Here is a 569,207-nt window from a genome sequence, read left to right on the forward strand (position 1 = left end):
AAAATATCTTTATTCATTATTTTAAAAATTCAAATTTAATGTCAACATGAGCAGCAAAAATACTGTAACCTTCAACAGAGAAAATATTTTAAAGTTATATATTACAGGATCAAAATGCCTTTGCTTATTACAATAATTTATATCATGTCAGAAAATATTTTAGTCTCAGTCTTTTGCAGCTCTTCTTTGTGGCTGCCCGTTGGTTTGCTATGTTTGATCATCTTGCAGATTTTCCCATCATGCATAGTAGCGCTGGTACGGCAGCAGCGGCAGAGGCTGGTACACGTGGACTGGGGCTGGGAACAGAGGATTGAAGCTCAGGGAGGAGCAGAGAGGAGGATGAGAGGAGAAGGATGGTGAAGATGTGAAGCCGTGCTCCTCCTGGACCTCTGTACCCAGCTGCTGCTCCTTCTTCCACTTTGTGCGCCTGTTCTGGAACCAGATCTTCACCTGAGTCTCTGAGAGGCGCAGTGCAGCGGCGATGCTGTGCCGCTCCAGCACCGACAGGTAGTGACACCTGTGGAAGCTGTGTTCAAGGACCTGCAGCTGCTGCAGCGTGAAGGCAGTGCGGATACGACGGCGTTTTGATTTAGACCTCTGTAACTTTGTTGAGCACTGAGTCTCTTCCTCCTCCTCCTCTTCCTCCTCAACTGGGCTGCTGACCCCACTTGCAGGAAGATGCTGCTGCTCTCTGGGTTCATCTCTGGGTGGAAATACTAAGGAGAAAGAAAAAAATTATACTTCAACATGAGAATTTATAAAACTTTTAGTGAGGAAATGTTCTTCTCTGTATTTCTTAAAAGTTTCTGAGCATTTGTTTTTGTTTATCTCTTTTTGGACTCTTTTTGTTAAAGCTTCTGTCAGAAATGTTTTGGGTAGTATCAGTTTTCCCATCTTGTTTTATAAATGTGTCAAAATCTCACTACTTCTTTTAAGTGGAAAACAAAACTTAGTTTCTGCAGAGCGCTGTTGACACCTACCCTATGATGAATGTTTAAAGCTCCTGTGAAGAGATTTTAAGTGGCGATGAAGCAGGCTAGAAATTTATTTTGCCACTTCCTTTTTGACCAACAAAAGGAAACAAAAATGTCAGCAAGACTGACTTTCTTGATTTGGCTAGTGTCTCTGGTAATCAAAGCTACCTTTGGAGGGTAGGCATCAGATAAGATGGTTAACTATTTGTTTTGGAAAATATTGAGAACAAATGACATTTTTTTTAACATGACACAATAAGCAACGAGATAAGAAGTAAATTACAGGCACCAGTATAAACACGGGAGTTTTAATTTAAGAAGTCAGATGTAATAAATCTTTTTCCTGCTGGAATTATTTGCTTTGTGAGACAAAATATAAAACTTTCCATATTCTCTGCGAATGTATATATATATTTTTCATTTTGAAAAATTAAAAATGCTTATTTTTTAATGTTTACAGTAAAATGCTATTATCTGGATTCTAGAAATAACTTTTTAGGTTTATCAGCAGAAAAACGATACAGATGAGGACCGGATTGTTTCAGAAGAGTTAGAAAAAGTGATTTTATAAATTATTTATCCGAATTTCCAAACTCGTAAAGTTAACTTCTCTCACCTGTTGTTTCTGCATCCCCAGCACAGGCTCTCCTCTTAGTAAACTTGTTTGGATCCAGGATGTCCTCCACGGAGAAAGGCGTCCTGTGGGTCAGAGGAAGTTTGTCTGCAGGCTGCATGTCAGCTCTCCGTGGATCTGGACGCAGGTCAGTGTCTGAGTCCCCTCTCCTCCTCCGGGTTTATATCCCCTGGCTCCGCACACGCCTGCTGCCTGCACATTAACATTTCATTAATAGTTTTCCAAATGAAGCTGCAGGAACAATTCCTGCCTCGCGCACGCACAGTCCGTGGGACCCCCGCGTGGACACTTCAAAATGGAAATGCGCGCGCTCAGCTGGGGGGGCACAGAGCGGGTTATTTATTGCAGGGCAGCTGGTTAAAATGTGCCCCTTTTCTTCTTCTTCGTGTTCCTCTTTGTGCCGCTGCTTGTCATTATTTGCTAATGCTTGATTTTACGCCGCTCGGACACGTGAAGCTCTCTTGTGATGCTAATTGATGGACTCATCAAAGGGAAAGTTTGCGCTTTTTACGCTGGTTCCTCGTTTCCAAAGCGCCATTTGTCCTGTTTGAGTGCAGCAGAGGACCCACAAAGCACTGCAGTTTAATTAGAAGCCACAAACAGGTTTATGAGAGGCCATCTGATCGTTTCAGGTTCCTCATGAAGGATGGACTCAGAGTGGATCTGTTCATGGATCAGCTACAGCCTGAAGGCTCGCTTTAACTCTTCATAAGTAGGGAACAAATCAAACCTGGGCATTCTTGCAGGACATGGCTCAAGATGACTTCACACATTCAGTAATTCAGCATGTAGTACAGACATCATTACTTGATCTCACATATCAAACATAACGTAATTTTAACATGAAAAATAAAGTAAGTTTGGATCCATTAAGTGACCACAAGAGACTGTAAAACAAAAGAGCACATCAATTTAAATATCAGACTTTCTTTTGTAAACTATCGTATTTAAACTATTTAGTTCAGTAAAGGAAGCATGAAATATAAAGTTTCGGCCATATAAACATGTACCGTAGAAGCCCTGAGGTGTCACATCTGTTGGAGTCCTGCTGTGCAGACACACTCTGCTTCAATCATCACAACTCACTGAAACTTGCAGCACTCATAGTTTAAAGGCACCAAATGTGTGTTTGGATGAGTTTATAGGAGGAAGGATTTAGATTCATATGTTTCCATTACATTATACTAAACAGAAGCAGCAGTGATGAAACAGTTAATTGTCACAGTTTTTAACATCATGTGGCTCTGATAAAGAGCTGGAATAAGCTCACAGAATATTCAGAATACATTTGTCAGACATAGAGGTAAGTCATCATTCCTCAAAACGTCAAAACTGCTGGCAGGCGAAGAAAATAAGGTATAGAGGTAATAAAAGACCGTATTATGATCAGGATGCCTTTGGAGCTAAGTTAAACTGTCTTAAGGAAATAAGAAGATCCAATCCCATCCGTCAGAACCTCTGAAGAAACTATGGATACATTTTCAGGGGTCATGAAAGGATTTATGGAAATAAAAGAGAAAAACTGGTTTAATCTGCCTCTAATGGCTCCATTACCTCCACAATTCCTGTAACAGTCGCGTCTTTAAACCCACATTATTTCTTATAGTTTGTTAATGCTCCCAGTGAGTGCTCCTCACAGGGTAAAGGAGGATCCAGGGGGGTTCAGTGGGGTCTGGTGTGGGGGGGTCGGTGGTCCTGTGGAGGCTCCTGCTGAAGGAGGCAGCTGTGGCTGCACTGACTCCTGCAGAGCGGCTGGTATTGAGCAGAGCAGAGAGGCAGGAGCATCAGGACAATTAGCAGATGTCACCAGTGGGTTTGACCCTCTGTGACCCTAGGCTTTGTTCAGAGGAGCAGGGGACATGGAGACACTAAGGGTGGTGGAGGAGATAGAGGATGGAGTGATGAAGAAATGATGGAGACAGAGACAGGAAGTGGATGTTAAAGAAAAAAAATACACAACATGTTTGGATGTTCTCTGACATTCCTCCTCCTGTGACTTCTCTTTATGTCCAAGCAGCAGCTTATTTAGTCTCATGATGTGTTTAGGAGTAATAATTCACAGTATTAATTCATCACCTTTTAAACAGATACAGGACAGTAGTTACACCGGGACTTCTGTGTCCTCTCCAAACCTGAGGAGGCAGGGTCCTTGTGTCAGGAGTTCCAGGAGTTGGAAATATGCTTGACTTTAATACCTCTACAGAAAGATGCTTCAGCCTGAGGTCAGTTTGATGAAATAGTCCCTGAATCAACAGTTTTCCATCTTCATGTTGATTTTTGAAGGTAAAGTCTCCATATTTTGAAGATAATTTTAGTTCAAGGTTTTTATTCGAAGAAGTAACATTTAAAGATATGTTAGTTATTTATATCAGTGCAGTCCAGTAACTTTAGAGAGTTAAAGTTTAAATAAGCTGCATTGGTGGCCAAAATTGTTGGAACACCTGACAGATCTGAAAGTTTTGCCCCTTTTGCCTTCAATCAAGATTATCAAACACGAAGATGGTTGCTCTGATCACAACAAACATCAGATGAAGTGAGTCTGTTTTTTATCTACTTGCAACTTCAATATTTGGTTTGTCCACCTTTTTCAGTTAAAGCAGCACATGTCACTGGATAAGTGTCACCATGTTTCCTAAGAACTTCAATACAAATGCTATCTCATGTTTTCTGCAGCTCAAGACAAACGCTTTCCTTAGAATGTTCAACAAATCTGTCTACTTTACTTTCCAACTCAACCTTTTCTGCTGGATGGGGTTGAGGTCTAGACTTGACTTCTCTTCTGGCCCTTCTCTGTGGTATATAGAGTATCTTAATGACATTGCAGATATCTCATTGGTTTTATGACTGTTTTGACAATTCAAGAAAAAACAACTGAAACCTAAATGTGCCAAGTGTTAAAATCCTTATGATATAATATATAATTATATATAATATATAATAATATATAATTATTTATTTTATTTTATTTATTTATTTTTCATTTATTTATTTATTTATTTATTTATTTATTTATTTATTTATTTATTTATTTATTTATTCATTTATTTATTTATTTATTTTTACCAAGGAACCTATCTGAGCTACCTTTAGACAAATTCCTTTGTCCTTTTCACAGACCACTTCATCTTCTTAGCAGAGGGTTAGCACCCACCCACAGTCCTCTCTGCATGCGTATGCTCTGGTTAGTATTTGTGAGTGTGTGTAGTGAAGTTATTCATGATGGTCACTTCCTCTGCACAAGTCACAGACAGGTGTTAGTGTGTTGATTAAGTTCATCTCATCTGATGCAGGTTGTTTGGTCTGCAGACTAAACAAACAACCTGTCTTTCCTCTTCACCTCTGGATCATTGTTCATACTGTATATGGTTTTTCTTTGCACACTACAGTTTACACATGTGTTTGTTCACGCAGCAACAAACTGATCACAAACAACGATTTCTGGATGAGAGTTTAAGCCCATGCGTAGAACAATGAACCTTTCCCTATCTTCCCCTTTGAAGGGCTCAGACAGCAGTTCTTGTGTTGTGTTGTGTTGTTGTGTTGTTTTGGCCTTAGTTTTATAAAACGTATTGCTGGCATCATATTTGAAGTTAGCACATACTTTTTTCATAAATTGATCAAAAAGGTTTAGTTTAACATTTGGTTTGTTGTCCATTACCTTTTTTGAAAAACAAAACAAAAAACATGTAGACTTTAAGTTATTAACAAACTATCAATGTGTGTTTTTTTTTGACATTTTCCACAACATCTCAACTAATAAAGAACTGGGGATTCTTGATATTAACTCAACATGGTTTTGATATTTGAGGTAAAAATATCCATGAAACAAGCATAAAAAAGATGCTGTTCCTTCACCTCCTTATTTCTTCCAAACACAATCTTAACGTCACAGATGTTTCTCTCTGCAGGAGGAAAGAGGAGGAGAAAACACAACTATTATTCTCTTTACAATGGCTCTGAGGCATTTATGGCGACACCCAAGGGAGCTCTCGGCATTCCCCTGCTCTTTGTGGTCTGTCTGCCGGCATACTTTGCTTTTGTATTTGACTCGTCCTCACTGGAGCTGAACGGCCCCCACAAACTTTAAAACACTGTTTGACTTTCAGAACATGTAAGGGGTGGTCTCACGTCATCTCAAAGCCGTTTATTTACCTCCAACGCCGTAAACACTGAATGGAAATGTTAAAGAGTGTGGCAGACATTTACACATCCAAAAAACAGGCAGGAGGATAAAAACATCAGTGCCAAGAAATCCCCTCCCTGGATCCTCACAGGCTTTGCCTCTAGACCACAACTACATATTTGATCAAAAGAATTGACAACAAGATTTAGGCTTCAAATTGATATATCTACGTGAAAACAGCACAAAGAAAATGGTCCAGAAGTTTCTAATTTCTGGAGATCATCTGTCCAATCTGGATTTGATGCTGGCAACATGTTTCATTTGTCATCAAATCTGCTTTGAGCATCTCTCTATAAATGTTAGTTAACCACAAGAGTTGAACTTTAAAAGAAACTTCCAATTCAGTCCTGATAGAGGATTTTTAGCTGCTCAACGCTTCACGGTCTCCTTTGTTCTGTTTTTCGTTTAACGATGATCCAAATGTTTTCAGTGGGGGGAAAGAGAAATACACAGATAATGGCCGTGGCAGCTGAGCTGGTGAGCTCTGGGATGAGGACCATATCTCTGTACATGGGGCACATGCTGAAACAGCAACATCATTTCAGGAACAAAACAGTCAAACTCTTTTTCTACGTTTAAAAAAGTACGCAGTTTTTGTATTTGTAGTTCACTGATGTTTTGAAAACATTCAGAGTGATGAAGTTATACGATCGTAAAACAGTCTGCAGGTTGTTTTAAGCAACAAATTTTCATGTTAAGCCAAACAACTAAGAGGAGTTCCCATGTGCAAACAATCTCAATTAAATTTGTCAACATTAAGTCAAATTGACAAAATAAAGAAAACTACACAAAAAGAAGAAAAGTATTACATGTACACAGGGGAAACTAATGAGTTCAGTCAAGGAGGAGGGCAACACACTACTAGACACAGGGAGCAAGAACTTCAAAATAAAACAGGAAGTTTGACCAGAAAACAGAAATGTTTTACTCTTTCTTTTTTTTCTCTTTTCCCATTTTTTTAAATTTAAATTTATTCATTTATTTACTTATTTATTTTTATATATTTATTGGGGGGTGGGTGGGGGGGCATGATGTGGGTTGAGGAGGAAAGCTGTGCAATTCATCTCATCAATGATGTTGTATCATGATAGATATTTTTGTTATCTTGTGTTTTGTTTTATTGGAAATAAAACAAAACATGATGAAACATGAAAAATGTAGATTTTTTTTTTCCACATAAGAGCAGGAACAGGCTTGTCCAGATCAAACTCTGAGCTTCTTCTCCAAAGAAAAGCTGTTATTAATTCCAAACATTCTTGCATTTAGGACGAGACATTTAGGAGTAAATATTGACGGAACTACCTGTTCATGGATTTGTTTGCACGGCTGGTGAAGATGAGAGAATCCAAGTTTTATTCTGTCAGCACACATGGCGAGTTGAAGTCCATACAGTTGATTTTTTTCTGGTTAGTGGTTACTGCCATCTGCTGGTCAAAGAGTGGATCACATCCACCCGGCTGTCAAGAAAAAGCTCAACGCTTCAGCTTTTATAGCAGTTAAAACTGAAACTGTGGTGTTCTAATATTTCTTAAATTCACACACAGGCAGTGTTACCTGCTTCTTCTTTCACATTCTTTAAATACTCAGTGAAATAGTAAACAGTGTTCAAAATAAAATCGAGAACTGCAGTTCAAAAATGGTGGATATTTGCAGACAGGAAAAAACTCAACACTGTAGTATTGAGGCATCTGAGTGAGTGAAAGTGAAGCCTTGAGCGTCATCCAAAAATAATTAAACTGGATCCAGCATGCTTAGCAGGAGGTCCTTTAACATCTTAGAGCTGCCAGAAAATTCTGAGTACGTCCCTTTGAGTTTTTGGAGGCTTTAATCAATTCATTTTGTTGATAATGCGCTCATTTAGTGTTATGAAACTTTACTAATGAGCTCTGGGAAAGTCTGGTCCTAAACAAGATTACAGGGGAGATGATGATGTTGTAATAAGAACCAAAACCAAATCTTTTAAAATGCAATGAAATCTTTTTCTTTGGGTTGGATCTTAAATTTGAATTCTGAATCTTGTAAGAGCAAACTAAAGGTGCTATGTGACTGCATAAACAAGCGATAAATTTAGTTCTGGGGTTACTTATCAACCTCTTCAACCTTTGTCTTCAGCTTCTTTGCTGAATGGCCATTGCCTCTTTCTTACTGCCCTCTACTGGTCTGGCAGTGTGTTGCAATTTTTTTTATATTTTATTTCTACACACATCACTGGCCTGATTCAAATAATCCACCTGGGTCCTTGGCCCACAGTGGAAACACAAACAGTGGGACACAGGAACCATTCAGTACCTGGAAGAGAAGTTCCAGGAGTTTGTAATAAATGATAGTGTCTCTCTTTATGAGCCACAAAAGCAAACAACACTATCAGTGACAGGCGACAATTTCCATATTTTAATTTTTAGAGCCATGTGAGGGAGAAGGAGGAAGATGAGACTTTAAAATATCAGAGGTGTGTGAAAAGAGTTGGAGCTGGTCTCCTTGAACCCCAAAGTCATTAAAGCATAAATCAGTCTCTGAAAACTCTGGATCCCCCAGTTCTCATAATGTAGCAGCAACACGTGGGAGACATTAATGTGAATGTATGAATGTAAGGAGACATGCAAAGCAAGAGACAACAGCAACAAAGTTTAACATGTTTATTTAGATTTACTCTCAACAGCAGCACGATGAGATCCTCCGTCTGTCTGTCTGAGTGCAGAGAAAGATGGTCTCCATCTACACGTCATAGAGCAGCACAGTAATGGGAGCCCTCAGCGCCATGTTGTTCATAATCATCTTGTCACATATGGTCTCATCATCTTCGTCCTCCACAAACACAGACAGGAAGTGCTGAGGGTCCCACGGCACATCCTGGGTCTGAGAGGCCAGCACACGCACACATGCGGCGTCTTCCCTGAAGGTGAACTTTTTATCAGCAGGGAGTTCGGACAAACTCTTCTCTTTATCGGCTCCAGACTGAGACACGATGAAGGCGTCCATCTCCAGAGCTTTGTCTCTGACGAACACACGCACGTTTCTTCTACTGTAGTTGCTCATTTGGCAGGTGGTGTTGGTGTTTCCCATTTTCTTACGGCCAATTAGGCTGTGATTTAAAAAAAATTAAGTATTTGACATTTAATTGCATTTGCATTCAAGGCCAATTTACAGTTTGTCCTCAGCTATTGATATAAATGAATTTTCAGTACCATCATTTAGCAGGTGGAGGCAGTAGAGCTGCTCACTAACAAGTAACTAGAGTTACCTTGCCTCTGTAGCTAACTGATCAGTTAACTTCAGAGGCAAGGCTGCTGCTCAAAGCAACAAACTCTGGACATTAAAGATGGGGTATTGTGCATTTTCACTCCTTATTGGTCCCTCTGGTGCCCCCTTAGCATCTTGACATGATTTACTGCTTAAAAAAACCTTGATTTTTCTCACACTGATGTTTTAGAAAACCCTTATTCCAGACCCTGTCTGAAACACTTCTTTAGCTGCTGTCTCTTTAAGGCTCCCTGTTCCATAAACCCCCTTTCCTCTCATTGGCCAGCCCCCTGGAGGCCTGTCCTAGGGCCGAGGTATGGGCCTTGGTGTTTGAGGCCTGCCCCTCCAACGTGTCAATTAACACTCAGGAAATCCTTATGTGATGACCTCACCGTTTCAGCAAGTCTCTAAAGATCTGGAATAATTTTTAGAGCTTGAATATTTAATTTTTTCGGTGTTCACCCAAACACTGTTGCATTTGAATATTTTTTTTTCTTTTTTTTTTTTTAGATTAATGTCTGGTCTTTGGGTGTCAAAACACAAGAAATGATACTTAATTAGGCTCTGGCTTTATTCTGTTTTGTTTAATTCTGTAGTTGACTTGGTGGAAAGTGGAGCTGAGATCATAAAAAGTTAACTTTTTTTATGATGGGGAAATGAATGGGAAGCATACTGTTTTTAATAACGATTATGAAGCGGTGTGACAATGAATTAAACATACATATTTCCTTTGTTAACCTCTTGGTATATCTTTTATTAAATTTATCTTATCTCTGGCAGAAGTTTAAAGTGTAGTTTTAGCTCACAAGCTGAATGAACATGCACAAAAAACCCTGAAATCTTCATGGTTCTAGCATTAATATGTTTTCTTATCACTGTGAGAACAACTGATCTATAAAACCCCTACAGTGATAGGTCTATGACAAAGAGTTGGCCATGATTGTGCCGTATCCAGAAATCATCCCTCTCTGCACATAAAACACAGTCACTGCTTAACAACAGATGAATTTAAGCACTTTTTAAACTCTAGGTCTAAAGAAAAGCTTAAACTCTTACCTGCTGCTTCAACGTCGGCTAGCTGAATGAGACTCATCCTGACTTGACCTCAGAGAGGTTTGCAGGTCTGATTATATGCAAAGAACAGTTAGCACGGTTAGCTCAGGGTCATATAAAACTGTTAGAGCATCTATAAAGAGCAGGGACAATGTGGACTCTGTCCACATCAGCCCAGCATCTCTTTCAAAGAGACTCATACCAGTTTGAAATCATCGGTTTGAAGTCGAAACAGAGAAAGTTACAGGTTCGTCAGATTCTGTTATTTCCCCTCGATAAATATAATCTCTTAATCTAGTGTCAGTTAGTTTTGTAGTTTGATGAAAGTATGAATAAAAAGATACATTTAGAATATGAACTTGTCTTTTAAACTGTTTTTTAAAATACAGTTTTTCACCTTTGTAGACATTACACAATGATCACAGTCATAAAATATGATCACAGTGCTCCTGTTGAACTTACTGTTACATTATTTAATGTCCCTCTTTGTTATGGCAGCACTTTGTTAAATAGCTCTGAGCCTTAATTCACAGTGTTTGCATATTCAAAGCAACACGAGCAAACAGCTGTAAAGATAAGATCATTTCTGTCTGTTTCATGCTTCCTACAGTCGCTCTCTCTCTGAACACCATGAGGCTGTGGCTACTGCTGCTGTCTCTGCTGGTCTCTGACCTGAGTCCCCTCAGAGACGGGCTCATGGAGAACTGGACTTTATGCAGTCCTCTCAGTGGACTGAAGATACTTCATCTCCATGGTGGAAGCTGCAGTGTGCACAGACTAAAGACTTCCCTCTTCCACCTGATGCTCTGTGATGGTCAGAGAGGTCGTTTGTCTGAGCAGAAGTTTAAAGAAATAATCCTCTGGAACCAAACTCCAGCTCTGGTATGAATTTTTTCTTTAAGAGTTATTAGACATGCTATTGCTGCACTAAAAGCTTTCATCCCTGTGTTTACATTTAGAAACCTACAGGGTGACTTTTTAGCTGTAGGCATTTATTTTTGCTTTAAAAATAAAGCATGTTAATGGGCAGCTATACAAGGTTTTGGCAAAAACACAAAAACATTAATTGAAATAAAATCTTAATTTGAATGATTTGTGAACAGCTTGTTTAAACTAAAATTGCAATTTCTGACGAAATCGCGTTATGAATGCAAAAGGCTAAAGCAGCTGACGCTGAACTGCTGAATGCAGAATGCTAAAGATGAATGAATGAAATATGTCTAACTAGGGTTGGATGAATTGTTAAAAAGCTTGCGCTAAACTGCCAAATGCAAAATGCTGAAAAAGGCTGCTGTTAACTTTTTGATAAAGAGAAATAAATGGATGAATCACTGGAATTGATAAATGCATTTAGAAAGTTTAAATGGCTGAATGACTTGATGAATTAATAAATAAAGGATAAAATGAGAGGAATATCTATGAAAATAATGAGTTTAAAGAGTTATATGAGAGTCTAACACAAACAGCAACATCCCAGTCTGATGTCCTGATAAGGTTCTGATTAGGTTAAATCGGGACATTTGTATTAGGTTCTGAATGGGTTCAAACCAGACGTTCAAGTTAGGTTCCAAATGTGGTTCAGACCCAAGGTCCGGATCAGGTTCCGTTAGGTAAGATCAAATTCAGACCAGATGTCCAGATAAGATATGGTTAAGGTTTGGATAAAATGTCTGGATAAGGTTTAGATTATGTACAGACCAGAAATCCAGATGACGCTCAGATCTAATTTGGACTGGACATTTGGATAAGGTTCTAATTATGAAAGGACCAGACGTTTGGATAAGGTTTCGATTAGGTTAGGACCTGATATTCGCATAAGGTTCGGATTGGGTTCTAACCAGATGTGTGGATGATGTTTGGATAGGTTTCAGACTGGAGGTCAGGATTGGGTTCAATTTTGGTTCAGACTGGACATTCTGATAAGGTTTGGATTAGGTTTGGACCAGATGTCAGGATTAGGTTTGGACTGGGTTCAGACTGGACATTCAGAGAGGGTTCAGATTGGGTTCAGAACAGATTACAAATTCTAATTAGATTAAGATTGAGTTAACTCTTAAAGATTGAGTTAAATCTGGATTATTTTTTGTTTATGTTCGGATCTAGACGTCTGGATAAAGTTTGGATTGGGTTTGACTTGACATACAGTCAAGATTCAGACCAGTGGTCCAAATTAAATTTGGATGTAGTTTGGACCAGACATTCAGACTGGGTTTAGATTGGGTTTGGACTGGAAATCAGGATTAGTTTCACACTGGTCATCTGGATAAAATTCAGATTAGGTTCGGACTAGACGTCTGGATAAACTTTGGATTAGTTTTGGACCAGTCATTTGAATAGGTTTGGATTAGGTTTGGACCAGAAATCCAGATTAGATTTGGATGTGGTTCGGATGAGACTAGGTTTGGATTGGGCTTGGACTTCAAAAGGTAGCCCGAAATGAAGTGGTAAATTTGGGCAACTTTTGAAAGTGGTAGCCTAAATTTTCCTTTTCATTTTGGGCTCCTTTTTTGAAGCAGCCAAAACTGACCCCTTCATATTGGGCTTCTTTTAAATGAAGCATAAAATGAGCGAAGAGTCAATTTGGGATAGAGGCTTGCTCAAAGAGTCGGGGCATCCCAATCAGAGCCAGTGATTAAATGTTTAGCTAATAGCAGAAAGAGACATGTCATCTGGGTTCTAAATGTTTTGCTCATTTCTTTATTTATTCAAACTTTATGTGGCTGATTTTGTAAAAATGAATGGGTCTTGATACTTTCAAGGTGCAGAGTCACACCGTGCACAATGAGGGGCACAACTGAGCTGATTGCATTAAATGAAGATTAGAAGCACTCAAACTCTGGAGAGCATCTACATTTGTAGTGAATCTGGAGGCAGTTGTCTGATAGTTTTATGGAGATGTTTTGAGTAGTCTGAGCTGTAAGGCTAACGGAGAGACCCCTGGGTCCCTGGAGTGAAGCCACGAGCAGGGATTAGAGTTCTCACATGAATGGAGCAGCGTGCTTTAAATGTTCTTGTTAAACTGTGACTCATGACTTTTTCTAGAGGCTGTTGAAACTATTCCACCCTCTCTTGTCTCTCCAGGTTGTTTCTCTCCTGTGTGCAAAGAGGAAAAGTGTTTCAACATTGACAGATCAGCGTGTTGTGGATGAGACCGGTGGTATTCCAATGAGGCTGATAAAAGCTTTCCCATATTCAGCGTCTGCATGGTTTCTGCGGCATCACTCAGCCGCCTCAGGCTGCAGTTTTAAGGCCTTTCTGCTGGAGAAGTCCAAAAACTGGGAGCCTGCCATGAGTGTTTGGCTGCAGAAAGTGCTGACAAAGAGATACGGTGCTGCTGAAACGGTGGTTATTTCCTGCTGTTTTAAAGAGGGTAAAGGCAAAGGAGTGCCGTCCATCAAGAAAACTTCCAAGAATCAGAGTGTGAAAGGACAAATGAGAGAAACGGAGAGCAGAAAGCAGGCAATGGGCTCTCAAGTTCTCAAGGAGCATGATGGACAGCCGAATTCAAAAGGTTCCCTCAATCGATATGACACTTTTAAAGCTGCTGCTCTGTACTCCTCAGAAAGAGCACAGTCACAGAAACAGAAGGAGACTGGCAGAGGGATGAAGGAAAGAGAGCGTTTGAGCTTCTTGTTGCAGAGCAGCGTTCAGAGGCAGCAATCTTTAAAAGCGTCCAGTGCATATGATGATGATGATGGATTTTATATAAAGAGGAAACTCTTGTTGGCACCCAGAGAGAAGCCAGAATCCATAAATAACCCTCAGTATAACATAAAGGTTGCTCCTGATGATAATAAAGAGAAATTCAGCAGGAAGATAATCACAAAACAAGCCGAGCTGCAGAGCCCACAGGGGGAGAGTGCAGCGGAGCGATCACATAAAAATATTGAAAATGGAAACCAGGAGAGATTAACATACCGGCTACAAGCAGGATTTACACATAAAACAGATAATAATGATGACAGAGAAATGCTTAGTGAGGTGGGAGATGATATTTTAATCAGATTCCTCCTTCCAGACGCAGAGCAGGCGACACAAACAGAAAGAAAAGTTATTGTGGATGCAGACGTGGAGCTGGAAACAGTAAATAAAGCCATGAAGGGGCCGAATGACCCTCCACCTAAAGCTGAAAACTTTATTACTGAAGCACAGAACTCTGGATGTAAACACCTGAGAGAAATCCTCTCTTTATTAGAAATGTATGCAGTGAGGAAGGAAAGAAAAGCAGATAAAGATACGACAGAGTCTGCAGAAACTGAGAAAGAGGTCAGAGGGACAGCAGAGAGGATCCAGCTGACCGAGACAAACAAGGCTCCAAGTAACAATACGAGCATAAATCATAGAAAACAAGATGCATCAGAGGAACCAGTCATCCCCTCACCTCCCTCCATCACAATGAGCCAGTTAGAGACCAAGCACAGAGAGATAAACACGGAGATAAAAGAGACGACATCAAGACGACTCAATCAACACCGCTCAGACAAACCGCAGAGTACAACCACGATGCATCAAGACTTCAACACGCACGACCAGACGGGGTTTATAACATGCAGAGCTCAGATTAATGTAAAAACTACAGCTGAGGAGTCACACTCAGGCCTCAGGATGAGAGAGGCCTTCTCATTTAAACTCCTCAGAGGAAAAGAAGCTGCAACCAGGAGGCCGGAGAATGAGGGAGAAGACAGAGAAGAGAAAGAATCTGAAGATGGACTCACAACAACACAGACACAAACAACCACAGCTACACAGACACCTCTGAGAGTGAGTAAGAATGTAATACCTTTTCCAGAGTGTTCTGCTTTGTGAGAAGTTTTATGTGAAGTGTGGATGACTCCCAGATTTAAGGTATAAAAAATTAAGAAACAGAGGATATCTAAGTTTTCTTAGCACTGATGAAACATTCTCATTCACAGACACATGAAGACATGCCACCCTGCAGAGGATTAGTCCATCGCACTGAGGCTGGATGGAGACGCTGTGTGGAGAGATATTCAGGAGCTAGATCAGAGTTGTTTACCCCAGGGGAACCTGCCGACGGTGCGCTTAAGGATACAGGAGAGAAGAAGAAAGAAGCTGCATCCATCAGGGAACACGCAGACAGTGACGATGATGAATACGATCACTTCTATTACTTTGATGGAGTGATGAAAAGAGTTCGGAATAATTTTTACCCCCAATACAAGCGACAGAGACTGAGAAGAAGGAGGAGTGATAACAGAGAGACAAATACTTTCACTGAGGAAGAAAAAGAAGAGAGCCAACAAAACCTCCTCAGTCACATCTGACATCTGTCCTCAGGGAATAAAGACAGTCAAGGGGAACGATGAGGAGCTGAGGATGATGAGAAGGGAGATGCTCACTTTTTCTGCAAGGAACTAAACATGAGCTACAACTGATACCTAATTTAAAGGAGTGGTCCATTTTTTTTTATATATATAAGGCTGAGATCTCCAGGATGAGGAATAGAAAACTGTGCGCTCTGCACTGCAAAAACTGAAATCAAAAGTTTTCATGTTATGTTTTGTACAAATTGTCATATGAGACTAAATATGAGCCTCATTCACCAAAGAAGACAATAAAATGTCTAATTTCAAAATATAACAAAGAAAAAATTGACACCTGATTTATCTTCTGTTAAAAAAAATGAGCCAACGGGGTAATAAAATGTACTTGATTAGTTTATTGAGGTAACAAAATTTTTTTAATACAATAAAGTAAAGGAGTTCATTTTTTCCTCATCTTCATCATAAAATCTTAATGAGACTTGATAAAATGATGTCTTAATATAAGGACCGTGTAACATGTTAGAGGGGCGAGGCCTAAAACACCAAGATCTGCCCATAGCTCCACCCCCAGCAGGCCTCAAGAGGACTAGCCAATCAGAGGGAAGGGGTTTTGTGGAGCTGGGAGCCTTAAAGAGACAGCAGCTACAACAAATTGTTTCAAACAGAGGGTGAGACAAGGGTTTTCTGAAACACCAGGAAAACACCATAGGGATCTTTTGAGCTGTGAATCATGTAAAGATACTACATAGGCACCAGAGGGACACTGAAAAAAGTGTCCCTCACTGAAAAAGGTGAAAAAAAGCACAACACTCCTTCGAGCCACAAAGCCCATGCACAGAGGCTGCTGTCTTCAAGTAAGTCTTACTTGTGGCCCTTGTCCCATTCTTAACTTCCTAGTCTCTCCTTCTTTCCACAGTCCTGTCCTTTCTGAATTAAGTTTTTCAAAAATCTCAAAATATCAATCAGTCCATCTCTAACCTGCTACTGCTCTCTGGTGCTTTCTTCACAAAGGGAATAAGTAAGACCTGAATCTCCTGCATGTCACCTTTATCTTGTTCTTTACAAAGCCTCACTTCAAAAAGAAAAAAAACAACCATGAAGATATCCCTTTAATTTGATGTCAACTGAAAGTATATTGCATGACCAGAAATTATAGTAATAAAAAAAAAGAAAAAAATCATAGGACTTTTTTGTTTGGGGTTTCCTGCTCAGCATTTTGAGCATTTTTACAATGTTCAGATGATATTTTTTTCAAGAAAGACACAAAGTGAACAGATAACTTCATCTGTTGAGATCCTTTTTCATGATTAAACATTTTTTTTAGCTGCATCAAAGTCTATATGACTGTACAGGTTAATATAATTAATGCATCAGGAAAATAACTTAAATTAATGATTGATGAGCAGATCTCTGGAAAATGTGTTCATTTTTCCATGAAATGTTAAACGAGTTGTCAAAGAATTAAAACTCGGTGATCTGTACAAAACATTTATTTGAACTTTACATAAAAACAGCTTTGACATATTTGCATAATTTATATCTGAAATCCATGACAAGCAAAGAATTACTAAGGGAAGAAATGGCTTTAAGGCAGGAACTCTGTATAGAAACAGAAGAAGCTTACTGAACGGAAATATGTAAAAGTGAAAACTCAGAAGGTGTTTAAAAAATTAAAAAACAAGAGAGTGAACCAAACATGCAGAAAAGAGCTGAGAAACAGTCTGAGGGCTGTGCAGCATCCCTATGCATTGATGCAGGCTGTAGTTTCATTGTCTGTCAGTAGATGGCAGTGCCGGCACTGCTGCATCTCTCTTCAGCATTAATATATAACTCTGTAACTCTTTCCTTTATTTACAGGAGACTGCAGAAACATGGGCAACAAATAGTTTTAAATGGCACAACCTGAACATAACAACTCTGTTTGTGCTTCTGTTTCTCCTGCCAACAGTCATAACAATTGTTAATCTGCGTATATACATCACACTCTGAGAGGCTTTCATATGTACATGTGGAGATTACAGGGGGATAAATTCAAGCTCCTTTTCTTTTTTAAATCCAGAAAAAACTGTTTCCTTCATCTTGTCCGAGTCTAACCAAGACCAAACAATCTGTACCTGCACCCCGAGGACGGTTTGGTCACTGGGTTTACATGAGTGACAGGTACATCCTCTATTTAATGGACTGATGTCATCTCAACTTCAATCTGAAATGACCATCTCTGCATTTAGCATGATGAAAAAAAAAGAAATAAACAAAGGTAACATGGACAGTGTGGAACAGAGAGCTACACTAGGATTCATTCGTTAAAATTTCAACCACACCTTGAAAGTTTGGATGTCAGTCATGTCGCCCTGAGGCAGAGCACACGTGCCTTCCTGACAGGGTTGTTGCTTTTTTTTATCTGTGTTTTTGGCAACGTATAAATAATGACAGATAATTATTATTTGTTACAATAAATATGACAATAAATAAAAATGACCTGGACATATTCGGAAACATTTTGTAAAATATAAACAGTTACTACAACAGAAACAGCTTGTGAAATCCTTCTATTACGTTGCTTGTTGAACAGAAGAGTGAAAACATCCCTCCAGTAATGACGTGTTTGAACACTACGCTCCATAAACATTATCCAATCATCATAAACATTAAACCCAATAAAGCTAGAGGATCAAATGGCACTGAAAAGGAAAAGTTTATGATTAGTAAGGCGCGACTTTGACCGCTCAGAACGAATACTTTCCTCTCAATCATGAACTCTTTGAAACAAACGAACAATAACTAAAGCATGATTGTAGTTTTACATACTACATGTGCCAGAGGTCAGTGCACCTGTATCAGTGACATTTTTAATGCCACTCCTACAAACCAGTGTATAATCATGTCTCCAGGTTAGTGTTGTAGACTCTGGTGGAAACCAGATGAGCGACACGCGACTGGAGACGTCTAAGCTTTCAGGATTTGGCTGCGTGTAGCTTAAACGCAGCCGTCACTGCATTCGGACACCTTCATGTTGTTGTGCTCTTTATTTTCATCTTCTTTGTGGATCAATTAGACAAAGAAACGTTTAAGTCATTCTCATTTAGGCAAGTAGTCAACATCCGAGGAGCTCCAATCAATCCGGCTCGACTTTCCCCTTTTTTGTGTTTTTCTTTTTAAACTACTGGCTTCTGAAAAAAATGGCCACCCGGCCACACAGAGGTAAGCCTGTTTGTCAGACACATGGTCCACCTTTAGCGTCTTTGTGCTCCAAGTTTCCTCCACGGCTCCCTCAGGGTGTGTCCGCGTGCTGGTAGAAGCCTTTCTGCAGGGCGTCAGAGGCGATACTCTCGGCGGAGCGCCTCTGGTCCATGCTGAGCAGAGCGTCCAGCAGGTCGTTGATGTCGGCTTTGAGTCCCTGCCGCTGCATCCAGTTCTTCAGCAGTTCATACACTTTGTCGCTGTGGGCGTCGTTCTCCGCAATACGGATGTGGTTGTCACTGACCCCGATGGAACGGAAGAACTTGTTGTGGATCCGGACATCCAGGTACTTGTCGAACAGATCGAAGCTCTTCTTCAGGGATTTTTCAGACCCTGGAAAAACAGACAGATGAAGTTAAAATTACTGAACGAAAAATAGCAAACTTCACAGCTGAAATCTGGGTAAATCTTTAAATCAGTTTCAGGATGTTTTCAGAGAACTTTTTTTACAAGACAACTAGCAAACTTTGTAAACTAACACTGAGAAGTATGATCAAGAAAAAAACTGATTTGGAAGCTGAAAATCTCATTTTTATAGATTATCCTCTCCTGTTTAATCTTATTTATTCGTTTTGTCTATTTTTGCTCTCTGCACTTTTATTGAACAATTTTTAACCTCCATTTTTCTCATCTCTGCTTCTTTTAATTGAGTCTTTTATTTTGAAAGTTTTCTTTGACCCGTCATCTATCTGCTCAACCTTTAGGTGGAGCATTTTTGAGTCGCCACACCTCATTGAAATTATGTTAAACTGAGTAAAACCTGATTGACTCTTCTCTACAATATTTTTTTCTGAATTCTGTGGTTTCTGATTTTAGTGCTCCAAAAAAAAAAAAATAAATAAATAAAAAAAAAAAATAAATAAAATGAAATATATATATAATATATCTATATAATTTTTTTTTCTAGAATGGAACTTTAAAGGATTAAAAATTAAATAGATTTCATATCCCTTGCATTTAAAAGTGAATGTTAGGGAGGCAGATAAAGCCTGATCGTTTTTTTTGTTTGTTTTTTTTTCATCAAAAAGAAAAAAAAATGAGCAGACTTCAAATGTCAAGAGCTTTTTCAATCCAAGTTACAACACCCAGACTCAAAACAAATGAGCAAAACCCCCAAATTGTCATATATATAATCAAATGAAATGTGACATGAGTGGAGTGTTGCTTATCAAATGTTTGGATCTGTCCTTGAATATCCAACACCCCTTCACATTTTGAGAACCCTTCTTTTTAAAGACGGCTAACAAAGGATGTTTTCAGAGCCTTAAAATCTGAATTACTAACTGAAAACTTTAACTTGTCAGGAATCTGCAGCAAGCTTTCATTACAGACGATTAAAACTGATTTATAAACTCTTAAAAAAACGATGCTCCTCTGACGCAGTGAATAGATCGGCTTACATAAGAATCTAAAGGATCTGTGCGACATTTTCACAACATTTCACAACACTTTCCTCCAGGCTATGTTTCATTAAACAGGAATTCTTTTAGTGGATAAAAACACATATATTTTTTAACCATATCCTGAGAAAAAATGACAGAGGAGCACAAATTTGAAGCCATGCTCCAGGCCCTGCCCCGTGAAGGCTTCTGGTCTGACTGTCATGAGATTATTAATCTATCAAGCGGCTAATGTGAGATGTGGATGAATGCTGTTGATCTGATTTCCCCGTGGACTGACATGAACTGTGGTAAACGGTGCTGCTTTCATGTCAGCTGCCTTTCAGGGCAAATCAAGTGGCATGAAAAATTCATGAAATTAGTGAAAGAGCGTCTCGTAGACGGGGGAAATCTCTGTCTCTCTCCTGGTGAGGGAATCTTACCTAGAAGTGGCACCAATCGATGACGCAGAGGATCATCCTGCAACACCAGAGAAATACAAACATAGGGGTGTTAAAATTTGATGAATTAAACAAATATGACAAGAGGAATTAATTTTTCCTGAGGCTATTCCTCACCATGTCAGCAGAGGGCAGTCTGACAGCAGTGGGGCTCTGGTGAGGAGTGTTTCCAGAGGAAGCAGCTGTGGGCAGGGCTGACAGGCTGGTCTGAGAGGAGCTGGTGGTGTTGGGCAAACTGTCTCCGAGACCTCGGTCCTCGTCCTCCAGAGGGGGGCAGGCTTTGGACATCCCGGACTGGGTCTCCTGCAGCAGGGGCCTGGACTCTGGGCGGGGCTCCTCCCCCTCCAGGCCGGCGTTCTGACTGTTCTGCCTCTCCTCGGTTGATCCACTCTCATCCTGATTGAGACACAGCACAGATTATCTACAGCTGAGTGGAAACATCCAGAACTAACGGATTATAAAGTCATTAAAAGAGAAGAAAAAGAAAAGAAAAAAAGAAGAACTCACAATGGGAATCTTCACGATTTCACTGGAATCACAACTGCTCTTCAGACCTGTTACCAGCACAACAACAGCATTAAAGCACATCCTGAAGGAGCAGAAGAGCATTGCTAATGTACAGTACACAACTCACATGGTGTCTCACATGACCGCCGCTTAATGAAGAACCACCACAGGGCCACGCCGGCACAAAGAAGGACGATGATGATAAACAAGGAGATGCACACAGGAAGGGCTGAAAAAAGAGCACAAACACATCTGTGAATATCAGAAAAAAGCTTAAAATAATCTTGAGTTCCTTTGAGTTAAAAAAGTGAACCAACCGATGCCTTGTGGAGACGTTGGGGCTAATGTAGGAAGAATCGGGGAGAATTTAGTTGGAGAAGGATTCAGTTTTCGACATTCAGTGTTGGAGAAAGGAGTGCACTTCTTCACTTCCTCCTCTCCTGCTTTACACCTGGACAAAAAAACGTTTACACTTAGTCAATCAGAAGAAAAACAGCTTAAACATAACCACCTGATGATGCTCAGTCTTGGGTTTAGGGGTTAAAGTTGGTGGCTTACTTGGCGCAGCGTTTGCAGACTTCACACGCCTGGTCAGGGACACAGAAGGTTCCTGGTCTGCACTGGCACCTGGTGTCTGTCGTGGTAGTGCAGGACTTTGTTTCTATCTCATCTATGAACAGAAAAAATGATTGATGAGAGGTCTTTTATGGGGGGGGGGGACATCCAACCAATGAGAGCGCGGACATAAATACCGACATGTAGAACAGATGCAGGTAAAGTCCCAAATAAAATCCTGATACTTTTCATATTTTGACACATTTCATGCCAAATTACTGAATAAAATCCACTGATGTATATCAAGTAGGGCTGAATATAACTGATGTTTTACTCTGACTTGTCTGTTTAATGTTTTCTGCTTAAGCTAACAGCTGTGAGCTTATCATTCTTAAGTTACAGTGCTACTTAAAGTTTGAAATAACTTCTTAAAGTTGTTCACAAAGTATCTCATGTTCACTTTTTATGAGTCTGTCATCCTAAATGAGATCACACATGAAGTCATTTCTTCCACAGGTGAGAACAACACCTGTCTGGGATTCAAAGTCCATCATTAGTCATCTCCTCGTGATCACTCCGTCACCTTTATTAGGGCAAGTTTAGGATTAGATAAGGTTTTATTGGCAGAACATCAAAACATCTATTTTTATCTCTCATTTGAAGTCAACATCTTGAAGTTTATTGTCCCGAAGTGAAAAGAAACAACATTCATTGTGTCAAAGTTCAGTATATTTGTTCACATCTCCTTATATGTTTTCAATTACCAGATATTCTAATATTTTCAGATTTGCTGTTTGAGTATAATAGTTTTCAAGTTTTGAAAACTTTCAAAATGCAAACATTAGAATTTTTAATTTCATTTAATAAAAATGTAACAGATTTTTTTGCCCTTTGCTATTTTCAGTATTAGACATGTCTTTTCTTTCCATTCTGATTCAAATACAGAGTTTTAATGCTTTGGAAACCATCATATTATTTTTAAACTGACACTTTAAACAGCAATCTCAACCTTAAAGAATTAGAGTTATACTTTAAAGATAGTACCAGCTGCATAAAAACAAATATTAAAACTTTTTTTTTTCTAAAGTAAGTTAATACTGGCTTGTTATTGAACCAGCTAACCAGCAAACTAGGTTTGAGTGATCAGGTAAAAAAGAAAAAAAAAAAGAAACAACTTGATAATTTCAATTTGTTGAAATTACATTTTTGTTGGACTTATTGCGATGAGACATGAAGTTCTGTTCTATTCTATCAGTGCATTAAACAACTTTTTGACTGCTTTTTGCTCCTGTCTTAGCACTTTTCTTTTTAAATCTTTTATTAGCATCAATTTTTGTCATCAATATGACTTTCATTGAAATCAACATTTTCAGTTTCACATGTGTCTTGGTGTTATTTTTTAATTAAGTGATGGGTATATATTTTTTCTGCATATTTAGCTCTTTAGCGTTAGCTTTTAGCACTGGCTTGCTAATTTCTATCCTTGCTTTTTGTTGTGTAGTACTTTTTAGATTTCTTTTAAATATAGTTTACATAATGAATGAATTTTTTTTTATATATATTACTGTGGCTAACTATAAAGAAAAAGTCCAAGAAGCTTTTTCTTCTTTCTGTTTAACTCGTCATTCCTAAACCACTACAGACACCAAGTTATAGAAACAGTGTTTTATGTTATTTTACATAATCAGAAATATAAAGATTTTTCCTCAGGGAATTTGTATAATCCTTGTTTTTCAAAGTGAGGACTGTTCAGATTTATTGCACAGCCCTGCAGCACACCATCATCTCTACAGACTGTGTACATGTATTTAAAAGAAACAAATAAACTCAATGACTTTGATGACATCTCATAAGAAATGCTAGTTCATGTGTTGAGTCCTCTTCACACAATGATCCTTTTCAAAGAGTGTTGCAAGTAAAAAAAAAAAAAAAGAAAAAGGCTAGCAAGAAAGTTTTGTATGAAGAGTTAAATTACAGCAGCAGTTAGACAAAGCCGACTTTGTTTGAATCAGAAGCTGATGACATTGTACAAGAACGAATGATCCATTTTTCACATTTTCACTTGATCAAACTCGAGATAGAAAACGAGTCATGTTGTTGAACGTTCTCTGTAATGGCAGTGGAGCCATTTTCCACGCTGTTGACATCTTTGTGCTTCCTTCAGAGCGTGTCGTGTTGGACACAAATTCTGTTTAGAGCCCATTGTGCTCTAAACAGCGTGAGCAGGGCTGTAGCTCTGAAAGCAAACACATCATGGTCCTCAGCTTTGTTACATAAATGTCCCGAGTGTTGACTGGAGTACAACATGAGCAGAGGACGGCAACACGGTTTTAAATAGGAAGTGAGTCAGGGTAAACCTAAGCCCCCGTAAAGAAAACATTCACAAGAGTGAGCCTGGAGACAAGTCAGCACTCTGCCATCAGCCTGGCAGCTGGCACTCTGTCATTTCTTGATTATGTTAGTCTTTATTAAATTGGCAGGTGTTTGGGGTAAATATGCGCCGTGGGGGTGGGGAGGGCAGGACATACGAGGCACAAAATTATAGAGCAGAGTCAGTTAGCTTATTCTAAACATGAAGAGCCTTTTCTGTTGATGTTCTGTCTAATCTAAAGCATGTTTTTTGACTCACTCATAAATGGAGCTTTTAAAGAGCCTGACCTTTATGTATCAATTAATTCATATAATGAGCTTTTTAAGAGGGCAAGGCGTTCTCAAAAACTAAAAACATAGATATTAAATAACAATGCTGGACGTTAAGACTAAAGGTGTGCAGATTTTTAGAACTCTACATATTTATATGTTATAGAAGTCACTGAATCTGTCTGTATACTGATCAAAAATGCTCCATTTTAAAAAATAGCACGAGATTCATGAGATCTTGAGGGGATCCTCATGAGACATACAGAAATGATGAGGTTATCGCATAAGGATCTCCGTAATGGGTCATGACACACTGTAGAGGTGGAAGCCAATCAGAGGGCTGGCCAATCAGAAGGACAGGGTTTGGGGAGCAGGGAGCCTTAAGGAGATGAACACTTAAAAAAAAAAAAAAAAAACTTCATGTTAAAAAAAAAGAACAGGGAAAAAAACACATTGAGCTGTAAATCATGTATCATGACATGACAAGGGCACCAGAGGGACAGAATGAAGACCAAAGAAAGCACATTACTCCCTCTTTAAGGACAGATTTTACACTCATATGAGCTTATAGTAAATTGTTCTTTACTTAGAGCCAGTTCTATTTTTTTTCTTTTTTTTTTTTTATCCATGGTTAACTACAGGAAGGCAGAATAACTACTCTTTAAGAGGTTTATACTTGAAATCAAAAAGAACATTGACCCCACTTAAAATAACTGTCACCATGTTTTCAGACCAGTATCTGCAATTTTTAGCAAAAGACTTTAACTTTGAGAAGGAGAAACTTCATCGAGCAAAGGAAAAATTAAAAGTAACTTTCTCCCCTGGTTTTAAGTGTTGCAGACAGCAGTGAAGTTAATCTTAAATGATTGTCTGTGTCTCATATTCTCGCCATCCTTCAGGTCACGATGCTCTTATATAAAAGTTAAAACAGGAGAACAAAAACACACTGGGTTCTACCTTTAACCTGCAAAGAAAGAGCACAAAACACATCCTATGTAACAGTAGTCTCTTGTCTGTGGCTCCAGCCTTTCATTGGACACAAAGACAGCCCAGTGTGGGAGACAATGAGACACAGCCACACCCAGAATAGCCAGGTAGGACAGACACACAAGCAAACCTCAGGAGACGGCTAACATGCTCACATTCAGCCCCCTGAAACAAAACAACAAAGACACACCCTGCTGCTCCGTGTAACATCATAAGATCACATTTTCATGAGTGGATCTGAAAGGAAGGGGGGGCACAGACTAAAAGGGATTGACTTTCCCAAACAATATGTCTTAGACAGACTGGATTACTGTAGCCTTTACTTTGGGATTAAAGGCCAAACCACTTAGTTATTATTTCATCTTTCTTCTTTATTAAGGAGCATTCAGAGGGGACAAAGTTATCTACTGACTTCACATGCCATCCAAAAGGTGCTATTTAAAGATTCTTATCATCCTTCAATCCATTATCTCTGCTGCTTATCCTGTTTGGGGTCACGGAGTGCTGGAGCCTCTATTACCTATTAATAAGTGAGGGGCTGGACCACGCTGGGCAGGTCACAGAGAGACGGATCATCCAACAGACCCACACCTACCATCATTTTACAGCTACAATAAACCTGAAGAGCAGAACTTTGGACCGTGGGTTCAGTCTCACCCAAAAACACTGACAGGTGACCACAGGAGCTGGGATTGAACTACCAGGGGTTGACCCACTGTACCAAGGAGCCACAGCATAATCTTTTATACATGGAGCGTGTGCTCTAACTGAAAAGCCAAACTGAAAACCGCATCTTTGGGAACTTGCTGTCAGAAAAAAACATCCACATCATTATATGATGACCTGGCCCTCAACACCTCTAAATTAGTCAGTCTTGTATGATGTTTTCTGGCGTTATACCAAATTCATTGTTTTTTTTTAAGTAAATAAGCAGCTGCAGTACTCAAAATAAATGCTTAGTTTCAGCCTCTAAAAGATGGTCAACCAGTTAAAATCAGACAGAACTGATTTGATTTTGAAATAATCAGTAAAAACCAGTTCAAACCAGCTGACAAGAAGTGGCTGTACCTGCTCTAACTTCATTTAACACATTTGAAAAACTCATAATACACTTTGACCGAAGGAGTCAGGCCCCATTTACCTCTTAAGACCCAGTATTCACCTATATGGACATTACATTTCTGACTCTCAGACCCATGATACTTCAGTTTTTAAAACTTTGACCAATTAGCCACATTTAAGAACACCTCTTTTGGTGAAATCACATACACTCATTTTAGTGAAAAAAAAAAAACATAGTTAAGTTCACTAACACTACTAAGAAACAACTAACAGAGAACTCATAACACAAATAATAAAACTTCCACGTTATTATACTTACTAGGTCTTACTTACTCTTCTCATGGGACTGTTTGTGTGTCTGCTTATGTGTTACATTGACGCCCACTGATCTTTAAATTGCACAGCTCCGAATTGCATCTTGCATCCTGTTTCTCATTATTAATCTCATTATTATTATCGTTTCTTTTTTTGAATAAATATTCTCTTTTTAATTCAGCTATTTTATTTTTCTATATATTTTTTGTATATTTGTATATTTTATATCTTAACTTTCTCTATATTCTATTTTACAGAATGAACAGATAGCAATTCTGTATTATTTTCTTGTCGATTGTTGCACCAACACACCAAGTCAAATTCCTTGAATGCGCAAATTTACTTGTCAATAAAACTTGATTCTGATCCTCCAAAGCAGCAAGGTTAATTCAAAATTGCACACCAGTAAAAGCTTGGGTCTAAAGAGGTTAGAGCAGTTAGAACCAAACAGAACCTGTTTTTAAGATGTCAGAACCAATTTGAACCAGTTCTCATCAGTTTTAACAAGTCTGAACTATACATAAACCAGAAATAATCAGTTTAAACCAGCTGACTTGAACCAGCCCAAACTGGTTTTGGATAAATGTAGAAAGCTCATCTTCTTCTTGGGCCTTAAGGATAACATATAATACTGAACTAAATGCACCATATGTCCAAATATTAATTTTTAGTTTTGATCTTAATGATGATTACATGTGATGCAGACAGTCGTGTTACCTGATCGACAGTGTGTGCAGGGCAGACAGCGGTTCATCCCGTTGGAGTGCTCCGTGTAGGTCTGCCCGTGCTCACAGGGGAGACATGTCCCATGTTCCTGGTCTCTTTCACATCCTTTCTGCACAAAGGTTCCTGTAAATAAATTAGAAAAACAATCAAACAAGTTAAGTTATAAATATAAACAGAGCAGTCTTTATTAATGTGACGTGCTTCCTGTTGATGTAGGATGTTTGGACAGGACATACCAGAGGAGGAGATAACAGCACTGATTGGCTTAATGCTTTAAACTGGAAAACAATCAGCCGAGGGGAGACTCGATGTTTGATTTGATAAAGGAGTCGAAGAGCAGGGTTAGCTTCATAAACCCTGCCTGATTGACTATTTTTTGTGAAATTTCTAGGAGGATAAAATCCACATTTAATAAAGACTTAAAGTAAAAGAGGAACATCGCAGAGCTCAGATGTTATGCTCAGATTTTTTACTATCATTTTACACACAAATCCTGAAAAAAATGCAATTGACTCTCATGTCTTCCAGGGTTTCAGGAAAAAGGGGCGCCACAGGACAGGAAAGAGGGCTGAGACATCTTTATTGATCTTGGTGAGTGCGGGCAAACCAGACGGCTGGCAGTTTTAAATGAACGTACCATAAAATCTGAAGCCAAGGAAGCAAAAAACAATATTTCATACAATTAAGTGGCTGAAGTAGCTTTTTGGACTGTGGTTAGAACAAGTTAGAAGAATCAAACATAACTGAAGAGAATCAAAGAGTTTTATAAGCCTGCGTCATCAGGGAATAAATCTACTAATTATCCAGCTCACATAAACACCCATGAGTTCACAAGGGACAAGATAGTATCACTTTACTGTATAATGTTGAACTAACTCACCTTATAAGAAAAGTAAATGTAGTCAAAAGGTGAGAATGCTTTAGGTTTGAGAAGTTGGTGAAACATGTACTTTAATAAAGATGCCTGTGTTTAAAAAAAAAGCACATAGCTGATGTACGCTGTAAATCCTTGCCATAAATGCACCACAAGACCAGACCAGAAATGAGCAAATAAAGGTTTCTTTGAATTCAGAACAGCTAATGAAATTATTTTATCAGCCAGCAGCAGAATCCAGTCATTACATTTCAGTTAAATATGTTCTGAGCTATAAATACATAAAAAATGCTTCATTCTTTACATAATAAATTAAAAGGTTGGTACTTTTAACTACTTGGGATTTTCCTCCATGTTTTCTCCTACTTTGTTCACTCCAAGCTCAGTTTATTCTGCTGAGGTGGAGCAATTTCCTTCCAGCTCCTGGACTTTATGCATTTTTTCCAGGCTGGCTGAGACTTTTGTAAAACTCATTTGGGAAACAGTCCAGAGTTCTGGGTTTGACATTTGACTCAAGTTTTTCACACAAAATGTCATTTCAAATGCTGGCCGTGACGTGCACCCAGGAGAAATAGGTCACTGCCTCAGGATGCAGTTCTGTGATTGGATTCGATTCAGGTACCCCTAGAGGTGCTTTGGAGAACTGCAGGGGTTGCCTTATTAACTACCGAATAGTGGGCATTTGTTTTTTTCTGTATCTCAAACGTGGATATAAAGTAACAATGCTGGATGATCAGACTAAATGTGTGCAAATGTTCAAACCTCTACAAGTTTATATACTGAAGAAATCTCTGAATCTGTCAGTAAACTGACCTAAGCACTCTGCTTTAAGAATACTATGAGAACTTCATGAGATCTTGCTAAAATAATGAGGTCATCACATGAGGGTATTCAAATGGTCCTTGAATACCAAGGTCTGCCTAAAGCTCCACTCCAACAGGCCTCCAAAAGGGCTGTCCTATCAGAGCAAAGGGGGTTTGTGGATCAGGGAACCTTAAAGAGACAGCAGCTAAAATATAGCGTTTTAGGGATTTTTGTGCTACCACAGGGCACAAGAGGGACAGAGTTAAAAATCACAATACTACCTCTTTAATGTTTAACATTTAAAGCTCCTGTGAGGAATTTTTATTTGTTTCAATTTTGGCCTCCTCCTGATGACCCCTGAATATGCAAGTTCAAGGATTCAAGGTTTTTTATTTGCCATTTGTAGATGGACTGGCAGCCCAGACAAATTGGAAATCTTGTGTGGGGCTCTCCCAGAATCAATTTTAGTCAAATCTAAAAAATATAAAGGATATAGAGATACATATAAAAGATTTAGATAAAGAATATAAAAAGTTTTAAAATAGAGAATATAAACATGTTAAATAAAAAATATGAATCAATTTAAATAAAGAATATACAAGAAAACACTAGAGTACCAAAAAACCCCTGTAAACAGCGTAGAAAGAGGATAAAGAGAGTACTGCACTTACAGGAGGGATATGTACTTCACAGTCGTATTGTATTAAATACAAGTTTTCACACAGGGTATTTGCATATTTCCAGTGGATAAAATGATGATGGTATTAGAAATGACATTGCATGACGTTGTCTTTGAAGTTGTCTTTAAACATCACTCATCAAAAGCTTTGCCGAAGCCCCTCAGAAACATTTTTAGATTAAAAAAATGAATTCATAGAAATCATTTTTTATGCTGATGGTCTTGTTTGCCTTTGAAAGCCACATAGCAACAATAACTTAAGTCTGTTGTTTGACCAGCTGAAAACTCCTTACAGGAGCCTTAAGTCCTGAAATTCTAATTTTATTAAAACTAAGAGTAACCGTGATCTGGATTAGTTTGATTCTGTATTTCATGTTGTAAAATTCCAGAATCATCTTCTATATGACTTTTGTTGTGTTGTTAATATCTGAAAGAAGTGCATCCTCTTTTGGATGGTAGATGGAAACATAGACTTAAGATTTCTGCAAAAGAAATGAAAATGGGAAGCACTAAAAAAACCCTCAAAAATCACAATAATTATTGGTATTAAATGTTCCTCGACTCGTAAATCCATTCAGGACATATATCTTTTCTGCGGAGTGACTCATGAAAGTTTTGTGGTCAAAGGTCAGAGGTTAAGGATGAGGACTGTAGATGAACAGTGCTGCACTGTGCCTAATAATAAGAAGCTTTCAAATTTATCTTATCCAGAGGGGGGACATTTTTTGGTGAAACTTGCAGCTTAAGGGTAAAATAATCAAAGAATATGTCTTGGGATCTGAGGCCCATGTGGGTCATCTAACTGGCTGTTATTGGCGAAATGAAACTTCATGTTGTTTTGCTCACCAGCCTGGCAGTTGAGGCAGCAGAAGCCCTGATGGAGGTACTGCTCATTCTCCACACATGTCCGGTGCTGCCGTAAGGTGAGGTTTTTGTGTTCATCGCCGGACCACTGAGCTGCTGGAGGTTCTGCTGCATGACAAACCAGCACGACAAAGAGCGCCGCCGCCACCAACACCTGAGTCATGAAGGGTAGGTGTGAGAAAGGAGGAGGAGGACAAGGGGAGAGAAATGGAAGACAAGAAGTTATTGGGTTATTTATATGAATCTACTGTACACAAACTCACCCACTCCACTCATCGGATGAAAGACAGTAAAGAGGAGAGTCTATCTTCATAGGAAACCTTGTGTGAGCAATCTACAACTTAATTTGAACCATCTGATCTGAACATCTGTTGTGGGAGAGCAATTAAGGAAAAGCATGGAGCTGGGTAGAGTGAGGAAAACCAGCTCTGTGTGTGCAGGATGCAAAGATATACATGCAACATGCGGCACAACAGGCGACCAAACCTAATTACTGCAGGATCCTGTTTTCACTTGAAAAGCCAAAAGCAGAAAAGGTTTGATGGAGAGTATCTGAGCGAACAACAGCACGGTGCCCGTATCAAATGTGATTCCAGAAATCTATTCATGAGCAGAATAATAACAGGCTTGTATAGGTGGGGTACAGCTGAACACTTTAGTGTGGCCCCCAGGCGCTGGTGTTTATTCACACGCTTTTCACCATGTCAATGTGAGAAGGCTCCATTCATTGGCAAACAACACACTTTAGTGCCTCTACTTCAAATGACCCACATTCTTAAACCCTGGCTCTTTGAATGCCGAGACATGTGACACCACCATGAAGCGCCCCAAACGCAACGGGACACCCGTATGGGTAAATGAGAGGCCTAGATTTTGTGGTTTTGTCTCCCCCTCCACCTCTGCTAACCAGAGCAGGAGAGAAAGGAGCAGGTTGGGGTGGAGATGGGAGAAAGAGGAGGAGGAGGGTCGATTCAAAGTGAGAAACTGAAGCCAGAGAGCCGAAGATGGAACATCCAGCAGGGAATAGGTCGTCCAAAAGGAGACAGTGTGGGAGAATTAGGGGAATAAAGAGTCAAAGAGGTAAAGAAAGAGGGACAGGCTGGAGCTGACTCTTGACGCTGGACTCAGCTCTCTGGAGGGCTGCCATGCCTTGTTGTTCAAAGAACTTTCCCCTTTCTCACTCCCTCCCGCTCAGCCTTTTCCCTTCTTCCTCTGCTCACGTCAGACTTTCCAAAGACGCTGAGAGGCAGACGTGGAAGGGCAGACGGCCGGCAGAGCAGTCACAATCACACCATTTAGATCTATCCAAACATTCTGTGGAGGGAGGGGAAGGCAGAAGAGAGAAGGAAAGGGGGAGGGAGATAAAATGAGAGACAGGAGAGGGGGGCAGCAGCTTGCATGACACAGGCTAAGTATTTAGACTTGAATACACGATGTGTATGACTGCAGGCACGGGGGGAGGGGGAGGAGGTAAATGTGGCACTGGGAAAAGGCGAGAGGGAGAAAAATGTGCTCAGGAAAAGAGCGGAGAGTGAGGATGAGGAAAAAAGACAACTTTGGAAAGAGTGACCTGCTGCTGTAAAGGTAACTCTACACTGTGTCGCACAAACCCCACATTTGTTTATCCAGGTGGGGACAGACTATAAATCACTTCAGCCAATCAAAAGTCTGAACTCAGGTGTGTGTGTCTCTCTGAGACGATGCAGAGAGGTGACATCATTTCCAGGCTTTGTTCATTTCAGAGATCCAAAAACACTTCCAGGTGCAGTCGCCCTCAACAGCTAACCTGTTCCGGGAGACGGCTACTGTACAAAGATCTCTGCTTAAAAAGAGGAGCTGCCAACACTGGGATTAATCCCAGTTTTAGTTGGCGCTGCAGAAAATTTTGGCCTTTTAAGTAGAGATGCACTGATCCAACTTTTCTGGTCCCGATACAGATACAGATACTCAGGCTTTGGATCAACTGATACCAATACTGATCTGATACCAGTGGTAAATAATAACCTGCATGCCCTACTGTGGGATAAGACTGCTAATGTTTTGGGCAAAAGGCAAAATATTAGTAAATGGAACAAAGTCAAAGTCTATTTAAACAATGAAATATTTAAATGTTTACCATCAAAATAATTCTTCAGAATGAACACAAGTCTTTTTCAAATGTATTCTTTTATACCCAGTTGACTGGTAATGCAGCAAAAACAAAGAAAGGGTAGCAGAGGCAACATTTCAAATCAAGTTGCAAAGAGCACTGGTAAAAAAAAGATAAATAAAATTTAAAAAAGGCATAGAGCTGTTTGTCTGGATCGGCAACATGGATACCAATACCGATCCAGCTTTGAGGGATACACCGATAACCGATACCACCGATCGAATCAGTGCATCCCTAGGTGAAGTCTTATTGCATGCAATCCAAAAACTCAAAAAAAGGCTTCCAAAGAGTTTTTAGTGATTGGTGCGGAAATCCAAAGTCCACTCACAATTGTCAGAACTTTTCTGCAATGTTAAGTTTCAATCCTGCAACCTCTGAAACAAAGACACACCGTCATACATGGGGCACCTGCTCCACTTTTTACTCTGCTTTTTTCATGATGCTGTTATACCCAAAGCAAAGCAGAAACCACGGACTTATATATTTTGTTTTACCTGGAAGCCATGGTATACATGGAGCAGTCTCAAGGCAAAAATCTGTGTTTTCTCACTGATCTTTGGTAAGGCTCCTGTGGCTAAAAATGATGTTTCCGAGTCTAACTCATCCGATTTTTCATAATTTGAGATCAAAGATTCTGATGGCTTGAAATCTTAAATTAAATTACACGATAGAGTTATAAAAATACCATTATGTGACTTGGAAGATTGAAAGGTCGAGCAGCTGGCATGAAAATGTTTTGATGTTGAACAGAAAGTCAGCGGTCATGGAAAATTCTGGAAGAATCTGCCTGTGGAGACAAGACTGTCATGTTCCTCTTTTAAAACACATTTATTAAAATCCCTTTACAAAGTCTGGGTTCAAACTGGGTTAAAAACAATTTTAGGATTGATTTTCTAATTCAATTATAAATATGAACATGCACAAAGTGACAAAGTGATTTCAAAATAAAACACAACATGTAGCATCGAGAGGACAGCTAGGAAACTGTCAAGAAGACTTATTCGTTGAGAATATGTTAAATGTGAAAATTTGAGACATGTCTGTAAACCAAGGATCCTCAGATGGGCCTTAAACACCAAGGTCTTCCCACTGCTCCTCCCCCACCAGGCCTTCAGAGGGCTGGCCAATCAGAGAGAAGGGGGTTTGTGGAGTGGGGAGCTTTAAAGAGAAAGCAGCTAAAAAGAAGTGTTTCATAAAGAGGCTTGAATAAGAGTTTTCTTAAGTTCTTAATTTTTATTAAGCACAAGGCTGTCAATTATGTAAAGATACTAGAGGGGTACCAGGGGGACAGTATAAAGACTAAAATTGCTCCTGCTTGTTTTTCTGTAAAGTATCTAGAAGCAAAATAAACAGTTTGTTGTGTCTCTTCAGACATCCTGTCAGGAACTTTTGCTAAACATGTCAGCATGTGAACATGCCTGCAAGCAAACGTGTGAAAGCTCTTGACCAAAAATCCAATTTCATTCCTAACAAAAATCCTACAAAACAACAGGACAGTCTTTATGAATAAAAAAGAGGTACGAGTCATAATAGAATCAGTGCTCAGGCCACAAACTCCGAAAACAGGACACTTAAAGCATTAGAATCACATTCAATAATCTTCATATTGGACAGCAAACACAGTCAACATGTGAAATAAGGAGCTTCTTACTGTGGTGAAAAGAGAAATGTCCCAAAACCAGATGTTAAAGAAGCTGACATTTTTCTTTTTGGCTTTTACTGTCTCTCAAGTTTCTTATTACTCTAAACAGCTGATGATTTCAGCTCAGCAAAAGCAGATTAACCAAGGTAGAACAAGCAGCAGAATGTGCTTTTTGTTACAGAGAAAGGTTAAGAGACAGGTTGATTTTTCAGGAGAGCAAAGAGTTTTACAGCAACTTTCATACATTTAAGCTTGCAGTCCGAAAGTGCCTCACAAAAAGTGAGGGAAATTGCAATTAAGGAAGTATATCCATGTTTCTAATCCCCTCTCTGTGCGCTCCTGTGGGAATCTTTTATTTTGTAATAAACACAGCTCAGTCAGTCTGAGGGAATCCCACATTGTGGTATTTTAAACACAGGCTGCTGACAGACAAGGAAAACAAACAACGCCACTAACATGTGTCCACCACACCAGTGTCCTACGGCTGCTTAAACACACCAGCAGCAGACATAATGGCCAGCCACAATGTGGCTGAGTTTTACCTCTACAACCAAGTGAGCAGGAAGAGCAGAGTGACCGTAACCTCAGCATAGAAAGCCCTCCAAACCCACAATTCCTGGAAACCCTCCAAGTGTTTCAGTCCACTTCACAGCAGTTCCTATCTGAGCACCGGGTGGGCACAGCGGAAGATTATTTGCTAAAACAGTGTCCTATTGTTGAGGATGTATGGTAGTTTAGGATGTAAGTTAAACTAATAAAAATACAATAAAATAAAGAGGGAGCTTCTGTTTATCTGAGAACAGTAGCTCCCCTACGCTTCCTCTCAAAACGCCGGTTTTCCAAATTGCCTTGGCACAATCTCTACACATGCCATGTACACTGAGCCCGCGTTTGTGACTGAACGACAGGACATCCTTTCAGTTGACCTGGGTTATCAATGGGCCATTTAGAGGGCTGTGATCACCGCATGAGCCCGGGGGAGTTACAGTGAACTCTATTATAAAACAAATGGGCAGAAACGGAAATCACACAATATAGCGCACGCACAGCGGAGAGAAAACCCTCAGGAGATTCTTCATTTCACACCGGACAGATGATTTCAATCATAGCACGGTGATAAGGGATGACACGACGCACCTCATTATGCTCCTGTATCCGGACCTGTTTCACCAAATCACGTTTTTCTGATTAGTCGGTCGTCTTCTTTAATCAAATGTGACAGAAACAATTTTGTAGGTTCATGAACGCAGACGTGAAACTGAAAAAGAGCTGCTGAGAAGTAAGAATCTCACATATTTTAAGGTATGCAGTAGAAGGGCTGTCCCTTTTTATTTTGTGCATCCACATTTCAGGCTTCACCTGTGATTTGTTAATCAGAAATAACACGAGGGCTTTATTGGATTACAGGTGATCAGCAGCAGCTGCAGAGCCCAACAAACAACCCCAGAGACATTTAGCTGTTTCACTCTTATGACATCTTAAAGACGCAGACACTGCTGAGGAGGGAAACATGTTGAACCACAGCTGCTGATCTGAATGCATCACAGATGACATAAATCTGAAATGTTACATCAGTTCAAATGTCAGCGACGTGTCTCTCCCACAGACCTTACAACAGCTTAATCTTTATCATATGTCATAACCTCTAAAAACCACATCTGCTCCACAGCTGCCAGCATTACTGTCCCCACGTATGAGTTCAAACACAGCACTTATCACTTCCCAGTGCTCCAGTCTCCTTTGCTGCTGAAGGATGTGAAGCTAGAGGTGCAAAGTTAGCAGAAAGTCCCCGTTACTTAACATCATACATAAGTACCAAGCTAACTATCTTATGCAACATGACAAACCATCTGATTGAATAAAGAAATCAAAATCTTATTTAATTACAGACCAAACAGACTCTTATTTTTAGTTTTTCTTCCAGATTTCAAAATTACACGAGTCTAAAACTGTTCACAGACGACGATATCTGATGGAGAGAGACAGCACGGTGAAGAAGCTGTGAGCAGGAATTGTTCAGGCTAAAAAGGATAGAAAGGATAGAAAAAGGATAAAAAGATTTTAAAACTGGGTCAAAGATAAAACAGATGAGGAACAGTTTTTTAGTCATAGATGGTTCCAGTAGCTGATTAACAGGGTTACTTCACTCTTAAAATAAAGTCATGACTAAATGATCATGTCCTTGCTAGGGTTTGTCCATCACAATATTTACTTCAGGACACTGTGGGTTTCAGAGAATGCTCCATCTGTCTTTGATGAGCTACGGTCTGTTCACAGAAATGCCACAGCTAAACCTCAGGTTCAAAAACAGCTGAGCTCACATTCACATAAAAAGGTAAACCAATCATGGATATGAATATTTCTTACATTTTGATCAGACAGCTCTCCTCCATCTACCTTTCCAATGAGGAGTAGAGGAAAGTCTCTGAGCAGAGGAAGATGGTTACACCTCAGGTGTCACTTGGGTTTAGGTCTGTCACTTGGGCCGGGGCAAAAATACTTTTCTCCCGATGTGATTCTTTAAAAAATTTGGGGTGCTGATTTGATTTATATTGCGATTCTTTGATATTTCTGATTTTTGCAATTTCTAGTTTACTTTTTTAACACCAGACCATGTGAAAAAGTTAAATGGTGATGGTGATATCTGCAGACTTTATCAGGATCAATATCTCCCCCAAAATTGTAAATCACATGTGAGTCAGTTTTTAATATTTATTCAGGGGATCTGACATCTCAACTTTTTTCCAACCCAGCTTATGACCAAAGACTAAAATGAAGGGCTTAAATTTGAAGAAAAAAAAAAAAAAAAATTCAAAAAAAATGCCAATTTTAAAATAGCTGTAAATTTTTTTTGCAAAATTGTTGTAAAATTGTAAAAACTTCCTGATTATTTGATACAACTTTTGTCCTCCCCCTATCTTTCACCCTCTTAAAACAATGGACCCAGAATCAGGAATTAACAAAGTAAAGGATACTCAACCCTACAAGTGACACGCACACAGTCAACCACTGGCTTCTGTTGTTATCCGATATTTCTAACCAGCTTCCTTCTACATGTTAATGCAGTGGGACTCTTCAGCCACTTTTAGGCATATTAAGTTACAGTGTGTTGTTACAACTAAAACTAAACTTATATTTGGTGCAATTTCTGTCTGGATAACATTCATTTTAAAAGTCCACTTTTTGCTGGACTGGAACGACAAATCGATCTGTGTTTTCAGAGTTTTGTGAATGTGAATGAAACACGTAAATATGCAGGGACTTGTCATGTTAACGAGAGAATGTTCACATAATAGGAATATTAAATATCACTGACTGACCAACATGGATTGGACCAAGCTCCCAGGCATGTCTCAAATCTAAGATCTCTAAAAAGGAAATTAGGACTTAATGACATTTGTGACTTTCAGTTTCAAGAATCTAACTTAAGATTTTTCAAGGAAGCGCAGGAACATGATAAAATCATGAGAATCACATTTATACCAAATATTTATAAAATGCTTGCCATGTCTTCCATAAAAACAAATGTTCAAGTTAAACTGCTCATTGTTAAGTTGACTAATAGTCTCATCCTCTCCTTGACTGCCTGCTTACCTAACCATAACCGCTCTATTGTCCACTCTGATTGTGTGAAGTTTACAGCAAAAAAGCAAAACACAGGAGCTCTGTGCCGCAACGGATGTCTTCTAATATCATTACTCTATCAGTAAAAACTCATTTCCATTTCCTGTTCTTGCATTTTAAATCCACATCTTCTTGAAGCAACATACCTCAATTTATCCAGAGTTCACACTGACCCACATGAAGCCAATTTAATATGATCTACTGTGTTTCAGCCCTGTTGGAGTTATCTTACTCAAACTGTTGTGTATTGTACGATTGAAATTCCTGGAGGCTGACCTTGACAGGACAGTAAATGTTCTCTGGCTCACAGATAAAGCCTGCCGTTCCCCAGAGTCAGGGGGTGATCATGCATAACTTTCCTTGAGTGATAAATTACACTGACATTCTGTGTTAGATGATGAAGACAAGTACAACCCAGCTCATGTCGGGAGAGGGAATCCTGACACTTTGAATAAATCAGCCGAGCTCGGAGACATTCATCTTTATAAAGCAGAGTGATACAAAACGAGGAGAATGACTCCTGTGTCGTTTTGGAGCAGTTCGACAGGAAAGTGTGAAAACCACAAAATGTGCAGACACGCAGTGAAGACGACACAATGGAGCAGACGAGCACATATACAGTGTATGTGTGGGAGCGTGTGAAAAGCAGCTGCCCCCTCCTCTCAGGGAGCACAGGAAGCTCGAGACAATACAGAGGCTTCATGCAGGGTTCAGCTCCAAACTGTTCAGCCTGCCTCGAGCAGGCCCAGCACCCGATCAGACCCACAACATATCCGCTGGGCTGGGTATTTATAACTCAGGGAAGCTACAGCTCTGCGACACAAATTCTTGAGTTTCCTCAGGAGGTGTGCTTCACTGATAAGATGAATGCAACCGTGTGTCGCAAGCAGGTTAGGTGACATTCACCTATGCTGCAGAGGAAGAAAAAAAAACACTGAGCACAAAAACAAGATGACGAAAGTTTAAATCACTCTCCTGACAGTCAGCCGTCAACCACAAGTGACTGGAACTGAAACCCTGACGTTAATTATGACGAGGGTTGTAAAACTGAAAGTGGTGGCAAATTACATCAGAATAGAAAAGGCCAAATATCAGCAGCTGTCAGAAAACTGGCATTGGGTCCAGCTTTTTGATTTCTTTCACAGTTAAAGATCTTTTGCATCAAAAATTAAGGATTTCAACTTAAAGTGGGGGTGTTCAGCTCTCCTATATCTCACATGGGTATTAAGTTATGTGTGCAGATTTTCAGACCCCTACATATCAGTTTTTTGCAGAAATCCCTGAATCTGTCTGTAAACCGTGCTGGCCAATCAAAGGGAAGGGGGGTTTGTGGAGCAGGAAGCCTTAAAGAGACAGCAGCTTAAACAGCGTTTCAGACAGAGGCTGACATTAGGGTTTTCTAAAAGTGAGAAAAAAGTTTTTTTTTTTGAGTTGTAAATTATGGCAAGATACTACGAGGGCATCGGGGGAATAAAATGAAGACTTAAAAAAGGACAATACCCCCTCTTTAAAAATTGTACACAGCTTCCTGCAGGGAGCGGCCCTTGTGAACTACCATGCATATTTAATGTTACGTTATTACAGTTTTATTTGGCAGACAAGTTACTACAAAGAGACACATCTGAGAGTCAGCACAACAAAAGCAAGAACGCAGACAGGCGGGGCTCATTATGACAGTAATAGCTTCAAGTTCAATCAGACAGGTGCAAACAGGTAGACCTACGGGTCATTAATAGGGTGTGTAAAAGCACATGATGTACCTGTTTTATCATCATGACTTTCATTGTTATTGTCATCATGACTTTTATCCATAACATGATCATGGGAAGGTTTATGTCTTATTTTGAGTAAAAAGTGTCTCTGTAAACTTTCACCTGACAAGTCCAGAAACTTCTTCAAGATATCAAAATATTTTTAGGTTTCAGTTATTGCAGCATGAAACATCCAAAATAAGGCTTAAATGGAGAAATGAATAACTGATTCATCATTTAGCGCATTTAGTTTGATAAAAATAAGAGGCAGCAGCTTGTGTGGACGTCAATTAATCTGATTTGTATGATTTATGTTCAGAAGTCTCCTGAGTATAAAACTGAAAACAAGCAGATAAAAAAAAGTTATAATCCATATTAATTCAACCCATGCTGTCTTCACCGCTTTGTGATCAAATACATGAGACATTAATATTTGTTACAGTCCTTAAATTTGACAATTAGTGAGATCATCCATTTATTGGAACAATTAAGACAATTTCTCGGACTGAAAGTTGAAAAGAGAGCCTCCATCTGGTGTTGTATTCTGTGGTTAGTGTGAGCGATAAGGCTACAAAGAAGCAGTGTTGATTCTCTTCTTGTAGAGAAAACTTAACGTGGAACTTATTTGACGATTTAGAAACTGAAACAGTGAGTCAATAGCTGTAGGTCGACCGTAGAGCTAACCACATGAAAGACAGCTCATTGTTGTGATGAGTGGAAAAGAGAGCAGCTGGAAGTTCGCAGGGTTTTAAGAGTTGTAAGCAGGTGCAGCCGTGTGACACAAGTTTTTCAGTTAGTTTGTGTGGCGAGGTGAGGTGGTCTCTGTGGTTTCTAAGGGGTAGGCAGCTGAGTGAGTCACACAGCTAGTTATTAAGGGATAAGCAAGGGGTTTGAATGCGAACGTCAATCCACAAATTGAATTTAGAGATTCGTGTGCTTTTAACTTAGCCATTTCAAATTCTGATTAGGCTCCTTCACTGAGAAGCTAAGCAGAGACTCACAAGACATCCAGGAGGGAAAGGCCAAGAAGGGATGACTAATAGATTAAAGTATGTGCAGGAATCCATCACCTCGCTCTGCAGACAATCACATTAGCTCCATTAAAGCCTGTCTTTGTGTGGAAGGAAAAAAAGTCCTTGAAGCCCAGGCGCTTTATGGCCTTCTCTATAAACACATCACAGCAAAAATGTAGAATATGTGGCTGCTAGCAGGTCAACAAGCTATAAAATGACCATCAATATTCAGAATTTATGTTGTATTTATGTCTTTGTAAACAGAGGTCCATTCTGCAGACAAAGACAGCGTTTGTTCTGAGACTCAAAACTTTTGTTATAATCTGTTCATTCATCCAGGGAAGCAGGAAGTAAGCAGATCGAGCACTGATGCAAACCTTATGCTGTTTTGGCCTTGTGTTGTGTCACGATACACTAAAACTTTCTGAACAGTTAAATGCAAAAAAGGAATTAGACATCATTTGGCCTTTTCAGATTATAAAGGGACAAATTTTTACTTTCCAGACCAAATGCTGGGTCGTTAAAGGTTAATTCTGGGAAAATGTCTTCATCACTCTGCAAAGATGAAATCTAGAGCAGCTGTGACTTTTTAAATGTGGGACTCACTAACAATTATTTTCAGAAGTGGGTAATATGTGGATAAAGTTTGATGATAATATAAAATAAGCTTATCAGTACCAAAATGTGTAGTTTCTAAATGCTATTATTGGAATCTTAAAGTCAGGGCTGATCACCCTGGGAGAACATGAATTGATTTACGACACAGAGACCAAAAGTCCCTTTGATGACACCTTGACAGCCAGCAGAGTTTAGCAGTGAGTGACCACCAAGAAGTGAGTTGACCACCTGAGTAGCATAATCTGTCCTTTTTCAAGAAGAAAAGTAGAACATAACCAGGATTCACTGCTGTTGCACATTAGAAACATGTCTTAAAACAACAGGCTGTGAGTAACACTAAAAAGATAAGTCTGCTCACACTATGGGCACTTAAGTATGCTACAAATTGAGTTGACAACAATTGATTGTTGTCACCTTTCAAACAAAAGCTCTACATGACCAGAAATAAATACAGAACTTTGTTGCTTTGCATCCTGTAAAAAACAGTACCAAATGTGACCACAGGTGTCACTTCAATCAACATCAAATGAATAGTACTCATAGAGTCTCGGTTCCCCCAAGCAGTCTGGTTTAGACCAGTACGGTTTGGTACAGGTTGGCTTGGTTAAGCCTGGTCCTGTTTGTGTTTCCTCAGCTAACCATGCCCCCTCATGGTAGGCGACGTGTAAGCCAGAGTCAGTTACATAATAAGGTGACGCCATAGCAGCGCAACACAGCATACCCCGCTAATAAATCCAACAAAGAAGAAAAACACGACACAGTAAACAAAGAGCTACATTGGAAGACATCCAACAATTCGTCTTTTTTGTAACTTCCATGTGGCTTTATGTTACAAAGCAAAATCAAACTTGGTTTCAGAGAAGACTGTGTGCCGCCAGGAGAAATACAGCCGCTGTTGCACTGTAAGTGATGATTCTTTCGGCCAATCAACAGACTGCAGTGCTGTAGCTCCACCTTCCAGGATCAGATCGGTTTAGCCTGGCATCCCTATGGAAGGGTCTCAGAAAGTGGGACAGCTCGTCTCGGTTATTTGGGGATCTGGCCAAGGATTAGTCAGTGGGAACGCCATTAAATGCGTGCAGAGGCAAACCGAACTGAACTGCTTGGTGGAAACGGGGCTATAGGGCCTTTAAGAAAATATTCATCCCCCCAGCTATGTGAAAGTGTGAAAACACTGACCGCTTAGCAAAGAAAAGTTTGAATCTGATCCAGGAGTTAACGTCCGGACATTTTGTATCACTTCATCAGCTGATCATGGATTTTGGTGGAAACCTTTTCAATAAATATCCCGTAGTCTGAATCCAAAAATCAGTTTTGCTGTTGACTCATCTACTGATTAGGCTTTGGTTTAATCAATCTTTCAGTTTCAATTTTTTTTTCCAACACTAGTTATAAAATGTTTCGCAATTTTCCATAGCCTAAGGAGAAGTCTGTAAATAGAACCAACAATCTGAAACCAAAAGAACTGCTTTGTAAAAGACATAAAACAGTCCTCATTTATCGAAAGTAATGGAGACAATCCATCTATTATTTGAATTAATTCGAATAGTCAGCTGTAAACATTTGCCATCACACATTTCTAATCCACTTTGATATTAACAAAACACACCCCCACATACCTGAATACAACTACAGCTTATTTTCTCCTCCCAGTGAACATTTGCCTCCAAACACTGATAAACAGGTCAAATAAAAGAGAAATCAGTAAAAAGGAGAAGAGGAAGATGAGAAAAGCTCTGTACCCTGTGGCTAGTGGAGTCTATCCCTCGTGCTGAGAGCGTAAAGGACAGTTAACTTTAACTCATGTGATCTGACCCATCAGATGACTGGTGTACACATGAAGCAGTTGCATGTGAGACAGAACTGATCCTCACATTCCTCCAAAGTGGACCGTGCTGTGAAATTTATTTGCTTTTTGGATCTCAAAAACACATCAGAGTGAGGTTGGGTGGGGTTAGTATGTTTACCTGACACACAGTGAATTACCACCACTTATCTCAAGCCTCCGGACCATTCATGTGTGAGCACTGACTTGCCTCTGTTGGTATGCATGACGTGAGCATGCTGCACCTCCACAGGTGGCACTCCCTCAGTGAGTCAGCATGTCTTTTATACTCCAGAGCAATTCATGTCTAAGGCAACAATGACAACAGCGGGCGAAGCTTCTAGAGCTGGGCATTATTTCATAACTTTTATTACACAATAAAATCATCCGCCCTACTTTCTAGAGGCTGTTTACTTCTTTTAAATTGAAGACAGTAAAGCTGTTATACATTGAAACTCAGCATATCCTCAGCATTTCTTCACTACCAAATCAAGCTCTGTGTGTTTTTTATGACATTTGTTGTTTATGTCTCTCAAAATCAGTTCAGTTTTTTTGTCTCCTCCAAACAAAAATATCTCTTTATCAAATCTAGCCACTAGCTAGGAAGCTGAGCCGTCATTTTACAATTATTTTCAACATTTTTTTTTCATTCCTGGGGGATAATGGAAAATGTTTTGCTCCCCACGCTTGCTTACTTACTTACTTACTTGCTTACTTCTTTTTTTTGTTTAGCTTAGAGGACAATTACACCCTTCAACAGCAGTCTAAAAGATGCTTCTCAATGGAAGCAGGTGTGTACTCCGCCGGGTGAACAATAGATTTTACAGGGTGTATGGGTGCACCGATCACAATTCTCTGGCCAATCACCAATCTTTAAAAAGCCTGACCTGCTTATACCAATTTAGGCTGATACTGATTTTTATCTTTTATTTTTTATAGCTGACAGCATATATCTTTAATGTTCCAATCTTATTTTATTGAAAAGCTCTTAAAAACTCAAACATTTGTGTATTGGAGTACCATCTTGATGTGCTTGGTGTAACTAATGGTGCAGTACAGGTGTATGTAATAATCAAAAACTTCAATATCTACTCCTCGTATTGTCACAATTTCCCCCATATATGCCTGTTCATTGCTGTGAATGCAGCAATGCATTCACAGCATATGTTCTTCTTTTGCTTTTGTAATACAATTTTTACATTGAAAAGAGACTTTATAGGCAACCTGTATTATACATGGAGGTAGTCTATATAATGTCACCCATGTTTTTCTGATAGCCTTTTGAAGTCTATCGTTGACAGAGCCATATTAAAAAAGCTTGATTAAGCCTGGTTTTGTGTGAGTTCAGAGAGGCAGGCTTCCTGTCTCTTTGCAGACTGCTACAAGGTGCCTTCTGTCAGTTAAGTCAGCCTTGACCTTTTAAAGAAACTCATTAATTTTGGGAATAAAAATTTAAAAAATAAATCCTGATAGAGAAATGATACATTCAGGCCAAAAAATGTTTTTGAAGCAGGCTGTAAACATGTTATATTAAGGTCTGGATTTTGAACTGGTGGGTATGTGGTTTCTGGTGCTTCTGCAGACAGCCTCAAGTGGACACTCAATGAACTGCAGGTTTTTTAACACCTCTGCGTAGCCTTCATCAGCTTGGTGTGAACTGAAGACAAACAGACTGTTGACACATATTTTGCAGGTTTTTTGATCAGTCCACGCAGAAAAAAAAATGTGACTTAATTGCAGCACTGTATGTAAATTCATCCTGATCTCCCACTGTGATGGTTTCATTATCCAGCCCTGGATCCTGCGGAGTCGGTCATTCATCCAGATTAAAGAAAAGTCAAACCACCACCAAAAATCTGCCCTGTAGACTAAACACTTGACAGCAAACTGTGACAGGCAAACATTAAAAGGTCCTTCAACCACCTGGTGTCTCACAGTGTGTCGGTTGCACGGCATTGCATCATTCAGTGTCCATATAACCTTTGTAAGCCACAGGCTCAGTTATAACAGTTCACATGGTCATCATGCAGAGCAGCAGTGAGCAGCAGTCACAGTATTAAGAAGAAATTCTAGAGCAGCCAATTTGTTGACCACTTCTGGGTCCCCAGTGGCTCAGTTTGGCCTCCACTTGTCCCAGATGTCAGTCCTGCCCTTGTCTATGTTGTCCACAGAGACAGAGAGGGATATTTCCTGTGTGAACCAACACCCAGACGCAAAGTAAAAAAATAATCACAGATAAAAATCTAGTGTACATTAGCATAGGCATGACAATTCTCAGAAGTAAATTGATGCCACTAATATCAGCATATCTGTGTACTCGAGACAGGAAGTTTACTGGACAGCCAGGCACGTACACTCTGGCAATTTGAAGGGGTGTGGAGGGGGGGATTAGAGCAGTGGGGACTGGGGGTGGAAGGACAGAGAGGGGGGCAAAGTTTCCTCAGTCCCATAGCAACAGGGCCTGCTGGTGAGAGAGGCCTCCAGAATGCTCCGTAGTTTACAGGAGAGATAAACATTGACTTTGCCACCCGGGGAAGCAAATCTGATTTCAGTAATGGTGCACTGCATGACTTAAAACACAGATCAGACAACGCTGAAAACAAACACTAAAGCTCCAGGAGCAACTTTGGTATGAGAACAGCAGGTATCTGGGCCTAAATGACACAATACTGAGGTTTAATGGCTGACACTGTTGCTTTTTTCCAACCATTAAAGTAGCCAATCCTTTATTTACTCTGCCATTATCAACTCTGATTAAGTCTTTATTTCAGCTAACAGTGCTTAAAGCCACTGGAAACCCAAATAATCTCATAAGTATTTGGAATCAAAGAGGACAGATTGACTTTAAGCATCTGTAAATCCTCTGGATATGGGATTCAAATTTGGACTAGTTATGCAGGGATGAAATGGTAATACCAAAACTCAATCAGGACAGTCACACAGCAGGTAATAAGACAACCTGGAGCCAGTATGAGCTTCCTCTGCTGCAGGCAATTGATGGTAAGGATGGGCATTTCAAGCTGAAGCATTTTTCTACAGCTCCCAGCATTTATTTAGCCATTTGTTGCTAAAAACAATGAAAATTAATCATTTTTAACGAGTTATGTGTGAAATGTGAAAATCTTGACTCAAGCCTACTTAATTGACCATGGTTGTTTATTGTTGGCTCTACCTGAAGCCATTTGGAGCAATCAGGAGAAATTTGAAGCCCTAAGCAAGCATCTGGATAACAGGTCAGCAACTTTCCCATTCAAAGACAAACTGACATTGATTTATCTCAGAAGAGACTTCTTCTTCTGTCTCTTCCTGAATCATAAGACTTGAACAAACAAAGGTGGAGTGCACTGATTGCCATTAATCCTGCCCAAAGACACTACAGCATGTGGAAACAGATGCAAGTGTGAAACCCCCCAATCTTCCAATCCAGAGACAACTGACTCTGCCAAAGAGTGTTTGACAGAGATGTCAATCAGAACATGATCTACCAAGGATTCAGAAGCTTTCTCGTTTAGTAATGAACCTCTGTTTTCTCTACAACACCCAGACCTTTAACTTTGATCTTATGCACACATTTCTAATATTTCACACCAACTTTCCACAGACTTTGAAGAGACATAAGTGTTCTTCTCATGTCCCACATTAGATTCAATCACACACTTTCCATTAATCCAAAAAGCCTTTCATAAATTGGTTTCACTTAAAGGCTTTACAGTGAGTATACATACAGCGTTTACAGTGTCAGGCTTTTGGTGCTGCGCTGCTGGAAAAAACAACAGACTGAGGAATGAAAAGACGTCTCTGTGAAGGTCTGAGACTGGAATAAAACTTGACTGGAAAATACTTAAGAGGGACTTTGTGGCTTTAATTGACTAACTCGAAAAATCAAGTCTTGGCTCTTTGAAGGCAAAACAGATTATAGCTTTAGACACGATACCAGACTCAAATCGTTCTCTAATAACATTTAAGTAACACACTGAAGATACAAAGGCCCTTTAAATGCTTTAGAAATCTTCCTTCTTCTAACCCTGGGAGTTTTCCTCCAAGTGTGTAGTTCATGCTTACAAAACACATACCATCCCTGAGTATTTCTAAACACTTTAACAGGCACACTGACATAATGCACTGCAGACACTAAATCATTTTGGCTTTTGTAACTTTTTCCTACTCCTGTGGCAGTCGTTGCCCTGCAGCAATTGTTTTAACTGTTTTAATGCAGAGTTGTGATGCTAAAACTTGACTTTTGCTTTTAGACACAACAAAGGGGTGATCTAACCCCAAAACAACCCAACCCCATGTCAAAATTAGCTAATGGATATACTGTCATTAGGATTGCATTTGCTAATTTTCCGAGAAATGTGCAGAGTGACAAACTTCTTGCATTTTAAATCATGTTGATATTTCTTGCATTGCTTTAGGTAATTAGGCAAGAAACATGTTATGCATGTTCAAAACTGCACCGAATTTGATATTGGTGCCGTTGGTCAATAATGTAAGCTTTGTAAGATCCAGAAGAAGTTATTTTCTTACAGAGAGCGCAACAAATAATGTATTTGTTGATTTTGATATTACATCTGCCTTGCATTTGGTCAGAAATACACTTTAAAACTGATAAAATAACAAATTTTGCATTTAAGTTTATGAAACTGTTCTGATGTTCAGCACAACAGCATGTCTCTTGAGCACTACAGCAGTCAGAAATGTTACCAGGGCTGTCAGGAGCAGGACAAAATGTCAATACAGCAATTCATGCAATTTATTCACATTTAAGGGACATTTCCTGCTCTGCATTTTATCATATAGCATTTCATATAATTGTCTATCCCAAAAAATAAAAGCTTGAGGTGATATTTTTTCTGCCTATGTATCAGTCATTTCAGGTAATAACATACCATAAAGTATCCTTTGACTCGGGATTGTCATTGCAATAAAAGCAGAAATCTGAAAGCCTGGGTTAGGGATAAGATCAGATTTCAAAATATTCAATTAATGATACAATAATAATAAAAAAAAAAACTGAATAGTCCATGTGACTATCATCTCATCTTAAAAAGTGTTTCTCCCATTGTTTTTACCAGATACTGGTTGTAATGTCATATAACCGCCGGTTGGTGTTTGTAGGGCATCTGAAGGCTGTTCATTTTTCGCCATTAAGCACACACACACACACACACAAAAAAAATCCATAATAACGTAAAAACATTTAGATAAAATTCTGCAGAGTCAAAGCATTCTGGGAGGAACTTTAATGATTGCTTTTATAAAAGTAACATGAGTGAATGCAAACTTGGCTAGATAAATCTAAAATACATAGATCATCCATCCCTATATAGTATTTAACTAGCCTAAAACAACTTTGTTCAGACATTAAATAGATCTCTGTCTCCTTATTTCTGCAGAGAGCGTGGGGAGCTATTTGAATAATCAGCAAGTAGTTTGCAGTGACTATCTAATAGTATTTCTGCCTGAAATTCCCATCCCTAGTTTGTCTGAAAAGCCAGCCTGTCTTTATGTGCACTCCACAGCAGGCCATAACTGCTCTGCACTTATTAATAGAGCCTTTAGGGACACAGCCAGCTTGCTACATCCGCTGTGACAGACCATAGGAGAGCTATCATATGCTGAATGTCTGAACAATATGACCACATGATGTCCAACACAGATGGTGGATGTAATGTTGAGGAAGAGGAGGAGGGGTGAAGGGGTTAGTGAATGATACAGCACATGTAGTGTAAGATAGAGAGCTGAGAGATGAGAAGCAGGAGCATTCAGATGACTTATTTGGCCAAATAAAGCTTCACTAAACAACACATAAACAGCGCGTTGCTTCCTGTGCGCCTGCTCCTCTGGACAATGAGCGTGCTTGTTTCATCTTCACACACTTCTTCACGGGCCTGTCCGTGATTTCTGCTCACATGTTTCACTGCAAACCTCCCTCACAGGGTCAGGAAGTGACAAACAGAGGGTAACACAAATTTTCTCAGAGCTCGTTGAGTATTTAAGTCAATCTGTGATTTGTATTGACCGGGTGAGGGTGAACCGTCACGCTTTTGCATTAATGCGTAAAATAGAAGATATCCGCGGTGACGATGAGCCCAAAACACACATTTGCACCATAAAGAGCCACTGGTACTGTAATGCAGTCATAAAAACCCAAACAAGCGCGTATCATAGAGTTTTTGGTTACTTACAGAAAGTTTCCTGACCACCGGACCGAAGTTCATCTTGGGAACTTCGAGGAGAGGAAATCCTGAGATTTGGACTTCGTCGTACAAAACCACCAGCTCTTTAGTCTGAAGCCGTCTAATTAAAATGAAGAAAGAAAATAGCCACGCGTGTCCGGCTTGGAAACTATCCGTCGTTGGGATCCTCGCATGGGTTCACTCGTTTCACAGACAAACTTTAGCGCAGTTTTCTGGGAGAGCAGAAATCTGACTGAGCACCAGTGAGGACTTTTTTTCTGACTCAACGCTGCGTCAGACGTCACAGCGACCAATGGGCCAATCACAGCGCTTCTTCTGGAAGGCAAGTTAATGAGCGTGCGCGTATACACAGGTGCAAAATTCAAGTTTTCTGGATGATGTGACATGGAAGAAGGCTCTTCATACAGCTTATAGATATTGGATGGATCACCAATAAAGTCACGGACAGTTTTTTTTTTCAAAGATCAATGACCTCACTCTAAGATTTTCTTCTCCAAACTGTGTAACTTCATTATAAAATAGAAACCCCTTTTTTTTTAAATTCTGTAATAATGTATTTTCTAGCGTCTTGTAGTACGGAGAAGTACACATTGTACACAGCAGAGCACAATGTGCATATGCTTATTAAATATCTTATTATTATTATTATTATTATTATTATTATTATTATTATTATTATTATTATTATTATTATTATTATGGCTAAAATCAGCATCCATAAATGTAAATTTATATGTAAAAACATTAATAACATTTAGTCATGAGCTCAGACAGTTAATTGATTTAATCTAATACATTGAAAAACATAAAGCTCTTAAAACTTCTTCTTCTTGCCTAAATGTGTTAAAATCATTATGTAAATTTTGTTTTCTTCTCATTTTTTCCTCTTCTACTCCATATATCATTATTGTTATTGCGATTATTATTATTATTATTATTATTATTATTATTATTATTATTATTATTATTATTAAACCAGTTAAATTAAAAATGTTTTGCATGGTTATAAATACAATTTATTACATAAATTGAAGCAAAAATCATGTTTCAATGCAAACGCATCCTTTACATGGCAATCGCTTCATTCTCAAAGGAGTAGAGCACAAATGGTGAGATAAAAAAGTGACTAGATATGTTTTTATTTCTTGAGTTTGTCCTGATAAGCTTGAGAAAAGAGCCCTGAGTGCATTATTGAGAGATAATCCTTTAATTCTCAAAAAACAAAGACATTTACACACTTATAGTACAGTACATTACATAAAGAATATATGAAGACACAATGATATAATAAGTGTATAATGGTCCGACCACAGTGGGAAGAAAAAACTTGCAGAATCTCACGGTGAGACACTTTTTCAATAAGCAATTAATTGTGTCATATGAATTGTGTTTGCATCATATACACTTATTTTATACTTATTCCATCGTGTGTTCCAGTTTTTTATAAGAATAACTTTGGCACTCTCTGTTTATACTGTGATTAATTACTCCTCATTTTATACTTTATAGCCCTGTATATCTGTCACTATCACTTGTTATCATTGCTATTCACTCCTGATTAGATGCAATCTGCATTTTATCATCTGTTCTGGTGATAAGTGTTATGACAATAAAGTTGAATTTAATCTTTAAAACTTACTTTCTGTCTTCTGGTTTGTGCCCCTCTTTCTCAAGTTTAAAGAGGAATAAATGAAACATAGGAAGAAAGGATTTATGTGTTGTCGTCCTTTTACTTTTTGGAAGATGTCTCTGGTGTTGCACTCACACATGTATTTTGCATTCTGGCTCTCAATAATTTGCTCTGTTTTTGACAGCCTGGGTCATAACATCTTAATGAAATGAGTTGTTGAGTTCTCAAAAAAACATTAAAATCGGAACATGCCAATTGCCCCGAAAACGTGTTGTTTTCCTTTGAAAGCTGAAAACTTATGAAAATACAACACAACATGACAACTGGAAAGTTTTTGCAGCTTTGATTTCTACAAGTTGAACCAGGCTTACAATCATTGAAAGGGTATAGTCTCATCCTTTGATCTCATTTACTCATCAGCAATTCACTGCAGCCATTAACCAGTATATGCAATGTGTAACTAACTTTTAATAACTAACTCAAGTCCAACAAGTTGAAGCCGTAGGGAATGAGTGATCTAAAAGTTTGACCTTTGGCACAAATACAGACTCCAGACCAGAGGATCCTCGAGTGGAGTCACTTCCCAGGGCTGCAAAACAAAGAGAAATACACCCTACTTTCTCACTTATTCCAGCTGAATGGAGGGAGAAAGGAGAGGGGTTTGCACACTTTCAGCACCCTGTAGAGGAAGTAAACTACAGTTTAATGAAAGCACAACATTAGTTCACAAGCTGAAGATCAAACCACAAACATCCTCTCAGAATCTGGTTCCTGCTGACAAAATCTTATCTGCACAGGGCCTGGAGTCTGAGGCCTGTCTGTCAGGGGGAAAAAGCGGAAGATATTTGGGCAAACCTAGGCGCGATCGTGCCTGGGTCATTTAGAAAACCAACAAACAAGTAAACAAACAAAGCAATGGCATGAATAAATCTCAGGCCTGCCCGTTAGTCAGATGGTTCTGTGGTGGTAGACAGATTGAGCAATTTACTATCGATTGAGTAAACGCTGTCTGGGGTATGTCTCACTTCTTATTCACCAGTCTGCTGTTGTGAAATTTCACAGTGATCTCTTTAACACTGTGTGACTGATTTGACAGGAGGAGTTTACTTTTTAGTAAGTGTGTTGGTTAGTATGAACAAGAACTGTGATTTGAAGGATGCTGCTGTCTAAAAATAGCACATGGGCTGAATGTCTGAGAAAATCACTGTCATGCCAATTCTCACATGCACATGTTGTTTACTCACACTCAACTGCTGAATGTAACCAATGTGATCAGACTTAAAGCTCCAGCACGAGGAAGAAAAAGTAGAGCTCAGTGAATCTGCAGCATGAGAGAGAAGCAGTGGAAGAGACAAATATTACAGACAGGGATTAATATTTTCTGGAACAAACAACAACATTCCTCCAACAGATGCATCTCATCCGCTACTGCCAAAGTTTAACATGTGTCCCAATTAAAACTATCTAGGAAAGCTCTATCCGTATCTTCCACTCAGAGCACATCCTGCGCTCCTCCTTCTGAGGTCACTGACTACGTGCTGGAAAACAGGAAGTGTATGATGGAGTTATTTGCAGGCTTATCCTGAGCAAGTCAGTATTTATGACTGCCGGGGTTGATTAGTTCAGAAAGTGAACTTCTTTAACAACAAATGCTGCAGAAAAATATGCAATTTATAATCTGCAGTTCACAGGGGAGGAGTGTGTGTCTTTATAAAGTTAGTTGCTTAATGCCTTGTAGCGCATGAGTAATTTGCATATCCTGTGTGGGAGTATGGTGTGATGGTCATTGTGTGTGTGTGTAAAACAGATGGTGGAGAGTCAGAGAGTTTTTTTCATAGAAGTGACCCGCGGAGGAAAAGTCAGAAAAAATAAGAGGAAGGGAAACCTTCCTGAGCGTCAGTAACTTATCTTGTGACGGCTGCTGGGTATTGTTTCACTTGCTGTTAAGATGGGTTGGGAGAAAAAACATACAAGACAAAAAAAGCTGTTAAACAAGGTGAGAAATAAGTCTTAAATGTTTTTCTATTTATGCATTGTATGTTTCAACACAAGCACAAAATAATCTCCTCAAGTGCTTGTTTGAAGCTGGCTGCAGAAGCCCAGAAACCCACACAAGATATTTTAAACTGCCTGTTTTAACAGCATAAATAAACATAGATAAACAGGTTAGCAGCATTGTACTGAAAAATAGAGTCTCTTTTCAGATGAGCTGTATTAGGGTGAATTTTTGTCTGACTGATTTTCTTTTTTTTATCATATTAAGCCTTAAAGCTTTAGGTGTGGTCACTTTGAAAGACATGGACACTTGGCTTCATGATCTGATATAATATGATACCAACACAAAGCAGTTTGAACTTTCAGGTCTCGATGCTTTGATTTTCATTAAAAAGTCAGAAATTGGACAAATAATATGGTATGGTAAAGAAACTGGCCATAAAAAGAAGCTGGCTGCAGCATGCCAAGACATGCCAGTAGATCAGTGGCACATACTGTGTAATGTGGCATATCATCATTTAATAGACCGGAGTACAAGTCTCCTTAGTGGTATGCCATGCATTTTTTGGTAAATGCAATAGCGTGAAATAAATAAAGTTGTATCTGTTTTTTTTCCTGTGAAGTGAAAATACTTCTTTTTTACATGTGTTTCACCCATGACTACCCCAGGACTCTGTCTTCTGTTTGGCAACTTTATTCTCCCTAGTGTTGTATTTTTTTCAAGATTATTTTCCCTCTGAAGCATCGGATCCTTCACAACAAAGACACACCGTACAAGCACTTCTTTTTCTCCCTAACCTTTACCCCCCGACCCTGCTAACCCAGGTCAGTGGTGTCACACATTTAATAAACAAAAGGATCAATAAGGACTTTCCTGTTTTTAAACAAACTAACATGAAATTGCAGTACTCCAATCATTTTCCCAAAATTAACAAATTATGAAAGTATAAAATGATATCATGTACAGTACATCCTTACTTACAGTATAGTGTGCTTTTTCCTGCCTAACTGAACTGTATACAAATACTTCTCGGTCATAACACATCCACCTCTCTGCCAATCATAAATATGCCAATAAAACAGAGAAATCAACGTTGATAGCACTGTTTTACCTGTTTCAAGGATTTACTCTGAAGGAAGGATCTCACTTTACTTCCTGGCCTAACTCCTCTGATTGCTACTGTTCATTTTTTCCCATCTTTGGTAAAAAAGCAAATAGCAAAGCAAAGACTCCTTGTACCAACTGAAAAGTAAATGTGCAGAATCAGCACTGATCAAGCCAACAAATGCCAAATGGTGCAAGACAGAAAAGTGGCCTCAGACATGCCTTAAAATGGGCGTAGCATGCCCTAAAGTGGCAGGCAAGTTAGCCCAGCTTTAGAGGCTAGGCTAACTAGCTAACCCTCAGCCAAGCAGAGCTGCCTCAAAGTCAAGCTACATACCTATAGTTTTATGGCAGATGCTGCCAGTCTGTCAAATGGCAAGGCAGCCTCTTCTATGATATGCCACCACTGGCTTTGTCTTAGTTAACAGAATAGATGGAGGGCTAGTTAGTTAGCCTAGCCTCTGAAGCTAAGCTTACTAGTTAGCCACTTTAAGGCATGGATAAGTTCTGGCACGCCTCAGTCCTCTTTTCAATCTGCTGCTGCACCACACAGCATTTGTATGTCTTACACTCATATATCTTTCTGTTGATGCTTTGGGAGTCAGTACCACTATTTATTTCTAAGCCACAGAGATAACAGTCAACAGCAGTAAGAAGATGGGTTATCTCAAGTTAGCTGATACATGTTTTTCATGCCTTTTCAAGAAGCAAGTGGTGAGTCTGCTACATGCCAAAAGCTCCAACTTCTCATCTGATGGATATGATAGTTCATCTGATGAACAGCTGTTGTCAGCCACCATTACAGATAGCATATCACTCTTTGAGAAATCTGAAAGAAATCCAGCTAATTAGCATCTCATCAATTAGCAACAGAGTGGATATCTCACCAACCCCTCTCTTCTTTAAAGCAACACCCCCCCCCCCCCCCCCCCAACTCTGGAAACTTGTGGCTTTATTAAATCAACATGGTGGTAGACACATGCCAAACTCAAGGTTTCATTTATGCAGTCTTATATCCAAAAGGTGATGTCTCTGGTGTAACATCCATATATCACACAGTCTGAGGATAAACCACAGTTTGAGCTCAAAGTAACATTTGTTCTATACACAAAATTCTCTCTTTCCACTGCTAGATGGATTAGAAACAATTATGAGTAGTTATATAAGGGTTAATGAGATATCACTTCTCTAGAAATCAGTTTCTGAGAGCTCTCAATAACAACAACAGCCAGGGGGCCGTGTCTGCCTGTTTACAGCTAAAGGTCAGAGGTCACAGAGTGAATGCACTGAGAAGAGGAGCTGTTGCTTGACACAGAAGTTGATGGTTGTTTATATTTCTGAGCTGTGTGGGGGATTGGAGTGTAAAATAACAGACATTTGACTTAAGTAAGAATGCATCAGCATCTGTGGTGTTAGAAATAACACATAATCTAACAAACAGCTTCAAGCCAAAGAGGCTATAATCAACAACCAGCAGAGGATCACAGCAGTACTTCTGTGCAAACGGGGCTTTTAGTGATGAATAGCTTGAAGAAAAATGTCACAAATCTCTGCGGTTCTTTTCATCTATGGCATATATTTTAGCTCCTTCTTGCTCATTGTTTTGGTATTTGGCTTCACTTTCGCTCTTGAGGGTGAACTGAAAACGACTTTTCACACAGCAGTGTTTTTAAGGGTCCATAAACCTACCAACAGAGTACTATTCGTGCCTAAACCTGACTCAACATTTCTGTAGTTTAAACATATAAAGCCCACATTAGAGGGTTTTGGTACTGTCATTGGGGTTTTATGATGTGGGACAAGGTTTTTCTCCAATCTGTGCTTTATTTGGCTGTCAAATTCAAAGTTGAGGCTGTATCAGCTCTGTGAAGGTGTACAGGTACAGGCAAGTAAAGGCAAGAATACAGTAATAATGTTATATTTATAATGATACTATAGAATTTTTTTTACAATGTGTTATAATGCAACATAAAGTGAAACCATCCCAAAACGTGATCTGGGGTCATGTGATACAATAAAATGTGTTAAGATATGATGGGATAAGATAAGTTATGATTCAGTCAGAAATGATAAATCACATTATGATTGTATGTGTTAATATATAATGCAAAAAAACCCTTTCATTTAATGTGGTGCAATACAATGTGCTAAGATATGAAGCGACGGGATAGAATAGTACAGGCTACTCTCTGAGTCTGTATTTTAAATCTTGTTAAAAATCAAGAATAATGTACATGAATATAAGTTTCTTGCCAACTCATGAAAAGAATAAAGTATACCTGAGTTTTTTTTTCAAATGCAGATTTAATTACACTCTTCATACTCTGTCCAAATAGTTAAGTTGAAGTCTTGACCCCACCTCTTGATATTAAAATATCCTTTACTTTGTGCCTTTCTGTTTCAGACTTTTAGTTATTGTGTTTGACTCAGTGAAATAATTTAAAGTACAAAGAACTGAACAGTGCATTTTGATAAAGATTCACTACTTATTTTGATGGACAGTGCAGTGGGCAAGCTGCTGCAGTGGTTAGTGCTCTTGCCTCACAGCAAAACGGTCCCTGGTTTGATTCCCACGGCTGGACTGGTGAAGTTTGCATGTAATCCCTGTGCATACATGGGAAACTCTCCACTTCAGGGCACTACACCGCATTGTGCCCGAATACAGTCAATGTAGGCTTCTCATGCCTTCGGCTGGGGACATGAAAGGGAAAAGCTGTTAAGATGATGGGTGGCTGGATTTACCACAGGTTTACCAGAAACTTAGCTGGATTTACGGCAGTAACTTAATATTTTAAACTTAATTTACTTGGGTATAAATTAACTCTTCTAAGGAGTTTTAGTGGACTCATTATTCAAAATTTATGCACTTTGGAGTTTTAGTTGAGTCAACACAAGTTCTCACTTTTCATTACTGGCTTTTTTAAGGCAACAGTTTCACTAGATTTTATTAATATAAACTGAACTAACCCGGACAGGATACAATACAATAAGTGATGATATGATCAGGTAAACTCAGTATGATATAAAAGATATAATGGGATGATATGATACATGTTGTGGCTATAATGAATACAATCTGAAACTATAACACAGTGTGTTAAGATAAGATGTGATATGATACCATGTTGTGAAATGAAGAGATAAGTGAGGATATGATACCATACAATGCCATATGATATGAGACATAATATGATGTGCTATGAGATATGACACCGAAAGATACAATGGCACGATACGATGATACAATGTGTCAGGGTACTAAGCGATAGGCCCATTCCAACGGGGGGGGGGGGGGTGAGACAGGACTAGATAGTAACAACACAATATACAGCACCATTGATGAAATTCTAACATCTCCGAGAGCATCACATCTAAGGCAACAAACAAAGAGGGAGGATCCAAGAGCAGACAACTGAAAATATTAATTGCACAATAACTGAAAATCCCCAAACACTTACAGTAAGACAAGCAGAAACACAGTGACCAAATACACACACACACACACACACACACACACACACACACACACATGTACACACACACACACATGTACACACACATACACATATGTACACACATGTACACACACGCACTGTAATAAAATCAAGACACAGGTGAGACAAAGGCACACAGGTGAAACGGAGGAGAGGAGTAAAACACATAAAAGCAGGAGGTATGACTACAAAATAAAACAGGAAACACACCAAAGGACTACAAAATAAGCCATGGGTTGCTAATTAACAATGAGACAAAAAGCACAACTCTCAATCCAAAGAATACATAAAACAAAAAGGGCGACACAGGACACAGAGTAGCATACACTAATGAAAACGCCAACAAACAACACTTCATGCACATCACACTTTAATAAGATCACTGTCAGTGACTTTATGTTGTAAGATTAATGTTTGCAGAATTGGTTTGGTTGGTTTAATACTCGCATTTGTGTTATTTTGGACTTTGTTGGTTTGCTTAAACAGTGTACAGTGTAAACAATTTACTGTAAGGCACATGATATTGAAGATAAGCATTTCTCATTATTTTAATTTCATCTTTTTTTCCAGAAAACATTTAAGGACACTGTCCCATTATTCGTTTTTATATCACCCTCGAGCCGAAAGGACTCACACATTCTACGTCATTGTGCATATGTGTGTGTGTGTGAGAGAGAGAGAGGATTTAAGGTGGACTTTGGCATGCTTTTTAGCATCAATTCAAACTCTTGGACTGATGGGAACATAATATCATTTTGTTTGAGGGATAAAGTATTAGAAAATGCGACCCTTGCCGATACCAGCATGACTTTTACACACTGCAAAGACAGTGTTTGTGACCACTCAAATAATTTAATTTTTCTCCAAGAATTAGATTTGTTAGGCCCAAGAATGAAGTCTTTCAATGGAAGATGAAAATTAAGTTTCAGAGCATAGAATAAATGAGGCAGGCCTCGGTACCTCGATGGAAAATCAGAATCAGCTCATGTGAAATCCTGAAGACAGTGGACAAAGGCAGAGGACACAGTGTAGGAGTTCTTGGCAGAATGTACTGGAAATATTTTGTCAAGTGTCTTATTGTTAACAAGCTCACACATTCACTTTGGGAAGATCTCTCAGGCCCCTGAAGGTGTTTGCTGTGAGTCACAGAAAAGGGTTAAAGTGAGGCTGAGGCGTGAGAGAAAAGCGTCTGACTGGTTCAGTCTGGTTTAAGTCGGCTGAATATTAACAGAGCAGATTACGATTGACGGAGGAATGCTTGTCTTTGTTGGGACCTTTGTGGTGATGTCATCAGTACTTTCCCTGGCACCACCTGGGCAGGAGGCGCAGGAGGCCGCGCTGTAGCTGTCGTAATGTGGCCTGATTAGTCACCTGACTGTGTTTTTAAAGCGATCCTCGACAAAAGACAGGCTTCAGTCAGCAGTGCCATAAAGATTAGCTGCCGGGTGAGCTGTGTAAACACACAGACGAGTGTGTGTGTGTGTGTGAGTGTGTGTGTTTTCACAGGAATGTGTGTGGGTGTTGGTGTCTGTTTGCTGTTGTATATATACTGTGTGACTGAGGGGAGAAAAGGCATGAATAAATAAAAAGACAGACACAAGAGAGTGGAGATGGTTTGAAATAGAGACACTGTGTTTGAAAGTGTGTGTGATTGTGTGTTTGTGTGTGTGTGTGTGTGTGTGTGTGTGTGTGTGTGTGTGTGTGTGTGTGTGTGTGTGTGTGTGTGTGTGTGTGTGATGGATAGAAAGTAGTGAGAAAAGTGTGTGTTGGAAAACGGTGGTGAGTGGGAATTAAAGAAGGGCTCGTGGCAGAACCCACAGTGCTGATGTTAGCTGTCTGATCCACTGAGACACAGTTGGCAGCAGACTGTCTACCAGCCACAAATGTACAGTAATTTAAAGCATGCGACGTGACGCCGTTCCCTGGGAGCTGGGGCTGCAGTCACCCACCCACCCACGCACACACACACACACACACACACACATGCAGAGGAGAAAACACACTCTGTAGAAGTACAAATCAACTCAGCTCTCCATTCCACGTGATGCAATTATTCACAGTTCCATGGTAAATTTTGGCTGACGCTAATCTCATAACTAAATGGCATGGCGCCTCTTGCAAAAGCCAGATCCTCTAAACAACTGTAAGGAATTCAGCCTTTTCAGTGTCACCAGCTCTGCTTCACAGCAAGCAAAGTTTACAGGAAAGAAGCTGTCAGAGTTACACAAACAGTCTGAGGGTGCAAAGGAAAGTTAATTGCCTCAATCAGTTAGCATTTGGCGGCTACAAAACAACCTCCTGCTGCAGAAAAATCAGCACTGGGAGTTTGTTTTTGGTCACAGGATGAACCTTCATAGGAGACCTAAGCATGAGCTTGTGATAGACAAACAGGATTGTAACTTTTGTAGGTTAGTTCTCATGAGCTTCACATGACTTGCATTTAGCCCCCCTCCCCTCTTAATTCTCTCCCCCCCTCCCCTCTTAATTCTCCTCCCCCCCGTCCCCTCTCTGTGCAGCACATAGACTTCCTGTGTGTCCTGGCCTGAATGGTATGTGCATGGAGTGGGTGTCTGGGAGGCCTTTCATCCGGCATGGAAAGAAAAAAAAAGAAGTCAAGTGAGAGGGAGAGGGAGAGGCTGAAAAAAAGAAAGTGGTAGAAGAGAGTCGTCTTTAATCCGTTTGAGTCAGAGCAGTTGTCCAGAGGCGAGCGGGGTGGGGCGTATTAGACGAGGGGTGAGAGGGTCTCTGCTTGTGCCAGGGATGTGTGTGTGTGTGTGTGTGTGTGTGTGTGTGTGTGTGTGTGTGTGTGTGTGTGTGTGTGTGTGTGTGTAATGTCTGGAGGGGAAGAGAGAGGCCTGCTGGGAAAGCCTGCAGCCTGTTTGCCTTCCTGGGACAGATGACATCCGGCTGTGGACATTTTTCCACGGTTGAGTGACAAAACTCAACTAAACAGGTACAAAAACTAAAATCTATCCTTAATTTTCTTGCTCCACTGTGGGAGCGTACTACGTTGCTGCTACGACTGCAGCAGAAATGAAACTGAACCCCTGAAACCCCCTGTAGTCTTGGTGTGTAAGCTCTGAGCTGCTGTGGCGTTGTCAGACAGGGTGTAGCTGCTGCAGAGTGCCAAGTCTCTGACGAGACCCTGACCAGACCCGAGCCACACTGTGAAGTCTGCAGGATGACCTCGTGTCATGGAAATGACCCACAGAGCTGTATTTGTGTGCGTATGTCATGCCAGCACACAGAACGTCAAGATAAAGCTGGAAAAAGATAGCCTCAAGTACAGGGAAAGCAAACAGCACCCTCTGCTGTTCAGTCTGGAATGGGGTTTGTTGGTTATGTTACATTTAATACTGCTGTGATAGTAGATAATTAAAGCTGCTCTAAGGAGTTAAGACTAAGACTGAAGCCACTTTAGATATTACACAAAAACATGACTTCATGGTAGAAATATAATTGAATTACATTTGTGGTTATTTCTAATGTTGTTTTTGGTTCTACCAGCTGGTGTCAGATTAAATTATTTTCTGTGTGCAAGCCAGAAATCAGTGAGCTCATGCTGACAGCTTATGTTTTCCAACAGTGAGTTTAAGCATATCAGCTGTATGAAATTATTCTGAGGTGGAGTTTTGAGGCCTTTGGCAGATGCCATATTGAAAATGCTGACTCATCCTAGCTTTCAGCTGCACTAGCAAGACAGGAAAAGGTAGAACTGAGTCAAGTCTTCATACTGGATATCTGTTAAGTTAAAGAAGGGGGTGTTGTGCTTTTCTTTAGTTCTTGTTCTGTTCCACTGGTTCCCCTGTAGTATCTTTCCATGATTAACAGCTAAAAATCCACATTTTCTCACAGTGGTTGTTTAGAAAACCTTTATTTCAGCTTCTGTCTGAAAAACTCCAGTTTAGCTGCGCCCTCTTTAAGACTTTCTGCTCCACAAACCCCTTCCTTCTGATTGGCCAGCCCTGAGGGAGGGCTGTCAGGGGTGGAGCTATGAGTAGACCTTACTGTTTGAGGTCTGCTGACAGATTTAGGGATTTCAACATTGCAACGTTCTTCCATTGCTAGGCGTTGCCCGAGTAGCTGCCTATTGCAGCAGCTCTCTTGTGTTTGTCCGTTTCTTGTAATTGTTTTAGTCTCTTTTTTGTAATCTTTGTATTTGGAGTGGATCATCACTTTGTACGGTTCATTGTCGGTCACGGACACCAAACTTTTTGTGGCTTCGGCGATATTTTTTACTACTTTTCTCCTGTGTTTCTCTGGAGATCCTACATGTAACCATGGCTGCATTGTTTACATGCAAAATTAGCTGTTAGCAGCCTGTAGCATGTCAAAGCTAACTAGTGTAGGGCTTAATGATTTCCCTCGAGCTGAGGAGGAGGAGGTGAGGACGACGTGCTGGTTCTCGGATGTGAGCTGGGAGGTGACGACGTGGACCTGTCTTTCCATCCATCATTGTTGGGAACGTGGGATCTAGCCCCGGGGGATGGACGAGCTAGCTGTGCTAATCCAGCGGCATCGAGCTGTTCACGGACGTGGCTGACGGAGCTGACGGAGCTGACGGAGCTGACATCGGACGCCGGCCCCACATTGGAGGAGCTTTGCCTGCTGTGAGCAGACAGGATCCAGGATACAGAGACTGAACAGACTTCTAGAGAGGCTCAGTCCTGGACCCTGTGGAGGTGGAGACTGGCTGGGCTGGAGAGTGGTGGACGAGTGGTGGACGGGATGTCGTCATCTAATTTCTTATGGACCTTTTTGCACTTTCTACACTCTTTCTTACTTTTATTTTCTTAAATGCTGCAGTGACTCCTGAATTTCTCCTCGGGGATAAATAAAGTATTTTCTATTTTCTATTCTATTTCTATTGTATGAATTTGCAGAGGTTTGGAAATCTGTGCACGTTTAGTCGGAACATCTTGCGTTGTATGTCCATGTAAATCCATGTTTAAGACATCAGGGAGCAGCATACACAACGTATAACTTGTGCCCCTTGTCCACAGGGGGCACCAAAAACTGCGCAACATGATAATTCCTATTTCTGTGATTTCTGGAGATATAAAACTCATTGAATGTGTATGAATGACGTCCTGCCCTTGGATCTCTGCGTCACAGCTTCCTGTGTTGGCTGAAAGCAGATGCAAAGTGTTATGAGACATTCACTGACTCTGGTGACAGTGTTTGTTGCGTGTCCTCCTTCTGTTTTTGCAAATCCACAGCCCACATCACTCCACAAGCTGTGTTTGCTAACAGAGCTGTCAATCATGATGCAAGACAGCTTTGTACTTCACAGAATCTCTCATGAAATCTAAAAATGACTCCGAAACGACGGCTTTGACATGAATCAACATCGTACTGCATCACACAAGACACAGTGTCACAACATGGTGGTGTCCTGTTTTCTGGAACCCACAGAAAGTGCACCGGCTGAGCTAAAACTGCTGTAAGCCGCTTAGAGCCGGCTGTCTGTGTGTGATATTACCGTTAATTAAGGTTGTTTTAATTCAAACAGGTTTACGAGCATTAAATCTTCACACACTAATTAGTACAAGAGGATAGTTATTAGGAGAGGGCACAAATCATTTTGCTTTTCACAGCAAGAAACACAAAATTCATTATAAACTGCACCATGATAACCCCCCCCCCCACTATATAATTTACACATACATTCCTCTATTACGCAGTCATTTTCTACCTTACTATCGGCATGCACAAGGGGAAGTAATAAAAGCTTCAAACTAAATCATAATTGTATTAAATGAGAGTGCCGGGCATAAAGTCCATTAACCTTATAAATGGTTTCTAGTGTAATGTATATGTTTTCACAGCCTGCAAGCTCAGCTTGAACTGCAATTTCATTTCATTCAGTTCCTCCTGGTGTTGCTTAAAGCTCTCATGAGTAGGAGGTAACCTTCAGCTGAAGTAAAACACTTGAAATGCTGTATTTAGATCACTTGTATTAATCACAGCACACATGAAAAGCTGCAAGACTCTGAGCAGACTTTAAAGAAGTGCTTGACTGGTACGCTTATTCATTGCCTCCAACCTCAAAAACATTCAAAGCTTTATCAGAAAATCAAATCAATTTCTTCTATTTGCTAAAGTTTCTTACAGGTTTTTGGACTTCATGCTAGAACACACCCTGATACGTAACAGTAACATATAACATGATACAAAAATGTTACAACACAATATTTAACGATACTATAGGATACAATACGATTCATCCATGCACTTTCTTCTCATTTCATATTCTGTTTAGAAAACACATTTTCATTTTATTTTATTTAATTTTTGCTATCTGTTTTTATCATAGACTGTATAAAACATGGACATAGTCTCGCCGACGTCACCCGTCTGTTTTTGAAACGGTCACGTGGTTGGTTCACGTCAATCACGTGAACCTCAGCTGTGCCTCTTATTGGGAGAGCTCGCGATCTCAATATCCTCTGAACGGCACAATACACAAGTAACAGCAGATTTTAGCACTTCTGCATTGTCTCATATTCTTAGACCGGAGGTTTGGTTTTAATCTGTTTTGCACCATCTGACCAAAGCAAAGATCAGCCCACAGATTTTCAAGGAGATGTAGGTCTGAGCTCTAGCTGGGCTATGCCAAACTTGACTTGACTCTTTTTCTGGACAAAGCCGTTCTTTTGTTGATTTGGATGCTTTGGGTCATTGTCATGTTGAGAGATGATCTTCATCTTCAGCCATCTAGCAGAAACCTGAAGATTTTTTGTGCTAACACTGGCTGGTATTTGGAGCTGCTTGCTATCCCCTCCAACTTGATTCAGACCCCAGTTCCAACTGAAGACAAACAGCCCCAAAGCATAATGCCATATGCCACCGCCATGCTTCACTGTGGGTATGCTGTTCTTTGGCTAATGTTTTGGTATTTGGATTCATGGCCAAAAAGTTCAACCACAGTTCCATCAGACCATCACACTTTCTTCTTCTTTTGGGATACTATAGATACGCTTTTTCAAAATGAAGCTGGGCTTGATATTTATTTTACAGTAAGATCCTATATGACATGATACAGTGCTTTTCAAAATGGTGTGATACAATATGATATAATACAATACAGAAAAAACTGTAGGATATAATAAAAATGTGATTAGCATGTCAATGATTGACATTGCAATACCTTACAATATCAACCCATTAACCATTGCATGCTAGTCAGAAGTGTGAAATGTATCAGTGTCAAATCTTCAGTTTCCAGTCCAGCTACAGTTTCTGCTTGTTTAAGAGCTGGAAACCAGAGTAAATCTGAGCCGAGGTTGGAGTTGACTCTGATGCACGTTGAGAAGCATTTATCATGCCATAGAATTGCGAAAATAGCACAGAAAGGAGATGTCTGAGATTGAACATACTGTACAACGTATCGGTCAGCAAGCGAACCAATCACAGGGCTTTAGAGCGTAGGTATGCTAACCTCTAAGGTATATCTTGTGAGGCAAGTTAAACACAGAGGTAGAGGCTTTATACTGAAGCAAGTCAGTATGCACACCTTCTTACAGGAAGCACTGTTTGTTTTCTGCAGAACCACTTTACATTCAAGTAACTTAGCAGATTCCATCCATAACTCACCAGCTATGAAATATTTCCCTGCCCTTTGTTTTGCCCCTGATGTATACACACATTTCAAACTAACTCTCAACAAAAAAGGTCTATCACAGAGGGGCAGGGCTCTCAGTTGACAAGCCTCCACTCCTCCAGGCCTACTTGAGCTGAAGTACGTGCTGGTATGGCGTCAGATTTTGGTTTGTGTACCTGACAGTCAGGCAGAAAGAGTAAAACCAGCATGCTTTCACCTTTTTGAACTGAAAGTGGTCTATGAAAACTCTGAAAGGAAATCAATGAGTGGAAAACTGACAAACAGCGGGTCTCAAGCTTTCACAGCATTTTTATTTCAACACATTACAGTATATACACTTTCAAAATAAAATGCAAGAAAGAAAGCAGAAGAAAGGAAGAAAGATCTTGGCGTAAGAAGACATCACCAGTGTAGAGCAGAATGACACTTTTCACCTTCTTAATCAAAGTGTTAAGTATGCTGTATGCTTTGACATTTCAAATCAAATGTACCTTATATAGAGAGAAAACATTGCACTGTTTACAGAACTATCAAAAGAAAAATAAATACCAATTAAGAAACCAGCAGTTCATTTCACAGATAGAGTGATATGAGACAAAGATTGTAAAGGCAGTAGTTTATTCTTGAAAAGAGGAGCAGAGAAAGATAAACAACAACCAAAGGAAACCAGAGTAATAAATATCTGAATGAACTTTCAGAGCACTGATAGACTCTCACTTAAGCGCTCATTGATTTCTGTTTTCTCTCCAAAGCGATGCAGAGCTGAGACAGTCAGCTGTAAGGAAAAACACTTCACATCACACGTCTGCTAAAAGAGTCGCACTACTGTAGGCTGGATTTTCAAGGACATGTAATACAGCTTCATAAAAGTAACACTCAACCTTACCTCACACACTCACTCACTCACTCACTCACACACACACACTATTAAGGACACTGATGGACACACTCAGCATCCTCGAGTGACAGATGGTCATTTTTAGTGTTGTCAGTCAGAGACAGCAGGTTTAAATGCTTCGGTGTGTACACGGTGAAGAAAGAATGAAGATGAAGAGTTCTGCTTGCATATCATGAACTAGTTTTGTCTGATATGGTTTAGAACAATAGAAAACATTCAGGTCAGACCCTCTAATGACACCATGGAGAGGCACAGACAGCTGGAAATGAGGACTTTTGGGGTGCAGAGAAAAGGAGGCAGAAGCAAGTCAATGCACCAGGCTGAGAAACAGTCCCTCAAATAACATGACACAGCTCTGATGAAAACTGTTTTACACACCTTTCTTTGTCCTTTTTAACTAATAAAACACCAGGTGTTCATGGTTAAGCATTAGCTGCATATTCTGTTGTTTTTGGATGGGGCTAGCCGTTTGTGATGCACAATTTTAAAGCTCCTGTGAGAGGCTTTGAGCGGGTTATCAAAACAAACTATGAGTGATGAGCAAGCTTCATTAGGAGCTACAAAGTGAAAAAAGACCATAAGCAAAAATAATAATTGTTTGGGATAGGTGTCAAATGAGACGATAAAAAGAACTAAAAATATATTTCTCTCCACAGGGGGCGCCAAAGTCAGCACACATTTTCATTTCACCATCAGAGCTCTGAATGTGTCTTTTTCTGAAGAGCTTGGTGTGTATAACTGCTTTTCTTTTTTTATTTTTTATTTAATAAAGAAAAACTGAAGAATTTAAAGCTCCTGTTAGTAACACGTGTTGTGTTGACTTTGGCGCCCCCTGAGGGCAAAATGTCACAGATCACATCTTGGGTGATTTTGTCCTCTACATTTGCAGGTTGATTTTACCAACACATAATTCTCATACTGTTTTTTTAAGCAGTGTAACAATTACCTACTATGGGTGATTTGTAACTGCCTGAATTCTCACCCATGCTACCAGGCCAACTAAAGTGTTACACATAAAGATGCCAATCTGTCTTCTTCTTCTATGGTGGCTGTCGTTGACATCTTACTGCTCTATACCGGCCTAGTGGATTAGTGTAATTATTTTCTCCTCATCATTGACCTGATTTGTAAAGTCTTCAGGCCTCTGTGGAAAAGCAGACAGACAATGAGCCATGGGTGCAAGTTCCTTGAAGAGTGGTTTCAGGAAGCAGAGGGTTCCTGGAACGGCTTTAAGAACATTTGCTGTAATAAGTTGGAAAGGAGCTCGTCTTTCACCTTGCTGAGAAATGTCTCGTGTGATGCTTTGTTTCCACTAATGCACATGTAGGATGGTGAATCTACCACCCAGATTTTTCATGTATGCAGATAAAGGGGGGAAGAGGGGGTGCTCTCCCGACTAGCCTTAGCATTCCACGTGGGCAGGTGGAAAGGCAGGGCTTAATACTTCCCAATATAACTTGTAGCACGCAAACAAGTAAATATTTTGATGAAAGGGGTCCTGACTGAAAATGTGGACTTTAGCAGTTACTGTCTGAGAGACCCTAGTTAGACCCTAGCTAGCTGGTGTGCTAGCTTAGCTAACAGAATGCTGACTAGCTAACAGGTTATTTCCTCTAATCCAGTTTCCTTTGCTGTTTGGTATAAGGTCAGATTGTTAATCAGTTTGATAGGAGAAACAAACAACTATTCAGCTATTGCCTCATAACTAGTAACAAACGCCTGGAAGGAGCTTTAAGTAAAATGTTCAGTACATGAAGGGAAACTCAGAGTTATTTGAGAGTAATAAACAAATGTACACATTATTAGGAAAAACACAACGTAACACCGTTGTGTAAAAAAGTTGATGTGAGTCACAGTAAACAGCTTCTGCCAATAATGAAATCCAAACGTCAAACTTCATCTCCCTTCCTGCCGTGGTTATTGAATCTTTAAGAGGTGGCAGGAAGCCACATTTGGTCCTGTCACTGTTGGTTATAGATGTGTGTAGTGAGATGTGGCGCCTTTCCTGACTGTAAATCAGTAAAAATCAGGGAATGATGATCCCCCTGAAAGGCCTGGGATGAATTTTAATAAAGTTAAACTATCATAGAGTACTTTCCACCGTCATGAGTGAATAAAAATGTCTGTTTCCCCGGGTTTCTTTATCCCTTCTCTACAAGACTTTGCCGTCACCACTGAGACCAGTTCTTTAAAAACAACTTGCTTGCTCAGTAGACCATCAGGTTTTGTCATTCTGCTTTAGCATGCTGATCCTTGTTAAGACTCTTTAAGATGGCTGTCAAGACTATTTTTCCAAGTTTTCTGTCCACTGGAGTAATTTCTCTTGGTTGTTGGTGGAGTTTTGATGTTTTCCTGGAGTGTGTAGTTGGAGGAAAAACTGCCCAAGCTCAGTTTTTTGGCTGTATGTCTCATTAATTCAGGCTAAGTGCCAACAAATATCCCTCCTGTCATCCAATTCAGGCTTTCTGCTGGCTCTGCTTCTTTGAAACTTTTGTACCTGCCTTAAAAGCACTCTCTCCACAGCTTGAATAGAGTGCTGTGTTCCATTTCTCCCAATCCAATGAGATCTGATCTATCTGTAAATACAATAAAAAAAGTTTGAGATGAAAGTTTTACCAGAAATGATTTACTGCAAAAAGCCTTGTGTGGAGGATTCAGGCCATTTTCTTTGCTTCAGCAGAAAGGTCAACTCCTGATTTCGAAGGAGTCAGCTCTGAAAGTGATGATACATCAGTGGGATATGTTGCGGGTAATCGCTCAGGAAACTGTCTTTCAACTCAAATGATTCGTTCCCTTTCTTAGAGCAGCTACAGCGATAATCTTTTTCCAAGAAACGAAATGTTTGGTGCCATTAGCCAACACAGCAGCTCTGCTGGAGGTAGCAGACCTTGAATAGAGTCCTTGAGAGATTGCTCGTCCAGGTGGCACCATGGGAGGCATTTATCTGCAGGTGTCGGCCTGAAAGGAGATACTGGGAATAGTTCTTACTGGAAAGGATGATCTGAAATGAAAGCAACATTTTTCTTCTATTTAAGTTACAAAGTCCTTTTTCTTAGAGTGGGAAAGTGAAGGGGTTACATCTCTGCTTTCACCCACTGCATGGAGAGTACAAACTTTTTCAACATCATGCAGCTTGTGTAGAATGTCTTTATAAGTTTCCCTCACTGTTATTCGTCTCAAAAGTTTGGATTTCTTTCCAACTCAGCATGGTGTTTGTTTTGTGTACTGTAAAAATAGCAGAAAGTCAGCAGGATCTGCTCTTAAAGCAAAAAGACTTATTGATAAGTAAGTCCAGGTCAGGTGAATATGTTTTTACACATCTGATTAAGTTAAAGAAGACTCATCTTTTCAGATTACTTTTTGCTTATTTTCATCAGCCAACATTGGCACTCTGATTGCAGCCATTGTAATCTCATTCTTGTTTTTGTGTATATATGGATTTAATCAATTGATTGTAAAATAAGGTTATGGAACAAATACACTCAGAGTATTGCTCATTTTTAGTCTTTATTCTGTCCCTCTGGTGTCCCTGTAGAATTTTTACATGATTTAAAACAGCTAAACAAAGTTACTGTTTTTCTCTCACTGGTATTCAAAGCCCTGTTTCCACCAAGCAGTTCAGTTCAGTTTGTCTCAGCACGGCAAGAATTTCACCGCGTTTCCGCTGACGGATCCCGAGACGGCCCCCCAAATGACCAAGACGAGTCGACGACCCTTCTGTTGGGTGCCAGGCTAAACCGATCAAACCGATGATCTCAGACGGTGGAGCTACAACACTGCAGTCTGTTGATTGGTCGAAAGAATCATCACTTACTGTGCGACTGCGGCTGTATTCCTCCCCATGGCACACAGTCCTCTCTGAAACAAAGCTTGATGGTTCTTTGTAACAAAGAGCCACATGCCAATCACAAAGAAGACAAATTGCTGGATGTTTTCCATCATTGCTCTTTGTTAACTGTGTTGCATTTTTTCTTCTTTGTTGGATTTATTAGCGGGGTACACTGTGTTGTGCTGCTATGGTGTCACACTATTTTTAAACGGGTGCGGCTATGGTTGGGTGGACCAGGCTTAACCGAGCCACCCCGTACCAAACTGGACTGCTCTATACCAGACTGCTCGGTGGAAACGGGGCTTTAGAAAACCTTTATTTCCACCTCTGTCTGAAACACTAGATTTCGGCTGCTGTTTCTTTAAGGTTCCCTGCTCCACCAACCCCCTCCCTCTGATTGGCCAGCCCTCTGGAGGTCAGGGTGGAGCTGCGGGCAGACCTTGGTGTTTGAGGCCCATCCTCCCAACGTGTCATTAACCAGTTAGAAGATCCTTATGCGATGACCTCATCATTTCAGATCTTGTGGCGGTTTGGTGCTATTTTTAGAATAGAGCTTTTTAATATGTATACGTAGAGGTTTGAAAATCTGCACACGTTTAGTTTGAACACCTAGCTTTGTGACTCTTTATCCTTGTTTAAAGTGTCAGAAAGCAGAATACACACTTTTTAAGAGGTTTTCTGTATATGTAAGGAGTTTAACCTATTTATATAGGATAGTGAGTAGCTAATCTTAGATGAGTTGTCTGACTGAGAAAAATAATCTAAAAGAGTCTCTACCTGAAGATTAGACTGAGGATTTTGGAGAATACTTGTAAAACAGCACTTTTACCTTTTTGTCTCAATTACTGATACAGTTTTTTTTGTTGTTGTTGGACAGGAATATAAGAATCCCACAGTCTCTGGCTTTCCAGGTGTGATTATTTGCAGGTTTTTTCTTTAACAACTATTTGAAGCTGTTAACTTGTGAAACTTTAATGAACAGTTTCAGTTTTTTACCAGTTTTAAAGAATTTAAAAGTGTCCAATTATTCAAAAACCATACTACTGTCAGATTAACAGATGATTGAAATCAACACAGGGAAACCCTCGGATGCTTCAGCCACTTAACTTACTCTGAAGCATTATTGAGTTCACTGCACTGTTATATTCCTTATGCTAAGCTAAGGTTTATATCTCTATAAATTGGTCTCACTGCATATGTCATCTGCCATGTGAGTCAGTGTCTTCTATGTGTTAATATATTCCAAGCTCTGGCCTTTTACACGATGACCTTTTCAGATGATAGCTGAGGATCAGGCCGGTGTTATTGAGGTTTTTCTTTCTGTGTGCTGGTCTTTGATCCGTAGAGATAAAATGACAGGAGCCTGATGATAGACGACCGCTTGGTGTTCTTCTCACTTTGATTGCTGGGCAGTCATGGCTCACTGAAAACTGGCTTTGAGCCGCCTGACTACCCAGTAGAAGTAATTTGGGCACACTGAATCTTTATTTTCTTCTGCAGCCCGCTTATATAACATGAAGAATTGTTTGACATTTCAGGAGATAAGCGCTCTAAAAATTAATCAAATGTTCTTCCAATTCTGTCGTCTTATCTTAGCGTGGCATTAACACAAGAAAAGGGAAGAAATTCAAGAAATGTACCCAAACATTAACTTAGATTCAACTGCTGAGTGTATTTCACTTACTGATCTTGTTAGCAGTTAAACAAAGCTATGCACAAAGAGAGGAAAGAATGGATTGTGGTGATTGATAATGCATCATTTCCTCTACATTGTGTTCCATCTCAAACTCTGATTTTCAAACTGCACTGATGAGATTCACAGTCCTGCAGCTCTGTGCAGTTTGCTCCAGTTTTCACCTGATTGTGACAGAGATGAGCTGTTAGCATCTCATGTTTGTGCTGCACAGAGCTGAGCTGTGAACTCTCATCCTGATGGAGATTAACTCTATCCACTGACATGATGAGCTGTGTGGAGAGAGGAAGTCCTTATTGTTTGATTCAGGAGGAGGTTGAAGCATCACAGTTTAAATCCAGCTCTCATTTCGTGCAGGGAGCAGGATCAGCTGGTTCAGATGGATAAATAAATAAATAAATAAACACTCTGTGGTGTCAATGTCACAGCTGGTTGATCCTCATGCAGCTCCAGACTGATACAAATCCTGATCATTATAATAACAGTAATGTCAGAGTCACATTGACAGACTTTATGATCTTTTGAGCTCATCCAGGGGTGAATGGTTGTTTTGATCTCTGAAAAGTTTGAGCCTAATATGTAGAAACACCTCGGTGCAGTCAGCTCCAGCTTCCAGCAGACAGTAAATATTTTACCTGAACTGTGCGGGCTGTTAGCACCAGGGTTAGTCAGTTAATGTGTTGTGGATCTTTCAACCACAGATCACCGATGCATAGAGACAATGTTTTCTCTGTTTGTGGAGCATTTAACCCATTAGGTGCTTTGTGGAATAGATGATGTCCTCTTGGATATGTTTTTACATGTTTAGCAGCCCCAAAAGCTGCAGAGTCCTTCTGTAAATCAGGCCTTCTGTAGATATAATAGTGATATCCTTGGTCAGATTGTTGACTGACACAGTCTCTTAATCCCTTACCCCTACCATTAGTAAATCTACAGTAGCCTTCAAGGACAAGAAGCTCCTATGATGCATGGTAAGTTTCAACCTACATTTGTCAAGTTTTTCCTTTCATCAGCCAAAAGTCTTCTCTTTCTGCAACAAAATTATTTCTATAATCAGGTGACAAATCTCTCATTTCAAGAGGCTTATGGAATGATATTTCAATTTCACCAAATCTGCTCTGCAGGATTCCTCTAACACAGTCTCTGCATATGGGAATAGTCTGGATCTCCTCTTGTAATTCTTGGCAACAAGTGTCAGAAATGTGGAAATATGCCTTTAAAGTAATGATGAAGGGATGTGAAGCAGCATTGTTCATTTAGAGGCTCTGAACTTGTTGAAAGAAGAAAGCGTAGATAATTATGACCTTCGGTGGGCTGCAGATCACAGTTACCGTCCTCACAAGAATCTTCTGGAAAGTGCAGAGATTAAAGCTTTATTCTCATCTAAAGGCATGTATTTCTAGAAATTAAGCTTTTTAATTGGCCAGTAATTTAATCGTATTCAGGGTAGCCACTGATGAAATGTCAGCCGCGCTGTAGAGAGGCTTCTAATTCACACTGCACCAGTCCCTTGGGTCTGATCCACAAATAGAAGCTCCCTCAGCCGTGTCTGGCTTTTGGTGCGGTTCAGGAGGCCACACCATCCAAACTTAAAGAGTGCTTCGCAAAGTTCTTTCCATCACTCTAAAAATTGGACTTTGTATGGGCCTCTGTTTCATCTCTGTGCTGAAAATGCTTTTTGAAGATTTACTATCGCTGATTTCTCCCGCGTTCAGCGTGTGGGCTGCCAGGCCTTTTCAAAACTGAATTGAATCCATTGAGAAGATGAAAAGAGAGAGCCAACACAGAGTTCAACACAAAGTCACTTTTATTATGTTTAGGGGGCAGGTGGAGCAACTGAACGGAGGGATCCTCCTGATCATGAGGGTGTCTTTGTTGAAGTGGATGCTGGCTGTCTCTCCGAGGAGATAAGACAGAGGAGTGGGAGCGAGAGTCAGCTAGCGTCTCCAGATAATGATGTCCGAGAACCCAACGGTCCGTATGATCCCAAAATAAAGAGGACAGGCAGCTCCAGCAAAGCCACACATCAAAAGTCAGAATTTAGATTTCAAAATCAAGACGAAGTCAGTCCCAGAGGGTCTTAAAGTACACACCACTTTACCAACAGTTAGCAGTGTATATATAATGTTTTCACTGCCTGACTGCTTCTAAAGTCACGTATCACACAGCGAGGCAGTACGTCTCCTTCAAAAGAACCAGAAGTTTATCACTAGACATAAAGGGATGTGGTGCACCCTGGACTGCATAGCCAGGTGCATTGCATTTTACATTGCAGTAACTTCTCTGCTGCAGCCTTTGCTTCGACAACTAGATGTGCTAATGGATTCTATATGAGGATGTCTTTTCAAAAGGATGGCCATCCGTTCAATCCATCAAAATAGATCTCTAAAAACCTTTGAATTGATCTCTTCCATGGTGTTCAGACCAAAAGTGAAGCAAAGTTTGCATTGTGTGACTCTGTCGACTTTGACTGCATGTCTGTCAGCACACTGCTCAGTGAATTACATCTCCAGGAACTCTGCCGGATAAACTTCCCTAAGCTTTCAGCTACTTTCACCTGAGTACCAGTTTTTTATGGACCCAAACTACCACAGAGTGCCTGTCCATTTGTATCAGGTGAGTGCCAGTTTCACTGTTCCTGAAATGTCACACCCTGCTGTAAACTGGCTCCATACTGAGGAGTGAACCCAAAAGACGCAGCAGTGTATGGAGCAAAAGGATGATGAAAAGACTAACACAAGATGCAGAACTGAAAATAAATAATGCTTTATCTAAAATAATAATAATAATAATGATAATAATAATTTCAAGGCAGAAAACTCAAATTTTTGAAGAAAAAAATGTGAAATTTTAAGAAGTTGCAAGTTGACAACTTTATGGACTTGCAAAATTACAGACCTTAATCTCTGAGAAATCAAAAATTTCAAATTTATAAAGCCAAATATTGACAAGAAAACTTAAATTTTGTAGGCTGTTGAGCTGCTCTTTGCCCATTTCACTGCATCATGGACCCACTTGACAACTTTATCAAATTGTACTTCCTATTTAAACCCAGCATTAAGTTCTGATTTTAGCCCTGAGTCATCATATTATCACAAGTGTCTAGACTTATGTTGGGGCTGTTCTGGAGGAAGTGATTGTGTTAATCCAACAAGAAATTCACCTCAGAGAGAAGATGCAGCGATATTATGGTCACATCTCAGGGTTATTCAGATAGGTAATGTGGTGAAACAAGACACACTGTCAGGTCATCAATTTAATTGACCCATAAGGTGTGATGACTCTAAGAGCACAACGCCTCAGACACCAGCGGTACAATAAAGGGCTAAATGCTCTAAGAAAAAAATAGAATAAAACAATATTAATACATACAAATGCAAGTTAATAAAGTCCTCAATTTGCAACTTTATAAAATCGAAAATTTAATTTTTTTTTTTTTTTGTTAGATTTCTTTAAGTGGCTCAGGCCCTTATACGGAGTCATAGGTCATAAACATCAAGATGACTTCTCTAAAAACGTGCTTTTTCAAAGGAGTTTGGCGCAACCCTAACAAGTACAATATCAGGTTGCACAGCCAAGCTTAGCTGGCTTTTGTAATTTAGACAAGTTTTGCACCCAAGTAATGAAATCTTTATTTGCAGCAGTGTGAGTCACAAACTGTCTCACAGTAAAGCAGGAGATGTGCAATAAAAAAAGAGTTAAGTGTGATGACAGTTTAACTAATTTTACCCAGCTTTCTTAATAATGTTCCAGCTGTGTGAGAGTCTTAATTCTGATTGGTCAAAACCCCTGAGTGTGCTTGTTAACTTTCGATGCCAGAGACATTCTGATGATCACACGTCAGAGTTCAGAGAGTTTAGCTTCTCTGCTAGTTGACACCACAGACAGTAATGTGGGCTAAAACTGTTAGCTTCTGTTAGCATCAGGTGGATAAGAATTTATCGCAGAGGAAAGCTAACTGCTGTCACTGAGACTATTTTCAAAAACAGCTCATAAATCATTTAAAATCAGTAAAATATTCTTTTAAGTAATGCTTTTGCCAATGTGTTTTTATATTAAGTTAGTAGCCAGGTAATAAAACACCTGTGAACCTTATATCACCTCTGACGTTCGCCATGTTTTGTCAGGTTTCTGTGCAGGATGTTGCAACAGAAAGCTTGATCAGAAATTCTGAGGAGCACAGCTGATACCAGTGTGCTGAAAAATCTCAACCTGATAGATTTTCACAACACAGCCTTGAGAAAATGTTGTACCAAAGTTAAAAAAATGTGCCTCAGAGACTTTGTGAGGAATCTGTCAATCTGCAGGATGTTGAGTGGCAGCTTTTCCATATATTTCTGGTCATACGTCAGCTGCGACCTGGCTTACCACAGGAAGTCAAAATAAACTGATTTTGCAGAGATTTAAAGTGGATACGAGGACTGAAAGGATGCCAAAATGAATAAAACATGATGCAGAAAATGCTTCGTCAGGTCTGATTTCTAGACAACAAGATCACTACTTTAAAGTTTTGTGTTTTTAAACAGAGTTTGGATTGATCACAAGTGACGTTTTAGCAGGTTGCAGGAAAATCTCATTCTGATTTGCGACGCAGCCAAATGTTCAACACAATTTGAAAAGACTCTGAGACTTTGTGAGCGACAGGATTTTGTTAATCCGCTTCAGGTGGGTGGTAGTTTCACTGTTCCTCACACATCTGCTGATTCTGAGGCCATTTCTCACACAAAAAGGATGCTAAAACGACCAAAACATGATGCGAGCTTGCAAAAGGAAAGAAACTCCTGCTTTGTCAGGTCTGCCTGAAGAATCCAGGATCAACTCTTAGAAAGCTTGTTTTGAATGGAGTTTGGATCAATCACAGCTGATGCTGGATGCAGGAGTATCTGTAAAGCTTTATAGAACAGCCTTGTGCAGGGGCTTAGTGATGGTTCACGTTGCCTGTCACACATTTCCATCTATTTGCAGCTTTGCAGCGCCTGCATTTGCTCCACTTTAGGTCTGATCACACCTTCACACTGTTCTTTTTACCATAAAGACATCATTAGATATTTTAAATGCTTATCGTAGCGAACAATCATTGTCACTGATCACGTTGTACGGACAAGAAGTTCAGTTAAAAAACTAATATCCAACATTCCTCACTTCCTGTTTCTCCTCCACCTCCAGCAGCAACAATAGAGACACAGTGCAGAAAGAAAGAGAAGCGTTAGAATGATCTGGAGGATGAATGACAACATAGTGACGTTACACTAAACATTTTGACAGCCCAGAAGACTGTTTGAGGGCAAGTGCCAGCACATCCGATCCGGGAAGGTCGCACCAGCAGCTAGATTGGCAGTCTGTCTGAAACACACGCTGAGAGTCCTCTTCACATAGACTTTTGTTAATCCTCGTGTCAGGAGATGACATTTCTCAATCAAAAACGGGAATCGGATACTTAAACCTCCTCCAGAATGTTCTCTTGGTGCTTCTCAATAACACACACACTTCCGGCATTTTCTCCCCCCTCTATCTCTCTCAGTTCCTCCTCGGTTCTGTCTGTCTCTATGAGCTGTTTGGTCTAGCAGAGGTGTCCCTTCTTCAGTAACAGTCCAAAAAGTCCTCCTCTTCTTCTCACACAGGTTAGCTAGCACACCTGCTCGTCAGTGTTCATGCAGTAAAGGTTCATCTTTATCTGATCTGCCGTAGACTTGACCTTACCCAAGTTTAGCGAACTCAGAGTCCCGCTCTTCTCTGCCGCAGCCCAGAGTCGCCGTCCGTGGGGACTGGACCCTGCTGATTTCTTCTAGAGCACTAGCCAGAGAGTCCAGGTCCCCTGAGTCCTGGTGCTGGACTTCCCACAGGCTCAGGATCACTGATGATGGGCTCTCTTGACAGGCGAAGTAGGAGAGGTTCCTACGAGCAGGAGGGGAGATGAGATATTGGATTAGTGTGCATCTAGGAAAACAGGAAATGTCGTAGAAATCTGTTTACTGGGAGAATAAACAAAAGTGACATCCATCTCTACGACAAGCTGTGACAGGGATGAGGCAGGAGACAAGGACAACAACAGAATCCACCTGAGCTGAAGCAAAGAGCAAAAAATAAATAAACTCAGACTCCATCAACCAGGTTGGTCCAAAGTCAGAGGTCTTAGGTCCATCTTCATACAGGTCCCAGCTTTAATCCTACAGTGTATTAAGTATGGCACTGAAATGAATCGTTTTCTAAATAATGTTTACATTTACATTTTCTGTCAAGGTCACAAAACAAATCAGAGTATATCTAGTAGGGTTTCACTAAACTACATCTGGACTGTGCAGAAACTCAACTTGTACAGCTGATCCCAGAATCAACCAAGACTGCTTTGTCCACAGGGGGCGCTGAATCAACACAGACCAAAGACTCCTCAGAGGAGCTTTAAACTAAGACCTGCAAACAGCCCCTAAACCCCCAAGTTATCTTTCTTTTTTTTTTTTGTCTTGATTAGTTATTTTGTTCTTGTTTTAGCTGGGGTTAGTTTTTGCCAGTTTTATCTTTTTGCCTTTTATTCACAGATTTATTCAATTTATGTAAAGAAAACCTCTGGGACGCTCTCTATAGAACAAGCTGTTAATAATGTAATAAAAAGAGAGGAACAGATCAGAGGCTCAGTAATAGAATCATTATAGGAAAGCCGATAGAGAGATTTTAAAGAGGTCCTAAAGGGACTGAGCGTTTGTTCGACTCTTCACACCCTTTGAGGGCGGCTGCTCGAAAGACCATGAAGAAAAGTGTAAATGAAATCAGCAGAGGCAGAGTTTCTGTTCTTTTTAGTCTCTATTGTGGATCAACCTTTGAAACAACACTTTAAACATTTCACATTTCTTATCTCTTTGTTAGGCTGGATGATCTCAAAGTTATCTCATTGCAACTTTAAGAGAAGTGTTGTATGGTTTTCATGATGCAGTGGCATCCAAAGACGTTTTCAGATCTGGGTCTGTTGTCCGATGGAATTAATTTGTTGCATTTCTTGATTTGTTTACCCTTCAGAAGTGTCCAAACATCTAAAGAGAATTGAGCTAAATGGAGCCAAATGGTTTGTTTTGCTTTAGCCCTGGGATTTATGCAAAAGCCTTCATTTCGATAATGCTGTTTTCAATCCTTTGTCACATGATGGATGTGCGATACTTCACAAATCCTTTTCTTTTTGATTTTGTAAAACTTGTCATTGAGTCTGAGAATGAGACAATTTCACCTCAGAGGGCAAACTTTTCTTAAATCCACAAAGAGTTTTCATCACTTTCTCTGTCACTTTTCTGTTTAGATTCAAGTTTTGAGTAAGAAGCTCAGAAACCAGTGGTGACAACACTGAGGCATCAATCATTTCAAGGTATTTTTTGGGGGTGGTAACTTAAATTAGACGGGGCTGAGAGTAAAGAGTAGACCAAGAGCACTTCAAAAACTGAAATATAATCAACTATTTATGTTTTTTTTTTTTATTACAATTGTCTTATTAGACCTAATTTGAACCACATTTGCCTGACAACTCCAGAAAATGTTTGGTTTTAAGATATTAAAAGATAAAAATAAAGCCTGAGTTGTTAATGAAGAGTGAAATAATCATCCAATGGGGTTAGAAACACACACTTCCACCTAAACACAGATTCCCCCTCTGTTGTTGTTCTGACTCCCGTCCAACAGAGTGCACTGTTTCATTACAATGGGATTTCCTTTGTCCCCTTCTCCCCTCCTCTGAATAAACTGCTCCCACACATTCAGAGAAATAATTACAAAAGTCAGCTTAAGCAGGAAGAGACATTCCCATTACATGCTTCTTGGTGTGTTCGACTTTGCTGCAGAAACTCTAAAATCCTTTCCCCGTCCTCGGTCACAGATGTTTGTTTCCAGACTCGCTTTAAGTGAATTTCCTTAATCGCATAGTTTCTGCCTCAGTTTCTTAGTCAACTTCCCCCTCTTATGTTCCTCCAACTGGCAGGAGGGAGAGGATACTCACACTTAGACTCCTCTTTCCCTCAAGAGCTCGACTGCACAGATCTAAGAGTCTTCACAGCCATCAGCATTTGATTATTGACTTCTCTTCTGAAGCACAAATAAAGATCAGCTCGAACCAAAACAAGGAGAAACCTCGCACTGCCTACGCAAACACTGACCTGGCTCAACCTCTGGAGAGTGGAGCCAGGGTTGAAGCCGGGAACACATGCAGAGATGCTGCTAATGAAGAGTGCTAACACGAACACATTTTCTTGCCAGAGGCTGGCCTGTCAGCGGTCTGAGACCTTCCTTCAGATTTCTGCAAAACACGGCATTTTTCTCTCCAGTTATTCCGACTGCGCTGCAGCTCTCCCTCCCTTTCCTCTCGCTCTGTGCATGTGTTTCTACATCTATAATGAAATCAGCAGTGTGGCGTGTTACTGAAGGCTGCTTGCTGATGGAAGATTAGGGCTGACACGGTGCCTAAATTCCAGATTAAAAATAGTATTCAAAGTGGGACAGCGTTTACATACTGGAGACCTGAGCGTGCAGATTTTTCTGCTTTCTAGAGAAAAGCAGAGCAAAATGTACACATTAGTTCATATTCATGAGCTCATGACTCACTGATGACTCAGCAGTACGTAAAAGACCACTGAGAGCAACGTTTGGGATAATGCCCGATGAAGTGTCCATTATCAGAGAGCGTTGGACTCCACAGGGGCCTACATGTCAGCCATTAGATCCTGATGATGGATGTATCAAAGCTATTTTACTGAGCATAGCATGGATACATCATAAAATAAGAAAGACAGGAGAAAAACTGGACCATCACATAACTTTTTCAGGTGAAACGTTCAATGCTAAAACACCAAACTCAGAAGACACATATATATATTTCAGTCCCCTTTTCTTAAAGTGCACATCATTAACATTGAGGTGTTGACCTTTTGCATGTGATGTCATGATGTCTACTCGCCTTTGCCTGGACAGCTAAAGGAGCATGTTACTATCAGGCTGTTGGCACCAAATGAATGCCTGCCATTGATGTTTTCAACCATGATAATCTTCTGTTGAGCTGAGGTGTTGAACTAAAAAAGTAAGAGCATTCTTCAGCCATACAATAGAGGAATTAGCAGAAGTTGTCATCACCGTACTGGCTCCAACCAAGCAGCAACCTCTGGTCTAAAATGCGAAGCTGGAGCAGAAGTGTGAGAGCTTCAGTAGAAGAATGATCCTTAATACATGTCAAGGACTGTGGACACTGTAGCTCAGTTTTGGCTGGACAGTTTACTGAACTGCTTCTTCATCTTTGACGATGAAGGGTTAAGCCAAACTTCCAAGTGTCTCACCAAGTGTGTCGAACAGATCACCAAGCGAGGTAAGCAGAAGACACAGAGCTAACAACGCTAAAGCCCTGTTTCCACCAAGCGGTTCAGTTCAGTTTGTCTCGGCATGGCATGCATTTTACAATGTTTCCACTGACTAATCCTGGGACGGATCCCCAAATAACTGAGACAAGCAATCCCACTTTTTGAGACCCTTCCGTAGGGGTGCCAGACTAAACAGATCCAATCTCGGAAGATGGAGTTACAACATTGCAGCCCGTTGATTGGTCGAAAGAATCGTAACTTACTATGCAACGGTGGCTGTATTTCTCCTGGTGGCTCACAGCCTTCTTTAAAACAAAGCTTGATTGTTCTTTGTAACAAAGAACCACATGAAAATCACAAAGAGGACGACTAGCTGGATGTCTCACATAGTTGATCTTTGTTTACTGTGTCACATTTTTCTTCTTTGTTGGATTTGTTAGCAGAGTACACTGACATGCTGCTATGGCGTCACACTGTTATGTTACTGATGAGGCTATCGGCATCTGGCTTACACACTGCCTACCACGAGAGGGCACAGCTGGCTGTGAAAACACAAACAGGACCAAGTGAGCCAACCCGTACCAAACCGTACTGAGCTAAACCGGACTGCTTGGTGGAAACGGGACTTAACAGCAGTGAAAAGACAACCCTTAAGGGTTAAATATGAAACAGATGTCCACCTAGGAGCTGGCAGTGGTTTAGTACTAATGCACACCGGGGGTTTAAATCATCAACTTGTTCCAACAGTACACCTGCTGCAAGTAAGAGACCAAGCTAACAATGCTAAATCAGCTAACAGCTAAGTTAACAAAAACACATGTTTGTCAGGATTTTTAACATCAACAACTTATTTTAACTCTTCCCCATCAAGGAAAAAAAGGATTGTTGACAAAATAAACACCATACCCAAGTCACTCCTGTTTGTTATATTTTAACGCTTAAGAAGATATGCTTTGACAAAATTTGGAGGTCAAATCTTAATTTTCAGCTGATCTTACTCTCCATCGCAACATATACAAGCAAGTACCCATCAACACTTTTCAGTTTTACCAGAGTGAATTCAGAGACTGATGAAGTCAAATTTCATCAGAATAGCTCTACTTCTGCTTCCTCTTTCTCTCCTTCAATCATCTAATGTGGTCATATTCTCATCACGCTGGGCGGTTTGTAGTAAGTGCATTAATTATGGAAACAAACTGTCAGGTGTCAGTCATCAGAAATGAGCGGACACCCTGCAGCCGACCAGAATCAGCTCCTCACTCAGATCACGGTTCAATCTGTAAATGAACCACAGAGCGTATTTATAGCTGGTGTTACTCATGGATGACTCAGCAATGAGTGAATGACAACGCTGTATTATGAAGAATGATGTGTCGGTTTTGAAGCGCTGTAACTCGTACCTGTCAATGTGCAGCTTCTGAGCCAAAAGCTGCCAGTCCTTCCCCTTGGCATTAGCGGTGTCAAAGGTGGCGCTGATCCGCTGACGGATGGACAGGGGGATTTTAAAGGCCCTTGACCCTGTCTGAGAGGTGATGGTGCAGTCTGACTGTGTGAAAAAGGGAACCACTCCCTTTTCATTCTGGGAGGAAAAGTAAGAAAAAGAGTGATTTTTACACTGCTGCTGAAAATCTTAATATGAAGGCAAGGACAAGGACCTATTAGGGCTATTTAGCAATCTATACATGAAAAAGCTTCCCGAGAGGCTCATTAAGCAAGCTCTTGAATCAAATCAGGAGTTATTCAGCGTGATAAAAAGAAGCTATTACCAAGCCGCATGAGTGCCCACGCAACCAGCACACATCAGATCTGCTTTTTCTCACCTCCACCACAGACGTGTAGACCTGGAGTATCTGCTCCTCGCCTTTCACCTGCCGGACGCTGATCTTGCAGGAGAGTTGCGACGAGGAGTGGCTGTAGCGCTCCAGAGAGAAGGCACACTGCAGGGGACGCTGGTTACTGGCCCACACCTGAGAAAAGGAGAACTCCTGCAGAGAGGAGCAAGACGGAGGAGGAGGAGAAGGAGAGGGTGGACAGGAGAAGGATTAGACAGAGGAGACATTAAGCCCCAGCTAAAGACGTCTGGATGTTGAATTCTGCTTTGCCGCCCACTTTGCTGTTTTCATGATTAATTAAGACTGAAGAGGAGCCTCTTTAGCCAATCAATGCTATTACCTCATCAAGCAGTTTACCCATTAGAAACAAACATTTAGAGCCCCGTCGACATGTTCTCTGATCATTAGGACAAAAATAAATAAAACACGTTTTTAATTCACTGACTGAGAAATAATTAAGAATTCTTATCTTACTTTAGTCTGACATGTGCTCACGTTAGGTCCAAAACATTAGATTTCAACCAACATTACAAGCAGAAATACATTATTCAACCCAGAGAAGTTATCCCCTGAGGATATTTCTTGAGCTGAAGCACTTCATTCAGTCTTCCTGTGTCATATTTACCTCTTTATTGGCTTGTCATAATCAAAATACGTCTTAACTAGCCTCATAAATTCTAATCTGTTAGATCAGGAACATTAATGTGATTAAAGAAGAGGACAGAGATGCCTCAATTTGCTCTTCAAAAGGAAGTGAAAAAAAACTACCAAAAAAGGAGCAGAGATTTGGTGTAAGATGGCATCCATGAGACCAATTTTGTGTCCCGTTGCTAACCGCTGTGTGAGCCAGACACAGACTTGATAGGAGCGGGTCAGAAACAGTGTTTCACAGGTGAATCATGCCTCTTTAGATCCATCAAGAGGAAGGACAGCTGCCTGTGAAAGCCTCTTTAAGATGAAAGTGGTGTCTTTCTGGGAGCCTTCAGTCATCTCTCCTCAGTAGGAACCTCACCTCACGCTAAGCTCCGCCCACTTCCTAAAAATAAAACCCCTTGTTGTGGTAGTTCTGGAGGCGCTATGGTGGGCTAATTCTGCTAATAGGATGTCTCTGCTGGGCTAAACATCATAGGGCAGAGCTGAACATGCAGCATGCAGACCCCTAGGAAGTTCTCTGTGAGTGTGTATGTGTGTGTGTATGCCTGGTGGTCATAATTAATATTGTAGAGGGTGTGTGTGTGTGTGTAGCGGAGATAGCTAGCCTCAGTGATCTCCTGCTGTGCCCTTGCTGCTGTCCTCTGCGGCAGCTTTGATGTGACCATGTTAGTGAAAGGGAAACTGGGAGAGGGGAGAGAGCACTAATAGAGAAACTACAGACTCTGTGTGTGTGTGTGTGTGTGTGTGTGTGTGTGTGTGTGTGTAACGCAGAGGAAGCCATGCTGATGTTGTCTTTCAGCTGATGGATTTCTATTCTAGAGTTCTGAGCGTGGCTTTAAGGCTGTGGTTATATCGAAGAGGGAGGATCCACAGTCATACAGTTCATAGTGGTAAACAGTCAATAACAAAACAAACATGAAGAAATATTAAAAACACCTCAAAATGTGGATCCAAACCAAAAACCAGGAGGACAATGTTTTTAAAGAGTTGGTAACGGAGATGAGGAACTTTGCTTATTTTCTCATAGACCTTTACCAAATCCAACATATCAGCCTCCTGCTGGCCAGGAAAAAGAACACATGTTTGAAACTATGCTCAGTCTCCATCTTAAAGGGATACTTCTCTTTTTTCAAGAGGTCTTCTTTTAGTTAGAGGCACACTGAAAGAACAGCACACATGCGAGGACACAGTTTTGTAAATAGGACAAGTCTACCTCCGGGTCTGACCTCAAACTGAGAACTCATCTACCAACTCATACTAAACATAAGCAGATGGTTTTTGTTTTACTATGTACACAAAACACCTCATAGATAGTATTGATATGAACACAAAACTAATAGAGGCAAAAAATACATAGAATAAACAAATAATTTAATAAATAAAAGCCACCGAATTAACCGTCAAATCAAAGCTCAACTTTAACAATTTCATATTTCTTTTACTAAAAGACATCTTAAGATGTCTTTGTTGCAGTACTGTTTATATCATTAAGATGGTTGGTCAATTAATCACTACGTCTTAAAAAGATCCCCAAAAAAGATTTGCACTTTACTTTAGAGATGATGAGATTGATTGATAGAGATTTTCCAACCTTTACATATTCATATGTTGAAGAAATCTCTGAATCTGTCTGTAAACTGATCAAAACGCTCCATTCTTAGGCCATAATTTCTAAAATAACTAACAACAAATTTTTTTTGTTGATTCAGCTGAAAACGTTAACTTGAGTAATGAATCAAGCAAAAAAGTGGGCTTTATTTACCATTTGTTTATATTCTAGTGCCAGTGTATGTCGCCCCCTGCAGGCCGTTAAAAAGAATGCAGGTTCAAGCTACACACGTGAAGTCAAGCTATATCTGCTCCCAAAAACAGTTGATTAAAGCAACAGAGAAGTTTGGTCATTGTCTCATCTGTTTCCAATATTCAGATTACTTTTTACAACGGCTGCCCCCTACTGGCTGTTTGAGGTACTTCTGCTCAGAGGCCATCTTTAATTCTCTGACAACAGTCAAAGTGTTTGACAGAATCAGGCCGAGTGTTAGTTGCTGGTGAAGATTCACAGTCTTAACGCTATCAAGCTAACATGAAAGCTTCAAAATAAGCACACTGATGTTACCGTCACATCAACCTGTGTGCCCTGAGAAAGACAGAGAAAGAGTGAGAGTAACATCTTAAAGAGGAAGCTGGGGGAGCAGATCTGGAGCTGAGCTAAAATTAGAGCAAAGGTGCGCATATGGTAAACTGCTTTACATTTCTTTACACTCAGCAGCAACACACACACACACACACACACACACACACACACACACACACACACACACACACACACACACACACACACACACACACACACACACACACACACACACACACACACAACACACAGAGTAACACACGGCGTACCTGGCAGGTGGTGAAAGGCTTGATGCTCCAGAGTAACTGTGGGACGTCCTGGATGGACACCTGGAGGCTGAAAGTGTTTCCTCGGAAAAGCATCATTTTGGGCTCCTCCAGCAGCCGCCCGCCCCTGCTGCGCTCACCCACTGCAACCTCCTGATAAGATGAAGAGAGGAGGGGTTGTTTTTTTCAAGAGGAGGAAGAGAGGGGGAGATAAGAGGTAGATATTTTTTATATATCTGATAAACTGCAAGTGTACCAAGCCAGGACTCACAGGTACGGCTCACAGCTTTTAGGATACAATAAAAAGGCTCAGCTGATTCATAATTAAACAGGGGAGAACAATAAACCCATGTCACTGTTCAGAAAACACACACTAACAAATCTGAGAATTGTTGTTTTTGGTTTTATGTCCCTGCTGATCTCTGTATATCTTCACTGTGACTGTTTTGTAAAGATGCTTTCCAACTGCAGTGACAAGGGCCTTTTTGAGGAACTCAGTACTTTTCAGCTGCAGGAAACAGGGTCTAAATTTGTCTCTGGGTTAATTGATTTCCCCCTTTAAACAAACCTGACACATCTAATCTACCTTGGTCTTCGACCTGGGGAGGAAACACAGACAACTATGGGCAGCAGGAACCATGTAGTTCCTGGGCATGTTTTACCACAAGGCACAAAAAGTTCCTGGGCCTTCTGGTTGAAAAACACCTAAAGTTGAAGCATTACCACGCTCAGCTTTACCATAACTTGGTTGGGTTTCAGCATTTTCTATGTCATATGTTGAGTATTTTCAGAATATGGGGATTCTTCTATGAAAGGTCTTTGAATTTGGGTTCTGCATGTTTTGGTCCAGGTTTATAAATAAAACATGGAGTTACAGAGTTACAGCCCTGAACTGTATGCAGTAAATGAAGATTGTTTTTCTGATGAGTTTTAAAACTGAAAATCTGGCTCAACATTCAGTTTCAGAAAAACTGAAAATATTAGAGCCTCTATGTGGAGAAAAAGGAAAGTGCCCTAGGCCCTAAAAAATTTGAACGAATGTCCAACATAACACCAAAAAATGCACAAACAGAGAAAAAACGACACATCAATGAAAAACGACCCTCCTGGAGCGGTTAGTCAGTGTTTTTATTGGGTTTCAAGCCATTGTGTGTGCAGCTTGTCCCCCTGGGGATCTTCATCTTTTATCTGCCTCTGCTCTTTGCCCATTTTGAGAAACACTGTGACCACGAGGAACAAAATCAACCCCACACACACACTCACATACTGAAAACAGTGTGGTGCATTGTGTTTTTTTTTTAAAGCTTCAGTCATCTAGCATGATTGAAACCCGAAAGTTGAAAAGCTCGGCTGCGGCCTCCCAGGAGCCACCGCTGCTCACAACTCGTGACCAGACACAAAACAGATCAAACTGAAAGACTGCAGGAGCGACAAACTGACTCTGCTGGAGCCGAAAAATTGGATAAAGAGAGCAGCCAGAATTGTGCAGCAGACATATTGCCCGCGCTCGTGAACAGAGGGAAAAATCAAAACAAAATTCTTCTGTCAATATTTTACTTTTGGCTCCCTGCTTCGTCATATTGTAATATTTCCAGATCTATGGACAACAATAACAGCTGTGAGCATGTGATGGAGCGTGTTTGTGTTTACATTTTGTGTCTCTGGATGGTGCAGAGCGGGGGTTAAAGTGTGAGTCTTGTATGCATGGTGCTTATCCTGTCAGTCCCTGAGCACACAGTGGGGAGAAATGCAAAACATACAGGCTGTCTTCAACCTGATCAATTCCTGCTGCACCTCACAGGGGAAATTAGCTGTTGTATGAAGCACAAACAAAAGCCAACAAAACGAGAGCAAGAGCACAAATAACCCTGTCTGACTGATGGTGAGGTGGAGGAGATTGGCTCGCAGTGGCTACATCCAATTTCTGTTTGTGAGAGAGGTTAGTGACTGCTCAGGTAGGGCACCAAATACTGCAGAGCGTGTTCACTTACAGTATGGACGGGTGACTGCTCACAGAGCATGGCTGTGATGAACCCATGGCTGCATGTGAGGATGTGTCTCAGACCAGTGTGTTCAAAGCTTGTCATGTGGAATGCAATGTGGAAACACGTTTAATTAACAGACAGCAAATTAAATTACGCAAAGAAAGGGCAGGGAAGCAACCTTGGAGCATCTGTTGTCTTTGTAATTAAAAGTCCCTCTTTGTCTGCTAGTCATCAAGCATCTCCCAGTGGCAATGTTAGTGAGCAGGCTGATCTTCAGCGGAGCAAAAAGAATCTTCAGACTGAGATTCTTTCAGGCTAAAATACTCCAGACACATCCAGCAAACCCCTCTAATTAAACTTTCTTATATCACATATTTAGATCAGAATATTCAGTTTCTGTTGGAGGCGGAGTGGGTCAGACAATCTGTCCACTCGTTTCCCTCTTGACTGAAGAAGCCCTCCAGGCTTAAAGGGGAGATTGCCATGAAATTTTTCAATTACGACTGTTGTTCCACCAGAAACACTGTGACACTGACAGTTGTACTTTTGAGACAAAAATCAGCCCATGTGTTGGGCACAGACATCCATAACCAGCTCAACAGTTTGGGGTCTCCTTTGTCCTATTTTTCACTTCATGTTGCTCCAAATGTTTTCAAAGCGGGACAAGTCAGGACTCACCAGTCAGTTTATCACCAGGGCCTGCATGCATGTCCGGTCATTAAACAAATGGGACCAGTAGTCTTTATGTACCATTGTGGAACAACACATTTGGCTGTAGCATTAGCTTCATACCATGACTGCAAATAACAGTCCAACGAGAGGCAGGTTCATCACGTCATATGTGGGGGGAACCTTATGGACAAATCTGAGTCACACATGCCTGCTACACATAAACAGAAATAAACATGGTGAATGGTAACAGTATGACTGAGAAAAGGTCAAGAAAAAAACAATTTTTCAAAAATGAAACAAGTGATAAGAAAGCTGCTTTGAGGAACAAACACCTCAGCCATGACCCGGTAACTTGACGAATAACTGTACAAGCAGCTGTTTCACCACACACATCTTGGAAGGACCCAGGCACATAAAAGTCAAGAGCCAAGCAAACTCCCAAAACTGACGGCAGTGAGCATTGCCAGTTTGAGACTTCGATTGCCTCCCTTATCTCATCTGTTCACTGAAAAATGTTGTGTCCACTAAATCTAAATTTGCTGCATGGCTCCAAATCACTGTACTTCTCCAAAGGATTCATTTGATCCCCAAATTTCCTTTTTCTTTACATGTTTTGTCTTCAGTGGTAAAGCATAAGCAGGATGTCCACCATCTTTAAAATAATTGAACAGTGAGGTAATCCTGCCGTTTGCATGTATATGTAATGGTGGGGTCTACCACCATCAAATTTAATGCTCTGTTGGGCATTAACCTGTGCTCATGCACTGCTAAATGTTTTTTTTTTCCACCATTTGTACAAACAGTCTGTTTCCATTGCTAAAGGATGTACGTAAATACAGACCTTGGACTCTTCTACTACAGAGCCATGCTGTTGTAACCCTGCAGAATTTGGTTTGTCCTGGTCTCTCTGAAATCTGTAAGCTCTGTTGCTCCTAAACCTGTAGATATTGTTAAGCATTAATGGAGCTCTCACAGATATGTGATACCCCCATATAATGGGCTCTTCTGATCCACAAACCATCAGGGATACTGACTTTGACCTGTGAGCTGAAAACAAGCTGGGTGCTCCCTCTCCTCCGTCCATGATTCCAAAAAGAATGCCACACCACAGGACAGTTTTCCACGTCTCTTCAGTCTTTCACGGGCTCAGGTCATGTCTATATCTGGTTTCCTCTTTGCAAAGAACAGTTTGAACCTGACTTTATGGATGCATTGATGGACTTTGTTCACAGACATGCAGTGAAAAACACTACAGAGTCACATCTGTTTTTATGTAGCTGGAGGAAAACAAATATACCTGGTCTACAATAAAAGTTTGGATCTGTTAAAGCATATTTTCTGCCAAAATATTTTAGATTGTGTTCTCCTGTCTGAAGTTAAACGATAAAAACCATACATGTCATTTTTCACCACACAAGAGTGCAAAAATCCATCCCTCAGTGTTTCAGTGCAGTGTCTGTCCTCCACTCTTACCTGAAATGCGTGAGGCGTGTCATCCACACAGTAGACCCTGAGCGTGAAGCCCAGAGAGTTGCTGTTATCTGGACTCCCGAACACAGCCAGCCTCAGACGCTTGGCTGCCTCCTGGTTCAGCGGCTCCCCCACCAGGGCGTAGCGTCCTGGCTGCTCCAGCAGCACGTGGCACCTCTGGGCCTCCATCAAACAGTAGCAGGACGTGCTCTCCTCATCCACTGACATCACTTCCTGTGGAGGGAGGAAACATAAGCAGAGAATGGCGTTAAAGCTCTGAGACATAAAGTGTTTATTTCTGGGTTAACCAGGAGAAACAGCTCTGGAAGTTTTTCCTGACAGTGGCTTTCGATTTTTTTGTTTGAGGATTTGGCTCTCAGCGATACAGAGAGGAGCTGATTTATGAATGTTAAAAATGCTGTCAGAGTTTATCTGCTGAGGGAGAAAGATTTTAACCACAAACTAAAAGCTACAAACTGTGCAGGCTGTGTTATGGGAGTCTGCGGTTCAATAAAGAAACACTCTTTCAAGCCAAGTGCCCCTCCAGTGGCTCAAAATGTTTCCAGTTGTAAAAGAGGACGAGTGAAGAGGGCCAGAGATAAGTGTTGGATGCCCTCAAAAAACCACCTCATCATTGAGAAATACTCTGTGGTTTGTGTCTTTATGTATATGTTGGTTAATGTCACCTGCAGGAAAAGCAAAGATTCAAAAAGAAAGAGGAAGAAGATGGATGTCCACCTTTAAGTCTGGTTTGCCTAATGAAAAGCAATGTTTAATAAATGATTGTGAACTGTGATGGTTAGTTTTTTATCATGATGATTTATGCTCATTTGTTCATTTCCTGAGGATTTCAGTATTATTAGTTACTGGATGTTTTTAAGATGATTGATTGACAGCTCTGTTGACTAATGCAGGCTGCTGCAGCGCTGTGCACACCGGATTATCAGAGTTAAGGAAACAGGGAGAGAGAACGTATCAAGCTCTGACACACGAGTCATTGAACTCTCAGTAACCCTGAGTGTCTGCCTCAAATTTATACGAGAATCTGTTCAGCTGTGGACTGAACCGACCCGAGGGATTTTCGACGTTTCATTTGGAAGTTAAATGTGTGTTTTGATTAGACAAAGAGATGCAACATCATTCCCCCAGCCCCCCCCTGCCAGATCGCTTCTGAGCATCCCCTGGATCCACCAGAGCCCACGATAGGAGGAGTTGGAGGAGTGTGAGGTCCAGATTTTTAGATTAAATTTGCTTTCTAATTTTTCAGCTATTAAAAGGCAGCATGAGACAGTTTCATGTTGTGCTGATAGTGGTGCCCTCTCTGGGAGTTTTTCTGGGATGAGACTACATTAGCGACTCATTGTTGATGATTATTGTCATCCTATTCCTAATCCAATTATTCTTTGCTCAACTTTTATCACCCTACAGTGATGAGTCAATGTTTTTATTTGCTAAATTACCTCATCAACTCTAAGAGTTAAACTTTGAAAATTTGGATTTGTAGCTATTAGTTAGCTAACAGTGTTCTGTGTCTTGATTAATGTCTGAATAAAGTAGATATGAACATCATTTAAGTCCACAAAGGGCTGTAAAGCATTCACACACTGGTTTATACACCTGTTTATAGACATTTAGCTCTTCAAGAAAGAAACACCATGGTTGTATGGTTCTGCATCTGAAACAGAATATTTTTGCTAATCTTGATCCAGTATTGGCCATACACTACAAAAACATATCAAGTGTTTTTGTCTTACTTCAAGTAAAAATTGCTGAGTTATACTCAACATGACAAACATTCAACTCATCAGTCCAAATGTCTTGTTTCAAGTTATTTAAAGACAAAAATGAGGTCTGAATTGATTGTGAAAAGTAAAAAAAAAGTCTGCCAATGGAACAAGAAAAATTTGTGAATAAAATTTTCTTAATACATAAACTTTTCTCTTGTTCCATTGGCAGATTTTTTTTTATAACTTGTTACAAGCAATTCAGACCTCATTTTGTCTTTAAATAACTTAAAACGAAAGACGTTTCTACTGAAAATAAGATAAAAACATGATAACATTTCAGTTATTTGTAGTGTAAAGATGAAACATTAATGATGCTTTTTCCAACAGGAGCTAAAAATTCCAAGAACTAGGTCTTTCACATACTGAATGGTTCCTGTGGCCCATTGTTGTGTGTGTTTCCATCCGGGCCTGAAGTCATGTGATGATTATACAAGTACAAATACAAGTAACAGTAATTGCACCACATCTCTAACCAATGGCCTAAATTTGTGTATGGACCATATAGAAGAGTCTGTACCAGTCGCAAATGATGGCTAAAATGTCCAAACAATATTAAGGTTGAAGGAAAACAAATGCATCTCTTGTGGCACAAAAAGGGTCTTTGAGACGATTGGTTTTTTGATTGGCTTAGCTCCCTGTAGGCTGTTGAAGTTGTTTTGCTTGCAGGTTTCGCCAATGCCGGAAGGAGGTCCGCCCTGTTCTTGTGCGCTCATGTCTGAGGATGTTGGGTAGGTCATCTGAGTAAAATAGTCCCCCCTCGACAACTTCTCATGAATGCAAAATATTGTTTCCAACCATTTTCTCTCTTTTAATGCCAACCAAGTCATCACTTTCACTTTACCAAGAGAAGTTGTATAAAGTTAACATTGAACCAATATTGTATTGTTGTTGTGTACAATATGCACAATGGCAGAATGAGAGGGCTATGTCCCTTTCAATGACAAAATCAAAGCTATGCCTGTGTCCCTTTAGAAGGCGAAGACAGTCTAACATCATCATGTGTAGCACCACAGTTAGCCTGTTTGACTCATGCAGCCTGTGCTGGTTTTGATCGTGCTTTATTGCACTGCAGATGAATTTATTGAATCAACCCTTGAAAGCAGACAAGAACTGGTGGCAGAGAATATTCAAAAAGCTGTTTTCACCCTTTTTAAAACATCCTTGACCCGTGTTTTGGCTTAAAGAGCAAGATCATCATTGAACACTTATCTGATGAGGAGATTTGGACATTTGAATCAAAAATTAAACTTGAATTCATTCCCGAGGACTTCTTCTGTGTTTCAAAAGTTGTTGTAAACTGGATATCCACTCACATGTTCAGCTGAAGGTCTTCAGTTCACAGGGTCACTCTTTAGACTGTAACACCAGGAGCTGACAAAGACACATTCACACTTTCAGGCTCAAAGAAGATCATTGTTTAGGAGTTATTAAACCAAGTTCGTCACAGACGGGGGAAATAAAAACTGTGGCTGCTCCACCAATCAGAAACCAGTTTGAAGTTCAGAGTGAGGGACAGGTATAAACTCAGTGCAAACCGTCCTGAAAACCAATTCCAGATAAATAACTAATCTGAGTGCTGTGAATTTCATTTTACTGAGAGGTCATTCAGAGGTCGTCAGTGTTTTAAAATCAGCTCAAAGCTCCTCAGTGTGTCTCTTAGTGTGCCACTGTTTCAGTGTTTCTGATTGTTTCTGTGGATTTTTCTGTCAGCAGAGGAAAAAAGGCAAAACAGAGAATAAAATGCAAAGCAGTAATGAAACAAGCCATGAGGGGCTCTTTTCCTGCATTTTACTGTAAATTTATGAACTGACAAGCTACTATTAAGACCCAGCCAGTAAACTGGAAACTGTCCCTCATGCACACATTCAGGATGAGGAAATGTGCGAAGCTGAATGTGGGCCAGATGAATAATCGCACATCTCACCAAACAGATGGGGATACAGTAACACTGACAAAACGGATTAGCAGGGTGAAGTCGTATCCGATGGCCAATTGCTCATCATCTCGTGCTCAATCCGCCCTAAATCACCTCTGAGACAGAACTGTGACCCACGGCTCCCCTCTGCATATGGCCTGACTGAGGCATAAAAAGCAATGTGTGGTAATTTAGTGGCCCACGGATTCCTAAACCTGCCCCATTAGCGCTGCAGCGGACATGAAGGATCTCCATGACATAGCTCATCCCCGCCGGGCGGCTGGGGAGAAATGATGGAGTCAAACTCTGGCGGTACAAAAGTGCAAGCTTTAATGGGGAGGAAACTGTGAGGGAGACGGAGCGAGGAGAAGGGGAAGAGACAAAGACATAGGGGGAGAAAGACCTCCATCTCACATTATATTACTAATTCCAGAGATTAGGTTTTGAGTGAGCATCCTTCCTAAGATAAAGGGCTCATTATTTCTCTCTGACAGAGACGGGTCACACAGTTACATTTTCTTAGAGAACATCTCCTCTCTTTCCTCCCTCTCTCTGAAGTCGCCTGTCTTTCTGCGTCTGTCTCCTCCTTCTCTTCTTTATTCTCCTTTCCGATGGCATACAGCTCCCATCAGTGACACTCTTTTGATAGCTTCCTATTGTGCAACACGGCTGCTGGCAAATTACATCTGTGTAAATGTCACACAGAGTGAAGGGACCAGGCTGGGAGAAAGCCACGGGCCCTCCAAGGTCACACAAACTCCACCACTCGGGGGTCACTCAGCCTGGATGAGGTCCCCAAAGCTTCTTGATGAGGTTAGTTAAATATTAAAAGAGCATCTTAGATATGTCGGCCGTGCTGCTGCTGTGCCGGATAATGGATGGAGGGTGTTTGCATTGAAGTCGGATGTCTGAACAAGTCTCTGTGAGACTGGGGAGCAGCTCTGCAGGGCAGGGTTGAAGGACTTCTCAGAGGTGTGATTTTACTGAGTGAGCTATTTGTGGGGAAAAAGCTCCCAGCAGCATCACAACGAGAGCCCTACACTGTATTTATAGACATGGAGTCTTGAATCTTTCAGAAAGTACACACTTGGTAGGTTTTGACCTCACACTGAGGTTTCAGAATGGACCAGCTACATTAACTGTGGAGCAGGATCTGATGAAAAACTGATGAAAAGATGGTCTTTAAATGTAGTTACATAAGCAGCGCAGGAATTTATATCTGACTAGAATAACCTTCTGATGTCGAGACTGACAAATTACCGTAAAGTCTGGAATATAAGCTGTAGGGAAAAGGTTATAAGTGCATTCCTGGATTTTCCACTAAGCAGGTTCCAGGGATCAAAGAAACTGACCCTAAATGATACAGTCAATATTTGTTAGAATTCAAGTGTTTTTGGCCCTTTCCTGATTTTTTTTTTTTACAAGTGTTTGCAGACATGCAAGGCTATTGAGTTATCAGTATGAGGAGACTGTAAAGATCAGTGTATTGGATTTCCTCACTCATGTTATGTTTCTTCTGGCTGTTTATCCTCCTCTCCCTCCCATCAGGATGGAGTCACCTTTTAACCCTTTTCCTCTCCTTCTCTTGAAATCAGTGCAGAAGCGTTTTTCTGCTTTTAATGAGGAATCTTGAAGCCTGATAACATTCAGCTCCTCTGAAGATCAACAGATAAAAAGGACTGTGTGGCCTCAAGGGGAAGTCAAAACGATCAGGGGGTTATGGGGACCTTCTGTGCACAAGTCTGCATGTGAGAAGACCCGGAATACAAGGTCTAATTTTCACCTGCTATTCAGTGAAATAAATGTTCCTCATTTAAATGAAAAGTGTGTTCATTCCCTGCTCAGAAGTTTGCAGAGTTGTGGATGAAAAGAAGGGCAAAATGCTGAAGTTGCCTTGCCAACAGGAAAGCTGAAAAAGCCCCCTGAAGTTCGCCATTAGAGCAAATCTAATTTTTTAATCTAATCAGCTGCATTTTTCAGACATAATGTAGAATCTTAATCTATTAGGTATTACCTATATGTTACATTTTACAGTCTGTTGAGCTGCCCGTTTGCCTCCAACTCTCTGCCATGTACACATGATCGGCCCTTATCCATGGTCCTGAAACGTGATTAAGCCACTTCCCACATCCCAGGTGTGACTGTCACAGAAAATTAAATGCTTTGCGTTAAAGATGAATGCTCAATTGTTCAAAAAGTAATGGAGTCTAGTTTTAACTTAAAAAAGAATGAGCTTGTTGATTACTTGTGGTTTTTTTTTCATAATTTGAAACACCCCCCCTCTATATATTTTGACAAATCCCACTCTGTGGAAATGTTTTTGTTAACTCTGCATGTGTTGCATGAAGAATTTCCGATGGAGTCGTGTTGTGAGATGTTTTCTTTTTTGGTAGCCCTTGTCCATGAAAAAATGAGCAGGCTTAGACAGTTCGCAGGTTAAGCCAACTCTGAACCAGCACCAGGGCCACTTGAGTGGAAAAGAGGTAGATGTATACAGCAATGTGCGGTTTCTGTGCAGATGTGTAGCTCTTTCTAGTATTATTTGTATCCCAAACCTACCAGCTCCCCAAGTGTTGGTTTGTAACAGTTTATGTTTATTTTATACGGAACAGACCAACCTATTAAGACTTGCTCCAGACCCCTGTGCTGTCCCTTGATGTTTTAAAGTGAAGACTTTTTTCAGCCAAACCGGCACTCCACAAAGTTCAGTTATTTCCTTATTCAGCACAGAACTCAGAATAATAATGAAGTGACTATTTCAAAGCTACACCCTCTCTTTCCCACAAAACAAAACAATCTGTTAATTTTGAAAAGACTTATGTACGTACATAAAATGGACTAACTGTTGCACAGAAGGAGTGTTCTTTTGCCATTTATCAGAAGTACTACATTATTTTTTTTGATTATGGGAAAATAATCTTATCTAAAGGTAGGGTATTAAGGATTTTTCTGAAGAAAATAGAATGTCAACTTTTACAGGAATAATCCTGCTCAGTCATCTCCTACGGGCCTTTTTACATGTGTGTCAGTGTCTGTGAATGTGTCTACCACAACCCCCTCCTCAGCCTGCATGTTGTTTTGGTTGTATTAGGATGTTTCTGGTAAAGAGTAATCAAAATAACGTCAGTCAATCACAGAGCACTCAGTAGGCAAGTGACTTTTGGTTGAGGATCGTAAGAGGAAGCTAATCAGAGCAGCTATGATAGCGGACGTAGCACTGAGAAAGAAAAACACAACCAATGTAAAACGAAACGCCAAACAGATGAGGCTTTTTTCTTAACAAGGGTGAAAACTTGTCTCAACTGTGGCTCACTTTCAGGAAATTGGGGAGCAGCACATGATGAAGAGCTCAAGTATCTGTGATTAGCTTGTGCTAACATGTCTAGTCTGGCTGCCGCAGGTGGTTGCTGGGCAAGTGAGTATGTTCACATAGTCATGGTTGGAGGCTGTGCATATGTGTTTCCGCTGGCACTGATCCAAGAAGGAGGAACCCAGTTTGAATGTTGTGTTTACTAACAAGTCACGGAAATTCCTGCAGACCCTACCGTCAAGAAGAATAATCTGTTTGGCTGACAGTATTTTTCCACATTCATGCATATTTAAAATGTGTTTTTGGAGCCACAAGAACCTTTGAAATCCCAGAGATGCTTCACAAAGTTAACTAACTAACTGAATTTTATCATTCAACCTGTTTGACCACAAGGTAAAATCAGGTCTAAATGCCAATTGCTAAAGCTGAAACTTCAGCATGCCAGAAAAGATATTTTGTCGCACAGTTTTGATAGATTAGCCATTTTTGTGGTGCAAGGTGGACAGAAATGATTACTGTGTTGATATTTCTTCAAGGTAATTTTGCAGCAGTTGATTAAAACCCATTCATTTCAACACATTTCTGTATTTTTCATGCAATTTTTTATTTCCTTAATGGATAAAAACATCTTTGATTGAAGCAAAACCAGAATTTAGAGCATGTTTGACAAGTCAGTAATCAGCATGCAATCTTTCATGAGACCTTGGTGTAAATTATTATCTTTTTGTAATCTTTTTACTTGAATATATATGTATTTGTGGCTGATCTCCTCCTCCTGTCAAAATTAAGATATCAATAAATCCATGATTCATACTTATTTGTAAATTCATCAGTCCTTCAGAAAATAGAGAACATGTGGAGGTTGTTTGAGCTCCGGTTACATCGCTCCTTTCAGAAATGTGCTGTTGTTATAAAACCCTTCCAGTCAATTCTTAACCGTTCTTATATTTCACAAACAGATGCCAATAATAAGCGACAAAAACAAATAAAAAAACTGCAGCAATGAGCAGAATGATCAAACATGTTTGTCTTTTCTTCTGGCTGTCGTGTAAATTGTGTTTGTTGTGTTGAAAAATTCATTAACATCTGCACAGCGTTGAAAGGAATTCACAGATTCATGAAAGAGGAATGCTTTAAAATACCATTATCATCTTATCAAGTGGAAAAAGAAATGAATGTTTCACTGACTAATAGCAGTCATTTGCATTTGCCCTGACATTTCCTTTGGATGTATGACAGCATGAGGTAAAGCTTGAAAGGCTGAATTTTTATGCAGAATGACGAATCTGAGCTGGCAACCCTGAAATCGGCTCCGTGCTCGCATGACTTCTCTGCAGGATGAAAATGTTCATCAAAGAAAGTTGCAGCAGCCTCATGGCCGCGTGTTGATATTCTGGGCGTCTGGTCAAAGCTGTGTTTGGACTTGTTAACATTCAGTGTTGGTGTCACAGCAGAGGACCCAAACCTGATAATTACAGCTGAAGGTAAATAGAAGCTCTCACCTCCCATTTGTTGTCCTGTATTTGTCTCTTTAGCCGAATGGTCCAGTTGTCCGGAGCCACCTCGGCACAGTGAGCGATGGTCATGGCTATGGGGCAGGACAGGTCGAGGCCGGGTGGGCCGTACGTGACGGCGGGACTCAGAAAGATCTCTGGACCGTCCTCTGACACAGCGCTGCACACACAGGAGGAGGAGAGGCTCATATTAAAACCATAAACCTGCTGATGGAGCAAATTTCTGCTTTCATGAGCAACAACTAAACATACAATGACTTTTAGGTGTTTGAAGGAATAAACAGGGTGATGAGGCAGGAGCCAGCATGTTTAAACAGCAGCTAATGTGTCAGACACAAAGCTCAGAGTTCACGCAAACTCTGATATGATGCCACCTTTTTGTATGTTAGGCTGAAAATGAGTCACCACTTCTTTGTCAAACAGAAACTGAAAGGATAAATGGAAGTGAAAATTCAGAGAGGAATTGGGAATGTTAAAATAAAACATTTCATCACCCACTGGCAACACCTCTAACCAGGAGGTGTAACTGTACACCAACATCTTGATACTGTAAGTTCTCAGTACAGAAAAGGGGAAAAACAGAAAAAGACTCTTTGTAAGGAGAGTGGAGGATCCTGGAACAATAAGAAGAACTCTGAAAAGGTTAAAGTTAAAGGACAACTTCATGCTGATGACTGCAATGATGACTGCAATGAAAGCCACAAACTGGAGGACAGGTCTGAAATTTCTTTTTCTTTATTTGGAACTTCAAGTTTTAAACACCTGGTTAGGCGTGTGGGTCTTAACAGATTCTTCTCTTACACTTTGAATAAACCATTAAAGGCTAATTGGTAAAATCCATAAAAAATCATAAAAATAAAACAAAAATAAAAAAATGATGCAAAAAAAAAAATCAAAAAGGCTTTGAGTAAATTTCAAAATTATTGTTTTACCTCTACTTTTATTTTGTTCTAATATATGTTTGTATCTTAGTGTTGTCTGTTTTCTGTGTTGGTGAGCCAAAGTCAATTACCCACTTTGATGGACAATAAAGGATTATTCTATTCTATTCTATTCTATTCTATTCTATTCTATTCTATTCTATTCTATTCTATTCTATTCTATTCTATCTAAATTTTTTGATAAATGTGAATAATTACAGCTTTATTTTGAGTTTATCTTTGTTCTTAACAAAGGATCAAGCAAAAAAAATTATTAAAGAAGGGGCACTGGCTGTTTTTTTTTTATTTTTTATCTTGGTCTGTCCCTCTGTTGCCCCTGAAATATCTCTGCATGGTTTACAGCCAACAAAAATACATCCTTTTTTATCTTACTGGTGTTTAATAAAACTCTTATTTCAGCCTCTGCTTGAAACGCTCTGTTTTAGCTTCTGTCTCTTTAAGACTCCCAGCTTCTCAAGCCCCCTTCCCTCTGATTGGCTAACTCTCTAGAGGCCTGTCAAGGGTGGAGCTATGAGTTATCACAGTGTTTGAGGCTTGCACGGGATCCTTGTATGTTGACCACAACATTTCAGCAAGTCTGGTGAAGATCTCATGAAAATCTGGTGCAGTTTTTAGAACTGATTGATTTGATCAGATTAAGGGATTTCTACAAGATATGAATAAGTAATAATAGTAGAGAGTATATAAGGTTTGAAAATCTGTAGGTTTAAAATGGATCAGAGTACCCCACTTTAAGCATAAGACATGTGTTTATTTTTAAATCCCCGCTGAGGTTTCAGTTCAGTAAAACAACTGACCGTTTGTACATTCCTTGTATAAGTTTCTAATCCAAGCCCTCTATAAGTTTAAAACCATCTCTTTAATATCTTTCATCTGCACTTTGATGCAGTCACAAACCAGTGCCTTTTAGGACGATATTAAAATGAAGACATAAACACGGCTGCTAATGAATCACTGCTTTAAATGGGTGCTCGTGTAGCAGAGTGTGACCCTTGCCTTGGAACAAAGTAAACTCAAATCCTGGGACACTCATAATGAATCAATCCCTGACTAGCTGACACACAGACACACAGATACGGGAAGATTAAAGCACCAAGACTAATGGACAGTGGGGCTAGGGAGGACAGGCTCTAGCACACAGCGTGTAAGCTCGGCGGGTCGATGGAGCTTATGAAGCCTGCTCTGGCCGGCCCGGTGACAGATTAGCTGGGCCAAGCTGCTCTTGGCCGGGGGCCCAATCTTGGCTGGAAGCCCTGAAGACTGAGAGCAATCAATGGGACCACCATCAGTCATGCAGTTGGCCCGGCTGGACACCCCACACACACAGGACACAATATTGGTGGTGTTGTCACCGGGGCAGCGTGGATATTTCTCAGTATCATTAATACAGCTGCAGCAGGGACAAACTGTGACATGATGCATCACAAACGTGCAAAGTGGAGCCACACGTGTACGCACACAGGCATGGGAGACACCCGCAGAGTGAGAAAGCGTGGAAAGTGGGATTTTTATAGCTTCCACTTCTCATGTTGACACATAAAAACTGAACCCGCTCACTTCATACATGACTGAGTCAAAGGCTGTGTTCAGAGGTGGACCCCATACAACAGACCAGACCCTTTAAAGTGTTAAAAAAAAGAGCAGAGGCAAAATTAATATCCTAAAGGCCATGTAAATATTTAATACTTTTGTTTGAGTAATTCTGTTACACTTTTGTCAATTGCAGATATGATGAGACAAAAGATCATCTGCAAAGAGTCAAAGAGTTGATAAAAAAAAAATCATAAAAGTAATTTATTTTTACAAAGTTTAAAGCTCCTGTGAGGACTTTTCATCTGTTGAGGAAACAGACTGATATCAATACTAATCTTTTTCTATTACCCTGTTAGAGTAAAACAAACTATAAACACAAAGACTGACATTGTCTATTAAGTTGTTGTGAAGTCAAAAACTGAGGTGAGATGGTAGGTGTCAATTTCGTCTAAACATCCTTTAAAAAAAATTCCTGAGGCAAAGATTTTCAGTAAGTGATACATTTCATAGTTAGAGTAAACTGGCTTAGAGTATTCTTCTACAAGACAAAAAATCTAAGCAGTAAGTGGTGCCATGTTTGTTCACAGGGGGCAAAAGTCATCACCCTAATGATGATCCTCTTCTCATTCATGATTTGGTTTTTGGCAAAAATTTGTTTTATTTTGAAATTCACTTGGCGTTTTTTTTGCTCAATCTACTTTTAGTAAATGGACACAAATGGATAGAAACCTATCAGTTTCGGTGTATCTTGGCTGTTATTCTCAATGCCACAAAGAGCGCTGGCATATTTTGCAGGTTTGTACAGTTGCTGTCAGATGTCAGCTGTTGTGCAAAAGCTACAACACAACAAAAGTACAGCCACAACGTAAGTTAAGAGGACAGCTATCCTAACAGGCACAGAAAAGTTGTGAAAGTAAGTAAATGATTGATTTTCTTTTTTTTTTTTACCTTCAGCTATGATAAATATTGCTTTAATGCTAATGTTACTGATTCATAAAACTAAATAAAAGATGATGTATTTTTACAGTAAATAAAAAATATATAAGTACTATGAAGGATATTACAAGGTGAAACCCCTAAAAAACTTTATTTATCATAGATGAAGTTAAAAAAAGAAAAGTATTTACTTACCTTCACAGCTATTCTGTGTCCACTGGGACTAACCAGTCTCTTTTAACTTCTGTTGTGGCTGTACTTTGGTTGTGTTTTATCTTTTGCTTTTGTGATGTTGCTTTTTTGCTTTTGTGTTGTTGCTTTTTTGCATTTGTGTTTTTGCTTTTGCATTCCTGTTCCGCACATCAGTTGTTTAAATGTTGTTTATTCACTGATAAAAAATTGAATTCACTACTGAAAAGTCTTATGCAGCATTAAAGCTCCTGTGAGTAAGACTGAAATGCCTTTTATATGATCTACATTAGTAAACAACATGATAAGCTGCAATAATAGTTGTTTTTTTACACAGTCATTCTTATTTATTTATTTTTTTATGGCGTTTCCTACCAAGTCTGCCAGAGCATATTTTTACATTGTCACATGCTTTAGTGTCATGTTTTCATACAAGACTTTTGCTATACGTCAGGGTTATAAAGGGTTAACACATGCAACTGTTGTTTGAGGCTCTTGGTGTCAGATGGGGAGATTTACAGGTTTATTTTCTGATCACAAAATTTTTATTTTGAGGTGTCCCAATTTGTCCACAGGGGGCGCCAAAATTGGAAGGAGCTGAAATCCTCACACAAGCTCTAAAAATGGAACACAGCTTCTTCATGGACAGATCATAGATGTTTTTAAGTCTCACCTTAATTAACAGTAGAAAAAGCTGGGTTCGAGTCTTTCATTTCAACATTTTAAAGACAGAAATTTCAAGAAAAAAATCTGGTTAGGATGACCTTAAAGAATATACTTCTTATTATTATTTTATTTTTCTGGCACTGATCCTCAAAGTTTTGATTTTTTAACTCCATATTTTCACCAAGTCCTTGAAAGTCAAAATATAAAATAAAAAAAAAAAACCAAAGCGTTCAACAAGTTTTGTTTCATTTGAATCCAAAGGAAAACTTTCTAAGAGTTTCCATTTGGGCATTTTTCACCAGTGGGGAGAATTTTTTATAAAACAGAGCAGTATGAAGGTGAGGTGTAATGCTTGTGTGTGTTTGTGTGTAGATCGCGGTGTTACAAAGCAACACAGTGTTGATGTTTGAGTTGTGTTAACTTTACAGGCTCTGCTGCTGAGTTTTGTGTGATTCTTTATTAAGCAGTTACCAGCAACACTAAACAATTAACAGAGGTTATGATCTGCTGTCTAAAAATAAAATCACACATTCAGACAGCTCCGTGGCCCCGCAGCTGCACCTTTGTGCTAATCAGCCCCCCGGCTCAGAGGAAACCAAGGTTACCTGCTGCTGACGCTATGCTAATTAGCTCCATTTCCTGCAAGCAAAGATTAAAGGCTGTTTTTTAGCATCTCTGATTGTGCTTGTGAGAACAAAGAAGTGTCACTCCACAATAAAAGCTAATGTGTAGATAACTGGTAATTGGGTTCAATGGTTAAGTCTTATAATTGTGGTGTTCCCACACACCTCCCTCTATTTTTCACACAATAATGTTTAGAGTGACATATAAAGAGCATCTTGACGCTGCCTCATTAGTTATCAATAGGCTGTTTCAAACACACACAGACACAGCAAATGAGGACTCAGTCGTTTAGAGCTGAGTCAGAATTTTAAGGTACAGGATACAAACACAAAAAATGAAATTAAAAACATAACCAGGAAAAAAAAAAAACCATTTAATCCAGCCTAAGCAACTTCAAGTGGAAAAGCAGAAAACTGAAGGTCCTCAAGTGTCCACTTGAGGCTGTCTGCAAAGGCAAAGGAGCCTCCTTCAGAGCTCGTATTTAAATGAACATTTTGTGAATAAAGTCACAGAATCAGAGAAGTGACAGAGTTCACAGACAGATGAATGTTTTGTTGCTGTTTGTCAGGAAGATAGAGATCTGCCTGAGCTCTACCCCCCCTTGGTTCCTTCATTGCCCCAATGCTAAATTGACCCATCTCTCCTGGTTAATGTTGTCCTTAGGAAACCAATGGGTCACATCACTGAGAGTAGATGTATGGTTACTGTAGTCTATGGCCTCACCATTAAGTTCAACAATGGAGAGTTACTTTTCTTAGTTAATTGATGCTAAAGTTAGCATTTAAAACTAGTCAATACTAATAATTTATCTTCTTTGGTGTGGTATCTCTTGTACTTCTTAGAGAAGCTGATGTAGGGGTCACATCTAACTACACATTAAAACATTGCAGAACTTAAGCCCTGTGATTGGTCTGTAGAGCCGGACTGTGTTTTCTATGCACAACATTTCTGTACAAGGGCCATAAGTTTCCTCCCCCCCTTGACTCCTCTCTATCCTGTCTTGTAAAAGTTGATGTATGATTAACAGCAACATGTAACAGTTTAAAAGAATTAGCTTAAAATCCAAAAACAGATGATCTGATATTCATGTAGACCACACTGCCATCATGTGTTTTGGAGGAGTATTGCAGGGTGACACAAGGACATAGATACAGAAGTATGTAGACGTCAGGACTGGTTAAAGGACCATGAACCAGGATCGAAACCAGCTACAACTTTACTGGTTGATAGGTTGCAGCAACCTGTATAAACTTGTCGATAGCAGAAGCTTCACCCTGAAAAAAAAACAAACACTTTTATCAAGTCGTCTGTTACTTAAAATGGGGCAGAAATTTTCGAAACACACTTCATGTTTTACTGGAAACACACAAATCAAGTTCGCGGCACCATAAACTGATTGGTAAATGTTATTCTTTGGTCACTCAACTTTAAAATTCAAAAAATTCCCATTTGATACGGGTTAATCTGACCTGTTTTTGTAACAGCTAAAAGTGCCCCCTGCTGGGCAATAACCCCTTAACCATCCTCTGAAATGCCAAAACGCCTGTGAGAGGTATACCTTTATTAGATTAGATGCTGTTCTTGAACTTTTGGTGTGCATACAAAAGCTTGGTCACTCTGTAGTGACCAGTAGGTTAAATGAGGTCTCAATCAAATGGACAATAATGTTGACACTGTAGTATTTGCATCTGAAACACCTAGCAGAATCTACTAGGCTTTATGTTCAAATCAAAGTCAAAACCTCCAGCGGGCAGACAACAGCTGGTTAATGGGAGTGCAATGGGACACTTAGACATAGACATAGACAGGACATTTAGAAGCTAGTGTAAAAATATAAAAGTGTTGATGTTTGGATCAGTAAATAAACTGGGGCTAGCTTGTAGATTTGCACATCCAGTTTAAGTGCTGGATTTAAAGCTTTCCTAAAATTTAGAAATTAAAAAATTATCAATAAAAACATAAAGTGTTTGCTTGTTTTTCAAGTTCTTCCCAAAGATGGTGAAACAAAATAGACATGAAAGAGGGGGATAAAAAATATTATAGAGGGTATAAGTCTACAGTATATGTAAAAAAATACTGAAAGATTTAAGGGTGACTTCAGTGTTCAGGCAGTTCAGCTTAGCAGTCGGTTCTAGCAGAGACTCAGTGAGATGTTAAATAATAAATATAGGAAACCTGGAGTGAGGCAGGTATGAGTGACACCTTTAGCTCAGAGTAAAAGGTGACTCTTTGCAAAGTCTGCTCACAGAACGAGTATGATTCCTCTAAACTTCAGCTTGTGAGAGTGGCATCATATCAGAGGTACTTCTTCACACTTTGTGATTCTGTCATCGGGATATGGATGGTTCCCCCATCACGCTGCTGGAGATCACCCACCAAACTACCTCATACAGCCAGCAGGATGAACAAACCCTCCTATGAACACCTGAAACTAAACCCGAGCTCATCGATTCCCATTCTTCTCCGGGGAAATCGTCGTCTTATGTAGATGGCTGAGGTTTTGAATGGGAAGAAAAAGGATCCAATTTCTCCGACGGACTCTGCGGCTGTCAGAAGATAGGGCTGTGACTGACAGCTCAGTGGTGCACGGCTCCTGCAGCTTCTTAAACGACAGCCAGAGAAGTAAACAGCATTGGGCTTATCAGAGCAAAGCAGGAGCCTGGAGGGCAGCAGCTTGGCTGGATTGGAGAGGCTTTAGGCAAGGGAGTGTATCACCCTGACCACTAACCGAGCCAAACGCCAAAACCTATAACTGACCTTTGATCTGTATCTTTACCCAAATGACCCCATGGACACTTTGTAGCTGTGGTCAGGTGAGGTAAAATGACAGTTTAGAAAAAAATAGCTTTTTGTATTTCACCTTTCATGTTACTACAATAAGCAAAAAAGATGTGCGTGGACAGAGACCGGATATAATTCAATCAAGCTTTGCAATCGTTTATGGAGGACACAAAAGTCACACAGCTAGTGTTTTACTAACCGGCTAGAGTCATTGTTTCCAACCCTCACAGTCAATCACAGCTCATTCTAAGAACAAGGTGAAGCATTTAAACATGTGACGCTTCTCACTGATCCCTATAACATCTTTACTGGACAAACTGCACTCTGGTGAAGCTTTACCATCTCATATCAAGTCTCAACGTCTGTTTTTTACCTTTGGGGGCGGATTTTGCAATGCACTCCCCCAAAAAGCTAAAATATGTTGCTTTGCCTATCTCAGTAGCATGACAAGCACAACTGTATTTCCATTTAGTAACAAATGGTTAAAATATTTGATGAGAGTGTTTCCGACTGCCCTATAAGATGAAGATATGAAGAATACCAGACCCCAGATAGCACAATCAAATACGTAGCCATGCTTGTAGAAGTCTGCATTTGTAAAGTCATAGCTATCTCAAGGCTAAGAATAGAATAGAATAGAATAGAATAGAATAGAATAGAATAGAACTTTGCAACAAGTACAACAAAATTGAAGTCACAGCAGTAATCAAGAAAACAAAAGTGAGAAAGTTTATAGGAAGTGCAAAAAGGTCCATAAGAAAATAGATGCTGATAGCTTGTCCATCATTGTCCAGTTCAGCCAGCCTCCACCTCCACAGGGTCCAGGACTGAGCTTCTTCAACAGTCTGTTCAGTCTCTGTCTCCTGGATCCTGTCTGCTCACAGCAGGTGAAGCTCTTCCAATGTAGTGTTGGTGTCTAATGTTAGCTACGTTAGCCATGTTTGTGAATAGAATGATGCTACTCTGACCTCTGTTGCTGGGTTAGCACAGCTAACTCATCCATCTTATTGGAGATAGATCTTACTTTCCCAATAACGATGGATGGAAGGACAGGTCCATGTCATCACTTTCACACCTGAGAACCAGCACGTTGTTCTCACTTCCTTCTCCTCACCTCCTCACATCAGGCCTTAAACCAGTTAGCATTGACATGCTACAGGCTGCTAGCAGCTGAGTTCACATGTAAACAATATGGCCATGGTTACATGTAGGATCTCCAGACAAACACAGGAGAAAAAGTAGTAAAAATATCGCTGACGCCACAAGAAGTTTGGTGTCCATGACCAACAAATGAACCATACAAAGTAATGATCCACTCCAAATACAAAGATTACGAAAAAGAGACAAAAAAATTACAAGAAATGGACAAAGAAGAGAGAGCTGCTGCAAAAGGCAGCCATAGCCAACAGGGCAGCGCATAGCAAGAATAAGAGCAGTAAATAGAGTTTGGAGCTTCTTAATAAAAAAAAAACAAAGGGTTAAGTTCTCTAAGTCTAAACATAGTTTGCTCAAAAGTTCAGGCTCACCTTCCCAAACCCAAATCCTACATATCTTTTCAGATGTTTCCGGGAACTTCATACAGCAGTAGATGGTGATTGCAGTGGTCTTGAAGAAAACTAGCTACTGACTTGTTGCAACAGTGCTTTCTTTCTGTCTTTTTTCTCTTTTTATTTCTTTTTGTATTTGGAGCCTGTAATTTATGTTTATTTTTGTTTTATTTCATTTCAGTACAGGGAAAAAACAATTCTTCATCTGTCTCGAATCTGAGTAAACCAAGTGCATCTGACTGTACTGTTCCAATCTGAAATAGCCAAACTTGCTGCACAAAACTTCAACAGATTGAACACATTTATAGTTAAGAACTGCTCAAATATTAGTTTTACTTGATTCAAATGAAGTCAATTGCAATTTGGACTTGCATTTGAAATTTTGTTTGAAGAATAAATGTTCCTATAGACTGAAAACTGCATCTTAACATAACACATCCCCTTTGTTTGAACTTACAGCAATTATCCTTTCGTATCGATATTAAGTTTTTAAACACCACAGTAAGTGAGTACATGTCACATTAAAAAGCTGTAGCATGTGTAAGACAATATAAGACTATATAAATGGCGTATAAAATTACATATTTACTTTATGTTGAACAATAAAGGACAAACTGTATCACCGGCCTTTGATGTTCTACCTTACCACAGAGCATGATCAGTGTTGTTATCGTTATATTGTGTAGATCACTCATCACTTCTCGTATAATCAGGGTATAATCTGGCCTAGGGGGTAATGAAGTGGCCCAAGCTAAAGTATACCTGGGGTATAACCTAGCCTGACCCACTTCGACGCCTGGTAGAGTCTGGATGGAGGGTATATTATAGCCAGAGGCTAACATTGGATACCAACGCCACATTGGAAGGATTTCACCTTCTGTAGGTGGACAGGGCATAAGATTGACTAAACAAACTGGTGAAGAAGGCCAGCTCAGTCCTAGGCTGCCCTCAGGACCTTTTTTAGTTGTAGTTTAGTAGTTTGGTTCTTTACATGTGTCTCGTGGATGAATAGTCGTGTGCGTATTTATTTCTAGGTTACACTTCATATTTATATTCTATTTAATAAACTCTTATTGTAATATTTGCACTATACACATTCTTGTTTGCTGATGTAACTGTAAATTTCTCTGCTGTGGGAAAAATAAAATTGTATCTTATTGTATGTGGCACTCCATGTAGCTGTGGCAATAAAATCATGTGGCAGTAGTTGATAACCATAAAAAGCCAAAAATATGGCATCACAACTAACATGACCTTTGTCCAAATTGCTGAACTTAATAATGTGTACACATGGCAATGATAGCTCTGGATTTCAGTGACTGAATACATTTCAAAAAGCTACTTATCTGCCTCATCCTCTGATTCCAACTGAGGCAACACCAACAGACTTTGATAGGCTGTGGAATAATTACTGATAACTGTTGTGTGAGGAGTTCAGCAGTTAAAAACCAAAGACTCAGTGACCACGCCTCCTCAGTCCTGAGAGAGGATCCAAACATCAGAACAGGCTTTTTCATCCAGGTTTCATTAACGTTGTGGGCGTTCATTTCCCCTCCGATTTTGGTGCTTGCTAAATAACTCTCTTGACCTTGATATCAAACAAATTCAGACTTTAATGCTTTAATTTCACGCAGCTGTTAAAAGCACTTTTGATTCTGCCTTGGATGCAGAAATTGAATTTCTGTGAGGAGCACAGGCCAGTGAGCAGTGTTGTTAAGGTGATATCTGGCTTGCAGGGTTTGACACAGACCTGCTGACACACTGATACTGTCTGCCAGAAATCAAGAACATGTCCAAAAAACTGACTTGTGGTTGTCAGATAGCTTTTGAGGCTCCGCTGCAAAGAAGTCAAAGGTATTAAGACTCCTTTTCAAACGCTCTTATCTATCCTGCCATTTCCGTCTTAAGTAATAGCTTTGTGGGAATCTTGACGGAAAGGTTGCAGAAATACACTGCAGCTGGAAATGAAACTTTGCAGCATATCACGTTCTTACAATCCGGGAAGAAACAAATCAATACCTCCTCAAATCTGACTTATAAAGTTCACAATCTGCACCACTCCCACCAGTCAGAGCAGGAAGAGATATTGTCACGGTTATGTCTGCAAACACAAAACGGGACACCAGAGTCATGGAGGGTGTCTTTCTCTGCCGAGACAGTTGCTTAAGGCGGTAATGCAATCTGTCTGCAGCTGCCGATGCATTTGTGACACATCATGTCCTCCCCTGTAGTGACTGCTAGATGAGCAAGGACCCCTCACTGGGTGTGAATATGCCTGCATCTGGCTGTGTGTAAATGCAGAGAGCATGTGACGGCCTCATGAGAGGATCAGTGTATGAACCTGTGCATGTCTGGCAAAGAGAGGAGGAGACGGCAACGTGGCAGACTGAGAGGGATGTGAGATGCTGTGTGACAGGGTTGAAAAGATTAAAAGCGAGCAGACTAAGAAGCAGACTGCCTCGCCTCAGAGAGAGTCCCTCACCTGCTGTCCTCCTGGTTGATGATCATGTACATTTCCCAGGTAGTGTCTTCAGCGATCCCCCCGTGAGACACCAGCAGACTGATACCTGCAGAGAAGGAGGCATGCAAGAGCCGATCAGCGTACGCACATCACACAAACAACATGCACACACCTGCCGGGCTGTCAGGCCTCTTTACTGAAGGTGACAGCCAGCGAGGGGACGGCCCCAGAAAAAGGTGACGGAGGCAAGTCCCGAAGGCCTTGTGAATCAATGCTGCCAGCAGTCTCTGTCAGCGACACACTCGCCGACTGTCGCTTTCTTGGACACAAACACACACAATACTGCACTATATGATAAACAATTACTGCCAATCTACGGTGTAGTAGATAAAGGCCCTCCAGGGACAGGATGATGAATGTAGGCCAGGAGAATGAGCTGCCTGAACGCTGTGGCAGACGGAGCATCGCAGGTTCGCATCAAAAAATGTATTAACATTTTCCTCCAGTGGACGGTGTTGATCGTAAAATGTTAAAAATGAATGCTGAGCATTTACATTGGTTAGAAAAGCCTTCCATACCCTCAGAAATGTTAATTTGGTTTATGTGGAGGAAGCATTCAGTTAATAATGCCATCGCTGTCAAACTGCACATTCACGTGACTTAATTGTCCATTACATTTACATAAAATGGAAATTCATCCCTGGTGCTTGTGCTGGTACACATAATTATACATTAAGATAACATAAAAACAATGATGTGACTAAGTGACAGTGGTGGCAATAAAAGCAGTGAGTGCATTTTTCATCAAACACAACATGTTATGCAGCAGAAACCTTACAGCTGTGGCAGTCACCAGTGCTGGTGTCCAACCTGTTTTCAGCACTTTTCTTTGAGTATTTCTCATATTTGGAATCAATTTTTCTGGATTCTAATAACTAAATAATACATATGTCTTCCCCGTGTAGGAACACTGAGATTTAAAGAGGTGTGTTCAGACTAAATGCAAAAAAAACAACAACAACAAAAAAAACAACAAAGCTTTTGGATATCCGAGGTTTCTGCCTGTTAAAGGGAAGTTTTTCCTTGCCATTGTAACTTGCTGCAAAGTCCTGTACTCATAGTGGATTAAGGTAAGATAAGACTCCTTATCTTGTCTTGATATTGGGTTTCTGCTAATAAAATTTTAGTAACATTTACGGGTCTAGACCACCTGTAAGAACTATTCAAATAAAGATTGATTTAGATATGAGGACAGAAAACAACCATGTCATGATTCATCCATGATTTCTCTGCTAACTGCTCTGTTTCAGCCATGGTCACAGTTCAGGTCTCAGATCCACTGTAAAGATGGATCTGAGACCTGAACTCAGATCAGGTCTCAGAGGTTGCACCTCAATAATAATAGAATAGATCCTTAAGCCCCAAGCAGTCTGGTTTGGATCAGTGCAGTTTGGTACAGGTTGGTAAACCCTGGTGCTATTCATATTTCCACAGCCAACCGTTTCCCCTCTTGGTAGGCTGCATGCAAGCCGGATACCGATAGCCTGGTCAGTTAGAGAAGGTTTCCAAAAGGTGGGATGACTCATCTCTGTTATTTGCGGATCTGTCTCAGGATCAGTCATTGGAAACACTGTAAATTGTGTGGCATGCTGAGACAAACCGAACTGAACCGCTTGGGTGGAACAGGAATTAAGAGTCCAAAGCAGACTAAAGGGTGCTAGCTCTGCTAGTGTTGGCTTCGTTCTGCAAACAAGTTATTGTCGACCCAGAGATTCCAGGATGACACAGTTGTACAATGTATCATGTCAAACTTATGGTGCTGAAGCGGGTGACCAAACTGAACACAAATTACGTCATTTTTTCCTTATGCCTCGAGTTTAAAGAAAACTAATTCAACAGAGCCACCTTATGTCAGGATTAAAGGTGAAGTTACTCAACAGGTGACGGAAACACAGGGTTTAGGGATAATTTTTGGCTCCAGTTAAATTTCAAAAACCACATTAAAATGATTCATCAAAACATTAAGGCTAATTTCTGCTGTTTTAAGATGATGAGAAACACTTCACACTTAATTCTGCCTTTCCATCTTTTAACTCTACCATTCTTTTGAATCTGTCTCAGGCTTTCACAGCTTGGTCTTAGACAAACCAGTCACGATTCAAATCCTTGGAGTGTTTACAAAATCATTTTTTTAAAACCCTGAATAATAAAAAACAAACAGATTAGACACCAACACTCTCATGTTTTAAGTAAATACTAAGTTTTAACCTTGACTCATTTCACTGATTTCTTACTTAAAGATTGTATTCACATGTTTAAATGGATTCACTTCTCAACCTCTCTGCAAACACGTAAAGAGACTCTCAGAGCAGCAGCAGATCCACTCGCAGCTTCAAGTGGAGATGGTAGTTTTATTCTGTTAAAGGATTAAAATCCTAGGACTCTCCACCTGATCATTTGAAAATTCCTGCAAACTTTATTTCATCTGATTCTGTCTTTGCTGAACCTTAAAAAAAGTTGTCATTTTGTGAAAACTGGGTCTTGCTTAACCTAACGTACCATTTCTTTTTATCCTAAATAGAGGTTTTGATCTTTAACTCTCTTAAATGGCTCTGATGGATGAATGATGCTTGTTATTAAAAACACTATGATAGCATCACTGGATGGCTGTTTGCAGTTTGTCAGTATGCCCTAAATAAATAAAACCACAAGTTAAGGAATAAATAATTCTTAATTAAGGTCAGAAAACTTATTTCAGCTCATCCCATAAATGGATTAACTTTAGAAATTCAGCGTCAAAAAACTCTTGCATCATTACCGTCTCCATGTTCATGAATTAGAAAAAAAAGTATTAATTTGTGTCGTTTGGTTTCTATTTAAGTGTGGTCTAAAACACTTAAAAAATATTTTAACTTTGTTGCTGTTTTAGTTTTTTAAGATGTAAAACTTCTGATTTGGTAAAAAGCTTTATCTGTTTGGCGTTTCGTTTCACTTAAGTTGTGTTTTTCTTCCTCTGTGCTACATCCACTGTCATAGCACTCAAAAGCCCTGTTTCAACCAAGCAGTCTTGTTTTGATCAGTATGGTTTGGTTCGGGTTGGCTTGATAAGCCTGGTCCTGTTTGCCTTTCCACAGCCAACTGTTCCCCCTTGTGGTAGGGGGCGTGTAAGCCAGATGCCAATGGCTGCATCAGTTAATTAACAGCATGACGCCTTAGAAGCGCAACACAGTATACCCCGCTAATAAATCCAATGAAGAAGACAAACGTGATGCAGTTAACAAAGAGCAATGATGGGAGACATCCAGCAATTCCTCTTTTTTTTTTGATTGGCATGTAGCTTTTTGATACAAAGTACAATCAAGCTTTGTTTCAGAGAAGACTGTGTGCCACCAGGAGAAATACAGCTGCTGTCACATGGTAAGTGACGATTCTTTCAACCAATCAACGGGCTGTAGTGTTGTAGCTCCACCTTCTGGGATTGAATTGGTTTGGTCTGGCTCCCCTATAGAAGGTTCCCAAAAAGTGAGATGGCTCATCTCGTTTATTTGGGGATCTGAGCACTGATAAGTGCGTGACGTGCTAAGACAAACTGAATTGAACTGCTCAGTGGAAATGGGGCTAAAGTAACTTGTACACTGGGGGTGCTGTGATTGGACGTGACCTTGCTTACTCTCTGTCCAGAAACATCCTGATACAACCAAAACATCAACATACAAACAGAGGAGGGGGATGAGGCAGATGCAGACACTGACACAAATGTATAGAGGCCTGCCAGAGATGATTGAGCAGGATTATTCCTGCAATTTATTATTACTATTATTTAGGAAAATCCTGCAGACTCCACCTTTAAAGGGTCATAACTGGTATTTTTGCTCAGATTGACTGGATTTATTTCTAAACTGGGGACATAACAAAAATGTCAGTCTGAAGTTGGAATGTTTCTGCGTCTGTGCTTTTTATTTTGATCTTTTTGAACAGGATAGAGCAACAACTTTGACCTGCAACAGGAACTATGAGTCATTGTACACCAAACGTTTCTGGATCTACCCTTACCAACAAAAAACAATAAAATAAGACTCACAGTCTAGCCTTGCTGCAGCACAAGTTAGAAAAACTTCCTGCATTTGAGTTTTTCCTTTAGTTAAATTTGATCAAGGTTATAACAATAACAGTCCCTTGCTGTCCCAGCAGGAGGTCTGTTTTCAGAGATTTAAATTGTTTATTGAAATAGGTGACATTGTTGGTTTCAGAATGCCCTAAAGACCTTCCAGAGCAGCTTTAGAAGTCCAGTAAGAGCTGCATTCATATTTATGTTTCCTGACCAATCGATGACATTTCCACAGCCTCGCTGCAGACCAACAGGGTCAAACCCACTTAAAAAAGCACCACCACATGAAGCTTTCTGCCCAGCTGCTCTGTGATTTCCTGCTTTATGTTGAAGGTTTGCAGTTTGCACACACAGAGGAACGTAACGAATGAACTTTCCCCACTGTGGACTCACCTGTGTTTGGTACAACAAGCCTCCCTCCAGCATGACCAAACACCGCGGTGGCTTTGTGAAGAGCTCTGCTGTGAGTCAAGGAGACTTGAGGAGAGAAGAGGTTTTTCCCTCGCCTGCCCAGTGTAGTCCCGACTGCGACTCCTTTGTAGTCTGGAGCCAGGCCCCTCGGAAATGTCTGAGGGTGGGACATGACATGGTACTCTGCCCTCTCTGACACCCCTGGAGGAAGTGGAAAAATAACCGCTGTGGTCAAACGTGGCCAGCTCAGGAACACAGGCAAGAGGAGAGACAGTTAAGTCTGATACACTGCAAGAAAAATAAACCAAATGTGCTGGATAACCTTCTGCTGAATTTATACCAAACCCTTTATTAAAGTCCTGGACAGATTTCCAAGGTGGAAATAAAACCACAAGAGGTTTTCTTAAGTTGATCTGTGCGACTGTGATCAGGTCGCTTGGTGCAAGGTGATCATAAACTCAATCCAGACGTGTAAATGCTGTCTGTCTCACATCTTTGGGTTATGATGAAATCAAACATGAAAAATTTCATCCAGGCTCTCAGGGTTGTCTTGTACAAATGTTCTTCTCCAATAACATGAACTTTGTCAACATGGAAGAGCTCTTGCAGCACCAAACAGGATGCTGCAAACTAGCAAAACAAGCATGAGAGAAAAAAAATGAAGAAATTTTCTTTTCAGGTGAAATGGACAGAGAAAGCAAGAACACTACCGTGTCATGTTCTTGCAGTTGTACTATATAAGAGCAGAGGACAAAATGTTTACGGTAATTGCTGCCGCCTAAAGAATCTCTGGTTTTACAGCTAGCGAGCTAACTAGTCAACCTCAAACAGGGCTTTGAATTCAGCTAGTTCAGTTAGTAATCTGCAAGTTCCCCCTGTCTGTGACTTCAAACTACAGGTGCCCCCCTGTAGTATCTTCAAACAATGCACAGCTCAAAAAAATCTCTATTTTTCACTGGGGTTTGAGAAAACCCTTATTCTAACCTCTGTCTATAACTCTTTGTTTTAGCTACTGCCTCTTTAAGGCTCCAAACCCCCCTCCCTCTGACTGGCCAGCCCTCTGGAGGCCATTTAGGGATGAGGCTTTGGACAGATCTTGATGTTTGAGGCCCATAAACCAGTTAAGATATCATTGTAATGACAACATTATTTCAGCAAGTCTCGTTAAGATTTGGTGAAGATCTTGTGCCAAACAGAATACCCCCTCTTTAATATTTTTTGTTTGTTTTAAAGGCATTGTATCGTGTACAAGCAAAATATTATGTAAAGAAAGTAGCTTGAGAGCACCTTTACGATTGGATTCTACTAACAGCAGCTAAGCTGGGAACAATAAAGATCGGCCTCTAAGACTGGCTACGTGAGCTTTAACCGATTGGTTCTGTGAGTTGTTTTTACATTTGATTGTGCTAATGTTTGATTAAAAAGATAGATGGCACAACAGCTCCCACAAAAGTGCAGCCAAAAATGTTGAGCTTTCCCTACTGGGTGGTGAAAGCTTAAGCCAGTTTTGGGTGGCACTTGGGGGTGGTCAATCAGATTTAGAGTAGTGCCTCCCATGACCACCCCTCTGGATATCAGTGCTCATCCCAAGGAGCATTTTGGCGTCATTGTTCCAGAGCTGAAAGGTCAGTGACATGTCATCCATCTTTATATAAAGTCAGTGGTCTTGACTCAGTGGCTCTTTGTTTCAGAGTGAACCATGAAGCCTGCGTGTTAAATGTGTGGTTGATATCACTGCAGTGTGCACTGTGTGTGTGTGTGTGTCTGACAGGCGTAGCAGGAGTAACTAAAGGGGACGTGGCTTATTGAACGGTCAACCTGAAATGCCGTTCAAGGTGATGACCATTTTTTCTTTGTATGACAGCTTTCTTATAGATCACCTCATGGGAGAAAAAACCTTCAGAACAAGATGGATTATCCTCCTTGAAACAGGGGCAGAGCAACTCTGTAATTCTTTCAAAGAGAAGTTGACTTCCACGGCTTTTTTAAACTGTTCTCTGACCTTTGACCTGGAGGTCGGGCAGCGGGTCGAGGAGCGCTCGCTCGGCCATCAGCTCCTTGTCAATGGAGTCCTGGAAACACATGGGGCTGGTGTAGGTGCGTGACACTGTCAGGTCAGGTTGCATGGATGAATTAATGAGCAGGGGGTTTGCTGAAAAACACAAAGAGATCAGACAAATTACTGCCAACAATCAGACATCTATGAGCAACAATTACATTTCTGTAAAGTGACACTTTGAACCGAAATGCCACCATCATCAACAGCGATGATAAAAAACAAACGAGGATGTCATCATAATTAGTTTTTATCCACTTGTGGCTACTGCTGTAATATCATCACCATAGAAACAGGACTTTCATCCCACTTAGCATACCAACGGCTCAATTAAAAGTGACGAATGGGAAATAACGATGGCTGGGGAGCTGTAATGTGCTTCCATTTGATGTCAAGGTGCATCAGGAAAGAATGTTGTGACAGCAACACAAAGATTTGACGTTAAATTATCCAGTAAACATAATAATAGAGTTTATATGTGAAGGTTTAATTTCTTCATTTCTTTACTTTCAAGGAGCAGATGGTGTTTTTGAAGTTGCAGAAAATGATGGACTGAATCAAACACACCCTTTAAAGCTGTTTGTATGTAAAGCAATTAAATCAGAATCACAGCATTGAATGTGTGAAACTGAGAAACAAAGAACAGACATTATAATCAAGAGAAAAGATACAAGCATGGAGTGGAAGACAAAGAAAGCAAAGTGTTATTCTGCATTATTTAACAAAAACATCAACAACTAGTGCATTTTTTGACACATATAAGTTATGAGAAATTATACTTTTTATATTTTTTGAAACATGTTTCATAATAGTTTTACAGTCTCTTCGTAGTCTGTCACCAGCTGTGATAAAAACATGTGACATTGAGGAGAGTTAGAAATATTTGGATGTCATTCCCGATGACAAACTGTGTTCTGAATAGCCTTGTGTCCGCGAAACCTCGGTGAACATCTCTGAAAGCATTTCACTTTCTGTTTCGCAGCTGGTGGAGACTTTTGAAAAAAAATCATCTTGGACAGCCAAAAGGTAAGATTTATTGCCGACATCCTCACCAAACTTGGACATGGTAAATGCATATGGGGGGTGTAGTTTGCTAGCTGTAGAAGTTGTATTTCATTGTTCAATCATTTTCATACTGTCCATTTCTTGTTAGGAAATACACAAAAATCTTCCAAATCAAGTCTTAGAAAGTGTGTATTCTGCTTTCCCATATTTCTAAGACTTATGTAAAATAACAGTCCTAGATGATCAGACTAAACGTGTGCAAATTTTCAAACCTCTATGTATTCATATGTCATGTAGAAATCCCTGAATCTCTGTAAACTAATGAAAATGCTTTGTTCTAAAATAAGCACAAGATCTGCACCCAATCTTCATGAGACTTTTTGAAATGATGAAGTCATCACAAAAGATCTCCTAACTGCTTCATAGACCTCAAACACTAAGGTCTGCTCATAGCTCCGCCCCTGACAGGCATCCAGAGGGCTGGCCAATCAGAGTGAAGGGGCTGTAAGGCTGTGTTACGCTTTCTGCATGAGGGTGATGCATGGCAATGAGACGCACAAACTCAGCATGAGAGAACGTGTGTGGCTTTTGTACTTCTTAACTTTGCGTGGCGTCCTTCCCCAAGAATCAGAATCGGAATTCTTTTATTGTTATTGTACCAGAAGGTGCAACAAAAATAAAGAATAGCAGCTCTCGCAGACAGGACAAAAAAAGCAGAAGGTACAAAATATATCAAAATATACAATAATAACACTAATAACAAGATAGCACAAAATAACACAACAGAAAAAATATAGTTTAAGTTAGAGTAGAAAAATAGAATTAAAAAATTGTGAATATAAATAAAAAACAACCAGGATTTTGCGTTCAAATGAAGCTGCGGGGGGGGGTGGGGGGGGTGGGGTATTGCAAATGCACAGTATTAGACTGGAGGAGATGAAGTTGTTGACACCTTTAACAATACTTTGTTTTTTCAAATCCTCTTCTCTGCTGAGTTTGGCCTCAGTTTCATGCCAGGAGTTGGTCATCACACAGGTCTCATGGTGATCTGTGTGATGATCAATTAATTCAGTCACAAGGGGCTCCTGTTTGTCCTCAGGTCCACGCATGGAAGTCAGAAATTTTCAGAGGTGTGGGGTGTGGAAATTTTCTGCATGAAAAGGACCGAGCAAAGGGTCATAGTTGCTAAAATGACGTAATTTGTCCACATGAAGCCGTGCTGACCTCAAGGACACGTCAAGCAAAAACGAAGCTTTAAAGAGACAGCTGCTTAAAGTGTTTCAGACAGAGGCTGAAATAATGGTTTTCTGAAGCAACAGTGAAAGAAAAAAAAAAGATTTTTATGAGCTGTAAATCATCCTAAGATACCACTGGGGCACCAGAGGGACAAAATAAAATCAGGTTATAATTGGTTATGACTGCACTGTTGTTGATATGCTACATTCTGAGTGCTGCTGCTGCAAAAAAATGTCTTTATGGTACAACACATATAATCTTCAATCTGCAAGAAAAAAAAACTGAGGAGCTGAGTCAGTGTGAAACTCTGTTAGATTTTTTGGACTTTCTTAAGTATTTTGGCACGTATACCCCAAACAGACATCTCAGCTCTCTGGTAGTGGCTTCTGTTTTTAGAAAAACAGTCTTGAAAAACAAAACTGAAAAGAAAAGTTGCTCTTGCTGCCAGAGCAAGGTGACAAATGCAAACTAATATATTCCTAAGATCTTTGCGGAGGAGTTATTAAAGGGGTAGTGAGTAAATAAATACAGGTTGGAAATTACGAGGTGCACAAAAAGCAGCATAAACAAACTGTTACTGTGGGGCAGGCTGTGACCTATAAGAAGGAGGACGTGTTGGCTTTTATGGAGGTTCAGCTGTTTTACCCCCCCTTCCCCCATCAAAGTGAACAGGGACCAAGATTAAAGCTCTCCCAGCCTCCTGCTGTGTTATCAAAATGAACTTTATTATGCCCTGCTGAGAGCTGCTGCAGCGGCGACCAATAATGCCAGCGCTGTGAAAATATGCCTCAATCTGCAGAGTGAAAAAACCCCACAGCATTCCTCTGAGCTCCGATGTTTCTGTGCTGGAACCACAAATGCTCTGTGCGGGAGCTCCGGGACAAAAAAAAGAGAAAACACTTATAAATTATATCTTCAATTTTAACTTCATGAATAATTAATGCTGCGTAAAACACCCACCAAAATCACCAATCCAGGGATCTCTTGTTCAACATTTTCTTAAGCTATAGTCCTGAAGATGGTCTGAGTGATATTAAACGTGAGGTTAGCTGTAAATTTCAGGGAGCACAACATGTGCTTGTAACAATAAGCTCCTCGTGAGTGTTATTGCTCGCTGCATACTGATGCTGGCTGTAAAGCAATAAATGCAGAGCGTGTTTTATAGATGGAGCTTTGTTCAGAAGGTTATTGGACATTTAAAGCTCTAAAGCACAAACAGGAAGAAGCTGCGGGAGAAAAAAAAAAAGAAAAAATAAATACATGCAGGCCCCTGAAGCCTTTAATAATTGATGTAGTTATATCACAACACAAAGAAATGTATAAAATATTCATAATTATGTACAAACATACATAATGATGTAGACTTCAGGTGTTGGTTTGCATGTTTTATGGTTGGATTACATGAAATGATGTAAGCATTAGAGATGATGGATGGAAATGAAATACAACAGAAGTACAGATGTAACTTGTGATTTCAGGAGTAATAAAGTGTGTGTGTGTGTGTGTGTGTGTGTGTGTGTGTGTGTGTGTGTGTGTGTGTGTGTGTGTGTGTGTGTGTGTGTGTGTGTGTGTGTGTGTGTGTGTGTGTGTGTATTTGGCTGAATAATGACTCTTTTTCCCTCAGCATAGTTTTTTTGTGTGTGTGTGGAGAAGAATGGCACATAATTTATGATACGACGTCATCTTTATGTTTTACAAACTGCAGCCTTAATTTGATTTCTTCTGTCAAACCGCAGACTTAATTAGATTTGCCTGAAGTTTTGGACTCTCTTGAATCATCAAACTGATTAGACAATTATGATTATAACTGCAGCTGTAAACTACACACTTTTTTTTCACATCGATGGTACTTTCAAAAGAAAACCAAGCTACTGTCAAACACATATCAGAAACTTCTGGGCACATGGACACTTTCCCGTGCTGTGATTCTTTTCTCCCTGTCAGACTTGCGTATGCCTGTTTGGTCTTTGTAGGAATAAAGTTGAACCAACTCTCTTCAAGGTGGCAGCAGAGGTTGCATTCATGCAGATCAGAGGTTAGTGAGTCATTTAAACACTTGTTTTTAAATGCACCCTTACAACCTCTCATCCCAAAGTCAAGAACAAAGGCTGTTGTGTGTTTTTTTTTTTTACACCTTTTATCACCGAGAGGCTCTTCAAAATTCCATAACCCCTCACTCTGAGTGTGCAGAGTTTATCGCTGAGATCCTCTATGGACCCTTTTAAAAAAAAGGCAAAAGTCTGAAAAAACTGATGTGTAAAACCAGACACAGCTTAAATCCCACTAATCTTTAAAACATTTTCTGAATGCATTTGTAGTTTTAGACAAACAAACATTTAATCCTTTTATTAAGACTGATGCTGATGCTTTCAGCTGATACTGTAACTCAGTCCAACTAAAGCTCAGTCTTTTTATGATATATTTTTATAAGCAGGTGTTTATGTCTTATTTCCAGTTTACCAAAACTGTCTCATTACACTTAATATGAGCTACACTCACCCAAAAAGTTCATATAAATGTCTTACTTCAAAATATATTAAAAAAAGCCTCAATTATTTGAAAAAAAAAAAAAAAATTCCATCGGGATAAGGAAAATATGATTGATTAGTTTCTTAAAATAAAACTTTATTCTCAATTAGAAATAAATAAAAAAATAAAAACAAGTTACCAAAGACTCTTCATGATATCAACCTTTTTATTCTGTATCCCCTTTCCTGATTAATTTTGTTGTTTACAATTATTGCTGACTGTTTTTACTGTTTTTTTTAATGTTTTTACTGTTTTTATTGTCTTTATTAATGTTTTTATTGTTTTTATCTTTCCTTCTGTGCACTTTGAGATTTTCCTGCAAATGTAAAGTGTGTTATAAATCAAATCCAATATTATTATTATTACCACAGGTTGTGATAGAATAGGATATAATGTGAAACAAAAAGTTTCAATACAACATAGCAACCCATACTTTTGATACGACTGGATATAATAAAATTTGATACAATGAGTTACAACACAATGTAAACTTTTCTGCCCCTTGTAGGGAAACTGTTTTTCTTTTATCAATAACTTTGTCATATAGTAAAACCTTTTTCCAGAAGATTTGGGTGAACAAATGGGCTTGATGATCCAATTAGATAAAGTTCAGTAAGGTAGGATGAAATAGGAAAAGATACGCTTCAGTATGATAAGGAATACCATACACCATACAGAACACAATACCATGTAATATGACATAATATGACATTAAACAACACAACATGACATGACACAAGACAATAACATATGGTACTTTTTAGTGCGACTCAATGTAATACGACATGATGGGGGGGTCACATGCTCCTGGTTGAGGAGGGCACACAGTGAACTGCCCTCTAGGATGGCAAAATCACGCACTAACCCGCAAACACGTGGAACTTAGTGCCCCCCTCAGGAGTGAGAATGTGCTGCATGCACTTTTTTCTTTCTTTTTTTTAAATTGCCCCTACTCCTCAAAAAGTCTGTGCACACAACCACCATACGGTACAGTATATTCCAATATAACGATATGGTGTAATACAACACAGTAAAATATGTTGGAATAAGTTGGATTCCATATGGTTTGATGCGATGTTGTATGATAGAACAGGGCATGGTATGGTATGTGAAATGCAAAAATTGAGTAGGATGGAATATGGTGTTGATCTAAAACATTTGGTGTCTGTGTTGTGAAAATTGTCCTTAACTCCAGTCAAGATGTTTGTGTTAAGTCGACTTCAAAAATTGAAAATCATCTCAAACGCTAGTCAACACCAGTTAGATAAACAAATCACTACTTTCATTTCAAATGCAGATCTTACTTTGTGTGACAGCTGTTTCACATCCATCCATCACTCACCAGATCCTCTGCCATGACAGACATAACAGTGACAGCAAGGTTTGGCAGACTATAGATTTAGAAAACGAGGTTGGATGTAGAAAGTGTCTGATGGACTTGACTTAGTGTGCTCAGATTTTACTGCTGTCTGAGTTTTTTCTTAACCCTTCAGACAGGTGAGTGTTTAAATGTTAAATTCCCATTGTTAACCTGGAAATATTCACTGCATATCACCTGTCTGAGTCATGTTCTGCATGAATGATTGTGAAAAGTTTCAACCGTCAGATGTATCATAAAACAAGATGAAGAAGCTGTTTCCTCACACGCCCTCTGTCTGGGTTCATGTAGCGGGGTGTCTGAGTTCCCAGTGGGATACAGCTCTTCCCTGAATAAATAAGTGTACATTTAAGACGGGTAACTGCTGTCTCACCTTGGCGCGAGGTCTTGAAGCTGAAGGACTGGAAGCCCCCGGTGAGGGCAGACGAGTCAATGACGTCCACGCCGTACTCGCTCTGGCTTCTTCGGTAAAGAGTGACAGCAACGATCAGAAGCACCACAGTCACTACGCCTGCAGCCAGGCCCGAGTACAAGGCCACATCGCTGCTGCTCTCCACACCTTGGAGAAGGAAAGAGTGAGACAGAGAGGCTCAGTGAGTGACTGTTTCTCCCTCCACGCTTAATTACAGAGTCAGGAGACGTTTCCTCACAGAGTAAACTGAGAAACCGCTGCAGACGATCATCAATGCTGTAAAATTTGTTTTAGTCTTTAATGGGAAGTCTATCTTACTTTCAAACTACTTCAGCACCTTTTTAGTTTTCTGCTCCTCTCTCTGATGCACAGCGTCATTGTTCCATCCTGGAGTGTTAAAGCGGCTAATGAGGAACCTCAGAAGGAAGGCGATTATAATCAACGCAGCACCTGACTGTCATTTCAAACACTGCTGGGCTCTGCTGTTGGAGGCTCTCTGCGCTCCACCAGGATAATGTGACAAAACCAATTCATTAAATTAGCTCATCGACAATGATTACGCTCTATCTGCTCCTGCCAGTTTTGTAGCGTCCAAAAGTAGCGCAGAAGGAGAAGAATGAGCGGGGAAATAAAGGGGGATGCTAGCATGTTCTTGAGAGATAATGAGATCTCTGCTGAAACAGGACATGGGGAGAAATCCTTTAAGTAGCCTGGAGCTCAAATGAGGAGAAATCGACAAAAATATGCAAAGCAGCATTAACATCTACAGTAGCAGGTTAATTGGGGGCTCGGGAAGTTTTGGCAGCTTGGATGCATTCTTTTATTTCTCTTTCTGCGATTCTGACAAACAAAAATACATAACTGTTCCAAAGGACGAGAAAGGAGAACATTTGCCTGTGGCTGAGTGGGAATCACATTTGTTTTTGAGCGCGTTAGCGTTGCAGAGTAATCAACACATAAATGGTCTCTTACCCAAGGCAGCAATAATGGATAGAGCAATGGATGTACAGTGTTAAAACACAGCTGCGAGGCTTGAAATGCAATACCTGGTGTATAATAACAACGTTAGAGGAAACACAATCACAAACTGCTGCCTAAGCATTCAGCTTCAGTTACGGAGCGTCGACTTTATGACAAATAAACCCACAAACTACCTGGAGAATGATTGCTTTTAGCATAAATGTATTCCTTTTTTCAGACTAGCCCGGGCCTGAAAATTACCCACATTATTATAATATATATACCTTCATACATATTCATGCATGTGCTAGGCTTTAAGTCCATCAAAACATCTGGATCTGGAATATCTCTCGCCTCTATTTTAAGATTAGAGGCGTATGCAGAGTGTGTGAGCCTTTATAACCACACCTGTCATCGTGAGTTATCCCAGTTATACAACAGCCACTTCTTGGCCATCAGAGGAAAAGTTTGTTTTTACACTTTTAGGAGGTTTCCTCTCTAAGATATCTGTGGGGTTGATTCTAATGGGTTCTAATGTTGCGAGCACTGCTTTTTAAAAATGCTAATACTATGGTCTTAGCCTCCTTTCAACTTGAGTTCTTTTTCCCTTTGTCTTGATTGATATAAACACCAAAAACCACATCAAGACGTCCACAGACAAGAGGTTCAACCAGATTGTTTGACTGATAGTACAATATTTCAGAACTTGTTTCTTTAATTGTAGTAGATATAGCTTACACTTAATTACACAAACCCTGATATCAGTATTTCCTAAAATCAGAATGTAATTAAAAAGTTCAAAATTAAAAACTAATGGAGTTCCACTTTGATCAGCTGATCAACTGGAAACACCTCCTATGGTTTCTTGAGCCTTTAAATGGTCTCTGAGTCTGGTTTAGTTGGCGACACACTCATGAAGAATACTACTGACTGACAGTAGTCCAGAAGACACTCAAGACCCCCTCCACAGGGAGGGTAAGACACTAAAAGTTACAGCCTTGAGAAGCTGCTCCCAGAGTGCTGGATCCAAACAGATCACTGGAAAGAGAAGTGGAAGGGAAAGGTGATGGGGAGAGATGAACAAGCAACAGGGAGAGCCTCAAGCTGGAGGATTTAAAAAAAGAAAAATCCAAGAATTTAACAAGAAGTGGACTGAGTCTGGAGCCAGAGCAGCAAGAGACTCCGCAAAGAGATGGATCAAATATTTAACCACAACTGTCTCATTCCTCGAGTATAAACCACTCTTGAACCAGAGACACCATCAGAGGAGTCTAACCTGGACTGAGAAGGAAAAGAACTGGACTAAAGCTCAGTGCTCCAAAGTCCTCTTCTCAGATAAAAGTAATTTTCCATTACATTTGAGAATAAAGAACCCAGAGTCTGGGGGAAGAGAGGAGAGGCTCAGAATCCAAGCTGCTTGAAGTCCAGAGTGATGTTTCCACAGTCAGTGATAGTTTGGGGTGTTATGTCATCTGCTGCTGTTGGTCTGTGTTTTCTGAAGTTCAGCGTCAACGCAGATGTTTAACAGGAATCTTTGGAGCACTTCATTTCATTTTCCAGCAGGACTCGGCTCCTGCCCAAAGCGCCAAAAGAACCAAAAGCTGCTCAAATGATCCTGATGTTATGGTGCTTGATTGGTCCTAAACCCTGTCGAAAATTTATGGAGTTTTGTCAGGAGGAAGATGAAGGACAGCAGACTCAGTATCACGGAAAAGTTGAAGGCTGCTTTCAAAGCAACCTGAGCTTCTATAACACCTCAGCAGAGCTACAGGCTGATCTCCATGACACGCCGCACTGATGCAGGGATTCATACAAAAGAAGCCCCAACCAAGTACCGAGTGAACAAAATGAACATACTTTTCAGAAGGCCAACATTTCTGTTGTCGAGTTTGAGTATCTCTTCATTTGAAGGTAACAATCAGAGGCGAGGAAGCCTAAGATTCTTTTTCATAGAAAGGGCTCTTTTCAAGTCTTCATGTCTTTCATAATGGTTCCTAGTTCTCGGTATCACATGGGAGACAAGCACAAATGCTGCAAAAGAAGGTTTCCACAAGTTTTCTTCAAAGTTTCTCCAAGAGAGTCATGTATTTTTTCTCTGGATAAAAGTTTTTCAAACATCCTCTGCAGTCTTTGGCGCCTGTTTATTTAATATGTTGGTAGGAGACAAGGCTAAACCAAATGTCTGCTGCTGATCCTTTATAAAACTTTGTGTTGGCACCATCCTCGCTCATCAAACACAGACTTAATGTTACTTTACCTCCCAAACAAATAACAGAAGGTGTAGCCTGGCAACAGCAGAGAGGAGCAGCTCGAGTGTAGGACTTTTAAAACAGGGCGATGACTCTTGGAAAGAAAAGTTAGGCCAACTGGAAAAGCCAGTCAGTTAACTTTCACGACTGTTTGAATCACTGATAACTTCAGGTTCATAAAGTGATAACAAGCTGGGAAAGAAACTCACCCTGTGGTTTTGCATCATGGAGCAGCTTTCGATCTGCAAAAACAGACACACATCAGAGTTTTAGAGCCCCTCTTTAAAGACTGAGATAACTTTAAGCATCCAGAGAAATCCATGAGTATACATGTTGATAACCGTTTAAGGGTAATAGAATAATGATCTGCTTATTTTGCTGTTTGGACAAACTGCAAAGACTGTGTGTGTGCCAATCAGATTTCAGGCCATGTTTTCATGGTGAAGTCATCTGATTGGTTGTTTGCTGAGCGGTGAGTTTTAAAACGTCAACATGCACACTTAACATAAGCAGATAAGTCTCTGTTTATTCTCAAAGTCTCTGTAGCCTTAGCTAAAGCTACGTCTGTCCAGGGCTTCAGGTGGTGTTCCACACACACTGATGATAATGTTTTACTTATGCAGCCAGAAAAAGACAACAACTTGATAAACCAACTTTTCCAGAGCACCCGTTCCAGCCAACACCAGCCCTGCTGAAGGATATCATCCATCAGCGAATAAGTAAGCATCCTGCAGTGTAAGCAGCCCGTCTACGTTTGCTGCATGGATCAACTTTCTGATAAAAAGCTAGTAAATCCCATGTTTAAGTCAACTGTCCTAAATGACAGGCGGGCTCCATGTAGCTGTTAGGACTCCAGGGTGACTTGAACTCCTCCTCTTTACCTCACACTGCCTCAACAGAAGTTAGATGAAGAATAGTTTCTGCTTTGCTGAGGCCTATGGGGATCCAAATAAACAAACAAAGCTGAGTATGTCCATTTGTAGAACATCCACAGCCACCCAACACCAATCGAGTAATGTTAAAATGGCCAGGAAAAAAGGAAAATTAAAAACAAACAAAAAAACAAAGAAAAAAATAGCAAACTGTTGCTTATCATGGCTGTGATTTAGTCCCTGAGCTGAGGAGGAAATTGAAACATTTTCAAACAGAGGTACAAGCAGAGCAACGCCAAACATTGAGCATAGGTCATGAAGCTAAGCTTGCCCACAGATTATCAGCTGAGCTTGGCGCCAGCCCCTGGTTGCTGACTACTCAGCTGATCACACCTTTGCATCCAAATGGAATCACCTCCTCTTCCTCGTCAGACCTCTTTAAACCCTCCTCCAGTCCAGCTCCTCCTTCATGCTGTGTCTGATTTTACCAGGGTCGTAAGGATCCTCACTGATGTTGGCCCTGTCCTTTTCTATACACAGGGTCTTTGCTGATGCTCTCCCCTCCAAAGTCTTTGGCATACCATGTTGAACAGAGACATATCACTAACTGTAACTTATTGTTTCAAAGTAATACATTATTTTGATCAGCGTAATCCTGATCAAACAGCACCTTAATGTGGGGCACCAATTATAAAGTTGCACACAGTACAAATAACAACACTATTTCTTTACACTTAGCTCTAAAACCTCACTTTTTGTGCAGATTTAGAGAAATATTTATGAAGTTTATTTGTCAAATATTATTCATAATTTTGAATGTTTAATCTAAATGTTAAATGTTATAAATAAATGTCATGATTATCAATTTTTAGCTCTGCTTCTAAACATTTAGTTTTCATTCTAGATATTTAGCTAAGATTTCTAAATCTTGAGCAAAGGTTTCTAAATATTTAGTTAATATTTCTCAATCTTGAGGTACAGTTTCTAAATATTTGCTAAAATGCATGTTCAGACTCCCGCCCGCCGGAAGCACCAAAATAAAAGTTTGAGGAAGGGATCCAGTCATGTGGGATTTTGAGAATGTCAAGCTCTACTTCTTTGGTGTCGGCCACAGGATCTTCAACAGTGCCATCACAGAACTTGGCACGTTTCTTTTTACAGCTGATTGAGCTGACCGTGTTTGACTTTCTCATAATCTAATTTAGAAATCTTTGCTCAAGAGTAAGAAACCTTGAGCAAATTATTAGAAATTTTTGCCTTACATTTAGAAATCTTGACTTAATATTTAGAAACCTCAGGAAGAATTTAGAAATCTTTACTTAAGTTTTAGAAATTTTAGCTAAATATCTAGAGTGAATACTAAATGTTTAGAAATGTAGCTAAATATTTAGAATCAGGACATTTATATATCACATTTAACATTTCAATAAAAAAAATTCAGCATTTATTTATAACATTGGCATTTTTTTTTCACAAATATTTCTACAGTCTGTTTTTAAAGTATCAATAGATTATACTGTGAAAAAGTGAATGTGTTTTTGTTTTGTATTTTTTTTCTCTCAAATTGTCAGAGGACATGTATTATGTAACATTATGTGTTTTATATTTCTAAAATATACTTTGCTGTGATTTCATATGTAGGGACAGGTTCATGTAAGCTTTTTGCTTCCTTCTGCCCCCTCCTGAACACTTGATGGTATTTTTTTTGGTTGTTGCTTTCATTGCTATAAGAGTCAGAGTATTGTATCATCGTTGCTCTATTGGCAACAAATTGTTTTTTTTTTTTCTCTTTTTCATTTGTAAATTTTTGACATAAATAGAATCAAATCAGTTCTTTAAATCTGCATTAAAGTGATGTTTTAGAGCTAAATGTGGAGTTTTTTGTAGTGTGTGCAACTTTACAATCAGCGCCCCATAACTAAACTTCCGCCTTATAACTTGCACTTTATTGTCTTGCTTGCACAGAAGGTCTACCACTTTATAAGTATCACTATCAAAGCATCCTGTCCGTCAAAGCAGCTGAAAAATATGTTCACAAAAAGGAATTAATGCTAATTGTCAGCCTGTCACTCATGCAGCCTGATGATATTTAAAGGACGTGAAACCGTCCCCCAGCAGAGGGAGGAGAGTTGTCCTATAAGCTGTCAGTCTGTCTGCTCCCTGCACCCCCATGAGAAGTGCTCCAATCAGCTGTGGGTGGACTTTGAACTGAGCTCAGTCCATGAAGAGGGAGAAAGAGAACTGAAGCTGCAAAGCCCTTTAAATAAACACCTCTTCTTTGGCTATTTCACTTCTTACAAAGTACATGAGGTTAGCAGTTAGGACAGCGTGTTGGAAGTGTGTTTGTGCTGGCAACATGTGTTAGTTTATTTGTTGCGTGTTATGCATGTGGAGCAGAGGGATGAATAATGAAGACGGACGATGCTTCTGCTAATGAGCCTAATTAGAATGACGATCATGTTGGAGCTCAAGCTGCTGAAAATATGAGCAGTAAATCTATAATGACACAGTCCCTGAACACGACGGCCTGACAGAAATGATGCAGAACTATCTCTTCCTCATTGGACAGATAGTGATGTTGACCCACTCTGTGTGCAGAGGCCGCCGGTGCAGTTCTCCGTAGCCAACGCCACGCCGTCACACAGCCGTCCTCCATGTTTGGGCTCCGGAGCCGTACACTCTCTGCTGCGCTGCCTCTCGCAGTCTGAGCTGCATACAGACCAGTCTGTCCACTCTCCCCATCCGCCATCCACTGAGGGGAGAAAGTACAAAAGTGTAAGAGTACAAAGATGCACATAAAACACTCTTATGGTCGAAAAGCTGCAGGAAAAAACATACAGAGGCAGAAAAGAGCAATTATCTTTGCTGACGTGACAAAAATGCCAACTTTTCATATAAAACATTCAGAGCTGCAGTTGATTTATTTAATAGATCCCTGGGTTTTTTGAGAAAACACTTTCAAGGTAAGAGCTTCACTTCTATCTTTACAAAAACATTTTCTCCTCAGGGTGCCAAAATGTTGTGCCGTCTCGCCGACTTCATGAAACACAAAGAGACTCCGCGTTTGCCACACTCGATCAAGTCTCCTTCCACCTCCAAAGTTCCCCCTTCTCCCCGCTAATCTGAAGGCAAAGTGCTGTTTATGTTGAACCCTCAGTGTGGGAGAAAAGACTCCTTCAGATGGAGGCAGGCGGCAAACAGGAGATAATGTTTGCAGGAGAGTGCTGCCTTTGCCTGATAACTTTTTTCTTCTTAAACCTGATGAGAGTTTCTCTTTATACTGCTGCTATGGTTCAAATCATAAATTATGGCTTGTCTTGAAGGGGAAATAAACCTGAGCAGAGCAGATTACACAGAAAGTTTGATAACTGGAACTGCTGCTCTGCGATTATCTCCTCAACCAAAGCTTTTACTGTTTGTTCCTCTCTCTCAGGTTCTTCATCCCTTCATTTTTTCAGCCCACCTCCACTATCCTTTAGCTGTCTGCAGTGTGAGGATCAGGTGCATCAGATTGTGAGTTATTTCCAAGGCTAATGCTGAATAGGATTAATGTATTCACAACATCCTCCCAGCAAGCTTTGAAGAATAGTTAAGTAAAACTTTCAAAACCAAGGTCAGCAGAGAGACCCAAGTTTCCAACGACTGTCAGATTCAGACGACTTCACTTTTGGAGCAGTTAACCAAGTCGTATTAGTAGCTGCAAAAGCTTCATCTCCACACTCTGTTGGGTTATTCTTATCCTTAAAGCACGTTATATTACATCCACATATGCTCTACATCATAGGCGCAGATTCTGTGGGTGCTTTGGGGCCTGAGCACCCACAAAGAATGCAAATCCATTCATGTAAATGCAGAAGCCATCACTTTTTTCACGTGTCACTGCAAACTTTGTCTTGTAATTTGTCTCCTTAAAGCTCAATGATGAGGAGTAAGAGCAGAACCAATTGATCAAAACTCATGCAAACCATTACAGATACTGATAACTGGTAGATGGCATGTTGTGATTTGTGGCATTAACTTTCAGAACCACGGACAGCTCCATTCTAGTTGGCTTTAAGGACAGAGCATTGTCTAGTCTCTGGAGAGCCAAATTTTAGATTTCTCATAGCCTTAACTGTGATCTCTCTGTCCACTAGAGCCTGTTGCATCGCTAATATATTATATGAGGGAGGAAAAAAAATGTGTTGTTGTTGTGTGTAAAGTTCACGGGGTAACTTGACTGTGTGCGTCAGTGCATTTATGCTGTTCGCTGCTGTACTGTCTGCGTGCTAATCTGTGCACTAACGATGCTTTTAGATAACACAATGTGCTCAAACGCTCATTTTAGCAGCTTTATTAAAGTATCAGTCATATAAATTTTGAGCACCATCAGCGCAAACATAAATTGGTGCCTATGCTCTGCATTAAATGTTTTTCATTAGGATGACCACTCCAGAAGCCTATCAGGGTTTAGTTCTTGTCTCTAAAGTTGGATCAAAATGGAAATTGATGCTAACGAGACGTGTATGTCTGAGGGAATCCATCAGCATGGGCTTAGCTCAGTGTTGGGTCTGGTACTGGATAAAAGTAATATATAACTCATTACTCGTTAGTCTTTCTAAAAGTAATATAATAACTTATTTCTCCATGCCAACAGTAATATACTACACTACCGATTATGTTATTTTTCTTTAAATCCTACAAAATTGGTGATTGTGTCCTTTCTCCTCATGATTCTGAGCTTGCACATGGCCTCTGTGTGAAAGTCATCAGCGAAATTGCTGACAGGTGTGTTTTTTCCCACAGCTTTTGAACGCATCAAAGTTACTGGGTATATGAAATAAAAATCTGGTTCAACTAAATGAGCGACACATTTTCTGAAATCCACAGCCACTGAACATAAATGTGTACCGCTTTGTCTTTCAAGCTAGCCTGGGTTGCCAGGTAAGACAACAATTGAAGAAAAAAGCCTGTCCAACAAAGAAAAAACTACCTACCGCTCTGCCCAAAAAGATGCCCAATTTCACAGGAAAACCACATACCTGGCATTCATGATGTGCGGGATGAAATTATTCTGTGGGTTGTTGTATTTTAAACTGGTAATGTGTTTATATCAACAGTCAGGGAACAAGTTAATTTTTTTGTGTGAGTAACTGTCATATTACTACTGGATATTAATCCCTAGAGTAATTCATTACACCACTTGTTACTAGAAAAAGTAATATAATTACTGCTGAACTGCCCAAAACTGGCTGAAAGTCTGTGACCCTGTTCCAGGAGGCGGGGCTACAAAGTGCTGAAGGAGGCTCAACAAGTGAGGAGGATGAACCCATGAGCAGATGCAGGTTTTCAGTGCCTGATGAAAACGCTCTGTGGAACAGGAAGTCCTTTTTATTCTGTGGCTGTCAAACTTTTCACCTTTGAAGCCCTCATCATTATTTATCTTCTTGGTTTGTTCAAACAGAAACACACATATCTGTATAGATTCCTATTTGGTTGCACACACTAGTTCAAATTCTTATGCATCCGATTGTTATTGTTATATGTATTATACATTCCTCCTTTCCTTAATTATTTTTTTTTTAAGTTACAAAGAAGTGACATATGTTGCACTTTTTCTGTCTCATTTCTAGCTGAGTTTGGACAAAGTGACAGTTGGTGTAATGAGAGGAAGAGGGTGGTGATAATTGACTGTGTGCCTTCTCCGTGTCCTCAAACCTGACACGAAATAAAGTCACACACTCACACTACACTGATGCAGAGTTAAAATAAAAAAGGGTGTAATGACAGAAAAACTTTGTTAAAGCACTGATCCATTATGAGTTGTTTAAGCAGCCAGAGAGCAGCATCTCCACACCTGCTCTGCAGAAAGAGAGAGTCTGACAACATGAGAGCGCTTGACATTTTAAGCTGTTTTAGTTTACTCCTCTGACCTTAACACTTTGAGGAAATTTCTTTTGAGTCTTTTTGAAATAGAAGCACACAACTCTTCAAATTCAAGAGTACTGCTTTGAAAGGATTCGTGTCGTAGCCTTAGACTGTATAATACATAGTCATAGTCTGTGATGTCTTCCATTTGTTTCTGATATGGTGTTTTCAAGTCTATTGTTGACAGATGCCATATTGACAATGCTGATTCAGTCTTGGTTCATTCCAGTTAGAATGAGGTAAAGAGACTTTTAGCTTCTTTGCAGACAGCTACATGGTGTCCACCAGTCAGAAATGTGGTTCCTGCAATTGGCCTCAAGTGGACACAGGAGGAACTGTAGTTTTTAAAACTTTTGAAAATATCACAAAAACTGGTCTCAGAACGTTTTTTTAACCTTTGACAAAACCAAGCAGCAAAATCTGAACTTGATTCATGAAGCCAATGCTGAGGCGTTAAACTGCAGTTTCTTGAGTGTCCACCAGAGGCTGTCAGCAGAAACACAAGAAACCACACACACACTCATTCATACAGCACAATGAATCATGTCAACAGCCCGGTTGATTTGACAGACAGGTGGACATCCCGTAACTGTCAGCAAAGAGCCTTAAGACCCGCCTCTTTTCCTCATCCTGACTCAAACTAAGCTAGGTTAGCCCAGCATGTCCACTATGACAACTAAAGGCTTAAAAACTCTGCTTCATAAACAGATGTGTGATGTCACAGAAACTACATCCATGAATTAAAGAGTGTATAATTATAAGTGAAACCCACTTCATCTGCTTTCTTATGTGTTGGTTAAACACGCTCAGGTCACCATCATATCAAGTCTACCAAACAGGGAGTAACATCTGTCTAGCTCTGCCTTAAGGTCAAACCATCCTCTTACCGGCCCTACTGCTCACTAATTAACACATTTGTCTTGTTTGTTAAATATGCACCAACACCAAAATGTCAAATCAACAATTAGTGGTTTTGTTTTTAGGTCAGGAGTCAGGAAAGGCAGAGCAAGAAGCAAAGATCCTGCAAATTAACAACCTGAAATATTACAAACAGAAATCCGTACACTCCAGCGCCTGGAGCTGTTCGGCAAACAGGGTTCAAGGTTTTAGTTTGATGGTAATATATTCTTCTAACTCTTATTTCAAAAGGCTTTACAGTCAGCTGTAGCTGGATTATATATAACACATGCATTCTGTGCTGTATCTGGAGGTCTTTGTAGTCTTAAAATAAGTGCAAAGGAAGCACGCTGATGATGTCTTAACAGTCCAACGTGAGGCAGAGATCAGAGCAGGAGTGCAGTGCAGAGTACAAAGTGTGATTTGTAAGCTTTAGTGCTGATATGCAGAATTCTTTCCCCCAGTTCCCCGTCTGTGTGCAGAGCTAAGCTAACCGCCTGCTGGCTACGGCTTCATATTTTATAAGACATAATGTGCAATAATGGGACATTACAGTAGCTGCAGTGTCACCAATATAATCATGAGCATGCTGAATTAACCTGCAGAACTACCCTCACTCCATTTTAATACAGCAGGTGTTCACACAGAGCAGCATTCAGGACACAGCAAGTCTTATTTCTGGGTTATTATAAAAGTTATAAAACTTTATGAGTCAAATTAACGTTAACATAGACTCTTTCTTACTCACAGTGATGTTGAAACATTAACACACATTTGTGTTTTTCCATCAGCATTCTGAACAGATGGAGGACGAACAGCAGCACCTGTGGAAAGTCCTCTTGTGCTGAGGTTTGAAGTGACTTTTGGTGTTTTCTTTAATGTGATCAACGTCTCTGTCACTCAGCTCCTTGTGTGTTTTAATATCCAGAGCTAACTCCTGCATTGTTCCCCACGTCCCGTCTTCTTTTCTCTGCTCTTTTCTCAGCTATCGACTACCAACCAAAAACCTTTAGGCTCCACAAATAACTTCAATAATTTTAAATACCCCCTATCTTATCCACCTGTAGGGTTGGGTATAGATAAGTGGTTTGGTTTTGGATCCATTTTCATTTTTTTCAAGAATTATGGAATTGATATGACACACAAGTTTTGGATCTGCCTAAGGTTTCTGGCGCTGACATTCATTTTTTAGGATTAAACCTCTGTGAGAACTCTGCAGAGGAGGTAAAGATTTTCAAAGTTCACATTTATATAGAAGTAATATAGTCCCGTAAGTCTATTTCTGTCAGATCTGAGTTCAGAGAGCTCCATTTCACCCCTGGTTCCAACAAGCAGTCCCCGTGGAGCAGAGCCTGTCACTTTGGAGGTTAGCAAGGAGAAAGCAGATAGTATAGACAGATTAGTGGCTAACTTCTTATTTTTCTTGAATTCCTTTTTTATTTTCCAAAAATCATGGAATCAAAATCAAGAGTTGATAAGAACCAGAATCGATAAGCAGAACTGCAAGGGATTAAATCGAAATTGCAGTTACTCCTCTTTGCAGGTATTTGGGTGGTAAGTAAGGAACCTGGGGAATAATTTTCTAGAAATTAAACATTTTACAACATCTTTCATTTAGCTTCATCACTCATGGAGTTTAGGGTCACAGAGGTCTGGAGGCTATCCCAGGTGTCACATTGTAGGGTGCACCCTGGACAGGTCATCAGCCTTTCATGGAGCTAACGTGTGGAGACAGTCAACCAGGGAGAACATGGGAAACTCTACTCCACCCCAGAAAGGTAAAGGATGGGTACCGAATTCTGTACTTTTATAGGTACTGATTGAAGTCCGTCTGTAGTACCAAGTACTGATTCATGTAAAATTAAGAGGTACCATGTTTAGGTACCAAACTGCATCCTTGTGACTGTGACGGATTGGAAGAGTAGGTGATTTTCCATGCTGGACATGAACACAGCATTGCAAGTTTGCATTATGAGAAATGAATGTGTTAATTAAAAAAAAGATATCTTATTATCATGTAAATCAATATTTATTACCACATAAACACACAAAAGTACCGGAAACTGGTACTGTTAAGTATCAGTACAGATTGCCAGGTACCAGGCATTGGTATCATATCATTTCAAATGTGAAAAGTTCCTGCTCCAGACAAGGGATTTAACGAAGAACCTTCATGCTGTAAGGCAATAGTGCTAACCACTGCGCCACTGCATGTCTTAAGTTTTAGGAGCCGTTGACACAACATCGGTCTCAGGGTGAAACGCAAAAGTTTTGTTGCGTTTCAGCCTAGTGTTTACATGGAAACAGTGTTTCAGCCGACCCAAAATGCAAACTTTTGAAAACGTCCCCAAGAGTGGGATTTTTCTGAAACGCTGCTGACACCGTTGCCGTGTAAACAGTAAGCCGGCGTTTTCAGTAGAAACTATTACGTCACAATCCGCTTTGCGCTTCATGCATACAACAGGACAATATTAATATTATTGTTATGGTCGTCGCAGACTACTGTGTTGTGCTTGTGCTGCTTAATCTGCTGAATCTGCTGACTGGCTTTCAACAAAGTGTGCATCTGTTGCTCCAGTTTTGCACTTAGTAGGGCTGGACAATGAATTGGATTTTAATCGTGATTTCAATTTTGCCATCTGACAATCATAAAAACAATATAATCGAAGAAAAACAATTAATATGCCCCACATTGTAGATATATGCAAGTTCCTGTGCTTCATAGCTCTTCTGTGTTCCATGTGCAGCCACAGCAAGAGTGTGTGTGACTTATGTGTATCAATAATACTGTATGTGCCACTTGCTGGTTCTTTAAAGTTGTGTTTAAATCAGTACTGGAGTTTTTGAATAAATGAATAATTGTGTATATCAATTGTGATTTCAATATCACTTAAAACAATCGGGATTCTTATCTTTACCATAATCGCCCAGCCCTAGCACTTAGTATTCACCAATACACCAGATGATCAGCTCAACCCTATTTCGGTGGAGATCTCCCAAAAGCGGCTTCTGGACAAGACAGTTACAGCACCACCTACACGCCTGGCACACTTACTACAGCGTTTTCAGTCCCTCTGTGTTTCTGTGTAAACGCAGATTTTTTTCACTGCATTGTAGGGTTTTCAGATGAAACATTGTCGTGTAAACGGGGCCTTTATGTTCAATCCTCTCTCTTGCGGCAAAGTAAAAATCTACTTCAAAGTTCAATCCGTCCGCCCTCTTGTATACTGACACTGACTCTTTAGCGATCCGTCATTCAGCGTCCTTGGCCTCTGTCATAACCTTGGCTGTCTGTCTGACATTGATTTATGCGTCCAAAAGGATGGCCAACTTTGTGATGGTTTGGATGCAGCCAGCTGTTACGAATAAATGACCTTCAGCTCAGACCCCTGCTTCCTGTTTGCTACATGTTTACTTTCTGGTCAACCATCTTCGGAGATATTTGTTTGGTTTGATCAAAGTAATGCAAAATTCAACGCTTCAAAAATATCTGAAAAAAAGGTTCAAATTAGCTTGTTCATATGTTTGTGGTGAGTCTCAGTTTCACTGTAAATATTAAGTTATACAGAGGCTCACTTCAGTGTTTTGATAGAACATGATGCAGATTTTTAAAGGCAAATATAAAAGCTTTGTCAGGTTAACTCTTGATGCTTTCGAGGTGTCAGATCACTTATCTTAGGCAGGTGAGAAATCTAAGTGCTGATTGGCTGTTGCTTCTCAGAATCGCGAGGATTTGTTACCCAAGCTGAAATGAGTCCACTGATAGGAGCTGAGATGTTGATCACATGGATCACTCTTTCTGCTGTTGTACACTATACAGGCACCAAAGTCTGCTGATGCAAAACAAAGTCTGTTTTCAGATCCACACTTTTATCTGGAGTCTGAAAACAGACACGACCTCTGTCACGATGCAGACAGAAAACCCAGCTTTAAAATCTCAGAGCCTGGAGGTTTTTTATTTGCAAAGTGTTTCTTTAAGATGTGCACACACACTCACGCTCACTGGGGGGAACAGAGATGATGTCCTTGTGCTCACCTGGACACAGCGTGTTGCAGGTGCTCTTCTGCACTGACATGCCCTCACAGAACGCTCCCCCGTTGAGAGGAGCTGGATTTGTGCAAGTGCGGGAACGTTTCTGCACGCCACGACCGCAGCGAACATTACAAGGGGACCAGTCTGTCCAGGATGACCAGCCTCCATTCACTGTGTGCCAAAAGAAGAAAAAGAATGAATAGAAGCAAAGCTGGCCTACATTTTTCTGCTTAACAACATATTTCCTGCCAAGAAAGGCAGCATCACAGACTTTCACTTGAAGGTGAAAAGAAAATACAATAAAGAAAAAAGAAAGGGGGTGTCTTTGTGAAGATGATCAATGGCGTCTTCCCTCCTGTCAACTTAGATTTCTCTGTCTGATTTGTTGTCGGGTATATTTGGGTGTGATTGACTAATCAGCTCATTTGCTGTCAAAGCACAAGAAGAAATACAACATCACACTATTGTACATCTGTCTGCGGCTATCGGGAGCAGTAAGCCTGTCAGAGACTTCATTAGCATTAGGAGAATTAATGATTGATGTGCCTCAGCAGCAGGGTGTCAGAAAGAATTAGACAAACTCCCACAGCTGCTAAATATCCCCTTGGAAAAAATAAAAATAGCAGGATGAAAGGTCAGTAAAAATGAGCGCAGAAACTCTTCAATTAACAAGGTTTTCCTCCGCCGTGGAAGGAGGTGGTGCAAGTATGACATTTTAATTTCACTTATTCTCCTCTGTGGCTGCAAAGCTCTCTGCAGGGGCCGTAAAATACGCTGGAGCAGCGTCTGCCGGCCTGCAGCTCCACAAAATGCTGCACACGGTCCAGGGTGTTTAGTGCTGGCAGATAAAAAGAGGGGGGTTTGTCAGAGTCCTTGTCACTGCCTTCGCCCATTAATAATTGAGTTCTTGTAAATATTGAGCCTGTGTCTCCTTGTTTTCACACATGAGGGATCACTTGCCCATTACCTGCTCATTAGACTCTTGTGTGAAAAAGGACCACACGCTGCGGTCGAGCAGGGCTTTTTATATTAATGACTTTGGGGAATTTGCTTATGGGGCCAATTTGACAGCCGCCTTCTGTCGAGGAAATTGATATTTTGATGCTGACAAGAAAGCTGTTTGACATTGTTTTGATCATTATGCTGCAAACTCATGACATGTTGGCTCAGACAGACTTCAACTTCCAGACACGCTCTCTTTTGTATCAACACAAACATCTTACCGTAGACTACCACAGTGGCAGTCGCGCTGCGTCTCTTGGCCACGATGTTGCTGGCGACGCAGGTGTAGTTCCCAGAATCAGAGAGGCGAGCCTCCGAGATGATGAGATTGTGGTCGCCTCTCGTATCGATGACAGCGTCTGAGCTCAGAGTCTCCTCATTTTTCAGCCATTCAACCTGTGAACAACAGAGAACAAAGATGAGAGGAGAAAAAGGCTGAAGGACTTTGAGTCGATATAAACATGACGCATAAAAGAGTGTGATCTGTGCTACCTTCTCCTTTTTACATACATGTCTAAACAGATGAATGTAGAAGCTGAATAAGGTGATTAATTCTTCCATCCAAGTTTATTTCTAAATTGTCATGCAGGGCAGTTGTTTACATCCCTGTGTCCTCCCTAGTTTCTGTCTGATCCGTTTGCCGAGCTCGATCAAATGATGCTTTCATCCACATCACTCAAAGTGTGATCTGATGCTTTAAATGAGAGATCATAAAGTGGATGTTATGTAATTCTTTTGTTATGCAAAAGAGGATAAAGTTGCATTTTTTATTGCAAACATTAAAGCAGTGATCCACCTTGTTCAGTTATTACCTAACTGTGTAAAATACTCAACTCTGATTGGTTAATACCTCAAAGGAATTCATTCTCAACAACTAAGGCAGGGTCCCCCAGCCTGTTGACACTGTAGTAATGTAAACATTTAGCTTAAAAGAGGGAGTGTTACACTTTTTTTTCAGCCTCTGCAGTACCACTGTAGTATTTTTACATGATTTACAGTTTTTTTTAGCCTCTGTCCAAAACGCTTCATTTAAGCTGCTTTCACTTTAAGGAACCCCTGCTCCACAAACCCCTTCCCTTCGATTGGCCATCTCTCTTGAGACCTGATGGCAACAGACTTAAAAACTTCAAAAACTAATGGGCTAAAGAAAGTAATTCCTTTTTTAAAGACCATGAGCTGTATTTTTGTTAACTTTTTTAACTTGGGTGTTTAGCATGGCCTGTTTTAAGTCTGAAACGACAGCCATGTTTCAAATTGGAGCCAGTTAATGCTAATAAAAAAAAAACCTAGCTCACCTTTAGTGCTGCTGTGAGAGTCAGATAAAGATGAATACATCACATTATTCCAAAAGACTCTTCACTGGGCCCCAACATGTCAGAGGGTAGAGTTTAAACTGCTTGGCTGCACGTCTGTGGATCTCTCAGCCACTTACAGCTCTGACTGTCTTTCTGCCACTCGAACCCTTTCGACCTTTGAGGTCAAATGTTCCCAGAGTGCGAACTAAACATGGGGAAGGAGCATTTCAATACTCTGCACCACGGAGCTGGAAAAATGAAAGATGTTAGACTTTAGGAGAAACTTTTGCAAGTTTCCAGTCCAACTTCAAGCACTAATTGAGTGTTTGACCTAATTGTTCTTTTCTTTTAGTCTTCACTTAATGCTTCAGTCCATTCTGATATATTTCAAATTACATTACCCTCCAAATGTTTTTATTGTTCATCTGGTCTACTCAATTCATGTAACATGTATTAATTTGTAGTTTTTAATGGATAAAGCATTCCCTTTAGTGACTGAAAACATCTATGTCTAAAGACAAGGAGAATATTTTAAAGATATAATTTTGTACTTTATGAAACAACTCTGAAACAGAGCGGTGCAGCATGTGGACACCACAGCATCTACGCTGGGGATCATTTTGAAGGGGACACTCGTGCCTAGAATCATCCTGGAGGATACAGTTCATCCACAGAATACTGACTTATATTGACGTTGGTTATTTAGAGTGTCTGGTATTGTTTCAAATGTTAATATTGGTCAGAAAGTTGCAGCATTTTCCTGCCATAGGTGTGAGCCTTGCTAGACTGCCTGGCTTTTGTATATCTGAGTATATTCTTGCAGGCATGTCACTAAGTTTGTTTACAACGATAAGTAAGGCTACTACATATTTCACAGGTTCAAGAAAATTATTTTGAACTACTGTGCCTTTGAGAAACATTTAAAGCCATTTTTTAACAGGAAAAAATGCTATTATTATTAAAGATGGAATTAATTAATCTTATTTTCAAAGCAGCTCCAGGCGTGTATGCATTATAGAGTAATACCAGAGAGTTATTACAACCAGATGTAGCTTGTTTTAAGTACAGTTGAGTAGTCCTGTGAGTTTCAATGAGATTATAGAAGCATTTAAGTGCCTTGAGTAGGTATCTGTGTATTTCTACATTGTTTGGAGTATAAAACAGAGAAACTGTGTCAAGTATGGTTGAGACATTTATGAAGAGGATATAATTTTCTATCAAGTGCGGGAATAGAAAACTGTAAGTTTAATAGAAAACAGAAAAATGAATTAATCTGGGATAGCAAACATGGTTTCCTCTGTCAGTTTTACCACATTTTAGTAGCTGTGGTACAGTTAGCAGACCTGGACGTTTTTACTGACTGCATCTCCTGGACCTGTAACACATACAGTGAAAATAAACTAGCCCTGTTATATCCTGATTGTACTCATAAGAAGATAAAGATATTTGTTTTTCAGCTGTTACTGCCTTTTAAAAGCCTTGTGCTTTTCTTTGAGAGAGCCTAACTGAGGTGAAATCATAAGCATGGGTAGTAATGGGAGTATCAATGACCAAACAGATAATTAGCCCCTTGTATATGTATTTCCGCTGCAGCCCCTGAGTACTATTGGCAAAGTGTTTTTCTATGAGCAGGTTTTACTGTAGATAATGAGAAGGATTTTTAACAGTGAGCTGTTATTCCTTAAAGCTAAATACTCTCCTCCTCAGAGCTATTCCACAGACTGCACTGCAGCTTCAAAATATTACCTTTAAAGCAGAAATAGGCATTTTTCTGCTGCTGTACTACATGTATTAAGATAAGTGAGGGGTTGCAAGATAAGGGGTTTTGTGGGACAGTATGACATGAACGACATCCACTCTGAGGGAGGGATGCAGAAGGTAGGGCACATCTTCTATCGTTACAAATTCAGTGGCCGTGTAGTGACTGAAAGTAATAAGGAACTACAAAATAAAGGGCGCTCTGTTGATGCTCCTCTCCTCGCATGACTGCCTCTGTAAATTGCTATTAATGTGCCACTGGCTTGAGCTTTTCATTGAGAGAGACGAGCCGGGGCATGAGGGACCACGGTTTGATTTATGGCAGTGTATTTGAGGATTAAAAACTCCGCCTCACTGGGAGCCCCATGTGCTAGGGCTCAGTGTGTTTGTGAGTGAGTGTGTGTGTGTGTTTGTGCAGTGTCCATTTGCCAAGGGACTATAACAACAGCCAACAAACTCAGAGATTGCTTTGGCTCTTTCCAAGCGCCCTGGATGAAAAAATTGAGCCGGGAAATCAATAAATCAGGAGTCACGTTGTCACAAACAGTTTTTTTCTCCTTTTGATGGCCGAGAAGTCTTTCATCATGCGCCTTTAATTTGACTTTTTTCATCATTTGGCTCCACAGCTTTCAAGATAAACCATCAAACTGCAGAGGGTGGCCTGTATCAGTCACTCCATCCATCTTTGTCTCTGGGTTTTTGTCTTTCACTATTTCACACCTTCAGAGTCTAATCAACCTCAGTGTCCACTGCGCTGTATTACTTTCTCCACAGCTCCAACAATCAGGTGACTCAATTATAGAAGCAGTCAGTTTTTACCTTTTTCCTCTTTTAATCTGAAAACCTGAAGAAACCTTCCTGTGGGCTCATCATCATTGTTTGGGTTTGATGAATCTTAAAATGTATTTATCCTTTATTCCCCCTCCCTATATCATGATACTCAAGACTCATCTTGTATGTCAGTTTAACCATCAATTGATCGATTGCGCGATCGACCGATCGATCCATCAATTGATCAAATGATCCATCGATTTATCCATCTGTTTGTTACCTGTCCATCCATCAATCCATCCATTCATCTGTCTGTCACCTACCCGTTTAAAGTTTATTACCTCTCCTTACATCCATCCATCCATTCGGCCACTTAAACCTCGTCTACCCAACATCCAGGACTCAAGATCATCCATCCATCAATTTATCTGTCCGTCCATTCATCACCCATCCATTTGTCAATCTATCTGCCAATCCTTGTCCTTTAATCAGTCTTTTCATCCGTCCATCCAATCAACCGACTGATAATGCATCCATCTATCTGCTAATCAATTGATCCATCCATCGATCCTTCCATCCATCTACCTATAATACATACATTCATACATCATTTTATCCACAGGGTAGCGATTATCAATCCATTCGTTCTTCTAAAGGTCCATCCATCCATCCATCCATCCATCCATCCATCCATCCATCCATCCATCCATCCATCCATCCATCCATCCATCCATCCATCCATCCGTCCATCCATCCGTCCATCCATCCATCCGTCCGTCCAATTTTCCAAAGCTCAATCCATGCATATGAACATTCATTCATCATCCATCCATCCATCCATCCATCCATCCATCCATCCATCCATCCATCCATCCATCCATCCATCCATCCATCCATCCATCCGTCCATCCATCCGTCCATCCATCCATCCGTCCGTCCAATTTTCCAAAGCTCAATCCATGCATATGAACATTCATTCATCATCCATCCATCCATCCATCCATCCATCCATCCATCCATCCATCCATCCATCCATCCATCCATCCATCCATCCATCCATCCATCCAATCTTGGAAATCCATACACTATTATTGCATCATCCATTCGTCCTTTCAAAGAGTCATGCAACCATCCCTTTATCTACAGGTCAATCCATCCATCCATCAATACGCATCTCACTATACCACAAACCCAAACTTCTACAATTTATTCATGCATCCAGCCATAAATCAACCCAACCCTTCTTCAAGATTCATCAATCCACCTATTGTATTAAATTGGACCATTCGACTGTACATATGTAACACTTCTGTTCACCCTTTTATTCATTTTACCTCAGTCCTGAGTATGTTTCTACTCAACTTATATGCATTCCAAGTGTCCTGTCTTTCCTGCCATCCATCAGTCACACCATCCATCTTCTACTTTCCTCTCTTGCTCTTGCTCCCTGGTTCAGCAGCAGTATCTGTAGATGTTATAGAGCCTTACAGCATGTACCTTTAAACAGAGTGAGGTAGAATTCAGTGTGGCACAGAGTTGTTCTGCTCTGATTGTACAGCTTTTACCCTCTCTCTCTCAGACTTTGTCCCTCTCTACTATCGGGGAAGTGGGGAATTAACCTTGACAAGTAGGAGGCTTGTGCTTTATCACCTTCACTGCAAGTACCGCTGCCTCTTCCACCAAAGGATAAGAGAGGTGAACTCTGTTGTTTTACAAGCGTTACATTATACATAGTCTTTGTGTATTGTCTGAAAAGTCTCTCCCCCAAAGGTATCTCTAATGTCACCAGGAGACAATTTAAAGGCTCCGTTAAAAAAAGGTCTGAACCCAAAAGTACAACTCTGAGGCCAGTAAAATAAAAGTTCAGTCGAGGTCGAAAACACACAAGAGTCACGATCATGGAGTTAGGCAATATGAGACAAACATATTCAACAGGGGACTCATGCTGGAGAGCAGGAGTCCAAAAGGCGAGCAGGGGGTCATAACAAGCAAAAACCAAGGAGCAGAAAACAGCAACAGAAAACTCAGCAGACTATCTGCCTGAGAGTGAATGAGAGGAAGGTGGTCTATGTGTTACAGGCTGATTGGAAAGAAGGAGCAGGTGTGTGAGGGTACCTGGGGGTGAGTGCAGGGCAGGAGGGAGTGGCAGCTCTGACAGGAGGAGAGTTTGTGTGCTGGATGAAAATCCAGAGGAGGTGAACGTGACACCACGACAGAGGCTGACACACTGGAGAAAGACAAAGCCTAAGAATCTGACTCTTCTGCACCAACCAGCAGGTTATCTGTTGTTATCAAAGCAGCGCATTAAATGCAAAGGAAGATTCACATCACAGCTGCAGCAGGGTAATGCTTCCCTTTCTGCCATCCCTTTCAGTTAAACACAGGCTATTTTTACTAACTGCATGTGTTGTTATGATGGGAGAAAAGGTCACATGGATAAAATTGGGATGACACCAACTATTAGATAAGAGAAAATTATGTAATAACACGAGTTGGCTCGTGTAAGGTCAGTTTTAGAGCTACTGTGTACCAACTCAAACCCAAATCACGTCTTTACTGTCACTCTGCACATTTTCTTCTATTATATCAAATTACTCCACAAATGTGCTCTCTTATAGCTCAGGAAAATAACCTGAAGACTTTCTTCCTGCAGACAGATGGCACGATGCAGCAAATTCATTGAATTAAAAATTAACCCCCAACCTTTTGTTCTCTTCTGTCTGTATCAGAGGAGAAGCCTGTTCATGGAACAGAGCCAACACTGAACTTGACAAGTACCAAGATTTAAACCATTCTGTTAAAGAGATTCACTTTATTTCCATGTTCAGCTGATTTTTCCTTTCAAGTTCGGAGTATAAACATGTGCCCTGCCAAGAGGCGGAGAAGTCAGAGGTGCATCATTATGTTATCATCGTTACTTTTAGAAGATATGGCATTCAGACTACTGGATGAGCAAACACCATCTATCTTAATCAGTTACTGAAAGAGTGAAGAAAGTGTTTTTATCGTTCATAATGAGCCACACAAGCACTGGTGAACACCGAATGTGTGCCATGCCTCCGCATTAACATGATATACATTAACTTTGATTGCTTTACTGCAGTGCATGTGTTTGCCAATTTCTCACCACAGCTGTTTTCCTCCTCACAGTTAGGAACTCAAAATTTATTTAAATGTTTAGCCATATTCAAGATTTTCAGATAAGAAAAAGTCTGACAATGTCAGTGTCTTTTTGTTCATAAGCAAGTGAAAAGAATAAAAAAATCATATTTCCAGTTAAAACAGTAAGTTTGAAAGCAAATTAGCTATTGTGCCACAAAAATTCTACCACAACAGCGAACACTGGTTATAAGCCACTTTCTGGCCAAAACAAACATCCCTTGTTTGTAATATTGACAACATACAACAGCTAACTCACACAACTCTAAATAATACACTACTGTTAGCTGTGCTTTGTCATTCCTTTCATAAATTAGCAGCTCAATATTAATTATTGTAAGATAGTGATGCTTTACATTTTGCCTAACAGTAGCTATAATGTTCTCAACAGATGCTTTTTAGTCTTCAAACACGACATAATTTCCCGCTAGACGTCCACGACCTTCACTTTCAGATCTTAGTGCAGAATGATTGTGTTTACTGTGTGACCCCACCAAATATTAAATTCCTATAATAAAGTTGAATATATCCAATAGCTTTCTAAATCCAGGTTTTTTACAGGTGGCCAAGTACCGATTCATGTAAAATTGAATGGTACTGGAATTTGATACCTAATTGCATCCTTGTGACTGTGAGTAAGTGGAAGAGTCGGCGATTTTTCCATGCTGGACATGAACACAGCATCGCAAATTTGTATATTGAGAAATAATGTTAAATTGAAAAACTTTGAGATTTTATCATTAAACAAATTAATATTCATTACACCACTAACACACACAGAAAATTGGTACAGTTGTGTACGGATACAGATCACCAGGTACCAGGCACCTGTACCGTATCGTTTCAAATCTGACCCTCCCCTACCCATCCCTTGAAAAACAAAGCTGATTTGTTGGTGTAAGGGATCCCAGTTTGTTGATATGCTTTTTTGCAGCGATATAGCATGCTTTTACAATTGTTTTGTAATCATCCAGCAGACCCCCAAGCTATGTTTTGTGGACCCCTGTCCTAGGACCCCACTTTGAGAACCACTGATCTAGATAGTTAATTTGGTTGTCTTGTCCTTCTTTCCTCCTTTTTTGTCCATGTTACTATTTCTTAATAAAGGTTATTTTCTCATTCTGATACCACTTACATCTATTGGTCCTAAACTGTGGTCACTGTGAGGGTGAAGGGTTGCATTGTTAGGATACATATGAAGTGTGTATTAGCCCTGTATTAGCTTTTCTTAGCTAACGCTATTCAGATGTTAATTGTGCATGACTATATCCTCCAGCTCTAGGAGTACACATCCAACCTAAGCTGTGCATTTTCACATCTTATTTCATGATCAACAACTTTTTTTGAATAAGTAGTTTGAGATTATTTAAGATGCTCAGGAATGACGACATGCAGAGTTAGAAGTGTTGAATAAAGAGACACTATAAGACAGATGTGTCTGTTAGCAGCCACCACTGTGTGAGTATATGTACCTTAATGTAAAGTGTTTCTCAGTTTTAATGATACTGAAGGTGAAGGGTTGTCTCCCCCCTGTAAGGTTACATGAATTATAAATCACAGTTAAGCAACAGTGGGAGAAAGATACAGCTTCAGTGAAATGGAATAAGATTTCCAACATTTGAATTCAGGGTCACAGAAAGGCTAACGCTTGAATCTTTTTACAAGGAGAGAGAGTTATCAAACTTTAATAACTTTTTATAACTGTAAGTGCGAGAGTGAGGGTGAAAGGAGCAGGGAGTTAGTGGACAAGGTGCCCTGAAGGTGAGAGCTGATCCTTGACGGGTTAGACGCACGTGTGACTCCACCTGACCGTTCAGTCAGCTCCTGGCAAGGCATTCTTTGTATTTTTACACATTAGTGTCTTACATAATTCATTAGGCTTAACAGGACCTGACCAAACTGAGTAATGGCCCACCAAAAAAGGGCTTTATGGTTTTAATTCTGCATTCTGCCTGCAGGTAGGGTATAAAAGATCTGTGCAGATCTATGGGAGATGGCTGAGGTGTGCTTGAATACTTTCTCTGTGACATTCAGGCCGCCACATCTGCCCGTTTGTATCTCAGAGTAAACCTTGGCTCAGCCCCTGATACTATATTGACAATCCCCATCGGCGGAATCTGATGCAGCCAATATCATGGCTTGATTAAAAAACTTTTTAATTATATTTGTTCACTATCTGACAACAAATACTGCTGTTTACTTGGGGTAACATGAGGCCAGCGGCTGCTTTGGAAACAGAAACAGCAGCATTAGCTCCTGATGTAAGCACATGGTTGTGACAGAAATTTAACTCACTGTAACTGATTTTCATGTTAATGCTGTTGATGTCTTCTTTTTACTTCATGTCACAAACAACATGGTTTTAGATTTTGATGCTTCAGTTTAACTGATGATGTTCAGCCTGTTGCAAAAATAACCGCTTTAAGAGTGGGTATTGTGCTTTCACATATTGTAAATATCCATATATAGTGATCCTGGATATTCAGACTAAATGTGTGCACATTTTCAAACCTCTACATATTTTATGTTGCAGAAATCCCTTAATCTGTCTGTAAACTGATCAAAACCCATTTTTCTAAAGATAGCATGAGATCATCATGATACTGGTTAAAATGATGAGGTCATCACTCAAGGATTTTCCCAATGTTTTTTCACATGGGGGGCTGGGGGGTTTGCAGGGAAGGCAGCATTAAAGAGACAACAGACTGAAATAAGGGTATCATAAAACATCATTGAGAGAAAAAAAATAGATTTTTTTGAGCGTCAATTCATGTAAAGATACTATTGGTGCACCAGAGGGACAGAATAATGACTAAAAAGAGGCAAAGCAGCCCTCTTTAAGCAAACACAACTGAAATTTGCCTCCATGATTAGGGAAATAAATCTCGATACAGTGTCAGGATAAGAAACCTTTTTCGTGCACTAGTTATTTTCTCTTAACAAATCAACAAATGAGGAAATAAATTTGCCAAGATTGTCCAAAAAAAGGGGGATTCATAAGGGAAAAAGCATCTGGCTAAAGGCTTATATCCTGAGGCTGACGCTCAGACCCCATCACAGTGAAAATATGCAGAAAGCAAGAACATGTTACTGTTTAAGTAATAATAAAATAAGGAAAACCCCTCAATTTGACTGTGAAAATATCTTATCTTTCTCATCACATCTTTAATTTAAAAACATAGTTAAAAGCGAAGTGTCTTCAATACGTTAACATTGGTTATGTTCTAATGTTAGCTTAATGCGGTGTCAAACATGTCTGATTCAAAAGTGGGACCAAAGTTGAATTTCATTTATCAATCAGGATAACAACAGTCAAACTGCTGATGTTGATTTCAAGACTCAGAATCAAGACAAGATAGGCTTTAAGGTGGCTGTCATGGAAACATGGTTTATTTGCTGCCTCTTTTTTAGAAGCCATTCACACGACAACAGTATTAGGGTGAAACACAAATTTTTTGCTGCGTTTCAGTCTTTCGTTCACAAGGAAACAGCGTTTCAGCCGACTAAAAATGCAAGCTTTTGACAACGGCCTCCAGAGTGGAATTTTTCTGAAGCCCTGCCAACACCGTTGTCGTGTAAACAGTGAGCCGGCGTTTTCAGTGGAAACGATGATGTCACAACAGTACCACTGTTACGATCCTCATGGACTACCGTGTTGTGCATGAGCTGCTGAATCTGCTAAATCTGCTGACTGTCTGTCAACAAAATGTGCATCTATTGCTCCACTTCTGCTCATAGTATGCACCAATGCGCCAGATGATCAGCTCAACCCTACTTCAGTGAAGATCTACCAAAAGCTGCTTCTGAACAAGACATTTATAGCAACACCTACAGGCCTGGGATGCTTACTACAGCGTTTTCAGTCACAGATTCAAAACATTTTTTTCACTGCATTTTCGGATAAAACGTTGTCGTGTAAATAGTCTCCCATGACATTTACTATATCTGTTTACACCAAGCTAAAGACACTCTAAGTTTTCTCTCCTTTACATCAACGATGGATACATGAACATATCATCTATTATCTCCTCTCCCACTGCTAATAACTGTCACTACTGAAGAGTTTTGAAGAGAATCTTTGTTAATTAAAAAAGCTGATAGATGAAAAAAGACAACAAGTAGTTAGGTACTCCATTATCCAATTAGTCAATTAATCATTACAATAATCAATGACAAGCACCTATCCAAATAGTCATTAGGCACATACTTGTATAATTTGAATAGTCATAATGATTAGATTTAGATTAAGATTCTAAGTTTGATAACAGAGATGCTGTTAACTTTTCTGAAACACTAAGAGGTTTAATGTTTATGGAAAAAAAGAAAAGCAGAATAAAGAGCTTCATATCAAATATCAAACTTTAAAGACACAGAGAGAAGAAGTCTGGCTAGGTGTTCCTGTCTCACCACAGTTCCAGTGTTCAGTTTCACACAGTTTAGAAGCTTTACATGGCTGCCAGAACCTTTAAGCCCAACTTGAATAGAACACAACAGTTTTCTAATCAATCCTTTTTAGCTGGTATTGATACGAAGTGAGCTGTGTTTGAGCGTCGAAGTATCGATCACTGCAGCATCGATCTGCCCTTCACTACAGATCAGTCAAACCCTCATCACTATACTGTGGAGTTGTCGAGCCTCCAGGTGTTTGTTAAACTCTCTCTTCCTCTTCACACTATTGGCTCTGTGTTGTTCTGAGACTGTTCTCTGTATACTGATGTTTATTGTGGGCTTGATTTTCATTTTGCTGAATTAGCAGGTTTTATGCAGAATTTGGAAAACCTTTTGGAGTTGCAGGTAGATTTCTTTGGATTAGATGCCAAGTAAATCAATAATAAATATCTCTATCTGAATAAGATAATAGAAAAAATGTTGATGCAGATAAGCCATTGGATGGAATATATCATAAGAATAACAGAATCAGTCCAAAAACTCACATTTCTAGAAAAACTTTCCACTTGTAACATGATCCAAAGCCAGCCTTAAAATCACACATATGTTTGATGAACATAAACCAATCCATGAAATACTATTAGAGGTCATGGGTTTGAACCACAATGAACTTCTTTAAACCTGAATTTAAAGGGGTTGAGGAAACCGTTGACTCTCATTCAACCTGAAAGAGGAGGAGGAAAATGAATATGATAAGTTAAAGTAGACAATAGAAGTGGATCAGTGTAATTTCATTAAACTGTTTCATAGCCTCAGTTGATTTCTTCTTCAGTGTAACAGACCACATAATTGTCCCTCTAGTGCCTCTGTGATCTTAGAAGTACTGTGTGCAAACCGTCTTTGGTGGTGAGTGTTCATCTTTTAGACCCTTATCTCTGGGAATTCTTTCACAAAACTAAATTAAAATAACCGTCTTGTACTTTGGTTCAATTTTTGCGTCTCATGTTTTGGCTTTGATTTATCTCTTTCACTCAGCCCCTCCTTTCTCTCCCTCCTAGTGTTCTCTGCAGGAAGTATAAAAACCCAGAGTGTGATTTGCATTCAGTGTGGGTCCTCCAGTCGCCCCTTCAGGGGGAAGCGATAGAGAGATGCACATGCTGATGAGGAGGCAGGGACAGGACGGACTCAAATGAGCCTGATAAGCCTGTGCCTGGGGAGGACAGGAAACGGATTTGCTTAATTGGCAAATTTGTTCTACTTAGATAGCAGCGACCAGTGTTGAACTACACCACACCTAACCCAGCCAAACAGACCCCACAGAAGACAGCCTGCGGTGGGGTTGTGAGCGGTCAAGGTTGCTGTGTTGACCATTAAACAGCATTAAGTGTTAACTCTCTTGAAAGTGAGCTGATAAAACAAGGTGACAGGCATTTATTGAAACAAACAACCTCTGAAAAGGTCTCACTATCACTCAGTTTGTAATTTGCTAATAAAAAATACCATTTATATTATTTTCATGAACTTACAGCTACAGATTTTCCTCTGCCAGTGAGCAGGGGTTTAGCTCATACCTACTTCTACCTGTTTAATTTAAATGTTGACTGAACTCTCTCCAGTTAGTTTCAACCATAGACTGTATATAGAGTAAGCCGCGTGGCTTCCCCATTTACCATTATACAATTTTGAAGCAGTTGTGCAGCCAGAGTCTGTGCAGTAGAGACTGTGAAGGATTCTGGGAGAATCTGCGTAGAGCCAGGTGACATAAATAATATATATTTTTTTTCTTTCGAGAGTCTAATCTCTTCCTGGCTCTCCCTCCTTACATATTTTACTATCCCCAAAATATAATACCAAAATGATATCTTCAAATCACGACAACAATAAGACATGAGAAACATTTCTACGAGGTGTATTAATTTTTTAAATTGACCACAGCCCATCTGGAATGACAGGAGAGCTGGATTTTTTGACCTGTACTACAGCCAGCCACCAGGGGGTGACCTCACTTCGAGCCGAACAAGATGACGTCCATTTTCTTTTTTATAGTCTATGATTTCAACATCTTCGCATCTTAGCATACTATCGGGGTAACTTTTTTCTTTATCAAAGAACACCTGAAGTTCATAAAGTGAGGGTCAGGAACCCCTGGAGGGACATGAAACACTGATGAGGGTTGACAAATTTAAAGATATTTACAGTCACATATTTCATCCATAATTGCAAAACTATAAAGAAAAATTGGGGTTGAATTTTATATAAAACCATGCAAACAGAAAAATATCTGATCTGTTCTCCACATTTCTTTGGTGCAGACCCCAGCGGTGATTGAAAAACATGAAACACCTCAGACCAACAACAGTGACAGCGCTTAAATGTGAATTAAAAAAAAAAAATCTGTTTCAGGCTCTCCACTGTAATCACGTAGGGGCTCCATTTGTGCACATTTACTTACTTAACTTCTCTCTGCTTAACTTTACTTCTACTTCCTTAAAACATAAAGTTAACTTTTTCTAAGGACAAGAAACCAAACATGTAGGCAAAGCAACCAAAAAACATCTACCTCTTAGATAGGGAGAAAGACTCCACATGTGACCCGCATATATTGACTTCAAAAGGACACATCCTGCTTAAGTTAAAAATTAATGAGAACAAAGCAGCTTTAAATGGAAAGTATGTGGAAATTTGAATATTCAGTCATAAAACTGGTGAGGCTCCAGAGTATTAAAGTGCTATCAAACTCCTATTAAAACTGATTTTGTTGAGCACAACAATGGCTTTGCTCCCCTTTCTTCTTTGTGCAACAACTCGAGAATTTTCAGCTGTTAAAGTATAAAAATGTGTATGGCTGTTACTTGTTTGTCCATCCTGAGCTACTGTAGAAACAAGACGGCTGCTGCCATGGAAGGGGACCCACTCTTTTTGCAGACATTAAATGTCCATTACACAACATTCTATTTCTCCCGAGTCATCAACTGCTCCAAACAAAACAAAACTAATCCCCAAGGTACATAAAACATCCGACACCCACATCAAATATTTAGAGTTAACGCTGACTCATAACAGCTTGACTGACATAGCTACAGGGTTTCCTCTGGGATCAGGCAGGGGCTCCTCTCAAATTGCTGCAAACAGCTGCTAGCTTAACTTTTACTTTCCAAAAATGTTACCTCAACACTTTGGCATATTTTCAGGCTTCCACAGCCAAGTTTCTCTTTAAAAAATGATGACATATTTCATTAAGTATGGTGAAATTATCAGAAAAGCAAAAAGGAAGAGACTGAGGCTTCAGCTGTTAACTCAGATAAGACAGAAGCAATCAACTGAAGACTGTCACTTTAAGTTTGCATTGCAGCTCACAGATCATGGCAAGTTTTCCCCAGTACCTTTAGAAGTTCTTTCTTACTTTTTTACAGGTTTTGGCATTTTCGAGATCATACTTCATTTTATACCCTGAAACAGACTCAGACTGACTTTTAATTTGGTGTAAAACTAAAGTTTTTGACTGTTTTCATCTCTAACCAGAGGAGAGTAAGTCATATCAGCTGGTGATAAAGTGAGTGCAGCATCAAATGGTCAGCAGGGGGTCTGTGAACCCTGTGGCTGCAGTCCGGTTTTCCTGATAGCTCGGAGCTGTTTGAAGGGCTTAAGATGAGAGCGCCAACAAGCCTGCAGCAATCTGTGTTTAAGTGCAGAGAGATATCAACTTTAACTTAAAAAAAAAAAGTTTTAAGTCAATCCAATTCTTCTGACAGTCCATTAATCTGAAAGCAAATGTAACGACCTGCATTTGCAATCATCTAAACGGGAAGTGAAAGCGACACGAAGACGATTACAGAGCATCGCACCACGTTTTGTTCCATCCGATTCAATTAAGGTTGATTTTCATTAACAGGCGCCATCCTCCGCCTCTCACTTCCCTCTTCTTTCAGTCATGTGTGGCCTTTCCTTTTTGCAACAGCGACTCTCATGAAATCATATTACACAAATGAGCCCTCCGAATCTGACAGCCGCATGTTCTGGCAGGCGGGGGTGGGTAAACCTCTTGTTTGTGTCCTTGGTTTTATCTCCCCACCATCTCTGGAAATGTTATGTTCATTGCTGAATAATTACATTTTAAGTACTTCAAATGACTTTGGATGAGCGGCTTGATGATTAATTGCGCTTGGTGGAGAATACTTGGGAGCTTAATGTGGGGATAATGATTGTATAAGTGTTTCTTTTTTTTTTCTTAAAGTTTGAAACCTTTATCTCCTTCACCACTGAACTTTTGACCTTTCAAAGCCACTTGCTATTTTTCCTCCACTTTCCCAAAGCTAGCAGGACTCAGTCGGTGTTAGTTCAGGTGTGAGTTTAAGCAAAGCATTTATTTACAACACCCAGAAATGTGTTTTCATGATGACTGGAGTCTTGAAGCTGTCTCTGTGCTAATTGGTTGGACCACAGCTTCAGTGCTTAATTAGTCATTAGTAGATATTTTCCAAAATAATATCTCACATTGACAGCTGAGCTTTGTGGGGCTGAGAAATCCTGTCCAGGAAATAAAAAGTGTAATTTTCACTGATGCTTTTGTCATGGAAATGTGGCTCCCCTGATGCTTGGAAGGATGTACTAATTGTTTTGTAGTGCTCTGTTCATTATGCAGTCATTATTCCATCCATCATCTTTATTCTTCTGTGAATTTGATTTTAATTTAACAATTATTCTTTTTGTGCTTTTGCCTTTCTAAGGGCCTGTGTTCACTGAGGGCAGATTTCTGTCTGCAGCTCTCATGACCTCGATTTCAGAGTCCTGCTCACCATTGTTCCCTGTTTCCAGGTTACTGTAGTTATCCTGTGGCACTTCTGCTCCATGTGGAAGTGACAGTCTGTTTGAGTTACTCTTTGTGATTCATAGTTACTTTTATTAAATTAGAGAAATTGTGTCCTATTAGTTGCAGCAGCATTTGACCTGGAAATTTCACCCTGGAAAAACAGTGTGTAGTTAGTTTCTCCTCAGTACCATTATTAGTAAAAAATGCTGCCTGGGTGACCTCACGGTTTCTGAAGCTTGACATGATGTAAAGAGACTGGACTTTAGCCTCTCTCCTGTCAGTCAAGCCAGCCACGCTCAAAATGATGCAAAACCTATAACTTTATCTCCCACATCAACAAATAAAGTCTGAAATAATTCTCCTTCTGTTCAGTGTGTGCTGATGGAGAAACAATCCATTCAGAATTAAATCATGCTTTGAATCAGGTGGTAAATGTTTGTTTCTGCTGTGAAGACCAGCTGTTGGAATGGGTGTGGTTTCTGCTATTTCTGTAGACAGCCTCTAGTGGACACTCCAGGAACTGCAGTTTCTGGTTTGACTTTTTATGGGTGAAGTTGGATTTCTGTTACAGAAACAAAGGTTGTTTTTCATTTGTTGCAAGAAAAGGAGCCTTCACAGTGGTGCTATCTCCATATGAATGCATCTCTGGAAATGCTTGACTCTGTGTTCCATGCCACACTGGGATTCTCAAATCACTCAGTCTAGTACGAAAAGAATATATTTGCCTTCCTTACACAAGAAAAAAAAATACAGCATTGTTTTATCTCTCTTTATATGGCCATACTAAATGATCTGCTGTCTTATTTATGCCCTTTACTGACACTTAGAGCGCAGTCATATTGGCTACCCCTCTCGGCAATCATTTCAAACAATGGCGGGGGTGTTAGAGGGCTGTGTCCGACCAAAATGACTTAAAATGAGCTAAAAAGTAACTAAAGTTGAAGTCTGGGCCTCTTCTTGTAAACAGATGCTTCATGATGATGTAGGCGGGTCATGCGCATGCCAGTATGGTTCATACTGGAGTAGTGTCACCACAGTCAGCAGGGTAATGGAGCTGTGGGAGGCCAATCGTGCTTGAGTTTGTTCATGCCCTTTCAGCTGTCAGTGGCTCTAACCTTTACACCTCAAATACACCAGATACAACTGGAGTCCGACTCCTTTCCATTGCAGGTTGACTGTTTTTGTCAACTCACTGCATGTTCAGTCTCTGCTGTATGACAGACAGACAGCTGGAGTCGTGAGACTGAGAAGTTCCTGCACTTCCCACTCCATTGATAAGTCTCTCTTCATTCATGTTGGGCTCTAAAACCTCAAACCTGTTGACTCCTGGTCTGGCTCTGCTGATTATGTCCGTTTGTCATTGTAGTCAAGCTAAATACAAACTGATTCTGACACAGTTTGTTTTATTTTGAAAGTCTCCATGTGTTTTGGGGGTAGTTTCCGGTCACAACTTCCTGTCCCACTTGATCTTCCCTACCCTGAATTTATGTGTCACAGCTCTACATCCAGCAAAAATAGGATGGCTGCGTATTATCTGTGACATGACGGAACCAGCCATGCAGACAGATTTCAACAGAGCAGATCCAGTTTAAGTTGACAGATCGACTTAAATGGAAACCTATCCTATCTGTTGTCGTGATGGAGTGTAGATGGACTGCAGACGCATCTGGTGTATTTCAGCCGTAAGTAGTATGGATGTACACTGTCGCCATGTCTTTGGTGAAAGTGTTTTCAACATTTCTATTCCTTTACCCTAGCCTGAGCTACAGGGTCAATTAAAACTGGATTATTTTATTAATAGGGAGGATTTTGAAACTAGTGCTTGATCATGATCTCATGATCAGTTCCTGCACATGTTAATTTTGTATCTCACTAGGAATATTGCTAGTAAAGGAAATGTAAAAAAAAAAAAAAAATCTGATCTGTGGAAAATTGGACTACCAGTGTTCACATATTGCTGTGTTTCTAAATGAATCTGCCTCCACTGATACCACTGTTATCACGGTTTGGTCACCTCAGGGCTCTTCAACAAAGAAATGTGGATAACATTAAAATGCTTCTTTTTACAGTAATGGATAAGAAATTTAATTATAAACAGATTTTGTTTTTAGAGAACGTCTGAAAAAAAAAAAAAAAAAAAGATTGTAAGTACAGACAAAAAAAAACATGTTTCATTATAAACGCATCAACTAGCAGCCTGAAGCAACAGATGGCAAACAGCCAAATAAAGTCCAAGATTGTTAGATTGGCACTAAGGGTGGTCACTCAGATTATATGGAGACCCAAACAGCCTCAGGCCACCTCTCTGGAAACACCCTAGATAATTTGACTGAAGTAATGAAACAGCATTTATTAACAAAATGAGATTTTTAGATCAGTTTGTCTCAGGGGAAATAAATTATTATGGTTATTATGCTTCATAAGAGTCAATAATTTGATAACATCAACATTAAAAAAATAATTTAATCTGCTCACTAAAGGACGTGCTTGTCTGTTGAAGTATAAAGACTTGACCATCTTGACTCTTGTCACCAATAAACCATAAGCTGTTTAACTATGATCCCTCCTCTGTGGAGGGTCTTACAGCGTGCACAGATTATTGCCTCTATCACTGCTGGGACAGATAATACGGCATTCTCTCACTTTCATTAACATCCCACACAGCAGCGAGTAAACTCCCGGGTGGCTTAGTCACAGCGAGATGCGGATAAAGTTCTTCCCTCTCTCTCAGTTAGTGTTGCCTCTGAGAACATGACGAGAGCAGCGACATAAGGGGATTTGGAGCTGTAAAGTCGGCCGTACGGCGTTTATGTCTTAAAAACAGCACGTAAAGTTGAAAGCGGTTTCATTTGCATGTTGTCAAGAGCCTTTCTTCAACTTCCCAACTATTAATTTCCATCAGGGTCCGTTGCAAATTGCAGGAATATGAAAAGATTCAAGTAAATGTCGTGACCAAAATAAGCACGCGTCAGAATACAAATAGAGTTCAACAGATCCCACTGAATTGTGACCCCAATTCCTTCAACTCAGACTGCAGCTGAGCTCCAGCTTCTCCCAGAGCCAAATTTCACAGCGTTGGTTTCAAAATAAAAGCTTTAACCTCGCAGCAATGACAAAAGTATAAAAAGGGAGCAGTGGAGCCTCATCCCAAACTCCTGATGAAAGTCATCCTAGGGAGAGCTGGATTTGTCCCTGCATTATTTACCATTACCATTCTCTTTGTTAGCCAGAGAGCCATTAATGAATGCATGAAGAGTTGCCTATTTGATGACCACAATGCAAGGGGGAGCCTCGTGGTACACCGATGCTCCATTTGTGTGAGCTGAATCATTCATCACACACACACACACACGTGCCCACACACACAGAAAATGGACTACATTCTCCTCTGTAGATAGAGTGTCTGGTCTTCTTCAAGGAGTTTTGAAGCCACAAATTGTATCAATTTGTGTTCAATGTTTTATTGATACTAAAATATCAAACCAACCAGGCATCCTGCCGGGGGTCAGTATTGGAGAGGGGGCATTGTGCTTTTTTTAGTTTCAATTCTGTCCCTCTGGTGCCCCCATAGTATCTTTTCATCATTTATAGATTTTAAAAAAATCTTTATTTTTCTCTCACTGGTGGTTTAGAAAAGTGTCTGTCTGAAACGTTTAATATGAGCTGCTGCCTCTTTAAGGCTCGGTGCTCCACAAACCCCCTTCACTATGATTGGCCAGTCCTTTGGAGGCCTGTTGGGGCATGGAGCTATTGAAAGACCGTTGTGTTCAATATATATGTAAATATGACAAAACTACATAGCGCAAGATCTTCACATAATGTTCAAAAAATCTTCAGGTCTTCACCAGACTTGATGATGTCATCGCATAAGGATCTTCTCACTGGTTCATGTCATGTTGGGAGTTTTGGGCCTTAAACATCCAAGGTCTGACCATAGCTTTGCCCTCAAGAGGCCTCCAGAGGGCTGGCCAATCAGAGGGAAGGTGGTTTGTGGAGCAGGGGGCCTTAAAGAGACAGCAGCTAAAATAAAGTGTTTCAGACAGAGGCTAAAATAAAAGTTTTATTAAACATTAGAGAGAGAACAAAAGGGATTTTTTGAGCTGTAATTCACTTGAAAATACTACAGAGGCACAAGAGGAACAAAGTAAAGACCAAAGAATTCAAAATACCCTCTCTTTAAGGTACTAAATTATGTGTGAAATAAGAGTGGCTTTCTGTGTGTTCTCATCGATTAGTCACTGAAAAAGAAGAATGTAGGTTTGATAGAATCTCACTTTGGTCTCACTTTTCAGACCTGCAGTTGCCTTCCCGATTTTTCAGAACAGTCTTCTGTTTCTGCAAAAACTCTGTTTCTGATCAAGGCCTTCCACATTAATAGCGTATTCCTCTGAGAATGCAAAGACCTGTCAGTCATTTGTGGAGTAATGGCAGGGTTCCAGTCCTGCACTTTGAAATTTGCCGCTCGAGCTGTCACTTTTTTTTGCTGGTGGACTGTGTCTTTAAGTAAATGCAAAGCTTCAGATGCTTGGGCACACCAGCTTTGATATTGACGTATCTGCCCACTGAGCCTTCACATGAAGGCACACAACATCAGAGCACAGCAACAACACACATACACACACCACTCACCAGGACTGTCCGTGAGAGCCTCATTTCATATTCATAGTAAAAATTAAAATGGCCATGACAGGCTCCCTCTTTCAGACACACAGGCACATAAACACAGAGAGGAAGCAGAGGGGGATGATAGCCAGAGTGAAATAAATACATGCCATCTAAATAAGTCATAGCAGTATAGCTTTTACCAGCAGAGGACAGAGTGATGCACATGGATGAATATTACCCCTTGTATATGGATGCTCATTCTAACGTGAATTGAAGGAGGCAGGGAGGCTAAACAAACAGCATAGTATGCTCAGTAACAGCAGCTCTGGCTTCATTATACTTTATACATGTACAGGTAAAGGTCTTTATGAATGAGGCCCGTCTATTCTGCAGGGAAAGTCGACAACAGAACTGACTCCATGGACCGGCTGCCACAAAGAAATCAGTTAATGAGAAACAATAAGTGAGCTAACAAGCTAGGAATGGAAGGTGCAGGAGTGAAAACCTGCTAATTAGCACTAACATACAAATACTGTAAAACTATTTCACACCGAAGGACTGGAAACAATCACTTTTTAATGGCCTGTTAGAGTAAAAAAGCTCAGGTATCCGTCCGTCTGTCTGAGGCTTGACTCTCACTTCAGGGTTTAATTAGCTGAAAAGAAGCTGCTGTGCATAAAACTCACCTTATTATAACTCCAACAAATATGTACCGACAAAACCCTCAGAATAGTTTCCACGAATGCTGCAGTGAGCAATTCAGACAAAATGTGTTTCACACCAGGTTATAAGCCTGCTTTATGTGATCTAAAATTGTTTCTTTTTTTTTTTTTTTTAAACTGGGCCCAATGGAAATTAACTTACATTTGGAGCTAGTTTCAAGTGGCCTGTTAAAGAACTGCAGCTTTTAGCAGGACTGATCTGACTAAATCTCTCAGCCCACAAAGTCGCCTCATGAAATCAGAGTGACTTTAAGTGTTTCAAGCAATTACAATCCCAATCCCAAAGAGCTGGGGGTCTGTGTACTGTTCTCAAAAACAGAACTGGATAGGAAGGATCCTCTTTGATCTAGTTTTCATTTCATGATGCTCCAAATATTTTCAAAGGGTGACAAGTCAGGGCTGCAGACACGTTGGTTTTTCAACCGGACTCTTCTACTACAGAGCCATGCTGTTGTAATCCACGCAGAACATTGGTTTCTCATTGTCACTCTGAAACATGTAAGCTAATTGTCTGGGTGGCAGCATGTGTTGCTACTGAACCTGTAGATATTGTTCAGCATGGAGCCTTCACAGGTGTGTAAGCTCACATGCCATGGACTCCTTTGATCCCCAGACCATCAGGGCTGCTGGCTTTGACCTGTAAGCTGAGTACAAGCTAGGTGCTCCCTCCTCTTCAAAGCTGAGGACACAAAGTCCATGATTTCCAAAAAGAATGCTAGACCACAGGACAGTTGTCTACGTCGCCTCAGTCCATCTTAAATGGGCTCACGTCCAAAGAAGTCTCTACTGGTTCGGGATCAGGTTTATGTCTGGTTTGCTCTTTGCAAGTTTGAGCCTGACTTTGCTTTGTAGATGGAAAAATAAACTGTGTTCACTGACATGCGGTGAGTTCCACTTCAGAGTCATGTTGATTTTTAATGCAATGCTGCCTAAAGGTCTGAGGATCTCAACCATCCAGTCTTTTTTTTGGTCCTTGTCCCTAATCTCTCCAGATTCTCAGAATTTTTTAATGATACTTTACTCCATAGATCAGTTTTTCAATGTTTTCAGACTAAGGACCCCCCACCAAATCTCACTGACCATCAAGCTAAGTAGCCTCAGGACAACACCCCTAAAAGCAAACTGAGGTGTATAAACTCACAACATACATGTTACACCTGCAACTAACCATTATTCTGCCAATTATTGTTTTGGGATAATCCATCAATCAGCCATAAAGTATACACCTAATTTCTTCAATTCTCCTTATTCAGGAACTAGTATTAGTCATAACTACCGTGACTACAGCAGGGGTGGCCAACCTGCAACTCACAAGCCACAGGTGGCTCTTTGCCTTTCATTGTGTGGCTCTTTGATCCATTCATAAAATATATGTATATATATATATATATATATATATATATATATATATATATATATATATATATATATATATATATATTGTTATGAGTAGTGGTGTGCTGATCAATCTTAATTATTGATATATTGATGCCAACATTGTGATCAGTATTGATCAATACTTGGGTGATGATATTGATACTTAAGTTTCAGTTTCTTTTCTCTACATTGCTGATATGCTCATAGCTATCTAGATAGATGGAACACTATGTCTTCTGCAGTAAAAACAGAAATTTGTCTTTGACACGGCTCCAAGTACGAATTGAAACACACTTACAAACACAGTAAATGTCGCTTTGAAAATTTTACGTTATTTTGTTTAAGTTGGAGAGGAAGTGCATTTTTGATGTGGTTTTTTGTAGTACCACGGTAATTTTTGTGGCTCTTGGTCTCTGACTGGCTGGCCACCCCTGGACTACAGAGTAAAAAAATGAACTTAGTCAATTTGTGTTTCAGCCCTTTTTTGAGTTTAAATTTTATTTAAAAAAATTTTTTACGCTCAATAAAAAAACAAAGTGAAAAACACTGCTGTAGATGATTAAATCAACCAGTTCTCTTTTTATTCTGAGGAACATTTTTCTAAAACTGTTGAGCTATTTTTTCTTTTGACTTTCAAAATGTCAAATTTTTAAACTGTTTTAGAAATGTTTGTACAATTTGCAATCATCATAATCTGATTTTATCAACATTTTCATCAGCATTTTTGGGCTTAATGTTTTGTTTAGTGCTTAACTTGATGCAATAATGTAGATGTGATTGACGCAGTAGAAACAAGCCCGCCCAGTAACATGAAGACAGAGAGACAGTGCCAACGACGCAGACATATGAGCGACCTCTGCAGACAACACAGGAGAAAATGTGAGATATCTGAAGTGCAAGAAGCCCTCACCTCAGCCACAGGCACTCCCTCTGGGGGACGGCAGTGCAACACAATCATGCCGTTCAGAGGCACCTCGGTGCCTTGGGGATCCTGCTCGAAGTTCTTCCTCAGGTCTGTGGAAGAAAGAACACAAGGCTGCATGAAAGAACAACCACAACAACATGAAAGAAAAACAACAGAAAAAAGGTTTGTGTTTCATGTCTGACCTTCTCCCCCTCCCTCATATATACATGAAGAAGAATAATGCCTCCTCCAAAGCCACGCTTTGAAGAGGACTAACCTTTTCAGGTACAATCAGGTCAGACAGCTATCAAAGTGACACTGAGGTGCTTACAGGCAATGCGAACGGTTGCCTTGCGGCTCTTGGAGGTTCCCAGGTGGCTCCAGGCGACACACAGGCACCAGTAATCCTCAGGGCCATGAAAGTCCTCCACCTGCTGACGGGAGACGTTGATCATCACCTCCCGGATCTTCAGCCCTGCAGACACCAATGGAGATTGCTGGGATTAGCCTTCATTACATCAGAGAGGTGATTAATCAAAGAGATGAAGATTTGTGGGGGCAGGATGATGAGTGAAACTAGAATCTGATAAGATTATCAGCGGTAAACAGATCTGCTGTTTGCCGGGAGGAGAAGGAGGAGAGAAGGCTGGTCAAGTCAAATTAATTTCAGGGAGATGTGTTTGGAAAATAGACTGTGTACTGTATAAGGAAGAGTCTCCTCTGATATGACATGTTACAGTTTTAAATGTCACCATGATCTCATCACAGAGGCTTGTGGCCAATGTCGTAGTAAATATCTCTGAGATGTCTCTACTCTGCGGGGCAGCCTGCGTATCCCAAATGCACTTATTTTTCTTTGATGTCCGGCTCAGAGCAGCAGCCTGAGTGCCGCTAACTGTTGTCCTGCATTGACCGCGTCACAAGTTGTACAGCTGTAGAGAGTCTGAGAAGATAATAACCAGTCCTTCACGTCTCTGCTGAAATCCCAAAGGGACTTTGGACCATGTTCACGTACAATAACAGATCTATGACCTATTTGAGCTAAGGCTACAAGTCAACCATGAGCTAAATTACTGCTGTGTTAAGTAACACTGGCTGATGGTTTTAAATGATGTGTTCATTTATATTTTCTGTCAAGGTCAAAAACCAAAACAAAGTATATCTGGTAACAATCTCACTAAACAACATTTGGACTGTGCAGAGGCTAAAGCTCTGTATATTCTACAGAAACTCAACAACTCCTACAGCTGACGTCTTTGAATAAATGTGTTCATCATGATGTGAAAATGTGAGGGTTCAAAAAGCACATTAGAGGACACAAGACAAGATTAAAGTTATGGAATGGAGCAGAAAATAAAAATATATATATTGGTGCATATGAAAGAAGAATTTAGAAAAACTTGAGGCTAAATATGTTGTTTGCAGGTCAAAATAGTCAAATATGAAAAACAATCCTGATCCTGCCACAATAACATTCTGAGATACTTTCCCCCATGTCGCCCCCTAATGGAGAACTTTTTCCTTGATTCGCTGTCGTTTACACAGCACACAACACTGCAAAAGACTGAACACTGATCATCTGGTATCAAGAAATAATTGAGGGACAGTAGAGGTTCAATTTCATCAGTCTGTAATGATGGCGCAAGGATGTTTAAGCACACTTAGAGACAGAAATGACACAAATAAATAGTTAACAAATAGAGCTTTCATATTTCACTTTCACAGTTAGGGCGTGTTCTCAGACTGACAGTTCACTGTGGCCTGTCTTTGTTCTGAGATGAGTTACAAACACAGCTAACAATGCAAATAATTCACAGCTTTTTTTCTGCACTTTTAGTATCTGTTTTTCTTTGTGAGAGCTGCAGATACAAGGAGATCTTTTGCCTTTAAAAATCAAATGTTAAAGTAAAATTGGATTTGTTCTCGTAACCTCCTGTTTTCTTTTATCTGGTTCACATCCATAGGGCCGTCAGCCTCGTTGTAAATATTGGAATCTGTAATTTCTATTCTTTTGGCAAACCCTTGTATAAACTTTACTTTTGGCAAACAGAAGGCCAGCACTGCAGAATGCAGGGTGTGCTAGCAATGCACAAAATGAGTCCTCTTTCAGCGTCTGTAAAACATAATCCATTTATACACAAGTGACACTAAATGCTTTCCAGTGGAAGCATTAACTGAGAGGAGGTACACATCAGCCTGCTCTCTTTTAAGGGAGAAAGTGAGGACTCATTTTTCCCTTTGAAACATTTGAAGGGGCTATAATTTAGGGAATAAAAAGGAAGGCAAACAATGCAAACTAATGGTGCATGTGAACATGGACGCGTTTTATGAGGGTGAAATCATCTCTTCCTGCTGCAGAACTTTAACTGGATGTCAGCTGGGGTCATTCGTTAATACCTCCTCATTGTCTGCAATAATGAGCAAGGCGTGAGACCGACACATTTTGAGACAACTGATGGGAATTTTAAAAGCCTGGTGTTTCAATTATGTCTGACTCCATGTACAAAAGATGACAGGCTCCAACCATAACTGTATGATAGGTTGCTTTATTGGGGATTGTAGGAAATTGCTGCTTTCAACTAGTATACGTTTATCTGTCTGAAACCTGAACTGAATTTATTAAAACATGAATACAGTTATTAGCTGTACGTTGGTGCCAGGTCTCCAAGCTCGTCGTCCCCTGCAGCGGGCAATTAAGAAATTCACAGAGGGGTAATAGGCAGGGATAATAATAAACACCCCCTTTAAAGGAACAGGGTATTGGTGATGCCTATGGGTACATTTTCAGATAGAGGTGGAGCTTTTTAAATGGCAAACATCCCCACAATTGAGTTTGAAGTGAGCCACAGCAGCCAGCAACATCCTGAACAGGCACACAGAGCATTACATTACAGAAGTGTCTAACTTTATTCGTCTCGCAAGACGGAGCCGTGCCCTTACTTCTGGCTATCTGTAAAAGGGTTAGGTTTTGGGGACAAACGCATGCAGCCTCCATTAGTGTCAATGTTTTGATTTGTTCACATCCTCTCATGACCCAGACGTCGTCTATGTGAAGGTAACCAGTTCACTGGAAAGAGCAAAGTAATGTTCCCTCGTAGCAGCCGTATGCTTCAGGGAGTAGAAGTCAAGGAGTCTGGAATAATAAGCTACCGGCTTCGCTCTGTTTATTGTTGACAAAAGCCAGTTTCTTTCTTTCCCTCTTTAAGACGGAAACTCAGTAAAACTTGCAGAAATTTCTTTTGATCAGGAAAGTTTTTGGTATGAATGCTGGTGGGAACAAGTTTTGTTAAAGCCCAGAAGTAAGTGGTGAATCTGTTTACGATGCAGCAGACCAAACTTGTGTTGTTTTAATAATAATAAAAAAAACAGTAAATAATTGGTCTTTTCCCACAATGTGCCACCAACACCGTGACCTGCAGCCCATTATCTTAGGGCCTGGGACTTTCTGCACGCTGTGTTAAATTTAAAATGGATCAGCTTCCAAAAATGACACACACTGAGCACAAAAAGTAAATAAATCTGTGTTTGGTAGATTTTTTTTGTTGTAACAATGCTTCTCTGCAATTAATCTTATAACTTTGAAAAGCCTGCTTATTTTTTCTTCAATTCACCACTTCATACGGCACCCATGGCACATTTTCCAAATCTTCTCCGCCAATGACACACAAGTGATTCTACTGTTGATACTGACTCTTGTTTAGACAGTAAATGTGACGAACAGACCTGCAGAGGTTTATTCATCTGGAAAATATGACACATGTGTCTTACCTGAACTCTGTGACTGTGACTTTGATGGGAACAAAAATAAAAAGGAGGTCGCTTTGAGGACAGTGAGTCAGGAGGTCAGATTTTGGTGACTTGTGAAAATGTCTGCCACTGGATTCCAACTATTAGCTTTAGCATGGTGTGTGTTGATATGGCAATACATCGCAATACTTTGGCCTGTGTTAAAATATTGATGTTTCAATTCTTATAATATCAATATTTTTGTTCAACTAAAATGCATATTCTAGGTTTAATGGAAGTGCAATACCCCTTCTGCACCTCCATTGCGGTAAATGGCACCAAAGAGCTACTCCGCTGTATGTTGCCTATAAACTGTATAACAAATGTAAGCTTAAAGTATATTCAACTTATTTTACTCCTAAATGTAGTGATGTGGGTTTTGATGCTGTAAACATCAAAGTTTTCTCTCTATTCTTGGGTCAGTTATCAAAAAAAAAAAAAAAAAAAGGTTAATTTTTACAGTGTAGTAGACTGATGAACTAATGATCGTACTCATGTTTTTGCAATACCAAGTGAAACCAAGTGAAATTTATCAGTTTCACCAACTGACCACATCTTTCACCCAATATTTTTATTTGTTAATTTAATGACTCAGTAGTTTAAGCAACAAACTTGTTGCGCTTTATGTTTTCAAGTTAAATATATGTATGAAACACTGCATCTGACTTTCTTTATTTCAAACACAATAAAACAGAAAAGTTGTTTTCAATCAAATAGTTAACTGGGTAGAATATCTTATACCATGGTTAGTGAGAATTCCAATGTCAACTGACGTGCTTTAGATTGGTCTAATGCACGCCAGTTGACAGTTAGTTCGGCAAGTTAAATCACCATTGTATCACTCCGCTGTGCGTCGTGGTGTTCCCACTCCACGTCATGCCTTAGAACAGTCTAATGCACGCTTCCTCGTTGTTTAATCCTTACTTAATACGTCAGAATATTGTGATATCATGATGTAATTGTATCGTGAGGTTCTTGCCAATGCTCAACCCTACTCAGTGGATGACTGATATTGAGAACCAATCAAGCTACCTTCAAAGACCAAACAGATATCTAACCATTTTGTTTGTTGTTGTTTTTCTTTCATGAAATAGAAACAAACTTTAGTTCAAACTGAATCTTGGACCGCACTGAACAGTTTATGCAAGCGGCAAATATATATATATATATATATATATATATATATATATTTTTTTTTTCTTTAAGACACTGGGTGAATTCTGGTGTGCTCCTGCAGCTCTTCACATGTCTGCTCCTATGACTGCAAGTGGCTTCACCTGCAACATACTGAGGCTTGTGGCCCAAATACACCAGATGTGTCTCTGGTCCAACTCAACTCCATGAAGTGTTGCCTGCATACCTCAGATTGCACTAGCAGCAGTAGTCGTGAGATGGAGGGGTTCCCACACTTTCCACTCCACTGAGAAGCATGGCAATGAGAGGCAGACAAGCCAATTTAAATGCGTGTATGTATATATGTAGGTGTATATAAGTACCTGTTTGCAAGCATGCACATATGTATGTATGCATATGTGGACATCTATATGAACATATATGAGTATACATCAGCATATGTATATATTTTTTTACATTTAGCTAAAGGGATGGGAGCTAACAAGCTACACCTCTGCTCACTTCTTTTCAAAAATGCAATTTACTTCTGTTGTTCTTTTCCTTTGTTTTGTTAGTATTTGGCTTCCTTGAATTCATTCATGTATTATGTTGTGCAAATGAATAGTTGTAATTGGGAAGTTCTGTATTGCATATTTGAAGTCAATTTATTAAAAAATAATAATGATAAAAAAGGCATTTATTTGTTCATTATGGGCTTCCAACCTGTGAACCCCTGGCCTGGCTCCGTTCATCAAGTTGGTTTGTTGTTGGAGTCAAGCTAAATATGATCTGGTTTTGACACGGTTTGTTTTGTTTCAAAAGTCACTTGTTTTTCTTAGGTAGCTAACCATCCATAACTTCCTGCCCCACACAATCTGCCCTACAGAGATTTGATGCTTCGGCATCTGGAAAAAGTAGGATTGTTGCGTATAAGCTGCAACCTGTTGAAGCAGGGACACAGCAAGACGGCAACGAAGCGGATTCAGCGTAAGTTGACTTGAGGCAAGTTGGATTTGCACCTTTGGGGTCTTATAAATGAAGCAGGTGAACACAAACATTTGCATGTCGATGTGTGTATGAACTGCGCTGTGCATGGTCTGAACGCCCCTTATGAGGCAGCACATGTGAGTTAGTTTTTGGCAGGCAACTGGAGCTGCACTGATCTATACAGACATCATCATTCCTACCAGCTGACAAAGCATCCTTTTAACTTGTTGGTCTATTTAAGCCACAAGACTTCCTTACTCTGTCTACGAGGTTTACATTTAGATAAACTGCATCATGTACGATCATATTTCTGCAGCACAATAACCTGAATTTATTTTGTCTGAAGGAACATAATGATGATGACGAGTCAGACTCTGAGGTTATGAGCGACTAAATGAGCTCCTTTTATAAGACGTGTACAGAGATTTATGGCTGTTTATTTGACACACTCGTAAAAAGTGGATTCTGCTGACTGCAGCAGGGTGTGTATTATGTCTGTGTGTTTTTGAGATGACTGAGTTATGACTCTGAGAGGAAACGACGTGATGCTTGTGACAAATCCTCTGAAAAAATATGACTTTTAAAGTCAGAGGCTTTCATATCTGTTTCAAAAGAAGCTTTCTGATTGGCTACAGCTCGGCAGTGATGACATGAACTTTAATAAGTCTGAATTTTTCTTCTGATGTGTTGACGATCTCGCCTCCTCACTCGAGTATCATCTCTTGTTTTTATTTTCCTCTAGTTAAATCTGCCTTAGCCTCACTTCATCAGGCGTGTTGATTAAGTCCTTAATTTGCAGCGCGGGAAAGGAAGAGGAGTTGGAGTGTTGTGTTAGTGTGTGTGTGTGTGTGTGTGAGTGAAAGTCTGTCGTACATAATATCAGTCAGTCATTGCGGAGGATTACAGTGTCTTCAGAGAACATTTTTGTTTTACATTACTTCATTAGGCACCCTTTGATAACCTTTCATTTCACATTATTAGTTTTCATTTAATCCGGCCCGTGTCTAAGCTGCTGTCTGCAGTTCGGCAGGATGGTGAAAGCCTGCAGAGAGTCGACTTGTCTACAAGTGTAGGGCTGCGTAATTAAGCAATAAGCCACGAGAGGCCGAGTTTTACACTGATTCTGTAAACGCCTCAGACGAATGTGTCGCGTGGCTCTGCTTGTTCACTCGACTTAACATCAGTGCAAAGTTCAACCTTTGTTTACATCTAACTCTGAGAGAATCATACTTAATTAGCACAACTTTCTAGACTTAATACATTGAAATGAAGTTAAGAATATACAAAACTTTCTTTTGATGGTTTAAAGAAACTGTGATATTAATGCAGTCATCAGCTGGAGCCTTTCAGGACGAATGAAGAGCTACAAAAACATCTTTGCTGCTGCTGCTGTGATCACTGAGATGAAGAAGATTTACTGTTAATTTGCTTTAAATTTTGCTTTTATCTTGTTTTTTATTTGTGTATTTCCTTTAATGATATTCTTCTCCCATCCAAACGATGATCAGTGGAACCAGAGTACTTTTGTACCATGTTTTAGTTTTGTACTAGTTTTTCAGTTCTGATTGTTTTGTGTGGCTTCATGTTGATGTTGTTATGTAACTGGATGAAAGTATCTTGCTGTAAAACAAATCTATCTACAGATCCAACAAAGTTCCCGAACTGAAACATAGAACAAACCAGTCCAGCAAGTTAGAAGTAAGATTTGTCCTTTTACCTGAAGTAAAGGACTTCTTAGATTTATTTTGCAGTTATGGTGGACACGGGAGCTGGACTGACAAAGCAAGCTCCCAATATAGCACAAAACCCTTTTCACCCACTATCACAACCAATGCATCAACCTACATGTGTCCAACACAGATGCAGCTCTGTGTAGTCTTTCTGAGTTACCTGGAAGAAAGATGTTGTTTTCAGTAGGTCACTAGGTCAGTGATGTCTATCTAAAAATGAAATCCTGTTTTTTCTAAAGGCATGATTTAAAATGAGATTAGCAACACCCAAAAGTGTTGTTTCTGAACTTTATTTCTCAGTATTTTTGGTTGGGTCTAAATTAATCCATCTAAAGCTCGTAGACTTAAAGTCCCTTTGATGACACCTCACTGGCCGACAAAAGTTTAGCATTCAAAGCAAGATCTGTCTTTTGTATTTATGTTGTGGTAATGTTGGACACTGGAGCTGGACAGATGAAAAGAAAAATGAGGTCAGAGTAGAAGAAAGCTAAAAATGAGAGTGATAGAGCATGGGCTAAAACAGGGGCTGAACTGATTGTGCTAATGTCCATCCAACCCACAGTCAGCAGTTACTCTGCAGTGGTCTGTTCAAACTTGAGGGTCTATCAATAAAATGAAGAGTGAGGTTAAGTTAGCTCTGCTTGGTGAGGCTGGAGTTGGTAGATAAGGGCTGGTATGACATTACTAGGATTCCCCAATGTTGCACATTAGTGTAGTTCAGTTTAGTTTATTTTGGTCACTTTAAACATACAAACTCATACATACAATAAAGTGAAAATGAACAAATGCTGAGTTAATGCTATTTCTGCAGTAACACCAATACTGTTACACATTACAGACACATCTTAGTAAGGATGTCTACCTTTCACATTTGTAATGATACGGTACCAATGCCTGAAACCTGTCAACCAGTATTGGTACTCTACGGTACCAATTTTTAGTACTTTTGTGTGTGCTAACATGATAATCAATATTAATTTGTTTAATAATAAAATCTCAAAGTTTTTCAATAAAACTTATTTATTTCTCTTTATATAAACTTGCAATGCTGTGTTCATGTCCAGCATGGAAAATCACCTACTGTTCCACTTTCTCACAGTCAGAGGGACGCATTTAAGTTCGGTCGGCACCTATAAAAGTGCCTAATCCAGTACCCATCCCTATGTCTTAGAGCACCGAGATGTACCCCTATATGTGTAGTTCATCTCTCCACAGGTGCTTCTTGTGATTATGATGTCAAAGACCTCAGGATACTGTCTCCTTTCAGGCTCAGTAGCTGGTTGTTTATTTCTCCTGTCTGTAGTCATTTGTTCAGTTGTTGTGGTTGTTCTCTACTGTTGTTTTGTTGTCTCTCTCTCCCCCTCTGTCTAGTCTCTTCTCTACAATCTTTCCCTTTATCACTGTTTCTTTCCTGATATCACCTTGTTCTGGTTAAGCAGTAATCTTCAAACTTGGCAATATACGGGAGGGAAACTGTATGGATACATGTATGCGTATGTATGTATATATGTGTATATATACGTATTTGTGTGTGTATGTATATATATGTATGTGTATTTATGAATAAAATATATATATATAAAAAAAAAAAAAAAAAAAACACTAATAAAGAGTACAATTTTAACACTCAAGGGGAGCTTCATACACTAACGGCTCCCTTTGGAAAAGCAAATGTGTTCTGCACAATACGGCAGCCAGACCATAATTCTGTTGTCGTGACGCTGAACAGGACAAGGAAAAAAAAAAAAAAAAAAAAGAGCACCAAGATGTGAGATGCGCTAAACAATTGCTCACCTTCTAGACACCAAACTACAAACTGAGTTTACAAAGTTTGATTTTTGTCACATTTCAAACAACAGTGCCACATATCAATGAGTAAATTCATTATCCCATCACTTTGCAACCTTAATAAGAAAATAAGAAGTAAAAAGAAGATCTGCTCTCCAAAATGAGAACACACCTTGTCATGTGGATGATGGTGCTCATGGCAAACAGAGTCTTTATCCTGGAAAACACTACTGATACTTGTCAGGGTAAGTTAAGACAGAGCAACCTAACCTGACAGAATTAGCTACCTAACATCTTGAGCTACCTGATGTGTGAGACCTGACAGCATGTGTTAGTACACCTGGCCTGACAGTCCTACTCACCCTGTCAGGATTCTAATTTCAGCTGCTCACTATACATTAAGCGTAGCAAAAGTCAACTTTGAAAGTAAGCTGTCTATGCAGGTTTTAGATGCAGTGGTGATCCTTCACCGAACAGATGAGTTCACATCACCTCTAAGATCTGACTTTGAGGTCGACAAGCTTTAGTTAACTACTGTTAAATTTCAGAGTCTCTGTCTCAAAGAAACTCAGAGCTGGCATTATTCTCATCTAGGTCGCCTTGGATTATAGACACAAAGGCTCATGCTAAATGGCTCAATGCATGCTTGTGCTGCTTTTCCTCTGCAAGGCTCATATTCCGACAGTTTCACAACTTTTACTCTGACTCAGCTTTGGGAGGATTGCTCAACTTTGAATAAGATTTCATCATAAATTAACCAGAAACTGTTATTTTTGTACAGCTTGTTGACAGGTATTTACACTGTAAAGGATTAAAGATGGTGTGATTAATCTGAAACGGAAAATAAAGAAGTATAATTTCACTTAAATCAGATGCAGATATTTTGATGTTTATGTGACACGATCCTCTCTGCACTGCAGTCTCTTCTGGTGTGTCGCTGATTGTTGAATTTACTTTTTCAGCTCGATGGCATTATTTGAGCTGACTTAAGGGTTGCATCATTTAACTCTATTTCTGTTAAGTACAGTGAACCCTCTCGGTGTCAGTGTGATGGATGAAGAAACTTGCTTGTTGCGTAGAGGCTCAGTGAAGAGAGTAAGAAGTGAAAAATGAAATAATCCTGTACACAAGTGTTAAAAATAACTCCCCTCACACCTTCATGTCTGCCTTTGATGTAACCTCTAAACTTCACTAAGTGCGCCTTGATGAACGTCTCACTACTGGGTTGTGACAATAGCCTGAAGCAGCTCACAGACTGGGGAATGGGTTCAGGCATGTTGTCTCCTAATGCACAAAGTCTTTTTCACAATCAGACCTCCTCATCTTTATTAATGACGAGGAAAACAGAAGAAACAACTATGAATAAACAACAGTCTACTGTTCCTGATGCAATGTTTTTGTGCTGAAAGCAGACAAACTGAGTCAGGGGGGGGTGGAGGGAGATTCACGTCTGCAGATTCACTCCAAGAATCTCACTCCAAGTGTGAGAAACAAAACCAGCAGAAAACTAAGACGATGTGATTCTTTTCTATCTGGAGTACAGAAGTTTGGGACAAAAGGAACTTTTATCTGAGCCAAACAAAACAAAAATGTGTCAACCTGCAAATTAAGTAAAAAATAAATTTAACTGATTGAAAGACAATTTCTTCAAAGGCAATATTAAGTTTTTTTTCAGGGGATTTTTTATTTTTTGGGTAAAAAAATAAAGAAGTGATGAGATGAAAAAGCTGACAGGGACAATCTGAACCCAGGCTTTTTCATATTGATTGAATTCTCAATAAATTAATGTAAATAAATATCCTCAACAGAGATAACCCAACCCAGCCCGGTAGTATTACAGATTGCCGTTGCTATTGAGATTTTCTTTTTAACACTCATATGTTTGACGTTACAGTGGTACCTTGACTTATGAGTGTCCAAACCAACGAGTTTTCTCAGATTATATTTTGCTTCGTGCTGGTTTCCAAAATTTGGTTTACGAGCCAGGTTAAGATGCCCCACTGCTGCCCAGCAAACACTACAGTAAATGCCCAGCATCCCGTGTCTCACTTGTTCACTTTGAGTGGTTAGTTCACAGTGGAAGCATCAGTGTTGTGCTTGCAGTTATCTTGCAAAACCTTCTGACTTAATTCAAAAGAAACATTTATAAAAAGTTGGTATAATTTGGTGCTATTTAATGACACTTTCCTAACTCATTTTAGAAACATCCTAAAAGAGAGGATGAAAAAGACTTAATTGACCAGGTTTATATATATCTGCAGATGAAAGTGAGAAAAGAGTGGCAAAAAGGGCAAATTTCAGTAAGCAAGATTCAGTTATTTAATTCAGCCTTTCGCCCTAACCTCAGTCAGCATCCTATTGGATTGTGTTTTTATGCAATATCAAATCACATTATTCTTGTTTAAAAACATGTAACAAAGAAACAATAAAAATTGCTGTTTTTGGGGGGTCCAAAACATATTCTTAGCATTTCTATTCAATGGGGAAAATTGGTTTTGACGTGCAAGTAATTTGAGTAACGAGCTCCAATCTTCAAGTTAAACTCAAATTCAAGGCACTTCTAATCAAATGGTTCAACATTAAGTTGCAAAACTAAGACACTCCTTATCCTCACTTGTTTTTTCAAAACCTGTTTACAGAAAACATTTGCTCAGAGAAATGCACATTTCTGTTTTCAGTAAAACAGAGCCATCCAGAATGCGCTTGTTAAAAGATGAAAACTAAGACTGGTTGTTATGTGTTGAAGAATTTGCTTTAATAGATTTTTCTGATGGTAAAACTTCACAAATGGAGGATTAAACTTTTAAAGCATCACATGTGCTTTTGGTCCTCGAAGGCCTCCGTCCCTTACTAACCAATGGGGTCAGGAAGGGAGTACTTTACCCCAGGATCTGACCACTTTGACTCCAAATATTCTTATTTATACACAATCTGACTTTGACTCATCTCTTGACACATTAAATACACCAGATACGTCTGCAGTCCGACTCCATACAGTTGTGTCTTGACTGCATTTGTCAACTCCATAGGCTGTATAAAAAATGGACATAGTCTCGCTGATGTCACCCGTATGTTTCTGAAACAGAAAATGAAGCACATTGGCTATAGCGGCCATATTGGTGGTGGCAAGGGCTTCGCCTACAGCCTGCTACAGCCATAGGGCGCCTGTCGGTCATGTGACCCTCAGCTGTGCCTCTTATTGGGGGAGCTCGCCATCTTAATATCCTCCGAACAGCCGAGTTAAAAAAAAATTCACCCCCCATACAGTGGGTGCCGATGGTGAAATTAGCGACTCAGATAGGAGACATTTTTTGAACCAGGCTGTAAATAGGTTAATTTCTGCTTTGAAAATGGCTTTTTTTTGGCTAAGTGTGTATGTGACTTCCGCTACTTCCGGAGCCAGCGGACACTCGAGAAACAGCAGATTTTAGCACTTCTAAATTGTCTCATATTCCCAGGCCGGAGGTTGCCGCTTGGTCAACTCACAGTGGCCGTGTGTTCAGTCCAACGAACCCTGTGACCGACAGACGGCAAGGGTCACAGACCAAGGAGTTCCCACGCTTCCCACTCCGTTGATAAGTCTCCATTCATGTTGGTCTGTAAAACCTCTTAATCTGGCTCCACTCATGTTTGTTTGTCATCACAGTAAACATAAATACTAACTGATTTTGTCATGGTTTGTTTTATTTTGAAAGTCACTGGGTGTTTTTAGGTAGTTTCCAGTCATGACACTGAATTAATGCATCACAGCTCTGTGTCTGGAAAAACGGAACCAAAGATCCCAGATCCAGTGTAAGTTGACAGACTAACTTGAATGGAAACCTATCTGATCTGTTGCGGTGATGGAATGGAGATGGACTGCAGATGCATCTGGTGTATTTCAGCTGCTGTTAGGGTGGGGAATGGCATGTCATAATACGGCTAATTACAAAAAGAAATGTGATGAATCAACAAGTTAAGATTCTGAAAAGAAAGAGGACAAAAATCAGTCTGCATCTCAGGGGAAAGGGAAAGAATAATGTATGGATACGTGTCTGCTTGGAGTCTTGAGCACAACTATCTTTTTTGTAGCAGTGTTCCTCTCATCTCCTGTAAATAAACATCCAACAAAGACATAAACACAATGTTTTTGCTGGCGCTCAAAGAAAAGCACTGTTACAAAACAGTTATGCGGTTTCATATTTAAAGGAAGCTGTTGCTGGTCTGAGTCAGGGCCGAGCTGCTGCTTCTGTAAGTGAGATAATCAAAGGAGAGAAACCAGGAAGACGCTCTGACTCGCAGGTTTCTTCACACTTGGCGGAGATCAGAGAGCTTAGCCTTTTTTCCAAGTGGCCTGGGATGACTCTGTGTCAGGGGTTTCTTCCAATCAGTGCTCGGTCATGTCGATGCCATGCGGTCACTTCTCTGCATTCAGGAATACAAACAGCCATTCAGCTCCTGTCCCTAGATGCCTGTTTCCTTGTTTGTCTCCTCTCCCCCCTCCCCTTCAGGCTCCTGCCGGTGGCTGTTGACAGAGCTCCACGAAGCTCTGACGACAGACAGTCTTCACTTAGCCCTTCAATCCTGTCCTTTAATGTGTCTCTAATGTAGCTTCAATAAAGGAGTCTGGAAGAGATACAGAGATGCTGATGCGAACGTATCAGCCCACGTTCTCATTTTCTTTCTCCGGCTCTCTTTGATCTGTCTGGCGCGGGGCCTGTGGTGTGATTTCTCCCAGCTTTGGCTCATTGTTTCGCCTTGGCTGAGTCTATGCAAAGGCCCTGAGGGACTCAGGCAGTGCCAGCTACAAGTGGCTCAGGATCCAAGCAGCTAAAACCAACTGGTCCAACTCAGTTAAACCAAGACCATGATGTCTCTATCTGTCGTACTTAAAGACCCCTCAAATGGGCCTTGAAATAGTAAAGACGTATAGATTATGGGACAGCTGAAAACTACGGAAATCAGAGAGAAATGTTCACATCTGAAATCAAATCATCATTGAATTATTCCCTTTGACCACTGTTTGCTTTCTATCCCTCAGATTTTTTTCAAAATTAAAGGTCTAAAGTGATAGAACCAGGCCCAGATAAACAATATCAGGAAAGCTAACCTCAGTGATAACGTAATCAAGAATAATGACTTAACTTCATATTTAATACTCTCATATGAGCCTTGTGTACAGCTCTGAATGCTCTGCCAAATGGAAGCTCTGTAGCATTAGCTAATAACTTCATTCACTCCCTCTGGCAATTCTCAGCATCTGCTGCAGAAAATATTCACCCGCAGTCCTCAGTCTATGGCAGCCAATTCAGCGGTTAATAGGTAGAGGAGATATTAATTACAGATACGTGTAATTCAATTCTTTCCTGTCAAAATGAGCATTTCAGACACAATAGCTCTCCATCTATCCACAGTTAGGCACACACACACACACACATCATTTCCTCTATCCAGAGGGAATATTATGGATTTTAGCAACAGATTTCATCCTAGGTAAAAAAGAAAATGTATAAAAACTTAATCTTTTCATAATCTAACTGTCTCACTGGTTAAATGTTTATTTCCAAAACCCATTTCAGAAAACTATTGTGCATTATGACAGCCAACAATCAAATTACACAGATATCCGAAAGAGGAGTTTTTCTATGGATGAATTTAATTTGAGATACTGCAAATAATTATTTTAGATGAGACAAATGCTGATTATATCTAAAACTGAAATCCCAGCACATCAGTGGCAAACATGATGCCATTTATAGGAATAATGGCTCAGGAATGCTTCTGTCATATGTGAAAATGCTGTTGACTGTTGAATGATATTTTTTACGCTGAATTTAGAGCTGGGATGCTATTCTTGCGATCCGATTCTATCACAATTTTTGGGGTGCTGATTCAACTTAAATTGAAATTCTTCAATATTTACGATTTTTGCAATTTTTAGCTTGCTTTCTTAACATCAGACCATGGAGAAAAAGTTAAATGATGATGATAATGTCTATAGACTATAACAGGAGACATATTGTCCCATAAAATGCACATTACCTGAGTCAGAGAGAAACATTTCACCCTCTGCTGGAGAAATGTGGTAACTTTTTTCTAGCTGAGTTTATAAACAAGACTAAAGTGAAAAATGTGAATCTAAAAAAAAAAAGAAGATTTTTTGACAATTAATTCTGATTTTTGAAATTTTCAAACAAGTCCCAATAAACTTTTTTTTTCTCCCACCCTTAATTGAATTACAAGTTGTGGTTAGTTGTTGCTACATTATTTTAAAAAACAAACAAACAAACAAACAAACAAAAAAAAGCACTTATTGTGGTACTAGATGGCAGCACCTGTGGCCAATGAAACTTGAAGCATTTTCGTACATACTAAAGTTTTTCCCTACAATCTAGTTTCTTGCTTGTGTTGTCGCTTCTGACAAAAGCATACACTAAATAAAATTGTAGAGTTGTAGAAAATGTACTAACATACCCCCACGTATTCTTACAGACATTCACTATTCATCAACTAGGGTGCACTCTAACGTCTACTTCCCTTTCACCCCAGAGCCCATTCACCAGCACTGGAAGTACTGCAGAGGAAATTGGTTTGTGAAGCTACGTAAGGTAAGGTAACCACCAAAAACAGCAACTTTTACCTAAAAAACTCACTTTGACAAACAGTAAACAACTCTCAGCTGTTTTTCTCATGTGTCTTGTTTTGGGGGCTCTCTGTTGGTATTTTCACCCAGGTGTTCCCTTTACTCCCAGGCAGATTATCACTTGTGTTTTCCAGCATATTGGTATCCTGCCTCTTCATATTTGACCTGTCTCTGATTCTTTGTGTTGCCCCGCCTGCTGGACTTGTACCACTGCCTGTTGGACTGATTACCTGTGTGCCAAACCTTGCTCGGAATAAAGAACTCTGATTTTGATCTCTTCCTGGCTCCTGCGCCTTGGGTCTTTCTGTCTGTGGCTTTGACAACATCCAGACAGATAACTGTTTGATTATATACTCTAGTTTTACTGTAAATATGAAATCTGTTTCTGTCCAACTTTTTCACTGCTCCAAATGGTATCAACTGGGTTAAGAGTTGTCAGAGTCTGCGAGTGTCATCAAAGGGACTTTAGGTCTTTGTACTGTAAAGGGATTCATGATCTCCAGGAAGATATAGCCTGACCACAGATACTGGAAAATAAACTTTATTTAGCAACAACACATTTTGTTGCTGATCATCTCATTGAAAAAAGGAGACTATCTCGAGATCACTTAATAACAATACTGATGCCAGGTCCAAAGAGCTGAGCTCAGGGTGACTTTATAACTGCTTTACAGAACGACCTTAATTCAATCCCACATTTTCAAGCTTTGTACACTTGGAAACAAATAAGAACACTTAACTTTCCAATTGACTGAGTTAAAACTTTAAGACTTTGGCTGTTTACCAAACCTACATCACTAGCAGTGCCTACTATTTTGGCCAGATTTAGTACGTAGTAGTCAGTATGCAAAAACTTGCAAAATCTGCAGTATGCCAAAATCCCTGGATGTCCTACTGATCTGGGAAAATTTCTCAGTATGCAACAGACCAGTCTACCTGGCATACCGTTTCCCACAATGCATGGTGCTGACGCTGTTTGTCAATGCAGGTGGCAGGTTTTGGTGAATTTTCACCATCTAGTGAAATGAGTGAGCATTATAACTACAATACAACAGCACTAACGTCATACGGTCAGTGAGATAGAAGTGAAGTGTTGAGAAAGTAACACTGGTAAATCTTGTGATTTCTAGTTGTAAAAGAGGTGTTAATTTCTACAATTTCATTTAAGTCCATATAAAACATGAATTACCCTTTTAAACCATACATGGATGATATGGAAGTGGTTTTCCCATCAGCTGTAAAAATGAAAAATCCAGATTTATTTTCAGTCAACGTTATAACTTTTGTTGTAAGATTAGAAATCAAGAATGATGATTCTGTGTGATATGATTATATGATTAACAAAATAACTAAATGCAGAAATCTGCCCATAGCTTGTTTTGTATATTGATATTAAAGGCAAAAAACAACATCATCTGTAGCTCCACCTTCTGAAACTGAAAAATAGAGTAGTGTACTACAAAACAGACCCAACAGAACAGTCATACTACATACTACATGCAAAAGCAGTAGGTAGAATGTAGTGCCTTCTACATTCTACGGTTTGAAAAACAGCCTTGCGTCTTTATGCACCAATGGCTTCAAACGTAAACCGTTAAAGCAAAGCTAAATAATAGCTTTGCTGCGTTAGCTGGTGCTGTTTTCGCTCCATCTGGGATGCTCCACACCTGCAGAAAAATGGATCATCACTGGCTTGAAAAAAAGTCTCACAGCCAATAAAAGGCCGCAGCTGTGGGCACTCATCACCTGTGACTGTTGTTAATCAGCTGTGACAGCAGAGAGAGTGCTAACCAGGTAGCTGCTGTTCCACTGTGACTAATCAGTTTGCTAAATGAAGTGCATTAATTTGACAGTATTTGACTTTTGATGCCAAACAAGCTTTTTGAAGATGATTTTGAAGCAGATCAGACTCATGATTTTGCTGTTGGTATGCTGCTGAGTGTTTGGGTTCATACTCTGAACTGGATGGGGATCTTTTCCAAATTCACTTAGTGTGAGGGATCCTCGTGGGGCAGCTGCGCACATGGTGTGTGACACAGCGTGGGCTGCGGGTCTGATGTGCACTCGGCGTTGGGGAAATGTTTGTGCGATGTGACACTGCAGCATGCAGCTCAGCATGTGGGGGCTGTGAGGGCTGGCTGGAGGCCAGACTCAGATGAACCCTGCTAGACAAGCGGAACATGCTCCCAGCAACATCTTCAGTCTGGTCCCAGCTGTGTGTGTCATACTTAATCCTGGAACCGAAGGGACGCATTACTCCGTGCATAAAAAAATCATGATAATTCAGCCATTAAAATGCTGCGAGTCCTTATTTGTGTCATTCTCCCCACTCGCCTTGTTTATGTTTATCCAAAAACCGCGTGTGTGCTTATTAGGAGCAAGTTTTGCATACTAAGTGGATTTCACTCTGTGGGCCACTTCATTTGTTTCACTTCAATTTCTTTATCTAATATTCTGTGACACTGAGAGACTCCAGGGCTTCTCGCGTTCCCCCCACCAGTCCCCACCTTTCTTTCTTTGTCCTGACTCCATGATGGTATCTCTCAGCTGGCTGGGATCAGAATACACAACACTGGAGTCAGTCTTTGACAGTGCATCAACAGGAACAGATATCCATACTCCCCTCTTCTATCTGCCCTGCATATGAACGCTTTCCCTCCACCGCTATCTCCTCATCGCTGAATGTGCAGGAGCTGCAATCCTCTCCTTCAGCATGGTATCTGTTTTCAGCCCCTCTTTCACTCTCCCAATGCTCCTTCTCCGTTTTCCAATGTCCTCTTTTCCCCCTTCTTTCTCTTATCTCTCCATCGGGGTATCATCCTTTCAGCTGAACTCTATAAGCACAGATATCCCCTCTGTTCCACCCTGCTCTCCTTTCACTCTGTCCTTCAATAATCACCCGGCTTCTATCACTCATTTTCATCTCTCGCAGCATTTCAAACTGAGACAAAAATAAAGTTGTGATAGGTCAGAGAATCATCGTGCTCTAAAGAAATGTGTGTTTGTTTTCTGCTGAGTCTGAAGGCGAGTCTCCTCCCCTGTAGGCAACAAAAACAGACTGATTTACCGACTATAAAGACTGATACAGCCTCTCACAATCGTTCCAAGGAGTTTATCGGTGGGAGCCAATCTCCTGAAGGGAGGTTAAAATCTGGGTAGCGATGATTACATGAAACATCCAGCTGAGCCTTGTCTGCCAGTGGTTTATCAGAAGGCTTAGCAACCACAAAGGGATAACACTGCTGCACTCAATTTGGAGATGCATTGTGCTGTGCAGCGAAAGTCAGCATGGCCAGAATGCTGATCAAGGTACCTCCTCCTCGACTGCTTCCAAACCTGACTGAGTCTGGACAGATTACGCTGAAGATTATTTAAATACATGCAAAATCTTTAATGTCAGAGACCTGTGCATTGAAACAGGATTAGAGGTTAGCTCCAAGTTGTTGGGTTTTCAGAAATATGACTGTGAAACACTTGTTGACAGGTTGGTTCATGCTGAAGCTACATGTACACTGTTCCCACAACCATATTCAAGGAACATGTCAGAGGTCAGAAATAAACAGTATGCGTGCTCTCAAATGTTAGATTCCTGATACTGCTGAAACTTAAACAACCTGCAACATGTGCAAACTTTCAAACCCCTAAATCTAGAAAAATGGATGTAGAAATGTAGAAATTCCTAAATCTTTCTGTGAACTGACCAAAACATCCTAACATTGACTCCCTCTCAATCTTTAAATCTCACCTCAAAACACATCTGTTTAAATGTGCCTACTGTCTGATTCATCCTCCCTATCTGTTCTTAATTATTGTTTTTAAAGTATTTTTACCTTGCTTTGTACTTATGCATTTCAATTCTTGTACATTTTATTATGAGGTGTCCTTGAGTGTCCTGAAAGGCGCCATTCAAATAAAATGTATCTAATTGTTATTATGAAAAATGGCACTACATCTTCAAAAGGCTTGCTGAAATGATGAGGTCATCTCATCGGGATTCTACAGGATCCCGCGCTGGATCCCCAGGACAGTCATGCTAATTTTTGTCCCAATCTCCCCCTAACGATCAAAGCCAGCAAAGGCCCCGATTGTCTGATGTCTGCAAATGACATCGTGCATGATTTTCCTGTGGTGTGGGGTGTGTTAAGAGTGATTTTGTCCAATCGGAACCACTCGGGTGCCTCTGGATAAGAGATCGTAAATAATGAACATGTTGAATATTTACCACTAAAATCCCTGCAGTGTGTGGGGCTGTCTGAGAGGAGCCGAGCAGGTACAGCACGTAATGTCACGTGAACCGGAGCAAAGTCAATCAAGATGCAAGCTGACTCAGCTGACTGACCAAAGAGGAAGTAAGAAATCTGTCTGTAATTCTTTTGACGACTACAGCCCATATCCGAGCCTTCTTCACGACTTTTTCCAGAATTGTTTGACTTTTTGTGGTGCTTTTATTTTTTGAAATTTAAAAGGCTGAAAAACAACGATCATCGCTTTTTCAGTCATTCTTCTGTCATGCTTGTTTAAACTGAAGTCACGTTTTACTACGCAAGATTTGGTATATTCAGCACGAAGAAACTGATATTCTGCTGAAGAATCAGTAAGTGTGTGGTTTGCTCCAGAGTGCACACCACACACTGTAAGATTGAAAGAGAAAAGATCTGCTGTGATCTGTCTTTTGTAATCATCAAATGTGTGCTCTCTAAATGTATGCAGGTTTGAAGAATCCTGAAATGTGTTCCAGCCTTAACTCATTCATGACACAGAGGGTTGGGCCTCAAACACCAAGGTCTGACCATACCTCCACTCCAACAGGCCTCTAAAAGGCTGGCCAATCAGAGTGAAGGGGGTTTATGGAGCGGGGGAACCTTAAAGAGACAGCAGCTAAAACTAAATGTTTCAGATAGAGGCTGAAATAAGGGTTTTATAAAACACCAGAAATAGAAAAACAGAGATCTATCAGAGATGTATCCAACATGATGTTTTACCTTTAAAATTAAGCTAATTACAGAATTCATAAGGTCTCCTTACCCTGACATATTTATCCAGGAACACACGTTAGCCCCATAGACTGTATAAAACATGGACGTAGCCTCTGTGACGTCACCCGTCTGTTCCAAAAAACGTGAAATGAAGCCAATCCGCGAACACCGCCACATTTGCTATGATACCGCCTGTGAGTTTCCATTTGAACAACTACAGGTCACCAGTCAGCCACGTGACCTAAGCTGTGTTTCTGATTGGACAATCAAATAATCCTAATAACTTCTAAAACGCCAACCAGGCTGTAAATATGCTTTTTAATGCTGTAAAAGTCTGTTTTTGAGGCTGGGTGTGTACGTGGTCTTTCTGCAGCCAGCCTCAAGCTGATTCTCGATGAGCAGCAACTTTTAGCCTTCCACATACGCTTCATTTTTACTAACCAGATGTTGCCTCTTTGTTAGTCCCCATTCTGAAAAAAAATATTTAAAGATATAAAACTGTACAAAATGATCTAACAAACGTCAAAATGTCTATATCAATATTTCTACATCCGATGACTCCTATCTGTTTGCTGAGTCTTCATTTAGCCAAAGCTAAGTCCGTACAAGTCTGAGTCACCGATGTGCGACTCTGAGTCAAGTCACGAGTCCTGGTAATCAGGACCCAGGAAAGAGTCCTGACTCTAGTGCTCCTTGAGTGGCTTACAGATCCCCTCTGAACCTTCCAAACAGCTCAGACTAATCAAGGTCTACCTCAACAGTTTCACACATTTAAGGAATTAGGATTTTGTCCTGGTGTCTGCTAGACTCACCATAAAAAAAGGCTCATGATAGACTACAGCAGAGCGGTCCTTCTTCGTTTATAACACTTACAAGTGGTCTCAGCAGCCAGGCGAGAACCACTCTGAGTGAACACAGCTGCACACAGCTCCCTCCTCCTCCTCCGTCTCTACAGTCACCTAACATCACCTCTCCTCTCACACCACTCCGTCTGTGACAAGTCTCCAAAATATAGACCTCCTCACCTGCTCTGTGACATGTGTGTCTGCGATTCAGGTAGCCTCTGAAGATGTGTGACTGTGCTCAGTGGTTCGTGCTGTGGGGTATTATTCCTACAGATTTAAAGGAGGAGGGAAATGAAAGAGTAACAGCTGACTGATAGTAAAACTGCTGATGAGCTGACAGCCGGGGGATCTGGCACATGAAGCTCTTGCTTCTCCCTCTGTGTCTCCCTGTCTGTATGTGTTCATGTCACACTAATGTATGGAGGTAACTGAAATATTTATGTTCTATTAACGCTACTAAGTGAATCACTTATCGGGAGTCCACAACCTCCTTTGTCCTGTAGGTTTCTCAGCCCGTAGCTGTGGGCCTATGTGGAATATTAATATCAGTTTGGTGCTTATCGTCATTATTTTTCAACAAAAGGAAGTGTTCCCATTGCTCTACAGACGCAACACCAATGAGGCAGGTTTTTCATCAGTGAGTTAAAAATGTGATATAAAGAAACACTTTCCCTGTTCTAAGTGATCACGTCAGATTCTCTCCCTCTCAGTCTCAGGACACAGATCCAGATGTTGTCTTGCATTATGTTGTACATCCCTTCACAGCCACAGGGATGGTATAATCGCATCTGAGGACGACTTAAATACGCTCTCCACAGACAACACTCTCCATTTGTGTTTATGTGCAGCGACCATTACTGTCAGCCCTCATCAGCCTCACGCTTCATACCTTCTGTGCCAAAACGAGGGCAGACACACTCTAATGACACATTCTGATGCTTGTAAAGCCAGAAACTGTGTTTGTTCAACATCATAACATCCACTCAGGATGGGTAAAACACTCTCTGATGTGTGTGAAATACAGATTTACACTTTTTCCTCTCACAGTTACGCTCACCCGCAGGGAAATTTACAGCCACAACAAAGTAATGCTGAGAAGTGCTTCTGAAATGAGTGGGAAACTATCGTTATGTATCCAAATTGATAAGATCCAAGAAACTCAATCCCATTTACTTACTCAAATTCCCTCTATGACACAACAGATGTGGGCTGCAGCAGAAATCCTCCCTCTGGCCGACTACTGCTGCTTCCTCCCTCTCTGGTATCTGTCAGTGTTTGTAGCATGAGGAACAATGACAGCAGCTGATGTCGCTTACACTCTGGAGTTAGAAAATGGAACAAAAGCTGGTGGAAGTTGAGCAAAAGAGTAAAAATGCACCTGAATGAAAATCTGCAGTCTTTACAGGGATCACTGACTTCCCTCATGATTGAACTCCTGTGCTTTGCAGTAAAGACACTCATCACATATTTTCTATTTTACAGCAATGTCCATAAAAGATGCTCGGGCAGTGAACCCAGGGTGATCATTTTTACTCACTGGAAGTATGATTGGGAGGGGAAACCCACAAAAAGCTTTTGATACAATATAAAGTTTTGCAGCCCGACACCAGAAACCTCCCACCCGCTTTCTCTACATCCAGCATCTTCCAAGGCTGCGGGCTTGGGACAATTTTATATTGACTCTTGTTTTAAAACCAAGAGGGAAAGTCCACTGTATCCACTCCCTCCCCGGCTCATTCTTCTTGTTGATGAGGCAACTGTGGACCCAGAGGACAAGACGTTCCTGTGATGCATGATAACTTTAGGGCTGGGGCGATGCGCTTGCAATTCAATTCTATTAAGATTTTGGGGTAATGGTTCTATTTAAATTGGGATTCTTCAATATTTACAATTTTTTCGATTTTGAATTTGCTTTTTTTAACACCAGACAATGTAAAAAAGTTGAATAATAATGAAAATGTCTACAGACTATATCAGGAGACATATTGTCCCATTAAATGCACTGACCTGAGTCAGTAGCCACGTTTACATGGACCCAAATATTCCGCTTGCATTCGGTTTATTTGCTCAAACGGAAAGAATCTAACCTTTGTATACACCCTATTCTGAAAGAAAAGAACCAATCCGAATGGACATTTAATCTGTTTCACAGGGGTGGAATATTCCTTTCCCCAACCCGATTGAGGTATCATGTATCCACTCAACTGGAAAGTTGTCAGGGTACATTCTTTCAGCACATGCTCAGATATGACGTAAGACACACCTAGAGACGTTCCTCAACTTTAAAAATGGCGGTGAGCCGTCAGCACTGGACTGCTGTGGAAAGTTTGTTTTTGATCCAAACTTTGAAAGAAATGAACATAATATCAAGACTGGACGGACGACAAACTAGAAGTATTGCAACACCGTGATAAACAAACTGTCGTCCTCCAGCTTTGATAAATCTTGTGATGTTTACGTTTTTCTGCACATGCCCCATTGACTATTCTGTTTGATTATAGCGGTGCATGTAGACCAGAGATTGTTTTCAGAAAAGTCATTCGGAAAGACGAAAAACTCCTCATGTAACCGTGGCTAGTGACAACACAAGGTAACTTTTTTCTAATCCAGTTAATTAACAAAGACTGAAATGAAAAAAAAAAAGAATTAAAAAAAAAAAAAAGATTTTTTTTTTTTGATCAAAAAAAATCCAGATTTTGATATTTTAAAATCAAAAAGCCTGACATAACTTGTAACATTTTTTCCCCATTCCTAGATAACTTGACTCTCCATTTGTTGATTTTTCCTAGGGATGTTGGATAACACTTTCTTCCAGACCAATACCAGTATGAGTACTCACCAAGTACTGATACTACTGGTACTTTTGATACATAAAAACTAAATTCACAGTGAAAGATCATTTTGATCACAGACAGCACAGTCATTCTGACATTAAGTCCAAAATAAATGTGGTGTCAACCCGTTGAAAGTAGCGACAGCTACTGGTGAAGAAGACTTGCTTGACATAAGATGTTTTTGCCTTGAGTATCAACTGCTGGCATCAGCAGTCTTCATGAGTACTGATATCTTGAAAAAGGCTGGTATCAGCCCGATACCTGATACCAGGACTGCCCATCCTTGCTTTTTACTATCAAAAAAATATACATAGATCATAAAAATTCTTTGACACAAAATGACTGTTTTTTGTGTCTTGTAAAGCCACTCACTCTTCACTACAACACATATGATACTAGCTTGTCCATTCTAAACTACTGTGGAAACATGGCATGGAAAGATTATTTTCCATTTTTAACAAGTCTTTTTTGCTTAAGTTTGCTTCACATTGCACCTTTAAATGTTTTGTGCAAACTGTAATAGTAGTTGGATAAAATCCATATCTTAAACATGGATATACAGTAATATTGCAGGTGGCTCAAATTAAACTAGTGCAGATTTTCAAACCTCTACATCAAAACACTCCATTCTCAAAACACCACCAGTGTTTCACCAGACTTGCTAACGTCAACACAAGGATCTTGGGAAGGACCTCAAACACAAAGGTCTGCCTATAGCTTTTGTTCTCAAACAGGTCTCCAGAGGGCTGGCCAATCAGAGTGAAGGAGTTTGTGGAACAAGGGAGCCTTAAAGAGACAGCAGCTAAAACAGAGTGTTTTTTTTTTATTTTTTTTATTTTTATAAAACACCAGTGAAAGACAAGTGGGAAAATTTTAAGCTATAACTCATGTAAAGATACCATAAGGGCACCAGAGAGACATAATGAAGACTGAAAACACAACAAAACAAAACAAAAAAAACCTTCTTATGCTCAAGTAGAATTAATCTAAGTTTAAAATGACAGAAAAAGCAGCATCATTGAGGTAAAAAATGTTTTTTGTTTTTTTTTCCCCAGTGAAAAGTTTATTTTTCACAGTTACACGTCTAAAAAGGCAACGTGAGCATGCAGTAAGAAGATGATGTGCTTTGAAAGACTTTTCATTTGAGTCACATCACATTTTGTTTCCTGAGATTAGTATCCTCTTACCATAAGAAATGATGCTTCAAACTTTAACCTTTATACCTGTGCAAGCTTCTGTACTTTTACTTCTTAGCTCAGTCTGTACTGTCATTGTTCCTTGCAGTGATCTGGTTTGTGCAGACTTTTGGAGGACATATAAGCCTACCCACTGATTCACCTCAACAGATCGACTTTTATCAAAAAGGCCCAAGAAAATTTTAAATTTCTGGCCAAAAGATTAAGAAACAACTCTTTGGACTGAGAGACGAGTGCTGTAATACTTGAGTCTGCTCTGAAGAAGTTTTCTTCCTCTGTTGTTTTGGACTTCTCTCTGTCTCGTGAGCTGTTATCTTGGACTTGGCCAGTGCAGTTTTCATTTCAGCATAATGTCTTGGCGAGAACACGTTACAGAGGATACAGAGCCAGAAGCAAAAACTAGACAGTACACTACTCAACTTTTTGGTTTTTATTAGCGTACCTAGCTGTTATCTGGGTTGTATCTATAATAGGAAATGTTATTTGGCAAGAAACGCCTTTTTGCTCGCCCCCCCAGCTGTCTTACTTTCCATGGCAGAGCAAACACTTCCACGAGCAGCTCTCTGACAGTTTGTTTTTCTGTTGTGTATTGTCATACCAAACGTGTTTGCCACAAAGCTGTGAGCAGAAGCACAAACAGACAGCAGTTCTATTCAAATGAGGCTGCAGAGAGCAAAGTGTTTGGTGAGAAACTGGATCCTTGATGTGGCGAGAATAGAAATCGCCCACCTCCTAAAAAGATAAATGAAAAAAAAAAGGCGCTACCTCACTCAGCTGGTTGTTTTGTCTTTCCCACTTAAAGCACGTGCAAAATGCTCTTGAGGTAATTTTAATTTCTAACAACTCCTGGATTAACGCTAATAACAACTGTTGATTAGATACTTGTGAGACTGTGGATGTGGTTTCAGAGAAACGCTCTGCAGGAGTGAAATTTAATTGCAAAGTATAACTTGCGCCTGTCATCTACAGGAAAATGAATGCTTTCTTCTCCCGCCTCTGTTGCCATAATCACAAAAAAAAATAAATAAATAAAAAAACAGATCCCTGCAGGACATGAAAGTACAAAATTCCACTCCAATTTGGAAGGAAGAGCACATTGATCCGCTGTGTTCGCATTGATTAAATCTTGTGCAAAATACACTGAATCGCTGCAGACTTTGCTGGCTCGTGTGCACATCAGGCAGGTCGGGTGGTGTTCTGCTTCTTTGTTTGACATCCAGCTTTGGACCCAGGCAGCTCAAAGTGAAAACATGGAGACAATTAAAAGTTCACTGTGTTCTCATTACCACTTCTTCCTGCTTTCTCTGCCTGTCTCTTCCTCCCTCTCTCAAATAATAATTAAAAAAAAAAACCCTGGATTACCAGCAGGAAATATCCCCATGTGTCACGGCCTCCTTTTTTTTTTGTCTGCCAAAAGTGGCATCTCATTTTCGTTCTTGAAAGGCATTTTCAGGCTGTGTAATGGGTGATACCATACATGCAGTTTTTTTCCGTATGTCTGCTTTGTTTTTTGTCTTGCTGTTTGAATTATAGTAAAGCTAACATCAGTACAACAAGTTTAACTGGGGAACATTAGTGGGTAGCATCACAGGAAACATAACTCTCATCTGCCCTTTAAAAATCTCCTCTCTTCCTCTGTTAAATCCTCACCATCTGGCTCAGGCGGCAGATTTGTTGTCCTTTTATTATATTCACGACTCCAAACTCTGCATCATCCAAACATTATTATCTTACTTGGAGAAACTCTCCTCGCCTTTTAGTGAGCTATTTTCAAAATGCCACTCTGATTGCCACAGCTGTTGAAGAGGTATGAGACCTGTAATGAGACTGGCTGAGAGGTTTAATGCCTCTGTCTCTCGGTCTACTTCAGCTCTCAGCCCTCTGCTTCAAAGTTTTTATTAACTCGGCCAAAGCGTCTCCCCAGTACTCCAAAGAGTCTTTTCTTTGTTATAATGGCCGCATTATCTGTGTGTTTAAAGGGAACGTTTGGCATTTTGGGAACATGTTTATTTGCTCTTCTGAAAGGACTCATTACAGTACATCAACAGCACTTCTGGTGTTTAAAATATGAAGCTAGCTTAAGCATGGATAAGCAAAAAGACACACAACACTAACAAAAACAGTCTGAACCTGTACTGGCTGTTTTTATCAGACCTAACCTAACCTAACCCATCTCAATTAAACCCAATCCAGTCAAATCCCCAAAAAATTAAATCAATCTTTAAAAAACAAATCCAACTCAACCTAACCAAACCTCACATAACCAATACCAACCAGAGACAATCTAACACAAATACAATCAATTCAACCTAACTCAACATAACCCTACATTACCCAACCCAAATAGGTTCAAATCAACCTTTAACGACAAAATCCAGCCTAACCTAGACTAACATTACCCAGCCAAGATTCATTTTGATTCGTCCTGACTTGACTTCATACAACCCAACCTGACCCAACATATGTGAGTCAGCACCAACCCACTACAACCCAACTACATAAACCTTACATAACTGAACCTATCTGAAGACTACCCAAGCCTACCCTTAACTTAACCCAATCAAAATTGATTAAAACCAATTTTATACAACCAAACCCAACTTAACCTCACCAGGACTAACATAACCCAATCCAAAACCAGTCCAAGTAAACCTGACCTTACCTTACCCAATGCCAACATAAACCAATTCAATTCAATCCAATCCAACCCAATTCAATCCAATCCAAACCAATCCAATCCAACATAGATGTAAAAAATTAATTAAACTAACCCAATCCAAACTAATACAACAAATTTAATCTAATTCTACCAAATCTAACCTAACTCATGCTAATGCACCCCAAATCAATCCAATCCATCTCAACTGTTTCAGTCTAGTGAAAGCTTTAATTGAAACTAACCCACCCCCACAAACAAACAAACAACTACCCTTACTTAAAGTAACCTCAGCTAACCTTGTCTGGCCAGAGATAACTCAACCCATGCCAACCAAACTCAAACCAACCTAAATTAACCAAGTTTAGATTTATTCAATACTATCTTAAATAATCAAATAATCCAACTTAATCTGTTAGTTTTCCCAATTTATCAATAAGGCACATTTAAAACAAACAAACAAAAAAAAGGTTGGCAAAACCAACTGAAAATCATTAACCGTAAAGATAAAATGACAAAGTGCATTCCACTGTTGAGGAGAATGGGAATGATTTTAAATGAAGGAAACCTTCACCTGGAGCCAAATACTCAGGGAAGAAAAGATCTTTGTGAGGACATGACTAGACTGGATCTGACCTAAGTCACTAACAGCTGCCTCCTGTGGAGGAAGTCTGATGTTTGACCATCTCCAGCACAGAGAGGTGATACTCTCAGGCTTTTCACAGAAATATCAGGAGGTAAGGTTTCAGGTAGAAATGTGAGACGTTTCACTGGTTAAAATGTCACTATTTGCTTCTTTATTCAGAAGTTAGACAGCAAGTTTAAAGTTTTTTCTTAGAAATAACTTTCTGTAAGTATGCAACGCTATGCTCGGACCCACCATCACCTCTAACGCTAGCTCATTAGCACTTTGTATCCTGTTTTTTAATCTGCTAAGAGAAAGTGTCAAACCGTCGCTTTGTTTGGATCAGTACCTTCCTCCATGTTTGCTTGTTGCCAGGAAACTGGTCCAGCCCAAGGAACATTCAGTGTGTGAGTATCCAGTTAAATTAGCCAGCTGCTGGCTGTGCTGCAACTTCATATTTAGCACACAGAGATGAGACTGTTAGTGATCTTCCTGTCTAACTTTTGTGCTTTACGGCAAATAACTGTATTCCCCAAAATGTCAAACTTTTTCCTTTTAACACTCTGAAAAAATAAATAACTAAAAAAAAAAAACTTCTGCTTTCTCCAGAGCTCATAACTGATGCATACTCTTTGCAAAATTCAATATCAAGCCTTCACTAGACAGGCTGCTCACTACAAATCACCACACTGCTGCAGATGCAGACAGTGTGTGGAGGAAACATCTTTCAAACTCTTTTACACTCGCAGAAGAACAACTAAAACAGACAATGTGTCGGCTAAACTCAAACTGACAGTGGATATAAAGTGATACAAACTGTTCTGTAGCACAATATCTGTGTGCTCCTCACTCTAAACAAACTCTACTTTACTGAGAGATGCACAAGTCAGGCTCACATTAAATGAGTTAATGGTGGGAAAAGCACAACAGTGTTGTAATATATGGTGCAACAGCTGATTAATGATGATAGAAAGGTTTTAATTACAGGCAAACACTTTTACTACAGTGATACATGTCATCAGAAAATACATTACAGTCTCTGTTTTCTTTTTGTGGCTCATATTCTAGGTTTCTGGAGTCTTACACCCACTAAATGTGAAATAAGCCAACCCAGTTCTTAGTGTGGTACTCGATTCAGAGTGTGCTCACCTTGTGACATCACAAGTTAGGTAATTATAATAACACTTGCCCCCTCACCTGGCATCTACACCCTCTACTTCAACACTGCAAAATAAAAAACAGAAATCTGATCAAGTGTTTTTGTATTACTCTAAGTAGAAATGTATACTTGATATGAGCCACATCCACCTGACCAATCCAGAAAATGACTTATTTTGAGTTGTTTAAGGACAAAAATACGGGTCTGAATTCATTGTAACAATTTCAAAAAATCTGCCAATGGAACTAGAGAAATTGCTCAAAAACTTGCTTGAATCTAGAAAAAATGTCTCAACACAAGTAACTTTTATCTTGTTCTATTGGCAGATTTTTATTTTTTTACTTGTTTCAAGCAATTCAGACATCATTTTAGTTGTTAAACAACTAGACTGGTCAGGTGAATGTGGCTCATAGGTCTAGCTCAAGTCTCCAAAGATGTTTTCTACTGAAAAAGACAAAAACACCTGATAAGATTTCATTTTTTCCAGCAAGAGCTCTCCTTTCTAAAACCCTGTCATGGATTTACCCTGAGTAGGAACCTCTGGGATCTCACGTTTGCATGTAGCTGGATGTTATTGACTTCTGTTTGCATGTTGTTACCCGCAGTAATCTAAATGTACACATTTTTGCACACATTCAATTTCCACATACGCAGATGACAAAATGACGTCTGAAACCAGAGAAAAACTGACATATGGGTAATAAGTTAGCGTTTACAAACGTCTTGCTGCATCCTTGGTTTATGCTTGGCTTTAATACTGTCCTCTGATTCTATGCCTGATAACGCTCTATTCTTGCTGTTGGAAATAAGGGAAGTATACATAGAGATCTTTTGTGGATCTTTGTTTTTGTCTGTTTTTTTGGGGGGGTTTTTTGGTGGGGGGAGGTGATGTGTAATATTGCATGTTGGCCTGCAGTTCCTCTTAATTTTTGCACTAGGTGATTTGTAAATAATATTTTGTGAGAGAAGGGCTAGACATAACAAGAAATTTTCTTCTTTCTGCTCCTTTTTCATTTATATGTAAAATTTCTATTTTTTGTACTTTTTTTTTTTTTTGACAGAATGAAATCAAATCAAATCAAATCAAAATCAAAACCCACTGTGGAAAAGAGGGGTGGGGTTCGAGGGGGCTCATTGGGTTCAAAGAGACAAAAACTAAAACTGAGCATTTAAGGCCATAGAATAGAATAGAATAGAATAGAACAGAATAAAATAGAACTTTATTTGTCATTGCAACAAGTACAGTGAAATTTCAAATTTCAGATGAACTGTACAATAAATTGACATAGTCTCTGTGACATCACCCGTCTGTTTCTGATACACAGTTTTGAAGCTAATTGTCAACAGCGGCTAAATTGGCCACACGGAGGACACCTGCCAGCCAATCAGCTGAGCTGTGCCTCTGAATGAGCGAACTCCTGTTTATAATATCTTCTTACCCGCAGAATAAGGAATAAATTCACCCCCTGTACAGTGTGTGTGTGTTAGGGAAATTAGCTATTCAGGTGGGCAACATTTTTTTTGTACCAGACTGTAAACAAGTTTTTATCTGCTGTGAAAGTGGATTTTTTGGCTTAGTGCCCACAGCATCTCCCCATTGCCTCATATTTATGAACTGGAAGGTGCTGCTCAACCTGGACCTGTTTGAGTTAAGATGAAATGAGGAGACAGGCCTTTAGCTTCTTCTCAGATGGCTACAGAGTGCTTGTACAGTGTGTGCTAATAGAGAAATGATCAATTTAGACTGAAATTCTTTTAGGGTTTGTTTTTTGAATGGGTGTGTGTGTGTGTTTTTTGTGTTTCTGCAGTTCCTCAAGACCCATGGACACTCCAGGAACTGCAATTTTTAGGATTTCTGCATATGCTTCACATTTTGAGACCTGAGGTTGCCTCTTTGAGACACTTTCAGGACATAAATAAAGGATGTTCTGTGTCATTCGCCCCGAGTATACTGTATGATCCAGCATGGAATTGAAAGGAAATGCTAAAGCTTCATCTTTGGTGAATAGTGACTGTGCCTAAAAGAAGATGTGTCCAACAAAAAACTTATGTTCCTGGTGAAAGACTCAGTGTTCTTTTGTTTGGAAACATCAGGGAAAAGATCCCTAATGACAGAGGAAGACAGATTTTTTCATGTCACAAACAGTTGTTACATCAGTTTCTTCAAAGCCACCAGACGCCATTCATAAAAACAGTCATTTTACCTCAGGGAGTTGCACGTCTACAGCTGCATGGATCTGTTGCTTTTGTGATGTTTTGATTGTTTAGAAAAGAGTTGGATTGTTGTCAGATTCATACTTAACATTTTAGACTCCCAAGTTATTAACCAGCACCAACTTATTATGACAGGGGTAGACCACAAACTCCTGTGATTTCTGAGGCTAAATTACCAATTGTGTCAATGAAATCTGGTGTCTGTAAATCTAGCAACACGACTCTGGTTCAAAGTAGCTTAACTTTACTTTCTACGGGGACAGTTTTGCAGCAATCACAGTTTCTGAGTTACTGACTGGTGGGCTCGCCCAGAACGACTCCAAATCTTTAAGTGCCTTTTAGTCATTTACACAATATGTAGAGGACTGAAGGATTTCTAGAACACCAGTATGCTTAAAACTTGTGGCAGGAAACTAAATATAATTCACATTTTGAGGGAGAATTCCCGTTTGTCCCCTAACAAACCCAGCTCACACGAGCTCATTGTCATGGATGGTTGAGCAGTCAGGATTAGCTCGCAGAGGAGATGAGTTGCAGGTATGAAATATTTACCTGTGACACGGTGTTAAAAATACATTTTCACTCTGCTTCACATCTTACAGATTGAGAAACACAACGTGCTGCACGAATAGAAGGTTTACCCCTGCTGCTGAAGCTATTCGCAGACACTGTAATGGATATTTTCTTGTCTTCCACTTCGTCTCCTGGAAGGCACATATGAGCAAAGACTGTCAAAGCAAAACAACACAACACAAAGAGAAAAAATATATCTCTCTAGCTCTGGCTGAGTCGGCCGCCTCTGGACAGACACGGTCTCTGTCCGCTGCCTCAAAGCCGCTGGTCAAACAATGCTCGGGCATGTGTTGTTGAGTCTGTCTGCATTTAATTCACAGCTTACTGCTTTAATAGCTACAGCCTCCTGCTCGCTGCTGAACCCAGGGGCCATTCTACCACCTGAGTCACACTATAATAGCTTGTACTGAGATACAGCTGTTCGACCACCTCCTACAGATGAAGCTGGATGAGCCGCCAGAAGTGTCTGGACTGAGGCGAGATTGTTCATTTTGTCAAAGTGTAGCATGTTTGCTCTGCTGGCGTATACAGCCCTGACACAGACACGGTAAACAACAGATACCCACTAACGCTCTCTGAAACCCTGCTCAGGGCCCAGAGAAATCTTCTTAACACACCTGAAAGCTGAAGCATACCCAAGCAGCAAAGCTATGCACCATTATGCACGGCACCCTTTAGGGATGTAAACCTGGGCACACAGTGTTTTAACACAAGCAGATGCACCAATGTGTGCATTTAATACAAATTCTCAGCCTGCTATAGTCACATGAACATATGAATGTTAACGTCAGTATGCTAACGTATTCCAGCAGAATGCTAATGACGTGGTTTGCATGTTTGAGAGGGCGTGTTAGGTTTTTATGATGCTCACAGGACAGTGTCTAGGTTTTGATGATGGGTTGGCTCAATGGGGTTTAGACGGAAGCCAAAATGCTCAGAGCTCCCCCTGGTGACTGGCTGCAGTATATGTTCTTCTAACATCATCCCAAACCTTGTTTTTTTTTTTTTAAAACAACAGCAGATATAAAAATGGTGTTGGTAGATTGAAAAAAAAAATGAGGTGTGTGGATTGGCTTTGAACTAAAATTTAAAACACACAGGGATCACATTATTTAAAAATAATGTTTATTTGAGTGCTAGTGTTTTGTTTCACTCCAGGCTTTTAGTGTTAGAAACATTATGGATTATGCTGACATAACTCATCTAAAACTGATCAGGCACAAAACAGGTTCGGTAGAAACATATTGTGTTGTTCTTACTTCATACACTGTTGTACAACGTCTAATCGACTTGAGCTGCAACCTCTTAACTCAAGGTGTAATATTCTCTGGTATCAGTTTTCTTTTTAAAAACATTTTGAACTTAAAAGTTGGGTTTTCACAATGTTACATCAGTGTTTTCATCAGGTGTACAGCCTTAGGGGACAAAGTCTGCTATGGCTGCTGGGGGCAGTTTTACCATCTTCAGGTAGTACATAAAAAAGGTGGATTTGTTTTCTGCGTTTCTTGTGGTGGTTATGACATTATTTTTCCTGACTCTCTGTCCACTACATGGAATGTGCTTGTCTGTCTGCATTTGTGCACATGTGTTTGTATGTTTACATCTGGACGGAACTCTGCTGTGTGTAATAAAAACAGCAGAGGATAAATGTGAATGCGTGACCATGTAGAGAGAAATTACAAATGCCAATAGCTGCATAAGTTAAATAATACCATGACACCATAGCAGCCCGACACAGAGTACTCCACAAATAAATCCAGTTGAGAAGAAAAACCCGACACAGTAAACAAAGAGCGACGATGGAAGACATCAAGAAATTTGTCTTCTTTGTGATGTCCATGTGGCTCTTTGATACAAAGAACAATCAAGCTTTGTTTTAACGAACGCTGTATGCCGAGGAGAAATACAGCCACTGTCGCACAATAAGTGACAATTCTTCTGGCCAATCAACGGTCTGCAGTGTTGTAGCTCCACCTTACGGGATCAGATCAGATTTAGTCTGGCACCCCAACGGAAGGGTCCCAAAAAGTGGGTCAGCCCGTCTCGGTTATTTGGGTTTCAGTCAGCAGAAACACTTTACAATGCGTGCTGTGCCAAGAAGATCTGAACTGAACCACCTGGCGGAGACGGCGTTTTAGATCTAACATCAGTCATTTTCATTTTCCATGTTTAACAAAAGTGTTAAGAACACAACCTGATGATCTGACAAGAATTGGAACAACAAAAATAAAACACAGCATTAAACAATGTATGACAGACTCAGGTGGCTCCCTCGAAACTCAAGATATCAATTTCTCTGGCATGAATTTATTTTTAAACATTTCAATTTCAACTTTTCTGATTGCCTGTGACAGGTTTTTGGTGCCTTGTACTTTGACTTATTAAATAAGAAGCTCAGATTGTCTTACTTTTATGATCCCATTTGTGTCAAAGGACAGCGGTTAATACGTGTTAATGGTTCATTTGGTTGGAATAATTTACCAATGAGTTAGTCTGGAAAGGAGAAAATATGTCTGAATGTGTTCATCTTGATGAATGAATTTAGAAACATATGAAATATTTCCCGTACAAAACAGCCTCTCTTTGGTTGGGATTTTTTGTTTTTTCCTTTGTGTTGAGAAATTTAAGAAATTTAAAGCTTCGACTCCAAAAACCAAAGTCAAAGTAATCAAAACAAGGAAACATGACTCAAAAGCAAAATGAAAACTCTGAAGGTATCTCTCTGAGAGGAGAAAAGTGAAATAGTGTTCATGAGTAGATATCTCAGGAATTAATTCTTTGGTCTATTATTTCAGTACCTCAACAAAGGAAGCTAATCTCTAGATCCTGACAGTCATAAATCAAACAAACATGTCAGGGCACTGAACAAGTCTATATGTGCTGTGACTGTTAAAGCAATACTTTTATCATTTCTATCTAAAGTTTTTATGAATCGTACTGTGTGTTGGCTTCCGCTGAATACACATCAAGGTATTCTTCTTGTATGTTGGTAAAACTCAAACACATTTAACCAAGAAGCATTGGAGAGTTTTGCATTATTCTTCTTTCAACAGGCCATAAAAGGATGGCCAGCATTGCTCCTGGCTATTATGATTTCCATTTCAGTTTCCAAACCCATCACAGTTCACCTCAACAAAACAAATAAAAATGTGAAATGGAGAAACGCCTGAAAGCAAAAACACTCAACATTAAAGGGGAATCATTTCACACTCCTGCTCATTTAATGTTCGATTGAAAGGAGGGAAGTGCAATCTTTTATTTGGCCCTTAAAAATTATGCCACCATGCCTGAAAGGACGTCTCCTTTGTGAAAAAAAAAGTTATACAAAGCAACGATTATGTTACCAGTGGAAGCTTTTGACTGCTTTCAGAGGGAGGCTGCTGGAGTGTGCAGTCAGATCCAAAGTGTGGGCTTTAAAAGATGGTCAGGTCTCGTGTTCTTAGAAATCAGCTGACGCTGGCAGTCATCGAGGGACATTTTGTTTTTCTTTCTCCTTCACAGGCTTCATCAAATGAAGGCGCTGCTGAAGAGTCTATCGTTTAAACCATGCCAGAGGACCGCTACATGGTTAATTTTTGGTTTATCTTTGTGAATATATGCACTAACTGTTGTATTCATTTCCACTTTGCAGCATCCTGTGCTTGATTATAAAGTTCTGCTCTCTAATGATTAGTGATGAAATGTATTCTTAATGAATATTTAACCCTGGTGAGAAGTTAAGGTAGCTAACCAGCTGAGAAAATAATGCCCTTCGGGTAGTTTAGATGAAGCACTAATTGAAATGTTCTCTGTGAACTGTGGTCTAAACGTTAATGCTCTCCAGGTGGTTTTCTATTAGGTTTTGCTAAGTGAGAACCAGCAGCTCAATGCAACATGTAGCTGCTTTAGTTCTCTGAGCTGAAGTATTTAAACAAGTCCCCAAACTTACATAGAACAAAGCGCATCATTCAATGCAAAGCAGGAGCCATGTGAGGATTTTAAGGCAGTTTAGTTAGTTTCAAAACCGTTGGTCATCATCAGCCCTAAAGATGCTTCTTCTAATATAACTGCAGAAAATAGATGCATCTGCAGTCCGTCTCTGATCAGGTCAAATAGGTTTCCATTCAAGTCAATGTGCCAATTTACACTGGATCCATTTCATCATGTCGCAGCAAATACACAGCTGTCCTATTTTTTCCAATTGGGGCCCTGTGATACACAAATTCAGCACAGGGGAGATCAAGGAAGTCATGACCGTAAACTACCTAAAAACACCCAGTGACATTCAAAATAAAACAAACTTTGTCAAAATCAGTTTATATTTGGCTTGATTATGATGACAAACGGACATGATGAGTGGAGCCAGACCAGGAGTCAACAGGTTTGAGGTTTTACAGCTCAACGTGAATGAAGAGAGACTTATCAATGGAGTGGGAAGAGCAGGAACTGCTCGGTCTGTGACTCCAGCTGTTTGTCAGTCATGAAGCTTGTCGGACTGAACACGCAGCCGGTGTGGGCTGACAAACGCAGCTGACATGCAACATAATGGAGTCGGACTGCAGACATATCTGGTGTATTTGAGGCTTGAGTGTTTTCGGCCCTCGTCGTCAAAACAGATGTACTTGCTTGTACAGCTCTGTTCTAGGAGTTCTTTGCCCCTCCATGGGCCAAAGCTTCTGGCAGGGAGAGGATCAGCAAAGAGTGTGAGGTTCAGAACAGAGTGAGCATCAGACAGGATTCATATAACCCTGGTAAAATCAGACACAGCATGAAGGAGGGGTGTGCTGGGCTGGGAGAGGGTTTACATAGGAGGAGAAGTAGGAAGAGTGGCTAAGATTCAAGCCATGACAAATACATTGTGTGAATAGATTCTGAAGTTCAGACCTGCTGGGATGAAATGTTTGTCACTTTGGGGGTAAGTAAAAACAAAAACGACACTGGCAAAAGGAAAACCTCTGATGGTATTCTGATCGCAGTGTAGAGATGTGACAACAAAGTTGAAGATGTACGAGACAAGTCAGACTTGTACTCAGCATTTAGTCTCCATGTTATATGAAAGAAGTAGATCTGAAGAGCCGCCAGCTGCCTGCACTAGAACGAGGAATCTGAAGTATCTAGTAAAGTCGCGCTTTAATGTATGTTTCATTAAAAGCTGAATTCCCAGTCTTCATGAGCACCACATCATACGTCATGGAGAAGAGCGACTAACAGGCAGCCTGAACGTGCTCATGTTAACGCTGCTTTGAGTTTAGATGCTCTAGAATTATCATTTAGGAGCAGGCAGTAGGCTGCTGATATCCTCTTTATGTTATTCATTTATTGATCATTCATAACCTGGAATAACCTCTACATGACTCTTTGAGTGGTAAATTTACAACTTCAATTTGCTTGGTTAGTTGTTTGATGATTGGTTGGTTGTGCTGCTCTGTTTTTGAATCATTTGTTAGTGTTTTAGATTTGAGTTATGTTTGTATTTTTATTTTTTTCAGATGTTTAAGCTTAGAAATATATAGTTTTACTATATTTATTGTCTATGTAGACTGGTGGTACTAAGGACATATGTCTTTTAATTTGGAAAACATTTAGTAACCACAAAGCACCTTAACACCCCCCCCCCCCCCCCCCCAAATAAATAAATAAATAAATAAATAAATAAATAAATACATAAAAATAAATGAATAAATACATAAACACATAAATAAACACATAAATAAATACATAAATCTACTTTATTTTATTATTTGCCAATTTGAATTTTATTATTATTATTTTTTTTGTTTATTGACTTTAGCTGTTTTTTGGTCATTTTAAACTTCAATGCACTGGCTTGCTTTACCAGTTAAGTCTCTTTACAGTTTAAATCTTGCAGATTTCTAATTTTATTCTTTTGAATTTTTTCTACAGCTTTCTTCTCATTGTCATGTATATAACACTAAGACATTTAAAAACCTCTTCCTCTATGACACAGATCTAATCCTCCACTGTAGTTTATTCTGTTTTCTTTTATTCTCTCCTTCAGGCTTTGCAAAAACTTTGCTGATGAATAAATCCCCAACATCAGTGTCATTTAGTGCCACGGTTCTTGTGACTTGATGATCATGGATGAATTTTTTTTCCCTTTTCTTTTTTGTTTTTGTTGGTTTGCTTTTGGCCCTTGGATTTCGTAGACAGGCATCTGTGAGCCACAGGTTGGATTTTAACTCAGGCTGCCTACTTGGAGACTTTAGCAATATTTTATTTTAGTCTTAAAAAAAAAAAAAAAAAAGAAGAAGTAAGATTGAACAAAATCACAGCCTGGAGGTTTTTGGTCTCCATCACCTATGTAAAGCTAGCTTATATGTTGTTAAAGTGGTGCATTATGTCTACCTCCTCTCTCAGCTTGTAGCTCAGTGCTTTAAGGACAGCGTTGCTGAAAACAGGAGTTTACTGTTGCAGAAAGTGATGCAGTGAATCCAGTGACAGTAACATAAAGCTACAGATGCTGGAAGCTACAGAAATGACTCCTCTGTGGTTCAGAAAAGATAGCTACCATGGTTGAAAGAAACACTGCTGAGAGACAGGATAATGCACTGAGATCGGCTGTGAAATGTACATGCATTATCTGATCCCAAAGGAGGAGAATTAAGTTGAAAGTTGCGCAGAGAGTTTGTTCCAGCCTCTTCACAAACAGCACGACTTCTTTCTGCCTTCATTAAATTTCAACTTTGCAAGAGTTGCCTGTAACTCTGTCACCTCGGCTTTGAGCGCGGTGCTATAGCAACAGACTGAAGTGTTGATGGAGAGGATGTAGCCCTGAGAATAAGACAGAGGAAATTTTGAACTCTTACAGTTCAGCAACTCGGCTAATGATGGCTTCCATTCATGTATGGCTAAATTGGCTGACGCCTCTTTTTTTGCAGATATTCTCGGCTCACTTCATAAAATTCATCCTTCAAGGTTTTCTCTCTGAACTGAAATCTGTGTGTGAGGTGTTTCTGCATTCTACCAAAGGTCGAGGTTATTAAAAAGATAACCAACTCTAGTCCCACACCTTTTACGGCAACTTTCAGCAGATTGTGCTTGGCTGGACACATGCTGACACAGTCCAGACCTCCACAGATCTTTGGGCTTTATGAGAAACTAGCACAGCTGGATTTTTAAGATACCTCCTCCTCTGCTTTTATCCTCTTCCTCTCTGTCTCCCTCCCTCCTCACGTTGGTCCCAGAGGAAACTGATATGAATGGTGATAAGGAGCCAGATGGGAGCAGAGCTGTGAATCCAGACCAGAGGCAGTAAAAATTTAGAGGTCTGTTGTTAACTCTGGAGGGAGATATTGATTGGAGCTGTGTGTTAACTGAAGCATCAACACTGTCGCGCTAATAGCAGCCCGGGCAGGCTCGTAAATACTTAGCTTTATGCTAACCTCGATCAGAGAGTTATAATCTGAGATGACGGTCATGTGTTACCTACTTTCATGTTTTTTCCAGGATTTCTCTGTTTTATTTTGTTTTTCATATAGAAAGTGGATTTGATGTCATTATAATAACATATAAAACAACTTGCACTCCTGTGAATGAGAATAAACATTTTTTCATTACACATTATGTGATGTACTGTTAATGCGTTTTTTCACTAAAGTCCCTGGAGGTTTCTTCAAGCTGTGTCCTCTCTGGATGGTTGAAGAGAATTGTGGACTGTTTTAAAACTTAAACTCTCTCTGCTGTTTCTGTTGTTGATGCTATGTTTACTCCATACTCAGCTGGTCGCTCTGAAGCCAGCTCACAGTCCAAACCACTAGAGATTCCTGCAGAACTCTGGACATTTAAGATGCACAGGGATGCAGGGGAAGCAAAAACTATAAGGGGAGAGAGCTGGAGCAAGACAACGGAGGCTCAAGGACAGGAGATGTAAGCCGTGCCTCCCCTCTTTCATTATAGACACTAGCCCCATTTACATGAATAGTTTTCCTCAATCTGATTAAAATCGATCGGATTAAGTGAATCTGATTTGATCTGTATACATGAAGACTAACTAAAGAGATCCACGTTCAATCCATTGAACATGGTCCTCACTGAAGCTGATTGAATTTTTTTTTTGACCTGCGCATTTCGTCACTCTGCCACTACCTGTAAATGTGTAAGAGAAGAAGATGTGCACTTCCTGCTTCCTGTTTACCTCTGGAAAGATGGATCCATGTTACGTTTTGTTGGGGATGCTTATTGTGTCCATTTTTTCTGTTTGTTCGCCATGTTTGTTTTCGTTTGGCCACGTGTTGCTCTGGGTACGTCACTTACGTGCCTCTTATGTACCAGGGAGTGCATGCGTAGACCAAACAATCCTCTCTATCAACCCAATCCGCTCCACACAGTCATTTATATGAAGCATGGAGCGGATTATCAATTGGCATAGACTACCTTTTACAATCCGACCCAAATTACAAACAGATCTGGGTGAATCAGATTGGCTAAGGTGTTTACATGAGACATTTTAAGTCTGATTGACCTTTCAGTCTAATTGTAAATAAGATTTTTGGACCCATGTAAACGGGGCTAATGTAAGAGCACTGCTAAATAAGATGGCGATAGAGTTTGGGGAATGCATCGATCACCTGACATCAGAGCTTTTGTTCATAGATTATTGCAACTGTTTGTCTTCTTTTCTGATATTCTTGATTAAATGTTGAAAAGGTCAACTGCAATGACCGTTTTAACTCAAGTATCAAGTTACTTAACAAGTGAGTGAGGAAACCAAAGGGCAAGGTTGCTAGGCACCGCCCTGTTGGCTATGGCTGCCTCCTGCAGCAGCTCTCTCTTGTTTGTCCATTTCTTGTAATTTTTTCATCTCTTTTTCGTAATCTTTGTATTTGGAGTGGATCATTACTTTGTATGGCTCATTTGTTGGACATGAACACCAAACTTTTTGTGTTTTCAGCGACATTTTTACTACTTTTTCTCCTGTGTTTGTCTGGAGATCCTAAATGTAACCATGGCTGCATTGTTTACTTGTGAACTCAGCTGTTAGCAGCCTGTAGCATGTAAATGCTAACTGGTGCAAGGCCTGATGTCTCCCCACGAGGTGAGGAGAAGGAGGTGAGGACGATGTGCTGGTTCTCAGGTGTGAGCTAAGAAGTGACGACATCGACCTGTCCTTCCATCCATCGTTGTTGGGAACATAAGATCTATCTCCAATAAGATGGACGAGCTAGCCATGCTAACCCAATTGCAGAGGGAATACCAGAAGGCTGAGTAGCAATTCACAGACATGGCTAACAGAGCTAACATCAGACACCAACGCCACATTGGAAGAGCTTCACCTGCTGTGAGCAGACAGGACCCAGGAGACAGAGATGGAGCGTGACTGAAGCTCAGTCCTGGACCCTGTGGAGGTGGAGGCTGGCTGAACTGGACAATGATGGACAAGCTGTTATCGTCTTCTTTCTTATGGACCTTTTTGCACTTTCAATACACTTTCTTACTTTTTTTTTTATTGCTGCTGTGACTCCAATTTCATTGTACTTGTTACAATGACAATAAAGTTCTTTTCTATTCTAAAATCTGGTTTAAGAAAATGAAGCCCATTTGGAAGTGCTAAAGGTTGCTGTTCATCCACTATCTGCTTGAGGCTGGCTGCAGAAAGACCAGAAACAACTTACACACCAAGCCAAAAAATTGACTTTTATCGCCTCAAAAAGCATATTTACAGCCTGGTTCAAAACACAGCTTGGGTCTGAAATGCTAATTTTGCTATCGTCACACATTGTACAGGAAGTGAAATTTTTTCTAAGTCCACAGTTTAGAAGATATTGGCACCATCTGATTTTCCTATCAGAAATATAGCTCAGCTAACAGGATTGACAGGGCGTCCTATAAGTGCAGCTGTAAGAAAGGAAGCTTAAAGCCTGCGTCATAGCCAATATGGCCGCGTCCGCCCATTGGCTTCTTTTTACTGTTTCAGGAACAGAAAGGTGATGTAAAAAGTTAAAAAGTTATTGGGAATTAGTTTTCAAGTGGCAGTTTAGAAGGTGGATTGTTTGACAACCCTTAAATTGACTTAGTGCAGTTTGTTAGTTTTATCTTGTTAGTCTGTCTGACATCAAGAGCTGAAAACAGGTCAAAAAAGTAAAATCATTTCATCTTCAGAAAGTCTATGTATTCTGTTTATTTACTGTGTATTTGACACTGTAAAAAAGCAATGAAAGGCAAAGAAAAGCTTCCCTTTAGACCCGTGGTGAATAGTCTCTTCAGTGGTCACATCTATCATCTGTGATATCTATACATCCAGTTTGAGTGCGTGGTAGTCAGGTCTGCGAATATGCCCACTGTCTGTATTTTCTAGCCTTCTCAGCGCTGTTTGTTTCATTCCTGTGTTGGTCATCGTGCAGAGGTGTGAAGCTCACAGCAAACAGAGCTTATAGAAAACCAACAGATCAGGAGACACCTCTGTGTCTCCTCTGCTCTCTTCCTGTCTGTCTCCAGGAGATACAAACAGAACTTGTTCATCTTTAGGAGACGCTAAGAGGACTTTCCCACACATTGGTATTTGCCAAGCTGGAGATGAGAACTGAAGAGGTGTCATCGCTGCAGGTGTGGAAACGGGAAGAGGTTGCACAGCTTGCAGCTTATTCGAGCTTCTGCTGCTGTGAAACATCTGAGAAATAACGTTAATTTACATGTTTCACTGCTTTGTATTCATTAGCAGCGATCATTTAACCATGCTGCCTTCCCTCTCTTCACCTTGTGGCAGCTTTTGGTTGAAAAAATGATGCAGATCTCTACTTTTATTTACTGCACAGGCACTTTCACTTCTATACAATTTAAGAATGATAGAGTTTAGTTTAAAAAGTATCAGAGCATCCAGATTTTATTAACCCTACAAGGCTGTCCTGAAATTTTTGTTTCTGTTCATGCAGAAGTCAGGCTACTTTTTATTGACAGGGTAATATCTTCAATGATTCATGTCCAGATTTTATAAAGCTACATTTGTTCTGTACTTTTATTTACCAATATTTTCTCTGGATTTGGTGCATATGTGAAATATTTATGGCCGACTGATTCTGCAGTTTGACTCATGGATATAGACTTGTGTTATACTTTTTGCCGTGGTGTCGACAAGATCAAGTTCTGTCTGGCCGGTGCTGACTCATGCAGCGGTAAACATCACACTATTCAGGCTGCAAAGGCCGTGAAACAAACTCAGCGTCTCCGATCTATCAAGCTTTAAAAATTCAGAGTTCCATTTTCTCAGGAACAGGAAGGAGCAGCAGTCTGGAAACCTCATTTCTCCAAACCTCCAATCACAAAATCTAACTCCACAGACTCAGACTGTTTCCACTTCTTATTCTGATAATTGGAAGAAAAATAAATGTAAAGTTTTGAGATCTGCAATACTGGAGTGAGATGATGAAATAAAAACATACTTGGACTTTAGAGGAAAAAAAAAAAGGGGAAATATTCTTTGTGAATTGAACAGCTTCATTCTAGAGTAAAGACAACAACAACTGCATTTCAGCTCGTTGCATCAGTAAAAGACACAATTCAGAGTACAAAGTCAGAGCCTGTAACAGTAGTAGTAGGTGCCTTTCATGCTCTAACAGTTGTCATTTCAGTTTAGATCAAATGTGACACAGTGTGCAGCATGAAGAGGTGAGGCAAATATATTTGCAGGGTTGAACATGGCTGCAGGCTTTGTCATAAAGTCCCATTTGGAGGGTTCATTTTGAAGACTTTGTCCGTGCTGTGAGAAATAAAAATAATGTTTTATAACTGAAACTGACGGGAAGAGGACTCAGTCACGTCAGAAATATGAAAAATGGCAGGTTGCCTGTCTGTTTCACCTAGACATGAACAGTTTGTTGTTTGAATTAAATAACGTGAGGAACAGATGAGGTGAAGTTTCAGTACCTGTCCCGAGGTCGGTGTGCTCCTGAGACATGTGCTGGCTCTGGTGGACCCATTCCCCGTTACACTTGAAGAAGATCTGGAGAGCTGGCCGAGCCTGACACCGGAGCTTGATGGGGTTGCTCTTGACGATGTAAGCGTCGACGGGTTCCTCCAGGAAGTGCGGCAGTGTCCCGGACTGGCCATGCTGCAGGGCTTCACCTCGAGGACCTACAAGAAACACAAGGATTAACACAATTAAGCCTCAAACCATGAAAGCTTCAGGGCTTTTTTCTTTCCTGAGAAGAAAGCAGATCGATGCAAAAGCATTCCTTGAAATCCTTAAAGCCTCAGTGAGGAGTTTTTAGCTTGTGTTTATTTTGGTGCCCTCTTGTGGACAAAGCTTTACCTCGTCTCTCTTTGCTTGATAATGAACTTTTTAGGTCGCGCTCTGTGAGTAAATTCCCACTGAAACCACATGGTGTCAGTCATCAGATTCCAGCACAAAGGTTTGAAAGAAAGACTGGACAAAATCGGCTCCTGCACATTTCCAACCATGTCACATTCCTCCCCTGCAGTTAGAAAAAAAAACAACTTCAACAAACACAAAACGCCTGAAAACAAGCTCACTCTTCTGTCTTCCCTGAGCTCCCACAATCCCTCACTCTCACCCTTCCCCCTACAACCATGCCCAACTAGTAGCCATAACTCCTCACAGCGACGGCTCTCCCAGACAAATCGTTTTGAGGCACAACGTGACAAATAACACAAGAAAAGAACACCACGGCATCCCGACAGTCTATTCTCCGCCTCAGCTTTAGAAACAATAACTCACAGGAAGTCCACAGTAGATCCTCCAAAGTGCCACAGTGACGCACAGACAATGCTACGGGGTGTTTTTCAGAAAACTAAGCTGCAATTTATTTCAAATTCCTGGAAAAGTACCACCCTGCTTTGCTTTTTAATAATTAATGTCGTCGGTGTTATTTTTTTGTTAACATTTTATTTTAAATGTATTTTCTGAAAGGTGGAGGGCTCCCCAGGGAAATATGAGACACTGGGTCAGGTTATATCAGCAGCACTGTTGCCACAATATACAATGTTTTTATCCTCAGTAAAGATAACAAATGGCAACACCCCCGCTTACAGGAAACATCCCCAGGATAAGGCTGTCGTGAGGTACACGACCTTAAACAGAGTCATTTTTGTTTTTTTTAATGCTACAACAGGGATAAGTTTACAAAAGTTCTCCTCGGCCTGGGGGAGGGTAAAAGTTGATATCCTGATAAAAGAAACAGTCACATTAGGGGTGATTGTTAAGATTTTGTCAGAATGCAGCAGTAACGTTATGTGTAGTGAGAGGGTGATGGTGCAAAATAAAATTCCCACATCTCTGGTTGTCAGTAACTGTGTTGCTATTTTCTCCTCTGATCTTCTTTTTGATTGGTCTGCCATTGACTTTTAGCCTGAAGTTTTGTGTGCTCTAATTAAATGAGAGCAAAAACTGAAATATCCTCCAAAGAAAAACTTTTTAACCCCCTGGAAAAATTTGAACATATTTGAATAACACTGTATGTTCAAATTAAACGTGTTCAGATTTTTAAACTTCTACATATTCATGTTGTAAAAATCCCTGAGGTCTTTACAAAATCTGTATGACTTGATGAATGGTGAAGTCATCACAAAAGGATGTCCCAACTGGTCCCTGACACCTCAGAGGGGCGGGACTCGAACACCAAAGTCTGTCTCCAGAGTGCTGGCCAATCAGAGGAAGGGGGTTTGTGGAGCAGGGAGCCTTAAAGCGACAGCAGCTAAAATGAAGTCAGAGTCTGAAATTAAAGTTTTCTGAAACACGAGAAAGATAATTTTTTTTTGAGCTGTAAATCATGTGAAGATACTACAGGAACACCAGAGGGACAGAACAAAGACTAAAACACCATCTCTTCAATCAAACTTGAGCGGTTGGCGCCATCAGCTCCTAACCCATGTCCCTAGACACTGAGCTACAATCACCAAGACACGGTCATCTTTGCCACATTGTCAACAGGAAGAGTTGGAATAATGAGTTTAATGAATGTGCTGGACTCCTTACTGCAAATTGATTTGGTACGATGTGTGTGAACATGTCCCTGTTGTTCTTGCAATTCAGACTTAATAACTCGTGTAATTAAGTTTTGACCAATTGAAACCATGTATTAAACACAGACAAAAAAAAAAAAAAATATATATATATATATATATATATATATATATATATATAATGAAACTGTAATGTAGGTTTGAAATGGGTATTAAAAAGTGATGTATAATCAACTCTTTCATAACGTTCAGTCAGGGTGACATTTTTTAGTACATGCTCACCGTCTATGCAGATGACATGCTAATATTTCATAACCACTAGTTTTAGATGATGGAGACGTTTCCTTCATTCAAAAACAGTAATAAGCCAGTGAGATCAGTGCCTCATTAAAATGAAACGTTAAGGACTAAGACATCTTGCCAATGATCAGACTTTTGATCTCTCAGATGTTCACTGAAGACGAATGATTCAGCAGCTGAATCTGCCATTGCATTGTAACACATTAACAGGCTTTACCCCTGTTCCCCTGTTCGTCTGAGGTGTGTTCAGTCGGCATGTTTTGCTTCTTCTGAGGCCCTGCAAGTGTAATTACACTCTGACTAATCCCCTCGTTTGCTGGAACCTCTTTCATGCGAGTGTGACGGCTGTAGAGAAACGCGCCATCCCTCACCCCCGCCTTCCGATCCCAACTCCCCACACTGCACACTGCCTGTTTCTCCACCGTGATGGGTGTACCTCTGAAAACCCCATCAGGATTAGAGAACCCACTCTTTCTCTCTCCAGCTAATCTAATCCTCCTACCTTTCCTGCCGGATGTCTCCTGATTGAGGGGAATAGATAAAAGAGTCGGTGTGATTCCCTAGCTGTGAAAATCACAGCGTTCGCTCTGTCTTCCTCTCTCCCCCCTCTCGTGCGACACATTCACATTCACATCCCTCGTTCCTGGAACTGGGGCTGAACAAAGAGACATGCTTTTAATTTCAAAATGACTAGCCCCAGGCAAGCTTTTCTTGTACAGAGCGCTCCAATTTGTTTTGCGCACTGAGCATTGACACGGCATGTTTGTGTTTGGATAGATGCAAAACATAGACGTGAGGATGCACCCACAAGATGATGGATAGGAACATGAATACACAAACACACAGTTGTCAAACAAAGCCACAGGCCTCGGAGTAATAACTTATTTGTTAATTGATCGGGTATTATACTAATGCTTGCCAACATGACAGCTTAATACCTGAGACTAATACCTTGGATAAACTGCGGCAGGAAGGTTGAGCAAAGATTTACGGGCTTTATTCCAGAGTAAGTTTCTGTTGACTTTTTCCTTTCTTTATTTAGCAGGTGGGAAGTTCACTGCACACAGATTAGGTGAGAAGCAGGAAGAAACACTGGGGTGTTTTTTTCCTGCTGAGACTGGTGCTAGAACAAGTTACTCTGGGAGGAAACAGAAGCACTCAGGTTGTCTCTGCTCCCCAAAATGCTGATTTTAGATCATGAAGTCCAGTGCTCAGCAAGGACTAAAAAATGTCCCTCTGGCTCTGCAGCTTGTAGGTAAAATGCAAAGTAGGATTAGAGTGTTAGCATGTGGCTAAAAACAATGTGGCTGCAGTAAAAGGCTGGGTGATGTGACCAAAAGCCGTCAGCATTTTTTTCCCCAGGTTTCTTTGAACTTTTCTTTAGTCTCTCAATCTAAAAAAAAAAATAATAATAATAATTAAATATATATATATATATATATATATATATATATATATATATATATATATAAAATAAAATAATAATAATAATAATAATAATAATAACAATAATAATAATAATAAAACATATTATTATTATTATTATTATTATTATTATTATTATTATTATTATTATTATTATAAATGAAAACAATTTTGATTCTCTTCAACAATGAAATGGAACAGGAATTGTCCAATTAGACTTAACACAAGCCTCATTTGCCTGATTCCAGAACAACGTCTTATTTTAAGGTATCAAAAGACACAAATGACACCTGCTTGTAAAGAACTAAAAAAAAAAAAAAAACTGTCAAAAGGGGGCGAAATAAAATGCATTTTTTGTTTCTTGAAATAAGGATAAATCTCATTACAAGAAACTGAACAAGTATGATTTTCCTTGCCCCATTGGCAGGATCTCTATTTGCAACTTTTTTTTGTCTTCTATTATCTTGAAAAAGACATTTTTCTGGACTTGTCGTGTAAACGTGGCTGATAGTAACCAAATAAGATCATTTTACAATAACTAAGACATGTGCTTGCTTGTATTTTAGTATTTGCAGTGAGTTTAAGGTGGCTACAACCAGGAGCTGAGCCTAAAGGACAGAAAACAGAGGGACAGCCATGACCTGGTTATGTCCCAGTGTCACAAAAGCTGCTCATTAACACATGTAAAGTTCATTAATCACAACATCATATCTCATTTGTTTGTAATGCTGAGAAATGAAAGAATGAGTAAAACCAAGTCCATGCTATTACTTCCAGGACAGCTTTCTGGGGTTTCAAGGTTGGTCTATTATTTGCATGAAATACCACAAACAGAAACTAAAAGGGTGAAACACCAGTGAGTCTGTAGCAGTAAACCACAGTCCTGACACAACTCAGTGCATGTCTTACACAATTCCTGTCACCCATTATCTGTCTTATCAAATAAAAGGACAAAGAGGCTATAAAAAACATAAATAGCATTAAACATAATATTGTTTTGAATGTCTCTGACTGTCACTAGAGATCATGATGGGCTGAGAGCTGAGCTGCCAAAAACATTAGCTTAAATTGATGCCAGGATTTCCTAAGTGATTGTATTTCTCAAGGGTTCCACCTAGACATGATTAAATTCTACAAGAGTCTGGGGGGGCTGAGAGCTGAGCTACTGTTAACATCAGCCTAGCTAAGTTTATGAGAGCTGTCTTTGTATTAATGATGAGTTCAGTGTGTTTACTGTTTGCTTATCATCTCTGCACTCTCCTTCTCTTGGTTTCAACAAGGTTTGCAGAGGAAGCTGTGAGCTGAGCTGCCTCTAACATCTAAAACTGAACCTGTCTCACTATTTATGTTTCTCTCAGAGGAGAACTAAAATCTTTGATACAACTTGGTTCTCTCGTTTGTATAACTTTATTGTGTTATCATAATTTCTGCTGTTTCCCTCCTGGATCATAAATATTCATTAAAAAAGTCAGACATTTATTGGCGTTGTTAGCTTCATTTATTTAGATTTCCTCTTTCAGGGAAAGTTTTATCCCTGGGCCCTGCTGCAGACAGAATAGGATGGTCGTGCTCTGGTTTTATGTTTGTGCTTCTGAATTTTCCATCTATTTGCATAATCTCTGGCCGGTGCAGGACTTTTATTAGTTCATCTGCATGTTTCCAGGACAGACTGAAGACCAATATTGCACCTCAATATGCTTCTGAGCTGTCAGTCAGAGACCGCAGTGGCCTGTGCTTCACAGTTTCACAGTGATCTACGAGCAACGCTTCAGCCCGGCAATAACATATAAGAGGCACAGATACATCTAGCAGAGTCTGAGAGGAAAACAAGATATCAGTGCCAAAGGGCTGAGTGATGGCTCTATCACAGACACTCTCTCTTCCTTTCCCTCACACAAACACACTTTTGTCCCAGAAACAAAGACATGATGCAGCATCAAGGTGAAACCTCACCTCACAGTGAACTATGAATTTCCTCTTCACATGCAAAATTAAAAGCAACGAGACCATTGTGGTCTCTTATGTTCAATGTATTCATAGCTTTTACTGGAAATCTGAAAGAAATGAGGGGAAAAGAGCCCCTTGCTGCTTGGACTAATTTGGTAGAGCCTTAGGGTGCCAGCCCAGGCTGCTTCACACTGAGAAAGACGACTTGTAGTGATTTGGAGAGACTGAAAGCAGAATCCAGGGTGATGTTTGCCAAATTCCCTTTCAGCAAGCTGCAACCTTGTATCCTGGCAGACAAAGTGCTCTCCTGCTTCCATCTCAAACACCAGCTGTTCCTGTGGGTACCTGACTCCTTGACAGAAAAGATCACAGGGTCAACAGTAGGTACTTTAATCGCCTCTCTGCACAAACTCTCCACCCCAACAGGCCTGATGTTATTTTGTTCTGAGCAGAAGCAGCCAGGGGTGTGTGTATGTACGTGTGTGTGCGCAGCAGCTCCCAAATCATCAAATATGCAGATAACACTCTCCTTCTTCCTGCTGAGAGTCAAGATCAGGACCAGATACTGAAAGAGTTCATCCACTGATGCAACAACCCCTGCCTGCGTCAGGATGTTACAAAAACAGGAACATGCTGCTGGATCTCACAGAACAACACGCTGTACAGAGAGTGAAAAATACAGCAGCTGGTGTGAAAACAAAGTGAAACACAGCAGTTTCATGGCTCTCTGATGATAAACTCTGTCTGCTGTGATAAATCCAGTCACAAGAACTCAAAGAAGGAACATTGTCACTACAAAAATCATATTCTTACACTTACGCCGCACTGGTTTTAAATCTTTGAGGCTGAGAGCTGCAGAGCAGGAAAAATCAAACATACCCCTTTAAGAGATTTTTAGAGCTTCACTCAAACTGGTCTCTTTGCACCAGTTTGACTTCAGAAGAGCTGACTCTTAAGGAAATAGGTGAAAAAAAAAGTCTCTTCTTTATGGTTCGGAAAGATCTAGTGGCATGATACTGCAGTATATTCCAAACCTTTATTTCAAGTTTTTCATTTGGATCAGTTTCATTTTTGTATAAACATGAGCTCAGAAAGTCAACTGAGATACTGTAATCAGAACATTGGGATATGACTGCATTACCTAAAAGACAGCACTGTTTTGTACAATCTTAACCAAATTAGCATTTGACTTATTAACAGCTAATAAGTCAAAAAATTGCAAGATGTAAAGCTGCTCTGAAGAGCTCTGTCATACTGTGCTGATGCAGATTAGAGAGGCAAAGACGCAATCTAGCTGATGTCGCCCTGAAAATGATGTTACACCCCTCCTGCAAACCAAAGCGCTCATGTGACTTCCTAACAAAAGGTAAAAGCTCCTGAGGTGTGTCCAGTCCTGTCAGTCCTTGAAGCAGATATCAGTTGTAGAAAGTTTATTTCATTTCTGTCACCGTTTCTCCTCTGCTCTGATAATCCAGAACAGAATGCTACAGGAGCAGCAGGTTTCCACAGAGCTGTCGATCAGTCCTCTTTTTTTAAAATCAAACTGAAACTAAACCTCTCTAGGAAAACCAGCAAAGTAAAAAACAACTTTACAGACAGAAAACGTGTCAGAAAAACATTATTTGATGTTTGAGTTTCAGAGTTGGACCCATGTTCTATCTGTTACACTAAAGGTAAACATCAAGGTTTGTCACTCTAAAAATTTTGGCCTCACATGCTGTAAACACTTTTGCCATTCACTTTCACACAAAATGTACAATTCTCTACTGAGTATGGTGCAGACACTCCTTAAAGCACTGGACACTAATGACTCAGAAAGTGCACTCTGATGCAGTTCCTCAAGTGTCCACTTGAGGCTGGGTACAGGAGCCAAAGACCCTGTTTGATTCTGAAATGCCCCTTTAACAATAAAAATTAAAAATTACAGCTTGGTTTCACTTATGATCTTAACAGCTCATTGATTTAATTGATTCATGACAGCAGTACGGTGGCCCTGAAATACAAAACAGAACACTACACACCTAAGACAACATTTTTTGTACATCATACACATTTGTGGTCCATTTTTTTTTTAATGGCCCCAATACATCACTATATTGTGTGCTACCTCCTGAATACTTAAAGGGGCTGTGAAGTGTTTCTAAGCAATCTTGCAAAGTATCCCTTTTGGATGTACACCCAATGGTAATCCACACTTAAAATTGGTTATTTCAAATTGCTACTTTGCTTTTTGATTGAGTCGAGTAGGACTGGATTGACTTACGGCACGTCTAGGTCTCTATGACAACACCACACTGGCTGAAAAAGTTTAATAGTAAGAAGAGAGATCTGTGTTTTTCTCTGTTGAAAACTATTTCCGTGATTAATTTTGTGGTGATGGTGGACACAGGAGCCTCACTGTCAGACAGAAAAAGGACAGAAGAGACTAAACTACTTACAAACTGACAGTGTTTACTTGTTTTCACATTAGCCTACAGTTAGGTCGTAGCACTGGGCTACCGATAGCACTACATAGATGGCTACCACAATGTTTGCTTTTTGCCACATGTCAAATCTGTAATAATAAATATCATAGCTCCGCGTGTTGTATCCAGTAAAAAAGTTGTGTTGAACAAAGAACATTTGTTTAGATCCAATCTTCAATTAATTCCAAAACAAACACACACCTCACTAAAAGTCATGTCTTCACGACAGTGTGTGTCAGGCTCCACGCCAGAAGGTGGCGATGCAGTCCAGTTAAAACAGATCCTTTAGGCTTGTTTCTGATGAAAAATATCAAGTCCAGATAAAACTGATACATCTGTCCATCTCTGATCTTAGACACCAATTAAAGTAACATTTTATTTATCAGCTGTTCTGCTCCCTGATTATCAGAAACCAGCAGCTCCTCACAGCAGTGTACCACCTGCTCACCCAGCAACAGGCCACCAGCAGAGAAGCTTCAGCAGGAAGCTCTGATGACAGACAGTCCCAAAAGTCTCCCTTAGCCTGAACATCTTTCAGAGAGACTTTGAAGGGCGCACAGTTACAGCAAACAGCTCCACTCGCTGTGATGCAGAACTGATTGCTAGGTGGATCCTCTTTAAGGAGTCTTAAAGAGGCCGTTGACTTCTGAACCTAAACCTTTTTCCTCCGCTGCTCTTTACAGGAAGTATTTGTCACACCTCTTTAACGCACAATCTAGTTCAATCTGTTTGACAGTTTGTACAAAACAATTAGTTCTGGGTTAATGTGGGTCACTGTTGTTCATGCAAGACGTGGTCCAACACTGTGGCTTCCCTGAGGAGTCAGCAGTTTTATGTTTGAGCATCATCAAAATGTGTTGCTCTGGGGCTGTTACACTATTAGGGTGGCTAAGGATTTAGTTTGTGTATCTTTTTGAAAGTTCCAGATCATGCAGAAAACGGTCTGTGGAGGAATAAAAACAGTTTAACAACCTGCTTGAAGCTACAGTATGAGGGGGATGTGTGGTCAGCAATCCAAGCGACTGACTCCGAGCGACCAGCTGATTCAGGAACTGACCAGTCTTTGTCACACACTGTTTCCCAAAATGCATTGCAGACTTTTCAAAACCAAAAACCAGCACAGCTACACAAGAGACCTATTAGAAATGTTGCACTACAAAACAAACGCAGTATGCAGTTTGTACTGAATACTACGTTGCTAAGTTGTAGGCGGTTTGAAAAACAGCCTGTGTGTGGGTAGATCCAGGTAAAAAGGTTTGACCATTTCTCTTCTTTTAAATTCACACAAAACACTTTTTGTTGCTGTCAGTTTGAAAGAATAATAATGGGTTTAAATGACCTCGCACTCGCTGCTTCAGTCACCACAGCAGCACCGCTCTCTCTACACTTGGCTTGTTGTTTTAAATGCAAGTTTACTTGTTTGTGTCCCTTTTGTGTTCTCCTCTTCAGTTGCTCTCCATGAATGCTGTTCATTGAACCACAATGAATGCAAACACCCACTGTTGCAGCGGCTCAAGTGTAATCTCTGATTTCAAACCTCCAACAGGTGCAGGCCACAAACAAATGAAACTTCAGAATGGAGTGTGGTGATGTCTGTAGGTTTGATTTCAGGCAAGAAAGAGAGTGTAAGAGAATCAACTGCTACAATAAAAAAGCTTTATTGCCTTAATATGTTATCCAGTATTAAAGCTTATTTTCTCCTTTTAATTTGTGTGCCCTTAAAGTCTCCCTGTGACTAGAATTGGTAGTGATTTTCCTAGATGAAAACTTCATTACCCATGAGCACCCTCACCCATGGTGGATAGATGTGACTCTAGCCAAGGCATTTGTTTTGGGGAGCAAATCTTCTTTTTAATTCTACTTTTCTTTGTTCAAAACAACTTTTCCAAAGTGGCGAGGTAATGTACTGAGTAGTATAGTGGTTCCTTGACTTACAAGTGTCCCAACCAATGAATCAACTGAGATACGAGTCATGTCTTGGCCGATTTTTTTTTGCTTTGAGTTGAGAGTTAAAATTGGGTTACAAGCCAGCTTCAAATATCATCGATCAAATTTCATCGGCCAGCATCCCATGTCTCACTTGTTCACATTAAGCAGTTACCTTGCATCAGTGTTGCGCTCGCGTTTGTGTTTGCAGTTCATTTGCAAAACTCAGACTTTATTCAAAAGAAGCACCAATAAAATGTTGCAACTGGGCATGTGACGGCATTATTGAATGACACGTGCCTAACTCATTTAGAAACACCTTGACAGGGAGGATAAATCAGACCTAATTGGACTGGTTTTTTATCAAAAACACCTGCAGATGAAAGTGAGGAAAGCATGGCGAAAAGAAAAAAAAATCAGTGAATGAGATTCAGTTATTCAGTTCAGCCTTTCTCCTCTACCTCCATCAGTATCTTCAACTCGTCTGGTCTCAAAGGCAAATGCTGAAAATTATGCTTACTATAATCAGTTTATTGTAAGGCATGCTATTGTATTGTGTTTTGTAACATCTATTATGTACAAGTAATTTTTTTTAATGAACCAAAAAATTGTGGTGTTTTGGGGGAGCCTGAATGGATGAATGGAGTTTCAGTTCATCTCAATGGGGAAATGTTTTAGTTTTTTTTTTTTTAAATATTCTTATTGAATAGATAATACAATGCAACAACCTAATTTATGAAATAATGAATTACCTTATCTTTTTTTTTTAAACATATGAGATAAAATGATATTTAGCAGACTTCCAATGCAGCAATAAAGAACGTCTCACTATTAAGGTTGTGAAAGCCATTATGTCCTTTTGTGTAGAGTTAAGTTCATGTGAAGTATCAGGAATCCCAAATATGGCAGTTTGAGGACAAAGTTGGAGATTTACTCCAAGAGTAACAGTTGACATGATAATAAAATGTCCCACCCAGAAACCTTTGGGAAAACTGATGTTACATTAGAGTAATTTGAGCTACAAGCTTCGATGCAGAACAAAGTAAACTGGTAAGTCAAGAGTCAAGCTACTGTTTGAAATGTGAAAACAAGAGAATGCTGTAAACTCAGTTTGTGGAGTAGCTTGGTGTCACAATTCAGGGTACTAAGACGTGTCAGTAACATGTTGCGTGAGTGGATCCTGGTTATGGATTTGTGTTTCATGGGATAATCCAACCTGACCAATGAAAAAGATAAATAACATTTCAAAATAACAATTTTTGCGTTAAAGTGAAACAATTTCAGGATCACTGTTAAAGTCATTAAAGGGCTGTTAAAAGTAAACAAAACAAAAATCAAAAAAAGGATAGTCACAAATAAGTTCCCCACAGATTAAGCTTTTTCATTATCATTATGAAATAATCCTATACCATAAAATAACAAATAAATCTGCTATGTTTGTTTTAGTTTTGCAGCTAAAAGTCTGAATCAGTTGTTCTCTACGTTTCCATGCTGCAGAGATGATGTTCATGCAGTCAAGACGTTCTGCAGAGCTTCATCTGCTGCTCTGCGTCTCTGCCTTTGTGTAAACACTGACTTTCAGGATAATGTGTGTCAAAGTAAATACATGGACAAATACAGCTGGGTGATGGTCAATGCTGTATTAATTATATATACCCAGTGTGAGGTGTCTTCATATGCAGCACTAACGCAGTACCGCGCAGCAGATGGATGGTCTAGATTGAGGATCAGAGGTGAAGACAGCAGAGGAGATGGGGGTGGAGGGAGATTGGTGAAGCAGATGATAGGTGGGTGTTGGAAGATAGTGAGAAGCACTGGGGGAGCATCTGTTCAGATCAGCCGAGTGCACGGCGAGGAAAGCAAGAGAGAAAAAAAAAAGAAAGATAGAGAGAGAAAAAGCTTAAAAATCAGCAGGCACTTCTCCCGTTTTTGGTTTTTGGTTCTTAGCCAACTGTGGCCCACTGAAGGAGCACAACCTTGCAATATACAGCACCCACACCCACTTCCTCTCAGTCTGCAGGGATTTCTGAATGACAGCTCTGCCACAGGGAATGAAAGACGGGCTGGGATGGGATTTCTTGAACTCAGCACAACAGCAAATGAAGCGAGGAAGGCAGCAACACGTGGAAGCCTGATTGTGTTCGATGTTTTGCAGACACCTCTCACTATTCAAGCACATAAAAACACTTCAGCCCCCTCCTAAAAGTGCTCTTCTGACAAGCTGACAGGTAATGAACTGCTTAGCAACCAAGCGTCAAACAACAGCTGGAAAATTTTCCTCAAATTGAACCTGCCTGTGCAGCTATTCACCTTTTTCACTCTGTGACTTTTCTTCTCCAACATCCCACTCAGGGCCCTGAGCTCGAACTGTGAGGATGAAATTTTGCAGGACTTTAATTTACAAAAAGTTCAGCCATAGGGCATATGTCATCATTTGAATGCATTTGATCCAAAAAGTGGAAGACAATGGGTGTAAAGTCATGTTTTGAGGTAAAACATCACATTCATAAACCGTTATCATCAACTATGTCTCTACAGCTTGTGCCCGCTATCAACCACATCCTGGCTAACACTGCTCACAGACAGCTACCAGGACTAGCTGGTGAGAAATGTGGTGGTTTTTAACAAAATAAAGACATTATACAAATAGAAGATATTGAGTGATAACATGAGCAGCTATTTGTAGCTTATGAGTAAAATTAATGAGTTGGCAGCTGCAAACATGTAGCTGAACAAGGTCATAGCTAGCTACCTTGACAGTAAACAAGAGTTTTAGCTGCATGTTTAATTTTTTAAATATAATTAAGGTGATTTGGGCATCTGATAAGGATGCCTCCTGGACACTTCCCTTTGGAGATGTTTCAGGAACCAAATGGTAGAGGACCCCAGGCCTGGCCCGGAGCTCACTGGAGGGATTAAATATCCCTTCTGGCCTGGGAACACATTGGGATCCCTGAGGAAGAACTGGGAGACGTTGCTTGAGTTGACTTGCTTAGATTGCAACATTATAAATAGCGGGTAAAAGCAAACAGCAAATGTGCACATGGATTATTCCAGTTTGCACAGTGTGTAGAAGACATTACTGAATTACCATCTGTTCAACGCAACATTCAGAGAAGAGTTGAGTATGTTGAGGCACACAGTGAAGACTGGAGACCAGAGGAGGATCACACTACTCTAAAAGCACAGTGCTAACTGGATGAAGGACATGGGCGTTGGCTACTTTGCTGCCTGTGCATGGTTACTAACATAACTGATTAGAAATAATTCTAATATATCATATATTATTACAAACAATAAATCACCATGCCCCTCTCATACGGTCAGAGGTTCTTAATTGACTTTATATCTCAGCCTCTGGAGTAGATGGAAACACAAAATAAAAAAAATTCCATAGTTCAGAACCTGGGTTTTTATTAAAACATTGTTGCTTTGCCCTAATGTCCCTTTTTTTCTTTTAAATCGACAAACAGTAATATAAAGAATATAGATTAAAACGTTTTTTTTGTTGTTGTTGTTTTTCTAGTGGCAGATTGACCAAGTGACAGGTCCAAAAGCACAACTGTCAAAACAGTAATAATATTAGTAAAAAAAAATCCCAAAGCATGCACATCATCGCTCCGTGAGTATTTTGATGAATCACAGAAAATTTGATTAGTTATGTGTTGAAAATGATGGCAGGGTCTGAAATGACCTATCTGGTCTTAAAGCGATGCATGCATGAATGTTGCATCTAGTCAAAATGGGTTAAGGTGAAGCATTTTCCTTTATGTTACTTTGACTTTACCGATTAGTCATGCCGCTTTAAAGATGAAAGCAACTTCTGATTATTATGTTTGCTTCTAATGTCTTCATTGCATCAAATAAACTTCAGTTAAAATCCTGAATTCTACTTTGTGTAAAACAAATTGAAAAACTATGAAACATTATTTTTAGCTTTGAAGTCTTTGAAAACTGTGATGAGTCAGTTATGCTTTTTTATGATGGTTACATCAAACAAAAACAAATGAGTGATCTCAACTTACAGGAGTGAAGAGAATTACCACACATCTTTACAATTTCAAAGAACCATTACTTGTAATTGTAATTGTAGTTAATGTATAGAATATATAGCTTATGTATGCATGCTTTTATTAACAATATTATACAGATATGCTCTCTGTATTGGTTTGCATTGCAGGACACTTGAGGGGGGTGGGGCTCCTGGGGTTTTATGGAGCATCCAGAGTAGGGAGTGACCACAAATGAAGTTAATGCCTATGCCTAATAAAAACAAGAATTAATCGTGTGTAACTCTCATAACTCAATTTAGTAACTTTTTTTTTTTTGAGTTGAGGTATATGTTTCAGTTAAAGTGATGAAGATAAATAACTAAACGAGAAAGAGAGAAGTGAATCTAACAGTTCCTCCTCCAGATAAGTGAGAACCATCTCCCTCAGGAAGGTGAGTCTCAGATTGCATGAGACAGCGGACGCCCTGCTTATAAGAGTTCGAGGGACAGGAGAGTTGGCTCAGACTTCCTGAACTGACCCAGCACATGGTGTTGTAGTCAGAGCTGCATAATCTGAACCCAGAGATCTCTGTAAAGGCATATTCTTGATGTATTGTCAATAAATTTGTTGTCAACTGACAACCAGGACGCCTCCTGAAGTTCCTTCCCCATCAACAAACTGTGCGGAAAAGTTGAGAGGAGTATGAAGTCAAATTAGTAAATTTTAAGGTGTTTTGATGAGACACATAGCACCTCATTTCCATCATTTTCAACTCCACCTCTAGAGGTCACTATTGTTATTTAAACCATAGAGTTATTCCCAATGCTTTTCAATGTGTCGTCATATTCAATGAACCTTTACGTTGCTAGTTGTTGGTTAGCTTGAGTTTCAGCTGTACAGATCGGCTGTTAGCATGTTTACAGCGACAACAAGACATGTGGGTTATCACTTAACTAACAAACCATTTCCCTGTTTGGTTAAATTGGATGAAAACACTTTTTCAGGAACACTTATTTGTTTAATTTGGATGTCAGGGTCTATAGTTAATTTCTACCTCACGTCCATGTGGTGGAACCAAACAGCCTCATTACTTAAGTTGAAAACAAACTGGTATAAATGTATGGATTCATGTGGAGCTGCTGCGACAGGTCAGAGCTCTTTAAAGCTGTATTAATGCTCAACCTGAGTGTGATGTCAAAGGAAAATGGCTGCCGTATGAATATATTCCAAACCTTTGCAAAACAACAAGATTTAACTCAACGTGACAAGCGGGCCAAAGTGAGATTATACAGCATTATTTCAAATCACATCCCTGCTTTCCTCATGGGCCCTCTCCCCCTGTCCCCAGGCAAGTCTCAGTGACTTCAGTCAGACTGCAGAAATGTCAGAAGCTCTAAATCTGCTCTTCTAACTTGTAATTTTCTTTAGCTCGAGGAGTCACACAAGCAAGCAATGCATTTCTCCTCTGCCTCTCAGACTCTTAAAAACAGTGTGGCCTCAACAGAAAAGAGATGCCAGAGCGCTTTGTTCAAATATTGATGCAGACCTCTCTTATCTGTCATCTCAGGACACAACAGACAGGCACACACACACACACACACACACATACGCACACACACGCACTCTGATGATGTGCGTGCACAAGTAAAGAACTCCTTAGAAAAGGCAGTCCTCTTCACACACGTCCAACCCAAAGATGAAGAGACTCTCTGCTCTGATCAACTCCTCCACACTCACAAAACCACATCTTTTGGACTTTAAGTTGGAGTTTTCCTCTGTTGATTTTGTGCTTTTTCCCTTCATACAATTCAAAAAATGTCCCAGAAATCTGACTGGTTCTCTTTATCTGCAAAGCCGGGCTTCACGCTAAAAACTGCGCTCACACATATGAGCGGCTCAGTAAGACCAAACCCTTATCTGCTGGACAGCAGCCTCACTGCAGCAGCAGGGGGTTAGGAGCCTTACTTAAGGACACCTGGGTGCTGGAAAATAGAGGATGGGTAAGCACTTCTCATGCACTCGCCTGTCGAGATGTATCCTGGATGTTTTTTTGAGGAGGGGTACAGTATTGTAGGTGTTTGTGAGGGGAATAACAACAAGCTGCCATTGCTTTAGAGATGTTGAAGTGGAGATTACAGCAGAGATTTTCAAGGCACAGTCAAAGGAAAGGAAAAAAAAGGCTGAATTCTCAGTTTGAACAGCCTCGATTTCTCTCCTCTCCTCATAGTTCCTCCTCCATAGATGCAGAGGAGACACATAGAGAGAAGTGGAGGCAACAGGCTTTGAACATAAAGAGACAACAGTGATTTGGGGGAGTTATTTTCAAGAAACACGTTACAAAAGATATGAGACAGCTGCAGCATCTGTTCCCTCAACGTTTCCTCTGTGAGCTTTTACCTTAGACACAACACCGAGGGAGGGAAGCTCATATGTTGTTATATCGATCTGCTGTGTCGCAGGTTTACAAAGTGCATAAATGTAAAGGATCATCATCATGAAACTGCTTCTCTATGAATGAGAAGCTGGAAATGGCAAACAGGAGAAATTTGATGGCACATTCACATACATCAGAGGTTGATAAAGATGAGCTAAAACTAGCACTAGAGTGTATTAACTACAAAATAAATCCCTGAAGATAAGCTCATACCAAACTGAAGAGTGTGTACTCTGCTTTCCCAAATTTTATTCATATAGACAGTATCAATGCTACAAAATCTTCAGTAGACTTGCTTAAATGACGAGGTCATCATTTATAAAGATCTCCAAACTGGTTCCTAACATGTCGTAAAGACAGGTCTCAAACACCAAGGTCTGCCCATAGCTCTGCTCTGTCAGGCGTCCAGAGGGCTGGCCGATCAGAGTGAAGGGGGTTCTGGAGCAGGGAGCCTTAAAGAGACAGTAGCTAAAATGAAGTGATTCAGACAGAGACAGAAAAATAGAGATTTGCTTGAGCTGGAACTCATGTCAAGGTACTCTGGGACTGCCAGACGGCCAGAATAAAGACCAAAACAAGCAAAATACCCCCTCTCTAGACTACTTTCTAATAAAAGTGGTCCCTTTCTACTAAGTAACTTCCTACAGATGAGCCCAAAACAGTGTTAAAGCATTAGCTAGCTTTGTCAGGTAAGCTAATACCAGCATTGGGCCACTTTCCAGCTAACACTGTATAACTAGTAAGTAAGTTTCTACAAATTTAATGAAAACCACAATGGACCACTTTCTAGCTAACATAGCATATTATGTGCTGATTAGCTTATATTACCATACCATACCATACCATACCATACCATACCATACCATACCATACCATACCATACCATACCATACCATACCAACGTTAATTATATAGCACTTTTAAAAACAACCACAGCTGTAAACAAAGTGCTGTACAGGTAGATCAAAATAAAATGATTAAAAAAAACAATAATAAATATAAATATGAATATTATATAAAAATAATAAATTAAAAAGTGTATATATATATATATATATATATATATATATATATATATATATATATATATATATATATATATATATATATATATATATATATATATATATATATATATATATATATACACACACACACACATTACGATACATCATTATTACAACAAACACCCTCTATCTAGTTTACTTTGTGAGAAATTCTTTAAGATAGATCTGTACTAGTATCAAAGCACTTTGTAGCATAGCTAGTTAAGCTAGCTCCTTGGTAATGTAGTACAAGGAAGTAGAATTTCAGATAAAATGTAACTTTTAACTACTTTCTAGCTAACATGTTATTTGTTATGAAGTACATTCCTGAGGATAAGACCATACTAGTCTTGAAGCATGCTGTAGTTAATATAAAAATCAAAATATAAAGTGACTATTTTGCTAATGTTATGCTACCTAGGACTTCAAATATTCCCAATTGTGTTGTGTAAAATAATTAAAGGCTAGGTTTAGCTTTGAGCCACCTGTTGTTAAGCTGTTACATTATTTGGTTGGGCCCACAGCTCACGGTAATCATTTCTTTTACAGCATGAAAGTAGTCATAAAAAAAATTGTGCGACAAGGCAAATTTGCATTTTTACATCCAGGCTCTTGTCTCTTAAAGCAGAGCCCCTCCCGTTTCTTTTGAGATCAGTCATAGGAGTTTAAACATCCGACAAGACCGCATGAGGAGCAGCATTTCCAGGCAGGTCGACAGAGAAAACAAGGAGGTACAAAACTGCCATTTGAGAGAAGAGTGTGTTATCCTTTCCTTCAATTTTGACACATATCTTCCAGGAACAACACTCTTTGCAACATGGCTGCATGCAGTTTGAATAGCAAGAGATTCGAGTTACCGAAACAAACATCCTTTCACTTCAAACTTTCAGACTTTATGCCTCAGAGAGTGTTCATGGGAGTATTCTTGGTGGAGGTTCTTGGTTGACGGCCAAATGCAGAGAACGATGAGAGGAGGAATTCAGTACATGATGTACTTGTAATTACACAACTCAATCCATTTATTTTACTCACAGTTGACATTTTCTTAAAATCCAACATTAATCAGAGATAAATGATGACGATCTTTGGTGTAAAAATGCAGCGCGATCCATCACTGAGTGTCATATCTGTATCGGGGGGACATTTATTGGAGATTTTATTGGGTAGCTGGTGTATATAGAGACATAAAACAAGGATAGACTGTGATGTGACAACAGCAGAGGTCGAATCAGGGACAGAGCAGTTACATGATATGTTTATTAACCATTCAGCTACCAGAGGATGCAGTAAATATGGATTTAAGTAGAGCAAGTGCATGACTAATGCAGTGATGTGAATCAAGTCACATAATGTTTGTAATGCAGTTTTAATGTAAATTATTGGGTTGATGTTTTTACAAAGAGATATAAAGTCCAGAATATAGCACACACAGCAAATTCTGCAGCATCTGCTGTGACGCTTCTGGACTCGGTGTATTATTGTTGTAAAAACAAACATATTTTAAGCTGCATGTCTGGATATAATCACACCCCTCGGCATATGTGTGCGTCTACAGTTTGTGTGAATATGTGTCACCTACAAACACCCAGGTGGTATATGCATCTTCATTGCTGTTGTGACAGCTTGCCAGCCCAGCTTTGGCAGGCAGGAGATAGTGCTTCCCTCAGCTCTCCGATAATCAAAGAGTAAACATGCCGAAGCAAAAGTGGGTTACCTGGATGTCAAACTGACAAACAAAAAGTCTCCCATGTACAGCCCGACAAATACATCTCTATAAAGGTTTAACTCTTATTCAGATTAGCACAAGAAGGGACACACTCTCCTCTAAATAAAACAAAACAAAACATGTCTGCATGACTCTAATATTTCAGATGTCAAAGAATTCTCTGGAAGATTTCCTGCAGCAAAGAGGCGAGGAGTGTAAACTGAAAGCACAGCTCATAAGCTTCAGTCTGGTGCATATCAGTGCAGAGAGCAGTGATAATCCCTGAAAATCCACTCAAACTCATGACTTGACTTTTCATATGTTTATAATGACGGGGGCTCAGTGATGGACAGTACCAATTTAAAGAGACGCTCTAGTTTCAAACCCCACAGTCTGGATGTGAGACTCGTCCTCGAGTAATTAGTCCTCCTCAAATATTTCTCTCAAACTTTGCTCGTTCTTAACTTTACAAACAAACAGAGACTTCATTATACTGTGTGCTTTGGAGGTCACATGACCTCTAAGAGTGTTTTTTCTGCATGTTTATTTTACAGGTAAGCTTGGTATCTTTTTAAGTACTTGTTTTTTGTTTGGAGTTCAGAGCCAGCAGTGTGGGCATGAAAAGTGTATCTGATCAGTAGTTTTATAAAAGCTTTATAAATATATTATCTCCCAAAAAGGACCCATCAACTGACAAAGTATACTACATACGTTCATCTGGGAATGACTTTCAACCATGACCAAGAGCCATAGACAGCATGATACATGGGTGTAGTCTCTGATGTCACCCATCTGTTTCTGACAGAGAGTTTTAAAGCCTATCATCGTAGGCTGCTGTATTGGAATTGCTCACAAATAGCCACAGTGCGCCCACACAATATCCTCTGAACTATTGATGTGTAAGAAAATGTACCCCCTACAGTGTTAGAGAAATGAGCTCTCGATTTTCTTGAACCAGACTGTAAACCTCTTCACCTCTGCTGCATATAATGGTCATGTATGGGGTCTCTCGTGCTTCTGCAGTAACCCTCAAATGGACAATCAATGAACTGCAGTTTTTAGCACTTCTGCATCTGCTTTTTTTCTTGTGGCTGGAACTTTCTGTTTACCAGAAGCTTCATATGCTGCCATTATGTTAGCCTACTTAAAGATAAAAAAACATATCAATGGAAACCACTGATTCCGCTCTCCACATAAGAGCCCCTGTGCCGCCTTACAGACCTCTGACAGTCTCCAGACTCCACTTTGACAACCTGCCTTATTTTGTCGGACTTGAAAAGGCTCAAGCAGTTTGTAGCATGCTGTATTAGCTCATGAAATATGGTACAGTGGTTAGCAGTGATGTTCTCAACAGGTGCCCCAACTCTCTCCCACATTTCAAAAACATGGAGATAGATGGATAGATGTATGTGTGTATGAATGGTTGTTCAAGTGGTCACCCTAAAGCTACTTAAAAAGAGGCTAAGTTGAGTTAGCATTTCCAGTATGGCCCCTTCCGATAATAGGCTTCAATACAAGTGACATAACAGAGACCTCATCCTCATATTGCAGAGTCTATGGTCTCAAAAGTTTGCAAATAGCTCCTTTGCATTTTAGTGTGGAACATTCTTCTGATGGCACTTGGATGGTGAATTTGACAAACATCTTTTTGAGTCTTTTGCGCAGATTTTTGTGTTTCCACTCAGCTGAGTTAATTTTCAAATTTAAAACTGAACAAGAGCAAGCCATTGGTTGGATTCCTTTTGCTTCACAAGTGTTATATACTTATTTCATCAGGGTTTGATGCTGACACACGTAAGGGGTAACTGCGACTGGATTACAGCTGTCACATGGTGGTGATTAGTGCATGATGAGCCATTTGCTGCTTAAAGTGATACTCCGGGTTGGAACAAGTTGGGTCCTATCCCAAGGTTTAGGGCAGAAATTACCCCTACAGCAGAAGCCCAGGGCGCACGCACCAAACACCCCCTCCCTGCTCCTCTGCCGGTTTCCTCTGCACTCAGACGGGGCCATTTTTTACTTAACCAAAAACACAAATAAATGGACTCCCACCGAAAAAATCTGATATCGGTCTGCATTCACGCTTTATTTAGAGAATTTACCATGCTACTTTCACACAAAAACACAGCTAAATGAGGCTCTAGTTCTCATCGTGTCGTAAAATGGCGCTACCTCCGCTTTAGAGCCACAGCTGGCTACGAAGCGCTTGCCGCTTAGTGCATCAGTCAGCGCACGCGGCGTGCCAGATATAAACAAACGCAGGTAGTCTGCCAGGACGAATTATGCAATAACAACGTAAAGATGAGTGATTATGAGAGCGAGGACGACCTGCCGTTCACTTTGAATAAAGCCTGAATGCAGACCGATATCAGATTTTTTCGGTGGGAGTCCGTTTATTTGTGTTTTTGGTCAAGTAAAATATGGCCCCGTCTGAGTGCAGAGGAAACCGGCTGAGGAGCAGGGAGGGGGTGTTTGGTGCGAGTGCTCTGGGCCTCTGCTGCACAAAATCACTGCTGTAGGGGTAATTTCTGCCCTAAACCTTGTGATAGGACCCAACTTGTTCCATCCCGGAGTATCACTTTAGATCTAATCTTGGATTGGTGGTGTGTGGTCTAGTCAGTATGGAGAGGTAATATGATGGACAAGGGGCATCAACCATTTAAGTTTGGTAGGATGTCCAAGCTGAAACAGGATGGTTTGACACCAAATGTACAGATTCTAGGCAGAAAATGCAGATTAGTCCTGGTGACGCCTAAAATATTTCAAAGAGGTCAAATCACATTTTATTGCTTTTTATGGTCTGTTTGCAACCTGAGGGCTGTGTTTAAATCCACACACAGACTGTCCACACTCTCCAAAGCAGTACATCAGAGCTAAATTCATTTACTGCTACAACGCCATGAAACTATTTAGCTTTCAAACATGTTTTATTATTGTGAAGCTGCCGCAGGAAAGACAAAGGTCTGTAGTGCTGACTCTTTAATTAAAAAGCATCTACATAACAGACCATTGTTCTGTTTTTCTTTAGCACGCTTCACTTCTTCAGCAATGGTGGAGGAAAAAGCAGCGGCAGAGAGCTGTCGGAGAGAAAAGCAGCAGAAAAAAAAAAGTTTTCAAACTTTTTCAGCGAGCGCCTTAACTTTATTTTCTCTCCTCTGGTATGTGCTGTACACAACTTAAATAATGCGCAGATGCTCGTGGCGTGATGGAAAAGGGCCAATTATTGACTTATTTTGTTTCCATAAGTTTGCTTAGTTCCCCAAAGACTTTTTCAAATGGTTTGTAGCTTCCTGTTACCACCTGAGTGTCTAACTTTAAAGCATCAGCATAACTATTGCATCCAAAAATATGTGCTTCATAATCATAATGAGGGAACACAGATCTGAAAATGAAAAAAATGCTGCGTCTTTTATTCACACTCTTAACCTTTTGTTGAACTATACGGCTCAGGCAGAGCAGGAACAATCTGTCAGTGCAGCTTTCTGGAAGAAAGCCCCGAACACAAACACCTTGTGTTACTGGATTTAGATTTAGACGCTCCGAATGAGGCACCACGCCAAAACTTTTAGTGGAGAGCAAAAAGGACACTGAGGGGAAAAGTAATCGAGCAGGAGCTGGTTAAGACTTTTGAACTCAATTGACGAGAGGTAGCTGCAAAAACAACTTATTCTTACATCATGTAGCTTGAGTTCAGGGTGATGAAAAAGCTGGACTGGGCTTCTACATCTCGACTGTTATGATGAATCTAAAGAGAGTCGACGTGTTACAGAAAAGTTTCAAATATTCAGAAACCTGAAAAAGTTTTTTTTTTTGCCTTTCAGATTCAATCACTGTGCTTTTCAGCTACTTTCAGGTTAATTTGCACCAATTTAGTGGAGACAAAAAAAGCTCTTTGGATTTATTTTAGGAACATGCTACAAACATGGGCATGATTCATAACATGAAAAACAAAATCAAACTGGGAGATTGGTTAGTATGTTCTTTTTATGATGTCCTCACTTGCATCTCTGTTGCACTATTGAACAGTGTAATTACATTTTTTGGTTATCTTTCTCTAATATGTAAGTCAGAGAAGCAGGAGGGAAGTTAGCTTGGCCACCCTTATCCTGAAGATTGGCTATTTGTTTCTTCAGCTGGTTACTTCTTTTGTATCTCAATATGACATGTTTCTTTCTGTTAATACTTAGTTTTGAGACCTCCAAACTTTTCCTTTATTTTTAAAACCATAGAGAAAGCAGTGGATTTTCAGCTTTTTGAGTTTCTTTATAGAAACAGTCTTTTTGAGGAGTTTCAGTCTGGGGTTTAGAGCTCACCAAAGTGCACTGCTGAAAGACCTCAATGATCTACTCTTGACTTCAGAAAGTGGTCTTCTCTCGGTGCTTATGCTACCTTTGTTATGATCGATCGCCACATCCTCCTGCAGAAATTAAAAAAGTAGAAGGAATTACAGGTAATGCTTCAGCTTTTTCATGTTAACAATTAAGTCTTTGTGCACACCAGGGTGAATTATGGAGTTCAACAGGGCTCAGTGCTTGGACCACTTTTTTTTTTTTTTTTTTTTTTTTTTTGATTCATGCTTCCACTTGGTACTACTATGAGGAAAAAAAATGTACATATTAACTGTTATGCTGACTACACTCAGATATATTTATCAATGAAGACAGAAAAAAAAAAGTCTCAGAGATGTAAAGTCCCGAGCCATTATGCACGTCCAGTCTAGGGATGTATTGATCTGGTCCTGATACTGATACCTGGCTTTGGGTATCAACCAATACCAATCTAATCTGATACCAGTGTTAAATAATAACCTGCATGTGGGATAAGACTGGTAATGTTCTAGGTAAAAGGCAAAAAATGAGTACATATGGAATTACTGAAGTTAATACTTATTTACATTATAAAATATTTCAATGTTAACCAGCAGTTTGATAAAACTAAAGCTTCAGAATGTACAGAAATCAAGATTCAATTATAAACTTTTATACCCTGTAGACTGGTAATGGAGTAATAAACTAACAAAGTACATCAAATTTAAGTAGCCAAGAGCGCCGGTAAAAAAACAAAAAAGATTGGCACCATGGATCTGCCCCTTCCCACTAACACGGATCCAGCTCTAAGGGGGCACCAATACACTGATACCCAATACCAGCATAGGTATCGTGCATCCCTAGTCCAGTTATTGTTCAAACGGGACCATTACTCCCAATGTTCCTATTAAAAACCTCATTTTGCAGTAGCATCAGCTAATGCAACCAATTGCACCATGAAAGCGAGGCAGGTCAAGAACGTATGAATGAAGAACATCTGAGGAACAACCTGGAAAACCCCTGTCCAACAAATTTGAACGGTGCACGCATACTGTGAATAAACAGCAATACAAATGAAAAACGTGTCTCCTTGATCTAAATCTAAATCTGGAGAACGTCTTGCCAAAGGATTGATTCGAGCAAACATACATCATGCTTCCACTGCAAGACACTGCCTCCAAAAAGTAAGTCTGGATCCAACACTGTGGAGGACAGCTGGTTAAAGGGGCTGACCGACTAACTCACCAACATCTACACCCTTACTAAACTGGACTTGTTAAACTTTGTTCTGGAGTAAACAAGACGCAGACTTGTGGAGACTCTTTATTAGCGTGCCATAAGCAGCTGCGTTATCGCCTCATCTCTCAGAGATCACTCTACACTTCTCCTCTGGTGTGGTTTGGAAAGCAGGCCTCTGTTGACTGACAGAGATCGCAGACAAAAGAAGATAATTGCTTACTTACTCTTTCCCACATAGCCTTTGATCCATTTTGTCTTTTCTGACAGAAGAGAGACAGCGACATAATTAAAGGCATTGTGTGAAGTATACAATCTCAGCCCGCATCAGGCTGAAAAGCTGACAGCTCACTCTAATGTGAGGAGGCCCCCATAAATAAGTAACAAGCCTAGAAACCTCTCTTCTCACTCTCTGCTCCTCACACTTCTACGCCCATATCTTTCTGAGAGCTTTAACACAGACCACATATAAAGATGGGGCTCTATTTTGGAATAAATTTATGAATAAGTTATCACTGCGTGGAGATAGGTGAGAAAAGTGTAAGAGCTTGGAAGAAGGCGGTTCTGTTGTCTAAAAAAAGTTAATATCCTGCACAGACTCAGTGCACAGCCTCTGTATTAACACCATTAATCATCATCTGTTGTTGCATACAGGGATGAAGATGGAGAGAGATTACCGTGATGACTTTTCTCTCCTCTCAGATGCACGTCATCGCTTTTATAGTTGGCTGAAAAAAAAAATGCAAACGTCCAGCTTGTTTTGTGGGTTTAGGAGCAGAAGAAGCCGCATATTTCATGGGAGACTTATGCCTCAAAGTCTGATGGCGATAACTTTATCGACGGCACAAATGGTTGTTGACACAGAGCGCTGCTATTTGTGCAAGCTGGCAGTAAATAACACAGAAGGTGCCTGAGCTGGCGGAGCACCAGCAGCACAAGTTAAGTTATTTCAGCACAGAAAGAGCCTCAGCTGCGTCTGAGCGAAACACCTCACCTTTCATTTTAACGCAATGGCTTCAAAACAATCTCGCAGTGAAGGAAACTGGTCGACTACACCTTTAAATTGGCTCATTAACTGTAATGGGCTCGTTTGAAAAATAAATGTCTTTGTGCTTTAGAAGTGCTAATTAAACACTGAATTTGTTATGTGTTATTAAGGTTGCAAGAAATGTGTTCCCGGTGCAGCAGGACTGCATGAAAAATGAAATATTAATCACCATCATTAAGCCATAATAGCCCAGCACACATTATTTGTGTTGCACTATCCATCCAGGAGGTAAAGAAGAGGCTGCACCCAGAACGCTCGGTCAATTAATTCATAACCTGTTATTCCAGCTGGCATTTTTAAAAGCAGCACATCTCTTTTCTGTGTTCAGGGAGGCTTTCAACACGGTGATGGGTTTAGTCATTATCGTGCCTCTGTGTTTGAAGACAGGTAAATAATTCCTGCTGCGGTTCTGTTTCTTTTCCCCATAGCCACAGCAGCTCTGCCGGGCTTTTCCACCGCTGACATCAGCTACCAGCTCGCCTGATAGGGTATAAACATGTTTTTAAAGATGCTTGTTTATTTCTTAATTCATTCACTGGTTTGTTTTGTGTCTGTGTCTGTGTTTGTGTGTGTGTGTGTGTGGGGGGGACATGCAGTAAAAGGTTGTGCTCCGAAGCGATACCAGCTAACACTGCAGCGAGCTGTAGCCTCTGTATACAGCGAGCACGCTCCAACCAGCCTCCTGCTGATGTGATGATTAAAACATGCTGACGTTCAGCAGACTTACAGTCCATCTGTAACACATAAGGAAAGCATCTTAAGACTCTAAACTTTGCTAATTTGCACAAAATAATCTATAGAGCTGAATCTAAAAGGAAAACCATTGATTTTTCAGGTTTTTGGTGTTAAACCCAAGCGACAGGAAAATCACAGTTACGTTCAGATTAATGAGTGTTGGAGGTGTCGAAGTACAAAAGAAACCTCTTTGGTTTGGTTCTGTTGCTGGTTTTGAAGTTTCAGCTTTGAAGGGAAACAAATGCTACACACAACACGTCTTTTATCAGGAATCAAAGCAATTTTGCTTTTGTCTAGAGCAGGGATGTCAAACTCATGCCATGGAGGGCCAAGAGGCTGCAGGTTTTCTTTCCAACCAAGAACTCCACCAGCTGATTCCAATGATTACCTCACCTTCAAGCAGAGAGCAGGGACTAATCAGTGAAACCAGCTGGTGGAGTTCTTGGTTGGAAGGAAAACCTGCAGCCTCTTGGCCCTCCATGGCACGAGTCTGACATCCCTGGTCTAGAGCATAGCATGGACAGTTTGGTGTTGCAGGTAAGTAGTTAATGTAGCAGTTTTTTTTTTTGTTTTTGTTTTTTTTTCACATTTCATATGAGACAAAATTTCCTGATGCAGAAATCAAAACAGCTATTTTCTCTTAAGTTATCTAAAGCCGTTCGAAAAGGATGCATCCTGCTCAAAGTCTTCAACATATCAACATAGTTTCATACAAGACAAACCACCAGCAAGGTTTCAAAAGGCCAGTTTCAAGATAAGATAAAACCCAGGATCAAACAGCACAGGCTAAATCCCCTCCATGCTAATGTGCTAACCTTAGCGCTGCACTATAGGCTGTAAAAAATTTAGATGTAGGCTCCACTACGGCACCCTCTGTTCTGATGCAGAGTAATGAAGCAGATCATTGGCAGTTTTTTCTAACAGCTAGAGGGTGCCTATTAGTCACATGACCTCAGCTGTGCCCTTGATTGGACAAACTTGTGACCCTTGAACCCTCTAAACCGCCAAATTAGAACATATTCAACACCCGTACAGTGTGTTTCAATAGCCAAATTAACATTTCAGATCTAAGCACTTTTTGAATCAGGCTGTAAATAGGTTTATTTTAATGCCATTGGCTCGGTGTGTATGGGGTTTCTGGTCTTTCTGCAGCCAGGCCCTAAAAGGTTTGTCAATGAACAGCAACTTATGATACTTCCACAAAGGCTTCATTTTTCTAAGTAGGGTGTTGCCCCTTGTACTGCTCATGACAATAATGGCCTGTATGTCCTCTTCACTAACTACAGTCAGCATCCCATAAGACGTCACATCTGGTTTGTGCTGGGGAGGAAACAAAACACTAGCTTCTCTGCTGAAGAGTGGCTGAGTGTCCTTCTGAAACACGAAAAACTCTTGAGTACGCTTTTCAGTTTTATTTACTGAAATAAATGAGGATGTATGTAGGATCCCAAATCCCAACATTTATATGACTGTAAAAAGTTCCTCGGTACTTTTAACATCATATTAACCTTTTCCTGGTGTTGCAGTTACCATAAATGTTGGGTTAACAGTTAAAATGAAAGAGGAAAACATCTCCTGCTTTAAGAGGCTGCTCTGCGTGGAAATCATTGGTGATAATGAAAATATGTTGTGTTTAATTCAGTGTAGCTGAAGTAAATGTGATATTGTCTCATCAAGTTATTCAACCATATTATCTGTGAGTTTATCAGTCCAGTCTTTTATAACTCATTTTCCTTTTTCCTTCTTTTTTAATAATCGAGAGAAATGACTCAGTGAAGGATCAACAAGTTTGCAAACGTTACGGTGTGAGTTTAAAATCAGTGTTTGTATTACTGACGGTAAAAAAGACAAAGATTGTTTTCCATCACAAGACGTCCCGTGTCTTATTGCCCTCTGCTGGCCTAGTGCTGTAGTGCAGGTAACTTTTTTTTTTTTTTTTTTTTTCATCCACTCTTTATGAGCTGATGGTCATGAAAGCTTCAGGCCTCAGTGGGAACAAAGACAACACTGAATCACAGAGACCATGTAGTTAATGGATGAAAAATATCCACACACATTTCTGTAAATGAGTAAAATTTTATGTACAGTACCATATTAAGATGGTTTTCCTGATTGACACTAAGCAGACAGCAGACTATGAACAACCAAGAAAAAAACTTTTTGGGGTGTTTTGATTTTGTTGCTTCTTAGGGAGACTTCAAACCGATTTTAAAAGTTAGTGTAAAGCTTTAAAGAATTGAGTCAGTTAAAGTCTCTGTAACTCTGGTGTTGTGGTGGTCAGGTCTCCCTCAGAGGAGAGGAGACTTCCTGGTTGTTCTCTGTCAGTTCACTGGAAAGATATTAAGATATTTCAATCAGGACCAGAGTGATGAAACAGCAGCGTTACCTCAGCTCTGACAGTCAGACTTCAAAGCTTACATCACCATAAACTGTTAGGTTTGAGAAACGTTCCTGAGAAGCATAACTGACATTGTCGCCCAATCCCAAAGGCCATGCATCAAATATCTCAGCACTGACTTCCAGCCTTGAAATTTCAGATCTGCAGGTCTGCCAACTTTATGAGAGCTCAAAACAAAGTCACTTCATTTCAGGAGTATCTTTCCTTCTCCATCTTTCTGTCCCCTGGACGGTGAATATACTAAGCCAATTCACGGGCTTCAGACTGGAAGCCTTTAAGTCGAACATTATTGAAAATGAATGGTGCAGTAAGAGAATATATCATTGTTCAACCTGTGACACTGTGATTGCGGCACATCATATTCTAGCGTCTGTCTTCTGAGCTTTACGGAAGAGATTAAGAGCTATCTCAGGTTTCGGGTTCAGCTTTAGGGCTTTGTGAAAGCCTTGAACATTTTCAAAGGCTTATCTATAATTTGAAAACACTCTTTCTACTTTACAGGAAGGTGTTAACTTCTGCCAATATCAGTCTGACTCATTGTGCATTGGCCTCACTTTTCATTTTCCCTCTGGAGAATTAATGCGCTGCAGAAAAGATCGACTGCTGAGCGAGTCCCTATTCATGATATTTATTCCTGAATGCATGAAACAGAAAGAAATCAAAGACAAAAGAACCTACGAGGACACTTGTTAGCCAGTGATGGAGTTAAAAAAAGGAGCTTCTGCTTTGCCAAAACTCCATCAGAGGTCTCCTGACATTTAAAATTCATGACAATCAAACACCTGTGCAGTGCTTTTCCATGTTTCGAAGCATACACGGAGGGGAAAGATCTCTAATGGCCCCTGAAAAATGCAAGAAAGTGAGAAACTTTATCCTCTCACGGAGCACTTTTCTCTCACCTCGTCTCTGATTTGCTTTCCTGAGCGAAGGTGGCCAGAGGTTCAAAGAGCCTCATCAGCGCCCAGTCTGCCCTGCATTTCATGTCCCAGTGGACTCCTTCAAATGTTACTTTTAACTGCTCCGGTAATGCAACCTGAGCGGCTGGCGAGTGTGTGATCCAGCCAAAAAGCTCTGCAGTAAATGGCATGTGATTAAGATAACATGAATAATAAACAAGGGAACAAAGTTGAGGCAAAGGTTGTTTTTAAATCAGGTAGTCTGCTGCTAACTAACAAGCTCATTCAGTGACAGAAAATATGATTCCTGCCAAGCAAAGTGGAGCAAACCCCCCCTGCTTCACTGAGAAATACATTACAAATGAACTATTTCCCATCTCACTCCTTAATAACTTAAGAGTCCTGGTGTTCTGTGCCAAGAACTCCCAATGAATGTTTAAAGCGACAGAAAAGAGCAACTAAACAACAAGAATTTGGATCTTTTACAGCTGAATGCCCCCATTTGTCAAGCTTAGATGGACACGGCATTAAGTGTGTCAACACAATCTCTTTGCTGTTGTCACACAAATGATGCCTCACTTCAAATAAGCAGGCAGGGGCACGCTCAGCACCTTGTGGCACATCCCCTGCACAGTGGCCCAGATTCTTCCTTACATAACCCCATTATTTGTGCACTACATACAAATACTCACGACAAACAAAAAAAAAAAAAAAAAAAAAAAAAGGGGGAAGGCACATTCATTGCTCACTGTCTCAGGTAGACACCAGGACCGTATGCTTTGTAAAAGTTTGCTGCTTCAGCAGAAGAAAGAGAATGCTGAGTAAAGCTAGCTGAAAGGCTAAAGCTGCCATAAGGAAGGGGTTGTACTGTCAGATGTCCACATGGATGTTATGAGAATCAAATCTACAACCAGAAGGCCATCTCTCCCCTCATTAGGAATCCTGCTGGACTTTAATTAACAGGTTAAAACCACCATAAACCTGCTGCTAGCTCACCGTCAGAGGTAATAACGCCTCAATTAGAAGACCCTGACAGCTTGAGCCCAGAAAAGCAGCACCTCTCACTCTTCCACTCACACATAAACACCTCATTTATGTCTCTGCTCCGTTGCCTTTGGGCAAAGCAAGAAACTGCAAACACCCCCCACCGGGCTGATATCCTGCTCAGTGGACAGCAGGAGAAGTCTGAGGCTGAGCACTACTGGACAACTCCCTCATGGATTGGAGTGTGTAGCTGGATGAATGTGAAGTAGGATGCTGCTGGAGCAGAGATGGTCAGCTCTTCTGCTGAATAAATCAATGTGGAGCATAAAAAATGCCATGTAAGCTTGTAAATCCCTGCTGATCACAGATATTGGATAATGCCAACCGTACTCTGAAAGACTTAAAAGGCTTAAGACTGTCACTCTCACATCCAAAGACATTTAAGTCACTGACTTTAAGATTCTGCAAAGCCTGGGTGTCCTGTAAGGTCACGATGTAGAAGATTAACACGAGGCGCTTGATGAAAGATCGTTTTCCTGATATTCTCCTGGTAGGAATCAACAGAAACAAACAGGAGGTGGTGAAAGGAAGAACTAGTTTTGCTGTTTTGGGTACCACAGTTTGAGTTTTTATCTCGCCTCTGCCTGAGAAGCATCTCTTCACTCTGTCTTCATAAAATCTGACTGATTTACTGAGGCGACCAAGTCAGCAAGCAGCTGGATAGTCTTCCTCTTTTCAATCTTTTCACATGAGCTAACAGCTGTTGTGCTAACACAACTAACAGCCAGTTAGCATGCCGTTTTATTTATTCTCTTTAATCTTCAAATTTTAAATGAGCTGGGGCTACCGTAATTTATGGACTATAAGCACTACTTTTTTCACATGCTTTGTACCCTGTGGCTTATACAATGGTGTGGCTCATTTACGGCCACCAGGAGGCGTTCTTTAGGTTGTACTAATTAAGCAACAATTATCTACCATGATCTCCAAAGGAAAGAGACAAAGGAGCTCATGATGAGGAGAAACCCTGGAAGGGGACAGGTGAGGACAGAGCGCACAGAGCTCACCTGCACACAGCCCTGAATAGTTTATTTTAAATCTACAGAAAAAGACCGAGACCTATTTTATCTACGTGTGGGGACCTTTGTTTTTAAAAAAAATATATACATTTTTGACATTTTTGTTTGAATATTTGTAACTTGATCAGATAGAGCAACAAATAGAAATGGATGCTGATCCAGAATAACACGACACTGTGACTGCAAAAGGGATGCGTCCTTCTGAATGGCTTTCTGACACAATTCTCCTGGGAGTTTAATCTGGCGTCTGCACATGCATGAATTAATGTTGTCTCAGTGACAGAAAAAAGGAGCCAGATATTAGGGTAGGTCTGTTATCCTTATATTTTGGGGACAAAATGCTACGGTGTAAACATTGGGCTGACCCTTTTCTGTGTAAATATCTTGTTACACTTTGCAACTTACAGTCAAGTGCAGCCTATATGTGTACTTTCTTTTTTTCTTTCAAAATTCAGCTGCTGCGGCTTATATTCAGGTGCGCCCAATAGTCCGTAAATTACGGTAAACGCAGGCAGTCTCTGCTTTCATGTCCCCAAACTTTCATCATAGAACCATAACTGTGCTAGCATGAGCGAGCATTGAATCTTCATCTGTTTTGCTTGAACTGAAACTGTGTCAAAAGCAAAGCAGCACTAACCATTTACATAACAGAGTCCACTCCACCTCTACAGCTTTTAGCACACTGATATATTTTTTTCCACCAAACCAGTTCCATGCTAGTTGGAAGCCTGACGAGTCAACAGTTCTCCTGTGTTTTGACCTTATAGACCTGACCCTGAACCAGACAAAAAAAACAACAACAAAAAAAAAGTTCCAGAGTGGCACCAACTCCTCACTCGGTTAGAGGAAAGAACAGCTAACATCAGTAGCTGGAGGCGGAGATATAGCAGCCTAAATTACACCACCCAAAACTTTCTTGCGTCTATAAACAGCCAAGGATAATAAATAATTGTTGCTAAATAAATTTATCTGATAAAGTACTGTCTGAAGCTCTCTAAACATTTAATACAATACAATAAGTTTGATTTGTTTTCATGAAAAGACTATATTGTTCACCCAGCAGAAGCAGCAGTAATTTAATGTCCTTTGTACAAACATAACCACTTGAAAGTGTAGCTTTCTGAAAGTTTGTATGTGTTGTAAGTAAAGATGCCAAAGTAAATGACCAAAGATAAATGTACGTTAATGGGGGGCTTCTTGACAAGGGACGCATGTCTGAAGTTACCTTGATAGAAGAAAAAGCAGCAAGTCTTCCAGAGGCAGGCAGCACTAAAACAGCAAAGACAACACACAGCTAACTAACTCTGAAAACATGGATGGATGGATGGATGGATGGATGGATGGATGGATGGATGGATGGATGGATGGATGGATGGATGGAAGGATGGATGGATGGAAGGATGGATGGATGGATGGATGGAAGGATGGATGGATGGATGGAAGGATGGATGGATGGATGGATGGATGGATGGATGGATGGATGGAAGGATGGATGGATGGATGGATGGAAGGATGGATGGATGGATGGATAAATGGATGGATGGATGGATGGATGGACATCATGAAGGCTATTTGGACCTTTGATTATGACTCTAATGCTGAAATGAGTGGCATGATGGCAGCAATCAAAAGTGATCTGTTTGACCTTAAAGAAAGGCAGCCGCCAAGTCACAAAGGCAGATTTCTACAGATGAAGACAACATTCACATGCTGCAAAACACTGTAAAGAAGGAGCAGTCCTTATCATTAATAGTTAAATAGTTCCTGGTGACAATCGATTAGTGCAAATGCATGATTCCCAGTTCTTAAACGGTTCTCGGATTGAACCAACTCTGAAGTTGCACTACGGCCACTTCTGAGAAAAAGCTCTGATGCAATTACAGGTTTTGATTTCATCAAAATGTCAAAACTGAGAAAATAAAAAACTCCTTCTGAGATAGTTTGGACAGGGTTTCCTGATTAGCTCAGACCAAACGGTAAATGAAGAACAGCTTTTCTGGTCTTGAGACCATGCAAAGTACACACACAATACATGCTGCATTCACCCTCTCACACACAGATTCATACACTCATGCTAGACAAAGTCCCCATCAGTGCTAATTCAATACACACTCACCACAAGCATCATTGGGTTCAGTGCCCAAAGAAACTTTGACAGGCAGGCTGCAGGAGGTGCCATCAAACCACCAACCACTAACCGCTAACCGCGACTCCTCTGCTCCACAGCTTCCCAAAATCCAAAGTTCTTTATCGGAGAGCATCACGACTCCAGCCATGAGCTCATGCATTTCGCATTATTCAGACTCCTGCACGGATCAGGGTAAATTAGCTTGAGGTGTGCAGGAGACTTTCTAGGTTTCATTTCAGTTTGGTGCTAATGAGGGAACTATTTTATCTGCTAATGAATTTGAAATGGTGAACCAAGCTGAGCATATCTGTAAGACATGTGATTAAAAGAAGCAGGGGCTATCTAATCAGAGGCCAAGCCAATTCCAATCAAAACAAAACATTATCACAAGATTGTTTTTGATTTAGCCCGACTGTTTATCCAACGATAACCCGCAGTGCATCTGTGGCACACAGAATTACAGCGAAGTCAGGGGAGGTCAAGGTGAATCTGCTGCTCAATCTTAAAAACATGAGAGAGGGTCTGCTGTGTGCCGACCTGTGAGCTTCCTGTTTATTCAGCCTGTCCAGAGTGTGTGCGTGTCTCTTTGCATGTGCACATGAACCGATGCATAATGTGCAGACAAACAGGAAGAGGTGACAAATCACCGTGACCCTGTTTATTGAGTGAGACCGAATGGGTCTGTGTGCTCATGTTTGTGCATCACAAAGTATGAAAGTCAGCAGAACTCTGCCTGACCATGTTTCCCCGTTAATGAATGTATTCAACAAACACCACAGATTACGGCTAATCCCAGGCATTGACTGATCCCATAATGCAGCTGGAGTCAGATAAATGTTGGGAAATGATTCACATTTTAAAAAAGGACAAATTAAAGGAGCAGTTGTTCTTGAATTAAAGCATCATTTTATGCTTGTACAACTCAAAGCAGCAGACCACAGAGGCAGGAAGAGATGAGCGAGGAAGCGGCATGTAACACAGAAACCAGCACGCCCTCAGGATCAATATCAATTTCCCTCTGCTATACATAAACATCAGACCACAGCTTAATCCTCGTGCTTTATTAGAAGCTATCAAAGCTATTCAAACACACATTCTTCACAGCTAACCGCCCCGTTTCATATGACAGCAATTAGAATATTCATTAGATAAAAATCTCTTTAGCTCAATCGATGGTCCTTTAGCCAGAGGGATCTCTGCAGATATCTGAGTCAAAATCCATTGGATATAAAGGATCCAATTGCATGAGCTTTGTGACTCCTCCAACCCTGCTAGAAATCAATAGACCAGTCCCTCCAGTGGATTTAGCTTTGCTTGTTAGCAGACCCATAACAGCTGTCCTAACCGCGTGCCGCGTGATGTTCAACCCCACTCTCGGTTCGTCCACAGTTTTGGGCTCCATTTTGAGCTTCATTGTGCAATGCGGTGTGTGCTCAGGTGAGTGAACACAGCACCGCATCCACTTAGGCTTTTCAATCTCACCGTGACACGGTCAAATCAGGAGAGCGCGCGAGATTAAATCGATGGCTGGCCAGTTGACTGCTTGACGCAGCATTCTCTTCCACACCATTGCCTCGGCCACGGTCTCCATCACTCACGGCCCAAATAACCCTCCTCTTTTGTCTCTATACTCGTCTTCTCCCTCATAACTGGATCAAACCATTCAGGTCAACAGGATGGGAAAATGGGAAGATATACCACCACGAAATTTGATCACACTGACAGTTTGAAGAGCATCCTGAGAACAGGGGAGGTCCTGAGAAACCAGGTGGTTCTTCACAATACAGCTCATAACATGTTTGAGGGCGTCCTTTGGTTGTGTCATCTGTTGTCAGATGAGATGGTAAGATAAAGACGTTTCAGTCAAAAACTGAAGAACAAAAGGGCACAAGGTGCGGCTAACTGAGCTGCTTCTTTATTGTATTTCCTTCTCTTGTTTCTGTGAGCTTTGGTCATTGTTTTTGTGGGTTGGGATTCCTTTATGTTTTGTTGTTTTCGACACTGAATGAAATTGCTGACATCGAGAAATCTGTTTCACTAAGTGCTTTTCAGCTGTTTTGGGGGCTGAGAGCTGAGCTGCATTTGTTAAAAGTCAGTATCAATCCACTGTTCATTAGCAGAAAAGGAGATATGAGGGTGCTGAACAAGCTTTCCTTGTTTATGACAGCTTAGCTTTGGTTTGGGAAATCGTGAGTCTCTTTGGAGCTGCTTTAGGGGCTGAGAGCTGAGCTGCTGAGGTCTTTCTCTCAGTACTGAAACTGGAAACCACTTAGATTTAAAGCACAGATTTAAACAAACTATCTGTTTGATTCTCTTTGGCATTTCCAATTTGTAAAGTGTGGGGGCTGCTAGCTGAGCTACCACTTTTTATTTTTTGTAACATGTTGTAAGATCTGTCAAAGAATTTCTCTGTTTTTTTCTCAGTTTTTAAGTATAATCACAGCTAGCTTTTATCCACTCATTATGTAGCCCCTCTGGTGCTCCAGTAGTTACTTAAAACACTTTAAAGCTAAAAAAAATAATCTATTTTTTCTCTCACTGGTGTTTTAGAAAAGCCTTATTCCAGCCTCTGTTTGAAACACTTTGTTTTGGCTGCTGTCTCTTTAAGGCTCCATGCTCCATAAACCCACTTCTGTCTGATTGGCCAGCTTGGTTTGAGATCACTTAATGACTTCATCCTTTCAGCATTTCTGGTGAAGGGAAGAAATTGCTAATGTTTTGTGAAAATCTCATGCCATTTTTTGATCAGTTTACAGACAGATTCAGGGATTTCTACAACATATGAATATGTGGATATTTGAAAATCTGCACACGTTTAGTCTGAACCTCCAGCGTTGTTACTTTAGATCCATGTTTGTGATGACAGAGCAGAATTCAAGCTCTTTAAGTTGTCCACAAGTTTCAACATACGTTTTATCACTGCTCCATCAAGATCAATTTACCGCCAGGCTTGTTTGGCTCTCTAGAGATGTGACACATTTGCTCGAGTGTGCTTCATAATTTCAACGCACCGAGTGATTTCTTTGCTGACAGTGGTTGTGTTGGGTGGTGGGATGACAAACAGAGGTGACACAGCAACACTGTCTGTGCTGTGGAAAAAAAAATCTAATTTACAGTTTGCCCCTGAGGTCAGCCCGGCGGTCCAGGTCCAAACATCTATCAGATAAATCGGCTTTGGGGCGCAGGCAATCCACTTACCAACTCCACCTTCTGCCTGCTGCCCTGCCAGTTAAGTGACTAAATTGTGCTTCAGTGGAAATAGACAGGACACATGATAAAAGTTCTCCTGAAGCTCCAGCCTTTGAAATATTACAAATGTTGGCGTGTAATGTAGATAGATACATATATAACAGAGACCTGGGGGGATTTTAACAATGCACCAGGGTTTAAAACAGAGGTTTGAATGATTGATCGCTTTCCCACTTGTGCACTTTCATCTCGCCTTGCTCCATCTGCAGTTTTAAACCTACAGGTGTCAGCAACTCATACCCTCTAACAAGCATCCTCTTCTCATTGATGTCCAGGTAGAGACACAAAAAGAGGAAGTGTAGCTCCCTCTGTGAAAAGAACCCTGCACATATGCCTGGGAACACTGCAGTCTCGTTGCAGTGGTAGAATAATGGTCAAAGCCGAGGCTGAATGTCGGAGGAAATTGCTAATGTTTTTGTAGCTGTTGGCTCTTTCCTATTTAATGGAGAAAAGTACAGCTGCTTAATGGTTTGTTCTTTAAATCCTTATATCAGCAAATGGGAAATGCTGACTTCCTTTAAAGACTACAAACTCACTTTTATAAATGTCTTCAAGAGCTACGGCAGAGTTACAAATCCATGATAGGTGAGCAGGTTTTCAATAAGGAGTGAAATGTCCCTACACTGAGCAGTAAACATGGTTTTTATGTTTATTCTGCCCTCTAAATTCCACTCCTTATTCCCACTTCACAGTATGTCCTTTCATCTAACCTGCCTCATATTTACCCGGCATCCTTTCTGCTGCTGTTTCCACTTCATCATCCCTTATAGATTGGAGTAAAACTGCTTTGTCCACTGCATTTTGAAGCCTCTAGCTTGTCTTGTTGGCAATCATCGGATCAGTTTCCCTGAAAAACTGACACATTTAGAAAAAATGTTTGCACTGGAGAGGAGGCAGGAGCAGAAGTTAGCATTACGCTGTGCTACCCAGTACTTTATTTATTTGACTACAGACGATAACGGAACTTGTGGGGCTCAGTTTGAAGGTACTTACTCACATCTTCTGTGGGCTGAGCTAGCTGTGTAAACAACACCAGCTAGGAAGCTAACTTGCCTGCTATGACTGAGTGTAATCCCTTTTTTTAGGACAAAGAAAGCACGATCCTGACCTCCATGTGTTGGCCTTTGCATAACTGTTAATGCACTGCACACACAAACAAACACAGGGCCGATTTGAAGGCTGGGTCCACCAAGAAAGACATTAATACCTTCTCATCAGGGCTATAATGTTAGTAAAATAATGATTGGGTTTTGGTCATAGAGGCACCTGGAGCTGTGAATATACAGACCTCCTGGTAAAGCAATAAAACTCAATGAAAAACAGTAATGACATGAAGACATCTCTGAATGCTGAGTTTGAGTTCAGCAAATGAAACAATCATCTGAAATTTTTTTTGCAACTTCGAGCCTTAACAAGAAAATTATGTAAAAATTTAGCCCTTGTTGATAAATTCTGATTAAGATTGTCTTTAAGGGCTTTTTTTATGTGACAGCTTGGGAGAATCAGCTGATATTTGGAGATTCATACCAGGGCCTGTTAGCTTAACAGGACAGACTTACTTTTGGGGACAGCCTCAAGTGGCCATTGAAGGAACTGCAGCTCTATCCCACTGGCAACAAAAGTTGCTGCAATTATATTTATTTATTCATGTATTTATTCATTTATCTAGGGAATCTCTTGAAGAGTTTGTTTGCCTTTGGGTGGTTTATTTACGATTTTATAATGAAAGAATATGAATAAAATACATACATTTTGAAAACAAAATCCCCAATGGAAGATCAATAAAGATTTTTTTTTTTTCTATTCCATAAATAAATAAAATAAATTAATAAAATATATGAAAAAAACATACATAGCATGTGCTTGGGAGGTCTATTTTACAGGGAAAAATTTGGGGAGAAAAAGGTTAAGTGCTTGCTTGTTTTTCTGCTGCCAACTAGTCCACTTCATATAAACAAATGTTCATTCTTGTTGCTGTTTGCTTTTTACAATTTGCACCTTTTTTATGAATGCAAAAAAATGCTTGAAAATTTCAGGACAACTCCAACATTTCCTAAATTTTCCCTGTCCTAGGGATGTCTGATGTCTAAAAGTGCAACATGTGGCACTGCAGCAGTCACCGTGTAATGTTTGCAGATTATGAAAGATGATATGGGAACACAGGCCTAAATCATGGCGATGATGATAACAGAACATTTATTTATTTATTTTATTTTTTTGCACCAAATGAACAGTATGAAAGTCAGCCTTTCCAAATCAGTAGCAGTGAGTTTTTCTGAATATTTCCTGCTGCCTTTGGCTCATGTTGACTCACTCCTTGTTAAAGTTTTACAAGCAGCTGCTGCTGCAGAAATTCTGGGTATGAAAAAGATGTGTCTGTTTGCATTCAAACATGCAACACACCTACAAAATTTTAGAGATTTGTTTTGGAGAGGAGTGTATGCATAGCAACAACATTGCTTTATGATCTTCCCTCCGAGTGTCTGTCACTCAAACCAGGACCTGCACACACCTGAATCCTTGTTACCTGTTACAGGTTTGCTTGCCTGCCACAGCCTGCCAGAATCTGTCTGTAAGCTTTCTTCTTCACACTAAATTATTGAAATTCACCTGTCTGCATTTGGGCTCATCCTTTGCCCCCTGAAAAACTCTGCTTCTCCATGTATCTTTGATGCAAACATAAATAAGAGAGCACTGCATCCAAACCCTGTGATTGCCACTGAAAACAACAGAGTGTCTCCTCTGTGGACACGTCAACAACAAATCATAGACATTAGTCAAACCCCTTACCATTATCGCATCCAAATTCTTCAACTTACATTAAATCCAGAGGATATTATTTATGAGGCACTACAATAGAGGAGTATTCTCCACAGACAAACAGCGAGAGGTAGACTCCACTTTCACAGCTCTCATTAACAAATAACAACATCTGGTGATGACACCAGCAGCACAGGCCTGTCATTAGTGGGTCCTTCCAGCGAGGAGCCGTCACACGTCCACGTTTCCCCACTCTCCTCATACACAGCAATTAGGAACATTGAGCAGAGTGTCACTTCAGCAGCCTCATTGACCTTTCTGTGGCCCTGCATGGGCCGCCCGCTCTGAGACAATGCTCCACAACGCTCCACAACGCTCTGCAGGATCTTCATTAGCACAACCTGACCACAGAGGGCGTTTGAGGAAGGCCGGACTGTACCCATGCACAGCTGATACATGCAGAGACAGTTAGGACACCTAGAAATAATCACCATCTCCAGTCATGTTTGTTTGCATGTGTTTTCAAGAACACCTACGTGCACACACAGAGCAGATCCAGCTCCGACTCCTCAGCTGAAAACCTTGTTTAGCTCCACTCCACACAGGTCCTCATCAGTGAAACTGTGGCTCAACTTTTTCAGACATACTCTTCTTGTTATGCAGGAGAAAGCTTCTCCTTTTAGATGCTTTCAGTTCATTAGTTTCTGCCCAGGAAAAAGGTTTCAGTCATAGTTGGGTTGTGTTCACGATGACTTCTTAAAGACGAACCAGGAAAAACACATTAATGTACTTCACTCACCAGCTGGGACAAAATGTTCAGGAACGTACAGGAATATATTGTTTTTCTCACCCATAGTGTTGCAGTTATTAAAATGAGGAGGCTAAATAAAAAAAATAATTTAATGAAAAAATAAATATGGTGCGAGATTCCCCCATGGGTTTGTCTCCGTGTGCCACTATTTAATAACTGCTCGTGGTTACGCTAATAACATTAATTTATGCAGTTTAAGTTAAGCAGTTTATGGGACATAGGAAGACGACAACAATGAAAAACTATGGACTGAGGAAGAGGCAGTTGGACGCCTGACTGTGGTGAAATGAGGTAAGAGATATGCTAGCTGCCTTAAAGCAAGTTTCATCCCTTGATGCTGAAAAGGAGGATTGATCGAGGACTCATTTAAGTCTGAATCCAGTTACATCCCTTTGTGATAGGTTGACTTCCCTTGCCAGAGTCCAACATGACAGTTACTTATTATCATATAACAAGAAATTTTGGGGGGTGGGGTGTCCTATTAAGGGTGTGCCATATCATACCGCCTATAATGATACCAGTTTAATTTTTTTGATAAGAAAAAATTGTCATTTTGCAATATTTACAGTGCAGAGATGCAATGACGTATAATGTTCTCCGCTGTGTACAAAAAAGTAATGGCAGAGAGTAAAAGTAGCACGGCAGCATCAACTTCGTCCTCACATGAGGATTTAGTACTTGATAGAGGAGCTACCTCAGTGATGTGGAGGTGGTTTGGCTGAACAAAGATCAGACATGCAACAAAACACATCAAATGAAAAATGTGTGGGAGAACTATTACCGCGAAGGGTGGCAACACCGCAAACATGTTCCACCACCTAAGGCTGAAACACACAGCCGAATGCAACCAGGCTATTAAGACACAAAAGGAGGACGTGAAAGCTATGTTATCATTGGTGGAATTTTTTGTCTTTATGATTGGACGTGTGGTCGAGCCGAAACGTGCAAACCCTATACCAGCATTACCCCAGTTCACACATAAAGCGTGAGCGCTGCACGGTACAGTTCCGTCTCTGAAGCGCCGTGCAGCACAGCGCCGTGCAGCACAGTACAGGGCAGCCCCCATAGCAGCTGGATACCCAAGATCACGAGATAACAGGAGAATCACATGTTCCTGCAGGAATCCCACCCATGACAAGGTACTTTCATGGTAATTAATTAGCATGTTTAGCTTATCTGGCCCTCCCAAAACTTCAGCACCTTCAGTCCATGCCTTCTCCTTTCTGTTGGTGTCCTTATAGAAAGGATGTGTTGTGTTGTATAGAATTAAGAAGTTTTTTCACCTAAAAGATTAACCTTTCCTCCTCCAAAATGTCAGATTTCCTCTGAATCTAACCTACTTACTATGTTTACATTCCAAGCTTGTGTAGTAGTAGTAAATGATTGGAAACATGGCTTTCATACTGTGCGCAATAAAAATGCTGTTATTCGGAAGCAGCAACCAGTGATAAAAGGTTGTTTATTTTTTTTCCCCATATCGTCATAAATATCATTATCGCAAATTTTCCTAAAATATAAATAAATATCAAAAAGAAAAAAAAAGCGACTGTTTGAAGTTTCAGCTTAAACAGAAGCAAACACCAGCTAGCTGTATTTGTTGAAACACCAAAATATACAATTTGTACACTAACTGTAATGCTAAAGCTGTATCAATCTCAATTCTATATGTGGTAACGTAGTAGTGTATGTAGATGTAGTATCCCATAGGACGGCTCTCATTTATGTGTAAGGTAGCATCCACTGGTAATAAATATTGTTTATTAATGATGCAAACCCATGCTAAACTGATGTCACACCTCCCCTCTTTCAGCTCAGCTCCTCCTTCCTGTCTGATCAAACCTCCAGGACACGGAGACTCGTTGTGGGAGTAAATGTGGTTGTTTTGTTTCTGCTCCCTCCTCCTGTAACAGAATCATATGCAGGGAACCCGGTGTCACTGTAACACTTTGCAAACCTGCAGCCAAAACACGGCCAAATAAACATCAGTGGGATGCTTCTGTGTGTGTGTGTGTGTGTGTGTGTGTGTGTGTGTGTGTGTGTGTGTGTGTGTGTCTGTGTGTGTGTGTGTGTGTGTTTGGTGTTTGTGTGTGTGTCACACCTCTATTTGTGGACTGTATGCAGTGACAGTAGGCAGAATAAGAGAGTGTTTTATGGCATCTCATTGAGACACCCTTGACGGTGACACCTCCTGTATACTGTTCCTGTTGCTGGCTCCTTAAGCTCTCTCCTTTCCCCCCTTTCAGCTTTTCTCCTCCCCCCTCCCCTCCTCTCCCCTGCTGACTCTAAATCACTTCCCCTTTTTTTCTGTCTCATCTTTCCGCATCCGTCTTTACCAATCATCCTCTTCCATATTACTCTCCATCCTCACAAATCTTTATCTCTGCTCATCCGGCGCTTCCTGTGCCTGCTGGTCCTGCTGGTCCCCTTACCACCCAGCCCTCTGGGTTTGGTTCAACAACAGGGCACTCTGACACCACGTTGACACTGATATTATCCCCAAGAGTGTCTATGTTTATACCTGAACATTACACATGCTTTTATTGTGGAGGAGCTGTGGGCAGAAAGAAGGGCTCTGCTTACAACAGGGTAATAAAAGCTTTTATTTTGGAGAGGAACCAGGTAAAGAGAGTAGCTTTGACTGAAACTGAAGGGAAGAAATGTTTTTGCCTAAAGGAGCACAGGGAAACTGAAAGGCTATGCTTTTGTTTTTGAAGAACTATACTATAGTATAGGCTGTGTTTGTATCAGAAATATTTTGAAAGTGATGGAGATGACAGTGGCAAGGCATATATTCAAATATAAGAATAACTTGTGATATGAAGGACCAATCTTCAAAAAAGCTTTGCTTTTATTAAATTATAAGAGATATTTTTAATTTGATGGAGTTGCAGCCAGTAAAGGGGGCGGCTGATATTTTGGAGGACATGCAGCAACTAGCAAAGACATAAATATTTTATTTTTTATTTTTTATCTTAATATTAGAAAGACTTCTATTTTTAAGATGATTAAGGGAGAAAGTGACTTTGATTTTTGTATGAGAATTGCTTTTATATTGTAGGATCTCTAGCAATTGAACTGCTCTGCTTTTCTTTTGGATAAGCTGCAACAAAAAAAAGTGGCTTTTTTAACTTAAATTTCAGAAATGCCTTTTCTTTTTCAGAGACTTTGTTGATGAGCTGCATCAAGTGACATAAAGTTGTTAGGCCTTCGCAAAACAGAAGAACTTTACTTGCAAAAATCTCACTGATGTTTAATCCAGATTTTTTTAGCTCTGTTCCAAATGAATATCCAAAATGCACATGACTTATCAAATCCAGTGATGTCAGAAATGGAACCAGTTTTCGATAACTGAGACTAGTTAAATATCCTTTCATCTGAATGACTTTGTCATTTTGAACGAGCTTTGCTTTCAGCATGTGCATCAACTTAAATCTGGAAATCAGAATGACTCTCATTTTGAAGAACCAGTATCTGAGCTTCAAACAATACTTTTATTCTGAGAGATCTCCATCTAAAAAGTGGGTTCTGCTTTCATTTCAGAAGAGTTTAAATCTGAAAAGCTCTGCTTGAATCTTAACATACAAAAGACTTTTATTTTGGAGGAGCTGTACCTTCATAAAACACTTGTGGAAAAAATGAGCTTTTATTTTTTCCTGATAATCAGAATTGCTGTTATCTTTGAAGATCTGCTGCCAAAACAAATTCTACTTACATTTAAATAATAGTCAGACTTTTAATTTGTAGGAGCTGGAACCACATCCCATCTTTGGGAAATTTGCGTTTTAAAAAACAGCTACTAGATTTACATTAGGACATCTGCTGGGAGTGTGAAACTCTAATGGGAAAAAGCAGAAAGCTAATTTTATGATAATTTACTCTAAACACGAGATAACAAAAACATCTCACTCTAATTAGATTCAAACAGGATCAAATTCGTTTTTAAGTTGCTGAAACAAACAAATTAATGAATAAAGGGGAGATTTCAGGGGAAGACAATATTTTCCCTTCCTTTCCACCACCTAATTTCTGCTGGTATTCTTCACACGCTGTGATGGCTTTGGAGTGGGTCCACTTATTGATCCGCCTGGCGACTGGAGGCGGCGGCTGCCTGCATAGTTTGTCTGACTCTGGTGTAATTAAAGCTGAGGCAACGGATGTGTAGCTCTGACAATGCTGGCCACGCTCCTTAGAGGAAGCTGTTTGAGGTAATGCTACAGCTCAGTGAGATCAAACCGGGGCTTTGGCTGGGCGAGTGGAAATTTGAACACAAGCCCTCAGGTTTTAATGCTGCGATAATGAGACTGCTGCAAAAATACAACTGTATGGGCTTTGTGAGTGGAACTGTATTACAAACAATATTAATTGGGAGTTTGTAATGCTTATACATTCTGACTGACTGATCAATGGTTGATAAAACCAGTGGAAAATAAAAATACTGATACGTATCTTTACAATAAAATATGCCTTTAGGCGGAACTTTTCCTTTTTCTTTCAGTATCTCATCATATCTGGTGAGACTTATGTTTAATACTTATTCCTTGAAAGTATATCTCTGTCATGTGCGCTCATGACTGACATTGCAACCACCATCATCAACTTCTGCACAAAATCTGACCTGATTTAAAAATTGTGTCCCTATTTCAGCCCTGATTACTCATTATTTTCATGTAACAAGTAATATTTGGTGGAATGACTTTCTTTCGGAGCTCCCTGCCCTTCCATGTGCCTCTGGAATGCCACAGTCTGATGCAGGGAAAGGTGCACCAAAAGCCGCATTTTCACCAAGCAGTCCGTTTTAGATCAGTACAGTTTGGTACAGGTTGCATCTGTTAAGCCTGATCCACAACTTAACGTGCCCCTCGTGGCAGGCAGCGTATAAGCTCGATGCCAATAGCTGCGTCAGCTACGTGATAGCTTGATGCCCGAACCGCACAACACTGTTCACCCTGCCAAGGACACAGTAAACAAAGAGCAACGATGGAAGACATCCAGCAATTCGCCTTCTTTGTAATTTTCCTATCGCTCTTTGTTACAAGGCTAATCAAGCTTTGTTTTAGGGAAGATTCTGTGCTGCCAGGAGACATACAACCACTGTCCCACAGTAAGTGATGACTCTTTTGACCAATCAACTGTCTGCAGTGTTGTAGCTCCACCTTTTTGGATTGGATCGGTTTAGTCTTGCACCCCAATGGAAGGATCCCAAAAAGCGGGATGGCTCATCTCAGTTATTTGGGGATCTATCCCGGGATTTATGACCCTGGTAAAATCAGGCACAGCATGAAGGAGGGGCTAAGCTGGAAAAGGGTTTAAAGAGGTTTGAGGCAGGAAGAGGGGGCAGGATAAAGGCAGTTAAATTGAACTAATATTTTGCTTGATTGGCGTGGATTGATATGACTTTACTGCCTGATACAATCTGAAATGTGTCTTGTACCACAGCGGCTCTTTTCTTAACACAAGAGAAAAAGGTAGAAAGATATAAACAACATTTGACAACAGATGCCTTCAAAGTACTTCTGGTTTTGGCGTGAACTTCATCTTGAATTTTGAGATTTGGCTGGAGTAAAAAATGTGTTTTATTCTGACCTTTTTGAGCACAGGGCTCTGTATCTCAGGTTTAATGGTAAGAGGCCATCCTCTCTATTCAGAGCAGGGTCAGAGATTACATTCTTAGCCAGCCTTGACGTGTTTTTTCATTGTACGCTGATTCACAGACTATCTGAGGAGGCTGACCTGTGATCTCTGAACATGTTTTCATCCTGTGGAGTAGCTTTGACTTGTACACATGCATCATTATGCACAGGATTCGCTATTTATGAAATGAAGAGCTCTGAGTGACTGAGGAGGGAAGGTTGTGTGTCCGTGCACAGCAGGAACTGTGAGGGCTGCCTTGCCGTAATGATGTTCAAATGTCCTGCTGTAATATCTTTCTCCTGCATTTGTCATGTTTTGATGTCTTGTGGGGAGAAATTTCAAATTGTCTCGTTGCTGAAAAATGTTCCTATCTTACTCGTTTCTCATATTTGATGGTCTTCCTGGTCATGTGATGTGGGTGAGCGAGTTCAACTTTTTTAGGAACAGAAGGGAAATCACATCAACACAGCTGCATTGAAAGCTCATGCTTCAGTCATCACAGTTAGACAAAAACCTCAGAATCAGGTTTTCCTGGCTTCACTTTTGGACAGTGTGAAGAGGTGAAGATCCAGCCCCCCAAAGCTAAATCAGGTAACCGCAGGAAAGGATCAACTATGAACTAGAAAAGCAGTCAGAGAGCACAGACCTCCACCAGGCATATTGTGATTGTCACCAACACTTAAGTCCTACTTTAATGTTATACTCCCTTTCAGCAGACTGTCTGCTACAATTTGGTGTTAGTTGCAGGTTTGTATGATAATTTGTTTCCTGACAGCGTTGTAAATGATTATGACCCAGTACATATTTCATATTCTGGATCTTAGTATCCAGAATATTGTCAGGATCTGGATCGTACTTTTACATCTGTCAGAAATTATGGTGACTTTGTCTTGTATTGTTTTGCAAAGCAATCCCACCATTTATCGTGGAGTTCTATACATATATGGTGAAAATGGAGCCAGATGAAAAAAAAATGTACAATGGTAAAGAATCCTTTAAAAAGTCCTGGATCCAGACGGTGATCCAGATCACCTCCAAATTTTAATCATGTCTTCCTTATCCCATTTTGAACATTTCCTGAAAATTTAATCAAGATCTGTTTGTTACTTTTTGAGTTATGTTGTCCACAGACAAACTATCCCAAAAACATGACCTACTTGGTGGAGGTTATTTGTCAACAGGGTATAAAGTTTAAAACTGAATAGTAATTTCTGCAAGTTCTAGAGTATTGTTTTTACCAAACTGCTGGCAAACATTTACACACTTTAAAATTAAAATAAATATCAACGTCAATAATTTCATTTGTACTAATATTTTGCCTTCTGCTCAAAACATTACCAGTATAGCATGCAGGTTAATATTTTAACACTGGTATCGAATCAGGAATCAGTATCAGGACCAGAAATGTTGTTCCTGTCCAAAATCTGATATCATTGTTGAGCCAGTCGACCAATTGTCGCCACTGTTGCTGCTGTAAATAGTGAAATAGTTAAAAAAAAAAAAAAAAAAAAAAAAAACTCATCTTGCGTTGGTGTATTTCTGTTGACATGAATAGCCACAGGGGGGAGCACTCATTGCTTAAGAGCAGCCACACTGACAAACTGCCTGCAGTGTCTGCAGACATTATTTCTTAACTCTAAAAATCAGTTTCATGAGAGTACACATCAGGGGAGTATTTCAAAATGCCACAAATTTGTCAGGTCAATCAGCTGACTCTTCCTCCAGGACACGTCACAGGGTGTGACGAAATGTCACTACTGTAGGTTTGTTTTGGGAATGCTCCCGCTGACGACATTAAAAGGGTATGGGCACAAAGGGACTCGTGAAAGTTTATAGCATCATGTGGGGGTTACACATTTCCAAACCAAAACAATACTCAAGGAGCATCTGTGCAGTAAAGATGAAATTTAAATGATGAAAAAAACTGGACTTGATGCCCTCCTGGAGTCTCTTCTGCTTTCCTAAACTCATGTTAACTTTATAAGACCATCTGTTCCAGGAGAGAGGGAGGGGAAGCACCCGCTCAGAGAGTACAGTCAGAGCCACTGGAGTGTGAGTGTGTTTTACGGCTATAACTCCAATTCTCTTTCCTCCTGAAAAGCCTGTGAGGAGAGTCAGAGTGTGGTGGGATGCAGAATGAAATCCCGCTCAGGGATCATGATTATCACAGAGTGAAGCGTGCAGGATTTAGATTTTTTTTCTCTTTTTTTACAGAGTGAAGACAAAACTGCTGACATCACAGCGTGAGGGATTCAGCCGCTAACACGAGAGCGCGATGTGAATGTTGGGGAGTAATGACGATGGGAAAATGAGCAGACCGGGGCGACCCTGCCTTCTGTTACACTACATTACCCCTGACTGCATCTGAGGGCCGCTCACTCGGAGACTCCGAAACTGAACGCACTGTGGTAGGCAGATGTCACACACTGTTAGACCAAGAAACGCAGGGAAAGCACGCACACACAAACACACGAGGGCGCAAACAGCTGCACACAAGCATACGTCGACGTTTTTCATGGACCATTTCATTTCACTTGATCTTGTGACACAGCGATGATCTCCATTTTGTCATTTTAAAACGTAATTGCCCTGAGTAGCCTGGCAGAGAGAAGGAGGGAGAAGGGGGATGGAAGGGAGACACTTCATTGGAAAGGAGAAAAAAAAGAAAGTGACAAATGAAAAGGAAAGATTAAAGAAGCTCTGAGAGACAGAGGGAGAAGAAGAAACTCCTTGGCCTTTGTTTCCTGTCATTCCTAATACAAGACAGAAATATAGAAATGTCCCACTTTTCTTCCCTCCACTCCGAGAGGTGGATGATAACTCTGATTTTCATTTTCTCCACCTTCCCCTCCATCACTCAGCGACGGAGCTCACATAATTATTCCCCGGCTGGCTGGTCTGTAATTACAAGCCCGCAGAACAAATACACTTCAAGTCTATCACTTTCCCCTCATCATAATTCTCCTCCGAGGCCGACGCTCTCCTCCGGGAGCCTCGCTGTTTGTCCACGCGCTGGGTCGTAAGTGTCACTCGATTTCTCCATTGACACTGTCGATATTTTGCCCATTAAGGGCTTTTTATACACAAATGTATATTATATAGAGTGTTACCTGTCTGCATGCTTTAATTAACACAGCCGGGCTGTGGGAGTCTGAATGAACGAGTGTTTAGGGAGCAGTACTTAACATCCTGGGTCATGCATGTTATTCCAACAGCAGCAGACAGAGATGATCCTTCACGTTGATGGATTGGTTTGCTCTAAGAGTTGGAGAAAATCCACTTCTCTGACTGCGGGGCCACAGAAACTGAATAAAACTTTCAGAATTTCTGAATCACCTGACTTTACCTTATAACAGCTCAATCACAAGAGGGTGTGTTTGATGGTGCAGCTGCTGGAAGAGCAGCACAGATTTCTGCTTAGAGCTGAGATGAAGAGAAGATATTTAGGGTTTGATGTACTCAGATGGTAGCAGGGTGTAAAAGTTAGATTTGTCAGGCTAAGTAGCTACTCCTGGCCCAGACGGACGAGGCTGCAGCTCTGAATATTTTACAGATGATCTTAGAATATTTTAGGGGTGTGATCAGTTCAGAGGTTTGTCATTTGGACTGAATTTGGTGGTTCGATATTAAACTTTAGCTGTTAAACACATTTTACCCCAGTGAAGTATGATTGTCAGACTTTTTTTGTGAAACTTGTATTACTTTGATTTCTCTTTCATTAACTCTCAAAGAGACACAAGTCTCTTGTTCCCATCAAACCAGCCCCCTTCCAATTTAGTCAACACAGACACAATCGTCTGCGCTGGTGGATCATGCATGATCTCTTGCTTTATATCAGAATATTGATGTTTTTTTTTTGTTTTTTTTGTTACTTCTTAACTCTCTTAGTCAATCTAAATGCCTTGTAATTTGTTGTAAAATGTAACTTTTTTATTTCTTATTTTATTTTTTAATTGCAGAAAGTGGTAGTACATCAGAGAATAAAGGCTAAAAAAAAATATTTTTTGCAAGAGGTTGGGCCAGAAATAAATCATTTTTGTAGAATTTGGGGTTAACGGCAGGTTTTTGATAAAAAAATAAAAAATACAATAAAATAAAATAAAAAATACTGCTGCAGTACCAAAAAATGGAATAAATAAATAAATTTTAAAAATGAAATAAAAAAACCCCATCTGTATCACATAATAATGGAAAGTGTTATTACAAAGGATAAGATTATTTTCATGCAATAAAAAAAAAATTACATTTAAAAAATTTTAGAAAATAATTTTTACATCATAGCATAAAACTCTATAATACAGCCTACCATGCACCTGGTTTTTGCTTTAGATTTGATATCTTTTTTTTTTCATAATGCAATTTTTTTCACATTTGTTTTGAATAGAGAAACATGTAGCTAAATTGAGGAATTTGTCTCACTTAAACTTAATTTGTATTCAACTCTACCTCCTGCTTGGGTTCATACATAATGACACTCTGCAGGTTTAGCTCTGTGGATAACATTGTGATCAGTGTGTGTGTGCTCCAAGTGGGACTTCAGAATGCACTGGGCTCTATCACTGGGAATGCCACCGTGTCATAACAACATATAAATTGTAAACATGTGAGAAAAAAAAAAAGAATTACGTTAAAGTGTCAGAGACTTGTATGTTGTAATAACTGTGCAACTGTTACAACATTGTTGTAACCATTTACCATTTTCTTATATTATATTCTTATATTATATTTATTTTCTTATATATATATATATATATATATATATATATATATATATATATATATATATATATATATATATATATATATATATATATATTTATATATATATATATATATATATGTATATATACAGCCCTGTTTTCTATGAGGATCAAATAAAATAAATATTGCAATAAATCATTTATTAATTTTATATTAATATAAGAATAGCATAATTACAGGGGGACACTCTGTACCAGTCACCCTTGTTTATGCAAGACTTGAAGCCAAGGGTAGGTTTCAGCCTACAGAGGGGGCTAGAGCTCACTGTTTTCAAGGCGCTGCTAGCATTTGGCAATAGTCAACCACTCTGCCACGCCAAGACTTGAAGGGTATTGTGGAAGCTTTTAAATACATGGGAAAAAATGAAGGCTGGCGAGATGGGATGTGATGCAAAAGAGCTTTTTTGCATGGCCTGTTGCTGCGACTGATGAGTCAGGATGCGAGAGAGCCGTGGCCTCACCTACACGCTCAGGTGGGTGAAGAGGAGGCTCTTACTGAGCCAGGGACACAAACATAACAAAGGAGAGACAGACACAGAGAGACACAGAGAGCACTACATCCAGTGATTACCATGCAGTAAGTAATAACAGCAATGCAATTCTCATCGATGTACATCTGTTGCTTTATTGTATTTATTGTCCTGAAGCTTGCACACTATAGTTTTCTTTCGCTGTGCAACTGTCGGCTAATATAGACGAACAGTATCGATGGGTTTATGGTGCAGTTTAAAAAGTTGCTTCTGTTCAATATCTGCTGGTGTTCTGAAACAATTGGTTAAGTCTGTGTGAAATATTGAATAATAAGTCTTTCTAATCTTATTTCACTTGAAAGTCAGAGAGAGTGGGAGAGGTTTGAGTCGGAATATGCTGATTTTATGCCAAATAGATAAAAGAAAAAGGATCATGAGCACAGAGAAGTGAGATGGACAGACGAGACATCACATGAGACACAAGAGAGGTGAAGAAGAGGACGAGACACAGATTTAACTCTGTTTGTCTCAGATCCAAAGGAGCAATTGTCACACTATGGAAGCAGACGTCAGTGTTGGTGTATTTCCTCAAGGGAACAAAAGAATCAAATTCAGAATCTCCGTCAACATCACGGCTCTTATTTTCTCAGGCTTTTATTTATACAGGAGAAAATACGCATCATGTAGTCACTGAATGGAAGCGCACAATATTCTGTAACATGATTCATATTGTGAAAGCCAACCTGACCAGAACCTTGTGTTAGGGCACCGTGTCTCACATTTTATTTTGAAAGAAAATGGTGCAATGGTGCAATGATAATGGTTCAATTATCTGGAGAAAATCTGCAGACGCCATGGATGGATAGAGCCTCTCATGCCTACCAAAGCTTCCCTTCAAACTCCTGAGGCTGCAGAAGGCAACCTCTGAAACACAAGAAGGACCAAGCATTATTTAGAAAAATATAAAACCTATGTGGAAGTGCAAAAAACTGCAGTTTATCAAGTGTAGAAGCGGCGAAAACCACGTTAGCTGATCTTTACAGCAGAAGTACATATATCTACAGCCTGGTTCAAAAAAATTATTTTCGTCTGAAGAGATCGTTTCTTCAACAGCTCACACATTTTAATTTATTTATTTATTTATTTTGTATGGTCAAATGAAAAAAAAAAAATCAATGTTTAGGTCTTACATGAGTTTAGTTTGAAGAAATAATGTGTCAAAACTTAAAGTATTGGGGATGGAGGGGGGTTGTACCTCTCAATATATTAAACGTGTATATGAATTAACAATGGTGGATGTTCAAACTAAGCCTGTGCAGATTTTAAACATCTACATATTTATATGTTTTGGAAATGTCTAAATCTGTGCACCGATCACAACACAACATTCTTGAAACTTCCTCACAAGAATTACTGACATGATAAAGTCATCAAACAAGGATCCCCTAATTCCTTCATTGAGAGGTTGGGCCTCAAACATCAAGGTCTGCCCATAGCCCCACCCCTAACAGGCCTCCAGAAGGCTAGCCAATCAGAAAGAGGGGGGTTTGTGGAGCTAGTAGACTTAAAGAGACAGCAGCTAAAACAAAATTCTCCTGACAAAGGCTGAAATAAGACTTTTAAAACACCAGGGAGATGTTTTATACTATAATATGGGGCACCAGAGGGACAAAATAAAGACTAAAGCCTCTCTTTGAGTTGACCAGTGCACAACTTTATACACCATCTGATCCAGATTTCCGTAGATCAATTTTACATGCAGTTTAAGCAGGATAAAATGTGAACAAATTTCATGGTGTGTGCTTTTTAAAACTTCAAACAAATCTGTTAATATCAAGTCATCTCTAGGTCATTTTTGCATGCTAGTCTTTAATATCCTGATACATGCAAACACTGCAGGCTGTTACCTAATCCTTAGAGTGGAAAAGCTTGAAGCTATGTGTTGTGTTATTGAGCTTGAATATCAAAAAATGATAATTATTATCAATTTTTAAGTATCAGCTGAAATATGAAAAACGTGAAAAAATAATCCACAATATGCATTGCTTCATTCAGGCTCAAGCGTACATCTCTATTCATGTGTACAGCAGGAACTCAGATGGATACAGCTTTGGCCAATAATTTATTTATTGTTGTTATTCAGAGCACAAAAGTTCTGAGCATGTGTTCATCACAGTCTGTATTTAGCGGAAACACAGAGCCGTCAATGGAGCTAATTACCAACACATGACGAACACATATAAACTCAAGTCTGAACAGATGGGGGTAAGGAGCAGGAAGCATCACGCCTGCTTTCATCTCTCTACAACACCATCTCTTTTATCTGTTGATTTTCTTTGCATTGAAATCCGCAGCAATTTTGATAGGCCATTATTTCAGCGTTATTTTTCCATCTCGCCCTCTCGATCGCGGATAATCCCCGGAGGGTGTTGTTGGTAATGAATGAAAAATTGTGTTGAAGCAGCTGAATTGCCTATAGACGTGAAGAGACAGAGCAGTCCTGAGTGCCTCCCCGATGATCAATTATGTTGAATCCAAATCAATACGAGAGCAAGAAAAATACATTTATGAGTCTTTTGAGAGATGTGTTTGAAAGACAGTGAGCGACGGGTAATGGTTTAAAATTGAACAGAGCGAGCTGCGGTTTGTCAGCCTGAAATAAATTAACAGTCTTCTGCCTGTAGGAAAACCTGCCATTCATTAGACTACCGCTTTAAGACATGGTTAAAGGCCACATTGATATTCTCAGCATATTGACATCTGAATAATCTTGTCAATAAAAGTTGAAAGGTAGTATGCATATCAGTGTACGGCTCACAATTCGAACCCTAACTGGATTAAAGCCTTTCTATTAACATCCTGAGTGAAGCGCCGGGTTCAGATTGCAATCAGGAGTCAGAATATAGGCCATCGTTCACTGGAGGGAAAGCACAAAACAAAAAGGTTTTAAGGAAACATTTATGCTAATGCATGCACAATTTCTAATTTCACCACAAAGTGAATTCCTGATGCTTGCTATATGTGTCGATTCGCTTTGTCAGAGAGAGACGTAACACTTTGACTGCTTGCAAATGTCAGAGAAAATTGCTTTGAATGTGAAAGTATGTCCAAACTCCCATAAATATCTCTGCAGATTGCTGGGTTACAACCCCCTAACCTTCAATTATCTTCAGTGTGACGGCGTTATTAAGGACGGAAGAGATGCAGAGATCTTCCTCCAAAAGAATGTGGAGAAAATAAAGCAGAGTGAGGAATAAATGCAGTCTACTCATGCCTCTGTTGATATCAAAGAAAATAACTTTCTCATTCAACCTTAAACGTCCATGCCTCACATTGTTTCATGCAGCCGTATCGATCCACGCTGCTGCAACAGTGGGGATCAAAAGTTGCACAATTCTTGCATGTAATCAAATCAAATGAGGCTTGAGGCGCTTCATTATCTGCCAGTGTTAATGTGTCTGTCTGCTGTGACTAATGAGGCTGCAGACAAACAGCCGACAAGGCTAACGTGGCGGAGAAGCTTCACTCCGCAACCAGAGCTACGAGCCGGGCAACCCACGGCAGAGAAAAAACAATCACACACACGAGCGGCGGTAGTGAGTTTAAGTGTTTGTCACGTCGTGGTGATTACACATTCAGGCCTCGACCTCGTTGACTCCTGCCATTTATAAATTGAATATCAAGTAGTGTTCTGCTTTTTGTGGCTTTGAAATACAACACGAGGAGTTTGCACTCTCCATAATGAGTCAACAAGTTGTGAATTGCAAACACTCCAAATAGTGTTGGTGGTAGAAAGACCAGCAGCAACAACAGAAACACTCAGAGCCTCGATTTAAGCTCACAGGTATGTGCTACAAAGCCAACACCAACAGATGAACTCAAATATTCCGTTTTAGTGCAAAAACTTGGTGCAAAAAAGCCTCAAACCCTCCATAATGTATCAGTTTCTTCTACATCTGCGTAAATAAAGAAGTTACATCACTCAAGGTACTCAAGGAGGAATCAAGAGGCCATCTTGATTTCACCTAAGTGTTGTGCACAATACACCACTATCAGACAGTTTTGTGCTCATATCCAGTCAATCTGAAAAACTCATCAAAGGCCTGATTTTTTTTATTGTTACAAAAATCACAGAGACACATTTTCCTGAGCTGGTGAGGGTTGTCAAAAGTTGTTTCACAGCTGTGAAAAGAATAGATTTTTTATTATTTGTAGATAAAGTTATCAGATGTATCCATGACGTAATCTAATTCCAGATATCTGAATGTCATCCCAGCATCCCCTGAAATAATTAAAATAGAATCTCAGGTGCATTTACTAAAAAACATGGTTTAAATCAGTAAAACTTAATTTTGCAAACATAACTAGAAAAGCACTCAGAGACCGCAGATCTCTGACAAGCATATTGTGATTATCACCAACACTTCAGTCCTACTTTAATGTTATACTCCCTTTCAGCAGACTGTCTGCTACAATTTGGTGTTAGTTGCAGGTTTGTACAATGACAGTGATGAAAATTATGATGACCCAGTACATATTTTATCTTCTTTTACATCTGTCAGAAATTATGGTGACCTTGTCTTGTATTGTTTTACAAAGCAATCCAACCATTTATGGTGGAGTTATATACACATATGATGAAAACGACCCTATCTCACAATGATAAAGAATCCTTTAAAAAAAATCCTGGATCCAGACGGTGATCCAGATCACCTCCAAAACTTAATCTCTTCTTCCTTATCCCATTTTGAACATTTCCTGAAAATTTCACCAAGATCTGTTTGTTTCTTTTTGAGTTATTTTGTTCACAGACAAACAGACAAACCCTCCCAAAAACATAACCTCCTTGGCAGAGGGAAAAAAAAAATATATATATATATAATAATGATAATAATGATAATGTTTTTTCTTTTTTTTTTCTGCTCAATCCATATAGGGCAAAGTCATCTCCTCCTCTTTCTATTATTGATTTCATCCTAAAGTCACAATCAGACTATACTAATGGACCTTGTTCAGTTGATGGTAACGTCTCTCAACTGACGGGTCAGGGGCAGGTCTTAACCAGGGAATAAAAAATGCTTGGGAAAAAAACCCTGTGCTTTTATTTTGAAGGTGTTTTGTTTAATGTTTTTTTTTTTGGTTTGTTTTGTTTATCTTAGGAAGAGGTATACCATCTATTCTCTGTTATGTGAATTGACACCTGCAATTTTACAGTAGGTGTGAAGACGTGCACAGTTTGTTTCCATGTGCAAATTGAGCACAGCGATAACAAAGTATGACACTGATGACATGAGTTATCAATTTGGGAAATTTTTCTGGAGTGGGGTGGAGAGTGTAAAAATATCAAAAATCAAAACTTAAAGAACAGTAACATCTGATGAGTAGTATTTCTTCTATGAGGTGGTTCAGCGTTTTCTCCGTACAGGAACCCTGGTCGCATGTGGGCAAATCTCATAGGATGTGCGATCTAACTGGAAACTGTATCATTTAAAAACGCAGATCAACATTTGGACAGTCAGCCTTTTCCATTATCAACTGAACTGAACACAGACTTAAAATCCTTCACTGTTAAGGTCAAGTGCCGGCTGAAAGCAAAAAAGAGCTGTAACCATTTTTAGTCTGCCATGTTTTAATTTCCTGTTTTGAATTGTAAATTTGTTGTTAAACTGCATCATCCCTATCAAATAAATAAATTTAAATTCAAAATGTAACTTGGTAGGTCATACTGGTTCCCCAACTGTACCAACTTCTAGTATTTCAAAAGAATCCAGAAATAAAGGTGCAGTCACAGTGGCCATCCAGACAGTGCCCAAACATGCTTCAACCCTAAAGTCAAGTTCATTTGGTCAGTGTGACTGCCCTGTTCCATGCTCGAGCACGGTACACTTCTAAGCTTGGCACGGTTCAGAGAGGGCTTCATGCACAAGCACGCATACGCAACAAAGGCATGACGTCTAATCCATGATGTATAATCTCTGTGACTGAGTGCTTACTGATGAGACCATGCTTTGTGTAAACAGATGCTTCACGACTACGAGCCACAGCAGCCAGTGGGGGAATTGGTGCTGTGGGGGGTCAATCGTGCTTGAGTACAGCACGGTACAGATGGCCAGTGTGACTGCTCCCTAAGAGTGCATAAGGACGTCTGCACCTACAGATAACTTTACAACCAGCTGTGTGTAGGTTGGTCACACTTATATCAGAGTGTTGGAAGAAGAAGAAGCAATGCACCAAGGGACCTCTCTCCGATCACCTTCAGAGTACAAGTCTGGCTCCTCAGGTTGTCACAAGTAAGGGGTAGAGAGAGCGATGAGAGATCATTCTGTTCAATGACTGCAGATGGCAAACTTTAAAGGATGAAAACAAACTGAGAAATAGTCTGTAAATAAACACCTGAGCAGCCAGCTGAGGTATCTTTCCACCTTTTTACTGCGGGAAACAAATGAAGAGACGATTTTGAGAAAACAGCTATGGTTCAATCAGAATTTTAAGCCTTCAAAACAAACCCTGCTGTTTTGTTAATACACTCCTAATTGAAAAAAATAAAACATCTCAAAGTATTTTAGAAGACTTTTAAAGAAGCAGTCCTAACCCAAGTTTTTTTTTTTTTTTCTTTTTCTTTCTTTCTTTTTATTTTTGTAGCGGTCGCCCCCTGCTGGTAAGTGGGGTTCAGGCTGTTCCAAGGCTCTTCGGAGGCTCCATTTGCAACATTTAAATTTCTTATTTAATATCAAGAATAAGGTGGATTCTACTCAAAGGAGTCTAAATGTGGATGAAATAAATCATTTAACACACAACCACCTTCACTGACCTCATTTCAATGTCAGAAGACAACTGTGGAAAACTGATTCTTTTATTAAATAATTCCATCAGGAGTCGAACTGAGTCTGTGGACTCATAAAAAAAGGAAAAAAAAAACGTTGAGGCCTTACATCATATCTGCAGGAAATTAAAGCTGTGATTTAATCAGGGGAAGTGTCTCTGCTGTAGTTCTGATGATTTACTGATAATAAAGTTAGAATCAAATGAAAGGCACTTTGAAAGTTTGGAAGTGAAACTAAACTTATGAGCAGTTACTCTCAGGGTGTATGTTTGTTCATGTCTTTGTGTGTCCATTGTGTGTGTGTGTGTGTGTGTGTGTGTGTGTGTGTGTGTGTGTGTGTGTGTGTGTGTGTGTGTGTGTGTGTGTGTGTGTGTGTGTGTGTGTGTGTGTGTGTGTGGGCGGCAGCAGCATTCGTTAATGTCTCCTGATATGTAGGCGTTTTTTCTTGTTTAAGTTTCTTATCATTTCTCTTTCTAGAAACAGTAGAAACAGAACTTGTACATATTTTAATATGAGACGGGAAAATGGATGAATACTTTGGGATTTCTTCCATCTGTGTGCTGCTGGATGTTGGTTTCTGTGGTTTGTAAAGTCAGTTCTATCACCATCTGATAAGTCTTTGAATGCAGAGCTTATTAATGCTTGTATGGAGGTGGTTTGAGGTGGAAGAGGATATTAAGTGGTTCGTAAAAGCATCTTAGGGAGGTGTAAGTCAGAGTTTAGGGCACTGAGGTCAACAGCTGACTGGACGGGCAGCACAAATGCAATGCACAAACAAGTTGGTTGAAAAAGTCTAATTAAAATGGGTTTAATTATGAAGCTGAAGAGGAAAAACTGTTTAAAAAGCAAAAGCAAACATAAAACATCTTAAACCTGCTTTTTCACTAATGGAAAGCAGGAGGATAAATAAAGGTGTTTCTTTGGAAACTAGATGTGCTGCAAAAACTGAACTCAGGGAAGGTGTTAGTGTCTTACTTTTAGACTTAATGGGCTTAATGGCCCTGAAAAAATGTCACATTTCAAGATATCAAGAGATAAAAATGACACATGAATTGCGTATAAAGAAATCTGCTTAGTTTAATGCGTGTCTCCAGTTATCCCAATGAGTCTTAACTGAGCATGATGTTGAGTTTTTAAATAATCGCTAAAAAAATAACTACATGCAGTACCCCTTTGTCTAAATATGTTTTCTTCTGGCTTGTGAAAAAACACTTCAGAAAATGCCAAAAAGAAATTTTTATATCTAATCGTTCATTTCAAAGCTCCTCCTGTTGAGAAGGCTTTAACAACACTGAATTTGTTTTAAAATAAGAAACATCAACACAGATAACCAAAATACTGTCGTGAACACACAATTTACACCTCCAAAAACGACAAACGCACTTCCTGAATCTGTAAAAACAGACACATCTCACACCCTGGGTCCCTCAAAGCAACCAGAAGAAGTGAAAAGTTGTTAAAAGGAGAACCAGAAGAGTTAAATCACACAACACAATGTGTGCAGCAGCCTGTGTGATTCTCACAGTCCACACTTGGCTGTCAACCTCCTCTCTCAGCCCAGCGGCTCAGAGGTCCCTGACCGGCGCCTGACCGCAACCAGATTGTCCAGAGCAGCGTATCGTGGAGGGCCGACCAGAAAACCTCGAAAGAGGCAGAGGTGACATCTGTAAAGTGTCATAATGAGATGTTTTAGAGTGCCAATGAGGTCCCTGAGAAGCTGAATGAGTGATGCCCACAGCTGGTCATTATCTGCTCCAGTCGCTGCCGGATCGTAAACACCTCTTCAAAATAAAAGGCTGTCCAAATTGAGTGAAAAACCCCCTTTGCTAAAAGGTTTATGGAACTCCCATTTGTTCATCTTAAGGGCGATCTCAAGGTCCAGGCGGCGGCTGCTGCTTGGAAGAACATTTGCTTTATTTACAAGGACTTTTATGATGCACTTCATAATGTTACTGCTGATCCAGTCGGTGACCTGACACGGCTGCAGCGACACAGCCTTGAGGACCTTTATATAAAAGGCACACAGCATATCTGTATCGTTACAAATCGCAGCTCATCTCTGCATGTGGTCATCCGTCATCTGGAGTGACTTTATCTCTCGGGTGCCAAGGATAACAACGATGCGGAGACACTGGATGGGGACCCACGGGGTGACAGCAGGAGGGCAAAGAGAAAACAAAATGAAAAAGAAAAGGTACATAAGAGCAAGAGAGAAAGAGACTGGTGGCAGAGTGATGGAGGAAATACTATTAAAGGTAATGAATGTCACTCTGTCATTCCCGCTCTATGATCCAGGTGCCTTTGCCAATTATCCTGACAGCCAGAGGTCTGCTCCAGCTCCCCTTCCCATTGGGGACAAAAGGACTCGGTTCCAGTGGCAAACCCTCGCCTTGTTACGGGACCCACCAGGGATAACAGCTCCAAGCAGAGATCATCACTTTTTAGATAAAGAGCTGCAGCTTCCACAGCACAGGAGCAAAGATCAGGGGAGCTGTTAATACGGACAGCCACGTGACGGCCGTCCACTCCTACAGAGCCCGGCTGCACCGGCAGCACGAAGGACAAACAGAGGTGTGTTATTCCTGCATAATGATCCAAAAAAAGGTCATAACTCTGAGCACATTCTTCTTAGGATAAATTGAGGCCTAATTAAAACATGATCCATCCTCTGTAATTTAGCAGAATGTTTCATCAACCCAGCATGAAGCGCTAATTGCACACAAAATATCCATAAACGTCTGGCCTCCTAACAATTACAACGAAGGCAAATGAGTTCACCTATACATCACACGGTTGATGAATAATCCCAGCCCCAGGCCCTGGAAATAAATAAATGATTAAGTTTTCAAAACACTCTGCAAAATTAATCTGGGGAGTGCTTTTTCACCCCAAAAACATGCAATAAATTGGACTCCTAATGAAGTACGAAGAGGTGCACGGCATGTGGCAACAAATATTTAATCACAATACAAACTTAATCCATGAGAAGAAGTGGAACATGCACACTACATGCCCTCCTTACAAACACAAACCCTTCAGGAAGAAGTGATTGCGACTGTTTAACAATTTACTGCAAGAATAAGTCACATCCACATCGAGTGAGGAAAGTGTGCTCTCCAGGAGGCTTATTGAACGGAAATAACTCAAAATGCTAACAATGTTTGGAGCTAAAGGTGTTCATTTGTCTTGATTTTAAACTGGGTGTCCAAAGTCAAAACATAAACCTGTCAAATCAATCTTTCTTCAACACATACCACCACTCTTTCATGTTTTATGTCCTAATCAGATAGTTATGCTGGTTTTTGGTGCATTAAACAGACTTTATCATTCTTCCTTTACCTCCCATGAAATACAAACAATGCTCCACTGATTCGTCTGTAAGTGGGTCAATCAATCAGTTTGTCATCAAGGCCGTCTCTACCTTATGAGTCCTCGGCTATGACGTCTGACAGAGTCACAGGCTGTGACGCTCAGGGAAAACCAGTTAGTATGCTAACTGTTATCTATCAAACAGGAGAGACAGTCTGATCTGAAGAGAAACAGGAGGCTCTGTTTCCACAGATGAGAACCAAACATGTAAAATGATGTAATAAGTTAAACTTTCATTTTCCTGTTTGGAGGTGTGACTAGATCCAGATGTTTAAGCTTATTTTAATGTTAGTGTTGGTGTTAAGAGCTGGATTTAAAGTCTGAAGAGGTGTCAGGCTATTATAGATTATGTGTTATTTTTTTAACCAGTTGTAATGTAAGCAAAAAAAAAAAGGTATTAGCCCTTGCCCTTGATTTTATAGCCAATGAAATTAATAAAATTCAGAATGAACTTGTGTGATGGCTAGGAAAAAAAATAAAACCTCAGTAACATTAAAGCACAATTTGTTTAACAGCTATATGCGAGATCAAAAAGTCTTGTATGTTCTTTTTTTATTATCATCATTATTATTATTATTTTATCTGTTGTTGAAAATGTATCTAAAATTAGCCGAATGCGGCTAACTGTTTGCAAGGCAAGCAGATAACATGCAAGAAAATGTCTTGCGTGTATTTTATGTCTGTACTGTACTTTATAAACGCAACTGGGCTGCTTCTTTATGTAGTTTTTGATGTTTATGTTTCCTGTGTTCTAATCATTGTTTTTCTATCACCAATAGTTTTTGCTTGTTTGTTTTTTTCTTTTTTCTTTTTTTTCTTTTTCTTTTTTTTTGTTTCTTCTTGGGTCATCTGTTTTAACACCTACAGGTAGAAAGTAGCCTTTTGGCTAACTCTGGCATGGTAGTTTTTGCCTCTTGATCCCACATTTGCTGGTTGTTGTTTTTTTAATAAAGAATCTGAAGAATAATTGTGTGTGGGAAAAAAAAAAAAAAAAAAAAAAAACTAAAATGCTAAGTCTTTTGACCATTTTTTGTTGAATGAGCTTCTAAAAACCTAGAAATTTGATTCTTTCCTTATGAGCTAAAGGATTATAGGATTTAGAGTTTTTACTGCATTTGAATATATTTCTCCCTTTTGGGGTTAAAACATTTAATTATTTGTGGGGGGTATTGTACTTTAATACTTAATAATCCTGATTTATAACTTTTTGCTTTGAGTTTTCCTTGTGAGCACAGTCATTTAGACTGAAGGGTTTTTTTTTTTTCTTTTTCGTTTGTTTGTTTTTTTTTTTTTTTATTGTATGAACACCCTTTTGCGACTTTCCTTGTCCCTTGACTCATCTCCAGTGCCAAAACAGAGACGTGTTCTGCACCCCTTCAAAAAACATAGACCAGTTAGTATAAAAAATATTAGACTAGTTGTGACATTGTTACATTACTAAGAGCTAACACGCTGAAGCTAATGCAACAACACCTGAAGCATACAAAGCCCTGAGAGACATGTTCACAGCACAGGCAATAGTTAAACCAAAGGTTATCGATAAACTTTGGGAAACTTCATTGACTTCATGATTCTTTCTAGCTGATAGTTCAGTATTCCATCTGGGGAAGTAGATATTGGTATGGTTCGATCACTGTAATATCTTACAGAAGGTGGTAACTGATATTCTTAAAACCAGAAATGTTATCCTGCTCAGTTTCTGTTGTGGACTGATTGACTGATTGGGTCCTGCTGATTGTTGGGAGGTCTGCAGCTGTGTAGGATTGGAGAGCTCGATGCGATGTATATTGTGATGAATATTTGAGAGTCTGAGTCCAGGCTGAGCCAGGAAAGCAGAGCGCATGTAGCAGCATCCTGGCTCTCTTTGCCCTCTTTCTGGACGCTTTCAACTTAGTTTGAAGATAAAGTCACAGCTTTGATCTTCAAACAGCCTGTTTGAGATTGGAATAGGATCCCCTTGGTTATTATCACCGCACAAGAGCTGGAAGTTTAATATATTTTTGACTTTTCTAATCTTTAATCTTTTTAATTTTGCAGGGCCACTGCAGCGTCATACAAAAGCAAGAGGTCTCAATAATTCAGCACACAAACGTCGCTAGAGGAGAGGAGGAAGAAATCTTTGTCGTGGACTCATTTTGTAAAATTAATACATCTTCAATAATGCAAACTAGCTCAACGGAAATGTGCATGTTTACCTCTAGATGTATGAGATCATAATGATACTGCCCTTGATTATGTAGCTTTTTGAATTATTGATGTGAAACTCTGAAAACATTACTTATGTCCTCTTCTCCGGGTGAATGGTAGCTGAGTAAACCAACGCCGGGTGTTAATTAGACTGAAAAGCACACATCCACAGCAACTAGGAGGCTAAGGCTAATTAGCATTTTAATCACTTTCATTGCTAATGGATAAATCAGAAATCCTCCTGATGTGACTCTGTGATGTGATGCCATTCTGATCAGAGGAGGAGAGGCTGGCGTGTCGGCCAAGCTGGCTGCGGCGTCCCACTGTGTCCATCTGTGTGTCCGTCCTGCAGGGATCCATATGGGGCCCGATGATCGCAGAAAGAGAACGCCTGCATGAGGCCAAAACATGTGGTCGATACATAAATGAGGAGGCACTGTGCATGAAGGAGAGCCATCAACACATCTCCAACGGTGCAGCAGAAAGCAATGACAGGAGATGCTATGAGATGAGCAGTTCATGACCTGTTAGAAGCTATTTGACTTTGGGACATGATGGCTTTGGAAAATGTAAACAAAGAAGCAGTGAGACTGAAATATTGAACAATAGAAATATGGGAAAGAAAAGAGGTCCATCTAAAAAAATAAAAACAGTTTCTTAGTTTTGGTGTAATTAACCAGTTATTTTCTGCTCCATGGAGGTGGGATCCAGAGATAAGCATGAAATTACAACAAATTCTTCACGCTGCAGTACTTGGTGGTGGAACAAAGTGTGTCATTTTTCCTGGTCGACACCCTGAACAGCTGCAAAAACTAATTTTTGGATCCTTTTCTGGCAGTGGACACATGGAAAAGGGAAACTGTTATTCTAAAGGATCCTAAAGCCATGGATGGCTGTGCCCTGTCCTTATATCGATCCACAAAACTATGACTGGGTAGGTGTCTAGTCAAAAGACTGGCTGAAATCAACTGTTAACGTTGTCTTACATAAGAATACCAGAGGCTTTGTTTGGAATTTAGTTTGACTTTGGACATTTTTCTTCTTCCTAAATTTGAAAACTTAAAGATGCTATGAGAAGGATCTGATCTGATTTTTTTTTATTGGACTGCCTCGCCACCTTCTAGCCCGGTGTCTAACGTACACTGTTGTAAAAATGTAACTTTGAACCAAGCCTGTGTTTGTTTTGGAACTAATTTTCTTTTTCTAAGACAGATTTCTACTAGACGCAACCTGACAAGGTAAGGTAATTGTCAGTACAATTATGTAGCGCTGTTTGAAACGTGACAACAAGCAAAGTTGTAAGACAGTACCGTATGTCAGTAGCTGGTGGTGGTTGAAGCCCGGTGCTATGAGGTATCCGTAAGCTAACGAGACAACAAGCAAACTGTCAGTTTGTACAGTAGTATAATAGCCGTCCTTATGTATAGTGCTTTTCTTAAAATCACTTAAGATCGCACTGCAAAAAACTATGCGTTTTGTGTTCGGTAACAATCCTTTTATCAGACTCAAAATGAGCCACATTCACTTTGAAAGGTCCTGAAAATGATTTAATTCAAGGTAAAAGAAGATCAGCCAAATTGTTAAGAAGAAGTGTACTTTTTAAGTTTGTTTTTTTTCAAATATTATTCTTATTCCAAGAAACATGACACAGACAAGGTCAGCAGACAAAACAATGCCAAAGAAGAGACAAAAATGAACAAAAATCCAACTAAAAACAGTTGAAATCATGACTTCAATAAAGAAAACATGATTGAAAAAAAAAAAAAAGGTTTGTTAAAAAACAAACCAAAGATTATACTCTTTACATCTACATTTTCCTCCATTGCCAGCAGGGGGAGATTCCATCGGTCCCCAAAATAAACTTTTTAATTTGAAAAACAAGATACATGGCAAAAAAAGAAAAAAAAAAAAAAAAAAAAAAAATCTGATTGAGTGTTTGTGTCTTATTCTTAATAAATCTTGTTTTATTGTCATTAAATTTAATACGAGACACATTCTCCTGATAAATCCAGAAAAAATGTAGCTCATCTATTAAGATTTTTCTTACTGAAAAATAAGACAAACGCTTGTTAAGATTTTATATTTTGTAGTGTGGCAATGAAGGCAATTTTAGATGGAGTTTTTGTTTCTGTAATTACACTATTTTTAATGATGTACCTTTTGGTTGTCTCTCACTTCTCAGGGTTGAGAAATGCAAGCAAGCATGTTAGTTTGTAACGACATAAAACTTTTTTCTTACACACAAGTCTTTTTATTTTAATCTCAGTATTTAAAAAGCCAACAAAGTACTTTGTGTGACCCAAACCATTTTCTTGCAGCACTCAAAAGACATTTTTACTCCACTTTGTGCACTAACGCCACAGAGTAATTCAACACAAAATGTGCTGCTACAGTATGATGCACGTTGTGTTCATTTTTGTATTCCTGTGAGATCTGGATGTTCCAATGCCATCATCACGTGGATTACATAATTAAAGGTTTAAAAAAAGATACTTGATGGCATGTCTTCAGGCATTTTTCCCGATTCTTCCGTTTCATTTGATCTGGAAGTAGATTTATCAATTATGAAAGTAATCTCTGGTTCTCAGCCTCAGAATAGAGACTTTTTGTGACACAAACACCTCCTCAGATGAAACTTGTTTTGCTTCAGTCTAATCTGTCTTGGAGGCATTTCATGCTCTCAATAATAGCATGACATCCAGATGATACATTCAGCCTTCTTCTGTCATAAATAGAGGTTTTAAAATGCAGGTCACTTGGAAGTCTGAAAAATGAATGCCTCAGAGCTTCATAATGTATTCTTAGCGATGCAACATCACGTTTTTTACTCCTTTAATAATAGAAAAGAAGGAATTCTAAAATTACCCTTTATTGTTTAAAGCATCGCTGCCTGGGAAATCTGACAAAAGCTATTCTTCAAGTCCGCAGTGATCATTAACCGTGGCTCCGTGTGTGCCGGGTGTCTGATTCCCATCTTTAAAGAGCATTTCTAACAAGTGTAGTCATGACCCAGCTCAAAGCCTCAAAGCATCACAACCAGCTCTCGTCCTCTAAGAAATGCATTGTTGGATTCGGCTTAGAGACTTGAGATTCTGGGTACTTCCATTACTGAACTCTGCTGTCTTCATAAACAGTTCCTAAAATATGAGTTAGTTGTTATAAATCTTTCAAATCACTCAGTCGAATCAGCTCCTGGTGGAAGAGTTTTATCTCCCCTATCTGACACGTGACGCTGTTGAATGTGTCACATTACAGCTTTGGTTCTATTGTCTTTTATTAATGCAACATCATCTATTGCTGCAAATGAAAGTCAACCCTGATTATGAGACCACGTCATCCTTTCCAAGACTCCTTTTTGGAAAAACTACTTTCTGCAGACCAAATTGTTTCATAAAGGAAACTAATTCCTCAGATTCTCAGCATCTAGTCACATTCTGTAAAACCAGAGTTGTAGATAGGTTGATAGCTGTGAATCAATGACTTACTCACTTTATAACTAAACCAAAAGATGTTGAAATGTGCATTATAATCCTAGTTTATGTCTAACTTGGCTCACCATGGGCCAAACTGTGCTAGACTATCACTGTGTCTTTCCAACCGTCATCCTCATGTCAGTGTAGTTGTGAGCAACAGCTGGCCTCAGCCGTAACGGAAACATCAGCTAACGCTGGACTATGTTGAGGTTTAGCCCCCGCCTTGTCTAACAAGTTTTTCCACACCTCCCACCCAAAAAATGATCATCTCTTTATTCATGTTGTCTTTATCATCCTCCAACAACCTGAAATCTGCTGACTTCTGGTCCAGCCCTGTTGATTATGTTGGTATGTTGTCGTAGTACAGGGAATACAATATGGGGCCCATACATGGTATTTTATTTTGAAAGTTAAACTGGATGTTTTAATGTTGTTTCAGTGCCCTACTTCCTGTCCTGCTCAATGTGCCCTGAGTAAATTGATGAGTCATTGCTTTGGCATTCAGCAAAAATGAAAGTCTTATGTATCTGATCGTGGCCTCCGTGAAGTCAGGGTCAATGTGAGTTAACACATTAACTTGAATTGAAATTTGTAGTATAACGGATCCACTGTTAAGTACACACATTGGTATTTAGGTGTGTAGGCAACAAATGAATGTCTTTTGTCAACTAAACAATCAAACATCTCACCTTTGCTGCTCAGTACCTAAATAACTACTCAGTTTTATGTCCGTGTAGTTCAGAAATGCTGCTCTTATGCCAATCTCTAGCTCACATGTAAACAGTCACAGATATAATGATGCAGCATGGCGGGGTTTGGCAGCATATTGATCTAGTAAATTAAGAAAAAAATGTATTTATGCAATTTCTGGTTAAACTGACGTACAGTTTAACTACTCCACCACAGACATAAGGAACCAACACAGGTATGATGATGTTAACCTAAGAGCCGTGCTAGCTAGGCTAAAGTAAGCCACTCTCTTCAAACTGATCTGAGACTGCTTACCTCCAAACTCTGTCATTGGAGGCAAGGTGTTTTAAGTTTAGTGATGAATGACATAAGAAAATATGTTAAAGTATGAGTCCACATCATGTGTCTGTGGAATCTGTGAAGGAGTTACATTTTATCCCAGAGAGCTCACAATTGCTAGGCGCCGCCCTGTTGGCTTTGACTACCTTTTGTAGCAGCTCTCTCTTCTTTGTCCGTTTTTTGTAATTTTTTTTGTCTCTTTTTCGTCATCTTTGTATTTGGAGTGGATGAGTACTTTGTATGGCTCATTTGTTGGTCGTGGACACCAAACTTTTTGTGTCTTCAGTGATATTTTTACTACTTTTCTCCCGTGTTTGTCTGGAGATTCTACATGTAACCATGGCTGCATTGTTTACATGTGAACTCAGCTGTTAGCAGCCTGTAGCATGTCAATGCTAACTGATGCAAGGCCTGATGTTTACCCACAAGGTGAGGAGAAGGAGGTGAGAATGGCGTGCTGGTTCTCAGGTGTGAGCTAAGAAGTGACGACATGGACCTGTCCTTCCATCCATAGTTATGGGGAACGTAAGATCTATCTCCAATAAGATGGACAAGCTAGCTGTGCTAACCCAGCAACAGAGGGAATACCAGAGGGCAGAGTAGCATCCTGCTATTCACAGACATTGCTAACGGAGCTAACATCAGATACCAACGCCACATTGGAAGAGCTTCACCTGCTGTGAGCAGACAGGATCCAGGAGACAGAGACTGAACAGACTGCTGAAGAAGCTCAGTCCTGGACCCTGTGGAGGTGGAGGCTAGCTGAACTGGAGAATGATGGACAAGTTGTCATCAACTATTTTCGCATGGACCTTTTTGCACTTTCTATACACTTTCTTACTTTTGTTTTCTTGATTGCTGCTGTGACTTCAATTTCATTGCACTTGTTACAATGACAATAAAGCTCGAATTTATTCTATTCTATTCTATTCTATTCTATTCTATTCTATTATATTCTATCCTATTCTATTTTATTCTATTCTATTTAGCATCACATTATTTTTCTATTTTTCCTTCCTGCATGCAAAAATAGCAAACAAAACTAACAAACACTAGCTAAAACTGGGTCTACAGCTTTCCTTAAAGTCCTCCAAACCATCACATAATGTAGATGCCAAGCTTTGTCTTTTTCAAATGCAGCCATATTTGTGTTTATATGACCTTCATTTGTGGTGGTGATGAGTGATACGTGAACATTGATTTTAAATGGTCGGTCTCACTCTTGGAGTCAAGTGATGCTCAGTTACATATTTTTGTTGTCTATGAAAGGAAACAAGAAACAAAGGAGCTACAAAACTGTCACACTTATCATAGTGAAGTTATCAGTTTATTCAGGTGAATACTTTAGATAAACCTTTATTTGATCAGATTAAAGTGATTATGCCAAACAAATCCCTTATTAACCTCCTGCTGTCTTTGCCTGTCCATCTGTGTTCAAATACAGCCAACAAGTGCCATAGCTCGAGTGAGCAGGAAAAAAAATCCATCACCACAGAAGCAACGAGCAAAATCTCCCAAACATACGTGTCAGAAGTGCTCCGTCTGCCTGTGAGTGCTCGGTAATAGAATAAAAGCCTCCTTTTATGCTGTGCACAACATCAATAAGACACATGGAGACAGGGTGCTTCACAGGGTTTTAAAGGAAAATCCTGTTAACGGCTGAAAGCAGCGCTGTGCTTTGAATGTCACTCTTACACATGTAGCAAAAACAGAACCCACCTTTCTGGATCCGTCAATAGCAAAAATAAAAGAGGATGAAAATCAGAGAAAGAATTCTACAACAATTACAACACAAAAACATGTTTCATGTTTGATTGGCGCTGTTGGATTCTCTTCTTCATTCAGCTCGCTCCACTTTTCAGTGATTCAGGCTTTTCCAGCGCTGTGCCCACGCCAGCCTTTAGCTTTTGTGTGCTGAGCTTTCTTACTAAATTGTCAGCTGGCGTGGATGCAGAGGGGAAATGTTGCTGTTGCAGGGGCCGGGTGGCCTCGCAGTGAGCGCTGTGAGGCAGGTATGAGTTGTGTACACTGGCAGCAGGTTTCCGCATGGCTCTGCCAAGTCCATCTGGATTCAGCCCCACCACTGTCCAGAGTAATTATTTCTCCTGAGAGTCGCCTCTAATGCCTGCCACGCCGCCTGCCATACAAAGCGTGTGATGTGGCCGGAGATGTGTGTGTGTGCCTGGCTCTATGTAGGGCAAAAGACTGTATTTGGAAGTCTGTGTGTGTGTGTGGGTGTGTGTGTGTGCATGTCAGACTGTGTGTGTTTGTTTTTGATTTCAGGTTTCGCTGAGTGAACAAAGCTCCTCAACTGTTGGGCCTGCTGTGCCGCACTTCATCTCAATTTATAGAAGCAATTAGGAGGTTTTTGTTTTGCCTCTTTTATGTAACCGCCACAGTCTGAAGGAGGGAAAACTGAGGCTGGCAAAAATTAATAGCATAAATGCTCAAGCGGCTCTGATCAAGTGTCTTATTACACCGGACTAAATTAGTTATGTGTGACTTTTTTCTTTCATGCTCAGTTCACTCTTAATGAGCATCTTTTCCAATTTAATTTGGCATGGCATGCAATAACTGTTATCTTTAAAAAGAAGACGGCAGCTTCTCTCAGTGGGTGGCTCAATCTCAAGGTACACTCTGAAACATGGCAGCGAGGAGGAATTTCTTTCAGGTGTAAAAACAAATGGGATGCATAAATAATAGCCTGTTCAGATGTTGTTGAATGTTCTGATGTTGATTAAAATGAGTCTTTCCACTGCTCTGCCACCGGGGCTGTTCTGGAAAGGTGAATGGCTCTGGATCCATTCATTACCTTTTTTCCAGAGGGCACTGGCAACGACGGCACACAGGAAGTGATTGGGCAGACCTACAACCAATCAGAGCAACACAGCGTGACGTTGCTCAGGGCGACATTGTTTGTTGTTATTAATAGTTTTACTGGAAATACATCATCCAAGGTGGAAGCTGCCATCTTGGTTGTTTGTGAGCTGTGTGCAACTTGTGTATTCTAACAAGCAGCAACTTGATTATCACCTTCAAACTGAATTCAAATCTTCGCAGAAGAGTTTAGGTTTAGGTTCCAAGCATTGATAATGTCCTCTGTCTTTTTCAACTTATTGTTCTTTCCAATTTTGAGGGGAGGAGATCTCTAAAAACCATCAGCCCATGGTACAATTAAAGCCAGTATAATACATGGACATGGTCTCTGTGATGTCACCCATTTGTCTCTGATGCCAAGTTTTGCAGCCCATCGTCGACTGCAGCCATATTAGAAATGTTGAAATAAACATAGCTTCTGAGTTTGGATTAGGTACTTGGACCTATATTTTTTATTCATTTATTTCTATACCAGACTGTAAATGATGTAACAGGTGTGTATGTGCTTTCCTGTATTTTGGCAGCAAGCCTCAAGTGGACAATGGAGGGAACTGCAGTTTTCAACACTTCTGCATACTTATTATTGATTTTAGATCAGGATAAACTCATGAATACCAACTGTATCCAAACTTTACCATCTTTTTTTTTTTTTTTCTATTTTTCACTTTCTTACCTAATATTTTGTTTGTCTTAATCTTAACTTATTTTATCTGATGATGGTGCAAGTTGAGGTAACTATCTTCATATAATTAGCTCCAAACCCATCAGAGTGCCGGTGCTCCCATTTTACAAGTGCTCTTTCACTCACAACAACTCCTCAACCATCTGGGCCAGCATGAAAGTTTAAAATGCTCCTAAAAGAAGAAAAGAGAAGCTTTGCAGTGATGTCTGGGGTAATAACTGTAAAACTGTACTGCAATCCACATGCAATGACGTTCAAATCACAGGCAACAACTGATGTCAGCTGTTTTTATTACCGTAACTCTTCAACCATTTGGACAAGACAAACAAAAATTCAAAAGGTTCCTTAAAGAAGAGAAGATGAGCTTCCGGAAAATGATCTCTGACTCTTTTAGAGACAAAAAATAAAGTCCAGGTGGCCTGAATGATACTTGGCCATAAAAATTCATGGACAGAAAAGATTGCCACCTGTTGTAAATTCAGTCCTTCATCTTCCACCACTTGACCTGTTCTGGGTCTTGTGTGGCTGGGGCCTATCCCAGCTGTCTTAGGTCGAGAAGTGGGGTACACCCTGGACTGGTCACCAGTCAATCACAGGGTGAACACACAGAGACAGACAACCTATCACGAAAACACCAACATGTACAGGCAATTTAAAATCACCGATTGACCCAGAGAGCTTCTTTTGGACTATGTGAGGAAGCTGAAGCACCTGGAGAGAGCCCACACATGCACAGGAAGAACATGCTAACTCCACACAAAAGAGCCCATCTTGCCTAAACTGGGATTCAAGCTGGTGACCTTCTTGCTTAGAAGCAACACCACTAACCACAGCACCCCCTTGCAACCCCTTTGAATGTCTGCCTTAAAAAAATAATTCTATAGAATTATGTAGAAAAATATATGTTAAACATTCTTTAGCTGAGCTAGCAGCCTCTCCTGACTCCCTATGTCTCCTGAAGAGTCAAAGAAATGTTGACTCTCAGAATGAAACTTACTGATTTGTGTTATTTAGGAATACAAATTCTTCTTGTTTAAAGAGGGTGGAGATCTTTGCCAATACTTCTGCCCTTTGCAGAAAACCTCATGATGAGTTGTACCTCTACTCGCTCCGCTGCCTTATTTCTGCTCTCAGAAAAACAGATTTTGGATTTGAAACTGATTTATTCAGTGTTTGTATTGCTTGTGAGTAACAGGTCAGTGTTTCTGGTCTTATGATCGTTCAGCTCTGAGTTTAAACTCACAAACGCTAAACACTAAAGGTTGTTTTGTTTGACAGCGTACCGTACTGTTTCTACAAAAGCGAAAAGAGAAAGGCGCAGAGGTTTGACTGATAATTTGCAAAGGGGATTCACGGTCAACTTGAGATTTTGCTATTCAGCTACGGAATGTAAATGTATTTCAAGGAGGAGGGTGTAAAAGATAGATGATATGTGCACACATGGACAAATAGGTCATCCTGGGGGTTAAAAATGCAAAAAGAAGTCTGTGCCACTGACCCTGTAGAGCTCACACTGCGAACATCCTGTCAGTCATTCCTCTTCTACACCCGGCCTCTTCCTCCTCTCTGTCTCTCTCCACCCTGAGGCAATTCCCTATTACAGGAGGAAACAGGGAGTTCCTCGATGCAAATGAGTGTAGCTGCTGCTCTTCACGGGCTCACTCTCATTACCTCATACATCATTGAAGAGACGGAATACGTCTAAAAAAAAGGGAGAAGTCAAAGAGCAAGTCACTACTGAGTACCTCCTGTTGTCTGTAATGTTTTTGCCAAACTTGACAGAGCGCTGGGTGGGAAGGGTTGGGTGCTGGCAGGGTTTCTCTTTATCTTTTTCTCTTTCTCTCCCTCGCTCCACTCTCTTCCTCTGAACTGAGGCCAGGGTCCTCTTGGGCCTGCTCTATTGTGCCGGAGGAAAATTGCCAATTCGGGGCTACTCTGATTGAACACTGAAAGCAGGAGTTTTATAAAGAAGCTGATTTGCTATTCATTACCTCTCACTCACTCCTTTTCTTTTCTCTCGTACTCTTCCGTTTTCCACTGGCTCACGTTGCCACACTCCAACTTCCTTTCTTGGCCTCCTCTCCGGCTCTCTTTATTCCCCGTTCAACCCTTCCTTCTCGGCTGATCCCCGCCTCGCTCCCTTGGAGACTCCCATGGTTATTCTGGGATATAATGTGGCTTTCTCCGTTTTTCCAGCTCCGTGTATGTGTGAAATCACCGTCAGTTAGTCTGTTGATACGGCAAATAGTATAATTACCTCTTGGTTTACCGAAGGATCAGCACACACCTGCCTAGATTATCGAGGGAAGGCTGTGTTTGGAATATGGGAGCCCTTAAACAGATCTGAACTGACAAAAGAAGTAATGCAGCAACGGCACAAATAAACAAACACATCTATGCACCAGAGTGTGTTTAGCTTAAAAATAAACACAGCTCTCTTAGCCGTTTTGGTTGGCTGATACGACCTCAGATGGGATGTGGATTTTTACAACCTATCAGGACATTATCTCTGCCAGGGTAAACTTCAGCTGCATTGATCACAGAGCCAAACCAATAGTTGAAAGAACTTTACAGAACAAGGTTTTCTCCAGGTGCTCTGCAGGGTGTCTCGACGTTCATCGACCAGTTGGAGCTGGTTTAGACTCCAACCACATCCCCAGCAGACCATGAAAAGGATAAGTGAGAGGAGAAAATCCATGCTTGGACAAACAAGATACAGCTCAACCTCAGTGAATCTCAGATTACTGTCTGATTGGACAAAGAAAAAGCCTTCATATGACATGGGAAAACAAATATAAAAGTATTCTGATTGTGCATTTCTATAAAATGAAGTGGGAGCAGGAAACTGAATCAACATGTTAAAGACACTTGAGAAACAGAGAGTTTTAATGCACTTCTGGCACATATCAAACTTTGAAAATGTCTGATCTGTTTTCCACATTCCTTTGTGGAGGATCCCCCCATGTGACCATAGGTAGACTCATCCCATACACCTCAGATCAATTAAGTATCTTAAGTAGGGCTGGGACAATATGGTAGTCTCATGATTGAATTCTATTACAATTTTTAGGGTGCTGATTCAATTTAAATTGTGATTCTTCGATTTACAATTTTTGGGATTATTAGTTATCTTTTTTCACACCAGACCATGTGAAAATGTTAAATGATGATGATAATGTCAACAGACTATATCAGGAGCCATATGTTCCCACAAAATGCACATCACGTAAGTCAAAGAGAAACATTTCACCCTCTGCTGGAGAAAAGTGGCAACTTTTTCCAATCCAGTGTATAAAGAAAGACTGCAATTAAGAATTTGAATTTTGGGGGGAAAAAAAAAACAAAGAATCCCAATATTGATATTGCCAAACAAAAATAAATAAATAAATAAAAAATCTAGATAAATCTGTTTATTAATTTTCTTCTCCCACCCCTGATCTTTTACCTTTATCATGTGGATTTTTGTCAAACCCAAATTGGTACATTGGTGAGTTTTCACAGAAGGGGATTGCTGAAACCCCCAATATAGCGGATTGGTCATACACCATGAGGTTAGACCCTGAACAGGCGGCCAGAGTCCAGATCCAACTCATACTCAAAAAGTCCACTAGCTTGCTAGGAGCTAATGAAGAGTCTGTTTGACGCAAGCTTTGTCTCCAACAGAGACATGAGTTTGCACATTTTACATATTTCTATCATAAGTAGGAATGTCCCATCACTTTCAATATGATACTGATATTAGCATGAATCATACATACTTTTACTACACATTTTGTGTCATGGGATGTTAGAAAAGGCTTGATTAAGTGATATTCCTCAAACTCACTGATGAGGTTGGTCTTATTAAAGATCCCCGGTTTTGAGCCAACACCGGCAACTTGTGCATGACAAGTTTTGCACTCAGCTGCCACATCTTTTTCAGATAAAATATACTGACACACAGCCAAAATCACTTCTACTACGAGCTGTTTGGTTGGCACCTTAGCCCACGCCGTTGTTTTGATCTCATGGGCTTTGCATGCTGGATCCAGTAGTCTGAAATGGACTGGTTGTATTGGAGTGCTTGCATCAGAGATTTCAGATGCAGGCCAATGAAATCCAATATTCATGTTTCTGCTGCTATTGAACCAATATCCGACATCAATACTGGAGAATCATAAAATGCTAGCCTCCAAACCATTTGTTGTTGTTGTTCTTGTGGTGGTGGTGTAGCTATTAGCAGGGCTGTGCTACATTAGCTTCACTAGTGTTGGATTTAGTGGTTTTCCATCCTGTGAAACAACAAACTAACTGTTGGTGCAGGCATGAAGCTGAAGGTTAAAAAGTGATTTGAAATTAGCTTTACTGTACTGTAATGAGACTCCTAACCAGCCGTCAGTTTTTAAGCCTGTTAGCTTAACTTCTACAAGGGTAATACGTTGTATTTCTGCCTGAAATTCATTATGAGGTTTGAACTTTGAGTAAGAGTTTTAAACATGCTAGGAAGATAGTTAATATGCTAAAACAGTTTCAAAGTCTGTGGTTCTCTCAGAGCTCAGCAGGCTTTTCATTGATCTGAGCTGAAATTGTGGGTTAAAGTTCATCAAAGGTGAACTTGGAGTAAAAATGTGCATAGATTCACTTCATCCCCAAGAGCAAATCCACTAATTGCTGTGACTCAGTTGGAGAGAATTGATTTAGCCATTTTGAATGCTGGCAGGAGGCCGCCTTTGCGAAATGAGGAGTGCAGTGTAACCAAGAAAAAAGGGTTTCTCATAAGGTGTTGTGACAAATCCCTGCTGCAAAGAAATCCTTCTGTGTTGAAGTGCTTGGTTGTGCAGTTCTCCCTGGAACTGCCCCAAACCTAATGTTAGAAAAACACTTTTCTGTTTCCATTTTGTCTCACCTGTCCACTCACAGTGCGACTGGAGATTCATTCAGACTGATGGATTGGACTGGATTTCCACTCGCCACCTTGGGTTTGTCATTGCTCTTTGGGGAAAGCCTCAGGATGTGAGTCCCTTTGAGCACCGTCCCAGGCACTAAGAGCCTCTACACCATGAATCCATATGACGCCACAGCTAAACAGATAGAGTCAAGATAAATGCTTCGTCTGCTTTCTCCACTTTAAACTGAAAGAGAAGGTTGGCTTTGTTTTCTCAGTGGGAGGGAACAGAACAGGAACAACATACATCATCCTTCTACAATCCCAAGACACAGATGAAGTGGCTAAGTTAAGAGAAAGAACCCAATATTCCAGGAAAAGGAGCCCGTGTACTTCCACTCAACAGAACATGAAAGTCCCACTATGAGTCTTTCCAGCATAATTAGTGAAAGAGTCAAAAGAACATCACTTTTAATTAGTGCAAGGTTGGGAACACGATGAGTAAGCAGCTTTTATCTTGGGTTGCCATCTTTTCTGGGACCTAGTAAGAAGATTGCATATGGCGTTCTGGGAAAATGGCTTAATAAACATTCTGTGAGGGCCTGCTGTGTGTCATGTTTGCTTATTATTTATTTTTATTTTTTTATACTTTTATTCTATTCTTATGTCAGTCATGTCCTAATTCTCTGAGTCAGCCTTAATCTTCAAAGCAAGGGTCTTAAATATAAACACTATAATTGCATGAAGGGCTCAAACTGGGGCTAATGCCCACCCAGTACCCTGACGAAGCACCTTGAACTGTTTCATGTCAGCCCCCCTCCCCCATAAAGAAACAAAACAGATACCTAATTGCCTTGTGTTCATTTCTCAAACGTATGGGAGACCAAGCTCATCAACATTTTAAGCTGCTAATCTGTTTTTGTGTGATTAACTCTCAGTCAGAAGTCTGGCCAGAACAATTAAAAACAGGGTGCTATAAAAAGCGAGTGTATGCTAATGAATTTAATGTTTCTTCAAGGTTTAAAGTACATGACTGATGAGGCTCTACATCTTGCTAATGCTTGCACTTTCATGGAAAGTTCAAAGCCTTCGCAAAGGGCAAACACATCACCATGGTGAACACACTTCCGTATCAACAATTTATTTTCTTTAAAACTGAACTGAACATCTGTGTTCAATGGGAACTTATACATATCTGCCTTCATATCAGGGGGCTTTGGTTTTTACTGACTAATCCTCTTCTTTGGCGGTTCATTACAACCCTCTTATCAGAGAATAGCAAAAGCAGCAAAAGCAGCAAAAGCAGAGCCTCGATAATGATACACTAAATGTATGCACTGATAGACATTATGTGACATTATGTAACATTATGTGACTACATTTAGAAACGATCATGGTGAGATGAGCAAGTTTAGTTCACCAAACAAATCAATGATTTTGTGCCATTCTTCAGGGCCATTTCCACACGTACCCACGTACCCGTACCAAGCTCTGTATACTGGCGTCTACACAAAACCATGAAACTTGAGTTTTTCAAAATCTTTACCTTGGCTTATATATATATATATATATATATATATATTTAAACTGGTGTTTTTAGTAGGGGTGCACTGATTGCAATTTTCTGGATGATCATCGATCACGGATCTTTGAAAAGCCTGACCTGCCGATACCGATTTGGGCCAACACTGATTTTTAATTTTTAATATTTATAACTGACAGCAGATACCTTCACTGTTCTTATCTTATTTTATTGAAAATCATTGAACAATACCTGTGAAAGGTTAGGTTTCAGAGCAAATAGCCACAATAGCTGGCTGTCAGACCTTCCGGGAGGTATACAGTAGTATTATATGTAAGGATAGATCAATAACCGATCACTGGTCACCGATCCCCCAAAATCAAGGAAATTAGCACCCATCAATCAGTGCGTGTCTAGTTTTTAGAAAACCCTTGTTTTAGCTTCTGTGCACTTATTTTGTTATGAAGCTAAATATGGCTAGTGTTTCACATTAAAGTACCATGTTATTTATTATTGTCTCATAAACATTATACGGTTGGGTGAGCTTTTTTCTTTCATTCTTTATTTAAATTGTTTTAAATCATTTATTTGAATTACTTTTAATTCTTTATTGAAATTATTTTGTACTCTCTTTTTAATTTTTCATACATTGTGGACTGAGAGCCCTGCACAAGAATTCCTTTGTGTCTGGACTGTTGGTCCATGTGCAAATGGCAAATAAAAACTTTGAATCCTTTAACTCAAATGCTTGGTTAAACTGATGCATTAGTGTTAGGCAGTAAATTGTGCTCAGTGATGGTGAATGTGAATGACCGGATGAGAAGTTGGCTGAAATGCCAACAACCAATCAGTTAGATAATGCCAAAATCATCAGTTTGGCAAAGGTACTTCCCTAATCATAACGCTTCTTTGAGAAACAAACAGGTGATCTCACTCATGAGTTGAACACCAGACCTCAGGGTAAAGGTGTTGTGTTTCTATGATCCATGATTTCAAGAGAGGCTGCGGTCAATGTTAGCTGGTTCTGTACTCTTCCACAGTCAGACTACAGGGTGGGGTTTGGTCTAGTCAATCTCAGTTTAATCTGTCTGCTATCATACACCACATACCTCAGAGTACTTCCATTCAACCCGTTCCTAATTGTGGTGATATAATTTGGTGTCACGTTTCCTGAAAAGCCGGCCTGAACCATAACAGGTAAAATACTGGGTCAAGTTGATAAATTACACTCCTACTCAATCTTTGGACCCCAGTGTATCTTTCATCTGTGCCCTGGATAAAATCTGAGTGTGAGAGAGATTTTAAAAAGGCCGAGCAGTAATGAAAATCCTCCTGTTGTAAACCCCGCTGCATCCATCTACTAACTAAAGATGTAATTGCAGGAGTTATGGCTCAAAGAGCTCTCTGTGGCATTATTAACTGAAATGGTCGTATTCCTATGGGGTCCTATTTACAGAGGAAGGCAGAGTTCCTTTCCCAAATGTCAGCACTGATCACTCCCTGGGAAGAATTTTTAGGCCATTTTCTAAATATGGTTGCAGATCGATCCTTTGCTTCCTCAAACAAGACTGTAGCAGACCTTGTAAAAAGCTGCAGCTCGTTTACTGTGGAAGTCTCATCTCCACAAAGCCCGTCTGAAAGGTCATTTCTTGGAGGAAAGCTTCCACTCACAACATTTCACCTTGAAGTATTTGATTCAGTCCAAATATCTCTGCCATCTTTAATTTCCCATTAATTAGTGCTTCTGTTGAGGCCTAAGTTTACAACAGTATTGATCAAAGTCTTGAATTAACTGCTCTCAGCCGCCCATGATGATAAAAACTCCTCACTTTTTTTTCCTCTCACACACTTTGGTACCACATTTGATCCTGTCGCCGTATTCAGCTGAAAGGTCTGTGAAATGTGGTAATTTATGGTAATTCTATCTGTTGGTAATTTAAGTTTCTCCCCTGTGAGTCTGTCCAGTGGGGTAATGAAAGGTGCTCTTCTTACACCTGCTTGCTTTTCCATTTATATGCTGCCCCTGCAGCAAATATATTTGCAGTCATGGCATCAGTTGTCATTGTCATGCAAATGAAACTGAGCTATTTCTCTCTGTTGACACAAAGCAGATTGACTCACCTTTTAAAAAGCTCTGTTCAGACTTACAAAGTGCATCAATTGGAATTTCTTTACAGTGAAACGCTGACACACCTGAAGCTATGATCTGAGGTTTGTTTTACTCTCTGCTGTGTCTGCTGCGTTGGTCCCTCTCTGATTGGGTTTGTCCTGCATCATCTCTCATACTCATCTCACGCAGGCCTGTCTTTTAACGTGCAAAGCTGTATGTACCCTGCTGCTAAAATGAGTCATTTTTATTCGGCCATGAGAACCAAGATTTGCCAATTTTTGCAAAGCAACTGGCCTGGCCAACCAGCATGTTGAACATCAGCTGATGTAAGACTCTGAAAGCCAGGCGGGTTGGCGTGTAAACCAGTCCATGATGCTTCCCCTGAATCTCATTATTCGGTCATTTTGGGGAATCAACCAAACCAGACTGCTTTGATTAAGTTAGCCATGATTCAATCCCAGAGCTAACAGCTATCACGTGACATTATTCAGCCCCAGGGAATGATCGACCTCTTGATCTGGTGAAACCAACCACTGGGTAAACAACTTCCAGCCCAGAGCAACTGGAAACAGAAACGAGTTCAGATCAGATTCTAGCCAAAATTTGCTCCTCCAGATATGAAGCTGAAATAAACAATGGACATGTCGGTCTGTTGTACTTTGAGTGTAATGCCATTAAATAAAAAGCTACACACTGGCCTTAAAAGAAATCCATTGTGATTTGCTACCAATATGCAGGTTAGTTAAATAAGAAGAAAGAAAGCTCTGTCAGGTGAAAATTACTGTAGGTGGGTAGATCACTGATGTTTTTCCAACTGGATGTTGAGGTTACAATTTTTTTTCTCTTAGGTTAGCTATGCTTGAGAACTGACATTATCTGATGTCTGATGTCTGCAGAGATTGATCATCATCAGATTACTGCTGTTGGAAGCAGAATTCGTATTTTATCTTGATCTAATAGAGATTACCCAAGTCCAGTTAGCACTTTCATGTCTGGGAGTCATTTTTTCATGAAGCTAACAGAACAAACACACTGCAAAAAACTGAGATCTTATCAAGTGTTTTTGTCTTTTTTTTTTAAGTAAAAATTGTCTTATTATACTCAATATGAGCCACTTTCAACTTATCAATCCAGAAAAATGTCTTGTTTCAAGTTATCAGAGTACAAAAATGAGGTTTGAATCGCTTGTAACCAGTAAAAAAGTCTGCAAATGGAACAAGAAAAAATTGCTTGAAAATTTCCTTAGATAGATAGAAAGAAAGAAAGAAAGAAAGAAAGAAAGAAAGAAAGAAAGAAAGAAAGAAAGAAAGAAAGAAAGAAATGACTCAGGTTTTTTTTTTAAGTGATTATAAAACAAAGACAAATCTGTTGGATAGTCTTTACATCATGCACCCTAAATATGTATAACTTTAAGGAAATTGTGAGTCTGCTGTGTGAGGACAGATTGATCAGCTCATCTCATTTAAGTTAGCCAAACTAGGGATGTCCCTATCACGATTTTTTGCCCCCGATCCGATTCCGATTTTTTTATTTTGAGTATCTGCCGATCCGGATATTTCCCGATCCGATCTTTCAGCAATGCATTAGGAAAAACGAAAAGAAAAAAAAATCCTACAAGTTGTCCTTTGGGGTTTTTTTTGTTTGTTTGTTTTATTTAAATAAAGGTATCATTCTAGCCAACATGGATGTAGCTTTTTTTTTTACCACTTAGTGCAGCATTGGATCAACAAAATAAAGCTTCTCAGTGGTGCACCACAAGTTTACCTTGTATGTGTGTGACAATTCGGTTGCGATTTCTTGTTTGCAATTTCATTGTACTTGTTATAATGACAAATAAAGTTCTGTTCTAAAATGAATGATGTCGTGCTATTATACACTTTTTTACTAAAAACAAGAACTAAGGCCCCAGGCTTTTTCCAATTCCCTCTCCCCCGATCGTTAAAAAAGCCTCGATCAGCCCTGATTCCAATCACGTGATCGGATCAGGACATCCCTGAGCCAAACCCTTAATTTCATCCTCCAATTTCTATCTTTATAATCTGAGGACTCCTCGGGGTTAGCTCTCAGTGCCACAACACCCCATCCAACCAGCTAACGGGACAAATAACATCCTGACGTTCCCCTTCCTGCCCCAGCCTTTGTCCAATCCAACCCTCTCACCTGCTATCAACCTTTAAAATCCATCAAGCTCCCTGTGTATGTTTGTTGAATTTCAGTCCTCTAAAAGAAACTCCACAGGAATGTCTCGATACTGCTGGAGAGCAGAATTTATCAGCCTGTTATCTGCTAATGTCACCTTTCATCACTTCTGGGAGGATGACAAGGTGTGAACCGACTCAGACAGCGTGTCGACAGAGGTCGAGTTCTCAGTTCACAGCCACATCGAACCATCTCTATTAGAAAAAAGACCCTGATCCCACAATCTCATGCCTCTTTTTTTGTTAAAAGGCCATCTTATAAACTCTGCTGGATTGTCTGTTACTGGTTTAAGGACATTTTTGTCCTAATTTATTCATGTTCATTGTAGCTTAACTTTATTTAATAAGAAATGAGGCTTTCAAAAGCTTTGTAGTTAGCAGATGGGGATGATCCATTTTTATTTTCCCTATAATTACTCCACTTAGCAATGCAGAACACAAAGGTGAGTTCAGGTAGCAAAAGTCAAACATCCGAGCTTAATTAGCTGAACACCTTTCAGCATCTTTGCTGCGTTTCCACTTTCAAATCAATATCCAGTCCACTTATATAAAATACCACTTCATGTGTGAGAGATAATTACAGCTCCCAGTCTGCTTAAGAATACTGTACATGCATGCACGGTCAAATATCGTCCACCCTCTGACATGCCAGTCAGCATTCATTTGTTTAGCTGCCATTTCTTCTTAAATGCACTCTGTACCAGGGCTCTGCAGATGGTCCCCAGAGAGGGAAAGCAATACAGCTGATGTGAAAAATCTGGTCCGTGTGCGTCCGGATCAGTGCAGTATGGTGCATAGTCGTGGGCGTGTAATAAAAAAAAGCTAAGATGAAATTGATATCATATGAAATCTCTGTGAAAAACCAGGGAAAGGTAAATTACGATGCCCAGAGGGGCCTCCTGCTCCCATTCCCCCTGTATCACACGCATCACAGACCCATTGAATTAAAATTCAATAAGATCTAGGCTGTTTCCCAAACCGTTTTGCACCAGTGAGCTGTGATATCACCCCTATTCTCCAATCAAACCCTGGTACCATTCTCTCACTGCTTTCAGCCAATCAAAACAGCTGGAAATTAATTTGTTGATTTTCAATATTGGGCTGATTAAATACTCTGAAGAATATAAAATAAAATCTGACAGAGCGTTTGTTTTCGGGGATTAAGCAGGAGAAGTATTCAGAGAACCTTCCATGAGGAGGTATGTATGGGTTTGGTAAAGCCTTTTGATTCTTAAAGCTTTGTATTCCGCCTCATCTCCCGCTCTTTAGCCCACACTCACATCATTTTAAATGGGATGCAGTGAATGACTTTGTTCCAGGCTCTCATTAATGCAGGCAGCAGAGATATGCACTCTTTGTCCCATGAAAACTATTAGATTAATTAATGGGTGAACATATTTCCCCTCTCCCCTCCATCCTCGCAATCAGCTTTCGAGGTCCATTCTCTGCTCAGCGAGCTGATTCATTCTCAGTATCATGACAGGCCTTTACTCCCCGTTTACGAAATAAGACCTGCAGCTAATTCTGATTGACTTGATAGATTCGTACAATTCAAATGTTGGCAGTTTAATGAGGGCGAGCTATAATCAGAAGGGGAAAAGGAAGAAAAAGGCAACTTCTGCCTCCAGAACATTTCACTCACAGAACCACTCCTTGTCATTTTTTCTCAGATCTCATCCACTGAGCAATTACAGAGAACGTACGGTGAGCGATGCATCATCCGCTCCTGCACGCTGTCGCTTGGTGAAAAACAGGAGTGTTTACTGAGTAGCGGTACCATTTACCATGGTAAATATGTGCGTCCCAGGCCAGTGAAGGGTTGATGGTTTTTGCAGCAGTGTGACATCTGATATACGGCTGTATGCAGGGAGAGGGCTGATCAAGGCCACCTCTATCACTCAACCAGATAATCTCTGCACCCGGGAAAAACAAATGATGGTCGCGGGCTAGCCTCAATAGCCTGTCTCACATCTTCATCCTGTTCATTTTCTCTGGAGCTATTCTCTCTTCTCTCCACTCCCTCAGTTGCTCTCAGAGGTTGTGCCCTGCGCTGCAATCATGCAGTCTTTTACAGCTCGGTCAAATATTTGTTCAGTTCTCTGAAAACTTGGCTTTAAAAACAATATGATATCAAAGTCCAGGCTCAGTCCTAAAAATTCTGAATGCAAACAAACCGTAACCGTTGGAAAAGCTAGTTCAAACAACAGCTCATCTCGCAGTCAGACTCGGAGGTTTGCTTTGCCCTGCGTTAATGCAGTTTTTACAGTGTGATAAAATATGTAACAGTGTCTGGAAATTTGGCCTGAAAAAGTAAGAAATGCACACATGAAATCAAAGTTAAGAGTCTCTGAAATCTGTGTGGAAATAAAGCTTCATTACTTTTAGAAACATCCCTCAGAGACAGCTCATTTGGCTGTTTGGAGATTGGCGTGTACCTCATTCATTAGCATAGCAATGGTGCATGAGACAATCAGCCTGTAGCAGCTCTGAACGGTGGTTTGAGTCAGAATCAGAGCAGGAAGCCAAAGAAGTGCTAAAAAACACTTTTCAACTCAGCTGGTCACAAAGTGGAGAGGTAAAAAATGTTTTTCTGAACGTACCAGTAAGCTACTAATTCGCACATGTAATTCTGACATTAGCGCCCCCTGGGTGTGTGAAGCTACAGACAATCTGTGAGGTCAGCCCAAGGCCGATACAATATACCAACACCAATGATGGATTTAAGAAACAAAATATTGGTATTATGTAAAAAATGAACATGATGCAATAACATGTAACTACTTTTTTCATAGTTAGGGGGCAGAAGTGGTTCTCAACACTGGTTACATGGTAGACATGTGGTTTACTGCAACACAAACTATGTCAAAGGATATGGGTGAAAACTACTCCCACCAAAGGAAAGTTGTCTACTCAGTGTGGAAGGATTTTTGACAAGTTAAAAAAGACTGAAGAAAAGGTAGTGGTGAGTGCTGCACTGGGTCAAAACATATGAAACAAAGGGAAGATTGGGTGCTCTTCAAGGATCCAAGGACGGCAGTACTTTAGAAAACAACAATCTAAGGCAGTTAAAATCCTTTATTATGTCAGGGACATGTCAACCCATTTCAACTCATCCGAGTCTTCATCAGGACATGATTAGCAACATGAAGCAGGTGTTTAAAATACCCAAGAAATACCATGTGATTGTGTCACGGGATGTTGTCGCATGACATCAGACGTAAAGAAAAGACATATTAAGAAAATGCACAAAAGGAAAACGCACAAGAGGCCTGGCTGCACAGCAATAAACAGCCTGCACCAAACACTGATAGGCAAAATACATTATAAAAAAAGGGGAATTTTTTTTTTTTTTTTTCATTTAGACCTGGGAAGGAGGTGACTTTTAGAGTAAAGATCCTAAATGTTTCACACTGTAAGAGACGTTTGAGTCTGTCCCCTCCCCTCAGAGATCTAGGAATTTCTTCAATAGCCATGATTTTGAGATAATTTGGATTAGTCTGTCCTGCAGAATTGTAATGTTGTGTCACTGGGTCGTTTGGGTTATGAGTTTTTATGGCATTCTTGTGTTCTGTGTCTGTACACGACAAAAGTTGAATTGCAGTTTGCAAATTCTTGGCAGTAGTAAGTTCTGTTGTTAAAAATGTCCATAAATTTGTTGTCTCTTTTGATGTTGCTACAATGGTTACAGTTCCCACATCTGGAAGTGCCTTTAGGTTTTGTAAACCATGAAGTGACGGTAGGGGTGGGCAGATTGTTCCTGACCAGGTTGTCCTTAAGTGTAGGGGCCCTTCGTAGATGGAAAGCCAGAGGTTCAGAAAGAGATAAGTTAAAAAAAGATGTTTTGGGTCAGAGCAATGGTATTTATGATACAACCAGATATCCTTGATTGATCCCCGAAGAGAAATTACATAAAATCAGTTGTTATTTTCAATATTTGAATAACTGAAGAGTTCATGTTACCAACATCTCATCCAAAAAAAAATCAGTTTTCATTGTTTTCACCAGCCATAAAAAACACCATTATATTATAAATAACATGGGAAAGCATCAGTGCCTGTTGCCAGTGAAAAAAAAAAAAAACTGCCATAACATGATTTTCAAAAGTGAAGAAAAAATACAGACATTTCTGCAGGACCAATATAAAGCTTAAGCAGAACAAAATGTGGTTAACTGCAATATTTCCTGGTAAAACTAGAATACTTGAACTTTGCTCAGTCATTAAATGGAGCTCTATCAACTCATGCCTGCAGGAAACTGTCTGAAGGAATGCTAAATAGTTACAGTAACTATGGAAAAGTATTCTGACCTGAACTGAACATCTTTAGTGGACAATGAGTGATGCAGATACATGGGCAGAAGAAAGCTGGTGAAGTGGATACAATGTGCATTTGTATCAATAAATCAATTTTATAAATAGTGTCAATTCACAACAAATATTAATCCAAGATGTGATGAAGCTGACTGTGTTTGTAAATTCATGAAGGGACGGGTCCAACCTCGTCCTGCCTTTCTTTTTAGGAATAACTGCTTTTTAAAAAAAAAATTATTTACCTTTTTTATTTTAGTTATTTATTTAGAGGGACAAGTTAAAGCATTTTTTCAAGTTTAACATAATCATCTTGATAATAAACATAATACATTTCACATCAACATCTGTTTTGGGCTGAGATAATCAAGAGGTGCAAATCTGAAATTACAGCAGCCCACTGAATGAATATTAATTTGGACAGCGTGATAACATCTCTTTGAGGTGCTGAAATATCGGGCCAGTGGAGCCAAGGCAATGTGTAGAAGCAATCTGGTTGGTGGAGCTGCAGTAGGGGGAGGGGTTAAAGACCTATTCTTCAGCCAATCACCAGGGGAGCTTCATAAGACCCAGCCTCATGATGGCTGATGTTCAGTCCATGTTTCACCCTGTCTGTCGTTAGGTGGGCAGCTAACGTCTAGGACTATAAGGTGCTGAGTAATGTTCGCTTAAGTCCTTAAATCACACATTAAGAAGGATTCTGTGGATTTATGGTTCCAGGGCTTTAGTACATTTCATTAATGCAATTACCGGCTTTAAAGCACCTTCAATTATGTTTCAACTGCTGTTAACTACAAGGCTGCTGAGGTACAGTGGATAGTTGTGTGTGTGCGCGTGTGTGTGTGTGTCTGAGTCTGAGAGAGAGTGAAGGTTATCAGAGCTGCTTTGTGCTTACGTCTTGTAGGATGTTTAAATTGTGCCACAGAGACATGGGTGTCAAAGAGGGTGAGACAGTGATTTAAAAGGAAGGCGTCTGGAGGAGCAGAAAACATGAGGGGGTCAAGAAGAGTTCCCTGGGGCAATTTATAGGCTTCTGTTATGGTTGGGAAATGAGAACAGAGGAGTAAATTGCTAGCCAGGGCAGGCTGAGGATAAGACAGAGCCCCTCATTCTGTTCATCGGTGGAGGAAACAGGCATATATAACCCCGTCCAAAGCCTGGGTAAACACAGACTGAGAGATTGAGATGGATCGGACGAAGCCAATTGCTGACCAGGGCAGCTGAATGTCCCTTTCTCAAATATAGAGCATGCCGGCAGCTTTGATATTCATAAGGTGGTTTAGAGAGAGGTTGTGGAGGGAGATAGGAATCGTGATATATGACAGGGGTGTGATGTGAGGTTGGCGATCGGCCTGACACTGGCATTTTGTTAACTGCAAAGATGAAAAAGAGAGAAAGGGCAGGGCAGGAAGAGAAGGGAAATAGAGGGAGATAGGAGAAATATGTGTAACAGAGTGGAGGGAAACATGCATGCATGTTTTCTGACTCAAGCACTGAAAAAAGTCAAACTAGGTTTGTGGGGAAAAACAGGAGCCTCCTGAATCGAGGCGTCACATAACACACTCATTACATCCTACACACTGAGCGTGCTTGTCTTTGCAGCGAGGCTATGCTCATAGGATGTAATGAGTCCAGGATAAAGAAACAGACACTGAGAAAAAGGGACAGAGTGTTCGAAAAAGAGAGACTCCGGAGTTCCCCGCTGGCTGGAGCTTTTTCATGTAATCACAGCTCCCATGGGGCCAGAAAGAAACTTTGATCACAAATATTTTCTGCAGTCCATTCGGAGCTCAGACTCTGTGCCCAAGTGTGCGTGTGTGTGTTGTTGTGTGTGTGAATCCCCCTGTAATGTAACGTAATGTGGAGGACATAAGCAGGTCACACAGACACATGCCTCATTCCACTTGCAGCAGACCCAAAGGATTAATTTAACGAGCTGTCGGACGCTTGTCCTATGCGGCCCTCGTTAAGACCATCATGCAGAATCTCCATTTGACTGCTGCCTGCCGTGACTAATTGACTTATTTTGCAGGCCTAAGCAGTACTGAAAGCTCTCATATTTCATATTTATCTCCTTTTGGAGCAATGTCAGGAAACTTCAGCGAGGAGCCGGGCGATGCATCCTCTCTTGAATACCAGAAGAGCAGAAGGATGGATGCTTCCCAAAGTGCTCTGACCACACAGAAAACGAGAGGACATGGAACAGTTTGTCTTCATTTAGCTTTCGGTTTGAAAAACAGGAAAAAATAAGCTCAAATTTTAGCTGATCAGGTACAAAACCAGGATTATTACTTAGAAGTAAATCTAAGTATCAGTGATCCAGTGCTGCTTGAAATTTCCACTTTATCACTTCTCCTGAACAGAAACTCACAGAGCAAGGTGCAGTAACCTGCCACCAACTACTGCTCAGTGCATCTCAAACAGTAAAATAGAATTGTAACATTAGTCTTAGGATCACTAAAGCCAGTAGCATCATGTTGAAAACGTCCATTGTCGTGTTTCCATTCTGAGGGGGCTGCTAGCTGAGCTGCTGCTAACGTTCGTGAGCTTATTTGAAAGTTGATGGTTGCTTAAGATTTCTCCATCATCGCCAACTCCAAACTGGTCAGTGAAAAATTAAATAAATTTCATTAAAGGAGAAGAGTGCAAATTGCATTTGATGTTTGTATGTTGTTTTAAGTCCTCACAATGATTTGAGCATCCTTTTGTTTATGGTCTGCCAAGCATTTATTGTGCACATTGCAATGTGAAAATAAAATATATTCAATGGATTTTTGTTGATTTTATCATGAATCAAATTACCTGCCAAGGTCTCCCCCTCTTTAGAAACCTGAATTATACAAATTGATAGAAATACTTCAAAAGTAAGTGTACATAAAGACTGTTTTCTGACTAGCACAAGCCTGCAAGGCTCACAGAGCAAAAAATGACATTCATGCTGTTTATGTCTCCATTTTCTGAATATCTTAATTAATAAGACTCAGAACTGGCCTGTCAAGTCCAGAAAAATGTCTCATTTCAGATATTAAAAGGAAAAAGGATGCCTAAATTGCTTAGACAGAGTAAAAAATGTGCCAATTTTAAAAGAAAAATTTACTCATTAAGTTTTGTTTTTTGTTTTTTACCCAAGGAATTATTTCAAGGGGCTAAGAATATTTTTTCTTGATTTGTCAGGTGAATGTGGCTAATATTTAGTCTAATAAGACATTTTTAGCTAAATTAAGACCACACACTTGATAAAGCTCCAGTTTATGTGTGTGTTTGTTTTTTTGTCAGCACAGGAGAGCACATATGGAGGAGCTGCAAGCTGAGCTGCCAATAACGCCTTCTTAACTTCCCAGCAGGAGTTCTTCTTGGGGTTTTGAGGTGAGGTGTCACCATTATTATTTGTTTCTCTGGAGCAAAATTGTTGGCAGGAGTCTCAACTGCTACTAAAAATCCAAATAAGCTGTTTTTGTACCAAAAAAAAATCTTGGCTGTTGTGTAGGTGTGCTGATTGTTTTAAGGTTAAGGTTTCTCTATCTCCTTCTTTCTGAGGTTTATAACTACAAACAAATTATTGGCAGATGAAAGAACTGCTCCAAAATGAAGTCAGGACCTGAAGAAACACAGCTTCATAAAAAAGTAGTGAGTCACAACCAGAAGGAGCACATACTGAGGGGCTGCAAGCTGAGCTACCACTGACATTTACAGTAAAGCGTCAGAATTATTCTTTGTCTCTGAGGGTTTAAATGCTGATCTTTTATTGGCAGAAGTCAAAAGCAGTCTGAAATAAAGTCAAAACCTGTAAAATTAAAGAATAAAGCAGCCTGGGGTTTAAAGTAAGCGTGTCTTTGAGGGGCTGCGAATTGAGCTGCGGATAAAAACCAACTCCACTGGTTTGTAGATGCTCTACAATTTGTTTGTGTGAGATTCCTCTTCAAATGTTTGTTCCTGAGGTTTTTGACTGGAGCCAAATCACTGATGTATCCCATCTTATCAAAAGAAGAACTAACCTTGAAGCTAAAGCAGTAAAAATTCATTCAGTTCCAGGTTTTAAAAGTCTTTAACCAAAGTCAGGTGACACAAAAATGGCAGCAGCTTTTTTAATTCTTTATTTTTATGCCTTGCACTGATATTCTCAGGGAAATGTCTGCAAGGACATGACAAGTTTAGGAATCAGTAAAGGAGAGGAAAAATCGAAGGAATCGAAATATCTCTACTCAGAAGTACATTTCTCAGCCTAACAGAGTCTCTTTGGACGTTACCCTACGAGTCATAATCCACCCTGACAGATTCGTCTTCATCTCCTCTTTTTATCTCCTTCTAAGTTGTATTTCATCAAGATTAAACAGGTTTGTAGCGTGCTCCTTCCAGCCCGGGAGCAGTAATGACTGCATCAATCAGGCTTTACCTTCTTCTCGACTAACACCCGGAACAATTGACTTGTTTGTTTTTTCCCCATGTCATCTCACCTCGAGTATCAGCCTCCCCTCCTCCCATCATGGCAGAGTATATCCATCCAGGAAGTGTCAAAGCTTCCCCCCGGGGTGTACAGTTCGGCTTTTAAAAGCTATTCTATTGACTTAAGTTTAGTTTCATTTCTCTGCTACACTGGAGAGAGATGCTATTAACAAACGAGAGAAGTGTTGCACTCTCCTATTTAACTTGGTTTGGTTGGGAAACTTTAGCCACTCATCTTTGTTAGCGGGTGAAAAAGGAGTCAATCAGTTCCTCCTCCTGCTCTCACCCCCACAAAAACACCACCTCCCTTCCTCTCCCTCCCTATCCTTTTCTTATACATACAAATGCAAACCTGAAGCCCAAGGCTGCCACACGGCTCTGCGGCTCTGACAGGGACGGGGGCCAATACATTTGTGTTAGCTCATGGCGAAGAATGGATCCGGGACCGTCTTTTATTAGATCGGTATTGTGTCTGAGAACATAAAGTGTGACAAGTAAATGGAAAAACATGGATCATGTCTGGGGGGAGAAAATCAATGATAAAGACAAGGACGTAGCGGTGGATGTTGTGAGGATGCAGTTGGCTTTGTGTCTCTGTCTCTGCTGGCAGATTATCACCTCACATTTCTTATTGCTTTAATAGAGCCATGATGCAGTGTGCAGGAAACACACCAACACACACGCTGAGGAACATAAAAGGTCTCTTGCTCTCTCTAACACACACACACACTGACACACACAAACACAAACACACACACGTAGCTCCAACCTTGGCCCTTTATTCTTGTTAGGGATGTGCTGATGGATTGACAGCCTAATTGGATGTAAGCCATACTACGCTCCCCACAGTACAGACAGATGCAAGGCAATCAAGTAAAAACAGAGCGGAGTGGAGGACAAGAGAGCCCTCCAAACACCCACTCACACTGTGAACTGGTCTTCAGAGGAAGAGGATGAGGAAGGAGAGTGGGATGGAAAGGTGATTATGGGGTCTGAGGTGGACGATGAAGGTCGGAGAAAAGAGAAAATGTAGATGAGAAGGAAAGCGGTGATGAGACACTCGGCTACAGAACAATAGGGATGGAGAGGGAGAAATGGGATTTTTATGGTCGGGGAAGAGAAGTGATAATAGAAGTGAACTCTTGGTGCAAGCATGAAGAGTGGCGTTTTTCACGGCTATTTGAATACTCTGAAAAAGTCTGGCAAATTGTTCAAATGTGATCCAAGATGAGTCTGTTTCTCCTGCTCTGACAGATTCCAGTATTTATCCCCAGCGTCACGCAAACAGTAAGGGCTTCTGTAGTCACTGTACATTCCTTTTTTGCTTATCTCTTTCGTTTGTGTGCCATGTTCCTTTCCCCCTTAGGACTGACTCATCTTGGCAACAGAATTAGACAGAAAGTGAATGGGCTTTGGCTTGTAGTATAACTGCTGTTTGGTCCCAAGGGCGAGAACTAGCATCGCTGCTCGGGTATTTTCTGAGCCTGTGTTTTATACGAGCTCCTCTCTATTCTTCTGATTAAGCTGGACGCCTCCTCCAGCAAAACGAGCTGTGCGACATTCATCTCGTGCAGTGATGTTGTTTTGGAGCAGCCAGCTGTCGGGCGTTGCTACTTATTGCTCCAGCTTCCTGTGCTGAAACCAATTCTAATAAAGAAAAGGAAAAGCAGTGTAGGAAGCAAAATTGTTGGAGCAGCCCAACTCTTACTGTCTGTTACAACACTTACTTACTTTCTAAGACAGTAGCATCAATTCCCTGGACTGTGGCTGAAACAGAGCACTGGCTCTTCCTTATGGCACAGTATAGAGGAAGGTTTGTTTATTCTTAATGTGGACCCTGGCCACTAGTTGGGGTTATTTGTGTTTGCTGCAATGGCAATAAAAGCAACATTGTTCAACTTTCCTCAATGTTTTGGTCTTAAATGGCCGACCACAGCCCAGGCTACTGATGGTTTCTCAGTTAATGTTCCTCCTCAAACAGATAATTGGGGCCATGGTAATAATGGGTCTGGATCTATTACCAAGGCCATCACACTTTGTATACACCAGAGGCATATCCAACAGGTCGGGTTAGGCGATTTTACATTTTAAATGAACTGTAGTTATATAACTCAAAACACTGTTACATGTCACATTCACCCTTTAACTCCACACTCTTATTCTGATGGTAGAGGATGAAAGTATCCACTGGTGTTGGCTAATCCCACCCACGTGGACACTATGGCATGAGCTAGAATTGAACCACTAGCCTTCCAACTACAAAACAACCAGCTCTACTATTGCCAGGTAGGATCTCGTGGAGATTTATGCCATACTGTAAAGCTCTACTACCTGGATGTAAACAGTCACAGATGACAGATTTCATCTCAGAGCGTGGCATGGTTCAAAGTGTTTGGATTAAGTTAATGGATCTAGTTAAACCGACACAACCACCAACCACAGACATGAGGAACCAGCATGGGGACAATAACCTGCAATGAGGACTGAAGGCTGCTGGAGCTAGCTTTAGCCGAGGGAAGCAAAGAGTGCACAGTTACAAAGAGAACGAAGGCTACTTTATAAAGACAAGGTATTATACTTCCCCATATTTTAAACATAAGTAAAAAGTAACAATGCTGGATGTTCAGAATAAACACGTGCAGATTTTCAAACCTCTACATATTCATATGTTGAATCTATTGAATCCCTGAAACTGATCAAAACACTCAGAAACAAAGCATGAAGTCTTCACCTGATTGTCACAAGATTGTTAAAATGATGAGGTCATTGCACAAGGATCTCCCACTCCAAGATAGCTGGCCACTCAGATGGAAGGGGGTTTGTGGAGCTGGGAGCCTTAAAGAGACAGCAGCTAAAAAAAAGTGTTTCAGACAGAGGCTGGAATAAGAATTTTTTAAAACACCTGTGATGGAAACATGGGGATTTTCTTGGCTGCAAATTATGTAAAGATACTACAGGGGCACCAGAGAGAAAGAATAAAGATTCAAAAAAGGAAAATATCACCTCTTTAAAGGCAAATTGTATAAAAATAGAAATAGTTGTTACACTGGTTTGTCTGTTTTTGTCTGTTTTTTGATCGGCCTATTAGTGTAATACCTGCAAGGAGGACTGAAGGCTAGTGTTAGCTCTGCTAATGTTAGCCTCACTTGATATGAATTATCCAAAGGCTCTGTGACCTTGTATTGAGCCATGTTGAATAAATTGAGCTTTGACTGTTCTCTGAGTATTTCAGAACCTGGTAAAGACTGACATTTAAACAGCTGTAAAATCAGTAAGATGAAGCTTAGCCAAAATCTTTAATCTTTAGCACCTAATTGTTTTTGCAAAGTGTTTGGCCATGTAGTATTTTTTGGAAATGTTTTGAAATTTTGCAAAATATAAAACAGGAAAAAAAAAAAAAAAACAGTGAAGTGGAGCTTCAAGGCCTGGTCACAGCGGATCAAATTAGCAGAACTCTTTAAAGCTTGGTGGTAATTTGTGAATTTGTTCAAAGGGTTGAGGCCTAATCAAAACAAATTATACAAACAATCTCATCCCCAAATCAGATCACAAAAAGAGAAGAAAGAGCTCGGAGTAAGTAAATTCCTCATAAATCTGCTGTACTCTTATTCACTTGTAATGTTTCAATCCAATTTGCCCCGAGCGTCAACATGATAGTGAACCTTTTTATGATGTAACACCACGCCACAGTCCTCTCAGCCCACTTTCATCCATTATTTAAGCTCATGTGTCCAGTTTAGAGCGAGGTCTCTGTGAGCTGATGGTGTCTGAATGGTCCCGCAGTAACAGGTCTACAATGTGATTACACATTCATGCCTTAGGTTAGCCACAGGATCCATTTGTGTTGTTGTTATTGTGTTTCCTGTTTCATTTATATCCTCAAATTGAGATCATCAGAGGTGATTTTTTGGTTTCCTTGCTGGTGTTTCTTGCCATGCAGACGATTTAACTCAGATCTTTTTATCCTCTTTCATGGTAATAAACTTCCAACTGTTTCAGATGTTACAATCATTCATGTTGAGAGCTACCTCATTGGCTATTTTCTATCACAGCTCTCCAAAACAATGAGACAGCCGCAGCTTGGGATTGGATCTGTTTGAATAAGTATCTCTGTCTCAATCATTTCTCTCCGCGTCCTTGTCCTGATCTCATCCTGGCCTCGGCTGTTTTGCTCTCCTTCGCTCTTCTTCCTTTTGAGTGTTTTTCCCATCTGTTTGTGAGTGCGCCTGTCGCTCTTTGTCGCTTTTACCTCTCTTCCTCTTGCTTTCAGCGCCTCTTTAACGCTCCTCTTCCACTGCCTTTAAGCTGCTGGAGTGTGACTCCTGTGATTGCGCCGTGCGTCCCCTCGGACTGAAGCAGGCGCTGCCTTTCTTGCTGCAGGAGGGGAGGCTCATTTAGACTCTTCACTCATGAGGGAACAGTAGTGTGTCCTATTTGTGTGTGTGTGTGCACACTTTTGTCTTTGTGCATATGATAGATGAGACGTACAGAGCGCTAAAAGCAAGAAACATTAGTGCAGACAGATTAAACGCAGGTGGTAGAGCAGTCATTCTCATTCCTGCAGGCATCCCGAGAACATGTCAATTTAAAGACTTGGCTTGTAACAGAGAGACTAGAAAGACAGCGACTAGAAAGAGGCTAGCAAACCCTGGTAAAGGATTGCTCTCCCCAGCATGTTGACAGTGAGCCTGACAGTTCATTAATCCAACCAAATCCCTCCCAAAGTTACTCAAGTGTGGATTCTATTTTCAAATTTCCTATTAGTTCCTCTTTGTGGATTAAGCACTGCAGTTCACGAGCGAGTGCCCAGGCCGGCCCCAGCCCAGGCATCATATAATTGGCTTGTAATGGATTTGGGGTCGTCTTTGCATCAGTGATATGGATAGATCCAAGGCAGAAGAAAAAAAGAAGTCTGCTTCCCAGTCTCTTCTCGCACACAGCCCACGCCGAGGCCTCTGGTTGTGTATAATTCCTTTTCTTTGCTCCACATTGTCATTTCTATTTGGATGTGTAGGCGCGGCATCCGTAGCTGCGAGGACGAGGAAGAGGGAACGTGACACGGCTGGAGATGAAACATGTCAGGTGTCATGCAGCCTTAGGGCCCCTGTCACCGTCAGGACCCCTGATTCACATTCAGAAGCCGTCCCCCTAATCTCTAAACCCCCGAGATTCTCTTTTTCCATCTCTTTCTCATTTCTTCCCTCAATTTCATCTTGTCCTTGATTCCCCTTTATTAACTCCACCAGTTACTCAAAAAAATGTCCAGACACGCAGCACAATGCAAACACTAAGATACAGAACAGCAGAGCATCAATATGCAAACCTGTCTGCATCAAATAGAATTCTCTATATCTGCGTCCACACGTTGGTGGGTGAAATATCTTTTTTTTTCCACCCAGGTATTATATGAACCCAAAGAAACCTGAACCCCTGCTGATCATCATCTCCATAATCCTCTTTGAAACCATCAGATACTAGAGTAAGGACTATTTTCTTCTTGCAGACAAAGTTTAAACTACAGGTTCTTTATTTCATTGTCGATGTTGCAACATCATGTTACATGTGCTAAAAAAATGTTGTGAAAATTCACAGACAACTGTGACGTGATAGTGGAGGATTTCGACTTGTAAAATCCATTTAAATATCAACTTTATCCATCAGGGCCTTCATTTTTCTGCAAGAATGAGGTTTGAATGTATGTGAGATGAGCGTCGACTTGACAAAACCCTCATCACCTGATTCCAAAGAGTCTAACCACGTGTTTATGTCTTATTTTAAGTAGCATTGTAAGTTTTGTCAGAGCAGATGCTTCATTTTTGTGTCTTGATATCTTGAAATAAGACATATTACTGGAGTTATCAATTGAATTTGACTCAAATTAATCCTAATAAGACATTAAAAAAATAAAAATAAAAAAACACATTTGTGCTCACTTTGTGAGTGTGTGTAACGCTTACTCTTATCAGGAAGTGATTGTTTGCTTCATACACAGCAAAAGTTAAATTTAAGCACAAGAACTTTCATTACACTTTATATGAGCCACATTCCCCTGACCAGTCCAGATATATATATATATATATATATATATATATATATATATATATATATATATATATATATAGATAGATAGATAGATAGATAGATAGATAGATAGATAGATAGATAGATAGATAGATAGATAGATAGATAGATAGATAGATAGATATATATATATATGTATATATATATATATATATATATATATATATATATATATATATATATATATATATATATATATATATATATTAATCTGTTTATTAAAGGACATAACTCTTCTACATTCATAGATTTTGTGCCAGTGACAGAGTTCAAAATACCAAAAAATGTTTTTTTTTTTTTTTTTTGCATTTTTCTTGAAGTTAAAAGTAAGTTTTGTCCTTTCTGCACACTGTAGCAGAGTGGCTGCAGTGTATTTCTGCTTCCTGTTAGCACAGTGATGTAAATAACACTACTGTGCTTTTGAGGGACACATTCCACTTTAAAAAAATTGACATCTCAGTTGAAAACGTAATCCGCACTTTACTTTAAGTTTAGATAATAGTCCATGAGCTAAACATGCAGGTGCTGCTAATCAGACGGACATCAGCCATCATCACAAATGCTGTCAGAGCATTATTTAGGAGTGTTTGAATCACCACAGACCTGTAGCGGATACTAAATCATAGGCCTGTCATGATAATCAATAAATCAATTAACCGAACGATAAATAAAAACGTCCTTGGTAAGTTTGCCAACCTCGATAAACTGACATGTGCATGCATGTTTGTTTTCCTCCTCTCTTTCCACCAAAGAGGCTGAATGAGAAGATGGCTCACTACGTCTATCTTTCCCAACATCGGGGTGCATAGGTTCTATAGCTGATTTAGTGGATTTATAGCAGAGTGAGCATCTGACAAAAATGCGATCTTTGGGGTGAAGACGGGGCTGCTCGTGCGTACACACGGAGAGAGCTGAAGCGAGCGTCCTGAGGGGTAAGGAGGAAACACACGCTAATATGAGTGATGGCACAAAAGATACGGTTCTTAAGCTGCCTGCCACAGTCCCAGTGTGGGAATATTTTGTTTTTTATCAGAATGAACACCAACGAGCTGATATGTCGCATTTGTTTAAAAATAGTGGCGACGAAGAAGAAAAAGGGGAGGTGCAGCGGAGCCTTGTTCTTTGACGCGCTCTTACTGAGGCTTTTGGTCTGCAAAGTAAATAGAAATAAAGTAAATAAATGAATCAATTTGGATATGTTGTACTCACTTTATTATCCCATTTATCATAATTACATCAATGAAAATAATACCGTTTATCAGCAATAATATTTTGGAAAATTATCGTCTAGCAAAATTTGTTATGGTGACAGGCCTCCTAAATCAAAAGAGTTAACTACAGCTTGCTGACTGTCTGCAGGTCAGTAGATACAGTTTCACAAAGTTGATTTCAAAATGTTTAAAATGGAAATTAATAGAGGTTTTAATGCAATTGACAATTAATAGTGAGTTCACGTCCTTTCCAGTTGCATTCAAGATTGTTTGCTGCACCTGGCAGCACAGCGTCTGAGAGCTTATTTGAAGAATTAATTAGTTAGAAACACAGCAGTCAGGATTTTTAAGGTAAAACTCAGTTTTCCTCTGATGAGACAAATGAAGATGGCAAGCTAGACTTCTGACACACCCAGTGCACCCAAATTAATTCAACAACCTCATAGAAGAAAAAAAAAAAAAGATATTCTCCAAAAAAGATGTTCTCAACTTCAAGAACTCTCCTGACCAATCTAAACCACTGAGAAAAAAAAGAGGGTGGACAGCTCTGTGATTAAAGTCTTAGTTTCATTATTTTGTTTTCCATATGTCAGATTAAAACTAATGACAGTTTCAAATAAGGTATGAAGAGAGGTGGATTTAATCAAGGTTTAAAATGTCTAACAATGATGCTTTTATTTCATTTTTCTGACATCTGGTTCAATAACAGCTCTGAAATCTTCAATGATTGATGAGTTCTTCAAAGTAAAACACTCCATTGAGTGAGTTTTTCAAAACAAAGCGCAGAGTTTTGAAGGCTAAGAGCACTGCTTTGGATTAATTTACTGCATCATTTATTACTGAGAGATAATTAAAGGGATGGAAGCATCCTAAATCCAAACAGATTGATGCACGCTGCGTGAAATCGATTCAGGTGAAGGGCACCATAAAGAAAATCGTTTGATCGTACAAATGTTACCATATCCATCAGCAGCGAGCTGCACGGGTGTTTCTGAGCGACAGGCTAGGCAGAGGGAGAGGGTCACATTTAGAAAGTAGCACTAGTTTGGTGGACTGGTCATCGTGATAGTCACAGCGTGGCACAGATTAGTTCTGCCTCCCTGACTCAATCCTCAGCTGCTGGTCTGCCCAAGGCCTCCTCCCGGCTCCAGCCTCCAGCACATCAGAGTTCAGAGGATGACATCATCATCATCCTGGGACTGCACACCAGAGCGGATGATACAGAGGGCCACAGGAGGGAGAGTCAGCCTCACTCTGGCAGAGACGGCTGGACAGATTGGGGGGGACGCGGTGACTGAAGCATGGCTTTGGTATGAAGTTCTGCCAGAGCTGGGATCAAAACATCACTGCCTGCATCTATTCAAATATATTCAAACTGCAAACACATCCAACTGCTTTACAAGTCTAGTCAACCATACAGATGACCACAGGCCTTTTTTACATCCATCTGTGTTTGTAGTTTTTTCTAAGTCTGTGTTGGCTGGGCACCTTTGTGTGCACTCCTCTACAAAATATGAACCTATGCTGTATTTGATCTAAAGAGAGATAAATTTGTCTCAAACATATGATCAGCCAAATCGTATCTTTAACATTTACTCACTCTGAAGAGAAATCCTAGATGTGCAAATCTGACCCTAAAGTTTTGTTGGTTCACCAGCTGTTGTTTATCGTCTGCAGCTTAACAGACACTTTGGCCGAGTTGGTAAAGCTTCACCAGCTGTAAAGCTCAGAGCTGATACTGATGTTCCAATATGCCGTTCAGGGGAGGCGGATAGTTGGAGGGTCCAAATTAAGTGGATTGCTGATTCTTTAGGATCAAACTTAAGGTTTCAAAAGTTTTCAATACCAACACCACTGGAACAGACCATGAAGCAAAAGAGAAGTGAACGTTATAGCAACGTCCCGACCAAGGGGCAACATCCAGTCAGTGAAAATGAAGACTATGCGGAAGTGTTAAATGTTGCTGTTCATTGAGAATCCGCTTGAGGCTGACTGCAGAAAGATCAGAAGTCACGTACACACCCAGCCATAAAAACTGACTTTTAAAGCATTAAAAAGAATATTTACAGCTTGGGTCATTCGCTGATTTCTCTATCGGCATACATTGTACAGTGAGTAATTTTTTTTTTCTATCTCTGGGGTTAAGAAGTTATTAGAATTGTTTGATTTTCCAATCAGGGGCACAGCTTAGGTCACGTGACCAGCGGGCGCCCTGTAGCTGCTCAAAGAAAAACACAGCCAGTGTCATATCAGATGTGTCCGTGTCCGCAGATTAGCTTTATTTCTCGGTTTCAGGAACAGACTGGTGAAGTCCCAGAGGCTATGTCCATGTTTTATATAGTCTATGGTCCCGACCCCTCCTACCCAGATAGATCTCAGATCAGTTAACTCTAGGGGCTGTGCATTCAAAGTGTTAGAAGAGGCACATAGCCACACCTGTTCAGACTAACAGGTGCAGATTTTTAAACCTCTACATATTCAAATGTTGAAATCCCTGAATCTGAGAATGCTCTGTCCCGAAAATATCACCACTTTTTCACAAGACTTGGTAAAATGATGAAGTCAGCACACAAGGATCATGTTTATGACACATTGGAGAGGCGGCGGGCCTCAAACACCAAGGTCTGATTTTAGCTCTGCCCCTAACAGGCCTCCAGATGGCTGACCAATCAGAGGGAAGGGGGTTCATAGAGTTGGGAGCCTTAAAGAGACAGCAGCTAATGTGAAGCGTTTCAGACAGAGGATTAAAAAAGGGTTTTCTGAAATATAAGTGGTTGATTTTTTTTTCCTTGACCTGTAAATTATGTCAAGACACTACAGGGGCACCAGAGGGACAGAATTATTTTAAAAAAAAGTCAATACCCCTCTTTCAACTTCTATCTTTAGTGAGTAGAAGTGACAAACTGTGAGCCAGTTTAGTAAAAAAACGGCTCAGTGCTTCCAGGTAATCAAAAAAGGTAATATATGATTGCATCTCAGCAGCTCAGTAATTATGAGAAGAATGATTAATAATGATTAACTCTGTCTAAATTGATCATGTTTTTGTGCTTCACAATATGTTTTAATAACTCTGCCAGGTAGGAGTTTACAGATAATCACTGTGTCAAAAAAATATGCTTCAGGATCCAGCAAAGTGTAAATGTACCCAAAATTAAAAGCATTTATTTTCAAAGATTAAAAATGTCTTCATTATCGTAGTCATGAAGTCCTGACACAAACTTGTAGGATTTAGCATTAAGCCTTGATCAAGGGGTGAAGTTTGACTTCCTCAGTCATTTTCTTGCCACTGTGATGATTAAAAGTAAAGATAAAACTGGAAAGCTGACAGAATCACTTAAATATTCAACAGATGTTTGTTTTAATTGGCTGCAAAAATATCCACAGAGGACCTCATCCTGATCTAGATCAAGGTTCAAATGAAACCATGAACTCTGTGGACAATCACCCCCCTGATGAGAGTAGCTCTCTGTAAACCTCCCTTGTGTACTGAATTAACAGTTTGGAGCATAAAAACATCAATTTCAGATTTAAAGTTTGAGGCTTATCTAAAATCTCCTCCTTCAGCAAACAAGACGTAGGACTGTATGGTGAGCCCATCGGGTGTAATTGAATATATTACAGCAATAACTTGCATTGTGTAATTGAATTGAATCGTTAAATGTAATGTTCTGAGGGCTTGGTTAGTTTACTCACTGGAACAGACAAAGGTAATGGCATAAACACACTCACACAACTCTGCACACACATCCACATGGGTGTAATGGAGGTGCAATACAAAATAACAAGATTGGAGTCAGCCGTCTCACAGTCTGATGCTCCCAAGCCAATTATCACATCATAATGAGCCGGTCAGCTAAGGATGCTTACTTACATTCATTTAGAACGCCCTGCCAAAGTGGCTACGTGCCTTTTGTGCTTAACTCTGTTGTGTGTGTACGTGTGTGTGCATGCCTCCTCCGAGCGCAATTTTTCATGCTTATAAAGTAGTGATATGGATCCAGGCTGCAGAGAGAAGTAAAGTAATAAAGTCAGTGCTGCAGTGTGAAATGTGTTTATGTGAATGTATAAAACAGTGATGGGAGTGTATTTTCTGAAGAGACAGTTTTAGACAACACTCTGCTGAGGCACAAATTTGTAATAAAAGCCTGCAAGAGAGCTTTTAAATGACATTTGTAGATGCTTGATGTATCAGCGCTCTCACAGTGAATCCCAGAGGATTTTAATGCTTTCATCGGCACACATTCAGACGTTGTATGTAATTAGCATTGCTTTGCCATGATCAACAGCTAGAATTAGATTTGTTGCTCATGGCAACCCCTGTACAAAGAATCTGCTCTTGTTGTTGTTGTTGTCTAGTTATTGTCGATTAGGCTGAAGAAAAATGTAAAAACTCAATAAAGCCTCTTTTTTATCTGAGCAGAAGAGGAGATGTTTGTTCCAGTGGAGGGAAAAGGCACAGGGAAAACATGGCTACACTAGCCATTTATTATTTAGCTACTTATTGATAAGCGCAACTCAAAAATAAATAGATAAATAAAAACTAAAAGACATGTTGCCAGCTGCATTAGCTATTTTTTTCAGGCTCAAAAAGATAAGAATAAGTAAATACATAAATACCCACTTTGGGCTAGACAACTAAAAAAATGTTGCTTAACACGTTTGCCATTTATTTTTATTTGGCTAGCTAATTAAGCTAGTTTTTGATTGGCGCAACATTGGAAAAGTTTTTCTTTTTCCATTTTTTGGGGTATCTTGTTTAGCCAGTTTAACTCCACATTGAAAACACAAAACTCTTTTAGTAGCTTTTACCTTTATTTTGAAGGTCAAGCTAAGTTAGTTCTCTCTTTATTTTCCAATTAATTCGTTTTTCTATTTTGCAATTTGTGCTTAAAGTAGCTTTATCTGGTCAAAAGAAATGCTACACTTGACCACGATGAAGAAAGTCTCACATTATTCTTCATTGAGCTAGGTATATTTAGCCCATCTACACACACTGGAGTTAGACCCTGAAAGAAATGTTGCTAGCTAAGTAAGCCTGTTTTGCTGGCTAACAAATCCAGTTTTTACTTGGCTCCCAAATTTAGCTGGGTTGTTTTTGTTTTTGATGGCTCATGAAAACACTGGAGCTAGACCCTAAAACAATTTTTGCTAGCTCCATGGGCTATTTTCTATTTGGCTAGCTTGCTAACTATGAGCGTATGACAGAGAACTTCACATCTTCTCAGAGATGGGTGTACAATTTGAGTTCAACCATGTGCTTATTTAACCTATAAAAAATGTTAGCAAAGTAAAATCAATGCTAAATTAGAAAATTTCATTCAAACTTATGTAAGTCTGAATATTGACACAGCTGATAAAATCAACTGAAGGCTAAATGTTGCTACATGCTGTGTGTAGGTCTCTACATCAGCCAGGCATTATCTATGAACAAAAAACATAAAAGCAAATAGCAACAGTTCGGTCACATGACAGTTGACGTGCACTAGAGAGGTACCACACTGGCTCATCTCACCCCAGTCTCCCCCAATCAGTCTTCCAGACGCTATTTGAGGCACTCTTTCCTCCAGACATGGAGCGTATCAGAAAATCTGCAAAATTCACCAAATAAGCCTCAGAGATTTACATTTAAAGAAGTCATTTCCTGAAGTATTTTTGCCTTTCTGTCTCCTGATATCCCATCAAATGCACAGACTGCAGCACATAATGGGGCAGATCTATCACCCGCAGATTGCTGCAGAGAGCACTTTTAAAGAATAGGGACGAAATGAACATCCTTCAGTGAGATGCACACTTCAGATAGGGATCTATGCAAATTAGCTTGTGTCTAACAAAATACAGATAAGCAAATCCCAACCTTCAAAGTCGTGGAAGTCAATGAAAAAGCTGTTAACAACCCTTGAGTAAGTCGACTGCAGGGCTCTCTGAAGGAGATCTGTGCCGTACATCAAGTTAGCAATTTGTTTGATTAAGGAACAGATTGATGATTGGTGGGGTGCCAAAGCCTGGTAAGCATTTCATTTATTTATTTATTTATTTATTCATACAGTGTTCGATACTCGAGTGGATACAGTGGATCTGTGCTTTTCTATTTTCAACCTTCAAGAACAGAAAACCTCCATCATGCTTGAAATGCTGGAATAGATTTTATGAACATCCAAGCTGCCAGTTTGTGTTTGAAGTATATTCTGTATGAAAATTCAGGATATACTGCCCAGATTCTGTCTTTATATACACTACAGCAAACATGCTAAGCAGGTCAAGAGACAGTTGGAGCATTTGGCGTGTGTTTGCACATGCAAACAGCATGTCGTGTCTACAAAAGCAGCTGGTTCTGTGCTTGTTTTGAGGAGAATCTGTGCCCCCGACAGCTTTTTCTTCCCCTCTTCACTTAATGCTCGCCACCACCGCCACCTGCTCCCACCACTCCCAGCTCTGCACCTTCATCACAGCTGCTGGAAAGTCTGGGCTGACAGGGATTGTGGCTCTGAATGGCATTTTTCTGTTATTCTGCTCACGAAATGACACTGAAAAAAATAAGGAAAGTAGCCAGTTAGACTTTGAAAGAGTGCTGGATTTTCTCGTTTTTAATAATCCTGTGAAAAACATTGATTTCTGCTGCTGGGGAAAGTAAAAAAAACTGACAGATGAAAAGCCTTGGGGCTTGGCAATGTGACAAACAAAATAATAATCTCTGAGTTTTTCACACTCTTCACGTCTGATTCATGAATTTAATTGATTTAGATGCCACTGATGTTTCTTGCTTTTTATCAACTATTTTTTGGACACCATTGTTTTGTGAAGCATGCAGAGTCACACACACACACTCCCGTTGTGTGGTCTCTGTTGAGGCCTGAGTTCAGGCATCATGGATATTTTATTTTTTCTGATGATCACAGAGCCGTGAATTTGTGCCGTGACTTGACCGACAGAGATGACAGATGACTCAGTGTGGTACCCAACCAGTAATCAAAACTGGCGTGATCGCGTTGGAAGGAGGAGGGACTGAGCTAGACCACATCCAAAAAGATACTTTGTGTTAATGCTAAGTGAGTTATATAATGAGTTTTTTTAAACATGCTACGAGGAGGATCTGTTTTATCTGGACTGTCTTGCCACCTTCTGGCCCAGAGTCTCCGCACAATGTTGCAAATTACTTCTTGTGAGGTGTGTTTTGGAATTAAATGGAAATTGGATTGAAACAAATTTCTTTGTTCAAGACAATTTTTTACTGGATACAATGCGCGGAGGTGAGGTATTTATCAGTTAAGTTACAAAGCGCTGGGGTTTCAAATGTGACATCAAGCAAACATAGTAGTAGTCGGCTATGTAGTGCTAACGGCAGCTCGGTGCTCCAATATATTTGTAGGCTAATGTGACAACAAGTAAACACTGTCAGTTTGAATGAAGTTTAGTAGCTGTCTTTATTTAGCACGGCTGACAGCCTGATACTCTAAGACATGTCCATAACATGTAACGTTAGTGAATCCTAGATCCAATTAGGAAGTTCAAAATAAACTGTAACCAGCAATATTGGTGCCGATAATCTCACTTTAAAGTGTAGATTACTTTCAGGCATATGTCTAGAAAAGGAGACCTAAAATCACTTAGAAACTCCTCAGAGCCCCTTTAAGTCTTTTTTTTTTTAAGACTGTCATAAAAAACTCTTCATAAATGCAGCCAAAGGTTCCCAACCTATTCCTGTCCACATGGTGGTTACCTGTGGTCACTGTCGTGTGTCAGAGAGGACAGGCAGCTTCACACTTCTTTTTCTGGGCTATAGAAAACAAAACTAAAATGAACCCAGAGCTAACAAAGCACAATTTTCATCGGCATAGCGCAAATATCTTCAAAACAGGTTTTTGAGGCCCCTAGGGGATTTTGGAGGTACTGCAGGGGAGTTGTGACATTTTTGGTTGATAGGGCAATTTTTTTATATTTTTGAATTATTTTTCTCAAATATTGAAATTTTTACTCAAGTTATTTTCTTTGAACACACATCAATCGATAAAAAGAGGTCAAAGATGTTTCCTTTCAGTCAGAAATGAACACATTCAGCAACAAAGCAGCTTTCTTAAACTGCACACAGGTTCACTCAACTAACTTCTAGCTCCTCAGTCAGGACAGAGGAAGGCCTGCCTCTATCCCTGCTCTGCCAGTCACAGTGCTACATGTTTCATACTAACTCTGTGGGCTTCCCCAGAAAAGCTTAATACTGAATCCACACTAAAGAGGTATGTTTATATGTAGTATTAGACCCAGTTAAGCGCATGTTCAGTGTGGTAGAAGTAGTTCAGTGTGTGTCCCATGGAGCAGCTGTAAAAAGCTGAGCTACAGGAGAGATGCTATAGCTACACCAAAGGCAGGTTAACATTCAGCATAGATAACATGTTTAGAAATTACTGACGTGATGACTTTGGTGAGGAATATTCACCCATACTGTGGTTCATATAAGCTTTCTGTAATGCACTCACTGAACAGAGTCTGCCTGCATTTAGAGCTTGGTGGGGGTTAATCCTGGATCCTGAGTTATTCTGCTTATCTAATCAATTTTATCAATTTTAAGGTACTTTAAACTTCTAAAAAAGTAAGTAATAATAACATTTTTTTTCCTTGTACAGTAAAGAAAACGTACTGAAGTGCTCCTTCAAAGTCATGTACTGAACCAAACCAAACCAAACCAAACCAAACCAAACCCTTTTTTTCCTGAATGTTACTCTCAGAATTGTTAGCAGTGGGTTTAAAAGAGCTCACGTCAATAACTAGTAACCAGGTCAGGTTAATGAGTGAGTGAACAAAAGCAGGAGCTGCCTTTAAGACTGAAAACAAAGAGCTGAGGAAGCTGTATGGATCGACAGATCTGCAGAAGCAGGCACTACTCCTCTGCAGTTCATGAACTATGGGCTCCCCTTTCACATTAAACAGTCATTTTATCCAGTGTTATTATCCAACATGTTGATGAATGCAGGTTAGAAAATCTGAACAGCCTAAGGCCAACAATGTGTGATAAGCTAGTCGCAAAATGTGAAGACCAGGAGAGTGCTTTCTACCTCGTATAAAGAATGAGCGATGAAGCAATCCGACCTCCAGGGCTCCTCGCTTCTCGCCACTGATGGCAATTGGATCAGATCTGGTCTGAGCCCTGGATTTTAATGATGTGCTGAGTGTCTTTGCCCAGAGACAGTGAGGTAAAACAGACAGGGTTCAAGGTCAGGTGTCTCTGTTAGCAGGTGATAATATGGACTGCTTATCAGGTAAGAATCACGACTGTGTCCTGTCAATAATAAATGCTCTGCATGTGAAGGAGCAGGAGGCCTTTCACGCTGAAAAGTCAGAGTCAGATCGGTACATCTGTTTGGAAAAGTTACAACAGGACTGAACTTTGTGTCCATCAAAGAGATGAAAATCTTACTTCAGCAGAGCCGTTTGGAAAAGAACAACTTCATTTAAAATGACATAATATTAACCTTTTCAGACAGACACAACAGATCAATACGGAGTTTAAACAATGCCAGCTGCACTATTAATATTTGATTTTGTTTTGTTTGGTTTGAAAAGGTAAAATCATTTAATTGCTAGAAAGAGCCAGTCAGGAAAGCCTCGACGATGGCCAGAAGCTGAGAGGGGAACATCGGAGAACTGTGATTATAAATTGACTTCATTGATTATGTTACTGTGGTGCATTAAGAGGCACCAGATAAACTGTGTGTCTGCGAGAAGCATATAAACCACTGGAAATGCCAGTGTTCCCTCAGTTTGGGTTCATTCAATGTTCTTATCAATATTGATTCCAGGTCTGGGTTAAGTACAGCGTTATCCTTTCCTCATAATTAGATTCAGACTCTTTAATTGAGGGAAGGTCGACTGTAGGATTAAGAAGATTTTATTTTCTAAAAGTTTGAAACTGTAGTTTTTGTAAACAGCACACACAGTCACACACAAACACATCCACTCGAACACTGACAGAGACAAGTATCCTAACAAACTAGAAACAGGAAGATGATTTAGAGATGTTGCAAAACAGTCAGACTGTGTATGATTTCAGTCTTTGTTGCAAGTTTTAAGTCTATCATCCAAAATATCATTCTTATTTTATACAGTTCTGTAAGACTGTTACATTTGCAAATGACCCAGGTATGAGTCATTTGGCATTAAAAGGCGCCAGTTTGTGATGTTTTGTTTCATGGTTATTTCTATTCTTTTGTCTGCTTATTCTTTTGTTTCCTTATTGATGAAACTAAATGGGGCTTTTGTTTTGAAGGCTGGGTTTAGTGTTGGTAGCACAGGAAATATGATAAAAACAATGCCTGTAGGTATGTCCTGCCAGGTGTTACATGGGCTACAGTTATGTGAATTGCTTGCCAGAACAGCGCCCTCCTTAGCTGGGAAATTGGTACTATTTTTATTTATTTATTTATTTATTTATTTATTTATTTATTTATTTATTATTCATTTATTAATTTTTGGTGTTTAATGCTTATTTTATTACTGAATGTAACCGAAGAAGCCACAGAGTAGCGAGTAGCGTCTTGCTAGCTCTGTGTCTAGTGACATTGGTTGACCGGGCATTGTTTGTAAAAATTATTTGTTAGTTTGTCTGGCACTCAAGATGCTATGTAAACCCATTAAGTCACTATAGTTTGGAGTGTTTTTATTAACCCTTATGATGTCCTGGGGTCATTTTGGACCCCAAACAAAAACTTTTTCTGCCATAACATGCTTGTTTTTTCATCAAATGGTTTGAAAATAATGGGGGTTGTTAATTACTATGATCTTCACAACATAAAAAAAGTTGAAGTAATTTGATTGAATTTTGAGTGCTTTTTTGAATTTAGTAACTTTCATTATCCTCTGGGGTCCAAAAATACCCCACAGCACAAGGGATGCAAAGGGGCAAATTGTCATGCCATACTGCCCCCCCCCCCAAACAGCACAGAGACACACAGAGACACACAAAGACACACACACACTCACACACACACACACACACACACACACACACACACACACGCGCGCACACACACACACACACACACACGCACACACACACACAAACAAACAGACACAAGTGCATTCACACAAGCACACACACACAGACAAACAAACAAACACAGGTGCATTCACACACGCACACACAGATACACAAACAAACAGACACAAGTGCATTCACACACACAAACAAACACACAAACACAAGTGCATTCACACACGCACACACACACACAGACAAACAAACAGACACAAGTGTATTCACACAAGCACACACACACAGACAAACAAACAAACACAGGTGCATTCACACACTCACACACACAAACAAACAAACAGACACAAGTGCATTCACACACACAAACAAACAAACACAAGTGCATTTACACATGCACACACACACAAACACAAGTGCATTCACACACGCACACACACACACAGACAAACAGACACAAGTGTATTCACACACGCACACACACACACACACATACAAACAAACAAACAAACACAGGTGCATTCACACACTCACACACACAAACAAACAAACAGACACAAGTGCATTTACACATGCACACACACACACACAAGTGCATTCACACACGCACACACACACACAGACAAACAGACACAAGTGTTTTCACACACGCACACACACACACACAGACAAACAAACAAACACAGGTGCATTCACACACGCACACACACAGACAAACAAAGAAACAGACACAAGTGCATTCACACACACAAACAAACTAACAAACACAAGTGCATTTACACATGCACACACACACAAACACAAGTGCATTCACACACACACACACTTACAAACAAACACAAGTGCATTCACATATGCACACACACACACACACACACTAACAAACAAACACAAGTGCATTCATACACACACACAGAAACACACGCACATGCACACACACGCAAACAGACACAAATGCATTGGCACGCAGACACACACACATGCGTGCCCACACCCTTTGATGTGTTGGGGTCAAGCGATGGACAAGACAACAAAAAATATAAAGAAAAATCAATCAGGTCCTTCTATCGCAGATTTTGGGGCATTTTACATTTTATGTAAGAGACAGGCAGCAAAATGAGGAGGCAGAAGTGATATACGGCACAGGAGGTTCATGAACTAATATTTAACGTTTTAAAGTTGTGGAGACCAATTATTGAGAGGAAAATGCTGAAGAAGAGGAGGAAGAATCAACTGAGGAGGAAGAATCAACTTATGAGGAGCATTCAGGCTCAGAAGAGGAGGAAAATAATGATGAGGTGATGGATCCAACATACAGACCACATGCTAATTCTTCCTCTGAAGAGGCCCCCACATCGCCCACTGTTGAAATTGAAGAAAATTATGAACAAGATGATGAAGGAGGATCTGAGGCTGAAATGGAAGAAGCGTCAGAAGAAGAGGACTGCACTGATTATGAGGAAGATGAGGAATCAACTGATGAGGAAGATTCTGAGAAAGAGGACCCAGCTGAGACTGAAGAAAATTGAGCTGCCCCTCACCCAGCTGCCCCTCATCCAGCTCCTCCTCACCCAGCTGCCCCTTACCCAGCACCTGGTTCTGGTCCTTGAATGCATGTTGTTTAATGTTAAATGTTTTAGAAATGAATGTTGATATGTTTTATCTGTCAGGTAATGAATAAGAACAAATTTGAATAAAAAGTTGAAACAAAAATGTGTGATAATGCTATGTTTTGTGCTTTTTAACAGTCAGACCAGTTGGGGTCCAAATTGACCCCAGAGGACAATGAATGTTACTATTCACTGCCATTTAAAAAAAAAGGAAAAAGTAAAAAAAAAAATCCTGATGGAAGTTGGACTTATACAAGTGTCTAATAATCCATCTACTTATTTGCCTTTGATCTTTACTATATTTGAAATTATTCCGAATTTTAGTTTCGTGAAACTCAAAAAATAGCTATTATTGCATATAAATAAGGTATGAATAACCAAAAAAGTGTGAAATTAGTACTAATAGGTTGGTCTGAAGTTGAATAAAACGATGAAACACAAAACTGTGTGATAATGTTATGTTTTGTGCTTTTTAACAGTCAAACCAGTTGGGGTCCAAATTGACCCCAGAGGACAATGAATGTTACTATTCACTGCCATTTAAAAAAAAAGGAAAAAGTAAAAAAAAAAATCCTGATGGAAGTTGGACTTATACAAGTGTCTAATAATCCATCTACTTATTTGCCTTTGATCTTTACTATATTTGAAATTATTCCGAATTTTAGTTTCGTGAAACTCAAAAAATAGCTATTATTGCATATAAATAAGGTATGAATAACCAAAAAAGTGTGAAATTAGTATTAATAGGTTGGTCTGAAGTTGAATAAAAAGATGAAACACAAAACTGTGTGATAATGTTATGTTTTGTGCTTTTTAACAGTCAAACCAGTTGGGGTCCAAATTGACCCCAGAGGACAATGAATGTTACTCTGTCGGGAGGACATCATGAGGGTTAAGGAAGAAAATAAAGAGTTAAAAAAAAAAACCTGTTGGGAATCAAACCATGGCCTTAGCTGAGGATGCTACAGCATTCTTTAAGGTTTAATGTTTTTTAGGGTGGGCATTTTTATCTTCTACAGGTAGGTGAGTAGTTGCTTAAGTTAGAGTAAGTAAAATTAAAAAAATGGTTTCAACTTCATATTTCTTCCAGTATCATAAATGGATACATAAAGCAAGGGTTCACTTGTGCTTTTTGTCCAGTTTTGTCTTATTCAATTGGCCTATTAGTCTATTCCTTCAGCAGGGGTCATAAGTCTCTGGTTCTGCTGTTTCAATGGTCTCAGCTGACATGTTGGAAACCCCTGAGTTAGGACAGCTGCAGACAGACCTGGTGTGAAAATTCCTAACAAAAGCTCAGCTGTGTAGTGTCCAATGTAACAGCATTATCCTTTTAATATTCTATCTTTGGTGAAAACAAACATGAAGCCTCCTGTGCTCCTGTGATTCTTCTAAATTCACAGCTAGAGTAGCATATAAAACTGTGTGATATAAACATGATGTAAATAATCAAAAAATGTTCCTGTACGTAAATTAAATTGACTGAAATGATGGGATTTGTTAAAAAAAAAAAAAAAAAAAGGAGGTAAATGTTTGTGTAATGCCTGTGTGTTCATGGAGAAGCAGGCTCTGCCGGGCAGTCAGCCATTTCTATTTGCCGCTCTCAGCCTCAGCAGCAGCAGACCAACAGTCTGTCACAGTCCACTGATCCAGCATTTGTATGTTTATTTGTTTGTACGTGTGTGTGTGTTTGTGTGATTGTCCACTTGTAGGGCCGGTGTGACCGGTGTCAGCCAGGCCAGGCAGAACTGTGGCCTTTTGTTTATCCCGCCTCATCTCCTCTCCTCTTATTGACCCGTCACTGAGTCCGCTGAAACCGGCCCTCTCATCCTGTCACTGCACAGATAATGGCTTTTCTGGAACCTCACAGCATCAGGCATCTCCTCTGAACTGTAATTACACCACTAATGTGCCAATTTTCAAAACATTCCTCTGAGATCTACAGTTTTTGGCTGATTATGACCAGAACGGGAAAGTCTTGGGGAAAATCTGGATTTTTATTTTGGAGGGTTTAAATCCCGCCCTGTAAATTCAACTCTGGTGATGAAGGGAATAGGGAACGAAAATGTCATGGATGACATCAGAGCGATGCGCCTTCTGCTCGATCAGTCACATGGCTTATCCTTGTAACCATGGAGACGGAGTTATAAAACACCTTGGGAAGGTCCTTGTCCTTTTGCTTAAGTCTCAGGAAATTAATGATTCTCAGTGTGGATGAGTTTGATTCATCTGTCAGAGTGATGCAGCATTATCAGGAGACTATCAGAAAGACAGCAGCTCCACACGACAGGTTTTTCATTTATCACAGAGCAGATTGGCACGGTACATCATGTAGCTCCATCATTTTTACATGTATAATCTGCAATTTCAGACAATGAGGGCTATGAGTCCACCAAAAGCAAAACACACATAGAAACCATGATGTTAACACAAATTGTATAAAATATGGATATAGTCTCTGTGATGTCATCTGTCTGTTTCTGATGCAGAGATTTAGAGCCCATCGTCAGCTGCTGCCATATTGGAAAAGCGGAACTCAACTTAGCTTCATGCAGAAGGTAAAGAGATGGGCGTTTAGCTCCTTTGCTAGGCTGTCAGCGATGCCCTTATCTGCACAAAACTTGTAAATAACTAGCTGTAAATAAATTCTCCCCTGGTACAGTGGGCGGGATTTAAGATCAATCTTTTGAACAGGTGTGCATGTGGTTTCTGGTGTTTGTGAAGTAGCAGTTTTTAATACCTCAGTGGGTACACTAAAACGATATTAGTTTTGAGCAATAGTGGGGGTGTTAGAGGGCTATGGGCTATAGGGTTAGAGGCTAGACCAAAAAACTCAACATTAGCCAAAAAGTAACTTATGGGGGAACAGCGCCGTCAGGAGGCATTCGTGATTCAGTGTGACCGCACCCTAAGCTGCAGATAAACTGTGCACTGTGGTTTTTCATGGGAATGCCGGTCCAAGAGAGTCAGTTGCTTTTTAAGCTGATGCTCCTCAACATTTTTTTTTTTTTTTTGGATTGTTGTAACACACTTGCTTAAACTGTTACATAATGGTTTGGGGTTTGGAAATGGTGATAAATACTTCAAGTTGAGTCACAGTTATAGAGGCAGTTTCCAATACAGGACAAGGACAACAACATTTCTGAAGTTTGGCTACTCTGCATGGTTTGAATGCTGATGATATGACTTACTCTGACCAGTAAATCACCCTAAACACAGACACGAATGAAGACGTGATATTAAGAAATGTTCAGGAAATGTTCGGAAATGTTGGGTTCATGTACAGAGGGCCACTCTGAGGCTGTCTGTGTACCAGATTCAGCTCAGGATAAGCTTTAGTTTATGCTAATGTTCCACTGTGTTCCACTGCATCTTAACGCTGTACTCTGAAAAGCTTCCTTTTCCTTTATTTACTTTTTCTTACACAGCACTGGAACAGACTTCAGAGGAACAAAAGATCTGCACTTGTCAGGACTCTGTGCTGTTATCTTCAGAGCCAGGAGCTGCTGCTGCGAGTTTTTTAGATCACGTAAGAAAAGAAGTTTCTCATTTATTTATTTGTTATTCTGATTGAATGAGGTTTGCAAAAAATTAAAATATGCAAAACATCTTAGAGTGTCTCTTGCAGTCCCTAATTATTGCACACATTGTGGTTTGTTGATGGTGTCGCTTCAGATGCCATTACGACGTATGGCTCTTCAGTCTGCAACAGTTGTAAATGAAGACGCAGGGTTATGATGGATGGTCTGTTTGCTAGCTACTACATTAAGCTGCATTAGCTAACATTGTCCGCACTGCCCCTCCGTGTCCTAACCCACACACAGGCACATATGCTGCGCACCAACAGCTGGATTAATTGATCATTTATTCATCCTGAAATGTACAGAGATCATTTGGGCCTTTCCATTATTCATCAAAAACGTGGGTTTGTGGACGCTTCGCTTCTCCTCTCCTTATCACACTCCACCTCCTTATTTTCCTCCCTATACAACTCCCTTTCTCTCACTTAACTCCTTCATTGTTCATTATGGTCCTCTTCTGCCTTTTTAACCTTTATCACCTCCTTTTCTTCCTCCTTTCTTCATCTTTTCAAGGAGGCGACCGCACTTAAAGGAGTAAACGAGTGTGGCTCCGTTCCTGGTTGCAGTTTTTTCTCCTCTCTGCAGTGGTTATTACCATATGATTATTAGTGATGGACAATTGGCCTCAAAGATGTTTCATTATGAAAGAGCTCGCTGGGATCTCATTAGCACTCTCAGTCTAAGGGCTGCTGCTCAAGCCTGCTCCGCTCGGGGGAATTACATTTCGATCACCGGGGCTGGAGTTAACAAGGCAACATTAAAGGGATGTGAGGGTGCAACAGCCAAAAAGAGACAAATTAGTAACCTCCAAGAGTGTCAGAGGTGCTCGACTCATTAAATGAAATATGAGAGGTGTGTTGGATCTAAAGGCGGTTACATTACTTTACAGTAGAGTCGGGTTTACCTTCACACAATCATTGTTTGGCGAGGGTTGCAGCCTCCTGATGCTGTAGGCATTTGTTTTTCTTCCGTGTGACAGGAGCATCCATCAAAAAATGTAATTTCATTTCTTTTCAGCTGTTGATAAAGTTGCTGACTTGTGCCAGTCCCCCCTCCTCCCAGGATCAATAGCTGTTTATACAAATAACGTTGGGGAGTACAATACGGCAGTGGCGTCGCTGGAGGTGACTCCCTCCAAGGGCAGCGGTGGTCCTGTGGTCGACTCTTTTCATTCTGCATCTTATATTAAGCACATAAAGCTTGGAGAATCGGGGAAGTGTTTCCAGGCCGACAGCAGAGGTTATTACAAACACAGGCGGATAATTGAAAGCAGTAATTGTGAACAGGAAAACGTCATAAAATTACAGGAGCTTTAGGACGCAAAGCACGGTTTGTTCTGAGTTTGTGCAACACGCAGCACCAAAGGAAATCAGATCTGTTAAAGGTTTATCGACCTTCCCCTCACTCTCTAAAATGTGCACTGCTTACCGTATGTCACATACATCAGTGATGGAGGCTAATTATTTCTGCTGTGACAACACTTCAAACCTAAACACCATTTACTGTAGTTAGTGCAGCTCTTAAGTCAAAACAAAACCTCAGAAACTAAACCCTTTCTTCCTCCCAGACATCCTCCACCGAGGGAAATAATAATATCTTAAAACCCAGTTTTTAAGTGGTTGTCTCATATTTTGCTCTGAATGAAGTCACCTTAATCCCTGCTCTTTGGAAGATGCTATAATTACCACCGATATGCTGCATTACCCAAAACAGTTTGTAGTGACAAACGGAACATAAAAGAGCAAATGTTCCCAAAATCTGAGCGAGGAACATGAAAGAAGTGACAAAGCAGGAGAGAAGTGAGACAGTACGCGAAGCGAAAAGGTGAAAAGAAGGACGACAAAAAGAAAACAAGACAACATGAGCGAGCAGAAGTCATTTAAGGTTGTCTATAAGCTGCTCCATCAAAGCTCCTCTACAATAGAGCTGAAATATGTGTCTGTATATGTGTGTGTCTGAGCAGAGGTGGAGTGTAACACACCTGGGAACAAGTGACGAGAAAGCAGTGAAGTGAGACCACAGCCTGTCTGGGAGCAGGAAGAGAGTGTTGGTTAGTGCTGGATTAAGGCCTGAGTAATGTTCGAACTCCATCGCAGCGTCTGCTGCTCTAGGAGCGGTTTTTGTTCTGTGATCGGAGAATCCAGTTCATGTCGCATACTTTGTGCAGCCTCCTCTTGGTTTGGGACGCTAATGAAGAAACATGCACCAAGATGTGCAGCTTTGTGTGTCAGAGCTAAAGTAGACACCAAGTGGCAACCTCCAGTCTCAGAATGTGAGACAATGCGGAAGTGCTAAAATCTGCTGTTCGTCGAGTCTTCGCTTGAGGCTGGCTCCGGAAGTAGCGGAAGTCACATACACACCAAGCCAAAAAAAGCTGTTTTCAAAGCAGAAATTAACCTATTTACAGCCTGGTTCAAAAAACGTCTCTGTCTGAGTCGTTAATTTTACTATTAGCTCCCACTGTACGGGGGGTGAATTTTTTTACTAACGCGGCTGTTCAGATGATATTAAGATCGCAAGCTCCCCCAATAAGAGGCACAGCTGAGGGTCACGTGACGGACACATGACCAGTTAGTTAGGTCCGGATAAATGTTTATTTTCCGAAGACTTAATGCACTTAAAAAATATTTTATGTAGCGTACTCTTAAACTGTGGTATTACTTTTTGATTTTAGTTCTTGTAGGCAGAGAAAATAGCCTTTGAATTTGGTACGGTCTCTCTCTGTTAGCACCTATTTCCTCGTCACCATCGATTACAGTTTGTGTCTTACTGAGGGAGAGGAGACACCTTTCTACTGTATCTAATGTCCTTAGTGGTCACATAGAGCTCATACAACCCCACTTCAAAAAAGCTGAACTGTCCCTTTAATACAAGACAACTTAATCTATAAGGTATATGGAACCTAACCTCTTTGTTTTTCGTCTTCTGCTTTTGTCTCTCATGAGCCCTACCACAGCCCTTCCCCTAAACCTAACCTCCTGTCTAAACCTAACCTGTGGAGCCTCATGTCTAATCCTTACAATGACCTTATTAAACACTTATTAAGCAGTTATATAGTCTTATAAACAAATAATAATGTGAATAACCATCTTATAAGTACTTACAAAGGTGTTATTAATGCTTATTACCTGACCGTAATATAAAGCGATTCCAACTGCATTAATGAGGAATGTTTTCTATTTGCAATTGGGACATTCAGAAATACATTTTTCAGACTTTTAGAAACTGAGCTGCTCAGGATGACAATTGTTGAGAGTGTCAAGTACATGCTGTTCAGCGCCTCCTTATGTCATTTTTGCCTCACAGGCATCACAAAAAGCTATATCTTTGATTAACTTTTATATAGTTTGTAAACATTTTGTATTTGATTTTAACTTCCACTTAGGAAGTGGAAGTTAAAAGAAAAAATCTGAAATCCAGTCTGTCAAAATTATTACAACACTTCCTCAAACTGAGGAAAGGATTTAAAATACAGAAATGATCATCTTCTGAAAAGTGTGTCATTTATTCTCTCTTTGGTGGTTCGAGCTCATTTTGCATGAATTACTGCATTGATGGGTTTTTGAGTTGGTTGTTTATTCCTCTTAATAAATAACCCACAGAATCCTAACAGGATGAGCTGGTTAATCAAGCACAGAAACATGTCGAAAAAGCATGTGGTGATAGTTTTGGCGCTGTGGGCAGGAGCCACGTCCTGCTGGAAAATGAAATCAGCATCTCCATGAAGCCTGTCAGCAGAAGTGCTCTAAAATTACCTGTTAAACAGCTGCCTTGACTCTGGACCACTGAGCAAAAGAGTCAAGTTATTTTTCCGTGTAGGCCAGGTGAGAAATTTTGCCCAATTAGCACGTCAGGACTCACAAGACAACTTCTGAGAACCTGATTGGACCATTTATGTTAATTTCTCCAGTAATTTACTGAATGATTACAGTCAGTCTCTGTAATTTGACCCACTCATGCTGATTGCCATTAAGTGTTTTTTTAATCATCTATAGGTGACTCACATGTTAACTGAGCTTCCTTCTGCTGAATGCTGAGGCTTTACTATTCATCACCGTTGTTTTGCGCTCCTCTGAAAAACCTCCCACACATTTTCTCTGAAATGTTTTCCAGTTCAGCAGATTCAAAACAATCCCACCTGCGTGAGAACTCCTTCTCACCTTTACCACAACACCCCCACCTCCTCCTCCACCTCCTCCTCTCCCTCCTCTTCTCCCTCCTCATGTCCCCCCCTCCTGTTTCGTTTTCACAGTTCAAGCACATCAGCAGGCTGCTGAGACACAACCCTGGGGTTTGCAGCACTCCATTCAGTATTTCCTCATCAGAAAGAAGTGGCAGAGTGCGGGGAAAGTGCATCAACAACGCAGGCAGACATTAATTACTGCTTGGTTGAGTCATAGCTTCAGCTTTGAGTCTAACACCTCAGTTAGCTTCTTGTTCAGCTAAGAAGTTAAAGTGTTTCTGCTGCAGTACTGAGGTACTCCTGCTGGAAATGTGATTAATTAATAGCATTGATTGAGTAGTGATTCTCTGCAGCTTCACAAGGTCACAATGCAGAGTTGATGGATAGGAATTGGCAAGCAATGCACTTCAGAAAATACTGGAGATTCACGGCTGATTCAATCGGCTGTAAGGGTGAAAACAGGGAGAGCTCGGGAGGGGAGGGAGAAATAAAATCACGAGGCAAACAGAACAATGTCATGATGAGAGAAGACGCAGCACGGAGTCTGTAAACACACTCCGACTCAGACGACGCTGAGGGGATGAAGACGTCCTCAAAGGAAAGTTCTGCAGAAACAAAAGCAAGAATCTAAACTGTGCGTTAGACGTCTTTTAAGTGTTATATACTAATAAGTTCACCTGAGCGTGCATCCGCCAATTTAAACAGAGAGAGCTCAAACGCGGAGTGGCTCAGCCGAAAAGCGGGTGCCCCATTCATAAAACATTAAGGCAGCTTTTATTTATTTAATTATTGAACACGTTCCTCTCGCACAAGAAAGGGATACGAAGCCTCGAGGAATGCGAGGAAGAGTGGTTTCCAGCTTTGTTGAGGACAATGAAAGGAAAGTAAAGGGAACAGAACAGATGGGAAAGAGGAGATAGCTAAAACTCGAAACGGCGTGTCTGGAGAATTCTTGACTCTGCTCCTCCTGCTGCTGGAGAAAAAAAGAAAAGGATTCCTTCTCTTGTGCGGCTCCTTTGAGCCTTCTCAATATTCCTCTCTGAAACCAAAGCACTGTGGTCTGCAGGGTATTGAATATGCAAAACTAAATTGGGCCTCATTTTAACCCTGATTTGTCATTTAAATTTTATAATAGCCCTGCTACTTTCTGTTAAGAAGCATTTTCTTGTGCAAGCTTTAGTCTGATGTCAAATCAAAGCTCTAATGTGACTCATGAGCTAATAAACTTCATGATAAAGATTTTTTTAAGCACGCACACACTCCTCTGTATCACCTGATTCACTTAAACCTTTTTTGAAATGCTCTATTCCTCACGGTGACCCCTTTATGAGCGCCGTCATTGACTTTACTTTCCATCTCAAGTACCACAGATAGCAGACGTGACTAAATGTAATGCTAATGATAATTGTGTGAGCTGGGGTGTGTGTGAGTGTGTGCGTGCGAGGTCCAGTCGGGGAGATGGCGGCCCACTTTCAGTAACTGATGAGAGTGGGAAAATAGAACGCTTGATTACCCCTGACACCGCTCGCACGGCGCTCCTGCCAATGAAGGTTATTGGGCCTCTATACACCACAGTGGTCAAATATAGAGGGACACAATTATGATCCAGTTTTACAGCCGCTGTCGTACCTCAGACTGCTCTGAAGGAGGGAGAAGGATGATTAATTAGACATATATTCAAAGTTTTAAGGCTCTGTTAAATGCTGGATTCTCATTGGTCATTGGCAGGATTCTAACGCCTGTTATTCCTATTTATTACACAGCTGTTTGATTTACTGGATTCTGATTGGTCAGGATATCAACACTGATATTACTCAATGTCAGACTTGTTATTGGGGTGCAGATGGCCTAGGGGTCTAGGTCGCGCCCCATGTTGGGTTCACCCTGGAGCATGTGGCCCGGGTTCGAGTCCAGCCTGCGGCCAGTTTCCTGTATGTCATTGCCATAGACTGTATATAGAGTGGACAGCGTGGCTCTGCCATTTATCATTGTACGGTTTTGAAGCCAAAATACCCCCATCACAGGCGTAGCCATTGGCAGCAGTTTGCAGCCAGAGTCTGAGCAGTAGAGCCGATAAGGGATTCTGCGAAAATCTGAGTGGAGCTGGGTGACAAAAATAATATTTTTTTTCTTTCAAGAGTCTAATCACTTCTTGAGTCTACCTCCTGACTTGTTTTATAATCCCCCCAAAAAATACACGAGTACAGCAGCTGTCAATCATCGTTAAACCTTACGCAAAGCCTCGTTTTTAACCTCGTATAACTAATGAAAACAAAACTTCTCCGACAAAAGAGGACTTGAATACAAGACAGCCAAATGATATCTTCAAATCACCACAACAATTGGACGTGAGAAACATTTCTGCGAGGTATATTAATTTTTTAAAGTTTGACCACAGCCCATCTGGAATGGCTGGAAAGCCGTATTTTAAAACCTATACTGCAGTCAGCCACCAGGGAGAGCAGTTTTTGTGGAGACCTGACTTAGAGGCGAGCAAGCGGACATCCATTTTTTTTAGTCTATTGTCATTCCCCACTCTCGCCCTGTTTCCATCTCTATCCACTGCCCTACCCTCTCCAATTAAAGGCATGGAAAGCCCCCAAAAATCAAAAATGAATAAACTAAAAGAAAAATTGTTGTTATGGATCCAGGTCTAACTATGCCATGTTTGAATCAGAGCTCAGAGAGAGGATGGTCAAAGTCAGTTTGTTTAAAGAGAAACGTGAAAAACAGCAGTAGAGTAAAGACAGGAGAGGTCAGAGACACAATAACTGAGGGTTGAGATACAGAAATCCAGAAGATAGAGTACCAAACAGAAAACAGTATTAGAAGCTTCTTGTCAGCCACAGAGAACTTTACTAAGGTGCTCTCAGCCTCAATGAGCTTCTCAAGTGTTTCCAAAAACAAAGACTGACACTTTTGGTATAGTTTTTCACTTGGACTGATTCCTTTAAACCCTTTAATACACATTGCCAGTTTTACCATTGTTTCAAAGTCACCTTATATTTTACGTAATTAGATTTTCTGTCTTCTATATAATCTTATTTTACCTATTGCACTGGAGGAGTTTATTATATTTAATACATCTTGTTTTTGCCTTTTATATCTTTAAATTTCTGTTTTCTGTTAAAAGATACTAAATGTTTTGCAGTATCTCAGTCGACCACTCTAAAAGATTACATGAAAAACTGTTTCTCAAACCAACTTTAAAATCAAATTGAATAATCTGCTAAAAAAACCCAGCACTGCAATCACTAATTTAATATGACTGCTTTTATTTCGAAAACATTACTTCCTGTATGTGTGTACAACAATGTAATGTTTTAATTGTGACCTGCAAAAAGACTATAGATGTAAACTAGCTTTGACCCAGCTCTGGTATAAATGAATGAATGAATAATAAAATTACCTATTGTTTTTTTTATTATTATTTTCTGTCCCTGCTGTTTTGTGAAGCACTTTGAAAAGGTAAACAAAGTTCAGTTGACCACTTTAACAGTTCCAATTTGAGTCATATTGTATCAAGAGTGGGTTGTAATAGGAAACAAGATTTCTCTACGCAGAGCTCAAACAAAACATTGTAACAAGTTGATTTTAAGTATTAAAGTGTAGGAACTTGGAGTCTGTGCTCCTGTACTGCTGGAAATTTTACAGACATCATTTAATCACAAACCTCTGTTCAGTAATAATTATCCTTTTGTATTGTATTGTTTTTGAACTGAAACAATTGTTGAACTCTGTTTTGAAAAGGGTTGATTTGTTTTTGTTATTTGAATCCTGATTCACCCAGCTAAGTTAAGTTCTGAGTTGCTTCTTTATTTTTTTGTTTAATACAAATTTTTCTTAATTTAACTGGTCTCTGTGAGTTTATGAAATGTCATGATATAATTCTTCTCCCTTAGCTGAAGTCATAAAGAACATTCTGCTCTGTATAATGTGAACTGTTTCAAACAAAGCTAAACTTCAGAGGAAAAATAAAGGGAAAGACAAGGACAATAGCTCAGAAAAAAAAGATTTTAAACTTTAAAAACACAAAGAGCTTGATGACGACGACATTGACTGAACTGAAAGAAGACACATGAAGGAAAAGTGCGCACAAAATGAAAAAGACAAATGTCAGAAGACCTTGATAAGAGGCAGAAAGGCTCGATCAAGTGCTGCAGTCATTCAGGGGATCCCATTCATCGTGTTCCACTTCAGTGAGAGTGGAAACCTTCAGTTTGATGAGAATAACATCGGCAGAGAAGGCTATTTTAAAGAACACAGGGCAGACACAACACTGTGTTTACCACTGTTCAGGGCAGAGAATGGAGCACACCATCTAAAAAAACAGAGCATTATAGAGACATTTACACACAGTTTCTGTGGTGTTAGTGTGTAGCCTTGTGCAACAGCAACGCAGTGCAGGGCTCTCAATGTCCACACAAGGTCGAGTGTTTCCAGCTTGATTCAGCATCTAACTTTTATCGAGAGAACAAAATCACAAGTCAGTTTAATACACCTTACACCAAACAGAAAATTACCACAGATCAAAATTTCACTTATTCTAAACCAGGACGGCTGAGTGTACCTTGCTGATGAATACTAACCAACTAGGAAGCACAACAAACAAAGCCATGACAACGATAGTAAACATAAAGCAAAAACTCCGATGGAGAACTAACTTTTTGGGGGGCAACAACACAAGTGACAATTCAACATTTTCCTTAAAGGTGTGATCCCTTAAATAGCATTACCAGAGACCCCAAAGAGATTTGCTCGCTTCATGACATCACAGATTGGCGACTTAAAATAAAACTTGACCAATGTCCTAATACTTCCAGTATTGACAGATTTTTGTCCCTTTCCAAACTTTTTGTGTTGAATTTGTGGTACAAAACATACTACCATACTTTGTTTTTGTTTCTAGGGCTGAACCATAAATCGAATTTAAACCAACATTGCAATGTAACAGAGTGCAATTTTCAAATCGCAGAGTCTGCAATTTAAAAAACTAAATTAAAAAAAAAAGTTTCTTGTACACAGACCTGGAGGGGACAAAGTAACTTGTGCCCTTTCTTTCTTAGAACCATCAAAAGTCAAAATGCTGTTTTTTTCGGGCAGAAATATAAGACGTCTTCAAGGCTTGAAGTTAAATCAATCAGTCAATATTCTTCTGTGATTGTGATAGTTGAATGGAGATATATCATTCGTATCAATTCATGCTTTGGTCTATTTCATTTCATCATAACATATAGGCCTGGCCTTCATACTATAGAATGATAGAGAATGATAAAATAATTGTTTTTAGTAAATGATGCAAAAGATACCCCCCCCCCCCCCCCCCCCCCCCCAAATAAATAAATAAATAAATAAATACAATTAAAAATAAAATACAATTAAAAATAAAATAAATAAAAAATAAACAGAAAAAAATAAATAAATATAAATAAAAAAATAAAATAAAATTGCATGCTAAATCACATTCACAATGTTGGTCCAAATTAATCGCAATTAGATTTTGCGTGGCAGCAGCGGAGGAGGCTTCTAGAGTGCAGCCCCCAACACAATAATCTGCAATAATCAAAGTTATCTTTTAACTTTAAAGCTGCTCTAAAACTTTAAGGGGTTCAACATAAAGCTTTAAAATGAGCATCATACCCCTCTTTAAAAAATGAAGCAGTTAAAGTCACAACAGTGGAACAGAATTTGCTACCACAGATGTACCAGGTAATAAAGCAGCTCGATAGATGTCCATTTTGGAGAGTGTGGTTGTTGATGAGTGAATCTGTTGGCACATGCAGTGATATGTTGGTGATTGAGTCACATTGGTAGTCAGACATTAGAAATCTGTCAAGATATTTGTTGGCAGATGGCTTTTTTTCTTAGCTGCTGTCTATTATCTACCTGGAGCTTGGCTTGTGTTGAAACAGTCTAACATATCAAACATACTCTTACAGCTCTGTAATGTACAGCGTGCAGCTCATTACCGCACATAAAGACGTCCTGGGTCTGTCTGCTGTATGTTCTGCTTTCTATGACTTGGCTCTGTGGTTTGAATGTGTACGGGTACAACTTCCATCACTAGTCCCATCAGTGTCATCATAATCTACATCATCATTTGCATCAGGGTCATAAACATCTTTAACTATTAGTACCAATCAGTCATTGATATTGGAACTGTCTACATCATCATCATCATTTTCACAGCCTATGAATGCCAATTCTTCCATTTGGTATCCACCTCTGCATCAAACAGAATTCCTGCAACAACAGTTTCCCTCTCAGTGCTTTACTATTCAAACAAGCGTGCCAGACATACAGCGAAGGCCGTAGCAGCCCTGAACAAAACACTCCCCGGAGGACGCAGTGCTGATGGTTTTTCTACTGTGTAATGAATAAAAAACACACTGCTACAGCTGTCCCCCAGGCCAGTAAAAACCCTCCAAGAATCCTCACATCCTCCCGCTCCCATTCTCCCCATGGCTCCAACTTGGGGAAAAAAAAAAAAAAAAAAAAGCAGGCGTGGGAGCTACAGCGTACATTTTATAACTAACAGCACCTGTCCAAGTCTGCAGCCATGACAATGCATCAAGCAAATGAAATCCACTGTAATTGGAAGCATTGCCTTTGTTCTGTGAAGTGTAAACGACTCCTGCCAACAAACAATATGCAAAAAGAAAAATATACACATGGTGCAGCCACCTGACCCTTTGTAAATACATCAGCACAACACCAATACACAAGCTACAGTCACAGAGAGTGAAAACGAACCTTAACGCCTCTGTTCTGTGAAGTAATGAGGAATAGGTTGGGCTGTACTTTGGGGCCTGAAGCTTCAACTGCTGCCTGCTCTTTGATACAAAATGTAATTACCTTTTGAAGCTCTGCCTCTCTCTTTTTTCTCAAACGTGTGTTTCATGTGTTTCTCTTCCTGTACCGACACTCCAATTACCAAGAAACTTTGTTTAAACCTCAAACACCTGAGCCCTAATTCCTCTCTTACAGAATCGACTTTCCTCTTCGCTGCTTTCAACCTCCAAACACTTTGATATCTAACATCTCTCTTAAACTTAAGATGTGACTCAAACTGCATTAATGTGGCAACTCCTCGTTCCAGGTAAGCCTCTGAAAAGTGCCAGGTTTCTTCTTCTTTTTGTCTTTTGTCTGAGGCCCTGCGGTGCAGCTACAGAAGCAGATACAAAGGAGTCGGCAGCCTTAAACTTGGCGTTCAGCACAAGTTGTTTGTTGTCTTTCATCGAGTTAATCGTGATCCTGAGAAAGTTGAGGAGAAATAAAACTTTTGAGGATAAACAAACACAACGCCCCTCTAATTTACAGGAAGCCTGTTGTCAATCACTGCTCTTCATTACTGGAGTCATGATAAAGGTTTTAATTCAAATGCTGGTGTCGGTGCATTTGTAACACAGTTGTGGGAGGATGAAGAGTGTCTGATTCATTTCTCATGCAGCAAGTAGGTTGCTCCGCTCTCTGAGGTTTTACTGTAGATCTGTGTGAATTATTTATGCATACTGAGTTTCATCCTGGCGATCAAGACAACAATATTCACATTGCTGTCAGAATATCAAATTTTAACTTATGAGTCAGAGGTTTTACCTTTCAGTGAGAAAAAGAAAAAAATGATTCTACATCAGATCTACTTAAAGTCATTTCCCTGAATTCAGGCAGTGGAAGTGATTATTTTCCACTCACTGTGAAATGTCTCAGAAACTATTTGATTCACAGGCGAGACGTTTCCGAACATTTTGTGAAACCAGAATGAATCACGCTTCAAAATTCTCAAACTGGAGATTCCTTTACAGCTGGAGCTGCTAAGTGACAACTGTTAGCATGCTAATGTGCAAGTATGATGCCAGCTTTTATTCAAAATAAGTCTGTAACACATTTAAATGTTAGAAAACATAGTTTGATAATCAAGTCTAGCTCTTGGAAAGCCAGGTTAACTCAAACATATCCTTGTTTGGATCACTGACCAGCTCAAGCGCAACAAGTTCCTGTACAAGTGCGTAAACAGATCCCATCTGGTTAGCATAATGTATACCAACAAATGAAGGCTAAAAGTGACCACAAGACTGAACAAATCTAATCCTTTTATTTGTTTTTTATATTTATTCATTCATTAATTTGTTTGAGTGCGTACGTTGATTGTTGTTGGGGAAACCCAGTTGAAATGTAAAAATTCTTTCTCTCAGATTTAAGGTCAAAGGATAAGTTCGGTAAATACAGCTTTTACATTGTTTATAGAATGAAGTAGAACAAAATACTCACCCAGAAGGCTCTCCTGATCCAAGCAGTGCTTCGGGAGATATTTAGATCCAAAATCGTGCAGCGGACGTCCGTATAATGGGATCCATCGGGGCATAGACAGCGCCACTCCTAAAACTGCATTAATCATCCAAAAACTCGTGTTTTTCACCAATATTCCATCATGGTCGGCTCCGAGATAGTCCTCTGCAGCAGTCTGTGTCACTCCAGACAGCGCTGTGTGGCTGTAATGACCTCTGAACTGACGAAGACTTTGTTCACGCTTGCCCCTCAAAGAAAGGAGTCAGCTCTCTAGAGAGTACTGGGCATGCGTGGAGGGGCAAAGTCGGCCCATGATGGAATATTGGTGAAAAACATGAGTTTTTGGATGATTAATGCAGTTTTAGGAGCGGCGCTGTCTATGCCCCGATGGATCCCATTATGCGGACGTCCACTGCACGATTTTGGATCTAAATATCTCCCGAAGCACTGCTTGGATCAGGAAAACCTTCTGGGTGAGTATTTTGTTCTACTTCATTCTATAAACAATGTAAAAGCTGTATTAACTGAACTTATCCTTTAACTGCTTTAAAATTCTCTAAATACAGGAACATAAATGCTTTTTAACTATGTAACTTTCAGTGCCCATTGGGAGAGGCCTAACACTTAAAGAGCGTGGTCACACTGGCCATCCAAACTATGCTGTTCTCAAGCCACGTGTCTGCCCTGCAACCCGTATCGGTGTTACCATGCTGGCCTGCACGGCCTAAGTCATCATGAAGTGTCTGTTTACAAGTAGCACAGTCTCACAAGTGTCTGCACACAGAGCACAGAGAACATTGCTACACCTCAAGTGACTTTTTGGCTTATCTCAAGTCGTTTTGGTCCCACATAGTCCTCTAACATCCCTGTTACATTTTTTACAAAATTGTTGACAGGAGCGGTTGCCATACATGCCGACCCTCCTGATTTTCCCAGGAGACTCCCGAATTTCAGTGCCCCTCCTGACAATCTCCTAGGCCCACAATTCTCATGAATTTCTCCCAATTTCCACCCGGACAACAATATTGCTACACCATCCTTCTCTTCTAACTGGGCGCCGTTTCCGGCCGGACATTAATAACGGTTACACCTCGGCTCGAAGTCAAGTACGGTAAACAGTACAGAAGAAGAAGAAGAAGCAGAAGAAGAAATGAGGAAGAAGAGAAAGTACTCGTGTAAATTCCAGAATGAGTGGAAAAGAGAATTCCCGTTTATCCGGGACAGCGCAAAGGGGATATGCTAAGTGCACATTTTGTAGATCTGACTTTTCGATTAAACACAGTGACTGAACGGATATCGCAACACATCAAGATGATATATAAGAAAAAAAGGGAGCAGGAGAATAGAGTGGGATCTAGAGGGCTCAGTTGTAGAGGTATATACATATTAGAATATATCTTCATGTATTTACACATATATACACATACAAAAAAAAGACACAAAAAATATACACATATACATACATGTACACAGATACATACACATTTCCTTACTTATATACCTACACTAAAATTTGTATTACTCTCACAATGAATAACATTGTCTTAAATTCCTGAGTCCCCAAGACTCCACCCCAGTCTCCAATCGTCCCCCACCCACCCTACCCATCCCATACCCTATGTGCTTTCACTTTAAGTTTTATATTTGTATTCTGAGGTACTGAGGTATTTATTGATCTGGCTCCTTAATAGTAAGATATGATATCAGGGGCATCCAGATCTTGTTAAATTGTGATCTCAATTTATCACTTTAACCAAAAAGGACAGATTTGATCTGTGAGTGCTGTGAGCTACTCTGTAGCTTGTCATGTTAATTAACATTGAGACTGTTGGTTGAGCATTTTGCATTTTGTGACTTTCCTCATGATGCCAAACAGAAGCTGCAGACACATTTGCAAAACAACAACAGAGGTACAGACTCAACCTAAAGACATCTTTAAAAAAAAAGATTTAAAGATTTATCCAAACAAATGCATGTTAGCATGTTAGCATAGAGTCCAAAGCTCCACAGTGTTCAAGTTAAATCGTATGGTACTGGTATCTTTCTGCAGACTGTAGAAACTTTGTTCATGAAAATTAAAAAAAAATTTGACTCCAAGTTAATCATTCATCTAATTATTTGTCAAACTCTGAAAGCAAAAGGAAATGAATAAATTAATGAAGTTCTTCAACATTTGAATCTCAAAGTGTGGTTGGTATTTCCAGGATGGTTAATCTGCTCAGGTTCAGAGGTGTGACCCATGTGGGTGACTAAATCTATCTAAAAGTGGGCTCCATGTTGATGCGTATCAGGGTCAGAGTAGGAGATGGAGGAGTGGGTGGTCAAGATGATGAAAGGCCATGACATTCCTGCAGGCGCAGGGATAACAAGACAGCCTCAGGGAGGGAGGCACGTATACACAACCAAAACTCAGAGAAAATAGGAAGTTAGTGATGTTTACTGCGTCCCAGGAGAGTTTAAACACTCCGGTCAAGGCCGGGTGGGGTTAGTGTGATATGCAACTATATAACAGGATAATTGGCGAGGCATTTAAGAGAAGCTGACAGCTTTCAGAGCCCAAGCTGCAAGTTTTTGGCTCTTTGGTTCAAGCTCCAATTTGCAGTGTCGATAAAAAGTAAGTTCTCAAAGTTCTGACTCCAAATAGTCCAAATCCAAAAAATCACAAGAGGGAAATTTGTGGAATAAGCTCGTAAAAGAGCAGAGCAGTTAAAACAACCTCAATGAAATCAAGTAACACAGCGTAGCGGATACACTGGGACACGTCAGAGGGAAATTAGATCCGATGGGTGGAAGATCAGAGGACTTAGAGATGGGGTGTTCTTGTTGGCACTTTTAAAGCATCTGCAGAGAAGTGCTGTCAGCTAAATCCTTGCTCTGTGTTTTATTGGAAACACTCATGACTAATACGGGGCGAGATTACTGAAATATGAAATGAAAGCAGTATTTCCTCCTCATAAAGTGCACCGGCTGTGATCAGCATTTCATCCCGGCTTGAACATGAAGGTTATTCTGCCAGGAAGACTCACAGATGCAGAGATTTCAGTGCATCATCTACTGTGGCAGAGATAAGCAGATTTAATCGAATGCATTTTTTAACCGACTGAGTTTTCTTGAGTGCAAAATAATTACTGCAAGCCAGTGTTTTTCCAAGCCTGAACACTTTCTTGTTGTCGTAATTAATCACTTAAATTAACTCTGAGGGATTTTTTGGAGCAGAACTAATGGTTGCACAACGGGGTTATTGAATTTTCATTCCCTTTAACACTTGGAGTTTCCCTTATTTTGATAAACTGTAATTATAATAGCATATTGTAATCCATCTAGAGGAAAAGCAACAAAATGTCAGGCAGGGAAGCAACAGTTAAACATGATTGTTGCTTTCTTGGCGCCGTTTGAGGTTTCTAAAGACAGAGTTGCTGAATCACAGGGCCTTCCTGCTGCGTTTGAAGCCGAGAGTGTTTGACTGCAGCGTGAGGTAAATCCATATTTTGTCACACTCGCTTGAGCTTTAATCTCTGACCAAAAAACGAAACGTATTTTCAGATATGCAAAGAAAAGAGGACAAAAGTGTTTGGGAAGTGAGTGTTTGGCTGTCTGCTTCAGCGCCACTTCAGTGCAGCATTAATCTTATACATGTTTCCCTTCAATTCAAGTCCACGATTACTGCTGCAAAGTAAATACAAATATAAATGTATGGTAACTTTCAGTACTGGACAGCTCAAGCTTTCTGTCACATTCCCTGCTGTAATCACACTTTTACCACTCAGAAATACACTTTCAAGAATAACTGCATTGAATCCCTGTATTGTTTTCCCTGCAGAAGTAAAAACATAATAAAAGTTAATATGCAAATACTTCATTTCTATGCAACGCAGCAGATGTAGCTCATGCACTTCAATCAAAATGTTTTGCTGTTAGAGATGCCACCACAATAAAACATGTGTCACATACTGAATTAAATTAATACATTTATTCCTGGAGTTTGTCAGTCAACACGAGGTGTGGAAGAAGAATATTAATAACATGAATAAATAAGCAGGTATGTCACAGTTTTATTCTGACATCTGCAGGAGGAGCAGCTTGTGCATGTCTGTCTTTACTGAGGCTTTAATATCAAATGTTCCACCAATAAAATATGAACTAGAGCATCCAATGCTTGCTCTGTTTACCAGCCAATGTTTATTTCTGAAAAATACAAAACAATCACAAGAGGAAACATGTTAGATTTACACATAAAGGCAGCAGGAGTAGCTCATGCATTGTATCTTTTTTTATTGCACAGAAAACATGTTGAACAAGTCAAAATGGTTTAAGATTTGACATGCTGTCATTTAAAGTGATATTCTGGGATGGAACAAGTTGGGTCCTATCACAAGGTTTAGGGCAGAAATTACCCCTACAGCACTGATTTTGTGTAGCAGAAGCCCAGGGGGCACGCACCAAACACCCCTCCCTGCTCGTCAGCTGGTTTCCTCTGCCCTCAGACAGGGCCAATTTTTACTTGACAAAAAACACAAATCTGATATCGGTCTGCATTCACGCTTTATTTAGAAAATTTTCAGCACTTTACTTTCACAGAAAAACACCGCTAAATAAGGCTCTAGTTCTCATCGTGTCTCTTCGTCCTATCAGACTACCTGCGTTTGTTTATATCTGGCACGCCGCGCACGAGGACTGATGCACTAAGCGGTGAGCGCCTCTCAGCCAGCTGTGGCTCTGCAGCAGAGGTAGCGCCATTTTACGACACGATGAGAACTAGAGCCTTATTTAGTGGTGTTTTTGTGTGAAAGTAACGCGCTGAAAATTCTCTAAATAAAGCGTGAATGCAGACCCATATCAGATTTTTTTGGTGGGAGTCCGTTTATTTGTGTTTTTGGTCAAGTAAAAATTGGCCCTCGTCTGAGTGCAGAGGAAACCGGCAGACGAGCAGGGCACAAAAGCACTGCTGTAGGGGTAATTTCTGCCATAAACCTTGTGATAGGACCCAACTTGTTCCATCCCGGAGTATCACTTTAAGGCTGCCTGCCAAACACTGACTTTATTTTTGTATGTATTCATTTATCTATTTATTTTAGGGATGGGTACCAAATTAGGTACTTCTATAGGTACCAAATTCTGTCTGTAGTACCAAGTATTGATCCAGTAAAATAAAAATTTACCATGTCTTGGTACATAAACACATCTTTGTGACTATGAGGGAGTGGAAGAGCAGGTGATTTTCCATGCTGGGAATGGACACAGAATTGCAGGTTTGTATGTTAAGAAATAAATATTTTTAATCGAAAAACTTTAAGATTAATTATTAAAATCATTAATAATTGTACCCCCATCAACACACAATGAGAACCAATGAGAACCAATGAGATTTATGATCAAACTCATGAGCTAGATATTAGCTATCAATCTATATTTCAGGAAGTCATCTGCTTTAAAGACGCCAAAACTGGTATAAAATACAAGTTATGGTAGTAACCAAATTGTTTAATGCATTTATTTTTGTTCTGGGATTCCACAGCCAAAGACACACAGCATAAATAAATGGACATGTTTGTCAGCCTTTCACTCTATTGTTTGCAGCTTGTTCATGTTCCAGATCTTTTGCATTAAAGCTCCTGTGAGGAACTTTAGTTATGTGTTGCTTTGGGCGCCACCTGTGGCCAACTATGAACCCTGAAAACATATATAAATCATGATTTCTGACAAAACAACTAAATCAAGCATAGCGTTAGTTCACGCAGGCCATGACGTCAAGCTCTAACAGCTTAGCTGTCATCATGGGTGCAAATCAGCTGATTGCTCAGCTGACTCCTATGTCTGCCTCTTATTGGAATATTGCATTCAGAGCGGGTTATCTAAGCTGTTCCTGTCAAACCTACTTCCTGCTTCCTCTGCTGGCATTTTGCAACCCACCCCCACCCCACCTCCTCCTGTCATATTCATGTTGATTGCTCTGCTCCGTCTGCGTTTTTAGTTTTGCTGCTGCGCTCCCTGCTTATGCTGTTCATAACGGCTTGTGATGGGCAGGGAGGTGTGCTCTTCCTGCCTCAGGCTTTCCACGCAAGCTGGTGGAAGAGCAGGGAGTCCCAGAACAGATCCATACTGCCAGATGAAACTGTGCAAGTTAATAAAGATTATTTTAACAAAGTGGTCCTGACTAAACCCAACTTTTCTTCCAAAAATCTGGCAGTGTGTTGAAGGCCATGTTGTACATTTGCAAGAGTTTTTAAACTGTTTCATTAAAAGTGACTAAATTAAAATAATTTATCTTACTTTTAATGAACTTTTTTGATTTTGTAGGTCATAAAGAAGCATCAGGATCCAGTTAGGTCTGATTAATAAGCTGCTGAAAACTTAATAACACTTTTACTGTCATTAAATAAAAATTAAAAAAAGCCCTGCTGTGATTTATTCCAGTTAAAAGAAAACAATTTCCAGAAAGTGGAATGGTGTGGTATTTTTCTCTCATCAGCAGCAGGTGTAGCTCGTGTCTTTCACTCCTCTCCACCTGAACGACAGTCTCAATCACAGTGGGAATAAGTCACATTCACACACGTCCTTTAAAAAGTTTGACTGCACTGGCTCTCAGTCAGATGAAAGATTGTTTCCACATTGAATGTCACACTAACAAATGCGAGCGTGTCACCAGCAGCCAGTAGGCAATACTCAGCCGGCGCCTTATAAATCACGCTTTCTCCTTTAGCTCAAACTGTTTCCACAAAGACACATTAAAAATGGAACCATGAAGCTAAAAACAACTCATGAAGCAGGCTAGCCTCATTATATCCCATCAGGAGGAGGATGAATGAGAAGGAAACCCAACCAGTCATTGAGGTAATTAAATTCCAGACACAGAAAGTCTCACACACAAACAAACATTGTCATCATCAGTATTTAACACAGATACGGCACAGTCAGAGAACAGAGGAAAGTTACTCCACAGGTTCTACCAGAGCATACCTGGAGTATTTTACCTGTATTTGACTCTGCAGAAAGCAAAGAGCATCCAGAGCCAACACACAGTCAGACAACGCTCCCGATGGAGAAAACAAGGAGGATTAATGTCTCAAAATGAGCTGCTGAATATTTAATGTTCTCATTAAACAACGTGCCACTTAAAACTAATGAAAACATCATCTGTCTCCCAACATATTTTAACTAAGCAGCAGTCTCCGTGTGCGCTGCAGCATACATCCATAATTCCTACACTTGTTATGCACTTTGTATGACCAACATGAGGAATCTGCACCAACAAATGAGGCTTCAAATGCTGTCCACATCACTGATTCATTTTATCATCAGCACTGAGAAATCACTACTGTGAATCAGTTGTTTTGTTGCATTCACAGAATTTTTGCTTTTAATTGGAGTCCAAAAACACAGAGGAATAATTCACATCTACAGTGAGCAAGAAGAGGAAACAACTCAAGATAGAAATATAAGACATAAAACATGGATTTACTGTGGCTGAGTGAGAAGAGAAGCTGATTTCAGGGTATTTATGACAGGGTTCCCAAACTTTTCAGTCCTAATCCCCCCCCCCCCCAAAAAAAAAGAATAAATGCATGAATAACGGTGAGCCACAGAACCCCTGCTGAAATTGCAGTCCAAAAACTGCCTAAGATACTTAAAGGATAAGTTCGGTTTATACAGCTTTTACATTGTTTATAGAATGAAGTAGAACAAAATACTCACCCAGAAGGTTTTCCTGATCCAAGCAGTGCTTCGGGAGATATTTAGATCCAAAATCGTGCAGTGGACATCCGTATAATGGGATCCATCAAGGCATAGACAGCGCCGCTCCTAAAACTGCATAAATCGTCCAAAAACGTGTGTTTTTCACCAATATCCCATCACGGTTTGCTCCGGGTTAGTCCTCTGCTGCAGTCTGTGTCACTCCAGACATCGCTGTGTGGCTGTACTGACCTCTGTACTGACCTCTGAACTGACCAAGACTTTGTTTACTTTTGCCACTCTGCGCATGCGCAGTACTCTCTGGAGTGCTGACTCCACTTCCTCCTTTCTTTGAGGGGCAAACGTAAACAAAGTCTTCATCAGTTCAGTGGTCATTACAGCCACACGGCGCTGTCTGGAGTGACACAGACTGCAGCAGAGGACTAACTCGGAGCGGACCATGATGGAATTGGTGAAAAACACAAGTTTTTGGACGATTAATGTAGTTTTAGGAGCGGCGCTGTCTATGCCCTGATGGATCCCATTATGCAGACGTCCACTGCACGATTTTGGATCTAAATATCTCCCGATGCACTGCTTGGATCAGGAAAGACTTCTAGGTGAGTATTTTGTTCTACCTCATTCTATAAACAATGTAAAAGCTGTATAAACTGAACTTATCCTTTAATTTTATCTGATTTGTAGAAAGTTAGACTACCTGTGGGAACATTTTGCTGTTTCCATAATTAACGCTGTAAGCAAAGTCGCACCAATATTCAGCGAGAGGGGCACAAGATTCATGGCATCGCAGATTGGTGACATTCCTCACATTCACAAAAATCTGATAAACATCAAACTTTTAAAACCATATGTCATCGGCATTTTTCTTTGTTTTTGTTTTTAATTTTGAAAAGAGACTGTAGCACGGCAACAGTGGAGAAGACTTCTAGTGTGCATTTAGTTTGCATATTTTGATATCAAATTTAACCTCTGTATGTTTATATTTTCAATGTGATGAAGGAAATGTACAACTGGTAATAATGTCTTATTTTGGAAGGTATTTTTTATAACCCCCACTTTTGGAACCACAGATTTAATACATGACAATAGAAAACAAGATGTTTAAAGTCAAGTTTTTGCCTGAGCTAGCAAACTAAGTCAGAGACAGAGAAATGTCTCTGAAGGGTTCTTCTGTATTGTATCATTCGTTATTTTTGAGCACCCGCTAAGGAATCAACTCTTATGTAAAATACATAAAAAATTTGATTGAAACTCCTAATTTTTTATTTGGTAATTTTGTTTCAAGATGGTGAAAGAATTATGGATAAAAGCTTATAGAAAGCCAAAGGCTACAAAATAAAATTGATGTTACACATGACACTGACTTCTTGTTCAGTATAGCTTTCTGTTGTCACCACCTCCTCATCTCCACATCACACTGGTCTGTTACAAACTGAAATGAACATTTTTTGGCTGTGGTAAAGCCCTCAGCTCCTCTAATCCTGTTCATATACATTTGATTCAATTATTAATTGCATCTAAACCATTGGGGGTGAATTATTAATAACCCCAACGCTACTTCCTGTCTCATAAAATAATCTTTTGTGGCCATAGAAAGTGTGGAATTAGGGCACAGCAGACGGATGAGCTGCTGCCTTCAGCAGACGTAATTTCTCAAAGAAAAAAAGTGTGATGAAATTTACCATTTTTGGGAACATTCCTGTGAGTCTGGTGGGAATGGTGAATTTATGATCTATTCAGAGAGAGTGGTGCAGTAACTCACTATGATTTCTCCCACTTTATCTATTCTCCGGTTCACAGACGCTTGGTTTTACAGGCCTTATCCGGCCCGTTTTATGATGAAAAACATAATTTCACTCTCATTCAGCGTGTTCCAAATGCCAGGGGACTACTGATGGAGCCAGAATATTAATGAACATAAATAAAAGTGAGAGATCACTGTCCAGGTGTTAAAAGTTTGCATATAGAGACAGAGAGCTTTGACAAGTTACCAAACCCTCTACATCCTCCGTCTCTTACCAAAGCTTCTCCTACAACTGCATCCAGTAAACAAGACTTCAAACAAAAAGAATTAGTTGTTGTGCTGTGTAGGTGTAAGAACAGAAATCTACAAAGCTGCTCTTTGCTCTCTGCGGTTCCTCAAACGGCAGGATGAAAACAACAGCGCTCAAATTAAGACAAAGTGCAAACCTGCCCAGAGAGGAGAGCAGAGAACTTTGACACGGGAGTTTTTAAAAAAAGAACAGCTCGAGAGAAGCAGGCGGCAAGAACAAGCAGAGAGGTGTTGAAGGCTGCGAGTGAAATGCCTTCAGGACAGAGCCCTTACTCATCCCTGCAAAAGTAAGACAAAAAGTACCAGAGCAGCAAAACACAGCGAGCAGGAGACGAGCTGCAGAGGGCAGCTCGTGGTCTCCCACACCCATCAGCTAGCAGTGGGAAGCGAGGGTTGCGTGTGGTTTAGTCCACGGGGACTTTCAAGCACAGGTCAGATCGATGTATGCCCTTAACGCGGATCAGAGCTTGACAACTCCCCTCGGCGTTGGCATTTCTCAGTGAACAACAATTTCCTGCCTCCGCACAAGTGAATAACATCAAAAGTAATGGAAGTGGAAGGCTTTGTTGTAAATGAGGATCTGAAGACAATAAATTTACCAAAGCCGTGAAACCTCCACTGTATTATGAGCCGGGGTAATTCAGCTGGTGAGAAAGGATGGTGTAAAGGAGAATGAGGGGACCTCAAAGAATGTTTTCTACCTTTGACAGAATCAGGAACACCTGCTCTCTGATTCAAGTTGAGATGTGAGAAATTAAACTCAACATTTGGTTTTATGGTTGCTGCATGCAACATTACAAGCCAATGCCTTATTTAAACCACACCATTATTTAAATGCAAGCACTTAAAGAATTAAACATAGCTTTAAAGCAGCAAAACAAACCTTAACCTGGATCATTTTCACTCGTTGTGTTGGATTGAACTGCTTAGTGTCAGACTTTCTACAAATCCATTTTAGTTTTCCAGCTCATCGTCCTCATCTAACTCCTGTATGAGCCACTGTTCACTTGTTAAATGCTTATCTAGCATTTTTCACAAGTGATATTCTTGGTGTGTCAAGTTTCTAAATACACCACCTGCTTGGATGAAGATTTTTTTGGTTATAGAGCGAGCTAAAGGTGATTGCAGCTCAGCATCCAGCTTCAAACCAAAGCTTTAGATCAACACAGTGTCAGCTTTGATTTGAACTTGTTATTTCAAGTTCAATCTCATTTCTCATCCTGGATCTGTTTGCTTTGAAGGTTGGGAGAAATTACTTAAAACCCTACCTGGAGCACACAATGAAAAGCTATGAAAAAGGTATTGTCTGCTCAGCTTGCAGCCCACAAATCCTGAGCCGTAGAGGTTTGGAGACACACTGAATTTAATTTGAAATGTTTTACTGTCTTCTGATCTGACTTATCTTAACCCAAATACAAGCTGGACTTGAAAATTAGCCAACAGCAGCTCAGCATGCAGCCTCCAGTGCTCATCTTTCAACTTCTGAAGTTAATACTTATCTGATGACAATAACCTGATATCTCACTTTGCAGCTGATAAATAAACTTTTTTTTTCTGAAATCCATACTAAGAATCTGAAAACAAACCAACAGCAGCTCAGCATGCAGCCTTCAGTGCTCATCTTTCAACGTCTGAAGTTAATGCTTGTGCTGATGTCGATAACCTGATATCTCACTTTGCAGTTGATAAATGAACAAATTCTGTTCTGAAATCCATACTAAGAATCTGGAAACAAACCAACAGCAGCTCAGCATGCAGCCTCAAGTGCTCAGTTTGACTTTTAACATCTAAAGTTTACTGATGTCAATAACCAGATATCTCTATAGCGGATAAATGATGAACAAAATCTGAAACACAGGCTGAGAATCTGAAAATAAACCAACAGCAGCTCAGCACATAGCCTCCACATCCTTCAAACATCTTTTTAGGTTAACTTATGGCTTATTCTGCCTTTAATTGGACGGGCTAGGCCTCAACTTTTAACATCTTGTGTTTGTTTGCTTATATCAGTTATCACATATTTTGTGTTGCGACTTCATGTCAAGTAAACAATGGAAATAATTATTTCCTGAAATATGAGCTAAGAATCCAGAATTAAACTGACAGTAGCTCAGCACACAGCCTCAATATTCTGAACAAAGTGATTAATCAACACCTTTAAAATTCTTTTTTTTTTCTAACCAGATACTTCAGTCTGTAACATATGCTTACAATCTGGAAATAAGCTAGCAGCATCTCAGTGCGCAGCCCCTTTCAACATGCTGCATCCAAATACTGATGACTCCCATTACACTGCTTTATGTCTCCACTGGAGATTTAAGATTCTAAGGAGCTATATTTAATACAAACACGCATCAGTGCAGCTTGAGTGCTCCAAAAATTTCTTTGTGTCAACAATAGATTAAATCCCACTCAACTTTTTAATTTTAACACAGAACCACCAAATGATGGTTGGCATTTTGAATACTAGTTGCAGTGTGTATACTCCAAAAATCTCAACAAAACCAGAACACATACACAATATAAAAGGAGGGGAAAACACTCTCCATCAAACTGCCAAGGCCACTTGTTCTTTTTAGGCATTAGAGACAGCTATGACTCAAATATTGACTGGAAACACATCCTAACGTCCTGACATTGACGTCAATCTGCAGAAAAACAATACAGGCTTTCTGAGAATTGACCATAGTCTGTCAATGAGAAACAGAGAAACACAAAACCACCCGTCAGGGGCAGTGGGTCATGAAATTGGCCCTTAGCACAGTGACATTGAATTCTCTTTCACCTGATGACACTTAAGTTCAAAATCTGTGGCAACAAATGCATTTCTTCTATTTTAAAACACAGCGTCACTTAACCTTTAATCAATAACACAAATATTACTTCATTTTTTTGTTTTTTATTTTTATGATAAATATCAAACAGTACACATGTTGGAGTTGAAACATACACACAGTGCTTTTTGTTTGGTCTGGAAACTTCCTGAACATGTAATCTCAACTGAAAGAAAAACTGTGGACATAAATTGTTCTGTTGCTATGTGGCCCCACAAAACATCATCGTCTTTCTGTATGATACCAGAAATAAAAGGATGTTTGCGATGCTTCAAAGAATCGGTACATGCTGAGGGGGGGAAACATGCCAGGTGGTATTTTAGGCCCAATTACCCATATGTTTAGGGCAAGTGACCTTTCCGTGTAGCAGCAGCGTCTGAATGTCCAGGTAGTAACAGCTAGCAGCCATCAAAACCGGTTTATTGAAATGTTTACTCTTAGTCTCTCCCCAAAGGTTAGACAGAGCCCTCACATACCAACAGAAACACCAGCTCGGTGATGTGTGTCACTGAGTATCACAGGACCACAATGAAAGATGAGAGAGCAGATGGCTGATGAACCAGATTCAGAAATTCTTTTTTATCTTTGATAAAATATTAGTGGGCTGTCGTCCACCCCTGACACACTTATGATCCCATTTTCCTTCACTTCTTTTCAGCTTTTACGGCTGCTTTTAATCCTGTGGAGTTCATCGGGGTTTCAGAAGCAATTACGCAGCAATGGGACATCCTAAATCTGAACCATGCTACTTTTCATTAAATAGCATTCGATCTCATGTGGCCGCTAAAACGCACTCACATGAAATCATGAAGACAGACACACTGCTCTGACATTTCTCTGTCTCCTTGCTGGGTGCTGTTGTACTCTGTGTTTCGAGCATATGCAGAATCAAGAAACAGAAACCTGGGAATTTGTTAAAAAGGAGGCAACGAATCAGTTTCTCCAGCAGCAGCTGCTGCTCAATACAGCACACTGCAATGCAGCCAGGAGACACTTAAAGAGCTTCGACTTTCTCTCAGCAAGGAGAACTCACTGTTCTCTTCTTTGTTCTTCTCTCTTTCTATCTCTGCTCTCACTGTGCAAGGTATCGACTGTTAAAAAGATGGATGGTGTGTCAACGTTTCCTCCTATTCTACAAAAGTGAAGCTGAAATGTCCTCTCAAAGGGTGCTCACATCTTACTCTGGTGACAAAACTAGAGCTGAAATGATTCCTCGAATAATTTGAGGTACTCGATTACTAAAAATACTCGAGTAATTTTCTCCGCCTCGAGGAATCGTTTAATTTTAAAAAAGATCAAAGAGTGGTATTTCAAATAGAGAGTTTTCAGACCCCTCAAGCTACCTCTTATACAAAATAGCAACTAGCAACAAATCTAGCTTCTTTTCTGGAGTTTGGAGACTAATGGGTGATTCTACGAAACGGGTGCCATTTGGGTCCGCAAGCTTTGATGAGATGTGACAAAACATGTGTCAAAATGTGTCAAAATGTGTTTACAAATTTTGGAGCTACCAAAGCAAGTGCTCTTATTGACATGCTTTATCAGAAAATTCTATGTCTTAAAGAGAAAAATTTTCATTTGAAAAATTACTGCTCTTTAACTAAACAAAAATGTATTTCATCCGATTACTCGATTAATCAATGGGATTTTCAGTAGAATACTCGAATACTAAAATATTTGATAGCTGCAGCCCTAGACAAAACAGACTCACTCTGTACAATCTGGATATACAACTTCTAGAAAATGTATTACACTTAATAATGAAACAAATCAAGAGTTGCTACAATCTACAGAGGCCATTTTCATCTTTAAATATCTCAAAATATGACATTTCTAACCTTGTCAGAAGAATGTGGCTCATATTTAACCAAATGAAACAACACTTTCTTTGATTTCGTTTTTTGCCATATTTTAATCTTTACATCCTGCAATATCCTGCAAAACAGGCCTAAGCAAGAACAACATAATTTGAAGATGGAAGAATTGTTGTCTCATATATAAATAAGAGAAAATCAACTTTATTGATGGTATCACAGAGCAAGAGTCTGTGTTTGCGGTCAGTTTGAGATGAATGGATTGCTAAACATGAATCAGGATAAAAAACAACCATGTGGACTTTTTAGAACAAAAACATTGTGATATTTTTACTCCTTGTGCTTTGGTTTTCTATTTATTTCAGACTGAGTCACAGCACGTCCTTACACTTGACAAATTTTCTAGTCTTTTCCAGTCAGATGCTATTTATTGTTGAGCTAACCTCCATTAGAGCATTATCACATCATTAAACAGTTTGTGTTTCTCAGCGGTGCTTTCCAACAGTCTTGAAAGGCACAGATGGATGGTGTAGTCCTGCTGATAGGGCGTCAGATCTGAAAACTCTTCCACATGGTGACTAGACACTTTATGAGACTGTGCCATTAAGATGAATCAGCGTCTGATGGTTTGTTTTTTTTCTCCCCGACAGGCCAGACTCATCATCCTTCCAACTTTTTATGACACCAAACATTTGCTTTGTGCCACATTTAGCTCTTTAAACACGTAGTCTCTTTCCGCTGCTTGCCTTCAGAGTATTTATGGGTTTTTTTTTCTGACAATGCTGTTCTACAACCTCTACTGATATGACTGAAAGGGTGGCATCATCCCTGTCTTATGAAGAGATGGACGACATGACAGCTCTCTAAAAGTAAAATCAAACCACCGAGAGCCCCTACTGATTAGCTATGGCCTCTCCCATGTTGGGTCAACAGATGGGACATGTATGGAACAAAGTTACGTTATACATGAACATTTATTTTTGAGGTGTTAAGTTTTCAAAAGCTATGTGGTGCCACAATTTATAGGTCACGTGACTCATATTGACTATCAGTATTTTTGGAAAGCAAATAAGCTTCCATTTAAATTTTCTATGAAACATATTGGGCTCTAATTTCATGGCGCAGCGGAGGGGACGCAAGCCTGGTGCATCCCATGCAGTGTTAATTTCATGCGACGCACCACTGTGCGCTGCCAATTTGACAATTTGGTAGACCATCTGCGCAGAGATGGGTGTGACGGCGCGCCAGGGGGAGTTGACGGCGCACCAGGGAGAAGTGTCGGCATATTCATGTTGGCGCAGTGACAATTTCGTGCCAAAAACAGTGCAGAAAGTGCACTGAAAGCTCGCCAGCTCCAACCTGGTCTATTCTCGGCACAAAGTGGAGCGCACCCTCCGCAGCTGTAATTTGGTGACAGGCGCACATGTGCGCACATGTGATCAAAGCCTCAAAGGCAGGTTTCCAGAGTGTCAGGCAAATTTTAATGCAACAAACCATCACAGCAATCACTATTTAATGTAACCGTCTGAACCAGCATATACATTTGTATCTATATTAATTGTCCCGTCACACCTGATGTCAGATTAAAGCCGTTTGTCATAATGGAAAGTTAACCTGATGGCAGCTGGATGTTTGATGCACATCTTACAATTAAACAATAAACAGCCTTAACATCTGATACTGAGTATATATCTGGTTCTCTCATTTTATTTAGTTCAAAGAAAAGAGGGAGAGAAAAGACGAAGAAAAAAAAGATAAAATAAATGTCACTCAGGATTTACCCGTGATTTCCCATATTTCTCTGTTTTAGTCTTTATTTTTAACGTGATCTAAAAAGATGGAGTACATTATTGTGAGGAGGATGAGGTGGAGACACTGGGAGAGTATACAGAGTATCACCAAAGGTTCTGCTATTTGGCGATGACAAACCAGGAGTGCAGGTGGATCAAAAGTATTCTGAATGGTAAAGCCAGCTGTGTAACTGTCTCTTCATTCTGTACTCCTATTAATGACAAAGGAACAGATTACATCTGTCCTGGAAGCTGGCCCACATGGTGACGCACTTAGTGTCCACCGATGGGCCGCTACCGGGTCTTGAGCAACACAGCCTTCAGTGGATGCACACTTTTTCCTACACTGTGTCACTTTGTTTCAGCAAACTTGGAATCCAAACTTAAGTCTTCTTACACACTTTTCGTTCGAACAGAATTAATCTTGTACACACTTCTCAGATGAGGCTCATGATGGCGCTGCTCACCTCCCACATCTCCATGAATGAACGTGTAGTGGTGTGGTGTGTGAATATGGACTAGAGTGTGTGCAACCTTTTAGATGAGTAAAAAGAACACAGAACATTAATTTACATTAGACCTTTACTGATTCCTTCAGTGCGTCAGGAGATTTAAATAATCAATTGATCGCCTCCAGCGTGAGTGCTCACAGATTTGCCGTTAATGTGGAGACGCAGTTAGAGTTCAGTCATGTAGAGAACGCAGTGTATGTACTGGAGGGTCATATACAAGGAAATGTTATTAATATTTACATTGTTATTAGTGTATTTCTTCAGCTCCTGCTTCTAATGCACTATTAATGAAAATGGAAATACTAATGCCCCAGCCAACCCAACAGATCTGTGGGGTCTGATATTACTGCAGTCACATCAGCTTTACTGGACAATGAACATCGGGTAATTAAAAAGTTAATGTAAAACGATATTGGTCAACTACACTGAGATCATTTGCTGCATGTTTTTCTTCACTCTGTAGTTCCTATGTCTCCTGCCTCTCCTTGTCCACCCTGACAAGTGGATGTGAAAATGCCCTTAAATATAACTTTAAAAAGATAAAAAAAAGAAAGATGTTTCTCTAATAGATGGTGCTTAATTGATCTGGCAGTACACTTAACTGACCTAACCTCTAAAACATGATGAAATAACTTTATGACACACTATAGTTTAGTTACTCCCAACATTGGGTTACAAGAAACTTCTCAAAGAAAAAAAATATTTTCGTTGCATATCTCATCCAGCACTATAAAAACATATTCAAAAATGGGAATTAAATTTGATATTTACCATGCAAACAGTAAATGTTTGATCAGTAGAGATGGGTACCTTTCACATTTAAAACAATACAATACAGATGCCAGGTACCTGGCAATTGGTATTGGTACACAACGGTACCAAGTTCAGGTACTTTTGTGTTTTTTATGCGGTAATGAATATTAATATGAGTAATACTAAAATCTTAAAGTTTTTCAATTTTACATATTTATTCTTCAACATAACGTTGCAGTGCTGTGTTCATGTCCAGTATGGAAAATTGTCTACTCTTCCACTCTCTCACAGTCACAAGGATGAGTTTAAGTATCTTAACATGGCACCTTTTGATTTTACATGAATCTGTACTCCATACTACAGACAGAATTCTGTCAGTACCGTTAAAAGTACCCAATTTGGTACCCATCCCTACTGATCAGTTTTCTACATTTCTTTGTTGAAGACCTCCGAGATGACTAAACCATGATAATGACAGTATGAGTGGAAGTAGATTGGACAGTGATAAATAAGGGTTGGTATGGTGTCCAAATAAAAAAAATCTTGCTTAAAGTCTTTCAAACATGTTCAAAGTTTTTTTTTTTTAAAGATACTATGAGGAGGATCCGTTTTAATTGCACTCCTTTGCCATGGTCTGGCCCTGAGTCTTACGCACACCGTCGTAAATTACTGTTAGCGAGGCGTGTTTAGGAATTAAATGGAGATTAGAACCAAATTTTCCTTGTTCAAGACAACTTTTCACTGGATACAACGCACTGAGGTAAGGGACTTATCAGTAGAGTTATGTCGCTCTACAGGAAACGTGATATCAAGCAAACGATGTACCAGCCGGCTTATGTAGTGCTATCGTCAGCCTGGTGCTCTGACGTATTTGTGACAACAAGTAAACACTGTCAGTTTGTAAGTAGTTTAGTAGCTGTTTATAATTAGCTAAGCTGGCAGCCCGGTGCTCTGAGACATGTCTGTGATGTGTAACTCTAGTCAATCCTGGTTAGCTACCAGTCATCTACCAAGCAGAGCTAACGTAACCTCACTCTTCATTTTATTGATAGGCTCTCAAGTTTGAACAGACCACTGCATAAAAACTGCTGACTGTGTAGTTAAATGAATTCATCCATATTTTGTATATTGGTATTTTTTTCAGTTTGGTAGATAAACTGTCATGACTAAAGGGGCATATCAGTTATTGATACCATTGTCAAGTATTTCAAGCTAAAACTTATCAAATAACAATTCATACTGCTGTTCAGGTAAGTTAGATGATGACAGGCAGGTTGTGTGAGAAGTGACTGAGTACCGTCCCAATCCAAGTTACAACATTTAGAGTCCTTGCAGACTGATGCACTCAGACACTTTCCAGGTGATCTCAATTAAGGGCTTAGGGCTCAGGGTTTATGGGGGACACTGAGATTCAGCCAAAGTGTCCATGAAGTCACCTGTTAGTTTCTGAAGTTTCTGAAGCAGAGTTTTGAAGCCTAACACCAGCAGCTGTTGTGTTAAAAAGGCTAAACTCATCCTAACTCATGAGACGTTTTTCAAAGTTTGGAAGGTGATTGCTCCACAGCTGACGCAGCAGCCACAGTTAAGTCAGAGTTTCTTCTTGGAAGAAAACAATCGAAAGTTCTGCACTTTAATTTAATGCACATTACTGGTGTGCGAGGGCATGGAGGTCGTGTTCCCCTTGGGAGAAATTATTTGGCAACATAAATCGAATTTTGCCTCCTTCCTTTTTCTTTTTCTTTGGTGAAATGCATCCAAGCTTTTCACCTCTTCGTAAACTCAGACATGGCAAGAAACTAAACACCAAATCTCCAGACTTAAAATGACTTTTTATTCAGAAAAAAATCCAAGTACGTTTGTGCAGCGGCAATTAGATTTCAAAGGATGTGACTCAAGTTGAGTTATAACATTACGTCAAAGGAGTGAGAAGACTTTATTAGCTTAAAGGGTATTGATTTCTGGGCATGGAAGATTCAGGATCTGAGACTTAATAGAGCCCAGTTCCATCAGCATCCCTGTCAAGACTGACCACGACATGGACAATTAAGAGCTTAGATGATAACTCCTAGAATAACAGGGGGAAATATTCAAACCAAATGTATCTAAATGATCTCTGTCATAAAAATACCTGATTGCTCTTCATCCTCTTCCTTTACGGCCATATAAAGCAGCTTATACAGAATGTGTCTGTGTGTAAAGCCACCATGAGAAATGACTGCATGAGGTAATTAAGCCATTGCAGAGCGGGATTTTATGGTCAGCTGATTTTTATTTGTTTTCCATGCAGGATAATTTGCATCCAATCACACAAACTGTGTAAAAAACCTGAAAATTCACAAGCGATTTAACGGGACCTGGCAGTTATGGCGTGGACCAGTCTTAAAAGAGAATCTCCGGTTTTGTGATTCTGACAGAAGTGGTCTTAGCCAGTTATGGCCTAGATTCTGTCTGAAAACTTTATTTTTCAGACCTATACATATTTAAAACAAGTGATGGAGACAAAAAAAAGTCTTTCTCAAAGTATGAAGCCCTATTTTTAAAGAAATTGATTGGCCTAGAAGTGGACTGTTCGATGTTGCATTAAAGTTTAAAGGGACACAAACAAAATGCTTTAACTTAAATCTTTTCAGACTGCACCCAGGTTTCATTTCCTCTTGTGTGCACAAAAAGCCGTCTGCACTTATATGTTTGACATCAATTGCTCCTGGAGAGAGAGACCTACAGATCAAAGCCGGAAAACTTTCCAAGCTTTCATTTCTGAACGATGGAGGTGGTTTCATGGGGCTGGGAAGCAGACGTTGGAGGTTTTGGGTGTACTGCATAGGGGTTACCAGACTCCCACTGCCCCGGCCTTCATTTCAGAGGCAGTGGTGAAAGGTTAATGCTGAGCTACCTGCAGAGGAGAGAAGGGGAGGGGGGCCCGAGAGCGGGGGGGATCAAAGCTTTTAGACAGGAGATTAAAATTCATATGCTCCATGTTTGAAAACTTAAATCTGATATAATGGGACTGAATCTGTCAGAATAAGCAAAGAAACCTTTCTGAGCAGGAATATTTATTTAAAACAATCCTGTGATCTACAAAATAAAGTTGTTTTTTTAATATAAAATATGTGCTTCGTCTTGTTGAAGACACATATCATGAAAAATTCATTGCTAATATCAAAGTTAGGCAGACGTACAGGAACAGCAACATGTCAGGTTGGGTTAGCATGGGTTCGAATCCCTTTCATGCAACGACAGCTTGCTTTAGATAACCCAATGTTACATCACCACACCACGCAGAGGTGTGTATATCAGTATGTCACGACTATCACGTTTGTGCCCTCCTGGCCTCAGCTTTGTTCACACCCTGACACTCTTCACATTTAGCCACCTGCTCGGACACCTGTTATCATCTCCATATGAGCCACGTTAGCTTACGTAACCGTTGCTTATTGGCAGGATCCTGTTTTCTGACATCACCTGCCTTCTCTTCGTCATTTTTTTCTATAATTGCCACTTAACTGTTTCTGTGCCTGCAGGATTCCCTCCTGCTGTCTGCTGCTTGTCAGTGTATAACAAAGTATTGGCCCAAATAAGATACTGCAACATCATCATTACAGTTTGCAAGAATGTGCAGAACTGAAAACCGAAGATAGAAAGCTGAACCTTGACTCAGAGGAGGGTTAGTCCTGGGGTATCCAGGAATCCTTTTAGTGAAGCTCTGCTGCCAAGTTAGCATTCACACATTGGCGAATCTTTGACATAAACCTCACTGAGAAACATTTCATTTATTACAAATTTTGGACATGCTGTGCACGTGGTGGACGTATGAGTCAAACAGATCAAAGCATCAAAACTACTCTGTTAGGTCACTACAGAAATAAAATATGGTGGTCAGACACTTTCTAAAACAGCTGCCACAGAGTGAGGGTAAGACCATGTGATAAACTGAAAATACCATGTGACATTTTGTTTTTTTTAAAAAAGCTTTTCACGAGGGTGCCAAAACCAACACAAACTGAAACAGCCTTACAGTACACTGCAATAAAATAAAACATGCAAACAATACCCTCACACATAAAATTAAAAAAAAACTGTAATTTAGCGTAAAATTTGTCAAAACACTACCCTGGGTCACCATTAAAGCTGCCTTTCTTGACGCAATAGGAATGAGAAAGCCTGAGAACACTGAACACCACTTCATTGGAATGTGAGGTTCCCCAGGGTTTAATCCTTGGTCCACTGCTTTTCAGTCACTACATAATCCAAAAAAAGATCATTCAGAGTCACAACATCCTTATTCAACTGCTACACAGATGATACACTGCTCTACCTGACTGATATGACCAGTTAACAAAACCGCCTCCAGGTTTGTGCATCTCACAATGTTTTAAGATTGGTCAGCTCTGCTTGGTGGAGGTTCACGGTTCTGAACAAAGCTCGAGAAACATCACCACATCAATTCCATCCTGTTAATTTCACAATTCCTGTCAAGTTTTTTCCTCATTAACTCATTGGCTGCCAGCCATTTTCAGAGCATATTGACTGATCTTTCAAGACCCACAGAATACTGTTTCTATGACTATGTCAACACTGAAACTACTCTCCTCTTTCATCTCTGTCTTCTTGGTTTTGATCCAAAAAACGGAGAAAACACACTTTTTTGGATCATGCTTGTCTCAGGCGCTCCATCCTTTGATCCTCTCCATGATCTTTGTCGTCTTTTCTCAGGATAGCGACACTCCACACATGACACACTTTCTTTTTGAGTGTGAGCTGCCTCAACTTCTCTGACTTGCAACATCTCACCATGTCTAACATCTTTTTATCATATCTATGCTGATCTCTCATCCAAAGATAGCACCACTGTCACCTACAGTAGTCTACAAGCCTGATACTGATTGAAGAGCTCTGCTAGACCCAGCCTCCCCCTGATGAAAAAACATAATTGACTTCTACGAACTCGGGCGATGGTTGTAATCAGGTTGACGTTTAAAGACCTCAGTCCAGCCAATTAGTTAAGAAATCCCTTGAGGCTTTTAAGAAACACCTTTAGACCTAGTTTACTCCCTTGATTTTTTTCCAACCCATTTCACCTGGCTTCTATTTTAATCCATTTATTTTATACATGTATCACCATCGTCTGTTCTTGTGTTCTTGATGCAGAACTTGTGCTTTTAAGAAGCTATGTCAATGTAAAAACTTCTATCTAAAGTACACATCGCTGGATGCCTTACTTGTGATAAATGAGTACAAACAGAGCACACCAGAGCACGGACTGTCCTGCTGCCTGGGTCACTTGAACCAGGTCATCTTTATAAAAAAGAAGAAGACCTAAATCTCCTTTTGGTACAACGGCTGAAGAACTCTTTGGACCTGAGGAGCCAGATGGTCTCATGCAGATGTTACTCCTTTAAAAGAGGCGCTGTTGGACTGTGTGCTCTGAAATCCCAGAGACCTGGATGTGGAAGTGGGAGAGGGAGCAGTCATTTATATCCAGAGATATTTGATGACCTGTTTTCAGTGCTCTGAAAGAAGGTAGAAACAACAATGGGAGAGGCTGACGGAGCGTTTTGTCTTTTATGTTAACGCAGTCACTCCTTCATCATTAAAAAAACAGCCTCTGCACAAACTGTGCCAAAGGAGGAGGGGCCAGTGATGAAAAAGAATGCCTGATGACTGCCGAGCCTCAGCTCCATGCTGCTAGTAATCAATGTCTCCCTCATAATGCATAAGCAGAGCACTGTCCCCGATCCAGAGGGGGAGAGGAGAGATCCAGTTGGTTCAGAAAACAGATTGATCCCGGTGTTTCCACAGCCACAGTTCAAAGCCAGAGGATGAGTGAGAAATGAGCCTTGCTGTTGGAGTCGTCAGCAGCTCTCGCCCTCAGCCAGGTTTGAAGGATGACAACAGGTTTGCAGTTTCACATCCGCTATTACCACCTGTCTTTGGGAAACATCTGCAAAAGCTGCAGAGAGAACGGCAGATTCAGAGGAAATGAGGACGATTCAGGCAAGCTGTTTCTAATTTATGAGCTGATACATAATTTTGTCTGTTCTAAATAAAGTAGTGAAGTGTTATTTATCATTTTATTACGTGCAAAACTTCAAGACAAACTAAAAGTTTGGGCAGTTTGAGCTGAAAAACTGCTGTTAAATGTTTTTTCATAAACTGAACATTTGTGCCTTAATGGTTCAGGCTGTTTCAGAGTCACGTCTAGGATTCACAAAGATATTCTGATGTGCTAAAGAGGAACTTATTACGCTTCCTTCAGGCCTGAGGCCACATGACCATCTGCTCTGCCCGGCTTTGATGTTGCCTCTCCGACTGACATCCTGTCTAAATGTTTGGAGCGAGTTTTATCGTGGCTCTGATGAAGGCCGCAGTCCAAACAGTGTTAGTCAAAGATGAAGTTGGTCATACAGGGCGAGGTACATCCTGGACAGGTCACCAACCATTGTCTACACTTGATGGGACATTTCAATTTGTGGTTGTGGTCAGGCTGTTTTTGAGAAAAGGACATTATGAAATAAGCTTCTCTCATTTTGTTAAACCTGCTTTGTCATCCTGAATGTTCTTCCTGCACTGACAGATTTGTTTTTCTTTACTCGTTTTTCTTTACTTTGTGTTTGCTGCGCCACCATGATACGTTTTCTCACAACTAACATAATGTGGCGCCAGCACTGCAGGGATAAGTGCTACTCCTGTTGGCTGCGCTAATAGTTTTCACTGAGATTATTTCCTGACATATTCATGGTTTCTGCAGAGCCAGAAAGCTGACCTTCTTGTTTTCACAGGGCTAAAAAAGTAATACAAGATCTTGAATTTTGATCCTATTGAGATGATTAACACTGGCCTCATCAGGTGTTATATCCAATTCTGCATGAAAGCAGTTCAGATTTGCAGCCCAAACTCACTTCAACATTTGGTCAGACAATTTTAACGAGAGAGAAAAAAGCCCAAAGAATGAGGTCAAGGAGACAAGCCGCTGAAATGAGTTTCCTCTGAAGGAAGTGTGGGCTCAGCCTCAGAGGGAGGGTCAGGAGCTTGGACATCAGGGGGAAGTTGGAGTAGAGCTGCTGCTCCTTTGCATTACAAAAAAAGTAAGTGCTTTTTAGTTCTTCTTATTGGTTCCTGAAAGTGCCACAAACTTTTCAGGGTTAAACCTGAACCCTTAATTCTGCAGTGTAGCAGACAGACGTGTAATTATGGGATTACTAGGGATGGGTATCTTTCACATTTGAAACGATACTGTACCGATGCCCAGTACATGGCAATCTGTACCAATTTTCTGTACTTTTTTGTGTTTATGTGGTAAAAATTATCAATTTGTTTAATGGTAATATTTCTTTTTTTTAACATTTTTTTTTAATTTATTCTTCAATACATAACCTTGCAATGCTGTGTTTGTGTCCAGCATGGAAAATCACCTACTCTACCACTCCCTCAGAGTCACAAGGAAGCGTTTAGGTACCTAAACATGCTACCTTTTGGTTTTACATTAGGGTGGCACGATATTGGAAAAAACTGACGTTGCGATTTTTTGGGGGGTTGCGATATACTGCGATATATATTGCGATATCAAAAAAATATATATATATTTTCACCAGATGACTTGAATATCTCTGTTTGGGAAGAATTTGGTTGACTCACAATGACACCATTGTATTCCTATAATACCGTTTAATCCAGGCTAAGGGGGTTTATCTGTGAATGATGAAGATGCTGTATATGAAAGGGATCCAGAAGGCCATGTCTCTGTACAAAATAGAATAGGTTTCAATTTCAGTTGCTTTTTTTCTATTTCTCCAATAAATGGGGGAAATGCGATAGTCGCATCATTGAGCGATGTGACTATTGGGCATGTGCATATTGGGGTGGCGATGTTCAAACGATATATTGTGCAGGCCTATTTTACATGAATCAATACCCGGTACTTTTGATAAAATTTGGTTGGTACCTGTAATAGTACCTAATTCGGCACCCATTCCTAGGGGTTACACTTATTTCCCTCCATTTTTTAATCTATTCATTACTTTTTCTCGTCTCCAACCATCATGGATGTTGGACATGGACATGAATCAATAAGAGGTGGAACTGGGACAGATAGAATTAAAACAGTATCTATCCTAAGTAGGTCGTGTAATTGGTAAGGAAGCCTCCTAAATGGAGAAGTGTTCTGGGAACGACCGACTGGGAGGAGGCCTGGTAGACCCAGAACATGTTTGAGAGATTACATATCCCACCTGGTCTGTGAATGCCTCACTTTTCCCAGGAGGAGGTGGAAAGTGCTACTGTGGAGATGGATGAGCCTGGAAGGCTGCACCCTGGACCTGATGGCAGATAAGCCGAAGTAAAGTGATGGACAGGGGAAATGATTTAATATTAGTGACAGGTATTAAAAAAAAAAAATCACCATTTAACAGTCATGGCTAATTATTCACTTCTTATTCAAAAAGTCCCCTGCTCTCACAGTGAGGCACTGAGCGATCTAGCTAAAGACTGCAAAGACATATCCATGCTTGTTGAATGTCCTTGTTTTACCTCACAAAGATTGCACTTAACCTCATTTTTTGTTAACTTTTATTCTATTTCTTATACTGTTCATGTATTTTGGAAGTTTTCAGTTGTTCAATAGTCAACTAGCTTTCAGATACTCTACATCCACTCTCTGAAGGTTGAATCACATTATAACTAAGGTCTTGTAAAAACAAAAGAGAAACTACCTTTAAAGATGAGATGATAGACACATGGAAATATCTTCTTATTTTTAAACAGTTAATCAAATATTCCACAGAAAAAGGCTAATCCCCTATCTACATGTGTTGAAACTTTAACACAATAACAGTGAATAGTGGATTAAAGAGATAATTATATAGTTATTACACACATTGCTAATTAGAGATATGGATGAAGTGTGAATAAATAAACAGTCTGTTTTCTGAGACGTTAAATAGAAGAGAAATGAAGCAGCACCCAGGCTTCAGTTGTGCTAAATGAGAGATGTACATGCTTATGTTTTACTGTGGTGTATTAGAGATGACTATAAAAGGCTCTATAGAAAGTCTGGATACACACATTAATGTGTTTTTTGTGTAATAAAAAAAAACTCCAACAATGCTTCTTTTCAAACTTGGTAAATGGAAGAACGCGGAGATAGAGCAGCGAGCCGCAGTGCGTCCGAACATCAGGCCTCCTGCTACAACAAGACACTCGTCTCAGACCATTAGCACATTAATCATGTGGAGCACATAATAAAATGCAGCTCTGTGCACCGTGCAGAACAGGTAAGTAATATCATGTCACAAGAGGTGGATAAGTAAAAGAGGACGATGGAAAGAGACACACAGGGAGAGGAGAGAAACACAGGACGGGGAGTCAGGGGCCGGAGAATAATGGTAAACAAATGGTCCCCTGCTCACTTGACGAAAGCATTTGCTCACTTTGTTCTGAGCTCGTGCTGACTCGGAAAATTAACACAGGTGCTCACATGCCTCACACACACTCTTGTATTTATCTGCTACATCATGCATTTGCTGGAAGGTGGTAAACTTCATTGTGAGGATTCAGCCAGAGAGGAGCGAGGGGCTGATTTTGCATCTGAGAGAAAATTGAAGAAACAAAAACAGATATTAAGATAAAGTGGGGATGATAAAAATGGATGCAGTCAAATCAATAGCACCTATAAGCACAATTAGACCACAGGAGATTTCTCAGCCTCAGTAATGTGGGCCTGAAAGCATCACAGAAAAACACACAGACTCAGAGACAGTCAGAGATAAACAAGGTTTAGCTCCTCTACAGGTAGCATACAGCTCCATAGGTTGGGAGTATAAAGCAGATATCCTGCCACTGTTACACAAAGAACAAGAAAACCTTGTAAAATGAGATTTTCTGCCACACCCTTCCTTCAGAATCACGCAGGATCTCACAAAAAGCGCCGGCTGTCATAATCTCGGTAGGTGAGAGCGAGGCAGACAGCTTCTCCTGCCAGTTATCAAGATAGCATAGTATTATCATCAATATTTCCCAGAAGGAGGTAATGGGCTGCTGTAATGAAATGACACAGTAGAGAGAACAATGGACATGCAAAAATGTGCCCATATCCGTCACGGTGGAGAGAGACAGGTGGAAATAATAGGAAACCAGGCGTAGTGGAGATGTCAGAGTGGCGCCTTTTTCCAGGGGAAATGAAACTGATGCATACACACTTTATATTTATAGATTATACAGGATGGAAGTTATTACTGCATGTTAATTTACCTGTTCATCCCGTTCTTATAGCAAGGATTATATCAGTAAACAAACATGAGTACTGTGTCTCTAAATCCTCGATGATAATATCCTCTAACGTCTTGTTTTGCTCACACCCCAAAGCAAAACAAGATGTATCTGTTTGTAGCCCCCTCCAAACTGAATGTTGCAGGCTCAAAAGGCCCAGAATGCTTTGCAATCTATGCCAGTGTGACAGGACACATGGCTACAGGTGTGGCTTATAGTTTCAGAATCGGCCAATCACGTGGAAGCAAATCAATCTCATACAAATGAGAATCAGGATGAAAAAGAAAGAAAAGAAAAGGTGATTTAAGAGACTTTGAACGTGGCATGGTTGTTAGTGGCATTTGACAAATTGTTGATCTACTGGGATTTTAACCCACAACCATCTCTAGGGTTTACAGAGAATGGTCCCAAAAAGAGAAAGTATCCAGTGAGCGGGAGCTCTCTGGGACAAAACACCTTGTTGATGCCAGAGGAAGACCATCCATGAACACACAAGACGTCCAACCTTGAAGCTAACAGGCTACAGCAGCAGAAGACCACACCAGGGCCCTGTTCTACGATGCAGGATTACTGCCTAGCTTTGAGGATAGGTTCTGGATTCCCTGTTCTACGAGTCTCCATGGCAACGTACGCTGAACGGCTAACCTGCTACGGGGCAGGTTGGGTTCCAGATTGAACTCACGGACTATAAAACCCCGCCCACTGACCAATGAGCCCTCATGAAAAAATGTCTTATCCGTTCTTAGAGGATCCCGTGGACATCGGAGCTCGCATTGTCCGAGGAGCACTCCAGCGCCCGAGAGTTTTCAGGGACCGCACCAACCCACTCACTTTTTCGGATGACCACCTTTATGAGAGCTACCAGTTTTCCAGGGAAGGGGTTGGTATTACATGACACTTTCTACAGGTAGTTAAAGGGAATGAAGAACTCTCATTGCCGTAACAAGATCTTCAATGCCAACACTTCTGTTCCATGACAATATTTTATTGCCCGTCTTAAAATTGTGACAGGAATTCATGTAGGGCTCATGTGGGCTACATGTCTCACAAAAAATGTAAACACGATAGGAATGAACAAATGAATTAATTCATCTAAGAAATAAATTAGGTATGTTGCATGGTACAATAAAAGTGCATGGTGAACAGTGCTATTTCAGGATGATAATGGCACAAAAGATTTTTTTTTGCACTACACTCACGCATTTAGACTGTCAGCAATTTTCTGCCAGCACTCCTTCCGTGCTTTAGCAGCGGCGACGGTGCTGCTTTTAACGTCAATTACATGTTTCACCTCGTCATACTTCCTCATGATCACCTCCTGCTCCTCCTGTGTGAAGTATGCGGTCCTTCTCTCTCCGGACTGCTCTGACGCTCCAGACTGCTCCATGTTCGCGATTGGTCAGATGCAGCGGGCTCCGCCTTGTATGCCTGCACGCGCTCATTGCCTAGCTGGATCCACTTATGAGGTTGATAACCAGCGTCTTAAAAAAACGTGTAGCGAGACCGCCGGCTACCGCGCTCAGTTCAGCGAGGTAGCTCCAAGGCTATCTCGCTAGGCTGAACTTGCTTCGTAGAACAGGGCCCCGGTGACCCTCCTGTCAGCTAAGAACAGGAAACTGAGGCTACGATTCACCAAAACTGGACAATAGACAACTGAAAATCATCATCTGGTCTGATGAGTCTGGATTCTGCTCCACATTCAGATGGTAGGCTCAGAGTTTGGAGTAAGCGACATGAAAGCATGGATCCATAGATTCTAGCATGTCAATATGGACCAAACTCCCTGAGGAATGTATCCAGCACCTTGTCGAATCTGTTCCACCACAAATGAGGGTAGCTCAGAAGATAAAAGGGGGTCCAACCCAAGTGCTAGCAAGGTGTACCTGCTAAAGTGGGCGGTGAGTGTATGTTGACTGAGCGTACAGACTTCTCCATCAGAAGTGGTGTCTTATCTCCGACACAAAGCGTGTAAAGAAGAAGTTCAAAAAGACTTCAGTCACAGGCCTTCCAGATCTTCAGTGGCTTAAAGTGAGAAACACAACACAAGATAATTGGGCTGATTTGGGCATGATTCCCCCCTCCATGAAAAAGTCCACATTTCTTTGATGGTTCTGGAGATTATCTGCAGTGTGGGGTACGCTCAGAGTGATTTCACTTCCTCTTATCTCCTTTGAAGATGATCGGGGCTGCACCAGTTGGAAATCAGCATGCACAATATTTGTGACCAGATATCCTGTTAAGTGCAGGGAACCCTGGAGACAGGGTGAGCACAGAGTCTGTGGATTGCCTCATAATAATTGATAAGACTTATGAAGCACTTTTCTAGATACTTGAAAACACTTCATATATTTTGCAAGGTGGATAAAAGGTATAAGAACAGAAAAACACCATCCAAATTGAGCGGGAGGAGAGGTCAGGGTGCAGGCTTTTACTCTGAAAAGCTGTGTTTTGAGCTGATTTTTGAACAAGTGAAGTGAGTCAGTAGTGGATTTTTGAAGCAGATAGAGTACAGAGAGTTGGGGGAGCAACAGCACAGAGGTTAGCATGTGGTGAGCTAAGATGGCAAGATGGCTAGTCAGGTATGAGGGGGCGAAGTTATTGAGGGCTTTGTTTCTCTGGAGGAGCGGCAGCTGAGTCTTGTTCATACTGTAGTTTTTGAAGGTCACTAAGAGATAGGGATGGGTACCTTTCATATCTGAAACAATACAGTACCGATACCCAGTACTTTCCAATCGGTATCAGTACTCAACGGTACCAATTTTCAGTACTTTAGTGTGTGTTTGTGCGGTAATAAATGCTAATTTGTTTGGTAAAATCTCAAAGTTTATTCATTTAATATATTTATTCTTTAATATGTAAAATTGCAATGCTGTGTTTATACCCAGCATGGAAAATCACCTACATTTCCACTCCGTTACAGTGACAAGGATGTGTTTAGGTACCTACACAAGGTATGTTTGATTTTGCGTGAATCGGTTTCCAGTACTACAGACAGAATTTGGTCATTACCTATAAAATTACCTAGTTCGAGAAACCTATAATTAGGCCTGTCACGATAATCAATAAATCAATTAACGGAACTGTAAATAAAAACGTCCTCGGTAAGTTTGCCAGCCTCGATAAACTGACACGTGCATTCATGTTTGTTTTCCTCCTCTCTTTCCACCAAAGAGGCTGAATGAGAAGATGGTTCACTACGTCTATCTTTCCTAACATCTGGGTGCATAGGTTCTATAGCCGATTTATAGTGGATTTATAGCGGAGTGAGCATCTGTCAAAAATGCAATCGTTGGCATCTTTTGCGGGGCTGCTTGTGCATACACACGGAGAGAGCTGAAGCGAGCGTCCTGAGGGGTAAGGAGGAAACACGCTAATATGAGTGATAGCACGAACGATACTGTTCTTAGGCCGCCTGCCACAGTCCCAGTGTGGGAATATTTTGTTTTTTATCAGAATGAACACCAACGAGCTGATATGTCGCATTTGTTTGAAAATAGTGGCGATGAAGAAGAAGAAGGGGAGGTGCAGCGGAGCCTTGTTCTTTGACAATCAGCTCTTACTGAGGCTTTTGGTCTGCAAAGTAAATAGAAATAAAAGCGCCAAATGGTGGGCGCTCAAAGACAGCTACATTGCCAAAGAAATGCAGCCCTTCAATACGGTTGAAAGCCAGAAATGTTAAAAAAAATTTGACAGACAGTACGGATTGACTGGGAAAAAGTAAATGTTAAAAACAATTCAGGAACTGTATAAACTCCCTTTTATTTAGGCTATAGTTTTTATTGTTGTTTTATTTTATTTTTTTGAGTTTTGTTTTTTCTTTAGAGACAGGGTCTATGTTTTATTGTTTTTGATTAGTATTAATTATTTTGATTGACATGTATTTTTTTTCTAAAAGAGAGTCCATTTCATTTTCATTGTATTTTTATCCCCTTTCTGGTTTGTTAAATTTATTATATTTTTTGTTTAATTTATTTTATTTAAAAGATCCTGACCTTTTCATTACAGTTAAATACTCTTAAGAAATCGAAGTTTCTTGCTTTTGATATGGTGTACTCACTTTATTATCCCATTTATCATGATTACATCAATGAAAAGAATGGAAAAAAAATCAAAATGATATTGACAATAATATCGTTTATCGGCAATAATATTTTGGAAAATAATCGTCTAGCAAAATTTGTTATCGTGACAGGCCTACCTATAATGGATGCTATAGACAAAAAATGATAGCCAACTGGGAGGCAAGTGACCAGAAAAGGAAGCAGGAAAAACCCAGCTATGGCAACAATAGTGCCCAGAATAAACATAGGCAAGGGTTAGATTCATATTTTTTAGGGTGCAAAGGATTATTATTGAAACATAATTTGGTTTGATAAGAAGGAACTACAATGACCACACCCATGTGCAAGCAAAACCTATTTGATGTGTGCTTTGGTCACATGTTCCATCTGTTAACACAGAGAAGATGAACTTATGCTATAATCTGTCATTAGGAAGAGCTTGAAGTATTATGGCTTTACTTTTTAAGGAGCCGTCATGTCGTCCACCTTCTTTCAGCTGAATCTGGATTATTATTTCGAGCAGGACCTTCAGAGCAGTATCCCAATATTGAGCAGCCATTCCCAGCTTGTCGCCTCTGAAGAACCTGATGGGGTATCTACAGTTATTGATTGAACTGAAGCAGTCACATTACATTATGTACTCCCCCTATCTGAGGGGTAAGCAGTAAGAGTGAACAGAATCCCTCTGAGATGGGTCATGACATCATCGGTTTCTGGTGTGTCTGGGGAGCGTTCTCCATTAGCCCTGAAAAACAAACCTGCTGTTCCTGTAGGTTATCATGCCGCTTGTAGGTCAGCAAAGAGGGAGCTGAATGTCAGCGGTGTACTCCCTCAGTGCGTGAGAGCAACAAACAAACACTGCAGACAACAAGGACAGACAACTGGCTGGATCCAACAAAGAAAAATGAAGACACACAGCCGCACATAAACACTCACAGATGGTGCACTTAAAGCTTAAAGAAGACGGCGAATTCTTTCATCTTTTAAAGGTCAGCTGCCTGCTGCGGTGTGCCTTACACTCTCTGAGGTTCGTATCAATCCTGACATCAGCTGACTGAAACATTTGAATGTTATTTCTTCAGTAAAAACAAATAAAGTTCCTTACACTTAGTAATGGATTATATATGCTTTTATTTTATCAGACCTGTGATGACGACACAAAATCCATTGAATTATGGCCTCTGCCAGATAAGATGGTATATTATTCCAAACTATCAATTAACATATTTGTTGTGGTCTTGTGCTGCTGCTTTTTTACTGTGTTTAACGTTACAATAAACATATTAACCTGCACATTTACTCATTTCAGTCCAGCAGCTCAGGATTTTTGTCTTGAGAAAGGTTGCAGCTGGCTGAAGTCACACACTGTCCCAGTCTTTGGTATTTTAGGTGGTACATTTCAAATAAGCAGGAGCTGGACACATCACTGTGATTTAGGACGTTCAATATACCAACATGTCAATGATTTCAGTAAGCTAGCACAAAAAAAGAAAACACTACAAGTGTTAAAGGAGAGAATCCAGTGAGCTCAGAGTTACAGGGAACCACATTTCATTCGACTAAGGAAGCTGGAGCGAGCAGTAGATACTGTTTTCTGTGTTTTCCAGGTGTACCAACCTTTTACATCAATTTCAATGATCTGACATTGAGGAGTTGTTTTATCTGCTATCTGAAAAGTACAGCAAACTAAGCTAACCTTGTTTTGTTTTATGTTTCGTTTTCAATTTTGTTTTCAATTTTGTTTTATTCGAGTGGAAAAACAAAACAAGAAGTATGGAAAGATCACCTTGCAGTAAAGGCCTGCCTTGGATGTTATGAGATCCATATTGCAGCAGTCGTTGGTTTGACTCTCAGTCCTAACCCTTAGATGCAAATGACAAAAATGCCCCTCCCCTAGAAAAAGACCAGTACTAGCTTACAGATCCTTGATGTACATTTTTAAAAAGTAGAAACTTTTTCTAGCCGGGTTTGTGCTTGAATGGTAATGTTTATAAGAAAGAAAAATACAGCACCATTTTTTTACGATGTAGTCATGATTGAAGCCAGCTGTCACTAGGGATGGGTACCTTTCACATTTGAAACAATACTGTACCAATGCCCAGTAACTGGCAATTGGTATCAGTACTCATCGGTACCAATTTTTGGTACTCTTGTGTGTGTTTGTGTGGTAATAAATATACATTTATTTAATAATAAAACATCAAAGTTTTTCAGTTCAACTATATACTACAACCTTGCAATGCTGTGTTCATGTCCAACATGGAAAATCATCTACTCTTCCACTCCCTCACAGTCACAAGGATGGATTAAGGTACCTAAACATGGTACCTTTTGATTTTACCTAAATTGGTACTTGGTACTACCGATGGAATTCTGTCTGTAGCTATAAAAGTACCTAACTCAGTACCCATCCCTAGCTGTCACTCAACATAAACTACAGCACTGGTAGGATGCAAGGTGGAGAGAAACATCGATCGTCCAAATGCTTAGGATGTGTCTGTGGTCTTTAAAGTGTCTGCTTCCCAGAGGTGTGTACGTATGATAGTGAAAACAAAAGGGGAACAAGACAGATCATGACCAAATAACTTATAAAATACAGTTTATTTGAGTGTCATGATATTAATAGTGAATACAGAAACAAGTGTTTCATGTACATAAGTGAGTGGATTTAGATATAATTCTAATGTTACAATTAAATACAAAAATAATGAAGACACATTTCAGTTACAATTTTGTAAAACTATGTAGTGTGCTTTATTTTACTCTGGTTGTTTTATTATCATTAGTTTCATCAAATAAAGTTATTGATTTTATCTATCAATTAAGGCCATCTTATATTTAAAAAAAATGTTTGATATATTTCAAGAAGCATCCTGAGCAGGCAGTGGAATTTATGTTTCACTTCCTGTTTGGCAGGTACCCCAGCTGTACATTTGAAGTCTTTTCTTTCGCTGGTTTTCTGTCACCTCCTCGTTTGTATGGTTCTGAGGGAAGATGGAGAAGACGGTCGAATTGCAATGAAGCTCTGTTTCACTGTGAATTCATCAGAATAAAAAAGTAGGAAATCTTGAGGTCACAGCATCATTCGTCTCGCACCAACACAAAGCAGAACTCCACGGGTCAGACACACAGAAGTATTTCTCCCGCTTTGACCTTTATTTTTCTTTTGCCACGTTGGTTTTGATTCCTGCATTCATCGGGTTAGACTGTAGAGAGGGTCTGCGTTATCGACTGACTATGGATCAGGAGGACTGCTACCGCCTGCAGGCTATTAGGAGAGCCAGCGGTTCAGGCTCCTGCCCTGCTGCTCCTTAATTGGTCCCCTCTGAAGCTTGGGTGCACACAAACTTCAAAATGGCATTGGAAGATTATGCGGAAGAGAAAGGAGAAATCCCAGAGTGCAGGCCACTTGGCATCGATTTGCTCTCTCTATCACTTTGGTTACTTCTTCACATTTTTTTATCTCATTTCTTTTCACCTGCAGATTACAATCAGCTGGGGTGGTCTTTGAGTAAACCATACAAGTTGAGATAAAGGGGAGTCGACCGAGGAGAAAATGGGCGGAACAAATGGGATATGACTCAGGACTGCCTGCTGGGTAATTGGGTTTTATCCTCTCGTTTTATCAGGGCCTTGTTTTGGATTACAGCTCTGCAACACACACCCATACACAGGAAAACGCAAAGGATACCTAGACATTAACAGATCACAAGATAACTGATTAGAAGAGGGAAAATGAGACTGTGCAGCGGTCTCATTATAAAACTCTACAGTAGAAAAGCTGCAGAAAATGCTCAGCTTTTCTTCTCTCCGAATCTGGTATCAAGGTATTGGACACAGTCGGTAAACACAATGCACAGAAAAATGTCAACACGCGATGCTGCAGCACAAAAGCTTGTCTCTTGTATTTCCACATTCTAATTCAAGGCATGTTTATTTCAACCTGACATTTCAATTTCAGATGCTTCTCCAATTCAGTGCTTTGAATATGGATCTTGTCAGTACATGTGTACCCTCTGGTTTGAGACCACGACAGGCCGACAATTGCGAGAGTCATCCAGCAGAAATACTGTAGATATCAGCCTCTATAATAAGCAGCATTTCACACCTTTTTCCTCCGTGACTTCTGACAGAAAAGTGGTGAGGTTACAAAACTCATTTATGGCAAACAACACAGGCAGCATCAAGGTTGTTTGAATGCAGGAGCACTTTATTCAAGCAGCTACACCGACAGAAAAGAGGTCATTCCCTTTCTACAGGTAGCTGTTTTAAGTGTTTAGAAATTTGGTATGAAAGAGTGAAAACTATGTGCTCTATTTGCTTTAAGAGTGTCATTAGAATACACAAAGATCAGAGGAAAAATCAGAGGGATTGGAGAACTTGGTTAACCCTGAAAGCTGAGGTATCAGTCTAGATGAAGCTGAGCAGTATGTCTGAGTTATATAACAATCAAAGGAAACTTATTATATTATTATTCCTTTTAACAGCCACATGATGCTGAGCTCCAAAGTAGATATTCCTGTTATTGATGGAGGTTTTTTTGCATACAACAACTTTCTCAGGTATTTTAAAGCTGTGACTGCAACATTTGAGCATTAGCTTGTGTTATTTTATCAAGAAACATCAAACCCTTTCCAACGATTAAAGCCAATGCGGGATGCCGAAAAAAATGCAGTGTCCACCTGAGACTATCTTTGAATAAACCAGTTACTGTCAACTTTACAATGTATATTTTTGTAGAAGATCCAAACTCATTCACACCCTGGAAAAAAAACAGATTTTTATAGTCACAAGGCTAAAATTTAAAGAAACAGTATTCTGTTGCCTTAAATCCTCTGTATATTCATATAGAACAGGATCTTAATGAGATCTTCTAAGACTTGTTGACATGATAAGGTCATCACAAAAGGATCTCCTAACTGGTTCATTACATGCTGTAAGTGTGAGCTGACCAATCAGAAGATAAGGGGTTTGTGGAGCGGGAAGCCTTAAAGACACAGCAGCTAACATAAAGTGTTTAAGACAGAGGCTGAAATAAGTGTTTTTTTTGTTTGTTTGTTTTTGTTTTTTTTTTCTTTTTAACACCAGAGAGACAAAAACAGGGATTTTTTGGAGCTGTAAATCATGTTAAAGTACTACAGGGGCACTAGATGGCAAGAATAGAATCCAAAAATGAAAACACAATACTCCCTCTTTAAGGCCCGCCTAACTTCTACTTCTGCTATTTCTAGACTGATCAGTCTAGAAAAGTTAGGCTGAGCCCCGATCACCAATATTCCAGCTAACCAGTGAGTGTTGTGCCTGAGATATAAATCTAGTTGTTAAAAGTCCTGTGTGATGCACAGCCAAGTAACTTTTGAGTGACTTAATCTATGAAGCTTTAAAGACTTAAAGCTCCCATGAATATTTTCTAGATAGTTGTAAAACAATAAATAAATACCTTTGCTTAACAGTGGTCTCTTTACAACATAAAAAGCAAACAAGACTATTAGCTATAAGACTCTCTACCACTAAATAGTTATACCACAGGGGGGCGCCAAAATTGACAGAGACAATGAGTTCCTTACAGGAGCTTTAACAGGGTTTTCTTTTCTTTTTTACCTGAGCCATGCAACATTAACACTGCAAAAACTGAAATCTTATCAAGTGTTTTTGTCTTATTTTCAGTAGAAAATTCCTTTTTAGACTCAATATGAGCCAAATTCACATGACCAATCCAGAAAAATGTCTTGTTTAAAGTTATTAAAGGACAAAAATGAGGTCTGAATTGCTCGTAACCAGTAAAAAAAATCTGCCAATGGAATAAGAGAAAAGTTACTCGTATTAAGACATTGTTCTAGTCTCAAGGAAATTTTCAAGCAATTTTTTCTTGTTCCTTTGGCAGATTTTTTTACTGGTTACAAGCGATTCAAACCTCATTTTTGTACTCTGATAACTTGAAACAAGACATTTTTCTGGATTGATAAGTTGAAAGTGGCTCATATCGAGTATTATAAGACAATTTTTACTTTTAAAAAAAGACAAAGACACTTGATAAGATTTCAGTTTTTTGCAGTGAACTTCTTTTTGAAAGAGCTTAAAGATTCTAAAACGACATTATATTAGTTTCTTTTGGAACTACTTTCTTATAGTATCTTTGAAATAGTTGTGTTACATTATTTGTCTTGGGTTACTGGAAAAAACATACAAAAACCAAACTTGTGTGTTTACTGAATGTTGGTGCAGTTTGAAAATAGCACCAGGATCTCAAGCATGACATGGACCAAACATGAAGCGTTGTTGTGGAGTAGTTTCAGAATAAACAATCCTCCCTGTGCCGTCTGCAATAAAGAAACACATCACCCAGTGTGATGGGGAGACTGCTTAATGTGTTTTTAATGCTTTTCAGATGACAGTGCTCCTCTATAGCTCGGAGGCATACAGTGAGCTCTTCAAACTCCACACAAAGTCAAATACTTCAGAGGAATTCACGTTTGTTATGCTACATTAGGAGATGTTGATAACAGAGAAAACAGCTTTAATTCTTAAAGCGATACCAAATAATTATGTGTATAGGAGACTAGCCTGTCCCCAGCTCAGGGGCTGGGTTGATCTAAACCAGCTAAGATGAAATGAAGCAGAAATGGGCAAAGCTTTTTATTGATTCGGCTGTCTGTGAGGTGAAACAAAAGTGGTCTTTAAATGAATGTAGCCACATCGATGCACCGAATAGATGTTATCTATCTTAATGACAAAGGGGAGTCCTTGGCTGAAGGGGAACCTCATCAAAGTTACACATGCGTAACCTTGCAGCGGTGCTCAGAGAGCAGAAGAAAACACACAACCTCACGTATGGATAAACATTTAAATTCAACTGTTCAAATCATTAAACTGTGTCAATAGAGAAGAGGAGAGGGCTCCAGCACTGCAGGAGAAGAATGTAAATAAAATGGGCTGTTCATATTTCTTTCATGTTCTGTTTTAAAATGCTTAATTCGTTCTCATTTAAATGCAAATCAGAAGCACAAATACACCTGAGTTTCAGCGTCAGATTTACATTCATCAAACACAACTGACAGACAGAGATTGCTGGAGGTGATGCAGGTAAAAACACACCGAGGGGAGCGTGAAAGTAACTCAGATTTGTTTTTGTCCAGGGTTATTGAGAAAAGGCACAACTAGAGCCTAATTTTAGACACATATCCTACATTTTGATTGGATGATATTTGACCACAGTGGTTTTTTAACAAACTGTTAAATCCATAGGTACAGTATCAGGGGTGGCATGGAAGGAGCTTCTGTTTGTTGGTTTGCACTGCTAATGGATCATAGGTTTCATTGTTCCCTACACATAAAAGTCTATACTGACCATTCTCCCTTTCATCCTTTCATCCTTTTATAACCATCAACTATCACTGATTGACAAGCTGTCGCCCTGATGATCTGCTCATGCTGTGCAGATTATGTACAGAGGGAGAGAAGGAGAGAAGCTGTACAGTCCCTCCTCTTAATGTACTGATTGAAGAGCAATATTAAATATAAACCTGCTCATTCTTCCACTTCAAACATCATGTGGAGCTGGAAGCTGATGTCCTTTCTGCACTTGTAAGACATGTGCAGATGAGCCACAAATAAGGATGGGTACCAACCGAATTCTGTACCGGGTACAGATTCAGGTAAAATCAAAAGGTACCATGTTTAGGTACCTAAATGCATTCTTGTGACTGTGAGGGAGTGGAGGAGTAGGCGATTTTCCATGCTGGAAATAAACACAGCATTGCAAGGTTATATATTGAAGAATAAATATGGTAAATTGAAAAGAATTTACGTTTTATTGTCAAACAAAATGATATTTTTTACCACATAAACACACAGAAAAGTACCGAAAATTGGTACCATAGAGTACCAATACCTATTGCCAGGTACCAGGCATTGGCACGGTATCGTTTCAAATGTGAAAGGCACCCATCTCTAGCCACATACACATTTTCTTACACCTGAAACACACACCAAAGTTTAAACACTCCACAAACTACGCTCATCTCTGCACATCAGTGTTCTTGAAGCAGAAACAGACCTTATCTATTCAGATGATCCTCATTCCTCAGCTAACTGACTAATCCCAGTGTGAACCAGCACAGTTAGAGTGAAATGATTACACTGTTTAGTAGGAACCTGGGTTTCCGTTATCCAGTAATTACCTGACTTTGACGGGAAAAATCCGCCGAAGTCCGACACATTTCAACTCCACTGGTCAAAATGTCCGGTGGATAGGCCTGGTCTATGTGGAACAAGACTTTTTTTTTTTTTTTTTTTCAGGCGGTACTAAACTTGTAGCACAGGTTTCATTTACTCCGACAAAGCGCGCAGAACAACAACAAAACAGCGGGAGACACATGTCGAAACAGGCAAAACGTAAAGACTTTTTTACTAAACAAAATACTTCAGAGGAGAAAGATGGTGGTGAGGCTGAAATCCCGGCGGCTGCAGCAGATGATGTCTTGCCTCCTGCCGAGAAGAAAAGGAAAAGTCGGTCGTTTCGGACCGAATGGAAGCTTCTGCTGTGCAATATTACTTTTAGTTAACCAATTTAGATAGGCACTCATTTTATTTGATAAAGCCTATGCTTGATAATAAAGTTTTATAAATTGACATGCTTTGATATTATTCTTACATGTACGTTGTATCATTTTAAGTCTGCCCCTTCCCGTAAACGTGAGGATCCATGTAAACTTAATGGCATGACCTTAAAAGCACTAAATTAGTTGCCTTAACGAATTTCGTCAGTAAATAATGTGAAGACTTGTAAAATATAACTTCCATGAGGCTATTCACTCATGCAGTGACTGATCACTCTATAGAGCCCAAATGTCATAGTCGCTGTCGAGGTGCGGATCCTAACTGTCATTATTCGGGAGCTGTCCGCGGGACTCCGCTGTTTGACTCCGCTGTTTGACTCCTAATTACCCATTGACGCACGGCTTTTATAATCAGTTTTTGGAATCAGTCCACTCAGGTTGTTACACAACTTTACTTGAATATAGAACAAATGTTTCTAGGACCAATTTATTTATGTTTTTAAATCGCATTGTCATGTATAGCGACAAAGATTACATCAATCGAAAATACACCCCCACTTAATAACAGGAATAGATTTTTTTTACAGCCTTTCTTTGCAGGTAAGTATACTTTACATATATGTCCTGATCTTTAGGCATATCTTTGAATAAATTCCCAGTAAATAAATTCGTCAGTTCAGAGGTCAGGCCAGCGCTGTCTGGAGTGACACAGACTGCAGTAGAGGACTAACTCTGAGCGGACCATGATGGAATATTGGTGAAAAACACGAGTTTTTAGAGGATTAATGCAGTTTTAGGAGCTACGCTGATCCCATTATACGGACGTCCGCTGCACGATTTTGGATCTAAATATCTCCCGAAGCACTGCTTGGATCAGGAAAGCCTTCTGGGTGAGTATTTTGTTCTACTTCATTCTATAAACAATGTAAAAGCTGTATAAACCAAACTTATCCTTTAAGCAGATAGTGGGATCAAATGTGCAATTCTTTGTAAATCACAAAAAATGGGTGGGATAGTTAAATGCACAAAGTAACTCTTTTATCAAATCTTGTCCTGACACAAATCTTGTGCTTTGGTTGAAGGATAATGAGTAAAAGATTCAAAATTTACAGTGATCTTTTGCTATCTTTATACAAAATTCCATGCAGTGCTGTGAGTAACATCAAGTGATAAAGAAATCCACGCAAGATGTTTTACTGTTTGCCTGCCTTCTACTGTCTTTGCTCTGATAACCTACTGCTGTATCCCTAAAAATGTAATTTATTTATTTCAGTAAGGGATCAATAAAGTTAATCCATCCATCAATCTGTCAAAATCTATGTCAACAAAGTCCCTCAGATTCCAGCTCAAAGATCTGCAGCTGCTGTATCCATAACAGCTCCATTATCCCTGGTATCAGTATCAAAAAAAACCCTGTATCTGTGTGGCTACAGGAGAAAAACTGCAGATATCCTGCCTTGAAAACATGAAACAAGCTGCACATATTTGAAGTAGAGAGAGCATGACTTCTGCTGCAGATGGTCGGCTAAAAAAGAACAACAAAAAACACGGTGTTACGACCCCTGGTCTGGGTAAGTGCTCAGGGTTGAGGCCGAGCTGGAGCATCACAAAGAGACGAGAAACACTGCTGTTCTCCTCTGCTGTTTGAAGAGTGACGTTTTACCGCTGAGAAGGCCAGGAGGAAGAGGAAAAATGCTGATATGGACACAACGATGACCGAGAGAGGGCAGGACGGCGGAGCAGAGTCGGCTGATCTCGGCAGTTGGGGCCTAACAGGGAACGGAGGGGGAAGGCTTGCAAAGGGCACGATATAGGAGTCAAGCTGCGAGATGAGCTGCACAGACTGTTAAGTGAGCTGCTGATGATTGAAGATGCTGCCCTTTTTTAAAATACACCCCGCTTTTCACTGCCAAATAAAAACAAAAAGGAGAAGACAGCGAAGGTAAATGATTAGAGAGAATAGGTTCAGTGAGTCGCAGCAGGGTTTTAAAGCGCTCCTCCAAACACAGGTGTGCCCTTTATCTCACTGAGTTTTCTGTTTCTGCTCTGCAAAAAGAATCTCCTGCAGCCATAAGTTACTAAAATATCTTTACTTCACCATAAGAAAACTGCTGCTTTACCGCCATCAGAAGAGAAAAGCACAGTTAGCCGACAAGACAGACATGCATGACACATTTTATCAACATACTGTCTGAAGCATCAAATAAAGGACTTTTAATTTAAGCTTAGTCTGAAGTTTTTTAGCTTCATGACCCTGTGTACAGTTTATTAATTCTGTGCGTTTCAATATTTAGAAGAAGTCAATGTCAGACCAACTTGCTGATGGCATACAGATTTGAAGGTGCTGCTGAAACTGTCTCTTCTGCTGCCAAATCAACGGTGGTGAAATAAAATGTGTTCTCAGCTGGGATTTAACAACACACTCAGCTTAGGATAAGATTCACCATGCTGGGTTATGAATATGATTTTCATTCATGATTTTAAAGGGTGTGTTCCAGTTTATGTTCGAGCTGGAGAGAAGAAACGGCCTCATAAAGCTTTATTTCTCAGGCTTTATTTCACCCTTTCCTTGCCTCTTACCGAGGTTACTTGATTTCTTGTAATAATAACATATGTGCTTTTATTTTGAAAGGATACAAAAGATACTTGAACTGGATCATAAAGTTAGAAGAGCAAGTTAAAAGCAGAAAAAGAAAAAAAAACAATCGTTGACCTGTTGGGACATTGGTGTACACTGGACAAACAGAGAGTATGGAGGGCAAAAGCAGGATCAATGTTGCCGCAACATCCTGGCTCCTTTCCACAGGTATCTGTGAATGATGTATTTATCCAAAGAAACTGTTCAAGATAAAATCTTAAAATTTGATAATCAATATTTTCCCGATCTGAGCTGCACTGCTTGAATTCTGTGGGCTTCAAAGTTGTTTTCTACCCATGTGGAACGTGCACTAGTTTTCTGCCCTACATGAACGTTGATGTTTAGTTTGGCAAACTGAATACAAAGTCAATGTAGAAATTAAAAAAATAAAATAAAAATATATTTTTTCGATTTAAAGTTTCACAAATGCACACACAGCCTAACTTCTTTGATGGTTTTTAACCTTACCAGAATCCAGTTTATAATATACAACCAGTTTTTACAAAGATCTGCAAGCTTGATGCTAACAATCCTATAAAAATCCAATGAACTGGCTAACAGAATTAGCATTGCCACCAAAAGTAATTTTTTGCTGGGAAAACCACCCAGGGTGCACTGACCTGATCACTGTATCCATTACCGGTTCTGATTCTGACTCCAAAAGTCATATCAGGTATCGGGGTCTACAACATTTTTCACATCAAGGACCCTCATTCTGATGGGGAGATGGAGCAGGGACCCTGTCTATTAATAAATGTTGTACATTAAATTGTGTTTTATATTACACCTGGACTAGTGCCATGTATAAATGTACAGTGCTTTTTTGCATTCGGTACCAAGTTATCCAGAAAATACACAGGTTCATCAGGGCTGGGACGATATACTATCTTTGCGATCTGAGTCTGTTATGATTTTTGGTTTTGTTTTAAATAGTGATTCTTCGATATTCACGTTTTTTTGCAATTTTTAGTTTGCTTTTTTTAACACCACACCATGTGAAAAAGTTAAATGATGATGATGATAATGTCTATAGACTATATCAGGAGCCCTATTTTTTCATAAAATGCACATCACGCGCGTCAACATTTCACCCTCTGCTGGAGAAAAGTGGTCACTTTTTTTCCAATCCAGTTTATAAACAAAGACAGAAATGAAGAATTTATAAATAAAACATTTTTTAGTCAAAAAATCTCGATTTTGATATTGTCAAACAAAAAATTCTGATATATTGATTCTCAATTTTTTGTCTCAATTTCTACTTTGAACTTATTTGCAAGGTTCACTGAGAAGAGAGAAACAAATATTTACCGCTATGAAAATGTGCCTTATTAACCAACAATGTCATGGACCCCCTCGATACCTCCACAATATGCTTTACAGCAGAGCCACTGTTGAAGACCTCTGTCAGATATCCTTGACAGCCGATGAACAGATCCATAAGACAGATCTGCTTAACTCTGTTCTATGCTCTTTCTGTTTTCATCAACGCTGGTAGGTTGGGGCATTTTAGGCAGAGCTGAAAAATCATGAAAGAAGATAAATACAGCGGCTCAGCTGTTTGAAAGTATCACGCTGGTTTTGACAACAACTCCAACAGTAGCTTGCAATAAGTGCAGGTTTTACTCCTGGCTGATCCTCAGTTAAACTGAATCCTGTTAGTGTTGGAGATTCACTCAGCACACATTTATAATCCCATAAAATGATAATAAAGTCAGTTTAAATGCATTTATATTTAATTTTACTTGGTTTCAAAAGTTTAAATAGACCAAATTAAACTTATCAGACTCATCTTCATATTAAGAAATGTTAAATTACTATTAGCATCAGATGAGTGTTGGTATCAGGGCTTAAAAAGTCAGAACAGCGCATCCACACAAACAACTCATCATTGATAGCTAATGACACAAACATACCAACAAGCTGCTTCTCACTGACTAAACTATGGCAGACCTGTTGCCTCGATGTAAGGACGTCAAACATAAGGTCAAGGCAAACAGCGCCCTCTAGTGTCTGAAAAAATCATCCTGAATCGTTTTTCTTCTCACAGACTTGTCCAAGTGTACCAATTATTACCACTCTAAGGTACCGTGAAATCTTTTTCCTGCATGAACTGCTTCATCTTTTTCAGTCTTTTGTGAATATTTTGACAAAGTCGTTAGGTGTCTGGCAAAAGGGAAAAGAAAATGAAAGAAAAACTTGAAGTCTTCTTTCTTGAAGAATTAAAAGGTAATGTGAGGAGAAAAATCATCTTTCAGGATATCATATTCCTCCCTCAGAGCCAGAGGAGTTAAGTTAAAATGTAGGAAAAGTCACTGGTGGCTCTTATTCTAAAGGTTCTGCTTCATTCTTGACATTTAGACTTTTTTCTTGCCATTTCCACTTCATTAGAAATGCAAAACAAAATAATCTTCTCTCCTTTTCTTGTTCGTCTCATGAACAAACCCTTTGCTCTTTTGTTAATTCTCTGTGATTGTTGTCTGCATTTGCTCTTTCTCCTCTGTCTGTGTTTTTATCCGCACATTTGGGAAACTGAGCGTTTCTGAATTCTACAGATTTTAACTAAATCTCACTCCCACTGGAGAATTTCTTACTGAGTTTTTGGGCTGCAAACTTATTTTCAGCTAGTTTCATCTCAGATGCTTGTTTTTTGAACACCCATGCAATATGGATTAAAGGAAAACCATCAGCCTTTAGCTCAGTCTGTCAGCGGAGAATGCTACAAAGTATAGAAGTCATCATTTTTCCCATATCTGAGTTTAACTTTGAGCTTAATGTGTTGCAGTTTAGCACTTGACAGCGCTGCTGCATCTCTTTCTTTTGTCTGCAGGACTGAGCGTTTCTTCTGAAGAACACAGAAATCATTTTCAAAGACTGATGGAATCCCTCTTTCTGTTTTATTTCATGATGACATGGCTTTGTTGGTTTTACAACTTACAGACACACACGACTACAAAGCGGTATTATGTAGGCTTCATGTGCCGAGAGGGACTCTTAAAGCCCATCCTGCGTCTCTGACACTCTCAGAAGCACCAAATGGCCATCGAGAAGCGACAGTGCCGCATGAAATATAGCTGGGCAGAGTTCTTTTCTGCAGCTCCGAGAGTCATATCATTTTTTTATACTGGAGGAAAAAGGAGAGCAAACTTCACTTGAATACATAAAACCAGCTGTAGATATGAAGAATGTGGACAAACCTTAAAAAAAGCATCTCTAATCCATAACCAACCTTTCAGCAGCTCGCTGTTCATGAGACAGAAACAGGACAAAGACAAAGAGCCGCAACATTAAATGGGATTATAGTTCATCTTACACGACAACAACTTCCAAGGCTCATGCATTCAGAATGTGTTGGTGGATGTGGTTTCACTGGAGCCGGGCTGTTTCACACTTTCTGTTAGGGAAAAAAATAAACACGCAGTGGATCAAAAAAAAAAAGGGGGTTTTGGGTCATTTTAAGTCTGTGAGGAGGAAAGCAGGCACAAAGGGTGTGACAGTGAATGCATTTAATATGCTCTGGTAATAATAGGTAGCTGCATCAACTAATAGTTAATAATGTTGCACATGACATGAAGGGCTGGGGGGTACAAAAATATCTGCATAGTTTACTACAGTCAGACAAATCAATCAGCTGGCTGATGACAGGCAATCCTTGATTTCAAGTGAAAATGTGGAATAATTTAAAGAGGGAGTATTTTTCTTTCTTTTTGCCTTAATTTTGTTCCTCTGGTGTCCCCGTAGTAACTCCTATTTCAGCCTCAGTCTGAAAATCTTCATTATAGCTGCTGTTTCTTTAAAGTTTCCCACTCAACAAACCCCCTTCCCTCTGATTGGCCAGCGGTGTTTAAGACCTACCACTCTTAACTAGTTAAACGTGTCTTTAACTAGTTTGGAGATCCTTATGCGGTGACCTCATCATTTCAGCAAGTCTCATAAAGATCTTGTGGAGGCCTCATTAGGGCTGAACAATTAATCAAATTTAAACCGACATCGCAATGTAAGAGAATGCAATTTTCAAATCGCAAAGGCTGCAATTCAAAAAGAAAAAAAAAAGGTTTTAAAGTGGATTTAAAAAGAGTAATCCAAAAGTATACGTATTTCAGTAAATGAGTCAAAACTTTTTATTTACATTTCTGCACTTTAGTTTGTGTTTTGTTACTGATAAAAGATCAGTAAGATTTTAATACATTTGATATGTATGTTCACACAGTGTTTCTTTTTCATTTTACAAAACAGGTCATTCCACATGCTGACTAAATGGTTAAGCCAGAGATTTGGTCTTATTCACATTTCTGCAGTTTATTTAGTGTGAGATTCATAGAAGAGAGGATTCATATTTACTTTTTAGATTATTGTTCGTACCAGGCCTCTCATTCTGCTTGAAGTTAAATCAATCAGTCAATATTCTACTGTGATTGTAATGGTTGAAGATACGTTGTTCATTTCAATTCATGCATCAGTTCATATCATTTCATCATAACATTTAGGCCTGGCCTACAGGAAAGACTTGTTAAGATGTTGACAGTATCCTTTGTTGGCTTGGTTATACTATAGAACATTTTATTGTTTGTGTTAAATAAATAATGTAGAGGATAAACATCCCCCTCCCAAAAATTGCATGCTAAATCACAATCACAATATTGGTCTAAAAAAAACGCAATTAGATCATTTTCCAAAATCTAAAAATCCAAAAGCCTCATACTACTTTAAGAATGAAGTGCTTTGATCAGTTTAGAGACAGATTCAAGGATTTCTACAACATATAAGTATGTAGAGGTTTAAAAATCTGCACACATTCAGTATGGCAACCCCCCCCCCCCCCCCCATTATTTATATTAAAGCATTTCACAGTGTAGTATGGGCAGAAATCTAAAAGCATCTTGAAGTAAGAAATATTTTACAGAACCAACACTACAATCCGGTTCAAAACACCGAACATACGAACTAGCTTCAAATCATAAGGCAGAGTTTAACTGTAGGATGTTAAGCTCAGTGTTTCTGGGTCTATTGGTTATTTATTCATGCAAACAGCAGAGTATGAATATAGAGGGATGAGTTTTTTTGGAGGGTTGAAGCCGGTATATTCTGTGCATGTAAACCTGTCATTTTAATGTTTCTGCTGCACAGAGGAGTCTCGCGGGGATGGATAAATGTTGCCACATTGTTGACTTTTTGGAAGCAGGAGGATTTACTTGTTCTGTTTAAGCTGTTTATTCTTGTTCTGTCATTTCCGTATTCAGCAGCCACCATGATGACTCAAAACTAAAGAGCTGCAGGCTACTGGTAAGCTACTCTGTGCTGCTTTGGAAGGTTGTTGTTTTTTTTTGTTTTTTTTTTCTTTCTTTTGTAGAAATGGATGCAGTATGGGAATAAAACACATCCATGATTGCTGGTGGTGCTTTTAAATTCCAGTGCTCAAAACTGTAAGTATGTTTTCACCTATTTCCTGTTTCAATAACTAATCCTAGTCCCTCCTCTTGAGACGGACCATCTTGGAGCTAACACAGTCATTGACAGCTTTATGTAGAGCCATGACAGCACATGTTACACGATGTACCTGGTTTGGGAGCTGCTGAGACTCTAACAAGGAAACTAATCCCATGGTAACCTCTGTGGATTCCTTTCATTTGTCATTTCTGATGTTTTTCCAATAAGCTTCACTTTCTGTTCCTCATCAGACGAAAAATAAAAAAAATATTCACTGATGTCTTTATGTGTGTGTTTATTTTTTCATTTACTTTCATCATATTTTCTCACTTGACACTGAAACTGAAGCATGAAAACATTCCAGTATTACTCACACACGTAAACAAACAGCGTGCCCCCGCTTTAATCCAAAAGTCATTAAATATGTATTTGCTTTTGATTACTCTTGAAATTAATTCATCAGGGAGAGTAGTGACAGGTGCTCACTGTTACTGACAAACTGCCGTGGCAGTTACTGATAACATGAGATACTTAAGTATTCTGCACTGTAACCCTCCTATCTGTCTCCTTCTCCCCCTCCCTTCCTCCCTCTGCTCCTCTTTCTCCTCCTAACAATCGGCGCTCCCTCGTTCTGCCTCTCCACGCTCAGCTCGCCTCTCCCCGTCAGCCAGGTGAGTTGAGAAATGATACCAGAACCAAAACATTTGTCACAGCAACAATCCTCTGAAGGTAAATTACATCGAGAAGGAACAGCGAGGGGGAGGAGTGGACAACGAGAAAGGATGAAGGGACAAGGTGTTTATGAAATAAAAGCACTTTAGAGGAAACAAAAAGTGCGGCCCACAGGTCCAAACTGGAAGTTAGAAGAGACAGAGGCGGTTTGGGTGTGTGTGTGTGTGTGTGTGTGTGTGTGTGTGTGTGTGTGTGTGTGTGTGTGTGTGTGTGGCATTGAGGTAGAATGTTGGAAGGTGTGAATCTTGCCTTTGTGCCGATGCCCTTGAGTAAGGCAGTGAGGCATTGAATGGTGCATTGTGGATGGGCAGTTTTCTTCAAGGCTTCCTTTTCAGTGTTATTAGAGAAACACATGACAGCAATGCTCGCTCTTATCGAACAGAGAGCCTCAAGGCTGAGAGGCAGAAACCTGCAAGTGGCGACCAGGATGGAAACATTTGACAAACCATCACTCTCCAAAGCACCACATTAGAGCGCATCCAAGCAGACATGCAGTATGTATGATGCAGCATGTATAAATGATGCAGAGTGATGAAAGTATAATCGCTGGGTTGTATGTTGCAATGAATGTACGCCAGAGATCCACGACTGAGCCAACACACTGGAATCACGACAGCAGTATGATGTTATGGCAAAGGTGCAAATGTGACGCAGCATGTCTTCTCAAGTTTCTCACATAATTAGCTGAAAAGTTTTCACAAATGTGCTCCACTCCACGGGTGGAAAAGACAGCTGGGATTGCAGATGAGATGTAAAACTAAAGAATTAAATGTAAGAGCTGAAGATGTAGCACAACAACAAAAGGTGGAAGGCTTTATCACAATGTTGTTGTGAGGTACCAAAGCCAAATGACCAACAGTGAAGTCCTTAACTATGATTTGGTGTAAATCACAGGCTCTCTGTTCTCTGTGCAGGGTTTTTACCAAGAATTAACCTCTAATTTTAAAACATTAAGCCAAGCAGAAGTATTAAAAACTGCAGTTTCTCAAGTGTCCACTAGAGGCTGGGTCAGAAGCACCAGAAACATCACACACACCACAAGCACAGAAACACAGCGGGACTTTCATAATTCTTATTTTTAAGGTGTTGAACTCTTAAAATGATACTCCGGGATGGAACAAGTTGGGTCCTATCACAAGGTTTAGGGCAGAAATTACCCCTACAGCAGAGATTTTGTGCAGCAGAAGCCCAGAGAGCTCGCACCAAACACCCCCTCCCTGCTCCTCTGCTGGTTTCCTCTGCACTCAGACGGGGCCATTTTTTACTTGACCAAAAACACAAATAAAGGGACTCCCACCGAAAAATCTGATATTGGTCTGCATTCACGTTTTATTTAGAGAATTTTCAGCGCGTTACTTTCACACAAAAACACTGCTAAATAAGGCTCTAGTTCTCATCGTTGAGGGAGCCATACGGCACAACGGAAAAAATCTGCAAGAAGTCTATCTGTCCTGGACGCTGCAGAGGGTCTGCGTCAAGCTGAATGAAATATGACGAGCTATACAGGAAGTGACTTACCAGGTGGCATGAAGATCTGTTGTTTTTTAAAATAAAATCAGTTTACAAACAAATGTAACTTGACTATTCTTTGACAGCACAGTCGTGCTAGTAGTAAATGTAACATTACATCACACCCCGTGACACGAGGTCGCATTTTGGCAACAAGGGATGACGAGAGACTCATCCTTGAAGTGGAAAGTCATCCCATTTTATATGACACATCCCATACTATTATAAGGATAATACAAGAAAAGAAAAAAGTAACCTTATTAAAAATAATAAACATTAGAGGAATAAAGCTCTTGCGCAAGTCCAGACAAGAACGTGAACCCATGTGAGCATCTGCTCTCGAGAGTGCCCTTCCCGCACCCGGCACCGGAGCCAGCTGCAGCCTCTATCTGGAGCTGATGTGAGTGGCAACTTGCGGAAAATCCACACGGTATCTGGACTGCAACCGTTCCGAAGCCAATGTGAGCTTGGCGTAAGGGTGTGGCTGATTTGACTAATGGGTGGGAACCCTATAGCAGTCAGCAAAAAGGGCTAAAAGCCCTACCTCAGACAAAGCCAGGCTGAGACCAATATGGACCTCCAACAACAGTAGACTTCAAAACCCTGTTTCACAAACCAAAGTGTGACATCACAGAGTCTGTGTCACAGTCCACATCCGTATATTATATTGTCTATGGTTAGTGTTAAAGTTGCTTCATGAGACAGTGAGAGCCTGATGAAGATTTATTTCTACCTGAGACTGAAGCAGGAAAAAGTTGCTAAAGTCCCTGAAGCCCAAATAGTAGTTTCTACGATGAAAGACTTTCCACTGCAGTAACAGAGGGGCTGACTTTCATCAGGTCTAAACACTTAATTTTGAACAGAATTAGAATATTAACAGTAATCACTTTTATTCTTTGATTAACAGTGCCTCCCAGCCCTTGATAAGGTATTTTTTTAAAAATCCCATCATGGACTGAGAAAAGAGCAAGGTCATGTACTGGGCTGTAGAGATCAGTGAGCCCAGAAGTTGGTAAACTGGGATGAAGGGACCTCATGCTGTTACACACCTGGGATACTGGCCCAATACTGTCAAACAACAGGGGGCATGGTTGTCCTGCAGCTTCAGGTAGGACAACCAAACTCTATAAATCAGCTCACAGACAAGTCACAAAAAAAATCATGTGACTCCTCTGTGGAAGTCTGCAGGAAGTTTTAGGTACAAGAACTGAGGCTATAGGGTCAGCGCTGTCTGAAGGGTTATATTTGATTAAGGTAAGGTGGTATGATGTGGTTTTGGATCCTGGATATTGGTTCCTGTGTCAAAGTGATGCAGCAGCTAAAAGTAAATCTTGTTACTGAAACTACAAATCCTGTGTTCATGTTAGGGATGAGTCATGGTTTTCAAATATGGGAATAATTTAATAGTTCATGTAACTAATATTTCATCTCTTCAGTGTTTTGCCTTTGTGAAATAGCTACCACACAGTGGTTGTAGGAAACCTTAAAGGGGACATATCATGCTTGTTTCTCCTTTTCACTATGCCAGACTAGGATGCTTGTAAAGCGTTTCTACCCTCAGTACAAGTCATTTAGTTCCTTCATTGCCCCACAATAGCGTTCTCAATATCCTCAGTTTAGGCCATTCTGAAGATCTCGTTGAAACGCTCCGTTTGGAGAATGATCTCCAGTTACCTCACGTCACAGCCCTTTGTGCTCTGACTGGTCAGTTCTGTCAGAGGGGCGGAGGGGGTAGAGCCAGGGGGCAGTTTTTGCAGCATGGCAGTATTTACAAAATCGTCATATTGGATGGGGCAGACCGAGCGAGTTTTCTGTTTGCCAAAACTTCACCTTAAGGCATTGATAGCACTAATTAAATGGCAGAGTGTAGGATACGTCCTTTTGTATTGGACCCCGAGTCAGACCCGGACGGTTCTGCAGCTCAGGAGGAAGAAAATCCACCTCGACACAGTTCATCTCAGGACGCTTCAGTGTGGTGAGTCAAACTGGTACTGTAACATGTATAGTTTATACGTGGAAATATAGGCAGACTTCACCAATAAACTATTTCTATAACAAGGCTCCATCCTGCTCCTTCACTTTTCTCTGTCTGTTTTATCCATCATGCTGAAAGTGTAGTCTAAAGATCGCCTCTACCGTCAGTTCGTCACTATGTTATTACCGCAGCATTATTGTGGTCCATGTTCACAGTGCATGTCAGAACAAGCATGCAAATATTACAGTCTCACAAGTATTACGACGTCTACTAAAACTACAGTGTTTTAACTGCTAATTCACCATGTAAAGCCGAGCTGCTCAGCAGAGCAGAGTCCCTGCATCCAGCACTCAGTCAGCCGGCTCTTGGTGGGTGTATCCCTCAGTGGCGGTTGTGTGACTAACTGACATCACAGAGGAGGAGCTGCTTTATCAGATTACTCCAATAAAAAGAAAGGATCCTCGTGTTGTCACGTCGGTCGAAATCTCGCGGCCAATTGGCAATGACCTATTTTCAGAGGCATCAAATCTCGTTCTAGGATATCAGAAAAAATACAATATCTCATTTTTTTGAAAATTCAGGGGGTGAAAGGTCTTGTTTTCAAATTTATTATATTATATGTAAGTATTAAATCAGGGATCAGCATGATATGTCCCCTTTAAAACAGTTAACTTTTTGCCCCTTTAATAACAAAAGACTTCCATAATGTCGCCAGAAAGCAAAGCAGGTGAGGCCCTGCAAGATTCAGAAATGCAGACTCCTGCAGCACCAAAGAGTTCATAGAGGAATGCCAATAAACCATATCTATATCTTCTTGTATCAGCAGGGGAAGCTAAAAGTCTTTGAATAATTAGCAAATAGTTAAAATGTTCATCCCTAATTCATGCTTGCACTTAAATCTACAAAATGTCCAAACATTTTTGTGGCAAGCTGTGTCTGTATAAACAAACTATCAACCTGACTTTACACAGAACTTTTTTTTCCATCGAACTTCTCCAGAAACAACAAAATATTGTTGGGACACCAAACTAAGTGGGTGGTGGTGATAATATACATCATGTGATAGATTCAGGGCATTGTTAATCATCACCTGTGAAATGGAGCTGCTTCTCACATCCCAGTGTTTCCTTTCAGCTCATGTTGCTCCAATACCTCCAGTCATAAAGAGCATTCATGTACAGGCCTCAGCTGCCGTCTCGGACATCTTGCAAACATTACAAAGTGTTTCTTAAATTTTGGCTGATGGTAATCTATGTAGCAATTAAATAACTCATCTCATTCAGCTGTATATCTTCAGGTAACAGCATTTTTCTACTTAGCTACACATTAGGAGATAGCAGCTAATAAAGGGTTTTGGAACCTGGCCAAAAAGTCTTGACTCTTCCAATAATTGCTGACTCCAAACAATAAAATGCCAGAAATGGCTGAATCTAATTATGTGGAGAGAATATCAACAACAAAGACAAATCCTGATTGCAAAGTGGGGAAGAAGCCTCCATTAATCTATATCCATAAACCACAATGGGATTCTGCAAAAATATGAAGCTACATCAACAGACAGATAATGAAAGCATTGTTTTATACTGGAGCAAACAAAGGGATTCTGTTCCAATCAATCCTGCTTCTCTCGGGAATATCATGTACAAAGGCTTATCTATTGACCAGATTCCAAAGTCCCAATATCCCAACGACGGAAAACAATAGCTATTTGATTACAGCACTAGATTCATCCAATACGGACTCTCATCACACTTTATCAGCTTAATGAGTGTTTGCATGTTTACTTTCAAACTCAATGTTTTTCCTTTACCCAAATTCCTCATCATTTCCTCCTCAGGAAGTGTTTCCGACCATTGTGTGGCCGGCGCTGAGCTCAGATCCCTCTGAACATGGAGAAGAAGTGATGGCAGAGAGCGGGGTTGGTGGAGAGCTGGATGGAGAAATGGATTCTCTTTGAATAATACAGTAGTGAAGCTGGGCAACATGACGGCCATGCGATCTTCTACAGAATAGAACCAGCTGTGGAAACCAGCCCAGCTGCGCTCATGAATTCATCTCATGTGAGATGTCAGTTGAATCAAAGCTGGAGCTTGAGAGAGCGTCTGGCAGTCATTTTTGGGGGGATAAATAAAACATGGCAGAGATGACTCTGTTGCCCTTTGCTCCTTTCTTGCTCTCTCTCTTTATCCACTTCGAGCTTCCGTTTTTTTCCTCTCTCTTCACCCATTCTCGAGCTACAGTGTTATTCTGGGGAAATAATGGCGGCATGAGCGTCATCGGAAAGCTCAGACAAAAGAAACCGTCCAATTTGAAAGAGTCAAAAGCGCATTTGTGATCAGAGATTTTAGGAAGCTGGGCATTCAATGTGAAGCGCTGCTGTGTAGTTAAAGCTTTCTCTTTAACAGCAGCATGCGTGAAAGTCTGGTTAGAGAAATGTCAAATCTAACTGCCCTATAACGGCATTATCAATACCTGGATGCTAGTAATCTGTCTTTTCATTCTCAGGATCAGAGTGGCAGTATAATAACAAGAGATTGGAAGTGAAGAAAATCCGGCCTCCCCGGCTGTCGATTTGTTCTACCAGTATCCAAGTTTTTCTTATAACAATAAGCAACTATTTAATAATTCAATGACAAATGAGAAAAAGTCATGTATTATTCCATCATTCCAGCAAATTACAATCCCAGAGTATGTTAGCCAGCATCATGTTTTAGATGGATTCTTAATTATTTATGAAAAAGAAAAACACATCGAGTTATGCTATAGATTTTAGAACATGACGGATATTTATGTCAGAAGCAATATTGAGCTGCCTTACTCCATACGTCATAACTTAATGAACGCCAATAACAGCCAGGAAGCATTTTGAATGTGATGCGTTGTTATTTAAGACCAACAAAAACGTTATCATTCTAAAAAGACAGTGATTCAGGTTACGTCTAAAGCTGGGACACTGAGGGTTATAAGTAACTTTTTGTCGGCAGGAACCAGGAACTTTTTGAGGAACTATGTGCTTTTCAACCACAGGAGCAAGGGTCTTAGATTGGTTGGAGCAGCCACAGTGTTTTCATTTCCCCCTCCCTTTATCCACAAGAAAGTGACACCTAGCTGTGATTGACTTGGTTAACTAACTAGGGATGCATGATATTATTAACATATTATCAGTATGGCTTGGAAATAAAATATCAGATATCAAACAACACACCGCATTCCACCGATATAATAAACTGATAAAATATTGGGCTGAAGCTGCTGGTATTTTTTGTCCCATATTTGGTTCCTGTTTTAAGCTAAACCTGAATTTAGGCAGCAGTCTGTAAGGTACATGTAGCTGGCTCATTTAGGCACATTTACCATTTACCAAAGTAAACCATTTTATTCAACTTGGCCCTCCAGTTGCAATTCTCATTTTTTCCTTACACTTACACTTACAGGTTACACTTACTGCCTGTCAATTGTGAAAGTGGCATAATTTTTTTCTGGTTGCTGGTAATGTTACGATTTTCTCACAAAGAGCTTTCAGCTTTCAAGAAGGATTTCTCTTTTGGATTTTTTGGTTTGGAAGCAATCGTCATAAAGATAAAGTTTCATATATATATTTTTCCAATTTTGCACAAAAAGTTAATATTACACAACAAAAGTGATTAAAGTATGCGCCATAATACAATGCAATGCTTTCAATACAGAACAGAGTTGATAATCTCTGCAATTATGTGTGCAGAAAAAAATATAAGTATCAGCTAAATGGGTTGTTGAATATCAGCATATCGGATATCAGCAAAAAATCTAATATTGTGCAACCCTATTAATAACTCCTAAACAATGGTCATCCCTAAGCCTGATTGTCTGAATGTGTCCCTGTCAGCTTCCAGTGTTCCAGTTTAAAGAATGACCCTGTAAACTGGAGACCTTCAGCTGAATGTGTCAGTGGATATCCTGTTTACAACAAAACACAGAAGCTCTTGGGAACACATCCAAGTTTAGTTTTTGATTCAAATGTCCGATTCTGATCAACAGGTAAATATCAAATGATGATATGTTTGAGAGGGATGCATCCTGCTGGGTAACACTTCAAGCCAAAACACCAGTGAGCCCAAGTTCCCGGAACTTCAGATTGAAAACCCATCTTCCAACTTAAAGCATGATTCTCTTGGACACGGTTCCATGTCCAATAACACCCCACACTGCCGATGCTGCCTGCAGTGTCTGAAGATATGATACATTTAATTTTTAATCAGCTGTGTGAACAATTCAACCAATTATTTCAAAATGCTATTAATCAGCCTGACTAATCAACCGACCAACCAATCAGTCCGCCTCAAGGTACATGGTCAGGTTTTGTGGAGGGCGGTGGTGACATGGAGGTATGACGCAGATTTTGCTGCCTTTTCCGGATCAAATCATTGCATTGTCTTGTTTCAAAGTGTTTGCTGATTTATCTAGTACTCTAATAAGACATCGCCGAGCTTCCTGCTGATTACTTCCTCCTGTCCAATGATAAAAGGTCAATCAGAGGCATTTGTGGCCGGCACTTCTCCCTCTCCTCTTTATGCAGTAACTTCCTCCTCGCTGACTTGTTACATGAATTTACAGTGCTGTCACGACCGTGTCCCAGTAAGGGTTACATTATTGATTTCACCCCGATAACCTTACATCGCCCATTAGGACTTTATTCTTGCTCTAAATCAAGCTGTCTGCCCAGGTAGTTACTGCCATCCAGGTAGCCCAATTTAAAGGATACACCTGGCGTTTTTCCTGCATCAAATTTGTTTCAATTCCAAAGAATTAAAGCTGTTCAGAAAAATACCTTTGCAAATCAGCCACACTGCAGTTTCCATTCATGCCTGTCCAGACTTATTCAGCTTGTGGAGTTAAACTGTCAAGGAGTTGAGTAAAGCTAGATTTTCTGTATGTTACATGGAGAAAAGGCTGTTATCTCTACACTGTCATGCATAATGCCTGTGAATAACTTCCTGTGGGAATACTAGATCTACTGCAAGTCTTCTGTCGTGGGAGAGGATCCCTCCTCTGCTGCTCTTTGAGGCTTTCTCCTTTGTGTCCGTTTTCTCCCTGTTTGAAATGAACCATGGACACAATGACTTTTCATTAATGGAGGTTTATCTTTATCTTAGCCAAGGGTCCAATCATGAAAAGGTTACTGGATAAATTAGTGGGAGTACAATTTATTAATTCACATTTGAAGAAAGCTCACAAAGAGAAATGTTTGGCTGCAAATTTACAGTAAACCACTGGCTACAGGTTGCATTATTTCACAGTAATTTACTGTTGCTTGATGATTTCCTCGTTGGTTCTTTACTTTCGGCTGGAGCTGCCAGACCTTATGTTAACCTCACGTCAATCACACTCATCACTCAGAAGAAGAATTCCTAGACAATGGCAGAGAGCTCGAAGTTACTGAAAGCTTGGCTTCACTTTACCAAAAAGGACACTAAGAGTGCACAAACATTATCTGCTTTTATCTATTTACATTCAGAGATATCCGGTGACCAATTTCATATTTACTTATAAACTCAATAAAATGTTGACATAGAAAAAGTAAAGCCTACTTTTTGTACAGAGAATTCACATGAGGGATCAATGAAATCTTATCAATGCCCATCCCTACAACCTAATACTTCACAATAGTGTAAAGTAAACTGCTCTATGTAATTAACATGTACATACTTTACAGTACATAACAGTGAAACCAAAGCTGTATAGAATAACTTAAGTAGTATCTTGTTGCTGAACTACTGTACAATGCTGTACATATATTACAGTAAATTTTACATCTTTACTGTAAAATTACTGTAATTCAGTAACCAGTGTTTCACTCTAAATGTTAAAATTTGAAATAACTAGGGGTGTAATGATCCATCGATATACATCGAATCATCGATTGGTTAAGCAATGATCAAATCACATCGATGGAAAGTCGAAACATCGATCAACATCGTGGTCTTTAATGTACGCCTTTATTTTGAAATCCCGACCGGACACGCATGTCCGTTTCCAGCTAACCGCAAGTCGTTCTGAAGTTTCCTCTCAAGCCTCACGCACTCAGCGAATGAGACACACATTTGAACCTTTTCACTGTCTGACACCTTATGTTTCTCCTGCTGTAAAATGTACTGTTTAGCGCCCACCGAGTCACACCACTGTAGGCGGACATGTAGCAAGACGCTGTTAGCATCACAGAGCTAAAAGAGAGCCAGACATATCGGCCAATCATAAAATAGCTCTCCTGTATCCGGGTAAGATACGGTCGACCTGACTGCAGAGGATGCATGCTGCACACACAACAGGAGTGCATTATCACATGACTGCAGTGAGTTATCTCATAATTTTTTTGATTTTGTAGTGCACTGATTCATGAAATTTCATAAAGTTAAAAAGTAAAACAGCGAGAGCTTAGTGTCATTCCTCCTCCACATCGACTATTACACAGTGAAACAAAGTCTGATCACACTGACATACAAACTGTGGTTATCAGGCATCACAGTAAAAAAGAAAAAAACGATCCATGTTAAGTTAGTTAAGTTGATAGTTCTAATTTTGAACAACAGAAATGTTTGGGTTTAATTAAAATCAAAGTTTCACATTTTTGGTTTAACAGAAAATTGTCAAATGTTGGAGGTCAATAATAAAATTTATGTAATCAGTATTTTTTAATGATAGTGTTGCATCATTACTTGATATAATGATCAAACATTACAGTATAACAGTCAGACCCATAAGGTAATTGTGGGGGCAAAAAAGCACCTTACCTGAATTTAACCAGTTTTGATTTTAAAACATAATTAGATCATACAGATGGCTATAATCCTCTACAAACTGTCATACCCAAAGGTCAGCACATCGTTTCACATTTCAGTAATAAAACTATCAAAATTGTTTTGTATTTCTTTCTTGCCTCAGGTGAAATGTTGCTGATTGTGTTCAGTGAGGACATTATATTGTCTTAAATCGATCAAAGGCTTCTGAATCGTATCGTATCACATCGTATCGTGACAGACTTTGTGATATCGTCAAATATCATATCGTTGTCCAAAGAATTGCTATCGTATCATATCGTCATGAAACTTGTGATTTACATCCCTAGAAATAACACTGTAAAATATTGTACATTTGATGGGTTAACTGTGATTTTCTCCATCTATGGATCTGCATGGACTGATCTGCATATACGTTGCAGACAAATGCAGACAGATCAAGTATTAGCAAGATCATGATGGATGGAGACGTGAAGCCCCAATCAAAACTCTTAACTCATTCTGTCTGTTTTTCCTGTTATTTTTTCCATAACAAGCTTTTAAGTTGAAGAGTTAAAGCCAAAGTCTTTGTTTTGTGTCCTCGTGAGGATCGTAACCTTTTTACATTAATATTAACCAGTTAGTTTTCAAGCCCAGGTAAATCTTTGCTCTAAGTATGAAGACATTCCCTGAAGGTGTTTCTTAGAAATTCTGTTCACAAGAGTGGTACAACCAAAAACACAGTGCCTGCAGCCAAGCTACCGAGGCTCGGAGGCATGAAAAGCAGCTTTAACTAGAGCGCTGGGAACGGTGGTTAATAGCAAACATAACTCCAACAACCGTACATCTGCTTAACTTGCTGAGGCCTTCATCCAGCTGTGGATTAGCACATATTGGTGCTATAGGGAGTGTTTTGGAAGCTGAGTGGAGTATGTTGAATAGCGTTTTCAAGTTTTTCCAAAGCATTAACTGACTTGGGAAGTTGTGATGACAAATCTCACACTTCAACTGCTGTGAAAAATCCCTATAAATACCTTCACAATGGAGAGAATAGATCTGTTGCACGTACAGTTTTATATCAGGCCTTTCCTTCATGTTGTGAAAGCTCCACTTCTATTTTTGATTGTTGGAATAATTTTCCTGAAAATGTGAAAAGCTCTTTTCAACCATTACAGCTAGAGCTGAAATGATTCCTCGAATGATTCGAGGTACTCGATTACAAAAAATACTCAAGTAGTTTTCTCCGCCTCGAGGAATCATTTAATTTTAAAAAAGATCAAAGGGTGGTATTTCAAATAGTGCTGAGGCCATATTAAGAGAGTTTTCAGACCCCTCAAGCTACCTCTTATACCAGGGGTGGGCAAACTTTTTGATTCATGGGCCACAATGGGTTCTAACATTTGACAAAGGGGCCGGACCAGGAGCAGATGGATGGAGTGCTTTGGTAACTATCAGGGTATCATTTGTTCATATCCGTTTTAGAATCCAAAATCGGAAAAAGGATAACGACTAGTAATTCAATTTTTCGTTTTCAAATTTTCGCTGTCTTGATTTTGTTTTGAAATTAAAATTAGAATATGAGAGAATGGAATTATAATGGGATTGTTAATCTGTGTATGGTTCGTTCTATCATTATTCTGTTTGAAAACAAAATTAAAAAAAAAAAAAAAGGACTTGTTTTTATATTTTTCTGGTTTAAAACCAAAACGGAAAAACGGAATAACGGAACAACGGAATTACTGAAAAACACGTTTTTTCTGTCTTGGTTTTAAAAAGGAAAAAACAAATAATAATAAAAGATTGTGTCAAAATTGTTTGTGTGGTATTTTGATATTAAATGTGAACTATCTATATAAAAAAAGGTTTATTCATTTAATTTTTTCAAGTTCGGCGGGCCGGATTAAAACATTTAACGGGCCGCATGTGGCCCCCGGGCCGTAGTTTGCCCATGCCTGTCTTATACAAATAGCAACTAGCAACAAATCTAGCTTCTTTTCTGGAGTTTGGAGACTAATGGGTCATTCTACAAAACAGGTGCCATTTGGGTCCGCAACATTTGATGAGATGAACAAGGCACAAAAAATGTGTCAAAGTGTGTTTACAGATTTTGAAACTACCAAAGCAAGTGCTCTTATTGACATGCTGTATCAGAAAATTATATTTCTTAAAGAGAAAAATTTTAATTTGATAAATAACTGCTCTTTAACTAGACAAAAATGTATTGTATCTGATTACTCGATTAATCGATGGGATTTTCAGTAGAATACTCGAGTACTAAAATATTGGATAGCTGCAGCTCTGATTACAGCCCATATATAAAGTGCACAGAATCCAAAGTGGCTCACATAGATAACTTAAGCCACACTTCGCTCACCTCATTACCTACATGTCATCACTCACAATGTAACAAGGTGAGGTGAACATGCTCAGTCCGTCTCCACTTATCCCCCAACATCGCACTTTTCTGGGATTTTCCAGAAAGGATTAATCTCCGGTTAATGTTCCCACAGCCTGCTGAGCTGAACACTGCATTTGCAGGTGATGATTAAGTCTCACCCTTGCATGGCAAAGAATAAACTTCATCACATCCTGGTTTCTGTGTGAGAGTTAAATTAACTGTATTGGAGAGAGTGTGTGTGTGGCAAGAAACCCAATATTTCATTTCAACCATGCTCCAAAGCTTGGCCTCTCCTGCACACTTTACATTATTTAGTCCATTTTTTGTGGAGTGTGCCATTTCCATTTCATCTCATCTCACTTCTGCATAAAGTATTTGACTGTTGACATCCATATCATCGCCTGACATAAATATTTATTTTACAGCCTGGCAGAAAGCCATCACAAACGCAGGCCTGGCTTTAAAACCTGGCAGATGTATAACACCATATACCTTTGCAGCTTATCAAAACTACACTCTGCACACACACACACACACACACACATTTTACTTTCATGCATACCCAACATTATTGTTTTTGCTGCCAAGCGCAGGTCACCGCTTTCAAGCGTAATGCACAGTTTTGCAGAGAGATGAAGCAGCTGGGGAGATATTGGTCATGTAAACACAAAGCACAGCCAGATCTGAAAGGCTATTTCCGAAACCTTGAAGGCAAACTTTAAAAAACGAGCGACAAGAAGCCTCCTGATCTCCACATGCAAGCTGCCCTGAAGATAAGCTACATATGCCTGATATAATATTTATGCTATGCAAATTCTCAAGTTGAAGCTAATTTTCCAAACTTAAAATGCAAAAATGAAAACCTTAGGGCTACTTAACTAATTGACTTGCAAATGCATCTTTGTTACATGGCCATGTGAGCTGAATGGATGTCAATAGGTCAGAACAGAAGCACCAGAGGAAAGAGGAAAAGAGCTCACAATGATCCATTCACTGACCAAATGAAAACACTATTAAAGATTGCGGATACATCTCAGTTCTCTCTCAGGCTTACATCTGAAAATGTTACCACATAAAACCAGAAACTTCTGCTCCATCACTCACAAAAACATTCTCCTACAACACAGTTAGACCTCGGTAAGACAATCCCACTGGCTGCCTTTTATTACCATCACATTTCTGCGCACGTCTGAGAAATTTAAATAAATAGCATCCCAAGCTTTCAAAGCAACTGAAATCAATTAGAATTTGCAGAAGCAAACCCAGCCCTGGAGCAATTATCTCCATATAACCAACCTTGAGAATACAGTGAGAAACAATAGCTCAGGCTAAGTAAGTGAGCAGAATAGGACACACAGGGAGAAGCCGGACGCTTTTGCTGATATTTCCACACCAGTTCAACTTCTCAATGAACCATTTTGTGATGTTGTTATTGTGGCCCTGTGGCAATTGGCCACGTGTGTTTGCATTAGCTGCTCAATTTAAAAAGAAATAAATAAATAAAAGAAAGAAAAAACAACCCAATATGCAGGGAAAATAATGTTAAGCACTGTTTTTACAGCAGGATATGAAATAATAAGCTGCTTTGTTGCATGTTAGCGTGGTGAAGTGGATCAGAAGCTGTTATCAGAGCGTGTTGCTGTACTCTGCACAACCTCCATGTCTAAGTGAATTTTATTAACCATGTCTTTAATTATAACCAGTTATCCTGAGGTATAATGGACACTTTTAAATGACAACTGGTAGACAAATGGCATTTGAATAAATGAACACACACAGCAAACTGAGGGGGATGTCTGCATCGTTTTCCTCCTCCAGAAGCAGCGGACACTCACAAACAAATCACAAACTCTGACGCCCAGGCAGCGCGTGGCACATGAAGACGGAAACTTGTCATAATTCAGATTCATCGTTCAGCAAAATGTCTGACTTCTGTGCTTAATATCACTTCTCAGAATGAAAAACCAACTACAACCACGGTCCCAAACACATTCTGTGGAGCCACACGCACGTTTCCTCCTCACTGACCACATATTCTGCACATGAAAAGAGTGGTTCTTACCTCGTGCTTGGGTAGCCGGGACTCGCGAGCCGAGAAGCACGAGGATGCCCAAACTCAGGTAGCATCCGCCCGTAAACTGTCCCATCATCACAGCGCTGCGTGTCTCCCTCCCCACCGGGTCTGGGGGCACCGTGTGCGGGTCTCCAGCATTTGTCGTCTGCTTGAGCCAACTCAAAAACCACGTCCGCGTTGCCCCCGACGAACGCTCTGTCCGGGTGCTGGGGCTTCGTTCAGAGTCCGTATGCGGGGCTGTTAACCTCGCGGAGTCGCAGTGCTTGAGCGGAGGCAGAGGAGCGGTGTGTTTTGAGGAGGCAGAGGCGCCGTGCTGAGCTTGCGGCGGTCGGCACTCTTCTGCGCGAGAGGAATAATTGCGGAGCGCGCGCGAGCCGGCAGCTCTGTGGTTTTTAGAGGAAGAGAGAGAGAGGAAGGAGAGGGAGAGGAAGAGAGAGAGTGGAAGAAGTCTTACAAACCCCCGTGGACCTGTTGAGAAATTTCAAAAGGTGCATGTGCGCACGCGCTGGTGTCCGTGCGCGCGCCTGTGATTACTAGATCTTTCAATCCAATTTTCAGCTGCACCCAGCCCTCTTATGTGGGCACACCAATATGTCAGTGAAATCCACGCCAGCGCCTTGAAGCTCTTGCTTTTGGCGTTGTCTCGAAAATCACGTTTTCACTAATTAATGCCTATCTCCTGCCCACGAGCATATGGCCATTGATTGGTGTCCAGTTGCCAATTAAGCAGACCATAGCTCATTAAAAAAGATTCTTCTTCCCAAATTCCTTTTTTCCAAATGATGTGAATATTCACAGCACATTGGACTGATCATTGTCATAGATTATCCCTTAGGAGAGAAAAAACAACAGATAATTGTTGCTGAAAGTAGAATAAGTTAAACTGGACATATCAGCAGAATGAACTGTGTGTAAATAATGTAGCACCTGTTAAAGAAGACTCTAGGCTATTTTAGCTGGACTCTTATTAAAGTCTCTGTGAGGACTTCTTGTTTGGTGCTGATTGCAGTGACACCTGTGGCTGGAATCTGACGTGCTTTTCTGGGATACAGACTCCATTTCCCATGAGCACCACCATCCACTGTCATAAAGATGTACTCTTAACATGGCATGCATTTGTTTGGGAGAGCAGATCTTTTTAACTGTCCTTTTCTTTGTTCAAGACCACTTTTCCCAGGATGCAAAGCGATAAGGTAATGTATTGATTTGTTGTTACGTAGTGCTATTCTTTGAAGCGTGACAACAATCAAACTTTGTAAACCCAGTTTGTAGTTTAGTGAACAAAAGGTGAGCAGACTATCCATTTAGTGTTACTCACAGACGGTGCCTGAAGAAATATTAATATATATTTTATGAAAAAAAGGACAAACCATCTTTTATAATTAACAAAAAGTACAGCAACATAAAAAACAGACTATCAGATCAATAAAACTAATATAAACCAAAAGCAGAAGAACTTTTGGTCTTATGTTAAATAACAGTGAGTATTCACCTCCAAACTGTCACCCCGACTCCTTGAAGGAACTTTGAGACTGTGGCGATTTTGTCGCTCCCTTGTGGATCCACTTGACTTCTCTCCTCTCTTTTATGACCTTGCATGGAACATGTAAAAAATTACCTGAATTTATCAACAGTCAGAGTAATTTCACTTTGAATCCTTACCATAAGATAAGACATAGCTTGGCCTCGCCCTAATTGGTAGGAACCATTCAGAGAAAGAAAACCCACAGAGTCAAAATTCCTACTGAAACATAACCAAATCATGAAAATATTTCGAAGTGGGAAATACAAACAAACCAAAATAAATCTTTAAGTTTGACCACTTTGTTAATCGGGAAACAATCCACAGGTAATGAGGAGCTGATCAGGCAGGCACAAGTGGACTCCTCTTCTTCTACATGTGTCAAATTATTGGTGGATTGCAACCATCATAAAAGTTGTATACTGCCCCCTACTGTACCAGAATGCTCTGTATCAGGGTTTATACATCTGGTAACATTCATTATGACACAAGGAGGAGAAAAATAATAAATAAATAAATGAATAACCTGTACTACTTAATAATGAAGGTACTAACAACAACGATAATATCAATAATAAAAATAATAAGAAGAAATAAAAGCATCACACTTAAACAAATTATATATTCAACAAATGGCTTTACAAATGACGAAAATTCTGACTTATATAATAAGATTTCATCCTGTATAAGTTAGAATATAATTTCTAAATTTTCTGTTTTTAGTTTGTCAACCCTTGTCTTTTTCACTTTCTGTCAAGCTACCTCCCTCACTGCTGATCACTGGGCCCCTTCCTATTGTGTTGCACCTGTGTCTTGTTAGACTCACTCCCCTTGTCCCCTTATACCCTGGTGTTTCCTCACTTCTCTGCCAGATTATCACCTTTTCTGGTTGATACATCCAGCCTTTTGTTCTAGTTTGCTCCTCGTGTTAAGACCCCTTTCTAACCTTTCTTGTTCCCTTATTTTTGCCTCCTGGACTTGTACCTTTACTGTCTCTGAGTGACCACTGTGTACCAAAAAATTTGGAATACAAAGACTTGTGTGAACACTTAGCCTGTCTCTGACTGATTCATTTTTCTGTGCCTGACAGTTTCTTAGAAAAAAAAGAGCCTTGTTGGATTCTCCCATTTTATCTTTTGACCCTTAATTCCCTCTAAACTCCAGCTCCTCTCAATTTATAAATTCTATCTCTTAACTACATGTTTTCAATTTTCAGTAACATTGAACAAATTAAATGTATTTTCCTGACCTGCATTTAGACGTAAAATAAAGATGTGATTTTAATCTTGTATGTACCTTAAACTTAAGACGATCACTCTCTCTCTTCTCTTTAAAATATGCAATCACATGCTGTTTCCTTGTTTCAGGATATTATGCAATAGATGTATTTTAAGTTCTAAATTCACCATATAACTGTGAAATACAGACAGGATTCAGCTTCTTTCCCACTGGTTACAACAATAAAATGGTTCAGGTCGATGCTGTCAGCTGTTATGTATCGGGATAAAAGAGCCCTGTAATAATGCTCATTAAAGGAATATCCCATACACTCTGTGCATCTATAATCTCTTTTCATGTAAATCACTGCAGTTTGACCTTCTCTGACATAATTACTCCATTGACCAGAAACTCTGTGGATCATTTCCCAGAGTTCTCGCCACAGGTCAGCCTGCTGGGCGAGGTCAACTACCTGATAATATTTCTAAAGGGTGCCATAAAGTGTGCATTAAATATTTGGGACGCCCTAAAGGCCACCTCACAGACCATTAGCTGCAGAGTCACACTGCAAATGAAATTTATTTTGCTGAGAGAAGAGGTCTGTCTCACTATTTTGGAAATATAGAAGAGCAGCAAAATGTCACAACTCTTGTTCTTCATCAAACTGACTGATTTATTTTTTAGATAACAGAGATAGCATCATTAAAGACAGCGGGGAAACAATCTTCAGGTGTCTGTCGAGTAAACAGAAGCATGGCTGTTGAAGAAACAAAGAAATAAAACTCCCTGAATTCCTCTAAAAGCTTTAAGGTGCCTCACAGTTTGTTGTGCAGTCCCCTAAATGCTCCAGCTGACTGGCAAGTGTTCAAGAGCTTCGTTAGGAGAGCTAATACCTCTGGTCTTATTAGTGTGTGTTGTCTGCAGGCTGTAATTTTATGTAGCTAAACTACACAGGAGCCAAAAATATAGCTTCAGAAATGGGCAGTTCCTTCGAGTTTTAGATAACTGTCACTGCAATCAAAAGGAATGAAAGAAGAAAAAAAACTCATCACAAAATAAATGAAAAATAAATAAATAATACGTTTCTCCACTGAGACAAGATGAAAGCCCGTTTCCAGGCTTTAAAGATTTATTCGCTCCATCCTGTGTACAAAAGCATGCAGGACCCAAAATCTTTATTTCATTTTTTGGTTATTTTTGAAGCAGACTTCTTTATTTGTTGGAGAAACAATGTCTTTGAGCAATCTAGACACAATTTAATGGAGAAATTAAGTGAAGTTTAGAGCTGCAATTCTCTGGTATGCTTTTAAATCATCAGTTCTGGGGAAAATTAATGATAGCTGAAAGTATTTTTTATGCCATTGTTTAACAAGTGAAAGGGTGTAAAAATAATCGGCACCTTCCAATAATCCACAATTCATAAATCCATAAATTCAGGAAATACAAGATAATGCAAATAAACAGACACAATGTTTGAGAGGAGCAGTCTAACCGTGTTTCTTTAAGGCGCGAGAGAGAAAAGACTTTTTATTTGTGCTGAGACTTTCTTCTTTTATCCTTCAGATGGAAGGGTATCGGTGCCAGAGCTTGTCTGGATATTCTCTGATGGAAATGTGCAACACAAGCACTTTCAGCTCTTTTTTCTCCCTTTACCACATAAAGCATTTAAAAGAACAAGGCAAAAAGTTCATCGCCACCCAGCTGCTGCAGCACCAGCTCACAGCAGCGATGACTGACAACCACAAATAATCCACCTTTATTGACTCCTGTGGATTGAATCGAGTGTGTACTGTGGAACTCCTTAAATTTTACCCCACTGTGTTTTGTCAGTGTGTGTTTGTGTGTTTGTCTCAGCATTTAAAAGTCTTCTCACAACTTTTCAGGGCCTCCACTGAGGAAGAGTGAATGTCAATCATCCGCTCACTCGACCGAGTCCGTCTTCGGAAACAGGCGTGCCTATGAGACTGATATTGTTTTTAATATGCAGTGTTTTGCTGAGCTTGCATGTCTTCTGCAGCATCACCCTCATGCCTCACAATCAGAGTGAAACAGAAAGTCAGTTTGGAGTGGAGCCAGTGGTGTAACACAAACACTTACTGTAGAAGTGAAGGCTCCCTGTTTGCAGTTTATTTTCTAATTCTTTTATTTAATCCATTGCTAATTTCACCCCTTGTTCCATCTAACTGATAGTGATCTACTGGATCGACTTAAAGCACTGCAGACAACATTAGGGCTGTCTAATGTGCTCTACAGATAGACTGACCTTATTTATTGGGCACCTTTTTGGCAAATTAAGCTCACATTGTAGGGTTCAATGGAGACCAGTGTTTTTTTCATTAAATGGTTTATTGGGATCCATGACACAGAATTGTGGGTGTCACTAAACCGTCAAATTGGATTTCAGGTCTCTTTTCAGAAGCCTACTGTTTGTGTTGATCTTGGTAATCCCTGTTAACAATACACTATGTGTTACCTATGGACTGCATATAGAGTAGACAGCGTGGCTCCACCATTTTCCATTATACAGTTTTGAAGCCAAAATACCGCTGTCACAGGCGCAGCCATTGGCAGCAGTTGTGCAGCCAGAGTCTGAATCTAAGTGGAGTCGGGTGGCAAAATTAATAATTATGTTTTTTCTTTCATGAATCTAATCACTTCTTGACTCTACCTCCCGACATATTTTACAATCCCTGAAAAAAAATACTCAAGGACGTCAGCTGTCAACCATTGTTTACATGATGGAAAACCTTGTTTTTAGCCTCTTATAACTAATGAAAACAAAACTTTTCAGAAAAAAAGGGGACTTGATTACAAGGCAGCCAAATGATATCTTCAAAACCGCCAAAACAATCAGACATGAGATACATTTCTACCAGGTGTGTGTTTTTTAAAGTTTGACCACAGCCCACCTGGAATGACTGGAGGGATGGATTTTTTGACCTATACTGCAGCCAGTCTCCAGGGGGAGCAAATTTTGTGGTGACCTCACTTCGAGCCGAGCAGGATGACGTCCATTTTTTTTACAGTCTATGGTGTTACCTCCTTACTGATCCTTTCTCAGGAGGCATTTTTTTTAAGTACAAGATATAAGATTTTGAAGATTCTTTAATCTTTGATTATACTATACTATACTATACTATACTATACTATACTATACTATACTATACTAAACTATACTATACTATACTATACTATACTATACTATACTATACTATACTATACTATACTTTACTATACTATACTATAGTAAACTATACTATACTATACTATACTATACTATACTATACTATACTATACTATACTATACTATACTATACTGCACTTTGGAGTTCAAATTCATTTGGTACAATACAAAGTTATTTTGTATCAAATGACCCAAATACACTACAGCACAATTTGAACCAATTTGATTTGATGGATACAATATGCAGCACAATATTTTTTCAAATTGTTCTCTGTAATGAGATACAAAATGGTTCATTATGTAACATTATGTATTGCTATGTTACATAACGTTAAGTTACAATAAAATCCAATTTGATGTGATTCCATATGATTCAATACATTTTGTTCCAATACCGGTAAGGTACATTATGTTTTATTCCATAAAGTACAATGTTACGCAATAGAAGATAATTCTTAATGGCATAAACATAATAAATAATGGGAAAAGTTTAATTTCCCACGTTACCTTTCATAACATTATGCTAGCATATTACCCAGTGCAATATGATAAGATTTCAGAGGATACAGTTCTGTACTTACAAGAAGATACTTTTGAAACAATAAATTGTGATGTGTTTTGATAAGATACAATATTTATCACAATATTTTTCCATGTGATACCATATGATGTGATATGTATGAAATGTCACATCACATTTGATACAATATAACATAACTTAATGTGAAAAGCTTTAATGGAATATATTACATTGAGTTGAGTTACGTAATGACATTTTTATGAAACAATGAAAAATGATTTCATACAATATAATATAATACAATATATGGTGCAATATAATACATCACTACTCTCTGTGATACGACACTAAACCATTCTACAAGACATGAAATGTCAGTAGGCTTGAAACAAAACACGGTAAAACGATATGACCGCTTTGTCCTGTGATGTTTTTTGCAGTATGTTTACAGAGTCTAATACTATATGACCACTATATGGCTCAGAATCACACAATGTAATGATGTATGATAGGATGGAATATGGTACCATATGATATGATATGATATGATATGATATGATATGATATGATATGATATGATATGATATGATATGATATGATATGATATCACGGTTTACAATAAGGCAGCATTTTGCAGTGATATTCTTACAAGATAATCAAATCAACACAGAGCACTGTGAAACACTAAATAACTACAGTATATACATGAACACACACATTTTTTCAAAGACAAAAGAAAGGAGCCAAAGACCTTGTATAAATAATCCCTGCAAGATGAAAATAAACCATTATGAAGAGGATAGGGGTGTAGAGGGTAAACAAGGCTTATTTATGATGTATTGAAGTTATAATGAGTGTAAGATCATTTGATATTTTATCCAGGAAAGTCATTATCTACATCCTATTTGTGTAGATCTTTTTTCTTTGTTTGTATTTATGTACTTATTTAGTTATGGACCTGCCCAGATGGTATTTCCAGGTTAATTTCCTGTTCAGGAAGAGTATTTAAAGCAGCTAGATGTGTCCACAGTTCAGTCACTGATGCCCTGACTCATGGCTCCTGTGTGGAAGCTGATAAATGCAAAGATTATGAGTTGCATTTCTCCTCTGCCCCGTGTCTCTCTGCTCAGAACTCACCAGCTGACAGTCTGCATCAGATGTCAGGGATCGGTGCATGTGCAGGAAGAGGCTTGTGAGGAAAGTCTGACTTCCATGAAGGTGAGTGGAGCTCACATCCTGTCACAGATCAGTGATATCATTTACATTTTTATTAACCATAACCACCACATTTCCTTGATCTATAACACCTCTGCTTCCAGAGAGTTTCTGATTTGGTGAAATGCACTTTTCTAGCTTGGAGCTGAGTAAGATGATTGATACCAAGTATAAGTCTGTGTGTTGGAAATAGTCCCAGGAGCCAGCTAGCTTACTTTAGCATATTTCTTACCTTTTGTCATTTCCTGTTCCTGTTTCATGTCTTATTTTCTTCCCCTAAATGACTATTATGTATTTTCCTCAGTGTTTTCATTCTGCTGGCATATTGTCTTAACTTTGTGTTTGTATTTTCACATGTTCTCTAGTTAATTCTTAAGTGTTTGCTGTTGTATTTTGTAGCTTTTGATCTGTTTGTGTCTGGTCTTGCTTTACTTACTGTCTTTGTTGTTTTTCAGCAGGAGTTAATTCATCTGGGATCCATTGATTATGTCTATGAGCAGCTTCCCTGATTGAATTATCCAGTCAGATTATCTGCCAAAGTGTTCGAATCTGTCAATTGATTCCAGTTAACAGTTGCAAAAGCAAGTTAGCACTGCTCCAATTAGCACAGCAAGCTTCACCTGGCTTTGTCGAGGAGTTCAGCTGTGTTGAAAACAGATCAAATAATGGCTTTTGAAGGAAACACATGGAGCTGAATCTCACACAAAAGTAGCATCTTTTGGCACTCGCAGTGAGTTAACACAAAACAGTCTTGCAATTTTTTTCACACAAATTGCTCGACTATTAGAGTTAGCGTCTGTGTTTGTCAGATCATTGTTCTCTGCGGCTTTTTGGTGTATCTGGTGACTTCTGAGTTTTGTATACACTGTTTAGGTAGGTTTTGTTTACCCATTTGATCAGTCATCTGCAAAATGGAAATATTATCAAGTGTTCTTGTCTTATTTTAAGCAAACATTGTCTTATTATAACTGAGCTACATTCACCTTATCAGCCCAGAAAACATGTCTTGTTTTTAGTTATTTAAAGACAAAAATGAGATCAGAATTGCTTTTAAAAAGTAAAAAAAAAATCTGCTAATGGAAAAAAAAAATGCTTGAAAAATTGCTTGAAACTAGAATAATGTCTTAATACAAGTAACATTTCTCTTGTTGCATAAGCAGATGGTTTTTTTTTTACTTGTTACAAGCAATTTAGACCTCATTTTACTCTTTATATAACTTAAAATAGGAATTTTTTCCAGACTAGTCAGGTGAATGTGGCTCAAGTTAAGTCTAAAAAGACATTTTAGACTTAATATTATTTTTAAGACGAAACCTTGGATAAAATTTCAGTTTTTGCAGTGCGTCTATTTCTTGAACAGATTTGTGAAGCGAATCGGCTGGCGCGGCCATATTGGAAGTGGGGCTGGGTTTGAGTCTCCACACTAACATCTATAGGGCACCTGTTAGTCATGTGAGCTGGGCTGTGCCCCTGATTGGACAAAATTGTGATTCTAATACAAAAAAAAAAAAAAAAAAATCACGGTTTGTACCAACAGAGAAATTAGCCATCAAAACGGGAGACGTCTTTTGTACCAGCCTGTAAATATTTTTATTTTTGCTGTGAAAAAAGGCTTTTTTGGCTTGGTGTTTAACAGCAGATTTTAGCACTTCCACATAGTCTCATATTTTTTAGACTGGAGGTTGCTGCTGGTTGATTCTCATCTGTTTTATCATCACATGTGACATCCAGGTTGAGAATCTGTGAGCCATAATCATTTGAATCTATACACATCAGGCTTGAAATATTTCATTCTAAATGTCATTGATGAAACACAATCATTGAGTTCCTTTTTGAAATATAATACAAAAACAGTATCTTTGTCATGTATTGAGATGCTTCAGTTTGTCACCTCTTCAATTGAAGCAGAAATGGAGCTGATTTCTCTCTCTGTGGGTTTGGCAGACACGTCCATTAAAAACCGTATATAGTACTCAGAAATAGCGGCAGCATGGGCACACTCTGGACTGTATTTGTATGAAGGTGATGTGATGTTCATTTTCAGAGTATGAAGAGGGTGGCAGCTGCCGGTGATGAAGTGCTGTAAAAGGTAAGAGCTCTTATGTCAATAAAAAAAAGAGGGCTGCTGCTTTGCAATCTTTTATGAGGTGGGAAATATATTCCACATGTCTTTAAAGGCTTAAGGAAAGTAAAGTGTTTGGGTGACTAATGTTGTAATGAAATCTCTCTGAGGTGGCTTTGAGGGCGTTTTGTGAAATACAGTTAAGAGATGATGGACAGTCTCTCATCAAACCCCACAGTCTTCTGTCCAGCAGTGCTGGGGCTTTGCTCTGTTACATCACTGATTTAAAACATGACATGAGTGATGAAATAATGGGCCTTGGTTTCTGCTCTTACATTGTTCTTTGTTGTTCCTGGGCGATGAGGATGTGAATAGCCAAAAGGCACAATTATAGTCCATGAGACAAGAAAAAAATCCATAAATTGGACGTATATTATCCATCTAATTCAATAGCGCAGAGCTAACTATTCATATATCAGTTGCTGCAATCAATAATGGAAAAGCTTTGACAAAACAGCCCCATTCTTAGACCAGACCAGTCTGACCCTGAGGAAGCCAAGGCTAAATAACTCCTACAAACATCTTTCTTTCTCACTGTATGTGCCACAGTTATGACAGGCTTGTCAATCCAGGCCCAAGGTCCATTTCCATACAGCCCCCAGCTTTTGTCCTACAATGTATTAATTATATCTCTGGATTGTATTATGTTTTACATTATGTGTGCATTTACATTCTCTGCCACGGTCACAAACCAAAGTATATCCAGTAATGTTTCACTAAACTACATCCGGACTGTGCATAGGCTGCTCATATAAAGCTAAAGCTCTGTACATTCTGCAGAAACTCAACAACTCTTACGGCTGATGTCTCTCAATGAATATATTTATCATAATGTAAAAGAGTGAGAGTTCAAAAAACACATTAGACACATGACGCGATTAAAGTTATGAGATAATAGTTCAGAATGCAGGATCATAATAATAATACTTTGGGCTGAAAATGTTGTTTGCAGGCCTGAATTGTCTGAACACCGAAAACAATCCTGATTCAATCCAGATCCTGATCCAGCCAAAAATAAGATTGTGACACTATCTCCTCATACTGCCCCCTAATGGAGAACATTTTCCTTGGTCAGAAGCAGAGTTTGCTGATGTTTACATAGCTAGTAACACTGCAGAAAACTGACCATTGATCATCTGGGAACAAGAGATGGTTTAGAGACAGGTGAGGTTTGATTTCATCGGTCTGTAAGGATGGTACAAGGATGTTTGAGCACACTTAAAGAGTGATTTTTACAGAAATCACTAAAAGAAGTGATTAATAAATAAAACATTCATATATCACTTTTTTGGTTACTAAATATGTAATTTAAATGCGCTCAACAGAGGGAGAGAGCTGATGGATGTCTCCTGTAGGTGACACACATCTGCAATCCCTTTAAATGATTTGATTCTACACTGGGCAATACCTCACTGCATTGAAGGTAGTACCAAAAAAACAAAAAGAAATTAAAAAAAGAAAAAGAAAAACAGTAAGGAGGATGGTTATCTCAGTTGGTAGAGCAGGTGCCTGCAGGATTGATCCTCTGTCCCGTTAGTATTTGGTGCATCTCAGTCCCCCTCACTTTCTCTTTCCTCTCAAGCTGTTCAAACTTCATCATGAAAGCAAATAAATAAATAAAGACAGAATAAATAAATAAATAAATAAATAAATTAAGACAGAAAGAAATAAATGCTGCTGCAAACAACATGAACTTAATGTGTCACAATTTCTGAATAACATGCCTAGTCGTTCAAGGTCTCCTGTTCAGGTGTAGTCAATAGGCAAGGCAAGTTTATTTGTAGAGCACAATTCATACACAAGGCAATTCAAAGTGCTTTACAGCTAACATAAAATAAAATCATAAAATCAATAGCCACGGTTACGTGTGGAGTTTTTCATCTTTCCAAATGGAATCTTTCTGAATGACTTTTCCAAAAACACTAGTAAACATAGAAAGGAATATTCCCATCTCTGGTCTACATGTGCCACTACAATCAAACTGAATAGTCAATGGAGCATGCGCAGAAAAACGTAAACATCACATGACTTATCAAAAATGGAGGACTACAATTTTTTATAAAGTAAGTTTGTCGTCTGTCCAGTCTTGAAATTATGTTCAGTTCTTCCAAAATTTGGATCAAAAACAAACTTTCCTCAGCAGTCCAGTGCTAACTGCTCGCCGCCATTTTTAAAATTGAGCAACGTTGCTAGTTGCGTCTTACGTCATATCTGAGCTTGCACTGAAAGAACACACCCTGACAACTTTCCATTTGAGTGGATACATGATACCTCAATCGGTTTGGGGAAAGGAATATTCCACCCCTGTGAAACAGATTAAATGTCAATTTGGATTGGCACTTTCCTTTCAGAATGAGGTGTATACAAAGGTTAAACTCTTTCTGTGTGAGCAAATAAACCGAATGCAAGCGGAAAATTTGGGTCCATGTATACCTGGCTAATGTTTCTTGACAAAATATCTCGCCCTGCTTCCTTTAAAGAGCAGATATTCTACTGGATGTTCAGAAATAACATGCAGATTTTCAGACCTCTGCATATTCATATGTTGTAGAAATCCATGAATCTATCTGTAAACTGTTCAAATTGCTCTGTTCTATGAAATAGTACAAGATCTTCACTAGGTCTTTATGAGACTTGCTGAAATGATGACATCGTATTAGGATCTTCGAAATAGTTTATGACATGTTGCACATATGGGCTTCAAACACAAAGGTCTGCTCATAATTTGGCCTCCAAAGGGCTGGCCAATCAGAGGGAAGGGGGTTGGTGAAGCAGGAACCCTTAAAGAGACAGCAGCTAAAAGCTAGCGTTTCAATAGTTTTCTAAAACACCAGAGAAAAAAAAGATTTATATTGAGCTGTAAATCATGTAAGACACTACGGGGGCACTAGAGGGACAGAACAGAGATTAAAAAAAGAAGAATAATACCCCTGCTGAACATGCATTAAAGCTGTTTTCTGTTGAAAAAATCTCGTCTTGCTTCTCTTCAGGCGTCAAACATAGGAATATTTTCTGTGGAAACTGAGATGAACTTCAGACCTACAAGGTGACTGAACTGTATCAGTTACTGGCCTTTAAAATGATTTTACCATCCTGTTTATTATACATACCGCTCTTTCCTTGTGTGGGGGCCAGAGCAGATGTCTGGTGATGTGTCCAGGGTGAACTCCACCTCTCGGCCAACATCAGCAGTCTGTTACAAGGCCAACAACCCTGAATATTATACAGTATTTGCATTTGCAGACACAGCATCAGTATAAAAGTGTAGTCTGTACACTAAGTTTGCTGATTTTCTCTCAGTACTTGTTGAAAATCAAGCCCTGGGTGTTCTTGCTTGGCTACAGCTGAGTCTGAGCTTTCTGTTGATAGAGGCAACAGTTCAGTGGTTGATTCGAGGTTATATAGGACCCTGATCTCAATGTATCGAGGCACTGGGAGACAGCAGCTACTGTTTATTATACAAGCTAATTTAAATGTGAGCAAGCTGAAGGGATTTCATGATCAGAGGCGAGGGAGGGCCACCTCCAGCATTGTTGTGAGAGGGGCTTATATAAGAAGGTGTACATTAACAGTAGATGGGAAAGGGAGCTGGTCAATAAAAGCATGTCTTTTCATCTCTTGTAAAAGCAGCGCGCCTCCCACCAGGCTGTAATGACAGTCGTATAATGGAGAGCAGCGTTGACACCGGCTCTCCTCAGGGGTAAATCATGTTCTTATGTGTGGGAGGTGCACAGCCAACACAAAGAGTATACCACACCGTAAATGTGAATAAGTCCCTAAATGTAGATACATGGCACCCCAAATATGTTTCCAGGGTAGATTCTGTTACAGATGGCACTACATTTACTATACTGAAGAAACTAATCCTGTTTGTGTGTTATATGGACACTGGGAACTGATTAAAGCTGCCTTTAGCTTCATATACAGTCATAAAATCATCTCTTTACAGAGCGCTGTCAGCTATCATGGTCTTATTAATCTATTTCCATGACTACATGAACTGACATCTCTCCATGTAATCCATCTTAAATGTCAGATTTAAAATAATTAATGCTTAGCCTGATGTAATTAAGACTTGGGTCACGTCTCTTTAAAGACTGGCCCCTGTTGTGAAGCCCATACGTCATGGATTTCTTACACAGTTGTTTGATTAAAAGGAAATTAAGGGGTAGAACAAACAATCAGAATAATGACTTCTGTAGGGTTTTGTACCGGTCCTGCATCGTTACAGCCCAGGTGTTAATTTCTGTGTTTATGACAATGGACTCTGCAAACCAAAGGATTGATTGGAATTATAGATAGATATCTGAAAAGAATATGTAGATGTCTAAAACCTAAACTCCAAGATCCTGCGTCTAAAAAATGAGGCCAAAAAGTGGACACTACTCAAAATAGACTGGAATGTATTCTCTTTAGAGCAAATGAGCCTGTTCCAGTTGTATCTGAAAAATCTTTGTGCGCTTGCCCTCAGATTCAAAAAATTCAAAAGCTGGCTAAAATACCATGATGCTTCTGAGTAGGCCTGGGAGGATAGCCAATAAATCAATTTATTGTAAGATAAATGAAATGAACTTAATCATTTTGCTGGTCTCAATTTTTGTCATGTGTGTGCATGTTTGTTTTTGTTGTCTGGGATGAAGCAGATGAGGATGATGAAGCCTCATGGATGAGACGAGAAACACCTTCACAAACTCTGAACAGTCCAGTTGCCTAAGTTTGGAGCTTTCAGAATAACTCTGACCTAGATTAGAGAGAATTTACGTGGACACTGGGAGTGTAGTGTGCTAAACAACAAAAGAAATGCTGCACTTTAAGACATTTTTTTATTCAAGTGCAGTTTTTGACTGAGAGCCCTTTTTATTGTTTTTTGTTACTGTTGTTGTTGGTATCTTTAGGATATTTGAAAGTAACTGATATTCCAACTGAAGTAATAAAAAAATACTCATAAGAAATAAAAATTATATTGTATGTGAAAGGGTGTAATTGCATTATTGTGATATATTATTATTATATTGGTGGGTAATTTGGCCTGAAAATAATATTGTCAATAATATTGTTTATCGTCAATAGTTATGGGACAATATATCATCAAGCAGAATTTGTTATCGGCCCCAGCCTACTTCTGAGCTTGATTGGTGAGCAAACTGTCCAGCCCATAAACTGTAAAAAAAAAAAAAAAATCATCTCACTTGCCTCAGAATGAGGTCACCATAGTAACTGCTCCCCCTGGTGACTGGCTGCAGCATATGTCAAAAACACGGTGCCCACATTCATTCAAATGGGGCTGCAGTCAAACTTTAAAAGATTATTACACCTCAAAGAAATGTTTCTCAAACCCGTGTCCTGTGGTGATATGAAGATATTATTGGGTTCACAATGACTGGCAGCTGTCATTCTTGCTAGTATTTTTTTTTTTTTTTTTTTGGAAATAGTAAGATACGTCAGGAAGGAATGCCAAGAAGGACTTTCTCTCAAGAGAAATTAGACTTTTCTTTGTGTCCCTCTGCTTCATGTAGATTCTCAACTGTACAGACTCTGGCTGCACAATGGCAGTGCCTACACTGTTGAAAGGCGGACCCCGCTGTACGTGCAGTCTATGGTCCAGCCAAGAAACTTAAAGAATCTATGGAGGATTGCCAAGAAGAAGATGTTCTGAATTGAAAATCTGTTTTTTCAAAATTGATCTTGTGTGGAGCTCCAATTTCATGAGATTCTGATGGGGTTTTTTTGCTCAAGTGGACACCATTACTACAAAATACATCCAAGAAATCTTTTTGTAAACATATAAAATTGAGATTATTTCAAGATCACTCATAAAGTCCTCACAGGGTCATTTAAGCCCTGTTCCCATCAAGCGGTTCAGTTCAGTTCGTCTCAGCAAGGCACGCATTTTATGGTGTTTCCACTGACTAATCCCAGGACAGATTCCCAAAACCAAAATGAGCTGTCTCACTTTCTGGGACCCGTCTGTAGGGTTGTGAAACTAAACCGATCTGATCCTGGGAGGTGGAGCTACAACACTGCAGACTGTTGATTGGTCGAAAGAATCATCACATACTGTGCAACTGCAGTGGCTGTATTTCTCCTGGTCACACACAGTTTTCTCTGAAACAAAACTTGATTGTTTTTTGTAACAAAGAGCCACATGCCAGTCACAAAGAGGATGAAATGCTGGATGTCTCCCATATTTGCTCTGTTTATTGTCTTTTGTTTTTCTTCTTTGTTGAATTTATTAGCAAGGTACACTGTGTCGCGCTGCTATCGGCATCTGGCTTACACACCACATACCACTTGGGTGCACGGTTGGCTGTAGAAACAAAAGCAGGACCAGGCTTAACCGAGCCAATCCATATCAAACCATACTGATCTAAACCAGACTGCTTGGTGGAAACAGGGCTTTAAACACAGCACATGTTGAAATTCAGACAGACATAGTCTCCAATGGATGTCCCACATCACTTGGACACTCAACATTGATTTGATGCATGTGAACGAATCCATGACATGAGCACAAACCATTTGTTCCCATGTCAAACATACAACACCTCTCAGAGTACAGCAGGGCTGTCACGTCATGTTCACTGCGAGGACACCTCCGCACAGCATCTTGAAATAACAATGTCTGTGCTTGGCCTTCATCATGTTACCTCGACTGGAGTGATGTCAGCCGCAGGTGTGAGTGAGCGGTTTGTGGAGGCTGATGGTCAGGTTGTGGCATGTGTACCAGAGCTGGAGGACAATGCTTGGAGTGAATACAATGGAACATGCAGACACCCTGTGTCCTCATATGGAGGTGATTTGTTCAGGGTCGAGTTCGCCTTCTACTCTTTTATTCTCCGCTAAAAGTAATGTCCTCACTGAGAAATATCTTCTCTATTCATCTGGCTGCAACAAAAGGACAATACAGTACACCAGTACGATAACAACGTGGAAGCAATGTCTCCAAAACCGTCACTCAGCTCATTGTGAGACAGAAGTTGAGGCTGGAAACTTTTTGCTAACTTTAAGTTGGTCATTTGTAACTACATGGATAAATGTAACACTATTTCCCTAAAACAAAACTAACTAAGGTATGGTTGCTCTGTCAAGCACGAAACAGTTTGAAGACATTCGGATCATAGGCCTCAGACCTCTTGGCTAACAGCTACAGGATGCCCACCTGTCAGTCAAGTCAGCCATTCCTTTATATGGACAAAACTTGTATGTCTCAGCAAACTTCAGGAATAACAAGCTGTGAACATAATAGCCAGTGTGTGCTGATAGAAAAATTATTTATTCAGAATATAATTTTGTTTTGAACTAGGCTGTGAACATTTTTGTTTCTGCTGTTAAGATCAGCTTTTTGAATGGGTGTGTATGTGGTTTCTGCTGTTTCTGCAGCCACCCTCTGGTGGACTCTCAGTGAACTGCATAGGATTTATATTTCATGATTGAATATTGCCACATTGACTTCACTTGTGTTGATTCATGTCAAGAAATGTAAATGCAGACATGGTGGGGACAGAAATGTGTCCATTAACAAACTGAATGCAGTTTTATTTTTATTACTTTACTTTATTTTGACATTTGTGCATCTTTATCCACATTTAAAGACATTTTACACATCTGTAAATGTTTGTACACTGTTGCTCATTCTTGTTTTTTTTTCTTTTTTACATCTAATCATTTAAACTAGGGCTGGGCAACGATTAAAAATTGTAATTGTAATTAATCGCGTAGTGAAAGTGCCATAACATCTGTCATGCAAACACTAAACCAGTACTTGTTATACAGTAATAGTTAAATCACATATTTAGTGCAAATCAAATTTACAAAATGTAAATACAAAATTAAAGCTTATTGCCACTGTCAGGGCATTAAAGTGATACTCCGGGATGGAACAAGTTGGGTCCTATCACAAGGTTTAGGGCAGAAATTACCTCTACAGCAGTGTTTTTATGCAGCAGAAGCCCAGGGCGCTCGCACCAAACACCCCCTCCCTGCTCCTCTGCCGGTTTCCTCTGCACTCAGACGGGGCCATATTTTACTTGACCAAAAAGACAAATAAACGGACTCCCACCAAAAAACTCTATCGGTCTGCATTCACGCTTTATTTAGAGAATTTTCAGCGCGTTGCTTTCACACAAAAACACCGCTAAATAAGGCTGTAGTTCTCATCGTGTCTCTTCGTCCTGGCAGACTACCTGCTTTTGTTTATATCTGGCACACTGTGCGCGCGGACTGATTCACTAAGCGGCGAGCGCCTTTAAGTTCCGTGGCGTTGCCCCTCTTCTCCATGCTTGTTTTGGTTACTCAACGTGTTTTTCCACCAATTTCACTTCTGGTTCCACCGCAGTCAGTAACAGACATTTACAAAATAAAAGCATGTGAGCAACATGCACTTATGTGCGATAAAATATTCAACGGCGTTAATAGATTGACGGGTTAACGCGAAAATAACGCTAAAAATAATAATAATAATAATAATAATAATAATAATACTACTACTAATAATAATAATAATAATAATTATTATTATTATTATTATTATCATTTAATCAATTAATTTATTTTAAATATGCAATAGTATGGGACTTCCGTGTTACAACTCACCATTTGTTTGCACAACACAATATATAAATAGAAATGTAAGGATGCCAAATACTAATGAAACAAGGAAAAGGAACAAAAGAAGTAAATGACATAGTTGAAAAGGAGTGAGCAGAAGCATACACTGTTTCTTATGTAGCGTTCTCTTTGGGTTCATGTAATACCTTATTTCTAAACCATAAACTGATGTTTTCCAGCAAAAGTACAGTGGGAGAAAACTCTGGTGTAAAAGGAGGGAAGTGCTCTGAATGCTCTCAAATAAATTGCACAGTTTGCGATTTAGTCTTTTTTTTGAAAAGCAATTTCTGGACATTAAAGGGAGCTCTGTAATAATGTGTTCCACTCTGGTGACACTATAATCAGCCCTTTGTCCACATCTTAGGAAGTACACTTCCACAGAGCCACTGCTGGTTCAAAGATAATGTTTTAGTCATTTTATTTATCAGCTCTTATAACACAAAAAAAAATTAAAAATGCATACCAAAGTAAAGCTCAGGTCTCAGAGGAACAGATATACCCTTGAATTTAAACACTTCAATTATCATGAATCAGCAATATTCAGTGAAACTTTCTTTTTGTTCACAAAAAATGTTTTCTTTTTTCCCCTAAAAGTTTCACAAAGGCAGTACGAAATATTTTTATAAACCCCATCTTTTGAGAACAAATGCAATTAAGGAAAAACTTTAAAAGTGCAGTCATGTTTGAGTTTTTCAGGCACAAAAACCAAAGTGTGAACTGTTTGTATTATATTGAATATTATATTCCATGATGCTGAAATTGAATAATACATGGGTTCAGACTCACAGATGCGACATATTGTGTTACAAACAGGTATTAGCACAGCATGTGTAAATATTCTGTTTCAATAAAACGGCGCTGACATTTCTGTTTATGCTAACGGGAGAATACAGGAGGGAGAGACAGAGCGGTCTTATTTTGATGAGGCAGCAAACACACACGGAGCACAGCAGGTAATCTGTGACCGCTGCGTCCTCATAAACACAGAGCGATTATACTGAAGACGCCATAGAAACATTTACCCAACATGTCCTTGTCTCTCCCTCTCTCTGCGGTGTTCTGCCGGCCTTCGGGCAAAAACGCAGTCGAACAAACTAATAGATGGAGAATTATGCCGAGGCTTCGTGTGGGAGGTTTTACTGTAAAGCGGGTTTGTTTTTCTTGGGTGGTAAATAAGCTCTGAGTGCAAACCGGCTCAGTCTTTCATCACTAATAGAGATTATACAGCAGCCATGACTTCACAAAAGATTCATTTACAGCTGCTCTGAACAAAAGGTGAGGACACATCTGTTGAGACTTACAGGACGAGACGGACACAGAGGCACACAAACCAATGACAGAATGATTCATTATTTACTGTTTACCTATAGTATGGAGGTGGGAGGGAGACTGAGTCACTGAGTCCAGATGTCAGTGTTCTTCATCCACATTCCCATTTATACACTTTCTTTACCATCCTCAGTGTACAAACTCTAAAGAAACTTTGTTTCTAAAAACATTTTTTAACACATAGCAGGTGTTTCAAATTCACTCGGTGCTCATACTTGCACAATGTAATTGGTTTATCAACGAGGCCTGTATGAGAAAAGTATGATTACATTCTTCAGTGTTGCAATAATGCTACACACTGCAACAAATAAACATATTATCTGCAGCTCAGTCTGTACCTCTCACTGCTGCTCTTCATGCTCTTTTCAAACTGTGCAGCTCCTCCGTCTGCAACATGTTCATGAGCGTTAGCTTCAACTGTTGCATTAAAGCAGATAAAGCATGGCTGTAAGGGGTTGGGTTCCCAAAGTGGTGGTTGTAATGCTGATAGAAAATCTGTGCTTTCCAGGTTAAATTTAAAATAAAAACATGCAAACACAAAAATGTTTGATCAGTTTTCCACATTTCTTTGTTGAAGTCCCCGATGTGACTACACCAGGATAATGTTGGTATAAGTGGAGGCAGATTCATTTAGGAAACACAGACATATGTGCAGATAGGTAGAAAAAAAAGTATCTTTGGTCTATTTTGTTAGTTTCTGGATTAGCCTGTTGCTCTTTTCTGTGGCCCTGCTATTTTGTTTTTTCTAGGTTGAAAAGTTTGAGAATTTCTGCATAAATGATCCCTTAAAGAGGATTGGGAATCTCTCTCAAAAGGTTTCTATATTAAACAGTAATGTCCTTAATGTGAGATTGGATTTTTCTGCGTCTTCGTATCATTGTCTTAACTGTTTAGGGCTTTTATTTTGAAGGCTGGGTTCATGCATAGACCCTGATACACACAGATGTTGGCTGGTACGTTCTGAAGGTCTACATAAAGAGCTCATCTTACAGGAAGTAAAAGCGTCTTGCTAAGAAACAGGAACAAAGTACTCTTCCACTGCATCTGGCAGGTGTTGTTTGGTGTTTGTGTCAGTACTTTTTCATTTCAGTGCCTCAGTCTCATGTCTTACTGTGGTAGCTACTAACAACTTGTTTTCAGTTTGAATTACATCATTTTAACCCCTAACTACCTGAATTCATTAACAATAATACAAATAGATTTTTTAAATATGCTTTTCATTCTTACAGATGCTAAATTAAGTGGAGATTATAAATTTGAGTATAGTACATGCAATATCTATGACTAAATTATATCATATATATCTATATCTCTATCTATCTATATCTCTATCTATCTATCTATCTATCTATCTATCTATCTATCTATCTATCTATCTATCTATCTATCTATCTATCTATCTATCTATATATATATATATATATATATATATATATATATATATATATATATATATATATAGATATATAGATATATATAATGAGATATATATATATATATATATATATATATATATATATATATATATATATATATATATAGATATATAGATATATAGATATATATAATGAGATATATATATATATATATATATATATATATATATATATATATATATATATATATATATAGATATATAGATATATAGATATATAGATATATATAATGAGATATATATATATATATATATATATATATATATATATATATATATATATATAGATATATAGATATATAGATATATAGATATATAGATATATAGATATATATAATGAGAAGTTCATCCCCTGACCAATATATTGCAACATGGTGGATTTGATACAATCTTTGGTTTGTGTAGAATATGAATCAATAAGTAATAATGAGACACAAAGGTCATTTCAGCTGCATCAAGACCTGACAGGGTATTATGCAAATTTGTGACAACAGGCACTAAGGGGTTAACAAAAACAAGGACCATCAATGTTTGTCACCAAACTAGTTTTTGTGTGGCAAAGAAAAAAAACAATGACGAACTAAAGTAATTCACTGATGTGAAAGCTCAGACAAAAGCAGTTTTGTTTTCTTTGGCAAGACAAAATGTTAATGGTGGACTGTTGGACACTCAAAACCTGTGTTATTTCATGTTACAGCCCTGAAGAGACCCAAGTGCAGAGTGACATCAAAACAGGAGTAAGGGAAAACTGAAAAAAAAAAAAAAAAAAAGCCAAGAACACTCCGTTGAAACTAAAAATCAGTTCAAAGGCAAAAGTACAGAATCAAAAGACAAATCCAAAATGAGGAACAGGCTAAAAATTAGGCTTAATCCAGGCAGAGGTAGGCAAAAATCCAAAGCAGGCAACAGGTAGAGTTCAAAAAGACTGAAGCAAACAACCCAACAAAGGCTGGAGCAATGCAGTGAGGAACACAACATCATCAGAAACTGACTGGGTTAGGAAACAGGAAACAGGTAACAGGCATGAGGAGAAGAGTGGGGGCTCAGGAGGAGCAGACAACTCCAGCAGCGTCCATGAAAATTACCCCACTGTGTGTCTAATCTGTCCAAAAACAATCAATGCACTCCTGTTGGACACACCTGGTGAAGCTGTCTGTCCAACGTGCACCTGTCCCTGCAGGTCCATTTGAGGGCTGTCGTAAAGGTGAAAAATCCTTGTGTTGTGTCCACAGCAATTTTATTTGAAGCCAGAGATTAAAAATAGAGCCACATGATCATTTGTCTCCACTTTTAGCTGTGTGTTGACCTTTTCTTACTCCCGTGAATTGCAAAGTGTTAAGAGAGAGAAATGTTTCATACTAAAACATTTGGCACCACCTTTATACCAATCTTTGAACTGCTACATGAATAAAAGTGAAGATGTATATTGACTAAAACTAGACTTACGTGTTTTCAGTTTTCACTAAAACAATAAAAGTAATAAACAGTCCTGATCCTGACCAAAACTAACTGGTGTTTTTATCCAAAGACTGAGAATATCCGTAAAAAAAAATGCCAAAATTATCCCGACTAGCTACTCCAGCCTTCTTTTGTTTGAAACCTTGAAATGTTTCTGTATTGCTGTTGATTTGTTGCATTTGAGTGGTTATTTTATAATATTGGGGCTGTTAATGGTTTGCACAGTTTTAACTGTAAACTCCATGCTTCACTCAGAGGTTTGTATTCTTCCCACTCGTCTTGTGTTTTAGGTAGTAAATATTCTTGTTTTTTGTTTTGGTTATTGAAGATGGTTTTATTCTGCTCTTGTCCTGCGCAGCTCTTACTGTGTGTTTGTGAGTCGGCGCTGAACCAAACAGGAATAAAGAGTGAGCTAACACATCTGTTGAGAGTCAAACCATGGACTCAGCTGTGTCGCTGCTCCGCTCTTTGAACCTTTAAACAGAAGAATGAGACATTTTCTAATGCAGTTGTTAAACTTTTGTTCTGCTGATTCAAACAGGATTGTTTCACATAAAGGCCGGCGCTCTGTCTGAGACTCACATTAACATCAGTATTGGAAAAACTGAATAAGACTTTTACTTCTGGAAGCGGAGACTCACAAAACAGCCAGCTCTGCATCTGGCCTTTTATTTTCTTCACCTTAAGGGCCCTTCATCACTGTTTCCCCCAAGAATAACTTAAAGTAAGTTTTCAAAACCCACACTAAAACCCAACAAAATATACAGAAGGCACAGCCGTATGTTTTATTCTTTCCCAGAGTTTCACTCTGTTAAGACACTGGAGTGAGGACAGGCCAGTACCAGAGGCTGGGTTTTAGATTTAGAAATGTGAGGGCAAGAGGAGTAAATCAATAAGTGGAGGAGTAAAAGAGAGTGGAGCATAAATTTGGTGTTAAATTTAAAGAGTGAGGTGGAGTGCTTCCTTAATTTGACCAGAGGTCCTGAAAGTATTCCAGAAAAAGCTCCTCCAGTCATTTTTATTTGATCCAAATCTTGTTATATGATCTAAAGTATTGGCGCAGAATACTGAAAACACAGCAGCACTGGGAGTGTTTACTCCCCCATCTTTGTTAGGGTCTTAAGAAAGCCACAGGAGGCTTTCTATCTGCCAGCCTCCTGTTGAATAAAGAAAAAAGATTTAAATTTAAAAGAAAAAAAACAGAGTATACATTCATGCATTGTGTTTTCCTCCCAAATGGCTCTGCTGAGACTGTGTTCCTCATCCTCTTGAGGTATAAATGGGTTTCGAGGCATGTGTCAGTTTCAAGGTCTGAGATGCATGTGAACAATCAGCAGGCTTGTGTAATATATGTGCACGAGTGTCTATGTGTGTGTAGTGGTGGAACCAGGACACACTCGCGACGAAACAAAGAGCCGCTTTGCCCTCGAGCTGTGGGCTCAAGTCTTAGAGAGCCGTCCCTGTGACAGGGCTGGGGGTCCGCAGAGCTAATCAGACCCCGGGGACCTGCTCTCAGGCTGCAGTTTTTTTGTTGTTGATACTTTGGGATTCTCTACACATAAGGACAAAGAGGGACAAAGTCAGAGTGAAGGTCTTTCTCTCCCACTGCTCAGTGTCCACCTTTGGCTTTAGGTGCTGCTGACTGCATGGATTTATGAGCCTGTGTGTGTTTCTCTATATGGAAGGTACACAGTGTTCTCTTCATAGCATCAACTCCCTTATATATCTGAGTGCTGGAATTTTATATCATTGCATGCATGATGCTGCTATAAACTACAGCGGCTGACAAAAGGAACTGATGTGCAACGGCCTGAACAACATCCATTAAAGAAAATGCACCTGTGAATGCAGGCATGATGCAATTCAAGTAAATGCACAAAAAAAAAAAAAAAAAGGGAACTCACCACATGAAAGAAATCTGTTGCAATGGGTACATAAATAAATATAAGAAAGAGAAAGAAAAAATGACACAACAAATGTGCTGTAAAATCATGAAAACTAAAAACACAAGACAAAAAAAAAAAAAAAAAAAAAGCTGCAAATCCTGACTTCATAAAGAAAGTCCCTCAGGCCTGAAGGTGTGCTGAAGAACATGGACTCAGTTTAATAATACCAATGCCATAGAATGATAACTGCCACCGGAGCAGAGTCTCTTTGGGAGTTAGATCTCAAAGACCATAATGCAACATGGCTTGAGGTGAAGACCTGCTAATGTTTTTCTTTTTAAAAAAGACTGACTCATTTCATCAAATGTTTATGGAAGCCTCAAAAGGCCATGATTCAATACATTTGAGCTTCTTAAGTAGCTGAACAACAGCAGGAGTAATTTGGAGTTCAGTATCTCCAGGACATCCAGTACTGGGATACTTTGGCTTGTGACTACAGGACGACCACTCCACCACTGAGTAAGAGCCAGCCTCCATTCCAGTTGTTTAGCCCGTGTTTCTTTATGCTTTTGAAAAGCAGAAACAGGTTTCACTTACTTCAATCATGTGACCACCTGCAGAGGGGCAGTTTAGTACGCCACCTTCAGGTTAATGAAAGCAAACAACCTACTGAAGTTAGCTACAAACCTTAGCTTACAGTACATGACTGTATTAACGGCAAATTGATAAATCTGGACTGCCATAATGCTCTACTACCCATATGGAAACAGGCACAGATGACAGACAATATCTGTAAATGTGGAGTGGTTTGTCAGACTGTTGTTTCGGTAAATCTTCAATTAGTTCAGAATGCCACTGCAAGGCTCCTGACAAAGTCTAGTCGGACAACTCGCATCACACCAATCTTAGCTTCCCTTCGTTGGCTTCCAGTCAAATCAGGAATTACTCTCAAGGTTATTGTCCTTGTCTACAGAGCTTTCCATGGTCAGGCCCCTGATTATATAGCTAACCTGCTTCACCCCTACTTCACCAGTAAGTCACTCAGGTCCTCTGACCAGGGCTTGCTGGTTGTTCCTCGAGCCTGTCCAAAGACTATAGGAGACCGTGCCTTTGAAGTGGTAGCCCCAACTTTGTGGAACAGTCTCTCTCTAAATTCTAGTTCAGCTGTCTCTGCTGTCATTTAAAAAAAAAAAAAACAAAACAAAAAACAAAACAAAACAAAAAAAAATTCAAAGATGCAGTTATTAAAGCTGGCTGTTGACTCTTGTACAAATTAAAGTTTGATTTTACTTGTTTGTACTCCTTGCTGTTGGACTACATTTTTTATGTTGTATGTGTGTTGTTATGATCTTATCTTATATTTTATATTTTCTGTGAAGCTCCTTGTGATCATGTTCTATGGAAGGTGCGATACAAAAAAAAAAAAAAAAAAATACTTACTTACTTACTAAATAAGGTTGAATGTAAATACTGCTTAAACTGACATATAACTAAAGACAAGAAATACCAACGCAAACATTAGGATGTTAATCTGCAAGGAAGCAGTGCTAGCTCTGCTAATGGTAGCCACACTTCAACTCTAATGTTTGCCCACTGACTCTGTAATCCTGAATAAACTGTGCTCAACTTTGACTATTTTCTGAGTGCTTTTCTGAGAAGTTGGCCAGACAGACTGAATTTCCCTTTTAAGACTTAGAAAGGAGTGTCTCGGGAACATCCCTGATTCAAACAAAAGAGACATTTCAAATGTTAGCTCTTAATAAGATTTGAATGCAGAGCTGCTGTTTGAAAAGTGGACATGGTGTCTGCTCAGAAGTGAAGGAACAGACCCAGGGGACGACCGCTCAGGCAACAGGATCTGTTGTTGATGCTCAGAGATTCTCCACCCACAAGGACACAGAGAGAAGTCTGTTTGAAGGTCATCCTCCGCCTGCTCATTGGCTACTTCAGAGCACCATTTATAAACGCACAGACGTGTCTGACAGACTGTGGCTTTTCATTAAGCATTCATTCAATAACACAAGGTCAAAGGTCATTTGATTTTCAACACACTGTTAAGTGAAAAGAAAATGGAAACAAATGCTTCAGAGAATGCATCAAACAATCAGTGACAGTCACTCATCATTACAGGAATAATGCGTCTTCATATTTACAAAACTGAATCCTGACAACCAACCTGATGACTCCTTTGTACTGTGTAAACAATGTCAGTCTCATAAAGTGACCATAAACATTTCTCAACATACAACCTTAATGTGTCCTTTCATATATGGCCATACACACTCTTTGATGCGTGCAGTGAAAATGCTTAGCATCTACATTTCAACTGGTAAACCATTTCTGTTCAGCTACAATGCAAGCTGATTAGATTGGATGGACTCCACAATGTTTTAAAACATCTTCTTTTTTTTTTTTTTTTTTTTAGTAAAATCTAGTGACAGAGTTGCATACATGAATTGTCGTGTACAAAGTGCATATATGAATCCAGTATGCAAACATGAACAGTGCAACAACTCCCTTAAAGTGAAGCCAAACAAAATAATTGTCTTGCTTTATTAAGAGCCTATTTGAACCAATTAATTAATTACTTAATTTGTGCAAATAACTCATTCAATTCGAAGGAAAATGCTTCTCAAAGATTCAGGGTCTGTTGTTTTCACAGTTATATAGATAATTCAACCTCTTTGCTAACTTTCCTCGGAAGGATTCCTGCGCTAATTGAAAAAACAACAACAACAACAACAACAACAACAGACAGACTAATAATTATCCTTCACTTTTCAGGTGAATGAACCTTTGCTGGTTCGTTTTTCTCATCATGCCTCCCCAAGAGCTCTTGGTATTGATCGAACAATTCACTAATATTCTGATGTCTTGGGTCTCGTGATCAAAAGGAATATAACTCACTCAACTCCTGCACCACACAGTTTGGGTCATTGCAAAAAAAATAAAATTACTGTAATTCCCCAAGTGTCTACTTTAGGCTGACTGTTAAAGCACCAGAAACCACATACACACCCCAAAAATCCAATTTTTACACCAGAAACTAACGTGGGCAAAACTTGCAAATTTACTGCCAGACTCAAAAATTTAACCCATGACTGATTTGACTGACAGGCGTGTACCCTGTAGCTGTCTGCAAAGAAACCAAAGCCCTGCCTCTTTACCACATCCTAACTTGACAAAAGCCAGGTTGAGTCAAGATTTTCAAACAAGGCCGCTGTCCATGACAGGCTTCAAAATTCTGTATGAAAAACGAATAGGTGATGTCATTGAAAATATATCCATACACTTCACAGTTCATAGTCTTATCCTGTCTTTACCTTGACTCCTGTCTGGTTTAAACCAAACATTAGCGCTCCCCCGTGATTGGCTGCTGCATTGATCATAAAGCTCATCTCCTCTATTAAAACAGGCAGTACATGGGGTCAAATGGAAAAATAAAATCATCATAGAAATCAATTCTACTGGCGCTAGTTCATTTTCTGGTGTTGACTTGTCTGTAATATTTTTTGGCGGATGGAGGATTGACTGACAGTTTAAGACATGCAGGCTCTTGAATAGCTCTTTACCAGATTATATGGGAAGAAAAAGAAGAAGAGGAGGATTGGTGAGAGAATATGTCACTTGGCTTTGCCCAAATGTAAGAACTGGCTTCAAACCAGTTCAAGAATCTGCTTTGGTGTGGGCTGCACCAACCTGAGGGATCTCTGCTTTTCTATGAGTGAGTGAAATGTGTGTTTGTTGATCAGCCAAAGGGTGTGATGTGTGTCCAGCAGCTTCACCAGCCAGATCACTTCTGTGCATGCTTTGGCACCAAATTACACCAACGCACGACGTCAACGTCAGTCAGGCAGGATTTGGCTTCACTTCTTGCACTGGAGGGAGGGTGGAGGCGTGGATAGAGTCCACATCATACAGTTTATACAGTAGGGAAAACAAGTATTGAACGTGTCAACTTTTTTTTCATCACATTTGTTTCCAAAGATGTAGTTCAAACAAAATTTCTACCAGACATTGGTATTAACTCAAATAATCCACACATGAAAAGAAATCACAATGTTCAAGTCCATAAATAATGATTATGTGGACTTAAGTATGAAATCACAGGAAAAAAGTGTTGAACTCGCTGAGACTCCTCTAATACTTAGTGGAGAAGCCTTTGTTTGCAATGACAGCTCCCAGACGCTTCGTGTATGTTTTAAATAATCGCCCACACTGCTCAGGTGTGATTTTGGCCCATTCCTCTGCACAGATTGTCTTTAAATCTTGAACATTCTTCGGTGCCCTCTGGTGAACCCTTTTCTTTAGTTCTTTCCACAAATGTTCAATTGGATTAAAGTCAGGTGATTGACTAGGCCATTCTAACAGATTAATTTTCTTTTCTTGAAACCATTTGAGAGTCAACTTTGCCGTGTGCTTTGGATCATTGTCCTGCTGGAAGGTCCAGCCACGTCTCATCTTCATCATCCTGGTGGATGGCAGCAGATTCATATCAAGAATTTCCCCATACATGGCTCCATTCATTGCTCCGTCAATTATATGAAGTTTGCCAACACCATGAGATGAGAAACAACCCCATGCCATAATGCTTCCACCTCCAAACTTCACTGTTGGTATAGTGTTTTTGGGTGATGTGCAGTGCCATTTCTCCTCCAAACATGGTATGTAGTATGACAGCTGAAAAGTTCAATTTTGGTCTCATCTGAGCAGACAACATTCTCCCAGTATTCTACAGGCTTGTCGAGATGCTGTTTAGCAAACTTTAAACCAGCTTCAACATGCCTTTTCTTGAGGAATGAAGCGGGCTGAGCGTCTATACAGGCCATAGTGGTGGAGTGCATTGCCTATTGTTTTCTCTGTAACAATTGTACCTGCTGCCTCCAAGTCTTTATGGAGCACTTTCAGGGTGGTCCTCGGCTGGTTGAGTACTCTTCTGACTATCTTTCTGACTCCCTGGTCAGAAATCTTCAAGGAGCTCCTGTGCGTGGCCTGTTGATGGTAAGGTGGTGCTTCTTTGGCCCCAACAGTGCTGACTGGAATATTCAGGTGCTTTGACATAAGTCTGTAACCAGTTCCATTTTGATGCTGAGCAGCAATCAGGTTGTGAATGTCTTCAGAGAGCTCTTTGCCTTTACCCATCGTGAGGTGTGTCGTATTTAACTGCTTCGTGAAAAAACAACCTTTTTTTTATAGGACCATCAATTTGCTCTAGCCCACCTGATGTTGGTTTGCACTAATTAGAAGTTCAAGTAATAATTACTGACAGATTTCAGGTAGTATGGTGCATTTCCTTGCAAAGTATACAGCCTTTCCATGGTGTGTTCAATACTTTGTTCCTGTGTTATCATACTTGATTCCACATAATCATTATTTATGGACCTGAACGTTGTGATTTCTTTTCAAGTATTTGAGTTAATACCAATGTCTGGTAGAAATTTCGTTAGAATCGCAGCTTTGGAAATAAATGTGAAGAGAAAAAAGTTGACGCCTTCAATACTTATTTCCCCCACTGTAAGAGTCTATATACTGTGTGTTGACATTCTCTTTTCCCCTGTAATAGATACTGTACACATACACATTCATCCTGTGATACCATGTATAGCACTTCATTCACACACACTCTAAATTCACAAAATTTTTGTTTGATCATGATAAAAGAAAGCGTAGCTCCTGTTTTTACCTGCTTAGCACGCAGCTATCTTCTTTATAAAGTTGTAATTCTTCCCTTTACAAAGGTCTTATCCTACAGCCTCAGGGAAACCAAATCAGTGGTTCAAAGGATAAAACAAAAGCTACAAACCTTAAGTTTGTGCGCGGTTGTGTCACTTTGGACCAAGCGAGCAAAAAGACAGAGGAGTGGACGTGTATTTGTGCTCTTGAAAAGCTAATTAATAAGTCATTCCTCATGTCACCCTGGCTGGAAAAACAATTTTTAAGATATTAATGTGTCTCTGTGAAGATTCAGAGAGAAAACACTTCCAGTGGAGTCAGTCTGCACGGATCTGCCTCCTCTTGTACTTTATGGAAATCAAATGTCAGAATTGACTAACTGGATTCCTCTAAAGCCTCTGCAGTAATCTTGCCCTGAAGCCTCTGACATTCATGCAAAGGTGAAGACAAAGTGTGTTCGGTGATTGGTGCAGTAGCGCCCCGGGGGGTCGGAGACGGTGCCAATCAGCGGTCGGAGCATTATAACTCGCTTTCTCGGAGGAGGAAAGGGAGAGCGCGAGGCTGGAGCGAGATGAGGAATAAACACTCGAATCAAAGCCGTTTGGATGCTTCATCCACTGCTGTATGAATTTATCATGTTCATAAATCCATAATCCATAAGTGCAGTGGTAAGATTCTGCAGAGCATGTGTTTTAATAAAGCATGATGAGGATGAAATGTAATAAGTAGAAGAATTAAGTCACTTCTCAGAAACTCTGACTCTGAACATCCATCCAATCATTTCCTGTAATGCTTTTCCCTTTTGGGGTCATAGGGAGCTGGAGACTATCCCAGCTGTCTTTGGGGCAAGAGGAGAGGTTCACCTGGACAGGTCTCCAGCCTATCACAGGGCTAACATGTAGAGACACAACGAAATGATGAGCATGAGTGTGTTTTTCAACTGTAGCATTGACATGCTCACTAGAAGGTTCCTGCCTGGGGACTCAAACCAGGAACTATTTTTCTAAGAGGCAACAGTGCTCATTTGCACACCACCATACAGACATTCAAGTGTGTCTAGGATAATGACATGTTTTTAAAAATGAGGAAAATCATCTGAAACTAAATTTTGTTTCAATATTTTTTTTTCCTGAAAATGATTGAAATACTTGATTCTTTCACATCAGTTCTCTCTGTCTTAATGATTTTTTATTGACTCTGTTTAAACTCTATCAAAACCAGTGATCCATCAAGTTGACTTTCTCTAATCTATTATCTTGAGATTAATTGCTTTTTGTCTCCCCGCCCATGTTCCAGAGGAAACAGATAAATTCCTCATTGAACTGAAGTTGTTGCTAAAAAAACAGCTGTTTGTCTTGTTAATATTTCTCCACAATTGATCTGATTGTCACTTTCTTTTCAAATGAATTTGAATGTAATGAGACGCTAATATGTTAGCATCCTTGATGTAATACTTAGGTAACACTATGAGGGAGTACAGGATGCTTTATTTGTACCTGTAAGAAAAATTGTCCAAGATGATGACGAGTTACAAAACAATCAAACATAAAAGTTAAGTACTGTAGCTCCTCCCATCCTGATTTACAAACAGGAAGTCACTTTTTATTACATTTGTGAATCGAGGACCCAGAGTCTGGAGGAAGAGAGGAAAGGCTCAGGATCCAAGTTTCCAGTCAGTGATGGTTTGGGGTGCCAGTTCATCTGCTGCTCTTGATCCAGGGTCAGCCCAATGTTCAAACATTTCAAAGACTGCTTTTTTTTCTCCCCCACAGACAATTAGGACCGATGTCCCCACAAACCAGAAATCAACACAACCACAATCAATCCCAGAAAAATAAAATAGGCTGATTAAAAAGTGTTCCAGTTGAAACAAAGCTTAAAGATGCTGAACTCTTGTTTTCATTTCCTCAATCAGACAAACAAAACCCAATTTTGAACCAAGTCTTAGAAATGTGAGAGCTTAGAGCTGTGGGAGAAGGCACACACCTGTTTGTCCTCTGTGTTTTCTGAAGTCCAGAGTCAACAGAGACATTTACCAGGAAACTTAAAAAAACACTCCATGCTTCCTTCACTTTCAAGGATTTGGCTTCTGCCTACAGCACCAAAATAACCAAAAGCTGGTTAAATGACCATTATAATACTGTACCTGGCTGGACCTGAACCCTGGAGTAAATCTTTTGGGCATCATAGAGGAAGACCAGAGACACCAGACCCAGTCACACAAATGAGCTGAGGACTGCTCCCCTCCATTACACACCAGGATGATGCAGGAATACATTCAGAAGAAGCTCTGAGCAAGTATTGAGTGACTATAAATGAACATTTTTTTCATTTGGCAACACTACTTGTATGGTTGGCAGGTATGCTGGCACTCATGACGCCTGGGATATGCAATGTTGCATTAAATTCAATGTGATCCACTTTATTTATATAGCACTTTTTTAAAAACAATACAAGTTTACCAAAGTGCTGCACAGTAAAAATCGAATAAGAACATCAATAAAACAAATAAAATAAATCAAAATAACACATAAACAAATAAAAGCCATAAAAACACAGGGTTTACCCTTACAAAAGAAAAATATATGCACCAATATATTTTTTGAAATGTATTGTAATATATTATGGATATATTATGATATACATGGAATAATATATTGAGGGCACATATACAATATATCATATATTCACGAAATATATTGCAATATATTGCAAAATATACAAATGATTGCCGCTTTCCATATACTGCAATATATTGGAAAATATAAATACTAAATCTCATATATGGGAATATATTACCTAATAAATGACATGATATTTTCCAATATGCTGCAATATATTTTTCTTTCGTAAGGGTAGGGCCATAATAGACATAAAAGGACACGGAACACACAACTCTCATGCTGAATTAAAAGCCAAAGAATAAAAATGAGTTTTAAGATGTGATTTAAAAGTCCGTAGGGTAGTGATTTCTAGTGGCAGATTGTTACACTATTTGGGAGCCACCACTGGAAAGGCTTGATCACCTCGGGTCTTTAAACGGGTTTAAGACCTCAGGGACTGAGAGGGAGTGTAAATATTTAAAGGGTCCGGACGCACTGAGGTGCTGAACCATTTAAAGATTTTAAAACGAACAAGATATTAAAATGAATTCTAAAATGAATGGGAAGCTGATGGAGGGACACCAGAATTTGGGGTGATGTGTTCATGCTTTCCTGCACCTGTTAAAAAACAAAGAGCTGCATTTTGGGCTAACTGTAAGCATGCGAAGGAAGCCTGATTTACACTAGTGTAGAGAGCATTACAGTAGTTCAACCGTGTAGAAATAAAAGCATGAATTACCCGCTCAAAATCATTAAAAGGTAAAACCTATTTAATGTGGGATAAAAGCCTGAGGTGATACAAACTGGATTTAACAACTGAATTTATGCGTTTATCCACTTTGAAAATCACTGTCAACCTTTACACCAAGATTTAAAACTGACTGTGAAGAATTTAAGATGTGAGGTGTTTTGGCTATTATTGAATTGATTTTTAGTTTTTTTTTTTGTTGTTGTTGTACAACACGTATGTGCTACGAAGGACAAGCAGAATATCCACATTTTTTTCCCCTTCAATGAAAAAGGAGGGGAGAAGAAAATTTACTGAGCAACATTTAGGACCTGAAAAGTATTTCAGTTTGACATATTTAAGTTTGTTTTTCCAAGTGATCTCTGTGTGTGTGTGTGCGTGTGTGTGTGTGTGTGTGTGTGTGTGTGTGTGTGTGTGTGTGTGTGTGTAGGACTGAAAAGAAATAATAAAGTGGGCTGACTGCCAGAGGCGCCCCTGGCAGTGTCTTAAAGCAGCATAAAGATCTCCCACAACAAACTTCAGATCATGTATCACTTCCTCTGAGACCAATTATCTGTTTCTCCTGCTTAACAACGCAACTCTCAATTTCCTTACATTTCAAAACAGAACAGCAGAAACCTTGCACAGATGAGTGAATTGTTATGCAAGGTGAGTGAACTTTATGTTTTGAAATGCAGTTTAAGAACTGTTGGCAGAATAAATGAAGGAGAAAGAGATCTTTATTATATGTGGCGTGTTTGCTCCTCTTTAAACACGTTTTTTCAGCACCTTCAAAGAAATATCTATCGCCCTCTTGAAGTTGAGAGCTATATTTTCTGTCATGCTGAAATCAATAAGTATGATCAAATGGAGCTTTTACTTTGAAAAGAGATGAAAATATCTGTATTTTGTTTTCTCTTTGCTTTCTTCTTCACCTTTGATGTTGAACAAAACCAACACATCATGGCGTCATAGGTCCCGTCATGTATGTTTTGATGTATTGAGATACAAAAAGGCACAGATCTCTGTGATATGTAACAAACACCCCTGAATAAAAGTTTTGAAAAAGTGCGGCAAGTGCATTGCAAGGTCTCAGTAAGTGCATGTTCGCTCAGGTGTTTTGCCTGTCTGCCACTGTGATTTGTACCTCTGTGAGACAGAACGACACCCTTTACCCTCCTCCTGCCGTCGACCTTGAGCGGGAAAACAAGAGGAGGGATCGGGATTGGCTCCAACCCAAACTTGAATAGTCATCTGTCCTCCCCAATCACTCAGCCTTTCTCTCCTAAAACAAGGGCAAAGCAGCGGGTGAAAACAAAACAGGGATAAAACTCCAGACCTGAGAGGAGCCCATCTTGCCAAACACTCCACGGGGTTAACAGGAAGTCTCTACTCCTGGTGGATGCAGCGCCCCTGGAGAGACGAGTGCAAGGGCAGGATTAAGTTTCTGAACACATGTGCAGATGTTGGCATGTGGTGAACATAAGAAACAGTGGGGGAAGAAGTCTTTGCTAACACTTATAGAGTGATTGAGACAAGTTTTAAATACTTTTTTCCTGACGTGATTTTACAGCCAAAATATACTTTTAGAAGGAAAAATGAAACAAAACCTGACTTGTGACCAATGTCAAAGTCAATAAAGATGCTAAACAACACCAAAACATACCATGGCATTAGACAAAAAAAGGAAGCAGAGAGTGATGTAGTGAGGTCAAAATATATACAGAGGCACTGTAGGTGAGGGCCTGATTGATGCATGGCAGCTGAGACAAAGACCAATCCCAAAGACAGGCAGGATTAAGTCAAAGGTAGGGTCTGTACGGTGGCCAGTGGGTGTCAGGAGATTTGCAAAAGCTGCAAGTTAAAGCAACAGTTACAGTACGGATACAAGAGCAAAAAAACATGAATGCATAAGCCACAACGCCTATGTAAACGCCACAACAAGAATGCAAAAGCGACAACACAATGGAAGTACGGCAACAAGGAAAGCTAAAAGAGGTTACTCATCCAAACGGACACAGAAAAGTTGTAAAAGTAAGTAAATGATTGAACTTCATCTATGATAAATAAAGCTTTGCAGGGATGTCACCTTGTGATATCCTCCGTTGTGCTTTTCTATCTTTATTTACGTTAGCTTTGAAGCTATATTCATCATAGCTTAAGTTATAAAAGAAAACAATCATTAACTTACTTTTACACCTTTTCTGTATTTGTTTGAAAAATGTCCTCTTAACTTCTGTTGTGGTTGTACTTCTGTTGTGTTTTGGCTTTTGCATTCATGTTGTTGCTTTTGCAAATCAGCTGACACCTGTAGGCCACTGTAGTAAACACAATATTCAAATTAGGCCCCTCCTCCTTGGCTCAGTGCCATGGCAGCCCACACCCACTACCTCCAACCAAGGAAGTCACCTGAACAGACTCACCAGCCCAGCAACCACCTGCAGCATCGCGTTTCTAAGTGAGAGGGACTTAGGGATGGGTACCGAATTTGGTACTTTTATAGGTACTGACCGAATTCTGTCAAAGTACCGATTCGTACAAAATCAAAAAGTACCATGTTTAGGTACCGAAATGCATCCTTGTGACTTTGAGAGAGTGGAAGAGTAGGTGATTTTCCATGCTGGGCATGAACACAGCATTATAAGGTTGTACATTGAGGAATAAATATGTAAAAAAAAAAAAAAAAAAAAAAAAAGATTTTATGATTGAAGAAAAAAAGATATTTTACCACATTAACACAAAAAAGTACCAAAAATTAGTACAGTTGAGTACCGATACCGATTGCCAGGTACCAGGCATTGGTACCGTATCTTTCAAAAGTGAAAGGTACCCATCCCTAGAGAGACTTAAGAGTCTAGCACCTGACTTCCTACTGTTAAATGAGGGACATGGTATCCAGTAAATATTGTTCTTACCATGGTCCATCATATACAAAAGTTATTTATGTGGTTGAGTCAGTTTGATGTGCTGAAGCAACTATGCCAATGCTGGACTATTAGCTACAGTTTAGCCATCTTCAGTCACTTGCAGACACAATAATTGTAGCATGATAACAAAATATTTATGATGTCTGATGTGTAGTTATCTGTCAGCAGCAACATCAGCTCATTGTTTGATGTCTGAATAATACAAATCTCCAGGGGGAAGAGAGAATCAAAGGGAGAGAAAAGGAGACAGCAAACGAGTGCCTGGTTCAATCCTCTGTCTCTCTCAGCTTTATTCAGAATGACAGAGAATATATAAAGTGTGACAAACAGAATCTTTGCTTTGTTATTATAACATGGACATGTGATTTAGTTAAAGTGAGACCCAGCTGTGAAACAGACACTGGAAGAGAAGCTCTGAGACCACCACCCTGTAATCAGTCTATACATAAGGATGCGCAGCAACACGTGGATTAGTCATGTTCAGGTGCACCTTCAGACCCACTCACTCAGAATGAGTCTTTTTCTAAGCACAAAACATGTTCAGCAATGAGTACATCAAAGTACAGCCTGAGCCCCTGATGAACAGAGCCCCAAGGAAGAGGACTCCAAGACACAAAACCACTTAAAGAATCCTCAGTGAAAGTTACAGTCAAATAAACTCAGAGTTTTTCAGAAAAAGATGGACTATGTCGTTTTTTTGTCATTTAAATTGGAATGAAAATCTCAATAGATGATCTTTATAGGTTGAGACCATTGACTGTATAAGACATGTACGTAGCCTCCGCAACATCACCCATCTGTTCCTGAAACCATAAAATGAAGCCAACCCGCGCACGCAGCCACATTTGCTATGACGCCGGCTGTTAGTTTTTCTTCCAACAGCTACAGAGCGCCCACCAGTCACATGACCTGAGCTGTGACTAGTCAATCAAATGATTCTAATAAATTTTAAACCGCTGAGTTAGAAGAAAATTCTCGACGAACAGCGACTTTTAGCACTTCCACATACGTTTCATTTTTCCAAACCAGATGTTGCCCCATGGTCAAGACTTAAAAACCAACCATTCTCCTATGGCAGAGGTTTGCAACCTTTACTGTCATGGGAGCCATTTGGCCACAGCTCACCTGGATTAAAGTCATTAAGGGGCCACAAAATCTACAATATCTTCACAATAAAAAATACAAGGTGTATAAAGGGCTATAGATTTTAAAAATTTGGTAAATACTTATCTAAGTGAGGAGTTTTTTGAATTTATGAAATTGTATATGTGATGTCCAAGTTTTTATTTTTAATAAATTTGCAAATAATTAAATATTTTTTGAATTAAAAAAATGCATACATTTAAAAAATGTAAAAAAAATAAAAAAGGAATGCAAATATTAATGAAAATTAAAATTTAAAACATTTGCAAAAAATTCAAAGAAATTGTTGAAATTGCAAAGCCTTGCACAGATTTAAAAAAATGTGGAGGTTTTAAAAGTAAAAAAAAAAAATTAATAGTATTATTTTAAAAAATTGCAAAAAAATGTACAATGTTTTAAAGTTTGAGAAATGTGCCCATTTCTAAATAAAATTGAAATTTAATAAATTTTCCAAAATGTAAAACAATTTTGAAATTTAAAAAATTGGCAAAAATTTCAAAATGTTTGAAAATTTTAAAAATATGCAGAAATGCAAATAAAAATGAAATTTAACTAATTTCCCAAAATGTAAAAACAATTTTGAAGTTTGAAAAAATTTGCAAAAATGTCAAAATAATTTGAAAGAATACTTGAATTTAATTACATTTATTGTTAATATCACTCAACTCATCATTTTTGTTGTTGTCTAATGTTTTGCCGCATTCCAAGCATGTATATTAAGTTGGCAAGTTGTCAGTTTAATGAATCCATTCACACAGAATTAAAATCTGTATTTTCTTACAGATTTGTCTTTTTGTAGATTAAGCTGTATTACCAGGGCTGAAAATCTTGAGGTTAGCCACAAGTGCATGGAAAATTGGTGAGCTGTTGATGTTATAGGAGGTGAAGTACAGTGGTGGCAGGCTTTATCGACAGATGGAATGATAATGTAGTTTAACAAAATGTTAATACAGGATTTTATTTAGTGTCAGTGTCTCTTATCATCAATACCCTCTGTAAGAAAAAAAAAAAAATAATATTTTTTAAAGCTACAAAGAGCCTCTGCAAAGGAGTCAAAGAGCCACATTAGGCTCCAGAGCCGCAGGTCAAGGACCCTTGTCCCTTGTGGTGTCATATGGCGCGTTCCTGTTGGAGTCTATCCCTCAGAAAATTCACTCTAGTTTTGAGACAGTACTTCAGTAAGCATGCAGGCATGATTTTCTGCTGATGACACTGCATACGAGGCCCTGGATAACTACTACTCAAGTAGTCATTCTGCGGTTAGAGGGAAGGTGTCCTCACTTGTTGAGCCCCCTCAGCACTTTGCCTCCTGACGAAGTGTCACAGACTCTCATCTCAGTTTTATGGATACCCTCAGACACTTGTGTATTCATGTACTAAACTGATTCAGGGAAGCTTCAAATTCATCCATCATTCAGATTTATCTCTTAAACCTCATTGCGACACTGCAGAATGACATCAACTGTATATTTACTTTGAACCATTTGCATTAAAAAGAAAATGTTGGGTTTAATTATATGAGGTCACCTTTGTTTTGTATGGACACTTTTAATCACAGCTCCAGACCTCATGTGCTGTGACTGTATTTGATCCATTGCTGGTGGCTAATAGGTATGGTTAACTGCACAGGTGAGTGTGGAATCTAAAGTATTTGCTTCAGCTCTTTACAGCGCTAACAGGATGAAGGGTCTTTGTGTGTCACTCTACAAAAAGAGGATGAGACGCACAAAGCAGAAAGGGAATTAATTACCAAGTCCTTTATTCTGACATTAACTGCTTTGATAATTCTTCGAATCCTTTATTTCCCTGAATTTTAATACTTTTTTTTTTAGCTTATACAATCAACATCGAGTCCTGCACACAGCCTCGCTCGGTTTTTGATCCACTTACTTCCAGCTGAGCACCTGTATGTTTAATTCATGAAGTCTTGTGGTTCACTCCAGAGCCTTTTATTTGTGACTACCGCTGGTTATACAAAGACAATGGTGCCACGTTTTCCCAGTAGACTGGAAACATTTCAAACAATAGACTGTCTCCACTTTTATGAAAGAACCATCAACGTCTAAAACCCACAAATCTGCAGCTGAGTGATTCAGTGTCATATTGTTTTTGGTTTGGCTCTGACATTTAACCTTAAGAGGAATGGATTAGAAGGAGAGAAGTGACGGCAGGTATTTTCAGTGGATTTTTGTGAAGTTTTAAGGACGTGAGTTTGGAGTCCTGAAGAAAAACAGCAGAATAAAAAGACTTCAGATGAAGTAAATTCATAATTAAGTCTCTCTCTTCAGTCCCTGTTGAAAAGACGTACTCATGTGTTAATAAACAAGTCACATTAACTTTCAGGCTGCAAAATAATTCATCACTGAAATTAATGATTCAATATGAAAAACTGTTATTTTAGCTTGCAGACAGTTTGATCCTTTACTGTATGATTTATTTACCTCTTCAAACCTGACTCTTTGCTCTCAACAGGAAAAAGTGTTCTACAAAGTTTTAAAGGAAAAGAAGTAGTTTAAATAGACTTTAATGTTGAATATACATAAATTTAATATATAATTTTAAATGTACTTTAATATTTTTATTATGATAAAAAATTACCTGTGGGATGGTATCACCTCCGTATTTACAGGAAGTGACAAGAAACACCTTGTTTTTTTCCCATCTCCACTTTACTGTTTAACTTTAGCGTTGTCTGTGGCCGTAATGCAGCTCAAACTGAGAGCCACCCACTACAAATGGAAAAAGACCATGATCAGTTGCAGATGCATGTCCAATTCAGGCCTGGGGGGCCGATCATGGCCTGAGGTCCATTTCCATACAGTGCCCCAGCTTTCATCTTACAAAATATCAATGAAATGAATCCTGTTCTAAATGACGTGTACATTTACGTTTTCTATCACAGTCACAAACCAAACCGAAGTATATCCAGTAACATCTCACTAAACTACATCTGGACTGTTCATAGGCTGCTTTTGTCAAGCTAAAGCTCTGTACATTCTGCAGAAATTCAACAACTCTTTAAGTGTGCAAGTTTAAAAAATAAATAAATACAATGTCAACTTTTACAGGAACAATCCTGCTCAACTGTGAGTTCTGGGCCTCTACACATGTGTGTCAGTATCGGTGTCTACCTTGAACCCCCTCCTCTGCCTGTATGTTGATGTTTTGGTTGTATCGGGATGTTTCTGGGTGGAAAGTAAGTGTGGTTACATCAGACAATCACAGTGGAAGGGACTTAACGTGTTGATTAGCCTTTAGAAGAAGCTATCCCAAGTGGCTACGATAGTGTATGTAGCACGGAGAAAGAAAAACAACCAAAGTGAAATGAAACACTCATCAGGTAAACAGAGTTAAGTTTGGCTTGACTTTCACTCACTTGGAGAGCAGCACAGGACAAAGATCAATGTGAGCTAGCTTACTGCTAACCAAATATCAGCCAAAAAGCCCAGTGATTAGCTTGTGCTAACATGCCAAGTCAGGTGAAAAGCTCTCGGGTCTCTCTCACGTAGAAATGTGATGCTGCAGGTGTTTGCTGGGCAAGTGTATGAGTTCACATAGTCACAGTCAGGGGCTGTTGGTGTGCGCTGCTGCTGTCACTGAGCCGAGGAGGAGAAGCCTGTTTGAATGTTATGTTTGCTAATGTAGCAGACTTAAGATGATTGTTTGGCAGCACAGAAGTCACTCACACAGTTGGCAGGATTTCTTTAACATTTATTCCTGAAAGGAGCACAGGGGAAATTTACACACACGCACACTCCCTCCCTGTCCTGCAGATCAGTAGCTGCACAACCTTTTTTTTTTGGTATAACAGTGTATCTTTACAAAATATATAACAATATAAAAACATATCTGTCTTTTTTATCCATCAATCACACTTCAACTTTTCATTTTCAATACATAGAGCAACAAACAACAGTTTAAACATACCTGAAAGGAGCACAGGGGAAAGTCACACACGCACACGATGGCAGAGTCTCCCTCCCTCTCCTGCTGCAGATCATAGAACACACAGACCCGTTGTCAATCTCCGACGTGATTGCAACGTTTAACGACTGTTTTTAGCGACAAGTTTTTATAACCAAACACACTCATAAGATAAGGAAAGCTACAAAACTCATTAGAAACGGTTTTGGGCAGATTAAGAAGTTTTTTGACCGAGTTAGCTTAACAAAAGGGAGGAGGATGTTAATAGACGTCTTACCAGATCAGTAGCTGCACAACTTTTGCCGCGAAGGTGCAGCTACGTCACGTTTGTGTGTGAGTGGGTGTTACACTAAAAATAGACCCCCAATGCAACAACAAAAGGAACACAAAAACGTATTTACATTACATTAGAATACATATATAAGGTCATAGTGCATAAAAATACTCGTTTCACTTATAAATTGTGCAGAATTTAAATTAAAGTTTTGAAGAAGTTCGCAAAATTAAATTACAAAGTATTTCAAAATAAATTAAATATTCACTTGGCTACACTAACAAGTAACAATCCTGATACAATCCAGATCCTGATTCTACCTTAGAAAAAATAAGAAATGTTCTCCTCATATTGCCTCCTAATGGAAAACCTGTCCCTTGGTCAGAAGCAGAGTTTGCTAAAGTTTATGTAGCATGTAACACTGCAGAGAACTGACCACTGATCATCTGGTACCAAGAGAAACCTGAGGGACAGGTGAGGTTAGATTTTATAAGTCTGTAATGAGGGCACGATGTTTGAGCACACTTGAAGACTTTTCACTGAAAACAGGTTAAAATTCAGCACAGATGTGTATTCACTACCTGACCACTCAGGTACAAATGTTATGCGAGAATAAAATTTTTGAAATTTGCTCCCCACACAGAAAATATATCCACACTCTGTGCTTGGAGAGGGTGAATTTTTCATCCTGCATCATTCTCTTTCCCTCTATTCTATTAATTGCCTATCTTTTATCATCATATCCATATATCCATATATTGTAAATAAATGCAGTATCAGAGGAAAATGGTGAAACTGGTTGAGTCACATGACCTTTTCTTTTGACCATAAGTGTGTGTAAACAGTAAACAAGTCCCAAAACGTGGACTTTTCAATGTTTTTCTGCTCCCACATGTATCAGCCTTTCATTTTTTGGAGTCGGATACATTTTTTTAAACATCTGTTGTCATGCCTGGTGATTCAAACTGACACTTAAACTGACAAGACTAATGGCCTGGGGAGCTCGCTGACTACAGCAGTCACTTACCGAAACAGTTAAACACAATTCTCCCTCCCTCCCTCTCAGTCCCCCACTTTAAGAGAGCGTACTCACCAGAGCATGGTGAAGACACGGGAGCCAGCCCCATATTTTAAGGTGGAATGCCAGTCGATGTGCGCAGATCCATCAGTGTTTGTCTCCCGCTGAGATACTGAGATGATGGATGGATCTAATGGATTGATTTAGGCCTCGGCTCCCCTAACTGACTGACTGAATATTGGAGTGAATTGTACAGCAAATAACTGGGCTTGGTGAGGCATGCATACACTTCCTCAGCAGTCAAGTTCATCAATCACTCCGGCTGATTGTTATGTAAGCCTGTCTCAAGGTTATTGTGTATGCTTTATTATTTTATAATGAGGGAGGCATTTGACACCGCTTTGTCTATGTTTACTCCAACATTATATAGAATCTCTGGCTGAGGTCTTGTTACAGAGACGGATTATAACGCTGTGCACAAAGTATTTGTTGTTTCATAAAGAAGCAGAACTTGAGTTTTTAAGTAATGATGTTGTCTGCTGGAGATGAATAGATAACACTAACCCATACATCACTCTGTTGATAAAGTATATTAAAAGTCAACTTCATTGCAGTGTGTGATAAATCTTAGTTTCACTCAATTATTGTGCTTGTAGAACTCTTCAAGCACCTAAAATTTGGTTTTAGAGCTAAATCGAACATTTTTTAAGTACACAAATTTCCTCAAACCAGATGATCCATGTTCCAGAAAGTGTTGTATCATCATCAGCCTAACAGCATAAGCATTACTGCTAGGGAGCTGGAGGAAGGACTCAAATCTGCAGCTTGCTAAAACAACAATAACCCCAGTAATAACAATCATTATTTATGGACTTGAATGTCATGATTTCTTTTCATGTGTGGATTTTTTGACTTAATACCAATGTCTGGTAGAAATTTTGTTTGAATTGCAGCTTTGGCAATAAATGTAATAAGAAAAAAGTTGAGGCATCCAATATTTATTTTCCCAACTGTATGTAGTGCTACAAGCAGCGCGGTGCTACGATGTATCCTAAAGCTAACGTGACAACAAGCAAACTGTCAGTTTTTACAGTTGTTTAGTAGCTGTCCATGAGTAGCACCACTGGCAGTCCGGCGCTCTGTGACATGTCTGTAATGTGTAATCTCAGTGAATCCTGGTTAGCTACGTCCCTCCAGTCATCTACCAAGCAGAGCTAAAGTAACATCGCTCTTCATTTTATTGATAGACTCTCAAGTTTGAACAGACCACTGCAGAATAACTGCTGACTGTGGGCTGGAATTAACATTAGCACAAACAGTTTAGCCCCTGTGTTAGCCTTTAGCTCGTGCTCTATCTCTCTCCTGTTTAGCTTTCTTCTGCTCTTCTGTCCTTTTTCTGTCTGACAGCTAGGCTCCAGCCTGCACCATCACGGCAAAATTAGCTGAATAGCTGAAGAGATCATTTTTTTAGCAGAGAAAAACACAGATCCTCCTCTCACTTCTAAACTTTGTCAGTCGATGTGGTGGCGTGGTGTTATCATAGAGACTTAGACGTGCTGTAAATCAATCCTGACCTGCTTGACCGGATAGGGAAGCTAAAAGGATGCCTTTCGAAATAGCCTATATAGGCGCTGAGAATCTCATTTTAAAGTGTGCATTACATTTGGGTGTATGTCTAGAAGGGAGACTTTTCCAGATCACTTTGAAACTCCTCACAGTCCCTATAACCCTACAGTTTTATCAGATGCTTTTGTCCAAAGCAACGTACAACACAGGTAAGAATTTAGACAGAGGAAAAAAACCTAGTTAGAATAGAATAGAATAGAATAGAATAGAATAGAATAGAATAAAACAGAACTTTATCATTGTAACAAGAACAATGAAATTGAAGTCACAGCAGCATTTAAGAAAACAAAAGTAAGAAAGTGTGCAGAAAGTGTAAAAAGGTCCATAAGAAAATAGATGATGACATCATGTCCATCATTGTCCAGTTCAGCCAGCCTCCACCTCCACAGGGTCCAGGACTGAGCTTCTTCAGCAGTCTGTTCAGTCTCTGTCTCCTGGGTCCTGTCTGCTCACAGCAGGTGAAGCTCTTCCAATGTGGCATTGGTGTCTGATGTTAGCTCTGTTAGCCATGTCTGAATGAATAGCATGATGCTACTCTGCCCTCTGGTATTCCCTCTGTCGCTGGGTTAGTACAGCTAGCTCGTCCATCTTAGTGGAGATAGATCTTACATTCCCAATAATGACGGATGGAGGGACGGGTCGATGTCGTCACTTCTTAGCTCACACCTGAGAACCAGCACGTCATCTTCACCTCCTTCTCCTCGTCCTGTGGGAAGACATCAGGCTTTACACCAGTTAGCATTGACATGCTACAGGCTGCTAACAGCTGAGTTCATATGTAAACAATGCAGCCATGGTCACATGTAGGATCTCCAGACAAATACAGGAGAAAAAGTAGTAAAAATATCACTGAAGACACAACAAGTTTGGTGTTTATGACCAACAAATGAGCCATACAAAGTAATGACCCACTCCAAACACAAAGATTATGAAAAAGAGATGAAAAAATGACAAGAAACGGACAAAGAAAAGAGAGCTGCTACAAAAGGCAGCCATAGCCAACAGGGCAGGGCCAAGCAACATAACCAACTTTAGTGTTACCAAAGCGCTACAAGTTATTTGGCTATAGGTGCTGCCATTAAGTGCAAGAACTTTTTACTTTCATTTTTTGAATAATGTAGAGTAATCTTGCCATCAAACCACAATTAACACTGTTTAAGACAGAACTTAATCTACTCTTTATTTACAGTTCCTCCAGAACTAACAGAGATGCTGCCAAAGTCAATGTTGGCTTTGGTAAGGATTCGCTACAGTTCAGGGAATGAGTCTCACACTTGGTGTACTAAGCTAAAAGAATAAACATGACCAACAAACTACTGTCTCCTAGAAACAATAACAAAAGCCTCAAAAACTGTGTTACAGTAAGAAAGGTGAAACATGTGAGACGTAGGAGATGCTTTCTAGGCCGAGGTAGACTTAAAGAGAAACTCACAGCATGTGTTCACAGTTCACGCTGTAAACACGACCTTGTTGCATCAAAGACACTTGAACACACTGCAGAGCTGAGAGGTGAGCACTGAACCACCTGCTACCAATTGTATGACAGACCGTCAGCCCTCAGCGTACATGCTGCTCAGATCTTACATCATCTAAACATTAACCCTCACCTTTACACTCCATATCAGTAGGTCAAACAAAGGCAATTGTTTACATAGAAATCTCCAAAAGTGCAGGAACAGGTGAAAATACAATGAAACTGAATTATGCCGCACAGATTATTCTTCATGTGCAGAAGATAAAGCATGTGACCTTTATTGCAGGATGCAGAGCATGTGGTATTAGAGCTGGCGCTGGTCCTGGGCCGCTGATAAAACAGCTGTTAGCAGGAGGAGATGTAAGCCGAGCTGTGCAGAGAGCAGTGGCGCTCCAGCTTTGAAGACAGGATAAGGATCAGTCAGCAATGAGACCACCACCTATACCTCTGCATATCTGACTCTCATCAGTCTTTGTTGGGCAGCAGCTGCAGTGCAAAAATTGACCTGGTGCTCGATCTTGGCTGATATGTGGCTCCGGGAAGCTGTGCTGCACCAGATTAGACACTCTGAGAGCCAGATTTCCAACATGAAATGAAATACTGAGTGTGTTTTTGGTCAGATAGATGCCCAATTTTAGACGTTTTAGGGTGATGCCAACACCAGGCGAATCAGATGAAGAATTTAATCAAGAAATAACGTATTGATACAATTATTGTAACACCAATGCATATCACTGTTATCTTAACTGAAGCTATAAGGCTCTTTTGTGAATTAAGGTTGTGTGGACGCCCGTTGACCAGCCTGAGAAGCTAACAGGAACAAAGTTATACAGCTTCCTGCTTTCATTTTAAGATATATAGACCATGGGCCTGAAACAAATCCTGTTCTAAATGATGAGTACATTTAATTTTCTGTCAAGGTCACAAACAAAACTGAAGTATATCTAGTATTGTCATGAAAATACATCTAGACTGTGCATAAGCTACTTGTATAAAGCTAAAGCTCGTACATTCTGCAGAAACTCACCATCTCTTACAGCTGACAACTTTAAATTAATGTAGGGGAGACTGGGGACAGTTGCAACACTTTTTACATTACTCTCGGTTACTCAGAGAATATTTGGACTAGTCTCACCAAATCTTTACATATTAAACCTACATCTGTCTGCTAAATGCCCATACCATTCAAAGATGGCTACATATTACATATTAATCAGAATATTCATTTGAATAGAGGAATTCAGATGTTGCAACTGACCCCAAACCTGGGGACAGTTGCAACACGGATCAGGGACAGTTGCAACATATAAAAAAAACGTTAATTTTTCACTAATTATCCTCAGTGTTTTGTCTAAATAGGACAAATAATAATGTTATGACCCAGAGTGGGCTCAAATTCAATTTTCTTTTCTGTACAGCTTTAAGATATTTAATTTGTTTTGTTTTGTTTTAAACATTGGCCTACCTTGAGTCAATGTGCAGATATTACTGAAGCTATAAAAACTCAATATAGCATTTTGGGACAAAAAGAATGGAATAATTTGCAGTATTATTTTTTGATGTCCTGCTTGCAAGATTCTTTTTTTTCTTGTGGAACCTGAACAGTGTGGTGTGGCATATGTCAAAGGCCTTGGCCACTGTCCTCACTGATTTGCCCTCAACTATAATAATAGCTGAGGCTTGTTCCAAAATACTGAGGGGAACCCCTCTGTTAGTGACTCTCTTCGCATACTGAAAATAAACAGAATACAATTTCTCTATTTAGATGATTCATTCACTCTATGACAAGTTTATATGACACATACAACATACAACAATAACTAATTGCTCATTCTTGCTTAACAAGTTATTCGGGAAATTATTCTGTTTATCGTTAGCGTTAGTTTCTCCATTGACACATGCTCACCATGTCATTTAATAGTCAACAAACAGTGATTCAAACTAGAAAGGTTTGGATTCATTCATACATAAGGTCAGGACAGTATGACAAAAAAACAGCTCATGAAAAAAGCTACTTTCATACCTCCAAAACAACTTTACTTGATAGAAGCAGGACCAGATGCTCAATATGGCCTCTCTCTTCTTGGTGGGTAGAGGGTCTAATTGAGCATGTGCAGTGTGAGTGTCATCACTCTAGCATGTTTCTGATTAGAGAAATAAGGCTTGTTGCAACCGTCCCTTGTTGCAACTGTCCCCAGTCTCCCCTATTTATTATGATGTGAAAATGTGAAGGTTCAAAAAACACACCAGAGGACACAAGACTAGATTAAAGTTATGAAATGGTGCAGGGAAGACAACAAATTGGTGCATAAGAAGCAATAAGAAGTGATAGAGCTGAGAGATAATTTCTTCTGATTTTGACAGTAAATGGAAACTGAATACCTGCACGAGCTGCAAAGTGCCAGCATGCACAAGAATTGACCTATGCCTAAGTCTCGTCCTCAAACTTGATGAGAAAGTTACACTGTGTGAAGCCATTTTTATAGGCAGCATTTACACAAAATATCCTGAGGTTGAGCTACAGGGTGTCTATGTTAGCCTTTTCCAAGCCACATCTCAACTGGGATGGATAAAGTTGTACAGTGGACCACAGCATCAACTCAACCTGAATAACATGAACAAAACGTCTCCATCTGTCTTAAAGTAAGCTTATATGGTATTTACTGGAACTAGAACACAAGAACCACCACTGCAGTCTGACGGACTGTTTGGGATTTTCTGCAATGTTAGCTAAAGTTAGCCTACTGTTAGCCTAAAGTTAGCCTACTGTTTGCCTACAGTTAGCTCCCAGCTGCATTGTTCATCATGTCTCTTTGTTTGTTGGGAGTTCATTGGCCTGTTTTGTTGCTCTAGTTAAACTAATGTTAACTTCTGGAGCTTCATCAGCTTATCTGCAATAGCTGAGATAACAAAGGTTGGTACACATTATGCTAAATATTCCAGTAAAATTCTGTAGCTCCTAACTAACAGAGACACGTGATAAAGATGGTAAAAAGGTCATTATTTTTTTGTCATGACCAAAGCTGATCCCCTTGTCTGAGATGCTGATGCTAACCAGATGCTGTTTATCTTGTTTGCCCTAGAACCTGTAAATATTTGTCATGTAACTGAAGCTCTTTATTGACCTGCTCACCAATTAAACAATTCATATACTTTAGACACTTTTGGTGACTAATAGACAATATGTGATCTTTCCTTCAACAAAAACCATCAATAGCATCCTGAGAAATGTCTCTTACTGTGACACCTGCCATAGCGCCTGTCACTGAATGTTCATTGTTTGTCTGAGTGAGTTAGTGGAGGGGGCGCGGCTTAGCCATAGGTCAATTTCTTTGGCGCTCACAAGAAATTCACAAGAATTTATACTTAACACATTACAGACATGGTCGATTCACATGTAGGGAAAAAGAAAGGCATCCTCCAAAATTATTATCAATTATCAGATGATCCCAGTTGAGACTAATAGGAATTAGGCTGAAGCCTGAATGACAATGAACTATCAGGTTTCTTCAGTGCTACAATCCATCCACGACTGAGTCTCTGACTCTTTGGCACGTGAACTCATCGGGGTGATGGAGCGATCAAAGTGCGTCAGACACAGAAGCTAAAAAACCTGTAGAGTTCAGGGTGTTGGTGAAGGTGTTACAGCTGTAAATGTCAGAAGATGATGACGTGAAGGGGTTGATCGGAGACAAGGTGTTGATCTGGAGATGGAAGATCCAGCATTGATGAAGCTGACGGACTGCAGAGCGGGCAGTAAAGGTGAAGTTGCTGACGATTGCGTCCACGGCTGATGAAGGTGTGATTAGTGGAGTTGCATATGTCAGAGGAATTAATGAACCGTGATGAGAGAAGTATTTTTAAATGTGTTTCTTCGCCAGTTTCTACAGTTGTTCTGTGGATTGAATTCACAAACTAAAAATATGAGCGTTGATGGTTTTCTATCATGTGGAACAAATGTTGTCTTATTTTACATTCAGCTTTCTGGAAGAGTTGAAGTTGAAGGCACAGGGTGTTGACTGCGTTCTCTCTTATCCTTCGACTCATGTCCTCCTCATTCATGTTGGACTGTAAAACCTCAAACCTGCTGATTCCTGGTCTCTTCATGTTGGTTTATAATTGAAATAAGCTTAAAATCAACCATGATTTGTGCAATGCTCAGCTGTGACATATGCTGATGAACTACCACGTCTACTGACAGTGAATGCTTTGGTTGAATGAAATAAAAATGAAAGAGACGTGTTGCTTCTAAACAACTTTGCATCTCAAGTGGTCCTTTTCATTACTTTCTGCAGATGTAAGGCATAAATATATCTCTTTGGTGAAGGTTGTACCTGTTAAACTCTCACATCTTATATTTTTGATTCAAGTGTGAAGGATGCTGTGATGATTAGAGTTGCTGCTGAAGACTGATATTCATTAAATTAGCTTATTTCATCCATTTACAACTCTGTATCAGGTGGATATTGAATAGTTGTGTTTTCACAGCATGCCTCACCATATTTCCCGTCAATTACTACATTCCTGAGCAGTTGAGCCGAAAGAAAAGTTTCCTGGAGCACGTCACAAGCTCTGACTCCCTGTATCGAGCTTCAAGGTTTGGTGTCATACATCCACCTCTAATAAAGACAATCAGTCACTAACGTATTTGTTTTTTAAATGAGGAGGAAAAAAAATGTTACTGTAACTACTAATGTCACTCAGCTCTCAGATAAAGGAAGAAATGAAGACCTCAAAGCGTGTAGACTGATGGCAGAAAGGATGAGATGAAATGTACTTTGTTTTCCCCCAGGAGGCTTCTGCCTCAGGCGCTGGTGCAACAGAAACATACAGCTTCGAGCAAATTGATGTAACATGAAACAAACACACAAAGCAACAAGAGGCTCAATAAGACAAGGAAAGGTGCAAACAGGAAGAAGAAATGCATCTCAAAGTGAAAATGTTTGAAAGCATCTGATGCACAGTCATTCCTTTAGTCCTCATTTTTCTGCTGATTCTGTCTTGGAGAGAAAAATCTGTTCATTTATGTGTTTGCTCATGGGAAATGGAGTTTCCCTTCTTAAAAAATAGATTTTGTCTGAAGGGGTCTCAATCAAAGAATCAAATCAACATGAAAACTGCTCAACTTCAGTTTGATGTTTTGATTTATGGGGATACTATTTATAATGTCCAAAAATAGTGATTATACCCTCACATCTCTCAATCAATGACTGAATAAAGCAGGACTGTCCACACCAACGGTTGGTTCAAAAACAGCCGGACAGGAAGGACTTAGTTTGTCTGGCAGAAGGTTGAAGATCTGGTTCTTTGACAGTGACTGAAGGAGCGCCACAGGGCTCCGTGCTGGGCCCACTTCTATTCATTCTACATATAAATGATGTTTATCAAAGTGTACAAATGCAGATTTTCTTTCTGTGTGTGATACACTGCTCCAAAAGCTACTTTCAACACTCTTTAACAACATTGATAAGATTTTGAATTAAACAACCAAATAAAAGTCATGTTGTTCCCAAATTCAAAATTTAAACTTTGTCCTCATTCTCTACCTCTCAGAGTGCTCAGATTAAGTGTTTGTCCTAATACAGATACTTTGGTCTTCTAGTTATTATTTAGCTTTAATTTTGTAGTCATGTCTCTCTTTTTATTCCATGAAGCTTCACGTCCTGTGCTCATGTTCATCTCATGTTGTTGTTATGAGTCCTGCTCCTTATTGTTTCCACCTGTTCCCATTGCCTCTCGTGTAAAAGTCTGTCTCTATTTGTCCTGTGCTATTTAGATATGTCTCTTGGTGCCAGTCTTCCATGATTCATGTTTGTTTTTGCAGAGATTTTTTTCTTCCTGGCAGAAGGACTCCAGTCAATACTGCAATTTTTATTTGCTTCTTTGTTTATAAAGTTTTAGCTTAGCTGTGATTTTTGGTTTACCCGTTCTCTAGTTTCTCCAACATCGAGCCTTTATTTCATGAAAAGTCTTTTTGTTTTCAACTTGAATTGAGTTGTTGTTTGTTTGTTCTTGTTCTTTTCTGAACAAAAACCTGCCTTTTCTTTTGGTCCAAAGAGAGGCTGCTTTCTGTCATGTTTACGTCTTTGCTGGACTATTTCATTGTATTAGACTGGCCTCTTCTTTCATGGTCTGGACTCTGTGAATCACACAGCACTGTGGTTTATCACTCATTTTAAAGCTCTTGCTCATCACTGTTTGCTGTATGAACATGTTGGTTAGCCTGGCTTGTTGGCATGTAGGGTGAAACATGAATATATCCTTATTTATGAGTCTTTTTAAATGTCTGCTGCCTTCAAACTTCCTCACCTTTATTGAGAAGAAGAGTGCAGGAACTTAGACACTTTGATCCCAGGATCTTTTCTTCCTGTCTGATCCAAAGGTCAGAGCTGAGATGGCAAAAAAGTTTTTGAATTTTCCCCTTTTACTCAGAATGAGTCACAAAAAGAGCTGAAGTGCAAAGAACAAATCTTAGTGAGTGAGTTTAAAGTGATGTTTGAACAGTCAGAGACATCAGGCTGTAGTAGGGATGGGTACCTTTCAAATTTGACACATTAGGTACCAATGTCCGATACCTGGTAATCTGTGTTGGCACTCAGTGGTACCAGTTTTCAGTACTTTTGTATATTTATGTGGTAATAAATATTGATTTTATTAACAATAAAATCTTAAAGTTTTTTAATTTAACATATTCATTCTTCAGCATATCACCTTGCAGTGCTGTGTTTGTGTCCAGCATGTAAAACTGGCTACTCTTTCACTCCCTCACAGTCGCAAGGATGGGTTTAGGTACCTAAACATGGTACCTTACGATTTTTTGTGAATCAGTTCAGTACTACAGACACAATTTCGTCGGTACCTATAAAAGTACCTAATTTGGTACCCGTCTCCAGGTTGAAGGTGTTCTGTCAATAAGCATTTGTCTTTTTGATCTATTATGACATGCATTTTGATATTTTCAAGTTGCCTTGAGTTATGCTTGTGTGTATGTGTGGCTGCTGCCCATCTCTGCCAGCACACTTAATAAAAAAATATATTTTTTAATGTCTGTGAGTTATTTCCTGGTTAAATAAACAAATAAAAATACTCATTTAATAATTTTACACTTCAGCTTTAAATAATAATATTTTTTGTACGGTTTGTTTATAGTTTTTTTTTTTTAAATAATAGCATTATAATTCCAATGTAGGATGAAAACAAGCTTGATTTGAAAAAGATAATAGCAGATGGTTTCAAATTGTTCTTTGGTGTGAGGATGAAAAGTAAACAGAATTTCCAGTCACACATTCTCTTTGTTATCAGACTCTGGAAACAGTTTGAGTCAAATCGAGCCCTCCAGCATTAGTCATCCAGGCATGCCATGACTAATGGTGCTGTTTTGAAAAATGCTGCATGCCACCGCGGTGTTGCACACCTTTGTGCTGTGTGGGAAAGTGGAGACCTTTTTGTGTGATGGCGGTAACAGAATTGAATCTTGAGGATGCCAGTGTTGTGCTCAACAATGCTTCTCATCTGTGACTGAGGGAGGCTGTAACTGTGAGCTGTAATGGAAATGTATAATAAAATAACAAGCCAAGGTTACCCTCCATTACCTTTGAGAGGTGCATGCAAAAATCAATGCATCTCAAATGTAGAATAAGTGTCGACATGTTACTTTAATGTATAAGAATTACAAAAATAGCACTGTACAGAAATAGTCTCTTTGTGATTTTTTAAGCTATTGGTAGAAAATCAAATATAGTTAATGACTTTACTGATGAAATGACAGTTAAGTAAAGAATTAAAAATTCAATAACAAATTAAAGCCTCTATCAATAAAATGTCTAAATAACAGCACTAGTGCATATGCAGATATTATTGTACTTTCTGTTTATTACAATGCTGCACATGATAGAAAAACACTGGAAAGCACAGGTGGCAAAAGCACACATCATTAACCGACATGAATTAACTAACATTAATTACCACAGGCCAGAGAGCAGCTCAACTCACAAGACCTGTTTCCACAACAGCTTCTCTCCATCTGCTGGAAGACTGATATCAAAGGACGGCAAGGTGAGAAGGATAACCCACAGCAACAAAACTCACCTTCTCAAAGGACGGCTAACTTCCTCTAAGAGCATTGGTTGTGTACGGAAATAACAATGTGCAATACTAGTAATATGCATGACTTTCACCAATAATGACAAGTTGCAATAACTATAATGTGCAACAATCAAATACTTAATGACATTATGCAACAAAACAACTTGCAATAAAAACAGTGTGCAGTAGAAATCGTGCAATGAAAACAAAATGCAATGCTAACACAAAAAATATAACAATGTGCAACAATGACAATGTGCAATCAGAGAAATATAAAATGGTTACAATCTGCAACAATCAAAAATATGCAAAAAATAATGTTCATAATGACATTGTATGACAACATTAACGTGCAATGATTTCAATTAGTAACAATGACTAAGTGCAACAACATTATTGTGTAACATACAATCAAGTAATATATATAGTTTGCAACATTGGTGTTGGTGTATGGTGATAATGTGCATCAATAATGGTATGTATCATTAACAATGTGCATCAACAACATCGTGGAAAAAAGACGTATGATAATAACAACAATGTGCATTAATTAAAATGAATATGCAAAAAAAATAAATAAATAAATAATAATAATAATGCAATAATGGCCATGTGTAACAGTAACAACGTGCAGTGACCAAATGCATATTGACAATATGCAGTGATGATGTACAACTCACACTATGAACAACAATAACAACGATGACGTGCAACAACTGAAATTTGTGACTACGTCAATGTGCCTTAATGACAACGTGCAACAATAGCAATGTGCAATGACCAAATTTTGCGAAAATGTGCAATAACAATGCCTCCTCCATTAGTAATTTGCATGTGCTTTGTGTGATTTGTGTGGAGTTGAAACTAAAATGCACTTTTTATCCTATTATCTTCTGTATCACAGTTTAAGAAGTCGACTTTTCTGTACAAAGCCTGCAAACTGTCCCTATTTATTTTAAATGGCTGACGAAGAAAACTCCAATTTTCCTTTTCACACAGTGAATCAACTTGCATAATTTGTGCTCAGTGCATCTCAACACTGTAAGAAAACAATGTTTGACCAAAGCTGCTGTTTATAAGAGATGGAATGCTGATAAGTTAAAGAGCAACATTATGTTAAATAAAAATTGGTTGATAGATACCATGATAAGATGCTCTCACCTTTGCTTGATTGCTCTTATTTGTTTTGTATTTCACTGTATTATAAGTATGTGACGGCCCCCTGTGAAATTATTATAAAAAAAACTGAACTAAAACTGCATGAATAGGGGGAATGAATAGGGCTGATTGTTATGCACACACCGCCCCACTATTTCTTTGCTCCAATGTTGTGACGTTCAATGACTTATTCTATCACAGAATAATGCAAACAATGTTCAGAGCAAAATCAAAATCGCTTCCTCACTCCATATAAAAGTTCTTTTCAATTCACAAGTCTCAATGTGATTCAAGAGGTGTTTGAAAATTTTCTGTACAAAAAGCTGTACAAGGAATCAAAAGGAGATATGTTTCTGTTGGAGTTAAGTTTCTGAATGATGCCGGTAAAGACTTGAAAAACTGTGATTCAATTTTATTTTTCAAAAAACTTCTTCGCAAATCTGAGAAGATTGTAAACATAAATGAATTGTCTGTTGTTGTTTTGCTTACATTATGGAATCTGGTAGTTTAATTGAATATGTTTAGTTTAAAGTAGACCAGGATTAGACAAGCATTAAGGTTCTGTCTGTGTCTGATCAATCAGTATAGGACTGATGTTTAAGCGTCTGTACTGTGAAATATGTCGTTGTTTGGTGATTAAATGAAGAAAAACAAATACTGGTTCTGTTTCGGGCTAGGTGATAAGATCCCTTGGTTTGTTTTTTGGAGAATCGGTAGTAGGAACTGTGGTCCCAGGTGTGGATGTGTGGAGTGGGACAGCAAGTTGGGGGTGGCCAAGCCTCCCCATCCTGGACACCAGGCAGCTACCAAGCTGGCACCAGGGTTAGGGAGAGGCAGCAACCCCACCACCCCAAGCTCTAGATATAACCATAGACCGTCTAATTAATGTATGTAGTCTCCCTGGCATCACCCATCTGTTCCTGGAACACATTTTGAAGCAGATCGGCTACTGCAGCCATATTGAAAGTGGCAAGAGCTTTGAGTACAGCCATAGGGCGCCTGTCAGTCACTTGACCTGAGCTGTGCCTCTTGTTGGGTGAGCTTGCAATCTTAATATCCTCTGAACTGCCGAGTTAGAAAAAAAAAAAAAAAAATCACCCCACTACAGTGTGTGCTGATAGTTGAATTAGGGATTCAGACAGGAGATGCTCTTTGAACCAGGCTGTAAATAGGTTATTTCTGCTTTGAAAACAGCTTTTTTGGCTCGGTGTGTTTGTGACTTCCCGTACATCTGGAGCCAGCCTCAAGTGGACACTTGAGAAACAGCAGATTTTAGCACTTCAGCATTGTTGGGGTTTGTCTAGGGGTATGCCTCTCGCCAGGGGTGCCAGAGGTACCGGGTTCAAATCCCGGCCGAGCTCCCAAAATATGTCCTCTGAACAGACAAGGTTCACCTCCCCAGAGACTGCAGCATTCATGAAAAAAAGGGGGACACCACAACAGAGATAGGACGCAGGATAAAGAGACAACTTTAATATGTTAAATCCATAATCGAAAAAAGAAAATCAACATAATAAGGATCAAACAAAACGGACTGGAGACCCCGGCTGAAATAAACAAGAGCTGGGAAGGTACTGGGCCAGCCATGCTTTGGACCGTTGTACCCAGTACCTCCCCCTAGCCTAATATAATGAACAAATCCTAGAATCAAAAGAAAACCCGATAACTGAACTACCAGAGATCTCCAGCCCAAACTTAAACAACAAACTAGAGTAGCAAAACTCCTGTCTACTAACTTGGGAGTGAACTGAAGCCTGAAAGAAAAGGGAAGAACAAAATCAAAGGTTAGGCAACAGAAAACCAAAAAGACTTAAACCCCATAAAAGGAAACGTGTGTTGCTCACCAGTGTTGAGGGGAAAAGGAGACCCATCTCTCCCCTCTCTCTCTCCTCTATATCACCTCCTCGCACCTGGGCACTAATGCCACTCAGGTGTGTGGCAGACGATGGGAGGAGAGACCAGGGAGGGGACAAGGGGAGAGAGACGTGAGCCGCACGTAACACCCATATTCTTAGACCGGAGGTTGGATATAACTGGATTGCGGGGTTAGGGCCAAGAATTTCACTGGGGTCATCAAGAGAACACGGTATTATGATGACATCTGCTGTCCTTGATACACCCTCCTCTGCCCTTAACCCTTGTGTGTTTGATAGCATGGTGCAATGTGGTCGTCTGTTACAGAAGGGAGTCAGACAGGAGGGGATGAAAACCCTGGTTAGGGAAGTGTGTGGTGTTCGTGGGGTGGGTTCTGGGGTTTTGCAGGTGGAGACTCACCTCCACACTGTGCGTTTTGTCATGGAGGTTATCTCAGGCCTGTGTTTTTTGGGGCCCAGGAAGTGTCTTTCCTCTTCACCATTGACTAGCTCATTCAGCTGCACCTGAGGGGGCTTTGATGCAGGGTGTCCTTGGGGTCTTAAAAAGTGTTAAAAATTGATAAATCAATTTTTTGGAAAATTAAGGGCCTTAAAAAGTATTAAAAAGTCTTAAATGTGGTTTATTTATTTTCCTCCTTGCAACTGTCCCCTGATTGGGATGTCAAACATTCGGCCGATGAAGTTCTAAAATAGAATAGAATAGAAAAGAATAGAGTTACTTTATTGATCCCAAACTGAAAAAAATTGTGTTAGCAGAAATAGATGGAGTCAGTAGAAAAATACAAAAATAAAAAAGAATAAATAAAATAAAAAAAAAACATAAAGACTCAAGTTACAATAAAATACAACAATAAAATTGTGAGCGGTATAAACAACAGCTATAAGTTAACGTCATTTCTAGTTTCATAAAGAGAAATTAAATACAACATTAAAGCAAATCACACTATCTCCGGCACATGTCCTAATAATTTCTCATTTTCTTCAGCAAGTTGGCCTTGAATAACTCCTGTTTCTTGTTGGGGGAGTGTCAATAAACCTGCCTTTAGTTTCATTTGTTCTTTCAAGCTTTATTCCTCCTTAGCTTACATCATTTCTGTAAAAATGTAAACTACAACTGTTAAAAAGTGGATGCCAACAAAAACTGAAAGTTGGGATAAAGTCTTAAAACTTTTTTAAAGGTTTTTAAATAAGTCTTAAAAAGGTATTGAAATCAACCTGAGGATTTTAGCATATACCCTGTGATGGCTTGGCGTTGAGCTTGGCAGCAAATTCCCACCTCTTTAAGCAGCCTGGTAGTTAACCTTCCCACAGAGCCTCTGCAGCCAACTTCCATTGGGAAAACTTTAGCTTCTCAGCCATGCTGCCAGCTCAATGTACCTAAGACTTTGCAATCGTAGGCCTCCTCTGACATCTGTTGTCAGAATTTGACCCCCCTCCCCCATATTAGGTCTTAATCATAAACAATACTGCATCACAATGTATCACAATTGATTCTCAAATTTAAAGAAGTAGCTGAGGTCGGTTCGTGAATGAGGGTGGAAGATGGGCAGAACTGCAAACTCCAAAACCAAAAGCTACTGCACAGAAGCTGCACAATGTGGACTTCACTGAGCATGATGGGAAACATCTCATGAGGAGACAGTCTAAACCCTCTGGGGTTGTCTGAAACACACTTTTACACGCCTTTGTGATTCATATTCCACTTTTTACTACAAAACCTACCCAAGCAAAGTAATTATGTATTCAGGTACTCAGTTACTTTCTCTGAGGGTAAATGACATAAAGCTGATGCCACTGCATGTAAAATGATATCCACAATGAAATCCACATCTCCTGCAGGCCTGCAGTGGAAAGGTGTAACACGAGGCAGCTGGATACGACGGCTGTGTGCATAATTTCTTTAGTGCCTGAAGCATTGGTGATGTAACATTGTTACTGTTATTGCTTCAGTAAAATTTGATACTGTACTTCTTTGACAGGGAGCACGCATCTGTTACAGAGAGAAATAGTATCATTGTGCATCGACATTCACATCCCCAGAAGTTTAATCATAAAGGAATGAAGTCCAGCTTCCACAGATCATATTTGCAGCCCCGGCAGCCATATTTTAGAGGCTGTGTATCCTTCACACTTTGCAACTTTACACCGGTATTTGGCAGTCGTATTTCTTCCCTTGCAAAAGATGAAAGTCTGAAGTTACTGCTCCATCATCAAGCTGGCGGAGCATCAAAGCGGAGAGATCACTGCCTTTAAAGGGGAGACATTAATTAATTACACTTGGACAAGAGGCAGTGCCGTAACACATGCATCATAAAAGGTTGGCGATGAATCAAAAAACTCAGATGCCCTTTAATCAAGACTGCTCATCTCGTCTGCTCAGCCAGGTTACTGAGACATCCTTCAGAGCAGGAAACTTTGACCTCTGTGATGAGGAACTTTAACTGTGGATTAAGAAGAAAGAGGACTTTTGTCTCTGGGTGTGTCTGTGTAGTTTATGCCTGCTTTTTAACCCCTCTGTGCCGGGCTCCACCTCTGTTTTTTAAACTAAAATAATCTTCCTCTTTCTTTCCTTTATCCTCATATTCACCTTATCTGGCCTCAACCTTTGATTCATCATGGCTTCCCTGATCCTTTCTCTATTATTTATCCTCTATTCTTCTTCCTCCATCTCTCATCATTGTCTCCATCCTTATCTTCTTCTTCTTTATAACCCTCTTCTTCATCTTCCTCTGCATTAGTTTTCTTCTACTTCTGCATTTTCTTCATTAGTTTCTCCTCCATTATCCTCTTTCTCTTGTTGGAAATGAGGTGAGTTGTATGACATACATCTAAGTGTCACTCCTACTCTGCTTTCCCAAACTGCCTTGCAGGGTACCTCTAACTGGGTGCTCAGTATCTTCCCACGCTGCTATCCTGACAGAGCTACTTTGTCCACGCTGCCTTACAGGGTACCTTTAACCGTGCACTAAGTCATGTTCCCACACTGTTTTCCTGACAGGGTACATTTTCGCACTGCCTTACAGGGTACTTTTTACTGTTCACCTCAGTTAGTTTCCCATACTGCGATCCTGACAGGGTACCTCACAGATAGTTTGTCACTCTCAAATGATGTCTTTGTTCTTAATTCCTCAAATACTTAAACTACTTCTTATTGGAAATGTGACGCTATCAATCTGACCAAAATACACTAAAATTATTAATCTGACTCCAATCTCATCTCACCTCTTTCCGCGTAGTTCGTTGATGGGGAAGGATCAGGAGACGTCCTGGTTCTCAGTTGAACACAAATTTATTAACAATATGTCAAGAATATGCATTTACAGAGATCTCTGGTGCAGCCTCATTTCCCTGTTCCCTACATGTTGCAGAGACAGTTCATGAGACTGACCCTGACTCTCTCTCTCAGCACCAATATATAGTCACTAACAGAGTTTCTCTAAGGAATGTAGGTTGAGTCATCTTCTTATTGGCTCTCCAGGTGTTGTCCCCCTCTGATTGGCTGCTGGCCGTCTTCTGGCTCTGTCTGTGACTGGCATTCATCAAGTGGGTGATCAGCCCCCCTTCACTTATCTGTAGAGAAACTGTTAGACACACAAATCTCGCTTCCTTCCTTCCTTTAATTGTTTACCTTCCTCACTTTGACTGAAACACCTCAACTCTAATAAAGTAATTGCTGACTTGCGTTATTCATGTTACACAGTTACTTCTTTTTATTATTGGGTATAAACATTAACTTCACTTGTGGTCACTCTCTACTCTGGGTGCTCCATAAAATCCCAGGAGTCCCCAGCCCCCCTCAAGTGTCCTGCAATTCATACCAACAACAATGAGCACATGTGTACAACCAAGTTAGTAAAAGCACATCTGTATAGTATTGTTAATAAAAACATGTCTACATGGGCTAAATATTCTTTCAATTCCCCCTTTTGACCTCATTTACATGAGGTCACCTAAAAGAAGTTACTTTATTCAGTGTTACCAGCAGATCTTGTTTTTCAGTGGTTGCCCTGCCATCTAGCAGGGAGGGGGTTATTTATTTTCTTAGGGATACTGGGTCAAAGGATACGGACAAATACAGGAACCCCCACTCTGGACCAGGACCGCCACTCCTAAGGACAGAGACAAAACACCTCTCCATTTGTTAGACCATTTATACATTACCAATGGATGGGAGAGTCTCTGAACACCATCCTGATGTTGATGAGGTGTTGCTGTCATCCTGCATGGAGTGAGGTGGGCCTTTTCATTGAGTTTCACTGCACCCGTCCACCGTGGCTCAGTCCTCTTTCTATATATGACATTTAGCAACCCATGCTCGGAGAGTCTTGCACTCTTACCCGAGCTCCTCTGCATCTGTTGCTGGCAGGACTCCTCAACCTGCATAGATATAAAAACTACCAGTGCAATTAGAATGATGTAACAGGATTCATGGTCCAGTTGTGATAAGTCCAGGGGCGTCCCCCTTTAGACCTTTAGTTGCTGGGTCCTAAATCACTGTCCTGTGCACAGCTCTAAAATGAAAAAAACAGTACTATTGTTAGTTGAGGTCCTTATAGACGTGTGAGCTACTGGGAGGACCTCCACCCATGTTAGCTGTGAGTCAGCACAAATTATTGAAAATTCTGTCTTCAGGGTTCTGTTCCTGCACCATACCTGTATTTTTGTCTGAGGGTGATGAACAGCATCATCACACTTGTGTTTGATCCGTTAGGCCTCTTCTACTGTTTGGCAGTCTGAATTTTTGAACTGTATACCAATGTTAGACCTGACCTGTATTGAGAAACTTAATCTCCAGATAAACCAGTTACTAGACTATTTAAAAAATGTACATGTATCTTCTTTCTTTGTTAGAATTGCCTCTATCCACTTGGTGGGAAAATTTTAAATAACCAGAATGTATCTTTACCCCTTATGGCACAAAAAAATAGCACATACCTGACCGTTTCAGGGCAATTCTGGCAGAGGATGGACATGAGGTGAGAAGATGACAGAGATGACAAGTTGCAAGAGATAATGCACCCTAAAAAGTTAACTTGTAGCCGTGTATTGTAATTTGGATTTCTTAACTTTAATCTGCAATGTTGCAGCCATACTATAGATTGACAGAGTGGTATTGAGACATGCAAGTTGTAATGCAGCAGCCAAGAGGATATCATCGACATACTGGATCAAGACTGGTCTCTCGTTGACAAAATGTATCTCCCTACACCTTTGGCACAAAGTCTTTTCTTTGTGTCTCTTCAGAAAACGTGTCTATGTGTGTGATTTACGATGACTGGTACTTAGAGGAGCACAGAAAGGAGGAGGGAGTAGGAAGGGGGTTAGGGTGAGGGGTCAAGCTGTTCTTATCTCAATTGGTAGAATGACCTGGCCTCTGCATAGGGGTAAATACTATTCTCTAACTTGTGAAACACACTAAATGTGACTTCAGTGACATTACACAATAACGTATAATATGTGGACCTTATAAGATATCTCCTAAAATACAATACTACTCCTCCGTCTAATTAATATGACAGCAGCAACATTACCCTTTTCTCCCACAGAAGGCACAGAGAGTCAATTCATTAATTTGTGCCTTCAATCTGGTCATGAAAAGACTCCTCATACACAAGATTAGGAGTTTTGATGTGATTTAGAGTGATGTGGTAAGATCTTTAAGAGAGGCAAACAGCTTGATGGACAGAATCCACGGACACCATTGAGTGAACGGAGAAAGACTGCTTTCTTTCATCAAAGTCTTTGGCATTGACAGTCCCCAGAAAACATCTGCTGAAGTAGGAGGAGGTTCTGAGAGATAGGGCAGACTTGCCACATCTCATAGTGTCCATCAGGTATTTTACTGTGGTTCCTTCAGGGAGGCAGGTGACTTCAGCACTTGTTTGACAGTCTGTGTCCCCACTTCTGTTGTTTGGGGGTGAATGAGCGGCACTCTGAGCTGAGAGGTGTTGCAGCAGGAGGTGGCACAGGTTGCAGTAGATGAGCTGCTGGAGGCGGCAGCTGTTGTGATGGCGTTTGCGGTTGCTGTTGATTGTCTCATCAAGCTCTGGACCAGCAGTGAAGACCTCTGCATCAGAAGCAGCCTTGGGTCTTAGGACCATCACCATCTTACCCTTTACCCCTCCCTCTGAAACCACCACGTCTGTTATCTGTGGACCATAACCTGGTCTCTGGTTGGGATACTATGGGGGAGGAGGTTGCTGCTGTGGCCTTCATCTATTGTTACTGGGTAATGTTGACGCAGCGCATTGTTGAACTGATTTTAAGTGGGCCATATAGTTTGCTATCAAGAATCCAGTTAGTTCCTGCAGTTCTCTTAACACTCATTAACTCTCCTGCACTCGAGGCTGCAACCACTAAAGCATGCATGTCTGCTATACCCAGATTTACGCCTGCTGTTAAACTTTCCAGGGTCCTAATCCAGGGTGCAGCTCCAGTTCTAAGGGGGGGAAGTTTTTCGAGTAGTAAGTGCATGTCTGTCATCTGTCACGGTTTAAACACATCCGGTCCTCTTCCAACCTGTGGCATTAAGGGGCCATAAAATGAGTCCAGGAAGGGTCGTGGTTATCTATTTGGTATTTATGATGTTTTGACTTTGCATCCCCACTATGCTGTCTGCCTCTTTGTCCCTCAAATACACACCTTACCTCTGATGACCTTTTCGTTTGTGGTTTCCTCCCCATCTACAATGGACCCTTTCAAGTGAAACATGCCATCACCTTCTAACCCCTCCTCATCATCATTCACCCCCTCTTCATCTGTTTCCTCTCCTTCTGTTTCCTCTCCTTCTGCTGACTCTTCTCCTATCAGGGGTCAGTCAGTCAACTTCTCCTATTCCTGACACAAGGAAGGGGAGACTGGGCTATAGAGGGTTTGAGCAATGGCTATGAGTGGGATCACTTTTTCAGGTCTATTTTTTCTGCTGTGGTGTTTTAACTTTCTTTTTTACTACCAATTTAATTTAATTTAATGTGTCAGTGCTGCTCTATGTGCTGCTTTTTTTGTACATTTTAAGTTTTCGTTTGACCAGGTTTCTTGTATTTCTTTGAGTATTAAGTGTTTTTTATGGCATCCTCATGACACTTTCTACACAGAGAAATGATGTTTGCTTCTCCTAGTGTGTGTATCTTCATCCAGGAGAGGCTTTTAACAGCCTGACATCCCTGTTGCTATTCTTCAAGCTCTTTCTTCAATTTAACTCCTGCCAGCAGGATGTTGTTATTTCAGACTATAGTTGACCAAAGTTTACAAAAACAGATATCACCATTTTTATGAAACTATGATCACATACAATCAGTTACCACACGTGCTGAGTCTGAGATTGTATGGACGCAATGCCCCGAGACCACACTTGACCCGGAAGCTTCTACAGTACTCAGAGGGATTACTGCGCCGGGTCACTGGGGGTTCTATCCCAGTGTGATGCACGGTTTTAATACAACCTCGACAGAGTCACCAAAATTACAACACAAACCACCCACAGTTTCCCCACACACACTTCTCAGAGCAGAATGCAATTCTTTCAATCACTCAATGAGAAGAGACCCAGCCCACACATTCAACCCCTGCTAGGCCTGGTTACCCCGACTAGAACCAAGGCCCTACATTTTCCTTTTTAGAGGGACATCCAGAGGGAACCCTTAATCTTTATACCATTGTTCCTTGTTTCCTTTACCATTTATTTCCTTTATTTCCCAAATTTCCTTTTTACCTTTTAACCAAAATTCCTTTTCGGTGGGACTTTAACCCCCGATATTAAGGTGGGTCCCCGACCCCCTTTTTTCCTTCCCTTTGAATAATAAGAATATATACGAGTAGGCCTTTATAATATTCTTGACATATTGTTTTCCCCTAAACTATGACATCTGATTGTTCAATGACAACAACATCTTTTAGAAATCAGCCAATTTGCACAATTCTATTAAAAAGGTTTGTGCTCACCTTATTCCTGAACAGAGGGCCCTTGTTGTTGTTGTCACCGGCCGTAAGGATGTCAATATTTTCAGCCTGAAATCAGCTGTTACCTAATTTCCAGGAAAAAAGACAATCATGTTAATTTTCATATCAAAATATCAGAATAATTATTTTGACTTACGTCCTCCTGGTCCATCCCCCTCAACGTCGGGGTCACCACTTGTTGGAAATGAGGTGAGTTGTATGACATACATCTAAGTGTCACTCCTACTCTGCTTTCCCAAACTGCCTTGCAGGGTACCTCTAACTGGGTGCTCAGTATCTTCCCACGCTGCTATCCTGACAGAGCTACTTTGTCCACGCTGCCTTACAGGTACCTTTAACCGTGCACTAAGTCATGTTCCCACACTGTTTTCCTGACAGGGTACATTTTCGCACTGCCTTACAGGGTACTTTTTACTGTTCACCTCAGTTAGTTTCCCATACTGCGATCCTGACAGGGTACCTCACAGATAGTTTGTCACTCTCAAATGATGTCTTTGTTCTTAATTCCTCAAATACTTAAACTACTTCTTATTGGAAATGTGACGCTATCAATCTGACCAAAATACACTAAAATTATTAATCTGACTCCAATCTCATCTCACCTCTTTCCGCGTAGTTCGTTGATGGGGAAGGATCAGGAGACGTCCTGGTTCTCAGTTGAACACAAATTTATTAACAATATGTCAAGAATATGCATTTACAGAGATCTCTGGTGCAGCCTCATTTCCCTGTTCCCTACATGTTGCAGAGACAGTTCATGAGACTGACCCTGACTCTCTCTCTCAGCACCAATATATAGTCACTAACAGAGTTTCTCTAAGGAATGTAGGTTGAGTCATCTTCTTATTGGCTCTCCAGGTGTTGTCCCCCTCTGATTGGCTGCTGGCCGTCTTCTGGCTCTGTCTGTGACTGGCATTCATCAAGTGGGTGATCAGCCCCCCTTCACTTATCTGTAGAGAAACTGTTAGACACACAAATCTCGCTTCCTTCCTTCCTTTAATTGTTTACCTTCCTCACTTTGACTGAAACACCTCAACTCTAATAAAGTAATTGCTGACTTGCGTTATTCATGTTACACAGTTACTTCTTTTTATTATTGGGTATAAACATTAACTTCACTTGTGGTCACTCTCTACTCTGGGTGCTCCATAAAATCCCAGGAGTCCCCAGCCCCCCTCAAGTGTCCTGCAATTCATACCAACAACAATGAGCACATGTGTACAACCAAGTTAGTAAAAGCACATCTGTATAGTATTGTTAATAAAAACATGTCTACATGGGCTAAATATTCTTTCACTCTCCATTGTTCTCTTTTATCCCCCTCCTGGATCAGGTCTGCTTTCAGTCTCCAGAGTCAGAACCAAACATGGAGAGGCAGCATTCAGCTTCTATGCTCCAAATATCTGGAACAAGCTGCCAGAAAACATCAGGTCTGCTGAAACTCTGAGCTCCTTTGAAACCAGGTTGAAGACTAACCTTTTTACAGCTGCCTTTTATCAGAGCATTTGAACAATTCATTTTTCTAAAAAAAAACAAAAAAAAAAATTTTTCAACTGCACTGCGACTCTTATCTTAAAACCTGTATTAAAATCTATTTTAACTTTTTTCTTTTAGTCTTATTGTTTTACTGTATCTTATTAATTTTAAACTGATTTTTAATTATATTTTAATTGTTTTCTTTTAATTGGTTCTGTCTGTAAAGCACTTTAAATTGCCATGTTGAAATGTGCTTTATAATTAAATTTGCCTTGCCTTCTTTACCTTCTCCATATCCTCCCTTTTATATTCTTCTTTCTCCTCCTCCCTCCATTCTTTCCTCTGTCCTTTTCCTTATCTTCTTTTCCTCTATCATCCTCTTTCATTTCTTCTTCTCCCTCATTCTTGTCTGAATCTTTCTCTCCATTATCCATTTTATCGTTTTTCTCTGTCATCCTATTCCTTACCGTTTCCTTCTTTATCCTCTTTATTGCTTTCTTCTCCTTCTCCATTATCCTCCTTCACCATCTTCCTCCTCTTCCTCTTATCCCTTCCCATTATTAAATAGAATAGAATAGAACTTTAATGTCATTGTAACAAGTACAACAAAATTAAAGTCACAGCAGCAATCAAGAAAACAAAAGTGAGAAAGTGTATAGAAAGTGAAAAAAGGTCCATAAAAAAATAGATGCTGACAGCTTGGCCATCATTGTCCAGTTCAGCTAGCCTCCACCTCCACATGGTCCAGGACTGAGCTTCCCCAGCAGTCTGTTCAGTCTCTGTCTCCTGGATCCTGTCTGCTCACAGCAGGTGAAGTTCTTCCAATGTGGCATTGGTGTCTGATGTTAGCTCCGTTAGCCATGTCTGTGAATAGCATGATGCTACTCTGCCTTCTGGTATTCCCCATGTTGCTGGGTTAGCACGGCTAGCTCACCCATCTTACTGGAGATAGATCTTATGTTCCCAATAATGATGGATGGAAGGACAGGTCCATGTCGTCACTTCTTAGCTCACACCTGAGAACCAGCACGTCGTCCAAACCTCCTTCTCCTCACCTTGTGGGAAGACATCAGGCCTTGCACCTGTTAGCATGGACATGCTACAGGATGCAAACAGCTGAGTTCATATGTAAACAATGCAGCCATGGTCACATGTAGGATCTCCAGACAAATACAGGAGAAAAAGTAGTAAAAATATAGCTGAAACCACAACAAGTTTGGTGTCCATGACCAACAAATGAGCCATACAAAGTACTGATCCACTCCAAAAACAAAGATTATGAAAAAGAGACGAAAAAATTACAAGTAAAGGACAAAGAAGAGAGAGCTGCTGCAAAAGGCAGCCATAGCCAACAGGGCGGTGCCTAGCAACCTAACATTATCCCTTTCCTCTTCCTTATTGTCCTCTGATCTTCTGCTCATTCATCTTTTTCCTTTATCATCCTCTTTCTTATCTTCTCTTTTATCCTCTTCTCCTTCTTTCTCGTGATTATCCTCTACCTCTTCTCCCCTCCTTTTTATCTTCTTCTCCTTCTCATTTTCTTTTCTTACATTTCCCTTCTCCCTCGTTTCTTTAATGCAGACTGCTCTTACATATTTCATCCCTTGTTGTTTTTCTTCCTCTACGTCTGCTTTTGAAGCTTTGTGTTACGTACAGTTTGCCGTCCAGCTCACTGATGTGCATTTCTGCACAAACTGCTGCAGTGGATTTTAGGGGACGTCTGTTACTTGCACACATTGGATCTGACAGGAGAAGCAACCTTTCAGCTGACTAAAAGGCATCAGAGTTGTTCAGCAGTCTGAGGATGTATAGCTGCATGCCTGTGGGGACAGTTACACCTTTTAGAGGTTTTAATTCTTAACCCCACAAAGTCCTTAATGTTCTGTCTGCTCCTCTCTAATCACCTCTGCAGTCCCAGGTTACGCTGCCAAGTGAAGCTGCAGAGCTCAGAGCAGCTAAAGGCTGCTTCTCTCAAACATCTGCTGCCATGGTTTAGAGCTAAACTTTGTGTCAGATCATGTCAGCAGCAATTACCGTAAATGTCATCAGTGTACTTCTGCAAAGTGGCTGATAAAAATGATCTGTCATACTTGTGTCACACGGATGTGACATGATGGGCTGCTGATGGCTGGTATTACTGAGTTTCAGTGTTTTCAGAGTTTAACTTGAATTTTCTTTCCTAACACAGAGCAGGAACAGTGGTAGGTTACCTGAGAATATACATGCACCAGCCACTTTATTAGGTACACCTGTCCAACTGCTCGTTAATGCAAATTTCTAATCAGCCAATCACATAGCAGCAACTCAATGCACTTGGCATGAAGACATGGTCGAAATGATCTGCTGCAGTTCAAACCCAGCATCAGGATGGGGGTAGAAAGGTGATTTAAGTGACTTTGAATGTGGCATGGTTGTTGGTCTGAGTATTTCAGAAACTGCTGATCTACAGGGATTTTAACCCACAACCCTCTCTAGGGTTTACAAAGAATGGTCTCAAAAAGAGAAAATATCCAGTGAGCGGCAGTTCTGTGGGCCAAAATGCCTTGTTGATGCCAGAGGTCAGAGGAGAATGGACAGACTGGTTGGAGCTGATAGAAAGGAACAGTAACTCAAATAACCACTGGTTACAACCGAGGTCTGCAGAAGAGCATCTCTGAACGCACAACACGTCCAACCTTGAGGCAGATGGACTACAGCAGCAGAAGACCACACTGGGTGACCCTCCTGTCAGCTAAGAACAGGAAACTGAGGCTACAATTCACACAGCAACACCAAAACTGGACAATAGAAGATTGGAAAAACGTTGCCTGGTCTGATGAGTCTGGATTTCTGCTCCACATTCAGATGGTAGGGTCAGAATTTGGCGTCAACAACATGAAAGCATGGATCCATCCTGCCTTGTATCAACGGTTCAGGCTGCTGGTGGTGTAATGGTGTGGGGGATATTTTCTTGGCTCACTTTGGGCCCCTTAGTACCAACTGAGCATGGTTTAAAGTCCACAGCCTACCTGAGCATTGTTGCTGACCATGTCCATCCCTTTATGAGCACAGTGTAGCCATCTTCTGATGGCTACTTCCAGCAGGATAACGCTCCATGTCATAAAGCTGGAATCATCTCAGACTGGTTTCTTCAACATGACAATGAGTTCCCTGTACTCAAATGACCTCCACAGTCCCCAGATCTCAATCCAATAGAGCACCTTTGGGATGTGGTGGTACGGGAGATTCTCATCATGGATGTTCAGCCGACAAATCTGCAGCAACTGTGTGATGCTATCATGTCAACATGGACCAAACTCTCTGAGGAATGTTTCCGGAACCTTGTTGAATCTATGCCACAAAGGGTCAAAGCAGTTCAGAAGGCAAAAGAGGGTCCAACCTGGTACTAGCAAGGTGAACCTTATAAAGTGGCCGGTGAGTGAATCTGTCACGGTGATCTCCTGTGGTGGATTTTTAAAAGCTTGGAAACCCTGAAATGATAGAAGTGCAGTTTACCATCATCTCAGTGTTGTTACATGCGTGAATGCCAACATTTGTCTGAGGTAGTTTAAACTTTAGCACATAGTATCCCACTGTTAGCTGATTCAATTAACAAGCTCAACACATTTCAGACAGACTGACAGCCAAGGGTTTCAGCATTCTGAAAGTTTGAAGGGTGCCATATTTCTTCTGGAATAACCTGGTACAAAAGCATAGTGAAGGGAGTAGATCATCACTGAGTGTATTTCCTCTAACATATAAGCTAAGCTTAGCTCCATACAGAAAGTATCCTCATCAAAGCAACTTCACTCAAAAACTAACATTATGAAATATTTTTCTTTCATGGATGGACAGACTTTGATTTGGTGCTGCTGATAATGGAGCAAGATTTTAAAAAAATAAAAATAAGTCAATGATTCAATAAAACAACAACAACAACAACAAGACAAACATGTTTAGGTGTTAATGTGGTAATGTCTAAACAGAGGCTGTCACATTATTAGAATTCAACCATGTTTATTGAACTCTTAGTGGAGAAAAACAACCTTGTTTCAGTCAAATTAATGTTTAACTCCACCGTTCATCTCTTTTTTTTGTAGAAGACCCTGAACTTGTACAAAGGTAGGTGAAGAGAGTCAATAACTGTACCAAAAACCAAAATGTACAAAAGAAAAGTAGACGAATAATGAAGAGTGTGAATGCAACATGTCATTTTTAAACATCTGCAAGGTCTAACATCCAACAACAATATGCTAACAACATCAAAACAATGAGCTCGCAGTCAGAGAGAACCACAAACAGATAACCACCCCGATATCTTTAGCTTGTCCTCCCTTCATGTTTGTTTTTCAATTTCTCTCTTTTAGAGGTACTGTTGTTTTGTTTTCTGCAAACACCCTGTCTTTGTTACAGAATTATTTTAAAGAAACAAACTCCCAAACTGGCAGGGAAGCTTTTTGAATTTAAGGTGGAGTAACTCATCTTCTCCTTCCTCTTTCTCCTTAAACATAACTTGCGCTGCAGTAGAAGCCAGACAAAGCAGCCAATCTTCCTCTAAAGCGCCAAATCACAACAAATATTATCTCAAGAAGCTAGCTAACGTACAACTGAGTTTTTTTTTCTTTTTCTTTACTTGCTAACTCTGTATGTCCCTTTTTACACTGGGCAGCAACTAGAAAAAAAAAAGTGAATAGATGTATATTAGTGAAAATATGTTTTATTACAGTCTTAACATTTTAAATAACAAAGATTAGTTATTCAAACAAACATATCCCTTGCAAACTCTAAAGGCTTTTTCTATTTCAACAAATGTATGAGACAAAAATGAAGTTTTTCTTAGCTCAAAAAGTATATCTACTTTCTCAGAGGCACAAAAAGCAAAAATCTTAGGAGTAAGGGATCAGTAGATTTAACATCATCAATTTCTTAGCTTTATTTACAATAAGAACAGCTTTTTTGGGGGGGAGTTTGATGATTACCTATAATTTTCACTATATCCCTTTCTGACTTTGACAGCCCTGATCTTCGCACGTTTTGGAGGCTATCTAACCTCATCACTCTGTATCCTAATATAAGTACTCTCGAGCTAAGAGAAATAGGATTAGAAATAAAAATAAACCCACAAACGTCACATGGTGCTCAAAGGAAATGCAGTCTTTATTCTAAAAAAAAAGTGGATTTCATCTTGAAAGAGTCACCAATACTGACATGAAAACTCCTTACAGTGTCTTTAATCTCTGTAGCTTTTCACGCCATGTTGAAAACTCCATTTAAAGACTGAAATTCATTGAAAAATAAAAACATCTTTTCAATGTATTAATAAAAACTGTATTTCTTCTGTGAAAGGAGGACAACCCGGAAAGAAAGAGTGATGGTTGGGGTGAGAGGTGGAAGCAAACGCTGTCTGTTCAGTCTTGTACTTTTGTAATTTTTTGTTCACAGAAATGAATCTTTTCAGCGTTTAACTCGTGCTTTTGTGTGAAGTAACAGATGACCCTGCTAATGAAGTGTGCCCCTGTGTATTCTGAAAACCACACTGTGCTGCAGCACTTGATTGAGAGGAAACTTCAGCAATGAAGACAGACCTTTCATGTGATCATTTCAGCACCATGGAGAGCGTCAGGGATAAACAGATTGATTCTGACTGTTATGAGACCAAATGAAGCCATGGCACTGATACATTTACTTTATAGTTATCCAAAGAATTACACAGCTGCGTGCAAAGCCCGCTCCTCAGCAGTTGACTCTCCATGGCAACCCTTCTGAGCCGTTTCCCCTCGCCTTCTTGTTGCAGCACACCTCCATCAACTCTTCTTTTATCAGCTCTGCAGCAGCACGGGTCCTCCTGCTGCTGTGACCTCCCACTTTTTCTCCCCTTGTTCCACAGCGCTGCGCTAACCAATCCAGTTTGCCACTGCGCCTGAACCGGTTTAATTAAATCCAGGGTCTCAGCATCGTCATGAATTTCAAAGAGAGCGGGGATGCATGTGCATACACCAAAAAAAAAAGAAAAAAAAAAAGAACCTGCACCGGTTGGGTCCTGCCAACCAAACGTTTGATCGTCATTAGTTGATATTCATGTGGCGCACAGCAGAGGTCCTAAAATTGATTCTCATATTCTTTAATTTTCCAGCATGCATATTAATCACAGACTTTAAATCACAGGGGCTGATTTGTCTCTAATGGACTGTACACAGCATCTTTATCCTTTTCTTAATCCCTGTTCTTCTCTAAGGTGCTTAAACTGACATGTGACTCTGCAATTAATTCACTTAATGTGTGGGAGACAAGGAGATCAGTCAATACGGAAGATTAATTCAAGCTTTTTTATATTGATGACTGCCTCCTCTATATTATATACATTAATGAAAATATTCATAAGCACTGTGAGAGCTGCAATATAACAAATGACCGTAGCATAACAGGCTGCATATATTATTCTTATGAACACAGGAGGAATAGATATGCACACTGGATTGAAACCTAAGCCTCACTTAATGCAAGAGTGCAAGTCACTGTGTGTTTCCTGTGTAATCCTCTTTATGCATTTCCTGGATCCTTGGGAAATTTCATCCCTCCCTTTTCCCTTTCTAAATTGTAAAGGGGAGAAAAAAGAAAGGAGGTGAAAAAGAGTGAATAACTGCAGAGCTGATGCTTAGCGGTGCCTAACGCTAATTACATTTCTGCTGCTGTTTTAATGGAGTTTACATAAAGTCTGGTGGCGACCATGTGGGGAGGAGAGGTACCTTGTTTTCATTAGATCGATCACTGAAGCAGAAAGCACCTACAGTATTTTTGTTTATAAAAGCACAGGATTGGGTTGTATGTGTGTGAAAGTCATAAACTATGTCTGCCCGCGATGTCGGTGCTGAAATTCTCTAAATTTGATCCAGCACAGCATGATGTATTGGTTTTCCACTGTGATGAACATCGAGGCTTTTATGAAAAGCTCTGGCTAAGGTGAGTGAGGAGCAGAGGAGATAAAGCGCGGCTGATGTGAGTGATATTCTTGGTGGAGCGCCATGTGTCAGCCACAATGTGAAGCTTCCCCCCTGAGAGTCCTCGCTCTTTGATGAGCTCTCTAATTAACCTGCCTCTGCTCTTTGATCAGTAATTTTCATTAATACCTCATATGTCCTTACTTACTCACTCTACATTTGACACATCCACAGCCTGTGTGGTGGAGACCTGGGGCAAGGCCACAGTCTCACTCATTAGCTTGTGTTGTGTCTATTTCTACATGAGATGATTGATTTTCTTTGTCTTAGCATGTTTCTCATATCAACCTCAGCCCAGGTGCAGAAGCTACAAGGGCAAAAATCTGACTTGTGTTGTTTAACCATACACAGGTTAAAGAAACCATTCTTTAGATACATTAAGGAAGAAGGTTACTATTTAGAGTCCAATGGGGCTCACTTTGACCCAGCCAGTTATAGGAAAATCAGTTACCTGACCAACCTCCAAGTTGGGATTTTTGATTTGAGGCTCCAGTAAATCAAAGACTTGGGAGGTGATCCATAATAAGGGAGAACTTTGCTTTTTTTTTTTTTTAAGTCTTTATTCTGTCCCTCTAGTATCTCAACACTATTTACAGCTCAGTAAAACCCCCATTCTTATCTGTTTGTTGTTTTAGAATACCATTGCTTCAGCCTCTGTGTGAAACACTTAATTTTAGCTTCTGTCTCTTTGAGGCTCCCTACACCACAAACCCTTTCACTCTGATTGGCCGGTCCTCTGGAGGCCTGTCAGAGGTGGGGCTATGGCCAAGCTTCGGTGTTTGAGGCCCACGCCTCCAACCTATCATGAACCAGTTTGGAGATGTGATGCCCTTATCGTTTTAGCAATATCTAGTAAAGGGTCTTGTGCCGCTCTTGTATGGTGTGTTTTGATCAGTCTAAGGTAGGTGTCAGCTGATTTGCAAAAGCAACAACACGAATACAAACACAACACAAATGCAAGAGCAAAAACACTAATACCACAACACAATGGGAGTTAAGAGGACAGTTATCCTAACACAGAAAAGTTGTGAAAGTAAATGACAGTTTTTCCTTTTTTTTTTTTACCTTCAGCTATAACAAATATAGCTGTAATGCTAACATTATTGATTTATAAAGCTAATTATAAGATGACATATTTTTCTGGTAAATAAAATAATATAAGTCTGTATTTTGTCTCCACTAGACTTGATTGATACAAAGTGGTTCCCTTATGTCCATAAAGTTTCACTATGGTGAAGTTAGGGACATCCTTTAACTGTGATCTGAGTGTTTATGACTGTTTGTTTTGTCTTTTACTCTGTCATCAGTCTGCAGTTTAGCCCTTTATTTTAACTGATAAATAGTGTAGAGCAGGGGTGGGCAAACTTTTTGATTGGTGGGCCACAATGGGTTTTAACATTTGACAAAGGGGCCACACCAGGGGCAGATGGATGGAGTGCTTTGGTTACTATCAGGGTGTCATTCGTTCATTCCATATCCGTTTTTGAATCCAAAAATCGGAAAACGGATAAGGAATTGTTATTCAATTTTTTGTTTTCAAATCAAAAATCAGAAAACAAGTAACGCTCTATTTTTCACTGTTTTGATTTTGTTTTGAAATTAAAATTAGAATATGAGAGAATGGAATTATAATGGGATTTTTAATCTGTGCATGGTTCGTTCTTTTGTTATTTTGTTTCGAAACATAAAAAAAACAACAACAAAAAAACAGACTTGTTTTTTGTTTTTCTGTTTTAAAACCAAAACGGAAAAACGGAATTACTGAAAAACAGAAAAACAGAAAAACAGAAAAACGCGATTTTTCTGTCCTGGTTTAAAAAATGAAAAAAATAAAAAATAAATAAAAGATTGTGTCAAAATTGTTTGTGTGATATTTTGGTATTAAATGTGAACTCTCTGTATAGAAAACATCAGAATTGCAGAGAAAATAAAACATTAACGAGGTTTATTCATTTAATTTTTTCAAGTTCGGCCGGCCGGATTAAAATGTTTAACGGGCCGCATGTGGCCCCCAGGCCGTAGTTTGCCCATGCCTGGGTTAGAGGAATCATCATGCTTCTGTATCGTCAGTCAGTTGTTTTAATAACTATCTCACAGACATGACTCAGTGTTTGTTAGCTTAAGGTAGCACCTCTAGGTAACCAAAAGAAGTGCCTCAAGGTTTAGTGTTGGGACTGCATCTATTATGAGTATTATGTGTATCTACTATTTTTAACATGAAGCCCTGGTTTCACTAAGTGGTCCGGTCCGGTTTGGATCATTTAACCCCAATTCTGTTTGCGTTTCCACGTGCCCCCTCTTGTAAACCAGATGCCTATAGCCGCATCAGTTATGTAACCCCGCTAATAAATCCAGCTACAAAGAAAAACACCACAGAGTAAACAAAGAGCAATGATGGAAGATGTCAAGCAATTCATCTTCTTAGTGATTTCCATGTTGCTCTTTGTTACAAAGTGCAGTCAAGCTTTTCAGAGAAGACTGTGAGCCGCCAGCAGGAAATACAGCAGCCGCTGTCCCACGGTAAGTAATGATTCTTTTGACCAGTGAAACAGTTGCAGTGTCGTAGCTCCACCTTTTGGGACTGGATTGGTTTAGTCTGGCACCCCAATGGAAGGATCTCAAAAAGTGGGACGGTTTGTCTCAGTTATTTGGGGATCTGTCTTGGTATTAGTCAGTGGAAACGCCACTAAATGCATGCCCTACCGAGACAAACGAACTGAACCCCTTGGTGGAAACATTGTTTTCACCTGTATGCTGATGACACCTTAATGTACTGCCCAGTATCCACTCCAGACCAAACTCTCTACCAGCTACAACTCAACAAAATGATTTTGATTTCAAACTTGTCTTCCACAAAGAAAAAAATAACATCAGTTTTTCTTTGTGATGTTAAATCTTAACCACCATGTGCCTGAAATTCTCACTTCTCAAGATACACAGATTGTATCAGTGCAGACATCTTGGTATTATAATCCCTGGAGTTCTTTCTTTTTACACCTTGTATCCAGCAGCTGATGAGAAGATTAAAATTGAAACAGGTTTCTTTTGTGTTGGAGCTAACTCTGTCCTGTTTACAAGCTGCTTCAGACATGAGTGAAGACTCACAGCTTTCATTTTAGCTGATGTGTCCTCAATGGCAGTTTAATTAAGTTATACTCCATCAAAAATACAGCTCTACATTCATTCTGTATAACACGGTATGCCCCTGGCTTTTCTTTCCATATTACGGAGGTTTTACTGTAAAGTGGCCTTTCAGTTTTAAAAACGAGTTTCCTTTTTGCTTTATCCGAGTTTCTCAATGGCCTAAAATCAGCTCCTCTGTCCATGAATAGAAGCTTCTGTGGAGTTGTGAATGAAAGACCTTGATGGTAAAGCAATGCTAAATACTATCTTTTTCATAACCTTGCACTCTCCCTTTGTGTTTCTAAAATGAAAAAGATTTTCTGAGAGAAAAGTAAAATCGAGAAATGTAAAGTTTTATTATATAACATATACAGCGTCAGACATCGACACATCTTAAAAACGCCTTGACCTAAAGGTTTCTTTTAACACAGAGACAAAGTTAAATGGCGCTCAGCGCTTCCTAAACTTTCTCATGTGGTATTTAAATTAACACAATTCAGCTGATTCTCCCTCACTCCAAGTGATTATAATTACAGATGTGTGTTGTAAATGTTAACCTTTGTCAAAGCTGAATACACTGCAAGCCTCTCTGGTTTTTGAGATGAAAAACTTCTATTTTCCCTCATTACAATAACTCCAGTAGAAAACTAATGTGCTGTTTTAATCTGATTTAATCTGATTAGGTGAGGAAGGGAAAATGCAAATTAATGAATAGGGGGGACAGGGTTGGGTTGTAACACTTTTCGCTGCAGCACTGGATTTTGAGCCAGAGTTCTTGTTTGTTTACTGCAAAACAATTCAAACCTGTGAAAACCTCACAGAGCTTTGTGAACTCATGTCAGATACATGCTCGTTATAACCCGCTCCACAACCGGGGTAAGATGTTACACGTGCTGCGATAAGAAGAAAGGAAAACAGAAGCAACACCACCATAACAGGCTTCAAAAAGAGGTTTACTGAAATCAGAGAACAATGAGAAACAATCCCTTTCTGTTTGGCTGGAGGAAGTGTTGGTAGGCAAATTAACTTATTAAAAAAACTATGTAGCCGGATAAATAATAACAATTGTTTGTATACTGAAGCTCAGACAATAAAATGCTGGTGATGACCTCATGTGACATGTGAAGAATTGCGTATTTTAGGTGTGCACAAACACAGGGATGTTTTGTGTTTACCTGCTTATTTACAGGAATAACTTGCTGCATTTGCCTTGTCCAATTTTTTTTTTTTTTTAAAGGGTCATTTTTTCCTTCAGACGCTGTTCTGGTTTGTTGTTGTTCAACACAGCTGAGTGTCACTATATCGCGTGTTGAAGCTGGTTGGGCTATTTGGAGCAATGCTAATGTAATGAATGTAGAATGAATAATTTAGTTTAAAAAGATTAAAAAAACAAGTTTAAAACCCAGTCATTATCCTAAGCTTAAAGGTACATTAGGAAAGAGTTACTTAAAATAAACATTTAAAATTCTATCTGAAATGTGTTGAACGGTAAAATTTTTTATTTTTTCTGATATGTCAAAACTATAATTTCATTTCAGAAACTGATTGGTTTTGTTGTTGTCCAGCACTTCCTGTTCTCAGTAGATTTATTAATATGACTCCACTCTCCTCTCACCTCTTTCCGTGCAGTTCGTTGATGGGGGTTGATGTCGCTCCCTTACACTGGGAGCCCCCAGCCCTCCTCAGGTGTCCTGCAATGCAAACCAACGCAATGAGCACATCCGTACAACACAGTGAGGCACATTTGTATAATATTGTTAGTTAAAAGCATGCATACATAAGCTATATATTCTTACACATGCTTGCCCCCCTTTCTAGCCCAGTTGTTGAAAAATGCACACTGATGGCACGGTCACACTGCCCATTTGAACCATGCTGTACTTAAGCACGGTTGCCCACTGCAGCACCGTTCCCTTGCTGGAGCAACACTGCTCCAATATGAACCAGACTCAAGGCATGCCCATGGCCAGACTATGTCATAGTGAAGCATCTGTTTACACTAAGACAATCTCATCAGAGTCAGCACAATGAGACACAGAGAGCACTGCTACAACTTTAGAGACTTTTTGGCTTCTGTTCACGCTGACCAAACCTACTGGATTTTTAGGTTGAAGCGTGCTTAAGCATTGTGCTGTTTGCCAGTGTGTCCACGCCCTAAAAAGTAGGCAAAACACACTAAAGTGCCCCATTGTGCAGCAAAAACTTACGCTGAAGTGCCTTTAAAAACACTTCTAGCAAACTTGACACATGAATTAAACTAGAACCCTCCTGCTGTGAGGCAATGTTGCAAACTACTGCAACAATAGTTGGTAGATTTTTATAAGCAACATGAGGATCATGTAGGTTTGAACATATCTTGAAAAGAGACATTTTCTGTGAATGGAGCTCATATTATATCTACTAAGACATTGGCTGTTTTGGAATTCGCCTACTACATACTGCTTATTAAAGTAGTATGTAGTAGGCACTGCCTACTACATACTACTTTCATAAGCAGTATGTAGTATGACTGTTCAGTTGGGTTAATTTTTGTAGTATGCTACGCTGGTTTTCAGTTCGAAGAAAACGGAAGTTGGCTACGGCTGACTTTTTTTCCCCAAAAAACTTTATTGAAAATGTACAAAATAAACAAACTACGAGTAACTTATCTGCAAATGTATTTCCAGAGAGAGCATTTTATATTAACTGTCAGTGGTGGAGATGATGAGGATTTAAAGATAAAAAAGAAATGGCTCATATATTTATATTCCTCTGCTACTCCGGTTGTTGTTGCTCTGCTCTCTGCCATTTTCACTTCTGATATGGGACCAGGCGCATTGCATTGTGGGTAACAGTATGCGAAGCAGACTGGTCCGATGCACACTGTGGATTTTTCCCGATTCAGTACGTCATCCGGGTGTTTTTCTCATACTACAACTCTGACATTTTTTCGCATACTGCATGCTGCATGCTGCATACTGCATACTGCATTTTGGTCGAATCAGTAGGCATTGCTATATAGTATGCAAATTCAAAAATGGCCCCTGTCTATTTAAAATAAGACATGAACGCTCACTTAAATTTCAGTTTTTGTTGTGTTTCACCCAGTGGCGATTGCAAAGGAAGCTCAGCTTCCCCTAAAATGTCCTCAAAAAAAGTGTTGATATGATCTGCTGTGTGAACAGTTCATTGATAAGATATGAGCTAGAATTTCTTCATCTTTTGTTCAGAATCAGCTCCTATCACAGGTAACTGGCTCCACCTCCTTCTCATTATCCCCACAGCGTCTCAGCGCTTTAACACAGTCAGACGCTGGGCGCCTTCTGACTTCAGCGGGGAGGCGTAGAGTGGGTTGTTCCACTGTGGAAACTGGACGGTCATTGGATAAACGCTGGGCTTTGCCTCACCCATCGGACGCTCAGCGTCTCTGGGGGTCTATGAGACAGTGGGCTGGCCTGGACGCTGAGCTTCTGCATGATGATTGGATGATCTGTCTGAGGCCGAATTCCTTTTTGATTGACAGTGAAATGAGCCAGTCAGCGATCTTGAAGCATAGCCGTCCACTGGAGCATCTTCTCAGTTGTTCTGGACTGATCCAGAGGCTTTTTTTAGGGCAGTCTAGCTCTGCTGGCAGTTGAGAGAATACTGGTAAAATCCCTGGAAAAAACACTTGGTTAGTACGACAGGGTCACAGATCATTTTCTTGAAACAGAACGAAGGGTAGAATTTACGTTAAAATAAATAAATTTATGATGTAGGCCAGAAAAAATGAGCTTCCCCTCCTTGACTGACCAGCAGCCGCCACTGGTTCCAATGATCCTTAAAGCCTGTGTTTTATTAGCATCTGACACAATGTACCAGTGATCAGGGATTAGGAGGTAAACATACAGCTATGTTTCCCGTGATTGATGGAGGAATGATGGTGCTACAAGTCTGCTAATATCACAACCAAACCCTGTCTCCCCTAATGTAACATTATCTTACTTCATTTAGAGAAACAGCAAAGGTTTGAAAAGACAGAAACCAGTTATTAAACACAGCAGAGGAAGTGTATGCACCAATTCCTGCTTCCTTCTTTATTGTTATCAGCTTCTAGAAGATTATAACTCAGATTACAATGTCAGTCTTCAACACTGGCAGTGTGTAACTTTCATCTCGTTAAATGTAATTATTTTAAAACATGCTGCAATTACAGTGATATATAAGACGGACTGGAGCTAAAAGTAGAGGCAATAACAGAAGTGGTATTATTGCCCCCAAACGAAATTAAATTGCGACACCTAACAGATAAAAACATATCAGTAATAAGAGAAGACACAGACGGTAATCTGCCGTGAAATTCATAAGCACTTCAGTGGGAGGAAGAGGAAAGCAAACAAAGTGATTCCACTTCTCCCCTCTCACATTTCAAAACAAACTAATCTGTGACCGTTGTGATTAGACTTTGACTTATCATTATCACAAAGAGCAGCACAGCGGTGTGTCACTGCTCAGAGTCAGAGCCGAGTGTGCTTCTCTGGAGATTCCTCTGTGAGCCCGTGATATCAGTGACAGACCCTCGCTCAGCCGAGCCCCAGTGACCGCGTTTATTAATAGACAGTCTTCTCAAATACTTGCCAATAAACCAAAATATGAGATGGGATCAGCCAAGAGAGCGCTCAGAGGGAAGTGACAGGATGGCAGATTGTTTTGTTGCAGAAGATGGAAAATCAGAGAGGAGAGCGATAAAATTGTGACGTTTAAAATACCTTCTTACAAAGCGTTGAAAGGATGATGTATCCAGGTGAGCTTAATGTAAAGCAGAAGGGTTGGTGTTGCCCTGAAGCAGATACTCAGTTATGGAAAGCTTGATGAGTCTCAGATGAGAGCTCATTATGTTTCCTCTCTCTGTTCCTCCTCTGCTTGGCTAATCCAGGAGGGATACAGCAGGAGCTCGAACATATCAACAAAGCTGTCAATCATGACCTAACATACCCTCTTAGGGAGAATATGAAGGAGGGTTAATGACTTAGTGCTGCCTGCAAACAGGGTCATGTTAATAGGGTTTAAGAAAAAAAAAAAAAAAAAAAAAGGTAACACATCTTCTATTGAATTTTTCAAAAGCTCCAGGTTCCCGAGTTTCGACATGTCTGATGATGCGTTTAAAAATAGTGGAGCCCATGAAAATCTAGTTTCACATGAATACATTACATCATTATGAAACTGACAGTTTCTGTAGTTAGAGGAGCTAAATCAGCAGACGTTAGTTAAAGAGCAGCTTGTAAAGCTAGCATGATAAACATCAACCACACACAGGACCAAAAGCAAATATAGCAAGTGTTAATGTAGAACACTAACCCTGCGATCCTTTTTTGTCCCACTGTTTGGGTACAAATGGAAGTAAGACATGTTAGCATCCACATAAATAGAAAAGAGGGGCAGGGATTGAAGTTTTGGTACCAATGTTGCCTATGAAGTGCTGCAATGTTGCCATACAGTGACTGTGAATGTTAAAATTCAGTTTTAGCCTTTTTGACAAAAATATATGTTAATTAAAGTCACATGCTAGTGTTTTGTTTTTGTTTTTGTTTTGTTTTTACCTCTATACCTTTAGTGTACTTTTAGACACCTTAAATTTGTCTGTGTGTTTGTCTATGAACAGCATAACTCAAAAAGTAGCAAAGTGATGTGGATGAAATTTTCAGAAAATGTTCAAAATGGGGCTGCACGGTGGCGCAACGGTTAGCGCTACAGCCTCACAGCAAGTAGGTCACCATTTCAAATACCCACCGGTGGGCCTTTCTGTGTGGAGTTTGCATCTTCTCCCCGTGCTTATGTGGGTTCTCTCCAGGCACTTCGGCTTCCTCCCGCAGTCCAAAAACATGCTTACCAGGTTAATTGGTAACACCAAATTGTCCATAGGTGTGAGTGTGTGAGTGAATGGTTGTTTGTCTCTATGTGTCAGCCCTGCGATTGACTGGCGACCAGTCCAGGGTGTACCCTGCCTCTCGCCCAATGACAGCTGGGATAGGCTCCAGCCACCTGCGACCCTGAACAGGATGAGCGGTATAGAAAATGGACGGATGGATGTTCAAAATGGGATAAGGAAGAGATGATTAGGATTCTTTAAAGGATTCTTTATCATTGTGAGATAGGGCTGTTTTCCTTATATGTGTATATAACTCCACTATAAATGGTCGGATTGCTTTGCAAAACTAAACAAGACAATGTAAGAGTACTATCCAGATCCTGCCAATATGCTGGATACTTAGACTGGGTTCACACTACGCCAACATAACATAACATTTCGTTGCATTTTGGCCTTGTGTTTAGATGAGACTGCGTTGCGTTTTGTCCGAAAATGAAAACTTTTGAAAATGGTGCCACTTCAGTACAAATGGCCTGGCATGGCCGCTACATCATTGTGACTTTTCCTCTTTGAGTCTTATGCACGCGCATCGTTTTCATGCCGTCCTCATGTCAACGTGGGTGGCTTTTGGAAACGCAAAAGAAGAATCTTTGCGGGTCTCCGTGTAAACGTGGCCTTAGATCCTGAAAATGAAATACGTACTGGGTCATCATAATTTTTAACACTGTCAGAAATCAAATTATCACACAAACCTGCAACTAACACCAAATTGTAGCAGACAGTCTGCTGAAAGGGAGTATAACATTAAAGTAAGACTAAAATGTTGGTGACAATCACAATATGCTTGGTGGAGGTCTGTGCTCTCTGAGTGCTTCTCTAGTTTTTAAATTAATTCATATTGCCAATCAGAGACCAGTCTCAGGTTTCTATCAAGTGTTTTAATCAGCAACATTTCTCTCTCTTTACACTTTTTCTCATGTAATATCTTAAGGTAAAAAACTGATCCTGAACTCTCCTCCAACGTGTTGCTGCTGTGATGTCCTTGCAGATCTAAAGAGTAAGTAAAAGTCATTATACACCAATTAAAGTGGAGTTATAGAATAATTATTTTTATCGCAGGTCAAGTACAATGAAGACACTCTACTATGGACATTATGGCTCTATTTTTAATCTTGGCTTCAATAAAAGTGCAAATATCACAAACACAAGAGCTGTGTTTCACTTTTACAACGGTTCTTAATTGCATTCTGACATGACACATGTTGGACAGACAGTCTTACTGAATGTGTCTCTTTAAGATTGGCAAACGTGTGTTACAGGAATGTATTGTGTGTATTTTGACAGATTGGACACACAGCGGGAAAATATCATGGATTTTTTTAAAGTCTGTCTTGTTATCATCTGTAATGAAAAACAAAACCCAAGTTTGTCAATTTTTATCATCAGTAAATTATTTTATCTTAACATTATTCTGTCTTTGTAGCCTAAAAACAACAGGTTGACAAACTTGTCGTCATATTTTAGGTTCACAAAATTGACACTGGTAACCACTTACCCAACTCTTCACAACTTTAGGAGTTTCATTTAAAGGAGGCATTATTCACAGCATTCACACGATGTGACACATTTACAGACTAAAAGGCTTTTGCTACAACGCAGATGAGAAGTTGCTGGACGGTTTTTTTTTGTTTTTGTTTTTTTTTTCAATAGGATGTGCTAGCTGATAAGGAAAAAAAACTTGGTTGGTCTACTAAGGGATTCCCATCTGAGATGGAAAAACCTGAGAAAAGGAAGACAAGATGAGAAAGAACTGTAATGTACGATTACTCAGAAAATTATCTCGGAAATGGTTTAGGTTTTTTTTTTTGTTTATTTGTTTGTTTTGTGTTTTTTTATGAGCCTGAAAAGTAACAGACTGTAACAAAGAAGAGTTGGCTCCCTGAACACACACGTCAGATGCGGTGAGTCACCACAAGGGCACTCATCTTCTTTGACAGTCATTTCCAGGCTCAAGTGCTGGTCACATGACTGAAAACATGACTACCAGCCAGTAAACAAGGCATGCTATAAAAGGCTGTATGACAGTTTTTCAGTCCTATGCAGGAGGCTCACTTCCTACAGGAGGGATCATCATGGTTACTTGTTTTGAACACGACAGGTGCAGGAGCATCTTTGTTTTCACAATATCATGACGGCAGAAGTGTCTTGATACTAGCGTGGACCTGTGACGTGTGAAACAACTGGTCTATCAGGCAACACGTGGATTCAGCTGCAGTAAAGCAGAGCACAGGTTAAAGGGAACTGTGAAAACAATCCTATGCATTCCCATCATCCTTTGTGCTCTGCTTGCCGTATCGGATCAGTATAGCAAAAAAAAATGTGCAGTGGCATTAGTGGGTTAGGGAGAACAGAGAGATGATCCGAAAAACGTGGAAGCTGAGTTGTGTGTTGAAGCATTTTGGTTTCACTTGTCAAGAAATGAGCACAGAGCAAAGGTGACGGACAAACCAAAACCAATAGGTAGACACCAACAGACTGTGGTTACCTGCACATCAGGGATTATGAGTGATACGAGAAGCCGGTTGGCAAATCTCCACACCAAAAATATGTGAGAGGATGAGAGGGAAGATGCAGCCAGGCCAAGAGACTCTAAAGGAAGCATTTACAACCTCTTTGAACTATAAATACTGTAAAAGGTTTAGTCGCTAATAATGCTAATCCTGCAGCTTGAATCCTAAATTCTGCAGCCTGAGTCAGTTTTGTTCTCTAAACAGTCGGCAGTTAAAACCTGGAGGTTTTCAGCTATATCTGAGACTGTATGTAACATACACATGAGAGGATGTTTGCTTAGTTCATGCTTGAAGGCTGCCCTGCATGTGCCCATCCATCTGCTACGATATGTGATATGTGCATCTTGTTTTGATGTGTACACAGCATAATGTTGATGTTAGTCATTAATAAGAAATGGCGCCATCTGCTCCCTCCCAGTGCCGGAGCTCTGTGCAGGATATCTGTCTACCACAGCACCGTTATGATGGACAGAAACTCAATAATCCAGCTCAGAATAAGGGCCTGCAGTCTGCAGCAGGAGCTGCTTTCTCCTAATGCGAGCGCTACCGTGACACTCTATGCTCCCACAAGACGCTCGCTGACCCCCATGAAATCAATAGCATCATGGGAGCGGGCCTCTAACATCCACTTCTGGTCTGCTAGGTTTAACTTAGACTTCAATCCATCAACACGGTACTTAATTGATTAGCCATAATATGCTAAGCAGACCGCCTGTGAGGTGACAGTTATTTAGAAAAGGATTTGGAGGGCTGTGATTTGTTTGAAGAATTGACTAAATTCAAGAGGAGCGATCAGCATATATCTTTCCATCAGCAGAGCTCCGGCGCTCTCTGGGTAGCTCTTTGAATAATCTCATAACTGGTGGCCTCAATCAAGACAAATGTGTTTATCTCAGCCTCAAACACTGAACTCAGATCAAGAAACAGACACCCTTTGGACACAGAGCAACTCAAAATGAGCATTTTTCTCCCTGTGGGGGAGCAGATGAAGGGACAGGTCTGGTGTTTATCTCTAATGAGTCTTTATGTTATCAACTGAGGAAGATTCGCTCATAGTCACTGCATGCTTAGCAATAGCTGCGTTTCCATTACACCTAGAACTGCGCGAAACCTAAATATCAATAAAATGCAATGGAGACACTCTTTTCTTCCACAAAAACATGTTGTGTTGTCATAACAATGCACCTCCTTTGCTTCCTATGTCTTGATCCTCTCCCAAAAGTTCTTAGTATGTGTCTACTGCTACACATACGGACTCTGACGATCATATTTTAACAGCTCTGCTGTTAGTTGATGGTGCTGATGTTTGTGTTTCTGACCATCAGTGAAGGCATCAGGAAGGCTGTGAGAGGGTCAGGAGGGAGGTGTACACGTGCAAGTGGAAGAGCAGGCGAGCTGGAGATGATGATTTTCATTCAGTGCTTTGTTCCTACGTTGTATAGTTTTGAGTTGGTGTGATCCCGGCCGACAGTTTGACCAGTGAAGAAAAACACTAATGTTTTGCGGTAGGTGGATTTATCCAGATATTGATAATATTGATGCCAATGTTGGTATTGATATCGAATGATACCAGTGTAAAAAGACTGATACACTAGTTTAATTTTTTTTTTCTATTTTCTTTTTTCTCTTATTATTTCTGAACATCAGTGTTTATCATGACATTAGAGTATTTTTTGTAGTCACCTTTAAACTTTGTGTAATTCTGTCCCAGGTTTTAACAACATAATCAAAAGAAAAAAAAAAGATCACAAAACACCTTAAGGTTAGCAGTTTGATAATACATCACTCTTAAATATTAATAAGTATTGGTATCAGTACGGGCGTTGCGTATTATTTTAATAAAGCTGTGCGCGAATGTAGTCATAATAGAAACGCCGGCAAGGTGCAACTGTTCTTCATCAAAACTTCAGATATATATCACTTTTATTTTGCGAAAAGGTGTAATGGAAACAGAGCTACTGACAATCTTTTGATCAAAATCAAGAGTTGATGTCACGTGAAAAAAAAAAATCATACAATGTACCGTTTGGAGCAGATGCCAGAAAAAAGAGAAGTCCTTACCCATACCCAAAAAAGTTTCCTCAGGCTTAGGAGTTTTGTAGATTTTGTCAAAGGGACAGTGATAAATAAGAGCTGGAATCAAAAATGCTCTGAACTTAATGAAACAACATGTTTTTGCATTTCTGTTGGCGCCACAGTATCTTAAATGACAATTCTAAAAATCTTAACATAAGAATCAGCCAATCAGAAACAGCCATGAAAATGAAAATGGTGTAACCACAGAGCACTAAAAGTATTGGATAATTCACCTTCTTAGAAGTTTAACACATGTTCTGATAACATACGTTATTGTTAATTTCTAAATTTGATGATGTTTTTTGTTGTATTGAACAAGTCAGTCTGCCATAGACACTGGCGTTTTCACTCTATCTTTGGGCCAGTTGGTTTAAAATGAGTTTAAATGTCATTTTTACAGTGTAGCAGACTGATAAAATCAGATTCAAGTAACATTTTTGCACAATGTGAGATTTTTATGTGAAACATTGATTTCACCCATTGGTATGTAACAGTTTTACCTACATACCACGTCTTTCACCCCAAAATGTGTTTTTGGGCAAAGAGGCAGAATAATGGGGTGCAAAGAAAGACTTTTTTGTTTGTTTGTTTTACTAAAATGATCTGTAAAGGGGCTGATGACAAAAATAAAACAATTGGAACATCAACAACATTGGGAGACAATATGTCTATAAATTGGTTGTATTCTATAGTCAATGCTTTGAGGAAATGTCAGTTTCTCTTGTCTAGTTTCTCCTTAATTCAACATGCAGTGTTGGTACTTTTTAAATTTTTCTTAAATTTCATAATAATATTGGTGCGTGGTGGTGCAGCAGCACCGCTGCACCACCATGCACCAATTTATCAGTAGTTGGTGATGTGACCTCAAATAGTGGGACAGGTGCCTATTTGTGTTTGGTTTGCATGTTCTCCCTTTGCATGTGTGGTTCTCTCAAGCGCCCTCTCACTGTCCAGAAACATGCTCATCAGGGTGGTTGATCTCTCATAACTGCCCGAAGCTGTGAGGGTGTGCGTCAATGGTTGTCTGTTGTCTATGTGTGAGCCAAGTGATAGGCTGGCTGGATAGGGTGTGGCCTGCCTCTAGCCCAATGGCAGCTAGGATAGACTCCTGTCCATCATGGCAATATAAAAGTTGGATGAGGTATCTTTGCAGAGATAATCATGAAGTGAAAATCTCATACTGTGACACCACTTGTGCATTTACAGGTGCATGGTCCAAAATGTGAAGTTCATCTGCTGCTGTTGGTCCACTGTGTTTTCTGAAGTCCAGAGTCAACACAGACGTTAAGCAGGAAACTTCAGATAACATTATGCTTCATCTGCTGACAAGCTTTATGCTGATTTCATTTTCAAGCTGGACTTGGCTCCTACCCACAGCGCCAAAAGACCCAAAAGCTGGTTGGATGACTATGATGTTACTGTGCTTGATTGGTATAAAAGAAATCTGAGCTTCTCTGACACCTCAGCAGGACTACAGGCTGACCATCTTTGTGACACACCACTGACAGAGAGATTCATGCAATAGGAGCCCCAACCAAGTGTTGGATGACTCAACACAATTAAAGGAAATGAACACTGAAGTATTCCACTCTGTGTGCACTAAATCTATATAATATGGGTTCACTTTTATTAAATGAACTACTGAAATAAATTAATTTTTCCACCATATTCTTATTTATTGTGACACACATTCATTTTGTTAATATTTAAACGGAGAATATTGGCACATCCAGTCTCATGCATGTTTACATGTTCACTAAAAATCAAGTGAACTCCAGCTGCAGGTCTTGTTGTGTCAGCCGTCAGTGGTGTAATTTCTTAGCTCGCTGTAATGAAGTTGAAGTTTACTCCAGGGTGTGTCTACGAGGAATATCAGATCGATGCGTGTTGGACTTTGATGCGTGTACTCTGACACATGGAAATCAATAACCGGCATGCAATGACTCCCATTTTATTGGCAACAAAGAAAACGGAAACAAATTGGCGTGTTCCCACTGGGGGGAGTGTTTGGTGCTTTGATCACCACAGAGAGAGTCAGGGGTTGAAGAAATTACAGTCTTGTTCACTGCCCACTCATGCTTTGTAACCTCCTGCCTAATAACAGTCATTTGATAAGACGCGGGCTCTCACTCATGGCCTTGTCACACATGCGAGGTTAACCTGTTGTTTATTTGCACACTCCTCACTTTTTGACCTTGGCTGCGAGCTTCGCTTGTGACACAAAGATGAATTAGCTCCAGGCAACTTGGAGCCAAATCCATCTTTTGAGTCCGTCCCCTGAATGCACAAATATCTGCTTCATTTCTCCACATTGTACACCTCCACCTCAGTTCACACTGCTGCAAGAACATTACAGCAACACCTATGCTAATAACAGCACAATTTACAGGCTAACTGCATATAATGTTCTACATAAGCACCTGTACTTACACCTTTTAGGAGCTTGGGCTGGTGTTATTCATCATGGCTGCAGCTTTGCATACTGACTTACATGAGAACAATAGCTGAAAGCCGTTGGTCAGAGCTGTTTAGCCCCATGGATGTGTACAGTACTGGTGAAGCATGCAGAGAAAGGCACAATAACACACATCCTCTGTCTTCTTTTTGATGAAATGAAATCAAAGTGCAACATTTAGCATACTCTAAACCAGCCTCTTCCCCCTCACTGTCCAGTTTCTTTGTTGCTAGGCTCAGTGGGTGGATGTTTTTCAGAATAAAACCCTCCTGCAAATATGTGCTCATTAGATTTAGGCCTGCTCAGCAAGGTGTGAACAATTATTTCCACAGAGTCACAGGTTTGTCACTTTTATGCTGAGATCAATATGGATCATTACTGAGCTGTGTAAACAGTGACGCTCTATTTATTATTCCAGGGTTTCCAAATGAGGAAACTAAATTTAAATTGGATGTGTGAAGAAGGGAACAAATTGGCAATACTGCTCAAAGGATTAACGGATATTGTGTTAGAGAGAGATCTTAAAATTCTCCATGTGCAGATAAGACGGAGTATTAAACTGAGTAAAGTAACACTTCATTGGTTATTATAATAAAGATCAGTTTGCTCTTTAAGGATGAGGCAGCAGCTTGAACAGAATTACTGCTTTATATGAAATGTAATGGAATCTGCAGGATTGTTCTGAACCTGTGAGTCTGACAAAGGAAGAAACCAGCTCAGACCGTCTGATTAAGACTGTTTTGTTGCATTGTGGATAATTTTGGACACTGTGATTCAATCCAGAGTAAAGATTAAAGCTACAACATCAGGCTGTAACAGCATCTATCATATCTATTGATGTTCAAATCCAAACCTCGAGGTAACTGTGTGGTTTATCTGTGTTTTGATTTGGCTCTTTTTAAAATAAAACTCTCAGGATTTTTACTGTGCATGAAACAACACGCAAGCCACTTGCATGCCATTTTTGACAGAGATTTGTCTGTTAAAGAAGTCTGTTTGTGATACACATCAATGGATTTACTGAGAAAATGGTGCTTTCATTTGAAGGATTTTGCTCTTGATTGATCAAAAACCAAGAATTCCTAAATACTGGTGTATTTGGGTGTCTACCCCATAGACTGTATAAAACATGGACGAAGCATCCGGGATGTCACACGTCTGTTCCTGAAACCGTGAAATGAAGCCAATCGGCGGACACATCCACATTTGCTATGACACTGGCTGTGAGTTTTTCTTTGAGCAGCTACAAGGCACCCTGTGGTCACGTGACCTGAGCTGGGCCTCTGATTGGAAAATCAAATGATCCTAATAACCGCAGTGATAGAAAAAAAATCACTCACTGTACTGTGTGTACTGATGGTGAAATCATACAGTAAACTTCTTAAAATCTTCTGGTCTATTCAAATAATTCCTGATAGACTCCATAATTTTAAGAGCAGGGCTCTGTGGGGGCCGTACCATCACTTCCAGGACCTTTCTTTGTCTTTGCACTAAAGATAACAGTGGCCCTGAGAGCTCACAGCACTGCAGCTTAAGAAAACACATGCAAAAGACAAAACAGAAGCAAATTGAGAAAACATCTTCATCGGTTTGACAACATGTTCCCAGAATTTAGAAAACGTGCTGCAAATACACTACAACACAAGGGAAGTGTTTCTAGAGGAAATTTAAAGGTCCCATATTATGCAAAAATCACTTTATGAAGTCTTTTTTTGTGAAATTTGTGGGTCTTTGCCTCTCCTCCCAGCCCACAAAATGTGATATTTAATGACAAAACCTGCACTTAGTAGTGCTCGTGAATGTAAAATCCTGACCGAAAATGAAATATTTGGATTTGGGGGATTTGCCGACGTTTGACCAATCAGGAGCAAGTCTGACCTGATTGGTCTACCAGAACAGATATCCCCGAACCCCCTCCCTGCCAAAGTTGAAGAGCCATCACTGCTCTGTTTTTGGCTGTAAACAGCCACATAGTTCCATGCACAAGCTTCCCATCTCAAAAGAAGACAAGACTAAGTGGCTAGAGTTCATTTATGAGGGAAATGTGCCAGCTACACTCAGTAAAACTGTGCATGTGTGTGCTTGTCACCTCACGGCCGACTGCTTTTCCAACTTTGGACAGTACAACAGAGGGCTAGCGAATAGACTGGTCCTGAATCCAGGCGCATTACCAACCATCCACTAACAAACCTCGGACCCTGGAAATGCAAGTATTTTAAATGTTGTGTGCTGTGGAGCAGATGTAAGAGCTTTTCCTCAGTATCCCCCCTGTCTCTGTGTTAGCTTCAGGATGCTAACTGTAGCTGCAGTTAGCCTGTTGTTTAGCCTGTAATGTTACGGTAAACAAGCTTCTTTTTTTCTAAACATTGTGCACTGGGGCACCGTTCTCAGTGACGCTGAAGAGCGGGGCGGTATCAGCGGTGGATCATTTACACATGAAGGCCACACCCACTAAATCAGAGCGTTCTGAACAGAGGGGCTATGAGAGCCTTGAAACAATGCTGCTGTGCTTGATCTATTGGCTTTTGGGATCAAAACATGTTACTACCATTTCATGAAGACATCAATGATCCATATTAAACTGCAGAAAAGGAGCAGAATATGGGACCTTTAAAAGTGATGCACATGTCCTGACACACTTGTTGTTGACGCAGATTTTCAATCACAGCTCTGTTATGGTTTTCTTTCCATTATATGTGTTGGAAGATGAGGTAAAAGGTATGTGTTTTTAATTCATTTAACGCTGTATTAGAGTGTTATGTCTAATAGAGCTGTGACCGAAAATCTGCGTCAACAACAAGCGCGTCTGGGAAGTTCATCATTTTTAAATGTCCTCTGGAAACACTTCTCTTGTGTTGCAGTGTATTTGCAGCATGTTTTTCAAATGTGTTGTGGTCTTTGCAGCAGGTTTTCTAAATGCTGTGCATGTGTTGTCAAATTAATGAAGATGTTTTCTCAGTTTGCTTGTGTTTTGTCTTTTTGCTTGTGTTTTCTTAAGTTGCAGCATTCTGAGCTCTCAGGGCCACCAAAGAAGATAGCACTTAATGACTTTTGCTGAATGTTTGGGATTGTTGTCCTGCTGTAGAATAGATTCAGGGGCAATCAGACACTTCCCTGATGGTTCTGCGTGATGGATAAGTATCTGCCTGGGTTTCTTAGCAATGAGGACACCATTAATTCTGACCAAATCTGCAACTCCAATTTCACAAAGCAGCCTTAAATTGCGGGAACCTCCACCATGCTTCAATGTTTCCAGCAGACACTCATTATCGTACTGGTCTCTTTCCACAGTGAACAAAATATTTCACATTTCTAATCATCAGCCCAGAGCGCCTGCTGCCATTTTTCTGCTGCTCCCCAGTTCCTTTGTTTTGGTATGCAGTTCAGTCTTCTGGCCTTGTTTCCATGTCGAAGGCTTGGCTTGGTTTCTGCAGGTCTTTCATATAGACCACCACAGTCCTGTCTTCTGTAGATAGGTGTACCTGGTCCCATTGGTTTCTAACAGTTCCTAGCTGATAGCTCTGCTGGACATCCTCACACTTCAAAGGGAAATCAGTTGGCTTTTCATCTGCTGCTGCAAGTTTCTTTGGACGACCACCGTGTCTATGATCCTTAATGTTTCCTGTTACTTTGGTGAACTGTTCTTCACTCAGTTTGAAGCCTTCTACAGCAGTTTTCGTTCCCCTTACCGACTGTGTTTTAACCTACATGTCAAACTGAAGATCATTAGCACATTTTTGGTAGAATTTGGTTGATCATACACCTGGCTTTGATCCTGTGGAGTTCCTGACTGTGCAAGTGAACCTACACTCACTGGCCACTTAACCAGGTTCACCTTGCTAGTACCAGGTTGGACCCCCTTTTGCCTTCAGAACTGCCTTAATCCCCGGTGACATAGATTCAACAAGGTACTGGAAACATTCCTCAGAGAGTTTGGTCCATATTTACATGATAGCATCACACAGTTGCTGCAGATTTGTCAGCTGAACATCCATGATGAGAATCTCCCGTTCCACCACATCCCAAAGGTGCTCTATTGGATTGAGATCTGGGGACTGTGGAGGCCATTTGAGCACAGGGAACTCATTGTCATGTTGAAGAAAGCAGTCTGAGATGATTCCAGCTTTATGACATGGAGTGTTATCCTGCTGGAAGTAGCCATCAGAAGATGGGTACACTGTGCTCATAAAGGGATGGTCAGCAACAATACTCAGGTAGGCTGTGGACTTTAAACCAGGCTCAGTTGGTACTAAGGGGCCCAAAGTGAGCCAAGAAAATATCCCCCACACCATAACACCACCAGCAGCAGCCTGAACCGTTGATACAAGGCAGGATGGATCCGTGCTTTCATGTTGTTGACGCCAAATTCTGACCCAACCATCCGAATGTGGGGAAGAAATCCAGACTCATCGGACCAGGAGACATTTTTCAGTCTTCTATGAACCAATTTTGGTGAGCCTGTGTGAATTGTAGCCTCAGTTTCCTGTTCTTAGCTGACAGGAGGGTCACCCGATGTGGTCTTCTGTTGCTGTAGCCCATCTGCCTCAAGGTTGGACGTGTTGTGTGTTCAGAGATGCTCTTCTGCAGACCTCTGTTGTAACCAGTGGTTGTTTGAGTTGTTGTTGCCTTTCTATCAGTTCCAACCAGTCTGTCCATTCTCCTCTGACCTCTGGCATCAGCAAGACATGTTGGCCCACAGACCTGCCGCTCACTGGATATCTTCTCTTTTTGGGACCATTCTCTGTAAACCCTAGAGATGGTTGTGGGTTAAAATCCCAGTAGATCAGCAGTTTCTGAAATACTCAGACGAACAACCATGCCACGTTCAAAGTCCCTTAAATCACCTTTCTTCCCCATTCTGATGCTCAGTTTGAACTGCAGTAGATCGTCTTGACCATGTCTACATGCCTAAACGCACTGAGTTGCTGCCATGTGATTGGCTGATTAGAAATCTGTGTTAACGAGCAGTTGGACAGGTGTGCCTAATAGAGTGGACGGCGAGCATCTAAGAACTGTTGCTGGTTTAAAGGAGGGTAGTAACACCAAATATTGATTTGTTCTAGTTTCTTCTGTCTGAAACTTTTTCACAGCTCTGTAACCAGTGGACCAGCTGGCTATTAAAAGAAAAGTCAATCTAGCGCCACCACAAAGTCCATTTAGCACTCACTCATCTCCATGTCTGACAGAGTAAGACGGGACAGAAACTTCTTTTTGTCCTCCCTCTAGTCTGTATTCCTCCCTCCAGTCTTTATTTCAGGCTAATGGCACATTGAGGCTAAGGACCATTAGTCGGCTCCCTGGACTATAGCTGCACCTATTATAGAGCTACAGCATAGCTTTCTTCAATGGGCCCAGCCCTACTTTATCACTGCTTACCCAAGACCTCTCCCAGAAGGTCAGGCTTTTCTAATGACTCGTGACTTGAGTCATGAGGAGGAGAGGAACACTGAATGGAGGAAAATTGCCTGTGGAGAGAGAGAGGGAGAAGAGACGGAGCCAGAATGAAAAGCAAGGAAGAGGAGAAAAAAATGAAGAGGGCAAGGAAAAGGTTAGTGGTGGAGGAGAGGGATATATCACTGGAACAATAATGGGCTGAATGTAGACAATGGTGGAGAACGTGAGCCATTTAGGAGTCATTGTGAAGGTTCTTGATTCAATCAGGGAGGCATCCAGAAGACGTTTAGATCGTTCTGAACTTTGGATTTTCACTGGATAGAGTTTGACACTCAGCTTCTGAGGACCCTGATAACTGTCATTTGATTGTGCTGATTGAAATAAATCTGAACATTTTTTTTTCTTCTCTAAGTGAGCGGAGAAAATCTTCACGGTGACTGACAACAATTTTCTGCCAGGTCTTTATATATTTCAAGATTTTTATCAAAAGGTCTTTTTATTCGTGACTCACAGAGGCTGAAGTGGAAATGTAAGATTTAAAAAAAGTAAAAAAAAAGTAAAAAGTAAAAAAGTAGAGAAAATAATAAAATAAGAGCTTAGTTTTGAAGCTTGAGGAAGAACCACATACCTTTACCTCCTCAGAAGCCAGAATACCTCCTGTGATAGATGCTGCTTATTGTGCTGATGTTTTTAGAGCTGCTTCTTTTTTTTAGAGCTACTCGTGAGTAAATGTAAAATGTAGACTAAATTACAGTCTGATGGTTTACAAATTCAATATTTACTCAGACAAGTGTTACATCTAATCGGCGCAAAGTGCAGGAATCTATTTTGATTCAAATGACAGCATCACATTTTAATATCCTCTATTCATCTTGAAATGATCAGCAATGAATAATCTTTTCATTTGTCAGGTAAAAGATAAAGTTCATTTTTCAATGTGATGGAACATGGTTTGTGTCCTTACGGTAAATCTGGTGTCAAATTGTTCCAAAATGATTTAAACTTTTAAGAAAAAAAAAATTAACACAAGCATAGTTTATAGGAATTAGATGCTGTGTAACATGTTTATTAAAATGGAATCTGATTTTTTGCAAATCATTCAACAAATGAGGAAGAACCCCCTACAACATCTCCACATACAGTAGTTGGCTGCAGTTTGACGCCCCTGCCCCCCAGATCATAATGGTGCTCCCCACTGTACCGTGTAGAAAACATCTCCAGTGGGATCTCCCTGCCATGCCAATATTCTTCACCTTTCAGTGTTCCATGTTTGCTGCTCTCTGAAAAAGTCAAAAGGGTGAGTTGGTGGTGTTGAAGGAGATGAGGCCTTTGAAGATGTTTTTTGTTCTTATAGCTCTTCTCTCTCAGATGTCGTCTGATGGTTATTAGGCTACAGTCGACACCAGTAACAACCTAAATATGGGTCGTGGAAAGAAGCTTTTAAACCTTTGCCATCAGGAGGTCATGACAGGGTGAATACCTGACAGAAAATCACATTGAATCCACTTTTTTTTTCTTTTAAAGGCTGTGGCTTTAAACCTTTGATCTGCCAATAAACAGAATCTTTACCGCCGCGAGAGTGTCTGGTTGTCTGTTTGTTTGTCTGCGAAGAACATAACTCAAAATTAACAAATGGATCTTGATGAAATTTTCAGGAAATATTCAAAATGGGATAAGGAAGAAGTGATAAAGGAGGTGATCTGGAAAGTATTCTTTATCATTGTGAGATAGGGCTGTTTTCACCAAATGTGTATATAACTCCACTATAAATGGTCAGATTGCTTTGCCAAACAACACAAGACAAGGTTACCATAATTTCTGACAGATGTAAAAGTACAATCCAGATCCTGGCAATATTCTGGATACTAAGATCTGGAATATGAAATATGTACTAGGTCATCATAATTTTCAACACTGTCAGGTAACAAATTATCGTATAAACCTGCAACTAACACCGAATTGTAGCAGACAGTCTGCTGAAAGGGAGTATAACATTAAAGTAAGACTAAAGTGTTAGTGACAATCACAATATGCTTGGTGGAGGTCTGCGCTCTCTGAGTGCTTTTCTAGCTCACTCTGTTTTTGTTTTTTGTTTTTTTCCAATGAATTGCTTGCTCACTTTTTTAATCTCACTCCAATTTCTTTGTTTTGTACTTCAAAACTTTACTCAGAAGATTTTTAAGATCCAGCCCCCTGTGTTGACACACTGTCCTACCTTCAGAGATAGTGAGAGGTCCTCTCTGGGTCCTCTGTGTTCTCTGTGTGTGTCTGTATTAATCAGGTTACAGTCTTCTTCCAGAGATCCTGAGCAGTTTCTTATTTTCTATGAGTGTAGCTGGTTGTGGCTGATATTATTATGTAGTAGAGGAGTCCTGCCTTCCTGTAGACTTGGCTTGTAGCTCATTTAAAACATTTGGTGCAGGATGAAATGAAGGAATCATTGAGCAGGAGAAATCAGACAAGAATGGGTTGACATTTCACTTTGAATTGAGGCGCTGTGAAAGCATGAAAGGTAAACACACACGAGGATCTCCACATATGTGAAGTTATACCACCCTGCCTGCTTCACTGGCCCTGTTAATACCTCCAAGCTGGCACAGTGCTGTCACGATTTGATTCCACACCTCTGTGACATTCATATTGAAGATGTTTCAGAGGCGAAGGTATCACATCTTGGAAGGGCAATATAAAAAGGATTACTGTGCACACATAGTATAACTTAATGATAGAATGTCAAAGAGGCCCCTGGTCGGTGCAGGTTGAAGCAGACACTCATGGCTATGGAAGTTCAGTGTACCTCATGCTGGAGTATGTTAACGTAACTCTGCTAAGCTAGATCTTCATCTATTCACAGGCTGTTAAATCACATTTTGATTCCTTTATCTGACTGGAAACAATCAATTAATTCTTCTTAGGGTCAATTAACATATATCATCAAGGAAATATCCAGCTGTAATGACAGAAACTATGTTTGAGAAGTTTCTTGGACCTACAGGGACTTGGTGCCCAGTAGGTCCAATGTTCAGATGTGTATGACAGAGCAGTGGTTGATGCTGTTGCCACGCAGCAAAGTGGTTCCACACTTGAATTCCAGCTGTATGACATTAGCATGTTCTCCCTGTGCATGCATGGCTTCTCTCTGGGAGCTCTGCCTTCTTCTCACAATCCACTCGAACTGGTCTGAATAAAAGTGGAATTAGTTGGGAATTCCACTTTTATTAAGACCAGTTCGAGTACTCCCTTTTGAGTACTCACTCATACTGAGTACCACTATCACTTAAACTTCATTCATTCATTCATTCATTCATTCATTTTCTGAACGGCTTATCCTATTCAGGGTCAGGGGTGGCTGGAGCCTATCCCAGCTGTCATTGGGCGAGAGGTGGGGTACACCCTGGACTGGTCACCAGTAAATCACAGGGCTGACACAGAGACAGACAACCATTCACTCACACACTCACACCTAGAGACAATTTAGAGTGACCAATTAACCTGATGAGCATGTTTTTGGACTGTGGGAGGAAGCCAGAGTACCCAGTGAAAACCCACACATGCACAGGGAGAACATGCAAACTCCACACAGAAAGGCCCACCAGCCAAGATGGGAATCGAACCGGTGACCTTGCTGTGAGGCGTGCAGCCCCGCCCAAAATTTCTATTGACAGTAATGGATCAATTTGAACACAGATAGCACAGTCACTCTCCCATTTAGTCCAAAAAAACACAAAAAAACAAAACACATACAACTCTGAGTTTACGATTTATTTTTAATACATGAACAAAACTGCAAAATAAAACTAACACCCACTAACATCTTCATTTTTTAAAATGAACTGAAGCACAAAACAAAATAGTTTAACTGTCAACTCACCCTGGTTCATTCATATTGTCTGGGCAGGACCTGAGGCATATTTTCCTTGGTGTTAAACCGCAGCAATGTAGCGCCAACTACTGGCTATGGGGACTTGCATATCCTAAGATTGTTTTGCCTTGAGTATCGGCTGCTGGTTCTGACAGCCTTCGCATGTACTAATACCTTGAAATAAGTCTGGTATCTGCCCGATACCTGTTACCAGTACCAGAACTTTCCCGTCCCTCTCATCAGGCTAACGGGTTGCTCTAAGTTGCCCTGGGAGTAAGAGTGTGTGTGGATGTCTGTCTGAATGTTCACCCTGTGATAAGCTGGTGTCCTGTCCAGGAGCTCCTAGGATACGCAGATTTTTATGAGCTATAAATCAGGAGCTAAATGTTTTGGCTTCACTTTTGGGAAGCTGTGATGCTGTTAATCTTTTTATACTGTCCTCTGTATATAACTCTTCACCTTGATGAACCTCAGCTTTATATAAATTCCTCTTTATGAGCCTCAGTGATCGACTGTGAAGGAGTCTGATGAAGAAAATCAGAGGCAGTAAAGTTTTTACTTCCTGAATGAAAAAGTGATTGCCGCCCTCTAAATCTGTTCTTCTGGAAACATGTTGGGCAGAGGTCAGTTTCTACACGTCTTCAGTTAACTGGGGAGGATTTTACAATGACTGGTAAAAGATGTGGATGAAGGTAAGACAACCGTTAAAGCACAGATTTTTTCAAATGTAGCTTTTCCTTGCAGAGGCAGATGTTAAGCTGAGCAGTGAATCAAATTGCCTGAGCCTCATTGAGGTTATTTGCCTGTCCCAGTTTGTAGAATTCCTTCCTGCAGAGCTGCCCCAGAGTTTGCTGTATTTTTACCCAGCTAACTAATGGTTGAATGTTTTTAGAGTCTTCCACAGGGTGTCCTGGATGCAGCTGTGTCAAGGCTCAATTTGATGGCTAACAAAGTCATTTCACAGCACCCAACCTTTCTCTAAAACCAGCATGGGCTGATTTTAATTGTCAACAAGCAGGAGAGAGGAGTAACTGTCTCCGGATTTATTCAGTAAAAAAAAAAAGCTGCATCATGAAGACTAATGTCTCTGATGAGTCACTATTCAGTGTTCATGTCACATGTTTAGGATAAAGAGCTGTATTGACAAACGGTTTAACAGAAAGTGCCCTTTGTTATCCTGATGAAGCATCATGTTTCAGTTACTGAGCTTTAATTAAACACAGATAAATGCCCATGAGATTGAAGCCTGTTGGTTTTGGCTCAGAGCCCGTGTGTTTAACGATCAAATAATCAAAGTTAGAGCTATAGAGAACTAATTTGAACCAATAGATGAAAATTTGATGAAAGCTTAAAAAGAGGCTTTGAGAGACGCACGGGGGACCATCAATGAAGTCATTGTGCTACCACAAATAGATCACATTTACCATCTTTCTGTGACATGTAGTGGGGAGTCTGGATACTATCGTGTCCTGCTACTGTGTCACGTAAACATTAACAATGTAAACATCAACAATCTTGAATTCCAACTCCATCCATCCATCATCCAACTTCATAGCACTCTCTAACGCTTTCTTGGATGTGTGGTTAGAGAAGGCTGTGGACTATTTTACTCGTTACAGTCTCAATCTCTTTAACCTTTAACTCTCTCTGCTGTTTGTGTTGTTGATGTTATGTTTACTCCATGCTCCAAGCCGGCTCATCATCAAAACCTCTAGAGATACCTGCAGAACTCTGGATATGTAAGACGCACAAGGCTGATTAGAAGGCACAAACTAGGAGGGAAGAGAGTCAGAGCAAGACAATGGAAGGTTTGGGAGAGGAGATATAAGCCGTGTCTGAATGTAGTATGGTGAGCCTGATGGAGATGTGGCACAATCACTGTCACTGTCATCATCAACAGTGAGCGCGTCCAAATACATTCAACGCGCTCATAGTTTCATGAACTGCTCAGTTTTTGAATCATGAATGGTGACGTTAGCAACGTTCACTCCTGAGGCAGTGAACAGCTGCTCACAATCCGAGGAGCACCAAAAGGTGTCAAGAGATGAGGGGAGGTGCCGAGAGATGCCGAGCGCTGTGGTTTACGCAACATAAGTCCGATGTACTTCCACGGCACTCTCTGGGCATATAGCATGGCTCATCATGCTGACATTTCACACAACACGATAACGCTTTTTCTGTCTGTGGTTCTATAACAGCATACAGTGATTTATACTGTATATTTGGGGAATTAGCTTGAGAAATATGAATTAAAGCCTAAATAGCCTAAACTGAAAAAGGGACCTTGTAAGTTCAGATTTTTCAAAAGTGAACTATGAATGTGAACTAGTTTATTTCAACTCGTTTGAACTGAACTTTGAGCTAGCTCACTTTTTGTGTGAACTGCCACAACAAACCATCAATTGCTTCAAGCCCCGTTTACATGACAAAGTTTCAACTGAAAACTCTAAAACGCAGCAAAAAGGCAGTGAAAAAAAATCTGCGCTTACACGGAAACGCCGAGGGACTGAAAACGCTGAAGTAAGCATGCCAGGCCTGTAGGTGGTGCTATAACTGTCTTGTCTAGAAGCCACTTTTGGTAGATCTCCCCTAAGGTAGAGTTGAGCCAATCATCAGGTGTATTGGGGAATACTAAGTGCAAAAGTGGAGCAACAGACGCACATTTTGTATAAAGACAGTCAGCAGATTCAGCAGATTGAGCAGCACAAGCACAACATGGTAGTTCATGACAATCGAAACAACGGTAATCCCACTCTGGAGGCCGTTTTCAAAAGTTTGCGTTTTAGGTCGGCTGAAACACCATTTATGTGTAAACGCAAGGCTGAAACGCAACGAAATGTTTGCTTTTCAGCCTACAACTGTGGTCGTGTAAAAGGCCCCTAAGACTGTCAGGGCTGACTAGGATTATATCAACTGACATCAGAACTTACCACGTATTTAATTTTTTAAAAATATTCTATTCACTGTTCGTGCCTCATTTACTTTTCTTTTCCATTGCTACTCTGTCATTCTTACCAAATATGTATAGGCACACTTGCAATGACGAAATTTCTGCAAAACTCCTTCCCAGTTGATGGGTCACACCAGGAACCCTCTTGCTGCGAAGCATCCATTGAACCACTGTCAAGTCCCACATGTTTTTTATATTTAGGGACAGAAAGTTGGAGGACAAAGAAGAAAACAAAAGGAGTTGTTGTTATACAATAAAAAACTATCTATCTTGGTACTCAAGCAGCCAAAGGGAGGAGCTTTAGTCAGAATCTGACTGCTAGATGCTGCTAAGTATTCCCATTTCTTCTCACCCTTCACCTCAGAGATGAACAGCCAACTTTTTAAAGGATTTCTAAATTGCTGTGGTTGCAACGTTCTGACCACGAGACAGCTGTACCCTGAGGTATACCTCCCCTTATCTTCTTTTTTACCCTGGCAATTAATTGCATGATGAATTTAAAGCTGGTCTGAGGAGTTGAACGCGTAGTCGAGATCCAATATTTCTGTGGATATTCTTATTTTCTGATACCATGTGCTTCTATTTCCTTTGGACTTGATTTACCAAAGCTTAAAGTTGTTTCCCCTCTTTCTCCTGGAAAGATTTCAGGTATGAAACATTTTGGCACTGACTTTACTTCTCAGACTTCAGGGCCAGGCCCAGTTCTCAAATACAATCCATGAGTGAGACACAAGGATGTGAGAAAGTCAGCTGAGACAGCAACGCAAAGGAGATGTTGTTGTGTCAAAGAATGAGATTTGGGAAGAAAAGCAGCTCAGGCAGGAGAAAAGAGGAAGCAGACTGAACAACTCGACCAGAACTCTGAGAGATCCTGAAGCAAACAGATTCTCTGACAAGGAATACAAAGTTTTTTTTTCCTTTTTTCGTTTTGTTTTGAGTAGCCTATATTTAAGTGAAGTGGAGCTGCAGGACATTCAGAGGGAGCTTGGAGTTGAAGCACAGATCTTCAGCTTCTTGTTACCTGATCAAAACAGTTCTTGGGCGCTGCCTTGAGAAAATACTCTGTCCAACAGGAAGGAAACCTCGAAGACACAAACTTGCATGAATTTGCTTCCACATCCTGTTGGCCTCCGAGGACCAGTGGATCTTTTTGCAGAAGCTGGAAGACATGGCTAAAGAGAAAGACGTCTGGGCGTCTCTGCTGCCCTGCCACCACCAGGACACTGATAAGAGGAGGAAATGGATAGATTGAAGGATGGAAAATAAAATATCTGTTTCATGGAAAATATGAGTAATGCCAGCCAGCTGTCAGGATGAGCTTATCAGGGGTAAGGCATTGGACCACAGTGTCTCAGAACCAGAACATTTGAGCATACAGGACAGGAATGGTTTAAGAAATGAAACTGATAAGAGAAGGAAAGGTATATGCAGAGAGATACAGAGTCATTGTCAGAATATTGCCTCCACAGGTACAGGACACAGTGACTTGATAATGTCAGCGAATGATTGGAAAGTAATTGCTTTCTAATGAATTTCAGTTTTTCCCTGGAATGTCATCTGTTGCCTCTCTCTATAAGATAACGTGTTGATGTGAAGACCCACTCTCAGGGAAATAATGGGAAAGCATCAGACGCATAATTTTGACAAACCGTGATGTGATGCAAGCTCTGCCTCAAATTATTTCCCCACATATCCTCGGCCCAGTTGTGGCGCATTATCGTCAAAACAGTGGGGAGCATTTTGGTGTGCTTTGGGCAAATGAAAATAGAATTGTGCATTATATAACAGGTGGAGAATATTGTTTCAGGTGCCAGTCAGAAATAAAGTTTCCAAGGTTAAAGGAAAGTAACAACTTTTATTCAGTGGAAGAAACAGTTTGGCATTTTGACTAAACTTCACTTTCCTAATAAGAATGAAATGAGCATGAACACCTGTCTTTACTTAACCTGGCACCAACACTGAGACAGGGGTCAGTTCATCTTTTAATGGCATGAAGATGGCATGTATGGATCATGTCCACTGTGTCTGTGTTTCCACTGCAGACCCTGAAAATCAGACCAGTGATGCATTAAGAAAGAAATCAAACAAAGTGTTACCTGCAAACTGTTCTCACATGTTTTGGTCTTGCCCATCCCAAACCACCTTTTGGGATTTTTCTTTTAAACACACTTTCAGTAATATGATGTTCTAAGACAGACCTCATCCATTTATTGCTTTATTTGGTGTCCCCTCCCAAGCCTTACATTTAGCCAAATCAAAGAAAGACCTGCGTGGAAGTCCCCAGCTCATTCTTCATATAAAGACTAGGTCTAATCTACACTAAGTTGAGTAAAGTTGGAGGAAATCAGACAAACTCTAAAAGGATTTTTAAACAGATTTGATGCAGTTTTGTCACCCTGTATGTATGTGTATATAAATCTGTATTTAACATCTTATAGGCTGCAGTTTGTTTGTTTGTTTGTTTGTTTTTCTTTTCTTCTAAACTGGGTTGACCTGTTATTGATTGTGTGTATAATTTATATCATATTTTATTCTAGGGATGGGTACCGAATTAGGTACTTTTTTAGGTACCGACCGAATTCTGTCAAAAGTACCAGGTATCGATTCATGTAAAATCAAAAGGTACCATGTGTGGGTACCTAAACGCATCCTTGTGACTGTGAGGGAGTGGAAGAGTTGGCGATTTTCCATGCTGGACATGAACACAGCGTTTCAAGGTTATATATTGAAAAATATATTTGTTAAATTGTAAAAAATATTTATTTTATTATTGAACTAAATGATATTTTTTAACACATAAACTCAAAAAAGTACTGAAAATTGGTACCGTTGAGTACCAGTACCGATTGCCAGGTACCAGGCATCGGTACGGTATCGTTTCAAATGTGAAAGGTACCCATCCCTAATTTAGTCATATGTGTTTTAAATATTTTTTTTTTCACATTTTATTTTATAAAAATATTTTTTTTAATCTAGTTTTTTCTGTTTTTGTATTTCATATGTATTTTTTTTTTTTTTTTACCTTCAATGTTTAAAATGTTTCTTACATGAAAATTTGCAAGTGCAATTGTTGGTACTGTCAAAATGTCCATCTGCTTCTGTCACAGTGACTTTACTTCACTCTGGTTAGTTTCACCTGAGTTTTATTTACCTCACTACCCAAACTCTTGGAGATTAACTTCTCTGTCCTTTCCCCTGCACCACTTTATCTTTGCATCACGCATCAAGCGTTCCTTTCAAAGCCTTCAGTCCGTTTACTTTCCACAACAAACTCATTAAAACTGCATCAGCTTGCCTCTGTGATCTGCCTCTGTGATCTGCATGATCCTATCCCTTTGTTCCACCCTTTCTGGGAGCTGACTGTTCAGCTGCTCCAAGGTGTTGTGGATCCTCTGGATCCTCCAGCTGCTACAGTAACTAACAGTCTTACCATCATCACCACTGCTACAACAACAATATTAATGTTCAAACTCTGTCCATTCCTATCTCTTTTACCCCAACATGCTCTCAGCTGGTTCTGCTCGAGGTTTCTGTCTGTTGAAAAAAGTTTGTCTTCTCTTCTTTAACCCACTAAATGCAGAAAAAGTCTCAACTCGTGGAGGGTTAAAGATGCTTTGAGGAGGATCTGTTTTAATTGGACTACCTCACCACCTTGTGGTCTGGAGTCTCACGCTCACTGTCGCAACAGGTTTAAGTGAGGTGTGAGTTTGCTTTGGAACGAAATGGAGATTGGATGAAAACAAATTTTCTTTGTTCAAAACTAGGGATGGGTACCTTTCATATTTGAAATGATACGGTACAAATGCCCGGCACCTGGCATCTGGTATCGATACTAAACGGTACCAATTTTTGGTGTTTATATGGTGATAAACATCAATTTGTTTAATAATAAAATGTTTTTTGTTTCCACTTACATCTTTATTCTTTAATATACTAATTTGCAATGCTGTGTTCATGTCCAGGATGGAAATTTGCCTACTCTTCCACTCCCTCACAGTCAGAAAGATGCTTTTAGGTACCGAAACATGGGACTTTTGATTATTCATGAATGGGTACTCGGTACTTTTGACAGGATTCGGTCATTACCTATAAAAGTACCAAATTCAGTACCCATCCCTTTTCAAGACAACTTTTCCCTGGATACAGCGCGCCGAGGCAAGGTATTCATCAGTGCAGTTATGCAGTTACATTATCACCAGCCCCTGTATTAGCCTTTAGCTTGTGTTTTAGCCCTTAGCTCATGCTCTATCACTCTCTTGTTTATCTTTCTTCTGCTCTTCTGTCCTTTTTCTGTCTGACAGTTAGGCTCCAGTGTCCACCATCTCTACAAAATTAATCACAGAAATGATTTTCAGCAGAGAAAAAAACACAGATCTCTTTTCTCACTCCTAAACTTTGTTAGTCAGTGTGGTGTTGTCATAGAAACTTAGACCTGCTATTAAAGAATCTGGTCCTGCTCGACCAGAGCGGGAAGCTGAGAGGTAGCAATTTGAAAAAACCTGTAACCTGTTATATTGGTGCTGATAATCTCATTTCGAAATGTGGATTGGAATCAGGCATATATCTAGAAGGAAGACTTTTTCAAGATCACTTAGAAACTCCTTACAGCCCCTCCCTATATTCATGTTGGATCTTTGTAATTAATTTCAGAGAGCGTCTTTAGATAACATTAGTTCTGATTTGGAGTTCTATAAATGAAGATTGGTTGATTATTCTTGTAAAACTTTTTTGTCTCCAAAGAGAAAAATCCTCTTTTCAAAAATGTAAACAGTACCTGACAGGACCCTTGTGTATCTTAGTCTGTTTAGAAAGTGAAAATAAAAAAGAACTGTAATTATCATTTAGCTAAATGCTGCATGAGTTTCAAACACAAGCTTCAATAAATAATTTTCATCTGTTAAAAAACCCACTGACATGCATAAAAGGAGATCAATATCATTGATCAATGCAGAAAAATTCAAATGATGAATTATGGAGGTACAAGTCTCTGCCTGGCAGCGACACTGGGGTCGTTACAGAAAAGAATTCGGTGCATCTTAAAGGAAATGTCATGGTCTTTGCATCAGTAGTGTCTTGCATTAGTCAGCCAGTCAACCCTTTGATATAAGAATAGGTCTGCACCACCTGCACCTTATCCAGTTAGATTAAAGTGCAGCATCATTTACACACCATGCTCTGACATCCTCCATCCCACAAACAGCAGAACTACTCAGGGTGATTCCTGATGCATCTCACTCCTCTGTGTGTCTTGACTCAGCTCTGACAGGCCCTACAGGATTTTAGAGGGTTCTGTGTCTCACAGGGGCACAGCAGTGCAGATGTTATTTTGTTGGTCCAATTCTGAAATTGTTTATTTCTTTTCCTTTCCTCAGCCAGAGGGCAATGTAATGCACCCAATCCTCCACACCCAGGAACGGATACAAAAACAGTTCTGCAGAGTCTAATACATGTGAGGTGCACTGGTGCCTTAAACAACAAAATAAAACCAGCAGCTCATGAAAGCATCAAATTGATATATAAAACAGGAAAGAGAAACTTTGGGAAAGCAATAGTAGGACATGGATGTACAGAGAACGCCGAAGAAACTCATTTTCCAAACAAACAGTAAATTATCTTTTTTTCTATTCAAGGAGACAAACTTTTCAAAATACAACAGCAGGACAGAAATAACTAAACTTTGCAGCCTAACACCCCGTGTGTCCTTGTGAGGAGATGTTTGCTGCAACAAAGATGGGTCTGAATGGATGCTTTGTGTGTGAGTGTGAGTGTGTGTATTCGCAAGCATGTGCCGACATACATAATTTCTGCAAAGCTTTGGCAGAAAGCTGATTAAAGAGTGAATGAGGAAGTTGATTTCTACCCCACAGTGGACCCACAATGTGCAGGATTAATCAGGCCCGGCTCCTATCCATGCAGGTTAATTAGGGTTAAATGATAATTAGGACACCATTAAAAAGGCAAACAACCACAGAGGACCCTTAATCCACACAATGCTGCCGCTGCGGGTCGGTTTATTTGTTTGTGGACGGAAGGTGATTTTGTGCAGGGATTTCTGTGTATAAATGAATGTGTGTGTGCAGAAAAGACTTCATTTGTTTTCCTCTATGTGTGTGTGTGTATTTCATCCTGGAAGCTTTACCTCGTTTGGAGCCTTGAGGAACCTGTGCTGGTTCGGGGGGTTTTACCGAGGTGAAGGACGTTGCATGTAAATCTTGCTTACACCTTCTTAAATAATCACTCAAGGTGCGTTTAAGAAACACTCAAGGTTAAACTTTCCTCGTGGTCGTATTTGTGATGGAAAAACTTTACATATAATCTCTGCAACATACTTACTGCCCCAAAAGTTCCCCATACCCAGAATCCTTTGCCTCCACCCAGTAACTGACGGGATGCAAATGTGACCTGGAACATCCTCTGTGTCCTCTTTCACATCACAACAATTTGCTCCTGTTTTCCGCTCGCAAATGTGACACGGGGATGTCGCAGTGACAAATTGGAATTGATTGGAGCTTTGGCTAAAATGTCTCAGGTTGTGACCCCGGAGGCTCAAAAGCATTTTCTGTATTAGTATTCTGCACCTTGCAGCTCCTACCTTGCAGCCAAGGTTTTGGAGCATGAAAAGAATCAATGTGTCTTAGAGTATCTTTTCACTTCTCTTGAGTTCATCTCACTTTTTTGGCTCGGTTTATTTCTTTAGTATTAATAATATTTGTATCGCTCTATAAGCATCGCTACTTCAAGGCAAGGTCCGGGAATGAAAGCCAAGCTGAATCTTCAATGGCCTTCTGACAATATAAGAAAAACTCTCTTCTGTGTGACGATAAAAAGAATAAAGATTTTTTCTTTTGTCGTTAGTTTCTAAAGGCTTCACTGAGGAGTTTTGAATCAGCCTTGTTTTTTTTTTCAGAAATTACTTCCTCTGGTTTTTATACCATTATCCAAAGTCACAAGGTGGATGTGCAGCAGTTTGCGCCTTGCAAAAGCCAAGAAATGACAACCAGGGCCTGTATGCACATCCAGCCATTGGCAATGAAAATGGACTGCTTGTATGAATGGTGAGAAATGGTTCATCACTTCACTGTTACTGCAATATACTGCTAAATTTGCAGATGACACAACAGTGGTAGGACTGATATCAGACGATGACGAAACACACTATAGAGAAGAAATAGACAGGCTGACAGACTGGTGCATGGACAACAACCTCACATTAAACATCAAAAAGACCAAGGAGATCATCACTGATTACCGTAAAGAACAGAAGGTGCATTAAAAACTAATCATCAAGGGGCAAGAATCTACATCACAGAGGACCTCACATGGTCACTCAACTCCTCCACCCTGGTAAGAAAGGCTCAGCAGCGGCTCTACCTCCTACAGACACTGAGGAAAAACCACCTGCCTGCTGAGCTTCTCAGAACCTTTTACCTCTGCTCCATACAGAGTGTCTTCACATACTGTTTAACATCTTGGTTTGTCAACTGCACAGAGGCAGACCGGAAGAGTCTGACACGAGTAATTAAATCAGCTGAGAGGATCATTGGACTCAGTCTGCCCACATTGGAGGACATTTTCAGGTCACGCTGTCACCACACCACTACAAAGATCCTTAGAGAGTCCAGCCACCCCAGTCATCACCTGTTCTCTCTGCCACCCTCAGGGAGGCGCTATAGGGCACTCAAAGCCCGCACCTCCAGATTCAAGAACAGTTTCTTCCACAGAGCCATAACTGAACTTAATATGTCTGGCCAATAACTGCAATATGTGACCCTCTTATTCTCTATTTATTTATTTATTATCAGTGCAATATGGGTCTATGTGCAATTACTCCTCATTTAACAGTGCAATATGGGACTACGTGCAACTACATGACGGTCAACGTTTTTATGCTTTATGTTTTAAACATGTCATTTATCATGCATGAATGCCTTAATATGTATGCATTGTTGTACTTGTTTTTTTATTTTCTCTGCATTCAGGACAGCACAGCAAAATCTTGTTGCTTTAGTGCAATGACAAATAAAGTCTATTCTATTCTAAACTGTTAAAGATGCAGTGCTGCAGGTGTTATACCAACTCATCCCAGTAGGTAGCGGTAATGCACAGAACCTTTTTTTTTCCTTTTTTTTTTTTTCTCTGTGACGTGAAAAAGTTGAATGGTTGCAGTTTGAAGGGTCCAATGGAAATTCATACAGATTGTTTACAGTGTTTCAAGATCTGTTTTTTTTTTACTGAATTTCATGTCATGCTGGAAGACAATAAAAGAAGTGGTTTGATATATATTAGATATATATATATATTTTATCTTTAGGGTGGTTTGATATATTGGTGCAGTCAAATCATGCACTGAGTAACATGAAAGATAAAGCCCAACTCTAAAACTGCCAAGGGTTGTCAAATAGTCACTGCAGGCTGTATGAGAGGAACACAGGAATTTATTTTCACCTCCACCAAGGAGGTTATGTTTTTGGGAGTTTGTCTGTCTGTTCGTTTGGTTGTTTGTGAACACCATAACTCAAAATGTAAAGAACGGATCTTGGTGAGATTTTCAGGACATGTTACAAATGGGATAAGGAAGAAGTGTAACCCAGATCACCGTCTGGATCCAGGATTTTATTTAAAGGATTATTTATCATTTTGAGATAGGGCCGTTTTCACCATATGTGTATAACTCTATGATAAATGGTTGGGTTGCTTTGCAAAATAATACAAGACAAGGTCACCATAATTCCTGACAGATGTAAAAGTACGATCCAGATCCTGGCAATATTCTGGATACTAAGATCTGGAATATGAAATATGTACTGGGTCATCATCATTTACAACACCGTCAGGAAACAAATTATCGTACAAACCTGCAACTAACACCAAATTGTAGCAGACAGTCTGCTGAAAGGGAGTATAACATTAAAGTAGGACTAAAGTGTTGGTGACAATCACAATATGTTTGGTGGAGGTCTGCGCTCTCTGAGTGCTTCTCTATTTTGTTATTAGATGTGTAAATAATTATTTGTTGTCAAAATACTGCAGTAGTATGCCTCCTCTAGTCCATTTTGAAAGCGTGCACAGTGGTGCTCTGTCCAGTGCGTCCTGTCACTGTGGGCAATCATGCAGCCAACCGGATAATTAACAGCGTCCAAACACTTAACACTTAACACTGCTCAAACTAGAATAGTCCATGTGTGCATTCTCTATCAGTCACTATTAGAATGTTTTGTCAGAGGCGCACAGATTATTTTTGCATATTCATAACATCATCATCATGCTGAGGCTCAGCTTGATTAAACTGTTCATGAACGTTCAATCATGTGTTTTACCGTTGGCAAATATTATGAATGTGCTTCAAAGTGTTACATAATGTCAGGAAGGAGCTGCCTCAAAGGTGTGCTCTGGTACTCTCTCAATAGAACTACACCTCTTTTGGACATACCAGATACCTGAAACTTAAGTCTTTATACACTACCAACAAATCAAGATTAGGAATCACTTTATCAAGTGAAGGAAGAAAACTCAACATGACACACAGACCTGTTGTGGCAGGACACTGCAAAAAGAATGCTGAAAAACAATCCACCCACAGCTGCCAGGGGATGCTGCAGCACCCTTAGCACCCTTGCTTCCTGCAGCCTTGATGACAGGGTTCATTCTGAGTTCACATCTGAAAACACTGCCAGATATGGGTTTGGCTTCGAATCACACCTATTGAAGGATTTGCCAATAAGTTTGAACAAAAAGTATTTCTAAGAAAAAATGAGGGAAGATATTCCTTTTTGAAAATACCAGCTACCTGTGTACAAGGCCTGAAACAGATTATGTCTTTTATTTCCAGAAAGCTTGATGCTCAGGTGCAGCTTGTCCGACTGATGACCCTGAAACTAGACTGTCCTCCTGCAACACGGGCACTAACAGCAGCAACAGACACACATACAGAGTGTTGGTGGAAGACGTCAGTCAAGATGCGCTCACACTGCTTTCAAAATATAACTTTGACATGACTGCTCCAGATGAGCTTTTGTAACTTGTTGTTGCTTTATTAGACAAAAACACTTAGGGCTCTAATTTCGTGGCGCAGCGCAGGGGGCGCAAGCCTGGCGCACCCTGTGCAGTGCTAATTTCGTGCAGAGCACCACAGTGCGCTGCCAATTTGAAAATTGGGAGACCGTCTGCGCAGAGATGGGTGTGACTGCGTGCCAGAGGGAGTTGACGGTGCACCAGGAGGAGGTGTCAGCAGATTCATGTTGGTGCAGTGACAATTTGTGCCAAAATAGTGCGCTGAAAGCTCGCCAGCTCCAACCTGGTCTATCCTCGGCGCAAAGCGAAGCGCACCCCACGCAGCTGTAATTTGGTGACAGGCGCACATGTGCGCACATGTCATCAAAGCCTCAGAGGCAGGTTTCCAGAGTGTCAGGCACATTTTAATGCAGTAAACAATCACAGCAATCACTATTTAATGTAAACGTCTGAACCAGCATATACATTCACATCTATATTCATTTTCCCATCACATCTGATGTCAGATTAAAGCCGTTTGTCATAATGGAAAGTTAACCTGACGGCAGCTGGAAGTTTGATGCACATCTTACAATTAAACAATAAACAGCCTTAACATCTGATACTGAGTATATATCTGGTTCTCTCACTTCATTTAATTCAAGGAAAAGAGGGAGAGAAAAGACGAAGAAAAAAGAGACAAAATAAATGTATGTCACTCAGGATTTACCCGTGATTTCCCATATTTCTCTGTTTTAGTCTTTATTTTTAACATGATCTAAAAAGATGGTGTACATTATTGTAAGGAGGATGACGTGGAGACACTGGGAGAGTATACAGTATATCACCAAAGGTTCTGTTATTTGGCGATGACGGCTCTTTCCAGCATACCTTCCACGGTGCTGGGGATCACTCAGACCAATCAGACACTGCACCTCAGCCGCAGGGCATTGAAAGGCGAGGAGAGGCGCTCATTTGATTGGTGAAAACAGCGCTCGGCTGTGTTAAACCCACTCACGGCTTTTCTTCTCCCTCTCTGCCATTTGCGCCAAGGGAGGCGTGGACACGTAGCTCTGCGCTCCTCTGCGCCTTGACTGCGCCTCTCTTAGTACTGCAGGAAACTTGCAAAGTGCGCTGGTCACGCCCTATCTGCGCGGCGAAGGCCGGCGCAGAGCAGGTGCGCCTGCGCTTGCATCTCATTTCTGCATTTTGACTCACAAGCAAATTTCCAGGCTTTGATTCTGATCTTAAATGGTAGAGTCAATTGTCTGAGCTCATCTGCACCCCATTAGTCCATGAATAATGCATCCTACTAATCTGTCTAATGATCATTGAGTCATTTACATGGGAAGTCAAACCTCTCAATAAAGAGCAGGGTTTCCTTTTTGAGGATGTGATTTTGATGATTTAGAATAGCAGCACTCGTATTCCTTCTGTTGCTTTCATTGGTTGCAGCCTGCATTCACTGCACCTGATGGATATCGCCACCATGCACCTTGAGGCCCTGACAAGGCTAGTCATGGTTATGGTGGTGGTTTGTAATCCTCTTTGGGGTCCCCAGATCTCCCGGTATACCTCAGGATTCCTTCCGTCTCCTGCACCCTGATGTACACTTGGTAAATTTATCAGCACAAAACACCCTCTGCATGCCCGAGTGAAAGCCGGGGCTTAGCACTGATAGCACAGCTGTACAGTAGCAGTGGGCATTTTATCCCATCATATTTCTGCTTTATTTCGTCCCGGGAAGGTTGCATCAAAGGTCCTCGTGTGATCCGACTGCAGGCCAGCTGAGTAATTCCTGAGCAGTGATAAGGTTTGGATAAGCATAATGACGTTTGGAGGTGTGAAGTTTTTGCTCCCTTTGAATGGAGATGCTGATTCTCCCCCTACACCTCTGTGCTTATTTAGAGCCAGGACTATGGCCTGGAATTTCAATGGAGGTTGTTATTCACAGACAGGTTTTTCCTGGTGTGTGTCTGTGTGTGTGTGTGTGTGTGTGTGGGTGTGGGTGACCTGCATTCTTTTACCACCCAGCAGGTCCCGCAGCTCCCTCCTGATGAGTGTTGAGCTGGAAGTGTCACACGAAGCTGCAGCTCAGGGGTCACCTGTCCGCTCCCTCTGTCCCTCTTTCTCAGCACACTCTGTGTTCTCCATGTATCAGTCTGGATTTAGATTTTTTTATGCTTTTTTTTTTTTTTGTATCATGCAGCTGCAGGAACGACATCCCGCTGTGTTCCTCTTGTAGCTTGATAGCTCTGGGGACGGCTGGGTCTGCTGGTTGTTCAGTTTGAATATCTCAACCAACACAACATGCTTCTCAACGACCTTTAGTGGAGATATTCATGCTCCCCTCTGAATTTAGGAATTACCCATCCTTTCCCCAAATGCATCCATGAGGTTGACATTTGTTGCCTTATGGGAAATATCTCAGCATCGAAAAGGTGTGCTGACATGACATTTAGCCCATACCCACAGTCCCCAGAGGATGGACCCTGAACAATCAAACTTGTTCTGTACAATACAACAGTTCGTGTCCTGCAGCTTGATGTCATTTGCTCCAGGCTCTACTTTTTGTCCATCCTTCCAGTTTCTACACCGCTTATCCTGCTCAGGGTTGCGGGTGGCTGGAGCTTATCCCAGCTGTCTTAACATGAGAGGTGGGGTAAACCCTAGATCACAGGGCTGTTTTTCCTTTTCCATACTACATGTGAATGTAGTATGTAGTAGACACAGCAAACTGCCTACTGCTTTTGCTTGTAGTGTATAGTTTTGTTGGGTCTGTTTTGTGGTATGCTACTCTGATTTTCACTTTTGGAAAATTAGCTGATGTTTTTTTTTATTTTTTCTTGGCCTTTATCATAAATAAACAAAACAAACTATGGTCAGATATTGATATGTTAGTTTTTTCATTTATCATATCACAGTAGAATCATTGTATTTGAATTTAAATCTCTCCCCAAAAGTTATGTAGTTTGTTTAGAAAAATCTGGAAGGGTTTGATTTCAGCTTTTACAGCTGATGCAGTGGGGGGTGTATATAATTATAATGGTAGGGGAAATGCTGGGGGAAAAATGACTTGCGTATAACCCACAGTTTGAAAAAGTAAATAAGTGGTTAATATGGACTTGAATGATTTTTTTTAGAAGTAAATGCCTCTTTTACAACTAGAAGTGAAATTATTTACCAGTGTTTCTTTCACATCACTCCACTTCTAGCTCACAGACCATCATACTCATTCCAGTAGAGGGCAGCAATTCACCAAAACCTGCCGCCCACATGGACAAACAGCGTTAGCGCTGTGCAACAAACAATATGCCAAGTAGATTAGTCCGTTGCATACTGAGAAATTTTTCTGGATCAGTGGGACATCCTGGGATTTTTGGCATAACACAGATTTTGCAACTTTTCGCATTCTGACAACTACATACTGAACTTTACCCAAAACACTAGGCACTACTAGTGTAGTATGCGGTTTGGAAAACTGCCATAGAGACAGACAACCTTTCATGAGCACACCCACACTTACGGACAATTTAGAGTGGGCATGTTTTTGGACTTTTGGAGGAAGCCGGAGTACCCACACATACATGGATGGAAAGATAGATCGATAGATAACTTTATTGTCCCGATTGGGAAATTGGTTTTCACAGCCTGCCAAACAAGAAAGACATATACAAGAAAACAAACAAACAAACAAACAAACATACAGTTAAGGAAACAGATACTACATGTAAAATAATGTGAAAACCATAGAAAACTAAAGAGCGCGCATTTTTCATTACAACACATTGGTCAGTGGGTTGTCTTGTTCAGGATGGAGATGGCAGTTGGTACAAAGCTCTTGTTAAAGAACATGTAAACTCCACACAGAAACTCCCCCGGCAAACTGGGGATTGAATTGGGGATCTTCTTACTGTGAGGCTGCAGTGGTAACTGTTGTGCCACCATGCAGCCCCTCTACTGTTTGTGTTAATGTTTAAAAAATCTGAACATGTGCACAAAAAGAGTGGGCTTTAAAAAACGTTCATGCTACGTCGGTTGACAAAGATGTTGGCACTTTTCCCCTTGGTTATTGTTCTGAGCGCACTTTTTACAAATTTTGGTTGGAAAAAAAAGCAACAAAAACACATTAATTGCTTCATTATTCAACTTGTTTTTTTGTTTTTTTTTTCATTTTCATCTAACCAAACATTCTGCTCTGCTCCTCCACAGCCTCAGGTTCTCAACCAGAGCTGAGCTACAGTTTCCTTCTCAGTGGGAGAGGAGGACGCTCAGGTTGAACTTCTTCAGAAGGTTTTACCCCATTGTTTTTCAATTTGTTGATAAATTCAGGATATCTAACGGTAAAAGGTCATGAATCATGTGATGAAGTTAATCAAAGTAAAAAAACAAATCATTCTTCAGCGAACTAAAGGATGAAATGTGTTTCATTTGTATGCTTTAATCATTGCATCAGTTAACCCTATAATACTTCCACCTCCATCGTTACCTCAGCTCTCTTTAACCAGCTCTCCTCTCACCCTCTCATTTTAATCATTCTTTATATCCTGGAGCATGGACACAAGCGTTGCTAGCTTTAGCGTTTGATAATGAAACTGCCTCATCATTTAAACTCTACCAGGTTACAAAGTGACATGGATCTGCTGCTGCACATTTACAGAACTGATGGTGTATTGTCATGCTGATTCAGTGACCCATGAGTCATGCGGTACGTGAGTCATGCATGCTTCCTGTGTTTTGTTGTGTCCACGGTTTTTCTTTCTCATCAGAAGGTTTGTCCTGTGGAGGTGAAGAAGCTGCAGACTACAGGGGAGATTCAGCCATGTTGAGTGAATGGACAGGAAATCTGTGAAAAACTTCAGCAACAGGGAAGGAGTCAAAGTGGTCCAAAATTATCTTCATTATGAAACTTTTTTTTTTTTTTATATAAGAGAGTGTGTTGTGCATTTTTGGGGGAGATTTTCTGGGGAAGTTTAAAATGTAAAGAAGCACATGAATGCTGTGAACTGATCCTTTAGTTATTTCTTTAAAAATCAGTCACTAAGGATGCTCAAGAATAGTTGTTCCATCATTGCAGACTGATGAAATCAAACCTCACCTGTCCCCCAGGTGTCTCTCGATCACAGATGATCAGTGGTCAGCTTTCAGCAAACTCCGTTTCTGACCAAGGATAATGTTCTCCAGGGGGCGATATGGGGGGGGATATGTCAGGATGATTTTATGGCGGGTTTTTTTTAATTTAATTTAATTTAATTTAATTTAATTTAATTTAATTTAATTCAATTCAATTTAATTTAATTTAATTTAATTTAATTTAATTTATTTATTCATTTATTTTTATTTGCATTTTTATCTATTTTTTAATATTAAGACTTTTTTGACCTGAAAAAAAAAAAAAAAAAATTAGCCTCAGATATTTCTGATTTCTTCTTATGCACCTCTTTTTTCATTTCTGTTCCATTTCATAACTTTATTCTTGTCTCGTGTCCTCTAATGTGTTTTTTGAATACTAACATTTTGACATCATGATAAATTTTTTCATTTAAAGACGTCAGCTGTAAGAGTTGAGTTTCTGCAGAATGTACAGAGCTTTAGCCTTATACAAGCAGGATATGAAGAGTCCAACATTTCACTTTGGTTGTGTCTTACTTCCTTTGTGCTATGTCCACTATTCTAGCTGCTCTGATTAGCTTCCATTTGCTATCATCAACTCACAAAGACACTTGCACACTGGGTGTTCTGTGATTGGCTTATACAACCAAAACATCTTCATACCAGTGATGGAAATTACAGCTTTTTTTGGATAGCCAGCTCTTTGGCTCCCAAGCAGCTCTTCATTTTTAAAAATTGTTTAAATAATTTTTTTTTTCCAACGATAACGTTAAATCGTATGCAAAAACAGTTATTTATGTAAAAAAGTATTTTGTTTTGTTTTTTAGATTTATATATGTGCATTTTTTTACTCACTCTACAGGGTGCTAAAAATTAGTTCTAAAATGCAAAAACAAACTTGTAACTATCAACAATTTAATTGAAGTAAAATAACACAGAATCAGTGATTTTTATTCTTTCCGAGTAGAAAAAAAAAGTCTCCAATCACATGTGACTTCACTTTCCATCTGTTTGCAAAAAAAAAAAAAAGAAAAAAAAAAAAGGGATTTAGCAAAAACCAAAGTCAAAGCAAGTGTTTGTGTTTATCTGAATCTTTTTTTTAAACTGTCTTGTTACACTAAGTATGAGCCACATTCATGTCTCAATCCAAGATATTAAGACAAAAGAAAAAGTGTTTCAGTTGCTCGTAAAGAGAACTTGGCAGTAAGAGCTGTCAAATTTCTATTTCAAAAAACTAGGCAAGTCAGAAGTGATTTCAGTCTGTATCATAACCAGCGTAGAAGTCCTCACTCTAGCTTTGAGCAGCTTTTACAGAGCTTTAGAGTTTTATTGGATTCTTAAAAAAGAAAACTTTTGACCCAAATACATTTTCAAAAACATTTCAAGGGCTGGAGGAAGTTCATTCATGAAGAATAGAAGTCAGGTTTTGAGAAAGAGACTTAATGTGGCATCATCTACTGGGAAAAACAAAGTGTTGAATATTGCCAGCTCGAGCCTCAAACTGAGAATAATTTGCCTGAACCTTATTTCCCCGGGTCTCACTTATCTTGTGTATCATGCGTATATTCTCATTTCCGTGAATCTGTGCACACTCTGGCACACCGCAAACATCAAAGCCTCGTGGAGCTTCTTTCTGGCACTTTCATTTTTGCCAATGTAAACGCACCAGATTTCATTTTGGAGCATATTTCAGGCCGAAGCTCTGGGTGTTAGCGCGGCTGATGAGTTCCAAAATGGTGTGCAGCAGCGGTGAGAGGAGCTGCGGTGGTTGCAATCTGAGCGGGGGAAAGCAGAAGCAGAGGCTGTGAGGGTGATTTACAACCACTACTTTTATTACAGCGGGGTGTTGGATCCGTGTTTCAGAAAGCTCAGTGCATTGTGTATTAAAATTACTCCATTTTTCTGCATGCTGCACCTTCATGGGCCTTTTTCAATGCATTACAACTGACATTTATCAGAAGTCATATTGCACCAGGGCAGGAAATACATTAGCATACCATGAAGTTTCTTTAAAATTACACTTAATAGGAAAATTATACTGATCCCACTGATCTCTGTGTGTGCTTGTTTACAGGAAGAAAGCTGTGTTCCAGCGTGTAAACCCTGGAGTCACATGGCTTTCATAGAGGAAATAACTTGAAGTTAATAAAACATCTGGAGCAAATGAAAGAAGAGAAGGGAGGGAAAAGGCAATAGAAGCAATTTTATAGCTGAAGTGCAAAGAAAAACACAATTACCGGGGGAGGAGAGCCGGAGAGCAGCTGAGCGATGCGCATGAGAGAGGATGTTTTGTCCGACTGCATTCAGCAAGGTTTAAGTTGAACCACACAGGACTGATTACGGCAACAGGAAATATATTGAACGCCTCTTTCACCACAAACAGCTATTATAATTGTCAATTCCACTTTAGAGACAGAATCAGGCTGAATGGTTTTGTAGCCATCATGCAATTTAACGTACCGTGTGTCAGGCTTGTAAAGGTAACCGTCACTTTGCGTTCTGTCGCTTAAGAGACGAAAAAACAAGGTTTTCACAATAAAAACTGCTCAGATAATGAAAATGATTGCTGCTTATCTGCGGGGGATGGTGGTGTGTGGGTGTGTGAGGGGTGTTTGGTATGAATATGACGCTCTTTCTGTGTGTGTTTGTGTGTGTAGATGTGTTGCAGGGAGAAAGTAGAGCAGGGTGATATGTGGCCTGAAAAATAAATTGTCTAATTTTTTTTTCACCGCACCTAACGCCTGATTTTAATCGATTCGATGCAGCTTATCTGAGCTGCTTTTTTAGCCGCTGTTTGAGAGCTTCTGCCGCCTTGTGTAGTGCCACACACTTGTCCAGCTGGGCTGTGAGCCTGTGATGAGATGCTGAGATGAATAAGTCAGTGTAATAGTAGTTTGCTCAAGGTCAGACGCTGCTAAAGTCAAACCTTTCAGAGGGAGTGAGGAGCCTTTTTTGGGGGATCATGCCACGGTGTTGTTGATGTAAAGTTTGGAAATTTATACTGAAGAAACTTTCTTAACTAACAGGGATTTTAGGATAAACTTTTTTTTTAAACTGTACCAGGGAACTGGGTCTGAAAAAGTCCCTGCTGGAGTAGGGGGAACAAAACCAGTTGAGAGGAACCTTTACTCTCCAGTCATTGGAACTTGTGAAAGTGGGAACCAGTCTGTCACAGTGCAAACATGTTGAGAAAGACCGCCATTCACACACATACAGCCATGGAGGAAATAAAGGAAGCTGGGGACAAATGGTGCCCGTCCAGCTGGAGATATAAACCAGGAACCTTCTTGCTGTGAAGCAACAGTGCTAATCACTGCACCACTTCTCAGCTCTGAACACTCTCCTGAAGGTCAGCATTAAACGTCTTGTGCCACACACTCCGACTCAGCTGTGAGCCTCTGATGAGATGCTGAGATGATAACTCAGTGGTTTGCTCAGGACACATACACTGCAAAAGCTGAAATCTTATCAAGTGTTTCTGTCTTATTTTAAGTTAAAAAAAAGTATTTTCAATCTTAATATGAGCCACATTCAACTTACAAGTCCAGAAAAATGTCTTGTTTTCAAGTTTTTTAAAGGCAAAAATGAGGAATCAGACAAAAAAAGCTTGGGAAATTTATTAGAAAAATATCTTAATACCAGTGACTTTTCTCTTGTTTGATTTGCAGGTTTTTTTTAAACATGTTACAAGCAATTCAGACCTCGTTTTTGTCTTTAAAAAAAATTGAAACAAGACATTTTTCTGGACTGGTCAGTTGAGTGTGGCTCAAATTAAGATTAAAAAGTCATTTTCTACTGAAAATAAGACAAATACACTGAATGAGATTTATGATTTTTGCAGTGTGCTGCAAGAACTAGGCATTTATACTGCAAAAAACTGAAATCTTATCAAGTGTTTTTGTCTTGTTTTTTAAAGTAAAAATTGTCTTATTATACTCGATATGAGCCACTTTCAACTTATCAATCCAGAAAAATGTCTTGTTTCAAGTTATCAGAGTACAAAAATGAGGTTTGAATCGCTTGTAACCAGTAAAAAAATCTGCCAATGGAACAAGAAAAAATTGCTTGAAAATTTCCTTGAGACTAGAACAATGTCTTAATACAAGTAACTTTTCTCTTGTTCCATTGGCAGATTTTTTTTACTGGTTACAAGAAATTCAGACCTCATTTTGTCCTTAAATAACTTTAAACAAGACATTTTTCTGGATTGGTCATGTGAATTTGGTTCATATTGAGTCTAAAAAGGAATTTTCTACTGATAATAAGACAAAAACACTTGATAAGATTTCAGTTTTTGCAGTGTATGAATGAATCTGGAGTGTCCTTGAGTGGTCAAATTGGTTGTTTTATTTGTTAGTTCATACTGTGATGTCAACATAAAATCTGTCAACATCACTGAATTTCCACTAGAGAAACTTTCCAATAAAGGGTTAATGTTAACTGCTAGCTACCACTTTTTTGGATCCTGCAAATAAAAATATCATCAGCCAAAATGCTAAATGGTGAAAAAGTGACAGTGCATGAGTGAAGGAGGAGGTGGTCAACAGAACGTGATGGGAAAAGTGAACAATCCCTCTCGAAAGTCTTGGTGACGTCTGTGTTTGATTGCAGTGACACCTGTAGCCAGAATCTGTGGTGTTTTTCTGGGATAAAGACTCCATTTCCCATGAGCACCATCACCCACTGTAGTAAAGACACTGCTCTTACCAAGGCCTGTGTTTGATCTTTTAAACACTACTTTAAGACAGCTTTTCCCAGAGTGCAAAATGACGAGGTAATGCGTTTTTATGTAGTTACCATAGTTTGTACAAAATATGGATGTAGTCTCCGCGACGTCACCCATCTGTTCCCAAAACAGTGAAATGAAGCCAATCATCAATTAATGAGCTACCATTTTTAACAGCTCCACCCGTCAGAGGAGCTGAGCTGTGTCTCTCAGACAATCAGACAATCCTAATATCTTATAAACCGCAGAGTTAGAAAAAAGTTCACCCTCTTACAGTGTGTGCTGACAGCAAATCAAACTTTGTCTCAGTTTGTAGTTAAGTGTCCAGAAGGTGAGCAGACTATCTTGTTTAGTGCTCTGAGATGTGTCTGCAACACATAACAGTGAACCCAGGTTATGTCCTACGAGCAGTGTTGGGCAAATTACTTACGAAAATATAATTAGTTATAGATACTCATTCCTTTTCCAAAAACAGTTATAGAATTTTTAAGATAATTACTCCTTCATAAATATAACTAGTTATCAGGGAAAGTAATAATTGCGTCATATAATTGTTTTCTTCTGTTTTAAAAAGCAGTCATAAATGTAATAGAATTTGGATTTTTTTTCGAGCTTTGCTCTGGGACATAAAGTAAATTTCACATGTATCTTTTTGCGTTTAACATCAATGACACTGAAGTGGTGCCTGTACTTCCACCTTAAAAATTTTAGTTTTAACTTAAGAGACCACTCTGGACTGGGTTTTGTTACATCTAGTTCTCTTGTGTGCAGTGGCGTGGCGTGGGTATTTTTTTGAGGAAGCCAAGTGAGACAAAGCCTCTAATCTGTATAATTTTTAGGGAGTGTGGTACATAAAAGACTATGTTGCAGCTTGTATATCGCTATTTCATGTAATGGAATGACCTGTTGGAGCGCCCAGAGAGCACTCATTTTACTTACTTGAACACAGACACACACCCTTTCACTCTCCCACCCTCACTCACTCATTCACACACGTACATTATCCTCTTGATTTAGCTTAAATATCTTATTAATTTACTCAACCGCCCGCTCAAACGCACAACCGGCCGCTTCGTGCACACTGCTAACGTGCTAATCTCCCTGATTTCATTCAGTGGCTTGATGATGAGGATACTGTGATTTGATTGGTTTGAGGCCAAAGATGGGGTGGCTTCCTTTGACACAGTCTTGGCCAATCACAGGTGAGCAGTGTCATAGACTCATCTGATTGGTCAATCATTCTTGTTTTTTTTTCACCAAGGGACGCCAACTCTGCTTGGCTTCCTTGCGGACAACAGTGTGCAATATCATATTTTCACCACGCATTCGCCACAGAACATTGATGGGGGCGCTGTTTTACACATCGTAAAATGCTCTCAAGAGAAATAAGGAAGAGATGACAGTGAAGAAATACAGAAGAATTATTGAAACTGTTAAAAAGGAGTATTTTAATTAAAACACAGCTACAGTCTGAAAAAAGAGATAAAGCATGGCTTCCCTTGGCCTCCGGGAGAAAACGCCACTGCTTGTGTGGCTGTTTGCGGGGTTGTGACGTTTGTAACCTGAACTCTGGTTGGAGAACAATACCTGGGTTAGCAACACTGTTACTTTTATCTCTGTTATTCCAAACACCAACACCTTCAGTTCAGTTCAGTTCAGAGCTTTTATTGTCCCTCCAGGGGAAATTTTGTTTGCAGTGTCGGCACATAGCATCTAGTGCTCATCTACCAACTCCAGCCTCACCAATCAGAGCTAACGTAACCTCACTCTTCATTTTATTGATAGACTCTCAAGTTTGAAGAGACCACTGCAGAATAACTGCTGACTGTGGGTTGGAATCAACATTATCACAAACCGATTAAACCATGTATTAGCCTTTAACACGTGCTCTATCACTCTCCTTTTTAGCTTTTTTCTGGTCTGACGCTCTTTTTTTTTTGACAGTCTAGCTGCAGTGTCCACCATCGCTACAAAATAACTCTAGGAAATCCTTTTCAGCTGAGAAAAAGACAGGTCTTCTCACAGTTGACTGACTCCAGAGGCGTATCAATGAAGTTAATGAAATCACAGATTAACGTCTGGTTATTGTATCTTATGAATGCCCTTAACATTAACAAAAGGCTGGAGTGTGAATACTGAGACTCTAATTTCTCATGTGATCCCTCAGTCAATGCATAGATATGCCTATTAATTACACTCTACTGCACGTCCATACTGTCTGAGAATATATTAAAGATGCAATTTCCCAGATGGTATTGGTTGGACCTTTTGCTCGGCTGTCATTCATCCCTGTCAACATTTTGTGTTACATGGCTTGGCAAGTTAATTGGAGTCAGGAGAGGTTGAAAAGGTTGCTGAAAAACACTGTAGCTGCTGACATCCGCTGCCCTCGGTGGATGGTGTTCCTCAGCCTCATCGGGGAAGAGACATATAAAATTCTCTTCCATCACGCCAGGAAAACGTCGACTTCTGTCACTGCTTAATGTAATGCAAGATCCAGCTCCAAATCTTAAACTTATTACTGCGCCTGGCAGGAGGTTACAGGCTGATTTTCCCTGAAATATCATTGTAGTTTTTAAGGGGTTTTCATGCTCGCTGAAACTAAAACATTCCAGCCGTTTCAGGCTTTTTAGGAGATAAGACCCCCGGCTAAACTGGCTGCATTCGCTGTCTGAATCGCTTTGCTTTGATTTCACCTCATTCAGAGCATCCACTCTGAGCGCACTGAATGCCCTGAAGTATTGATTGAATTAGACAAAGAACCCTCACGAGGAGGGAAAAAAGGGAGAGAATGCAATCATAGTCCCATTAGTGCAGGCTGGAGGAGAGAAACACGTGCCGGCTTTTTCTTCAAGCCTTACTTATTCCACATTAATTACCCTTCATTTCACACATTCTGTTCCCCATTCTCATACTCTGCAAGTCATTTTCAGTCACCGCACATCAGGTCGGTTTCCCAAAAAACTTCCCTAAATCTAACTGTGAACAAGGCGTGAGTCAAAGGCAGGGGAAATTAAAGTTCTTGTTACAAAAGAGTCTGCACACGGAGCCACTCTGAATTTCACAAGATACAAAGAGCATGCATGACTCAAATCCACATTTTGTAGAAATCTCAGTCAAACCTTGTTTAAGTGCTCATGTGCCTCAGCTTTCAACTAAGAAAGTAAGGTTTGGATTGTGAAATGTGGAGCTTTTATCAAAGATGAACTCCTTTATGATAAGTTATTAATGACAACATTGATGACTTCACTCACACATTTTTCTTTAGGGGTTTCAATGAATGTGAAAAGGACTTGCAAAGACTAGTTGTGATCCAGGGGGTGCAGACAGGAATTGGAAATGACAAAGAAAAGAGAAAAAGTAAGAAATCAGTGATTCCACCACAACACTGCTACCTGCTTCTCACTGCTGCCCAAGGCTAACAGGTCAAGGCTGGGCTACACCAGCTGCTACTAGCATCACATACTGAAATCTTTCACTGAATCGTGAAAGACAAGTTTTTCTGTTTGTAATTGAAGCTCCAGCATTTTTTTTAAATTCAATGAGTATAGAGAGTTAAATTTTCAGGAATTTTAAATGCAGTATCAAAGCATTAAATTCAGTTTCAGATCATGCTCAATTCAATTTAATAATTCAAATTCTGACCAACAGGCTGGAAATGTATCTCCTCGGCTATCTGTATCGTTCCGTTGCAATACTTCTGCATGGCTAGTCTGTAATGTTGCAGCCATCCTATTTTAGTATGACGCAAAGCTGTGTAACTTCAGCGTAGAGAAGATTGAGCAGAACAGGAAGTCATGACCGGAAACTACCACAGACTGTATAAAACGTGGACCTAGCTTCAGCGACATTGCTCGTCTGCTCCTGATACCATGAAATGAAAAAAAAACCCCGCCACATTTGATATGACCCTGGCTGCGAGCTACAGGGCACCCATCGGTCACGTGACCTGAGCTGTGTCTCTGATTGGACAATCAAACAATCCTAACAACTTGTAAACCGCTGAGTAAGAGACAAAAAAAAAACTCACTGTACAGTGTGTGTCGATAGTGGAATCAGCATTTTAGACCTGAGTTGTTTTTTGAACCAGGGTGTAAATATGATTCTTTCATTTTTACTCACTGGATGTTGCCCCTTGGAAACCACCTAAAAAAAACCAGAGACTTTCAAAATAAAACAAACCGTGTCAAAATCAGTGCGTATTTTGCTTGACTACGATGACAAACGGACATAATGAGCAGAGCCAGACCAGTAGTCAACAGGTTTGAGGTTTTGCAGACCAACATGAATGAAGAGAGACATACCAAAGGAGTGGGAAGCGTGGGAACTTCTCTGTCTCATGTCTCCAGCTGTCTGTCAGTCATGAAGCATGTGGGACTTAACATGCAGCAGGTGTGAGTTGAAATGCGCAGTCAACACGCAATAGAACGGAGATGCACCTCATACACATCTGGTGTATTTGAGGCGTTGGGGGGAAAATAATGTCACAACCCCCAGAATCAGATTCAGGGCAATTTTTGGAGCAGACATGGAGTGGAGAGAGATGCAACCATGGTTGAACGCTAAGCAGTAAAAGGCAGAGTTGTATGCATGGTGGGACTTTGAGCAGACCGATATCAGATTTTTATGTTTATTTGTGTTTTTGGTCAAGTAAAATATGGCCCCGTCTGAGTGCAGAGGAAACCGGCAGAGGAGCAGGGAGGGGGTGTTTGGTGTGAGCGCTCTGGGCTTCTGCTGCACAAAAACACTGCTGTAGGGGCAATTTCTGCCCTAAACCTTGTGATAGGACCCAACTTGTTCCATCCCGGAGTATCACTTTAAGGTCTATAAGGACAACTGTTACAATTAAATCTCCTCCTGAAATAAATCTAAAAATACTGAGATTCATTCTTGAAAATCACAACCATATCAATAATTAAACTAAGTTTTAACAAGACACAAAGGTAAAGCTGCTCATGTCAGTCAAAGTAACTTCACCTATTTTGACCCACCAGCAACATTAGTTGCCAAAGTGTATCACTATCATTTTCTACTCTCAGCATTAGTAATGCAACTTTTTTTTTTTTACTTATATGCTAGTAGACAACTTAAACAAAGATTTTGGTTCATAAAAATAGTTTCCATGTGGTTCCTGTCACATGGCAACGTCCGCTTCCTGCTCCTTCTAGTGGAAGACATGGCGGATGCAAATTGAACTGGAAAGAGCTAATTTTCATAAATTTGTTCTGATTTTTCCCCAAACATATTTATAGTTATTTTACCATTCAAGTCTCTAGAGTAATGCTCCCCCCATTAACTGTACCTGGAATAAATATTTCTTGTTTATGGGCTTATTTCTGTGGGTGGCAAAAAAGTTGCCAGTGGGCACAAAGCCATTCGCTAACTAAAAGAAAACACTGCCTGAAGTGTTGCTTGTAATGGACTTATTAGGGGTAATTTTCATGACAGTACTTACCATAGCATATCTATATTTAATCATCAGGTGACCTATAGTGAAAAGCTGTATGACCACCAGCAACAATTGTTGCCAGTTATTAAAATCCTATTTTCCTTGAAACAAAGTACAAAATGAAAAAAACAAAAAACAAAAATCAAATACATAACATGATTCAGAGGGACCAACTGATAAAACTATATGCCTTGCAACTCAGAAAAATTTATGCATCTTTGGGTTAATAGTGACTAGAAACGTGTACTCGTAAATTCAACACTGAAATCTTCTAAACTGATTCTTAAAACCTGTCGACCAGTCCCTGACTCTACTCCACTCTCAGTCTTCCAGTTGTAGTTTGTCCCCTGAGACAGCGTGCTGTCAGGGTCTTTAAAATCAGCACCTCGTGCAGAGTCGCTGCGCAAAGCAGACAAAAAAGCCTTTGAGGCTTTAACAGCCACAGCACATGCAAGTTCTGACTCGTGGCATTTGGGAAGAAGCTGTGGTTCCAGGAAGACGAAACGATGTATCATAGGGAGATGTATTTAGGGGTCTAATTGCAAAGGTCAGCTGATTTGCTGCTAACCTTCTTCAAAGCTCAGTTCAACTGCTTTTGCCTTGTTCTATAAACCTGGAGTGACTGAATAACCTTCAGTGACATCCTTCAAGGAAATAATAATGGTGCCTTTCAGCAGCTGGAAACCTCATATTTCAGTTTAGCAGTAGTTGGAGTAAAGTAGAGCCACTTTGTGAAGATGTCATTCAGAGATGTTTCTCCATTCCTTGTTTAGCTGATCAAGAAGTCATGGAAAGCGAGCTTTCAATTAGCACGTGCATTACCCACTTCACTCTTAAATGGACTCTTAAACTTCTTTAGAGACCAGAGATCATATAACTCCATTCTCTGCATCCAATTTATTCATTTATTCAGCGAAGCCCAAAAACTCCCTGCTATTATTATTTTTTTTTAACAATCCAGCGGTGTCAAGATGTCAGGCGTTTTGAAAATACATGTTTTCTAAGGTTTTCATCTGGAGTGTGTGCTGTGTGAGTGTGTGGAGGTCTTTGGAGATTCAAGGTCTGAATGAGTTGTTTTTTTCTTCCATCACAGAAAGCACAAGAAAGTCTGAAACCTTCGATGGGAATTCAGAAAAGAAAAAAAGAATACACCCCTGGACATTTTAGTCATGCTGACTCACTAAAAGCTACATTATGAGCTCATGGAACAGCGTCAAGGATCCAGAGTATCAAGAAGTTCAAACAAAGGAAGAAGGGAAAAGACAAAATTGTGAAGAGAGATGTGTAATATTAGGAGAAATTTCAAAACAGTACGAATGTTAACAATCAGAAACAACCAGAGTTTTTGACTGAGTGTGTGGAGGAGTGTACAAATTGGTCTATTAGAAATGAAAAACATGTAGAAAAACATGAGAGGAAAGAGTGGGCACTTATCGAAGACCCAAGTGGCCTGAGCTCTCCACCATAACCTGGTGTCAAAATGATTCAGGAGAATCCTGTACAGAGAGGAAAAAACTACCATTTACCATTACTCCATGGAAAAGAAGTGGACTTCTTTATTTTGCCGATTTCTGTTTGATAGAAGTCTGTTTCAGTCCACCAGCCTAATCATGCCACATCTTAAAATTTAAAGTAGGAATGGATGTTCAGTCTAAACGTGTGCAGATTTTTAAACCTCTACATATTCATACGTTGTAGAAATCCCTGAGTCTGCCCATAAGCTTCCAAAAATATAACCAGACCTTCATCAGATCACAGGGCTAAAATGATGACATCATCACATGAGGATCTCCAACCTGGTTCACGTTGGAAGGGCAGGGCTCAAACACCAAGTACCTGTAGCTCTCTAGTGTTAGATCAATTTTGTTGAACTTTGATGTTCTTGGGGGAAAACTTGTGATTTTGGGGACAAATTAGTTTCAGCTGGAGGACAAAAGCCAATAAAGGCTAGAAGCCTTGAAAAAGATGATCAAATATTTATGTATTGTTATTTTACTTTTGTTGATGTTTCATCATTTTATGTTTATTTGCTATTTTCTTAACCTTAGAGTTTAGTTAAAGGTCCCATATTCTGCTCCTTTTCTGCAGTTTAATATGGATCATTGATGTCTTCATGAAATGGTAGTAACATGTTTTGGGACAAAAAGCCAATAAATCAAGCACAGCAGCATTGTTTCCAGGCTCTCATAGCCCCTCTGTTCAGAATGCTCTGATTTAGTGGGCGTGGCCTTCATATGTAAATGAGCCACTGCTGATACCACCCCGCTCTTCCGCGTCACTGAGAGCGGCGCCACGAGCTCCGAGTGCACAATGTTTAGAAAACAGCAAAGCTTGTTTACTGCAACATTACAGGCTAAAACAACAGGCCAACTGCAGCTAAAGTTAGCATCCTAAAGCTAACACTGAGACAGGGGGTACACTGAGGAAAAGCTCTTACATCTGCTCCACAGCACACAGCATTTGAAATACTCACACTCTAGCCACTTAGTCTTGTCTTCTTATGAGATGGGAGGCTTGAGCATGGAACTTTGTGGCTGTTTACAGCCAAAAACAAAGCAGTGATGGCTCTTCAACTTCAGCATTCTCTCCAGCAGCAGGGAGAGAAGTGGGCGGCGAGGGGGTTCGGGGGTATCTGCTCCGGTGGACCAGTCAGGTCAGACTTGCTCCTGAATGGTCAAAAAAGGGAATCGCTGATGTCAGCAAATCCCCAAATTCCAAACAGCTCGTTTTAGGTCAGGATTTTACATTCACAAGCACTACTAAGTGCAGGTTTTGTCTTTAAATATTAAATTTTGTGGGCTAGGAGGAAAGCCAAAGACCCACAAATTTCACTAAAAGACTGAAAGTGATTTTTGCATGATATGGGACCTTTACATTTTTAATTACATTTTTGTTTTTTAAATTCTAAGTTACAGATGTATTTTTTTTTCTATTAGTGCATACTACCGTCAATGTCAGAATTTTGATGTCGTGGGGTCTCTTTGATGGTTTTTTGTCAAGTCATAAAGTTATAATGGAGAATGGAGTCTTCCTATGAGTCTAGATTCCGATCCGTTGGTGCCGTTGTAATATCTTTATGTGTTTTGTGATTTGTGCCCCATGACATGAGGTTTTCACGATACGACCTCATCATTTCAACAAGTTTTGTGAAGATCTCATGAAGATCTCTTGCTATTTTAGAATGGAGTATTCAGTGTACTTTACAGACAGAATTATAGATGTTTTAAAATATAGGGCAGAGAGACACCCTTTCTTTAATTGTGTGTTTTGGTTTGCAGAATGTGGAACCACCAGCTGTTTCCCAAGACACAGCATCTGTCTCCAAATTATATCACTGGTGCAAGATGTCAGTACCTTTTTATGTATATACACTTTTTTGGCTCCACTTTTTTTTATAACAAGAGGTACTGGAATCACATCATTCTTTCAAGTCAAAAGTGAAAATCCTTTTTCTTCCACTTTGTTATCATTCAGATATAGGAAAAACTGAAAAATCCAGCTCCAAATTTAGGGGTACGTTGCTCTCTTTTGACCATATCACTGTCAAACATTTAGTGATCAATCCCTAGTTTATACCAATTGTAACACACTTACAAACTCAGCAGCCACTGTTTTAGATAGACCTACCTTAAATAGACTACTATGAGGTTGGACTCCCTTTTGCCTTCAGGGCTGTCGTAATTCTTGGTAGAATAGATTTGGTGAGATGCTGTCCTCAGAGATTTTGCTCCATTTTGACATGATAGCATCACACAGCCGTTGCAAAATCACAGAAAATCATCAGTTTGTCAAATTCTAAGACCAACAACCATGTCACATTCAAAGTCCCTGAAACCACCTTTCTTCTTCATTCTGGTGCACAGTTTGTACTTCAGCAGCTATTCTTCATGTGCACATGCTGCAGAGCTAATGCCATGTGATTGGCTGAATATATATTTGTGTTAACAGGCAGTAGCTGGTGACTGTGTTTTTCATGGCACAGTTTTGTGACTAATGAAATGTATTACTCTGCAACACTTTGATTGTACTGAATCCAAAGCTCCAGGATGAAGCACACAAAGGCAGCAGCCTTACACATGACTAAAACCCTGATGTTAATGTCATGTTTAGTGCCTGAAAAACTTCTTCCTGACAGTTTGCAAACACCTGTCCCCCAATGGGCCATTCACTTTCTGTTGCTGTAATTTAGCAAGCACTAACCAGTACTCTATAGCCTCTCCACAGAATCTAGAGGCACCTTCAAAGAAGATTTAGTGAGTGTGTGTGTTTTTCTTCCAGGTTTACCTTCATTATCATCACCATGAGGCTTTCCATCTCGGGAACCAAACATCTGCTGTTTGGGCCTTTTGTTCGTCTGACAATTATCCACGCAAAGATGTTGTATACACACATTTTTCATACTAATCCTTATCCCCCATCATTGCACATTTGTCATTCTTAGAAGTCTGTTGGTGCAATATTTCAGCCTGGTGCCAGAAGTGTCAGTTATATAATGCATGTGAGAGGCTGATTGTGGTGTTTCTCTCTTAAGTGAACTGTTTGGCAGTCTTCCACAGCTTAAACGGCTTGGATGTTTTGTTTGACATCTTTAATGGTAAACAACATTATGTTTTTGCAGCAGACTTCAGCTGCTGAGGGCTCAATAACAGTAAAGTAAGCAAAGGACAGGAATGCGATTACATCATTAGTTTGCTTGACTCAAGGAACAAGAAAAAAACCTTAATGTTCAAAGTGTCCCCATTTTCTTTTATTGTTCTCCAGCAGATGTCGAAAGCACTTTCAGGCGGTACTTTGAAAAGCTGTAACTATGTCTCTGTTTTGATGCGGCTGCACTTTTAGAGGTATTTTGCTGATGAAGACATTTTAAAAATACCTAAACAACAAATTGTCAGGGGTGTGTCCAGGATGTTTGGACCAGGGTGTGTCTCAGCAAGGGCGCTGACTCATGTGAGGGTGGCTATCAGGGTCACATTCGGTCAACTAAAGGTGCTTTTCCACCACAGGAACTTGGGACTTTTTGGAAAACTATAGCCCTGTTTCCACTAAGTAGTCTGGTTTAGGTCAGAACAGTTTGATACAAGATGGATCGGTAAAACCTGATCTTGTTTGCATTTCCACAGTCAACCGTGTTCCCTCGTGGTAGGTGGTGTGTAAGCTGGATGCTGATAGTTAGTGTGACGCCATAGCAGCACCACATTGTGTACCTCGCTAATAAATCCAAAAAAGAAGAAAAATGCAACCCAGTAAACAAAGAGCAACGGTGGAAGACATCCAGCAATTTGTCTTCTTTGAGATTTCCTTGTGGCCCTTTGTTACAAAGTGCAATCAAGCTTTGTTTCAGAGAAGGCTAGTTGCCACAATACAGCAGCTTTTGTCACACAGTGAGTGATGAATCTTTTGACCAATCAAGAGTCTGCAGTGTTGTAGCTCCAGCTTCTGGGATTGGTTCGGTTTAGTCTGGCACCCCAACGCAAGGGTCCCAAAAATTGGGACAGTTCTTTGGGGATCTGTCACAGGATTAGTCAGTGGATACTCCAGAAAACGCGTGCCATACCGAAACAAACCAAACTAAACTGCTTGGTGGAAACGGTGATGATGTGCTTTTGGAGGAATTAAGGTCTGAATTTAGTTGTGGGGAAAATGATCCTACTCTTGAAACAGCTCTGCCTGAGAAGAAATATTTTCCAGAGGTCCAGGAACTGTGGGGAGCTAGGCCTGCAAGCTGAATGTTTCCAATTGATGGGACACATTCAGCTGGTGTTTCACTGGTCAAAGCAACCTGGAAAATCCTGTTTTAGACATTTCTGAAACTGCTTTTCCATTTGTGCTTGTTTCCTTGTTTCTAGCATGAGCTGAATTTCCTATCAACTGTGGTGTTGCACATAATGATGCTGGCTTGTCTTCGCCATTTAACGTAAAATCTTTGCTGCCTTTGTTGTCATTGTAATGCCCTCTACTGGTCTGGTGGTGTAGTGCAACCATATTTATTTCCCCTCCATACTTCGCTGCAACCCTTTACATAATCATCATGGAAAGTCATACCTTGGTAGTTTAACAATGGGCAAGAGGAACCATTTAGTTCCTAGAGGATAGTTGCAGGAATTAATAGAAATGTTGGCCCCTTTGGTAAAAAAGCACCTTTAGTGGTTTGTCATTTTCACTCTTGGTAGTTGATAGAACCAAAATATTGATGTTTTGGTTGTGAAAATGCCAGTTATTGACTGTGTCTAAGCTGTAGCTTAGTCGCTCGCTAATATTGGAGATAAACCAAAAACTCAAACATGAATTCAGAAAGGCTTTCATTTTAACATGGACAGAATATGCTTGCTATTAACCTGAATAGAACAGACAAGCCTGAAGGCTGCTGGTGCTAGCTCTGCTAATATTAGCCACACTCTGAAAAACAATTTAACACCCACTACCCTCAAACCCTGTCCTCAGACCCAGTTCTTGCATCCTCCAGTGTTTTCTCCCCTTTGTAAAAATCATTAACTTAGAAGTAAAATTTCTGTTTTAATGAAAGGTAAATTAGATGCTTCCCAACATACCCAGAGGATATAAAGTGCTGTGCTCTCAAATAAATGTGCCTCACTGAAATGTCAAAAAGTCCTCCTGGAGCCCGCAACAAAACCCACTCTTGGTTTGGCAGCAGGATTTGGCTCTAAATTGTGCAGAGAGATTTCGATAGTTCGTGGTGTAGCATCAGGGTGGCTACTGAGACCACAGAGGCAGGCCGTACCACCCTGAGCCATCCCCTGAAACATCCCTTGTGTATAACTCAAATAGAGTCCAATCAGCCAGACCTTTCTGAAGCACGGTCTTCTCTGAGAAACCATGAAGCTTGCTTGAACTTCTCATATGAAAAGAATTGCTTTTCTTTTGTCAACTTGTCAGTACTTTGAGAAGAGTGTGACTCTTCTTAATGAATGCAGCTTAGGCCCAGCACAGCAGGGTGGCATCGGGCCGAAGCTCTTTGAAGAGGTTTATATATGAAAGCTTGCATCACTGTCTCGCCTACAGCAGGAACGGTTAGCAACAGAAAACCTGGGCTGGCATATTCCAATGTGCTCCTTGGGGAAAATGCTCTGGTGACAACAGGATTGCTCCTTGGAGTGAGAAAAGAGAATTTAAGAGCCTGTTAAACAGTGATTTGGCTTATTTAGCACAGAATGTTTGTAACTGTACACAAACAGATCTCTGGTATTACCCAGGGGGTGAAGAATAAAAATAGGGAAACAGTTATCTGTGACAACTCTGGATTGTAAACTCCCACAGACAAAAAAAGTCTTATGGCAGACTGTTGTTGGACTTTTTAAAAAGGTAAAGCAAAGGTCAACAGGTCTTGACAACCTGTAAAAACAGCAGCTTTGTCAGAGGCCCTCAGGGGCTACTCTCATGACAGTCCTGAACATGGCATCAAGCTCTGTTACAGGTCAATCTTCTGATAGACTTTCAAAATAAAGTGGTAAAGCTTGCAATCTGTGATGGGAGACAGGACTGACGTCAGTGGTACATGCCAGGAGCAGCCATCTTGGAATACAGTTAGGTGTTGCTGAACTTGCCTCAAGTTTCATACGAAGAGTTCTGACTTCAGGGCGCGTTCTGACAGGCTGCTTGGAATCAAAGACCTAAGGTGTGATGAAATTATTCTCATGTGGTAACACAACACCATTATTCTCTTTAACCCCGATAACTCTGATACATTTATCATTTCATTTTATCAGTTTGAGGTAGACAGCAGTCTTAATAATGCCAACTTTTTTAGATTTGATCTAAGTTTTAGTCTAAATACAGATAGTCCTCACACATTTAGTCTTTACTTGAGTCAAAAGGTTTTCTCTTTAAATCCTTTCATACAGGCAATCAAATTGATTTTAGTGTTTAAATCTGCAGCCATTCTCTTTCTAGACACTTCCCAAACTTTTTAGCTTGTTGTTTTCATTTTTTTTCACAGGAGAATACATTGTTGACAAACATTTTTCCCCATAATTTTTGTTAATACTGTCAGAAAGCAGATAGCTTGTCATGTGAGCATGCACTGAGCCTGAAGCAGAGAGCCTGAGTTAAAGATGCTACGAGGAGGATCTGTTTTTAATTGAACTCCCTCGCCACCTTGTGGCTCGGAGTCTTGCACACACTGTTGTAAATTACTTTTAAAAAACAAACACAGGCCTCACGCCTGTGTTTGTTTTGGAATCACATAAAGATCAGATCGAAACAAATTTCTTTGTTCAAGATAACTTTTTACAGGATACAGCGCGCTGAGGTAAGGTATTTATCAGTACTGTTGCACAGCACTAGGGTTTGAAACGTAACATCAAGCAAACATTGTAGTAGCCGGCTATATGTGGCTAATTAGCCTGTAGCTTGGGCTGTATCACTCCCCTGTCTACTTTCTTCAGCTCTTTTGTCCCTTTTCTGTTCGACAGTTTGGCTCCTGTGTCCACCATCACTACAAAATTAATCACAGAAGTTGTAGAAAAACACTGATCTCTGTGTTTTATCTCTTCTATCAAGTAAACTTTGTCAGTTGGCGTGGTGTTGTCATAGAGACCTAGTGTGCCGTAAATCAATCCAGTCCTGCTTGACCCGAACTGAAAGCTGAGAAGTAGCAAGTTAAAATAACTTGTAGCCAGCAATAATGGCGCTGGTAATCGAATTTTAAAGTGTTGATTACGATCAGGCATATATCTAGAGGGGAGCCTTTTTCAAGATCACTTTCAAACTCCTCACTGCCCCTTTTAAAAGAAAGTTCATGACCTGTTTGGTGATACCTGATGAAGTAGAGTGAAGTCACTTTGAAGTCATTTTAGACAGTGAAAGTTTAGTTGGTCGTCTTTATATATTTGATCCTGCAACTGACTTGTACCAAGGAACACAAGTTAGCTGTGCATGAAGAGCCTGGGTTATGGTAAATGTTTTACCAAGAAGGTGAAGTAGAGGTGAACAAATTAAGTTCTTCCAGGATATCTGAAAGTTTTCAGAGGTGCAGTTTCTTCAGAAAGGATGCTCCTGAGATTCCTACAGCGTCATCATTTCCTGCACTGGGTCACTGACCAAGCTGTCATTTCTTATGACTTCAGCAGGATAACGGACTGTCACCTCGTCCTGCTCTTTGGATCATAATATGTTTCATTTATTCCAGTGATGGTCCGCCCCGCCCTGACTGGTTTCAGACGTGCCTCATCAGCATTGCCTCCCCATTGCAATAAATCAGTCCTCGCTGTGCACATCACGGACTTTTACTTTTTACTGTAACACTTACTTCAGCTGTCCCATCCCCTCATTAGTGTAGTTGTCTCACATGTAAGAAACACATTAAACCTTGAACAAATAGGAATGCGAAAGATCTACAAATGTTGCAAGGAAACTACACTTCCTGGTTTGGTGTTTGGGATGAAACTGTTCTCTGAGGCCATGGATGGGTCTACCACAGAACAAGCACTGCAAGAAACAGAACAGAATGTTGCATCAGTTTCCCAACAAACAGCCAGCAGGGCATTAACTAGGTATAAGACAGAAAATAGAGACACCCTGCTGCTTCTGAGCAGCATGAAAGCACGGCGACAGTCTTTCATGACAGAGAATTTGGATGTATTGGTTCTTTGAACATTATACTGACTGGGACATGCTGATTTGTCGTGACATCACACCTTAATCTTTGATCCTCTACCTCATGCATCCTTTGCAGTACTGTGATCCATGTCATTATGAATAACCAACTTTTAATCTACAGCTGCAGAAATCTGTCGAAATAACTCAAAGTACTAGTTATGACCCTGTCCACATAACTGACAAAGAGCTGACTGATCATTATTTCTTTTACCACAGTAAATCCAAAACAGTATCTGTCTACATTTGGGTCCTTGTTTTGGTCATGTTTTTTTATTCCTTACAGTAAGTAAGTAATAGACAGCATCAGTGAGCTGCTGCTTTATGACCACAAGAACTTGGGTCTAAATTTACCGCAATGACTCGAATATAGGACAACCCCAGTTGTTAGAGAATCCCCCTCTTCTCAAGACCAATCTTCAGAAAAATAACAAAAATTTACTTTACTTGAAGAATTTTGTATTATTATTATTATTATTATTATTATTCAAATGCATTTTAAATTTAAATAATAGTTACAGAGTTTTTTCATTTTTTGGCTATAAATAAAATCTCTAAAGTCTGTGTTATCAATGCAATCCTGGTGAGAGCTCCGGTAATGGGCATGTCTTCATGCCTTTTCTCCGTTGCTAGGCGCTACCCAAGTAGCTGCCTGTTGCAGCAGCTCTCTCGTCTTTGTCCGTTTCTTGTAATTTTTTTGTCTCTTTTTCGTCATCTTTGTTTTTGGAGTGGATCATCACTTTGTATGGTTCATTGTCGGTCACGGACACCAAACTTTTTGTGGCTTCGGCGATATTTTTTACTACTTTTCTCCTGTGTTTGTCTGGAGATCCTACATGTAACCATGGCTGCATTGTTTACATGCAAAATTAGCTGTTAGCAGCCTGTAGCATGTCAATGCTAACTAGTGTAGGGCTTGATGATTTCCCTCAAGCTGAGGAGGAGGAGGTGAGGACGACGTGCTGGTTCTCGGATGTGAGCTAGGAGGTGACGACGTGGACCTGTCCTTCCATCCATCGTTGTTGGGAACGTGGGATCTAGCCCCAGGGGATGGACGAGCTAGCCGTGCTAACCCAGCGGCATCGTGCTGTTCACGGACGTGGCTGACGGAGCTGACATCGGACGCAGGCGCCACCTTGGAGGAGCTTCGCCTGCTGTGAGCAGACAGGATCCAGGAGACAGAGACTAAACAGACTTCTGGGAAGGCTCAGTCCTGGACCCTGTGGAGGTGGAGACTGGCTGGACTGGAGAGTGGTGGACGAGTGGTGGACGGGATGTCGTCATCTAATTTCTTATGGACTTTTTTGCACTTTCTATACTCTTTCTTACTTTTGTTTTTTTAAAATGCTGCGGTGACTCCTAAATTTCCCCTCGGGGATAAATAAAGTATTTTCTATTCTATTCATAACATTTCTTAATAAACTCACACACCCTCCTGGCAGTAGAAATGACAGCTTAAAAAAACTTTTCTTTTACAGATTGCACTTTTCAGATGGTATTTTTTGATGCGCCATCTTCGGAAATAACACTGCATTACTCCATAATTTTTGGATGCAGTAATTTAACATCTCTGCTGCATTTACCATCATTATCTTGAAATCAGTCATGTCAATTATAAGACAACCCCCCACTTTTTCACATTATGTTCAAGGGAAAAAAAAAGTGTCAGGTCAATATGGTTATTCTGGGGTAACTGATCCCTTGAAATAGCCCTGCCAGAGGTGTACTGAGGTGTACTTACCAGATCTCCAGGAACTTTTGAGGGCAGGGCCTGCAAGTTGAATATTTCTGATTGGTGGAGCAGCCACAGTGTTTTTATTCCTCTCTCCCTTCGTCCTCAATACAATGACCAGCTGTGGTTGACTTGGTTTAATAACTCCTAAACAATGGTCTTCTTTGAGCCTGATAGTGTGAATGTGTCCATGTCAGCTCCAGGTGAGTGACCCTGTAAACTGGAGACCTTCATCTGAACGTGTCAATGGATACCAAGTTTACAACAAAACACTGAAGTCCCTCTGGAATGCATCCTAGTTTAGTTTTTGATTCAGATGTCCAAGTGAGAATAGAATAGAGCTTTATGGCATTGTAACAAGTACAACAAAATTGAAGTCACAGCAGAAATCAAGAAAAACAAAAGTAAGAAAGTGTATAGAAAGTGCAAAAAGGTCCATAAAAAAATAGATGCTGACAGCTTATCCATCATTGCCCAGTTCAACCAGCCTCCACCTCCACAGGGTCCAGGACTGAGCTTCTTCAGCAGTCTGTTCAGTCTCTGTCTCCTGGATCCTGTCTGCTCACAGCAGGCGAAGTTCTCCCAATCTGGCGTTGGTGTCTGCTGTTTGCTCTGTTAGCCATGTCTGTGAATAGCATGATGCTACTCTGCCTTCTGGTATTCCCTCTGTTGCTGGGTTAGCACAGCTAACGTGTCCATCAATTGGAGATAGATCTTATGTTCCCAATAACAATGGATGGAAGGACAGGTCACTTCTTAGCTCACACCAGAGAACCATCACGTCGTCCTCACCTCCTTCTCCTCACCTTGTGGGAAAACATTAGGCCTTACACCAGTTAGCATTGACATGCTACAGGCTACTTACAGCTGAGTTCACATGTTAACAATGCAGCCATGATTACATGTAGGATCTCCAGACAAACGCAGGTGAAAAAGTAGTAAAAATATTACTTAAGTCACAAAAAGTTTGGTGTCCATGACCAACAAATGAACCATACAAAGTGATGATCCACTCCAAAAACAAAGATTAGGAAAAAGAGACGAAAAAATTACAAGAAACGGACAAAGAAGAGAGAGCTGCTGCAAAAGGCAGTGATAGCCAACAGGTCAGCCCCTACCAAATGCCCTTATCAGATAAGTGTTAAATGTTTATCCAGACCTTTGCGAGGGGTGCATCTTAATGCCCAAAATACACCAGATACGTCTGCAGTCCGACTCTGTTGCGCTGCGTCCCACACTTCCCCCTCCATTGATAGGTCTGTCTTCATTCATGATGGGCTGTTAAACCTCAAAACCTGTTGACTCTGTTTATTATGTCTGTTTATCATCATAGTCAAGCTAAATACAAACTGATTTTGACACATTTTATTTTGTATTCTATATATATATATATATATATATATATATATATATATATATATATATATATATATATATATATATATATATATTTATCTTATTTTATTTTATTTTATTTTATTTTATTTTATTTTCATTTTGAAATTCACTGGGTGTCTTTAGGTAGTTTCCAGTTATGACTTTCTGTTCTGCTCTATCATCCCTACAATCGATTGAATGAAACCTATTTGATCCGTTTGCTGTTTGATGCAGATGCATCCTTTGTATTTTACCTGTAAAACAGTCACTCTTGAAGCCAACACACCAACCAATCTTTGCCATCTTCAGGCTTTAGAGGGTAGAGATCAACTGGTGTTGGATAGTTAAAAGTTTTAGGGGCTTTTAGAAAGGACTTTGTCTCTAGAGCAGGGGTCACCAACACGGTGCCCTTGGGCACCTGGACACCCACAAGAACCATATACAGTGTCCACGAGGCATGTTCCAAAAAAAAGCACCGGTCACAAGGCAGCTCCTTCCTACCATCATCAGTAAATCATTGATGATTATTGTGAAATAATTGACATTGACATGTGAGCAGTCCCTTCACATAGTATTACCACTTCTACTTTGATTAATGCTAAAAAGGGATATGTGCAATTTTGTTCAGACAAGTAGCCCTTCGTGCCACGCCTTTCCCATGAGGTAGCCCTTGGTTTCAAAAAGGTTGGTGACCCCTGCTCTAGAGTTTGTCAAGTATCCAACAAATCAATGAGCACAGGCTGAATCTGCTCCATGCTAAATTGCACATGACACTACTGGCTTGTCTCGTCCTTCTAAAGTGACATCTTTGCTGAACGGCCTTCTTCATTGTCTTACTGCCCCCTGCTGTTCTGGTGGTGTAGTGCAGTTACTTTTATTTTTTCACCAGAAGTCACTGGCCTGATATACATCATCTTCTGGAAGACTTCAGGTCTTAGTAGAAATACAATCTAAAAGTTTTGACCCTAGCTTACGTTCTGTTAATCTCACTGTCGACTTGGTTGTAATTTTGAATGATGGCTCCTGTCTGTATTTGAGTCCTACCCTCTGCAATTCAGCTTCCCTGTCAGTCAAAAGCAGCACACTTATTATCCACAGTTGTTCATTCATTTATCAGCCAAGTAAAAGAGAGTTCCTGAATCCGTCTAAAGTGCCTTCAGTTCCACGGTCCACCCACACAGACCTATCTCTCCTGATCAAACTTTGAACGTCTCAGGGTTGTGTAGGTGTGTGTCGACTTTGATTGTCATCTCTATCACTTGGCTATCAGTTTTGTGGCATATGTTAAGAGAGATGGACAAATTACACTTCCATCATCCCTGCAGAGTTATCTCTCTTAGTTTGGTGAAATCACATAATATGCAGCAAAATGTAACTTCACCGGCTTCAGCTGGAGAAAGAGTTTAATCAAAATGATATCTGGATTCATCTTTAAACCGTGGAATGGCTCAGACCCTGAAAAGGTTTCTGAATTCATTCTCCTTGGGAGAGAGAAAGGCCTTTTGTGTTGTTTTGAATTCACAGCCTGTGTAAAGGAAGAGCGACTGTAATGTTACACAAAGGTTTGTGGATGCTTCTTTCTGACTTGTGCTCCTGGGTTTGCATTCAGCATTCTCCTGCGTCAGAAATAAAAATACATGAGATGTTTTTCTTCTTTGCATGATTCATTTGTGTTATCATGCTCATTTATTACAAATGTTCATTTTTTGTGCAGCTCAGTTTAAGTGAGAGTTAAACTCCCTACAGACAGCAGACATTGAGGTTATGTGTTCTTGTACACGTCCTCATTTATTTTATGTTCCACAAATGTTCCCACACCCCTGACTAATCAATTATTTCACTAACAGTCTTTATCAAATTGACGTCTTAAATCACAAAGTTTACAGCGACAGGTCGTTTTAAATCCCTTCAGCAGAGACATAACTGTCCTGTCCTTGTTTTAAAGGTGCCTCAGGTAAAAGTGGTTCCTCTCGCTGCTCCCCCGCTCCTCCCCCCTCCAGACAAAGTGCTGGAGCTGAAAGCTCTATCAAACCCTGATGGGCCTCCTAATGTAATTTCTCACAAGGTAAAAGCTCATAATGTATCCTCATATTCGCTGAGGTCAGTTTAACACAATAGGGTCTTTCATTTGCTCCTCACTCTGTTTGGTCTCAGTAATAGCATCCGAAACTGTGCGAGAAGGAGCCGTATTCAGTGGATCTCAATGCAATGACATTGACACTGGGTCACGGTCTTCATTTTAAAAACTGTCTAATGTTTTAAAAGGCTATTCACGAGTTTCCTCCATTTTAATACAATGTCTAAAGGCCAGCCGGAGCTCCTGTGTTATCTGGTATTTTTAGAAATGGAATCAACTGCTATCTACTTTCAATGCTGTTATGAAATGATTGAAAGCTGCTCAGACACAGTGGGTCGGTCTCATGTTCCCACAGCACTATGTTCACACAGCACTATGTTTAAACAGCACTATGTTCAAACAGCACTATGTTTCCATAGCACTATGTTCCCACAGCACTATGTTCCCACAGCACTATGTGTAATCTTATTATTGATCAGCAGTCACAGAAAATGGTCACAATCACAATAATAGAAAAAAATAACTTGAAAAAAAAAAATAGGCCGACTGAAAAGGGTTTCCATTGATGCAGAGCTTATAGATGCCAAACCCCTGGTTTCATTTCTTAAAGATAAACAAATCCAGTTTTAGAAAAAAACAAAATCTCAGAAAGGTGGGAATTGTGGGGACATAAGGCCTGATACTGATTTTTCTTTTTTCATTGAAACATGAGGCTGTGGGAACCAGTAGCTTAAAATAATGGTGATAGGTCTCAGTGCAGATATTTTTGTTGTCCTGCCCCCTGCCCTCAACTCGAGCACACACACACACACACACACACACACACACACACACACACACACACACACACACACACACACACACACACACACACACACACACACACCAGCTGCACCAGTTGCAGCAGCAACGTCAATATCTATGCCACTGGTCGGAACAGTGGGTTGGAGGAACATTGGGAACACAGGCACGCTCCCTAAACACAGCAATTCCCAGTGTTTTATCCCTTTTTTAGACATTTTTCTCTTTAAACTCCATATCTTCATATCTTGGAGAGCAGGTCATTTCAAAATTTAAAGTCTCAGTGAGGACTTTCTAAGTAATCTTGAGAGAGTCTCACTTCTATATGTAATTTAATTTAATTTAATTTTTTTTTTTTTTAATTTAAAAATCCATGACTATCAGCATCAAAATGTGTCATTTCTAAATGCTATTTCTCAGTATCTTGGTTAGGTTGGATTTTCCTGGGAGAATTTGAATCCATTTGTTGTGCTTAGGCCAAAAGCCCCTTATATTATATTATATTATATTATATTATATTATATTATATTATATTATATTATATTATATTATATTATTTTATTTCGTTTTATTATACTATGTCTTCAGTGCCTAGTTAAGAAGTTCTTAACTAATGTGGCATAAGCCAGGGATCACTGAACTTCAGTATGTTATCAACATGATCCTGGAATACTTTTATAAATACGCATCATCATGACTCTGGAAGGACATTTAGCTGCTGTGCTCTTGCATGTTTGTCAGTGTAAAGCAGTCCTAAAAATATAAAACAAATCAAAAGAAGCTACAAATCATTTAACATTTAATGCATTCAGCATATTTTAGCCAAAAATATGAACATCAGCCCCAGAGGCCAAACAGACCCAATCCCTATGTACCTCAGCTGTGCTAAGGATGTTCTACTGGATTGTGAGACTTTAAGTACATCACATACGTTTGCGGTCTGGCTCTACACCAGGGATGTCCAACTCGTGCCATGGAGGGCCAAGAGGCTGCAGGTTTTCTTTCCAACCAAGAACTCCACCAGCTGATTCCACTGATTAGTCCCTGCTCTCTGCTTGAAGGTGAGGTAATCAGTGGAATCAGCTGGTGGAGTTCTTGGTTGGAAAGAAAACCTGCAGTCTCTTGGCCCTCCATGGCACGAGTTGGACATCCCTGCTCTACACCATTGCATGTTGACTACGTTTGTCAACTCACACCAGCTGTGTGTTCAGTCTGGCAAGCTACACGACTGACAGACAGCTGGATTCACAAAGCTGAGGAGCTCTCGCATTTCCCACTTCACTGATAAGTCCCTCTTCATTCATGTAAAAGCCTTTGCACACCAAAGTCGATACAAATAAACGGCACAAAATTTTGAAAAATTTGGAGATGTAATATTCAATCTGCAGCTATTGTCCTCCAAACGATGTCTTTGTGATGAATGTCTTTGTAGTTTTTATGTCTTTTGTCGTAAAGGGTCAGGTGCCGGGACACAAACACAATCATGGTGAATGTTTCAGTACACGACTTGTCAACAAGATGTGTTTTAATTGGCCAGATGTGTACTCGGCGCAAGTGAAACTTTGGAAAACTCGTCCTCAGTCCGAAAAATTAGAAGCTGCAGTGAAAGAATACTGATGGTGGGAAAGCTTGCAGTGAAAAACAGTGGGTATGAAAAAAATTAGTAACATACAATTTTTTTTGCACGAAATATACACGTCTGGTGTGCCAAGGGCTTTAGGCTGTAAAACCTCAAACCTGTTGACTACTGGTCTGGCTTCGCTCATTATATCCATTTGTCATCATAGTCAAGCTGAATATAAACTGATTTTGACACTTTTTTTTACAAATTTGAAAGTCACTGGGCGTTAAAGGTAGTTTCAGTCATAAATAGCTGTTCTGCTTTGTTTTCCTACGCTGAGTTCATGCATCACAGCTCTGCATCTGGCAAAAACCAGCCTCACAGCTGGACCACAACGGAAGGGATCCAGGGTAAGTTGACAGATTGACTTGAATGTAAACCCATCTGATCTGGTGACGAGACAGAACAGAGACGGACTGGAGATGCATCTGGTGTACTTCAGCTGTGAGGCTTCTGTGCGTCCACAAAACTTTCATCAAAAAGACATTGCATAAATTCAAACAGCTCATGCAAACAAAGAGTTAAATGCATTAAATGCTCCATGAACTGCACTGCAGAGGAAACAGTGTCTCTGTGTGACTGTATTTTGCATCACTTAAATGTCCATTTTACACACACATATATATAGCTAAAAATCAATGGTTATTTCACTTAGTAATCATAAAAAAGTGCAGCTGTGACCAAATGCACGGAGTGAATCCTGAGCAGCACATTTTGGGTCCCTGCTGCAGTTTGTGCCTCCCTCCCCAGGTGTAATCCTGTGACAGTGACAGCTGACTGTGACAGATTGACATGGACAGATTAAACGCTGGCTGTCACACAGTTTCTTCCCCCTGCAGAGAAGCATCTTTCCCATGTTCTGGCTTCCTGCCTCAGTCGATGCTACAGGTTGGAGAGGCTCTAATTGACGTCAGGCGGTGCACAGACATGCTCCCTCCATGTCTCATCATTAGAGAGGGAGACAAAGCTCGTACACACGGAGACGTGACGTACAGTAAATCAATCAGCCGAGCTTCTGCAGGAGGTGATTCTTAGACTCCGTGCAGTTAAAAACGCATGGTTGTTCAAAGATCATTCACTTCTTGAAACTTTCCGTACGCTAAACTTTTGGAGAACGTTGGAGGTGAATGTGAAGCAGAGTGGAGCAGTGTGAGGTGATCTCAAAGGCTTGTCTACAGATGAGTAGTGATAAGAATTTAATCCATGTCAGGATGTGAAGTGATCAAAGAATAATGCACCATGCCAGGGAGTGATATCTGAGCTTTCCTCATAACATTTTAAAACTGATGACGTAAAGTTTTTAATAATGAAAACCATTCAGAAGAAAACCTTTTCAACATGCAGGGTGTATCTTCTACATTTTTCCTTCAACTTAGCAATCCAACTTCTTTCCTGAGGCTTTGTTAAAGCTACTATGTGTTCATTTTGGTGCCTCCTTGTGGACAAAGTGTACCTTTTTCCTCCTCTAACTTATATTAGAAGTGATTAATGACTAATCTTGTCATCCTGGTGGAATTTCCTCCAAAGCTGACCTCAAGGTACGTTGAAAGAAAATGGAAGTTTCAAGTGTTGTTGTTGTCAAGGGGTAAAATTCTGGATAGAAACACTGCCTTGCTCACCCCTCCTGTTGTTGAAGCTTCAGAATTAACTCTGAGTTTGCCAAAATGAAACAAATCTACCTCCCTGCACAGAGGAATGACAAATGTTTGTCACTAAATGATATCTTCTCCCAATTTGCATAATTAGTTATTTGCATAATTGTCCAATTGCATGTAATTGCCATGGACGCTGTAGGAGAGAGGAACAATGTGGGAGAGACAGAAAAGTGAAAAACAGCACTTAGAAATACAAATGAACTTTTTTTTATGTCAAATTTACAAAACTTCCTTCCTTAGCTGGCAAAAGTAACCATAAAGGGACCCTTGCATGCACGATTATTTGTGTGCAGTTTCTTGCTCTGGCTGCAGCTGAGAGGGACTGCTGTGAACAGGGAGGACTTGTCCACCTGTGAGTGGTCTGGAAGCGTAAGATTGATACATGCTTTCACTTTAGAGTCTACAAAATCCAGAAAGAGTTGCTAAATTTGTCATCATTCTGAAAAAGAGTCACCTAAGGGGTTTGAAAACTTGCTACATATAGTCACAAAGTCGCTAATTTGGCAATGATGATCACCTTTAATAGTTTTCCCTTTAAGGGTCACAGCAGGAGGGCTGGAGTCCATCACAGCTGTCACTGGACAATTTAAGCCCCATTTCTAGAAAGAAGCTCAGTTCAGTTCGTCTCAGCACAGCACACATTTCAGGGCGTTTTCACTGATCAGTCAAGGGACAGACCCCTAATAAGCAAGACAAGCTGTCCCACTTTTTGGCACCCTTCCGTAGGGGTGCTAGACTAAACTGATCTGATCCCAGAAGGTGGAGCTACAACACTGCAGACCGTTATTGTTGAAAAGAATCGTCACTCACTGTGTGATAGCGGCTGCATTTCTCCTGGCAGCACACAGTCTTCTCTGACACAAACCTTGATTGCACTTTGTATCAAAGAGCTACATGCCAATCACAGAGAGGACGAAATACTGCATGTCTTCCATAGTTGCTCTTTGTTTACTGTGTCACATTTTTTTTTTGGGTGAATTTATTAGCAGGGTAAACTGTGTCGCACTGCTATGGTGTCACACTATTATGTAACTGACGTGGCTGTCAGCATCCAGCTTACACGCCGCTGGATGCCAACAGGGGGCACAGGGCACAGGGTTCCAGTTACCAACTCGAGTCTTGAACCAGCAAGGCACTTACTGGAGTGTTGCTGAGGTGCTTGTACCAGAGTGCAGCTTTCATATTTCTTATTTCGTTTTTGAGGTTTTCTACTGTGCACCCAGGAACACCACATACATTTACTCTGTTCAAGAGCTTTGACCAAATTCTCTCTTTCTCTTTGATTTTCTTTTATTATTGACTCGCTGATGACAACTGTTTGTTCATTCTACATTCTTGCAATGTCCATTCTTCATGTTCAGAATAGATGTGTGTGGTTTTTCAAATCTGTATATATTGATGTGCTGTTGGAATCTCTAAATCTGGAAATGCTCGAGTTTAAAAATATCACCAGGTCTTCACAAGACATGTTGAAATGATGAGATCATCACACAAGGAATATGTTAATGACACGATGGAGAGGCAGAGAGCCTCAAACACCAAAGTCTGCCTTGAGCTCTGCCCTTGACAGGCCTCCAAATGGCTGACCAATCAGAGGTAAGGGGGTTTATGGATTTGGGAGCCTTAAAGAGACAGCAGCCAAAGTGAAGCGTTTCAGACAGAGGATTGAAAAAGGGTTTTCTAAAACACAAAAAGAGAAAAATAGGGTTTTGTTGTTTTTGTTGTTGTTGTTGTTGTTGTTGTTGTTGTTGTTGTGTTGTACCTTTAAATCATGTAAAGACACTACAGGGGCACCAGAGGGACAGAATAAAGACCAAAACAACAACAACAACAACAACAACAACAACAACAACAACAACAACAAGTCAATACCCCCTCTTTCAACTTCTATCTTCACCTGCCTCTCTTTCATGGTGCTGTGATAAACTGGACAATTATTTGCAGTAGTACATGCAGCTAACACTACGGCGAGATGGGCCATTCCATATGATATGCTGTCCTGTTTGTATAATGTCTGGACGTGCATTCAAGCCCTGAGCTTGAGGTTTGGGAGGTACTCACATATACTAACACTACAAGACTCTCTCTCAGTCTTGTAACTGGAATAAGTGCCCTTTAAATCTGAAAACACAGGTCATGTTGACAGTGCCAGATGAAAAAAATCCTTAGTCTTGTTTTTCTTTGTCCTCCTCTAACAAACTCAATAGTTCTTTAGCTGATTGAAGTCAGTTTTGCTTCAGACTTCTAACTTCCAATTTGCAAGGTTCTTGGTGAAGTAGATTCTTGCGTCTGATGTTTGACACGATGCCAAATAGTCCGGCCTTTAGGATTCTTTAGACAGAGTTTTAGCTTTAAAAGTGAATTCTGCAAAGACTCTGTAACCTATGGTGTCTCATTTACCAATCAGACATCGGAATCTTTCAACTTTATTAACAAACACTTGAAAAAACGAGACGTATTCATGAGCTCCTAAAGAAAATTTAAGGACAAGAGACGTGAGGTACAACGACAGAAGAAAAAAAATCTGGCTCAGAGTGAATGGTGATGCTTAGCCTCCAGACAGACTGAAGCAATACAGACACTCAGCTCAGCACCACAAAGAACTCTGAGCCTTGCAAACAGCCAAACGTCCTCCCAAACAGTAGCTTTCAGACGGCTTTAAGAATACTTTACAGTAAGCATCCTCGGTCAGGAGGCAAAGCCGCCACACAGAGGCAGGCAGGCAAGAAGCTCTTTATCCTTTTAGGCAGCCAAGTGGCTTGACATGTCATTTCTGCTGCCCGCTGCACTGTCCCAGCATGCTTTGCAGCCTGGAAATGTCGTGACCATTATCTGATGTAGTATGAGCTTTGCAGAAGCTGTCAGCTGCAACACATGTCTCGGATGTACGACTGTGAGAGTGACAGGCGGGCACGCAGAGTTCCTGAGGTTCTGAATGCAGAGTGTGAGAGTGACAGTTTTTATTTATTCATTACATTTTATTTACTTTTTATTTTTATGAAGCTAAAACTTATCTTATTCCAAAAATCAGCACTCCAAAACTACTTTTTTGAACTGAAATAATTAGCAATGACAAATTTCTGGTATTAATACCACAGCTGAAGATTCACTGCTGGAGAAAATGTTAAAAATAATTGTGTAACATTTTTTTCTGGGCTGCTGCTCCTGCTCTTGCAGGAAACATATTTCTGCACAGGCACTGGTCGCTATGAAACCCCTGTGTTGTTAAGATGATTTATAATATATTGAGCTCAATTAGATATTAATGCAAAACTCCAAAATCTGTCTTATGAACCATTTATTCTGCTGTTCTTTTCCTCTGACATTAATGAAAGAATTGGCCAGTAAACATGAGAATATTTTCATTAACGTGCTGTTCATTTTTAGCAGGGCCAGTGGCCTTGCATTGAAATTTATTTGTTCATCACTTTAAAACACACAATGCATCCATGAGCTCATTAATAACAGTTATGTACAGCTTTAGGCATGCTACTGCAGGATCTGAGTAATACATTCAGCAACAAAAGCAACAGACTTCCTTTAATAAAGCACGATTGCTGCACAGGATGAAAAAAAAAAATTGGATTGCAATGCATGATGTGTTGCATGAGGACCATACCACCTCCCGGGGTGTTTAAATAATTGTGTTTTTTTCCGATTCATATATGTAACCCATTGATTGTTGATTCTTTGTGCTAAAGCTGCAGATTTCCCTTTAAGTCAGTCGTTAGCTATTAGCCTTTAACTTTAGGTAGAATGTGTTGTGTTTCTGACCTTGCAAGTGCAATGAAAAAATATTTACCATAGTGCAAAATATGAAAACACTCAATTTGAGAATTTCACAACAACTCATGAAAAAACACTCGCTGAACAACAGCAGTGATGCAAAACAAAGCTGAGCCGCTGACTGTGGTGCATTCAAACCAAGACTGAGCAGAGAGCTCCTCTTTGAACTCCTGTAGCCCACCCACTGGGCGGTGGACATACATAGAATAGAATAGAATAGAATAGAATAGAATAGAATAGAATAGAATAGAATAGAATAGAATAGGTTCATAAGAAAATAGATGATGACAGCTTGTCCATCATTGTCCAGTTCAGCCAGCCTCCACCTCCACAGGGTCCAGGACTGAGCTTCTTCAACATCTTCAATAACTAAACCCTTTAAGCCCTGGCCTCTTTTTGGGTCTCTGCTGGAAAAATGACAAACCCAAATTGAAAAGTACAGAGTTTACACAGTATATCTCTGCATCTACAAGGTCTACTTGAATCATTCTGGTGTCATAATAAGAAGAACACTTGAGAAATTTGTCCTTGTAACTTGAAGGCAATTGTTGCTGAGTTTCTCCTGTTCAATATAACTGTATGATAAGTGCTTCTTTTTAGGCCTATTGTTGCAGAGCATCTTCAAAGTCCTGGAAAATCTGAGGGGTTAAAGGGTTAAACCCTAAGATCCCTTTTGTATTTAAAGAATTCAAAACCTAAATTACTTTTACACTTTTATTTTTGAACACACTTTTAAAAAATAAATGACACAAAACAATACATTGTTCATTCATTCCTTTTCCGGACCACTTATCCTGTTCAGGGTCATTGGTGGCTGGAGCCTATCCCAGCTGTCATTGGGCGAGAGGCAGGGTACACCCTGGACTGGTTGCCAGTCAATCACAATACAGTACATTGTATTTTAACAACCATGTGACTTCCTGACAAAATTTAGGAGTCATTTTTATGAAACCAGCTCTGGTGGACTACTGTTGTCTTCAATATTGTGACCTAACCCTCGCCAGAGATAACTGATCCACCTTTGCTACAGTCACTGACTTCTCTAAGCAGCATAAGGAAGATACTATTACACAACAGAATACCTCTCCCTCTGTTTAATACCATTTTACTGGTCAGACAAGTGGGGTTTTTGATGATCAAATAAAGAACTGGAAGTGCATTTCATACAATAAATTTGCCCATTATAGGCTAAAATAAGTGTATGCACATCGTGATGGGACATTAACAAAGATGGATAAGCAAAATAAGTGTCCGGCACGACATAAGAAGCTAACATGCTGTTTTCACAGTCAACATTAGGAAGCCAGATGAATCTAAGTGCCTGGATGTAGGGAGTAAATCGTTTCACAAGACCCATTTGGAAAACTTTCATAGCACCAAACCCTCATCATGAAGACGCCCCAGCACATCTGAATGAAAAGTGTTACCTTGGATCTTAAAATTTAAATTACAGGACCTGTATTTAAAAGTTTTGATCACTAGGGGGCAGCAGGAACGAGGTGTCATCAGGAAATTGACATGCATGACTTACACTATCTGTATCATCACCTTTTAAAGTTGATTTGAAAAACCATCTGGAGAATGTAAGTCCAATATTCACTCCCTGATTCCTGAGGGAAATATCTTCCTCTCTGAAAGCCACAGGCTCCACTGTGTTCACCAGCTGCCGATAAACCGCTGAGAGAGTCCGGGCAGGTAATGAGCAGAGATTTGTTTTTTGTTGTTTTACTTTAAACAGCTGCCTTCCGAGGCCAGAGCAACACCAGGGGAGCGGTTAGAGTGTATCAAATCAGTGAAAATGTGCAGCTAAACAATGAGATCATACTCTCTGTGAAGCCCTGGAATGAAGCGGAGCTCCAGATCAAATATCTTTACTACAATTTAAAAACAAAAGATTTACAAGCAATTCCATTTGTGTCTTTTCATATATTGAACAGAGACCTTTTTTTTCTCATTTGTCTTAAAAGTCCAAATGACTTTTTTCTTTTTTTTTTTTTTTAAGAAATGAGATAATCAGTTAATTGCTTTTATTTTTTTTATTTTTTATTTTTTTGCAATCATGACCAACTGTTGACCTTTCTCTACCTGACACCATTCTGTTTCTTGTCTTTTCAGGAGCAATGACAGGATGCTGCACTCTTCACTCTTCATCTTAAGGCAGAGGTGCTTGAGATGTTTCAAGGAGAACCAAACCGTCTTAGGGGGGAGTTTAGCCACAAAAGCCCCGTTTCCACCAAGCAGTCCAGTTCAGTTCATCTCGGCATGGCATGTATTTTACTGCATTTCCACCGACTGACAGTCTTCTCTGAAACAACACTTGATTGCACTTTGTATCAAAGGGCCACATGAAAATCACAAAGAGGACGAAATGCTGGATGTCTTTTGTTGTTTCTGTGTTTACTGTTTCGCATTTTCTTCCTCGTTGGATTTATTAGTGAGTACACTGTGTCACACTGCTATAGCGTCAAAGTATTACGTTAATGATGCGGTTGTCGGCATCCAGCTTACACGCCGACTACCACAAGGGGACACAGTTGGCTGTGAAAATGCAAACAGGACCAGGCTTAACTATCAGTGTATCATTTGTTCATTTCATATCTGTTTTAGAATCCAAAATTGGAAAATGGATAACAACTTTTTATTTCATTTCTCGTTTTCAAATCAAAAATTCGGAAAACAAATAACAGCCCATTTTCGCTGTTTTGATTTTGTTTTGAAATTAAAAATAGATTATAAGAGAATGGAATTATCATGGGATTTTTGTTCTATTCATTTTTGGTTTGTATCATTTTCGATGTGTTATGACCTGGAAGTTGTTGTCTTTTTCTCAGAGAGCCACTCTTTAACCACGCGGATCTTGAAACCTGTTCACAGAGATAGAGAAGGCGATATACAGTGAGTGACATATACATAGACCACTGTGGTCGCACAAGAACAATACAACGATGTTATTAACCAGTTGTTCGAAGCTGGTAAGACCCACACAGACATTTCAGAGACGTTGCAGGACATGGGTGTCCGGAGATACTCTGCAATGAGTGTCGGACGTTTCTGCATCCAACACAACCTCAGGCAGAAACTTCATGTTACTGATGCCTCCTAAGTGTGACATGCTTCCCCTCTTTAAAAAGCATGTACACGTTCATCCTTGACAAAAACGTTAACTAATGATAACTGTAAAACGTTAGCTATCGTGTTGCTTGATTTACCCATAAATGGAATCACCTGGCAGAGACTGACTGACCTTCCTGAGAAAATAAAATGTCAACAACTCCTGGGTCACAACACATTGAAAATGATACAAACCAAAAATGAATAGAAGAAAAATCCCATGATAATTCCATTCTCTCATACTAAATTTTTAATTTCAAAACAAAATCAAGACAGTGAAAAATAGGCCGTTATTTGATTTCCGATTTTTGATTTGAAAACGAAAAATAAAATAACAAGTCGTTATCCGTTTTCCGATTTTGGATTCTAAACTGGATATGGAATAAATTACACTGATACCAAACTGTACTGATCTAAACCAGACTGCTTGGCTAAAGTGGCAGTGAAGACAGTACACTATGCGGACTGTGTCTTTTTATGGTACTAGGTTTAACATCTAATGTGTAAAAATACATTTTTCTGATTTCTTTAAGGGACTCTGTCAGTTATCGGCCCCTTAAATCATTCTAACTTTTCTCCCCTCATGTTGAGTCCCAGGTTCCAGACTTAGGAAGCCTAAATTTGTCCACAAATACCTGCACATGAATGTAGAAAAGTAAAAAGGTGTCTGAGCTGTCTGAGCTGTTTTGTCCCAAAGTGTTGGAGAGTAAATATTTGCTGCTACCATCCAAACCTGTAAACCAACCAGCTGTCATCTGAGCAGACATCAGCGTTCTTAAGAGGATGTGACAAACATTTGCAAGAAGTGGAAAGGAAAATCTGTTTGTAGATGTTTAGTCTCTCAAACTTCAGCTGGGGAAAGTTGTTTTTTTTTTCTTGCCCATTTTTTTTAAAATCATTTACCCATAATAACTAATGTATTACCAACAGGAGATGACGGTCAGCTTGTCTCATGCTTTAAGAGACTGTCGGAAGTACCAATATAGAAACGTGGCAACATAGTGCAGCAGACTGGGACATTTGTGCATTAAAATAACAAGCAAGGAAATAAAGTAATATAAAATTTAAAAATCAAGACTGAAACAGGTGGTGATGGGGGGGTCTATTTACACTTGTATATTTCATCTGTTTTCCATTAAATAAACAAAAACAAGGTAAAATCTGATATGAAACCCTGCAAATAGAAAGTGTTTGCTTCTTAGGCCTTTTGTTTTCATCTGCTTTTGGATTAGTCTGTTAGTGTTTCATTTTACAGACAGAGGAATGTGCAAACACAGGGTTTTTTATCAGCATTGTAAAGCACCAACAATACCCTCAATGGTGCACTTTACACAGACATCTGTGTTTTGATTCTTCTTTCTAGAATTAGCTCAGCTACTTGATACAAACAAGCCTGTGAGGGTTTGATAAATGGTTGTTGGATCACTCTATTAATGAGAAACAAACAGATGGAAATGGAAACTTCCTCAAGAGCACTTAACTGTAGTCTTGATGGGAGGCTAAGATGACCGAGCTCCAGGTAACTTATTAAAAATCCCAGATTGAAAGTGACCAATTACAAGAAAATAAAATATTATCATCATCTTAAAACGTGTTGACATGCTACCTCAAATATTCCCACTTGACGAAATCACTCTGACCCTTTGAATTATTAATTGGACAGTGTGGGCCACAGACTCAGAGTCAAAAGTTACATCAGGAAAGACGAGTCAGAAGTGTCTGACAGTAAACACGTTGGTGGTTGGAGGAGTTATTGATTATGTATCTGTTGAGAGGAGAAAAAGAGAAATCACTCACTCAGCCGACAGCTTCCCCACAGTTCAGCGAGGCTGAAATGAACCGTTCTCCCACAGACCTCTGCTTCGTCTTCTTCATCGCTGTCCGGCTGATATTCAGTCCTCTTCCAGCTGTTTGTCCAGCTGTTCTGCAGAGAAACGTCATATGTTTGTCTTTTGTTTCCATCCAACAATCTGTCCTCAGAAAGTCTCACCATTCTCCATAACTTCCACATTCAGATGGTAGGTTCATAATTTGGAGGAAACAACATGAAAGCATCAACTCTTCAGGCTGCTGCTGGTGGTGTCATGGTGTGGGAGATTTTCTGGCTCACTTTGGGCCCCTTAGTACCAGCTGAACCTGGTTTAAAGTCCACAGCCTACCTGAGTATTGTTGCTGACCATGTCCATCCCTTTATGAGCACAGTGTACCCATCTTAGTTAACCATCTCAAACTGGTTTCTTGAACACAGTCTCTGCATCTCAATCCAGTAGAGTTCCTTTGGGATGTGGTGAAATGGAAGATTCTCATCATGGCTTTTCAGGATGGCAAATCTGCAGCAGCTGTGTGATGCCATCATATGAAATTGGGGGAACATTTCTGAGGATGGTTTTTGGGGTGTTAATAGAACAGAAACATATGCTGACATAAAAACAGAAAGCCTTGAGTTCTCTCCTCATGTATGTAAAGCATTAATCTCATGGAGTATTCATGATCAGAACTTGAAGAATTGTCTTTGTTCGCCTCTGGGTTTCTTTGTAATCTGATGCCTTGCACATGTTTGTCATCTTCTGCTTTTGTCCTAAAACCAGTTTGTATCAGGTTTATGACCAATCAGCACCAGGCGACTCTTTCAGTTCTGAATGACAATCGGCAGCTGTCGACATCTCACATTAAAGGGGCACTCTGTCTTTAAAAACCGTCTGTGATGGTTCAGGCGGTTCAGGCTCTGACCCCTCTCATGAGAATATGCTGCTTTGCATTTCGACATGTTGCTGCGAAGCATAGCGAGCATGTGTAATAGGCTGTATGAACCATAATTAATCACCTCCCATATGACTCTCACACACTGAACATGGTGCAGCACACGTCTGTGTGTGGATGTTTCCTGATCACCGATTGCTTTGCATAGAAATAAATTGCACATAATTGTCTGCGTGTTACATGGATAATATGCAGCCTTGTGGGAAATAGTGGGAATCAGGGGTTTCTTTGCTTTTCTTTCCATGGTAAAACGCTCCTGGCTGCTGTTGTTATGGATGGAAATTGATTCAAGAGCAACACAAACCCTCAGATTCTTCCTGTCACGGCATTAACATCTCTTTTGTTTTGTTTTTTTCCTATTGCTGTAAGTGAAATAAATAAAGTCTGACAAGCAGAAATGACGCTTCTACACGCGACTGTGTAGAACATCATTCTTGGTCCATTTTGAGGTTAATTTTAAAAAGACTGGAGCGGTGGAGGAAGTGTTAATCAGAGAAGCAGGAAGCAGGGCCAAGTAAAACACATGCAGTATATATATAGTTATAATCTTCCTCCACAGAGAGCACAGACCACAAGGCACCATGGAGGGTTTATTAGTCCTGCTTTAAGCTCAGAGAGAACATCACTGTTCTATATATGCATGGCTAAAATCTCTGCACGCATGTTCTTGCATACTGAACCAGCTGGAAGAGCTCCACATTAATCTTAACATGTTTTTCTTCATCCAGATGCTTTTTGCCTCACACTGCTTCCATTAGTTTTGTATGTAAGATAGACTTCAGCTTTTCTCATTTTCCATAGAATATTTTATTTTTCACCTTATCTAAATACACCAGAATAACCAAACAGAAAACATACAGGAAAAGATCTAAATAAAGTATAAGCTTCATTGATTCCGCCTTAGAAAAAAACCCTAATAGTCCAAAGTCAGGCCCTGGAAGCCATTTTTTATACAGCTTTCATACATTGATTAATTACCGCACTGAAATCAACCATGTTCTAAATCATGTACGTTTACACTTTCTGTCAAGGTAGGTTGAGGTATCACTTAACTACAGCTGGACTGTGCGTAAGCTGCTTGTCTAAAGCTAAAGCTCTGTTCGCTCTGCAGAAACTTAACAACTCTAAAAGCTGGTGTTTTTAGATGAATGGATTTACCATGATGATTTATCAAATGTGAGAGTTTAGAAAAGACATTGGAGGACACAAAACTAGATTCAAGTTATGGAGTGGTTCAGAAAAGTCAAAAAAAGAAGAAGAAAAATTATGTTCAGATAATTTTTTATGAAATATTCGGGGCTGAAATGTTGTTTGAGGTTAAAAATAGTCTGAAAATGAAAAAACTCAATCCTGAAAAAATCCGGATCCTGATCCTGCCATAAAAAATTCTAACATAATTTTACCACATTGCCCCCTAATGGAGAACATTTTCCTTGGTCGGTAGCAGAGTTTGCTGATGTTTACGCAGCACGTAACACTACAGAAAACTGACCACTTATCATCTGGTATCAAGAGACACCTGAGGAACAGGTAAGGTCTAGTTTTATCAGTCTGTAATGATGGTACAAGTATGTTTGAGCACACAAATTACCACAAGAAAGAGTTAACAAATCCAGCATGCAGCTGTTATTTTCACAGTTCATAGATATAAATATGAATGAGGAGCTGTCGACCCTCTTTTGGAAACCCCTGAGCCACGTGTCAGTGTCGGTGTTCCTGAAGTGTTGTTTTCAACGCCCTTAGGAGAACTTTTGAGAGCAGCAGGCAAAACTTAAGATTTACTAATTTACACCTTATCGTTTATAGATGATTTGAAAATCAGCCAGAGAATAAATACACAGAGGTGTGACAGGAGACAGAAGCTGTAAATAATCAGGGTGCAATCAAAGAGGAGGTAAAACCAAACCAGACCAGTTGCAAATTAAAACAGGAAACGCACAGATACAAAAGAAGACATATATCCCTTTTTGACAGAACTGGTGCTAGTTCTAGGCTAGTGTCTGGGCTCTTTGTGTTTCCGCCAACAAAGCACAGGCGACAGGTGCTAAAAACTGGTGCTTAGCAAGCACCAACTCTTTTCTGGGCCAGAGCGAAGCACTGACTATGTAGCCGGGTTAGGCTACTATGACCAACAATCAGCAGAGGAAAACAGCCTTTCTTAAAAAGAAAAGCTGCTGAGCAAGTCGCCTGTTATTTTGTTGAGTTTCTCATTCAAAACTTGTGATGGAGGTGGTGTCAAAGCTGCAGTGCATGCTTACAATGAGCTCCTCCATTGTTGCTTCGTAGGCTTCCATATGGCGCAAGCTTCCTCAAGTTGATAGCAACATATGCAGTGACATACTGATGAGTTACAGGCTCCAACTTGGCCCCTTGCCAAAGGAAAACCAAAGTAATTCTTAGGAAAAATGTGATTAGAACCAACTAAGCGCTAGCGCTATCTCTGGCACTAGCATCGAATGAGCATCTGGTTCACAGACAAGAAGGAAGACATTAAGAGTCCTCCCAGCACATGTATGGGAGTGCAACCAGACAGCTAGCTAACAAGGATTCTAAACTCTACAAAAAGACACAGGGCTTGCTTTTCCTGGACTGTGAATCCACCACGAAACTGTCATATTACAGAAAATGAAACCATATTTGAGCTTCATGCTCTACTTACAGACAAAGTCTCCAAGGCTTTAACATCACGAAAAGACATAAAATAGCTTGGGTTAGCTCAACATACGTCGAATGAAGCAAAAACAAAACACAAGTTAACAGATAAGTCAGAGGTCGTCTCTAGAAAAAAATTGTGGTAAGAGCGCTCACTACGACGCAACTTTTGAAAACCAAAATATAAACAAATACAGAGGGGTCACTCTGACACTTATTTCTGAACCGAACTGAAAACTGCTTTTAAAGTCAGCACAAAGATAATGGATGAGAATGAGGAAACAAGCCATGAAAAACAAAATCCACAAAGAGAAAAAGAAAATCGGAGACAGATTAAACTCAAAGGAAACCCAGAACAAAAGAGCAACATATGACAGTAACACATGATAAAAATCAGTACACATGTTCATACAGTATGATACCAGATCATGAAATATAATAGGACACAATAAGTTTGTTTTATAAATATGATCCTAAGATAAGTTGTAATTCCTGATTAAACAAATGCATTACAACTCCTCGTGCAGAGTAATTTAGTCCAGAGCTAACTGAAAGTCAACATCTCTCCACCAATCGTGACAGAAAAAGAAAAGTACATGTGAAAGTGAAATGGACAGATCCCTATGATGGTCTTGCACAACAGTCTCCAGAAACTTTATTTAGACCTCTTAGTTTGCACAAATTAGTTATTTATAATGGTTGAGGTTGCATGAGAGCAGTTTTTGTCGTCTGCCAGACAGCTCCAGCTCACACTATTCCAGGAGGTCAGGTGGTACCTGGCTGAAAATATTTCAATTCAAAGAGCCGCACTCATCGGAGAAAGTTTGACAACCCTGCTCTAAAAGAAACATAACCATTGTCCTCCTCGCTAAAAAAAGAGATAATGTGCTCTCTCATTACAGAACATCCCCTTCCCCAGCCTCTGCTCGTCTATAATTTACACCCGTGGGCAGCACAGTTGAATTTTTTTATATATTCCAGTGGAGTGTAACTGCAGCATATATAGACACGGCTGATTGGGGATATTACCGGATACCTTTATGCTTTAGATTCGGAGTGCCACACTAATATGACAGCAGGAATACTGATTAGCCAGACTCAGGGATGTAAGCTTGACATTGATGTTATGCTAATGCAGTGCCACTCTCCCCGCTGTGTCCACACAAACCGAACACCTTCCAGTGTGAGCCGTGAATTTTCATACAAGCCACAGATAATGGAAGCTCATTTTATTCCGAGGAGGCTCTGGAGATCACCAAGCATAATTACATCAATGTAAATAATAAGCTTACACCTATTCATCTTTGTCTCATACCTTTGTCTGGTCTGCAGCGGCCCCACACCGCCCTCCTCAGAAACCTATTACACGTTGTTTTACAAAGAACAATATATGACCTTTGATTTTGTTCACAGAGCACAACATAATGCATTATGAAGCCAGCTCAGGAATATGAAATATAAATCACAAGCTTGTGTTTAATTTTTAAAGTGTAAAGAGGAGATTAAAGCTGCCCTGGCTGTTGTTGGTGTCTGTGGGTCAGGATCGAAGGCACAAACAACTGTAATCAGTGTGACAGAAGCCTCAATGGGGGTAACCAGAGCGAGCATCACTGTGATTTTATTTTAGAAATCAATTTATTTTGCAAGCATGAGGCATCAGTGAAACAAACCAAGTGCTTTAGTGGAAGTGACAGCCTGCTGGTTTGGACTCGCTGTGTGTTTCGTCCTGATGGAATGAGGTGTGTGTGTGTGAGTGTGCAGATTTTTGTGGGTAAGCCAAAGTGCACCCAGAAAAGAAGTCCTTTTCCTTTGGATCAACACTTTTGATTTCCTTATATTTTTAAGGCAATGCTGGGTTTTAGAAACGTACTCTTTGGCGTGTTTTTAGGCAAACACAGTTGGGTTAAATGGTAAAGTGAATTTCTGGAACCAAATCGTCAAAAGATACAAAAACACTCAAGAAGCAGCCAAAATTATCACAGTTTATTCAACAGAGCTTGAAAAGTCTGTGGGTAAACAGTGCCATATGTGGCTAACACTAGCAGAGCTAGCTCCTCCAGCCTCCAGTCTTTATTACAGGTTACTCATCGCTCCAGTCTATTGATTTCAACAAAGGACAAAGAAACTTAAATACAGAGCAGTCTAGAGAAAACACATTGCTCTGGTTGTTCTCCTGTTTCTTCTTTCCCTTATTTTATTCTGTTTTTTTTTTTCACTTAACTTGGAGAGACAGTTTTTAAAACTTTACCTCTCTGCTGTTGCTGTTGTTGATTCTATGTTCACACTGAGCTCAGCTGGTTGCTCTGAAGCCGGCTCATCGTCCAAACCTCTGGAGATCCCTGCAGAACTCTGGATATTTAGGACACACAGGGACGCAGAGGAGGCAAAAACTGCGAGGGAAGTAGTGATGTGCTGATCGATACTGAGATATCAATACTCCAGATGTCACCTCTCTGTGCTCCAAAATTGATTCTCAAAGCAAAGCATCAATACTTTTAATACTTTAGTCATTTGAGGTCCTGTAAATTGGTGGTCCCCAACCCCTCGGGCCATGGACCGGTACTGGTCCGTGGGTCAATTGGTACCAAGCCGCACTCAAAAATACTCAACTTAAATTATTTTAGTTTGATTCATTTTATGATTCTGAATGATGTTTTATTTTGACCAGATTCTCTCTGCCATACCTGTCTATGACTCATTCTTGATGCCCCCCCCCCCAAAAAAAAAAAAAAAAAAAAAACTAGCAAAATGGACAAAAACAAACATCTTTGGAAAGTGTTTTTTTTAGGCAGGGTAAAAGATCCAGTGAGGAGACAGAAGAAGAGCCGGTCCATGAAAATATTGTCTGACATTAAACTGGTCCGTGGTGTGAAAAGGTTGGGGACTGCTGCTGTAAATCATTAACAGGAACACAGTGAAAAGTAGCCATACTGTTGAGAATGTGTCTGAATGATACATCGTTCAGTGGGAACTACTTTTTCTTCCTCCTGGTTAAGTGCTTGATGCATAAGCTCAACTGCACACTGTTCAGTCTGTCACTCAGTCTCACTCACTCTCACTCAGTCTCAGCCTATAGTCTGCAGTTTGTACAGGACAGAATGGCAGAGCGTAAAAAAGTCGTGTGAAGCTATTTTAGCTTCACAAACAGCCAAGACAATGCTTGTAGTATAAGTAGAGCACTGCTGTTGTTGGAGTTGTTTGAATTAATACATGTGGTTATGAGATAAGTAACAAAATAAATGCATGCTCGAATAAATAGCTGCACAAGTTTGATTGAAAATCATATGTGTATCAAGGAGATAATCTCACGTAGGCAAAAAAAAGCAGAGATTATTTCAGGTACGGTTCCCTAAAGCAGCAGTCCCCAACCTTTTTTTGCACCACGGACTGGTTTTAATGTCAGACAATATTTTCACAGACCGGCTATACTTCTGTCTCCTCATTGGGTCTATCACTCTGCCCAGAGAAACTTTCCAAAGATGTTTGTTTTTTGTCCATTTTGCTGGCTTGGGGGGTTTGGCGTAAAGAATAAGTCATAGACAGGTGTGTTAGAGAGAATACCGTCATTTTTCAAAATAAAATATCATTCAGAATCAGATGATAAATCAAACTTATACAAAGTAAGTTGAGTATTTTTTATGCATGGCCCAGCACTAATTGACCCACGGACCAGTACTGGTCCACGGCCCAGGGGTTGGGGACCACTGCCCTAAAGAATTGATCATTTAATGTGGATTACAAACACTAGGTGTCATTAAATTACAGCGAACAATTACAATAAAACAGTCACGGTGAGTTGAGAAAAATAAGTTCTTTGAAAGACCTTTAAAAGATAAATGAAAAATAACATTGTATTTATCAAATAAATCCATTATATTTTACAACTTGTCTAATTTGCTTTAACTGTTGAAGAAATAATTCAAAATGTAGGCAATGACAAACTAATGCAATTATTGTGGCATTTATTTATTTTGTTAGATATTGCACTGGCAATTTCTATTTAGTGATACGATTTGAAATGCGCTAATTTTTCTTTTAGATTTACCTGACACATTGCATGTAAGTACACAAAATATAGCTATGGGTTCAGTATCCCTGATACCAGCCTGAATTTTGCTCAGTATCGGATCGGGAAGGAAATTGGTGATACTGAACATCACTACAGGGAAGAGAGCTGAAGCAAGATGACAGAGGCTATAGGAGAAGAGATTGAAGTTGTGTCTATTATTATACACAATTCTTTATATTTTCCCCCACCATTATGTTTACTACATTCAGTTCACAAATCGCTCACTGACTGTCTGACTGAGAGGAAGAGAGATCCAGAAGTGGAGCTCCATGCTAGTACTTTTGGTGAACACCAGTCAGTAAGTGATTTGTGTCAAAGCTACTGTTCAGTAGATTTAATGAATGACTGACTGACTGACTGACTGACTGACTGACTGACTGAATGTGAACACATGAGACTGCGAGTCACCAGCTTCAGTTACACTGTTACTGTATTGGCTGAAACATGAGACCATTGTCAGTGGTTGTTAAAATGGTCAGCTGAGTTGCATAAATTCGCTGTTTGCAAACTGACAGCAGGTATAAAAAGTACATACTTTTTCATGTCATTTCTTCTCACTGTCTGGGCTGACATCAGAGCTTGAGTCCAGAGATTTTTCCTTCATTGGTTAATCAGGTTATTTCTGAAAATTTTGTCAAAAAAAAGGAGAGACAACATGCATCACATTGTTTGGCCCCCTTTTCATCACATTGAGTGTACAACACAAAATGCACTTACATTTAAAAACAAGGACCACCGTCCTATGAGAGGACATGCTGCTGAAAGGTTAAATATTTGCTGTAAATTGCATTCAATCTACAAACAATCTTAAGGATAAATATGTTAATTTGTGTTATCTTTGTGTGTTTGTCTGTGCTCTTCTAAAACAGCAAGTCAGTGTGATTTTAACTGACCTCAAAGATAAACCATCAAAGTCTCCTCCGGCCGAAGCTATCGCACTAATACGCTGAGCAAAGCACGAGAAAATGTGAACGTTTTAATTACGCTGCAATCTGAGATGATGATAAGAGTTGCATTAGCCTGCTTGAACAGAGGAACACACACACACACACACACACACACACACACACTCACACACACACACACACACACACACACACACACACACACACACACACACACACACACACACACACATGCACACAAACACACACACACACACACACTGATACCCCGATGAATGGTTGAATGTTAGAGCAAGGTGAAAACATCTCAGAGTAAACACTTGCTTGTGCTTCATTCACACATAAATACTGACAGGGTTCTTTGACAATTCAAGGTCCAACACTTGGATTGTTAAATAAAATGAAACCCATTAAAACCAAGGTTAGGCTTAACTTCAGTCACACCAAGGCCTGCTTCTCTACAGAGACAACCGGGATGTGCAAAAGCTGAATTATGTGCTGCTAAGCTAGCTTTGCCCCTGCACCTTACTTTAAACCAAAATCAGACACAAGCAGCAGAAAGTGGTGACATGTGTATGTTTGTAATCATTCAAAACAGATTGATCTACCAAAGGGAAAATGTTTCTTTAGGAGATACTTCTTTTTAATAACAAACAAAATCCAGTTTGCAACGTTTACTTTTCCGAGATGTCACCTTTTTTATTCTCCTCATACTTTCATGACATATAATTGTTGTTTGTTATTAAATACCTTTCACCTCAAAACTACTGGAGTTTTTAGGTTCTTGTCCAGGAATTTAATGATTTCTGTGGCCCACTGTTGTCTGCACTCTCAGGTCAGAGAAGTGGAGAAAAATAAAAGTGCAGTACACCACCACACCAGTAGAGGGCAGTAAGACAACAATAAAGACCATTCAGCAAGGCTGACAGCTTTGTGGAATAAACACTTTAAAGAAGATACGTACAGGTGTTGAAGCTGTTTCAGATAGGACCTTTAGGGCTTTTAGAAATAATTCAAACCTGCCAAACATGAGTTAATCAACCAGTGTGTCATCTTTAAGAGTGATCATGTTGGTTGGGTCAGTAAACTTCTGGAAAGTTCTACCCCCAGGCAGGGCCACTGCAAGTCATAGTTCAATTACCCCAGGTCTAAATTTAGACCCTGAGGTCAAAAAGGGTCAAAAACTCCCTAGTTCCTGCAGTTGAAAAGCACCTATTTTAAACACACTTATAAACTTATAGGCTGTTTCGTTTTCTTTACTTTCTTTACTCATATTTTTATGTTTAATTTCTTAAAATTTCTAAACTTCTTTTCTTTTTCTTTTTTTAACCGTCAGAACAGTGAAACAGCATTTGATTTTTCTGTTTGTTCTTGTATGAACAGTAAATTAACAATAAAAAACCTTTGAATCTTTTAATATTGAATTTTGTACAACAGTTCAACCAAATCTGTAAAAGCAGCCACTTCACACTGCACCTTTAACCACAGAGAGCCTGGACAATAACAGGCTCAAACAGGGAAGTGATTATCTTTTTACATTTCTATTCTGTCCGTATTTTCTTGTGACCTTCCTGCTGTGAATATGAGCTCAAATAACACAAGAAGTCTTACTCAGTAATGGGTTATATTGTTCAGAAATACTTAAATGGAGTGTTGCATGCTATTAAGTGACCCTACTTAGTGCAAGACCCCGACCTGGACTAAACATAACCAATGAAGGATTAATTTCCATCACATTTACAGCTTGACAGATTTTTGAAGCTTGAAGTTTTCCTACAAAGCTTGAACATAGTTTCTCAGCTGGTGTTTGTGTGGTTCAGCTGTAATCACACTGAAGTCACTGATGGTAGAAAAGACTTTCAGAATGACCCCAAAGCCAGTTTTTCCATATTTTTTTCTTTCCTATCAAGCTGTGGTGACCACTTTACCCACAATACCACTCAGCACTGCATAGATTCGTTAACCAAGAAGGTCTGTTCAACCTTTACTTCAGCTGAACTCCATCTGTGAACTCATTGTTCTTCTGTTTGGGACAGATGTCAACATTAGAAAGATTTCAAAGCACTTTTGAGTTCAAATTTAAACCTTTACCAGCTTTACAGTTCCCCTTGCTCTCACCAGTCGTTACATTTCTGCAGCTTTCATCCTGATCAACTTGGTGGGGGCTGAAACATGGAAATGTGTAAAATAGAGTATAGTATAAGTATGCTTCTGCTGATATTTAAAGAGGGAGATGTTGTTGGGAGATGTGTAGTCTTAATTTTGTCCTTCTAGTGCCCCAGTATATTTACATAACTTAAGGGTTAAAAGTTCTACTGGTGTTTTAGAAAACCTCTATATCAGCCTCTGTTTGAAACACCTCATTTTAGCTATTTTCTCTTTAAGACTCACTACTCCACAAACCCTCTACCATCTGATTGGTCCAGAGGCCAGTTGGAGGCAAAGCTATTGGTTTGTTCCATTTGTACTCGGAAGTCGGAATTTCCGACTTGTAAGTTGGAGCACCCACACCACCCCTGAGTAGGAAATTCTGAGTTTGGGGGAGACCGTTATTAAGCTCCAGTAGTATTCATTTTATTTTTGAACTCTTTGTTTTGATTTGTTTTGTTTTGTTTTTTTCAATAAATCAGCTGTATACAGTATTATTGGATGTTTATATACAGAAATATTACTTTTACGGTAAGATTTTCCAACTTGGCAACTGGAACTCTGAACTCAGGCATGAAGTCACTCCCACTTCTGACTTCCCAGTTCTGAGTACAAATGGAACGCAGCATTTGGACTGACCTTGGTATTTGCGGATCACCCCTCCTACAGCAAGGACAATAGTTCCCTTTTTTATTTTCTTTTTATTTATTTATTTTTTTCTTTTTTGCTGCACCCCCATTTTAGAAAAAATATTTTCAGTTCTCCCCACACCCACCATTTCCACCTGATTGTTCTAAAATAAATACATTTTCAGACATGTGCTTTGCTTGCAAACATGAATAAGAACGCAATTTATTTTAAATACTGTCTAATTTAGTTTATTTTTTTTCATATGTCTCAATCTTACTGAAAATTTAGGGGAAAGTGACTTTTATACAAAATGAGCTGAATAACATAATTTTTAGCTCTTTTTTCTTTTCTTTTTTTAAATGTCCCTACACTTTAACTATCAGAATAACATTAACTGCGGCATCAAATCACTTTGTCTGACAGAGGAATTATTTAAGGAATATTTTTAGTTTAAGTCAGTAATTCTATAATTCGGATAAATTAATCCAGTTGTTACTCCTGCCCATCACCATCCATACCAAGAAGTTTTAGAGCTCTTCTCTTTTTCCTAATGACAGTAAAAAAAGATTCGGTAGCACTTTAGATTACAGCCCGCGTCTTACAGTGTAGTTTCCCGTCTCTTACAGTGTAGTTTCCTCAACTGTAGGGGTAACTCTCACACATGTACCTTGACATTTTGCGGTACCTATCGGGTAGTTACGCTCTCGTCTTACAGTGTAGTTTCCCGCCTCTTACAGTGTAGTTTCCTCAACTGTAGGGGTAACTCTCACACATGTACCTTGACATTTTGCGGTACCTATCGGGTAGTTATGCTCGCGTCTTACAGTGTAAGTCCCGGAGTCTTACAGTGTAGTTTCCCGTGTCTTACCATGAACTTATCAAAACAGTGTAATTTTCCTGGACATATGCTCCAACTATGCAAACCTTGATGTATCACTTCCTCATCAGCATGGATAAAGATTATGTAGACCAATGATAAAGTTAAAAGCTGTAATGTATTGATGAGTATGGGTTTCACATAATAATGATATTCAGACGTATAAAATATCTTTATTTTTTTATACACACAGAGACCCCACATTGTAATTCTCCTTTTAAGTTACTGATCCATTAAGATCACACTTGCCTTTGCTTACTGGCTAACTATCCAGTATTTTCTGTTATAAATTGCCTCTGTTCTTCGTTGATGTGTTGTAAGCATTTTGTATATAATTTTATTCAGGCAACTTAGAGGGCAGACCGGGGTCCTTAGGATTTTGTGTATTTGCGTTCATGCCTTTATGCGGGCAGCCTGGGGTCCTAAAAGTTGTATATCCCGAACGGAGATTCCGCGATTGTTTAAAAGCATCTTCAAAACATCTTATAAGTTATCAGTGATGCATTCTTGAGGAAGTAAGTACTTTAATAGCTTAGAAGCTATCTTTAAGGAGTGTTGAGTGAGGAATGAACATTTAGTTTATGTTTGTTTGTGTGGCAGGAATTTTGGCTCTTGTTTCCCTTACGTTGCACTGCTAATGCTAAATAGCTAGTGGGCGCATCATTTACGTCTGGTAGACACTGTCTTTGATTCACCTTCTGTTATTTATTGTTTCAGATACCATACACTGCCAGCCCTGTTGAGATGCACTACTGATAAGTGGCTGTTGGACGTTGATGTCACACACATTATTCATCCTCTTCGTTCATTCAATCTCCATCCATCCGGCCGTTGGTGTAATGCTGTTTCTAAAAGGATACATAAAAGACTGAACTGTGAACTGTGTATCTGCCTTTACTCTCCTGACCGGCGAATCTGTGTGGATAAAGTGTCCAAGCATTATTCATCATAGAAACACAGATGTCAGTAGCTTCAACAGTTCCACTGCAACAACCCAGCACTTTACCTGTAACTACTGGTCAACACCTGGAACTGGACTTGAGTATAAAGTGTACATCAGTAGAGGGTAGTTAAACATTAAGTACAGCGAACAAGTGTGCACTTTAAAATCCAGCCCGGTTCCAGTTGTTGACCAGTAGTTACAGGTAAAGTAGTGGGTAGTTACACAGTAAGTAAAGCCAACAAGTGTGCACTTGATAATCCAGCCCGGGTCCAGTTGTTGACCAGTAGTTACAGTAAAGTAGTGGGTAGTTACACAGTAAGTAAAGCCAACAAGTGTGCACTTTAAAATCCAGCCCGGTTCCAGTTGTTGACCAGTAGTTACAGTAAAGTAGTGGGTAGTTACACAGTAAGTAAAGCCAACATGTGTGCACTTTATAATCCAGCCCGGTTCCAGTTGTTGACCAGTAGTTACAGGTACAGTAGTGGGTAGTTACACAGTAAGTAAAGCCAACAAGTGTGCACTTTAAAATCCAGCCCGGTTCCAGTTGTTGACCAGTAGTTACAGGTAAAGTAGTGGGTAGTTACACAGTAAGTAAAGCCAACATGTGTGCACTTTATAATCCAGCCCGGTTCCAGTTGTTGACCAGTAGTTACAGGTACAGTAGTGGGTAGTTACACAGTAAGTAAAGCCAACAAGTGTGCACTTTAAAATCCAGCCCGGTTCCAGTTGTTGACCAGTAGTTACAGGTAAAGTAGTGGGTTGTCGCAGTGGAAGTACTGGACAGTTAGACAGTAAGCAGTGGCAAGTGTTAACTTAATGGCCGGGTTACTTAAAAGGTGAATTACTATGTGGGGTCTCTGTGTGTTTAAAAAAATAAAGTTTTTTTTTTTTTACATCTGCAAGTCTTATCTTTATTGTGTGAAACACATACTCATCAATACATTACAGTGTTTAGGTTCATCATTGGTCTACTTTATTCACCATACTAATTGTTAAGAGGAAGTGGCACATTAACAGCAAAAGCATATGCCCAGGAAAATTACACTGTTTTGACAAGTTCATGGTAAGAGACGGGAAACTACACTGTAAGACGAGAGCGTAACTACCCGATAGGTACCGCAAAATGTCAAGGTACATGTGTGAGAGTTACCCCTACAGTTGAGGAAACTACACTGTAAGAGACGGGAAACTACACTGTAAGACGAGAGCGTAACTACCCGATAGGTACCGCAAAATGTCAAGGTACATGTGTGAGAGTTACACCTACAGTTGACGAAACTACACTGTAAGAGACGGGAAACTACACTGTAAGACGAGAGCGTAACTACCCGATAGGTACCGCAAAATGTCAAGGTACATGTGTGAGAGTTACCCCTACAGTTGAGGAAACTACACTGTAAGAGACGGGAAACTACACTGTAAGACACGGGCTGTAATCTAAAGTGCTACCAAAGATTCATATTCACGTTAACCTGTGAAGATGTTATGAAGCTTCCTCTCCTGCTGTCAGTTTGTCACTCTGCTAAGGGAGGGTCTGTGTCTCACTCTCTCATTAACCAAGCGTCTGATAGATCTGAACCTTATAGTTTGGTTATTTGATCTGTTTGTGAGTGACAGTCAGCTGTTCGCTGTGGAGCTTCTTGCTGTGACAGAGAGAGCAGAGGAAAAACCGCGTTTATGCATTCATGTCTGTGCATCAACAAAAGTGACATCAATAAAGTTTTGGCAGTTGAATCATGGAGGCTTGTTGTTACATTCAGAAACTAAAGGTGCAGTTCACGTCACCTCTGGTTTGTGTTGAACTGTTTATACCTCACTGCTCTGCCTGGAGCCAAAAGTGAAACGCCACAGTGAAAAGAGACGATGGACAAACATTTGAAACATTGATGTCACAATGTAATTCGAACATATTAGCCTCTAATTTGTCCATACATCAACGAGAACAGGGTTAATATCAGTCGCCATGGATATGAATGTTTTCCACCTGTGGAGTTAAATGTTGTGTGCGGCCCTCTCTTCACTTTAGCTGTTTATTTATACATTCCTCATTAAAGTGGAGAGTCATCCACAGCTGAGTTGATCATGAAGGACTGGTTGAGAGGGTTCAGTTTAGAAAAGGACCTCTGTTATTATTTGTCACTCAGGATGAATTTCTGTCTCTTATGAGTTTACACAATGGTTTTATTTTCAGG

The 569,207-nt window shown here is 39.9% G+C and overlaps 3 protein-coding genes across 4 annotated transcripts; all 3 read right to left on the reverse strand.

Moving 5' to 3' along the window:
• Positions 1 to 202: 202 nt before the first annotated feature.
• Positions 203 to 2,134, reverse strand: pnx (posterior neuron-specific homeobox). Of its 2 annotated transcripts, none has more exons than XM_074691045.1 (2): positions 1,582 to 2,134; positions 203 to 716 (listed from the first exon to the last, which is right to left on the reverse strand). In XM_074691045.1, the coding sequence occupies exons 1-2, from the start codon at positions 1,706 to 1,708 to the stop codon at positions 238 to 240; spliced, it is 606 nt and encodes a 201-aa protein (XP_074547146.1). In that variant the 5' UTR covers positions 1,709 to 2,134; the 3' UTR covers positions 203 to 237. The 2 variants fall into 2 exon arrangements, 1 of the variants encoding a protein (XP_074547146.1); XR_012599738.1 differs by having other exon boundaries at positions 686 to 716; positions 1,591 to 1,653.
• A 14,765-nt stretch (positions 2,135 to 16,899) lies between these two features.
• tnfrsfa (tumor necrosis factor receptor superfamily, member a) lies at positions 16,900 to 49,571 on the reverse strand. Its single transcript, XM_074691072.1, has 10 exons — positions 49,273 to 49,571; positions 30,445 to 30,616; positions 27,233 to 27,364; positions 21,515 to 21,626; positions 21,274 to 21,407; positions 21,084 to 21,185; positions 20,957 to 21,003; positions 20,567 to 20,845; positions 20,432 to 20,468; positions 16,900 to 18,942 (listed from the first exon to the last, which is right to left on the reverse strand). Exons 1-10 carry the CDS (start codon positions 49,303 to 49,305, stop codon positions 18,641 to 18,643), a joined length of 1,350 nt encoding a protein of 449 aa, XP_074547173.1. The 5' UTR covers positions 49,306 to 49,571; the 3' UTR covers positions 16,900 to 18,640.
• A 15,846-nt stretch (positions 49,572 to 65,417) lies between these two features.
• On the reverse strand, positions 65,418 to 399,873 carry LOC141805927 (netrin receptor UNC5D-like). Its single transcript, XM_074691174.1, has 18 exons — positions 399,300 to 399,873; positions 207,880 to 208,086; positions 163,248 to 163,391; positions 162,923 to 163,026; positions 139,348 to 139,522; positions 138,128 to 138,295; positions 129,875 to 130,039; positions 126,625 to 126,657; positions 123,168 to 123,353; positions 116,593 to 116,742; positions 114,573 to 114,791; positions 110,093 to 110,177; positions 98,382 to 98,553; positions 89,871 to 90,101; positions 85,744 to 85,893; positions 82,675 to 82,839; positions 82,255 to 82,433; positions 65,418 to 77,426 (listed from the first exon to the last, which is right to left on the reverse strand). Exons 1-18 carry the CDS (start codon positions 399,385 to 399,387, stop codon positions 77,228 to 77,230), a joined length of 2,820 nt encoding a protein of 939 aa, XP_074547275.1. The 5' UTR covers positions 399,388 to 399,873; the 3' UTR covers positions 65,418 to 77,227.
• Positions 399,874 to 569,207: the final 169,334 nt, after the last annotated feature.

Source organism: Halichoeres trimaculatus, unplaced genomic scaffold (assembly GCF_033239565.1).
Source record: "Halichoeres trimaculatus isolate MK-OKI-2021-1 unplaced genomic scaffold, fHalTri1.1 fHalTri1_scaffold_16, whole genome shotgun sequence".
Classification (NCBI taxonomy): Eukaryota; Metazoa; Chordata; class Actinopteri; order Labriformes; family Labridae; genus Halichoeres; species Halichoeres trimaculatus.

Excerpts from the sequence above, each read along its gene's own strand:
- pnx (XM_074691045.1), bottom strand. The coding sequence starts at position 1,708 with ATGCAGCCTGCAGACAAACTTCCTCTGACCCACAGGACGCCTTTCTCC. Across the intron at positions 717-1,581 it reads AGAAACAACAGGTGAGAGAA|TATTTCCACCCAGAGATGAA; the intron begins GTTAACTTTACG and ends CTTTCTCCTTAG.
- tnfrsfa (XM_074691072.1), bottom strand. The coding sequence starts at position 49,305 with ATGAACTTCGGTCCGGTGGTCAGGAAACTTTCT. Across the intron at positions 20,846-20,956 it reads AAATCGTGAAGATTCCCATT|GATGAGAGTGGATCAACCGA; the intron begins GTGAGTTCTTCT and ends TGTCTCAATCAG. Across the intron at positions 20,469-20,566 it reads GACTGCCCTCTGCTGACATG|GATGATCCTCTGCGTCATCG; the intron begins GTGAGGAATAGC and ends CTGGTGTTGCAG.
- LOC141805927 (XM_074691174.1), bottom strand. The coding sequence starts at position 399,387 with ATGATGGGACAGTTTACGGGCGGATGCTACCTGAGTTTGGGCATCCTC. Across the intron at positions 90,102-98,381 it reads TACAGGACAACAAATGGGAG|GAAGTGATGTCAGTGGATGA; the intron begins GTGAGAGCTTCT and ends CTCCCTCCACAG. Across the intron at positions 85,894-89,870 it reads ACACGCCTCACGCATTTCAG|GAGGTTGCAGTGGGTGAGCG; the intron begins GTAAGAGTGGAG and ends TCATCTTATCAG.